Consider the following 567,393-nt stretch of genomic DNA (forward strand, 5'->3'; position numbering starts at 1 on the left):
TCTTCAGAGGCACAGGTCTTAACCACTAAGCCACACGGCCGCCTCCGGGTCAGCACTGAGAGGCCCAGGTCAAGGGCAATACATCCAGCAGCCCACATGCCAGTGTGTTAGGGGATCAGGTCACCCATCAAAGCAGCAGGCTGTCTGCATGACAAGGCAGGACACCCAAACCCCAGAGGTCAGCAGAACCACATGGGATGCCCAGGCCAATCCTCTCATCTCTGGAAGGACCCAGAAGCAGGTCTCCACTTGTCTGGGTCACTCAGCAGAGCAGGGTCACAGCAAGACGGGCACCCAGCCAGGTCTGTCCTCAATGGCCCTTCCAGGAAGCAGTAGGCCTTCCCAAGCCCTTTCCTATGACAGCTTGCCTGTCTCTGGCCCTCCCCGTTAAGACGTGGTTTTCACACCCACCAGGTGAAAAGCACCTGGCAGCGTTACAGACAGCAAACCACAGCCCCAACACCACAGCCATTGTTGGGGGTCACTCCCAGAACCTCCAATGCCATATGTCAGGTGGGACAGGGCATCTGTACATGGTAGAAATTTCTAGGTGTCTTTCTTGCAAGCTCCAGAGGGTCTGCAAAAGGCCCTGCTCTGGAGGGAGGCTGGTGGATCAGAGAAGGAAGCATCCGAGGTGAAGTGGGCCCAATGACAGGACATCAATTGTCAAGTGGCTGGAACTCAAGTGGTAACATTTCAGTGACCTTAGCTGGGCAGGACATGTGATTTGAGGAACCCGGGTCAGCTATAGCGAGAACAAGAGTCCAAAGCGCCCCTTGAGAGAGCTGCTCCGAGGACATGTGTCCGAGGTGCTGCTACCCCGGGTGTCCGCAGCGGGGGACAGAGGTCCGAGATGCCTCCTCCTCGGGGACTGCAGTGAGGACAGAAGTCCGAGACGTCCTCTCTCCGAGGGCCACCGGGCTGGGAACAGAGGACGCGCCACCTGCTGGCCCAGGAGCGCGGGACCTCTGCGGTCTGGCGGCCCCACCTGGTGGCCGCTCTGGGAAGCGTGGTCTGGCCAGCCGGCCCGGGCAGCCTCGCCGCGGGACCCCCACGTAGGGCCCCAGCGGGAGCGGCTCCTCCATCAGCTGCCCCACCCACGAGCTCCGAATCCGGAGCCCACCTGGCCGTGCCGCGGCCCGGCTGCCCTTCCCGTGACAGCGCCCGCTCTCGCAGCCCCCGGGGGGGCCTCCTGGACGGACTCCCTTCATCCTCGACCTCCCCACCATCTCTTTGGCTGTCGTCTTGAACTAAAGGCCTCTGAACTTCAGCTTCGCCTTCTGTGTAACAAGTGGGGAGAAGCTAACAATACCACCTACTGGGCGGATGGCCTCTGGGTCACAGCCTCTGGGTCAGAGCCTCCTCCAAACGGTTTGGTCCAGGTCCTGGCAGGTCCGAGATGAGCTATGCAAGGGGGGCAGGGTGTTTCTCACCCCATGAATTCCTAGAAGCTCCTCGGGTGTACAGGCAAGATTGAGGACCACCAAGTAAGAGCTTGGAGGAATGAATTCCTATTCCTGCACCTGAATGCGAAGTAAATAGGGGGGTGGAATATGGTGTGCTGGGGGCAGAGCAGGTGAGAAGTGAGGAACAGGAAGGCGTGCTGGGCCAAGTCCTAAGACTCGCAGAAGAATACCCACTAGCAAATAAAAGGAGCCAATGACTGTGACTTTTAATTTGCAAATGTGTCCCTGATAAACTCCATGTTTGCTTTTGAACAGGACTTTCTACCCCCTTCCAGGAGGAGGTGGCTGAGATTCGACCTCTACCTCCCTCCACTTGATCCTGAAAACAGCAAGCACTCAGTGGATATTGAACTGAATACATTCGGAAGAGCCCTTGAAAACCTATGTGCTTCCTTGGTTTTTAAACTGGAATCTCCTGGCACTTTTCATTGGTTCCTGCAATTTTTGTTCTATACCCTGGAGCAAAATTCAGAATTTACGTAGGGACTGGTTCATTTTGCTAATCACAGGATGCAGACTGATTTTCCCAAGATTCTCTCAAATCGGTCATATCTCATAACTGAGCAGGGACATAGTAGTAAGGCCCTTGTCCTACTCCGTGTGTATGCCAACCAGTTCCCACACAGACTTCTTACATCCTCTCCCAGGCTGGGGTCCTCAGGAGTGATTCTGAGACAAGGATTTGTGTGCAAATGGGTTATTCGGGGGTGATCTCAAGAAGAGTGGGAAAATGGGGCTGCAGGATGGCTCAGTTGGTTAGAGCCCGAGCTCCGAACAACAGGGTTGCTGGTTCGATTCCCACATGGGCCCTTGAGCTGCTCCCTCCACTATGAGATTGAAGACCACGAGCTGCCGCTGAGCTTCCGGAGGGGTGGCTGGATGGCTCAGTTGGTTAGAGCGTGAGCTCTCAACAACAAGGCTGTCGGTTCAATTCCCACATGGGATGGTGAGTGTACTCATGAGCAACTGAGGCTCCATTCAGCTGGGAAACTCAGGAGGCAGTCTTGAGCATGGCCCAGTTATCCCTCCCTATCTGGATACCATGTGTCACTCCTGTCAGTCATGGGTTGAGGATTGCTCCCCAGAGGCTTAACTCCTCGGCACTTCTAGCCTGCCCTGCACAGCCCTGCCTATACCTGCCCCACCCCCCATGCTTTAGTAGGCAGAGAAAGTCCTCAGGCAAAGGAAGCTGGAATACCAGGGCATATGGGTGGGGCTCCTACAGCATCTGCCACACAGACCAGCCTATTCACATGCCAACTCATTCATGAACAGCTCAGGAGTGTATCCACCCAATGAGTGCCAACCATCACATGTGCCAATCCATTCACTTAAACATTAACACATTCACATACCAACTCATTCAGAAGGTGCCAATCATGTGCTGCTTAGTGAGAACACTGGTCTGCACAGAATCTGGCAACCAGGAAGTATTCCCAGCCCCCAGGTGACGATTCCACTCAGTGGCATCAGCGTAGTTTACACGGGCTGGTCTCACGCACATTCAAACACCCATTTAAGAAAAGAAGCTGCTCACACTAGCTCTGTTTCATCAGGGGGAAAACTCTGGGCCAGTTTTATTTATACATATTGGTGGTGACCTGGTGACGTTCGTGCTCCTGCTTGGAACTGATCCAGGACTTCCTGGTAGGAGCTACAAAGTGATGGATGGTTGGTTGCTGCCTGTGCTGGACCTGGAAGCATGTGGGAGAGTTCATGCTGTGAACTGAGGATGGCTGCCACCAGTACCAGGCCTGGGGTAGCTCCGCAAAAAGCCGGGACACATCAAGGCCTGCTGCCACCTGCTGTGGGTTGACTGCTCCGGTAAGGTTCAGCTCTGGGTAGGGAACTGGGTGAGACGGGGTCTCAGTGAGTCAGCAGGGCAGAGCTTCGGAGCTCACCACCAGGCCAATCAGATTCAGATTTGGCGGAAAGCATAGGGGGCGGGCTCAACATAGGAAAGATGGCGTCTGCCTGCCGCTGGCCGGAAAGAAGACCCCACACAGGGAAATTACTGTCTGCCAGGCCAGTCCCCCAGGCCGCACACTTCAGTCTGTCCCCACCCCCCTCCCATGCCTCTGACGCTCCCCCGAGTCACCGTCCCTCCGCTGGAGCCCAAGGTGAGTGCCTGCAAGAGAGTGAATCGGAGCACGGGCCACTTAAGAGGACGTCTGGGTTTCCTGCAACCTTCCGTCCTACCCAGAGGGTCTGAATCCCTGCTGTTTTTCACAGCCAGATGTTATGAGGGCTCCATTTTCCAGCACCAGTACTCCTGGATGGGGAGCCTGGTGTGAGGCCAGGGTCTCTTGCTCCTCCTTGGGGCTGAGGTATCCGTCGCAACTTTTAACCGCCACATGGATATTTGGGGCCAGCCTGTTTCGCATCTCCACCCCTCCTATCAGTCTCAATGCGGCTTCCACTTCAGCTAGACTGGTTCTCCAAGTTAATTGTTCTATAATTTATTTTATTTTATTGGAGAACAGTGTGTTTTCCAGGACCCAGCAACTCCAGGTCAAGTCATTGTCTTCAATCTAGTTGTGGAAGGCACAGCTCACTGGAATTGAACCAGTGACCTTGGTGTTAGTAGCAAAGTGCGCTCTAACCATTGAGCAAACCGGCAGCCCACCTGCGGCTTAGCTCCAAGCTCAAGCCGTTGTTTTCATCTAGTTGTGGAGGGCACAGCTCACTGGCCCATGTGGGAATCGAACTGGCAACCTTTGTGTTATGAGCACTGTGCTGTAACCACTGAGCAAACCGGCTGCCCAGTTCTATAATTTATTTGTAATTTTGATGTGTTCACAGGATGAGGCAAGCACAATGTGTGTCTACTCCACCATCGTGGATCGTTCTGGCAAATATTCATCTTAAAACACTCATCCACTTATGTTACATTAGGCCTGTTTGGTGTGGGGCATAGGGGTGACACGCAGCTTCTCTTTAGGATAAGGAACAACTCATGTCCAGATCGTTGACCTGAAATGTCCGTGGCAGGGAACAAGTACATGTTTGGGAGTGAGGTGATCGCCTTTCATTTTGCTGTGGCCATTTCTGAGCATCCGTGTGAGGATGGGCCCAGCTCACCTGAAAAGACGAGATGAGCACAGGTGAGAAGGCACAGATGCTTTGCAATCATACCCACCACCTCTTTCATCCTCTACAAAGGCCCTGGTTTTTTAAGAAGACACCCTGGTCCTCCGTGGGATGTCTGGGCCTCGCAGTGTGTTTGTTTCTATATAAAAAGCAATTATTACTCGTATGTGCCAATGGGGTGTACAGCAGTATATTCAGGACAGTAGGAAGATGGAAGGTGAATAAAATACAATTGCTGCCCTCAGAACCACTTGTGGTTTAGTGGACTAGACAAACAAGTTCACAAATGATGGAGAAGTGGTTAGGATCCCAACATCTAGAATCCTACCAACCTAAGTTCGAATCCCAGCTCTGCCATTTACTAGAATGTTGCTTGACTGCTCACATTTTCAGGTTTCTTATCTGTAAAATGGGATGACAATCGCTGCTTTGTCTATTGACTAGCTGGGAGGATTATATGGGACAAGTGCCTGACAAGTGGGTGACTGATAAATGTCAGTGTCCTCTCCCTCAGGAGCTAATACTAGCTGCCTGTTGAGCACTCACTGTGGGCTGGTGTCAACCAACCTTCATAGGTCGGTATTGTTATGACCATTCCCAGATGGGGAAACTGAGGCTCAGAGACATGAAGCAACCTGGCCAAGAGCACACATGTGGTAAACAGTGGAGTTGGGACTCAAACCCCCCGGGGCTGGCGGCTCCCAAGCCAGGGCTCACAACTGCATCAGGAGCACCAAGAGGGCGGGACCCTCCAACCAGCAAGGGGGCGGGGGGCTGAGGCCTCCATGCTCTCCAGGGCACCCCTCCTTCCACTACCCCACCCTCACCCTCATGCCTACAGTGGGGCACGAGCAGGGAGACATCAAACCCTATAATGCAGGTGGCTGGATCTTCTGGATGGGCAAGCTCAGTGACTTCAACAGGCAGAGGGAACTCTTTTGTATTTAAGGCTTGTGTTTAATTTTTGATGTTCTAAAGGATGATTAACACAGAAAACCTAGCCCAATTATAAATTAATTTGAAGGCAATTGCTAGGCTGGCGAAGGCCAAAGCTCCTCCAGGGCTGCCGCTCTGTGTGGCAAAGTCTGGCCTCAGACTCTGCCCTGAGAACAGTGCTGGTGCTGAGGTCACCCACCACACCTGGGTCCTGGGAGAGGGCAGTGGTCCTCGACGGGGCTCCCCAGTTTGCGCCTGTCCCAGAGCACTCCGCGCCCCTCTGGTTGGTTCCAGAAGTGCCATGTGATGGCAGTGCAGTTAACTCTGTACATGCATTCACATTGTAGGTGCATATTACGTGCTGACCACATGCACGGGGGTCATAGTGGTGAGCAAAGTATGTGCTCCAACCTCGCTGAGCTTCTGCTTCGGGGGGGGAGCAGATGTGAGTCAAATAACCCCACTAGTGAGTATGGAATTATAGCTGGAGGTCAAGAACAGCATATAAAAAAGCAGACTGTTGGGTGAGCAATTAGAACAAAGGGGCGCAGCCTGGATTTCACATTTATTGAGCACCTACTTTATGCCAGGCTCTTGTGGTCAGGGTTAGGGGTACATGAGGAACAGGCAGAGGTCACACACTCTGGGAGGTAGTTGACAGGGAAGCATGGCCTTGAGCTCAGTTCTCCTCCATTCCAGCAGGATGCCGCCACGACCAAACAGGTATATGCCCTGGGGCCAGGAGTGGGGGTCTCCATTGGCTGAACCTCCCATCAGGAGCCCAGGTTTATTCCACGGAGCAGGACTTGCTGAGAGAGTGTGGAGTGTTTGGATTACCTCAATTTCCCTTCCCTGTTCCCTGAAAGTCTCCAGCAGCTCTGGCCCTCCCCTCAAGGAGAGGAAGTTGCAGAAGTGGCCTCAGGACAGCCTCTTATCCAGGCTTCAGTGAAAGCCCAGAACTGACAAGATTGTGGTGGGGAGATCTAAGGGACAGTGAGGACAGGGCACAGCGGTAGACTACGGATAGGATGACCAACTGCCCAGTGTGCTCAGGATGGAGGGGTTTCCCAGATCATGGGACTTTCGGTGCTAAAACCATGGCAGTCCCAGGCAAACCGGGCAGTTGGTCACTCTAGCCATGGAAGAGGTTGCGGACAGTCTCTGGAGCAGAGAAGAGGAGGGAAGAGGATTCCTGGAGCCTCTCCTGGAGGGTCAGGAGCCCAGAGGGGCCCAGCCAGGCAGTCCCGGAGGAGGCCAGGCCCTGGGTGTCGGCAGAGATCCCCGTCTCTAAGTTTGTCATGAGCCCCACAGAGCGATCAGTCCTTAAGGATGTGAGCAGCTGCCATGAGGGCCCATAGACAGGGGCAACCCTGTTCTCCAGACAGTCCATTATCTCCCCACTTTTCATGTACCACTAATCAGGTCAGGAGAAGCTCCCCAGTAGAAACCCCCAGTAGAAACCCTCCAGCCCCCGAGTCAATGATGGGGACTCAGGGTCAGATTTGTTTTTTTTTAAAGAAAAGAACGCCACATTTCTGACAGGATTTATGAAGTACCTGTTGGAGTCAAAATTCCCTGCATAGCAAAACTCTGAATGCTGGCAACCACCATTATTACTGCATTTAATGGGCAAGGAACAGGGAAGTCAGGTGACCTGTCCAGGGCCACACAGCCCACAGCCGACAAGAGTGTGTACCCCCCACCCGACAACTCCTCCCGCACACATGCCCAACCCAGTGCTCTGCTTGGCAAAAGTGGGCTCAGCAGATTATAGACAAACACTCTGTGGCTGCCTCTGGGTGGCATATGTTTACAATCCAGAAGACATGCCACATTTCAGAAAATGCATCAAGGAAGCAAGTCTCAGAGCATACAGCTCCTATGAAGGGAATGTACTAACTATCCCAATGACTACATGCTGAAATGCATCATGGAAAACCATGTCATTTCTTATAATACCTTCATGTATTCCACTATGATGAGTCCACGCCACGTAGGCTGTGAGTATTTAATAGCCCATGCACTTAACTGTCTAATCCAACAGGGCTGACCCAATTGGAAATGACTGGGGAACGACCAACCTCACATCTGTCAGGTCTCCCTTTCCCAGCATCAAGGCCAGGTGCATTTCAGGTGACACAGAGAAGCAGAGCAGGACGCAGTATTACCCGCAGGACCTTCCAACATCGTTATTGATTACAGGCAGTGCAGAACCTCCCGCAACCTCCTCTTCCATTTGTAATGACTGGGCAGCCTGATGTCCTGATTGGCTTGTACCATGGGTAGAAGCATCACTTTCTTGGAATTTAGACCAAGCTAATGCGTTTCCATTAGATAAGTGGTTCGCCGGCCAGACTCCTATTAGAATCACCTGGAGGGCTCTGAAAAAGACTGGTGCCCGGGCCCATCCCCAGAGATTGGTGCGGGGTAGGGTCCAGACCTGAAGCTTCATGCTAATGTGCAGCCAGGGCTGAGAACGCTTACATCGGGTCAGTGCTTCTCACACGTCAGGTGCATCAGAAGCACCCGGAGAACTTGTTAACACTCAGCTCGCTGGGCCCCACATCCATAGTTTCTGACTCCGAAGGCGCAGGATGGGGTCTGAGAATTAACTTGCATTTCTAACAAGTGCTTGGGTAATGTTTGTGCTACTGGTCCAGGGCCCACACTTTGATAACCATTGCTCTAGATCAACAGGGGGCAATTTTGCCCCCTAAGGGACATCTGTCAATGCCTGGAAACATTTTTGTCGCAACTGGTGGGTACAACAGAGGAAGAAGTGGTGCATGTCGTGGGGAGAGGCCAGGAATGCTGCTAAACGTCCTACGCGCACAGGACAGACCCCACATCAAAGAATCCGCTGGTTCAAGAGGCCAACAGTGCTGAGGCTTAGAAATGCTGCATTGGAACAATGCCCTGATGTTCTTGAGAAAAATCCAAACAAACTAAACGCCATACTCTCAGCCCCTTGCTCATCTCCAGTATCTTCCTTGTAGTCGCTGCTCCCTGTAACTGTTGCTCCTTCCATGTGTTCCCTCGAGCTCTGGGTTCCTCTGAGAAGACCAGCTATGACCTGCCTCTGCCTCCCTGGCAATGATTCCCCTGTCGGCCTTAGCGCACTGCTGAATGGGACAGTCACAGCACCTACCTTATGGGGTTGTCGTGAGAATTAAATAAGATAATGCATATAAACCACGTCCACCCCATGCCGGGCACTGGTCAGTGCTCAGTAGCGTAGCTATTATTGTTACTCTTTCTGCTTATTTCTCTTGACTGTGTCAGCATTCAGGTGGCTGAGATTGGCTCTGAAAGAAACCACCTGGGGCGGCTGGTGACTCTGAACCCCACCTCCGCACCCCGCCCCTTGCCCGGAGCCCCACACCCACATTCCCAGCAGTGCTGAGTGTCTCCACTTGGAGATGCCACTGGAGGCTGAACCTCGATGTCTTCAGTCATCACTGCCATTCCCGCCCGCCTATCCTACCCACCCTGGCTGGAGACCCGGGCGTCTTCCTCCTCCTCCTCACCTCTATCCGCCCATGGCAGACTTTCCTTAAAGTCCTCCTTCCATCCACCCTTCTTTTCCATTCTCATGACCACGTCCTACACCAGGCCACCATCATCATCGCTCACCAAGCCTGTCGCAGAAACCTCCCTCCTGGTCTCCCTGCTGCCAGTCTTAGCCTCGCTGGCCAACCTCCATGCTGGGGCTGGAGTGATCTTTCTAGAATGCTGAGCTACCATGTCCTTTTCTTGCTTAAAACCCTCTGGACACTCCCCACTGCCCTCAGGATGAACCCCACCTCCTTGGCCGGGCTAGCAGGGCCTTCCCGTGGTCTGGCCCCTCCTCTCTCACCTGCTTACAGTGCCTGGCATTCCTTTTGCTGTTGGGCCTTTGCCCATGCTGTCCTCTTGGCCTGGAGTGCCCTCTTCACGCTCCACCTTCCTCCACGCTGGAGACTCCTGCTCCCCTTCTCTGATTCCTCATGGCTGTCATCCCCTCCAGGGAGCTTTTAACTTGTGTTCACCACTTAAGTCTTGCCTCTTGAACCACCCCCAAGCCTGGGGCAGCTGCCCCAACTCTGTGCTCCCACAAAACCCTGAGCACATCACATGCTGACTACGTTTGGTTGTCCCAAATACTTATGTCTTACCCGGGAGCCTGGGCTGGCAGGTACTGTTGGCAGATAGTGGTTGGTACAAGAGCACTCAGCTGAGGGGCAAGAATTCCGGCCCATACCTTGCTCACTGGGTTCTATGCCCAGGCGTGGGGCTGCACTCACCTGAATGAAGGGAGCTCTTTTCTACTTTGCACAAAGGCACCTCATGGCCCAGTGGCAGCCTTGCTCACTGCTGTGTCCCCTGAGCTGGGAGCAGTGCCCACCCATGCACAGGAGACCTGGCACAGGGCAGGCTCTCCACCATAAATGAACTGAACATTCCAGCATCTTCACCAAGGGTCCTCGGGATCCCCCTCCCCTAACTCCTCCCCCAGGTCTCTGCGAGGTCCAGCCTTGCCCTTGAACTTATCCACGGTGCTGATCACTGTGCAGCAGAGAAGGAGAGAGCTCAAGAAGGATGAGTCTAGAAACTTGCTAAACCCCTGAGACTTCACCTTCGGCACCAGCTCCCTGGGGTCCCGTTTCCATAACTCAAGAGAGAGGCACCCAGAGTGAGGGAGAGCGTTCCACCCTTTAAGACAGGTACTGCCCAGGTGAATGGGAGTTTTCTCCAAAGACCTGCAGGCCTTGTGGCCCCATCAACACTGAAACTTGGCTTTTGGAGCTCTGCTTTTAAAAGTCTCTGCAGTTAGGTCCTGCTCCAGTGCTTGCAGAGAGAACCCAAAGGAGAGGCCCCAGGGAGCCAGGCTAAGCTCAGCCATGGGATTGCTGCACGGCCTTAGAGGGCTTTCTGGGTCTGCGTTTCTTCCACCTCACAAAAGGGCATCCTAACTTCTGCTCCGTGTCTTTCATCGGGTTCTTGTGAACTTAAAGCAAAAAGGCTTTCATGAAATGCAAGCTGTTATATGGCTGCAACCCACACCCACTCCTGGAGGTCATTAAGCCTGATGGAGTTGGGTGATTGTAGTGGGATCTACGGGCAGCAGCCACCGAGCATGTCTGGCCAGAAACAGGTTTGGGAGCCCTGGCTTCTCAGGGAGGTTCCCAAATGGTTCTTTTGGCCTGGCAGCCAGTGGCATTGGGGGTCTTAGAAGCCACCTGCCTGACTCTGGTACAGTAGTAAGAGGATGTCACAGACCCTGGCACACACAGCAGAGAGTCACTCCTCATTTGAATGGGCACCAACCTGGGAGGCCAGACACCTGCATTCCAGACCCAGCTCTGACCCTACTTCCTGTAGCCATGGACAGGAGGCTTCTTTCTGAGCCTCTGTTTCCCCACCAGGGAGACAGTATAACATGGTGGTGAAAAGCTCTGGCTCTGGTGTCCAAATGCCTGGGGTTGAATGCCTGGCTCCACATTCTAGTGTGTGACCTGGGGCAAGCTGCTTGACTCCCAGGTTTTCATTTCTTAATCTATAAGACCCGGTATTGTATTATATTATATTATATTATATTATATTATATTATATTATATTATATTATATTATATTATTATTATATCATCATATCATATCATATCATATCATATCATATCATATCATATCATATCATATCATGTTATATACCTGGTCTTATAGTAAAATAAGACAAGGTCTTAGATTGATTTTTGCTCCAAAAGACGCATTAGATCTGATTGCCTTATTTTCGGGGAAACACGGTATGTGTTCCCATACTATTCTGTACATCAGAATCACCTGGGAAACTTTTTAAAAATAAGATTCCCAGCCCAGCCCTGGAGATGTTGAATAAGTGGGTTTGGGAAGAGCCTTGGAATGTGTATTTTAGACACATAAATAGCAAGATGATAGACTTAAACTTAATCATAACAATAACCACATTAAATATATATGATTTAAATATCCTAATGAAATGACATAGATTGTCAGAATGGAGGAAAAAAGCAAGACCCAACTAGATACTGTCAGCAAGAAAGACACTTTAAACATAAAGACACAAATAGGTTAGGAGAATGGAGACACGGAGAATGTTAACATGGGTCAAAAGAATGACTATATTAATATCAAATAAAGTAGATTTCAGAGCAAAGAGTATTACTGGAGATAATGAAGATCATTTCATAATTGTAAATGGGTCAATAAATCAATTAACAGTCTTAAATGGTTTTGCTCCTAATTAACAGAGCTTCAATATACATGAGATAAAAATTGGTAAAATTCAAGGGCAAATAAAGAAGTCCATAATTATAGTCAGAAATGTCAACAAACTTCTCTAAATATTAATATTTGATATACGAGTTCAGACAGTTAAGTTCACGAACTTGTTGCAACAATGTTGTTAACCTTGTCTGATATCAGAGGGATTACTCATTCTGAATTTGTACCAACTGGACAAACAGCTAACCAAGTTTACTATTTGGAAGCGCTGAAAAGGCTGCATGAAAAAGTTAGACAACCTGAACTTTTCGCCAACAATTTATGGCTCTTGCATCACGACAATGCACCAGCTCACACAGCACTGTCTGTGAGGGAGGTTTTAGCCAGTAAACAAATAACTGTATTGGAACACCCTCCCTACTCACCTGATGTGGCCCCCAGTGACTTCTTTCTTTACCCGAAGATAAAGGAAATATTGCAAGGAAGACATTTTGATGGCATTCAGGACATCAAGGGTAATACGACAACAGCTCTGATGGCCATTCCAGAAAAAGAGTGCCAGAATTGCTTAGAAGGGTGGACTAGGCACTGGCGTCAGTGCATAGCTTCCCAAGGGGAGTACTTTAAAGGTGACCGTAGTGATATTCAGCAATGAGGTGTGTAGCACTTTTTCCAGGATGAGTTCGCGAACTGAATTGTCAGACCTCGTACTTGTAAGCAGGCAAAAACTCAGCAAGGACATAGTGGACTTGAACAGCACTATCAACCAAACTGACCAGATGACATTTGAAGAATGCACCTCCCCACAACTGCAGAATACATTTTTCCTCAAGTGCATAAGGAAGGTTTATGAAGAGCGATCACATTCGGGTCATAAAACAAGTCTCAATAAATGTAAAAAGATCCAAGTCACACCATGAATGTTCTTTGGTCACCATGGAATTAAATTAAAAATCAGTAACAGAAAGATATCTGGATAATCACCAAATAATTAGGAAACTGGATAGCATACTTCTAAAACCCAAAGAAGAAATCCCAAGGGACATTAGAAAGAATTTTGAACCACATGAAAGTGAAAATACAACAGATCAACTATCCTAGGATAGGACGCCGCTAAATCATTACTTAAGTGTTGCAATGGGCAGTTGCAGGTTTTAAGTAGAGGAGTAACATGGTCAGATTTTCCATTTTAAAAGATCAGTCTAGCAATCAATTGTAGGAGGAAGCATGAAAGATGAAAGAGAAAGCAGGGAGTAGGACGTGTTATCAACCAAATATTTCATCGGTGTTTATTGAATCCCGACTCTGTGCTAAGCAATAAGATGGTGAGGTGATAGAACGAACAACACAGAGCCCCTGCCCTCAAGGAGCTTACATTCTAGTGAGAGGAGAAAGAGAAGTAAATACACAAATCAGATACTGCTGGGTATTAAATGTGGTAGAATGTTGGCAGAAGGGGATGTGGAAATAGAAGTGGGGAGGCAGCTTTAGTGAGGCTGGTCTGGGAAAGGCCACCCCGTACTGATAAGAAGGAGGTAATTATGCAAAGATCCAGGATAAGAGCTTTGGAAGCAGAAATGATGGCAAATCTAAAAGCGAGATGGGAATGAGCTGAACATGTCTGAGGCAGAGAAAAGCGTCCAGGTGCCTGGAGCACAGTGAGCAAGGTGACAAGTAGAGAAAAAACGAGAATGGAGCAGCAAATGGGACAACCAGGTAGTACCTTGCTGGCCATTAAATATATTCCAGGTATAACTGGAAACCTTAGGGGAATTTAGGGATGAGGAGGTGATGCGGTTGGTTCCCTCTTTAGAAAGATCCCTCTGGCTTGCTGCAGGAGGCGAGGAGACCGGTTGTCCAGGCAAGAGATGGTGGGACCTGAGCTGGGGTCATAGCAAGGGAGATACTGAGAAGGCCTTGGAATCCAGATACATTTTGGAGGCAAACAGATCTTACTAGGGGATAAATGGGAGAACAGTAGGGTTGGGAGGGGTAAATGTGAGGTCTGAGGGAGGAAATAGGCAGTCCAAATGGAAGAAGGCTTATTTTCAAATAGCAGTGACGTATTCGGAAATAGATGGATTTAAGAGCCTCTATTTCACTGATTCTAAGATCCAATATTTTTTCACATTTATACTTCCATGAAATCAAGATGTACTCTTCAATCAAAAGCATCTCTCAATGCTATCAACCAGGAAACAAGTGTGAGGTGGGTGCATGGTAAAAACTTTCCATTGACGCTTTCTATCAAGATTAAGAAAATACCAGCAGCAACGCATTTTAAATTTGATAGAATGTGCATATCATAATAAATGGATACATTTGCAGGCAGAACTAACAGGACTCAGTGATGGACTGAATGAGGGGAGCAAGGAAGAGGAAGAGATCAAATCACAACTCAGGAGAGAGAAGTCCCGATTCTGAGATGGAAGAGTAGTGGCTTGCCAAAGAGAGAGGTCAACATCTCACTTTAGCTCAAAGAAACTTTGGGGTTCCTATAAGACATACAAGTGAAAATGTCAGGAGGCAGTTTGGTATTTAGATTGGAGCTGAGAAGAGAGAAAGAAGCTGGAGGCCCATGTTATGTCAATCTTACCTCAATAAAAAGAAACGATTGTGTTCACCCAATTGGATGTCAAATAACGCCACCTGGGCATTGTGTCATTTCCCCCTTTGAGTGAATTCACTCTGAATTAGGAGCATACTCATTCTCAGAAGCTTGCAAAATGTTCATCTGTGAGTAAATTGAGTGGATTTAGGTGATCTGGCTGTAAATCCACTTAAAGATGGCCTCTAAATTACTGTCTTGATGTAAGGACAAGGCATTAGCAGGGTAAACTACTAAGGCATTTCATCTAGTCACAGACATTTGTTCCTTCCAGGGATGAGTAAAGCTTTGGGGACATTTCCACCCCCCTTTTAAAGCCTTATGAACCTTTGAAATCCTATCACTACCCTACAAGATTAGATGAGCTGCCACCAGGGGGCAGTGGTGTCCAAGTGATGACCTCAACTGGGACACAAATGAGAAATCCTGAGTTGCAGATTCTTGTTTCCATCATTGACAGTGGTAGCAAATGTTCCCAGGCCACTGAACACACCATCAGCCATGTTTTTTTTTTTAAAAAAAAAGACAGAAAAAAATATGATATGGAAAAGGATGTTTGGAAAACATGTCCAGTGAGGTTACAGAAATTCAGAAACTGGGTTCAGAGGGATGCAGTAACCAGCCCAGAGTCAGAGCCGGGCCTGGAATCCAGGTCTAGTGTTTTCATATTTGGTACTCTTGATGCCACAGCCTCTTGCTTTCTGGAGCTTTTCTGGAATGTTCAGCGTAAGTCGTGTCTGTACATTGACATGAGGACTTCTCACTCTTATTCCTGCGGCAGATCTCCCTTCCAGCCCCACTGCTGCCTTCAAACTCCCACCCGCTGCTCCCGGCACCCATCTCCAAGCCAAAAGCATTAGTGGGAAAGCCCAGCAGTGGGAATCAGAGCTGGCGGTCCGAGAGCAGTGACTGTGGACAAGCGTCCACATGGGGCTGATGAGCTGTCAGAGCCGCTACCATCTGTCAGGACCTGTGAAAACGCACAGAGCATGGGGCAGGCGGAGCGGCTGTTGCAGTCGGTCACCCAGCATCAGCCTGAGGCGCACTGCAGCTCACCTGGTTACTGGTCCCAGGGCCAGAGTTCCTCCAAGATGCACTTCTGTCAGTAAAGCCCCCGGCTAGATGCTGGAGGGAAGGAGGCATCCTTCAAAGATGATTGAGCTGCCCGCTCAGCGCTGGCTGAGGAGCTGAGACCAATCTAGGAAAGTGTAAGCAAGGATATGAGTGCCGAAGCGGCACAGAGGGGACTCCCAAGTCTTCGGCACAAATCATTCACCCCACGACTTGTCACATCAGCAGGGCCATGTATGTGGAGGACTTACAGCTCTTAAGAATCCGAACGAATGGTGTCCACCACCTGGCACAGGAGGACAGAGGGCCCTTTGCCCTGCCACTGACAGGGTAGAGCATTGTTCCTCTTACTTACTGAATACCCTGGGGGCCTCTGTGCCACTAAGCCCCTGCACAACCCGCGGAACGGGATTATGTTTTGTAACTGCCACCAGAGGGAGCTCAAGAACAAGTTTGGATTTTGCTTCTCGGGAGTTTATGAAGGAAGGCGAGGGAGGGGGGATGCTGCTCTCTGCTTCTAGCAAGTCCAAAGATCATTTAAAAACCCTTAGCACTTTAACTTCCCTCCCTAATCTGTGAAAAATACACATGAGGGAATGATGTTGGATCTGCAAATTTACAGAATAGCTGCTCCCCATGCATATTTCAGACTCAAATGATCCCCAAAGCAGAAACCCTCTCTCCAGAAGATCAGATCCCAGAATTCTGCCTGCCTGGATTCACAGCCTCTAGAACTGCTCTTCCAACCAGAACTAAACCCAGACTCTGCCTCCGACAGTGATGGGAGCGCCAGCCCCACCCCTCAGGCTCCCCGCTCTTTTCCAAGCTGCCCATGAATGTGATGAACGTGTGATAACACCGGTGTGACAGACTGTTACACAGGCATTGGAATTACAGTGGAAATTACTTCCGGCTGTTAGATTCCACGTGCCCCCTTTTTACTGCAGATCCTGATTTCCGTTTGGAACGGGATGGGGCTGTGTGTGTCTGTAGCCTGAACGAAGTGACAAGAGCTGAAAAATCCCACCTTAGACCACTTGTTGATTAGAATAGTTGGGAGTCACAAGGTTTTCATCCTTATTATAAAACCATGTGAGCATGTCACATCCATTTTTCCCCCTTCTCGGGATTCTTTTGCTCCTGCAGAAATGTCCTTTCTTTATGCATGTGGAGACAGCTGTAAAGAGGATGTGCCCTTGGGCTCACGGGCCTTTGGTTTTCATGCAGAACCTCAGAGATCAACCCAGAGCGAAGGCAGAGGGCACTGGCCCTGACTTTCCGGTTCTGGGGTAAGCAGGTTCTGGGGTCTGCTGTGGGCTGCAGACATGAAGGAAGCCAGCAGGGGGAAGTGGACTTACACACATGGCCCAATGCACTGTCCCTGCACTCGGGGCACATCAGAGGACAGCACAACCAGTTAGTGATGGGAGCTGCTCCTGGAGAAGTCTGGAAGGGCTTCCGAAGACAGACGTCCCCTGGGCTTCCTCTGGAAGGCTGATAGGTGACTGCAGACCCTGCTCTCTGAGTTCACCCCTCAGTCACCCCATGGCCTGCACTCACAGGTGTTCCCTAAGTGGCACCTTCTGAGTGCTAGCAAGTCAGGTGACAGGACCAACAGAGGGCTGCTACTGCTGCCCTGCATCTTATCTCCTTCCCCCAGGTCTCACATGCCACTCAGGACTCACACCTGAGGTAGGTGGTTGATGCGCTCTGGGGCGTCTGGGTTCCAGCTCTGTGAGTGAAGACTGCATTGGCATTCCCTTTCTTCTCATGCATACTCCAAAGCTCAGACTCTCCTTGAGGGTTTGGTTTCAGAAATGAACAGGACCCCTCAACTGTGGTTCTCACTCACACATCAGCCAGTGCCTCATCTGAAACGGCCTAGGACCTCCATGCCATTGGCTTTTCGGCCGTGGACCCTGCCTCCCCCAGCTTCCCCAACCATCCTCACATCCTCTGAGAGGTATTTTATGTTTTCAAAAAGATGTTACTTTCATTGCACGGTCTCCTTTAGACAGAGGAGGAAACTGAGGCTTGCCATCATCTGAAAGTCAATGGTAAAGCCAGAACCAGATTACAAATCTGCAGAATGGATAGTCCCAAACTAAAACTATTGATTTCACAAGCCTAGGCTACCGAGGAGATAATGCTGATCCGAGCACTTCGTATTGGTCAAGTGGCTATGCCTGAACTTGGGGAATCTCTGGATAACCACCTGGATTCCAGAACCTACATCGCCTGGTCCTGCCACTGCGAGGCTGGCACTCTAAGTAATATCGTGTAGCCAATTTCACATCGAAGGTGGATGTCTTTGTTTCTGCCTCCCAGCACCCAATCTGCTTTCTCCTGATACCTCAGTTTTCCTAAGGAACCAGGCTTCCCATCTTCAGTATGCACGTCTCACCTGCATCAGGAACGGACATGTGACTCTGACTTAATCATCTGGAGCATTGCCTTGTCTCAGCCACAGTGATTGGCTGAGGTGCGTGCACCTGGCCCAATGAGGTTCCTGCTGTGATCGTGAAGAGATAGACAGGCCCTCTCTTTCACAGCACTTGAACCTGGGAGGATGCAGACCCGGTGTGTCTGGCCGCAATCTTGTCACCATGAGAAACCTGAAAAACAGAGAGGGGCTGGCTGATGATATCATTGGATGTTGCTCTGCTTGAAATCAGTATTCCCCTGAACTTTTTTTGTCATGTGATCCAATAAAACCTTTTATTTCTTGGACCAGTGTTGGCTCAAAGGTCCTATCCTTCCAACATCTCTTCCACCGCAATCATTCGTCATCCTATTATAAAAACATGTGTTTCAATTCTAGATAGTAAGCTTTTGTCTCTGTCCCTCTTGCAAAACCACACGGAAGCTCATTTGGACTCTGGCTACTCATCCATTGGTCAAACAAATTGGTTCATGGAATGAGGGCAAATTATAAGCCCAGAAGAAAGCAGCCAGGTATCTTGCTTAATACCCAAATCTGCCTTCTTTTTTTGTATAAGGATATGTTGTACTTTTTTCTCTGCAAGGCCTTTCGTGTCTCTAGTCTGCCCCTGGATTCTGTTTCCTCATCTGCAAAATGAAGAGAAAGGACCAAATAATCTCTTCAAAATGCAATACAACTCTAACATTCTGTGATCCATTTGTACTTCCTTCAAGGAAATAAAGAAAAATGGCTTTATCGAGGAAACGTTGCCTGTGATCAGAGGGCTTTGGCACTTGGGAAAAGCCTGAGATTTCAAGAAAATGTCATTGATGGAGATGAACTTGCAGACTCTCCATTTACAGTACCCTGTGACCTTAAAAATGTCTTGATTTGGGAGAAAACAGGAGGAATAAGTGAGAAAAAGCATCGAGGTGGGTCTGTGCGGGGCATTTTCTTTATCTAAGGCCTCAGATCTATAAGAAGCACCTCCAAAACGCAGCAGAGGCAAGTCTCTTTCAGGAAAAACTTCTAATCGAACCAAGCGAGGTCCCTGGAAAATTGAGTTTGGAGAGCTAAGGAGCTTGGCTGTGAGTAATTTGTTTTTTAAATAGCTCTGTTAGTTGGTCCACATTGTGTTTTTCATTCCACCATAGCTGAAGGTGGCGTTTCTTTTGTTTATAGTATTAGTGTTATATTATTGGTGATCTCATTGTTCTTGTTTGTGACATGTTTACCTCGGTAGGACAGTTATTGTAGGAGGCAAGTCGGGGGCCAATCTACCCACCAAACCTGCAGAACTAAAGAAAAAGACGCCAATCTGTCCTGCAGGGTGCATATTACTCCTCTCTTGGATTGTTAAAGTCTAATTATAGGCTGTTGATCCCAGTTAGAACCATTTATAAGCCTAAACACTATTCTGCAGTGTCTTTTGCCAATAGGTGTGTTTCATTCTTATTGTTGTGTAAAACATAACATTTGCGCGTTTGGGGGACTGGAACAGGTTAGTGTTCCTTGGGAAAGTCGGATGGAAAATCAGCTAAATATGACTCAAATCTGGGGTGGGGGAAGCAATTGACTTTGCTGGTTATTTATTAGGAATTTCTGAAATCCCATGACGATGAAGCTCTCCTTTCAGATCTCAGTTCAAATGCTACTTCCTCTGGGAAGCTCTCGCTCACTGCCCACCCCACGTTCTTGGGACAGCAGGTCCCCCCTTCCCCGGTGTTTATTACATGTCACATGACTCTCAGGATTATTCGATTGTGTTTTTCCACTAGATGGATGGCTGCCCAGCATGATGTTTAGCACATAGTAGGCATTGAATAAATACGTTGTGTAATGTGTGTGTGCTGTATTGTTTGAGAATATTCAATCATGGAAGACAAGAAAAACAAAAGGGATGGATTAACCGCATCAGAAGGGTGTGGTGTGGGTGGTGCAAGTCAGTAGATTACGAAATATAAGCAAAATTCATAAGATGTGTTTAGTAGAGGATGAGTAGCATTAACTTGGAGGACACAGGCAGAATTCACATGGATAGTGAGTAAATCAGTAACCTTCATGACCTGCTAAAGATGGATAGAATAAATGGAATATATGCTAGAACAAACAGGAGTGCTAAGTATGGATAGAAAGAGATAAAAAAGACCAAGTTATAAGGCACAAACCTGCCACCTCAAGGCTGGCATCTACATTTTCCCCTAAATCAGCCACCCATTAGTAACACCCATTATGACCCCAATTCTGGTCTGCCCAAGGGCACAGCTAAACCCATAGCTGTTCAGCAGGCTGATGGATGAGCTCCTGCTGGGACCAGGCGAACTTGAAAGTGTGTGTTATTGCCTCAGATCAGTCTGTTGGGTCCCGTAACTCACTCACAATTCTGGTCCTTGTAAAACCACATCATTAAGGGGAAGGGGGAAGGTTAACATGGAGAGAGAGAGAGAGAGAGAGAGACATTGCATATTACGTGACCCAGGATTCAGGGAGTGGTTCACCCTTCTGCTTATTCCTTATAGTTTTTGTGCTAACCTACCCCCATTTTTTCCCTCTTCCTTCTCATTGTGTGTCTTAAATTTATTCAATAATCTGTGAGATTCAAGCATCTTAACTTGGTCTTTGAGCCTTTCTATTCTGCCACCTCGAGAATAGCTTGCCTGGTTGTGCATTTGGAGGATAATTTCCTCTACAACATATTGAAAGAGTGCATTTTGAATTACCTACTATGATTGCTAATTAGGGATAGGGGTAGGGTTAAACTAGTTTCTGAATCTAGCTACACACACACACACAAAAGCCATTTCATGGCCGTTCAACACTTGCTACTGTGTTAAGTGCAGTGGATACAGTAACTACTAAACAGCCATGGAGCTCACAGGAAAAGAAAGACAATCTGATAATGACACAAATAGATGTAAAGTTTTAACAATGATAAGTTCTTGTGAAAAGAAGTTACCTGGTCCTCTGAGAGCATATAACAGGGGAATTTCACCCATTCAGAGAAGGGAGGAGTTAATGAAGCACAGGGAAAAGGTATACATGTCCCAGGAGAGGGAGTAACCTGTGTACGGCCACATTCACTCAGCACTTGACCCCAAGTGCCTGGCCACTTGCTGCGTGCAATACAAGGGAAGATCAACCTTGCCCCAAGGCAAGTACAAGAAAACAGTTAGGCCCCGAGGCTCCTTGGAGAACTCTGGTGTCCTGACTCCGAGAATAAGCACTTTACTTATTCTCACTGATGCAGGCTTCCACCGCACCTAAGCTCATCTGTGAGTTCAGCCTTCCAGGGTTAAACCTGACCTCATAATGTCTCCGACTCCAGTCTCATCCTTGAGCTATGTGTAAACCTTTGATGCTCCAACTCAACCCAGTTTTCAAAACTTCTTTAGCTAAAGTCTCACTGAACTCCAGCATTCGGAGAAATAATCATGATACCATCCCCTGGCCTATGCTAAACTCCTTACACACATTATTATTCTTTTATCTTTATAACTATGTGTGAGATAACTTTTAATAGGAGAGAAAACTGATGCTCAGGGAGAAAGTTAAGTAATTTGCCCAAGTCATTCATTCAGTTATTAAGTGACAAAATAAGATTCAAATTGAAGGCATTCTGACCTTAAAGCTGAAACCCACATGAAACCCAAGAAGCTCTAACCAGGAATTTTGGTTAAAATTCCAACCAAGTGGATGTTCCATATTTAGGCATGTGAATTGTCTGGGTGTATCTTGGTGTTGTTATCTCATTGATGGTTTGGGGTTTGGGTAATGTGGCGCTTTTGGCAACACATGCTGAAAATGCTTGCAGAGGAAATGCTGTGATGTACCTACAGGTTTTGCTTCTAAATAATCTCTCTGAATGAGGGGTTGGGGCAGAGTGGAAGTAGGAAGGAAACAGAGATTGGCCCTGAGGTCATTACGTGGAGGTTGGAGATGGCTACTGGGGGGTAGGGGTCATTATAAAATTGTGTCTTCTTTTGCATACTTTTGAAGTTCTCCATAAAATGTTTTACAAAACAAGCAAGTTCTAGGTTATGCTCTTAGGGTCCATTCCTTCTATGGGCACATCCCATAAAAATGCAGTTATATTTTCCTCCAGAATCAGAAGCTGTCTGGAGCTGCTTCAAGAATTTGAATCATGGAAGATGAATAGTTCAGTTCCCACCATCTGACTAGCAGGCAAAAAAAGAAAAAAAAATCACCCAATTTGTTTTACAGGTGTGTTGGACCTCTGGACAGAAACCAGCTCACACAGAGGCCTCAGAACCGGCCTCTTAAGACCTTCCCAATTCCCTGACTTCCTCATTGCAACTATGGGAGAGTTGTTTAACCACTCAGTTTCCTCGTCTGTAAAAAGCAAGCGGGGAGGAGGGTGTCATAACCATACCCCCACCCCCACCCCAGGATCTTTGAGAGAATGAGCCCCAAAGTGCAGTGGCCAGGACTCCTGAGGGGCAAGCTGGGCAATACTGGTTTCCTGCTTGTTCACTGGTTTTGTGAAGTGCTCTTGGAGTGTTTTCCTCCTGATTCTGGTTCAGAGGAGCTATCTCTCTCTATCGCGTCTGCCTGGCAGGGTTTTTCAGAGAGAAAAGCTGCTTTATACATAGACCTGGCCAGATGGCATCGGGGACACATGTGTGACATCTGGGAAGGTTGCAGCAATTTCCCTTCCGGTTCATAAGATACAGGCACAAGGTGGTGGACACGTTTATGGTGGTTGGGGGTGGGGGAAGTTCCTCTTTTAAAAACTAGATCTATACAGTTTGCCTTCCCCCCTGAACTTGGGTGGTGTTATTTGCTTGCTTGCTTTCTCAACCACCACCTTCCCAGAGGTCTAGTGTCAGACTGAAGCACGGGACAGGGAGGGGGAATTATCAGGCATTGGTGGCCTTTAATCAGCGAGGACCAGGTCCACAGCTGGAGAACGCGGCGGGCCGTGGGGCACCTTCGTGGAAAGCCTTGCGCGACTCTCAGAAAGTCTCTGGGGGCAAGGCCGGCCCCCTCTGTGAGAGCTGGGAGTGCGGACGGAGCTGGGGAGGGCGCTCCAGTGGGTGCTGGCGGCCCGCGGGCGCTCCTAAGGCAAGGCGTGCGCTCGGCTTGCTGCCGCCAGGGGGCGCCCAGTCCAGAGCCTCCCACAGGCGGGAGGGGCAGGGTGGCCCAGCAGTACCTTGAAGGGTGTGCGGGTGCAACCCAACTGGGCCTGGAGAGAGCCAGGCCCCACCGAAGGCGAAGGCGCACTTCTGCCAGCGTAGGGGCCCCCCTCAGCTCGACCCCACGGGAGGGCTGCGGTGAGGGCAGAGAGTGGGGGATCTGGGGTCGACCTGGAAATTGGCAGTGACAGAGGGGTTTGGGGGTGCGGGGAGGGCTGGGTGCAGGGCCTGGCACCCAGTAGATGCCCATTAAATATTTGCTGGCTGGGGAGATCTAGGGGAGCAGCTGGCTCCGAACCCCAAGTCCAAGTGCACTCACTGTGGTCTCAGTAGCTGACGGCCTCTTAGTGACCGTGCCCTGCGTGGCAAACCCACGAGTTAACACGCATGAGACTCAGCTCCCTTCGTTGTGAGCTTCGGTTTAGGATGGGAAAGCGAGGGAGCCCCTGCGCGGTGTGGGCCCCTGAGAGTTCCCAAAGCACCCTGGCTCCATGCTTTTCCCAGCCTCCAGTCACCTCTCGGGACTCAGCAGAAGTGGCCTCAACTGCAATCTTAAGTGGTTCCTTCCCCACTGCTGACCTGAGCCTTCAGGGTGAGGTTTCTTCCCAGGACCTTTGTCCTTTGTTGGTAGTGCTCAGGTGAGATCACCGAGGGGGACCAGAGACCGAAAGGGGCTCGACCAAAGGGTCTCAGGATGCCTCTGGAACTAACTGGGCGAGGGAAAATGCCGCCAGGCCCGGAGATCCCTGGGAGCGTGCCTTATCTTCCACCAGTGCTGACGCAGGGAAGAGTAAAGGGCAGTTTAGAGAATGGAGAATGAGTGGGAAACAAAGAGCAAGAGCTTTCTAAGGTCACACAAGTTAGTGGTTCAGAACTTGGCCTCTGAAGGAAAACTCAGTTCAAATCCCTGCTCCACACTTACCAGCTGTGTGATTTTGGGCAAGTTACTTAATCTCTCTGAGCCTGTTTCCTGTTCTGTAAAATGGAGATTTAAAAACTTTATTTCTGTCCTGGCATCATGAAAATGAAATGGAATAATGAATGCACAGCTTTTAGCCCTGCGTCTTGCACAAGTGAAGGCTGTGTATGTGACAGCTGTTACGCCCCCGTGTTCCCATCCCTGTTCCGGCCAGATGCAAACAGACGGGAGGGTGGTTTCCCAGAGCTGAGAGAAGTGTGGAAGTCCTCCAGGAATGTCCTCTGGGCCCTGGCGGAAGAAACCCTGGGGGAAGTCGGGGCACCCCGTAGCCATCAGGGCTGACACTGCTCTGCATTTCCCCCGTCCCACCCCCCCAAAAAACTGGATGTTGAGATGCCCCAATGCAGTGCTGCAGGCACCCCCCCCCCCATGGGATGCTTGGCCTGGACTTTCCCTCAGTGAACATGTGCACACATCAAGAGCGACCTTGACTGAGTACATGCCCACTCGGTGAGGAGATTGTCTTAGTTAATCCTCACAACATCCCTGAAAAACACACAAGGAAAATGATGTACAGAGGCAAAGTAACTCACTCAAAGTCACACAGCCAGCAGGTGGCTGAGCTGGAACCCCAGCCGGATCTGGTTTCGGAGCCCAGCGCCTTCCCTATGTCACGTGGGCTAAACACCTGGTTCTCCTTAAGGCCTAGCCCCGAGCGTCGGACCAATCATCTAGTTGGAGTGAAAAGGTTGGGCTGTGGCCTGGGGTGGGCCTGGCTGCCTGAGTGGAGCACCATCGTGGGTTGGAGAAGGGCGGTCTTCCTCCGGGACCTTCAGGAAGCCAGCGTCCACGGGGTCCAGTGAGCAGAGGCTCTGAGCCCGCCCGGGTCATGCCCCCAAGGATCACGCCCTGGCACTTGGAGTAGATTGAAAGGTACTTTGCCCACCCTTTTCCACTTCTGGGTGCCAGGAGGGTCTGGGCCCTGTTACCCACTTCCTTCTTTGGAAAGTCAAGGTGCCAAGAAATGATGGCCTGGGAGCTGGTGTTCATTTAAAAATGACCATTCCGAGCCCCAAATGAGCCTATGTATACACAAGCCTCTCCCCTCACCTCACCCAAGCCTGTAGGCTAGGCCTCCTTGCAGCCCCCACATCTCTGGTCCCCTCTGGGGAGAGGTCAGTGGGGTCAGTGGGGTGCTGAAGTCAAGAAGGGGAGGGAGCCACACGGGAGACCTGGCTCAGGGACGCGTGCCCTGCGTCCTCTTTGGGGAGTGAGTGCTGGAGGAGGGGAAGAAGGCTTTGAGCACCACCCGAGGGCTTGCTGGTGGCCCTCGGGCAGCTCTGGCAGGGCTCGTGGCCTGGAAAGGAGTGAAGGTTTTTCTGGGCAGCCCAGGAGGGAGAATCACCGCCGCCGAGCGGGGCAGTTTCTGCGCCAGATACCAGGGGGCAGTGCAGCGCAGGGAATGCGGCCGAGTCTCCGTGCCACCGGGCCAGCACTGTCACCGAGTCCCCTCCGGTCTCTCAAAGACGCTGCAAAGTTTCTCCTAGAGCGCTCCTGACCCCCACGGTCCCCTCTGCCCATAACGCGCTAAAGGGGCGCCGCTCCTCTCCCTCCGCTTGCAGCGCTCAGTGCGGACGTCCCGACGGCGTTTGCTCCATAGACAGCTGCCACCTGGTGGGTTTTCGACCCCTGACTTGGCCCTAGAGAATTGTAAGCTGGGCTGGCCGAGTGCGCCGTCGGGTTTGTGCAAGCTGTAAGCGCCAGGATGGGTGGGACGGCCTGGAGGATGGGGTTTAAGGGGACGTAGCCCGAGAACATGCAGACGCCGCCGTAGAGAGCAAGAGAGCGCGCAGCTGGGCCGCGTGGCTGCGTCGTCTTCCGGATTTACCTACACGTCCGTCCGCTGATAGGTCTGACACCAGGCGACGGCCCATCCTTCTCCAGGTTGGAGCCACCTCAGGGGGCTGGGAGGGGGAGGGCTGGCCTTCAGCGCCAGCACCCAGCCCCAGGCTGGCCCCCCACACACACACACTCGGTGCTGTGTTTGGGAAATGCCTTTCCTTTTGGTCTGGAGGAGGCTGAGTCTGGGTTTCAAATCCGCAGAAGCAGTGGGCAGGCGGGACCCGGTGACACGGTGACACGGTCGGGGCTTTTCCCATCCGCGGGGCTATAAACTCCACACCCCATCCCGCCGGGGAGGCTGAACCTTCCCAGCTCCCGGGCCAAGTGTGACTCCAGGGCCTAGTGAAATATAAACAGGACGGGATTCTCTTTGGGTACGGCCTGCTTTTGCTGAGATTTTTGGTTTCTTTTTTTTCTAATAGCCGCTTTACAATAAATAAAAAGGCAGCTGCATGTCGGTGTTTGAATGCTAGTGGCTGTTCTTTGAAAAATTCACGTTTCGAAATTGCTTTCTGTGAGCTCAGAGGAAGAACTTATAAACCACCGTTATGTAATTTGAAACCATCAATAGCCCCTCTTTAAGGCTGTCTTTATTGTGGGAAGTCAAGGTAATGATTTTGTCGCTGTCTAATTTCATCCCAATGTACGGCGTCGCTTTTATAGCCTTTCAAAGGTAAGTGAAAGGCGTCAATCGGGGACCCTTTTTGTTGCCGATTAACAGTTTAAACTGGTTTTCTAACCCTGTCACAACTATTAAACCCATAAACAGGATTTCTGGGGAGGCATTAGCAAGTCTGTAAATAAATCATTTAAAAAAAAACACTCAGCAATTCTGCGCTCCTCTGACAAAAATAAAACAGAGGTCCACAGGGTGGGGTGTGAGTGTGTGTGTTTCTCATCTTAGAGAGGAGGCAGTTAGTTACAAAGGACTTCTCAGAGCTGTTTGCGTCCTGCTCATCATCGCCCTCGTCATCCCGGGAGAAAGTGAACAAGCTGAGGACACAGGGATGGAAATCAATGGCTTGTCAGCACATCGACTCTACCTTATTGTAGGAAATGTCCTCGCCTTAATCACTGGCAAAGCCAGGTGCTGCTGCCGGCCTTCTTTCACGTATCACCATCCGAATAGAGAAATCCGATTTTATGGCAAGGGTTCTACAGAAGAAAACATTTTGTGTGGATACCACTGGGACAACTGCGGGAGAAACTAAGGAAATGAAAGCAAACTAGACACCAACATAGGGTGACCTATCATCTTCTATCCCCTCTGTGCCACTGAGAAATCGTTGTTAACATTTTAAATTGAAGGAAAAAAAGCAAACTGGACAATTTGAGACCATTCATTTTTTTAAAAAATTAAGTCTAGGCCCAGTCCTACCGGAAGTTTATTCTGCTTGACGCTTCTGAGTTTCTCTAACGCACAGAAACCTCTACCTCCTGTCCCGGGGTCGCACACCAAAGCCCACTGCCCAGTCTCCGGGTCACCGGAGGGTTACCTTTGGGTGCAGGTCCGGCCTCTTTCTCCAAGGGAAGGGGCAGCTACCCCTGTGCCCAGTGAAGGCGAATTTTTAAGTAGACGTGAAACTGTCGAGAGGCCCAGCCTCCTGGCACATACCCTCACGAGGCACTGAGGAAGGTGACACCCCCGGGCCTGGAGAGCCACCTTGACGCTCCTCCCGGGCCATGCGCGGGAAAGCTTTGACAGTTTGGTCTTGCCCACCCCTTCCCGCTCGGAGTTTCGGGCCCGGGCCAGGACGGAAATGGCGAGTAGGCACTTCGGGGCTCTCCCTGGGTGCAGCCGCTTTGGACCCCGCGCCAGGTCTCTGTCCTGGCGGCCCAGGGCCGGGCAGGACACGCAAGTGGGGTCGCGGGGCGGGAGACGACCCTCGCCCCGGGCGGGGCCTCTGCGCGGGCAGCCGTCGGCTGGCGGGAAGTAGAGGCGGGCAGACCGCCTACCTCCCGGCCAAATCCCAGGCCCTGCGTGCTGGTCAGCTCCGGGACCTCCGGAGCGCTGCGACTCCAGGCGACTCCCGACCTGGGGGTGCTGCCCCGGCGCCAAGGAGGCACTGCCAAGACGGAGGGGCCGGTGGGCCTGCCCATTGCACTTCACGCTCGGCCGCCGCCAGCAAGAAGCAGAACGCAGAGCTTGCCTGTCGCCCTCACTCCGGCCCTAGCCCGGCCTGGCCCGCGGGGCTCAGGGAGCCTGGAACCGCGCGGTCTCCCGGCCTCCTTCAACGCCTCCTCCAGTAAAACGCTCCCACCCGACCCGGTCTAGCGAGCCACCCGGCCCGGGGTGGCCCCTCTGCGGTTCAGTATCACCTGGGGAGGATTCCTGTCCGAGGGAGGCGGGCAGAGCACAGCATCCCCGCGGCTCCTACCTCCCCGAGGCGGCCACATAGGACGGGTGGTGGGGGACAGGGGTCGGCGGCCCGGCGAAGGGAGCAGCTCGGCTGCGGGGCGCGCGGCCCCGAGCTCGGTGGCGCCCTCGAACTTAGCCCAGCCCCGGCCCTCCCGCTCCGGACCAGCCGGGTACCATCCTACCTCTCCCCATCCCACATCTGGCTGCGCTCTCCGCCTTCGGCTTTTCCTTTCCCTCCCGGGGTTTCCACCCTCCTGCTTCTGTCTCTTACTTCCCTCCGCCGACTCCTTTCCTACCCACTTTGTTCCCCGCCCCCCACTCTTCTGCAGCTTATCGCAGAGAGATCTCCAAACAACCCTCATAAAGCCAATAAACTAAAAACGTAAGCTCAGCCCACATCCATGTGAGTTTCCTGTCGCTTCTAGAAGGCCAGATGACACCGTGTGGCTTTGGATCGGCTTCCTCAGAGAGGCCAGAAAGCTTTCAAAACATTCTAAGTCAGCGGGCTGTTTCCCCAGCAGCTCCGCCGCTTCTGAGGACTTCTTTCTTCATCCTCAGACGTCCCCAGCCCAGGGACGTCAGCCCATTGCACAGATGGAGGATGTGGAGCAGGGAGGTAACCCCAACTATTACCGACTTAATACTTCTCCTGTGACGGTTTCAGTCCTTCGAATATGATCTCTACCTCCTGTTTTGCCTTTCTCTTACTTAATTTCTTGATGTTTTCTTGGATGATTTAAGCAACAGGAGGAAGAGAGGGCAAAGATAGCCCCAATACCTTCCAATAGAGTGAAATAGCAGCCTGGAATTACAGCTACATAACTATCACAAATGAAACTGTGTTTGGGAAAATCTGTAACCCTAGCTCTGTAATTTGAAAACAGTCATGGAAAAAAAAGGATATTGCACAGGTGAAAGTGATTTTACAATTGCTTCCATATTTTTAATATTTTTCAAAATTGTTGCGAGGTCTTTTCCTGAATACAGGGATGACTGTTTCAACTTGTAAAGTTCAGTGTAGCCTCAGTCATCGGGAGGGCTACAGTTATCATAAATTGCCTTTACAGTGTATATTAAAGTGATTGAAATTTGTTTCCTTTTAAAAAATGGTCTCTGAAGTTGCAAACTTTCCACTCTCACAAATAGACTTTCCTGAAACTTTAAAATAATCCCCTTGACTGTTTTCTTAGAGAAATTTTCCAATTAAACATAATGCTTCTGGGACTTTGAAAAACAGGAGTTGGAACAGAACCTTCACAGCCGTGAATTTCCCCGCCGGATTTTTTGAGCTGAGCATTTTTCTGGGTGCCTTGACCTTCCTCTTGTTGAAGCAGAGTTCTCAAGAGGGAAAATTTGCAATCCTGCTTTATGACAAGTCCTGAAGACATGCAGGTTTAGGCAGCCCACGCCTCTCAGGGTCAGGATTTTGGACGTGGGATCAGTGTATGGCCAGAACATACTCTGGGGATATTGACAAGATGAGGGAGCTAGAAAAACTCCTGGCCAGATTCATGGAGGATGGAGACAAAATTCAAAACAGTCCCTCGTTTTGCATGAAGCACTCAGATATTGAGGAAGAGGAGGCATTGAAATTGCAATTGTCCAAAGTGTCCATGCAGCTTCTCATGTATTACTAATGATCATCCCTCTTCTGTAGCTCGTTTTGTTTGACCAGCCCTGAGTACCTGGAGAGTTACCGGAAAACTGCTTTGGTTTCTTCCCATATTACTAATAACAGTTTTGAACTGAGTCTACCTAATCCAAATTCTTAGACTTTAATTTTGTTCTATAGCAACTAGATCTTCAAATTAAAGAGTTCTTTCTGTCCCTACATAATTTTTACTTCCCCCTTCACTTTAGTCCTGTACTTCAAACTAGCTCTCCTTGTTATCATTCTCCCCATTTATTCCCTTGACCACTTGAGGTTTCTGTGATGGCACTTTACATTTCTGACCAAATTTCCAAAGCACCTTCTAAATTAACTGATGTCTTTTATTACCCAGTGGAGTATCGTTTAAGCAAGGAGACCTCACCAGCGCAGAAAGGTGAGAGAGAAAAATGTGATAATCACATACAGGTAACTAAGGGCAAAACCATCCCATCAATGTGATTTCCCCCCCAAAAAAAGAATATCTTTAAAATAGAAACATCAGAGTAATTACTGTAATACAAATATAAATTGTCACCTTCCAGTGGGTATTCAGGTTAGAATCCTTTTCTGCTGCTGACACTATAAAACACATAGAGTGGAGGTCATATAACACAGTATCAAATGCCTCATTTCTATTAGTAACAACCTATCTGGCATCTTTCTTTATAGGAAAATTTGATCTTAGAGGGAAAGGAAAGTTGGAGGGACCCTGACAGCTGATATGAAATAATTCTCTTGTTGAAATACATGAAGGGAACTCCAGCAGCACAAATCAGTTATTTCCCTGTCCTCTGTCAGCCCCAAGGAGAGAGAATTTAGAATGGGAAGGGAAATGGCAGTTATCAGGAAATGAAATGCTTGCCCAGAGAATTCTAAGCAAGTCAATCACCAGCCCAGGCAGGAGTTGTTCTGTTTTGTTTTTAATATTCACCCTCCATTTGTTTTACCCAATTCAAAATTTTTTCCCAAGAAAAAAATACGCTTGTAAAAATGTCTCATTAACAGCAAAGATGAATTGGACCTCAACTTTTGAATGCTACACAGCTTTAATGGAGGTTGTAGAAGTTTGTGGATGAAAGAATACTGCCAGCTTGCATTCGGATTCCTTTCCATCTGTGTGGTAGTGTTTGAACCCTGTGTTCTACAAAAGCTTCAGTTGGCTGAAAGACGGCATTGGTCTCGAATTTTCATTTATTTTTGTTTCAAATATGAAAGGATATTTACTCCTTTCTAAAATCTTAACATTTAAATCCCTTCCCAATTTTTATGTGATTTAAATTATGTTTTGAGGTACACATTAGATGGTCTCTACAATTGACATATTTTACAAGGAAAAAAAGAAAAAATGGAAGGTACTGACTTTCTGCATCAAAAGACTAGATTATCGGTTTGATTCTTCAGGCATCCCTGATTAATACTTACCAAATAAAAGATTTTTCTCCTTAACAAATGTGGAACTTTACTGATACAAAGTACATCAGTGTGATCAGCCATCATGAAATGGGTGGATGTGAGAGTGAGATACGGAGACAGGCGGATCTCATCCGGTAATGACGTGTAGTGCAATGATTGTGTTTTTATAGAAAGCCTGTGTTGTCCAAGGGCTGATGAAATTCAAAATGGTCCCCAAAGCCCATCTCTGAAGCCAGCAGTTCAGCAAAGGGAGAGCCAGTAGCTCAATTCACCTCTGTCTGTACCCCGCCCCCAGCGACACTCCAGCCCAGAGCACCTCCATAAGCAAGACTTTAAAACAGAATGGAAGCTGCTTGGAGGGGCTCAGATTGAGGATCAACAGTTGTTGCTTTAAAAAGAGGGTAGCAGTTCAGCCCCTTATTTGTTTTTGCTGAGCACCTGGGTTTTGCTTCTGCATTTCCCCATCAGCAGGAGACCATTCCCTAGGACAATGTTCTATTCCATTGTCATTATCTCCCACGAACTAAAACAATGCTCTGTTTGGCCTCCCCAGGCGAGGGGGATTTGTTCTGCGCTGCCTTAAGCAGAGTTTCCGACTGAGTTTCTGACCCAGTCACTTGATATCCAGCAGGGATACCTGGCGACCGTTTTTTGTTTTTGTTTTAAATCTGCTATCTTGTGTTTTGTAATTTCATTCTCTGAGAAACCGCCTCGAAACTCGATTCTCAATCAAGAAGAATCACACCATGGCTAAGGGAAGAGGATTTGCTCAAGCTACATGAGCTCTATGATTTAAATCAGCTAGATAGGATTTATTTATAGTTGTCTTATTTTTGTTTTGTTTTGCATTATTGAATACCACCAAACCCTAAACGGTTTTGCGATATTGTGTTGTTGAATATCAAACCCTAGAAGGTTAGAAACCACAGGGTGTCAGATGTTTTCTATTGGGCCATGGTGTTTCCTTTCTATTTACTTCTTTTTAAATACATAAATAAATTTCTATATGTGTGTATTAATAAGTGTATAATATTATGATGTCTAACACTCATGAACATGACAAACATTAACTCTTTGGAGTTATCTTGTCATACTTGAGACCTTCCCTAAAAAATAGAACCAGCCCACAAAATGGAAAGAAACCTTCTGACCTGCTGTAAGTATCCTTTTCTCTATACATACCTACCTACCCAGGCCTCCAGCCCTACGTGTTTTCACTTGGAAGATGTTATGTATCTTAAGGCAGTTCTAGCGACCGAAAGACTTGTTTGTTTTGGGACTAAGGAGTCAATAGGACACATAAGACTGTTTTGCCCCTAGTCTTGAGGCGGGCTAATTGTCAGCATCTCTCCATTAGTTGCTATCACTTTATGACTTGTGTTCAGCTATGGGTAACCTGGGAAGCACGAATGTAACAGCTGCTTATAATAAAAGGGTAATTGGCCAAGACTGGCTACCTGAGGAGATTAAGCCTCATGCTAATGAGGCCGCCGTCTCGTGCTGGTTTGCTTTGCTCTGAGATGGTAATGAATAGTCTCAGTTTCCAGCTGTCCCAGCAGCTAGATCTGTGCAAACCTACCTTCACAGGGCGAGTAGAGAAACAGTTCAGAGTCCAGCCAGGACTCTGGAGAGCAAGAGAGGGCCATTGCAGGAGATGGGATGGCAAAATGTGTAGGAGTTGACTGTCCAGAGGCAGACAGACCTGTGTTTGACTCCTGACTCCACCACTTTTGCTCCCTTGGTGACTGAGCAAGTTACTAACCACTCTGAGCTTCTGTTGCCTCATCTCTAAGAAGAGAGGACATAAACGTGACGGTACTCTATGATTTTTTTAGAAAGCGTCAATGACAAGGTGTATTTAAAACATTGAGCAGGCAACACTGGTGATCGTCGTTATTGCGTCTGCAGTGAAGAGCACTCACTGCCCACCAAGACCCACCCTTGTGGTTCTTCCTATCTTGTTCCTATCACGGGAAAGAATGTCTGTCCACTCTGTGAATACTGCGGTCCCATGTTTTACTCCTAGATCATAGGAGGTTTGTTGTCATGCCTAAGTGTAGCTTCATTTAATTAGTGTGTTTGGGTTATACATTTATGGACACCATCTGCAAATCACAGTTGTCTTCCCGGTCACGATGATTCTTCTTTCTTTATGAAAAACAGTTGAGAAATCCAGGGTATTTTTTTTTCAATCTTGGTTTTATAGATAGGAACCTAGAAGTAGGAAAAAAATGAGAGTATTCAAGAGCTCCAGGCAAGACTGACCAAGAGATTGAGATAATCAACGCCAACATATTTTGTTTTATTTGTCTTCAAAGATGCCAGACATCTGACAAAATTGGTTCAGGCTTCATAAGGGCTCCCTGAAATCTGGGAGAACTTCTCTTCAAGTAAACTCCTCTGTTTGAATTACCTGTGGCATGGAAGAAGTTCTCATTTCCCAACTGATGGTTTAAGATTCTGAGAAACTTATGAACAAAAGAGGTACCCTCCAGTTTTGTGGGAGATAATTTTTTAAGGTTATGACTGTCTTTAATACCCTTTCCCTGAAGTTTCCAAGTCCTAAATTTACTAATTCTGAAATGTTATACTTAGATTCATACTTTTTTCTGACACTGCATTGGTTGGTTTGTAATATGATCCCATTGCATTTTACTAGATTCATTTTATGAGACACAGTTACATTTGCAGGAAGTCCAGGATTATGCCAATGAGTGAACTGGATAAACCCCATAATTTCTTACAACTGTTTTGAAAATTTCCTGGGTTTGCTTTTCAGGGGTTTGGCTTGTAGGAGCAAAATTGTGCCTAGCATGCTCTATCATGGGGTGTGATTGATTAAGCTGCGTTTTGATTACTACACTGGGAGTCATTCGTCCTGCTCCTCTCTTTAGATCCAATCCCTATATCATTTATCCTGTATAACCTGTGATGCCTTCTCACACATGGGCTGCTTTCCCCTCATCACTGTCTCTTTGGCAAAAACCTGAGCCTTGTTGCCTCACCACCCTGGCCACGGCTTCATGGAAGAGATCCCTGGTCTCAAGAACTTATAGTCTAATGATGGGTACAAATGTGCATGAAAAGGTAACTAGCAGTAGCAAGCAAGGCATGAAATGTGATGACCATGGTCAAGATGAAAAGTGCTATCTCTGTCACATCCCACTCAGAACCTCACGTTGTTCACCTGATAATCCTCCCTGGGCAGCCCCTCCCATGGGACTTCAGTGAAAATCAGATGAGATGGTCTGTGGGGAAGCTTTCTGTCAATCACAAATCAAATATACAAAAAATAAAAAGTGAGGGACATTGTTAAATCATAAGATGCAGGAAAAGAACAGAATTATTATTAAAATTTAAAAGGACAGTAAAGATGACTAATGCCAAATGCAATAGCATGGTACCCTATTTGCCCGAAAGTAAGACCTAGCCAAACAATCAGCTCTAATGCGTCTTTACGTCTTTTGGAGCAAAAATTAATATAAGACCCAATATATTATATTATATTACATTATATTATATTATATTATATTATATTATATTATATTATATATTATCCCTGGTTTTATAGTAAAATAAGACTGGATCTTATATTAATTTTTGCTCAAAAAGATGCATTAGAGCTGATTGTTCAGCTAGGTCCTATTTTTTTGGGAAAAACAGTAGTATATGGCTCCATCTGGGATGGAGGAAAAAGATAGGGGATATGTGGGAATGGGTCCTCAAAGAGCCTTCAATTATGTTGGTGTGCTCTCAGTCTTATGTTGAAGGGGAGGTCATATGAATGTTTATTATCTAATTTTTATAAATTTTGGTATATATTAAATACACACATATACATACACAAAGGACTTTAGTTATTGGGTCTAAATAGTTTCATTTTACTGATGAGAAAACTGAGGCCTATAGAAGGAAATGTTTGCCTAGAATCAAACTGCCTCTTAGTAGCTGTACTAGTGCTGTATCTCGTTTCCTCTTCTGCTCAATCTATATTTTTTCTGTCCTTTTTAAATCTTATTGTCATCCTTGATTCCTCTCTTTTCCTCATTCTCATATTCCATCCAACCACAGGTCCTGCTAGGGTTTCTAGGCAGTCATTTCCACTCGTTCTCAGGAATTTTTTTCGCTTTCCCGTTCCTGAATAGCAAGATATAAACTGTTTTTTGTTCTCCACGATGAATCGTTTCCACAAAGTAATGGTGATACTACCAACCACCTGGGTTCAAGGAGCCGATTTTCCCGATTTCCCGACCAACTTTTCTCAGGATTCGGGAATGGGAAAGCGAAAACAATTCCCGAGAACGGGCAGAAATTCCCGCCTGGAAACCCTAGGTCCTGCTAGTTCTACCTTCTACGTCCTGAGTCTGTCGACTTTTCTCCATGACTATTGCCAGTGTTCTGGTGCGTTTCCCTAGCAGCTCTCCACTGATGGAGCCGGAAAGGGTCGGGCTGTGCATGGCTGTGGTTCCAGGTTTTCTGGGTGGGTCCTAACTGAGCGAGCACCACATTTATTCACTTGGAAAACATAGGTAACCATCACACCTGCTATTTGTACTTCACAAAACACTTCTGTAGATACATGCCAAGGTCCTCTGAGAATATGAAGTGTTCTTTATATACACGTATGCATGGATAGATCTGGGGCTGTGTGTACATGCTTTTACAGCTCTTGTTATACATAACAGGCATGTACACTCCTTTCATGTCTCTCCGTGTTTTCTCCGAATCTCTAATGGAAGGTCTCACTTTTGGGGTGTGAAAGATCACCATGGACCTGCCTTACCTCCTTGCTTGGTGGACACGGCGGTAGAAGCCGAGCCTGAGTCATTCTCACGTCCACTGCAGAGGGACAGAGCATGTGCCCTGCTGACTAGTATTGAATGAACCCGTGTACAGAATAAGCCCGTGCTATTGCCGCTGTTGTTTCCATTCCGCCTTTGTGCCTTTCCTCATATTGCCCCCACATGAAGGCACCCCCCTCTCTGGTGTGCCTATCCTTCAATGCCCGGTTTAGTCCCACTTCTTCAAAGAAGCCATGCTCCACACTCCAGCTCTCCTCTCTCAGCCCTTCCTTTCTTCTGAACTCCTTCCCCATATACAGCTTGGGCCACAGACTTCAGCCCTCAGGGATGTCTTGACTCATTTGACATTTTAATGGGAGATTGGAAGTGTCCTGGGCTGGGACCACCATGTCTCCAATGTCTCCTCCTACCACCAGGAGGCTCTAAGCTCCCTGAGAGTAGGTACCAGCACATTACCCAGCAGGTAGAGCCTCCTCAATGGGGTTCCTGCTTGCACTCTGACACTCCTACTTAAGAGGACTTCTAAAAGCATAAATCAGAACACAAACCTTCCTATGGCTGCCCATTGCTCCTAGAATAAATACAAAACTCCCTTTCACAGCCTACAAAGCCGTCTCTGACTCGGCCCTCTTCCTCCTTCCTAGACTGCTGTCCAACTCTCTCCCAGACTCAGCCATACCAGCCTTCCTTCTGCAACTCTAATACACTACACATTCCTGCCTCAGGCCTTTGCACTTGTCTTCCCTCTGCCTGGGAACATCTTTCCCTCATTCTGTACATGCTTGGCCAAAATAGTCCCAGCAACACACCTTATTACTTTTTGTCATAGCACTTACCGCTGTCTGAAATTATCTAGCTGATTAACGAGTTTCCACGTTTCCTATCTGTGGCCACCTTCTCCCACTAGTAGACTACAGGGAGCTTATCCCTGTAGTCTAATAAGTCTAATAAGCAAGGCCCTTGTTTGCCTTTTCCACTGCCATGTTTCTAGCCACTTAACAGAGTGTCTGACAATCAGATAAATGAATGAATTTTTAAATATCATATTATACTGTTAGGAATGAATTGTGTCCCCCCACACCCCCAAATTCCTATGCTGAAGCCCTAACCCCTAGTGTAACTGTATTTGGAGATAGGGCCTTTAGAGAAATAGTGAAGGTTCAATACGGTGCTAAGGGAGGGGCCCTGATCTAACAGGATTGATGTCCTTATAAGAAGAGGAAGCGACACCAGAGCTGGCTGTCTCCCTGTGAGCAGAGGAAAGGCTATGTGAGGACACAGTGAGAAAGTCACTGTCTACAAGCCAGGAAGACAGGCTTCACCAGATACCAACCTTGACAGCACCTTGATCTCAGATTTCCGGCCTCAGAACTGCGAGAAAGTAAATTCCTATTGTGTAAGCCACCCAGTCTATGATATTTTGTTATGGCAGCCTGGGTGGACTGATATACATACCATCACTAACTAGCTGGCTGACCTTGGACAAGTCACTTAACCCCCGTGTGCCTTAGTTTCCTCACCTGTAAAGGGGGCTAATCACAGTCCCTGCCTCCTAGAGTTGTGTGAAGATGAAAGGAGTTCACCTAGGTAAGGCCCTTAGGAGACTATCTTAATGTTAGCTGTTTGTACTGTCCTAGCAGGCTCAGTCAATTTAGGGAGTGACAGCAATCATGCAACATTTTAGAACTCCCAGGAAAGAAAATGTCACTTGGAGAAGGAAGTGGCTTGGAGAGGCCTGACACAAACAGGCAAATGCAAAGGGGCAGAGAAGGAAGAGGAGATATTCTGAGAGGGAGAGAAGCTGGGAGGACGGACTACGTCATGTGCTCAGGGGCGACAAACAGGGTCGTCTGGCTTGGGCAGAGTGTCTAGAGGAGAAAGCCCAACATGTATTTACACAAAACACCAGCATTTTCAAGCCAGCAGACATTCTGAGCAGGTTTTGCATCACTGGCCATTTCATTCCCTTTGCCAACCTTCTTGGGTTTGTCAGCAGGACCTGCTTGCCTGACCATTGTCAGCTGTCACGTGTCCCCATCCTCGGCACCATGCTCTTTCTGTCAGCACATTCTGCTCCTCCTGTCCTCCTCCAAATACCCACCAGACTGAGTGTCCCTTCATTTTTTAGCCACTGGACTATACAGTCCAAGGCTGCTCTCTTGTCCCTCCCTCCCTTTATGCCATGCAAAGATTTGCTCTGTAGAGAGAATTTTAACCAGAATGTTCGGTTTACTGTCAAGTACTTTGATCTGGGTCGACAGCTGGAATCATTTTCTGTTGGGTTTTCTAGTTTTTCAGCCTGCTTTCCCACAGAACTGAAGCAGGGTTGCGGTCTGAAGCTTTAGGTCACTCATTGCCTTTATCTTTCTTCTTTGCTCTTTTCCTAGAGCTGTAGAACTGACCTTTGCCTTCATGGACACATCCCTGTGTTCTCTCACTGCTCGCCATCCGGTGGATAAACACCAGCCTGCGGCCACAGGCACAAAGTCTCGGGGTGCAGGAGAGGGAACACATGCCTTGAAGCAGAAAAGGTAGGCTGGTCTGCTTCCTACAGCCTTGTCACTCTGGCGTACCTGAGTCTCAGTTTCTTCACCTGTAAAATGGCACAGAGAGTGGGGCGGATCACTGTGAAAGCTCTTGCTGACCCGTGACACAATGAGTGGATGTGGTTGTGATTGTTTTCACCACCTGCCTGTCATGTGTTCTCTTACATCCCCAGGCCTTATGGTGGCTATCTCTGAATTGGCAAGAAAGAAGGGAAAGGGCTCATTTGGCCTCAGGGCCCCACATAGGACTTTCCTGTGTGACTTCATGACACAACCCCCAGTGGGCAGTTCTGTGAGATGTCTTTTAGAAACAGCAAGCAGTGGGAAGCCAAGACCGACCCCAAGGCTCTCCCTCTTTGTTAGCCCCTGGGAGCAATGGCAGCCTGCACCCCCAACTTCATGTACAGCCCACCTCGACAGACATGCTGGAGCCCCTCTGCAGCATGCTCTTAGCTCCAAGGCCTCCAGGCCCAAGCAGGTAACGTGATGGAAGGGGCTGACCTGGTGGGGACCATGGGTCTCTTCCAGTAAGGGCCACCACTTCTCATCTCCTACTGATTGTTGATGGGGGAAAATGAGCCCCATGCCATCAGGTCATCTAATTTTTCAAGAGAAACTGGGAGTTAAGTTCCTAGGTGAAATCCCCTATTTTTAAAACACTGGAAATCAACTCAAATTTTAAAAAAATATAATGTGAACCAAACAAAACATGAAACCACAGGCTGGATTTGGCTCAGGTTTTCTGCCTCTGCTTTAAATGAATCCATATTGGCATATTGGTAAATGTTCGGCGTTACTGTTCTGTGACTTATTTGCAGTTTTCTTGGGGCCTGTCTAAATATCCAGCAGCAGTCATGTCATTTGGACAGCCTGATGACTTTTCCAGAAAGCAAGTACTCTGTCTGAGGGCACAACTCCCACAGGCTTACCTTGTGTAACTACAGAATCTGAGAATGTTAGAGTTGGGATCACCACTCCTGTTGGGTCACCGAGGCTGTCTCATTCCTCCTTCGGCAAAAAAGAAAGTGAAGGCTAGATGGAGTAGGCCCTGTCGGAGTAATAGAACAGCCTTCCAACACCTGGTCCTATTTTCTACCTCTTTTCCTAGAGCTTTCACTTCCAGTTATAAAATAATTGTCTTACTTCAACCCCAAACACATTCTCCTGAGAAGTGGTATTCCTCTGAGCCACCAGGATTTCCAGTCCTTGAAGCCAAGTAGTTAGAATGAGTGGCTAGCCCTGGGATCTGCTCTTTATGGTTGCGGTTGAAATCAGGACCCGTGGAATGCAGAATCCTAGGAATTCTTATATGGCAAGCCAAAACACTCATGTGCGTTTTCGTCTGATTGGTTCCAGTGTTCTTCACCAAGAGGAACAATGTTTTTCTTGCATGAAAAACATGGCCAAATGTAAAAACATGCAAAATAATTTGTCCAGATTAAGAATGCAGTGGGAGAAGGCACTGTAGCATCTCAAAACTGGGACTATTTTTCAGGGTTTGTGTATTGGGCTGCAGTAACCAAATATTAGAATGGGGGGGGGCTGACGTTTGGGCTCTGGTTGGTGCAGGGCACGGAGAGGGTGTCTGCTCTCTGCTCCTCCTTACAGCAGCCCTTCTGTAGAGATGATGGACGCAGCTTGGTTGGCCCAGCAAGCAGGCTTCCCCCACCTCCCATGTGTCAGGGGCTCAAACAAGCCCCTCGCAGAAAGAACCTTAAGGAGAGGGGACCTCAGCAGCCACAGACACCAAGGCTGCTTGCAGCAGGAGAGCCTCCGACGTGTCTGTGACCTGGTCTTCAGTTGGTGGTGTTGTGGCAGTGCCACCACATTGCCATAAACAGCATCTGAGGATATCAAATGCCACGGCCACACTTCGATATTTAATCCCTCACAAAAGCTGTTTACAGTTCTGTGTACTCTTCATGAGCATTATGCCTTAATTTGATTAGCTTTTTCAGAGAATTCAAACAGATTACAGAGGCTCAATTTTCTCTTCCAGAAGTCATGCTGGTTTAATTCGTTAACGTTGAAGGCGCTTTTGAAGAGGGAAAGTGCTGTAGAAGTACGAAGTAGTAATAGTATTTGGAGTTACGCAACACGCTTTATTATAACATCTCTGCTGGTAAATGTCAGCCCTTCTGTCTCACAGGGTGTGTGTTCGTTCTGACCATCAATTCTGTGGAGAGTGTGTCCTCCTCTGTTTTGGGGTCACATTGGGCTCCAAGGCCAATTACAGCCATGTGTGGCCCTGTTACCACCGTTCCCTGCTTCTGTTGTAGCTGAGAGTCTTACAAACTCTTAGAACAAATATTTCTCACTAATAGTCTTCCCACTTTCTTTTCTTCCTTTTGCAAATACCAATGAGTACCCACCATGCCCCAGGCATTCCCTTCCTCTTGATCCCCTTTTCTGGCCTGGGCTAATGGTTTTGCTAAGTGACCTTGGAAGAGGAGTCATTTCATGTCTGCTTTCCTGGGTCCCTTTGCCTGTGTTGCAAGGGATCTAATACAAAACATCAGGGGATAAGCATATTCTCCCACTCAGTTCTGTGTTCCTGTGTTCAAGTATCTCACCTCGGCCAGTTGTCAGGAGTAAAAGCAATTGCACGTTGCTTTCACGACTTCCACATGGGTACAGCTTTGCTTTTCAAAATTACAGTGACTTCTCCCTTCTTATAAAGGAATCGGAGTTGACACATAGGTAATTTTTCTAAGTTTATTTTATATTCAAATGTTTCCCAAAGGTTTTATGTGCTTCCCTGCCTTCTTAAACAAAAATGCGACTCAACCTTTTGAGGGTCATTTCCCTGAATATCCATTGTCACACTGCATTCTTCTGCTTTCATGGCCTCAAGAACACATGAGGTTGTAGTTACTTGTGTCCAAGCCAAGTCACTCCAGATCGTGACATATTTTGAGTGACTTGGTTTGTGTTCTGTCTCCCTCCAACATTTTCTGTTAGAAGACATTCTCACTGTCATCGGTGTTCCTGCCTTGAGCAACACTTTACCTTCCTGTTTGCTGCCTCTAATCTTCTGCCAACCAGGAAATGGGAGCGTTAGGCTTGTTAGAATTGGGTCTAAAATAAGAGTAAATGGGCTTTGAATGAGGGACCGAAGGGGTCTCCTCGGAGCGAAGAACCCAGGTTGTAATTTACAGACTCTGTGATATACACATTTTAACTGTTCAATGGCCCCATCTTTGTCCTTTTTCAGTTGTGGCTCTCTTCTAGATGGGGTGAGGTTTATAGAATAAGTGATTTCTGAGCAAGCGTTCCTGCACACTGAAATAAAAAAACACTTTACGGTTCTGATACAGGGAGTTCTTAGAGGCTTGTTCGGAGTAGGTGTCAATACCTGCTTGTTGAATAAATGGCGCCAGCAGCTTTTCAGGCAGTAAGGAATTTCAGAAAATGATAGGTTTAAAGATGCTTTGAAACACAAATGTACTCATGTTCGAAAGATACAAATTTATAAGCCAGGTTTCCTGGAAATTCTCAAAGTTCTCTGTGACCCAAAAAATACTGTAATAAAAGCAACCTTTCTTTTCCTTCTCCCAGAATGCTTCACCTGGAGAATTTCAGAGCTGAACAACCACCTGTTGCCACTTTTCATTCACCACCCTAAGTGTTAATGTATCTCTGATTTCCTAAAGGCCAGAGCACATGTCCATTTGCATTTTTGTTTTTTAAAAAGAGAAAGAAATTCAGGGCTCCCTACCCACCTTCCAGTGGGGAGGTGATGAGGATCTTGGTAAAAACCACCTTTGTTCCGTTTCTAGCCCTAACACTTTTATTCTCTCAGGTCTTAAGTGTGACATGACATGTCTCTTATTGGTCCAGCCTACACCATATACATGTGAAATAGAGAAAGGACAAAAATAAACGTATGAATTATTCTTTAGAATTTGGTTATTCCATTGGAGGCAGTACGTAGTTCGTTGGTCAAGATCACAGCTTTGGGTATGGTATGGTTCTGGGTTTGAATCCAGACTGTACCACTTCCTAGCTGTGAGGCCATGGACAAGTTGCTTAGGCTCTCTGAGCCTCAGTTTCTCATCTGTCATATGGGTGTTTCAGTTACCTACTGCTGAAAACGACAAACATGCCCCAAGCTTAGTAGCCTAAACAACCACCACCATACAGGTTTTCAACATTCTGTCGTTTGAGCAGGGCTCAGCATGGTCGCCTCATGCCTGCCTCACATGATAATGTTGGGATCCCTTATAAGGTTGCATTCCTCTGGAAGTTCAGCTGGGCGGGACACACAAGATGGCCCCACTCCTATGACTGGAAGTTGGAGCTATCGGTTGGGACACCTCAATTTTCCATGTGGCCTCACTTGCTCTAGTAGTCTAACTGGCTTCTTTATTAGCATGGGTGCTGGGTTCCAAGAGAGCAAAAACAGAAGCTCAGGGCTCTTTAAGACGTAGCCCCAGAATTAACACAATGTCACTTCTGCCTCATTTTGTTGACCAAAGCATGTCACAAAGCCAGCCAAATTCAGCAAAGGGGAAGTAGATCCCACTTCTTAATGGGAGGAACAGCAAAGAATGTATGGCCATTTTAAATCCAAGAGTGGACATACAGAATTGTTCTTCTCTCAAAGTGGTGTTCTGAGAATTAACTGATATAATAGCAGTCAGTAAGTCCTTAATAAATACTAGTTGTTTATTACTGTTATAAGTTATTGAATCAGTATGAAGCCAATCAGCTTTGCTATCTATTATACTATCTGGAACTTTTGGTTACTCCATCTGGTTCTTGGTTCCTTCTTGCTGTCGTTGGTTCTAACTAACACAGTGCTAGCCCCATAGGAGAGGCTTGAAGAAAGATACTAATAGTAAACATTTGTTGACAGTATCCACCATGTGTCAAGCTCTGTTCTAAAGTACTTACGGAAGACCCTATAGGTACTAGGACTAGCCTTAGTTTGCAGATAGGCTACTGAGTCACAGAGGAGCAAACTAGCCAACGTAAAGCCACACACCTAGTAAGTAGTGGAGCTGGGGTAGGAAGATATGAACCTGGCAGCCTGGCTGACCCCAGAACTCTGTTTATTACATCACTCTAAGGCCCCTTCCAACTCAAAAATTCTCTGTTGCTTCTATGTACAAGATACATCAAGTCAATGAAAGAAGGTCGTTTCTTGATACAAAATACAAAGTTGAGGAATGGAGTCCAATGGGATTGTTTGCTTGACATGCAGTCAGAATAATTCAGAACTTTGTTCTCTGCACATTGGCTAATACTGTCGTTAGCGAAAATGGGAAAGAAATATCTGGATGTACAGCTCCGTTTTCCACTTCGGATATTCAGCATCAGTTTTTAATTCAATAGATTCTCTAGTGCTCAAACTACCTTCTATGAAGTGGCGAAAAATGACAATTAGATGAGATTGAATTCATCACTACATGCATCTTTGGGATGAAAATCTCTGTATGAATGCTAGGTATTCTTGTTTTTAATTAGTCATCATTATCAGGTGCCCTGATTCATTGCTACAGAAACTTAATTCCTGGTTGTATCATTTCCTCTGATACAGTTCGTTTTAAAACGATGTTTCAGACATTAAGTGATGCTGTCCCCAAACCACTCATAGTCTAAGAGGATCTCAGGTTTTCTGCCAGCATGCTTCCCCCTCCTACAGCTTTCTGAAATAAAAAATGAAAATGGAAAAGGAAAGCACTGTGTACTATCGCGGATCCTGCTTTCTGGTGCAGTGACAGGGCGGAGGCAGGGAACATGAAAAGCACCCCAAGGCTCTGATTGTGATTTAGCTCCTTTAGATGGCGTCCTTCCACCCCACCCCCGAGAGAACATCATCTTGTTCAGATTCTGGGAAGCCTGGCTGGCGGTGGGAGTGTAGCTTTAAGTCAGGAGACCAGCCCTGGATCACAGATGCCCCCACTACTAGTTGTCTAATCCTTAACAAGTCGCTTTGTTTTTCCAGGCTCATTTTTCTCATCTGTCAAGTCAAATGAAGGTTATGGAATAGATGATCTCTAAAAATCCTTCCAGCTCTACAGTTCTATTCTGGGTCTGTCTGCACCTGCAGACAGTGATGTGGGGGCAGGAAGGGTCCTGGGGAGGGAAGTAAATTTAATCAAGACAAGAAAACGCTTTTACCTGGAGCAGCTCTGGGTCCTCATGTGTTGTGTAGTACAGGCTTGTCTCAGATTATCCAAATAATTGACTGAGTTCTCTCCTTTCTTTGCCAGTGGACATACAGCTTTAGATTTTCTGGGAGTAGCAGCTGCTTTTCTGAAATTTCCATCCCCGGGCTTCCGTCCTCCACTGTGTCCTCTCGGAAACCTGTCATGGTTTTTCTGGATGGATGCCCACAGTTTTAATCCAGTCACCAGAAAAAAAAGAAAAAAACACTACACATAACAAAAAGTAAAACCAGGTTATGGGTTCACTGTTTCTTTGTTGAATTTCGTTATTTCAAGGGCTTGGAAGATCAACAGGGCATCAGTCAACAGCAGGATTAGTACTGCCAACCCCAAGCCATGTGTAGAGGCTACGAGTTCCCTTACTTAGGGTTTGTTCTTGAAGCTCAGGAAAGGAGGCCTAGATGCTTTCACGGCCACCCCAGGTCCTGCCACCTCCAGACTCTTGGTTAATGGTGGCTTAATTAAATTAGGTGTTCCCCCATAATATCTCATTTTCTTCCTTTCACTAATAAGTGTTAGCATTTCCAGTAAGTGGGGAAAAACAAAAAAGGGTGCCTGCCCTCAGGAGGCTTAGCTGACTCCCCTAACTTTACCCAATTTTAAAAGGTGCAGTTCTTCAACTTGTGGCAAGATCCCTGGGTGGCTAGAAAGGCACATTTCTGCTCTGAGACATTCATTCAGCAGTTTTATACCTAGGAAACTGCACTTTTTCACTCCCGGCAGCTTCATGTAGGAGGATGACAGATTCCTAAGAAGTGCTCATGGCTGGAAATAAATAGCAGGATTAGAAAGCAGGATTCAAGTTTCCATTTGTGTTTCATGTTGTTTGGATACAATTTATGAAAATCAATGCCTAAGTCAGGATTCCTGGTATCAACATTAAGGTTATTGCTCTGTATCTGTGATTTTACACCATGATCGTCAGAAGAGATTCTGAAAACTCAAATCAGGGATAGGTTTGAAACTAGAAACAGGCAGAGTCCTGAAGGGCTGCTGAAGAGAATCACGAGTAGCTCTGAAGATAGAACTGGGTTCAACTTCTGTACTTGCCAACTGCATGGTGTGTACTAGTTATTGAATGTCTCCCAGCCTCTTTTTTTTTTTCATCTCTAACGCTGGGATATCACTACCTCCCCGATGGAAGGGTTAGGGAGAGTAAATGTCCTTATGCACCCAATAAGGAAAACTGCTCAATAAAGTGCCCACTAATAACAAACTATGCCACTGTTATTCTCCTAAGAGAGGGGTGGGGGTAAGGATCTCCGAGGCCCTACTTCAAATCGGTTTTGGGGATTTGGCCGGTTTGCTGCCGGGATGCGGCCCAGGCCTCCCTGTGCCACCACTACCCACTAGGCACATCTTTGGGACAGCAGTTCGCTCGCCCCCCAGCCTGGCCTGTCCCCCTCATCCATCTAAAAGAAGAGGTGGTAGGCTGGGCATTTTTATTTTTAAAGACTTCTCCCTGGGCCTTTGACCCAGCGTCGCAGGTGTCAGCGTGGGTTTGGCGGGCTGCAGTGGCCTCCCCCAGAGCAGGGCCACGGAGCTCTCCGGGTATGGCCGGGAACCTGGAACCACTCCGAGGTGGCCCCGTTCGGGCCAAGCCTGTGACTCTCCGCGGCTCACAGGTCTCCTGAGGAGGTGAGGGGCCCCCAAATCCTCCTGCACAAGGAGCGCTGAGTAGCCAGGATGGGGGGCCAGGGCCAACTTCCGAGGGTACGACCCTCCCCCCCTCCCGCCAGGAGGCAGGGAAGGGCCGGTGGGCCGGGATTTGGGACCCCAGCATCTTCCAGCCCGCGGAGGCCCCAGTAACCGCCTCTGGCAGCTCTGCAGGAAAACGAGGGCCCCACCCACTGCCCGGATCCCTTCGGGAGGGCCGGAATCCCGGGGACCTGCACTGGCTACGCTGTAATGGGAGCTAAGACCGACAGCCTCGCGACGGCTCCGCCCAAACGATGGTGGAGCCCTGGAGGCCTCAGGGCGCCCACTTGGGCGTTTGAGCGTGGTTGGAAGTAACTGGAGAGATGGCCGGGTTTTGTCTAAATCCAACTCTACGTCTTCAGAACAGAGCGCCGCAAAGACCCTTGCCCCACCCCCCTCCACTCCTACCCGCCCGGGACAGCGGGAGGCACTTTCCACCCTAGACCCATTTGGCGTCGGGCTTCGCGGCCAAAACCCGTCTGTGGGGGACCCCAGAAACTCGCTGCCCTGCGGAGAGTAGCTCAGAACAATCGCACACACACCACACCACACCACTGAAATAAAGTCGTCGCGGAGACGCCCTCCGGAGCCCGAGCGGGCTGTAGGCATCCCTGGGCCCGGGGTGGGGGCGGAAGGGGGCAGGGCGAGTGCGGCGGCCTCTCCGGCCCCGGAGGTTTGCTGGGGTTCCTTCCACAGCGCGGCGGCGGCGGGACCGTGCGGGGGCGGGGCGCGCCTGGCTGCGAGTGGGCGCCCCTGAGAGCCCACCACACACACTTCCATCCCCCTCCCGCGCTCCCTCCCGCCCGCCACGACCCCCGCCCCTCGCCCCCTCCCCTTCCCCGCCCGCCTCCGCCCCCATTCTCGGAATTGTGTAAAAAAATTCTCAGCCAAACCTCCCACTTCTCCTCCCCCCTCCCTTTAAAAAACCCCCTTTCCTCCCCGGCCCCTGCACTCTTTGTGAATGAGGGCAGGGAACTCGGCCCTTCCCCCGCCCAGGAGCCACGCCAGACCGCCGCACTCAGAGGACTGTTTGTTAATAGTCCAATTAGATAATTGCCATCTTTCACTCCTTTTGCTCCGCATTTCCCATAAAGGAATGAATGGGGAGAGCGGCGTGGAGAGGGCTTCTGCCCCGGCAAGGTGACGAGAAGGGCTGGAGCATGCTCCTTGCACAAGGCCATGCGCTTGAATTGAATCATTGTAGCCTAATCAATGCTCTTATTGGATTACTGGCTGTTGCTTTTCTCAAAGATATTGTAGCAGAGACAATGAAATAGCTAGGGGAAAACTTTTTTTTTTTTTTTTTTGAAGCAGATCTCACAGTTGAGATTTTCTCGGCTCTCTCTCCCTCTCCCCCTCTCTCTCCTGCTGGACTCTGAGTACAAAGCTGCCCTTTGAATCGGCTGTCTCAGGGCTGCTGGAGGTGCAGGCATGAAAAAATCCAACGGGAACTAAAGGAAGAGAGGTGGCAGTTTAAGATGGCTGTCAGCATCGAGGTGTGTTAAGGAGTTGTTTGGGACCACAGCTCGGCTTTTTAGAGTTCGGGGAAGATAGTTTTGGGGAAAGCTTTCTCTCCCCTCCTTCTTCCTTTCCCCCTCCAGGCAACTGCTTTCTTCTGCTGCAGGGTGTGCAAGGGGTTTTTGTTTTGTTTTTCTCCCCCCTCCACCCTCATTCAGCTCTATCTGTGGAGTGTGGAGAAAACCCCTCTAGCCAGTATGTGAGCAGGAGGGTCAAAGGCAAAGGGAAAGTTAATAATGCCTGCTAATGGTACTAACTATTCAGGATGAATCTCGTCAAAAGTTTTTCTGGAAGTGTGGGTCTTTGATTGTGTGTTTCCTGAAAGCAAGACCAATCATTTCCGTTTATTCACTGGCTAAACCCCTACTTGATTGGGGACAAGGATAGAAACCATCCATTACGATCTGATATATTATCCAAACAATTTAGTGTATTCATGAGGTAACCGAAACGTGGGGGCTGCGAAATTACCCGTAATCAATTGCTACAGCGAGCGTGCGTCCCCCCGGGTGTCGGACAACTACAACTCGCCGTCTCTGTAACAGGCGGGAGCCGCAGCATTTTCGAGTTGCGCTGCTCACAACCTGATCGCCAGGCTGGGGACACTGGACGTGCTCAGAGGACGCGGACGCTGACGAGGCAGCCTCGTCGCGGCTCCACCGGGATCCCGGACTAGACCCGCCGCCCCTCGGCGAGCGCGCCACTCACCGGTCGCCGCTGACCCGCCCGCGGCCACCGCAGCCACCCCACCGGGACATTCATTCTTGCCGCTTGCCTCCCTCCGGGCCGGGCGTAGAGGCTGTATTGTAGGGGGTTTGTCCCCACTGTGCCTCTTCTGGTTTTCTGTCCTTTTTTTTTTTTTCTTTTTTGGTTGCTCTTGCCTCTCCCATGTTCGGGAAAACAGACAAAATGGACGTTCGGTGCCACTCGGACGCAGAGGCTGCCCGGGTCTCCAAGAACGCGCACAAGGAGAGCAAGGAGAGCAAGGGCGCGGAAGGCAACCTCCCTGCCGCCTTCCTCAAGGAGTCGCAGGGCGCCTTCCCGGCGTCGGGCGCCGCTGAAGATTGCAACAAAAGTAAATCCAATTCCGCAGCCGACCCGGATTACTGCCGCCGGATCCTGGTCCGAGGTAGGGATGGGGCAGGGCTGCGGGGCGCGTCCGCTGAGGGCGACTCCGGGGCGCGAGCCGCGCGCCGCCACCGACCCAGACCCGCCGGGAAGAGGTGCGGGATGGGACTTCGGAGAAAGTTGGTGGCCCTCCCCTCCCCGGGTCCGGCCGGCCAATGGGGACTCGCACCTGGGGCGCGCACTCTCCAGGAGCCTCGGCCCTCCAAGCCCCGAGCGCCCAGCCGCTGGGCTGCTGGGGGAGCCGAGGGTTTGCACCGGCGGGCGCAGGCTCCAGGCTGTGGCCTCCGACACCGGAAAGGAGCAGGGCACCCTGGAGGGCGTGTGCGCGCCCGGCGGCCGGGAGGGCCTGCCAGGGCCGCCCCGGGGACCCCCGCGCCCTGGCCCGTTGAGCTCACCGAAGGGGAAGGCGGGCGCGGGACAACAGCCGCCGACCGCCCGCCACGGCCCGGCCAGTCGGCGCGCTGCCGCCTGGAGAAGGGGTCGGGCTCAGTGGCCGGGCCTCGGAAGCTGCCTCGGAGCTCGGCTCGGCCCCGCTCTGCGGCGCGGTGTGCGCTCGGCTTGGGAGGCCGCGGTAAAAGAGCCCGGCCCCCGCCCGGCGCTTCCCTCGCAGCGGATCGCCAGGCCCCGCCGGCCCCGACTTGGTCACTCCTGTGTCCAGCTCCCTGGCTCCGGAGGGGAGGAGACCCCCGGATGCGGTGGGGGCCGCCGGAGCGCTGTCTGATCACAGGCTCCAGAGCTGGGCCCGGCACGACCTGGGCTGTTGGGGAACCTGTAGGCTACCGGGGACCGAGACCGCGCAGTCAAGGCTTCCAGGCCGGAATGACCGTCAGCCGATTTGGAATAGATGTTGTTCCCCTTCCCTGGCCGGAGGGCTGTACAAAGGCAAATCTGGTTTTCTCGCCAGCGTGTGGCCTTAGCCTCCTCGTCCCCCAAACATACGATGTCTTTGCTCCGCGGCTGTGGCCGCACCCCCCTCCGCCTCCTCCACCTCTGAATTCCAGGCTGCTGGCGACTGTTCCCGAAGCCAGCTCCGGCCAAAGAGGTGGAGGGAAACGAGAGGGTTCTGGCGGCTGACAATTCCCCTTCCCCAGATGCCAAGGGGTCCATACGAGAGATCATCCTGCCCAAGGGCCTGGACCTGGACCGGCCCAAGAGGACGCGCACATCCTTCACGGCGGAGCAGCTCTACCGGCTGGAGATGGAGTTCCAGCGCTGCCAGTACGTGGTGGGCCGCGAGAGGACCGAGCTCGCCCGGCAGCTCAACCTCTCGGAGACCCAGGTACCCGGCCGCGAGGCTGCTCACAGCTCAGGACCAGCCTCCTGCCCCACCACCTCCAGCCAGCACTTCCTCACTAGCTAGCCTGGCTCTGGACAGAGCCTCCCAGGGGAAGTGGAGGAGATCAGGAGGATGGGGAAGACAGCTCTAAGGCTTCCTCCCCTTCAGTAAACTCTTCCTCCCCCCCCCATACCCTCAGATATTCCAGGGCCCATGCTTTGCCCACCTTGCCCTAGCCCAGGAGACACCCAATCTTGTCCTTTTGGAATTCATTTTGGACCCCAGTCTTGAGAATTCCTTGCTTTCCTCTGCTCTACAAGGAACTGATGTTTGCCCTTTTGGCCACCTTTTTTTGGCCAGACTTCCGAGTACTACTCTCTTTGGGGACCCCAACACCCAGGCCCATTATGCAATGGGCCTAAAGCCTAGGGCCAAAGCCCCCTGCTCCAGTGCTGTGGGTGACAACTAGGATTAGAAAGGTGCACATGCCCGAGATCTGCCTGTGCAGACCAGACTGCCCTGACCCTTAAGGCTTCCCCTGGCCCTAAGCGACCCAACCTCATTCCCAGACCTGAGCACCCACTCCCAGGCACCCAGGAAGCCCTGTCTTCTGTGCCAGTGATGTGTGAGGTATGGGATTAGAGGCAGATCTGGCTCTGGGAGCCAGCACTGCCAACTGTGCTTTAGGTCTTTTCCTTTACGTGAAATCCATATAATTCTACAGAGCTGACCATGTGGACTCAGATCAGGGGCACTTTAGGGCCCCCGACATTTGTCTTGTGGAGGCCCTTTGGGGACTGGCCAGGGCATGGCACCAGCTTGGCGTATGCAAGGCATACTTTGTTTCTGAGGACCAGTCCCTTTCCCTATGCCCACTCCTGTAGCAGGTGGGGAATGGTTTAGGTCTGGAATCTGGGTAGAAAGCTGAGAACCAAGGACAACATATTGGATATTCTTTTTGAGGCCTGAGTTGGTGTTTTCCTCAGTCTCTGTTACCATGCCTCTTAGTTTACAAAATCTAGACAGACTAACCTTTCCCTGTAGCTGCCAGACTCCATTCTGGGCCACCAGCTAGGCCTGAAGAGGAGCAGAGGAAGAGGAGTGAGAGGGGAGGTTGGTGGAGAGAATTTAGACCACCCAGCCTCTTGGCTACTTATGATTCCGAAGTTCATGATGCAGAACAGTAGAGTGATAAGGAGTATCACACAGCCCCTCCAATCCAGCTGGTGGTGAGAGGAGATGGAGAAAGGTTGGCCTATAAAGTTCACCCTGAACAAATCATTTTTTCTACAGCCACCTTCCCCGCTTGCTGCTAGTTGATGGTCAAGTCTGACCCCAATAAGAAAGAAGCCACTAGTACCTTCAACAGGAGTGCTGCTGGGGCTAAATTCGAGCCCGTTGGGCCAGGGCTCTGGGTCTGGAAAGGCAGGCAACACTCTTCTCCACCCATCCCCACTTCACACCCCCACTCCCAGCACAGCACCCTTCAAGCCTCACACATTCTCCTTGAAATGTTTGCTCTCAAGCCGTGCAGATCCGCAGTCTGGTTGTGGGTAGTACAACGGCCCAGTCAGGTCCTTCTGGTCTTTCTTCGAGTTAGGGTCGTGAACACTATTGCTTTACCGGTACTCTCGGCGGGCCTGGGCCTGCTTCCATAACCCGGAAGCGCAGTTGTGTCCCCCACCTGGCAGCCCTGGCTTCCCCTAGCAGCTCCCAGGCTGGACCTTCCCCGCTGCTCGTTGGGACTGGGGCTGGGGCTGGGGCTGGGGCTGGGGCTGGGGTTGCAGGAGCCCCCGGAGCCCGCTCCCCTTGACTCCCGTCTCCTCTGCCCCTCTCCCCCTCCCCACGCCTGGCGCGCAGGTGAAGGTCTGGTTCCAGAACCGGCGCACGAAACAGAAGAAGGACCAAGGCAAGGACTCGGAGCTACGCTCGGTGGTGTCTGAGACCGCGGCCACGTGCAGCGTGCTGCGGCTGCTGGAGCAGGGCCGCCTGTTGTCACCGCCCGGCCTGCCAGCCCTACTGCCGCCATGCGCCACCGGCGCCCTCGGCTCCGCGCTTCGCGGGCCCAGCCTACCCGCCCTGGGCGCGGGCGCCGTCGCGGGCTCGGCCGCCGCTGCCGCCGCCGCTGCGGCTCCGGGTCCCGCCGGCGCCTCGTCCCCGCACCCTCCAGCCGTAGGCGGCGCCCCGGGCCCGGGGCCCGCTGGGCCTGGGGGACTGCACGCTGGCGCGCCGGCTGCCGGCCACGGCCTCTTCAGCCTGCCGGTGCCCTCGCTGCTCGGCTCGGTCGCCAGCCGCCTATCCTCTGCCCCGTTGACAATGGCCGGTTCGCTGGCCGGGAATTTGCAAGAACTCTCCGCCCGATACCTGAGCTCCTCGGCCTTCGAGCCTTACTCCCGGACCAACAATAAAGAAGGGGCCGAGAAGAAAGCGCTGGACTGACTTTAAGTGTTCCCCTGTATTTATATTTATAGTATCTATTGTGGTGATATTTATGGACTCGCGCTAGGCGCTCGGGGCTCCTGCGCTGGGCTCCCGGCTCCCACGAGGCCTCTGACGGCTCTCCTTTCCCGCCAGGCTCTGCTACCAATTTTAGGTCATTTGAGCTGTTTTTTGTTTTTTTCCCTGCCTTTCCTCCATTTCTCCCCTCTCCCCAAACTTCCTTCTGAATCCAGGAGAATCCAAAGAATTGGGGGAAATGCCCGAGTTAGCCAACCGGACGCCCCAACCAATGACGCGCCCTGGAAGGAAAACACCGGTTCAAAGTCCAAAGCGCACAAGTCTCCATCGGGCCGCTGCCGCCGCCGGTTCTTCTTAAGAATATTTGCGAGAGGAAAGCTGCACGCAGACCCCAGGGGCTGAAAAAGCTGGCAGGCTTCTTTCCACCAAAAAGAAGGACCTTCCTTTTTCTCGCCAGAGAAAGCAGGGCTTTTGGGAGCCCCTGGTCCCCACTTTGCGGGAACTCTGCGGAGAGCCAGTGCACACGCAGCTTCCTAGCTGGACAAACCCTGCCGCGAGTTTTCTCCCTCTTAGAGAAATTCCGATCTTAACTACCTTCTGGGCTTATTGACCCCAGGGGAGAAGAAACGAAACATCAAGGCAAGCAACGGTGGTAATACATGTGATCTACTCAGCAATAAAACAAGAGTCATAACCACCACGTTAAACCAGATGAAGTGGAACCAGTTTTTAAGACACGCATAACAATGGTTTGGAAGGTATAAGAAGATTCTGCATAGAGAATGCGCCACAGGCAATGCAAAATTAAAGTTTTAGGCGTTACGGCTTTACACGGGAATTTAAAAGGGAAAAGCAAAAGAAAAGCCAATGCAGCGAATGAAAGAAAATTCAGAATACTCTCCGAGGCTGTTGGGCGGTGCTGGATAGCTTCACGCTCCTTGGGGGAGAGAGCAGTGCGGGCCCGGTGGTTCCCGGACGCCGGCGCTCCTCCCCACCGTCTCCCCGACGCGTGGCTCGGCGCAGAATTGCTCGGTTTGGAAACGAACCAGTGCCTCCCTCTCACCCACTCCCGGATTCTCTAAGCCTAGATTTCAGAGCAGTTTTTTGTGGACCCAGAGGCAGGGACGTAGCCGGGGACAGCAGGACAGCCCGGTCTCCTCTGTCCCTCGTTCACGTTCCGAGCAGCTCCCTGCGTGGATAGGGAAGGGTCCTTCCCCACACCCTCCCCTAAAAACTCCTCGGGTTTCCATGGTCCCAAGTTAGAAACCCGGACCTTACCGGCGCGACAAGGACAGCCCCACAGCCAAGGCCACCGCATTTTAACCAAACCACAGACCCAGATTTCGAGGTGCCGCAGTGTCTAGAACGTATGCCTCCAACCGAAGCGAGCGCAGGGCATTTTAAATATAGTAATTTTATTGTAAATTATTTACGTTGGAAGATTTTTTTTCCTTTTTTTTTTTAGGCAAATTATTTTTAGTGAAGAAAATAATGAATGATTCAAACGCGGGTAGGTGTCACTGAATCCTGGCTACTAACTTTGTTCAGAATGTTTTGGATATTCGAATGTTTTGTATTTATGTGGTGAGAGTGAAATATATATATCTATGATGACGAATGAGGTGTATTTCTGTCTTGTATTTGAAGGAGACAAAAACAAAAAAAAACAAACAAAGAAAGACCCAGCAAACAATGAGTCTCAGCGTGGGGACTCCCGGGGCCGAGGGTGGCGTCCCCCCCAGTGCGGGCCCTGCGACAAGTGGCGCGAGCGCCTGGGATGAGGTTTGGGGCGGATTTCCGGCCGGAGGGACAGAGGTGCCCGACTACTACGTAAGCTGTTCCTTCCGCTTGTTGGAGTGTCTCCCTCTCCAGCTGTCTGTCCCAGTGGAGTTGGCCCTTCACGCCCTCCCTCCTCAATCTCCCGCTTCGTGTTTCTCGGTTGTTTCGGAACTTGTCTTCGGAGACCCCAAATTTCCTGCCTCCTAACGCTCCCGATTTATAGTTTTCCAGCCGCATCTCCATGCCGGCAGTGTTTGTATTTTTGTGCAATCGCAGGGCCCGGCACAGGCAAGATTTTCCTTTCTTCTGACTTACTAAGTCTCTCTGCCATCAAAGAGAAACTTTGGGGGAGCAACAGAATGAGGTAGATATCAATTCCTGCAGCGAGCGCACCCCCACCCCACCCCAGTACAGAAGCGGAGCTGGTGGATGTGGACCTTGCAAACGGAAATCTGGGGAAGCAAAGAGGGCTGGGGGAGTGGACGCCAGGACACACTCCCGAAGGGTGTGCTGCCCGGGGCACGGCCGTGGCGGCGGGCACAGCGGCGGGCACCGTCTTGGCGCCATCCCACCTGGGTGATGCGAGGGCCCACAGTCCCCTTAGGACACCCACACAAGCCAGGTCCCTCGACCTCCGACGCGAATATTGTGCCTGAACCGCAAGTCTGAGGCATCCGAAATGAGGTGGCCCAGTGTGGGCGAGGGAGTTCCTGAGCTGAGTGTGGTTGAGGTGTTACCGAGTTTAGGACCCTCTCCATGGACTCGCCGTTGGCTGGCATGAGCCCCCAGACAGTCCACTTTTGTTTGTCAAAGTCGCTGCTCACCCCTCAGCTTCGCTATCTCTCGGTTCTTCTCCTCCCTGCCATCCCCTTCTTTCTCCTCCGTTTGAAGCTGTTTTACCTCTTCTACCTTTCTCTTCTGTCCGGTAGACCCCTGTGCTTTCTCTAAGGATCTCTCTCCCCTGATGGACTGTCAGTCTCCCTTTCCCCAACCCCCATCTCTCCCTTATTTTCATCTCTTCTCCCCAATGTCTCTCTATTTTCTCTCTCTATTCTCTCTCTCTTTCTCTCTCTCTGTCTGTCTGGATTCTTCTGACTGTCCGGGTGGCCCCAAGGCCAAGGCGGGGTGGCTCTGGCTTGGTTTCAGGGCTGGTGGTTGGGGCCAGCAAGGGGGGAGGGAGTGAGAAGGTGACATAATTTTATGGAACAAAAGAAAACAAAATCCCAGCTTCAGGGTCCCCAACATGCTCAGCCCCCTCCCCCAGGAGCCTCAACCTGGGTGTCCCCAACCAGATCCCTTAACGGCTCCCCCCACCTTTCTCCTTTTTTGCTTTCTTATCCCTAAAAGGGAAAGAACCAGCTATTCCATCTCCTCTCTGCTCTCACCTCTCTTCCCTCCCTGGCTTTGGGAAGAGCTGCTGAGCTCTTCGTCTGCCACTCAGGGAGTGCAATTGTTCTTAAAGAGACTCTTCTGCATAGAAAAAGAATCATAATTTTAATTAAAAAACATTTATAGACAATTCATCTAATTTTAGTGCTTGTCTTATTTCCCCTCTTTCCCCAAGGGCGTCTAGCTAGCTGCCTTGGTCCCTGGAGGCCTCTAGTGAGGCCTGCTGGTCCAACTATAGTGACTCACAGGCCAGGGAGGAGGCAGGTGGCCTCCGTGACAACAGCGGGCCTTGCCTGGGAGAAGGTGGAAGGGGCTTCTGGGGTCAAGGAGAATAGCTGGAGGTGGGGGCGCTGAAAGGAATCTCATGCTTAGGCCTGCACAAAGCAACATACAAATGAGCTCAGATCAGAAAAGAAAAAGAAAACCTCTCACCAAACTTGTACAAGTTTGGTGGTCAGGTAGGAGGAAGATGTAGAAAGTCACTTGGGGAGCTGAACTGGGACCCATGCTTATAGCCACACTTGCAGTTGGCCTAACCCTGAGCCAGAATGTATTCATAACATAAGTAGCATTTAGCAGCCCTTGAGAATTTACAAATAGCCTTTCACATACACAATCTCTATTACTCCTCACTTTCTCGGAGGTTCGGCCTCATTCTAAAGAGACACATACAGGCTTGGCACAATCAGGCAACTTGCTGAAAGTCACGTAGTTAGTCAAAGCCACGAGACTGTAAGCCCCCCCTTGGGCCAGGGCCCTCTTCTTTCTGTTTCTTTCTCCTTTCCTTGGCCTTCCGGCTCCTTCCCTTCCTTCTTTCTTTCCCTTTCCTTCTTTCCTTCTAGTTGTACTCAGTGTCTAGCTTATGGGACCTGAACCCTTTAGTCTCTTTGCACCCACATCTGCCCACTCTCATTTCCAGCCCTCTTTCTACACCAGCTGCTGAGGATTTACTTGATGCCTTCATCACAAGGTCTGAATTTTCGCCCTCCTTTCTGTTTTCTGTCCTGCCAGTACCCAATTCCTTTCCCCTGCTTCTCTCTAGAATGGCATTTTTAGCCAACCCCCTTACCCTCTGTCTTATACTTCCTTGATTTTTTTTTAATTGAGGCATAATATTCATATGGCAAATATCTATACAGTGAGGTAAAAAGCTTAACTATGCAGCTGATGCGTTCACACACACACACGCACACACACGCACACACACACACGCGCACACACAGGCACACACGCATGCACACACGCACACACCCACTTCTTGAATTGTTCCAGTGAAACTTTCAACTTCTCACCTTAGGCCACAGGATGACACAGTGTCTTTCTCCTGTTTGTAAAGAAATGGTATCATATTGGTATACGGTGGTTGTACAGAAAACCTTTCTAGAAAGTCTTTCTAAGGCTTCTTAAAACAGTTGGAAATCATGAATCTCTTCTGATCCCCAGCCCTCCTGAGTTTAAGGGACTTAAGCTGATCAGAACTTAACATCCAGTCGGTCAGATTTTCTCAAGATACAACTGAAAACCACCTGCTTCAGAAATACCTGGGGACCAGTTAAAATGCAGCTTCTTAAACCTCAGCCCCGCCTGATGAATCCGAAACTCTGGGGATGGGGCTCAGAAATGTGCATTATTAACAAGTTTCCCAAGTGATTCTTACCCACACTAACATTTGAGAACTACTCTACTAAATGCCAAATGCTCAAAATACTGCAACCTCTAGCATCTGGCCCAGGGCCTGGTGTTTGGTGGGAATATAATGAATATTTGTTACACAAATTAATCCACATTTTCTGACACAGTTTAGAGTTTCTTGGATCACCTCATACTATTGTAATTTAACACCATTTCTATGTTGGCAAACCTTTACATGTAGAAGTCTTTTTACTTGTATCGATTTTATTTTGATGAAGCAGGAGAGGACGAGGAATAGATTTGGGTGGTTTCTCGGGTCTCAGGAAGGCCTTTTATAAACCCCACTGGGACCACCTTGCTGGACAGGCTGTTCCCCTTCAGTCCTGGGAGTTTGGAGCGGGCAAGAGGAGAGCCTTCCAGATTTTCTGATAGGCATTCAGATGCACAGCTTTTTTTTTGGTTGGAACTAAAGGCTTCTGTTGAAGAGACATCAGAGCTGTGGAAGGAGAGAGGCCACCCAAGCCAGAGAAACTGGCATGGAAGGGACATGGAAGCTGAAAATTACTTCGGTATTCTCTGTTAGTTCATGTGAAAATTATTTTCTACCTGGAAGGACATTTGCTTATCCTCTTACCATGAAAAAACAGAAAATAAATGTTGTGCTTTATGTGGTAATGTTGTATCCATTCTTAGAAATAATAGCAGCACACACACACACACACACACACACACACACCACTCAGTATCTCACAAGGCCCAGAATGATGGTACGCATCACTATGGAAAAGCGGTTCACCTTAGTGGTTATTAATTATAGGGTCTAGAGTCAGAGCGACGGGTTCAAATCCTAGATCCAGCATTTAATAGCTGTGTAATCTTGGATAAATTACTTAGCTGGCTGCTCTAAGCCCGTTCCCATATATGTGAAATGAAGATAATAATGGCAGCTACCCCACAGAATTTTCACGAGTAGTTAATTAGTAAGGTACATAAAGCATCTTGTATAATCGAGTATAAACATTCAAATGTTGCTTATTATAACACTGTGTCACTGTGGTAGCTGCCGATCTGAATCTCTCAGGCCTCAGCTTCCCTGTCTGTAGAATGAGGGGGATGGCCAAGTCCTTTCCTGAGAAAGGTCTTGGAATTGTGGGAGCCAGTCAAAATGGAATGTACTCTCTATGCCTCTAGACTGGGTACCACAGTGATCATTGTCAAAAATGATAAATTGTTATTTTAATGACCTGGCAGACAGCCTACAGCTGTTAGTTGTCAGACAACCCTCAGCTGTCAGCCTCCTTTGGAAATAGCCTCAGCTGAAGAGAGCCACCTTGCCTAAGGTTATGCGCCATTTCCCAGGGTGGCTTTCAATGACTAATAGAAATGGGGATAAGCTTGATCCTTGCACCTCTCCTTTGGATAGCTTTAAAGGGACATCACGTCTTCAAAACTCCCTGAAATGTTGGCTCAGGTTCTGTCAAGACTCTAATTCAGCTTGACTTCTTCTGTCCAATACTGCTTCCTTCCTTTCTCTTCCACAGTTATTGAACTTGGAGCACTCACTAGTAAACCTCCTACATGCTAATTTCTCTGCTTCTTGGGCAACCCAATTGCATCAAATATTATGGGAAAAAGCATGCTAAGTGGTAGAAATGCAAAGGAAGCACTGAGAACCTAGAGCGTGGAATGACTGAGGGCAAATGGTGGAAGAAGCGGCAGGAATGCAGGAAGTACCTGGTATCCCACGAAAATGACATTTGGACTTGACCATCAAGTTGATGGGGAGCACCTGTAAGGTCCTCTCAAAGAGATCATGGAATCATTGCAGGTCTGCATTTTGAAAGATCTCTCTGGCAGTTTGGGGAGAATCCCAGGGGAGGCGGTAGGGGAACAGGAGCAGAAGGCTTCTGAAGCAGGCTGGTTGCCGATTTCACTACAATAGGGGCAAGAGAGAATGACAGTGGTGGTGGTGGTGGTGGTGGTGGTGGTGGGGTCTGTTGGTACAGTAACAGCAGCAACAGAGAAGAGAGGATAGGTTCAAGGCATTTTCTGAGATAAAACGAACAGATGTCAGTAAACTGACTGGAGGTAGCTGGTGGTAGCATTTATTTCAAGATTGGGTCCACGAGGAACTTGGAAAACATTTTCCTTGAGCCAGAGAGGGAATTAGATGCAGAGCCTAAACCCAAGATGGGTTTGGGGTGGGGGTACTTGGGGCTGAGTCAGCTCCAAGGCTGGAGAGGCAGAGGTGAGTTCCAGGTTGGACCGGAAGGCAGGAGGGCCCATAAGAGTAAAATCGCAGAGCAGGCGTCCTGGGTGTCCTTTTCCTGAGGCAGGAATGCTTGAAGGAGCCCTGAGGTTTCAGTCTCTCAGTGACTGGGCTGCTCATCCCCAAGGACAGGACCCTGCGCCTCACGCTGCTCGCCTCCCGGTAAGGGCACATTCGCCTGAGGTGCCTGCTGCTCCTGCCACCAGGAAAACAAAGTGGGGCCTGGTTTGACGCTGTCGCGGCCCAGCCTTGACTTAAGCTGAGCCTGGCGATGGTGCCCTCTTGCAGCACTAGCAGAAATAAGCACTGGAGATGCCTTCCTGGAAGCAAGGTCGGGCCCTGAAGAGGTCAGCAGTGACCCATGATTTGGAGGAGCGGGAACCAGCTCAGAAGGTGCGGCCATGAGCCCTGGAGACCCCTTTCCCCATTCCAGCCTGCTCTGCTGGGTTCTCATCCCAGCTGCAAAATCAGTTCGTGAAAAAGGAGAGGAAAGTAGGCTAACCGCCCCTTCTCCATTCTCCAAACCAATGCTCTGGGCTCTGGAAAGCAACACAGACTGGACCTGAGTGGTGTCGTCCACACACCTCTCGGAAGAAGAGAAGCAGGAGTGTGAGGGATGAAGGGTTTGCTAAGGATGCCCAATAGTGAGCACCCAGGTTTGGTTTGGTTGTTTTCTTCTCATGTGTTAAGATAAGACCGCCGTCTGTTCGATAGGTGGTCAGTAAGTAAGTTCATCCAGTGCATTTTACGGAGGGTCAGACTTAGTCCTTCCAGGGAAGGGCTAAATGCAAGTGTAATTAGATGTCACTTGTTGCTATGAGCAATATACAAAAAGATTGAGAGTTCTCTTTGTCCTTTTGAATTTGTTGTAACTGTTTGGATTGGTATTTGTAGGTCTGATCCGTAGGAGGCGCTTGAACGTTTGAAGACTGACTGGAATACAAAGTTAGTTCACTAACAGCGTATTTGAGCTCCCATGGGTTCGTAAGTCATTTCGTGAAACTATACCTTTTATAAAACATTTTCTTACATGTTTTATCGCTCTCACTCATATTTCACTCTCCATCTGCCGCCCCCTGAACCGTGTGAGGATATGTTGCCGACCTCATGACACTTCTTCCCTATGCACTTCAGAATGTATCTCCTATGAACATTGTATCTCCCACATGACTACAATTAGCACAGTTAAGATCATTAATCATTTTGTAATATCACCTGGTAGCCACCACGAATTAAAATGTCCCCAATTGTCCCAACCATGTCCGATAGTGTTTTGTTTGTTTGTTTTTGTTTTAAATCCAGGCTCAAATCTGGATTCATGTATTACATTTGGTTATTATATCACTTTTGTTTCTTTTAACATAGAATAGTTGTCTGATTTTCTTTTTACCCCTTTTTCCTTTTAAGTCCAGGCCAGCTACCTTATAGAATGAAATGCATTGTGGATTTGTCTGATTGTTTCCTCATGGTGTCATTGAACTTGTTTCTCTATCCCCCATATTTCCCGTGAACTAGAAATTAGACATATTTGGCTAGAAACCTTCTAGCCAAACAAGTGATGTTTTGTTGCAGTTGCCTTCCCCTGTGGTTTGAGGAGGCAGATAGTTCCATTCTACAATCATCGCACACCATTGAACTCCAGGTTATTAGCGCGTACTGTGTTACATAAAGCAGGACAATATAAAGAAACAACATTTAATGTAGTGCCTGGCACAAGACAGATGTTCCCTAAATATTTATTGACTGCTGAAATGTATAAAAAAGATCATTGCCATTTTAAGGCAATGAATGGTAAGAATCAAATGAGTTGTTGAGTGGAACTGCAATTGAATTTAACAAATATTTTGATTTTGTTGGACAGAGCTGCTTCGCTGTGCTCTGAGCTAGGGACTTCAGGCACTGCTGACCACTGGAGGTAATGGGTCATCTCGACAGCCGGTCTCTGCCTTTGACGAGTAACTTTCCCAGCATTTAGAAGTAGGAGAATCAATTGAGCTGGGAAGGCAGCATTTGTATATACTCGTATATCTACTTATCTATATTGACTCCTCCTTCTCACAGCAATACTGCAAGGGAGGTGTCATTGGTGTCATTTTTCTGTATGGGGCTCAAAGGTAAGAGACCATGGGGTGGGAAGGAGGGACAGAAGGGGGGGAGAGAGAGAGAGAGAGAGAGAGACAGACAGAGAGAGAGGTCCTTTTCTCTCTTTAGGGCTCAATTTCAGATGTATCTGACGTTGAGCCCATACGAGACCAAGTATTCGTTTGCACTTTAGGAATTCCATAACTTTTCTGAAATTGTAGGCACAGGTTTGTGGAGAGATGGTTATTGAGCAGATTCTTAAAGGAATCTACAACCCCAAAAGAGAAGGACAATTGTCTTAGACTGTCAGAGTTGGAGAGATCCTTAGAAATTAAAGTCCCTCGGCGGTCATTTCAAAGTAGGGCAAACCAAGGCACAGAACGGGAAAGGGTTTGTTACAGAGTGACTCAAGTGGCAGGGCCAGCACTGGAACCCAGTGGCCTGGGAGACATCTCCCTTTTGGGGTAACTTTCTTGAGGGCGGCAGAAACCTTGAGCAGTTGGAAGAACTGTAGTGCCCTGGACTTGTTATCTTTTCACATTGTCTTGGCAAGGAGTCACTTAGGCCCCTCTGGAGCGAGGTTCTATAAGGAACTCTTTAAGGCCCAGGTTCTAAATTAGTACTGTTCGGTACATTGGTCACTTTTGAGAGTACAGTTAGTAAGTGACTGCTCTAAAGTGAGCTCTGGAGGATAGAAAACCAACCCCACTACCCAAGGGCCTGCTTCTTGCCTAGTGTACAGTTTTCTCTTTGGGGAAAGGAAACCCTGCCTGGGCTGTGGCACATGAGGCCTCCTGTGAGGAAACTTAGAAGGGGAAAAGGCAGGACAGGCTGCTTTTGCACCAGCAGAAACTTAGTCTGCATACAGGAGCGGCTTTAACATAAAGAAGTGCACTTGGTATTCACATCCCCTCCACGTTCTAGCTTGTGTGAGGCCTTGCAGGCAGCCCACATTCTTCTGAGCCTGAAACCACAGCCCCTTCTCCGTATCCTCACTATACTTGTAAGGCTCATTTCATTTCCACCCTTTACCTAGCTCGGTGCCTGGCACTTAGAAAGTTCTGAATCCATCTTTCTTGATGAAATAAATGAATGAGATTCTACTTGGGTTTGATGCTTGATTCTACCACGTATAAGCTGTGTTATTCTAACAAGTGAGTTAACCTCTCTGAGCAATAACGCTTATGGTTGTCACCGGGCAAAGTAGGAAACAGAAGAGAGTCTCAATGACGGTCAAATAGGCACCCTTGGGACTTTCGGGGAAGGGGTAGCAGGAGCCTGACCGTCTCGGGGAGCCTGACATACTGGCAGCGTCACCCCTGCCAGCTTCAGAGGCTGGTCAGGTCCCTGAGCCCTGATCCTCATTCAAAGCCCTGACCTCGCTTTTGTGAACATCAGGCTCATTTCTCCTTCTTGGCCGCCTCAGTAACACTTGACATTTTCTGCTCCTTGGACATGATGACCCATCAGCTGTTCTCGCTCTCTCGGCCAAACCCAAGTTTGTGCCTGCATTATTCCAGATGGGTGATATTTAGAGGAGATTCCTGTCCAAAGAGCGTTAGGAATGGAAGGTTAGGGTTTCTCAACGAATGGCCTCTTTCACTTCAGACAGGTTTCTGTTACTTAGCTTTGTCCAGAAAATGATTCTTGTTTCTAAATCAAGCCTCTGTAGTTTCAGACCTAATCATGATACATCTACCAGGAATTAATGTCTGTCTAACATTAGACCAATTGCCTAGAAATCAAGATACTTACAAGAAATATTCATCTCTTTACTTGAATGAAAACAAAGCATTCCAGGGCAGATTAAAGAATATATTACTTTAATTTTTAAAGGAAAAGAATTATTTAAAGAGAATTGTCAATGATCAAAACTGGTTGATAAGTCACATACGTAACTATGTAATTAAACTTCTCCATTTTCAGAGACCTGCAATTAGAGTTCATCTAGTTACCCATCATGATTCATTCTTGCTAATACGCTGAGGACGAAGGGAGTCAGGAAGAGAAATTTTAATGTGAACTTTCCCCTAATTTGGATCCAGAGGAAGTGGAAGCAAGCTTAGGCTGGGAGGCAGGAGAGCTGGGTTCTGGTCCCCGTTCCATTTCTCATTGACTGTGGCTTTAGCCAAATCTCTAACCCTACCTGGGCCTTTGTTTTCTCAGCTCTAAAACAGAATAACAACACCTACTTCAGAGTACTATTATGAAGCCTTAATGAAACTATGGGTGTGGTAATGCTTTGTCCATTTTAAAGCACTGTTAGGTCCTAATGCTTTCTTTTCTCACCATAGCAGGCCAGGCCCTCTGTTGGTGGTGGGAGGAAAAGGCTTTCATGTCCAGTATCAGCCTTTGTGTGGTGTGACAAGACAGCCCGTAATGAAGGGCTCCGGTGCTCTGTTGAATGGGTCTATGATTGACTGGTGGCCCTGCTTCTGATGATCAGGAATTTATTATTAAGAAAACTGCTATGTGTTTGGGGAGCTGGGACTCGGTGTGTGCCTTCCCAACTGCAGATGGTCGCCTCAGATGCCTCAGGTGCTATCGCATTGATTTTGCTGGATTCACATTGAAAGAGAAGCCTCTCATTTGGAGCAAGTGGAGGTCATGGGGTATTGTAACAAGGACATGGAGAATTTTCAGGGTTTAATTCTAAGTTTCAATGTAGGACAAGAATTGGGGTTTGAGATCAGACAGCCTATCAGACTTCAAAAGTACCCTGCAGATGATCTAATCCAGTGGTCCTTGGAAGTGTGGCTGAGTTGCAGCTTCAGCACCACTAGGGAACTTGTTAGAAGTACAAATCCTTGGGTCCCATCTGAAACTGAATCAGAAGCCCTGGGACTGGGGTTTAGTAATCTGTGTTTTAAGAAGCCCTCCAGATGGTTTTGATGCACTCTAAAATTTGAGAACCACTGCTCTAATCTAGGCCCATTTTGTAAAATGCTTAGCCTAGTGCCTGGTACATAGTAAACAATGCAAGCCAAAGAGACTGAAAAACAATCCCATGTATAATTGTTTTCACCTTGTTTAAAAATTATACTCTCATCACGGTTGGTTTGTCACTGGGCTAAGTTGGACTAAGGTCCAATGCTTATGACAAATGGGACGAGGAATCCAAAAACAAGGATTCTGGTCCCGCCTCTGCCGAATACTAGCCATGTGACTGTGGGCAAATCATTTGATTTTCCTGGACCTTGGTTATCTCATCTGCAAATGAGAATAAGAATTCCCAATCTACTTACCTAATAGGATTTCACCAGATAAATCCTATGGTTTTGGAGATCCTCTTGGGCTCTCATCCCCTTGGGTTCAGGTGGTCTAGGAGAGCTCTCTGGGCAGGAAATATGGAACCTGGGCTGTGAGGGAAGAGGAATTAGCTGTGAGAAAGGCTGCACATCTGCAGTAAGGAGAGTAATACGGTAACATTAGGGCTGGAAGAGCACATGTTGGAGGGGCAATTAGCCTACCTGGCATCCAACCCAACTCGCAAAATTCCTAGGAATAGTTAGAGATGTCAGCCTTTTACTACGGAAGCTATTAAGGCTTCCAACTAATTTAGAGGCTATTCAAGACAAATTATTTTAATGGCAATAGTAACAAATTAATGGTCAACTAATATTACCAGTCTTAGGGCTGAGGCTCAGTGAGTTCCACAATTGCCTCATTTTCTTTTCTCAGCAACTTTATGAGGTAGGTGTTATTATTTCCACCTGATGGATGAAAAAACTGAGGCTTGATGTGGTCACCCAGACTGTCAGAACCAGCAGTCCAACCCAGGTTTATCTGGCACTGAATCCACCATCGTAACCATTAGTTCATGCCTCTTTGTTTGTACTTGAAGTGTGTCCTGTATTCATCTCTGGTCCTAAGGCTGGGTTAGGGATTATTTTACTTGGCCTTCAAGGCCCAGTTCAAATACTACCCCTTTCATAACATTTCCCGTCATCCCCAGTGTGGGGACAGAGTCCCAGAGAGCAGTCTCCAGGCTCTTGGCCTCGCGTGGGGAGGTGCTGGCTCCGGTAGTGAATGACCATCAACTGTGATTGGTTGGCCATCAGCTGTAACTGGTTAGCCAATTGGCTACTGATGTAACTGCGGGGCTGCGTTGGTGGGTTGGCTGGTTGGTTGGCAGGCAGAGAAGTGAATGGCAGACTGCGGGTCGTGTGGCTCCTACTGCGTGAGTCTCGCCTGCCACCAGAGAGAATATAGTGCTATGACTCCCCGACCTATGGCTCCGTGGGTGTTCCTTTTTGGCCTCACCGTGTCCTGCGTTCTTATGTGGGGAGCGGGACCAGAGGCCCCGCAGGCCGCCCTGCACGACAAATGGCGCAACGAGCAGGGTTCTCCGCATGACACCCAGTAAGAACTTTTTTCTTTCCCAGCATATTTAGTTTGTACTCGCTCGGCAAGTCTTAATTATTTGGATACAAGTGTGTCTTCCCCCAGTAGGCCCTTCTTCAGCTGTAGGTCAAGCTAAGAATTGTTTCTCCGCATAGGTTTGCTGATCATTGCAATCCAGGGCAGAAACTGTAGCTCTCAAACCCACGACCACTAGGGAAACACTCATGTAAAAACACGTGTGTGGTATATATTAGGTTCTGTTGCCATCAGGTAAAATATGAACAAGGAAAGAAAATAAGAACATTTAGGCCTCAGTTTTTATAACTATTCTGCCAGAGTGGCTCTGACAAGGCAGGTGACAATAAATTCAGCAGAGCGAACCTTTACCTGGTTCTGGTTTGCAGAACACCCGTCTCTGCCTTTTAATCAAATAATAGAAATGACTGAAAGAGTAAAGGTGCTGGGCCAATAGTTATGCTGAGTCCATTCTTCCCATTGATGCTTAAGGGATTTATGTAGGTAAGTCCCATTAATGTTAATGGAGTTACATGTGTAATTCCCCTTTTTCATCACTGAGAGAATAGAGCTTTATATTCCTTGGGTAATTATGGTACCCGCACTGTTAGTTTTTTCAGTTAACTTTTTCACCTGCCTTTCCTGCTTGAACTCTTAAGAAAGGAACTGAATTCTTCTGTTCTAAAAGGAAAATTGCCAAAATATCTGAAAGGTGAAACAAATGTAACTAGATCCACTTGTTTGAGGGGGGAAAAAAAAGCAAGAAAACATTAGGACAGGAAGCTGGAGGGTGAGCTCCTGCTAATTTTCAGATCCCAGGAAGCATGTTGTGGTTTGGATTTTCTAACAATACAGGGCTTTTCACGGACAGCCCATTTCCTCAGGTATTTGAAGTGAGAGGAAAGAAAGTCCCTGAACATTTTGACTGAATTAATTTTAGCCTTTAAGATTTGAGTAGCAATGCTGCAGTCTTTGTAGAGTCTAATAGAGAATTAATATTAGTCTCTAAGACTTAATAAAGTATTTGAAATACCTTGGTATCTGAGATCTGGTTTACAGGAATCTTAAAAGGAGAGCTGTATTAGCATCTGATTAGAAATGTAAGCTCCTTGGGTGTTCCTCTGTCACACTAGGAGCTCTGATTGGAGCATACATCCTGTTCCTTAGGATAGAGCAGTGCCTGTTCCCTGCATGGAGAGGCGAAAGTCAGCATGCTAGTTTTGCTGTGTAGACAGGTCATTTTTCAAAAAAAGGTTTTTACAGTGAAAAGGGACAAAGATTCAACTTTCCTGATGGCTTTACTTCCAGCGTTTGAATTTTTTTTTTAATCGGAAGTGGAAGAACGGTATGTTTCAAGACACAGACATGTTCAGGTTTTGTGGCAACCACCCATTCTCATGTTGGAAGGGACTTTTGTAGTCACCTAATTCAGCCAAGTGGTCCAATAGTGTTCAATGATAAAGAACTTACTCTAGCACTTATTATGGCATCTGGAATACAGCTGAGTAAATGATTTGAATCAACCTGTGAGGCTGTTCTCTCTTTGGGCTACTTTGTATCTGCTTTGTGGTGAGATAAAAATGTCTTCCATAGTTTTCTTTTACTCCTTGGCCCCTGTTCTATTTTTTTACTCATTAGCCCCTGTTCTGTCCTCTTGGGACCTTAGAGAGTAAGTTAGTTCTCTCTGACACTTGAAAATTCTTCACAGTTTCTCAGAATTAAGAATTGAGATATTTTATTGGGCTGCCTTTCTCATCCTAGAGGCAATCAGATTTGGGTTTCTTAGGCCAGGTTTCTGACTCTTCATTTTCCAGCTGTTCCCTTACTCCTTGGACAGCTGAACCATATTTCTCCAATTTGGCTCATTTCCTGACACCTGTGACAGAAGACCTTTTGTCGATCACCTTGTCCTTCAAGTCTGACCCAGATTACTGGTCTCTGTAGCTGCCTATCTGGGGAGCCCCTTTCAGATTAGCTAACCAAAGCTGGAGGAAGACCCACATACAATGTTATGTGAGCTGCTTTCTCTAAAACAGCCTAGTGTAGTGAAAATAAAATGAACCGAAAATGAGACCTGGATTTCAGCCTTTTCTCTGTTCACAGAGGCTCCCTATTTGAGTTCCTTCCCATTTATTCATTTACTCATTATGCAGCAGCCAAAATGATCTTAAAATATAAATTAGATTACGTCACTTACAATCCTGCAATGTTTTTTTTCAACCCATTTAGGTCTTAGCTTAAAATCTAAAATCTTTGGTGAGGCCCACAAGGCCCTCCTTGTGACACTGTTCTGGCTACCTCCCTAGCCTCATTTCTATCTTTTTCTATGTTGCTCATTATGCTTCGGCCACATTGGCCATTTTGCAAGATTTTTCCTACCCCAGAGTCTTAGCATAAGCTGTTTCAACTTCCTCAAATGCTTATTCCCTCAGTTTTTGCTTAAGTGACTCTTATTCTCTAGATGTCAGCTCAGATATCATTTCTTCAATAAGTTCTTCCATAACCTGGAAAGAAATGCCCTACCTAAGTGAATGGTAGCCAGATAGACTGCCGTGTCCTGGAGATGAGTATAACCCAGCCCTTCAGACTGTGCTTTTGAGCTGTGCCCCGCTCTTCTGTGGCTCCTTCCACTGGTACATATTATATGCAGGCTGGATAGATAGGGACGGGTGCCCACAGTAGGGTGCCCACGGTATGGTACCTGGGTCTTCAAAACATTTGAAACAATGTAGTTCACTCAACTTGAAGTGACAACACTTAGTAAAGGAAAGGAAGAGCAAGGAAACAAACACTTATTGGATACCTATTTCAGAGTTTGGCAAACTTTTTCTGTAAAGGGTGAGACAGTAAATATTTTAGGCTGCGGCCATACAATCTCTGTTGGACTCAGCGCTGCTGTTACAGACTGAAGGAAACCATAGTTAGTACATAAACAAGTAAGTGTGACGGTGTTCCAATAAAACTCAAGTTATGAAAACAGGTGGTGTTAAACTGTTGGTCATTGTTTCCCAGGCCCTGCCCTAGGATGTGCCTGATGCTTTACATGTATTTACTCCTTATTATGACAGTCTGATAGGCAGTTATTTATCCATTCTACAGGCTCATAAAAGTAAAGTAACTTGTCTAGAGCCACCTCTTAGCATGGGAAAAAATGAGGATTCTAACCTGGGCTTCAAAGATAAGAGAAAGGAAATGGTCAGTAAAGTTTAATTCAACAAATATTTATTGAGCATCTATTATATGAATATGATGGTGCTAGACATTTAGAAAAGCTAGCGTTTTTATACTTCACTTCTCTCTGCTTACCTAGTAAGATTTTAAAATAATTAGGGGGGAGATCATGGTGTAGTGAAAAGAGAGTTTTGGAATCAGACGGGACTCAAATTTTAACAACTATTGAACAACTCTGTGAACTTGGGTAAGTTATTGAAGGTCTGGTCTAAATATCCTGAGACCAAAAACAAATGAAGTGATGTTGGTAGATGGTAGGCCTCCGTTAAATAATTTTTAAATGAGATTTATTGGAAAGGACGCTACTTTTTATTTATACAATTTGAATTTTTCTGTACTAGGGAAATATATTTTAAGACTTTTATATATAAGGGTATAAAGGAGGCAGCCATTCTTAACATCCTTCAGGGCTGGTCTGTCTCCAAGAAGTTGGCTTGTGTCATGGGGCATCAATTGACTGTCTCCAACAACAGGAAGAAGCATTTAGAGGACATTCAGGAAACGTAGATCCTGCGTTTGAAAGTGAATAACTTTTCAAATCCTTCATTCTTTCCCCTCTATTTGCTAAGTGACAAAGGCATCCTTTGGGAGAGTGACTCGGTAAGGTCTACATCATGACCATGTTGGATGCTCATATTCAGAGTGGACTTTGGCATGCTTATTGGTTATCACAGTTGAGGAACATTTTAAAAAAGATGCAGTGGGAAGAGTTAAGTGGTTTGTAGGAAAGGCGTGCATGACCAGATTCGGGCTGCTGTTGTTACTTTGAGGATTGTCTTTCATATCTGATTGTATTACGCAAACTCCACATTGATTGGGGAATCTCCTCTTCTTATTCCATAGGTTAGATCACCTCACATTTCAGACTTTCAAAAGCACCCCAGAATGCCTTCTCCTGCTCGTAGAATGATCATGCATCATCAGAAAAACGGTCCCTTCCCTTTCTGTGCCTCTTCAGTTGCTTTGAGGGCATTCTGCTCGGTTTACATGATGCAGTTTGCAAGTCTTCTCACTAGAGGCAGCCCTCTGACTCTCTTGCCCTTATCTGTGTTTGATGTGCTAATGGAAAAAAAAACCTTCAAAACTCAGTGTGGGAGATGAAAATATAAACTAGGTCATGATCGACATTTTGGCATTTCATACAATTTTAGTAATCCATAACCTTCATATCTTTCTGCTTTTATCAGATGAAAGTCAAATTTCTTTGACCCATAAAGTTGATCTGTGACCGCTGTCAAAAAATTCAAAACCCCTCAATTGTAGATTATGGATATTATTAGCATAATTTGCCACCCAGGGTGTAAATGTATTCTCTAACTTGGTACAGAATACAGATAGTATTTTCCAATGTGTTACGAAAAGATTGTTTATGTGACATGTAGTAGAGTGAGTTAGTATTCTCTAACTTGGTACAGAATACAGATAGTATTTTCCAATGTGTTACGAAAAGATTGTTTATGTGACATGTAGTAGAGTGAGTTAGTATTCTCTAACTTGGTACAGAATACAGATAGTATTTTCCAATGTGTTACGAAAAGATTGTTTATGTGACATGTAGTAGAGTGAGTTAGTATTCTCTAACTTGGTACAGAATACAGATAGTATTTTCCAATGTGTTACGAAAAGATTGTTTATTTGACATGTAGTAGAGTGAGTTAAAAGTTTGCTTTAAGAATTCTTTTTTCTGAGGCAGCCAGATGATTCAGTTGGTTAGAGTGTGAGCTCTGAACAACAGGGTTGCCGGTTCAATTCCCTGCTGCGCCCCCTGCAACTAAAGATTGAAAACGGCAACTGGACTTGGAGCTGAGCTGCGCCCTCCACAACTAGATTGAAGGACAGTGACTTAGAGCTGATGGGGCCTGGAGAAACACACTGTTCCCCAATTAAAAATAAGAAAAGAAGTACTCTTTCTTTTCTCTTCACTTTTTCTTCTAGAAACTGAGTTGTCATATAAAAGTTAATGTAGTCATTGAGATACAAACTATACTTAAACCAAATAAGACAATATATTCTTGTAGAATCTTTGGGTGGTTGAACAGAGTGGGAATCTTATTTTCATAAGCATGAGGTTTGTAAATTAGGATGGGAAAAATAAGTTCTCAATTAATCAAGTTCAGTCTTTGAATTTCAGAAAACCAGTTGATAAGCTGAAGGAATAAAATGGAGAAATTGAGAATCTGAGTTTCCTTTGCCCCCACTCTGGGGCTTCCTTCTCTCTCTCTCTCTCTCTCTCTCTCTCTCTCTCTCTCTCTCTCTTTCTCTCTCTCTCTCTCTCTCTCTGTAGCTTGGGTGTTTGTAGGACTTACTTCACTGTTATTAACGCTTTGTAAGATTTCTCTAGGATCTCCATGATGATGTTCCTTTTTTTTAATTCCTGAAATTAAAATGTGTTGGAATGCTTGGCTGCCTTTCACTCCCTCCTCAATGGACCCTTTAGTTTTTCACACCAAGGTGTCCTTCTTCAGGGTACCAGGTCAGGCTACCAAAACAGCTTCTAGGAGGGGATTAGGACCAATTAACATCTTTGTACACAAAAGCCACTGGCAGCTGAACAGGCAGCCTGGTGGCGGCTTGGAGCTGCATTTTAAATAGGGGCCTTCTGTACTTGAGTTCAAGTAGGAAGAGGTGGAGAAAGTTTTTATTTATAATTGAAAATGCTGTTTTTGGATAAAGTCGAATGAAAGAAAAGTAGTGTTCAGAAGTATCTAACAAATACCATCTGAATGTCGGTCTATATTGTGTGTGATTCTATCGAGGACGTTCTCACAATATAGCCTGTTCCTCAGCACATATTGAGATGAAGTGATGTTTCTTCACAGAACAATTTTGTCCTTACATTTCTCTTGTTCTCTGTTTTAAAAAAAGTTCAGCTGGATCCCTGGGCACAAAAAGGAGGTGCTGCAAAGGATATATGGTCTTAAAAGGCAGTAGCCTTTTCATAAGAAATCTATCGTATGGATACCTGTACCACAAAATCTTTGTTTAGGGCAAAATAAAGTGGAGAGAGGCATTGTGCGAAGTTTATTTCGTAACCCTTCAATTTCAGAGGGGTCGAGTTCTTTTTGTTTCCATTTTTAATCACAATAACCAAATTGTTACGCTTTTTATTTTTTACCTTTACATTTTTTAAAAGTTAGTGTATATGTTTCATTTCAGAAATACTGGAATCAATACAGATGTTAGAGTTACAGAGATTTTATGACCTAGGTAATTGCAAAGAGTCATAAATAGAGATTCAGTTGGAATCTATTAAGAATAATGTTGTTAAAGATGTAATGGAACCTGTTTTCTATACTTGGATAAGAGTTGTCAAATACATTTCAAAGGTCCAGGGCAAAGAAGGAGTGTTTTCAATCCATTTAATATTGCACCTTCCTAACTTCCTCAACTGCAAGGCATGTTGCTTTCACTGTGATTGAAAATACTAGAAAATAAAATGCTGTGTTCAGAATTTACAGTGGCAATACTTGAGAAAAAAAGAGACCTGAAAAAGAAATTAATTAAAATATATGGTAGGTCAAAAGAATGATGGTGATCACACATTTACTGAATCAAGTTGGAAAGTATAAGGAAAAATGTAACAACCTGATACTCTGTTTCTTGTTCTGTGATATATTTTTGTTTTGAGAAGAGTATGCATTTCTCTTTCAATGACTTGAATGGAAAATGTTTTTAAAAAGTCAGCCTCTCGGTCCCTACTCTAAATTATGGTCATTTTCAGGTTCCTGGTTTTATACATAACTCTAGATTCTTCTTAGTGTGATATTTTCGAAGCAAATACAGTCTCTCTTAATACAGTCTCAATGTGTGGCTTCCCCCCCTGGGTTTTAGTTTCAGATACTGTATTGTGAGTCTTCAGACATGTTGAGTCCCCCTAATGTTAAATGGTAATTGCCAGAAGTATAGGTGGGGATGGAAACATTGTTATATTTTGTTCATTTTTCACACTTCAGCAGTTATCCCCTTTTCTCTCTTGCTGTATGCTTATTAGGGTATGAAATGCAGGTGTGTGGGAAATGGCTAGCGGACATTGACAGGTTATTTTGTTGGTCACTGCCTAATTAGTAGCACAGTGGACGCACCCTGCTAAGCTTTAGTGTGGGGCAGCAGAGCTGGTCTGTTCTAATTTCCTCACGGCTTTGATATTCGCCAAAAGATTGACGGTTTACACAAAAAGCCAAGGCCCGAAGGAGGCCTGTGGAAACAATGCGCCTTCTTGCTTGTAGACACCACAGATGTGAGAGAAAGCTGGCTAAAAACAATGGGCTGACACTGTCTAATTGTCTCCGATGTCAGCTTCATTAATGTTTTCCCATGTAAAACGGAGAAGGCCAAGGTTGTATCCTCCCTTTATTTTGAGTCACATGATTAGGTAACTTATCGAGATTCAGATTAAGTGTTTATTGTATTTGTGCAGTAAAGAAACTGAAGCTACCTTGGATTTAATGCATATGTGCTTAATTAATTTTGACAGCTTTTATCTTTATTACTTTTGGGTTAATCCTTATCAGAATTAATAGCATTTTCCAGTAATCCAAATCACAGCTCATTTCATGATAATATATATTTACATTTTTTGAGTTCAAACCAGGGATGTGATTATGCAAGGTTGCTTTCCTTCTGGGAAGCTTCTGAAGTGTGTTAAGCAATAATTAGAACAAATACTTTGGGGTGTCAGCAGGGCTTTGAAATTAGACGACTGACCCAAGTGTTCTAAAGGAACACATGTAATAGCCAAGAAAACACAGAATTACAAGGTTACCCCTGTGAAACTCCAAACCTGTTTTCATCTATGAAATGGTTTTAAAGATTTCTTTCCTGAGGAGGGGAAAATTGGGTAAGGTGAAACCCCTAGGAAGAGCTGACAGATTGGACTTAAACATTTTTTTTGCAAGGTAAGACCTGTAGCTTCCTACAGAGCTAATGATACATCAATCCAAACTGAAGTATATTACTTGTCATTGTAAGCAGCAAACAGTACCACATAGTTTGCACTATGGAGGAATGTCTTTGACACCAACGTAAGACAAAGAAGATGCCATAGTGTCTGCTCCTTTTGAGATTTTCTAGATCTTTTCTGGGCAGTACCTTTTTCTCCATTTGAGCCTCAGAGTAGTGGCAGTGGGACAGAGCTGTTCCTGGAGAAGACATAACTCTGTGATTTGTTTATTGTCTGTGAAGCTTTCGAGTCAAAGAAACCCACTTATCTGAGTTCCACATGGAGTTAAAATATATCAAACTTGATTCTCCAAAATTATCTCTTTGAAAAATTAGTCTACCCCTCAATCATTTTTCTGGGGAAGGTGCATGTTTTTTTTTATCTGAACCTTTTATTATCCAGGTTTGCTACTTGAGTACACAACTACCCTTGACAGGAAGCATTCGTTTTTGAACTGGGAGTCATGCATAGAAAATTATATCCCCAAGTATCTGGCTGCCTGTGTGCCTTCTTCACACCTGTGAAGTGGAATCCACACAGTGGGGGCCCCGTACAGTAGCCGCACAGGGGATGTGTTACAACACGCCTTAGGACCAGAGAACCTGGTTTTTATTTAAAAAGGGTCCTGGAAAAGTGCCTTTGGGGTCAGGTAGAGCTGAGTTTAAATCTAGCCACTGTGACTTACTAGCTGTGAGACTTTGGGCCTGACTTTTCTGAGCCTCCATTTCCTCATATTTAAAAGGGGTGCTAATGCCGTGCAGGGTTACTGTGAGATTTAAAGATAATGGGACGAGCTCGACACAGGATCACCTTTAGTGGCTGTATTCTATATAACAGGTGGCTCATTATTATGACAGTAGCACCTTCTGCACTCGGGCTTGTCTGCCTTGGGATCTGCTCCCTGCATTTTCTGTGTGTACCCGAGCTTGTTACCTAACCAGTCTGAGCTTAGTTCCTTATATGTAATATGGGGATGACAATAGTATATATACCACATAGCGTTATTGTGATGAGTAAGTAAACCGATGATGGCGATGTTACTAATGATAGATGTAATGACCACTACTGATGTTTATTGAATTTCAGAGGACCAGTTGCCAGGCACTGTGCTAAATTGTTTTTGTTTTTTATTTTAAATGCACATTATCTCATCTAATGCATATTGCACAGAGTCTGGGACATAGTAAACACTTCATAAATATTAGTTGCTATTATTGTGTGTATTGTGAAGGACTCAGAGGTGCTGAAGAAATTCAGTTCTGCTGGATCGTTGTTAGGGGACCTCGTTCCTTAACCAGCCATTTCTTATCTGTGAGATTAAGAAAGTATCACATAAGAACCCATCCCCCCTTTTTTCAACCCTTTAGCTTTAGGCCCTCACTTATTTCCCCCTCACTTAAAAAAAAAAAATTTCTCCTTTAAAGACAGCAACAGTGTGAAAGACAAATAAGTTCAAGCTTCTCCAGAAAATGGTATTTGCTCATCTTGATTTATCCCAGTATGTGAGCTGTCTGCATGCATCTTTTCTCTCCTTGACCTAAACCAGCTGGGTGCTGCCTCATGATAAACAGATCCTTATGCCAGATGGGCCTTGAAAATACCCTCTCCTCCCCTCACTCCGCTTTTTGGGTTTAGTTTGCTCCCAAAGGGGCTAAAGTTTCACCATGTTAAGATACTGTGCCTTCGTTTGTGTGTGTTGGTTTATTTATCATTGAAGCCACTAGTGTCCAATCAGTCAGTGCAGAAAACATTTCCTAAACATTAGTTATTTGCAAGCTGCTGTGTTGTATGTACAGAATACAAACCCGAATATGGGAAGTATGGACACTCCAGTGGTTACAATTATGGGCTTTGGTATCACATTTAGGTCAACTCTTTTCTCTATTCCTTGTTAGCATAGAGAAGACACCTGCTCTACGACTTTTTCCTCATCTGCAAAAAAGGGTTTGAGAATATCAACGTCCTAAGGATTGTTTCTAGAATTAAATGACATAAGGAATGTAAAGCAGTGTCACTCAATAGATGGTAGTCGTTAATAAGACACAGTCTCTTCCCTAACTGGAGGAGACAGGCACAGAAAAGAGATGGTTTCCATGTGATGTGGTAGGTGTACTAGGCTCCTTCTGGCAGGGTGGCATTGGGAAGGCTTCCTGGAGAGGATGGTAGTTGACTTTAGTCTTGGTGGGTGAGGCAGAGTCATTCAGGGAAATTAGGGCAAAGAATTGTGTTTTCCCAGTGAAAGGGACAGTGTGAGCAATTGCACCGTGAAGAAAACATCATAAATGCCAGAAACGGCAAGAAATTCCGTGTTATTAGGAACACAGAGTCCTTAGGTTGGACTCACCGGTAATAGCAGCTGCTTGGAAGCAGGCTGGTGGTCTTACTTAATCTCCCCTTTGTTTTACTCCCCTCAGGCTACCTGAGCAGGTCCCATCTCCCTTTAGAGGGTGTAGTGCTCTAAAGAATGCCAGCTCTTATTTAATTTGTTTAACTTCTACTCTGAAAGGAAAGGTTATCATGGGGGGGAATGGTCATGTCTATCATTTAAGAAAAGTCAAACATGGGTTTCCAGAGCTTTCCTTATCAACTGTGTGACCTTGTACTGTCACTGAACCTGTCTCTCAGATCCTTCATGTATAAAATTAAAAATTTGGATAATAATAGTATTTATCTCATCTGGGCTATTTCAGGAATAAGTGATATAACACGTATAAAGTGCTTGGAACAGTCTCTGGCACAAAGAAAAAGCTCAGTAAATGTTAATATTGATGTGTGACTTACTCTGAGAGTATTTCCAGTCAGAAGAAGGCAGCATTTAACTAAGTGAAATGGTAGAATTTTCCAGCATGTCATTTGCTACTTGGAAGCAGAGGTCAGTGAGAGAATTAGAAAAAGGGGATCCAGTTCTCTTTCAGTGTTATCTTCTAGAGGAAAATTGAGTGTTACTGCACATACTGTAGTTTGAAAGGTAAACATAGATCCTAAATAGTGATTCCAAGCCACTCCACATTATTTATTCTCGTGCTATTCTCTCTCCAAGATGCTCAGCATCACTAATCATCAGGGAAATGCAAATCAAAACCACAATGAGATACCATCTGACACCTGTTAGAATGGCTACTATCAACAAGACAGAAATAAAATAAAATGAAATAAAAATGTAATCAAAACAAAATAAACAAACAAAAAACAAGACAGGAAATAAGTGTTGGAGAGGTTGTGGAGAAAAGGGAACCCTCATACACTGTTGGTGGGAATGTAAATTAGTACAGCCACTATGGAAAACAGTATGGGGAGTCCTCAAAAAATTGAAAATAGAGCTGCCATATGACCCAGCAATTCCACTTCTGGTTATTTATCTGAAGGAAAGGAAAACACTAATTTGAAAAGCTATATACACCCTTATGTTCATTGTAGCATTATTTACAATAGCCAAGACATGGAAACAACCTAAGTGTCCATCAATAGATGAATGAATACAAGTATATGTAATACACACACACACACACACACACACACACACACACACACACACACACACAGAAATACTATTCAGCCATGAAGGAAGGAAATCTTGCTATTGGTGACAACATGGATGGACCTTGAGGGTATTATGCTAAGTGAAATAAGTCAGACAGAGAAAGACAAATGCTGCATTTCATTTATATGTGGAATCCAAAAAACAAAGCAAACGAACAAACAAAACAAAAACAAACTCATAAATACAGACAACAGATTGGTTGTTATCAGAGGAGAAGGGGGTTGGGTGAAATGGGTGAAGTGGCTCAACTGTATGGTGCTGGATGGTAACTAGACTTACGGTGCTGATCACTTTGTATTTTTTACAAATATTGAATTACAATGTTGTATACCTGAAACTTACATAATGTTATGTACCCATTTTACCTCAAAAAAAAAAAAGTCGTGAGAACAAGCTCACCCCACTGGTTAGACCCTTTTCCTCCTCCTTCTTCTGCTCCAACCACCCCCTCCCCCTGACTCCACTGGCTGTTCTTTCTCTCATTTTCTTTCTCCCTTCCTCCTTTCCCCTTCCTTCTTTACCTATTAGGTTGCTTGGCTTGCAGAACAGTGTGGGTTGGATTTCAAACCCGTGCCTAGGTGCCCTTGTGCAAGATAACGTGCATAACCATATTCCCTTCTGAATTCTTAACTCCTATTCAAGCCCACTCAATGAGATTGTTTTGTTTTATTTTATTTTTAATTGTGGTAAAATACACAGAACATGAAATTGCCATCTTAACCATTTTTAAGTATACAATTCAGTAATGTTAAGTATATTCATACTGTTGTGAATCCAGTCTGCAAAACTTTATCATGTCGAAAAACTGAAACTATACCCATTAAACAACAACTCTCTATTTTCTCTTACCCCCAGCCATTTGCAATCACCATGCTACTTTCTGTCGCAATGAATTTGACTACTCTGAGGTTCCGCATATGAGTGCAATCATACAGTATTTGTCCTTTAGTGATTGATTTATTTTACTTAGTATAGTGTCCTCAAGTTTCATCCATGTTGTAGCATGTGTCAGCATTTCCTTCCTTTTTAAGACTGAATAATATTCCATTGTATGTATATGCCACATTTTGTTTATCCATTCACTCTGGTAAACATTTGGGTTCCTTCTACCTTTTGGCCATTGTAATTAATACTACTATGACCACAGATGTACAAATATCTCTTCAAAACCCTGTTTTTGATTCTTTTGTGTATACCCAGAATTGGAATTGCTGGATCATGAATAGTAATTCTATTTTTAATTTTTTGAGGAATTGCCATACTGATTCCACAGTGGCTATGCCTTTTACATTCCCTTTAACAGTCAGTGCACAGCGTTCCTTCCAATTTCTCCACATCCTTGCCAACACTTGTTTGTTTGTTTGTTTGTTTTATAGTAACCATCCTAATGGGTGTGAGGTGGTATCTCATTGTGGTTTTTATTTGCATTTCCCTCATGATTAGTGAGGTTGAGCATCTTTTCATGTGTTTATTGGCCATCTGTGTATCTTCTTTGGAGAAATGTCTATTTAGTACTTTGGCTATTTTTGAGTTGGGTTGTTTGTTTGTTGTTGTTGAGTTTTGGGTGTTCTCTATATATTCTGGATATTAATCCTTTATCAGATATATAATTTGCACATATTTTCTCCTATTTTGTGGGTTGCCTGTTTGCACTGTTGATACCTGTCTTTTAATGCACAAGATTTTAAAATTTTCATGAAGTCCAATTTGTCTAATTTTTTCTTTTGTTACCTATGCCTCGGTGTCATATCCAGAAAACTACTGCCCAATCTAGTATCATGAAGTATCATGAAGCTTATTTCATATGTTTTCTTCTAAGAGTTTTGTAGTTTTATATTTAGGTCTTTGATCCATTTTGAGTTAATTTTTGTATGTGGAGTTAGGTAGGGGCCCAATTTCATTTCTTTTGCATGTGGTTATCCAGTTTTCCCAGCACCATTTGTTGAAAAGATGTCCTTTCTTCACTGAATGGTCTTGGCACTCTTGTCAAAAATCATTTGACCATATATGCAAGAATTTATTTCTGGGTTTTCTAGTCTGTTCAAGTAGTCTGTATGTCTGTCTGTCTTTATGTCAGTACCACACTCTTTTGCAGATTTGTAGTAAATTTTGAAATCAGAAAGTGTGAATCCTCCAGTTTTGTTCTTCTTTTTCAAGACTGTTTTGGCTGTTTTGGAGTCCCTTGAGATTTCATATAAAATTTTTGATGGATTTTCTATGTCTGCAAAAAGGTCATTGGGATTTTGATAGAATTGCATTTACTCTGTAGATCACTTTTGATAGTATTGATATTTTAACAACATTAAGTGTTCCAACCCATGAAATGGGATGTTTCCATTTATATGTGTCTTATTTAATTTCTTTCAGCACTGCTTTGTAGCTTTCATTGTATTCTCCTTGGTTAACTTAATTCCGAAGTATTTTATTCTTTGGCTATTATTATGAATTGAATTGTTTTTGTAATTTCATTTTCTTATTGTTCATATATAGTATAGTAATGCAACTGTTTTTTGTGTTTAAAATTTTGTTACTTTGCTGAATTCCTTAGCTGTTTTTTTTTTCTTCAATCTTTAGTGTTTCCTACATGTAAGACTATGTCATCTGCAAACAGTGATAATTTTACTTCTCCCTTTTTTTGGGGTGCCTTTTGTTTCCTTTTCTTTCCTAATAGCTTTGGCTAGAACTTCCAGTGCTATGTTTATTAGAAGTGGTGAAAGTGGGCAACCTTGCTTTGTTCCTGATTTTAAATGAAAAGCTTTTAGTCCTTCACCATTGAGTATAATGTTTGCTGTGAGTTTTTCCTGTATGACTTTTATTATGTTGAAGTAATTTCCTTCTATTCCTAGTTTTTAAAATGTTTTGTTTTTTTATCATGATAAGGTGTTGAATGTTATCAAATGCTTTTTCTATAGTGATCGAGATGGTCATGTATTTTTTCTTCAATATGTTAATGTGGTGAATTACATCGATTGATTCTTATATGTTGAACCATCCCTGCATCGCAAGAATAAATCTCACTTGGTCATTGTCTCTGTGCCAAGCGTCAGGCTATGTGCAAGCAGCTCCTGGAACACATGGCTGCCTGACATGTGGCTAGGGGTGGGAGATGTTTAGCTGCTATGTGCTAGGAGCTGAATTTGACTGAAATTAACCTCGGTATACCATACAATTCCTCCACTGGAAGTTGCAAGGCTTCAATAAACTCCAGAGTTCCAAAACAGTTGTATAAGACAGATTGTGCCACTGGGATTGTTGTCTAAGTGGGGAGACACAGATTCCTGGTGCTTCCTAATCCTCCATTTTCCCGGAGTCCTCCTCACTGTCTTAAGAGGAACATTTAAAAAAATTGGTAAAGTCCAGTTGATCAATTTTTGCCTTTGTGGCTTGTGTTTTATTGTGTTGTATCTAAAATTTTTGCCCATTTTAAGATCACAAAAATTGTGTATTTTCTTTTATAAGTTTTATAAATTTAGCTCTTAAATTTAGACCCGTTATCCACTTTGAGTTAATTTTATTCTATGGGATGAAGTAAGGATTAAGAAGGTCTTTTACTTTTTTTTTTTTTGCGTGTATCCAAAGTTCCTGCAGCATTTCTTGAAAAGACTGTCTTTTATTCATTGAATTACCTTCATACATTTGTTGAAAATCAATTGATGTACACATGGTCCTTTTCTGCACTCTCTTCTGTTTCATTAGTCTGTATATGTCTATGCTTAAGCCAGTACTACATTCTTTTGATTGCTGTAACTTTGTATTAAGCCTTGAAGTCAGGTAGCATAAGTCTTCTCACTTAAGTTTTCTTTCAAAATTGTATTGGCTATTCTAGATGCTTTGCATTTCTATGTAAATTTTGAGATCATGAGCTCTTTGGATACAGGAAGTATATCCAATCTTTAGTGTTACCCTACAGTGCCTACTAAGGTACTTTTCCATATGTGTTGACTGATCAGTGAATGGGAACTGCTGGAATCAGTAGAATTCAACTCATTGAATCCTAGACTCTTGGAGCTGGAAGGGGACTAACAGTGACACTCAGGAGAAGATTACGCTGAACTACCTCATTAAAAAGATGGTAAAACTGAGACCCAGAGAGACTATGTGACTTGTGTAAAGTTACACAGTAAGTCAGAGGCAATTGGGACCAGAACGCAAGTCTTTGAACGACCTACTCCTAAATCAGAAGGGTTACCTGCTAGGCTTACCTGGGTTGGTGGGTCTGTGGAACTCTATTTATGTGCCAGAGTTAGGACTTCATTTTGCCTTTACCACCAGGGCTCACCAATAATGTGTCAGGCCTTAGGGATGCAGAGAGCAATGGGATGCGGTACTTACATGTGAAGCGTTCATGGTCTGTTGGCTGCAACTTTTGTATGTCTCACTGATAATGCCCTCAGACAAAGTCCCTGATATGTGGATGGTCTAGGAAATGTGCCTAAAAGTAGACCTTAGGCATCTGTGTTTTAGCGGCAGCTAAAACCTAAGGCATGTCCGCACCTGACTGAATTTGATCAAAGACTCTTTTCAGAGGCCCACGTAGCAATGTCAAGGACAAAATTCTTGCAAAGTAAACAGCCTTACACATTACAGGTGCTGCCATTTGCACACCTGTATTGGAGGACTTGCTGAGCACAGACATTTTGACTTCTTAATGGGGGACTGTGAAATGGACAAATTAGGAGGGAGGAAATTGCATCTCAGAAAGCTTGTTTCATCATTCTGCTGTGAATGACTCAGCTCCTTCTTCCTCAAGCTATAATTTAAATTTATTTTTCTAATGGACACGTTGATATTTTTGTGCTGATTTCTAACCTTATGGCCTACTGAAAATTTCCTTAAAAGGAAATAGAGAAGTTAGAAGGTGTAATTGGAAAAGCAGCTTTTATGTGAAGCAGCTCTGTCAATATTAAGATTTAGTCAATGTCTTATAATGGAACACTTCTAACTTAATTAGATATGAATAAATGCTACCATTTTGCTATGATTAAGGAAAACGTTCATTCTTTTTGAAGTACTTTTATCCATAATTATTAAACAAAAACAAATGTCAGTTACATTGGAAAATATTAAAACATGCTATGTTTCCTTTATCAGATAAAATGTTTTTCTAAAATTTTGTATTTAGACCTTGAGTAAACAAGATCAGATTGATAATATAATGAATATCTATGAAATTAGCTCAAGAACTAGAAATTATGAGCAACATAATTGTCACTGTGGATGTTTTACCTTATCCCATTTTTCTGCCTCTTTTTCAGAAGTAACCACTACCCTAAATTTTGTGTATCATTACCTTGCTTTTAAGTTGTAACACACACACGCACACACACACACACACACACACACACACACTATGTTGGACAATTAAGTTCGTGAACTTTCCACCAGTGGAAACTTAGTTGTCCGACCTTTCTTATATATTTGCCTAAACAATGCAGTGTTTAGTTTTGCATGTATTTGAATTTCATAAAATGATACAATGCATCATATAGACTTCTGGGACTTGCCTTTTTTACTCCGTAGTCATGTTTTTCATTCATTTTTATTGCCATATTCTATTGTGTGACTGTGTCACATTTTTTTTATCTCTCAATGAGTCAGTGGCCATTTGTGTTGTTTCCAGAGTTTTACTATTACAAATATTGATTGCTATGAATATTCTTGAACATGTATCCTGATATAGGTGCGTAATAGTTTGTTTCAGCTGTACATGCAGGGGTAGAAGTGTTGAATTATAAGTATGTCAGTGTTCGGTTTTGCAAGCTACTGTTGAATTATTTTCCAAAGTGATTATACCAGTTTAGGATTCTATTACCCACATTTAAGTGATTCCATTATCAGTCTATTGTCAATTCTATTATAACACAACACTTGTGTCCTAAAAGTCACCATGCTATGCAAAATCACCCAATGAAAACCACAGGACTTGTGGGAAAAACGGGGTCAGGAAGAAAATTCTCAAAAACTTTGTCAGTGCCTCATAAAAAGAGTAGCACAGTTTTATACATGTCAAATAAGTTAAGAAATGCATAGCGTAGTTCTGCATATCTGTACTCTGGACAGCAATAAGTTAACTTCCAGGAATGGTTCTAATGTGATTGCTAAAACAGTGTGCAAGTGTAATTCCCTCTCTGATGAGTGCCCAGGATACTCTCCTAGTCCCCTGTGCCATAGGAGAGCAAGAAATAACCATGGTATCATTTGGGCAGCTTGTTTCAGTCATGCCTATCACTGTTCAGCTTCTTCTATTGACTCAATTCATATGTATTTACAGTGGGGCATCCCTATTTCTCCTTTCATCCACCACTGGGCTGAGAACATTTGTTTCTAGTTTCCAAGGTTTCCTCATATCCCAGAACCCAAACCATAGGATGCTTTCTTTTTCTCTTCCCAAAAGTCATTGTCTATGTTGACACCCTGCTAGCTGCTCCCATTTTGTCGAGGAAGAACCTCAACCTTGCCTCAATTCTATAATGCTAAAAATAGATGACAAGATTCAATGGATTCAAGAAAGAAGTTTATTACTCACAGCAGAGCAAATGGGAGGATTGTGAGCATGGTAGCACTGGTTTCCCTGTCCCCAAGTCCTCTGGAGCAACTCAGTGAGTTCAGATGGTGGCTACACATGCAGGTTATGCTGCAATTGAAGAGCCAAAGGCCCAGCATCTTTTGTATTAAACAAGCAAGCCAGTCCCTTCTCTGAGGAAGTGATCAGGTGTATAGTAGTCATGCTGTGGTCATGTGACCTACTTAATTGCCTGTGTGACTAGCTCCAGGAATAGCTCTGGACCAGATGATGGTTAGACCTTGCAGTTTGGCACCAGCAAGGATGTACAGAGATGTTTAGGACCCATGGAAGACTGTTTTCCCCAACATTTTGTTTGTCTGACAATACTTTATTTCAACTTTGTTTTTAAAGAGTATTTTTACTGGGTATAGAATTGTAGGATGATAGTTACTTTCTTTCAACACTTTAAAAGTGTTATCATATAGTCTTCTGGCTTCCATTGTTTTGGTTGATAATCCATCAGTCCTTCAGCAATTGCTCTCTGCTCAGGCAAAGCCTCTTGCCCTGTGGATTCACAGCTTCTTTCTATGCACCCAGATATGGCAAATACATCATGGGGGTAAAAAGGCTGCAGAACATCAGATGACTTCTCGACAGTTCTCTCCTCTCTGGAATCTTGGTCCTTTGGTCTTTGTTTCTAACTTTTGCCCTTTCAGACCTAGGGATTATAATGACTTCCTAGTCCTGGGATGATTCCTTGTACCATATTGGTTCCCTGAACTCTGCCTAAACTTTGTAAATAGTCCTTCATTAAACTTCTCAGTTAGTCATTTTTTTGGGGGTGTGACATTGAGTTTCTTCCTGCTGGGAATAAATTTCCTGCTGGGACACATTTACAATAGGTTTGTTTAACATGGGACTTCTGATGTCTTTTAATATACTAATCTGTCTTGCGAATTTTCCAGAAGGATCTTAGAATACAGAGGGTGCCAAAAAAAGTGTATACACATTTTAAGAAAGGAAAAAACTGTATTAATTGCAATACTCAATATATACCAACAACAAAAGATGAATACAAGTCACATTTGACTTCTGCAATTACAAGAGGTGCTCAAAGTGGTTACCATCAGCGTCCAGACACTTCTGATTACGGCGAATTACTTCTTGAGCATAGATAACATCTTTTAAAATGTGTATAAAAATTTTTGGCATGCCTGGTATGTATCTCTTTGAGCATTTCAGGACTGTGTTTCTCAGAGCCTTATCTTTGAATTAGTGTTACATGAATGTGGACCTACTGCTCAAGGTCTTGGAGACTTGTTAGAGTCTATAAACAGAGGTCAACAGAAGACTCCCGACCTGGCCAATGAGGGACTTAAAATCTAAGTCTTTTCATCTCTCTTGTCTGTTTCCTCAGGGAAGTGCTGCGTTAGTTAGGATTTCACAGTGTAGATGAGTGGTTAAGAGTGTGGATTTGAAGGCAGACTGATCTAAGTCCAAATCTTTGTTCTGCTAGTTACTAGATATATCACGTTGGTAAATTACATAATCTTTCTGAGCTTTTCCCCTCATCTATAAAATGAATATATACTTACCTAGATCATAGGTCTTTTGGAAAAGTTAAAGAAAATAATGCATTTCACTCATGCGACATAATAGGTACTCAATAAGTGTTAGCTATCTTCCTACTTTGTTCCCTCCTAATGATAACCAACTGAATTCATCTAAGGAAGATGTAGTTATAAATTACTTTCTGCTTTCTCAAGTAGAACTTTAAATGACATGACGTTGACTGTAAAATTACTGACCCATATCTTTTAAAGCTCAATTTTATATTTAAAAATTCGCTCTTAGAAGTCTGGCTTTGAGTTTATATTGTGAACTCTACTTCTTCCCTATACAACTTAATACATTAACTTCTGTTTAGTCAAAAATTGATTTCTACAGCATCAATATTATTTCAGTATAGTTGGTTGTTTTTTTTTTTTTAACTTTTTATTTATTTTTTTAAATGTGCTTTTCCAGGACCCATCAGCTCTAAGTTAAGTAGTTTCAATCTAATTGTGGAGGGCGCAGCTCACAGTGGCCCATGTGGGTATCGAACCGGCAGCCTTCGGAGTTAGGAGCACAGAGCTCTAACCGCCTGAGCCATGGGGCCGGCCCAGTTGGTTGTTTTTTTTTAATGTTTTAAATTTAGGAAGAAAATGATTTGGACATTTATTCTTTTGCAGTTTGTTCTTTTCTCCTTTTGGGCAAGCGCAGGCAGTGATCAAAATAAATACAGCTGATAATTCCTTGAAGGGAAGTCTTGGCCACCTAAATCATAATTTAAAAGATTTCCACGATTTCTCTGTAATGCCTGATTCCTCTAAATTCTAGTTACCCTTTCTCCCTAGGGCAAACTTGCCAGTGAAAAAGCCATTCTCCTTAAGTGCCCAGATAGAGTAGTTCTCTACACATGTACCACTGACAAGGTCATAAATTACATGCCATTCTGAATCTTTTCATCTTAGCTTCATAGTCTTCTATCAAAATGCAAACGCTTCAGAATCTACTTCCTTTAATACCTCTTTCTGATCAGCTATTGGGAAAAGCTGACATACTGTCACACTTTTCTGCTTGGGGAAAATCCTTATGAAACTCATGACTCACTTTGCCAATTAAGGAAACCTATTCCTAGAGGTGAGGTGTTTTTAATCTTTGTAACTGTATATTTCTCCTTAAACTATTAGGACTTTTATATTGGAGGAGCTCAAAACCTATTATCAAAAAACGAAACGAGAGGTACTGAGGTGTGAGTGTACCAATGAAAGCCTTTAGAACTTTTCTTCCCCTAGAGTAAAGCAATAAAGTCAGCGCACTAAATACACCACTGAAATTTTATACAATGAAATTAATAACAATAGATACTGTGCAGTTACTTTCTATTTGCTATTCTTTTCTTCAGAAACTTGTAAATCAGTTTCACTTTAAAGCAGTTAATGTACAAACTCAGGTTTCTATATGACCTTGGACAAATTAAAAAGAGGCATTTTATTTCCTAGTCTCTTTCCAGAAGTTGAATGCTTTTCAGTATTTATGAATTAGAATTAATACTGACTTTTCCCTGGAAGCTTCAGCTTTGAGTCAGAGATTCAGAATGACTTTGGATGCTTGAAATGATGAAATCTTTTGGTGACTTTCATCTATCCTATCCACTGCCATTGAGTAACCTTAGAAATGTGTCACTTTAAGTGGAATTATGGTATGCACATATTTATTTCTGCACACTTTTTTTGAGGGTAAGCTTGAGAATTTCTGTTTCAGTCTATTTAACTTGTGTTGGTATTCTCACGTGGTGGGTTTGGGAATGGAATAGAGAGGTAAGCAAATGATGGAGGAGATCTGGAGATATTTCCAAATGAACTCCTAGGAAAGAGAGAGAAAGTTGAAGCAAAGAAAATTTGGGCCTTATATCAGCACTCTGGTAGACAGCTTTGAGTAGGGTTTCCAGATGGGAATTCTTGCCAGTTCTCAGGAATTTCTTTTGCTTTTCTGTTCCCAAATCCCGAGAAAAGTTGGTCGGGAAATCGGGAAAATTGGCTCCTTGAACCCAGTAATACCCACAATGGGAAATAAACGTACTACTTACACATTTTAGACTCTTAGACATTTTTCCTATTTATTGCTAGGGTTTCCTGGCGGGAATTCCTGCCCATTCTCAGGAATTTTTTTTCTCTGTCCCATTCCTGAATCCTGAGAATAGCTGGTCTGGAAATTGGGAAAATGGGCTCCTTGAATCCAGGTGGTTGGTAGTATTGGCCGTCACTTTGTGGAAACGATTCATCGTGGGGAACAGAAAAGAGTTCATATCTTGGGATTTAGGTATGGGAAAGCGAAAAAAAATCCTGAGAACGGGTGGGAATTCCCACCTGGAAACCCTATCTCTAAGGATGTAACTATATCGCAAATCAGTTCACATCTTTCTATCCCTGCTGTCACTTTTCTAAATTAACCATCATTTTTCCTTGTAAGTGGTTTCTCTTCCTTCACATCTTGGCACATTCAGCCTGTGTGTTTTCATGTAGTACCCAGTTATCTTTCTAAAATACAAATCATCCTGTCAGTCTCTTGCTTAAAATCCTTCACTGTCTCTCTACTGCTAGAAGGAAAAATCTATATACAGGCTTAATGGTCTACCTTACTGGTCTACCCCTGTCTGCTTTGTCTCCAGTTACTTCCCTCTTATATGATTATTCTGGTAGTTCAATTCTTATTGTTGTTTCTATGTCAGATGTGCTTTGAATTCTTCCCCTGACCCATTCTTTTCTTTTTTTTTAACTAATTTTTGTTTTTCCTTCAGGTCTCAACTGAGCTATTACTACCTTGTGTCTTCCCTGACCATTTCCCACCAAGTTGAGTTTAGATGCCCTTTAAATATCTCTCCCCTAGGATATTCCCATCACAATGTCTGTCACAATGTATGATAATTGCCTATAATTATTAGTTTGTGTCCACCATTAGATTGAAAATTCCATGAGGGTTTAGGCCATGCTTGTCTTGGTCACTTTTGCATTCTCAATGCCAAGCAGAATGCCTGGCATAAAGAAGGTACCCAGAATTTGTTTGCTAAATACTTGAACGAATGAAGGAACTGTGATGTATGTGGCAGACTGACCCAGAACCTTTACTTTTCAGATGCACAAGTTATTCTGTGATTTTTGTACTAGGACCACTGTAGGACCCAAGAGATGGAATTCATGGCAGGAATGGACAGCTCTGACTCCTTGAATGTGAAACCTAGGGAGTCCCTATGTGGCTTGAGAAATAGTCCCTCAGACGATGCAGCCTCTACAGTTAAGCAAAGCAGATTTCTAAATATTGTGTTGAAACTCGGAGGCAAGGAGCTCCTGGAACATGTCTACCAATCAGGGAAAAGTTAAGTCGAAAATAATGGAACAGTTTCCATTTCTGCTAAGGTAAGATGTGTAAAATTTAGTCCATTATGTCTATATTGTTTTCTTTTAGGAAATACAAAAGGGTCTTTTTCTTTGTAAGATCTTCATTTTTTTTCAACCCCTAATTCCTTGGAGGTGTTGAGGAACTGAACCTCTGGGGGACTTCTGTGTTTCTGAATTCCTCCTTTGAAGGCCTTGGCTTTGACCAGCACTCCAAGATGTGGCAATGTTGTCTGCCCATCCTCCCTGCAGACACGGGAGGGCAGTGCAAAGGCAGCTTTGTTTTTCCTGGACTTCTGTATCTCTCCCAAGCTGTCATAGAAATTTCTATTCCTTCCCTGCCAGCTGCTGCATCTCTGGTAGTCTCTGTTCCTTGTTCTTTTAATTATGTCACAAATGACTGAAATTGGAATCCTTCTAGTTCCCTCAAACAACACAAAAAGAAAGTTACAGATATCAACATGATATAGGAGAGGAGCTGAGATTTGTGATGGTATCACTGAAATGCAGTCATTTCTAACTTTGGGGGAGTTGTGGATTCTTTGAGAATCTGATGAAAGTTGTGGATCGTTTTCCAGAAAGATTCACATACCCATTCCCAATTGCGCCTACAGTTTCAGAGCATGCGTGAGCTATAGGTTAAGGACTCTGCTGGAATATGTTTACTGAAGAACTCTCCTAAGTTCTAAGACTTTGGTGCTGGGAATGAGAAGTATTAGAGATGCTCACACCTATGAATTTGTTATGAAAAATGAACACGTTTCCAAAACGTGTACCCAGACACAGTTTGTTTATATGCGTTGACATGTCCTTTATTAATTTATGAGTGTTAGGAATTGCAAAACAGGGTCATTTGGTATTTGCTGAGAGTAGTTTGAGACTCTTAGCTTTCTAATGATACGTGGAAGTATAATTAGAAAAATGAGAATTAACTGAAGTTAGTCAACAGAGAGAAAACTATGTGCTTTAAAGGAAGCGTTCCAAAATGCTACCGTGTTTCCCTGAAAATAAGACCGGGTCTTATATTAATTTTTGCTCCAAAAGACACATTAGGGCGTAATTTCAGGGGATGTCTTATTTTTTCACGCACAACAATCTACATTTATTCAAATACAGTCATGTCATCTTCTTCTGGAACATCGTCATAATGTACTAAATGCGTCCGTCTGGCTGACAATCTTAACTGGGGCTTATTTTCGGGGTAGGACTATTTAAAAAAAAATACAGCATTGCCTCCTCCCCCACCCTGTGTTGCCTTTGTTCCCCCCACCCACTCCAAAAGTTCTGATAGATTCTACAGTGACTGGCTACGGTATTCTGGGATATTGGCAGCTGGAGCTCCATTTGTAGGAAGCTAGAAGAGGGGCAGTGCCTAGGGGTCACTAATGTCGATGGGTCTCTTACCATGGAGAACTGTTTTCTTCATTAATCCACGGAGAGATAACATAGTCTAATGGTCAGAGCTGGCATTTTAGGTCTTGTTTTAGAGCCTGCCTGCATTCGAATCCTGACTCTGCCACTGTTTAGCCACGTGACCTAAGACTAGTTATTTAGCCTCTCCTCTTCGTTTTTTCATCTTCCAATTTGGGATACTAATAGTCCATTCCTCCTAGACAGTGCCTTCAGTCCCAGGCAACTGGGGCTCCTGCCCTGGGCCTTGTGCTTTAGAGGACCCTGATCTAACACCTCTGTGGCTGTGTCTCACCCCTGGGTCAAGCAGTCCAGAGGGCCAAAGGAACATGCCTGTACCCGCCTCTTCTAGACCATAGTTCTACTACCTGAGATCTCAGAACTCCCTACCCAAAGAGCTCTAAGTGTGCTTTCAGAGCCAGTTGGGCGTTTCCCCCAGGTCCCTCATCCCAAAGGTAGGCTGTGTCACACCCAGAGACCTTATGGTGATTGAAGATCTGCTGTTTGCAGAGGGGGAAGGGGGGCACAGCTTGGATATTTGGGCCAGGGTTTCCACACCCATCAATGCAAGGTTCCTTGTGTGGTGCAAGATACGCTGCAGGTGGGAAGAGAAGGGAGGTAGGCCAGGCTCCTCTATTTGACTTCTGCTTCTAACATGACAAATATTAAAGATAGGCCAGTACCTCATAGGTTGTTTTGAGAATTAAATGAGGTAGTATATGGAAAGCCTTTAGAAAGTGCCTGGTATATAAAATGATCAATAAATATTGGCTATTGCTGTTATTATATCTCCAGTTGGCTAAGCACAGAGTCTAGTGCATTATAGATGTTTAATACGTTAATTTTTGAATGAATGATTGATTGAACTATTAACTCATTAGTTGGGCCCTTTCTTGGTTTTTAGGTAAAAATCATTTGTGCATTTGAATTAAAGCTTTCTTTGTTTATTATAGTCATAATTGCTGAAAGTAGGAAATACTGGCTTGATACTCACAGTTAAGCATGAATTGCAAACTTCCTCTCAGGAGAAAGGTGTCAGGTGTTAATTTCACAGAATGACAGTTCTCGGAAAAGGTCTGCATCTTATTTAAGCTAACAGATTATTGTCTTTTACCGGAAAACCCCAAGGGACTTGAATTTATGTTCTATCATATACTCTCTATTAGTCCAGGTACATTTGCAGTATGCAACATACTTGACGTATACAACCATAGCATTTACAACAGATTGTAGGTCTCAAGTCCACTCCAGTAGTTTTCTTCAACATGGAGGACCCTTATCCTAAGCAAAGTAAGTAACTGCTCAAATTATAGTATTTGAGGCCGAAAAGGCCTAGTTCTGATGGCTGACAAGAGCCAAACACCTCATGATTTCAATCACTTCTTCAGTTCATCAACAAATGTGGACGGACCATGGACTTTAGAGATGGACAGAACAGGGGTCAGTCCCACTTCTATCACTTATTTGCAATGTAACCTTGGGCCAATTTCTTAATTTCACTTTACTCCTATTTCCTGACCTGTATGAAGAGATAATAATAACCACGGAGGTGGATTACTGAGTAATGCTGTTAGAGGACCCAGCATAGTTTCTGGCATGTAGTAAATTTCATTCCCTTCACTATCTAATTACCATTTATAGGGCCACGAAACAAAGTATCTCCTGCTTTGAGCTTGTTTTGACAGTGTAGTTGTACAGAAGGTACTGAATATACACTTTCAAATCTGATTAATACAGTATTTCACCAAAACACAATGCCAAGCATGAGCAAACTTCATAATAATTGATAGCGGGAGAACATAGCAAATTACTTTTAAAAGATAATTTGAACATTCATTTTGCTCACGTCTTTGTAAAATGCCATTTTATTGAATTGCATTTTTATTCATGTAAGGTAATTGCTGTTTTATTGTTAAAGAAGGTAGGAACAATATAAATAAAATATTTTAAAAATAAAGCAGGATTATATTTTAGTTCTGATTTCTTTCAACCTTTTTTTGGAGAAAAAAAATCTCCAAGTCTCTTTTGTATCCTTTTTAAACCAACATCTTTGGAAATGTTTCCAGGCCCTTTGCCCATGGGCTGATGAAGACCGAACACTCTTCCCTCCTGGGCTGAATGCCCGGTGAATGGAATGGCAGTCTCCCTCTACTTCATCCTCACTAAAGCCTGCTCTTAGGAACAGGAAAAGAAAGGACCTGGTACTCAATTCTGTACTGGGCTAGTGAGCTGAAAGCCAAGAGGGACGCTTTACTTCCAGACTGATCTCTTGCATTCACTTAGGGGTGCTGCAGCCAGATGTGATTTCAAGGACCTGAGCTACCCTATTCCTTCCCCCAAAGAGGATCTGTCTCTCTTCTGCTTCCCAGAATATGTAGATTTCCTCTGTATTATTGAGGAGGCTTTGAAAATACACAGGTCTCTTGGGAAAGGAGACTAAAATTCATGGCAAAAAATTAAATGACTGAAACGAGTTAAATTTTGGCAGTGATTTTGCTGGGGGTACAGAAGGTGAAGAAAAAAGAGTATAGAGCATGAAGCAAAAAATATAGGTTGGAGGAGAAACACGGAGCAAGAGTGAAAAGGGAGCTGGGAAGGGACTTGCCACTGGCTGTGGTTTTAAATCAGAATCTGAAGTTTGGAAATTCTTTAAATCTAGCAATAGGCTTTGATTTAAATGAACTAACTAACAATAAAGCACGGCACACAGGGCCGGCCTTGTGGCTCAGGTGGTTAGAGCTCCATGTTCCTAACTCCGAAGGCTGACGGTTAGATTCCCACATGGGCCAGTGGGCTCTCAACCACAAGGTTGCCAGTTCAATCCCTCCAGTCCCTCAAGGGATGGTGGGTTCCGCCCCCTGCAACTAAGATTGAACTCGGCACCTTGAGCTGAGCTGCCTCCCTGCTGGCTCAGTTGGTTGGAGCGCGTCCTCTCAACCACAAGGTTGCTAGTTCGACTCCCGCAAGGGATGGTGGGCTGTGCCCCCTGCAACTAGTCACGGCAACTGGACCTGGAGCTGAGCTGCGCCCTCCACAACTAAGACTGAAAGGACAACAACTTGAAGCTGAATGGCACCCTCCACAACTAAGATGGAAAGGACAACAACTTGACTTGGAAAAAAGTCCTGAAAGTACACACTGTTCCCCAATAAAGTCCTGTTCCCCTTCCCTAATTAAAAAGAAAGCACAGCACACCAGAAGAGACACACAAAATGTACTTCATATATCCACTTAGTGGCGGTTTGCAGCCGTTTAACTAGTGTGCGTGGTACTGACTTCAGTGTCCATAACAGATATCAACGTAGCAGCCTGGGTTTTTTTTGACAGTTTGATTTTCAAGATTTTCCCATGGCTTTTAGTACTATTTTTTTTTTTGCACTCATCTTCATTAAGGATTTTAAAAGCAAACGTCTTTGTTTACATTGAAAGTGCTACTTATTCCTACATCATAGTTCCGTGCTAATGGGTTTCTGAATACCATTTTCATTATTTAATTTTTATAGAACTCTACTTCCTTTATTACTACATTCGCCTTTGTAATATGTACAATCTGTTGGCTACATACTGCTAGGCTTTAAATATTTTTCCTGTATACCATTAATAAAAAATGGTTGCTGATTCATTTTCTTTGCAGAATAAATCACTAACCTCGTCCATGCCTAACAGAAAAATGGCACGTATTATCTCCTGATTATTCTCCCCAGCTCCTTTTCTCTGCTCTCTCTCTCTCTCTCTCTCTTCCTCTACACTAGTGAAGATACAATGTTCTTTGGCTATGAAGAGGAAACAAGCATACATGGTAGGATTGCTTGGACTTCATAAATTTAATAGTATTCATTTACCTACTTAATAATAGTAACATATATAACAGTTGACGGTTTACTGAAGACCTTTACTTCAATTATCTTGTTTGAATCCTAAAGGAGTGTCCTGTTCTCATTATTATCCCATTTCACAACTGTGACCTACACAAGTTTATCATTAGTAAGTGACTGGGGCCACCTTCTTTCCTTCCATCAGGCTCAAGTTCTTTTCTATCCTAAGACCCCAACTCCTTTGCTCAGTCCCACATTCCCTTTTAACTACAATTCTCTTCCCTTTCAAGGCAAAGCCAGTTGAGAGTGGTTTTTACTGTGTTTCCTACTTCCTCCTGTCCTGTTCATTCTTCAGCTCACTCACCTCCAAGGTTGGTGTCCACTCCTGTACAGGGCTGACTTAGTAAAGGTCATTACCACCTCTGGTTGCTAAGTGCAATGAGACCTTTCCAGCCCTCCTTTTACCTGACTACTCAGGTGCTATTGGTTATTCCTGCGTTTTTCAACTCTTCCCTGGGCTTCTGGGACATCACTGTCTTTGGGTTTTCTCCTTCCTTTCCAGCAGTCTTCAGCGACTTCTCTTCCTATGCTTTCTCCTTAAATAATGGGATTCCTCCGGTCACCTCGCTTTCCTTTTTGTTCTCTTCTCATCGCAGAGCAATTTTATCTATTTCTCACTATTTTCTCTATAGGTAGATGACTCTTTAAAAAAAGAAAAAACTATTGCAGATGTTTTGAAACATAAACAAAACTAGAGATAATAGTTTACGTAATGTCCGTAGACCCATCACTGTGCTGCAACCATTACTGACATTTTGCAGGCCTTGTTATTTCACTTGTAAATACTGCAGTATACTTTTCGTGAGGGCTTTAAAACATCATAACCACCATGCCATTTTTATACCTAGGCAGAATCAACAGTGGTTACTTGATGTCATCTAATACTTCTAAATTTCTATGATTGTCTCAAAAATATCTTATAAGTTTGTTTAAATCCAGATTCAGATGAGTTGATAATTCTTAAATGGGTCCTCATTTCTAGTCCTGCCAGCCCAGGCCTCTCTCTTGGGCTCCAAACCCAAGTATCTAGCCCATCTTTGACCGCTTCATTTGCAGGCCTGAAAGGTGTTTCAGACTCCTTACGTCTCTAACTTAACTTCCTTTGTCCCTAAAAGCTGATCTTCATCTTGAACTTCCTCTTTCAGTAAAGGGCACTGCTTGTCCACCCAGTTGTTTATGCCAGAAACCTGGAGTTTATTTTTCATCTCCGTCTCACTCACTTCTCATATCCAACCTGTTATCAAATACTGTCAATCCTATCTGCTAAACAGCTTTTTTTTTTTTTTTAAGAAAAATATCTATCTGTCCAGGATAGATTCATGTCTCAGTAATTGCCAGCAGCCTGAACTGTGTTTTTCCAGCATGTCAAGTCGTTTTTTTTTTTTTTTTTTTATTTTCTTTCCAATCTAGTTGTGCGGGGCACAGCTCAGCTCCAAGACAAGTCAAGTTGTTTTCAATCTAGTTGTGGAGGGCACACTTCACTGGTCCATCGTGGAAATCGTACCAGCAACGCTGTTGTTCAGAGCTCACGCTTTAACCACCTGAGCCATCCGGCCACCCTTCCTCACTATCTTTTCAGTTCACCTTTCCATACTCACTGCTATTAGTTCACGCCATCATTTTCCACCTGGGTTGTTGTAACAGTCTCTTAAATGGTCCCTTATTTCTAGTCCTACCTCTATGTATTCTTTCCATTACTGTCACAAATTTTTCTAAAGTGTCACTCTTGTCATATCACTCCCCTCCTGAAAGCTCTTCAGTAGCTCCCCATTGTTTTCAGGATAAATTTTAACATAAGGCCTTTAAAACCCAGTGCTTGCTAATACCTCCAGCCCTCTTTCCCCCTTTCTCTCCTGATACTGTGTGCTCTGGCCATATATTCCTCTTTTGCTCTATGCCCTCTCTAACCTTTGGCCTATGCATAGTGTATTCTTTCTACCCAGGATGATTTTGATGTCCTTCCCTAACCCTTTCCTCATTCTTTAAGTCCTACTTGTCATTACATCTTTGTTTAAACCACACTTTGGGGAAGTCTTCCCTCACTCCCCAAGCCTGAGTGAGGTACCTGCTCTCTGGCTGCCTGTGGTATCTGGAGGTATCAGCTCTGACTCCTTTTGTAATATTTATTCCACAGATTTGTAATTGCTTATTTGATGTCTTCTGTCTTATTGATGGCTGTTGTCTAAGTGTTAAGCATAATGTCTCTTATCAGGCAAATGCTCAATACATGTGTTTCCAACAGATACCACTGTTTCTTTGTGTTGTACGTATTGTGTATGAGAGGCATCTACGCCTTATAAAATTCAGTTGAATTTTCAGAAAGTATTGGAAACATGGAAACAAGGTAGAGTTGGGTAAAGGTGGTAAGCTTGTTCCTGTCTTAGGGCCTTTGTACTAACTACTCACTCTCCTTGGAATATTTTCCCCCATCTTCACCTAGATGGTTCATTGTCGTTTAGATGTGAGTGTAAATATCACCCCCTCATAAGGGTACTACTTCCTGACTATATGGTCTAATGTAATCACATGGTTACTGTGTATCACTTGTCCTAGTTTTAATTCTCTGCACAGCACTTACTGTTGTTTCTTAATTCTCTCTCTCTCTCTTTTTCTCTCCCTCCTTCCCTCTCTCCCTCCCTCCAAGGGAGACAAGGGACCTTGTCAATACTGTTCATTGCTGTATAGTAAACGTTTGTTGAATTAATGGGGAAAAAAGGAATTAATAAATGACTGCTACAGAAGTTGAGGTGGTACACTTCTAGGACTGATGAGGGAAAACAACAGGCTTATTTCCCAAGGGGTAATGTTTTCAAAAGTAAGCAAACCCTTGGCCTCGGTAGGTCCTGTTATTAGATATGTGGTCTTGTGTGTACCCCTTTTCTGTGCTATTCCTAATTTTTCTTTTCTTCAGGGCACGTGGAGAGCTGTTTGATGGACGCTCTTCATTTTGGAGTCCCCATGGCACCTGGCATATTAACTTGCTCAGCAGAAGAGCTCAATAAATGACTGTTGAATAAGTGAGTAAACATAGTACGTTATTGAGCATTTTGGTAAGTGATAGGTACGTCTGGGCATTGAAGAGAAAATGACAGTTCGGACACAGTAAAATGGATTGACATACTGTTTCTAAACGTGAGACAAATTTCCTCTCTGTTAGTCAGAAGAGACACAATGTTAAAAAGGAAACAAAAGAAAAAGTGGGGTATTGGCCCTCAGTCCTGGCCGGACAAGCCATTCTGATTTTTCACTGATCTACTTAATTGGTCCTGCCTCCTAATTTACATGATTTCATCACTGTCTACTTTTACCTGCAATAAAGGCAATTTCATATTTCATTTGTAGATCTCATCTAGAAGATCCAGGGGAAAAAGCCAGCACATATCAGCCAGGGTGTGAGGGATTTCTGTAGCAGTGACCCTCTGAGTGTGTGATCCGTGGATCAGGACTATCTGCCAAGAGGTGAGTTCAGACATGGAGAGGGAGCATGTCGGAACTTTTATACCAATTTGACGGAGTCATTTTATGCCACTTGAATCTAAGAATGAGCGACTTAAGTTTGTATTTTGCACTTGTTTGTATTTTTATTTCCTTTTTCTAGTAAATAATTTAAAAAACAATTTTATTGAGGTATAATTGTCATCTGAGAAACGGCTTACATTGAAAGTGTACAATTTGATAAGTTTAGGCGCAGGTCTACACCCCTGAAACCATTTCCACGGTCAAGGTGGTGGACATAGTCATCGCTCCCCCAAATTTCTCATGCCCCTTTGTGTCCTTCCCTCTTGCCTTCCCCTCCCCCAAGTAGTCACCAATATGCTGTCACTACGGATTTGTTTACCTTTTCTACAGTTTTATATAAGAGAACAACACAAGGTGTACACTTTTTTGTCTGCTTCTTTCCCTCAGGATAATTATTTTAGGTTCACCCGAGTATGGCGTATATGAACTATGTGAAATGTTATCCAGTGTGTTTAGAGGGTTGGTCACTAGGGAAGGCTTGGAAGGTGGGTAGGGACAAGAGCATGTAGGATCTTGAGGCCGCACCCAGCGTTTTGGACTTTTACAGAAACTCTCTACATATTTCAAAAGAAGGAATTTAATGCAGGAAATTTGTTGCACATGCCCTGGAGGGATGAGAGAGCAAAGGGTGTGCATTGAGATAACCTGATGTTACTACTGCAGTTAGTTTCCACCCCATGGGACTGGTGGTAATAGGACCAGGAGTGTCCAAAAGGACCCTCGTGGTGGGTGGTGGGACTGCGGAGTAGGATGGAGTGGGCACTGGGGTCACCAAAGGACAAAGACACCCATGAAGTTGCTGTCAGAAGCAGCGGTGGAGCATGGGGAGGGAGAGAGCATGAGTGAGAGAGAGAGAGAGAGAAAGAGCACTTTCCTCCCTTCCCCCTCCCCCTGCCTTTTTCTACCTTCTGCTCTCCTACCAATATCTCCTATTAGTAAAGCTAATTGGAAAAGGAAATGCACAGGCTCCTAACATAATACGAACAACACTGGGGTGCAGAGTACGAAAGGGTAGGGGGTTGAACAGAGCAGAACATGGTGGCTTGAGACAATAAGAGTATGAGTCAGTAAAAGTTTTAAATGAGAGGAGAGGTAAGAATCCCCAAATTGTAGAAGGATCGCTGTCGTCTCAGTACGTCATCCCCCTTTACGAGTAGCAGTATCTACTGACTTTCCCAGTTGCTTAACTTCAAACCTGTTTGTCTCACATTGTTTTTCCAGTAGATACTTATGAGTTATGCAAGAGGATCTGATAATAGTTATCATTTGTTGAATACCTGCTATGTTTATAGCATATTACAGTGTCTCATTTAATCCTCCCAACACCCCTATAAACTGGGTACTATTATTATCTCCATTTTAGAGTAAAGGTGACCGAGACTGAGGGAAGTCAGCTAAACTACATGGCAGGGCTGAGGTCTGAACGAGGGCTTTCTGACCCAAAGCTCGTGCGCCAATTGTCATAGCACAGTGTACAGCCTAGAATTTGGGGGGAGCTCCTCACTCTGAACCTCCACATGTAAGTTAATTCTCTGATGTCCAATTTCTTCCTACTTGTGAGAAGATTCCCAGTGGGATTTCTCTGTTAGTTGAGCAGACACAGAGCACTCTGGGTCTTTAGTGTCTAGAACCTGTTCACTAACGATATTTAAGATACATAGTCAAGAAAGCCTTTTTTTTCTTACTGTAGGGTAAATATTCTCACTTTTACCTCTAAATCATATAGTTCTCTTCATAGCAGAAACGTTATTAGATGTATTGCCCCCTTAACCCCTAGGTTTGTTGTGAGGATTAAATGAGGCCTTGTAATGTGCTATGTAACATAGCAGGTGTTCCACAAATGATATTCAACAAGTGTTTTAATTTTCAATTCGCTTATTTTGTTGAGAACACAAAGCTCAGTGAAGAGGTAGACCAGTATGAAATGCTATGCAGATAATTTGATGAAGTTGTAGTGATTGAAAGGGAAGAGAATTCTTTTGGAGGGAGAGTTGAAATTCCTTATTAGCACCCCTCTGACCCTTTTTTGACGTTAGTAGCAGTACAAAAGCTAAATAGTGTTTGGAGATCATTTAAACCTGAAGAAAATCCATGAAATACCATTATACAGTACCTACAGTTCAGCTGAGAGAAACATCATGCATACATTAGTAGAGAGTGCTGTTTTCAAATACAGCATGAAATGTGTTTTGTAAAAGTAGGTGGATTGGTTGCTACTGATTGTTAGGTTTCTCAGAAGCTTAAGTAGAGTGACTTGCCCTTTCATATAAAACCTATTGAAAAGATAGCAGTTATCTAGACATATACCAAAGTTTCAGATATAATAACAGATTTTATCTTGAAGATACATAATAATGGTGCATTAACATAATACGAACAATGCCAGAAGACCTTGACCATTTTGCTTAAAAAATATATATTGTTGTTTCTTTCAAACTGGATTCATATGCGAGTTCAGCATTAGTTCTTCTTTTTCTCTTTTAAAATGTGAAGCCAAGGTCTCTAATAGAATCATCCATACAGAGATGTTCTGTTTTAGACACTGTACCACATTCGGTTTTTGGTAGTTACTACCATTCCTAAAGTTTCTTTCGTCTTACTTCTCATACCACAAACAGTTGGAAAGACCACACACTTTCTTCCTGTAACATCAATTCCCAAAAGACCTATTAAACTCTGAAACAAACTTGAAGGTAGTACAGTCATCATGAAAATAGTATTGTTTGATTGAAATGTATTACTTGTGTTTTCCATGTTATCTACTCAAGGTGAAGTTCTTGTGTATTGTATACACTTCTGGCATGTTGTGTTGGTTGACTTATTGTAGGCAGCTGCTATGTAGGTAATCAAGGTTGGAAAGTCATTGCAAACCAATTGCTCTCTGGTTCTTAAATCTTTGAAGTCACCTGCGATCCAAGTTAATGTAACTATTCATGCCTTGCCATGAATGGAGGAAAAATTCTAAATCTAGGGGCAGCTGGATGGCTCAGTTGGTTAGAGCACCAGTTCTCAGCAACAGGGTTGCCGGTTCGATTCCTTCATGGGATGGTGGGCTGTGCCCCCTGCAACTAAAGATTGAAAACAGCAACTGGACTTGGAACTGAGCTGCTCCCTCCACAACTAGATTAAACGACAACTACTTGGAGCTGATGGACCCTGGAAAAACACACTGTTCGCCAATATTCCCCAATAAAAAATTTAAAAAATATTGATTAAATAATAATAAAAAAGTTCTAAATCTATTGGCCATAGGGCAGAGGAGCATTACTCAAACTGTTCAGTCCAAGGACCCCATTTAAAAAAATGATGGAGAACCTCAAACAGCTTTTTTTTAACTGGGTTATATCTATTAACATCTGCTCTATTAGAAATTAAAACTGAAATTTAAAATATTTACTTCATTTCACTAAAAATAACAATAATAAACCCACTCTGTGTTGACATGAATCAATTTAAAATGAAAAAATAACTATATTTCTAAATTACGCTTTTTGTTTTGAGATAATTGTAGATTCATATGCAGTTGCAAAAAATAATACCAAGAGATCACATGTGTCATTTACTCAGTTTTCCTCCGTGGTCCAGTCCTGCAAACTGTAGTATAGTATCATAACTAGGATATTGACATCTGTAAAGTCCCAATAGAGGACAGTTCCAATACCCCAAAGACCTCCCCTGTTGCCCTTTTATGGCCAGATCCCTCCTCCCCCGGACCATCAACCCCTTGCAACTGCTAATCTCCATGTCTGTAATTTTGTAATTTCAAGTATGTTACATAAATGGAATCATATGCATGTAAACTTTTAGGTTTGGTTTTCTTCACTTAATGTAATTCCCTGCAGATTCATCCAAATTGTGTGTATTAAGAATTTTATTTGCATTGCTGAGCAGTACTCCATGTTCTGAATATAACACAGTGTACTTAACCATTGTTAAAGGACACGTGGATTGTTTCCAGTTTTTAGTTGTTATGAATACGGCTGCTGTGAACATTTGTATAACATGTTTTCAGGTCTCTGAGATAAAAATGCCCGAGTATAGTTGATGGATTGTATGGTAGTTGCATGTCCAGTTTTATAAGAAACTGCTAAACTGTTATCAAGAGTCACCGTACCATTCTACATTCCCACCAATGTTGTATGAGTGATCTAATTTCTCTGCCTCCTTGTCAACATTTAGTGTTGTCATTACAATTTTTATTTTTTGGATGGGGATTCACCCCCCCCCCAATTTTTATTGTGTAAAAATACACATGACATAAAATTTGCTGTCTTAATAATTTTAAATGTGCAGTTCAGTGGTATTAAATACATTCATATTATACAACCATCACCATCATCTATGTCCAATGTTCTGGATTTTGTTTGTTAGGTGTGAATGCTATCTCATCGCTGTTTTAATTTGCATGTTCCTCATGACATGACTTACATGATCCAGGATTTCTGTAGATGCTCTTTATCAAGGTGAGTAAGTTTCCACTCTATTCCTAGTTTGCTGAGTTTTTTTTATCATCTATGGGCATTGGATTGTTTCAAATACCCATTGATATGATCGCATTTCTTCTTTAGCCCGTTGATAGGGTGGACCATTACATTGATTGATTTTTGAATGTTGAACCAGCCTTGCGTATTTGGAAGAAACTCCACTTAGGCCTGGTATATAAATCTTTTTATATATTGCTTGATTTAATTTGCCAACATATTGTTGAGGATTTTTGCACCTAGCTTCACGAGAGATATTGGTCTGCAGTTTTCTTCTTTTGTATTGTCTTTGTCTGGTTTGGGCCTCATAAAATGAGTTGGTGTTCCCTCCTCTTGTACTTTCTGGAAGATGTGTAAGATTTGTGTTAATTCTTCTTTATGTTTGGTAGGATTATCCAGTGAAACTATCTGGGCCTGGAGATTTTGTTTTTGGAAACTTTTCAACTACAAATTCAATTTCTTTGATGCTTATAGGACTATTCAGTTGTATATTTCATCATGACTGATTTTGGTAGCTTGTGATATTTGAGGAATTTGTCTATTTCTTTTAAGTCATCGAATTTATGAACATAAAGTTGTTCACAGTATTCCTTTATGGCCTTTTAAATTATTATGGTAAAATACACAGAACATAAAACTTACCATTTCATCCATTTTAAAGGATACAATTCAGTGGCATTTGGCACATTCACAATATTGTAGATAATCACCAGTATCTAGTTCCAGAATATTTTCATCATTCCAAAATGAAACCCCGTACCCATTATGCCGGTACCCTCTATTTCGCCTTCCCCTTTTAGAGCCTGGAAACCAGTAATTTGTTTTCTGTTAGAGCCTGGAAACCAGTAATTTGTTTTCTGTTTCTATGAATTTTTCTATTCTGGATATTTCATATAAATAGAATTGTATAGTATATGGCCTTTGGTGGCAGGTTTCATTTACTCGGCATAATGTTTCAAAGGTTCATCTTTGTTATAGCATGTATCAGACTCCATTCCTTTTTTAAGGCTGAATAATATCCCATTGCATGTATATACCACCTTTTATTTATCCATTCATCTGTTGGTGGACATTTGGGTTGTTTGTACCTTTGACTATTGTGAATATTGCCACTATGAATATTCTCATACACAATTTTTTGCACACCCATTTTCATTTTCTTTTGTATATACTTAGGAGTGGAATTGCTGGGTCATATGGTAATTCTATGTTTAACTTTTTGAGGAACCACCAAATTGTATTCCACAGCACATGCACCATTTTGCATTCCCACCAGCAATGTGTGATTGTTCCAATTTCTCCACATCCTTGCCAACATTTATTTTCCATTATGAAAAAATAAAACCCAACCTAGTGGGTTTAAAGTGGTAGCTCATTGTGGTTTTAATTTGAATTTCCCTAATGAGTAATGATGTTGAACATCTTTTAATATGTTTGTTTACCATTTGTCTATCTTCTTTGGAGAAATGTCTATTTAAGTCCTTTCCCCATTTTAAAATTGGATTATTTGTGTTTTTGTTTTTTAGTTGTAAGAATTTTATATATTCTAGGTACTAGACCCTTATCAGATATGTCATTTATGTCATTGATAGTGTCTTTTAAATCACAAAAGGTTCTTGTTTTGATTTAGTCCAGTTTATCTTTTTGCTGTTGTTTGTGCTTTTGGTGTCATATCTGAGACGTCTATTTCAAACCCAAGTTTATGAAGATTATAACTATGCTTTCCTCAAAGAATGTAGGCTCTTGCATTTAGGTAGTTGATCCATATTGAGTTAATTTTGTATATGGTATGAAATAAGGGTCCAACTTCATTCTGTGCATGGGAATATCCAGTTTTCCCAGCACTATTTGTTGAAGAAACTTTTCTTTCCTCATTGAATGGTTGAACATCAGTTGACAACAGATGGATGGTTTTACTTTTGAGCTCTCATTTCTATTCCCTTGATGTGTATGTCTATCCTTATGCCAGCACCATACTGAATACGGTTCTGATTTCTGATCACTCTATTAGTATAGCTTTATAGGAAGTTAGGAAATTGGGAAGTATGAGTCCTCCAACTTTCCTTTTCAAGATTGTTTTGGCTATTCAAAGTCCTTGGCAATTTCATGTGAATTTTAGGATGGGTTTATCTATTTCTGCAAACAGGCCATTGGAATTTTAATAGGGATTATGTTAAATATGTAGATATATTTGAAAAATATTACTATTTCTAACAATATTAAATCTTCCAATCCACGAACATGAGAGACTTTCCATGTATTTGGGTCTTCTTTAATTTTTTTCAGCAATCTTTGGTCATCTTCCGTGTACAAGTCTTACATCTCCTGGGTTAAATTTATACCTAAGTATTTTATTGTTTTTTATGTTATTATAAAAGGAATTATTTTCTTAATTTTGTTTTTCATTGTTTATTGCTAGTGTATAAAAATATAGAGGATCTGATTTTGTGTCATACAGTTTGCTGAACTTGTTTTATTAGCTCTAGAAGTTTTTTTGTGTGGGTTTCTATAGAGAGTGTGCCAAAAAAAAATGTATACACATTTTAAGGAAGGAAAACTGTATTAAAATTGTAATACTCAACATATACTGATAACAAAAGATGAATACAAATTACATTTGACTTCTGCAATTACAAGAGGTGCTCAAAGTGGTTACCATCAGAGTCCAGACACTTCTGATTATGGCGAACTACTGCTTGAGCAACGTTGACATAAAGTGTCCACTTGTGTTCATTTTTTTGTCATTCCCGGTATGATCTTGTCATCTGAGAATAGTTTTATTTCTTCCTTTCCAATTTGGATGTCTTTTTTTCTTTTTTCTTGCGTAATTACTCTGGCTAGGACTTCCAGTGAAATGTTGAATGGAAGTGGTGAGAGCTATCATTTTTGTCATTTTCTGTTCTTAAGGGGAAAACTTTCAGTCTTTCACCATTGCGTATGGTGTTAGTTGTAGGTTTTTCATAATTTTTCTCTGATGTGTGGAGGAAGTTCCCTTTTATTCCTTGTGTATTGAATGTTTTTATCATGAAAGGGTGTTGGGTTTTTTTCAAATATTTTTTTCTCTATCCTTTGAGATGATTATGTCATTTTTCTCTCTTCATTCTATTAACATGGTGTCTTACATTTATTGATTTTCATGTTGAACCACTCATGCATTCCTGGGATAAATCCCATTCCATCACAGTGTATAATCCTTTTAATATGTTGCTCTGTTTGGTAGCCTAGTATTTTGAGAAATTTTACTTTTATATTCATAAGTTATGGTTTTCTTGTGATGTCTTTGTTTGGCTTGGTATCAAGGTAATACCAGTCTTATGGAACGAATCAGGAACTATTGACTATTCTTCTATTTCTTTTAAGAGTTTGAGAAAAATTGATGTTATCTTTAAAAGTTTTGTAGAATTTACGAGTGAAATCATCTAATCCTGGGCATTTATTTGTTGGGTGATTTGTGATTACTGATTTGATCTCTTTACTCTTGTTACATAGGTTTATTCAGATTTTCTATTTGTTCTTAAGTTAGTTTGGGTAGAAGTGTGTTTCTAGGAATTTGTCCATTTCATCCTGGTTACCTAATTTTTTGGTATATAATAGTTCATTGTTATATTCTTTTTATTTCTATAAGTTCAGTAGTAATGTCTTCACTTTAATTTCTGATTTTAGTAATTGAGTCTTCTCTCTTTTTTCCTTAGTCATTCTAACCAGTTTGTCAATTTTGTTGATCTTTTCAAAGAATTAACTTTTGATTTTATTGTTTCTTTCTATTGTTTTCTAATTATCTAGTTTTATCTCTACTATAACCTTTACTATTTCCTCCCTTTTGCTAGGTGTGGATTTCATTTGCTCTTCTTTTTCTAGTTCCTTAAGGTGTACAGTTAATTACTGATTTCAGATCTTCTTTTTTAATGTAAGCCTTGAAAGCTATAAATTTCTCTCTGAGTGCTACATCCCATACATTTTGTTATATTGTATTTTCATTTTCATTCACCTCAAAGTATTTCCAATTTCTTCTTTGACCTATTGGTTTTTTAACCCCATATTATGTTTTTAATAGTTGTGATAATATCCTGTTTCATTCCTGATATTGGTGATTTATGTCTTCTCTCTTTTTATCTTTCTCAGTCTTGCTGGACGTTTATCAATCTGATTGATTTTTTAAATGAGCAGCTTTTTGTTTTGTTGATGTTCTATATAGTTTTTCTGTTTTCAATTTCATTTATTTCTGCTCCTAATGTAATTATTTTTTTCCTTCTTGCTTTGGATTTATCTTGCTCTTACTTTGTACTTTCTTGAGACAGTTATTTAAGTTGATTTGAGACCTTTATTCTAATGCAAGCATTTAGCATTATAAATGTCCCTTTCAGTACTATTTTAGCTGCATCCCACATATTTTGATAAGTTGTATTTTTATATGGAAAAAAACTTGTAAGATAACTATTACATCACGGAATCTTTAGTACCTAGACTAATGGACCCTAGTTTCCTCAACTGTGGCCCCTCTTCTTTATTCATAGCTCTCTTAAACCATGGTACAGACATTGAATTCTGGATTGGTCTGGCCACTGACAAATACAGCAGGAATGTCTGTTCATCCCTGTGTTGATTCATTCATTTGTTCATTCATTCATTCAGCAAACATTTGCTGAAATCCTACACTAGGCATTGTGCTGGTTAGGAATATAGAGATGGTCAAGACAGACATTCCCTCTTCTCATGGTTCTGGCAGAGAAGACAAATAATTAAGCAAATAATTTCAAGGATGACCACTATCTCCTATATTGTAGAAACTCTTGTAGAAACTCATATTGCCTGTAACACAAAGGTAGGCTAAAATGCCATTATTTTGTTTGTTTGTTTCCAACAAGTCCTGCCATTTTCTACCCTGTTTTTAAAGCTAAATCCTGTGCTTCTCTTCAACGTAGGATGATCTAAAACTGGTTTGCACTCTACAGGTTATACCCATTGCTTACAGCTGATTTCTTTCTGATGGGTTAGGGCTGTGGTTAAATATTTTAAATATCATCCCTGGCCTGCACTATAACTGCAAACATCTCTGTCTGTCCCTTTCCATTCACCATTCATTTAGCACATAGTCTGAGCCTGTATAAAAGTAGCACCTTAGATTTGGGTGGAATGATCAACTTTTAAGAGTTCTCCTGTTAGTTAAGCCTTTTGATCCTTATAAAAATCCTGAGCAGATATAAGCCCCAATTGACAGATGAGGAAATCGAGAGGCTATGAAACTTGCCTAGTTAGGAAAATCAAAACCACATACAAGTTTCTAGACTCCCAACTAGGCTTTTATTTACTCTTGCCTCAATCTCTCTGCCTCTTCCTAGCTGACCATTAAATATGTCTTAAAGCGAGAGCAAAGTCCAATTGTATAATAGATCTGCTTGTCTGAAACATGATTATTAGTGGTAATGGTTGAGTATTACTTGGCATGCATGTGTTGGGTTTACAGTAAAGAATGCCTACTTTTTATTAACTGTCCTTTCAGATATATTAGTGACTGTCACACCTGAATTATAACAAAGAAGCACTAGAGAAATTCAATGTGGGCGGTAAAATTCTTTGAAGAATAACTAGTTATAATTGGGGAGTCTGAACACATTTCAGAGTTGCACATTTAATATGCAGTATGGTTAATTGCACTGTAATTACAGTATTTTAGAATGCCATGCTAAGTGTTTAATCCTTTTCAGGTTTGCCTTCCAATCAGTGGTCTGTCTTCATTTTCCAGATTGATGAAGTCCGCCTCAGAGAAGGGGGTAGGTAACAAGATTGTACTGATGTGTCTAATCAACTGGGAAAGTTGTAAAATGAATCTTTTCTATCTGGAATTTATATTTAATCATAGCTATGTTCTCTTTATGAATGAGTGTTGATTAGTTAGTTGTCAGAACATGAAAACAATAAGAGCTTTTATTTACCCAGATAAGTTATGCTACAGTCATTATTTGGGTCTGATTGAGTTGATGGGGATATTTACATTACCTCAGCACATAGATCCACTTAATCTTATTCATAATGTTAATTATATACTCTAAGAGTTACTATCATGCACACTTATTTATGGTCTTCACTCTCAGGGTTTGTTTATACATGGGTGATTGTATGGTTCCCCCCTCTTTCACTGGACTATGCCCCTTTTATAGTTGCAAAAGGCATCTCCATTCATAGAAACCTGGTCTTCAGTAGTTTGCTCACTAACATGATGACATCTAATTCAAGGCAGGCAACTCGGTTTGGTTTGAGAGTGTTGGTTACGACTACATCATTGAGTGGATTTTCAGTATTTTTTTCTTTTCTTCATATGTTTGCATATATTTTTTTCATTGTCTGGAGTTTTCTTTGCCTGCATAACCCCTGAAAACTACTATTCCTTCTTCAAGACCTGGCTTGAAATTCTATTCTAAAAGCATATTCTACTTCTACCACAGAGAGTTAATCATTGCTGCCTTTATCTCACCACTGTATTTGAACATTCATAGCATCACAGCTCCACCATACTGTATTGTAATTATCTGCTGATATGTTTGCTTTCAGTAACAGATTGGCTTGTTTGAGAGTAGGTGACATATTGTATTCATTGCTCTTGTCACTCAGGTCTAATCATGCCTGGTGTATGGGAGGTGCTTAATAATTTCTCAGTGTTAAAGAATGATGCTGATTACTTATTTTTATTTATTTTATTTATTGGGGTGACAATTGTTAGTGAAATTACATAATTTCAGGTGTACAGTTCTGTATTACATCATCTATAAATCCCATTGTGTGTTCACCACCCAGAGTCAGTTCTCCTTCCATCACCATATATTTGATCCCCTTTACCCTCATCTCCCACCCCCCACCCCCTTACCCTCTGGTAACCACTGAACTATTGTCTGTGTCTATGAGTTTTTCTTTCTCATTTGTTTGTCTTGTTCTTTTGTTGTTTTTGGTTTATATACCACACATCAGTGAAATCACAGGGTTCTCTGCTTTTTCTGTCTGACTTATTTCACTTAGCATCATACTCTCAAGATCCATCCACGTTGTCACAAATATTCCTTGATTATTTTTTATACATCTTTTTTTTAAACCGATTTAAAGAGTATTTTTTCAGAATAGTTCTGGGTTCACAGCAAATGGAGAGGAAGGTACAGAGGTGTCCCATAAACCCCCTGCCCCTACATATGCATGGTTTCCCCCAATATCAACATCTATCACCAAAAGTGGTACATTTATCACAATTGATCAATGTACATGGACACATTGTAATCATCCAAAATCCATAGTTTACATACGATTCACTCTTGGTGTTGTACATTATTTGTGTTTGAACAAATGTATAATTACATGTATCCAGTATTATAGTATCGTGAGGTGTCTATCATTCACTGCCCTAGATTTTTAAAATTGAGATATAATTCATACACATACATGTATTTTTTCAAAATCTTTTTTTGCCGTGTGTTTCATTTTGGATTGTTTCAGTTGCTGTGCTTCAAGACCACTGCTCCTCTACATTGTCTAATTTGGGGTACATCCAATCTGGTGTATGCAGGGCTTTTGTATTTTTTTCATTTCTGATATTGTGTTCTCTTCTAGTTCCATTGGAGTATTTTTTTATAACTCCGGTGTCTCTCATCTTGTTTGCTTCCCTTTATCTCTTTTCTATATATCTTTGATCATATTGATAAGCCTTATACTGTTGCTGATAAAGTCCTAGTGTGCTAATTTCATCATGTCATTTGTTTTTATTGACTGATTTTTTTCCTTCATTATGAGTTATGTTTTTCCTCTTTGCTTACTGTAATGTTTGAATGCTGGATATTGAGAAGTTTACATTGTTGAATGTTGAATTGTGTTGTAATCCTTTAATGATTACAACGTTAAATAATAAGTCCGCCATCACTTTTATTGTTGTTCTCCTGTAAGTAACGTGGACTTTTGTTTGGCTGCTTTTAAGACCTGAATGTTTAGTTTTTAGCAGTTTGACTCTGAGGCCTAGCCATGGTCCTTGTATTCCTTCTGCATTATTCATAAAGAGACAAATATTAGTAACTCAAATATTTAAGAATTTGAGAATAGCTAATTATTCATCGATATAATGAATGGCATTGAATAAATATGTAGATTATGTTCGTACAAGATAAAGTACATATAATGTGTAGAAAAAAGAAGAAATTTAACTATACAAAGATCTAAAAATGAAAATATTTGTATTCGAAACATATTTAAGAGTTATGTAAAGAGTGTATTAAGAAAAATTTTTCTTCCTCTGAAAATCTGTTTTTTAAAACAGCTTTATTGAGATATAATTAACATATCATAAAATTCTCCCATGCAGATGTAAAGTACATCATAGGGAATACAGTCAGTGGTATTGTAATGGCTATGTACGGTGTCAGAGGGGTAGTAGACTTGTTGGGGTTCTCACTTTGTGAGGGTGTAAATGTCTAATCAATATGTTGTTTTGTACACCTGAGACTAATAGAAAACATTCTCCCATGCAAAATGTACACTTAAAGTGTACAATTCTATGGTTTTGAATATATTCAGTTGTACAACCATCACCAGTCAATTTTAGAAAACTTTATCACTCCAACAAGAAATACCACACCTTTTAGCACCTACTTCCTATTTTCTCCAATGCCCTCTGTCCTAGACAATCAATTAACTTGCTCTCTCTATGGATTTGCCTATTCTGAGAGTTCTATATAAATGGAATCATACAATATCTGGTGTTTTCTGTCTGGCTTTTTTCACTTAGCATAATGTTTTCAAAGTTCATCCATGTTGTAGCATATATCAACTTTATTTCTTTTTATTGTTAATATTCCAACATTATCACTTTCATACATAATTAACATTACAATAAATAGGTCTGTCTGTAACACCTTTTAGGATAGATTCCATAATATGGAATTAATATTGGGATCAAAGGAAATGACCGTTTTTTTCTTATTGTATTGTGATCTTATTTATCTATATACTTTAAAAGATTTACCTAAATAATGCGAATGTACTTTAATTTCAGGAAAATACAAACAAACATGAAAAAGAAAATCCTTTTGATCACTCTTCTTTCCTACTCCACTCCCTGCTTGGGTCTGTTCATCTACTTTTTACCCCTAGAGGCAGCCATTATCCTGAATTTGGTGCATATACTTCCCATGCTTTTAAAAAGTCTCACCTTCCCCCCTCTCTGTATATGTATAGATACATACATTTTTAATGTTTTTTAATTACATGTTATATGGAAGTTTATAAGTCCAGTGGGATGCCTGCAATATAAATCCCCATGTGCATTATTAAAAAGAACAAAAACTAATTATATCACTACTATCCTTTCCATCAATATTCATATAATATAAATAAACCATAGTGTAATGGGAGAGCTGAATCCCAATAATTGACTCTAATAGCCATCCTAATAATTCATTCCTTGCCCTCAAGATAATACCATATTGTATGTCAGGAGGCTATTTTAATTTCAAGGAAGGTAAACAGGATTAATTTCAAGGAGCTGCAGATTCAGTGTGGGACCAAAGCACTCAGTTTGATTGTAGATTTGATAATTAATTAACTCATTCTTAAACTCCAAAAGTGCTACCTAATTACTATATGATTGAAGTAGACAATTAAATCAGTCATTTAAAAAAATAGAACTTGGTGAACTAACCCAAATATTGAACAGGTACTCTGCTGATATTTGGTTGCCTATGAGAAGATATTTCTGGTTATTTAGATTTAGAGGAGGCTAGCTCTAGGATTGCCCAACACTCAGGCTGCCTGATCGGGTTTAACAGGTTTCCTGGCTGCCGGGCAAAACTGACATAGTCGTGATTTGTTACCCAATCTCTTGATTATTTTTCTGGAAAGAAATTGTTTCTTTATACAAAATACCTGGTGGAAGCACATAGCCTTCATATTTTCATGTAGCTAAGTCTGAATTGTTTCATGTTTCCTGGGCCTTCTTTAAACTGAGGATTAAAAATGAAATCTCAGGGCAGAGGCCATTTGGTTATTGACTGGGGGATCTTCATGGCAGCTGATCTGCAACTGTCTTAAACTATCATATGAAAAACTAGAAATAATTGAATAATAAGATCCCGTACGAAAATTATTTTTGAAGTGTCAAAATTTTAATCCACTCTATTTAAAAATGCTAGACTGCCCTTTTAGATCATTCTACCACTGAATTATCACCTGTGCTAAACTATTACATCATCTTTGTTAGGAGAAAGCAGCGATATCATTTTTTTCAAGTTTGTTTTGAGTTATAATTTAGTAGGAGTTATCAGATACTAGTTACAGCATTTATCTATATTTCAGCCCCTCATCTCTCATGGAGAAACCCACTCATAATATTTTCATAAAATAGCCAGTGAGGAATGAGCAGACACATCAAGAGTTTTGAGGTTGAGGAGAATGAACATGTTCAGTAAGTCTAATTTAATTTGGATTTACATTGGATGCTTAATGATCAGTGTAAAAAAACCTGCCTGTTTTAGCTTATCATTAGCATCTACAACCCTTTTTCCACAGACCGGTACCCTTAGAAAGAATGCTTATCCTACGTCGAATTCTGGATGTGATGCTTTGTATAGCTTCCTCTCCCTGTTCAATCCTTACAATTCTTCCTGAAGAGTAGGTGTTAGTATGATTCCCATTCTTCAGATGACATTCAAAGAGGTCAGGAGACTGACCAGCAATTGGGGGTGGGGCAGAACCATTTTGAAGTCTGGCAGGCCTGCCGCCCCTCTTCTGGTCAGGGTGTAACCCCGAGCTGGGGTCAAACAGTGCAGAGGGCAGTGTGGTGGGGCACAGGCTGGGCTTCACTGTGCTAGGCTCTGCTACCGGGCAGCTGTGTGACCTTGGACATTCGGACTGCCGTGGCAGCCTCGCTAAAGAGAAGGTCCTCCCAATCACGAACCAGATGATCCGTGAAGACCTGCGACCCACGTGCTGCAGGGCCCACGTTGTGACAGCCTCTCAACCCCAGGGAGCTGGAGAAAGTCAGCTCTGGCCCTGGGAACTGTTACTACCACGCCCTCCTTCACTCACTGTGTGTTAACTTACCCAGCCGGCCTGTTTCAGTCTGTTTGCTTTTCGCGGTGCAAAACGTACACCACCGAGCCTGCCCCTGCCGCACCTAGGTTTTTCCACACCGCCCCCCAAATCCACTGTGTGAGAACTGGGGAAGGAGCCTGGATGCGTATTGCCCATTGCGCCCCACTCCACATCCGTGGCTCGCTGAGACCCGCCCTCGGGTAGCGTTCAAAGTGGGGTTCCTACAGACGCTGCAGATCCGAGGCCGTTCTTCTTCTGCGTTCTCGTCTTGGTGTCCGGAGCGTGGGTGGAGGCGGAGGAAAGGCGCGCAGGAGCGAGCCAGCGCGAACGCACGCAGGCCCGCGGCCCGCTCGCCCTCCCTCCTGCGCAACCTGCCGTGCGGGCCTCCGCGTAGAAAGCCGAGCCGCTCGCAGCGGCGGGCGCGGCCAGGGCTGCGGCCCCGGGGTCACCGCAGTCCCCCCCCCACCTCCTGCCCTCGGGCTGCCGGTGAATCCCCGCCCCCTCCCAAGCCCCGCCGTCCGCCTGCAGGTGAAGCCACCCAGGCCGCCGAGTAGGTGCGCGGGGATGATCTCACTCGCCCGCTCCGCGCCTGGAGGAGGAGGAGCGGGAGGAAATCCAACTTCCGGGTAGTGAAGCCGCACGCCGTCGGCATCTTGCTTTTTCTTCCCCCTCCCCCCGTGGTATCCCTTGCCGCTCCCCTCCTTTCCTTTTATTCGCGACCCAACCTGCCAAAATGAACAGCTCGGACGAGGAGAAGCAGTTGCAGCTCATCACCAGTCTGAAGGAGCAAGGTAGGCGGGCGCGCGGCCGCCAGGTGCGGGCAGCCGCGGCCCGAGAGCCGGGACGGCGCCAGGGCGCAGGGTGCAGGGCTCGTGGCAGCCGGGCGGGAGGTATAGCGGCCCCTGTGGTCACCCCAGTGCCTCCGTTGCCCGTGGAGAGGCAGTTTTCGCGCCCTGTGCGCTTTGGAGAGCGCAGGGCGGAAGGTGCCAGGGAGTGTCAGGCCCGGCTGTGCGGGACGCGCTACCGCTGGCTGCTTGGGCGGTCAGGCTTAGGGGAAGGGGCAGGGATTTGGCGCGGACTGGGTCCCACGGGACCCCCTTTTCAGGCGGGTGGGCAGAAGCGGGTGGGGCTGGGTATCTTGGAAGGGGTCGATGGGGGCTGCTCAGCTGGCCCTGCGCCCTAGTCTTGGCCCCACCCTTGCACATGGGCGCGGGGAGGCCTTCGGCGCTGCGCTACAGCCTTTCCAGTTTTTCATCTCGTTTGCTGTAGTTCCTATTTCTTTACCCAGCTGGGATTTTCAGACCATGATGTGTTTTTATCACTTCCCATTTTTAGCAATTTATTAGTCAGTGAGTCAACCCCCTGCCTGTGTCGGGCTTCCTGAATTAAGACTTGGCTCTCGACCACTGCAAGGCCATGCCATGTACAGTGCATGCATTTCTACACTGCCTGATAACTGGAGAGCATCCCTTAGTAAAGAATTGTTTTAATCATCTTCATCACTTACCACACTTCTAAACAAAGCCAAATTAAAATGAACCTGACACTTTTGAAATTTAAAATTATCATTACCCTGACCATAGGTGGCCTGAGAATAAGGGTCAGGAAAGAGAGGAACCATACAAATTTAGGAAGTAAAAACGTGTAGGAGCATGTGCTTTTCTGACTAACTTGGTGACATGGCCACGATGTGGAAGGGCCACAGAGGGCCCCTTCTCTGTGGCTAATCCTGGTGTTTAGTCACAGCTCTTTCACTTCTCTTGGCTCAACTCCCCAACTCGATGAACTTGGAAGAGTCGCTGTCCCTTTCATGGGTCTTGTGGTTCATCAAGCCTTACTTGACTAAACCAGATGATTTCATGAAGTCCTGTCCAGTATGAGGACCTGTTGCTTCTTCAAACCACCCGCGTACCATTAGGAAGTGTATGTGGATCCCGTGGGAGTACACACCCCTGGAAACAAAACTCTGTTTACTGTGTGAGCTTGTTGACGACTGTGAGACCTTGGGAAAATTATTTAACCTCACTAAAATGGTCAAAACTCAGTCCTCGTGGTATCTAGCCTCTAGAAAGTACTGGATTAATGTTAATGGATTTTACCTTCCCAGGACCATCGTAGATTAGCCCAAAGTCGTAAAGTCACAGGCATCAATGAATCTAGTGGGTGGGGAAGTATCTTTATCTGGGATTTCTCAAGTGTTTTAGTGAGGGGCTGGATTCTATGAGTAGTTTTTAAATTTCTAATAAATTTATTTCTGATAAAATAAATTTCTAAACATAAAGACCTTTTTTTAAAATTAAAGTATAGGTGACGAAATACTATATTAATTTCAGATGTACCACATATTGATTCGACATTTATATACCTTACGATGTGATCACCACGATAAGTCTAGTAGCCATCTGTCATTGTACAAAGTTATTATGACATTATTGAGTATATTCCCTGTGCTGTGCATTACATCCCTATGATTTATTTATTTTATAACTGGAAGTTTGTACCTCTTATTCCCCTTCGCCTTTTCCATCCTTCCCAAAAGACTCTTAATTCATATTCCAGACTATTGGAGATTTCATTATTGGTAATATCTGCTAGTGGATACCAGATCTTTAATGGATGGTCAGTTTTCAAAGAGTGATAAGGAATTCCACTTCTTTTCATTCTGCATGTAATTTCAGGTTTCTTAATTTTTGCCAATCTGATGAACAAAAATGGTACCTTTAAAAATTTGTATTGTGTGATTGTTAGTGATATTTGAAATCTTTTTACATCTTTATTGTCCGTTGAGGTTCCATCGTTTCCATCCTTCCTTGTTGAGTTTTAAGTCTGAAATTTGAACCCATTCCCCAAGAGGGTGTTCAGAAAGAAGGCGCCTCTTTACTGCAAATGGCATTGCTGACAGCAGCCTTCCCTAATGTGCAGCCGTCAGTGGTATGGGGAATAAGGTTGCTTTTGACAAAAGTTGTGAAATGTAATGACGGAGTCTGTCATAATATGAACAATCTCTAATTTATACTTACCATTCCCTAAGCTCTGTGTCTTATAAATCACACCCACTTCTGAATTACTTCAAAACATTGTATGTTCCCTTCTAGTGAATGGTATAATTAGCTATATTATGTCTTTCTAGGAAGTTATATTATGTCCCTTTAAAAAAAAATTAGCCAGTGTGCGATTGCTTATGTTCAAGCAGATGTTGAGGTAATGAGGTAATTCTCCTTTTGTCTTTTTGGGGGCTTTATTTTATTGGACTGATTGACATCTTTAATGCACTGAGACATGGCAACTTAGGATACTATTTCCAATGCATATTTCCTAGCTACTAAAGTGGACATTTCCCTTACAAAACATCATACAATTTGCTCCCCCTCCAGAATTCTGTTGGGAAATGATAGCTTAGCATTTGTTTAAGGTACATGATTTTCTTTGTAATGTATTCAACCCACATGCATTGAATATTCATAACCAGGCACTGTGCTAGGCATCAGAGATCTAGGGATGAATAAAACCTTGTCCCTGCTGTTGAGAAGTTCCTAGTCTAGAGATGGTGGTAGGCATGTAAATTCCAGGAAGAGTGTCTAAGTGGCCTAGTTTGGGTCATGTGTTTAAATCCTTTGGCCAGGGAGGGGCAGGGCACCTTGATTGACAGTCCCCACAAAGACCAGTGGATTGGAGTAGTTATTCAAAAAAGAATGGGGTGCTATTACCAGAGGAAGGGATGCAGGCCGGGCAGACACAAACAATGTCTGTCCACTAAACTGGTCAGCATAGTAACATTGTGTCATGTGGAACTTGTTGAGGAAATTTTGAAGACAGTGATTGCCACTTAACCATAAGGATGTTTTAATGTACGACCAACAACCACCACCACCACCACCACTAAATCAAAAGTTATGGGCTGTTCTTGAGCTAACACTGTTTAAAATGGATTTCCTATGGTAAGATAATTAATTGGTTTTAAAGCAAGGTAATCTCCTTTCTCCTTTAGAGTTACTATTATTACTATAGTAATTAATTAGTAATAATTAATAATTATAGTTACTATAGAGTTACTATTATTTTCCCCAAGATTATTGAGATAATGCTTAAGGTTCAGATAGAAATTTAGTCAAGCTTATTCTTAGAGCTGAGTTAGTAATTAAAAGAGGCATCCAACATTCCCTTGGCTTCTGGGCTAGAAAGTAGCTAGCGCATTATTTTAACAAAAGGGGCTGGAGCTGTTGCTTACCACACTGACCATGTTGGTCTGGAAAAGCTGAAGCATTGTCAGTCTTCGATCCATCCAGACAGAGTCAGTCAGACTATTTCTGTAAGTGGCCGGATAAGTGTTTTAGGCTTTGTGGGTCACATGGTTTTTGTTGTAAACCAGCATACTTATTAAAAATGCCAACTTCCTCCCAAAGTTGGTGAGCCACTGCTGAAGGGACACCAATTGAGCCAACTCTCCATGAGGTGGACACTTAGTATGTGCTAAGGAACTACGTCTTCTAGCCAGAATGTCACTGTTCACTTAACACAGGGGTGTCCAAACTTTTTTCAGTGGTTTTCACCAAGGGCCATATGCGGTAAAATACACAGACAGCCGGACCACTCACTAGAGGTGAAGTACGTATTGCCTCACCTGGTTTATTTAAGTAAACTAAATATATTTTTGGAATTTGCTACGGGCCAATTAACAATGGATTGCTGGCCACAGTTGGCCCGTGGGCCGCAGTTTGGACAGCCCTGAACTTAACACTTCCATTACGTAGATAAAAACGAAACCAAACGTACTTACAGAAAAAAAAGCATATGAAGTGAAAAGTACAGTGCTTGTTCCCTTTAATTCATTGTTTCTCAATCTCTATTTCACTATACTCTCCTAAGGAGTCCTTTTATACATTTCCCTCACTAATCACTCGCCATCCCCATGAAATATTAACGCCACAGATAAACTGTACACCTTTTTGTGTATTGTGATCCTTTGGGTGGCTACAAGCCATTGTATAACCTGAGGTTCTTTTCCTCTTTGAGGGTGCTGTCACCCCGTTGATGCATGGTGCTCTAACCCCATTTCCATTCCTCAGGGTTATCTACTGTTTTGTATTTCCTCCCCGAAATTTTGTGTTCTTTGCACGTTATTTATCACTTAATGTACATTATAGAATTCATATCCGTACGTGCAGAGTTAAATCTTTAAAGATTGAGTGGATAGTGTTCCACTGTACGGCTCTCCCACAATGTAGTTAACATGCTCTTGATGGACACTTTTGTGTTTTGGATTTTTTGTTTTGTTTTGTTTTTGCTGTTAAAAATAATGCTTCCAGCAATAGATAAGAGTTGGAGACATCAGTATGAACTCATGTTTAGCTTAATACAGCTATAGATGGCTACATTTAGAAATATTTATAGGTATGTGTACATACATTGGGTTAATATGCACATAGTCAGCTGAGAGCCTAGATGTAGTTCCAGAATGTGGCTTCTAATTAATACCATTCTCTTATAAAAGGAAGTAGACGCCTGGGAAAAATTGCTGATAACTAGGACTAGGGTGTTGGGGGCAGAAAATATACAGGATGAACCTGGATCATCTTGTATCAGAAATTAAGGAAGTGCTCAAACAAGTAAGTCCACAATGATGGGGATATGTCAAAGAGATACAAGAACCAATGGAAAGAGCTTCCAGTGGGCAAAGATGGAACCATTTGAACAACAAAATATTGAGTTATAACCCAAAGGATAAAATAAATATTCATGAGTCCAAACTGATATAAATAAATGATTGAATAAATAAGCAGGGTGAAGAGACAAATCTTCCATGCAAACAATTCCAAATAATTTATGTAGATACGTCCGCTCAAACAGGAGGAACATAACACCCTGTTCCTTCAGTGAGGGGTAAGCATAGTGATTTTCTTCCAAAGAGGACAGTATGGGAGGGGGGCGGGGAAAGTGACTACAGTGGAGAAATCTGACAGACATTACCTCAGCTAGGTGATCGGGGTCAACTTCAATGGTGATTTAAGTCATGTTCATAGTATGCTCCTTTGACAAGAGACGATGAAAATGGCACTTTGCCTCTGTGTCTTTCCCAAAAAACCTATAGTCCCAGTCTAATCATGAGGAAAACATCAGACAAATCTCAATTGAGGGATAGTCTACAAAAAATGACCAGTACTCCTCAAAACTGTCAAGGTCATGAAAAACAAGGAAAGTCTGAGAAACCATCAAGCCAAGAGGTATCTAAAGAGACAGGACAACTGAATGTAATGTGGTATCTGGATGGGATCCTGGAACAAAAATAGAACATTAAGTAAAAACTAAGGAAATACCAATAAAGTATGGACTTTCCTTCATAACAATGTGTCATTACTGATTAATTGTAATAAATGTACCATACTAATGTAGAATGTTGATAATAGAAACTGAGTGAAGAATATCTGGGAACTCTCTATCTTTGCAATTTTGCTGCAAATCTAAAGCTTATAAAAATAAAAGTTTATTGAAAATAATAGTGCTGCTTCTATCCTTGTACACATATATCTGTCAGCATAGCTGTAGGAAAAGTTCTCAGAAGTGGAATTGTTGGATCCAAAAAGTACGTCTATCTTAAATTTTGTTGTGCTGTAGATTTTATTCTATAAAGGTGTTACATAGCCAGGCTTTGCTTTAAAATGTAGAAGGAACACAGCTTTTGTTTTTCTCTGCTTACCATGCTGCCTAAACATTTTAAACATTAGAACATGACTTCTGAAATTTTTGTATGGTACATTGAACAGTAATACATGAGGTCTGACAATTAAGTTCGCGAACTCATCCTAGAAAAAGCGCTACAGACGTCATTGCTGAATAACACTACGGTCACCTTCGAAGTACTCCCCTTGGGAAGCTGTGCACCAATGCCAGCACCTAGTCCACCGTTCAAAAAAATTTTGGTACTTTTTCTGGAATAACCATCAGAGCTGTCGTCGTATTACCCTTGATGTCCTGAAAATCATCAAAATGTCTTCCTTGCAATATTTCCTTTTTCTTCAAGGAAAAGAAAGAAGTCATTGGGGGCCATATCAGGTGACTAGGGAGGGTGTTCCAATACAGTTATTTGTTTACTGACTAAAAACTCTCTCACAGACAGTGCCGTGTGAGCTGGTGCGTTGTCGTGATGCAAGAGCCATGAATTGGCAAAAATTCACATCATTTTCGTCTAACTTTTTCATTCGTCTTTTCAGCACTTCCAAATAGTACACTTGGTTAACTGTCCACTTGGTACAAATTCATAACGAATAATCTCTCTGACATCAAAAAAGGTTAGCAGCATCGTTGCAACAAGTTCACGAACTTAATTGTCAGACCGCATGTTAGGATCCTTTTAGTTAAAACCCTCATTGGCACAAATTAGTGTCTGAATTCTGCTAAATATATTTGTTTTAAATAAGGCATTTTGGGAGCAGTGTTAGGTTTACAGAAAAATTGAGCAGAAAGTACAGAGAATTATGGCATAGCCCTTCACCTTCCAACCTGCCCTATTCCTTATTATCATCTTGTATTAGTACATTTCTTAGCATTGATGGACCAATATTGGTACATTATCATTTACTAAAGTCTGTAGTTTACATTAGGGTTCATTCTTTACATGGTACATTCAATGGGTTTTGAGAAATGTACCACGATCACATTATTATACCAAATGTCACTTTTCCCAAAATTCCCTCTACCTGCTCATTGCTCCCTCCTTACCTCTAAGCTGGTAACCACTGATATTTTTAGCAGCTCCATAGTTTTGCCTTTTCCAGAATGACATATAGTTGGAATTGTATGGTACATAGATTTTATAGATTGGCTTCTTTCACTTAGCAATATACTTCTAAGCTTCTCCATGTCTTTTGCCAGCTTGATAGCTCATTCATTTCTTTTTATTACTTGTAAGAAATGGATAATACCGCATTGTATGGATGTACTACCGTTTGTTTATCCACTCATCTGTTGATGAACATGTGCCTGCTTCCAAGTCTGGGCAGTTATGAATAAAGCTGCTGTACACATTCATGTGGTGGTCAGGTATGGGGGGGACGGGAAGTGTTCTATAGTGTGGTGAGAAGGTCTCAGTGTCCTACGTCGTGAGCCTGTGCCCCGGGCTGTGACTTCCACAAGTGCTTCTCCATTTTGTTTTTCTCCCCCTTAGCTGAGATAGGAAGACTGGAGGGGTCTGGGTTGTTACCTTTCCTTAAGTCTGTTAGGCTCTGGTAAAAGAATTGCTCTTGAGGGCAGGTCCACTAAGAACAGAATAAGTCACAATGGCTCCTTTCCCCCTCCCCAGCCGGAAGTAGTAGGGACATTTTCTCTGGTACTCACTGTGAGGACCTGGTAGCACTCCTGGAGGTAAAAGTCATTAAAGTGGGGAGGGGGCCCTCCTAAGACTGTTCCACCCCTTGAAGTTTTTAACTCACAAACTTGTTAGACCTGAGCTGCCAGCAGTGTGTCAGTGACAGTGTAGTTGTCCTATCTGGTTGGTGAGCAGGTTCTGCACCGTGGCTTCTGCTCTGATTAAAGTTGTGATGCTTTTGGAGTAGCAATTTGCCCTGTTAATTCTCTGATAGAGCTAAGACGGATTGTTGACTTTTGGCTTGTTCAGTTTTTTTTGGTTGTTGTGAGTACACAAATGACGATTTACAAGCTCCTTACATACCAGACCAGAAACCAGACTTATATCTGTGTTGTAAAGTTCCTCAGTTTCTTTTCCTTTCTGTTGGTTAATTTGAAATCATTAATATAGTTTGTTGAGAGTATTTCTTAAGCATCATTAATTCATTAACACTGAACTATGTGTTCTACCAAGTAATAAGTGAATTTTGGATTTGGCATAATTTCTTTTCAGATATCAAGTCTGTTACCTTTGTTTGCTGATGAGTTTTTCCAGCAGTGTTTTCCGTGGCTTTTCTAATGCTTTCATTAACAAGTGAGGTATAAATGACTTCTCTTTCTACTCTGGCTTTAAAAGCAGGACCCATTGGGATGTACGCAGAAGGGAGTAATGTCCTAATTGCACATTATGTGTTATGACTCATGTCCTCACTCCCCTTCGGTAAGAGGTGTTTCAAGGCTCCATGAGTCTCAAAGATGCAGACTCAGTGGATGAGAATCTACATTAGAAGAGCTGATGAGGCAATGTTTTCTGATTGTACTTGAGGGCTATTTAAAGCTCCATTTTTATAAGTATCCTGTTATAACATATGACGTAAGAGACCCTTTTAATATGGGGAGGAGAGTATGTGCTCTTTTATGATTAGTTCACGTGAAGACTGAGATCCATTCTTCCTTCTTTAATTAACACACGTGGATCAAGTGCCTACTGTATGTCAGGCATCGTGCTAGATGTGGGCACCTCGATGCAGAAAGAATAGTCTTTACCCTAGACGGTTATTTCTGGTCTAGTGCTTTGGCACTCCGCACAGTCATGCTCAGTAACGTTTTTCACATGAACACTAGGACTCAGTAGACTGGTTCTGGTTCCACCATTTCTTACTGTGGGACTTGACTTGTCTGTGTATTCGTGTCTTCACTTTTAAAATCGAGATGTTACCATTTGGCTAAATAGTAAATAGTAATAATTCCTTCAACATGGGCACCCACTCTGTGCTTGGTATTCAGCTTGGTGTGAAGTATACACGTGTAGCAATCAATTAAGTGGGAGAAAAGACAAGAAGACAGACCTGTGCTCCGATCATTTATAACGTTGTATGTAGACGCTCTGTCCGGTAGAGATATATGAACAGTGTACTCTGGTAGCATATTAGAAATACGCATAAGTGCTGATTTTCGCCTGAGGAATATTGGGAGGGTTTCTTGGAAGAAATGACAGTTGAATTGCATTGAAGAGAAGGGGATGGGGAAAGTGGGAAGAGAAAGACTGTCAGGCAGAGGGAAAAATATTTGTAAAGGGACCTGGGTAGTAAAGGTGTTAGAAGGTTCAGGGAAGCATTGGGACTTCGGATGTGATAGAGTGAGTTGTGGTCTCTGAGGCTGAAGGGCAGGGGTGTGGGGGGCTGAGTAGGGTCCAGGTTGTGAAGCTAACATTTAGGGGCTTTTAAACTTGAACAAAATAACCAGGTTTCTGGGTTACTACACTAACTACCTACCTTATAAAAAATGAACTTGGGATAGAGGAAAGCTAAATACGAGGGTTTTGCCATTACTAAGGGTCAGAATTAGGGCAGAGATACTAGCTGTAGGGCAGTAGGCAGATTAGAGAGACGTTCTAAGAGATCTGAGCAGTTTGATCGTCCTTTGGTGGTGGAAGGAAGTGGGGAATCAAGGGTGACCCTGAGGCACTAGCTTGGAGACGAGGCAGGTGAGGACACCAGTGAAAGGAGTTCCTATACTTCATATAGGAAGTAGGAGGAGGTGTGAGTGAATGGGAGTTGATGAGTTCACTTTCTAATGTGTTGACTTTGAGGTGCTTGTAGAGAGAGCTTCTGGACACAGCTGTCCAGACTAGTACTGCCCAGTAGAACTTTCTGCTGTTAGGGAATGTTCTGTGTCCGTGGTCCACTGTGGTAACCACTAACAACATGCAGCTATTGAGCACTTGAAATGTGGCTAGTGCTACTGAAGAGCTGAATTTTAAATTTTACGTAATTTTAATTATTTCCAATGTAAGTAGCCACATGTGGCTGGTGGCTGCCATATTGGACTGTGCAGGTCTTGAACTTATTGGTTGGAATTACTGATCTGGAGCTAATGCTAGAGATAGGGTGATGGACCTACCTGGGAATTTCCAGGGACACTGGACTGACTCTTCAGTGCTAAAACTGGGACGGTCCCAGGGACAGTTTTGTGATGCTGTTCACCCCAGCCGGAGACGTTATTGGCCTGTGGTTAGGAACATCAGTTGTCATGTTTCTGAAACAACTGAGTCGACTCCACTGCTTCCTGGGCTGGCTATGTCATGATGTGCTGCTCGGAAAGAAAATTCCCTTTCTTGGCATTAGGCAGTTAGAAAATAGAAAACCAGCATGATTCTTGATACACGTGCTCTGCCTGATATTCTCCTTGTTTTCTGCACATCTTCCTTTTTCGTCCATTCTGTCCTCTTAGGTAGTGATTCCCTTCCTTGGCTGCACATTAGAATCACCTGGGGTGCTCACTTCTTAAAAAGAAAACAAAAGGATGCCCAAGGTCTGCCCTAGACTAGGTAAGCCTCTTCTTGGAGGAGGATAGTGGTGCCTAGGGCTTCAGGGATTTTCCGCTCTGCCATCTTTCAGGCCATATGTGACAAAAGTAAGACCAGGACAGAGGGCATTAGGGAGAGCCTAATCTCTTGTCATGCGCACAAGATTTGATGTACTTTGCTGTATCAGTGACACCCACCACGGCTAACGTGTATTGAGCACTTAACATGCCTAAGCACTCTGGTGTCTTCCATGTTTACTCACTCGCAATAACAACACTTGCTTAACTAGACAGGTGTAATTAATAGTCCTGTTTTTCAGATGAGAAATCTGAGGAAGATAGAGAGATTAACCAATGTGCCTAAAGTGTCCTGGCTAGTAAGTGCTCAGGCTGGGATTAGACTAGGCTTTTCAGTGACTGTGCTACATGCCCTTGTAGTGCAGTGAAATGTACTCCTCCTGTAAACAGAGATGACGTCTTCCCAAGCTGTGCATATTTCTCATATGGCCGAGAATTGGTCTAATTCATCTTTTCTTTTGCTCTTGTTAATTCAAGATTTGGAGGATTTCCCATCAAATCACTTAAGCTGTGCAATTGAGTTAAAATTTTTTTTCAAACTGTGAGTGAGCCCTTTCTGAAATAATAATAAGGCTTTCTTTGTGACTCTTTAGCATTGCTGAAAAGGAAGTAACTGAATAACAGGTCACTTCAGTTTTTACCAGTTTTGATGAGGATGGGGTTACATATGTATTCACTATGGTGTGTGTGTGTGTGTGTAAATATTGCTTAGAGCAGTGAGCTTGGTTTTTTAACTTCAAAGAAACAAAAATATTAGTAACTGTTTTCCTTCTTTTTTTTTATGCTCTATCTTTTAAGTGCCCCCTTCCTGCTACCAAGTGGTGGAATTCTTCCCATACTTTTTCTCCTTGCCCTGTACCTGGCTTTATTATTTTTTTTAACTAGAACATTATCACACAAAGCAAATTTTCTGTGGTTTCCATTAAGATATGATAGGTGAAGGGTTCTTAATTAACACTTTTCATAAAGAGCTAGTAATTGGGAATCTACAATGTTTCATCTGGAGTCTATTGGCAATATAATGGAAAAATAGTATTGGTATTTTAAAAAAGCCTTCAAAGCATTATCTGATGTTTTCAATAGAAAAAATTTTCTTAATGTCAATATGAGATCATGGTTTTTAAGCCTTTATTATTTGTTTTATATAGCTGCAAAGTAGGTAATCGAGAATAGAGTGGTAAATCATTTTGATTTTTCAGCTTCATCTACAGATACTTTTAAAGGTCAAGTAAACTGAGGCACAGTCTCTCAAAGTATATATTTAATTTTCAAAACAATATTAGATACAATCAGAATATTTGGGTCCATGACCGTACCGTAGACTACCCAATGACATAAGTACATATTTTTAGAATCGCTTAGTTCTTGTTTCTTTCTGTTAAAAAAGGAGGGGGGCGTTTTATTGATTGGTTTTCCCCCCAGAATCAAGAACAATTTAGTTTGTAATCATTGGTTTGGAGTTTGTATGATAGAGGCTGATGAACTGGTGTGCAGAGGGCAGCATTCTGTAGGCGATCAGATCTTTTCTGTTGAAAAAATGTAATTATTTTTAAAAGGGCTGTATATCTTTACGTGTATACATTCAGCTATTTTATGGGCTAAGGAATTTTTAAGGATTCTTTTTGGGTGTGGCTATAATAAAATTGTCCATTAATTCTTACTTAGATGGTCATGGAGGGCTAATAAATTTTGGGGGCGTATGGTGGTATAATCCCATAGATATTTATACATTGGAGTTGGATTTTGAGATTTTGGGCCTACCATCATAGTAGCTATTCTAAACCCTTTGAGACACTATTGGAGGAAATAAAACATGTACTTTACCATGCGAATTGTCTGTTTCTGGGATGTTCTCTGCTCCAGTGGTTAGAATTATACACTTGTAGAATTAATGACCAGATTATCTGGGGTGTTCTTGAAGCCCCTGGTTTCAGATTTTTTATTTCTGTCTTCAGATTACTCTTATTCATAGAAATAGAGAGTTCTGTTTGCCGTTTTTCTTTTAAAGACAAAAGAGATTTTTAAAAAAAGATAAATCCCAATTAAATTTTTCCAAAGTAAAAGTATAAAAATCCCATCTGATGCTTTCTTGGCTCTCGGGTACCAGTGAAGGTGCTGGTCTGGGAACAGTTCTGTTAGGTCCGTCTTAAGACATTGTGTTCCGTCATTAATCCCACATCATCCCTTTTCTTCCCATCATTTGTGCTACATGTAATATTCTCAGCTCTTCAGGATGGTGCTTGGGCTACAAGATGAATGTGGGGGTTCAGGTTGTGTTATTTTTCTGGCAATAGACGGTTTGAAGTAGAAAACGGCTGTTTTTTTCCCCACATAATTGGAGATAGTTCCAAATAATTCACATTATTTTTCCAACCTAGTGAATGAATGTGCCTGGTGTCTGACTTGGTGGTTGATAATCTTGCAGTGTCTGAGCATAGTTGTTATTAGCTGAATGCTCATAGCATGAACTTTTGCTCTGTGAATAAAGCTGATGTGTGACCAGGAGTTGAATATGTACAGCTACTTTATGTTCTGGAGGCTGATTTTAGAAATAAACCTCTGATGACAGCACCATAGCCTACTAGTGCTGGAAGGAACTTCAGGGAACACCCACCTGTCTCCTTGGTCGCAAGACCAAGTGACTAGTATCAAAGAGAAGTGACTTGTCTGTCGTAGGTCACTTATGACTCATAGATCTTCCTGCTGACCTAGAGAGAACCAAAATTGGGCTTGGTGGGTTCCTATCTGCTATGGCCTCTTTTTCTTCCTTCCTCTTAAAAGCAGAAGCCCTTCTGTGGCCTCGTCTGCACCCCACCCCCATCCTAGTAAATAGTAGGGATTCATTGAATTCCCAGGTTTTTCCTATAGTAAACTTTTGGTAGTGGTATAACATTGCTTTCCTTTTTTCTTTCAGCAATCGGTGAATATGAAGACCTTAGAGCAGAGAACCAGAAAACAAAGGAGAAGGTTTGTACTTTACCCTTTTTTTCTTTTCTTACATGTGAAAAAGCCTAGACGGCATGGTGCATTGTTCTGCCATCAATTTCAGTTAAATGTGAATGAGAGTTTTTCTTTTTTTCTTCTCTTTTCTCCTGCATGTGTGTTTCAAGCTAATATCAACTCCAGGCTCCAGATGGTAAAGAATGGCAGGCATGCCACAGTGGGTGCTGCTCTTGGAGATTAACTACACAGCTCAATGTGCACGAGGCACCAGGCCAAGCAACTCAAGCCCCCAAGAACTGTACTTTTCCCAACAGTCAGATTTGGGATTCTAGTGATGGAATTGAAGGCCTGAGACATCTACTTGGGGGGTTTAGGCAGACTAGGTTTTGGAGAGAACTGTTTGGAATTAGTCGTTGGTGTTTAGCCCAAATACCCCTATAAATCTTTCGTATGTTTACTTCCTTTAAGTATATGAATAATATACTGGATGTTGAAAAGCACACAATGTGAAGATGGGGAAGCCTGGTGAATATTTTCAGGAACTCTGGCAGTTTTATTTTTAAACTGTTAAATAATTGAATTCTACTTACGTTTACAAACTATTTATCTTTTTGTCTCTGAGCATGTTTATTTCAGATTTATGACTATTTGTATAGGTACATATGTACATATAGGTACATATAGGTGCATATGTATAGGTACATATTTTGTATAGGTACATATTCCTCTCCCCCTGTAAATCTAGGGAGGGGACAAATGGAAAGGAATGCTAAGTTAGAAAGAAAAAGTAGAGAGACTGTAGAAAATGAAAAGTAGGAGAGAGAGCAGAACTGTCTATTATTGTTTTTAGACATAAATGAAATTTACTTTAAGAAATTACTTTCTTTGATAGGCCAAATACATCAAAACATAATGTCCACGGTGGAAAATTAATAAAACAGGTATTTCATGGTTGTTAAAGAGGTGGCCATCCTCGCTGTAAGTTACGAAACCTGGTCTTTACGGTTTTGGAGAGCTATAATGAAAATTGGCAGTGAGCTAAATATTTGTAAAACTTGAGGCATATTTTTGGGGGGTATGTATCGGGCCCTTAGGAATCATGTTTAACTTTTTTACCGATATTAATTTGCTACCTATATAGCTGTAGTGTGCTTGGTGACATCAAGAATAAAGACTGTAGTTCAAAGCATATTATAATGGATTTTTAGATCATTATTTTTCACTCAGTGTTAAGACTCCTTTGCAAGTAAATATTTGGTGTTCTGTGAAATCTTAAGTTTATGCTCTTCCTTTCATCAGGTGATTCCAGGAGTGGTAGGTGGGGGTGGTGAAAATATCCATGATAGGAGGTAGCTGGTATATATGCCCCTCTAATACGATCAGGTCACAGAAAATCGTTTGACAAAATTTCTAATTCTAACACCATAGCCACCAAAAATCACAGATTGTCTGAGAATGACACAGGTGGGGAGTTTGTGCTAACCCCTGGGTGCCCGATGCTCCATAATTTCAAAGTGAAGCCAGTGGGTGATGCTTGACCAGGTAGCTGAGTCTCTTTTTCTAAGGTACCCAGCCATCTTCCAGCTCTAGGAGAAAGAGCCAAGAAGTTAGTAGTCAACTGATTCTCTTCCATAGATGTTCCTGGCCCAACAGGAGAAGAGCAGAATAAATTGGAAGGGTTAATTCAGGAGAACTCCTTGACTTAAACTAGAGATATGAGGAGGGAAAGCAAACAAGCGTCTTCATGTGATAGAGAAGGAAGGCTATAGGAGAAAATGAGTAACATAAGAGGAAGGAGAATAAACTTTTTGGTTTTTCTTCTTCTTTCATCCTTGCTTACTTCTAGACCTAGGATTGCCCGAAAAATAGTAGATGTTCTATAAACATCTGTTGGTGGTGGTGGTGATGGTTGTTTAACTGAGAGCTGCTTTCTTCTGTAAGGTTTTAAGTGAACCATCTATTACACAAGTGGAATTATGGATAAAAAGCCCTTGATACAAGAAGAATTATAAATTACCTTTGCCCATTAACTGTTTACATGTTTCTCTACACAGAGGATGGCCTAATACTTTTGTGACATCTGTATGCATTATTGACCTGCTTCTGTTCTAATTCTTTAAAAATAACTATTAACAGAAATGGGAAGAAAGGAAATGAAAGCAGTATGGAATGCTGTGTGGTTGGGTAACACAGAATCGAGTGGTTTTAAGTCCACCGCACTCTGTTTATCTTCTGTTAAAAGACTAGCAGGCTTATTACTGAAGATTTTTCCCCCAAAAGGGGGGCTGTATTACAAAGGAGAGAAGCATAGAATAAAAAAGCCTTTTTATACTGCATAGAATGAGTAAAAGCAGCATTAGTTCCGGAGGTGGTAGATGGAGAACGCCCTTTTCTCTGGCAAAGCACTTGCTTGTGCCTGGCTGGGTGAGCTTTGTCCACTCCACGTCAGCTGATATATATATATATACATATGGCCATTCTTCCCTCGTGACCCCAGAACAGAGTTTCGGTAAATCAGTCAAGGATAGGAATCTACAGTAAGACTTCTTTTGCCACAGTTAATTTGATGGGGGGAAGTTTTGGACCAGTGGAAGGGACCCAAAAAATAAATGGCAAGTTATTTCTCCCATCCACATGTCCACATGAAGTCTATCTTTGTTGCCAAGTCATAAACTTTATCAGTGGAAAGAGAGTGTGGGTGTGATGCCTTCAGGTAAGATCTTTTATGCCGTTTGGAATCTCCTCTGTTGAGACAAGGGGTAGGCCATGAATCTCTTCAGAGCTCGCAGTTGCTTAAGAGGCTGTGTTTATTAAGAAGCTGCTCTGGGCCATGCACGTTCACTTCTCTCCCTCAACTGAAGCTTCAGACACCCCTGTGTCAGCTCCGTTTCGCAGAGAGTAGGACCTCAGGCTTTAACAGAGTCTAGATTCAAACATGGATCTTTTGACTCCAAATGTTCTTTTTGAAGCAGGTAAACCTACAGGAACTAATTGACTCTTTCCACAAAGGTCTTGGTTTTATTCTTAATTCTTTATTGTTAACTCATGTGTTTTCCACGTGACCTTAATCCCACAAATTATCAGACTCAATACTTTTCTGGATCATTTGTCTTCACCATCTATCAGTCTGTATTTAACAACTGGAAATTAAATATCAAGTCAATCTAATAAAATAAAATAAATATCGAATCGATCTTATGCCAGTAAAATTCACGTGTGTGTGTGATCGTCTGTGTATAGATTCTGACGTAATACATTCCAAGAGAAAGAGGAGATTTGGAAGGATGCGCCAAAGTTTTAATGATCTTTTCCTTTGCAGTTTTCCCTTTTAAAGAGAAACGTAATGTTGATCATTTTGTGGTTTTTACCCATCATTGTCTTTGAGGGTGGAATCAGAATCTTTTTGAGATAAGGAAAACTTTTTGAAGGGAAAACTTTTTGTTGAATGCCTTCTGAGTACTCGGGTGTAAAGAAAAATATATGAAGGCCCCACTCTCGAGTAAAACCACTTTGGGGGACACAGGCAATTTGATAAATAACTGATAAATGATAACAATAAAAGTGAATGCCTGGAGTTTGGGGGTGGGATGGGAAAAGGACAAAAAGACAAGTTTCCCCCTCAGTTCCCTGCGACTCTTAGTAGCTCTTAATGCTAGGCTTAAATGTCACTGATTGTTTTCAAGGTCCTGTTCTCTTACAAGCAGAATTAATGGTTTGCTTCTTTGTAATAAAACATGGGTATACCTCTTATGTGCGTATCACATTTTATCAACAAAAATTCATTATTATCAAAATGTTATATAGTGTACAAGTTATATAGGTGGGATTAAAATGTAAAAGCTTCAGTTGTTTTTTTAACATCAAGATAAATGGAGATTATAGAAAGGGTGTTACTTTGTTATTTTTTTTGCCTAATTTCTAAATGCCATTATCAACAGTGTGTTAAAAAGTTAGAGAGCCTGTCACATTGAAGTTAGCAACGCTTCCACATTTATTTTTCGTGGTATGGTATGGAAAAATAGAGGACTATACATTTTGGAATCAACCAGATAAAATGTTTTACTTTGCTTGGGAAGCAGTCACCGTATTCAGATGTTAGTCATGCTACTACAATTGAAGGGCATTCTCTTATGACTCATGCAGGATCTCAGTCATAATTATTTGGGTTTTTTTTCCTATATGGGGGGGAGGCAAAGCCTCACTGAGCTTTTAATGGAATAGCTTTCAACTTTCTGAGGGTGGAAGGTATGTGTGTGGAGCATGCATGAAAAGAAGGAAATCTGTATAATAGAAGAATGTCTGCCTTTAAACAGTTAAGTATGTTGAATATTACGAACTGAGATCGAGTTTTGAAATGAATCAATGTGTAAGTGAGTGATTAGAAGTCGTTTGGGTGAGCTACTGTAACTGCATCAGGCAGCTCTGTCAGCTTGCCAGGAACAATGAATGAAAAGGGAATGAGACAGATACTTTCTAAGACTTAGGTTTCAAGAAGCAAGATATGTGATCCTGTTGGCATCTTGGCTCAGCTGTCTATTGTTAAAATTTCTTCCCCTTGTGTAAATTTCAGAGGTGAAGGTCCCAAAGAATTTTATTTTTAAAAAAATCAATAAAGAAGCCATATTAAAGAGCAAGATATGCACCCATTATGCTAACTGTTCATGCATAATACATCCACATACATGCAGTTTCTTTAGAACAGAGTGGCAAGTGGTTGTGCCAGAGAAAAAGTAATTACTTAGCAGTTTGAAAGTGAAAATGAGTCTCTTATTAACAGCAATCTATCCAGAAACAAAGAGCAGGGATCTCTGTTCTGATGACATGTGTTTCCATCTAACACACAATACCTAGAATTTGGAGAATGCTGTAAGACAGCTTTAGGGGGCAGCTACTACTTTATTGCCTGTGAAAATTGGAGGGAAAGAACTTTGAATTGGAAGAAAGAACCCCACCAAAAGAGACAGGGTGAAAGGAATTCCATCCTAGTGGGAATGATTTAATTTATTGTGTTCTTTAAGGATAAGCAGTTGAGTTCTAGCCAAACTTACAGAGGTCGAACAATAAAATTGTCGATTATTGTTCAGATTGATATGATGGTCCTCTCACTGCATCCCCAAAGATTCTAAAACAGGTAAATACATCCAATTTTGACGCTATGCCTGTTTAAATTTTCAGATATTGTAACTGGACATAAAAGGCATGAACTTCAAGAAAAATAAGTAAAAATGCTACAGGGTTGAGAACTCTTCAGACTTGGTTGTTATAACCTCTGCTATGTGTTCCGGTAGTGTGGTCTTTCTTTCATTGTAGAAAGTATCCTTATAAATGGCTTGTTTCGTTGTTGATCTTTCCTGGTAGATCATACGTTTTGTGAGAGCACGTTGTCTGTGTTTTTCACTATATTCCCCCCAGTACCTGGCATGTGTAGGGCTGTGTGACTTGTCCAATGCTCAGAGGAAGGAAATAGAAGCATTCGGTGATTGTAGTAGGTACCTGCTTAGAAGTCTAATTCGGCCAGCTGTGCGGTACTCACCTGTGTCTAGATCGTCTGCTCTGCTGATGTTGTGCGTATGCAGTGCTTATGCGTACTGATTGGGCCCAAACTGGCCTTGCTGCAGGCTGCCAACCCTCCACTGCATTTGTATGCTGTGGAGATAAAAAGTCATATTTATGTTAGTGGACGTGAGACACAATTTAGAATATTGGGTTTTTTTCCTTGCATAAACTGTACACACAGCAATATATAAAGGTGTCTTGGTGTCTACATCAGTTATCTGTACTTTTACTGAGCCTTGTTACGGAGACATGTTCGTATAAACAGTAGTTGGATGATATGCGAGAGACAAAGAACAGAGCTGCCCATTTTGGTGGGGGAGGGGTAATGCCAGTTCACAATGGAAAGACTTTCCTCTGAAAATCACTCTGCCAGCGCTTAGAAATGCTGGTTTAGTTTCAGAAGCCAGGTATCTGCCTGGATGTGGCTTAAGGAAGAGAACTGGAAAGTAGCGAGGGCTTCTAATATTAAGAGCTTTCAAAACCGGCAAGGCCAACCTCCGGTCAATTCACTACTTTATAAAGAGCCAAAATAGAGACTCTAGAGTAGATGTAATGTTAACCAGCTTGCTTAAACCAGCCAGCGCTTGTGTTGCTGGGTTCTACCCCAACCTCGAGGTAGACAGAATCATTGGGCATCCAAATTAAGTGACGTGGGCCTAAGAACATCTGTTGCTATTGGACAGTCTTCACCAGCAATTCTCAGACAAAAAGAAGCCATTTCTACAAATGACGCAGCTGGGTGAGCAGGGTGGAGGAAGGGGTAGGATGGGTGAGGGGCTTCGGTGGGACCTAAAGACGTAACATTCTTCTGAAAAGACCCAGGACCCTTGCTGACTTCTCTCGGGGGGTAGAATGAGAGAAAGGTTATCAGGTATTTTTCTGGGTTCACCTAAAATGATGAAATAAGTAGATGTTTGTATTCCTGCTTAGAAAACCGGTTCGTCCTTCATAGGTTGTTCAGCTCTGGTTCCGAACAAGTAAGCTGTGTTTGCAGCTTGTATAGACCCCTCCCCCCTACACACACCCCTTTCAGTAGCCATAGCAGATGGTAAATGCTGTGGCTGCCAGTTCTATCCTAATGTGGTTGCAGAAAATAGAAAGCAAAACAACATGAAGACCCCTGATAGAATACAGATGGGGTTGGGAGATAGCTTCTGAATCTGCTGGTGGGGACTCGGGGGTTAACGTAAAAGCACAGAGTTGGACTAGAGAAACCAGTTTCCTTACATGTTGGAATAAGACTGTGATGTTGAGACCTGTTGTTAACCAGAGCCTGTCTCCCTGGGCCATAGGCCCAGAGAGCATGGGCAGAAAGTCTTATTTTGGGGGGATTGGTATAAGCCTCCCTAAGATTGTCATGTGTTGTTAATGACCAGTACGTGGTAGCTGCATTGGTGGTTTGTGTGTGATGTCAGTTGGTGGCCTTTTTCAGATCTGAGTAGATAAGTACCATCCTGTTAAATGCTCATTCCATTTTTTTTTTTTTTTTGGTCATACAAAGTCTCAAGTGAAAACGTCAGCTAGTTGATTTAAGTGAGGATGAAATTAACCTCTGATTTCTTCAGGTGGAGCTTTGAGAGGTATGTGGAAGAATCCAAGTGGCATTAAGTCAGAAGCAACACTCCCAAGTGCCAACTCTTACATAAAGACGGGTTTTCACAGGGCGTTTTATACCTCTGAGTATGCCAGATGTTAGAAACATGAGATTAATTTGGAAGTAAAATGCCAGATATATTTCATAGGGGAATCTTTAACTCAGGAGTTTAAATTCAGTAAAAATTTAATTTCTTTTTGTGCTTTAGACTATATTGTGCATTGTTGGAGGTGAGGCGGGCAGACTGGCATGGTGGTGGGGAAATAAATACGGAACAAGCAGAAGCCACATTCTAGAAAACAAGGAACATTCGTAAAACAGCTAGGTAGCTGTCTCATAACATTAAGGATCAAACAGTAGACTGAATACTGAAGGGTTTCTCTCATAAAGCTAATTTGAGAATCCAGGATTCTAGAGTTGAGAATTTTAAACACCAAAACAACCAATAAATGCAGTTTGTCTGCTGGAACTAGAAACTATATTAGACAGGATTTATTTTTTTTTAAAACAGAGAATAGATTTTCACAAGAAAACCTTCATGGAAGAATACAGCAGTCTCCCCTTATCTGAGGTTTCACTTTCTGTGGTTTCAGTTACCCATGATCAACTGCGGTCCAAAAATATTAAATGGAAAATTGCAGAAATAAACCGTTCGTACATTTTAAATTGCAGGCTGTTCTGAGTAGCACGGAGAATTCTTCCACGGCCCTGTTCTGTCCTGTCTGGGATGTAAGTCATCCCTTTGTCCAGCATATCTGCACTGGATGTGCTACCCGTATGTTAGTTACTTAGTGGTCTTCTCATTTACCAGATGGGTTATCAGAGATGTGAGAGAGTGATTGAGAGAGGGAGAGAGAGAGAGAGAGAGAGAGAGAGAGACAGAGACAGAGACACACACTCTACATTAACATAACTTTTTCTACAGTATATTGTTATAATTTTATTAATTGTTGTTAATCTCTTACTGTACCTAATTTGTAAATTAAATGTTATAGATATCTATATATTGGAAAAAACATTGTATATATAGGGTTCTGTACCACCTGCGGTTTGAGGCGTCCATTGGGGGTCTTGGAGTGTATTCCCCGCGGATAAGGGGGGACGACTGTATGTCTTCTCTTTTAGGAAATGGTCCAGCCTGACCCCTCTTGTGGAGGGTCTAAATCGGGAATGTAGTCAACAGCTTTGCTAATCGAGCACTGTGTACTACTTGTTTCGTGTACTCTTGTCAGAATGGATTTACCCACATGAAGGGTGATAGTTTTTATGAAGTTTGACTTTTTGAGAGCGTAAAGGCGAAAACTGAACTGTTTGTTTAACTTTTCTTAATTTTAAAAATATTTTAAAAGCACAGAAAAGGGCAGAGAATATTATCACAAATACACAACACACAGAATTAACTGCTATTTTTTTGAAATTTAAAAATAGAAAAGAATGCCGCAGATAAAATTGTTGAATATCACCTGTGCCACCCAACCTAGTCCTCTTACCCTCCTTGTCTTTTCAGACCGCTACAGTCATGCATTTTGTATGTGTTTGTGTGTTAAGGTATCATTTGATATATATTCTACAACTCCTTTCACTCAGCACTTTTTGAGGTTTGTCTATGTTGATACACAGATAGAGCTTTACTTCTTTTTCACTGCTCTATAGTGTATTGTATAAACACCCCATGATTTGTTATTATAAATGCTTACATGTTTGAGTAGATCGTCTTATAAACATTACTAGAGGTTGTAGTAATAGAATCTAGAAATATCATTGCTGAGTCATAGGCTGTGTGCATTTTTAATTTTGATAGTATATGTCCAAAGTAGAAATGTCAGCTGACACTTTTACCACAAGTATGTGAGTTTCCAACTCCTGATTTCAGACTTTTTTAGTTTTTGCCAGTCTAGTAGATGAGAATATCTTATACTTTAATTTGGATTTTTAAAATTATCAATAGTATCATTATTGTTTTTAGCCATTGAAATTTGAAAGTCTCCAAAGGCATGAAATCCCAATATATTTATCTGGCATGGTCGGATTAAAATATAATTTAAAGTTTTATTTTATTCACATGATCCTCTTGTTAATAGTATTCCACAAAATTAAAATTTTAATTACCGCTCTAATAGCTAAAATAACTTTTTAAAGTTTTAGACATTTTTGATGAAAAGCCTTCTAAAGTGTGTTATACGTTATTGTTTTATGAAATTCAGGGTGAATTTAATTCAGTATTCATAATGAACATTAGGCTTTTTAAAATTCATTAATACCTTCAGGGCCTGTTAAAATTATAAATAATTGTTTCTATACCAGATTCCCTAAAAGGTCCTCATGCTTTAATAATTTCTGGTGGTTTTTTTCTGCCTTTTATGGTCTTAACTTGTTTAAGTCTTTTTAGTGTTTCCTTTCACCTTTTAAAATGAAAAATCCGTTTATATATCCTTTTTTTGTGCCAGCTCTCTCTTCCTCACAAGTTCTCTCTCCCTCTGTCGCTGTCCCTCTCTTCCCCACGTCGGTTAGGCCCATTCTCTCTTCACTAATAAACTCTGCAGAAAAATAAATAAATAAAAATAAAAGAAAGGGAAAAAAATCCGTTTATGTAAATGATAACATGTTTATTGTGGAATATTTTATATTCTTTCCTTTTAAATTGTTATCTTCTTCTATACAGAATTCTAAGGACACAGGGATGGTTTTTCTTGAGTAAGAAAGTGCATGGGGCATGTGTAGCAGTTTCTCTTCATTCACTGGTCACTTTCGACTTTGTTCCAGCATTCTGGATATTTGAAACTATCCAGTTTTGGGGAATTTGACCTGCGGATGCGTGGGTTGTTCGCTGTATTAGCAAAATACTGACTTAAAATGAGGCACAACTATTCTTGTAGAGAATGAATTCATTTTAACTCAAGGATGTTAAATTGGTGTTTTACTGAGGAGATAACGAGCAGTGAGGTGACTTAATTATCTTAGAAGGTCCGAGAAAATGGGCCACATACATTGGTACCAATATGCTGGTTGAGCAGTACAAATACCATGTGACTATTCATGCTTTTTTAAGGGTTTTAAGGTTTTTGTTTTCTTTTCGTAAAAACTGCTACTGTTCCTAACTAAGTTTGCTTTCTTGCCTTTTCAAACTTATGAGAGAAATTTAATATTTTCATTTTTTTCTCATTTCAGTGTGACAAAATTAGGCAAGAACGAGATGAAGCTGTTAGAAAACTGGAGGAATTTCAGAAAAGTACGTACGCATTTCAGGGGAATTATTATAACACACATAACTGTGTTTTGGGATTATGTGGGTAGACATGTCCCCCATGTTTAGTTGCTGATGCATTGGTTATCGAAGAAAGCAAGAATTGTCTTCCCATTTGCCCCCACATGCCCTGGCATTACTGTGATTTTTAAGGAAATGGAATGAGCATTATTGTTTTATGAGAGGGTGATTATAAAAGACGGTTTGTACTTGTTACAACAAATTTTACTATGCAGAACAGTTAAAGGAGAACAAAAATTACTTGTTATCCTGACTCTTTGAGAAAAGCCAATGTTAGTATTTTATCGTCTTTCTTTCCTGGTCTTTTATCTGTGTAACATATGTATCTACAAAAAAATACAGTCATACTTTGCATTCAGTTTTGCAGTCTGTTTTTTTCAGTACACAATATGCTGAGGTGCCAAAAAATCGTATACACATGTCTTGTATTCATCTTTTGTTAATGATATATATTGAGTATTACAATTTTAATACAGTTTTTTCCTTTCTTAAAATGTGTGTATATATTTTTGACACCTCTGTGTTATGGTTATCTTTGCATGTCCGTAGAGATGTATATTTTGATTGTTGCCTGAAGTATTCTCTTATAGTACCGTAATTTATTTAAATATTTCTTAAGTGACAGATGGATTATTTCTGGTTTTTAGTTATTATTAATTATACCATGGCAAGTATTCTTATACAGACATGTTTACAGGGGTCTTATTAGTTCCTTGGTTTATAAAAAAGGAATTCTAGATTCATAGAACTTACACATTTTTAAGAGTTTGAATAAACGTTTGAAATAGCCCTCTCACCAAGGAAAGTTATATTCTCACAAAACCTGTAATACTTTTCTAAATTTTTGCTGTCATTCTTTATGTGATTTAAATTTGTTGCTATTTTATCCCCTAAGATAGAACATTTCTTGTGACACTCAGAAGGGTCAGAAGGACAATGCCATGGGAAAGGGCCGGACCTTAGCAAGGAAAAGGACCCTCCCCCTTGGACGTAGGGCCTTTGTCCATCATTCTATAAATGCTGGCTATACGAGTCAGGCTGTTTGATTTTAACAGTAAGTGTTGACTTGGTAACTACATAACAAAACATTTTATTCTTGTTGAAGGTAAAGCAGTTAGAAAAGTGCAGCATTATAGTTAAATTCCAACAGCCAGTTTATTTCAAGTGTCTGGCTATACCAAAGAAAATCTAAGGGGAATATTGTTATTACCTATCTTTGGAGGCCAATATCTATGACTGAAATATCTCTTCCTTATGAATGTAGGAGCTACAGTTGTGTAGTGTTTCCTCCTTTCCTAAAGCAGGATTAAAGGGATGTTCTTACACTTGTGCTGACACGGCGTCACAGCTGAGTGTCACCACTGACATGGTGACCAATTAATGTGCTGGATTAATTACTGACACTAGATTGGCATATTGTGTGCAGTAGAAATAGTTCAAGTGGGACTTTCTCTTGGGGACTAAGAAAGCTTTAAATATTTGCTAAAAAGATTGTATCTGAGATAAATGGATCACGACGTTAGCATACAGCATTTCAGTTTTGGAAGGGTGTGAGGGAGTTATCACCAGTGGAAAAGCACCCTTTGGTGTAAATCCAGGTAGCCCTGAGCAATTTCTGCATTAATAACATTCGGATAAATGACCCTGCCTCATAGGCTGTTCGAAGATTAAGTGAGATAATCCATGTAAAAGATGCTGAACGCAGTGCCTGACAGTACAGCTCAGTAAGTGTTAGTTAGTGCTCCACCATCTCACTCATGCCCCATCCAGTGCTGACTGCCCTTCAGCACTGATATTGAGGGTTCATACCATTTGCCTTCCGAGAGTTAGGTTCCGGACACGTCTCCACATTTGGACAGCTCTTGGGGAAAGTTTCTTTTGGTGCTAGGTTGAAATCGGCCTCCTGTAACTTTTACCTCTTGGCCTAGTTCTTGAAGTATAGGAAGAACAAACAGCTCAAGAAAGGCTTTGTTAGGCCGTAGGGCTCTCTCCTCCTCCCCAGCTTAGCATCCTTTCCCTGGCTGGTTTTGTCCACATGTCCATGCCATGCTTGGCTCCCGGCCAGCTCTTCCGAGCCTTTCTCCTATCTTTCTGCACAAAACCACCACTACATAGCAAGGCTGTGTTTCCTAGAAAGACCGATTCCTGTGACAGAAATTAAGTCCTTTTATGTCTTTCAGGCCACCACATTGGATCCTTTGTTCTGTTTGTAGGGTACACCAAGTTTCCTACACGCGCCCGTTTTCACGGGTGTTTTTCTTATTACATGTAAACCTTTCTAAGTAATCGGATGTTGCAGAGACACTTATGGTATGTTCTCCATGTACACTTTAGAGACATCCTGGCAGCTACACGTTGCTGAGTTGGCTGGATTGAGTGGTGTTTTGTTCATTCAGCAATACTATTGGTGGTGTCACCTTTAAATATGATGAATTAGAAAGGAACATAGAAAATTGGAGTCACCTAGAAATAGGTTTGGCTGGACTTTCCCAGCTAGAACTCTGTCATTTGGGATATGTTACTTAGCTTCTCTGGGCCTCAGTGTTCTCAAATATAAAACTGCTGTGGGAATGCCTATCACATAGGCTGGTTGCGAGGATTTATGAGAGAACACATGACGAGGGTTTAGCACGAGGCCGGACACACAGTTGCCTCAATAAATGGTGATGGTAGTTGCTTCCTAAGGAATTCTGCATGAGAACATTCTTGTAAAAGGGTGTTCACAGATGAACTTGGACTGGTAGATTTTTCTAATCAGAATCAACACAAACATGACTACCTGCTTTGTACTTATGATACTGTAGTGTGCTAAGTGCAAGAGATTCAGATATGAGTAGAATAAAATCTCTGCTCTAATGCTCACACTTAGTATAAGACAAAACAAGTAACAAGCCCCCCCCGCAACAAAACCCCCCCAAAACCAAAACCCTAGTTACCCTACTGTGTGATGTATTCTATGATGGCAGGTGTGTAAGAGTGTTTTGGGGTCATAGAAATGGAGAGACATACTTTGCTTATTCAACTTGACTGATAAAAGCAGGAATTGATGTACTTCTAGGTTACACTTCTGAGTTCTCAGAGTCATTAAAAAACTTTTATTATGAAAAATTTCAAGCTTATAGAAAAGTGAGATAATCGCATATTGAACCCTCATGTACCCATCATACAGCTTCAATAGTTATCAACTCATGACCAGTCTTCCTTCTTCTAGATGTCCTTACACCCTCTCTCACTGACCTCAGATTATTTTGAAACTAATTCCAGTCGTTATATCATTATTTTTTCTTTTCTTTTTTTATTAAATTTATTGGGGTGACAATTGTTAGTAAATTTACATAGATTTCAGGTGTACAATTCTGTATTACATCGTCTATAAATCCCATTGTGTGTTCACCACCCAGAGTCAGTTCTCCTTCCATCACCATATATTTGATCCCCTTTACCCTCATCGCCCACCCCCCCGTTATATCATTTATCTATAAATATTTCAGTATGTATTCTAAATTACTAGGATTTTTTAAAAACATAACTACAGTAATAGGGTCACTTTATTTAAAACTCATCTTTTTTTGGTCTTTTTAAACCTTCATGTCATTCAAATGATAGGTGTTTTAGATGCAGTGGTCATGGATTATGGATATCATGAGACAAACCCAAATTCAGGACCATAAGGCAAATCATTAAATGAACAATTACAGGTTTTTAAAATGTCTATCCTTTGAAAGGTGCAAATGAATTTGTTTATTTAAAAAAATTTTGTTTCATGTCATGTGACCGGACTTGTTTTTAGAAATGGGGTCATGCTTCTTAAAGCTGTAAATGCCTTCTGAAATATGTTCTTCCCTTTTGAATCTAGAAATTAGTAAGTAGGTTTCTATGTTACCAATTTAGCATTGGGATAATTTTTTAAATGAAAAATTAAAGCACAATTTTTTTATTTTTTTTAATTTTTTTTAATTTATTTATTTATTTATTAGTTTCAGGTGTACAAGACAAGGTAATACCCAGACGTTCATCATTTATATCCCTCACACTGCGAACCCCCCTCCCCCCATCCACTATCCCTCCGACCTCACACTGAACCATCACATTATATATATAAAATTATAGTTGGCATTCATTAATGTTTAGCTTCTGGTGTACAATGCCATGATCAGGTATCCACAGTATCCCTGAGGTGGTCTCCCAAATAAAGCACAATTTTTAATTGCAACTGTTCCCTCTTAGAGGAAGAAATAAAAACCGTACCTGATGGCATAGTCCATGTGAGAATTGGAAAAAATGTGACCTAGTGCTACCTAGCTAAGTTTATCAAGTTAAATGAAAGGGCGGATTTTTACAAAATGTTTAGAAAATAAGTTTGTGTTTTTTCCTTTTCGCTAGGCCTAAACCTTACTACTGTGTAATAATTTTTCTTACTCTTTCATGAGCAAGAATGTTATTGAATAAAAAGTCAAATTCCTATGAAAAATGCAGAGTGTTTATGTTTTTGTTATGATAGTGGAAATACCAGATTGTGGCAGAAGATGTCAAGTATTGAGGCTAAAAAAATTCAAAGTAATATTTGATGTTGTAAAAATTGTATAGGTCTCTTTTCTCTTTCCTTCACATTTTTGAAGAACCTACCTTGTAAACATAGTGATAAAATGCCAGGAATATTAGGATTTTAAGGAAATAATAGAGCCTATTATTTAAACTACAATATAAAAGGCAATTATATTGATGAAGAGCTACACGGGCTTTGTATGTGTGAATAAACTTGGCCTGTGTTCAGCTTCTATTTGTTCTTCTGGCATAAACACATATTGTGTGTGATTCCAGTTTAATGGGGACCCGTTTGTATGCCAAGCAGCTGCATTTTAGGACCTATTGCGTGATTTCATAGCTCTCTGAAAATTGGTTCTATTCAGAACAAGAGATAGAAGACGAGAAGGGGGGTGGTGTGGAAGGGGGAGGGGGGAGAGCTTCAACACACAATCATTTCTTTTCAATTGGAGCCAGAAAGGTTGATGACAACATGACCATTGTGTTATAATGATAAGACCACTAAGGCATCTGTACCTCTCATCAAGGCTTTCACACAACAGCAGATACAATTTAATTCACTGCTCTGTCAGCAGTGCTGATACCATTATGCCGTCTGTCTCCACAGTTATAATCACTGTCCTCTGAGAAATGCAGTTGAAATGATCTTGAGCAGTCAAAGAAACTCTCAATTAAGGCTGCCACTTCCAATGTGTCAGATTGTGTCTTATGCACTTGGTACAATTTTCACTTCCAATCCTGTTTATTTACAATGTCTACCAGTAATTACGCTTAACGTGTCATTTAGTGAGGGGGGCCCCTGCCAAGCCGATTGTTGGGTGCTGCTGTACCATTGAGTGGGAGTTTCTTGAAGTCAATGCCATCAGCAGCTTTTAGGCCCTGATGGGATGCAGTAGTAATGTTGATAATGCAAGTATCGTGCTCATCAAGTCATAATTAGATGCCACTCAAATGTGCCACTTGTAATAACAGTGTTGATTCATGTTTTTCTCGGTGACTGCAACTACTAATTAGTTAAGTGGTTTTTGGTTGGCCTGCATTTGCTGCAGATTATTATTACCCCTGAAAAAATGTCAAGGTTAGACATGTTTCTGGCCATTTAGTGCTGCTTTATGAATTTGAATATTAACATAATAAGAACTTTGGACAGACTTAGGAAGTAATACATTTTTGTATTTAATTTGGAGAGAAATTTTTTCTCCTGAGTTTAATCATAATTGCAGGTTAATTAAGCTTAAATGAAGCAAAAGTAATCTCTCTTTGTGTTAATGTGAGCCCAGTGTTTTTTGCCTAACTTTGTTGGGTTTCACGTTTGGGTATCCTTACTTTTTCTTTTTTAAAGCCAAACAAATGTCAACAAGTATACATGTCTATAGTTAAGTTTGAGATAGTGAATATTTGGATATTTTCTTTTGGTAGGAATGTGGGTGAAAGGAATGGGCATTTTTCTTTCTTGATCTTCAAAGTATAATTCAAGCTCTAAATTATTTTTACTTTTAAATCTCAATTTATATAAACCAGCAGCCAAAAATATCTGAAAATTACTATTTTTCAAGCGTTGGTAAAATATCAAGTAACATTTTTTTCCCCTAGTCTTCCTGACAGCGATGCGAGAAGCAATTTATTAACATCTATTTTCATCATCATGTAGTACATAAATCTTGTTGCTATACTTCTCTGTCCTGGAATTTATTATAGTAACTATTTAGTCACTAATAAAGGTTAATATTGCAAAACTTACCTTAGCTAAGCTGCCACATTGTTATTACAGCTATGAGATCAACTCAAGCTGTAGTTTTTTAAATTTCTCATTAGGTAATGTGTTATATCCTGATGAGACAAGGAAATCATGTTTGTTACTTTTTGTTTATGAGAGGTTCTTTTGTTTAAATTAGTGGTTATGTATACAGCTACATAGCAAATAGACACTTAGAAACATTCTAAGTAGCTTTCTTAAAATGTGTATCATATCAATAAAGGTTCTTTGTTGTGTTCTTTTTTGTTCTACATCCACATATTCTCTAAGATTTAACCAGGGCTGCATCTTAAACGGTTTTTTTTCCATGATAGCTGAAGTTCTGGCTAGCTAAAGAATTGAAGTATTCTTAATCACGGGACAAAATGTGTGGGCTTCTGGAATAGCTGACTAATCTTTGAATGCTGAGACTTTTTTCCCCCCTCATTCCTAGTTTCTCACATGGTTATAGAGGAAGTTAATTTTATGCAGAACCATCTTGAAATAGAGAAGACTTGTCGGGAAAGTGCTGAAGCCTTGGCAACAAAGGTGAGACTATACAAATTAAAGGAATTCTACCTTAGCTTTTAAATTCCTGCTTGCTACTCTGCACAGTGGCTTCTATCCTTTTTTTGCTTTTCTAGTTCTCTAATCTATTGTCTTCTCTGATGACGAGGAAAATGTTGTAAGGTTTCAGAATCCTGGAATATGATTATGTATGTATCTGTCTGAAGGGAAAGGTTCTTTTGGTTTTTCAAGGAGCATGTATATGTGTGTGTTTCAAAATTTGTGCTTTTTGCCTGTGAAATATGGACCTACAGTAATCTTTTGAACTGGTCTTTCAAAATGTGTGTGCATTTGGTAAAATGCTAACCAAATTTCAAACTAAACCTGGTGTGACATAAAAGAGCAGTGACTGTTTCATGTTTGAATCAGATGAAAAAGTCAGCTTCAATCCTTACATTTCAGGTGATTATTTGAGAAAGCAAAGCAGGCGAAAGGTGACCCTCAGTGCTCCCCTGATTGCTTCTAGCTGATGAATTTACCAAGTGTGTAATTTTCTATATTCTGTCTCATCAGAAGTACGTTATTATTAAAGAATGTTTTTCTCTCTGTCTTACGTATTTTGGGTTGCGTAAAATGCATCTGAACCTCTTCATCAGAAAACGGATTACAGCAATTTTCAACCAAGTTTCATTAGTAATGCCAGTTGTGTTTCTTTCCTCTTCTCCCCATCACATACCTCCAAAGTGTTTCTTTGGATGTGACTGAAATTCTACAAGTCTGTGTGTCTATCTGTGTGTTTACCTATCTATCCTATCTATCTATCATTGATCTTACCTATCCTATCTATCAATGTATTCTATCTATCTGATCTATCCTGTCTGTCTGTCTGTCTGTCTGTCTGTCTATCTATCTATCTGCATTAGCAGTGTGCTTGCTATAGGTGTTTACTTAATTGTTTGCGTAACAACTACATTAGGATTCATGAGATACACAGCCAGAACCTAAGAATATAAATATGTGTATTGGGGGCAGCCGGATAGCTCAGTTGGTTAGAGCGCGATGCTTGTAACACCAGGGTTGCTGGTTCGATTCCCACAGGGGCCACTGTGAGCTGCGCCCTCCACAGCTAGATTGAAACAACTACTTGACTTGGAGCTGATGGGTCCTGGAAAAAACACACTTAAAATAAAAATAAAAGAAGTCAAAAAAATAAATATGTGTACTAACTTCTGTTGTTTATCTAAAGAGCACATAGCAGTACAGGCCATTGCTTTGAAAACAGTGATGACATGGGGGCTCTCACGTCATTTCTGCTCTGCTGCGCGTCACTAGAGGTCACTGGTCCAGAATACTGTGTGAATTCTCTTTCCATTTCCTTTCTGTCTTTCTTCATTTGGAACAAGGAGAAAAAAATATTCGGACCATACCAGACGCTCTGAATCTTGTAGGGGCTAAGAGTAGTCGCTGTATTTTCTCTTGTTCTCAACAAGTGCTCCTGATGCAATAGTACTTGCAAAGGGAGAACACAGATTGGCTCTCAGGTCTGACGGAGTTGATGGAAATCAGTGGTTTGGGAAGCCGTATTGACAGGTTTTATTCCTGGTTCTCTCATTTTGGGCATATGCGACTGGGGCCAAGTTAGTTCTATTCCCTGGACTGCCATCTCATCCTAAATGACAGGAGGGACTAGGCACTACTGGCATGAGAAAGGGGCAGACTATGTTTTCATTATACACTTTAATCGCTGGTCCATATAATAATTTAAAACATTACTTTACACCCCATGCCCCCTTTTAACTGGTGGCTTTGAATAAGAGACTCCACCTCTCTGAGCTACAATTATCTTGTCCTAAGGGTCAGGGTAGACCAGGGTTGATATTTTGAAGAGGCCCCCAGACTCGCTGACTCTAGGAGTGTGGCCCAGGCAGATGTGGGCTGAAATCTGCCAGGTAACTGTTGTATTCATAGTTGGTTGTGAACCACTGTGTTAGTAATCTGTAAGGTCTTTTTTACAATTGTCTTGACAATAAGGTCCTTAACTTGTTCAGTTTATCATCTATTCTTTAAGAAGTCTCTCTTGGAAATGGACAAATGCTTTGTTCTTGAGCATACACTGTGAACTCATGGGGCTTGGAGTAAAAAACAAACCAAAAAACCTATTCAGACACTATAGATGTTCTCATTGGCTGTGGCAGATACTACAGCTTTGATTGAATGCAAAGTTTAGAAACTTCATCATGTGTGGTCAATACATGATAATAGCACATCGTGAGTTAGGTATCATTGTCATTTTTTTTTTTAAAGATTTTATTGGGGAAAGGGAACAGGACTTTATTGGGGAACAGTGTGTACTTCCAGGACTTTTCCAAGTCAAGTCGTTGTCTCCTTTCAATCTTAGTTGTAGAGGGTGCCATTCAGCTTCAAGTTGTTGTCCTTTCAGTCTTAGTTGTGGAGGGCGCAGGTCAGCTTCAGGTCCAGTCACCATTGTTAGTTGCAGGGGGCGCAGCCCACCATCCCTTGCGGGAGTCGAGGAGTCGAACCAGCAACCTTGTGGTTGAGAGCCCGCGCTCCAACCATCTGAGCCATCTAGCTACCTGGGAGCTCATTAACTTCATTCTAGTTGCAGAGGGCGCAGCTCGCTGGCGCATGTAGGAATCGAACCAGCAGCCCTGTTGCCCAGAGCTCGCGTTCTAACCAACTGAGCCACCCGTCTGCCCCATCATTGTTAGTTTTCTTTTTTCCTAGCTCATATCTAGCATGCAGTTTTTTATTTTCCTTTTTATTAAATTGATTGGGGTGACATTGCTTAATAAAATTATATAGGCTTCAAGTGTACAATTCTGTAAAACAACATCCATATATTGCATTGTGTGTTCACCACCCAAAGTCAAATCACCTTCCTTCAGTATATATTGGACCCCCTTTACCTTCTTCTACCTGCCCTACCTGCCTTTCCCTCTAGTAACTGCTAAACTGTTGCCCATGTCTATGAGTTTTTGCTTGTTTGTTTGTCTTTTTCGTTTGTTGCTTTCAGTTTTATATTTCACACGAGTGAAATCGTATGGTTCTCAACTTTTGCTGTCTAACTCATTTTTCTTAGCATGAGCATTTCAAGTTCCATCCATGCATCACTGTCATTTTTGAAAGTAGGTTCCATTTTCTGAACAGTAAAGTTTCTGTAAATTAATTCTGATTTTTCTAAGTCTTTGCTCTCAAATTAATGACAGATGGAATGTTTAATTCTTATAAGGCAATTTGACTGCATAATTTTCTTAAAAGCAAATATGGATACTTTGCCTTGTTAAAATGTGTAGGTTAAACTGATTACTGTAGACCAACCAGTTCATTAAACCATATGGTCCAAATCTGTTCAACTTTCTTATTTTGTATCTTTAAATATTTATTAAACTGTGTGCAATATAAAAACCCCATTTAAATTGGAATATAAAAGATTCTGTAGGATTATAAAATATTTATTTTTGCCTTGTGACTTAGAGGCTCCAAAAAAAAAAAAAGCATGTCATTAACCTATATAACTTGATGAATGATAACTGCAACGAAATAGCCAAAATTTGTGAATTCAGAGTTTCCAAACGTGTTCATTCAGTTAGCATAGTCATAAGATTGTATGCATATAAATCTTCCATTTCTTTCAAAATGTGAAAGCGATGTTTCAGAAAAGACTTGACATTTTCTGTCCCTTTTTCTTGAGTTAGTAACGTTAAAAAGAGTCGTTGTATTGCAGCCAGAGAGTAGCTAGTGCATTTTGGTTCCCCGTTTGATGAGGCATCAAACTATTTTTGAGGGCAGAACTCCTAACTATCAGGGTTTTAAGTATTACTGTGATGATGGTAGCCTGGAGAAGTGTAATATATTAAGCACCAGATCGCAAAAATTAATATTTTAATTTTTTCAGAAGTATCCTGGAGGAAATAAAAAAGGCACAAATGAATACCTTGATTGAAGAAAACTAGCTGATAAAAGATTTCCAAAGGAAAACTAGATACACAAACAAAACTTTTAGTAGCTAACACTAAATTTTTACTGTCGGTCACTGCATTAAACACTGTATATGTAATACCTCATTTTATCTTCCTATTATAGGTAGAGACTATTTGTATCCTTAGTTTGCTGATGAGAAAACTGTGACACTAAAAGATTAAGTTTTTCTAGAAACAGAGACAATTTGATTGCCAAGTTGGTTCTTAACTCTTGCTATTCTTATTTTATACTAAATGTATGTGCTAAAGCATGGCATTACTCTATGTCAGTGATTCTCAGTATTGATATACATTAGAATCACATGGGAGGCTCTGAAAAAGTACTATGCTGGGCCCCACTGCCCGAGATTTTGGTCTGGTGAGGGTCTGTGCATTGGGATTTTTAAAAAGATCTCTAGAGATTCTAATGGGAAGAGTTGGAAAAAAATTAGTTTAAATATTAGGAGGCAGAATTACAAATTAAGTCTTGAGTTTTTTCACTTGTTTCTTCAATTCATATGTTTTCCCTAACATTCAGAAAAGATGGCATTGTTTGAGAATCGATAAGGATCTTTGAGCCTCTAGTGTTGTGCTCTAGCATTCAGGGTTCAAAACACGCTCCGTCCCCCACAGTGCTTACTTGAATTTTCCATTTTTAGGAAGAGGGGTTGGGAAATCATGGGCCTCGTGCCTTATTCCTGATCCTGTAACGTAACCTGGGGAGCTAGAAGCTGGAGCAGTGGGCTAGGGACGGGGAATGAAAGGCTGTGTCTGATTCCCTAAATATGGCTCACCAGACTTCCCAGGAAGAATCCATTGAAGGGTTCATAGCCATTTCTAAGAGATTCTTCCTGATTCTCCAGAGAGCTCAGGGAAACCTCTTGTGCTCCAGACCAAGCTACTTGAGATATGTTTAGATTCACAATTATTGGGGTAAGACTTCATTCAGTCTCCCAGATTGAAATGGGCTGGTCTTTCCCTAAGAGAAACCCTGAGGGATCCCAATTATCACAAGTGAAGGGCCAAAGCCCGACAAATACCAGACTAAACATCTTATTCTGGTGTAAGGTTTACAGTAGGGAAGGGCAGTTTGCTTGCCAAGGAATTGTGTTTCTGTTTGTATTTATTTCCAATGCCAATTATTAATTCAGAACTTGATGACCAGTGGCGTTTAACAAAGGAAATAACATTTGCATTTCTATATCTTATATTTTACACTAGAGAAATCAATCTTCTAAATACTTCCATAGGCTCAAATAAGAGAAAACCTTTCATTTCTTAGTCTTGAGAAAACATAAGCAAAGCCTATTTTCTTCCTGTGGACTTGAGACCACGTGCAGTCTTTGTGTGTGCTTTGTCCTTACACTTACATGCACGTAAACACATGAACTAAAGAAGGCAATGATAGCAGAGTAACTAAAAACCAACTCATTTCTACATTAAGGAATAACAGATACATTAATTAGGATTCCTTTTCTCTGTTACGTATTCAGATTCTTTTTATAGAGATAATGGAAACATATCTTGAACTTCTTTCTATTGTATATTATTAGAACTCTCTGTACAGATAAAAACACATCTTGAACTATTATAGCTTCAGCAAGAAAAGAAACAAAAGTAGAATTTGTTACAGAGGGATTGGAGAGTCCCTAGAATCCGTGAGCTAGGAGCGTTACAGGAATGGGCTGGAGCCCTGTGGGAAGCCTTATCTCCTTTGCTTTTCTTGCCTCGCTCTACACCTCAGCTCCATTTTGGCTTTGCTTCAGGCTACCTTCTTCTGTCCCTCAATTCAGTGGTGGAATGTGGTTGCCTACAGCTTTTGTACATCCGGATGTATGGAAAGGAACTCATCTCTCTGTTCCAGCCTCCAGATTTCTAGAGAAAGGATGTGATTGACCGAGCTTGGGTCATGTACCTAATCCCTGAACTAATTAGCTGTGGCCAGAGGGATAAGGTGTGTTTTGGGGAAACGTGGCAGTTCCACAGAAATCAGGTAGAACAATGGAAAGGATTGGCAGTGTCCACAATAGAGCAAACATTTAACAGGTGTTCATGGCACAGCATCAAAGAAAACATTCACTTGAAATAAAGTGCCTTAATTAAGACAATCAACTTGATATTTGGTATCCTCTATGCTGGTGTTTTATTTTAATTCTTATTTTTCCTATCAGTTGTAACTAGCATTTTCACATGCTGCTGGCTATAATCCCGGCATCAGGTTTTACTTAAAGTAATAAGTTTAATATTAAGGCGTGTAAGTAAAACCTTACTTAATGAATCTTCTAATTGTTCTTTCATGCTGTGAATGTTGAGGAATATGTAAGACAAAAAAAAAAAACAAACAAAATACACTTAGTCTATTGTTTAAAAATCTCAGACATGCATTTGACTACTGTCAAAATGAACCGTTTTTGTATTTTGCGTTAGCTAAATAAAGAAAATAAGACTTTGAAAAGGATCAGCATGTTGTACATGGCCAAGCTGGGACCGGATGTAATAACTGAAGAGATCAACATCGATGAAGATCCGGCTACAGACGCCGACGGGGCTGCTGAGAGTTGTGTCTCCGTGCAGTGTCAGAAGCAAATCAAAGGTGGGACTCGTGGCTTCCTTACTGAGCATCGTTGTGATGTTTCCCACCCCTGGTTGCACACTGGATTCACATGAGACCTTTAAAAAAAATACTGATGCCCTCGAAAAAATTTGGATTCAAATGGGAGTGGTTAAGAACTGTGATAGGGTAAGACATCTGTGCTTGATGAGTTGCTTTCTTGCTTGGGAGTAGGCACTTTTGAAAGCCTTGTCTTGCCAAGCAGCCAGTTAGCCTATAAACTCCTTAAGAACATGGACTAGGTGTTAAGATAGTTTTGATGAAATGAATGAAAGGATGAGTACAGATGTATCCAGTCCACGCCTTCTGATTGCCTGCTTCTCTGTAGGCATCTTTGGGGAAGATTCCTTCCTAAATTGCTTGTCGTCTGTCCTCCAAGGACCTCTCATCTGATTGAGGCAAGGAGCTGTAAGCAGTGTGCAGTATTCAGTAACTGTGTTGGCCAGCAAGAAGTGCTGTTAGGCAAGATCCCATGACCCATTCATTAAATACACATTAATTTGATTCATATATATATAGACACACATTGTTTATGTTAAAGATGTAGGAGAGCAGGTTTTGGGTCAATAACTGTTGGGGCACATGACAGAAGCAGGACTCATTAGTTTGTTTGGTAGACAGCACTTCAATTGGAAGTATAAAGAAGTAAGTACTGTGAGCCCGCCATATATACGGGTTCTACATCCACGGATTCAACGAACCATGGGTCAAAAATATTCAGGGAAAAAATGTTACGTTGTGGCCGACGTGTACTGTGGGTGTTAGGCGTACGATGGTTTATCTTTACTGAACATGTACAGACTTTTTTTTTGGGGGGTCATTTCCTATATAATACAGTATAACAACTATTTACATAGCATTGATATTGTCTTAGGTATCATATCTGGAGATGATTTAACCTGTACAGGAGGGCGTGGTTAAGTTGTGTGCAATCACTATGCCAGTTTACATAAGGAACTTATATAAACAGTTTGGGATCTGCGGGGGTCCTGGAACCAATCCTCATGAAAATCAAGGGGTGACTATATAAAGAACGTCATCTTTACCTGACCCTTTACTCCCTTAACCTAAAACCACATGATATTTATGTTGGTGGGGAGAGAGAAGTTTAAATAATTTTTTGTTGTTGTTCATAATTCTCCCTTCTGTTAGGTTTTGAATGGTATGGGCTCTTGTTCTTCTTTTAGGATTAGCCAGCCAGTAGAGAAAGTGATTTTGAAATAAATCTCTGAGAACTCCTTTAAGCTGGATTTATGTAAAAAGTTTGATTTAATTTGTAAATAACCACACAGCAGTTTCTTATTTTCCTTGGGGAAGGGTAAGAAATTAAAAGTAGTTGAAAACTAAGTGGCAAAACCATAAGCCTAGGTGTTATCTGTGCTAATCCATATATATGTATTTTAACATTTGCATGGTAAAAGTAATTTTAACACCAGAAGCTTTTGCACTTAGACATTTGCTAATATTTTTATTCTAGTAACACAATTTTCACTAAACTCCAGTAATAAGAAATAACTAAATTAAGAAACAAAACACCCACAACTCTGGAGGGAAAATTACTAGAATTAACCCTTTTTCAAATAGGTTGTATTTTGAGTCAGTTCAAATAATGTTTAAGGGCTATAAGTTGGCAGCAAATCAGGATTTTTTTCTTCAAATCAAAATCTCCAAATTATGAACTGCTCAGTTGTTTATATTGTATTGTAACAAGAGCCCATGACCATTATAAAATAAAAAAGAAATTAATACAATGCTTTAATTTGTTTTACTGAGAGCTTAAAAAATTTTACTCCTAAATGCCAGATCGTTTTCTCAAATGTGGGTTTGATAGAATGCGAAGAAAATATGATCTGCGACATTTAACATCATGAGATTGCCTGATAAAAATTACCCATAACTATGGCTGAGTTGGGGGGCACAGAAGTGAGATTTCCATTGCCCTTTGCTTCTTCATTCAAGGTTAAACAACCTTGACCATAAGCGGCACTTGGATAGGCATGTTCAATTCTTTCGAGAACATTGATTTCTTCTTTTAAAAATAGGTTTATTTGTATTTTTTTTTTGTACAAATGCAGAACTTCGAGATCAAATCGTGTCTGTTCAGGAGGAAAAGAAGATATTAGCCATTGAGTTGGAAAATCTGAAAAGCAAACTTGTAGAAGTAATTGAAGAAGTATGTATCTTAGGCCTGAAATGCAAAGCCTTCTGTTTTTCCAAGGTGTTTGGGGACCGGCCATGTTAGCAACTTGGTATCGGAAGCTAATTTCTGACTTGAGAACCATGTTCCAATTTTACTCTGCCCTTTCCCCAGTATTTCAGATATATAAAATGGTCTAGAAAATGAGATTATGAACATTCATATACCCACTACCTAGCTCAAGAAGTAAAACACTAAAATAGCGTTGGCGTGTCCCCTCTTGCCCCTCATAATTCACTATATAAGGCAAATTTGTAAGAATACCTGCAATTTAAATCATACACTTTATTGCTGCTGCTGAAGAAGTATTTTGCTTCTTCAGTGGATGGCTGGCTCGGTTGGAAAAGGCTATATCCCATACCTCCCACGTAGACCTATGTGATAGGTAGATGGTAAAATGGGTTCAACTGGGTATTTGGAGAATCTTTTCCTTTTTCCTTGTCAATTGCCTTTAAGAGCAGGAGTACATAATTGCCTTCCTTTGCACGAGGCTTCAAGGATCTGCCTTTGCATCCTCGATTTCACTTGCGTCAGTGGTTTTCAGATTCTGTAGCCCAGAGCTTCCCAACTGATGTGCACATGTGCTTGATATTCCTCGGAGGGCTTACAAGGATGCCGAGCTATCGATCCCTTCGGCGAACAGCCTCCTCCAATTACCCATTTCCCATACACATATTATCATTTTTCTTAGGGGCCATAATGTGGAAAAGGTTGGGAAGCGGTGCCCACCAACCTCCCGCCCCCATTGCTTTGCCTTATTGTGGCAAAACATCCTAATGGGAAGAAGGATGATGATATATTGGAGATGCATTCATGCTGGACAGTGTATAGCAGTTACTAATTGAAACCCAAAGCAAAACACAGCTTATACTAAAAGAAATCAGTTCACAGCCTATCTGGAAGTGCTGATGGATTCAGAGTCCCTTTCAGGATCATTGTCTTAATTTGTTTCTTGAGTGTAACCATAGGAAAGAGACAAGGAACACATTTTGATGCACTCTGTTCGTCAATTATGATTATTTATTGATGATTCTCTCCTTCCACTTAGAGGTGTTATTAGAAGCCATTTCAGAAATTATTATGACTATTTCAGATATCTGAAAAGTATAAAAAACAAAATAATGAACATCCATCTGCCTACTATCTAGCTTAATACATACAATATTATGGTAGTCTTTCTCTCCATAATTGCATTCTCCTCATTCCCTGCCCTATTTCCACTAACAACCGTTATTCTGAACTTGGATTTTATCATTCCAGTGCATGTATTTGTAGTGCAATACATAGCATTTTGAGTGTTTTTAAACTATAAAGTGTACCAACTTTTTAAATTCCACATAACATTTGAGATTTATCTACTTTGATACACGTAGCTTTACTTTTTTGTTTTTAACTATCCTATGATATTCTCTTCTATTGAGAGATGCCAAAAATTACTTCAGATATTTAAGGTTTGGGGGAAGATTATCATACATATTTTGTTTAAGCCAAAAGGTATCAAAGTTGAAGCTCTTTTATTTTAAAAATTCATGTCTGTTTTACTTAAGCCACCTATCAAAGCTTAAAATGAATACCAAAATTGGATATGAAATCTCTGACTAAATGGTTCATGTGTTTTCTGGGTGCCCTCTAGTTGGATTTTGGCACTAAAACTATCAGTCATGTACACCAACCAGCTAGAACACTACCATGTTTAGGGCCCAAGGTCAATGCCAATAAGGATTATGTAAATGAACTCGACCAAATTTACATCCTAACTTTAATAGCTACTTTTGAGGCTTTAAGAAGAGCTTGAATAAAAGGCTAACACAGTGAAACCAATTACTACCTTAAATTGTTAGCTTCTTGTTGAAAGTTGAACAGCAATTTTGAGTATTACATATTATCATGTTACGTTTTACAATTTTGGGTGTTTTCTCCCCCCAAAAAAACTCACATTTTTAGGTTAATAAAGTCAAACAAGAAAAAGATGTTTTAAATTCAGAAGTCCTTGAACAGAGGAAAGTCTTAGAAAAATGCAATAGAGGTACGTGTTTCCAGTCTTTTTTTCTCTGGTATATATGTAATTTGTTTTGTTTATATATTTTATTGTGTTGCTTTATATCTGTGCCCAAAGATTTTTGTAGCAAGTCTTCTCCTATAGTTTGTTTTCCTAACTTCTAACGAGTCGCTCTCATTTCTATTTTATCACCCACCGTTGAGTCTTGGGACATTACTTTAAGGCACTCATGACACACCCATTTTGAAACTTAAAACCTTGATACTAGTCTGCCCCTCATATATCTTGGGACCATAACCAAACTGGCTATCCCGGCAATCTTTATGTATTTGGTTGGCTATTTAGTAAACCTCTCTTCAGAAGAGATTAGTTTATCTGCATAAATACATGCTACATGATACGACAAAATTTTAAATTAAGAGGCTATGGAAAATGCGACAAAGGGAAGGTAGAGTATATATTGAAATACAGAGTGCGTACTTCCTCTGAGGTCTTACACGTTTCTTGCCGGAGTACCTGAAATCCGGCTCTGAGCTATGTAGGGGTCAGTAGGATGCTCTCATCATCTCACAAATTCATGATCATTTATATGAATCACATAAAAATGAATTTATTGATCAGGAGAAGCAGACCTGGTTGCCTGGTGAGAAGGAAATTTCTCCAAAGGCAGCTTCTAGAGAAAACTGTAGTTTGATGTTACTTGTTGTAAAACAGCATCAAGCCTGAAGGGGCTGTTTCTGTGTCCCCTGCTTTAGAACAAGGGAGTGATGCCAAATTTTAGTTCTGCAAACATAATTCTAAGGGAGGGGACTTATTTTGCTCTTTGTTCTCTCTTTTTATTTTTTGCCTCAGCCATTCTCTTTCTTCTTTCCAACATAGGGCTTTCCCTGTTGTTCACAGTAATTCTCCATCTTGGCATTCTTCATGACTGGAGATTTTTGAACAAATAAGGGGTCTTGTAGTTAATTGTGGGAGATGCACGAGATTGTAACGTTTTCTCAGTTCTTTCTACCTTTAAGAATATGGAAATGGTGTAGAGGAATTTTCAGTCTTAATGCCCTCCTGTGCTAGAAACAGCATTCTGCAAAGGTTAGTCACATGGATCTTGCCTTCCGAGAGCCCCCCCGTCTAGGAAGAGAGAGAGAGATTATATAAATAAATACATGACCAGGACCAACCTAATTTCTTTTAACATCCAAGTAAAAAGGACCAGGACATGCGAAAATTAACTTTTTATTACAGTATTTTGGACATAGAAAAGAGAGTGAATTATCTTGCCCAGGGTTTCTTCATAAGTCATCGTTTTCTGGGTTTTCTCCATGAAATTTCTTTTTTAAGTAGGTTTGAACATCATTTAGTGCCCAGGGACCTATAATTCACATCACAAACCACCACTTACATGGCTTTACTTGCATACAACTCTCAGCCTTTCCTCCGAGTAGGCAGTAGATTTCCAGAGTGTAGCGTTTGAAATTCTATGTCATTACAGCAGCAAACCCGTCCTTAGTCAGTTAGGACTGAAGTGCCCTGGCCAAACACTGTGTGGAAGCAGCCATTAGGAAGCCTTTATTGATATGACGCAGCTCAGGATTGAAAGGGCCTCGCCAGAAGCAGATGGAGAGACTGATGTGATACCTGCCTGTGTTGTGCCTAGTTTCTAACGGCGGCTTCATGGCTCCCTCTGCTCTGTCTATATATGTAACACAATAGGCCACAAAATCTCAGAAGGTTGCACTTGTATTGCTTTTCTTTGCTGGGACCTTCCCTTTGAAAATTTCTGCCCTACGGGAACTCTTTCATGCAAAGCTCTGACTCTGGGCCGGAATGGATCTAAGGCTGGGTCCCTTCTTTGTAAACAGGGAAAACACTTAAAAAGAACACATGTTTTTCTTTTTATTCAGCTAATACGCTTTTTTTGATGGAGAGTATAGATTCATATAGGAAAAGGAAAAAAATAATCTCCATTTTTCCAGTCCAGAGATAAGTACTATTAACATTTTAGTGTATATTTTTCCAATCGTAAAAAAAAACAAACCTTAGATACACATTACATTGCTTGTTAAATATGTTTATCACCTATATGGAAGACAAAGAAAATAATAGCAAAAGAATTTCGTCTTTACCCATGGATAGCTTACAAACCCCTGAACATGCCTTTCTACTCGTACCCTTCCCTTGGATTTTTATCATTTGTTTATAGCTTTGCCAAATCCATATGTATCCCCAGACAGCATATTGTGTAATTTTGCATGTTTTTGAACCTTGTATAAATGGTATCATTTTGCATATGCCCTTCTGTAGCTTTCTGTGTTTGTGAGGTTGTTGGGCTTTGCTCTGGTATGTCTGTTTTCACTGCTGTATAATGTGTCGTTGTGTTTATACCAAAATTCATTTTCCAGTGTCCTTTTTGGTGGACATTTGAGTTTTTTCCAGTTTTTTGCTATTCCAGGTCATGCTATTAGGAAAATTCTTACACATGTCTCCTAGCGCACGTGTCTAAGAGTTTCACTAAGATATATGCCAAATGTAAAATTTTATCTTCAATTTCACTACGTAATGCCAAATTAGTTTTTAAACAGATTTATGAGTTTAGACTCCTGTTAGCCGTGTATTTGTTCCCAGTGTTCTCTGTCCTCTCCAAATTTGATACGTACTTTTTAACTTTTGCCAGTTGCCTTTTAAGGTTTTTACTTTCCATTTCCCCGATTACTAATGAAGGTGAGTACCTTACCACATATTTATTGGCCTTTCAGACATGTCTTGTCTTCTGTGGAATGCCTTGTGGATATGTTTTGTATGTGGCTTTTAAAAAACAAAAATGAACTCATTCAAAAAATTATGAATGCCTTTGCATTCAGTAAATACACTTCTGTGATATAATTTTGATGGCAGAATAATATTTCTTGTACATACCATACTTCACTGATCCTTCCTTGTTGGACCTTCTAGATTATTTTACTATTTTCAGCAACAGGGCAGAGAGCATCCCAGCAACTAAATATATATTTTTATGATTTTTTTCTTTTAGGAGAATAAATACATTTCTAAAAGTGGAATCGTTGAGTCAAAGAGTATGAATAATTTTAGATTTTTGACTCTGATTGCCCTCCAAAAAGGTTTCATCAATTTATATTCCAACCAACAGTGGTTGTGGGTGCTCATATGTCTGTATAAAGAATCTTTCCACACTTTTTCATCCATATTCCTGATAATCTGTGTGGCATATTGCTTGTTTTCTTCTCCTTGTCTTCTTAAGTGTCCATGCTAGCAGTAGAAGAGTATGAGGAAATGCAGGTAAACTTGGAACTGGAGAAGGACCTTCGAAAGAAAGCCGAATCCTTTGCACAAGAGGTAAGTTTCTTGTAGAGACCTCGTTTTTCATTTTGAAAAGAACATTGCAGATGACACACCAAAATATTAAGGTTGAATTATAACATTACTTTGAATGAAGGATCAGCTGATTTAGGGAGGCAGCTGTGCAATAGTATCAGGTTCACCGAAGTCGGTGTCGGAAGATGCGGGTTCAAATTACCTTAAAGCAGTCCCTTAGCCTCTTGGGGCGTCACTTTCACTGTCTGTAAAATGGGTGATGATACCCACCTAACCAAGTGGATTTTAAATTCAAATGGCATGATTTTTTCAAAGGTATTTTGTAAACTCTAATATGCTACATAGGGGAAAGAAATTTTCTTTAGGGATACCTACAACTTGTGATGGAAAGTTGAGCTTGAGCGTAGGATTTTTCGATGTTTCAGATAGCCTTATGAACGAATCTAGGTTCATCTTGATATGGCATCTCAAATAGCAGGTGCCATGGTATTAGTCTTTCTCTTTGGCTACCTTAGAGTGCTGTCATTATATGAGCTGATTCTTCCACTTGCTGTGAAAACATTGCCATGTTGTACATCCGTTATCGCGTCCTTTCACCAGCGAGAGATAAGCTCTGAGCGGCTCATGTTCCGGCTTACCTTTGTTGACATGCAGTCATTGGGTGTTCCATGTCTCTGGGATTGGTTTCCAGTGAATTGATGAGGTACCAGTTGGCTGACCTGTAACAGCTCAGGCTGGGGAGCTGATCCGCATGAGATGTCCATCGTGTATGAATATTTTGAATCTATATGTATACTGTAGGTTGAAGGAGAGTAGCCAAGGAAATGTAAAACATTCTTCGGTGGAAGTATCCCCAGGATACAAAGAAGACAAAGCATGGGGTTATGCAAATGACATTTGAAAATCAGATTATGGTTTTGTGCAGGAGTCTTTCTGTGCTTGAATATCACTGTGCTAGCAATGAACTCTATAAAAGGTTTAGCCCAAGAAGATCTGATTTGAAATACTATGATTCATTTTATTCAGAGAGCTTAATGAAAGGTGAGTAAATATTGTTCTCTTAATACTTGGAAGAAAGAAAAAAAAGAATTGGAGTGTGTCACAGCCCTTTGGAAGAAGCTGCAGCAATATAAATAATGGAACTAAATAAACTGTTGAAGGGGATGGAGAGTCTCTACTCCCCTTTCTAATGTGAAGACGCCTCCATTGCAAAACTGAAAAGGTTGGCTGATTTTTGACCTGAATGCCAGGGTCTTATTTTGAGAGACATTTTCAGTTTTCCATCTGTTGTTTATAAAATGCTGTTAGAATACAAAGCAGCTCAAAGAAAACTTGAAGGCCATGCAATAGCAGAGAAGATAGATGGAAGAAGCAAGATTCCACTTGGAATATGGAAATGAATGATTTACTCTGCTATTCACCTGGGAGCAATTGGTGGGAACAATGATGCTGACATATTCACCCAGAATGAGGAGAAAGACGTTTACGGATGGGAAGCGAGAGCAGTGATGTTACTAATGGCATAAATATTTGCAACGGTGCTCAGTAATTGTACAATATCTAGATTGGATTCACACCATAGTGAGAAGAAAACTATTTTTAAAAATAAAGCTACTTAAGAACCCGTATATCTTTCCTTTTACATGGTTTACAAGTTCTCAGATTTTCATCAGATGACTATGGCTAAAAGGTTCATGACTTAGTTTAACGAGAGGAGTACCAGCTTTTTACATTTTGTTCCTTACTACATTCACCAAACATTGTATTAAGCCAGCCACTGTGCTGATAGTGGGAATATAATGGTGAAGAAGGCAAATTTGGGCTCTGCCCTTTGAAGCTTACTGTCTAGAGCTTTAAAGTTGATTTACTTGATATATTTAATTACAAAAGGAATATATGTGCTTTGTAAAAATACAAACAATTCTCAGATGTATAAAGTAAACATTGAAAATTTCTTCCCTTACTCCTGCTCCCCCTTTGTCCTTTAAAAAACAGAAACATGATCACCTATTGGCTGACTTGTGTAGGTTATTAAGGGAAAGAAATAACAGGTGAATAGAAACTAATGTTATTTTCAATTACATGAAGTTGTGGAGATTAAATAAATAGTATATGTGAATTGCTTACTAAAGTGCTCGATAAATATTAATACACCGTTTCCCTTCTCTTTTTTTACCTTCTTCTCCTTAACTACTTCCATCACTGGAGAAAACTAATTGGTTTAAAACAAAACTTTAGGTCTAGTAAGTAGAAGGTAAGATTATTTAGGTTGTTAGGAGCTTGGGCTTTTAAAGTAGACAGATCTGGGTTTACATCTTGGTTTTGCTACTTAACGTGTCCTTGGAAATGTTGCTTAATTCCTCTGAGCTTTAGTTACCTTAATACTAAAAACGGGATAATATTTAATAGTATCTACTTGACAGTGTTGTTCTAAGGATTAGATGATATAATATATGTAAAATGATTACTGCCATGAGTATCACGTAATGTTTAGGAAAATTTTAGCTACTCATAATAGAAACATTTAACTCATAGGATTGATGGAATAATTAAAGTATTTATTTGAGTACCTGGCATATGATAAGTTCTTTGATAAATATTAGCTACTACTGTTAGTATGAATGGATTTTAAAGCCGTAACAAAGTATTAAAAACGGAAGTATAGGAATACATTTTTGTACCTTGTTGAGGCAGGGATAAAGGCACTGAAGATTGTGTAAAAGTTGTGAGAGAAATCAGAGCAATCATTACTTCTAAAACTGTTATAGTATTGAATTCAGAAATTACCTTTAACTTTTTAATAAAAACTTCACATACTTGCCCTTTGCTTCAGTGTCAGTTGAGGAGATAATGTGAGATTGGTTAATCAGTAGGTACGTTTTTGTCATTAATTTTTGTAGATGTTCATTGAGCAAAACAAGCTAAAGCGACAAAGCCACCTCCTGCTACAGAGCTCTGCTCCTGACCAGCAGCTTCTGAAAGCTTTAGAGGAAAATGCAAAACTCACCGAGCAACTCGAGGAAGAGAGAATTCAGCATCAACAAAAGGTAAAAGATTTTCTTCTGGAGTCTTCACACACACACACACACACACACACACACACACACACTCTCTCTTAAAATGAGAGGAGTCATTCTAGTCACTTTGAGTTCCACATTTTGCCTTACTAAGTTACCAAGTCACCTTTTGTAAAAAAAATAACTACCAGGGAATGGCTGGTTAGCTCAGTTGGTTAGAGTGTGGTGCTAATAACACCAAGGTTGCCGGTTTGATCCCCATGTGGGCCACTGTGAGCTGTGCCCTCATTAAAAAAACCAACAAACTACCAAATGAACTTAATTAAGTGCCCAACTGAAATTTATAGTGCCCTATTGTAAACTGGCCTTTAAATTGTCTAAAAGATCAGCAGAAGTGAGGAAAATAGATACAACTCAAAAAGAGCTTGTATAATGCACACAATGCACCATTTGGAAATTTGTGAGTTGATTGCCTTTTTTAGAGACTGCCTACCCTAGGAGAGTATTAGTCTCAAAGAGTGAGTTGGAGGGAATAGGTTTTATTCCAAGAGGGGGGAAATGTCCATGTTAGCAGTAATTTCTAATGTTGTAAAGTTGCACGAATGTGTGTGTTTAAAGACTTCCTAAGTGGTGATTTCAGTTTGTTGGAGTGGAGCTATTCCAGCTGACACGGCCTACCTCGTGCTAGGCGGAAGGGATAGTCAGCGTGGAAGGGAAGGTGAGAAAGAGGAGACAGGACAGAGGAAGAGGTGTAAGACGAAGAGGTGTAACAAGAGCTTCCGAGTTAAAGAAGCCACTTAAGAAAGATTATGTCAATGTATGTCCTACTTACAGAGTACCTGCCGTGTTTCCCCGAAAATAAGACCTAGCCGGACCATCAGCTCTAAGGCGTCTTTTGGAGCAAAAATCAATATAAGACCCAGTCTCGTATTAATTTTTGCTCTAAAAGACGCCTTAGAGCTGATGGTCCGACTAGGTCTTATTTTCAGGGAATCACGGTAGTTTGTGAAGGAAAGGCTGTTCGCTGCTATTTATCATCACCTGTCGAATTCTCTTTATGCAACAAAATTGACAATTAATCCTGGGAAGTTTCTGACATTTTTACAAAGTTGGTAGTGAAGTAGAGTTGATTTTTTTCTTTTCCCTCAATAAGAAATGGTGGTATATGTGTAGAGAACCTCTAGATCAGGGGTGTCCAAACTTTTTACAACGTTTTTCACCAAGGGCCATGTGCAGTAAAATACACAAACAGCTGGGCCACTCACTCGAGGTGAAGTACATATTGCCTCACCTGGTTCATTTAAGTAAATTAAATATATTTTTGGAATTTGCTGTGGGCCAATTAAAAATGGATTGCGGGCTGCAGTTGGCCTATGGGTCGCAGTTTGGACACCCCTGGTCTAGATGAATAGTGGTTACCCCTGGGAAAGAGGACTGGGGAATAGGATGGGAAGGACAGTGTTTCTTTTTGTTTCCCCCGCTCCTCGTATACTGCAATTACCATTTTAAATAAAGAGAGAATAACAGAATGTTTTCTTTAAAATTTAGCTCATGCTAGAAGTTTTTGGTTCTGAAAAGTCCTACTTCTTGTAGTTCACTCATTTAGTACATAACACATGACTAGAACCTACTGAATTGAACTGAGGTATGGGACTAACTACATTGTGGTGTGGGTGCCTTGTGGGGTAGGGAAAGTACTAAAGATTAGATCAAAGTTATGAGTGAAAATACTGTAATACTGTTACGTTTACAGTTATTCTGTATAATCTTTCATGTGTGTGGTTTAGAATAATTCTTACCTGTCTTTAAGTTCCCTTGCAGATTCAGCAATCTTTTAAACACACTGTATTGTTTTTATAATTATAAAAAATAATATATGCTACTTCTAATAAACTAATTTTAAAAATATAGAAAAAGTTAAAGAAGGAAATTAAGAATCTCTTATTTTGGTGCATATCCCAATGCTATGTAAATATATAATTTTATGAATATGGCTTAAATGGAATTGTAACATGCATACTGTTCTACAACCTGATTTTTTTTTCAATTGGTAATAAATCTTCCCATGTCAGTGTATAGTGAGCTATGTGATTTGAAATGGTTGCATAGTATTTCATTTAAGAACACACAAGAATTTATTAAATCAATAATATTGGCAGATACTTAGTTCCTATTTTTCCCTGTTACAAAGAGCACTTTAGTAAATATATTTGAACACTTCTTTTACTATTTATTTATTGTTTTTAAAGATTTTATTGGGGAAGGGGAACAGGACTTTATTGGGGAACAGTGTGTACTTCCAGGACTTTTTTCCAAGTCAAGTTGTTGTCCTTTCAATCTTAGTTGTGGAGGGTGCCGTTCAGCTTCAAGTTGTTGTCCTTTCAGTCTTAGTTGTGGAGGGCACAGCTCAGCTCCAGGGCCAGTTGCCGTTACTAGTTGCTGGGGGCGCAGCCCACCATCCCTTGTGGGAGTTGAGGAATTGAACGGGCAACCTGTGGTTGAGAGCCCACTGGCCCATGTGGGAATCGAACCGGCAGCCTTTGGAGTTAGGAGCATGGAGCTCCAACCGCCTGAGCCACCGGGCTGACCCCCTCTTACTATTTCTTTAAAACAAATTCTAAAAGTAGTATTACCGAATTAAAGAGCCTTTCCTTCTTTTCTTTTTAAAGCTTTTTAGTACTTGTTACCAAATTGTACCCCCAGGAGTCTTCTTAATACTACCCGAACTTTTCTCTTGAAAGTGGGTATGAAAGTATTCATCTGTTTTAAATGAATTTTTTAGGTATGATTGATTTTACTTTTTTGACTCACATTTAACAATGAAATTATCAGGGACATAAGTCTCCAGTAAATTTATATTGAATCAGATAGCTGATAATAATTTGAAGTATTATCTGTATCCCAGAATTTTCATAGTTTTTAAGATGGATATGGAATCTCTTTGTTATGAAGTACAAAGTAAAAGGGAAACCTTTATTTTTTTCCCTTTATTTTCCTTCTCACACAAGAAAAACTATATCACCCCATAAAGTCTGTTTATAACTTATAGGTCAAAGAATTGAAAGAGCAACTGGAAAATGAAACACTCCACAAAGAGATACACAATCTCAAACAGCAACTGGAACTTCTAGAAGAAGATAAGAAAGAATTGGAATTGAAATACCAGAATTCAGAGGAGAAAGCCAGAAATTTAAAGCATTCCGGTAAAAGCACTGAGTAGGCTACTATGTCTCATTATTAATCTGTGCATCTCCCATTCCCAGTACAAAACCTGGCATATAGTTAGTCCAGCACGTTTACTGAATGCAGCCTGTAGAAAAATACCAGGATTTGTTTTTGAATTCTTTCATTTCTGCCTATTCTAGTTCACTATAATGGCCGGTATAATCAAACGATTAGTAAATATTTAGACTTCTCTTTTGGAGTCAGAGACTTTATGAACATCACATATAGAAGTAAGAGACAAAAATACTATTAATATGGCAAGACCAAAATTTCAGCATTTCTCAGGGTTTCAGTGATGAGTGTTTGTTAAGTGCTTATTTTGTTCATTTTAGGGTGCGCATTAAAAAAGGAATTAAGCTTTTTAGATTTATGCTACCTTTATCTTTGGCATCTAATTATACACATGAAATAATTCTTACAATATCACACCTAAAATAAAATGGGCAACAATATACATATTAAATGGAAAACTTTTAAAACACCAGGGGATACTTAAATCAAAGGATTTATTCATTCAGTTCTAGAAAGCTTAACAGGAATGTGTGAGTTAGATTACTACTACACAGGGATAAGTAATAAGTTTTTGTTGGAAGGTAGGTAATTTAAGGAGGCAGGTCATTCTCTTTATAACAGCCTCAATATTCACTTCAGATATTTCTGGTTAATTTTATACTAGAATTTTGAAATTTGTACAGAAGAACCAAGTTGGCTTTCTTCCTTTAAAAAATATTCAATGCTTTCTAATCCACGATGAAAATTAATTACACTTTATTTTTTAAAAATTGATCTAAAATTAAGAAGTATTCCATTCTTTTTAGTGAATATCAGGGCAGCCTGTAGTGAAAGCCACCTATCTTTGTTACAAATGGAGGGGGCAGATGCTAGAGATACTTGAGATTTGATTTTGAACGTTTTATTTAGTTTCTGCCGTGTGTGTATCCAGCCATACCCTAGGGTACTATAAGAAACATAGAAGAAAAGAAACCGTGCGTTTTGTCCTTGAGGAACTCAGACTCCCTTTGGGGATAGTCATATGCATATGGAATAACTAGAGAATTCTCCGTGTCAGAGAGCTTAGCCCACACAGCTTATTTAAATACTGAGAATAAAAACAGATGGACAGACCATTGACAGGTACAGGCAGTCATGGAAAGTGGAATGGCTGTGGAGAGAGAGTGAGCTCCTCCTGAGTGCATACAATATTCAGACCTAGGCCCATTAGAGCCCATATGTGTGCTATTTCCGTCTGTGAGATACATTTAAATTGTGCTCCTTGAAGTAAGGAACTGTCTGGAACAGCACCAAGCACAGGCCCTTTCACGTTGTTGATGTGTAGTAAATAATTGTTTCATTAAAGATTTCAATGAATCGAAGGACTAAATTATATTTCAGAATGTTCTTCACAAGAAAAAACAGTTTCTGAGTTACAGATATTGGAGAGTCTGAGTCTGGTTAACATCAAGAACAGTAGGATTTGCCGTTTTTGAATGAAATTAAGTGGAGGAGGAAAGTATGCTATTAAAATTCAGTACTAAATGTCATCTTTAAAATTAATTCTTGGTCTATAACACTTTAAAAGTCAAGTATTAACAATTTCTTAGTGTTTGAGTCATATATCCCATTGTTAACAAATATTTCTTCAACCTCCTCAATCCTTACTTCCCACCCATCCAAGCCATTGTCTTGGTTTTTTTCTTTTCCATAGTTGTATATACGACAGCAAAAAGATGGTAACGTTTTCTTGTAACGTATGTAAGGCCTGTGCTGCATTCGTGATAGTAGGCTGGACGATGACAAGTTTCAAAAGTTCTGTAGTTTCATACGGAAATTTCTCACTTTGCCTTTGCCTTGGTAAAAAGAAGGGGACTTGGAAAGAGCTTATGTTTATTCCTTTGCGTGTGTTAAGTTACTTGTTTCAGCTCTTTCCTGAACGTGTGATCTTTTTGTGCAGTTGATGAACTCCAGAAACGGGTTAACCAGTCCGAGAACTCAGTACCCCCACCGCCACCACCACCACCACCCCTGCCGCCGCCGCCTCCCAACCCTATCCGGTAAGCGCCACCAGGAGGGCCGCGCTGCGTGTGGTGTCCTTCCTTGTCAGACAACCGAAAGTGTGTTAGTGCTTTTTTTTTTTTTTTTTTTTTTTTAATACTGGCTTAGATTGCATCATTAGAGGGATGGTGAAAAGTATGAAAGATACCGACTGGCGTGTCTGAGGATTTCCTGAAGACCCATGTATTTCCTTGTAGTGGAAAGGGCCTAAAAAGACACTTGGCAAAGGCATTCTTGAGGCTTACAAGTGTTCTTCTGTTGTTGATGGCTGATTCCTTGTGGACATTTCCAACCCAGGAGCTAGACACTTAAAAATTTGTTTTTGATACTTCAGTTGTAAAATTTCATCCAGAGACATTAGGGTTTCCTTTAACCGGAAGACCAAGGAATTTTGAGATTTTCCAGAATGTTTTCATCTTTTCTTCTCTCACAAATGTGAATTTGAAAAGCTCTGGTTTGTTCAGGTATTTGAAAAATTGAAAGCACCAACCTATACGAAAACTGAACAGTACTAACTGTTATAAACTAGTAATTAAACTAAAAGTACTAATTATTTTTTTATCCTTAACCTCATATTTAAACCTTTAATGATGCTGAGAGAGGAACCTTCCTTAAGAAGACAGCATTATTTTTAAATTCTTGTGACAGGAAGTCATATATGCAGGAAAGAATTCACTGTTTCTGAAGCCTATGGTGACTTGATGGGGTTGAGCGCCAGAATTAAGCACAATACACCCTAGGAGACTGCGTCAGATTTTGCCTTCTTTGTGCTTCTTCATTCCACCATGCAGAATTACGTAAGATAATCCACTTGCTGTGGTAACAGCGTACCTCATCTTGTCATGATGTTAGCTGCTTCTGTATAATTTATTCTTGAACAAATGGAATTTAAAATTTTGCTAGATTTTCACCTTTCATTAACTCGTGATTTATTTAATCCTTTCACACAGAGAGGCCATTTATTCAAACTCCCTACCTTTGCCGATCCATCTGAATAGAATGTGTAGCATGTTCCTCCCACACGACTATAAAAATGGGACTTTGCCTTTTCAAAACGTCCTCATTAGTTTTCCTTACTGAGTAGGATATGACATAATCTACTTTAAGCCATTGAAGTGGTTAAAGCAAAATAATTTTTACACGTGATCGATCCAAGAGTCAATTGAAAGAATTTCAAGTATTTTAAATTCTTTCTCTCCTGGGTTGCTAAATCTGTAGGAGATAATGTGAATTTGACATTTAAAATGGAAAATTCATCACTTTGATCTTTCTCTGAGGTCTGGAGTTTTTGAGCTGATAAGAAAGGTCACTTCTGCCTATGAGGAGGGAGAACTATTAAAAAGTGATTATAGTCTTGCTGTTGGCCTTTAATTTTTAGTCTCAGAAATCTTGAGAGCCCTTAGTATTAAAAGTAAAGTATAGCCTAAATAGAGTATTTTTTCAAAGAGCACTTTATATTACATTGAAGAATGAATGTAGGATTCAGACTATGTATCTAAAGCATGAATTCTTTTATAAGGTCCTTTAAAGAAATTTCCATTGAATACATGATTTTTATTTTAAGATGAATTTAAAAAGTATAAGACATAATTTCTCAGTAGAAAGAGATTGTTTTTCCTTGGTAAGGAGTACATTCTTGTCAAAGAAATGTATTTGCATATGTATTGACTTTCAGGGGAGTTTCAACCCACTAATCAAGGTTTTCCATCTTTGTTCCTGAGCCATTTGTTTTACCCTGATGTATATCACGGATAGAAATTAAAGTGGGGGGAAAAAAGATGAAGGCCTGTGGCTTTTTAAAGTGGCTTTATTGCTTTTCCCTCCTCTTCCTGCTCATTTGACCTAGAGGACAGGTGGGAGAGAGGGAAGGGAGGAAGAAGACATACTTTGGTCATTTCATACCTGTGGTGGTGAAATTAGGACAGGTCCTGAGCAAGTGTGGCTCATGGAGGAAGGGTAGGTTGTTTTAGTGTATTAGAGTTCTCTGGAGAAATAGAACCAATAGGGTGTTTGGGGGTGTACACACACACACACACATATACATACACATGAGTGTATGTGTACATTCATACATATACATCATAGACGTATACATAAACAGATTTCTTCTAAGGAACTGGTTCCCATGATTATGGACATTGACAAGTCCCAGCTCTGCAGGGTGAGTCAGCAAACTGGAGACTCAGGAGAGCTGATGGAGTAGTTTCAGCCCAAAGGTCAGCAGGACCGAGATCCGGGAAGAGGCAGTGTTTCAGTTTGACTCTGAAAGCAGGAAAAAACAGATGTCCTAATTTCAAGGCAGTCAGGCAGGGTGAGTTCTCTCTTACTTGGGGGAGGGTCACTCTTTTGTTCTGTTCCAGCTTTCAACTAATTGGATGAGGCCCACCCACTTTAGGGAGGGCAATCTGCTTTATTCAGATTACTAATTTAAATGTTAATCTCACCCAAAACCCTCTCAGAAACACCGAGAGTCATGTTTGACCATGTATCTGAGTACCCTGTGACCTAGTCAAGTTGACTCATAAAATTAAGCATCACAGGAGGCATGAAGAACACTTTAAGAGTTTCAAGGTGAATGTTCTCCATTGAATTGTTCTGTCTTTGGGGGACACTTACTTGAGGCTTACATTCAATTGAAGTGGCTGTGGAATGGGGTGATTTTAGACAGCAGTTTGGATTATTGGTCCCAGATGTCTCACCTGGTGTTCTCATGTGTCCTGTGAGAATCACTCTGGTTATTTATATCAATCTCCAACTAATACTTTTATTCAGAACATTTAAAGTAGCACTTGCTCTCATCTACTTAGGAGGTTTGCAGTGATGACCATATATTCTTACTTCATTTATGTAAATATATATGAATATTCAAGTAGTACAAATAACTAACTGCTTTGTAATCTTGATGTACACCAAGGCACACTCTCACAGTCTCCCCTCAGGACCAGAGGAGGGGTCATTGTAGTGTGATGTGAGCGAGAAAGGAGAGCCTCTGCTCTGTGAGCTCCCTCCCTAGCGCCACCCTGCTATGGAGTGTCAGCCGACACACATTGACGAGGCCTGCCTTCAGTTGACGGAATAGAGAAAAAAAAAGAGCGAATAAACTTTGCATTATTTCATTCTTCCTGATTTCTCGACTAGAATGTGCTTATTTTAAAGTTCTGTGTAAATTAGAATTTCTAACTTTTGCAAAAATAGTCTAATTCCATTTTGGGCTCTTATAAGCCCAAAGGAGACAAATTAAATGAAGTCAGAAACGCATGATGGATTGTTGCCCAGTTGGGTGAGTCCTGGAAACTTTGCAGGGTAGAGTGGGATGAGGTGCAGCCTTTCTACTGCGCTTCTGGGAGATTTTTCAGTGTATTTGGGAAACTTAAGGAAAGGCACATACAGAGGGATTAATAATATAACCAAAGGTAGAAGTGAGAAGTAAAACAAACAAACAAACAAAAAAAACAACTGAAAATTATAGTGATTAAGACATTGGGTTGTTCTGACCTCAGAGTTACTGTGGATCCAGTTGCCCCTTTTCCTAGAGGCAACATGATGCTTTTCCTGTCCTCCATGGCTGGCGTCCCAACTTGTCTTCTCAGGACTGTATTTTGTGAAATGCAGTTTACCACACTGAGGACATTTATAATGTAGTTGAAAGAATTCAAGAATTTTTGGTTCTTTGTTTATAAACTTTTTTTGGGTGACTGATAACATGTAGAAATGTATGCAAATTTATGTATCGTTTAAAAATAATAAGCATCCATATAATCACTGTATAATCTAAATCAATCTAATCACATATAATCTAAATCAAGAAATAGAACAATACGGTGCCTCAGACTTTTATCCTTTTTTTAAAGAAAACTTTGTTTTTGTTTTTCTTACCTACATCTATATCTAAACTATAAGGACACACACACACAGACACACACACATATCCCTAAAGTATAGGTGTGTATGTGTGTGTCTATGAGTGTGTGTGTGTGTATATATATATATATATATATATATATATATATATATATATATATATATTTATGCTTTTTAAAATCTATAGTTGGAATTCTGTATTCATTTGTGTCTTGTTTTTTCACTCTATGTTATTTTGTAAGATTCATGTTATTTTGTGTAGCTAAAGTTTATTCGTATTCCTTGAGAATCCATTTTATGAATGTCCCAAAATGTTTATCCATCGTGGCACTGACAGACATTGAGTTATTACCAGTTCAGGGACATCGTGGAAATTCTACATGAACATTCTTGTACGTGTGTCCGGGTGCTTTTATTTCTGTAAGATATGCAGAAGTGGAATCATTGGCTCACAGGCGATGTGTATCTTCAGCTCCACTGGGTAATACTAAATGGTTTTCTAAAGTGGTACTGTTAATTTATACACCTTCTTCAGTTTGAGAACTCCTGTTGTTCCACAAACCTACCAATACTTGATAGTATCAGACTTAAAATGTCTTGCCTATTTGATGAGTGTGTAGTAATATCTCAGTGAAGGTTTCATTTGTGTTTTCCTGGTAACTAATGAAGTCAAATACCTTTTGGGTATGTGTATGGGAAATTTGGACATTGTCTCTTATGGCGTTTTAAGGGCTTTGTTCATTTTTCTGTTGGGGTATCTGCTTTTGCTCATTGACTTATAGTTTCTTTATATTCTTTATGGTGTCTTTTAACATATGGAGGTTTTAAAATTATAATGTGGTCAAATTTACCATAATTTGGATTTTATACAGATTTAAAAAATATGGACCAGGTAGATAGTGGTCTAAATCTGTTTTATCCGTTAACTATCTGGTCTGTGTCACGCAGATTCATATGTTTTCTGAATATTTCACAGATAGATATTTACCAAAAATATTCCCTAATTTTCTCATCCTTCCCTCTCCCTCAGAGGTATTGCCTAGATGGCTATTTCCGAGTTTTACATATGGACATTGAATTGTTTTCTGTATCTGTTTTACTTTGTAAATAAATGTCCGTGCATCATATTAGTAAGTACAGTGGTTCCCATATTCCAGTAATTCGTTTGTTCCACCCAGGAAGGGATGAGATACGTTTCTCCACCTTAAAGTGATGAAAAGGTTACCAATTTATTAAAAGTGGAAATTCTCCTTAAATTCGAGTTATACATTCATGCATCTAAAGAACAGTTGGATTTTACTGAGCACGTAGAATCTATACGCGTTCTTTCTTGGATCACGAGGCTTCTGGTAATCTCCCGTCGATGTCTTCTTCTCTCCCAAAGATCGCTCATGTCCATGATCCGGAAGCGATCCCACCCCAGCGGCAGTGGTGCTAAGAAAGAAAAGGCAGCTCAACCAGAAACAGGTAATTCTCACTCTCCTTGCTTTGACCGCAGTGGCTGATGGGCTATAATTTTTCACTAGTTCCCATTTGTTGCGTTCTTTGACTATGAACAAATTGTCACGGGGGAAAGAATTGTCTTGGCTTAGAATTAACCCCTGGTCATCCGCAGGATGTAAAAAGAATTTACAGGACTCTACAAGAGTAAGCAAAGATTTATTGAAAGTTAAAGAGAGAGAGTCTGGCAAAGGGAAGATAGGGACAGCTGCCCCAGTGAGGAGGAGTGCTGGGGTTTTATATTTTTCTAAGCAGGATGTAGAGTGTTTGTCAGCTTGCAGGGGTCTGTTGTTACAATTGTCTTCTTCTGGGAATTGTCCTGTTCCCGTCTATGATGGATGTCAGCTGCGGGAGGTTGCTGTTGCGATTGGGAACTGTTCTGTTCCCATCTACGGTGGGTGATTGTTAGTTTGTAGGGGGTTGCCGTTGCGGTTGGGAACTATTTTGTTTCCACCTGTGATGGATGTAAGGTGCTTGTCAGCCTGCAGGTGCTGTGCTGGCCAGGGGAGTCAGAGCCAAGCGGGTTAATGTTTAAGCTCTCTCCTGCCAGCTCACAAGCCTGCTCCTGTTAACTCTTTACTTGTCTCATCAAGAATGAACCAGGTAGCAGTCATTAGCTTCACGTAGCTTATTGTCTAGGTCAGGGGAACATGGGCACGTTTCCCTGTAAGGTGAGGTATGCGGGGAAATGTGTTTTCGCGAAGGGAGGAGGTACTTTGGGTGTAAAGGAAAGAGAGGGAGTGATTCCAAATGAGGGGCTTGGGGAAAGACTTTTTAGAGTTGATAGCATGTGAACTAGACTTTATCAAGCACCTACTATGTGCTACAGTGCTGCGCCCTGGTGGTACAAGACCGAGGAGTTACATTTGGGGAGACAGGAAGCACACAGGTATTTATCCCATTAAATATATAATTATTTCAATACAATATTTGATCAGTGCTGTAGAGGAGGAGTACAAATATTGAAGTCATTGTGGGGGTGCACTGCTGGTGTCAGAAAGTGATGTTTAAGCCGAGTCGCTGTGGATTTCGAAAGTCAAGGTAAGGGTATTTAGAGTAAAAGTAGTTCACAGGGAGGGGCGGCAGATTCAAAGGTCCAAAGTGGGGACAGAGTGTGGCACATTAGGAAACTGAAAGAAAGTTGGTGTTACTAGAACATAGGATGCTGGAGACCAGGTCTGACAGGTAGGCAGGAGACAGACGCTGGCGGCTACGGTCAAGAGTTTGCAATTTACCTTGAGGGCAGTAGAAATTTTAAGTAAGGGTGTAACCGATGAGATTCATCTTTTAAAAAAAGGGGGGGGCTGCTGCAGTGAGAGAACAGAGAACAGACTGTAAAGGAAGGCGAGTGGCTGTGGGGAGACTCTTGCAGTCATTCAGATGAATGTTGATGGTGGCTTCAAGAGGGTGGTAGCAGCAGAGACAGAAATGGAGAAATCCGGGAACTATTCAGGGAGGTAAAATTCACAGGACTCTGATTCATTACAGACGGAGGGAGGTGTTGAGGACAATATGAAGAGATGGAAGTAGGGAGGGTAGAAGAACTTTCCTGTTCTTCCTGTTGAGCAGAGGTCCTGGGCGGCCAGGCGCAGAGTCAGTTCAGCGCTCTGGGCAGGTTGGTGCGCAGCCACCGTGAGAGCAAAAGCTTGAAATGTAGGAGCCAGGTCTTGGGCCTTTATGCCTGAGAACGGTAGAACCCAAATTCAATTCAACAATGTTTGCCCAACAATTACTAGTTACAATGAATGATAGATTTGCCTGGTTCTAGCCCAGGCTGGTGTAGACTTCACGGCTCCCTTTTCCTGCCTCCAGGTTTCATTGCTCCCGCCCAGGCATTTGCATATCATTGGCAGTGCGGCATTCTCAGGTCTTAGGTCCAATCACGTGTCTCACATTCTATGCTTCTCACTGCATCAGAGTAGAATCCGGACTCTCTCCTAATCTGCTTATACACCGTGCTGTGCTTTTGCTTCAGCCTCATTTCTCATTACATCTGTGCTACCTTATGGCTGGACCGTTACCGCCAGACCCCCTGCGCGCTTGGTCCTGTCTTTCCTCGTTCCGGAATTTCCCTCCTGCCCTTCCTCCATCAAAGCTCTGCAGACAGGGTACTGTTTAATTCCATATTTCCCGTGCAGCTTCCAGGCATATTGTCTGTGTTCCAGGCTCTTTCTCGTTTTCCTCTTTTTATTAGTATTAGTATTAATAATCCAAAAGGAATGGCTCATTACTGTCTGTTGCTTCATATTTTGTTACTGTAAGAATGTGATGTCCCACCCCAGCCTCTGCTCTGATGTCCCTGTCTCCCCTCGCCCAGCAGCTTGCACACTCTCAGGGTTCACTCCTCTCTGCAGCCTCCCCCAGCTTTCATGCATATTGAAGGGATCCAAGTTTAGATTTAGTGTTTTCTTTCTTAGCAAGGACCTCACAGCACCGTTACAGACCAAAGCTGTTTGGTTTTCTCTGTATGAACTGCATTTCTGTGCCTGCTTCCTGTAGCCTTTTGGAATCGATTCCTCTGCATAGTAGTGCAGCCGAGAGGCAAATCCTGCTTTGCACAAGGTGTTGGAGGATTTAGAAAAAGTCCTGCCCTGGCGATGTGCAGGACAGCCCTGCTCCCGTGTTTTTGGCTCTACGCCTTCCTTGACCCTGTAATTAAAATGAAATTTTTGTGCGTTGCGATCTTATTTTGCGATAATTGGTAAGTCTTGGAGGGTTAGGAGGGCAGTCAGAACAGAATGATTTCCCCTTCTAAGTAAATTACATTATTGGCTAGGTCACCCTCGACTGCACCCTTAAATTGAAAAACAGTATTCTAGAACTTATTCACCTTTGATGTTAGAAACCGTACAGTTTTCTTTAGGAAAAATGAAGTTTCAGTTACAATTCATGAAATGTGGTATTTTCTCCCTCATTTTGAATTATTGGAGTTATTGCATTTGTACCTTTGGGAATCTAAGTAGAGTTATGACACAGAAGTTGCTCATGAGATTTGAAACTGGAGCCACCCTAAAATCGTACTGCCTTCAATGACATGGACCATAGCCCCACGTGGCAAGGGGGACCTCCATGGCGAGGTAGTTATTTATAGTGTCTTGTTAGTAGTTCACACTGAAAAGTAGTTGTTGAATGAGAGCATCAACAATAATTAAATGCATAGTGAATGGATACAGAACATCAAACACTGGGGTGGTCTGTGACACTTGGGAGTTTGCATTTATAACGTAGGCGCCAGTCTTGCTACCCCAGTGTCTTATGTTACCAAGTTATGGTGGCTTCTACTGTACAGTGGTATGTTTTTCAGAGCTTATGAATGGAGGAACTTTTGTTGCGAGGTTATGGCTCTTGAAAAACTTGATTGTGGGGAAGGTCTATGGAATATTTTAGAAGTAGTTTTAACGTCTAAATATGAGAAATCATTAGACTTGGAAGTTAATAATTCTAATTTGGACAAGAATGCATTTATTGGACAACTTCTGAGATTTCAGAGGTATGCCTGCTGTTTATCATATATTTAGGTCATTAATTTGTTGGCAGTTTCTCACCTCAGTTTGCTAATCTGCAGAATGGGGTAATAGTAGTTCCTGTTTCATAGGGTTGTCGTGAGAAATAATGAATCTTACAAACGTAAAGCGTTTAGAATAGTACATAGAAAATTCCCAAAATGTTAGCTAAAAGAAAAATGGACAGAGTACTAACCACCCTTTGAGGAGCAGAAGTCCTCATTTAGCAGGCTCTTGTAATCACTGCAGTTACGGAAATCTTATGACCTTGGGTTAGATTCAAACTTATTCAACCATAATGTGTTCTTTAGAAATTTTGTACATCATGGTGACATTTTAAAAATGTTAGTGAAAGAGAAAAGTAATCCTGTGGCATTTAGACATTCATTGTAGTTTCTTCTAGGTAATAACAAAAGGTTTTATTGAGCAACAAGGTGATGGTTTTGTCTGTGGGTCTTTTTCTTTTTTCTTTAAAGGAACTAACTTATTTTTGAAGTGGGTCTTAAAATTTAAGCCTCAATTAATTACATGTAGCTTTCTGATCCAAGACTGACCTTGAAGCACTGACTCAAAGAACATTTGATTTTATTTTCATGTGGCAGTTCAATAACATTAGACCTGTTGTCTTCATTTGTCCCTTTTCTTTAATTTCCAGTATCCTGCATATTTCTATTGTTCCCCTGATTACATGCTTTTGTGAGACAATTACCAACTGCGTGATTGCAAAAAAGAATTACAAAACATACCATGAGCTCTCCGTTGGTGATTCTTGCAGATTTATTAGAACTGCTTAATAGTTTAGAAGTTCATATAGATTGCTTTTTGCTAGTTCAAAAACAAGGTTGGTGAGAAAGAAAGCTTGTGTAGCTAACCTAGTGCTGCCCTCGTATTGTGCCTGAGTAGGGAATCTGATAAGAGTGTTTTCTTTTCCTTAAGACCAATTAAGCCTTTACATTTGAAAAAGACTGAGAAATTAAAGCCTGGTTTGTAATCTGTACACAATACAGATAGTGGCACTTCTCTGAATTATTACGATGATTCTGGCAAGCAAAAATAAGAAACTACTTTAAATTCCTGCTATGTTAGATGCTGCAGCAGATTTGAATGGTGTTGACCATAATTCTCCATCTGTCTGCTTTAATTAGTTTTTGTATGGTGCATTTAATTGGGTTTCAGTCATTCCTTACAGAGTCCTAAATCTGTTTGCAGGCGGTATTCCTGTTGCCGTGCAGCTCTTCCCAAGTCTCACTCAGAATGGCAGTGTTTTTGAAAATCAAATGTTTTTTGAAGATTTTTTTTTTAATTCCCAAGAATAAATTTCATACCCATACCAAGTGCTTGAATGACAGATTGGGATTTTATCTCCCCTGATTTTGAATAAGGTCAGCAAAAGCACTGTGTAGTGCATAATCGATACTCAGAGATGGAATGAGTGAGTGAATGAGTGAGTGAATGAATGAATTTCTATCCATGGTCATTTTTCTTGTTGATGTGTATGAATCACGAGCAGAAGCTGCTCAGGAAGGTGCTACTTAAGGGCACACAGTTGATCAACTCACAGTTGTATGTTTTTCATGTACTGGTGGATGAGGGCTGACTTTGGTGCCAGGTTGCCCACTCTGCTTGGCCAAAGGTACTGTTTTGACTTGTGGATCTGAAAAATGCTGCATGGATGTTGAGAAACTTTTAATTCTCAGCATTTCAATGGCTGTCGAGGATGACAGGGCACGAGTGGAAGTCAGGACTGTATCAGAAAACCTAGGTTATACAACAAATGTAGCAGTGCCCCCAACACTGTGGTGCTGGAGAGGTGAGGGTGATGGAACTGTCTGGAATCTTGGAGTTGCTCCCCTAGGCATGTGTTTAAGAGGCCTAGCCACTCAGGTAGCAGAAAAAGCAGCCATGATTTAGGTCTTCTTAGGGCAAAACCTGCCACAACAGTTCAGCTTGGGTATATAGCTGTGATTGCCTTCATTTAGAAGCCATCTTTTTGGGGCTTGGTTATTTCTGGTCAAATAGTAAAATATGAATAGTTATTTAATCCAGAACTTTACAAGTCAGTCAGTAGGTATAATAGACACATGGTAAGTGTCCCCCATATGCCCCACCATGTGGAATCTTACGAAAGGTGCTAAGGGGAAGGTCTTTATGAGATATTGAACCTTAAATACATTGGCTGCAGTGAGTCAGATGGCGGTAAACACAAGGTCTAGAACTGTATTCATGGTGATAAGTATTCCAGAAATGGTCCATTGCTTTTGGTCAGGCTCTTCTGCACGAGAGAGAAATTTCGCTATTCTGATCAACAGGTGGAAGCTCACCTCAGTTGCATTCATCTCATTGATGCATGTTGCAACAGCATTATTGTTTTTGCAGCAAAATAGTGCCAAGGCTACACAATAGACAGGTGAAATTTTTTAATCAAATTTAATTGCAGTCATTTATGGCTGTATGTTTTCTTTTAACACTGACAATTTTAAAAGACTGGAAAAAGGTTTGCTTAAATGTTTCCTTCCCATGTGATTCCTCAACAAAAGATGGCAATTTAAAAATAGATTTTACCTATTTGCCGCACATCTTTTGACTGAGTTTCTTTCAATAAGTAAAAGATCTCTTTGGTATTTTATTTTCAAGTGGGCTTGTTGATAGTTATTCCTTCTTTGGGCTGATTTCTCTGACATATGATGTACTATAAGTTATAAAAATATATTTGAGACAAAGATGAATGATTATTTGGGGTTAGTTACAAAGTTTGGTTTTTCAAGTCTTGTAGAAATTGTCTATCATTATGCTGACAAATGGAACAAAATCCACCTTAATTGTTTAACATAGATGATTCAGTATTGATTTCCAGGCTACAAATTGGACCTTAAAATTTATAACTCTTATTTTTCAAAGCAGATCTTTTCTTAAAAAAAATTTTCTATGAAAAATATATTGCTACCTGATAGCTGTTAACCTTAAATTGTTGGCATTTTATGACTTTTCTGAAAAATGACTGTGGTTAATTACATAGTACAGTCTTTTGAAGTCACCAAAAAATAGGAAGTAGTTGTTTTCTTGTAACATAAGATGATTTATGTGTGTGTTCTTTGACTAGCTGAAGAAGTTACAGATCTGAAGAGACAAGCAGTTGAAGAGATGATGGATAGAATTAAAAAGGGAGTTCATCTTCGACCAGTTAATCAGACAGCTAGACCCAAGGCAAAGGTATGGAATGAATAAACTCAATGCTTTTTCTTACCCTTGATGTTTTTGTTTTCAAATGTGAAATTCTGAAATGTGATGCAGGCTACATCAGGACTTTATGGCTAATGTGCCATAAAAGCCTTTACTTCCATAACAGCATGTTTCAGGAGGACTCTATCTGACCCATGGGAGACCTAAATCATCAGAAAGTAAGTTCTGTTATCGCAGTGCTGTTATCAGCTTGAGAGAGATGCTGATATGAGCTGTTAATACCAAACAAACAACGATTATTACACTGTTTCTTTTCTTTAATTCCTGATTCTTTGGTATAATTTTACAAGTAGTTATTGAGTATCTACTATGTATCAGGTACTGTTTTAGGCACTGAGGATGAAGCAGTAAACAGGTGAGACAAAAATCCTTGCCTTCCTGAGGCTTCTATTTTAGTATGTGGGGGAGGGAAAACTGGGGGTCAGGGGTGGGTTTACGTAATAATGCCAGAACAGACCTAAGGCAACTTTCAAAAACTGGTGAGGTTTATGATTGTGAATTCACAAATGTCACAAACCTACTCCAGGTCACTTCAAGGAGAAAATTTTGTGTATATATACCTCATCAGCTGTCTTCTAAAGTTTAAGACCACACTGAGCGCTAGGATGTATGGAAGCACCTAGGGTCTAGTTCAGTACTTCCCCCTTTCCTTTGTATGTCTGTCCCATTTCAGTAGACCCAGTAATATAATTTTTGACATTTTTCTTGAAAACGGGTTTTTCCTCACTCTGTAAGGTATCAGCAGATGGGTTCTCCTTTTAAACCAAATTTTCTTGTTCTGTCTTACTCTCAAGGATGCCCCTCTTCAGTTGTTTCAATGTCCCCAAATATTGCGACTGTTCAGTACCAATTCTGCTGGGCTTTTAAAGTTGCCACTTTGTCACAGGCAGGCAAAATGGCCAGGCAAGGCGGAATGGCCATCGGGTGGGCTTTCTGTGGAAAGGGGCTAGGAAAGCCGGAAACAATACTCAACTCCAAGATTGAAATGGAAACTGGGTCAACCATGTCGAGTAGTTCAGTTGGGAGCTCATGCTCTGAAGGCGGTTGTCTAAGTCAGGGACAGAACGCAGAACTGGGGGAGAAGCTGCGTGTGGAGAGAGTCTGGTACAGCTGTTTCCGTGCTGGTGTCTGGTGAGTGAGTGAAGAGTGCTGTTGGAGGTGGGCCTTTGCACGACCCCAGCTTCCCAGGCTTTTTCTCCTCAGGTGGCAATGGCGCCTGCCTCACCTGACACAGGGTTGTCAGGATCAAATGGAGACAGGGTTTAAGTGGAACCTGTGAAAAGAATACATTTTTACGATTTCCTTTTTTCCGTTAATTGTTTTGGGGAATATTGGGGAACAGTGTGTTTCTCCAGGGCCCATCAGCTCAAGTCGCTGTCCTTCAGTCTAGCCGTGGAGGGCGCAGCCTAGCTCCAAGTCCATTCTCAATCTTTAGTTGCAGAGGGCGCAGCCCACTGCCCCTCATGGGAATCGAACTAGCAGCCCTGTTGCTCAGAGCTCGTGCTCTAACCAACTGAGCCATCCGGCCACCCCTACATATTTATGATTTTCACAGCACAAGTATTTTGGAAAGAATATGCAAAACCAAGCTATTACTAGAGAGAAAAAAAAAAGCAATGTCATAAAGAAGCAGAATTAGTTTAGAAAGAAAAATGTTGAAAACTTCTTAAATCAGAAGCAATCAATGCTCCATATGTACTTTCATTTCCAGAACATCACTTTGTCCTTTTTCTTTTTTGCCATGACTTTTCCAACAGTGACACATTATTTAATGTCAATTCACAATCTGGAAGACAACTGAACAAGGATCAGTGGACGAGTGGGTTTTTCGCTGGTAATCATTGAACTACGTAAGATGTAGTGATGAGTGGCCTGGTCAACAACCTTTAAGACAAATGGTCACTGCATGCCTGAGCACAGACTTCTCCCCGCAGAGCTTTCCTGCAGTGTCACAAGTATGAGAGTGCGCTCCAGGCTTCAAAGGCTTATGCCACCAGAGGGCAACTTGAGTGGCATGGCGGTGCTTTTGAGTATGGCCTTAGCCAGGACGTTCGTTCAGAAGTCAAGCCTGTCTTGAGAACACAAATTTAACTGCATTTTTTTCTAAGTTCCTTGATATTGATGGTGGTGCTGGTGTGGTTAAAATGAGTGTCTTCGAGCTTTTGACTGGCACTTATGACTGGCACTGATGGCATGCGTATTTCACAGAAACCTACGCTGTGAAAGTGAAATGCTAAAAGTCTAATTTGTACATGAGCAGCAAGCCTCTCTCACTTTGCCCTCTTACTGTTCATTTACAAAAATTGGAATAGGATCTTATTTTTTTTTGTTATCTTTGAGAGAAGAGGATTGCAGGCTGCTGTGAATCACCTCCTCTTCCTTGATGAGAGAGAAATTATCGTCTTTTCCGGGAATAAGAGGCCGGAGGGGCCATTTCACTGTGTCTTGCAGGGTTTCTTTTCATCTCTGAGGAAGTTTAACAGAGGAGATCAGAGGTCTTTTCTGATCTTCTTTTCCATGAGGGCCTCATGCCAAATTCTCCCTCCATTAAATTAGCTGAGGGATCCACAGAGACGGTTAGGTATGATGGGGCAGGTAAATGTTACCCAGAGCTTAATTTCAGATTATTTTGTTCATGGTGTAGCCAGAAGAGAACTGGGCTTGTAATCAAGACACTGACTCAAATGCAGACTTCCTCAGGGTGTAACTTTCTCATAAGTGAGATGAAGTGATTGGACTACACACCCTCTGAGGGCTTTCACTGTTTTGATACCCAGTGATGCTGCCATTCTCCCATGAGCCAGATTCTTTGCTGATCCCTGCTCCTGGCTCAGTCTTGCTGTGAAATTCATGACGTGGGATGTGCCAGTGCCCTGCCTGCTGGCTCTTGCCTGGAGCTCATGGAGCTGAGAGAGGTTTTCTGCCCTGCCGCTTGCTTTCTGCTCTGCTCTGCTGCCTTTCTTCTCTCACTTGCTGGCGGAAGTCAGCAACGCGAGTGGAGAAAAGTTTATTGTAAAAAAATTGGGAGTAATTTGGAATGAAGTCTTTGAAATCTGGTATGTACCGGATCTTTTCTATGTATGATGATGATTAGAGGTAACAAAATGATATTTAGAAAATGGTAGCTTGAGTCCTTTTGCGTTGAGTAGTACTTCTAGTTTTCTATGTAACTCACACTTGGAAGCACTAACATGTTTAATATTTTTTCTAACTGTAAGACGTAGACCTAATTAAAAATATATGTAGTCAATATAAGCTACCAACACTTCGCGATATAAAAATCTTGATGCAGCATTTTAAAACTGATTTACTCAGTATTTTTTTTTTTTTTAATTGTAGCCAGAATCTTCAAAAGGCTCTGAAAGTGCAGTGAATGAATTAAAAGGAATACTGGTAAGAATAGATCTCAGTTTATTATTTAGTTAATGGAAAAATGAAAGTATAGTTTTGAAATCTATTTTTTTGAGTAATTGGTTTTGATATGTTTAATTTCCATTTCCAGTAAGCCTCATCTCTTTTGATAGTTGACTTCATTGTGTCATGGATTCGTTTATTGGTGTGTTACTGATGTGTCAATACTCTGATGTTTCTATTCTAAAAAAAATGGTTACACTTTCACCAAAATCATTGTTTCCTGTTTTTGCCCTCCAATCTGTGAATTACAGCGTGAAGGTAACATGTCTGGCCAGATGTGAGTATCAGTGCATACTAATTGATAACAGAAATACAGTAGAGTCTCTGACATGGACGACAGTGCTTACCTATGGGCATGAAAGTGGAATTCTTGGCACCTAGTTGTAAATGTGAACCCCCACCCATATATGTTAATATTAGGGCCTCAGTCTTCTTTTTCTCACAGTTTGAAAAATTATTTGATGGTAAATGGAGAATAAAATAAAAGTCCCTTTATGTTACTAATTTCACTATCTACAAGTAATTCATATCCATTGGAGAACACACTTAATACCCATCTCTAGTTAATATTTCTTCTTCCCAAAGTATGAGCTTTTGCCAACAGAATAAATGAATACTGCCCTGTCCAACAGTTGCTGTCAGAGACAAACGCCGCCTCACTTAGAAAATGTTTCAGAGACTAAGAGCTCCATTCTCAGATCCTGTTACAGTCTCAATACCAGTTATTATGCACAGTAAGTCAACAAACATGGGGGCGGAGGTACGGAACTAATATTTCCACGTTTGTTGTTACTGTGCTAATTATGCATTGCATGTGGACGTCCCCATAATTGTGGCAAACAAAATTATTTTCATCAAGCATGAAATAGTAGACTTAGAAAGGCTTGATGAATTTGCTTTAATTTTAGGTGAGTAGAATTAGTACTAGAGAGAGGGACAGCATGGCTTACAGTGCTGGTCTGCCCACAGAGTGAAGCATTAAAACCACTGGAAAAGTATTTGGCTATTGTCTACTGGATTCTTTGATGAGAAAATGTTGTTATCCAGTGTTCTGTCCCGGAGAACTCCTTCTGACAGTCCCTTTGGTTTGGGTGTCTCTTACAATGCTAATTCCTGTTCCTGAGGGTGTTTCTAGGGGATACTGTGAGATTGTAGGGCGTTCTTCTGATCACCAGTGAAAGAGTAAACTGAGTGTGACTTTTTAAAAATTGAGATTCTTTGAAAAATCAGACATCTATAGGAGATACATATGAAATTGGATTACCCAGAATATCCTACTCCATGATCATTCATGATGGTAGCAAGTTGACCGAAAGGCAGCATTGCTCTTAAAGATCATATTCTTTATCCAGTCGTATTTCACTATAATTTTGTGCCACTATTTTAAGGAGAGAAATTTGTGAAATAGATTTTTGTGAAATAATTTACAAATGATAAAAATTGGCAAAACATCTTTCTTTTCTGCACATTGCTGCAGTCCTCCTTGCTCCAGGTTTAACATTCGGTTTCTCTTCCTTATCTGGCATTGATATATCACGATAGCTGTTATTTTGACACTTTCTTTGCATTAAATTTTTTTTTTTTAAAGTAGAACTCACAGTGCTCTCCCCTACCCGTTACCACGTGGAAACTCTGCTACCCCCCCTCCACCCCTTCAACACCCCCGCTCCCCGTAGAAGTTCCTTTGAGGATTGATGGATCCTTTGTAACTTCCCGTCATTTGGTGCCCAGTAACCGTACAACTGCTTGTAAGGGAAGGACAGGAAGCCCCTATCAGATGGGACCTTTTTGGTGCTTTCTTGCTGGAGTTCAGACTGTTACGGTTATCAGAGTTAATACCCAGCAAAGCACACGACACCAGCCTCACAGTTGTGGGGTGTGACACACCGACGTGAAAAGAACATGAAAAGCTTACACACTGGGCCCCGCGGTGTGGAAAGCACACCTGTACCAAGAGATGTCACGAGACCAAGAAGCACCCTGTTCAGATCTGTTGTAGAACCGGAACCAGGACGAAACTCAGTATGGGGGTATTTTTGCGGAAATGAAATATGGCCTGAGTTGTGAAGGATATCCACCTTAGAGATTTGGCCTATTGATGAAAGTTAGTATATGAGTAGAAAACAAATCTCTGGTTTGGAGAACCTCACTGTACTTTGAGTTGTACAGTTTTGAAGCCAGTTTTTAAATCCTCTATGTTGACAGAGCTCATTTTTCCAAGCCTACTTATACTTACTTTTTTTAAGCTGTGTATATAGTAGATAAAAAAAAAAATACACATTGTTCATTTCTTGTAGTCACGCAATGGTTTTGAGGTGTTAGAAACCTCTTGAGTCTTCCCAGCCATTTAAAAGTCACTCGAAGTGGAAATGGCAATTTCTGAAGATTAAGTCGACACAAATTAATCTAAAAGTCTGTTTTCGAGTTCAGTTGCCTCTACATCAAAGAATCAAAAACAGCATTTAAAAAATTCTCTTGTAGGTCTTTCTCGAACATCTTCAGTTTTTCAGAGGACCCAGGAATTGTTGAATAGCTAATTTTGCCACCTGGCGATCCGATCAGGCAGTATTATGAACATTTAACTAACATGGGGACTAAGATTGTTAAATGATCCAAGTGGTTTGAAGTAGAAATGGAGTGCTGCTTTGGGAATTCAAAGGGCTGCGTTCAAGGTCCAGCCCTTTCACTACCTTATTGTGGTACCTGGTCCAAACCCCGAGACTCACCAAATTTGAACTCCCTTTCCTGTAAAGTGAAGGAATTGCACATATCACATGGTTTCTAAATTAATTTCTGATTCTCAAAAATCTATGATTACACTATAAATTGATCATTAAAACAATCTTGGTACTTCCTTAGCTGAGCTCCTTGAGCATTTCAGTTGAGAAGCATATGCAGAAACCTTTCTTTCCTCCATAATTTCCTCTATATTTAAAGTTTACTGACATATTAGCCAAGTCAAACATAACAGTCAGTGAGTAGAGAAAAAAGTTTGGGATTCAGGATTAAAATTTAGAAAATGGATTCCATCAGTCTCAGGTGCTATGAGGGGGTAGCTCACCAGAGTTAGGAATTTGGGGAAATAATACTGTTATCTAAATGAAAAACAGAGAATACTGTGAAAGATGAATTCTTCAGTAAAAGCACGCTTGCGTTAATTCTAGCCATTGGGAAAAATCACACAGAATGTCCTTGACATTCAGACAAAGTAGTAGTTTTATGTGTTATTTTAATAATAATGGCCATAGGTCTTTCAAATATCTGTTTACATAGGAGACAGCTGGTAAGTTTTTAACAATTAAAACACAAATGATTTGGGAGTAGTTTTTTCTAGTACATATAAAAAATGTATCTACATTTGCTTTAATTGTTCTTTACCTTATCAATGGCTATTGCACCCGACTATGTAACTCCTTGTTGAGTAAATACAGATCTGCTTGTTCACTGTTAAATAAACCAAATAATTTTTAAATTATAAAATGAGCTATCATAATGTTACATGTAATGTGATTTTCCTTTTAATATATTTTCTGAATATTTGCAACAAATGAGAAGCAGAAAGAGGTGCTTCTGGTGGGGGTGGGCAGTGTCGTATGCTTGATTAAAACATGAGTCTCATCTAAGTATGTTACACCTCAGTTTGGGTTGGGCATCTGACAGCAAAAGAATATAATCTCCTAATCTCGTTAGTCAAATTCCTCCCCAACAGACTGCTTTTGTATTACTTTATGCAGTTAAGGGGCAAATAAACCCTTCCTAAACAAAACAACATAATAGCTTATGTCATGTGAGATTTGGAATTACCTGATTTTACAAACTACGTTTTTGTTTTATAGGCTAAAGAAGAAACATGAGTTGCCATTTTTAGCCAGTAGAATTCTTATAATCCTCAGGAAGTTAGCAAGGGGCAGAGAGCAGGATTAAGGCAAACCCATAGTAAATTCAGAAATGACAAAGGCTGGCCTGATTGTTCGCTTTGGTGGACAAAAGCTGCCTTCTGACTCTGGCGTGAAGTCTAGCAAGTTATACCAGACATAAGGTTCTGATTTGCTCTATCAAAAGTTTGTGTTTCTTCTGGCTTTGTTTCTTCCCAAGTCTGTGGCACAGCTGAGGACGACTATTTCAAAGAAATAGTGGGCATTTCTAATGAAAAAAAGTAGACCACTTATAATGGTGGGGTGTTAAATCCTTACGTAGAAGAAGTGCATCACGTGGTCTTCTGTACAAACGCTTGACTGGTAATGGGGGTGAAAAGCCATGGCTCTCCCTCCAGAACATACTTCCTAGAGGAGTCAGGGCAGGGAGGGAACCACTGGGACTTTCTCTGTCTTCTTGAAAGTCGGGACCCATTTCAGCAGGAGCACAGCTTGATGACATCTCTTGTTTCCTCCAGTAGCTTCTGGGCCCTGAAGAAGACATTCACTGCCCCCTCTGTTAGAATTATGGAATCATGATGCCGGGCCCTGCCTTGCCTCTTTCACCATGAAGGCAAGGTGTGCTCAGTGCAGCCCTTCTTTGGGTAGGCCACTGGACAGCGTTAGGGGCCTCTGTTGGCAGCCATGACACCACTGTCAGCAGTTGTGCAGCCAGGTCATTGCCTCTGAAAACATTTTTCAGTGCCACAAAAGGATTTGGGTTCAGCAGCTTGTAGCTGCCGTATCAAGATAACCTTCTAAGGTGAGTTCACGCTATGCGTTCTCTTCTCCATGCAGCTGATCAGCACACATCAGAATCTTAACCATCAATGGGCAAGTACCTGCCTTCCCACCACCGACTCACATATAGTTAGCTCATCAAGAGGTGTCCTTGTACGGTTCTTTGGCTACGACAGCTAATATCTTACACCAGCCGCAGCATCTTCTTAAAGGATCCAACACTGTGTGTTGCACATTAAAAAACAAAACAAAACTTATCTGAGTATATACAAAGTTCATTTTATTTCCTAATCCGTTCAAATTCGGGTAATGTTTTGGTGGTTTGCTTTTTATATTCGTTTGTGTATCGTATGAAGACATTAACCTTTTTGTTTTTGTTTTGTTTTCACTTTAGGGGACACTTAACAAATCCACTAGCTCAAGAAGCTTAAAATCCCTTGACACTGAAAACAGTGAAACTGAGTTAGAAAGGATTTTGCGTCGCAGGAAGGTGACAGCAGAAGCAGATAGCAGTAGTAAGCTGGTTTGAATTCTCCACAGCTCTACTCTTCCTGTCTGCAACATCTTCCTTGAGGTCCCTTTGTAACGTGAAGTCATCTTTTTAAAATTATTACATTTTTTTTAATGTGAATGAGAAGTATTGGATGGTCAAAAGTACTTAAGGGTATCTCATAAGAACTCTTACGTATTTTTACTCATCAGTATGTTTGTTTATTTGTAGCCAGTCAGGCTTTTATAGAGCTGGTTGGCTTCACCGCAAGATGCCCTTGGGTAAAGACACTCAGGATGGGTTGTGGCAACAATGTAGCACTGGGTACAGGTTCTGAAACTGGATAGTGTGAGTTTGAATCCTAGCTCTGCCAGTTCACTAGCTGGTTGCTCTTAGGCCAATTCCTCAACCTCTCTGTGCCTCAATTTCTTCTATAACGTAAGGATAATAAAAGCACTACCTCATAGGATTATTCTAAGGATTAAGTAAATCAGTATATGAAAAGGGTTTAGCACCGTGCCCAGCACAAAGCACACAGTAATTAGCAGGAATAGTAGTAATTACACATCAGTTACAAATGCAGAGAAATCATCTTTATCTTCATATTCATTTAGTTTATTGGCTCTGCCAGTGAACCAAGTGAATGAGACATTCTAGTGCTCAGCAACTATAAATGACCATTTGAGCAAGTCTTGAGCTCACAATTTGCATTTGTCATGATACACATGTATTAGACCTCAAAATCTGATGCAAAACTATGTGTCCTCAGTTTTTTCCATCAGCGTGGTCACGGGTATTAGCAGAAACCTTTATGAGGTGTTCCCCTTGTGGCCAGGAGTCTGGCTTTGAAAACCTGAAGTAAAATCAATCAGCAAACATAGCCAATAGGCTGAAACTTTTAGATCCAGTTCAGTCAACTCCAAGTAGGCCATTAAAACAGTTTATTTTGCATGGATGTTTACATCCACTTTAAGTTGCTAGAATATTAAAGATTTGGGTTTTTGATAATCAAGCTCTAGTTGTCAAAAATTGAGTCAATTGGTTCCTTCAACTGGAAGCAGCATAATACCAGCCAAACCGTTATTATAAAAAAGAAAAAGCTTTTGTTTCCTCCTTAAAAAAAAAAATCAGTTTTTAGTTTGGTCTGGAAATTCTGCTGTTACTATCCTATAAGAACCCTTCTCCAATAACCACCTCTCAGGAAAATTAAGGGGTGCCATAGAGGTTTTCTTGTTTTGCTTTTTCCTGTAGGATTGATTTACAAGCATTAACCAGCCTCCATAACGAATCATTATTCATGTTGTGACTTAATCAGTGCTGTGACTTTTCCAACATTTCATCCTTAAAGTACTCATGTAGCGATCATTAATTTTTAGGACTTTGTGGATGCATTTTACTGCTCTGCTATTTATATTTTGTATTTTACACTGACCTTTTGTTCCTCCAGAAACATTCTTACTTCACTCATGAACTTGGTCACACATGCAGCACTCACTATTTCAGAATTAGTTTTCAATGGGAGAAATGATGAAACATTTTCATTGTAGTCTGTGTGGAAATTTAAATATTTCCAAGTTGGTAGAAAGGTAGGAACACATTTAATAAACATGGTGAGAATCTTTTATTTGATTGGATATATTTCATCAATATACAAATATTCAGTGTGTCGTTTGAGAAAAGTTAGAATAAAAGATATATATTCAATAGAATCATTAATATTTGGATAGAGAAATAAAAACTGTGGCAGGGTAAAAAGGAAACACATACTGAGGGGAGTGACTTGTAATTTGCACAAAAATTTTATTTTGAGCTCCCTAGTAGCCAAAAAAAAAGACAAGAGATACTTTTAAAAAAAGATGTTACAAATATTTTCCTAGCATCAAACTGGAAGAGGTTTGTAAATCTTTTAATAAAGGTTATGGAATAACAGTGAAAATTCTAGGGTAGAGGGGAGTGGGTTAGGAAGCTAACGCAGCACAGCTGCATGGTGAGAGCAAATTATGGGAAGGCGAAATGTGAGGTCACAAAGTAGAGAGAGGAAGCCTCCTAAAGGAAGCAGAGGTTTGCAGAACTCAGATCCCAGGTTAGTTGGTAGCTCCCCCAGGTACCAGAGAAGCACCTTTGTCTTTAGAATGTTTCTTTTGGACCTTTTTCTTTAGAATCTTGCTTTTGCTATATTCCCTTGCTTTACCTAGACTTGTAGTCTACCAAACTGACATTTCTAAGAGCAGAAAGTGCCTCTTGGAAAACACAGGGCAGCGTAAACAGGATGCAGTAGTCATAATAATTGTAAACATTATGCATTTTTTAAAAATTTCTTTTTGTAAGAAAAATGAGAGCTCTGGCTCAGCTCACCCACTCGCCTTCCTTCTTAATTGGCTTCAGTGGCAGAACAAGCAGCAGGCGTTGGTGTATTCAGAAATGGATCTTAACTTTCTTACAAGGACAGATTGTTGAAAACTATCTAGTGCTGTAGTCGACAATTACCCAAGGGCAGGATGGAGCTGTGCTGGAGCAATTCTCAAATTCAGCTTTATATTTTCAAGAACTTTATTGATCTAGTCTGCTCTTTTCTCTTTATTCCCACATCCCCAGGCAGGATGAGGCTTAACATAGGTGTGAGGGAAAGGCCTTTTGAACCAGAATAGTCAGCAGTATCACAACGTTGCCTGCCCAGATGGTACAGATGAAATAAATGAAGGAGATGCACACTGGTATTTTGTGAGGTAAAGCTGTCCACCAGATCAGAGGGCCCCTTATCCCCCACGTGGAGGTAAGGCTGAAGGAGATGCCACAACAGAATGGCCAAACAATTTTCCAGATCCTCGTAGGCAGGTTTTTCAAATTAGAACTTCACTTTCGGAGTTGGTACATCAGACACACTCACATACAAATGGAAGGATAAAATTCCAGAGCTTAAAATTGATAACCAGGGATTAGCTAGCATTTTGGATTATAGCCTCCGATAACCATCTTCCATTTTAGGAGATGGTCTGACTTTTCTTAAGGGTGAAGAGACTCCCAAGTTTTGTCCTCCTCTTTCAATGTTGTCCTCTGGCTTTATTTTTAGAAGTTCTAATTTTATTTGTACATTTGTGACTTATTGCATAAATCTCTTTGTTTTAAGAGGATTCCTTCTGAAGTTTCAAGAAAGACATACTAGAATCTTGCTTTGAAAAAACACGTACCTAGGACAGTATCTTTCTAACTAAAGATAGAAAATAAGTCAGGATGGAACTTATCTTCAATGTCTAGACTTTTTACATCGATATGCCAGTAATTTCATTAACAAGCCCTATTCTAGATTTTTAATCTTGTCCCAAAGAGCAGAAAAGTCCAAAACTCTTTTCCACTTAATTTTTATAATCCCGTGTCTATATGTTAACAGGAAATAAATCCACTTCTCAATCACATTAAAATGAAAATGTTCATAAAAGCTGTTTAATGCTCCAGAAGCCTTCATGAGCCTTTTGAAAAGAGCCTTTGACATCATTCTATTTTTTGTTTTAAATGCTGAGTTGAGTTTTGGGAAGAATTAACTCTTGAGAGGCCAAATGGTTCAAGTAGGGCTGTCAGAAAGCCATACTTTGTGAGAAGAAAAGCGTTTTCACAAGTCCAATGTTTCTAAGGACTCTGGTCAGTGAGGGAACCATGGCCTGGGGTTTTGTGGTTTCTTAAAGGTCTGTACACAATTTCTCAGCATGGTCCTGGTGCTTTGAAAAGCAGTAGTACCACCAAAGCAGAGCACATTTCTAATAGGCACATTTTTTTCAGCATGCTCTTGAAATTTTAACAAAACTTGGCCTTTCCACTTCCTGAGGGATTTTCAGCTAATCTGTTTTTCAGGACCATATTAATCAGCATCGCACAGGATTATTAAACTTGAGGTATGTGTTTGGTTTTAAGGTCCAACCGGGATATTAGCCACCTCAGAGTCCAAATCCATGCCAGTGTTGGGTTCTGTATCCAGTGTAACAAAAACAGCCTTGAACAAGAAAACTCTGGAGGCAGAATTCAACAGCCCGTCCCCCCCAACACCTGAGCCAGGTGAAGGGTCGTGTACATTGGAAGGACGCACACATCCCAAGGTTACATTTCAGTAAGTAATGATGCTCTTTACTACATAGTGTGTAGAAGAATCTGTGATAACTAACTCGTGTGTTACTTTGCTTTATTTCTCTGTAGAGAGATTTTGATTTGGTTAGCCAATAAAGTCTCTTCTTTCTTCGTTCGATGAGCCAACTTTTGATTCTGGGCTCCTCGCTTAGAGGTCTTATTCTGGTCCAAAGCAGATCATGTATAAAGAGAATTTCCTGCCCTAAACTAGTTTGATAATCAGGATCTTCTTCTACACAAAAAGATGACCTGGGTGATGCTTATTTAGCATGAGAAGACGCTTCATCTTTCTTTCAAGAGTCAATGCTTAGATCATCTTTCTTAATGGTTCATGAGCAGCTGAAGAAGATGCGAGGTCTTTGAAGAGTACATTTTTACAGCCTTATTTTCTGGTCCTCAGTTAAAGATGTGCCTTCAGGTTGCTGTGTCCTGAGGATGAAAACATACTATGTAAAGAGTTATCTGTAGAGATCTGCTTGAAAGTGGCACTTGGTCACAGCGTTCATCTTGCTGTTGAATGTTCCCAACATATCCTTAGAAGATCAGTTTGTCTTAGAACAATGGCAAGCTCTTTTTTGAAATTAGTCTAGTTTTGCTTTAATTCTCTTGCCAGGATGTCAGGGGCGTTGTCACTTCAAGAAAATGAAGAGGTGAGACAAATCAGATCAGCCGAATATTGTAATCAGAGTTCATTAAATCTCTGATTTCCTGTTTTATCAGGAGAGAAAGAACCTTTTTTTTTTTTTTTTTTTTTTTTTTTTGTAGTTCTACCTGTCTTCGTTTAAAAGGTGAAACCTGGACAAATGAACTTGAAATTCAATGTAGATCTGTTTTTGTCAACTGATATTTCCTTCCACTCTTGCATTTCTCATTGGTACTATTAACTTGTTTTTTTTCTCTTTTGGAATGAATAGCCTTCTTTGCTGATCTACAGTTTTATCTAATTTCATTGTATTTAAGAGCACGTTCTCTCCTGCAGTCATGTGTTTCCTTTCTTTTGACTCCAGTCATTTGAACAGTTCTAACAGAAAGATGATCTATATTCATTCTTCATCTTTCCTATTAAATTTGTTTAACACCTAATTTGACATCAACAATCTGGCTGCATTTGAACCGATATCCAGACACAAAAGCAATTTGGCTGAGACAAGTTAGTTTCTGAGAAATGCTTGAGTGTGTGTGTATAGATTTTTTTTTTCCCCTTACCATTTTACACAGATAATCTTAATCAGAAAATACTGCAACTCCTTCCTCCTTTTGTCTGCCTTTTATTCTCCAAAAGTAAGTGGAAATTACATTCCCAAGAAAGGAAATGAAATAATTGCAGGCCCAAGGTCTGCAAAGTGTGTGTTGAATTGACAGTGAAAAGGATCCATTTGTTGACAGACACAGTTGTTAGACGCCATAAAGGCCTATGTGAGCTCAATTTATTTCTCATCTTGCTTGTTCAATGACTGCTTAAGAGACACATTTCAACTTAATTTATCTACTTAAAGCGCTAATACAAATACTCTCTGCTGCTGTATTAACTTTTAAACTTGGTAACCTAATGCTTGATTATTCACTGCTCAACATTCTTCGGCTGAAATAACTAAGGCCACGTATTTTCATATTGAAAGTCATTTAGCAAAGAAGCGTGCCTTTCTGAAAACTGTTCCTTAAGTACAATTAGACTACCCAGATGAATCCAAGTATTTTGTGTATGTACATGGTGATGATTCACTTCTTACGCCGGCACACTTCATTCGTGTTTAAACCTAGCTTTTTAATGAGGAAAAGAAGTGAAAACTCATGTGATTTATCAGGATTCCTTGAAACTGGTCTAGCTGCCGTGAACGAGAAGGGTTATTTGCAGCACTGTTTCTGGCTGCCTCTGACTAGCACGTTCACTCTGTTGCACAAACCGTGAAGTAGAGCCAACCACAGTGTCTTACCCGCTAGACCTGAATTGCCGAAGTGCTTTGAAGTCAGACCACTTAAGAAGTGAAATGCTTCCTTTGCTTTTTAAAACTGTCTTTGCACTCTGGTAGTTGCATCTTTATTTTGATCTGTGGCGACACCACCATTGTGTCAGGTGAGTGTCCCTGTCAGCTCTTGACAGAATCAAGGGGCAGGGAGGATGTCAATCATAGTAGGCTCTAGTACATACGAGTACACTGTGACATACATGCGCACACACGCACCAGTCCCTACCCCTCTTACCCCCTCCTCCTCCCTCCACTTTGGCCTCTCTGGCCAGCTATCAAGCCACCCTTGCCCTTTGCTTTTGCTGTCCCCTTTGCCTAGAATGCACTCCCCCGGTAGCCACATGACTTACTATCTCACCTCCATCATTTCTTTGTTCAAATATTATCTTTTCAGTAAGGCCTACCCTGACCATCCTATTTAAAATTGTAACTCATCTTCCTCTAAACTTGGATTCCCCCTTAACCTACTCCATTTTTCTGTATAGCAGTTATTTTCTAATATTTACTGCTTATTTTCTCTCTTCCCCTGCTAGAATGTAAGCTCCATCAGGGTAGGAATTTTTTTTTGTCTGCTCTATTGCCAGGTATATGTCAAACACCTGGAAAAATTCCTGCCTTATGGTAGAATCTCAGTAAATACTTGTTGACTAGATGAATGAATGTGTACATTTTTAGTATCAACAGCAGGATATCAATTAAATGGAATAGTCAGTTAACCAGCATTCCCCCATTATTCAACAGTCAAAAGCTGAATAATATTTTTGTTTGTTATTTGGTTGGTATATCTGTTTTTTTAAACATTGTCTCAAATGCCCAGGAGTTGTTTACAATCAGCTCAGTCTTGCATATTTCCTGTGTCTTTGTACTTACACAAGATAAAGTTATCGGAGACAACAGAATACCCAGAAAGTTCAGACATTTTCACTTGGTTGGCCTCAGGTGGACAGGACAGAGTGCTTACCTACTAAGAAAGTTTTTAAAGTAAGAGTAGAAGCAAAGATGTTTTCTGCATAAGATCTTCACTTAAGCAGAAAATTAAATAACATCAGGCTATTCCTGGAAATTTATTTTCTTTTAAGAAATTCTGAAAATCAACATATGTATGTATTCCAAATAATTGAGTAACTCCTGTCTGGTAAATTATAGAGCTAGAGATACATACAGTATATGGATTTACTTCCTGGGGACTTATAAGAAGCCAAGAGACACGTTTAATACTTAATTACAAGGATTAATTAAAATTAACATTCTTATCCCAGCCTAAACAAAGCACGGTGTTTTGTTTTCTTTTGTTTAAGAAAAAGAGAGAGATAATCAGGACTTGGAGAAGCCTAATAGTTTCTATTTCTGTTTTAATAATAGCGTTAGAAATATTTGCTTTGTTAATTTTTTCTCATAAGTATATACTATCTAGTAATAATATCTTAAATCTAACAGTGAATTTGAATTTCATTAATTCTGGCTAGTTATAATTCAGACAGGAATTATACTCATAATCTCCTTTTATGCTATAAGGGATAAAGAGCTGGGCAAGCAAATGAATAATATGAACTTGATTTTTGCTTCTGTGCTCTTTCCTTTTGAGTAATTTGACTGTTAAAGTATAGTGAGTCTCATTGATTCAAGCTAATCTCAATGGGTGGGATGGTTAGTTAATATCAAATAGAGAAAATGCCACATTATAGAATTAAAAAAATAACTTGTATTACTTTCAGACAGCTACAGTCCCTGAAAAACAGGCTGTTACACAGGGTCAGAAAAACCAAGAATCATTTGTATTTTCACCAGTAAAAAAAGTCTGTAGACTGGAGGGAGTAACAAGGAAACTTAGGTGTCTAAACCATTGTCTTTCCATATGTGGACAGGGTGGCAAGCACATTGGGTTATTTCCAGAACCAGATCTCTGCCATCAGCCATAAATTTGCCATCTTTGCAATATATTTTTTCTAATGTGACACAGACACTTGACATTCCTCCCAATCACATGTGCAGAAAAGTGCCATGCATACGGTCACCCCAGAGTGGTCAGTGCCTAACCTTTCTTCTTTCACTCCAGTAAGGTTGACTAGTTACAAATTTACATATTCTGGGACATTGATTAATGGGCAATTAGGAAATGAATACTTCAGAAACAAATGTAGGTTTGAACAATAAGTAAGAAAACGTGGTACACCTAGACCTGGGTAAAGTTGTCTTCCATTTTCGTCCTGTGTGAGATACCTGAAACAGAGTGTTAGCTCTGTTATCCACAGAACACAGAAGTCTGATGTTCCTGATTGATATCTGTGAAGTAAGTTGGGAAAACATTTTGGGGGCGAAGGGGGCGGTAAAAGCCTATTCCATTGCTTGTGTTTTTCTTTTTTTTAGTTAATAACTTCTATTACTTGTCATCAAAGTATATTAATATAGATCCATATTATCATACTATTCATCCAAAAGGAATTTCGTGCTTGTGTTGTGTTGCTGTAGGCAGAACATATATGTTGATTAGAGATGCCTGCTATAGTTAATGGAACCAGTTTCCATTTTGGGGGTTCAGGACTTTGGAATTTGCTTCAATGCTGTTTTGTTGTTTTTACTGTATTTCGCTACCATTTATTAAAGCCAGATGCTTTCATGTATTATTCTGTCCATTGATGTACAGAATGGACATATCTCCATTTCACAGATGAGAAAACTGAGGCTCAGTGAGGCAAACAATTTGCCCTCAGTTCTATTCCTAATCGATAGTTGGGTCGATTTCATTTGAACCTTTTTCGTCCTGTCTCCAAAGCCCACGCTTTTGAACTATATAGCTTACTGCGTTGAGTGTATTAAAAGCTCAAGGAATAGGAGGGAAGAAAGAGACCATAAGGTTTCTTCTACTGAATAATTCCGCAATTTCTCCATTAGCCTCGTGACACTCACATCCTGCTCCTCTGACCCCACATACTCATAGTGCCATGGCTTTCTTTCTCCCTCCTCTTCTTAAGGCTTACCCAAACAATGAAAACATCTCTTGCAAAGGGAAGAAAACGTTAGCCAGTAAAACAGTTCTGAAAAGGAGAGACAACCTGAATTAGCAAGAACATTTAAGAATAGCTGGAAAGAAATTATTTTAGTGTTTTTCGTGTCAAATGTCCAATAAATGGGCATGCTTCACAAATAAGCTTTGGAAATTACCATACCAGAATACCAGCCTCAGCTGCTTTAGTCTTTGGCATAAATTTCATTTACACCGTGGTTTTTTTGTTTGTTTGTTTTTAATTTTATTGGGGAATATTGGCGAACAGTGTGTTTCTCCAGGGCCCATCGGCTCTAAGTCATTGTCCTTCAGTCTAGTTGTGAAGGGCGCAATTCAGCTTCAAGTCTAGTCGCCATTTTCAATCTTAGTTGCAGGAGGTGCAGCCCACCATCCCATGTGGGAATTGAACTGGCAACCTTGTTGAGAGCTGGTTCTCTAACTAACTGAGCCATCCAGCTGCCTCTCTGGAAGCTCAGCGGCAGCTTGTTGTCTTCAATCTCGTGTGGAGGGCGCAGCTCACTGGCCCAAGCAGGAATTGACTCGGCAACCCTGTTGTTCAGAGCTCGTGCTCTAACCAAGTGAGCCATCCGGCCGCCTAATTTACACGTTTTTTTATTTGTTGACATTTCAAATGTGTTGAATAGTTTATTCCCAGAAGTCAGATACCTAGAAAATACCCGACTCTAATCATTGGATTAGAAAGGTTCTTTACTAAATGGTAATACAATATAATGTAAAGGTGACTCACTGTGTATCCAGCCATTTCATACATTCTACGGCCAAAAATATGTTTGATTGTTGTATCCACTCTATGCTGTACCTCTTGGAGACAACTCCATCTTTAGTCAATTACTGGCTAGCTCCTTAAGTTTGCGCTTAGGTGCCCATTTGTCATCATGTTTTAGGATATCTCTAGTATAGAGAGAGGGAGGACAAGTGGGCCTACAATGTAGAGAAAGAAGTAAGCAGATCTCAAAAGAGTTCCACATCACAGTCAGGCACACACCCAAGATAATCTTGTGGTCTTGTCATCTTGCTTTTTTGTCTCTGAGCAGTCTCAGGAACGAAGTAGTCCTACTTGTCCCTATTGGGCTTTATTCATCTGTGCTCACGTTTTCTATTAATTACTTTCAGGAAGGTGAATATCCTCTTGAGAGTTACAGGTAAACAGGCAGTCAACCTCAAAGATGATTTTTCATTTCATCTAGTTACAGTTCTTTTATAAAACTTGGCTTCAAGAGGGAGAGCCCATTTGACAGTGAACTCAGGTTCCATTGTAATTGGTGTGAGTTGTAGTGATTTCATAACTGTGTCCTCATCTCTTGGTCATTCTCCAAGATGCTTTTTAGCCACAATCATCAGAGACTCTTCCAGTTAACACTTCTCTAACTCATCACGCTTCTCTTCACTCCCCATCTCCCCAAAACTCTAAGCTTTATCAAGCTGTTTTAAATTTCTTTTTTAACCACCAGACAGGCTGCCAGTTTGCCTTTTTTGTTTGGGAGGTCAAAATAGGTCACATTATGCCCTAGAAGAATTTAAAAAAACAAAAAGCTCATGTAGCAATTACAGGACTTCAGTTTCAATGGAAAAATGCTCATTTCCAATGAAAGCATTTTTTTTATTTTAATTTGCATTTAATTTTGTGACCTGTGGTATACATGTGACTTTTGGTCCCACCAGATTTATTTTTGTAAGAGTTCATCTTGTTTGAGCCATTAAATGAATACCAAATGTTAGTTGATAAAAATTTTAGATATCTCTTAGTGTGATCAAACATTTCAGAGACAGAAAAAAAAAATCGAATCACTTTACAGGTTTTCAATTAAAAGTAAGATTGATTTTATCATTGTTTGACCTCTAACTGGTCTCTTCATTTTTATTTCATTATTTCCAGTATGAAACTAATGTGGAAAAATGAAATTGAAAAGCACGGTTCTTTTGGAGCTAGAGAATCTGAGCCTTTGGATTTGTCACCAAATAGAAATTGAGATTCTTAACTTTTAGGGAAACTTAGCTTAAATTATTCTCTCAAATATTGATCACAGCTGGAAATTAATTTGTTTGGTCATGCAACTATTCCTGAAGAGAGATTTGGGTCAACATTTTGTTCAAATGGGAAATAGAGGAGTTCCGTTAGTCCCCCTGGTGGAAAGGGTACGTTTTCTTTCTCTTATTTCACCTCCACCATTTCCTCATCTCCTCTTCTCCTCTCTTCCCTTTTGTGTATGTGTATGCACTCATGTGTGTGCATGTGTGCGTGGTATGGAGCGGAGAATGAAGGGCACCTTTCCTGTACTTAGTAAACATTTGTTTCCGAGTCGAGACTACTAGCTAGCAGAATGAACGGCATGGAAGTTACTGCTTAATCTGACGCTCTTATACAATTAAAGGATTTGTTCTGCCCTGCACTGTAATCTTAGTACTGCTGAATTGTGTACTGACACTGCAGGAAACAGCTAGGCTGGGCAAAGCACGACTACAATGGTTCTCCTTGTGTGCCTGTACATGGACCATTAAGTTTCAACAACAAAATTAGCAGAACAACTGGATGTTCTGGAAGTTGAGATCCCCTCACTTAGTCTTTTTTCCTACCCCCCAAGGAGTTATCCTGTGGATTGCCCGGAAGATCCGCCTGTCAGTTTAGTCTTACAAGTGTTCTGAGTTGCTGTACAGACAAACAGCAACTTCCTTCCAGATTAATTGTTGAGGCTGTATTACATACAGCTACTGTTAAAATTCTGTTGAGTAAATCTCAAAATGATTGTTAAAACACTGCTGAGTAATTCTCAATTCTCTCAAAGAATTAATTGCCTTCTAACATTCGCCTCCAGTTGCAAAGACCTGTGATTTTAAGAGACTTAGCCTAAAGTATAGCGCTTCTGCAGAACCAAATTGCTTTTGGTGTTTTGTAATCTTTTTTTTAAAACATCTCCCAGTAGTCTTTGCAGTACTTGTGTTTCCTTTTGTGTGTAGTGGACTCGAGGGGAGATTTTTTTATTCATTCAAATAGAAGTAGCTGACTAAACCTTAAATGCAATTTCAGACTTAAGGATAAATTGACCTAACTTCTGAAATCTCATAAACACATTTCATTTGAAATATACTTTGTCATAACTATATGAAAAATAGCACACTAAATTCTGTGTGACTTCCCATCTTAAAAGAGATTTTAAAGTATATAATATAGTAAATTTAAAGAAAAACCTTTACAAATTTAAACATATTGTTTGGAAAACTTAGAATGAAAATGGTGAGCATTTTGGGCATGACAACTTTCTTGAGGAGCCAGTGTTATACGAATGTGGTGAATTTTGTGGAAGACTTTATATCTCTTAAAATATTTCTTTAAATAATGTTCACTTTTAATAATTGGGATGTGAATAGATTTTTCCCACGGTGACTTAGAGTTGTGCACAATTGCGAAAAGCTTTAAAAGTAGCCCCCCCCCCAAAGGATTGCATACTGGCAGAATCTTTGCCTGAGCTATTAGGTTGGTGCAAAAGTAATTGCGGTTTTTGCAAAATTTTTTTTTTAAACCTGTTAATTACTTTTAATAAACCACAGTTACTTTTGCACCAACCTCATAACATCAGTCTTCCTTCACGCTTTATCAGTGTTGATTTTGCTGGCGAGAACGGTTCACCTTCCCGAGCCTCTGTGGGCTAGTGTATTTTGGAATCTGTCAATGTCCACAGTTCAGCTGACACTGAAAGAAGAAAAGAGCTGGGGTGAGGCTTTGTAGCATGCCCGTGGTCTGCGAGGTAACCCCTGTACTGCGATGCCTGTGCTGCAGCTACTCCATTCAAAGAAATATGGCTGAGTGTGGACACAGAGGTCCCTGCCCAGCCATTGTTACCTCTGTCAGAAAGGGATTCTCATTAATCTGGAGGGCAAATCAGTGCCCAGATCCGATGGCAGATTTTCGACCATGGCGGTATGATGCTGTTTAACAATGTTATTTTTTTCATAATTTAAAATGGTATCTACTTTTCCCCCAAACAGGAGCCGACCCAAATCGACAAACTATTCTTCGAGCTAAAATGGAATTTTAAAAAGTACACAAAGCCAAAAGAAATGAGCTTTGTTCTACCTTTATTATATTGAAAAGTATTAGCATTGGTAATAATATAGAAAGTGTTATTTTATGTTTGAAACTGTACTTTGGGAAATTTTGGATAAGTGTATTAAAATCTGAAAAATAGGGTGTCTGAGAGAAACAATAAAAACTATGTCTGCTGTAATGCCATTACTGCTGTAGTGACTGTATAAAAAGGCTTGGGGGGAAAAAAGACTTATTTTACACAAGGGAAAGTATAAAACTGACCTCTTCTTTGGAGTTTTCCCAGGAAACTACTTTATAAAGACAAATTTAAATCTTTCCGTTTTCTGTCCTTGAAGGTGGTAAATATGATTGCAGCTTTATCCATTTTATTGTAAATGAAACAGAGTTCAGACCGTCCGGCTGTGCGTCATTTGTTGGATGGCTGCCACAGACTAATGCAGACGTCCCACTGTGAGACCAGAGAAGAACTATACTTTGATTCACCAGATTGTGTTAAATAGTCCAGCTGTTGCGATTTGAAAGATAGTTACCTCAGAAGTGAAATAGAAATGAACTTGGCATTTATGCCTCAAACCATTTTTATACTGTTTGGCAATCAGCTTTTCAGAGGTAGCATTTTATAAAATAACTCTTACGGCTTAAAAGTTTCATTCACTGTAATATTCAAAATGTCCCACCTTTATATTATCAGTAAAATTAAGCTTGAGTGATATGCAGAATTTGCATGAAATAAGCATTTCCCCCTTCATTTCATGAGCTTTGATTGTATTCAATTGAGCTCAGAACCATGTCTATTAGGGCTCTTTGGGGCATTAGTTAATTTGAATTGCAGCCGAAATGTTAGCTAGAATGTTGTTGAATATAATTGGAACGTGGAAAGTTGATTTTGAAAGGTATTTTATTGAATGCAAACAATGACGTGCTTTTTAAAAATTAGAACGCTATGCTTTCATGTCTGTAACACAGTCTGAGAAATCACTGAGTTCTTTCTAAAGTTCAGTTTTGACAATACTGTTTGCAGTGTTCTGATTCTTCTGGTACCAGAACGGTTTGGAATCAAGTCTTTCCTTTTACCAGCAAGTGGCCCCAGCTGTCCGAGCCCCACAGTCTGCTCTCTTGCAGTTGGGGAAAATAGCTGGTTTCTGAAAGGGCACCCAAGTTGTGCTTGGACATCAGGCTTCATAGAGTGACATAGGTTGGTATATTGTCTCCTAGCTTTCATTTAGCTTTCTGGTTTTTCTTTTTGTCTTGAAATAGCCCTTGAGAAAATAATCTGAAATGACCTGTGATAATATCTATATGAATGGATCATAAATAACTACCCGTATGTTGTGGTAAGAAAAAGAATATTGGATGGGAAATCAAGATTCCACAGTTTTAGTCCTGTATTTTCTGTGAACAAGTATGTGCCCTTGGACAAATCATCTAACTCACTATTCTTTAGTGTCTTCATCTGACCGATGAAAAGGGATCACTGATCCTTGTCAACCTGAATATCCCATGATTTTAGTCTTTATCTCACCTATAAAATGTAAGTTTTACTTGGAGATTTTGCAGCATACAGGAGACTGTCTGCCCTACTTTTCACGAGTACTGAATTTTAGTTCCTTATTTGTGGTCATTGCCCTTAGATGAAGAATTCAAGTAGAAAGAGTGAACGGAACAATAGTCCACTGCAGTTCCTACTGGGTTGTTGCATTTGAATGCCTGGGATTTTTACCTTGGGGAAGAAGCTTCATATTTAACTTTCTAGAACCTGCCACTACAGCTGCTTAGAGCAAGAGCGTGGGTCTTTGGCACCATCACTGTTGGGGCTCTCTGGCTCTTCCCATAAGATGGGGATGGAGCTAGAATGAGACCTAGGAGGAAGTCGCCTAATTCCATAAGGGTCCCTGGGCAGCTCCCCAAGGGAAACAGGAATGGACCTAATGATCTCAAACTGGGAGGAGCTACAAGTCACAAAGGAAAAAGGAAAACAAGGATAGCTTGAAGAGTTGGTCGTTTATATTTACATATCTGAAAGATGCAGCTGAAAACGGATTGAGCAAGAAGTAAATCAGACATCACGCCACAATTAGCCTGTAGCATCATTATGTTTCAGGAGAAGATGCCTTTGGTGAAAGAGCACAGTGCTGTGGAAAAAGCAGGAAGGTGGAGATAAGAACTGCTGGTTCTTGTTCTGGGCTTGCTGCTGATAAGCTGTGTGATTTTAGGCCAGGCTCTTCCTCTCCCCAAATGTGATTTTCCTCTGCTATAAATAAGGACAGGTTGGACTCGATGCTTGCCATAGTCCCATTTAGTCTTGAACCCATTCGGATTCCAAGTCAGTGGGCATTAACCTTGAGAAACCCGTTATTCTGACTCTCAATGTGTAGATTCAGAGAAATTGCCCATTGTGCCAAGTTCAGTGATAATCAACAAAGGAGCTCTCAAATTGTAGCCTACAGGTGACTTAATAATAGATTAATCTGCAGTTGAGAGGCTTACTTCAAGAAAGAGGAACAATTCTTTGCACTGAGACAATTCCAGGACAATTTCAGCCTGACAATACAAGGTTTCTGAGTTTTCAGTTCAGTCAACACCCATTTGTTGCTGTTGGGCAGCCCTGAGAGCACTTCGAGGAAGTGTTCAGCCTCCAGCCGATGAAGAAAGCTTTTGTAGGATGTGCTCACCACCCCTTCACCTGCAGACACACGCGGGCATGAAAACATCCCTGCTAGTTCTACAGAAGGGATCCACGTCAATATGGGTCCGTGGACTTTGTTCACCTAGAATGAGAGGAATGCTCATTTGCATGCTTAGAGCGGATTGGCTGGTTTACAGAACGGTGGCCTCAAACCTAAGACATGGGAGCCAGACTGGTGACTGGATGCACAGGTTTTGCTGTGGCTTCGACTGGAACAACCTAGCTCGGCTGGCACTTCCTTTCTTAGAAGCCCCTTGCCCATTTGCGTCTATTACTAGGTTAAGGTTGACCGGAAGAGAAATTTGCATGGGATTTAGAACACAGAAGTGACCTATAGGGCTTGGGTTTTTTAACCGCTGTGAAGGTCCCCGTAGGGCAGCTGCTGTTAACAGGTCATGCATGTCATTACCTCTTTGCCATGTGCCGGCAGCTGCACACAGTTTCTCTAGCTTCCCGTCTCTTCCTCCAGCTTCTCCAAATCCTGGACCAGGAGTATGTGCCGTTCCACGGGGAGTGTCCTCCCCAGTTTCTACTGCAAGTCGTCTGCATCGTCAGGATTGGGGATTGTGAGAGACAGCTGCTGCGCTGTCTCTTGCCACCTTTCATCCATTTTCCTTTTTCAGCTGCCATAATGGCTGCCTTTAGGCCCAGCGTCAGACTTAGAGGCCACAGACCTACAGGGACTGCCCAGCCAGCTCCCTCCACTAATAGGAATTAGCCCGTGGTCTAATTCCTATAATAAATCCCTGATAACACGCATGGTAGTTCTGCTTCTCTGACCGTCCCCGAGTAGACACGGCCTTTCAGGTGTTGCTTGGGTCAGAGAAAGTCAAACCAGGTATCAGTGGGAAAACTACAGCCCATTCTGATTCCCAGAGTCTAGTAACAGACATCCTGACACGTGGGTCCTCGGCCAAGGTAGATGAAGAGTGTCTTGATGTTTTCTAATGACAAGGACGTTACCAAATCAAGGCAGAACTGAAGGAGTCTGTCCTCACTACAGCATAGCTTTCCTCTCAGGCTCCTGGGAGTGTCTTCGCTTTGAGCTCCTCCAAAGAAGAAAGAGTTCTGTGTTAGTCACTGAATGATGATGAGCACACCAGTTAGTATAAGCGGATAACCAGATGAAGTGCTTTTCAGGTGTTTCAATAAATCTCATAGTATTGGTCAGAAAGTGACAAAACTGGTCACTGAGTTTAAGGGTTTTTGTACCTGTTGCTGGACCATGGCGGCCACTTTCTCTCAACAGTTGATCATTTGTTCGTTGTTTTTGCCGTGTAACAGAGACCTCCACGCCTCCTCACGTCTAAAGCCTTCGTTTCTGCCCATGCATTCTGAGCCTTTCTCGGAGTTCATTTGTACCTGCTCATTTGTTTAGTCCACAAATGAGTCTGCGCTAGGTGCTAGCTAGGATGTCACTGTTAACAAAGCTGAATAGTCTCTGTTTCATGTAAACTGCTTACATTTTATTTGGAGAGATAGACATCAAACAGTTGATTGCACAATATTTATAAGTGTGGGCAGTCCCACCAGGGAGAAGTATTGAGTGGTAGGAGAATGCCTCCCGAGCAGATCTGACCTGCTCTGGGACTCAGAGAGTTGTGGAAATCAACTCTTGGTGAGGGGCTGGTAGAGCAGTGGGCACAGCCTGCCAGCGGTTCACCAGGAGATGTCCTGACGGCCAGAAGTGGCACAGGGTGTACTGCTTCATGGTTAACACCCTAGTGTTTGCCGAGAAGACCAGAGAAGTCTGAAGAGCTGCTGCCTCAACCTTCAGGCACCAGGCCAGCAGCCCAGTACCTTTAGATGGTGGCTTCTGACTTGAGAGAATGGACTACCAACTGCCAAACTTCCTGACACATGGCAAGAGAAGAGTGTTGCAAGGACATCTCTTTCCACAAGGAAATTGGCACCCGCTCAGCTTGAGAAGCAGTCGCTTCTTGCATCGGAAGAGAAAAGAGGAAACCTCTGTAGAAGAAAGAAATTGTATCTGAAATTCAATAAGAAATTTCTCAAGAAACACGATTCTCCTTTTTAGAAAAGCTTTCTGGTGACTTAGCATTTTAGCTTCTTCTCTGGGTTCTCCCATCTGCCCTTCCCCCCTCACCCTTCCCCAGGTCTGACCAGATTCCTCCTTGTCAATAGAGGCAGCAGCGGACACATCTGTCAGTTTTCCATCAGCCATGGGGGTGATTTACCTCCCTCATCTCTGCAGTCTCCTCAGAGCTAATCTGCAACCAGATATACCCAGGCACACAAGGGAGAGGCGTAGCTGGTAGCTGGCTCCTTCCAGCTAAATGAAAAGCGGGTCAGGAGTCTTGGCAGAGGCGGGAGGTGGTGTGCACGTGTCCATAAGCTTAGCACTTCCTGAGTCGAGCATGTAATTAAGCAGGTAGGTGCATTTGGCTTTTTAACATTTCTGTAGTTAATTGCTCAGACTTTTGCTGCCTTCTTTCTTCTGGTCTTCTGCTCCTAATATGTAATCTAATAGCTCTTTCTTTTTTTAATGGCTGGCATCTTGTAGACCATTTTGTGCATGTGGATTAGACTTAGAACATTCTGGGTTGTTTGATCGTCTAAATCCAGGAATGTGAAGGACAACTATTTTCTCTCTCTGTTTCTTCTTCTTATTATTGTTTGACTGTTCGTTCCCTAGGCCTCCCAGTAACACTGGATGGAGGAGACGGTACGTTGGCAGTGAAAAGCACGCTGAACCAGTTGTAGTTTTAGATCCTGTTTCAACACATGAATCCCAAACCAAAGACCAGGTTGCTGAAAAAGATCCAACTCAACACAAGGATGATGAAGGCAACATTAAACCAGACTACAAAGAAGACAGTATTGAAAAAAGAGACACAGACAGCTCCAACTGCTGATCCATAAGCCACAAGGCTGACGTGTAGAATTCCTTGTCAGTAAGCACAGGATTACTTTTGGTGTATTGGCAAGGGCTACAGACATTCTGCTCTTGTCACTTGTATTCAGATTACAGGTTCTTTTCTGGTGTCACTTTTGTAATAAGTAGTTCACCTATAAACATAAGTAAGCTGTTGAGCAAAATACACATTCAATGTGTTTTTTTTATCTTTATAGGATAAGATTTTTTTCTAATTACTGTATTAAGTGTGACTTCTTTTAGAAGGTTACAAAAAGTCAGATGTTGATGTCTTTTTAGGTCATGTGCATACCACTATTCAAATGTAATGCCGAAAGTTTACAGTGCTGTGGGTAATTGGATAAACAGACCTGACCAACTTAAGGTGATTTAAAAAGCCCCCAGATAAGTTTTGTTTTGTTTTTGCCTCTGAGACTTTTTTTGCTTCTGAGCCTCTTTTGATAGAGAGACTGTAGTAGCATGGAAATTGTTAGGCACTATGGCATACAAATTCCTTTCTAGGATATACTGAAATAAACTTAAAATTCAGGAGCTGGCATCAAACCAGTAAGTCGCATAGTCAATGTTAATTACACACACTGTTAACTATGGGAAGAAAAATACATGCTATTGATCATGTCCAAAGCCTCCCAAGGACTTGGGTGGAAATGTTCTGGTGGCCTGAATGCAGAATTGAGGTGAAAGTGCAGCCCTTGAGTTCAATGGAGTATTGGTAAACCATGTGCTCTGTGCTATGAGTTAATTGTGTTTTCTCATGTACTAATGTGGCACAAGTACCATATTTTATCACAGTTCTTATGTACAGTGAAGATCAGTGACAAGCACACAGTTTTCTTGATTCACTACTGTTCTACATTAGGCAGGGTTTTTTTCTTTGTTTTGGTTTTTGGTGTTTTTTTTTGTTTGTTTGTTTTTTTTATGATATTAAGTGGTAGTCAGTCTCTAAAAATACAATGTTTCAGCCTACCACAGTGAATAAATAGAAATGTAATCAGGGATTTTTTTAAAAAGCTTATGCAGCTTTTCAAAGTTGATTGTTTCAGAATTGGTGTTTATTTAAAATAAGTGGTAATGTACTTGAATGCGTTTTTTTTATGACAATGATTCAGTAATGATAATTTTACTATTAAAGAAAGTGAAAGGTTTGGTTTTGTTAGCATGGCTCAGCATGTAGCTGTCAGGTGTTTCTTACGAAGGGCAAAGGAAAATGATATAGTAATAATTGCAGTATTTGTATTGTACTTTATTTTTGCACGTATGCTAAGCGTAGGCTTGAAGAGGTGGGTAGTTTACCTGACATACTTCCTGTATTTGGAGATAATTATCTTTCTGTAGGTGCATTGTGCTTGACTGTTTTCATGTTCTTCCAGTGATGATTTTACAGTTCCTTTTCAGTTTCCTCCTGGGGAATTAAAATGTAATGTTTTTCAACAGTAATCTTCCCTAATTGAATAATACTGCTATATGATGTACTAACTACAAACTGCATTAATGCACTTCAACAAGTTCTGTTATGCTGTGATTGAACTCTCCTCACCACACTTATTAAAAAGCACCCAGTTTCCCATGAAAGGTCAATTGTGGTTATTGACATTTTTGGGTTAGTTGCTCAAACTTGACATTCTTTAATAAGCAAATTATGTGAGTTGATAACTTCAGTAATTTTGAATAATCCACAAAATGGCTTATTTTGAGGACTTTTATTCCACGTTTCTTCATGCTCTCCTCCTTCCTGTGTCTGTTATCAATCTGTGGGCGTGTGTCGTACACATTTAGGAATATAAAGATAGTCTCATTCCATATCTTATCACACACATCCACAGAACATTGCAGTTATAAGAGCACCCTCATTTCCAGGTAAGAAATGAACCGTTTGGTGAGGTGTGTTAGCTAGGCCAGGCAACAGTAGTAACTGGTAGTTCGGAAGTGTTCTTGCCGTTTCTAAGCTGCTTCCTTTCCTTCACCATGATCACAAAGCATTTCAAATTAATTTGATAGAAAGATAGTTGATGTAGGATCTTTTTCTATGTACAACTTTCCCCTTTTTACATCAGCTTTTAGGAAGTTTTGTCCCTGTGGGGTACAGTTGTCAGCAAGCAGTTGGTCTGGGATGGGGAGACATTGGAGGACTAGTGCTTGTATCTTCAAGGTATGTTCTCAGCTATTTGAATAAAAAAAAATTATAGACACCCTACTTATACTATTTTAAAGTTACAAGGGGCTGCCATCTTTATTTTTTTGTTTTCTCTAAAAAATTATTTATTCTTCCTTCTGTTTTGGAAGTATGAATTATGCCTCATCTTCTACAGAGTTTGTAACTCACATTGATGCCTTTTTATAGCCAGAGTGAGGGAAGGGGTACATGTGCTCTTGCCAGTAAAAAAAAAAAAAGACAGAAAGAAAATGTCTCCCTTCTTCTGAAAGAAAAGGAATTTAACCAAAATTCCAGCAGCCTGTTATATCTGACCTAGTCTCACACTGTCACCCATGGAAGTTTCGATGGCTGATTGGTCCTGTGGAAATTCTGATGGACAGGGGTCGGCCGGGCTGTAACTACCCAGCCTCATTGGTCTGGGGGAAAAGGATGGACGTTTTGGCTCTGGGTACTCACCAGTAATTCGTCCTCACCATTAATTTCTCCTTACCAGTAAAATGTTTGTTGCAAATGGAGTAGGGCGTGCAGGTAAAAATTACCGTTAATTATCTTTCCAGACCTTTTTTTGGTTGGTTGTCAGGTAAGTGATAGTCCATATCACAGATTGTTAAAAACAAAGTTTGGATGGTTTTTCTAAATGCATACTCTACGTGTTTAGTCACTTTCATCATGGAACAGCTTTAGGTTATATGGCAATACGTCCTGGAGAGTAGATAGCCATCACCAACCTCAGAAGGATCATCAAGGAGTCCTGACATAAGGATTGACATTTCTTCCGAGTGCAAACACTTCCCAATCCCACTGGCATTTCTTAATATGGGAGATGACTGGTTTCTTTCATCTCTTTTACAGATATCTTTCATGTAAGACATATGTTTTATATCTATTGTTATAACAAATGTAGACAGAAAGAGAAAATAGAAACAGTGCTTATTGCTTTAAGAAATTTGAAGTACTGCCTACCCACTGGTGACCGCAATCCTCAAGTGAGGTGAAAGCAAATTAAGGCGGGCTCTATTGAAATGAAAGTGCTGGTCTGGTGGAGGTAATAAATCACCTCTTTGGTTAATTTAATTTAGCTGTTGAACTAAGTTGCACATGTTTGCCCTGGTTCCGTTCATTTCATTTTCATTTGTGTCACAGTTCCAGGGCATGTTTTCACTCGGTCTCACATATTTCTTGTGTGTACGCACGTATGTACCTCTGCAGAGGCTGCGTGAACACCAGTCATGTTCCTCCTCCTTGAAAATGAATTTCCCTGCCAGCTTCTTGTACCCCATTGTTTGTTCTAAGCTTCAGGAGAGGCAGTAGCAACCCCAAACCTGACACTGTTCCCCCAACTTAGAGACATACCAACCAGTTCTGCCCCTGAGCCAATTTAAGTCATTGCTTCGAGAGTAAGGCCGTGGCTGTGCCCTAAGGCCCGTTAGTAAAGGTCCTCGGTGTGTTTGGCAAAAACTTACAGAATATACCGAAAATCTATCCCTGTCTCCCCGAAAATAAGACCGGGTCTTATATGAATTTTTGCTCCAAAAGACGCATTAGGGCTTAATGTTCAGGGGATGTCCTCCTGAAAAATCAAGTTAGGGCTTATTTTCCGGTTAGGTCTTATTTTCAGGGAGACACGGTAGCCAACTCTCCCACAGGTCAGTATATAGCAATGTGTGTAATTTTGGGGAAAAGCACATAACGTAGAACAGAGAACCTAAATCATACAAAGCAGTTTGGCATTATTACATATATAGGTATGTGTTCGGATAAGTTTATTTCTGTTTCTACTCCGCTGTACCCACCATACTGGCTTACAAAAGAGGCTGTTCAGTCAGCCTATACATTGCATTGTTTTTAATCACCTGTTAAGTGCTATAGTATAAATAACTGGGCACTTAATTACCTTAAGAGTATTTATTCACTCGCTAATGAGTTTGTTTATACTCATTCTTGGTGCAAAAAAGGGTTGAAGGAGACCCACAAGGACATATAAGAAAAAAATTAAATTTAGAAAGAGGAGGGAACAAGGGAAAAGGGAATTAAGGTTAGGAGAGTAAGAGGGAGCTGTTTGGCTGTTATGAAAACAGTGAAGCTCTCCTACTTCTGAATGAGATTGTCTTAAAAAAAAACATGTCCATGCTTTCTAGCACAGGTGTGTAAGATAAACCCAGAAGATGTACACCTGTTCCTCGCACAGAGCTCTTCTAGTGTAAGAGATTGTTGTTTACAGAGATGTTTTGATTTGTAAAGTACGAGGTGTTTGAACTGAGCTGGCAATAAAAATACTGGACTCGGTCATGCCCCCGCCCCAAAGTGGACAGGGGAGCTGTCCTGCAAACCAAATCTCCATGGAAAGGTGACAGCTGTCAGACACAGGTCACAGGTATAATTTCAGGGAGAAGTTCTACATAGACTATGTATGTTACCAAACAGTGACATGAAAAGAAGAAAAGGGGCACACAAGTTCACGTGAAGTTTTAGAGCAAAACCCGTCTGAGGACCTACTTGGGAGCCAGCAGTCTAACAACACTGACGGTGCTGCTGTCCGTGCACAGCCCTGTCCAGAAGAGGCTCACGCGTTGTTGGCTGATTCCTCTCCAGCTTCTGCGGGGAAGATGGGCTGCGGGGGTTCACGCAGCTCCCCAGCCACCTCCGCCGCGGCCTCGTGAGACTCAGCAGCCCAGTCATCGTCCTTGTTCAAGTCAAGAAATGTGTACTCTTCATTGAAGCCTATTAAAAAGCCACATCAATAAAGTGTACTGTCTAATGCAGCGCTGCCGATTTGGTTGTTCTTTGTTACGTGATTTAAAGGAGATCATCCTCAGAACTGCCCATCACCATTAGAAAGGACTCTAAAACCATGTAACACTGAGCCTGTGGGGGTTATACAATAACTGTGCAATACTCCTGTTTTTTTCAGTTTGCTGTGTGCCCTTATACAACCTTCTGGAACATTTGCTGTGCAGTGGACTTTGGGCAGTGGCTTAGCAGAAAAGGAAAAGAGGAAGAATATAACGTAGAGGAAAGGCCAGTACTCTGCATGATACAAACCATTGCCAACTAACTATTCCAAGGTAAATGACTGTAGACTAACTATTCCAGTCAGGTTCGTGTAGGGAGTGACGGGGTTTTATTGGCTGAGCTTTTGCCAAGATTTCCTACTTAGTCTGTTGGTGGAGACATTTGTTTCTCTAGTTTTTAGTCCCCTGAACTTTTTATTGACTACTGTCAGTGTCAGAGAGTTTCTCATTAATCTGTTAATCCGTTCCGGAATGCTCAGGAGCCTGCCCTGTCACCAGGGAGGGGCTGGGCCTCCGGTCGCCAGAGTCCTATTTGATTCCCTGAAGCAGCTGTTTCCCTTGTGGTGAAGTCTGGCTGGACATGTGACAGGTCATTAAACCCAAGGCTTAATACAAGTCAGGATGACATAAGAAAGTAATCATATGCAGGAAGAATATAATTTTACCTATTTGAAGACACAAACCCTTGTACTGCACACTAAACCACGCAAACTAACATTTGGCTGCTTCCAAGATCGGTACTTACGTTAAACAAGACAAATTTGTATTAATAATCACAATTTCTATTGGCCTCTTTTTCCTTTCTTAAATGCATATATTATTGAGTCATGAAGTAGGACTGCTTCTTTGCTTTCATATCCAGTAATTGATTATGCTCCACAATACATTCTATGATATATCTCATTTAATAGATTTCATTTATAGCATCTAAGAAAATTTCTTATTTTAATTGTCAGCACTACTTAAATAATACGTACTGTTTTTCAGTATATCAATTCATTTATTCTATCTTAAAACACAAAATAGTTTTACAATGACAAAGATAGTAACTACTAGTAGTCCCTTTAAATGTCTGCATGCTTTGGCCATCACTGTCGTAAAAAGTAAAAATGCACATTTGCGGTGTTTCTCTCCAGTTAGCCAGCACACAGGGTGCTTCTACCCATGCAGATTTACAGAGGTTTAATGTCATAAGTGATTGCTTCGTTTCTCTTGAGACCACAGCCTTCCCAAAGTACATTAAAATCAACATGCTGCCTGCTTAAGTAAAAGGAGCTGTTTCCAAGATCCATCAGGAAAGTACAGATCTGTCTTTAACTTGCATGGGCTGTGCAGAGAGACCTTAACTATAATTTGAACCATAACAAAAGGTAGGGTTGAAGATGCCAATCAATCAATTCTATTGAAAAGCATCACGCAGCCTATTCATCAAGAAGAACAGGGAGAGTTTTAAACGTTCAGGTAAATAGATAATCCATTAAGAAAACAATGTACATTGTGGCAAGTGCCATCCTGGTTTTGTCAGCACTTATTTGTAGCCTTTGGATTCCCTTGCCCTCCTGCAGAGGGATTTCTATTCCCCTTCTTCCAATCTTTGTTCTCTTATTCATGGCTAAGTGAAAACAAAGCAAGAAAGCACAGCATACCCAGTGTTCCATTCTGGACGAGTTCTTCCTCTATAGTAAAAAGGCGGTTGTACTTAGTCACCCGTTCGCCTCGAGAAAGACCTCCCAACTTGATAAACCGGACACCGAGTCCAACAGCCTTAAGAAGGGGAAAAAACAACTTATTTTAAGTGGGGGGAGTTACATTTTGCTCAAAGGACAGTGTCACTCTGTGCTGTTCTGGTGTTTCTTTTAACTTCGTTTTTTTATCTTTACGTAAGTAAAGGGGGCCTGCTTACAAGCGGCGGGTGTCAAAAGGTAAGGACGTAGTGTGACTACATCAGAAGCTTCAGTAGCCCTGTAAGTATGCTGATTTCATCTAAGAACATTCTGGCCTTTCTCACTTCGTGTTAGAAGGTGAGATTGCAAGTGCCCGCCCCAGTTATTTAAACGTGCCCATCGTTTTTTCCTAGGACTTCATTTTTTCTTTTTAAAAGTTCAGAGATTAGCTCTTTGCAAAAGGTAGCGGTGTGGGAGGAAGCAAGTCTATTTCATAAAAGGTTACATGACTTTCTCTGCCAAAGACTGCATTTCTGTGAAATACCAGTTCGTGATAAAAGCAGTGTTTGGGCAATTCTGCAATTGAGCAGCATTCAGCGCTTACCAGATCGGCGAGGCTGCCATCAGAAGACTCTCCTTCTGCGCTTCCAAAGATGGCAATGTGCTTCTTACCTGCAGGCAGAGGAATTCTTTGTAGTTTTAGAGGGTACAGAAACGGTGAGCATATAGATGAGCCTCTGAGACCAAAATATACAACTTCCCAGAGATTTAAAACTTTGCTGGAGAGAGTCAGTTACTTGACCACCTGAGAACTCTAGCCCAAACATTTGCATTTTTATTACTCTGGTTTTATCTGTTGACCCCTTTCCAGTAGCTTACATGCTAAATACTAAATGAATGCCATATTTCATCAAATTTACGACACCATGAATTAATTGTAAGATGCACTGTTATTACCACTAAAGGGAAAAAAATGCTCAAATTAGATGGACACATTTCCAAGACCACAGCTGTAAGACATTTTATCCGTGTTCAGTGTAGAAAAATGCATCTTTGGAGTCAGTGGACAGTGAGTGCAAGGGTATCACGTTCAGAGTTGATGTGCCTAAATAATGGAGTTCACATTTCATCACGTTGAATTTTATTCCATGGAACCTGTCATTCTGAATGCTTACTTACTAAGAGAGCAGTGTTGGTAGTATTTAATCAGCCATTTGCGGATCTCAGAGCCCCTTGAAATTTGCCAAAGGCTACAAAGAGTGCAAGCCAGAGTTCTTCCTAGAGTGACACCACCTTGAGGCCTTGTTTGTGTTTTAAAGGCAGCTACAGCAGCAATCTGAAGTGAATGACTACTGCTGAGGGGTGGTTCATAGACTGGGGCACCCGCAGGCCCAGGGACTGGAGGCATTTATTTCATTCACCCTCGGGCACCAGCCCAGGCCCCTGCTGCCAGTCTCACGCTGGGTCCTGCTCCAGGTCTGACTCGCCTTCTGCCTGGTTCCTGACCTACTCGTGATATTTATGTTTCAGGCACTGTGCATAAGTGAACAAGACTCCCATGAACTCATGGGAGTCTACAGTCTAGTGGGGGACACCAGGCATCAAGTAATTGTACAAATAATTGTGGCAAGTACAACAAAGAGACAATATGGGATTCTATGAGAAAGAGTCAGAGCAACCAGTTAGGGGTGGAGGACATCAGGGAAGGCACAGATGTCTGAAGAGGTTCAGTTTAAGGCAAGAAGACCCGAAGGATCAGGAGTAAACAGCACCAGCAAAGCATTGTAGGCTGAAGGAACGGCACGTTGACAGGCCTCAAGGTGGTGAAGAATTTGAAACTTGGAAGGAATTAAAAGTGTGAGTGAGTGGGATCACTGTCGTGTCATGAGAGGCTGATAGGGCAGTGGCCTTATCTACATACCTTTGTGGAAGCACTCACTAAAGGGCATGACTTCCTGGACTGGGGCTGATACTGGAACACTGGGGAACCAACCAATAAGCTGCATTTTGTTTCCCAGCCCAAATCTCTCATAGGTGGTTGGATTTCTTTTCTTCCAAGATTTATTCCATGCTTTTTATTAACTGATGTACTGCATACTTTGGGCTTCTTGTACAACCAAGTTAAGTTCATGGTAAGTCTTTCAGAACTCTACTTTTACTCACTATCAATGAGATTGGTTATTTCCACCAAGTCGGACATCGTAGTTTGATTCGTATGTTTTATGAGCAGCCCACTGGATTTGGGGATGCTGATGTTTCCATCCTCTAGAAGTTTAGAAATGCTTTTGGATGCACTTCCTGCAATTATGTAACACCTGGAACCAAGAGCATTGTAGATGCTGTCCCACTGTTCAGCGTCCTGGGTGAATATTTAAGAATTGATCATTATCATGTATTGAACACAATCACAAAATAACAGGAACCACATAACACATAATCGAAGTTATACGCCTTTCTGAGACACACAAAACACTTTTCTTTTGCATCTGCAGCCGAATGATGCCTGTACCACAGCCACACAAATTAACAAGCTTCTTAGAACAGAAACTTAAAATGATTAAATCTGAGCTTAAAGGTCCGGTGAAGAAAATGTTCATACACATTAAGTGTTATTCTCCACATGGATTCTGATGTTCTTCTAAACCAAGCTTTCCCCACCCTACTGTATTATCCATCATGCTGCTATGACTGGCTGGTTAGATTTTACTGTTATTGCTGATAAACAGACAGCTGAAAGAAATCAGCCTGCAAGGTCTCTGGGCCCTCATTCTCCATTATGTTTTCTTTTTGTTTATTTGTTTTTGGTGAGACCACCAATAAGAAATGAAATGCTTATTATTTAAAAAAAGGATGACATTCTTCCCAGCCATTGTACCGGATTTCAGCCTATCCCATTAGAACAGGTGCTATAAGCACATCTTATCACACTAAAAAGAGCTGTGGTCATGGCCTCAGAACAAGCACCAGAAGGCAGATCTGGCAAGATCAAAGCACGGAGCTCAGCCGGCACCTTCCACAAGCACAGAGAAGCAGAGGCGGTTACTGGAAAGGTAAGACTGAGACCCTGGGGCTCCCAGTGAGACCCGGCACTCTTCTGTCCCCCAAATTTACATTGTTGAGTTCACTCAAAGAAGGCGTCTGTTCAGTAGGCATATGTGATGGTTCTCAAATGCATAAAATCAAGAACTAAAGTTTTGGAGTTTAAGTGGGTTAGGAGGAGATGGTCTTCTGTGGCATATAAACAATTCTTGTCAGAATAGATTAAAAGAACCTCAGTATCTCAAACCTTTCAAAATATATGGCTTTGCTGCTTTCATGCATATATAGTAAATGGATTTAGATTAAAAAGCATTTGGCCTTGTTGAAGTCCTGCTTCCATGAGCACTTGAAAAGGAGGTATGATGAAGCTATTGAAGCACCAGCTAGCTCAGCTTCCATCAGTTAGGTTGCTTGTAAATATACACGTAGTCCTGAAGTGCTTGGGAATGGCTTGCTTCATTCTGCAGCCAGGCTCACTCCTTTGTAATTGTGTTTCTGCTATTCATTTGCTTAGTAAGTGCCTTTTCTCATCAACACCGAAATGAAGCAACTCAGCCCCGGTCCAAATTACAACACATGTCGAATGACAAAGCCAAAAGAATGAGATTTTTATTCTGTGTTTTATTATAAAAATTCAAGATGAATCCTGTACCTCTTTCCTGAAAGGATCAATTATGGCAATAATTGAAGGGAACTTGCCGATCAGGTCCACGTACAGGTCAACCATCTCAGCGGCAGTTTTGTGTGTTCCCGTCATCACTTCATACTTTCCTTTACTCTGATAAGTGTAAGGAAGATAGTAAGGGATAAATGATGAATTCCTCAAATGTTAGAGATGTGATTCAAATCCATTTTCATGCATTTGATATAAAAACATTGTAAACAGATTCTTTTCAGGCCACCTGAGAAATCTATGCATTTTACTTTTAATGTCTGTTAAATATTCACCTGGGGAGAGCAAGTCACACCCTTCCTCTCAGTGCCCCGTAAGCTCTTCCCTCTGACTTCGGATAAAGCCTTCTGCACACAAACTGAGTGTAGAGTAGGAGGGCACACTTCTACATTTCTTTCTGACGTTTAGGATGTGGTGCCAGACCCTGGCTGTTTGGGTAGATGGGCAATAACACAAATCCATAAACAATAGCAACGCAAAGCTGCCCCCTCACTAGAACCCACCATCTTTCAACTCACAGGGACAAATAGCTTGTTTCCTCCACTGTGCATATTCTAACATTTGAAAGCAGGGCTAGGCTTTTGAGATACTAACAACCAATATGAAACGTAAAGCGAATTATGTGAAGGCACCTCTTTCTCAGGTAGCATGCAAGTTCTAGAAGTAATAATGTCTTGAAAATAGAATTTGAGGGCAACCCCATTCATGGGAAGTCTGGCAAGCCCCCAAGTCTTTAAGGATAGAAGTAAACAGGACTAAAGGACCCATTGAGTCTCTCCCAAACAGAGCATCTTTACTTCCAAGTCCCTGTTCAGGGATGGCAGCTGGGATACTGAGGTACCAGGAGGTACCAGGGACCAGAATGGCTGTTTGAGTTGACAGTAACTTCCTGCTGCTGCTGCTCCACAAATGGATGGTTCCACTGGAATTAAGCAGGTTCTTAAGAAATTCGTAATTCAAAGGATTTCATACTTTTTTCCCCCACCTTAAATAGCATCAAGAACTTTCAGTGTCTATATTGCAAAGCTTTAAAATCCTATCTTGTCCGGAAGGAAATGCTAATGACTTTGAATTAAGATTACTGCAAGAATTATCTGATATCAAGCAATATATTTTGCTGAATATAAGCAATAAATACCCATTCTAGTTAGCACTAGTAGTCAGTTCTTTGTATATGTTGCTGATGAAAACGTGCAATTATTTTTCTTAATGGTATGCCTAGTAATCAATCAGTATGTGAAGAACAGGAAATTATATTAAACATTCTTATATGTGCTTTGTTTCTTTAGAAAAGAAAGTTCTTTACAGAAGAACTTTAAGAAAGCAGCTGAAACTTAGGATTCTTGTATACTGTTCAAATTTTCCTTTGACGCTAAAAGTTAGGATCATAAATCAAAGCGGAATCCTATCTGGTCATGTTCCCTGAATTTGACATTAATTACCTAGTCACCATAAATGCATGTCAATATACTGGGCATTTTATAAAACTCAGACTCAGCATTTAGGTATTGGAAAATGGGAAGTATGTGCATAAGATAGACTAGTTCTAATAGCTTTCCTAACATAATATTTTCCACATTTAAAGGTTAATTGCTGATGCATTAACCTGCGAAAGTGAGGACTACAACATTTTTTTAGGGAACCTGTTTTCCATTCTCGTTCTTTCTAAAAATAACTTCCGCCAGGTAATGTGGTCTCCAGGTAAAGTTTCATCAGTAAAGATCTCTCTTCCTAATCCAGACTGTGGATAACACTGCGATGGACTTAATTGGAATGGGATAAAAACATATTCTCCATAAACTTCAATAACTTGGAAATATTTTTATATTTAAAAAGTGAGTTACAGCAAAATCTCCAGGAACGATATGTCCAGAAGGGTATGTCAAGTCACAGTTACAGCAGATCCACTTTTCATGACAAATTCGGCCTTTACCAACCAAATGATTGTACTCAGCAGAACATACTAATTTGTTAAATTATTTTTCAGTAGCTCTCATGATTGCAATGTAAGCAACCCATTTTAGTCATTTTTGTTACAGAATTTCTATATATAATTATTATCACATTTTCTGATTTTCTGTTAATTTACAAAATTAGGTATATCATTATTCTCTGGTCATTAGCTAACATAGCTTTCTCAACTCCATTTATATATTTTTTTCCCAAAAAAGTTATTTTAATTGTCAGTGCAATAAGACAAGAAAAAGAAGATATAAGAATTGAAAAGTAAGCAATAACCAAACGATCATTATTCATAAATTATGTAATGGTGAGCATAGAAATTCAAAGCTAACCTTCTTAAACTATTAGACTTATTAAGTAATGTGAGTAGAGTCAATATATGAGTACTAATTGTATTTATAGTCCCCCCCGGAACAATTTTAATGATATTGTTATTAATAGCATCAAAAACACCATCAACTCCATTTATATTTGGACCCCCAAAAAATATTAACAAAAAAAATTAAGATCTGTTTGGAAATATATACATATAAGCTCTTCTTTTGAGTTCTAATTTAAAAACAATAGGACCTCAACAAAAAGTAAATGTTCTGGAATAGAAACTTACATAGTCCATCAGCTCATGTGCAGCACAGTTAATGGCCAGATGCAGATTTGTTCCCAATTCTAGGCCCAGGTTCGCACAGATGCCTTGTATTAGGAGCAGTGGCTGCTCTATGGTGTCATAAGTAATGGTTAAACAGCCAAGATGGGACATCTTGCCAGTGATGAGCTGCTGCAAGATCAGAGGAAAGTGACACGTGTAAATATAGCACATTCCGGTTCTTGGAGCTTCCTGTGTCAGGCACAATTTATAACCAGCCACAGCTCTCCAAAGATGTGCCCCCTCAGATCCTCGATGAATCCTATTCCCAGGTCCCACTTATCTCTGTGTGACCCTTGGGCATGTGATTGCCCTGCAGTATCTGGGAGTAGTTTTCTTCCTCGTTTTACTTAGTACCAAGGTTTTCAGGTTGGACCTGGGAACACACTTTTCTGTCTTCAGTGTGCTGATGTTATCTCTTTATTGGCTCTGCCATTGTACACGGGCTAACTTGAGCCCCAGCCACCAGGTCGGTGAGACACCAGGCTGCCGCTCCCTGTAAACAATCTGTCCTGCTTGTCCGTAACTGCCTTCTTCCTCCAAACCTGCTCTTTCCCGTGCTCCATTTTCCTTTAGCAGAATAGAACTCTTAAAACTTAAAAAATGCAATCCACTTCAGGACAGGTTTTTATTTTAAAAAGGATTGAAGACTTCAGTTAATATGTAGGATGGAGCACTGAGGATGGATTTCAGTGGGAGATTTGAGGAGCCAAATGACCCCAAGAAAAGGCAGCCATTTGCTTCTCTTGCAAGGTTAGCCTTGATGTGCCTTTGTCATAAATTGCCACTATGCAATTATAACATAAATTGAAGCAATATCAGTAATTCTGAGGGCTTAAGGCGTGTGCGTGTGTGTGTGTGTGTGTACGTGTGTCAAACACGAGCATGCATGAACCTAGGTATAAACATCCCATTTTTACTGGTGATAGCACTAGTTAATTACAAGAACTGTGCAACATTTTTAATGTCAATGACAGGGACCTTCTATTTGGCAAAGGAATAGTTGGGGAAATGTTTGTGTATCCATTGGGGAGTTTCATTACAGAGTCTTCTAAACTATAAAAGCATCACTTTATTTGGCACTTACTAAATGCCAAGCTAGTCTAAGCACTTTACATAATGTAAATGCATACACTCCTTATGTCAACCCCACGAAGCAGGTACTATTATTATCCCCATTTTACAGAGAGTTCAGTGGCTTAGAACAGGTTTTAATTCAGGCAGTTTAGCTCCAGAGTCCATGACTCTAACTCTGGTATGGCTGCCTCTCTAGAATCTGTCATCTAACCTGTTTCTAACCAGAAAAAAAATTAAAAAGCAGTAAAGCTGATCACAGGAAGCGCTGACCTCGGTCTCAGTTTCTCTGAGCATGTAAGACAACCTACTGGAGTGAAGGGACCAGCGCTGAGATTTGGTTACTTGTTCACCATCCCCTACCCCTCTTGCAAGATTCCATGTTAGAGTCTTGTGCTCATTCTAACATGTACGACAATTGTCAAGTATTTTACTTTCTCTCCCAATTTTGAGAAGGAACTTACTTTTTTATCTGTACCAACTCCTCTCCTCCCTTTACTGGCCCCTCTTGCTGATGACTTCAAGAGAGTAAGTCCCTGACATCAGGCTAGAGAGTGCAGACTTAATAGAGCAAATATTACACATGTGAGCAACCTTTATCCATTTGCATTTCCTCCAGCGTTCATATTGGTTGTCCTAACTATATGGTTGAAAGTTGAGGCATGTAAGAGGTGTATCTATCAGAGCACCCACAATCACCAGTGACTAACTGATCAAGAGCAGCTGGTCTCCTGTGGCTCTTTCAGCCAGCGGGGCCAATTTTCACAAGGAGAACTGTGTGCCAGCTTCTCTTGGCAAAGTCTGAGATCTGGCAGTGGTTCATTGGCAATGGTGCCGCAGTGCCTTTGGGGACAGGATGTAAGGATGTGGCTATCTTTTTGTGCCTCTTCTTTCTTTGCTAGTCGTGAAAATCTAAAACATGCTATATGGCTTTCAGCTACTGAATGAGAGATTCAAGTTCCTGAACTTCACCTATAGGGTTTCAAATGGAATACTCTTACTCATAAATGCATCTCCAAGCCCTCTGAGATTTCAGGTGGCCATACAACCGCTGGCAGAGATGGCCCGGCAGCCTGTGGCCAGAAAGGTGGGGGCCGAATGATATTTCACCTCTCAGGTTGCCTGGCTTAGTGCTTGGAGCAGACGCACCATGTACTTTCCACGTGTGTGAGCCCTGGGCCTGAGCAGAATGACTACAGGAGAGGCAAAGGGACAGGGAATGTATAAATGTACTATGTCATATAGAAGTGTGGTAAACACATACAATATACTTACTTGGCCTCTTTTGCCTCCATTATGCCCTTTCTTCGACTCTGTCTTTGGAGGAGGGGGCTGTGGGACAGAAAATAGAGACATATCACTTGGCATTTTTAGATGTGTCTGTGGGGGCAAAGCTCAGGTCTTCTGGCCTGTCCATTGCTCAGGGGCCTAGCCAGTCATACTGTGAATCACACACACACACACACACACACACACACACACACACTCAGGGATTATGTCAGCCAGTCCCTGTTTTTATAAACCCTAAAGTATTTCTCAAATTCAGGTACATGTTCCCTTTAGTTCATCCTTATATTCTGCCTCCAAACATATATTTGGGATATATATATATATATATATATATATATATATATATATTTGTTTCCATAGGCCAAACATATTGGTTCGAATATGTTCAGGGTACAAACACTTTCTCCTGCGAGGTAGATTTTGACTTTTAGAAACAGCCATGGGTCATTAAATCTGGTGACTCTGGTGCATGTCAAGTCACTGGAGATTGAAAGCAAAGATATTTCCCAAAGAGCCGTTCCCACAAGTTGGGGTTACTGACAAGGATGCACTTTGATGCCCAGCTTTTACTGGCTCTGTAAGCTGGAGCATGTTTGTCAAGAAGCAGGATGGTGCCTACTCAAGTATATGCAAATAGTTACCTTACTCTTTTCTCTATGGAATCAGCTGAACTTTCTATCCCCTGGTAAAAATCACACAGGAACAAATCTGTGTGCCAGGCAAGAGAGACAGTAGTGCAGCAGACAGCCCTGGGCACTGCCTCAGGGATCTGCAGTCTAGTGAGGCAGTGTGGTGAGATGCGGGTTATAGCCAGAGAAGATGGGGTGTCATGGGGAGGTCAGAGCAAGGGGACTTCAGGGAAGGGGGCTCTGAAGAAGCTTATCCTTGGGTGATTCGTGGGCGTGCTATCCCTCTGGGGAGAGAGAAGTACATGTGCGGCCAGAGCGGAGGGAGTGGGGCCTTCCTGAAGACGCCTGAGAGCTAAAAGCAAAAGCCTCAGGCCGGGTTCCCAGCCTTGGAACCACTGACACTGGGCTGGATAATCCTTTGCTGGGGTGGGGGTGGGGGGCTGCCTTTTATACTGTAGGCTGGTAAGCAGCATTCCTGATCTCTGCCCGTAGAGCCCCTCCCTCCAAGCTGGGAAAACCCAAAATGTCTCTAAGCATTGTCAAATGTCCCTCGGGTAGAATCCTATCCATTGAGAACCACTGCTTTACAAGAATAGATTGATACATTTTACTATGTCAAAATTTAAAAAGAAAAAAAAATCCCTATGATTCCATAAATATGTAGTTAAAAGGCAGGCAACGTGATAGAGGAAAATATGTGTAACGTGTAGAAAGGATTGAAGCCTTTGTTACACAGTAAAAGGAATTCCTAGATGTCAGTTTTTAAAAGATGAACACTCAATAAAAAGAACAAAGCAATCTGCAGAGTGATTTGTGCAGAATTTCTACTACTTTAAACACAAAACACACTATATATTTGTATGTGTGTGTGTCTGCGTGTGTAAATATAAAAGAAAGGCTGGAAAGCCACACACTAAATTTTTAACAGTGGTAACCTGTAGAGAAGGGACTGGGGACTGAGCGTGGTTTTGGGTAGGGGTAGGGAATTGGGGTGGGAGCGTTGGCTATCTTTACCAGTATTTGAATTTTCACAAGAGCATTCATGAGCTACTTGTATAATTAAAAAAAACCAATAAAACATTTGAAAGTCAGGATAAGTGCACAAAGCGCAAATTTCCTGAATTTCCTAATATCCGAAGCCGGGTTTCCTCCACCTGCTCTGACGACCACTGTGTCCTGCTGGACTGCTGTGCCACCTTCTGCTCTGAGCACATTGCTTATATTCAACTTGTTCACTCCTCACACTCTCCCCATCTCATACCCATTTTGTAATTGGCCCACGGTCATACCACTGGCAAGGGGCAAAGCAGAGTGCAAGGTCAGGCTTAACTTGTCCAAGTCTGAGTCTCTAGAAACTGGTCACCCATAAGGCGGCTGGCCTCCTGAAAAAGTGCCACAGAAACTGGCTCCAGGCTGGTGATTAAAGCAATTCTGATCAACTGTAGGGCTTGGGCCCCAGCTACCACTCCCCCATTACCACGGGGAGGGGGTGGGAAGTCTGGTGCTTCCTAATCAGTAGCTTAAAAGCCTCCCACTCAGTGAATGTGGGATCCTGGATTGGATCTAGGAACAGCAAAAGGACATTCGTGGAAAAACCAGTGTAATGTTAGTTTTGACAAATGTACCATGGTACAACTGGGTGGAAGTGTATCTGGGGACTCTCTGTACTATCTCTGCAACTTTTCCATAAATGCAGTATTATTCTAAAACAGAGGTATATGTACATATATATGTGTGCATATGTATATATCCACGGCAGGGTTTAGGCCAGGAAAAGGACCCAATCCCAGAGACAAGGATTGGATCCCTCTCCTGGCCTCAGCCCTGCCACATCACTGTGCGTTGCCCACACCCCTCCAACCCGGTTAGAATAAGATGGGACAACTGGTGACTCCTACAGCAGCCTGTCATCCTGACTCTGACTTTCCCCTCCAGGGCTGCTGGGCCAAGGGCAATTGCCCAACACCGGAATTCTAAGCACTCTGTGCTTTAACCATTCCAGCAAACTGCCTCTCACTTCCGTGGTCCAAATCCTTTCTTTCTTTGCAGTTCCTAAAGAATGATCCTAGGATAGAGCCAGCTGCCTCAGAAATCAAAATGAGATGGTAAAGTACCATTAAAACCTGGACCCAAAGCCAGTGAGGAATGTATAAGCGTGGCTCTCGTATGGGAAACGCAAAGCAAAGTAATACATTTTCCATATCGATAACAACACTATTAATTTAATTCCACAGTGAGCTGTAATTGTACTAGAAGGTGTCAGTAATTAAACACCACAGGTTCTCTTTACGTACCATTTCGATTGTTTTGTTAATTTGTTTCTGAATTTCCATAAGCATCTCCACACCCTGTAAGTAGAATAAACACGATTTTCCACAACTGCAGGCTAGAAATTTCAAATGCAAAAACTGACACCACCCTTGGCTGTTTCTAACTCCCTGACAAGGCACCCCGTTTAGTGGGTGATCTGGTCTGCGATCAGAAGAGCAAATGTTCATTTTCAGCCCTCAGTTTGTATTTGGTTAAACATGAATGGAGGTTCTTCTTCCTCACTGCCCTCTCTTTATTGTTCAGAACTAAATGGTTCAGTTGGCTGGATCAAGTTAACTTCATTCTCTTTCACGGTCTCTTGACGGACCTTCTTGCGATAAGCGTTACAGGTCACCAAGGGATTCTGCACGATAGTGTTTGAATGAATATAAACCCACTCTCACTTGAAAAGCAGAAAAGTGTATTCTGATGACGGTGGGACCTGCATATGGAGACAGACAAAGAACAGCACGTCGAATGCTCTGGTTCCCACACGTCTTAACTACGGGAAAGATCCTGGCGCCAGGATCCGAACAGGATCTGACAGATGGTGAGCCAAGTATAAACCCTCGTCTTCCATACTGATAAACTGCAAGGTAAGGATTATTCTCTTCAAAAAAGAATTCTTTATCACAGATCATCTTGAGAGTTAAAAAAAGAATCATGATTTTCACCAGCTTAGAACAAATATCACTCAGTTATCTCCAGAGGGGCGAGAGCTACTTGTACTTCTGAAAACATCCCCTATAAATTAGTTCTCCCTGCGGCCTCATTGGTAGAGGGTTTCAAAAGGATTTAACCCAAATCCATAAGGATTTGACTCATTCAGGACCCTGAAGAACATATAAACACTTCCACACCACTAAGTAGTAAAGATGCAGCCTAGGTTCCTTCCCTACATATGCGTATTACATAATCAGGCACTAAACCTCTTTTATGTGCCCGGCAATCTGCCATCTCCAGGCCCTGGAGTTCTATCTGAACGGAATGGGATGCTGGGAAAGTGCCAGCTTCCCCTTATTGCTGCCGTAGTGCATAGATTAGTAAGTGAAGAATATCTCAACTCCCCCTAAAACAACCTCCCAGCAATACCAAGGGCTGAAAAGTTACATGTGGCTTCTCTGTAAGTCATCAGTGCAAGTCAGAGTTGGAATGAATGAGAGCTCTCTAGGGTGGCCTAAACAGTGTTCCTTTGTGTTTGAGGTCTGGCTTCCCTCCCATCGCCCTGATTTCCTAAAATATGTCTTCTCATTTTATATATAATTCCCTCTCTCGGTGTCATAAGCCTTGAGGACCTACACTAAAAACTCATCGATGATGGAGTATGGTTTTTTTTTCAGAAAAAGTAACTTGAGATAACATAAGTACTTGTTTAGCTGTTAATCCAGGATGAGGTATACAGATCACTTCTTTCATTAAATTCAGCTTCCCAGGCGAGGACTTCCCACAGCTGACCAGAGATACCATCAGCGAAGGTATAGTTAGCTTTGTTGGCTGTTCCTGAAACAGGGAAAACGAGAAACATGGTTCCTTCATACTGAGACACTCATGGGGCCTCGTGATGGGATGGAACGATACCAACCTGAGGGTGCTTCAGTAATGCGATATTGACGTACAGCGGATTACTGCCCAGCAGGGCACTGGTTTTGGCTACAGCCAGTGACACAGCCCCGATGGCCATGCTGCCACAGAGTACAGGTTCAACAGGTTCTGGCGGTATAATAGGTTTCTCTGTAAGGGTATCCTTCATACCTGGGGGGAAAATATTGACAAAAGATTCCTTCCTAGGAAGTTGGACTATAAGAAAAGTATATATTTTTTAATGCTTTACTTACAAAGCCCGGTACAAAGAAAGGTTGAACATATGAGGCTGGGAAGAATATATTCTCCACCTCAACCCCCAAGAAGTGTTCTGTTTGATTTCATTTACTACTCCCTGATGCTCAAATCCTTAGGCATGGGTTTTCTTCCTCTCTAAGAAATTTTAGAACATTTAGTATTAACTCCTTCAGCCATCAATACTGTTTCCCACATTCACATCTAAGGAAACAATGGCTTAGAGAGGTTAAAAGACTTGCCTAATAATTATCAGAAAATGAATAAAGAGAGGATTTGGACAGTCTGAATCCTGAATCCTTTCTTCTTTGATATTCCACCATAGCTGTGGCATGCGCATCTTGATGTTGAACTTCTCTTCATGCATATATCTAACGAGTGATCCTTTCTCTCTAACCCCCAACTAATGCCTTGTTTTCTTTTAGAAATGCCTTCCTGATCCAACTGTCCACTGAGAATCCATACATGTCTTTCATTCTCCTATGTTCTGAGCCCCCCGGTCTGATCAGGTGCCACAGAGTCTGTCATAAATCTCTAGTGCCCCTCCAGTCTTCCCCGTCCCCATCTACTGACTTGGGTCAAGTAGGTAAGACAAATGGAATAAGATGTAAGCACCTACCACATAGTGAATGCTTAGCAAATTACTGTCTCCTTGTACTTCTCCCCTTCTCTTACGTTCCAAGTTCTGTCGGTTAAAAACAACTGCCAAATGAACATCCATTCGTGGTCTCTACCTATACTTCAGTATCGGCCATCCCCACCTTCCCAAGAGATTGGTCTAACATAATTCTTTTGCCTTGGGCAACTCTCCTCCCCATTCTAGTCTTCAGTGTCTGAATCTATGAAATAAGAGACTTTGTCTCCATAGTCTCTTTGGTCCCTTTCTGGTTCTGGTGCTTTCTTAGTCAATGGAACCCACTTTTCTTGGGTATTTAGTTTGCACCTGGCATTGTACCAGGCACTGGCAGTGCTGTGTTGAACAAGGCATGATTCATGGCCTCAAGGAGCATGTTCTAGCTGGACAGACATACAGAACACTGTTCCAATACTAGCAGCAGCTCCAGAATTAACATGTTGGAGGGGCTGAGGTTAGCAATCTCCTGGAAGGCATGGAGCAAAGGGCCATGATAATTCTGATTATTTGCTTTAAGATAGCAAAGGTTTCCAAATAGAATGTTCATTAGTATGTTACATAGGCCTGAGAAAATGTCCATTGTGCATATCAAAGGATATCATTAATCTTTAAAACATAGAGTGGCTTTTGATGAATTTTGAGGGGCAATCAAAGGTCCCCCATGCCACCCTGTCCCCAGCATTGCCACCAATCAGTGCACTTTGTTTAGCAAGTGCTCACCTCTGGGTAAGAAATATTTTTATCTTACAAAAAAAAAAAAAAGGGAGGCTGGGATGGGGTAAAACCCTGACAGTCCAGCATAGAAGCTTCAAGCTGGAAGTGGCATGAAGGATGGATGGTACGCGGTGAGCCCAGCCCAGGTCTATAGCAAAGAGTCTCTGACTCAGAAAGGCAGCCCAAGCTTCAAACTTTTGTCCTCATGCATTTCTTACTAAAGGTTCTGCCAGATGATAAGCCACAGACCTTGCTTTTGTCCTTTTTTTTTGGCGGGAGGAGGAGGAGGAGGTGGTATTAGGGGTAAAGGTACAGGCACTGTGGACTCTCCCAGGCTCTTCTCCAGTTCTTTTCTCTCCTTATCTTCTTGTACTTTATTTTCAAAGAATGTCCTTAATGGCAAGAAAATGCAGCTTTTAATGGCATATTTAGGAATATCACTTGTAATTTTGGTCATGTTTTACTGCTGACCCCAATATGTTTTAATAATTAACTCTACTTTTTTAGCTACTTAAGAACATAGTTTCAATTTCCGAGGCCAAACATAATGATGTTATTATCAAACTATTCAAGAACTGAAGTTCGTTTTGGCCTGGAAATGAATGTTTAAAGATTTCAGGTGCTGATTGTAAAAAAAAAAAAAAAAAATCACGTGAACTCTGTTTCTATTTTTAAAGTAGAATTTGATATTATAACTTGATTACAGGCTACTGGATTTTCTTTTTCAATAAATGACCATCAGAAGAAAAATGAGTCAAGAATAGACAACGAATTATATAGCACTGTGTGCAAGGCTTTTTTCTTTTTTTGCAGGGGAGGTGGTGTGGGGCTTATTATGAATAGTTAAAAAATACTTTTGGGAATTCTCAGGTATATATACATAAAATTTCAGTCCCCAGAATGAAAAGAGGCTAAGAGCTTCCATAGATAGGAAACAAGCCAACAAAGAACAAAGGTATGGGACTCAGATTTGCATTAGACTTATTAATAATTCAGATGCCAGTAGAGCAGTGCCTTTAAAGTACTGACAGAAATTGATTTTAAATGAGAATTCTATACTCAGCTAAACTGTCGACCATGAGAGCAGAGTGCTGGCATTTTCATGCATGTAAGAACTGAAAAACTTTACATCCTATGTACCCTTTCTCATCCTTAATTTTAAAGGATGGAATCTAGCAAGTCAAGAAAGAGGAAGGTAGGGGATCCAGGCAATAGGAGAACAATGAAGGGGTGCCTAATGGCATCTGTGTAGTAGGCCTAGAGAGGAACGAGTCCAGACGGGAGGTTTGGGGAGGGAAAGCTCCAGGAAAAAACAAATGTATGGAGTAGAAGGTAGCACTGAGAACTTGGGGGGGAAAACTAAGGACATGGTCATAGCAGATAAGACACCCACTGAAAAAGGAATAAGTAGACTAGCATTCAGAAACCAAAAACTATTCAAAAGAGTTTTTTTTTGTTTGTTTTGGGGTTTTTTTTTTGACAAAGGTCATGATCTAACTCTGAAGCAAACTAAAATGTGACGTTATGTACAATTAAGCAAGTGATGAAACTTAAGAAAGAGAATCCAGTTGACCTTTGCCTGGCTCAGAGGGTTGTGGCATTGGACCTGCACAAAAGGAAAAATAATGCTACCCTAACTTAGTTGGGCACTGAACAACACTCATATCGCCCCAGTAAATACTTCCTTGGTTTTCAAATGTTAGAGTCAAACCTAGGAAGACTTGGCTGTGTCTGGAGGACAGAAAATAAACATCACCCATTATGACTATGTGAAAGGATAAGAGACACTCACGGGAGACACCTGAGGAGGTGGGGAGCGAAAAGGAACATCATCTCGATTCTTAATTATTTTCCTGAGAAATTTTTTACTGAATCCTAAGAAAACTCTATGCGTGAAAAAGAGGCTGAAAGTCCTTATGTAGCCTGACACAATAAAATTTTAATAACAGGGTTTTCAGAAGAGAAACAACATTTTAGGCTATATTGTGCTGCTTTTAGCATATGTTGCCTAGAGATATGACAGACCTGTTTCATTGGCAGGTGACATGGAAAGAAAGCAGATGTATATGTATTTTAACTAGACACTTATATTTCAAAGCGGAAGATTTACCTGAGCACCTGATCCACCTGAGCCTGGTTGGAGGGTGCTATGCCCTGAAGCTCCCGGGTGATGGTTTCGTTGACCCACTGTACAGCGGTACTGACAGCCTCGGACCGTTCTACTTCCTCTGCTTCAGCTAGCTCGGGGAAAGGATGCTCATGGACTTCGAAGTGGGTTGCGATCACCACAGAACATATGTTCTGAAAATAATATAAGTGTGTTCTACATTTTCTCTACCTCTCGCAGAAAATAGGAAATTGAATGTGTCTGGTTTTTAATGTGCCTACTTTCTCACCAATTTCAAAGGGAAAATGAGAATATATAATTTCCCTTGAGGTATTCTTTTATAGCTATTGAAATACTGTGGAACTTAATGTCAAGGAACATTTTAAATTATTACCTTGTTAAAATCCCCTTAGAAAAACCTTACATTGTACGGCATTTGTATCACTACCTCTCCAATAAATAGATAAAAGGACACAAACTTATTTGATCAGAATTATTTTCCTTCCAGAGAGTGTAGCAAAATTATTTCTGACAACAAATATGTAGCAATTCAAGTGAATTATTAAAATTATGAAAATGCATTTTTCTTTATGTAGATTGGTCTATAGTCTATAAATCTATGTAAATTTATATATAAAATATGAATCTATAAACCTGTCTGTAGATTTATGGAACCCATTACATTAATAATGTTAGGATTTAAAAACTATTTTTGCCTCATTTCCGTTCTCCATCTTGGATCATCTTCAAGTTAGCTTGTCAAGTCTATACCATATGACACTTAAACAAAATAAAGCCATCATAGTTGATTGTATAAATCATACTTTTGTACGTCTACCTACAAATAGTGTGTGTGTGAGTGTGTGTGTGTGTGTATGTGTGTGTGTATTTCACAAACACTGAATTTCAAAACATTTCTCCACAGTTCAGACAATAAATGCAGTGGGGTCAGGATGCAGTGAGGAACACATTTAAGCTGCCACGTACCTTGGGGAAATTTTGAATGGTGCAGAATATTTCCACTTGTAGGGTGGGAAGCCCCAGTCCATCTAGTACTTTCTTTCCCACCACTCTGCATATGGTGGGAGGCTTTGCAAGTTTAGAAAAGCAGTTTGCCTTCAACACAGAAAAACAAAAATCAGAATACCACCTTTATCCTTAAAAGGACATCCACATTTACTCTAGTTTCTACTAAACCTCACCCTGAATGTCCTCCGTGCTGGGATTAGTCTTGTAACTCTCCGAGAACTGCCCTGCCCTCACACACTGACATTTGGATTTAGCCTGATCCTGAGTTTCTGGTATATGGGGCAATTTGTTGTCTTTTGACCTCTCAGGAGAAACTTATGTGCATTTCTTAATTTAAAGGTCCTGTGTCACTCTTTTGCTGGCCCTATCCTATCCTTCTGTCCAAGATACCAAAGTCGACTGGTCTCTGGAACACTGTGATGCATTCAAACTCAAGAAACCTTAAGTGGGCCAGTGTGCATTCCTCCCAGCAAGGCGTCTGATGTTTTAATGGTGAAGACTTGTGCAGAGGCTGTATTGCGCTGACCACCAGTTCATGCACAGAATTCAAACAGGATTGTTGGAACCTTAGTAATAGCAGTTGCATTGATGTGGAAAAGCAGAAGCTATTTGGAAGTGATCCAAGAAAAAGATGGAAGAAAGAGAATGAAGCTGAGGGAGAAAGCCCATTCGAGGAGCCTGAGTGACAAGATTCAAGATGGTGTTTCTACGCAGAGGAGCAGGAGCTAGGAGAGAAAGAAGAAGGGAAAGTAAAGGTATACCCTCTTCACCCTCTTTATCACCAGATGTACTGGGCTCTTTATTTAGCATACCAGGGCTCTGATCTTCCGGTGCAAATTCCAATGACCTCAACCTATGTAATAGGTCACCTAACACTCATCAGTAACGTGCCAGTGACACGGTGGTGCCCCAGCAGAACTGAAGCAATTTTCAAGCCATCCATGCATTGAAGGATGATGGTTTGTATGTTACAGAGTAAGTACCTAAAGGAATTTTGATAGAATCAGGAGAGGAATAATATTATTAGCTTATACTTTGTGTACTATAGTGAATTCAATTCAACTAGCAATGAGCACCTATGATGTGCCACATATTGTGATAGGAGGGGAAAGGTACTAACATTTTTAAAGTACTTAATATGTACCTTGAAGGAGTGACTCTGTCTTGTTTATTACAGTATCTCATACCACAGTGCCTGGCATATTTAGGATTCTATAAATTAAATTCTGTATAAATTAGTACATATCCCTGGGCATTTTGTATACAGTCATTAAATTCTCAAACCAACTCTGTAAGGTGAGGTGTATCATCTCCATTCTACAGATTAGCAAACTGAGTTCCAGGAAAACTGTCCGAGATAACTAGCCAATGTTTTAATTATCTACTGCTTTGTAATAGACCAGCCCAAAATCTAGTGGCTTAAGCCATTTATTGGCTCAGGATTCTGCAATCTGGGCTGGGCTCAACTGAGCAATTCTTTGGCTGGTCTTGCCTGCGGTCTCCTGTGCGGATTCAGTCATCTGAAGGCTTGACTGGGTGCAGAGTACCAAAGATGGTTTCACTCATAGGTCCGCTGTCTCAGCTAGGATGGTTGGAACATCTAGGAGCTTGCTGGTCATTGTCTTTCTCACAGGACGTCCTGGAGGTCTCACATCAACAGGGCTTCTCTCTACATGATGTCTCCCTCCAGCAGGGTAACTGGATGTCCTTGCACACAGTGTGATGACTAGACTCTAAAAAGGACTATTCCAAGAGTGCAAGCCTCTGTTGGCATCACGCTTACCAACGTGCAAGTCACAGGGCTCAGTCCCGAGTCCGTGTGGGAGGGACTTACACAAGTCTCTTCACACTGGTGGTGTGGTCCGCTGGGGACCATCACCGTAACAGTCTACTACAGCGACTGAGGGGCAGGGCTAAGCATCAAATCCACATTTGCCTGATTCCCAGTCCCAAACTCTTTCATTTGTAAGTTTTATGATGAAGGAATAAAAAGCACTGCTTTGGCCACAGGATCTGTATTCCTCTAGTATGTAACAGAAGTATAGAAGAAATGGCCTTTGAGCTGAACACTGAAGCGGGTGTAGTATTTCAACAGGCAGGCAACGGGGAGAAGTCCAGTGTGGATATTTCAGGTAGAGGGAACAGGATAAGCTAAAGCGAGGGAGGGAAGGGGAAACCTCAGGCCTTGGGGAATGGTAAGTGGGCCTGTGTGGAAGAGCAGGGGAGGGAGTGGGAATGTTACCAGGGGTAGGGGTGAGCAGTAGGAATCACGGGAAGGTGTTTGATCTTACTCAGCAAGCAACTGGGAGCCTCAAGAGGTTTCTAAGCAAAAGAATGACAGTCAGATTTAGGATTCGGAACATTGCTCTGCCGGGGTAGATTCAATAGAGGAAGAGACTAGGTGAGAATAAGGATGGCCAGAACTAGGGCAGTGACTAAGAAAATCAGAAAGAGGTGGCCTTTTTGCAAATCCAAATCCTGAACATCCTTCAAAGTCCAGGCCCAAACTGTCCCTGAGGCTACAGCCTACAGGGATCTGCCCCATCCCTGAATTGTTTTAGTAAGCATATAGTGTCTGTCCCTCGGTCTAGCACACAATTGTATATCACCTGATCAGTTAATCCAGTGGTTTTATCTATCAGTGGCTTTTGTCCCTAACCAGGGTATCCGCTCCCTGACTGTCGTACAGACCAAAGCCCTGGCTGCCTCACAGACGGGAAGAGCATTACACTGGGAAACCAGAGTCCAAGTTTCCAGTCTAAGCTTTTGCACTAAGTAGCTATGAGACAGGGCTTGGCATCTTTGTAAAATGAAGGAGTGTGACCGGTTAACTTCCTCTAGCAAAATATAGTGGAAAGAGAGTGGAATTCAGAGTTGCATTCACTCCTTCATCCTACAAATAGTTGTGGAGTGTCCACTATGTGATCATGCACTCTGCTGGGGACTAGGGATTTCTCACTGTCACTCCCTGTGTCCCTTGGGAACTGAAATTCACTGGGCCGCAGTTTATTTGTAAAATGGAAATCCTAATTCTTGCCTCACAAGGATTAAGTGAAATAACATGTAACGCACGTAGCACAAGCAGCTCAGTAAACACCTTCCCCCTCGCCCCCCAACTTGGATGCATGGGCCACGAGTGAGGAAAACAAACATGCACAGAACATCCTTTCTCCACTGTCTCCACAAGATGGTTCTGAACCCTGTAAACACCTCTCGTGATGCAGGACAGCATTTACATCCTCTGGAGCTGTCAGATCGCCTTTCCCTGGTGCCAAGTCCTGCCAGCTCTTCCAGACGTCAGGTGCAGTAGCTGCGTACTTAAGGAACTGGAAGTGAGAAAATGCTTGCCCTTTTCACCTGCTGATTGCTTTAAGGCTAAGGTTTGTGCCAGAAACCTCAGTGGGGACAGGGGCTGGGTAGGCGATGTGGAAAGGCCCCCTGCGCTTCACGGGAGCTCACAATACGCGCAGGAAATGCCCTAGGATTGCGGGTCGTCTACGGCGCAGCGGGTAAGACTTGGATGTGAATCTGAAGTTTAGGTCTGAGGAGCCGGTCGGGTGGGGACGGGCGGTCCCAGCTGGATCTGAGCGAGACCGCGAAGCGACGCGAGCGGGCCGGGTACGCGGCCCCGAGGCTGGCGGGGGCCAGGCCGCAGCGAACGCCAGGGCGTGCCTGCCCCGCTCCCAGGAGGCCGCCGAAGGCTGGCGAGCTGCGCCACGCGGCGTTCAGGTGTGTTTCTCCTTCCCACCGGGGTCGTCTTCCCGCACGACCACCAGGGCGCGGGACCCGGCGGCAGCGGCGCGCGTGCGCGGCCTACGGCGCAGGCGCACGGAACTGGCGCAGGCGCACGGAACTGGCGCAGGCGCACGGAACTGGCGCAGGCGCACGGAACTGGCGCAGGCGCACGGAACTGGCGCAGGCGCACGGAACTGGCGCAGGCGCACGGAACTGGCGCAGGCGCACGGAACTGCCGCAGCGCTGGGCGGGGGGAGAAGGGCGGGAGGGAGGAGGGTGCGGGCCCCAGGTCCCTACCAGGTGCCCGTAGACGTCGGCAGGCTGGAGGTAGAAGGTGGCGTTGAGCAGCTCTTCCAGCCTGCGCGGAACGTCGTTCTCCCGGTAGTACTCCAGAGCCTGCTGCTTCAGCCTCTGCAGCTGCCTAGTGGTCCCGCAGCCGCGGCCGCCGCCTGCTTCCCCCATGGTAGGAGACTTAAGGTTCCCGCGGGGTTAGCCTGGGGGCCCGCCGGCGTCCTCCCCGTCGCTAGGCAACGCAACGAGATTCCACCGCAGATCTCGCGAGGGTCCGGCCCCGGGTTGCACCCGCAGCCCGAGCGGCGACCCGCTCCTCCGCCCTCCTCCCTCCTGCTCCCGGGGGGCCTGGGCATGTCGGCTAGAGCTCCGTCGGCGTCGTTTTTCACCACTTTCCCCCACGTTTTCCAGATAGGAAAATAGCGATGTCAGGTAGCGCTTCTTGTGGAAGCGTGGGAGCGTTACCCGGCTTTCAGCTGGGGACTCGAGCCTGGCTGGGCTCCTCGGTGCTCCGTGGCGCAGGGGCTCCTGGCCGTCGGCATCCCCCACCCGTCCCCTCGTCCCTCGCGGCCGTGAGCTCCTTAGGGTGGCGAGGGCGGCCCGTGCAGACCCCCTCGTCTCGGAGGGATGTAAGAACTGAGGGCATGTGCACCCAGCTGTGGAGGTTGCAGGAATTCATTCATTCAGCGACACGTAACGACCTGCCCTGAGCCGAGCAGTGTGCTGGCTGGGCGCACTGCGGTGTCCTGGAGACCAGTACCTATGCGCCCTCCCCAGGGAGATTAGTGGGGGTGAAATCAGTGGTGGGAAAAAAAACAGTGTGGCCGAAAAGATTTGGGGTGCACCTTAAGGGATGGTTGTGGTTCCTAGGCCCAGGGGAGGAGGTGCTAGAGCCGAGACTCGAGAAGTGAGAATGGAAGACCTCCCACTGGGTCACGCACCCTCTCCAGAACCTTCTCAGGATGCCTGCGTCCTGCCATTTTAAATACTGCCTGCTTGGCTTCATCGCACCTACCAGCTGTCAGAGACAATCATAGGACTTCTTAATGGGCGCCCTCTGCTCTAGATACTAATGCTGCAGGAACGGGCGGGGGTGCACACGGGTGTTCTTGTGCTATTCTTGCCCGTTTGTGTTCCTGACCTAAGCAGATCACTTCAAATATCTATGCGGCACTTTGCTCATCTGGAAAACATGGGCTTACCTACTCTACCTTTAGGATAAAATGAGAAAGTGAGTGAGAAATCACTTTGAAACAAGATAGTTATGTTCAATAGATGTATAAAAATTTTTGACTTTATTGTCGATGAAAGAACGCCCAGCCAAAGAAAAGGTCTTATAATAGTCTATTTGAGCCAAACTGATGACAACTGCCAGGAAGAAGAATCTCAACAGATTGAGAAAATGCTCAGGAGAAGGAGAGTTTTGCAGTTTATTTTATGCATAAGGAGGGTTCCATGAAATTTCGTTAGTGGTAAGCGGGCGGGAAAAAGCAAAGCTGGGAAATCTCAGATTGGATAAAAAGCAAAACAGAGACAATTACTTCTTGACATTGGTGGGCACAGGATGGTTAATGGTTATAGCACAGAGAGATGGTATGTGGGCAACAAGAAAACGATGTGGTCTCGTGCTCTGGTGCAGGAGGTTGCACCTTCGAGGGGTCTGGAAAAGAATATTACTCTGACATTTCAAAAGTATGTTATCTTAAATTCACAAAGACAATAGAGAATTTTAAAGTTGCAGGTTGACCTGTATCAAGGATACCACAGGCTTAGGATGTGACTACCCACCATGACCCACTTTTAGTTAATGAATTTTTACATACAGTCCACCCTGTGATACTACTTTCGGTCTCAGGGTTTGTCAGGTTAAGTAGGTAGCCCCCTTTCATCCATACTATAAATACTGTCATAGGGACCCAGACATGCACCTCCTTCTGAATTCCCTCAGTGTTTTCTCCGAATCTCTAATGGAAGCTCTCACTTTCGGGGTGTGATAGATCACCATGGGCCTGCCTTACCTCCTTGCTTGGTGGACATCATGATAGGAGCCGAGCTATTCGTTCTCACGTCCACTGCAGAGGGACAGAGCATGTGCCCTGCTGACTAGTGTTGAATGAACCCGTGTACAGAATAGGCCCGTGCTCTTGCCGCTGTTGTTTCCATTCCGCCTTTGTGCCTTTCCTCATATCCCCCTGCACAGAAGGCACCCCCATCTCTGGTACATTTGAGTCCCACTTCTTCAAAGAAGCCATGCTCCACACTCCAGCTCTCCTCACTGAGCCCTTGCTTTCTTCTGAACTCCTTCCCCATAATGGGAGATTGGAAGTGTCCTGGGCTGGGACCACCATGTGTCAGAGTCTCCTCTCTGTAACCCATTTGCCTCTAAGTTACATGAAGGGACTGGTATGTCTTCCTCACCTTTGCCTCCCCAGTATCAGTACATTACCTGACAGAATAGATGCTCAGTAAGTACTCGTTGAATGAATGAATGGATTTAACACATAATAAATGCTTCATAAATACTTAACTCACAATCAAATGTTTTGGAGTTGGGTGAATAATGAGGCTAGCTGGAGCAAAGGGTTTATTTTTAACAATAGTGACAAATAAGGATGGAAAAGTAGTCTGAGGTGAGATGGTGAAGGAACTGGAATACCATTCCCTAAGAGTAGGAAGCAATCCCAAATTTCTGAATATAGGATCGGGAAGATGAAAGTGGTGTTTTAGGAAGTTAACTGGCAGCAGTACGTGGGCTCGATGGATGTTTGGTTATACAAAAACAGGAAGACCCAGGTAAAAAAAAAAATAGCAGAGATATAATGGTAGCAATAGGAAAAGAAGGATGAGATAATAGGAAGGAAGAAAATCACTTTGAATGATTGGATGTGAGGTTGGGAAACCGAAGATGGCTCCATTGAGGATAGCTTGTAGAATTCTGTTACAGTTGACAGAAATGGGATAAATGAGAGTGATCTGGTTTTGTTGAGGGGAATAGGATGCATTTGGTTTTAGATGTGTACAGCTTGAGCACTGGTATCCCAGAGGAAAGGGGGACTGAAGATACAGATAAACGATATCCACAAAGAATTTAAAGTTGAATAACAACAGATCAATCTTTTGGAAGGAAAGGGAAAAATTCCTCTTGAACTAAGGACCTAACCGGGAAGTTGAGGAGGGAGGGAAAGAAAGAGAAGGAAAGGAAAGGTTCAGAAGGTAGAAAACTATGGAACATATCCAGTGAGGGAGGGTAGGACTGTACTCTCCTTTTTTAGAAAGAGGAGAGATATTAGAAAGAGGACACAGCCATGACTGTTAACTTCTCATCAGAAGAGATGTATGGTGTGGGAGCAGGACTATTTGTCTGGTGTTTGAAAACCTAGATTGTAATCCAGCTCTCCCCAAGATCTAGGATCTATTCAGCAAAACAAGGGGGTTGGACTAGATCAGTGTTTCCTAACCTTTTTGAGCATGAAGATTCCTTTTTAACAACAAAAGAATTGAGGCCCCACCCCCACCCCACCCCATGTGATAGTGGTTATGTATAGTGAACTCAGCAGTATGTTTAGAGACACTGTATTTCATTCATGGAAACTGGACATATGACAAAGAATAGTAAATGTTGGGAGTGTGTTTGGTGTACATTTGAAATTGTGGGACCCTTGCCCACAGTCCACGGGGTTCTTGGGAACCTTGATTGAGAACCTCTGAACTGAGTCTCTCTTAGATCTCTTCTGCTTTGTAGCTCTGATTCAAGATAAAATATCAGGACATATTAGTGTATTTCTCCCTGCTAATGGAAGACCCTTCATGGAGGAAATTAACCATTCTTCCATCTGCATTTCAAATCGACTTTCTAATCTGTGTCAGACATTTCCTAAATGAATGAGAATAAAGAAAAATGTATTTGTTCATTTTTCCTTCATCCTTTCCAATACTTTTATATAAATTGGAACTTAAGCACCACAGCTTGCCATGATTTTAATGTTCAGAAGTGATTATTTAGATGTTATTTTGGGGTTGCTATCAAGTGCTTGTTAATTTTTCTTTTCTGCATTTGCCATCTGTGTTCAATATCATTTTTCATAGGGAACTAATGAACATGATTGCAGGTGTCTTTAATCATAGAAATTGGAGACAGAATAGTTGGGAATGTTGCCTTTTCCTCATCTAGAGAATGGGGGTTACCCTTGCGCACCCAGTTGTCACGAATGAGAAATATGATTGTCAAGCTAATTGCAACATAAATAGCTGCAAATTCAATGCTAAGTAATAAAAGTAGGACCTACGTAACTAATAAAAAATGCTTTTTTTGTAATTTGATTTTTTTCATTACTAATGCCACCCATCAGTAGTCATCACCACTGAGAAACCACAAGAGAAACCGCAGCAGCAACCACCATTGATGGAGCACTTTTATGTGCCCGGGGCATTCCTTATATCACTTGATTGAGTCGGCAAAGCAACCACAAAAGTCAGGCAATTGGCCCAAGGTTACACAGCTAATTAGTAGTGGAGATGGAATTTGACCAAGTGCGGCTGACTCCAGTGCCCATGCATTTCCCACTGTGCTTCACTGCATCTGAGATCGAGACCTCTTCGTCAGATTCTACTGTCTCGTGTCAGCTATTTGCTAGACTCTTGCCCATTCTCTGCCAGTCGAGTTGCTCACCTTGAGGGCTTGGAGAAAGGAGCTTGGATAAGTGGCATTGCTCTCTCCTTCACTGGTTCTCAGTCTGGGCTGCACAATAGAATCACCTGAGGATTCTACGAGAATTCTACCAGAACCATGAAGAAAAGGATTATCTGTTTTCTTCTCTGCTGTAATATTGAAAAATACAGATGCCTGGGCCCTACCCCAGACCTATTAAATCGGAATCTCTAGGGGGTGGAGCCCAAGCATATGTATTTTTTATATGTGATACTAATGTACAGCTAAGGTTGAAAGCAGAGCTCTAAAAGATTTCTTCATGGGTCATGTCAGAAACAGAATGGCTAAGGCTTCACCCAGGATTGGTTTAATAACACATACAGCCAAGATGGCCTAGAAGTATTGGGTTTTTGAATCAGGCCCCATGGGTTCAAGTTCTGGTTCCTCCAATCCCCAGCTGCGTGATCTTCTACAGGTTACTTAACTTCTGTGAGTCCGTTTCCCCATTGGCTGATATTTTCAATTTCATAGGATTGCTATGAGATTAAATTCAAAAATCCATGTGACTTTCTTCCTAGTATGCCCAACACACAGTAAATGATGTAATTATTACCAAAGAAATTAAGGAAAAGGAAAACGTAGCATTTTTAAACAACCTTGCAGTATTTGTCTGAAAACCTTTGTTTAGCTTTATACAGGAATTTGGATGGAATCGAATTAAATGGTAAGGGAAACTCCCCCTCTCCCTCCCCATCCCCCTTAGAACAATATTAGTGACATTTGGAGGTAATCAAACCCTCTGGTAATCTTTCACTTTTATTTTAACCTTTACCATTTGTGTGAATTATAAAGTCGATGTGTTATTTCTTGCTTCCCAAATAAGGCAGAAGGCTGGAGCCATAGTCGTAAAGTGAGTGTTCAAAGCTGGTATCCAGTCAAAGGCTGTTTTAGATTTAGCTTTCCGGTCATTTGTCCAAAGGGCTTTGACACTGAAGACCAAAGATGCTGTTGGAGATGGAACCGCTGGCAGTTTAATTGGTATTTTTCAGGGTATAGACACACAATTTTTATATAGGCAGACTAAAACTGGAAGTAGGGCAATTATCTAAGTGAGTGCAGACAGTAAAGAGAAAAGGAAAAAAATCAGGCCAAAGAAATTCTTTAGCAAGCTGTTTTGCCATTTTTAAATAGATAGTTTTTTTAACTTTATAGAAGTAGATAACAACTTAAGAGTATTTTTGTGACATAATTACGGGGGCTAATAAAGCAAAATGAATACATATAAAATATCCTACAAAAGCCAGGCTTTTTAATTTGTACTTCTTTTCTTAATATAAATGTAGCAAAATAAAAACGGTAATTGCGTTTATTGTGAATGAAGAGAATGTTAAACATATTTTCCACATAGGGGGCAGCAAAGAAGAGAGGGAGGAAGAATCCCAGTTAAGAGGGCCAGTTAGATGTTTTCTCAAGTCTTGGCTAAAATGTTTTCTCTGTTACTGGTGCAAATATTGATTTGGTTTGTCTCCTGGCTCCCGAGAGTTGTTGTGCTTGAATGAGAGCTAATAAATTGTTTGACTTTTGTAATTAAACTTAAGAATCTGATTGAAGGGGATTTTAGCTTCCCTGAAAATGTACTTTAAGTTAATCTGCTTAAGAGGAATTATCTATTTCTTATTAGCAAAATGGAAAGATTGTCTCTGCCTTTATAACTGATGATTTCTTCAGGCCTGGTCATGAATCTTATGGTAATGTTAAACCTTCAAAAAATTATTTGGGGGATTTAAAAAATTCAGTGGTCAAAAATTTAGGTCTTGACTCTTTTACATTCATTATTGGCAAATTGTAGGGGTTTTTTTGTTGTTATTTTCTCTTTTTTTCCCCTTGATTTGCCTTTTTTTTTTTTTTTTTTTGGTCTGGTTTAAGAAGCTGGAGAATTTTAATTCTTTGAATATTTAAAAAGCATACTAGTCACAGATGCAGAGAATTATTTCTTGAAAAATTGTGACTTGGGGGAGTAAATAAATTCCCAGGAATATTTAGTGAATAAAATCATTCTAGGCAAATTTCTCAATATTGATTTGATTTAACTGCGTCTCTTTCATATATAACAATCATATAAATTATTATCATTGGAGCCCTATGTACTTAGCAAAATTATTTAGGGTAACACTTGTGAACGAATCTCTAATGCCAACCTAATGTGTTCGATTAAATTTCTGTTCAATTTTAAAAAATAAACAGAATTGTATTGTATGTTAACAAGCGATCATAGATCCTGTTTTTAATTAAATAATAAAATTATTATAATTTGAAATTGTGCATTCAGCACCTTAGGTGGATGTTATAGGAATAAAAGTAGTAATGATACCAATCAATATCTCAGAAAAATAGCATTGCCATTAATACTCGAAAGAGAGAGGTAGTAAAGATGAAAGACTAAAATGTTATTTCTAAATTGGAAATTTTAATGTTATTGATGATGCCTGCCTTTAGCTTGGGCTCCAGTCGGCATAACTGTATTTTCAGGGCTACAGTTTGGGGATAGGAAGGAAAAGGCAAGTGCAGGATAATCTAACACAGTAGTACTCAGATTGTACTACTGAGTTAATACTTTATACTAGGATTATTTTGTGTGATGGCACTGTCACTTGAAAAAAATAATTGAGGCAAAAGTGAAGTTTGCAATAGAAGCATCTAGGTGCCTGCCCTGATCTCCATTTCTTTTTGTCTGCATAGAGATACTGCCAAAGGAAGCCACGCGAATAATCCAGGATCCACTCTCTGTCACTGCCTTTGTAAGAACTTGCAAAACTCCCTGAAGGAGCTGCCCTTGCAACAGCTACTGTGAGACTGTTGTAAAAATTTGAATTGATTTTTGAACAACCGAGTGATTTCAGAGATCCCTGAGCTATTATTCTAGGTAACCCATCTTTCCCAAAGTTCATGGCCAAATATTTGCACCCTAGTCTTAGAACTTTTAGTGGCGATTTGAAAATAGAGAAGATTGTGAAACAAACTCATGAGGTAGGGCTTTTCCTGCAGAAGAGACATCTCAGTTCACTTTAGATATCTATACTTTCTAAAGAATTTTTCTACCTCTAAAATTGTAAAAGTAGAGTTTCTTTTTGAGAGACGTAGTACCAGATTTCTTTTTGATGTAAAATTATTCCATGCTAACACTTGTTGGAATTTTTATGAACTTGTGGATCTGACCTGAACTGTGGTGCCCAATCACAGATGCTTTCTTTTCTTCATAGCCAGGCTGACAGGATATAAGGGAAAAGAAAGTTCCCGTGCTGCTGTTGAGAATACAGAATCCAAGATTGTCTTTTGTAGGGTAAGAATCAAAGACTGTTTTGTAAAGAACAAAAACAACTCTTAAAGTATGATATTTGAAATAAGTAAGATGTATGGTTTATCAGTTTATACGCTTTAGAATAAATATTGTCCTATGTATCATTTGTTACTTTACAGAAAATACAGCCGTTTTGAATTCTTAACCAAGACCCTTGCAAGGAAAATATTATCTGTTCAATTAATAGTTTTTCTGTGTATTTCTCATAAATCTATTGATGGAAAGTTAGTTTTCTTTTTAGAGATGATAAATGTGCAAAAGCAGGAAATGCAAGCAAAATGAATTACAAAATTATAAGATCTCTTTTAATTTATATTTGCAATAGACTTTATCTCTAAGTGTTTGTTATATGAGAACAAAAGCAATCGCCTTTTTTTTTAAAAAAAACAACACTAAAAATAACTGTTTTTATCTTCTCCTTGTATACGTTGTCTGGGTTTGACTCTAACTCAGGAGGGGCATGCCTTGAACTTTTCACTCTTTTTCCAGCTCTAATGCTAAGAAAAAAAGCACAAAACTAGGTAGACCCTAGCTAGTGGATCAGTGAACGTCACGCACATGCTTGTCCCTCTGGGATTAAGGCTCAGCTGTCACATCTGGGTCAGCCCATTTGATTACTGTGTTACTGAGAGACTCACCTTGCTCTCCGTGTCAGGCATTAGGGCTGTACCCTGCATGCCGTCCCATCTCATCTGTTTTTGACAAAACGTGTAGGTAAAAGTTTAAGGGTTTTTTTTTTTTTTTTTGTAGTAGGCATCTACAGCTGGTCCTTTGGACCCGTCATATGTGTGCTGTTACTAACGTGGCTCTTTTTCAGTTGGGTGTTTTAAAATAAGAAGTAACTCTGGAAGGATATGATTGGTGGAAAGGGGCTGGGATCCTGTATCAAACAAACTGGAGAAAAACAGTATGGGAACACTCCTTCGGCTGCTTAGTGCTTTCTGACTTTTGAAGAAAAGGAAACTTTGCAGCATGTAATTCTATGAAGATTGCAGGAAACAAAACAGTGGAAGCAGGCTCTTCCTGGGGGAGGGGAGTGAGGTCTGTACTTGTCTAGCTCTGGTCGTGTCCGACTTAGTCATACGAACTGCAGCTGAAATGTTCATTTCAAATGTTCCTGGCCTCCTACCAAGGGATAAAATAGTAAGTTCTTTTTCTTCCTATAGCCAGTGGTTCTATATTAATTCAGCAGCTATAAACCAATGTTCAAATTGACATCATTTTTTAACTGGAAAGTAAGAACACCGTTACATATGTAATACAGGCATTTCAACAGGTACTGTTTATCTATCAAGCCTGATGTTAACTTTTTATTTAAGTATAAAAAGGATTAACATTTTTGTGTGTTACCTTTGAGTGGGTGAGATACATGTCCGTAACAAAATGTAAACACTAAGGAAATAAAGGGCTCAGGTTGAAAGGTCTGGGGCTCTCACCCAGTAAGTAAATTTACAAGTCTGATTATGAAGAGTGTTGGCTCTTACTCTTCAGGTTGCATTTTAGCCCAGGGTATACTTCTTATCATCCTGTACACATTTCATTAGTTAGGTGTGCATGGGTGCAGGAGTGATGCAGCATTTCAAAATGCATTCTTTTATTGTTAAATGCATGCCCAGCACATCCATTTTAGTGTGAAGTTCAAACAAATGTAACTCAAGGTGAATTTCTACTTCATGAAGTCAGGTGGTTTAAACTGTGTTACAAAGAACCCCATTAGTTATAAGACTACAGATGCCCCGTTTTGTTGTCTCTGACCCTTGGAGTTTTAATCAGACTCTTGCATCGTGTGCAACTAAATCAGATGATGCAAAAATGAAACCAGCCTTATGGCTGCTGTCAGATTTGACTGGTGGTGTGCTTTTTGGAATTGTTTTTCTCCTCTTCAAATGTTTTCCTTTCCCCACACTGCAGAAATACAGTGAATGGTTTTAACACCGTCCACTCATACTCTCACTCTGGGAGTTCTTGCAGAGGACCGGTGGCCACTTTCTGCCCCCCCTCCCCGCCCCCGGTCCCCGCTCCCTGCAAATACCACCTTCCCTGTGTATTCCTTCTCCCCAGAGGTTATTTATAAGGCGGTTTGGGATTCTAGCCTTGGTAGCTCGGACTCTCTTAGTCTTGGCTGCCGGGGCTTAAACTCAACTCACTTTTACTTTGTGTTGACTGCCTAGCTAATAGGCAAAGCTGCTAGAAATACCTGTGTGGTCATATTTACTGCTCATCTATTCGCCATTATGGAAATCATTTTTATAGATAAGGAAATCATAAAACCAGGCAGAACTTTTGGGGTCATTTAATTCCACACCCTCATTTTACAGATCCCCCCCCAAAAGACCTCCCCATAAAGCTACATAAGCACAAACTTTACTCCCCTTCCCATGAAAATACTCCAGTTGTTGGTGAAATACTGTCAACATAATTCTTCATATTCAGGAATTTATTTAATAGATTTAAAGGATTCAAAAAATTTCACTATGTGAGTAGGTAATGGAAAAATAGCTTTTATTATATACAGCATATTTTGGTATAATATGTGTAACTGCCTTAACTGGATATCTGTATGTTCTGATAATACTACAAGATTTAAAGATCTAAAATCCAAAATTTCTAAATTCTAAGAAAAAAAGTGCTGCGCTCACAAGTTATGAAACTTGTACCATGACCTTTCAGAAGGTTTATATGTAAAAAATTCTGTGGCTTTCTTCAAATTTATCATTTTAAATAGCTTTTTTATAGCTGAATTCTCTATGTTCTTGTTTGTCAAGTAGGCAGGCAGATGTTTTTGGCTTTTTAAAAAAGTACAATAATAAACACGTTTCCTGCTTACTTCATCAGCTGCAAAAATATTCGTGGTTCATCCTGTGGGAAGGCGATTCACCTGAAGCTTTGTTCCCGAATTAGTAACGTTAGTAACGTGGCAGCACGACATTTAGCAAGTGGAGCTTCCCACCAATAAAATTGAAAAAAGTCTCTGGCTCTTTATTCAGATGTGAACCTAGGCTTTCAGCTGTCAGAGGAAAATGAAACCATCACTAACGGCTGTTTATTTCACTGGCAGGTTCATGCCCACGACAAAGTGATTTTTCCCCAGGTGAATTACTCCCTCACATTGGTGTGGCAATGACTATTAAGGTATTTATGAAAACTACTTAAGTGTGTGGTCCCTATTCCCACCGTGTGTCACTGCTGCCGCCAAGTGACAAGTCTGAAAAATCAGCAAATCTTAAACAATTAGAGCATCATTCCTTTCCTAACCCAAGGCCCCTGCTACCTGCTAGACAAAGATGTTGTCTTCTTGTGTGATGAGAATGGGCACGCCCTCCTAAATCACACTTGACCCACGCGGGCGTCCTTCCAAATTCATAGCTCCTGAGAAGAGAATGACATGGGTGATTAAGAAAATAATTTCTTTCCCCGAACAATCTAATTTTAGGGTTAAGGGAGTTTTTAAGTTTAGTTTGGCTCGTGTCCCACAACCTCACACAAAATCATACTATGCTACAGGAAGGGAAATTCTCTGTCTTAAATATCCATTAGTCACACCCCAAACTTGTAACCCTCGGGAACATGCAAGTACTCAGGGACATATGTAAAGCCTGTTCTCTGGAGTAACCTCATTCTTGAACTGGGCTAAGAGCTTTTCAATTGCTGTGACATTTTCAGCCAGGGAAGTAGTTTTCGTGGCAGAGCAATGTTTTACAGCCAATTACTTTATATGATCAATGGAGCAATTCCCCTTCCATAAAGGAACCAAAGCGATCAAGTTAAATCATTAAAGAGAGTAAGAGAGAGCAGGAGAAAGGATTCATCTCATTAGCAGGTGCTGCAAGCTCCTTGGTGGCGCACAATGTCACTGGCCCTTTAAGACAATGGCTGTGCTCCCTCCAGCACCGCCATCCCCTCCCCTGTAGCTGTTGACAGGTCTAAACCTCCCTAGCAGCCCATTGTGGACGCAGTAGGAGGCACCTGCAGAAAATGTGCCAAAACCAGCCAGGGAGCAAGAGCTTTTCAATAAGCCCCGCAGCTGGAGAGCAGAGGCAACACTAAACAAGCAGGCGAGGACCAGGCATGTGATGGGAAAAGGGGTCAGAGCCAGACACCTCCTATCGGCTTTCTGAGCACTGTTCGCCTCAATTTGCTGACATCTTCTAGCTGGCTTTTCTCTATTTGCTTAATATGCTGAGGTATTTAGCTTAAAAGCACTAAATGCTCCATCACAGTGAGCTGTTCTCTCTCCCTTTCCCATTTACTGTTATTAAGGACGTTTTCCAGTATTTTCTCTCGCTTTCTGCCCCAAACTAAGATTGTTTTTTTTTCCTTCTCTCTCATGACCAGTTACAGGCATCCTCCACCACACGCTGCCCGCTTGATTTTACTCATCTTTAAATCAGGGGCAAGTAAAACTCTCCAAATTCAGAGTGTGCGCTGCTCTCCCAAAGCACACATTCCAACTGTTAGAAGCTGAGTAAACATTTATTGTGCATCATCTACTGTGTACCCACTGCTGTTCTCAGGGCTTCCAGAAGTCCGGAGTTGGACAAGACATGCTTCCCCTCTTGTACTCTTTAGGATCCAGCAGAGAGGCAAAATACTGTGTTTCCCCGAAAATAAGACCGGGTCTTATATTAAGGTTTGTTCCAAAAGACGCATTAGAGTTTATGTTCAGGGGATGTCCTCCTGAAAAATCATGTTAGGGCTTATTTCCGGTTAGGTCTTATTTTGGGGGGGAAACACGGTAGCTAATATAATCGTATGTTTTAGGAATGTGCTTTGCGTGCATGCACTTTTCTTTGTAGTACTCAACCCTTCTGAGAATAAGCAGGAGCGGAGGTTGGGAAGACAGGGAGGGAACCTGGGACATGCTTGCTGGTTGGTGTGGTGGCTTTGTCGACTGTGCCCTGGGAAGCAAAGAGGACAGAGTCTCAATTTCATCTCTCCAAGATAAATATAATAATAGGTGTGAACCTGGCATGGTTCCTCAGTTTCAGCCGCTCTTATTGGTCTGCAGTTCCTTACCTTTACACAGCGCTTTCCAGTTTTCATGGTATTTCCATCTATCTTTTCCCCCTTCACTTGAAATAGTGAGGCATTACCTCTGTCTTACAGATGAAAACGTCTAAGACTTAGGGCACCCTCCACCCCTGCCCCCACCCTCGCCCAGCCCAGGGCCATACAGAAGTAGGTGGTAGGTGCAGAGGCTCCTCAGGGACCCTCTGCCGCTCACACAAACCTTACCTTGTACCCCATGCTGCCTTTTCAGCTGTCAAGCAGCAGGATTTGAGAGCAGCATGGAAACACAAAGTGACATTTTCACTGTGAAACTCTTTCCCACCCCTACAGATGGAGAGTGTTGGCGTGTACGGATTCTGTGGGTGTACAGCAAAGAACAAAATGAAGTGTGATTCAAGGCGGGAAGTAACTGCTTCAGGTAGGAAATGAGCTAATCTGTGTACATATCAAACCAGCCCCTGAAATGGTTACCCTAGAAATTCATTCCTTTGGAGAGGAACTCGGTACCTTAAAAATGGGTACTCTTAAGTACTCGTAAGATACTGGCTAAACTGCTGCAAAACATCAGCTTGTTCAGAATGCCAACAAATGGTGAGAGGTGTGAATGAAAGGGTATTTCAGAGGCACTGGAATCAGAAAACAAATCGTTTCCTGCCCACCCAAAACTCAGAATGGTCGCTGTCCACGCTCACAGGTGTGGCTTGTAGAGGGGACCTGGCATGGTCTAGCCTACTGGGCGGCTTGTCTCCCTGCTCTGCTCTGCTGGCCCCGGGGGCTTGTATCTGTCCGGGCCCACACTAAAGCAGGAAGAGGTGGTCTCTGTGCTCCTCTGGGCTTGTTTATGCCTTAACACGTCTCTCCTCTCAGAGGACTGGTCCTCTTCTTCCTTTTTCCCCAGCGCCTCCCTCCAATTCTGGAGAAAACAAGCGGACTATTCATGTAAAAAGAGAAAGAGTGAGCCGGGAAGGGGGGAGATGCCACCGACAAACTCCATTGAAAGCCACTGGCTGTTCATTTACATTCACACTTTTAAAAAATGTTAACTAATGATGTTAAATGGTTTGCCAAAGGTCCTGGCAGGTCAGTTGTAGAAGTGTCATTTCTGCCTAATTAGGGCTCTTGTGGCTGCCCGGGGCCTCCCAGTGCAACTGGTGACAAGCCGAGAGCTGACAGCTTCAATTGGTGCCAATAGGGAGGTTGGAGCGGTCATGTTTTCCACCTCAGCCAGGTGTTTGCTGAATGGGGGAGGGGACCTGGTGAGAGCTGAGTGCTTCTATGATCCTTTTTCTTTCACTGCTCCCTTTGCCTGTCTTGTCCTGTGTCAAGGTCAAGAATGGGCTTTGCTAAATCAGCAATTTGGGTTATCTCTGGGAGGTCATTAGCAATCCCCAGCCCAGACATTTCAAGTGGTCTCAGACCCCAGATGGCTAGATTTTTTTTTTCTTCCTAAAAATCAGAGAGTAGGAAAAGAAAAGGAAAGTTTTAGGTGAAAAACAATAGTAGGAAGAAAACAAAACAAAACAAAAAAGTTCCCCAGAAAACTCTGCATAGCCACCAAAGCGTTAAATTTCTGAAGAGACGTCCATAATAAAATTGCTTGAAGAGAAAACAGCTACAGCATCCTGATTGGTGCTTTAAACATTTTAAAGAAGAAAAGACAATAATGAAAAATCCTAGTGTTCAACTGGCAGTGGAGTACCTGTCACATAGTGGGTGCTCACTAAATAATTTACTGTTTGGTTTGATTTTTTTCAGGAGAAAAATTATTGTCTGAGAAACAAAGAGTGACTGATGGCGATCCCGCTACGTCTCATGCTAGCTTTAATTGTTTCCACAATGCTTGTTGAATTTCTCAGTTGACCATAAAACACATGCTAACTTAGAGTACCACATGATGGGTTGATATGATTAGCTTGTTTTCTGTTTTGATTTTTTGTACTTTTCTTTGTTTCTGGTTTTTTTTTTTTTTGAACAACTTAAATTAAGCAAAATACCACTGGTGCTCAGCAGTCCTAATTACAATGCAAAAATGATAGGTCGTCTGTGTCCAGAATTTGGTGTTGACATACTGGCAGGTCCTGGAGGGGTAACAGCACTCCCTGTGTGTGCCTGAATTGAACACCAGCACTTGAGCACACACAAACACACATATGTGTACCGAGCGCGTTAGTGGGTCTGTTAGACACGGAACAACAGCATTAACACATGGGTGCTTGGGGGCAATGCTGTGTTAAAAGGAAAAGGTGAACTGAAAAAGTAATGTTTGTTTTATGAAAATCTAAGATCAGACCCAAAGGTTATAGTTCTGGGAGAGGAGAAGGGAGATTAAAGTGATGGGTGTCTGTCTGAAACTAAGTTTTTGGCTTCATTTTCCTCTGCTGCCTCTGTTTTCTCTAATATGGGACAATGAACATTGGGCCAGAAAAATAGACTGTTCATATGTGTTGATTTTATCAAAAGAGTATTGTGAAGATTAAATAAGACAATGTATATCACCCTGAGACAATACCTGGCACCTATCAGGTGCCCAGTGGCAGTGAATTCTCTTCCTGTTGTCCAGAGTCCTTCCTGGTTGGAGAGCACAGGCTATTCTGTGGTGTCAGGTTATTTTCTCAACACCCAGGACATTTTATGAACAAAGAATTAATAGACTTGGCTAATAGGCTGACCTCATGAATGATAAGTGAATAGATGACTCTAGATTTATTCAAACAGTTTAGTTCCCTGGTCGCAAACTTTTCCCTCCAGGGGACTCCTTTGTCACTAAATTCCCTTAAAAGATGCACTTTGCATTTTTGTCCCTCCCTTTCATGCCACAGCGCAAGTTCTTTTTCCTTTTCTTCAGTGACCTTCTTTGTTTACTCATACTGCTGTTTTCCGGGGAGGTGATTTCGCTTCCAGTCCCAGCACTGACCCGCCCTTGGCTCTGCCTCGTACATCCGCTCCTTGCCCAGTCCTGATTTGCAGAGCTGCCACTGTTGTGTGTATACTTGGGGGGTGAATAATTGCTGTCTGACTCTCACGCATGCTAAGAAATGGCCACCTATGACCCTCCTTGTGCTTAGGGAGATGCGTATTTAAAAATCATTCCAGAAGATAATAGTGGTAAGGAAAACCTGCAGCAACTAAACCAGCCTAGAAAAAGAAGCCAATTAGTTATTAAAACTCAAATAAACAACTTTCGAAGACTTGCGAATGGAGGAAAGAACGTGTGTATGACCATAGGTCCTGTTTTGTGGCATTAATATTCTGCAGTGACATTTGTGATAAATATAGTGACCCTGGAAGGGTGAAATTATGTTCGGTTGGATGTTACCTAAACCTTTTTGAAAGGCAAACCTGATTTTGTTTTTCTATTGTTTAAGGCTTTTCAGCGGTTCTTTCAGATCTGGCTATGGCTTCGCTTTGACCTTGAACCCTTGCTCTGGTTATGCTGATCCGCTGACACTTCTCTGTATATGTCAGGATGTTGCATGCTTCAGGGCCTTTGAACAAACTCTTTTTTATCCTTGCAATGCCTTTTCTCCCTATTGTTCTTCTTACAAACACCTATTTACTATGCCACCTCCTCCCCAAAGCTTCTCCTGACACCCCCAAGTTAGGTTGACCTTTCTCGCTTTTGTGCCCCCACCACAGAATCTCACGTTCTTCTCAGTAACAATAATAATTGTAATAGTAAAATTTCCCTCTTATTGAGTGCCTTCTGGTGCCAGTAAGTGTAAGTGCTTTTACTTGTTATCATTTAATCCTTGCCACCCCAGGAAGAAGTCGCCGTTGTAGATAACCCACTTTTACCACGAGGACACTGCGGCTCAGGTTGGCGTGTTTAAGGTCACACAGTTTGAAAGCGGCGGAGTGGGATCTGAGCCCAGCCAGCATGGCTCCAGTATACATATTAACCACGCTCAATCCATAACCATCAAACTATGCTGCCTTTCAGACACACATATAATAAAATAATAGGAATGATATGTCTGAGAAAAGGGCTGCAAGGGAAATAGGGCAAAGTCAAGGGCAAGTTGACTTCACAAATGCATCCCATGAGGTCCTGTGAATTTTAAAAGATGAGCCACAAATGTGGCTCTCGACCTCCTAGTAGCAGAAGACAGACGCATGGTCAACTACAAGTAGGCAGGAGGAGAAGGGTGGGAGAGGGAAGCAGGTCCCAGCTTGACCTCCACTGGCCCCCATGTGGGATTTAGAGGTGTCTTGGGGAAGGAAATGAGTTGGGCTTTCCAGGAATCTGTTCTCATAAGGGACCAAGTCACCTCCCAGGAAATCCCAAGAGAGTCCAGAGTGAAGCTTTGTTTGCAGGAGAAGGTAATTTTGAGTACTTCATGATGTCCTGTCACTCAGTCTGGCCTCATCTGCCTATGACTAACTGGGGCGTGAGCAAGCCACGACCACAGCTCCACGCTCCCCCACTGGCCTCCCGACTCTGAGAGCATGGTGGGAGCCGGGCCCGCTCCTCAGGCTGTTGACGTGGGCAGTAGCTCCAGTGAGGTGATGGCAGCAGCAGCAGAGGCGGTGAGCCCCGCGCTGGCAGCGTGGGTGGCACTTGCATGATGGTGGTGGCACCAGCACTGGCGGCGCCTGTACCAGCGGGAGGTGGCACCATACCTTTGAAAGGGACACAGCAGCATTGCAGCGGCTGTGGGGGCCAGTCAGCTTGAGTGAGTGTGGGAGGCAGGTGGCTGGAGGGAGCCCAGAGTCGGCTCTGCCTGCCGTGGTGAAAGCCCTGCAGGTGGCCCTGGGTGTCCAAAGCCTGGACCATGGGAGGCAGCGGAGAGACTCATCCACGGAGATATTTGAGTCTCCCCGTGAGGAAGACTTCTTCAGTAGCTGGTGGGAGTTGGAGCCAAAGAAATGCTCTTTATGCTGTTAAAATGACCCCGTGTTTTCCCCTTGGGGTAGAGTGACCCATGAAAAGATGAGTGACATGAAATTTAGAGCATTTCTGAGATTAGAACCAACCAGCTGGTTAAGAGAAGCTTACTCAGTTTTTCCTAGTGTGGGCCGTTGAGGACACATTCATCCACGCATTCATTTGTTCAGTTATTCCCTCAACAAACATCAGCGGAATCTTTTTTGGAGTCTGAAGTCAGATGACCGGGATCTGAATCTGGCTCTGCCACTTGCTAGTCTGTGATCTTGAGACAGTGACGTGCTATCTCTAATGCCCAGGCTCCCTGCCTGTAATATGAAATGTGAAGGATACGAAAGTATCCACCCCTCGAGATGTCCGGAGAATCAAATGCATGTGAAGTGTTCAGCACAATGCCTGGCACAATTAAACACCCGATAAATGTGAGCTCTGATTAAACGTGAGATGTACAAAGATTCCCATCATCCCCCACTGAGTAAAGTAGCGTTTGTCCATATACTGAAGTGCTACCTGGCTAATGTCCAGAAGCTAACTGGGGCTGTGGTTTGGTATAGAGATTGCGGATGATTTCATTTACTTACTTTTCTTATCTGCCTCTTAGGATTTTCCCAGAGTTCATGAGCTGTTTATGAGATTTTAAAACGGAAGGGAAAGAAATCCCATCCGAGCAGCTCTGTGGTGCTTTAATCTGCGCCACGGCACCTCTGTACCCCACGTGCTTGAACAGTCCCCGTGGAGGGAGGTGCAGGGGCCCCTTACTGCGTCTGCTGGCAGTGCTGCTTCTCAGAAAGCGCTTGCCGAGGCTGTCAGCTTGTAGTTTTTCACAGTTACGGTTCAATCATCTGTTCGTCCAGCCAGTGTTTATTAAGCGCCTCCTGTATGCCAGGCACCACGAGAAGTTCTGGAGAGCCACCAAGGTCCCTTCACGGGGCTAGAAGTTTCGTGAGGTCCTCAGGCTGTAACCCAATCATTAAATAAATACGACATTACGAACAGGGGATGCTGTGAAGTCTGTGAGAGTACACTGTAAAGACATTGGGCCAGGGAGACAGGGAGAGCATCGCAGGGCGGCGGCAGTTACGCTGAGACGTGAAGAGTGTGGAGGAGTTATTGGGGGGATTAGAAAAGGGGTGAGCTCTCCCGACAGAGGAGCAGAGCCTGCTTCGGGGCCACAAAGAGCATCCAATTTCCTTTCCACGTGTGAGCCCTTAAAATATTGAAGATGGCTTCTTCCCTGGAGTCGTTCTGTTTTACTCCCACTCTCTTCAGCTTTCCTTCCTAGGATGTGATTTGCAGTCTTTTGTCATTCGGAGATCCAGTTTGTTGACAACCCCCTTTTTAAATAACAACTTTATTGAGCTATTCACGTACCATACAATTCACTCATTTAAAGTGTATAATTCAATGATTTTTAGTGTGTCACAGAGTTGTGCAACCATCACCAAATCAATTTTAGGACATTTTCATCACCCCAAAAGGAAAGTCCCAGACCCATTAGCAGTCACTCTCCGTTTCCCCCCAAAAGCCCAGCCCTGGGAAACGACAAGTTGCTTTCTGTCACTATAGAGTTGCCTATTCTGGACATTCCGTAAAAATGGACTCGTGTAGCATTTGGTCTGTTGTCACGGCTTCTTCATTTAGTGGGATGTCTTTAAGGTTCGCCTGTGTCTCAGCAGCGTCTGTATGGCACTTCTTTTTATTGCTAAATAATATTCCATTGTGTGGATAGATCACGTTTTGTGTATTCATTAGACAGTTGATGGACAGTTGGGTGGTTTCCACTTATTGGCTATTATGAATCATGTTGATGTGAACATTCATGTACAAGTTTATGTGCAGACGCATATTTTCACTTCTCTTGAGTATATTCCTAGGAAGGGAATTGCTGGGTCATATATGTGTATATGGTAACTCTGCGTTTAACCTTTGGAGGAATTGCCAGCCTGTTTTGCAAAGCGGCTGCACCATTTTATAGGCCAGCTAGCCGTGTAGGAGGGTTCTGATTCCTCCACATCCTTGCCAACACTTGTTATGGTCTGTCATTTTTATTATAGTCAGCCTCGTGGGTGTGAAGTGCTCTCTCACTGCGTTTTGATTTGCTTTTCACTGATGCCTCATGACGTGAGATCTGCTCAGGTGCTTCTTGGCTATTTGTGTATCTTCTTGGGAGAAATGTCTATACGGGTCCTTTGCCCATTTTTCAATTGGGTTATGTCTTTTTATTATTGATTTGTAAGAGTTCTTTATATATTCTACATACAACTTCTTTATCAGATATACACGTACAACTTGCAAATATTTTCTCCCATTTTGTGGGTTGTATTTTCAGTTTCTTAATAGTGTCCTTTGAAGCACAAAAGTGCTTTACCAGGTGGATGATGGGCCTTTGGGGCAGAAAGGATGGCCAGAGCAGAATCTTGGAGCTGGGAAAGTACAAGTGAGTTTGGAAACAGTGAATATCAAAGATGGGTAGAATATAGACTTGGACACAGGGCTGGGGCTGCCCAAGGAGGAGCTGTCTGTGCAGAAGAAAAGTCAGGGGTCCCTGGTTCAGGGGAACCCTTTCTATACGTCTGTCCCAGAGAGAATGGAGCCAAAGTAACGAGTCAGCTGTGAGCATGGTAACTACCAGAGAGACAGGAAGCAAGAGACAGCAGGCAGTGTGGGCTGGTGTACCCCAGGAGGGGTTGCCAGCAGGTGTGACTAGGTCGGCTCCAGGAGGCACTGGGCGGCATAGTGTGGGTATGTCCCTCCACCATTTGGCATCGATTATTTTCCTTTGTTTTTAATTTCTATCTTACCGAGGCACATGTTGCTCTTCATACTGATTGAATGGAACCGTGATTTATGGATCACGTACCGCTACGTTCCTTGTTCTAACATTTCTTGTCTCTGGGACATCAGGCCATTATGTCCATGTGTTTTGGGGACATGCTGTGGCATTCGCTCTGGTGGAGGCAGTGTATGGAGGTGCGTCTGTGTCCCCCTTCCCTGCGTCACTGCAGTCACGCTTGGTGTCAAGCAGCTGGGCAGAGTCAAGAAGCAGAAGTGACTTGTACTTCCCCCAAGGGGTAGGACTGGCTTTGGGGCCAACCCTGCGCTGAGGCCGACACCTCAAGGGGCCAAGAGAGACAGCAAGGCTCAGGCTCCAGATTGGCATGGAGTCGTATGCCAAGCTGAGGAGGTTAGACTTTATTCTGTGGTCTAACCATCCCAGCTTTTAAGAAGAGAACTGATGGGGTCAGGTTTTTACCTATTTGGAGAAACCCAGCAGCAGTGCGTGGCAAGGGCAAGGGTAAGACGGGGCAGGGACATCAGACAGGGAGCCCACACAGTGGCCCAGGTGAGAGGCCACGAGGTCCTGGCCCAGGGCAGAGCCCTGGAGAGGAAGAGGAAGCTGGAGATGGAAACGTCATTGTGGAGGTCAGGTCGAGAGGAATCAGTGCCTCATTGGACGTGGTGTGAGCTCCAGGATGGTGGTCAGGTGTGTGACCTGGCAACCGAATCTGTGCTGCTCCCGCGTGAAAAGCAGCGAGATGACCTGACACCATCTTCATATTCTGCAGGTTATTTCAAGTGCCCCACATTTTGGAGGCTGAAGTATTCTTGGGGGCGGGGGGTAAGGACAAACCTGAAATATTCAAACAATGGTCTTGATTCTCCCCTTCTCCTCATTCTGTCAGCGTCCTGACGGATTAGTAGGAGTGGTGGAGCACAGAGGAATCTTGAACAGAATTGTTATGTGTAGGTATGAGGATGCCGCACCCCCCAGTGGATTTGGTCTCCCAGAGCTGTGGAAGCAGTGAATAGATGACCCACCTGTCCCTGAACTTGATGGGACTGGAGTGTCTCAGCTAAGATGTCTCAGCAGATGGCTGGTTGGGGGTTAGCACTTGGCACACTAAGCCAGCACCTTCTTTCCTATTGTCTCTGTAACTCCATTGTTTTCAGCAAGCTGGTGGACTTTGTAGCCAGGGTTTATTCCCTACAGACAAAGCCTCTATTAGAAAAATTGAAGTCTCAGAAGCTTCTAGAGAGCTGGGGAAAAATCACCACCCACCAGCAGTGGAAGTTTCAATTCCAGATCCCTAGGCAAAAATGGCAGATGGTGTTTCTCCCTTTATTAGTTTTAAATATATGTGTATGTGTATATGTATATATATGAAATAAACAGAGGGAATGGCCTCCAGTAGTTGTGTATTCCTGCCTGACTCTGGAATACAGTTTTGAGCGAGCAATGCAGATGATTCTGGCAAACTGTAGATTTCATTTCCAACATTCAAAGGTACAGTTGATATATATAAGGGAGGAAAAATATTAAATGTGGATGTTCTGACTTGAATTGCTGAAATAGTATTTCCTTTCTGCTTTCTTCAGGTGACTGGGTGTTTTCCCCTGTCATTGACCAGTTTGGGAATTGTTTTAAAACAGTCCAAGGATTGCTTTCCCCACCAGAAGAATAAGCTCAATTGCAATAAAATAGCTGAGCAAATGGGTAGTTGGAAGCATTTCGTAATCTTTGGTATCTAAAGGAGTCTTTTACTCCATGGACCAAAAATCTGTTGAGGATGCGAGGCAACCTTAAATGTGGTATTTCTCATTTGAAAGATTTATATCACCCTGAAAAGAAGGAAAACCCTTTTTTTAAAAAAAACAACACGTGAGCGGCAGATTTTCCTGGAGCCCGTGGCCATGCAGGCCGTTTGAATGATACTTCAGAGCTGTCTCATAGGAGCAAGACGCTCCCTTCGTACTCGCTCCTTCAGTGACATGATTTGGGTGCTGTGAAGCTGGGGTTGGCGCTATTGAAAACTCTGTGGCCTCTGAGAAAAGGTCAGAGGGCATGGCTCAGACTTCAGTCTGGAGCATCATTTGGTCAGGTACATGGCCAACGTTCTCCGCTCTGTGTGCGAGGCTGCCCAAGACCCGGCCAGGTGTCCCCTGCCTCTGGAGATGCCAGCTGGGCAGGGAGAACAGTGCTTTCAGGGATGTGTACAGTCAGTCATTCCTCTGTCAGGGGCCACATGATACAAATGTTTTAGAAAGAACTGGTGTTGGAGCTGGGCAGAGCTTCAGGGACCACCCAGGCAGGGTAAACCAATGGTGTTCAGCACGAGGGCCATGCAGTCAGATGGCAGTCGAGTTTTGGATGTGCTACTCACTAACTCTGCAACAGCACACGGGTTACTTAACTGCTCAAAGCCTCCGTGTCCTCTTCCATAAAATGAAGAACTAATATCCACCCGCGAGGACAGTTAAGAGGCTTGACCGAGATGATGTAAAGAGCTCAGCACAGTGCCTGGCACACAATAAATACCCCATCAGTGTTTGTTAATATGAATAGCGCAATGTCTTCATCCTGGGGTGTGGAAAGTGGACAGTCAGAACAGAAACACAAATTCTGCAGATCACAATTTTGTCTGATAATTGCACTGCTTAGGAGTGCAGTCCTTCCAACAACAAACGTTCTGGTTTTGAGCCTCGTCCACAGGAGACGGCATAGAGCAGGCAGAATGCACTGAAGAGTTAGCGTTTATAACTCAGCTTTAGGTGCATGTCTGGAGTGAGCAGCCCAAAGGAAAATGGCCGAGTCCTGACCCTGCCCACGTTGTCTCGTTATGTCAGACAGAGAAGCTCCAGGTTTTACAGGTCAGCAAAAAATTTGGCTGGAGTTCAGTACAAAGTCAAATGGTGGGGGGAAGTCATCTTTGTGTGCAGTTGGGTCTAGACAGCAACTGTGGCCTTTACTTTCTGAGATATGTCACAGGTAAAGTAAAGATAGGGGAAATACTAGGAGGCAAGGCTCCATGCCACGTGGATAAAAGGGAGGGTCCCCTGTGTAGACTCTCACCAACAGGTGGCTTCCTCCTATTTTGGGGGAACTCCACTTACATGTTAGATCTTTTCATGTGTGCCCATATCTCTCTTTTCTGTCTTTTCCAATATTTCCCCCCTCTGTGCTTTTGTCTGAATATTTATATTGACATATCTTCACATTCACTGATCTCTTCTGGGGGTCTAATCTGCCATTAAAACCATCTAGTGACTTCGTAATTTTACTTATTGCATTTTTCAGCTCTACAATTTCCTCTTAACTCTTTTTAAAAATAGATTTTAATTCTGTGGTAAAATTCTCCATCGTTTCATCTGTTTGCTCCATCTTTCCCTCTGTGTTATTGAACATACCTGTTATAGCTATTTTAAAGTTCTTGTCTGCTAATTCCAGGGTCTGGATTACCTGAGGGTCTGCCTCTGCTGTCTTTTTTTTCCCCTTTGGATTTTGCTCACTTGGTTCTATCAATTGACATGTCTAGTAATTTTCAATTGAGTGTCAGACATTATGTATGAAGAAGGGAAGACGCTCAGGATGGGCCCGTTTGTGGCAGAGGAAGTGGGAGCTGGTCGCTGTAATCCTATCAGGGACTAAGCTCTGTTTCCCTTCCGGTAGATCAGTCCTATAGGTACTCCAGCTGAACCCAGGTGTTCACCAGGGCCCCTCTTCTCTGGCAGGGCCTTGACTTTAATCTTGATTTTCTTAGCATTCCAAGATTGTTGGAAACTCCACACTGTTTTCCAAAAGTTTCCCACTTACGTTTCCAGCCTCCTCCTGTGCTGCATAGTTTTAGAATTTGTCAAATGTCTCAAGAGGGAAAGTGGGAAGTATATTGGACTAACTTACCTATATTTCCTTTTCAGAGGGATCCTAGCCCCCACAACCCCCCCAATTCATTCTCGTCCCTCCATTCCCATGAGACTGCCTGAAGCTCTGCTTGTTCCTTTGCTTCTTTGTAGCCCTTCACTGCCTGGGTCCTTCACTGGACCCTCAGCCTCTTGTTTCATGCCCAGAATCAGCAAATTCCCTGCAGTATTTTCTGTCCCCTCAAGTCCTGGTTGTCTCAGCATTCTCTAATGACTTCATATAGAGGTTTTTTTGTATTTAATCTGAGCCTTCCTTGCATGTCCCAGTGGTAGAGATGGTTTGCCATAGCCACTCCCTCGTACACAGAAGCAGAGGCTGCTCCTTTCTGTTCTTGGTGCTAGAAGACATAGCCAGTTTTCCTGATGGTTGTGTGGGTCCTATTCTCTTACTAAGGCGAGGGGCAAATATACAACCTGTGTTTATGTCACAGGCGTAGGACCTAAGGGAAAAAGATTACTTTTCCCATGAATATAGTGACAAGCCTTCTCTCTCTCCCATTCAAACTCTGGTTTTATTCCAGAAGGCAAGTGACTAGATTGGGAGGGAGCAGTCACACTGCATTCTGACCTGGCCTGCCTACATAAGGATGACTGCTGATCAATGGCTCCCATCTAGGGAGGGTCACCAGGACGGTGTAGTGAATGGAAAGCAGGCCCCAACCACAGAAACGTGTTTCTCACAGTTCTGGTGGCTGGAAGTCAGGGCTCAGCTTGGTCGAATTCTGGTGAGACTCCCGCTCCGGGTTGCAGACCGCTGCCTTCTCACTGTGTCCTCACGTGGTGGGAGGAGAGAGAGCTCTGGTGTCTTCATTCGCTTACAAGGGCACCGATCTGGTCCTGGAAGCTCCACCCTCATGACTCCTCCCAAAGGCCCCGCCTCTAAATACCCTCCCATTGGAGGTTAGGGTTTCAGCGTGTGGGTTTTTGGGAGCACAAACCTTCAGTGGGTAGCAGCTGCCTTGGGCAGAGAGCGGAGCAGGCACACACATGGCCGCTGCATTTTACCAGGTGTATTAGTTTTCTATGGCTGCTGTAACAAATTACCACGTACTGGGTGCTTGAAGCAACAGAAACTTAATCTCTCCCAGTTCTGGTGGCCAGAAGTTCAAAATCAAGGTGTGGGCAGGGCCACTGTTCCCCTGGGGCTCCAGGAAGAATCCTTCCTGCCTCTCCGGCTTCCTGTGGCTCCAGGCATTCTTTGGCGGGAGTCAGCATCACTCCAAGCTCTACCTCCATCTTCACTCATCTTCTCCTCTGTGTCTGTACTGTGTTTCCCCCAAAACAAGACCGGGTCTTATATTCAGGTTTGCTCCAAAAGACGCATTAGGGCTTATGTGCAGGGGAAGTCCTCCTGAGAAATCATGCTAGGGCTTATGTTCCGGTTAGGGCTTATTTTCGGGGCAACACGGTATGTCTCTAGTACAGTGTCTCTCATAAAGACATTAGTTGTTGGATTTAGGACCCATCTGGATAATCCAGGATGATCTCACCTCAAGATCCTTAACTTCATTACATCTGCAAAGACACTGTCTAAATATGATAATGCTGAGCGGTTCCAGGGATTTGATGTTGACGTATCTTTTGGGGGATCACCCTTCAACCCACAACACCGGCCTTCCCCATCTGACTTGTGCTACTGGGGTATTGGGATGGAGCAGAGCCAGCTTTCCGGAAGGCCGCCCTTAGTTCTGTGAGCAAGCACCTGTTGGCGTACCTGCTCTTACCAGATAGCGGTCCTTACGTTGGGGTAGTAGAAGGGGTACTCATTGTACTTTGACAAAATGATGAACATTCTGGCCTTTAGCAAACTGTGCATCGTCTGTGAGTCCCTGTCTTGCATCTCTAAAACGAAGCGGTGAGACTACACAATGTCTACGAGAGTTTCTACCTCTAGAATCCCGTTACGCTGTAACTAATGCCAGGGTGAGGTGGCTAGCTCTCTGGAACTGTGTGCCCACCATTTCTGGCCCATGACACGCTTGCTGGCAACGGGGGGATGGGAGGGGTTGTCAAGCTCAGAGCCACAGACATCTTCAAGCTCTCTAGGCCACCCAGCGTTTTCATCTGCTGCTGCCTTTAGTTGATCACAAAGAGATGGCCCAAGGATAATGGTTTGCGTCTCTCATGTAGGACCCGAGGCCCATAGCCTGGGCTGGGCGCCGTCCTTGTTGGTCTGATGTGGCATTTAAGCTCGGGCGTCTTGGGTTAGCTCAGATTTCCAGCCAAGCGATTCTTGAATCTATTCATGCGACAGAGTGGAACAGTGACACCATGACACCTTTTCTAATTGTGTTTTAATTGAAAAGGATTGATTTGATTATAGAAGCCTGCACCGTAGTTGAAGGGCTTGTTAAAACATGTATTAAATCCAAAAGGTTGCAATGTTTGGCTGTGTAATTATGTAAACAGTCACATAAATGGAGCAGTTTACAGTCAGCAGGAATGCTTTTTCAGTAGCATGGTAGCAAACCCGCGTCGTTGATCATGACAGGTGAATTTATTTTCTCAAGGACAAATGCAAGTTGGTGTCCTCCCTGATATCAGCTGGGCCAACTTTTTCATTTTCTCTTCTTGTGTACATTTTCCCTTGAAATTCGTTGTGATTTTAAGTAATGTTTCTGTGTCCTCAGGTGTGCCTGAATTTCCCATCATTGTTAAGGAAAATCAAATGTGCAGCATCCCTACAATGTTTCGATATCTCAGCAGCACAAATGATCCAGGCCTTAAAAAAGCAATCCTCAGCTGCAGTTTTAAAATAGGACTAGAACCACCTTAAAAGTCCCTGCAGTTTTAATGAAAGTGTCCATTAAATTTACCGAGGATAAAGGAGCAATTTACCTCAAAACGCACTTTCTGAGCCTCCCCCAGGGACCTACCATGCTCACCTATCTTTTTTGAACTTCAAAACAAATGAAACATTGATGAGCGTTGTCGTTGGAACATGACTTCTTCTTGTCCACCACTTGCTCAACGTGGGCCCCTTGGAAGGTAGCAGGCCACACAATCACGATTTCTTCACAGCCCCAAGAAAATAGAAGGCGCAATTGGGCTGGCGAATTATGTGCTCCCAGTGGTTTTGAAGGGAAGCATTTACTGAGGGAGAAAATTGTTTTAATCTTATAACAACCAAGGAGGAGAGTTTGTAAAACACAGAACTCCTACGCATGAACTTGATTTTGTTGCGTAGGAACACACGGGAACATTTCTTCCCACAAACGCGCCTGATGCCTCAGCTGAGGGATTCAGTTGAGGGCCTGGGCAGGGGTAGGAGGGTCTGGGGGGTTGGTTCAAGAAGAGGAAGTGCGCGCGCATGTGCTCGTGTGCGTGTGCGTGTGTGTGTGTGTGTTGGGGGGGATGAAGGTAGTGAGGCCACCAAAGTTGCTGGGAATCCCAGGGATTCGGAGAGGACACATCCAGTGCAGGAGGAAGGTTTTCTAGCCCCCTCTGGAAATGTAGGACCTGCAGGACACCCCGAGCTTTGCTGTCCCAAGGTCCTGCTCATCGAGTCAAGGATGGCAGAGGCTGGTGCCCAAGGCTGACTTTAATAACTTCCTGCAAACCCAGCCTCAGTCCTTACCAGTGGTGTCCCTGGCCGAACTCAATACAGTGAGTGTCTTCTGAGTTTAGCATCCAGAGCAGCCCACATCACCAAACAGACAAGTCAGTACATGCAAATCTTCAGGAAACCAGTCCTAGAAATGGGTGGAAGAAAGCAAGAATAATAAGTGGTTTAGAAGAGAAATGCATGCTTCTTATTTCTGGAGGGAAGGCGAAGGAAAGGAGGGAGGGAGGAAAACTGGCTGTATATGAGTACACAGGTCCCTCTCTGTGCAGCAAATACTCAGCCAGGTGTGGCCAGAGCCCGTGACAACTGCTGGGAGAGGGAGGAGGAGCTGCTGAAGGTGCTTGATGTTTTTCTGGATTTGAATCTTTTACCAAGGGACTTAATAACGGCGTACTTCTGTCATTTTTGAAAAGAGGTGAGGGGAAGACTTTAAACAGAAATGTTCAGATTTGGAGGAGAAAATGACAAGTGACCTGTTTGCATGAAGCAGATTATGAATGAACCATGATAACACAGCGAAAGAAGACGAGAAGGGAAAACTTGTTATTTATACCCACTGTCCAGCTCACTTCCTTTTGTCTCCCTTAAGAGAATGCAGTCTGCACAAAGATGGGTCTTGTTCAGAAGGGAAACAGCTAGTTTCTGGAAATACAGTCCACATTCCTATCATTTCCTAGGGACACAGAACATATTATCTAAGAAGGGCTCTTCCGCAGCAGGGAGAGTGCATATCCCAGTAACAAAAGGCGCCACACGGAATCCCTAGGCAGAGGGCATTCCCCTGGAACCTTTGATTTAAAGGGAAGGGTGATTAAACTGTTGGTGATGGGTTTTGTGCTTTGTGAAAAAGGCCTGATTCATCTGTGTTAGTGCATGTGGGCATGAGAGGCTGACACACAAAGGCTTACCTGGCACTCGGTCTTTAGGATCTTCCCCCTTCCCGATGCACCCCTTTCCATTCCTGCTGTCAGGGTTTTCACTACCCTGCTCTTCGCCGGGAACCCAGTGTGAGTATTATGTGTGTGTGAGTGTTACCTCCCTGAGTAGATGATATTGTAGAGGAGGAAGGCAAATATTTTTCCTTCTGCCCCCTCCTAGGTTCTCAGACTGGGGCCCTGTAAAATTAGATTGACAACAGACAGATCATCAAAGGAAGAAAAGCTTATTAACGGGTGCATAAGAAACCCAGTGATGGGTAACTCAAAGGGATGGTTAGAACGTGGGCTTATGTAACAGCTTAGCAGAGAGCAGTATGTTTTTAGAGAAGGGATAAAACAAAGGACAAGAGGGTTAGGCTTCCAAGGGTGGCAAACTGTGTGAAGGTAACATGGGGGAAACTGATGGATCAAGGTTTGTTTGTATAGGTCCATCTTGGTGCCTACTTTCAACTTCCTGGGGAGAGGGGATTCATGTCAGTCCCCATTTCCCAGAAGTTTTTGCTTTTACACAGATGAGGCAGCTCTGGGAAGGTATCTTTCCACATCTGTTGATTCTCGTTTGCCTCCAGCTCAAAATAATCCTTATGCCAAAGTGGCATAGTTTGGGGTGGCATCTTCTGATCCCCGACAGTATGCATGCTTCTCATATTTCCTGTGCTCACCCCTTTGCCCCCTGCCTCAAGTATAGGTTCTCCACACGATAAGCCCTCCATAAACTCTCACCACCTCCTTATCAGTGCCCTGCCTTTTCAGTTGGTGCTGCTTTGCTTATATGTTAGCTTTCATGAGGTAAGGCTGCATGTCCCAATGGCTTATGGCGCCTTGGTTTATTTCTCACCCCTGTTACCTGTTAGATACCCATTGGCTATGGCTGTGCTCATTCTGGGACCCAGACTGAAGGAGCTGCTGCTGCCAGGGACACACAAAAGGAAAAGAGCAACAGAACTGGTAGAGCCCCACGACAGCTCTTAAAACTTCCACTCAGACTTTGCACATCTCGTCACATGGTCACATTCGTTTGGCCAAACAAGTCACATGACCAGGCCTCACAGTGGAACAGGGAAGGATATTCCTCCCAAGGGAAGGTCCTGCGTTTCCCCTGCCGACACAGACAAGATGTTCAACAAATTTCTCCAAGGGAGGGGGCTGGTGACTGGTGATGGAGGCAGCCTGCTACCCCTGTCCCGGCCACTCAGGCTAAGCTGACACCTTCTTGTGGCTTGGTGATTCCGCCTCTCCTGGATTCCCAAGTCAGGTCCTGCCCTCTTCCAATGGCCTTTCACCTTGCCTCCATTTTATTTCATGTTTCTATTGTTGTTATTGTAATTCTAAAGGCAACACATCCTCACTGTAATGTATTTCAAACAAAGTGAAAGGGACGCTTTAGCACCCCTCCTAAGAACTTTCCATCCCGGAAGCAATCACTATGAACTGTTTAGGGTGTATCATTTCTGATACTTTTTGTACTTACCCAACCATGTAAAGTGTATACACGTATGATTTTAGGGATGTAGGATCTTCCTATCTCTATCCATATTATTCTGTGATCTCATCTTGTGCTCAGCAGTATGTCAGAGTTCTCTTCGTGTTGACCTGCCTTACACTTTTTCTGGTTGCACAGTATTTCATGGCATGGGCATTTCACCTTACTTCCCTACTCATGGAAACTGAGTTTGTTTCCAGTTTCTTTTTTCCATTATGGCAATGTTGCAAAGAACATTCTATATGCACATGTACAAGTAGTTTTGGAAGCTGGTCTCCTATAAGTGGAATTGCTGGGCTAGTTAGTGCATTTTCCATTTGGGTGGATACTGCCAGGTTCTCCTGAAAGACTGTGCCACTTTATACCCTCGCCATTGTGGCTGTGTTTCCGTTACCTGACACTCCCCCCCTCCCCGCCACATTTTTTTTTAGCTTTTCATTTTGAAATAATTTTAGACTCACTTAGAAATTGCAAGTGTAGTACACTACTGGTTGCACACTTTTTTGTCCATGAAAGTGGTACAATCAGCATGCCCTTCCCCCAGCTTCCCCCAAAGAGAGCCTCTGACATAATAACCACAGAAGTTATCAAAACCAGGAACTTGACACATTGGCACAATCCTATTCACTAAGCTTTATTTGGATTTTTCCAGTGTTTGCATTTCTCTTTTGGTGAATAGTTCTGTGAAATTTTATCACGTGTATAGATTCGCCAGGAACCTTTTAAACTTATATCTATTAGGTGTGTTTATAAGCACTTAACCTTTTTTCCTCTGTCTGTGAGTAATCTATGATGAATTTAGATCCAGTACCATGCGGGCTGTTCTGCTTTCAGTGTGTGGTAACCAGATGCTAGGAAGTCACTTTTCCCAGCTTTCCCTCGAGCCCTCTTGGGACAGGGGCTCTAACACCCAGAATGCCCTCCTGGCCTCGGCAGGCATTGGGTTTCTGTTGCTCATTAAGATGAAAAAATCTCAAAGTGGGTTTTCAGTTTGTGTCATGATTATTCAGACCAGAAAACCTAGGAGTTTGCATGAAAACTTTATGGGAAATTAATCTTTGAGAAGTAAAACACTCTGTCTCATTTTATTTAAAAAACAAAGAAAATCATTGTGTCCCGCTGCTTCCTATATGTTCATCCTGAGCCCATTGACTTAGAATCAAGCCATTATGAGTACGTCTGTTCTTGATGAGAGGAGCCCAGCATTAGACAAGAAATAGGATGCGTGGAAGTCAATTTCGTGTCAACCACATCGAAAGCCTTTCTAAAATTGTACGTTTTATACAACTTTAAAACATAGCTTGTTTATCTGGTAGACTTTAACTGTGGTTCATATTTCTCTGAAACAGACAGAAAGATAGAAAGTCAGAACAAATTGTGGTAGACCGTGTCCCAAGCAAGGCAATGTGATTTTTGAAGCACCTCTGCTGTCACCCCCTGCCCCACCTCCCTACTGTGCAGCTCTGGTGCATTAGGAGTGAAATGAGAATTTTTCAAGGCTGTGTATTTTGATGGTACTTTTGCTTTGTGCATTCAGATGGGGTCTTCATGAGGGCTTCCCTTTGAACGGAGAAAGCGACGCTGCAGACTTGAGACCTGGTGAGGTGATGGGCATTGCTTAGCCCAGGGTGGCCTGGAGTGTGGGGCGTGGTGCCATGTGCTGTGTCAATTACACTTGTAAATGACCTGTTTCCCCCAGCTCAGAAGTCAATCCCAGAGGTGGATGCAAGGCATCTTTGAGTTTCTTAGTATTGACTGGCACCCACACAAGCCGAGGACACAATGGGAACCGCTCTGGGACATCCTGTGGGGGGCGCAGGGGTGGCTGCAAGGCTGGGCAGTTGTTGCAAAGCTAATCCTTTTGTGATGGTGGCCTGTAACTGGGTGACACCTGCTCTAGTCTCTGTGAGCTGCCCCACGATGGAGCGGGCCTGGGATGGGGGTCGTCAGCGCTCAGTGCGGGGCGGGGGGGGGGGTGAGTGGGTGGGAGGGCTGGGGCCTCTACATTAAGCTTTTGTCTCCCTTCAAAACCAACTTGTGGCTTGGGGAATGTGCTGGGCTAGTACTGGTCCAGAGCCATCTATAGCTTTACCCTGGAACCCTCTATTAGTGAAATTCCAGTCTCCCATCGGTATCTGCTTCCTTGTCTTTCATTTTCTGGGAGAAGTGGGTTTCTATTTCCTCCTCTTCCATTGCCGGTATTAGGAAGGAGAGATGGAATGAGTGTAGGAGGAAGCAGGTTTCCTAATGGGTATCCTGGACAAGAAACAAACCCATAGAACCACAGCAACACCAAACCTTCACCCGCCCACTTGTCCGTTTGCCCATGAGATATATAAACACTATGCAGGAGAGATTTTTGTCTGTCCTGTTCACTGCTGGATTTCTGGCACCCGGAACGGTGCTTGGCCCGTAATAAGTTCTTACTAGATAGTTCTGAATGAGTCATCCACTGAACGTGTGCTGAGCTCCTGCTCCATGCCCAGTACCTGGAGGCAGAGGTGAAAGGTCAGCCCTTGCCCGGCATTTGCCTTCTACGGGAGAGGCAGACAAGCACAGGGAGCCTCGCTGTGCAGGTGTGGGCTCAGCAGGGCCGCCGCTGGAGGGCAGCGCCACGCAGGCTGAGACTTCTGAAAGCTAAGAGGTCCCATATGTTCCCTCGAAGGAGCTTCGAGTCCCCTTTCCAATGGGATCGGGCCTTGTACGAACAGGAAAAACCTGTGTGTGTCCGTGTGCGTGTGTGTGTGTTCACAGGTCATCAGCATTACGTGTAAACTAGAGTATGAACTCACATCTCCTCGCCCCCAATGCAATGTTCAATCCAGACTGGGCCCCAAAATGCCATCTAGTAGACGAAGTGACAGAAGCCCCCGTTTCGAGGGAAAGCCCTGAATGGTTTGGAGGGTGACCAGAGGAGTGCAGACTGTGCTGAGGGCTTTTAACCTGCAGGGGGATGAAGGTCAGTCAGGCTCAGAGATGGACAGTGGCTTGGGGCTGAGGGTCAGGGCAAACCCGGTCATGGCCATGGCCACAGGCCACAGGCCATAGGAGCTGCCTATGCTGACAGACCGGCACAGCGACGCATCCTAGACGCAGCAGGGCGTAGGCTGAGGGTGGGGAGGGGACAGAGCTTGGCTGAGGGTGGGGAGGGGACACAGCTTGGCTGAGGGTGGGGAGGGGACACAGCTTGGCTGAGGGTGGGGAGGGGACAGAGCTTGGCTGAGAGGTGGGGAGGGGACAGAGCTTGGCTGAGGGTGGGGAGGGGACAGAGCTTGGCTGAGGGTGGGGAGGGGACAGAGCTTGGCTGAGAGGTGGGGAGGGGACACAGCTTGGCTGAGAGGTGGGGAGGGGACAGAGCTTGGCTGAGGGTGGGGAGGGGACACAGCTTGGCTGAGGGTGGGGAGGGGACAGAGCTTGGCTGAGGGTGGGGAGGGGACAGAGCTTGGCTGAGAGGTGGGGAGGGGACAGAGCTTGGCTGAGAGGTGGGGAGGGGACACAGCTTGGCTGAGAGGTGGGGAGGGGACACAGCTTGGCTGAGGGTGGGGAGGGGACACAGCTTGGCTGAGGGTGGGGAGGGGACAGAGCTTGGCTGAGGGTGGGGAGGGGACACAGCTTGGCTGAGAGGTGGGGAGGGGACACAGCTTGGCTGAGAGGTGGGGAGGGGACACAGCTTGGCTGAGGGTGGGGAGGGGACACAGCTTGGCTGAGGGTGGGGAGGGGACACAGCTTGGCTGAGGGTGGGGAGGGGACACAGCTTGGCTGAGGGTGGGGAGGGGACAGAGCTTGGCTGAGGGTGGGGAGGGGTAGGCAGTCAGGCTCCCAAGGACATGATGCTCAGTGAGTGGGCACCGGCCAGCTGGCCCTGTCTGCCACATTCCCTGCCCCTGCTGGTGGCCCAGGCTGGAGGGAACGGCTAGAGCCGGCTGAACCCCTCTGGTCTTCTGGGAAGCAGTCCTAGTGTCCAGTCCGTAGAGGAAACTGACAGGTTTTTCCCCCTCATTGCCTTCACTGTGGGTTTTGTGTGTGTGTGTGTGTGTGTCCCTGTTACTCTTACCATTGCATAAACCATAAGTGATTCGTTCGTGGCACACATTTGCCCAGTGATTCTGTGGAACCCATATGTCTGACTCCTGGACCATGGGTCCTTCCACCCCCTCCTCCACTCAAACTGTAAGCCCCTTGGGGTCAAGGCCTGTGACCCACCACCCAGGGGCCCAAATCAGGAAGCAGCCCTCAGTGAAGCGCTGTCAGCCCTGGGCAGCAGCCAAGAAGTAGTAGATAGGATTTAGGCAGATATGTCCCATGTGTGTTTATCAGTGTCCCTCAGGCCCTTCTGCTCATCAAATGACGAGGGACGTCAGGCGGCTGAGGTCTGGGGCTCCAAAGGAAAGCTGGAGCTCCCCCTCGTGGCTCCTGAAAGTCAGTGCTGCCAGCCAGCTCCTGTGTGTGGCAAATGGGACGTGGGCTGCCCTGGTGGGTTTCACTTCTGTGGGGTTTCCATCCAGGACCTGAAGAATAGGCCCCAAGGAGCTGAAACAGTCGTTCAGGGAAAATAAAATCACTGCAGTGGAGAAGCTCCCAAGTAACTCTGCTAATCATCTTTGAAGCGAGAGGGAAATGATGCAGTTAGTTTGAAAATGACAGATTGGAAGTTTTCCTGGTATGAAAAGCTGGCAAACACCCAAAGATATCCCTCTTTTCAAATCATAAAGGCCAGTTACCCACGGTTCCGGGACCATGTTCTCCATCCCCAGCAGAGGGTTGGCTGGGCTGAAGATGTCCCAGGACTGGGGCTCTCCCTCCCCCCACATCTCTGCCCTGTGCCTCAGCTAGGATGCCACAGAGGCCACACCTGGCGGTTCCTCTTTCGGTGTTAAAGGAGTTCACCCTTTTCGGTGAACTTTTGGAGAAAGGACAACATTCTGAGCCCCATCAGCCCTATGCTGGGCTCCGTGGTATGAATGAATGTCAGTGTTCGGGGGCCCATGGGGGTGGTGAGACAGGAGGGAGAAGGCCCAGACCCTGGGGTGGGGCCCAGAGTCCCCAGCTGCAAGCCCTCCAGCAGGGAGAGGGTGTGGAGGGGGCGGGGCGCGGTGGGGGTGGGCATGGGTGGGCTTGACTTGTGCCCTGCAGGCTGTGTCAGTGGTCTAAAGTTTACTTTTGGAGCCTTAGTTGGATTACTGTGTCTCAGATTTTCATCATTCAAGTGGTAATAATTATGACAATAACATTTACTGAGTTCTTATTAAGTACCAGGGGCTGTTGGGATGCCATGTAAGTGATATATTAATTCATGAAGTATTATTTTATATGGTGTATAACTTATTTAATCCTCAAAACAATGCTATAATATAGGAACTATCATTATACCCATTTTATATATCTCATTTTAGCAATGAGAATTTTTTTTTTTGGCCAAATAATACTATTTTATTATTTATTGAATATTTTCTTTGGAATTTCATCTTCTTACTAAATGAATATATTTTTAAAAGAAACCTTATTTTCCTACTGTTAATGGAAAACTACATTACCTATTTTAAGTAGGAGGGAACTATTTTAAAAGTATATACTGAAATAACTACATGCGTAGGTACCATCAAAAATCATTTTCTATACCACCAGCAGACAGCCTAGCGTGTTTGGGAAAATACTATTGTAGAAGTGGAAGGGACCCTGAGGGAGTTGGAGGGAGCCCACGAGATGGACCAAGGCCATTTTTCATTTTTGATTTGAGGGTGCTTCATGGAGACCTGCTTTAAGTATGTTTGGGTTTATTTTGCTTTCCTTTACCCAACTTCTCAGATGGGTGCTTAGTTCATTAATCTTCAGCCTTTCTCATTTTTTTATTAAGAAAAATTGTAAACAATCAAGGTTATAAATTTCTCTCTATAGCTCAAGCTATATACTCCATAAGTTTTGATATGGAATATTTTCCATATTGTTCAATTCTAAATATTTTCTTTATTCTGATTATCATTTCTTCTTTGACCGAAGGGTTATCTAAGTGTGTTTCGTAATTCCAAACATGTGGATTTAGAAACTAATTATGTTTTTATTATTGATTTCTGGTTTATGAATTGTGATCAGAGAACATGACCTGTATGTTTTCAGTCCTTTGAAATTTGTTAGGACTTGCTTTATGACCCAGTATAGTCTTTTTTGTTAATGTTTTGTTTGCTAACCTTGTATATCTTTTCCTACTTACTTCTCACCTTTCCATATCTTTAAGTTTTCGTTGCGATTCTTATAAACAGCAAATAGTTGGATTTAAAAAATCTTATCTGATAATCTTTATCTTTACCAGGAGCATTTGGTCCCTTTATATTTATTGTAATCATTGATATGTTGGAATTAATGCCTACCATTTCATTTTATGCTTTCTGTTTTTTCTTTTCTTCTCTTTTTCTTGTTTTGGATTATTTTTTCTCATTTTACTTTTTTTCCTCTGTTAGGTTGAAAGTTATATTCTCTGTTTCCATTGGTTTAGTGGTTACCCTAGAAATTACAATATGCCCACCTAATTTATCAAAATCTAAAGATAATGAATACCTTTACGTCCCTCCACATAATACAAGGATTTCAGAACACTTTAATTTTATTCTCTTTCTCCTAGGCTTGCATACTATTGTTGTGGTTTCTTTTAATTCTATTTGTTTTCCTTTAACTCTATAGACATTATTACTGTTATACAGTTAATGTGTGTTTAAATTTCTGTGCATTTCATTTTTTCTTAAGTTTTAGATTTTCAAGCTGGAATCATGTTCCTTCTGTCTGAAATTGATCCTTTACTGAGTTTTGCTGGTGTCACATTCCCCTAGTTTTTTGTTGGTTTGAAAATGCCTATATTTCACCTTGTTTTTGAAATGTATTTTCAGTGGGCACAGAATTCTGGTTGACAGTTATTGTTCTCTCAGCACACTGAATGTTTCATTCCATTCTTCTAACTTCCATTCTTGCTGGTAAGCCATCAATCGTCTGTTGTTCTGTTAGAAACCTTCCTTTCTTTCTGACTGCATGTGGAATCTTCCTTTTGTCTTTGGTATTCAGCAGTTTTATCATGATATATCAGGGCATGGGTTTCTTTTTATTTTTCCTGCTTTGGGTTTATTGGGCTTTTTGAATCCAGGCATTGGTAGCTTTAATCAATTCCAGAAGGTTCTCAGCCCTTATCTCTTCTGATATTGTCTCTGCCCAGTTTACTTTCTTTTCCTTGTAGAGCTTCTCACTCTCTACTCTTGATCTCTTAACCTCCTTTCATATTTTCCAGTTCTTGTCTCTTGATAGTTTCTTAGGATCTGTATTCTGGATTGACAACTTCTTCAGATCTATTTCTGATTCTCTTATTCAGGAGGTTTTAGCTTTTATTATCATACATTTTAGTTCTAGAAATTCTGTTTGGTTCTTTTCCAAATCTGTTCAGTCTTTCTTTGTAGTTTCATGTTACTTGCACATATGGCCAATCTTGTCTTTTAGTAAGCAGTTGATTTATAGTCTCTGACTGTTAATTCCAGAGAAAGAGGGACCACTTCCAAGCTCATTTTATCACAACTATCTTTACCACATGAAGGAGAGGAAACACACGGGCTCCCACATCACATACCTTGTCACGCTGCTCTGCTTCCGGGGACAACCTTGAAAACGGTGTCATTTCCTAGGGAAGAATTTCTGCCATCCAGCAAGTCCAACGTAGGACTGGGATTCTGGCTTGTTTTGCATTTTGCATATTCTCACCGATGTCTCTTCTTATGACAAGGAGATAGGATGAACATGGTTTCAGTCCCAGATATACCAGCCAAAAAGGAGAGGGGTGCTTTGAAGGCTTTCTGGGCACCTGGGAGCCACTTGAGACAGGACAGTGAGCCGGAGCACAGCAGCTTTTAACAACCCATGTGACAGAAGAGGACACAAGGAGAAAATGACTTCCTGTGGGCTCTCCCAGGTTGAGTATTTGCAGAAATGGAGCTGGGTTAGGGTTGGTCCTTTCATTCGCTTAGATGACCGATGTACATGGACAAACATAGCTTTCATATGGATGAAAATCCTGCATGTAAAATTCATGATTAGCACAGTGCCTGAAACATAAAAATGTTCAAAAAGTCTTCATGGCCATCATCGTTATTGTTACTGTTATTATTACATTCCCAGGAAATACTGATCTGTTGAGTTAACATGTCCAAGGTGCCAACTTGTGGGTCTTTCCAAGAGAACAAGGACCCCTCAGCCCAAAGAATTTGCATCTTTTGCCTAACTAACAAGCTTAGAAGGGTGCCTGAGACATGGGAGAGGCTGAGACAGGAGATCTCAGGCAGGGAAACTGCACGCCCAGGAAGAGGAGAGGTGACCCCAGCGGATGCTGGTGGGTGTCGGACGTGGGAGGCAGTGAGTGGGAAGTACCAACCTTTTCTCCACAATTTTGTTACATCTTGGGGGAATGGGGGTTGGGGAGGGCCCTATGATGACAGGCTGAATTGGGTAAAATTTAAGGATAAGGAATTACTGATTAGTAATGAGGTGGAATACTTAAGTGTATGAAATGAATAATATGTAGCTAAAAACTAATGATATAGGATTAGGCATTTGAGACGTGGACTCCAAGCAATTAACCTCTATTCTTCTTCTGAATCGCAGTTGTGCTAATTGGCTCCTTTCCTCTGATGGGGCAATATTAACCTTTCTATTCTTCTCTAAAGGAGCAAGGACGTGGGGTAGACATGCCGCCCTGGTTTGGAGGAAAGAGATTTTTCCTGAATAATAGCCCGTTTACAGTTTTTTCTCCCAAATTGTTGCATTAAAAAGGTTATGTCAGATTTTCCTGATAAAGCTCCACAGATGTGGAAAAGATGATTTAAACACACCTGACCTCATTCTGGAACCGTGGAGAGAAACGGCATATCTAGGCTATTCAGGCTTCAGACATCCAGGTGGTACCAGCTTCTCATTGATTCAAGCAATACGAACTTACTGGGGGCTGCACATGCCAGGCCCTGTCCTGGGTGCTGGGGACACAGCACAAACGAGACAGCTTCCTGCTCTCACAGAACTTATAACTTAGTGAAGGAGGGGCACCAAAGGCAAATGAACTTGTGAATCTAGTCTAATCTCAGGGCTAGGAAGAAAAAGGAAACTGGGTAAGAAGACAGTGTCTGGGAAGGGAGAGGCGCCTTTTAAGGCAAAGTGGTCCGATGGGCTTCTCTGAGGAGGCAACATTTGAGCTGAGACATAAATGAAGCAAGGGGCAAGAATCTTATAGTTACTTAGAAGATCAGTATTCCAGGCGGAAGGAACAGCAAGTGCAAAGGCCCTGGGGCTGGTGTGTGTTCTGGAGTGTCAGGAAGAGCAAGCCAGTCAGTGTGGCCCGGTCCGAGTCAAGGCAGCAAGAGGAGGAAGACATGAAGTTGGGAAGGTCACAAGGGCCATACATACGTAGCCTCAGGGCCATGGTAAGGACGTTGGATTGATTTCCATCCAGTGTGGAGTGAAGCTGCTGGCGGGGTGTGAGCAGGGTCTGATAGGAAAGACTCACCTTGGCTGCTGTGGAGAGAATAGACTGAGGGGAGCAAGGATGACAGCAGGCGTGAAGGTGTTATGTTAAGGGAATCAAGACATTAAGAGGGACATAAAAGATCCAGTGAACTTGACCCATATTCTGGTGAAATCGGGCCTCCAGAGGTACAACGCGTGGACAGAGGCCATGCCCTCCCCACCTAGAAATAGACATTAGGCACCTCAGAACCCAGCGGGTGGAGGACAGACACTTACGATTCAGTCTGCCATGGGTAGATAGTCAATATCACGGATGGTGCACATTTACAAACTGACCTGGCAGTTCCACGCCCAGCAATTTACCCAGAGAGATAATCGCACAAGTGCACAATGATAATTCATGTGCAAGGTAGTTCCCAGTAGGAAAATTGTGAATAACCTAAATCTTCATCCATAGGGAATATTTAAATAAGTCACAAAATGCAGAAGAGGAAGAGTGAAAGGTAAAATTTCACTCATGCTTCGTCTTCCCAATCACATTTCCTAAGAGAGTTTCTTGAGGATTCTTCAAGCAACATTTTCCTTTCTCCTGAGATATAGGCATGTATGTCTATATCTAAAATAGGATAATTCTATAAATATTATTTTGCAATGTAATTTTATTTCATTATACGATTCTTTGACAGAGAGCCGCATAGTACACATGCACTCCAAAGTATTCCACTGGATGGCCATGGTTGACTCAATCAACTATTAATGGATATTTTCATATATATATTCATTTGTGTTATTCTGTGAGTATATTTTGACAAGTATAACTTTTACAATTTAAAACATTAAAATGATGATGTAGCATGTACTTATTGTGCAGATGTCCCCAGTACATTATGGAGAGGGAAAGCATCAGGCTACAAAATGGTTTGTGTTCCGTGGTCCCATTGTTGCAAGTTTGGACATATCTCTGTGTGTACACGTTTATGCAGAGTCTTGAGAGATGCTCAGTAAACTGCTAACAGGAGCTATCGGTCACCACCTGGTTATTACAGGTGTTGCTTCTCCTTAGTGCTTTTCGGTGTTATTATTAGAATTTGAATATAGATGGTTGGGGAAAAAAACAAGCTATTTTATATTTGGAATCCATTGAAAGGTGGTTCGTGCACTACACTTAAAATATGAATTTTGTGTTTGGATCACATACGAGTACTTCTTTTGAATGTGTTATTGAGTGCTTTTTTTTTTCCCTTGAGAATGAACTTGTATTTTTTTCCTTCTCTGGTTCTGAACACGTAGGCAGCACGATTGTGGACCGAGCGCAGTTCACGCACCGCACCACAGGGGGGCGGTGTTTGCAGGACATTGTGCTCAACGCCGCATCCCGCTGCTCTTCGGGGTCTAGAGGCCAGAGCAGCGATGAGATGTATGTCCTGTGGCTTCCAGTTTGCACCATGACACATATTTTTCCCTTACGGGGTTGCTTGGAGGTGGCACGAGGGAGGGATCTGCCCGCAGCCCCCGACCCCAGCTTACTCCACAGCCCTCTTACCTTCTCAAGTCAGGTCCCTGTATCTCCACATCTACCCTGGGCCTAGCAGGCTTCTGCCTCCAGGGTCCGACGTCTCGGGACCAGGGGTACTTAGGGTGTCCCCTTGCCCCGACTCCAGACGCTGAAGCTGAGTTGGTCCCGGCCACCCACCATATGCTGACTAGGGCCCCCGCGTTTTAATTGCTGGGGTCAACCAGAGGCCTAGTCTAATTCTCTTCCTTCCTTTTCCTCCCTTTTTCTCCCTTTCACCTTCTTAATTTTTTTTGGTAAAAGCAATGCATATTCATGAGAAAAATTCAAACCCTACGAAAGAGGAATGGAATGAAAACCAAGTCTCCCCTCCTCCGTCCTAGCTTCCCAGTTTTCTCCCCTAAGGCAATAACTACTAAGAGGTTTTGGAAATACATACCCTTCCAGAGACTCTGGGTGCTGTGCAGGTGGAGATGTGAGCGTGTGTGTCCAAAAACCACAGCCTCCACTTTGCTCCGGGTTTGCACTTACCAGCCGTGATGGAAATCCTTCCTCATCAGTCCACAGAGCACTGCGGGTGCTTTTTACGGCTGCAGAATATTTTGGCACGGGGACGCGCCATGCTTGATTTAACCATCCTTACTGGGGGACGTTTGGATTCTTTCTATGATGGTGAAAAATGATAGGTGAAAAATATCTCATTGATTTCAATGTACATTTCTTTCATTATTTATGCGGATGAACATTTTTCTTAGAGAACAGTGATTTACAGGGTTCTTGGATTACAGACACCTTTGAGATTCTGATGAAGCACTGAATTGTGTCTCCACAGAAAAGTGTGTGTACACATCGGCCTCAGTGTAAGCGGTCGCAGATCCCTGGAGCTCCTCGTCAGGCCCCTGGGCCCTGAGCTCCAGGCGCCCTCAGGTCCAGGCCCAGAACTGTCCTTCCTGCCCTTCCCCAGCTTGCCCACACTGTGCCCCAGGCCTTGGCCGTTCTCTCTGAAGCCCCGCCTGGCCTGAGCCTTGGTGCCCCACCTGCTGAGATCGGCTGTAGGCCTCTGCTCCAGGATCTTCTCTGTTCACCTGCAGAATAACCTGGGTCCTCCAAGTGGGGCTTCCCTGATGCCACCCATGAGGTGAACCTCGAGGGCTTCAGAGGTTCACAGCACGCGGTGCCTGCCCTCAGAGAGCTCACAGTCGGCAGTCGATTCTGATGCTGTGTGTGTGATGGGGGCTGTGGGGATGAGGTGACATGGCGCAGAATGGGGTGTAGTTAACTCAGGTGGGAGCACAGACGGAGGGGTGGCTGGCTGGGGCCTTCCTGGGGGCAGGAGCTGGCAGTGATGGGCTGTGAAACTGAAAGCCAGGAAGGATGGACAAAGGAGCATGGGTGTCTCAGGGAGCTACCTGTAGTTTGGGGCCTCCAGTTCAGGGGGCGTGTGGAGAAGTGAGATCAGGGAAGGCCTCGTGGCCGGGCAAATGGATTCCAGCAGGTGAGGGGTGTACCGTTGGACTAGTCAGTTGCTCTTCAGGGGTCCGGGCAGGGAGATGGGGTGGACCCGCTGGTCAGTGGGAGGGGGCAAGGGATGGGAGGGGAAGGCTGATTCTGGGATATTAGGGCGGGGGGGGGGCAGCAGGCGCAGCGGGTGGGGGGAGTTGGTCACGTGTACACTGGCTTAGGCTGGGGTCACCGGGGCAGTTGGTACCATTTCCAAGGAGGGAGGGACGGGTGACAGTGCTCAGTGGGCAGGTGGACGATGTGTGTGGGGGGGTGGAAAGGGAGAGAGTGCGGGAGAAAAGGAGAGAGACAGGGAGAGAGAGCCGGATGTGGGTAGACAGCAGAGCACAAGTGTGCGTTCCCCCAGGCTGGGAAGTGAGCTGAGCTGTGAGAACAGGCAGCTGCCCTCACCTGTGCTGAAGGAGCGTCTCGGAGGGAGACCCGGAGGCGGGCAGGGATCTGGGTGAGGGATGGCAGTTCCGGAGCCGAGGGCCTGGTCGGGCGGGGCTGCTTCTCCATCGCTCTGGCCCCAATGCCAGGCCCTGCCAGCAGCCTGGACTGCCCCAGTGCCCACGCTTGCTCATCTGTGCACTGGGCGTGACTGAGATCTACTCCATGTGTTGTGGTGCGGTATGTGGGAGAGCATTTGGAGGGAGGGACCTGGCATCCATGGGCCGCGACCTCAGTAGGTTCTCTCTCCCTCCTCCCAACCCCATCATGTGCTCTGCTTCCCTGGAGTTACTTCTAAGGCTTTCAGTACCAAGTCCTTGGGGGTGGCCCTGTGTCCTCCTGTCCTTTGTAGGCAGTCTGGCACCATGCCTGGGAGTCGGGGATTTTGTTGAAACAAAAATGTGAGCTCACCACCCCACTTAAGAAGTGGAACAATATTGATACCTTGTGCAAGCCTCAATGGTCCCTGCCACCATGCGGCCACCATCCCAGATGTTGTGTATATGTAGTCCCTGGGGCGTTTTAGAAATAGTTGACAGCACGTGTACGAGCCTCACCTGAACGATGTGTTTAGTTTTGCTTGGGTTTGCTTTTGCCCAGCACTACAGTGCCAAGGGCCATCCGTGCTGCCGTGCGCATCTGCCATTTGTTCCTTTGCGTCACTATAAACTATTCCGCTGGGTGACCATACACACATCGTGATTCTTTCTGGATTTGGGCGGCTGCAAGCAATGCTGCTATTCGACTTCTCAGGAGTGATGCCCGGTGCCCAGGTATGAGGATGTACGAAGAATGGAACTCGTGTGTCAAAGTTCCCGTATCCAACTTTTCACAGGTTGTCACATTGCTCAAAGTGGTTGAACCATTTACCCTCTTACCAGCTCTGCAGAAAGGCTTCTAAAATGCTCTCTCACATCTTCACCAACACTTGCAGCTGTCACATTTTTAAATGTTTGCCAGTCTCGTGGGTACAACATGGCATCTTATTATGGTCTCGCTTTGCATTTTCCTTGTCGCGACTGAACTTGAGCACCTCTGCAAATGTCTCTTTACCCTTTGTGTGGCCTCGTCTGTGAAGTGCCCGGTCGCTGTTTTTCCCCGTTTTTTTTCTTTACAAAATGCATTGTCTCTTTAAAATTGATTTGTAGGCGTTTTTATTCATCCTGGATACCAGTCCTTTGTCAGCTATAGTTGTGACGATCTCATCTTCTATTCTGATGCTTTACTTTTCCACCTTTACAGTATCTGTTGATGAGCATTATGTTCTTAATTTTCAGTGGAATTTTAAGTGGAATGTCCCAGTTCTTTTATGGTTTGCATATTTTGAGGCTTGTCTTAACAGATCCTTTCTGTGTTGAGTTGGCTGTGATGACCGGACCCAAGGAGCCATGCGCAGGTCTGGCGCAGACAGCTGAGGGGTCCCTGGAGGGTGAGGCCCTGGGGCTCTCTCCATGTGGATGACAGCTGGGAGATTGATTAAAAGCCGGATGAGGCAAGAGAGAAAGACAAGAGACAGGCTGAGTGCTTTGAATTTGATCCTTTTAGCAACAATTAAGCGATCGCCATGGACAGGCAGAGGAAGGGACTTCCTGCGAACCAGACACAGGCTGCGGGAGAGGTCCCCTTGGCCTCACCTTGGACCCACAGCCACGTGGCTCTTGCTGCTGCTCTGTCAGCCTTAATTGAGACATTTCATACCCTCCCCAGGAGGGTAAACTACAGGGAGTCAGGAGAGCATCTGAGCATGTGTGTGTGAAATCACTCAGGGCTGACTGAGAGGCATTCCCCAGAGTAATAATTGGAGGGGACACTGAGATACTGACTGGGGTGTGAGAGAGGGAGCCACAGGGCAGCCCAGAGCAGGGATTCTTAATGGGGCTGGGAGTCAGGGAGTCAGTGAACTTGGATCAGGAAAAATGTATGTCCTTATTTTCACTAACCTGTAGTTGAAATTTAGCATTTCCTTCAATTATGAATGTAGGCAAGAAACCAAACAGTGCTAGCAACGCCTGTGACGTGTCACCCCTAGAAATCAGAGCTATTTTTACATCACCTTGCTGTCATTGGTAGACATTTTGAAATATCTACTTTAAGATACAACTGTTATGAACTTCTGCTAGACCTGTGTTAATGAAGAAGCACGTTTATTACTATATTCCAATTCTTAAAAGTTTTCTGATAATCATACTGACAAATAATTAGGTTCCTTTGTAATCCTATGTGATTTGTTTTGTGCGTTTAAAAACGTCATTCTGAGGAGGGATCCATTGGTTTCCTCAGATGACCAAAGGGTTCATAAAACAGGGAAGGTTGAGAATGGGACTCTGGAGTGAAGACCCTTCTCCCCGGGGGAGGGGGTGGAGGTAGGGGTTGCTGTGAAGCCATGAGTTGTCAGACAAGCTATGCATGTGGGGAGGCTGGAGTATGTGACAGGGTCTGCAGATATGCAAGGAATTCCTGCTCCTCCTGGCTGCCTCATGCTGGAGCCCTACCTTTTGGATGAGAACAAGTTGATGCTGAAACAGCTTGCTCTAGGCACTGCCCTTCTCTAATTTGCAGTTTGTCTTCTCTCAGTAGACTCTAAGCTCCTTGAGGGCAGGCCAGCACCATCCGTGTCCTCGGGGAATGGGCTGCTGCAGTCACCTAAGTGGGTGTGTGTGGAGGGGATGGGGGCTCTGACAGGGCCGTGCTCAAAGCCCACCTTCCCAGCCATGCCTTTGCTTCCTTCCGCCTCCTCTCCCCTGGCCATGCTCACACCACCCTATTCCCCATCCACGCGGGGCTCTGTGCAGTTTCCCACACGTCCCCTGTGCTGTCCGACTTCTGGAACTTTGCTCATGCTCTTGCACATGCCCATGTGTCAGTCGGGATGGACTTAAGTAAAGCTTTAGAAACAGACGATCCCCAGATTCCATAGTGGGCTGGGTGCAGGTCTGCTCCAGGTCATTTCATCTGGGGACCGAGGCTGACAAAGCAGCATCTACCTGGAACCTTTCCGGTCTCCTGGTGAGGGAAGCAACAATGTGACATCTTGGGGCTGAGTGTCATGTCCCCTCACATCTCATTGGCAGAGTGAGTCATATGGCCACAGTCGAGTTCGGAAGAGCAGGAATGTGCTTCTCTCTGAGGAAGGGGACCAGAGCCCCGAGGTACCCCCATCCTCATCCCATCCCTGTCAGAGAAATTCTCTCTCTCCCTCAAGAGTCACTGAGGCCTCACCTTGTTCTCCTCTGAGGGAGTTTGTCTCTCCTGCCCTCATACTCTCAGGTGTGCTTTCGGCACACAGATGTGCTCTCTATCTAAACTGTGCTGGACGTTTAGTGTTGACAGGTCACTGTTACCGCTGTTTGTAAGCCCCCAGATGTTCATCTATGACTTGGTGATTGTGATGAAGGCTCTGGGGTGGATTTGAATCCACGAACCACGAATGACAGTGGCTGGTTTGAGAATTTTAAGGAGGGTGTTTGCTGCCTTGAAAGGAGCAAAATGACCAGATCAGCATTCAGTGCCTTTGTGACCCAGGAGCAGAGGGATCCTTCCACTCCGGATGGATGAAGTCAGGCTGGGGTCACGGGCATGGTGGGTGAGACAGGAGAGTCTCGTCCGTGAGTTGACAGGACACCACAGAGCTTCCGTCAGATGCAGCTCTTGACTGGGTCCTCCAGGGCACGGGCCTGCTTTGCAGCACTTTGAAGCACCTTCTCTGCACCTTTTTAGGCCCGCTGTTAGAATGCCACCTTGAGGCTTTAGTGTGGCCAGTCAATGCCAGTCATCCTTTTGTGAATTAACTGCTTTGCACAAGACTAAGTGTGTTTGTGGGGGAAAGAAACCTATGAATCAGCAAAATCGGGTGCACATTTAAGGCTGTGTTGTTTGGAAATGTCACGTCACTACCTATGTCTGGTGTCGGTTTGCCCTTCCCCTGTCCAACCTGCTGTGGCCCCCTGAAGCACGTCCCGTGAGGGATGCCGCTGGAGCGTAGCAGCATCCTGGAGCTGACTGTTAAATTTTCAGGAATTTTGTGAGCGAGTTGTTGAACACAGCCATTATTAAAAATTAAATGATAGAATATTAAGATGGGATAAATTCTATTGAAACCAAAGGTAATGACAAAACACGCAGCCCTTTCGAATTATTTGGCTATCATCTGTGTGCTCGAGGTCGCGTCTGTCTATTGTGTCTGTGTGATGGAAATGCTGTGGAGTGAGGCACGTTACTCTGCAGCCCCGTGTTGGTGACGTCATGTTGGTGGCCTAGAATCCGCCGTGGCGGAGTGTTTACACCGTGGGCATCTGCAGACGCTGCACCATATCAACCTTGGGAGAGCTGGTTGTTCAATGGTTACCAGCACACTTCTCGGCATGCCCCTTCCTGCTGCAAACGCCCCCATCCGGTCTGAGCACCGGGAGGCCGGAGCGGCAGGCTCCTCAGAACTGGTCTGTGGTGGAGGGATTAGGTGGACAGAAGGAGGAGGGAGCCTCTTCCCATAGTGAGGATGGGCCATGCGGCCACACTGCGGCTCTGTCTCCTGTGGACAGTTTCTGATGTTTTCGAGATACAGAGTTTGGAAAAGAAAGAACAGAAGCATTAGTCTAAAACAAATTATTTAAAATTATTTCTTTTATTATTATTGAGATGATTTTGGCTCCTTGCAGTGTGGTAGGCCTTCCTGAGCTGCCCCGGGAAAGTTCCTGAGAGGGCATAAATGGAAAAGACGGCAGGGCAGGCCCAGGTGTGGGGAAAGTGGCCAGTGCTCCTCAGTGAGGCTTCACGACTGGGAGGTGGTGTTGAGGCTGGAATGAAAGGAGAGTGTCTGCAGCTCCTGCAGCTTGGCGGCGTCTCCCACCACGTGGGTGTCAGACCAGCAGGAGGAGCGATGGTTCACCCAGAGGCCCTCCTGGCTCCCATTTATCCTTTGCATCGCTTCTTTTATGCCGTGGGAGTAAATCAAATTAAAAGCAAACTTGAACCGAGTCCAAGCTGTCCATATCTCCCCTTCTTGAACCCCGTCCAGGTCCTATTACAGCCGTTCAGCAATTGATATGATGCATTGCCTCCCTGAATTGTTATACTTGCGTCACACTTTTAAAGTTACCTGGAAAAAAACCCCATATGTTCCTAAATGTTGTCTATCATTCTAACTAATAAGATTTCATTAAGCCCATGTTGTACCAGTTTGTAGAGTTTTTAAGCACAGTGCATGGAGATAATTCTAAATAATAAGGCTGATATACTTGTACTTGCCCTCAAATCCTGATGCTCTGCGACTTCAATTGAATCAATGGGTTTAAGTGCTGCAGGGATGGGTCTGTTCTACTACAATAATACATTCATCGCTCAGCTTTGACAATCAAATTAGACTTTTTATTTTGTTTTGTCTCCTCGGCAAAAAACAGTCTTGAAAGCAGAGCTGTGTTAAGAGATAGAAAGGGTTTCTAAATTCCAAAGCTTCCCTCTACACAGGAAATGTCCGTACCTCCAACTTTGATCATTGAGTTTTACTGTAAGCCATGAAAAGAAAGAATTCAGGGTGCTTTTGATGGAAGGTCAGTCCCCGGGAGGCAGGAAGGTGAAGGAGAAAGCATTCCCAGCCCTGCCCAGAGAGGTTTGGAAGTGGTGAGACCAGTGAGAGGCGGTGGCCCAGGACAGGTGGTGGAAGTGGGGCCAAGGTGGGGGGAGCAAGAGTGGGAACAGAAGCTCCAAGAGAACCCGAAGACTGAGGCGAGAGTCCAAGTAGATGAACCCGAAGTGGCACTCTCTGGTTTGCACACATGAGACCAGGCATCTCTACAGAAGGCCCAGGAGTTTGTGGTTTCTCTCAAGGGACAGAGATGCTGAGAGGCCGATGCCTGGGAACAGGAACAACAGCAGAGTCTGAGGTTGGCTGCTGAGTGGGCTGAGGGCACCCACCTTAGCAGGGCAGGGACAAGTGGAATGGGACACCTACCTGGAGGACCCAAAGCACAGCAAGTACACCCGGAGCCCCTACCCTGCACCATCCTAAGGCCACGTTCGCTTCCTGTGTGGTACTCAGCTACCCCCAGTTTAGTCCTGGGTGTGTCACAGGCCTGGCTGTGCTCTGGGCCTTGTGAGGGGAACACAGTAGAAGGCATAGCCGCGTACCCCAGGAGCCCTCATGCGGTGGGTGGGGGGGGCTCAGCCAACCCGATAAGTTACTGACACAAGATGCCACAGACAGAGAAGCCCATGGGCTGCAGGGTCAGGCGGGGCTGTTCCCCTGGGAGGGGGGGTGGTGGGAAAGGAATGGAAATCTCTATCTGAACTGTCGCCGGAAGAAACGTCCAAACCCGTAGAGAATTTTTATGAGTTTATTTGATTCCAAATGATGACAATTGGCAGGAAGCAAAATCTCAGCAGATTGAGAAAATGCTCCAGAGAATGGCAGTTTTGCAGCTTATTTTATACATTAGAATAAGAGGAGACATAAGGAGGGGTTCATGAAATCCATTGGTGGTGGGTTAAGGGGGTGGGAGAAAGCAAAGCGGGGAAATCTCTGAGACTGGATAAGAAGCAAAACAGACACTTGTACACTGGTCGGTATACGATGGTTAACGTTTATAGTACATGAGATGGTATGTGGGCAACAGTAACCATGTGATCTCCTGCTCTGGTGGGAGGTGGTGCCCTGAGGGGCTGGAGAAGAAAATTACTCTGACATTTCAAGGCTATGTTATCTTAGATGCACAAAGACACTAGACAGGCTCACTTAAGGTGAAGATTGACCTTTGTCAAGGACGCTATAGGCCTAGGACGTGACTACCCACCATGACCTGCATTCAGTTAGGAACGTTTGTGTTGAGACCACCCTATGTGGCTACTTTCTCTCTCTGAGTTTGTAAGGCCTGCCATGCTGGCCTCCCCTGGGCTTGTCGGGTTTAGTATGTGGCGCCTGTTTCATCCACAGATCCCCTGTTGTCCCCAAGTACTGTGGCCATCTAGGCTCAGCCCTACCCTTTACAATCAGATGAAACCACCCAGCACCTTCACCACCACTGAGGGGACATGGGGCTTGCCCAGCAGTCCTGGGTCCATGGCATCACCGTGGTGGGGAGGGAAGGGTATCCTTCTCCTGTCATCTCTCGTCAGACACTCGGAAACCAGTGTCATGAGGCTATTGGGAGGAGCAGACGTGTCCTGAAGGTTTGGGGAAAGTGTGAACTAATACAGAACTGTCAGGAAGCAACGTCACGGTCAACGTTAGATTTCCTGTTTCTGGAAGATGTTCTGGTCATTTCAGCCACAGAGACTCCTTCCCAGAGTCAGATAAGCAGGAGTCCAAATCCCAGGCCTCCCTCTTGCTGCCAGTGTGACCCTGGGCATGTCACTTCCCTTCCTGAGCCTCAGTTCACCCAGCTGTAAAATGGGGTCATAAGGCCCCTTTGCAGGTTCGAGGGTTGTGGAGCTACTGATGTGGAGGGCCCGCACATGCTCAGCCATAATGAGTATGCTGTGGATGGCAACAATTGCTGTTCATGGCTCTGGCCCAGCCCTTTGGGGGAACCTGTGCCAGGCCTTTGGAAGGACACTAATGAAGGGTGAATCAGCAGAGCCAGTCAGGCAACAGGATGGGCGGGAGGGAGCAGGGAATGCTGGGGTCCCCCAGAGAAGCCAGGCAGTTGGGCACAGTGGTTGGTGGGTGAGGAGAAACCATGTTGAGTTGGGGAGCCCCGAGGGGTCAGTGGTAGGAAGCCCGCTAAGGGGCTGGAGTGACCCTGGACCCCTGAGGGAGGGAGGGGGGAATGACAGGGCAAGCAGCAGGACCTGTGCCTTAGGCAGTGTCCCCAAGCAGGAGGCCATGAGGCAGGAGAGTGAGACCTGCGGGGACCAGGGGTGCAGGGAGTTGGAGCTCACGGCCCGAGCTGTCTGCTGGGTGGAATCAGGCCAGTGGCACAGGGGAGCGTGGGGACCTGGGGGAGGAGAATGGTGGCTACGGATTTTTCTGGTGGCATGCACTGAAGGCATGCAGAAGGTCTCCTTAATACCTGCTCTCCAGTAGTTCCTGCTAAGAGACGCAGCCGGGCCAGGAACACCTTCTTCAAAAGGCACATCCTAGCAGGGCCATACCTTTGGAGAGACTGAAGAGAACCCTCCATGTTTCTTGTCCCAGGAGTTCTCAGGCTGTGGCAAGAGCTTCTTAAAGCACCGTCGCTGAGCCTCACCCATAGTTTCCAGCTCAGTAGTCTGGTCGGGCTGAGAATTTGCATTTCTAGTTGAGTTCCTAAGTGGTGTTTATGCTGCTGGTCCAGGGACCACATTTTGGGAACCATTGACCTCGGTCTTGGTCCAGGATCTTCTGGGATCTTCACAGCAGTCTGTGGCAAATATTACCTGCCCCCCCCACCATGTCACAGCTAGTGACAGAGAGGTTAAATGAGCTGCCCAAGGTCACTCAGCTGCAGGGTGGTAGAGTCATAATTTGCAGTGAGGTCTGCCAGCACCTCGTCCTCTGCTCCTTCACCATGGTAAAGAGCACCAAGGGTGGCCTCTTTTACAGCGTTGCCCTTGTCCCGGGCCTGGGCCCAGTTAAAGCTTAATAACTGTTAGCTGAGTTGACTCCCTTCTTGGAGCCAGTCAGTGAGGACCACTTTTCCACGCTGTGACTGGTGACTGTTGGCTGAGGCACCCCTGAGGGCTTGGCAGGACGGCCAGGGCACAAGGAGGTGGGTAAGTGGCCAGTCGGTGTGTTTACTTACTTACCGTAAGTCGTGGAGGGAGTGAAGGTGGGGTTGAGAGGTGACGAAGGCAGGTGGGACAGCACCCTGACCACGCTACCTTTTGCTCCCTTCTCTGGGAACAGGCAAAGCAGTTCTATGGCTCCGAATGAGGCACAACTCCCAGGCCTCCCTCTCGTTGTCTACCCGCTGGGCTGGTGGTATCTGGTGGTCCCAGCCAGAGCGTGGGCTTCTGGGAAGGACAGCGCTGCTTGCTGCTTGTGTTGTGGGGTGCGTTAGTCCCATCACAGGTGCTCCGCTGAATGAGCCTCCGCCTTCGCGGGGCCTCACATCAGGCCAGGAGGGGAGGCGGGGAGTCGGGTGGAAGTACCTGGGCCCACGTGGGCCTGCGTGGCCTTGCTGGGGCCTTTGATTGCTCTGCAAAGGAAAAGAGGTAGAGGAAAGGAGGACAGAGAGGTTGGCTCATTTCTCATGGAGTCAGCAGAAGCAGCTGCGGCCGTGCGTGCTGGGGGGTTTGGCCACCCACTCTGCCAATGGAGCCAGCTGCTGGCTCCATGTCCGTCAGCTCGGGCTGCTATAACAAGGATACCACAGCCTGGGGGCTTAAACCACAGACGTTTATTTCTCACAGCTCTGGAGGCTGGGGAGTCTGAGATGAGGGTGCCTGCACTGCCGGGGTCTGGTGACATCCCTCTTCCTGGCTTGCAGACGCCTCCTTCTTATTATGCCCTTACTGGGCGGAGCACAGACAGGAAGTCGGCTGTCTCCTGTCTATTTCTATAAAGGCACTGATCCCATACGAGGGCTCCACCCTCATGACCTAATCCCCTCCCAAAGGCCCCACTTTCTAACACCATCTCATTGAGGATTAGGGTTTCAATAGATAGATTTTTGGGGGACACAAACATTCAGTCCTTAGCAGGCTCCATCTGCTCTCCTGCCTTCTTGTTGTCGTTTCACCTCCCTGGATCTGAGAAAGAGCCACAACGAGCATCCCCTAAACACTCCTGCGTGTACACAGGGCTCCGAGTCCGGGCCTGGTGTGCAGGTGGTTCTCAGTAAATGCTGGTCTGCATTTTCTCCCAGCAGAACAGGCGCTGCTGGTCCCATGCCCCCTTACTGTGCCCCTGGAGCAAGGGGGGTAGACTCTAAGGGCCTCTGATTCTGCCACCTGGGGCTGTCCTGGGCCCTCCTTTTTCCTCCTGTCCGCGGGCTCCAGGATCGCCTCCTCCACTAACTGGCTTCCTAGTCCCTCCTCTCGCCCCATGCACTGATGGTCCCCAGAACCACGTGGGCCAGCCTTGTCTGACATCACAGAGACACCCTGCATCAGCTGGTCCCAAAGTGGAGCCACCAGTGTCCTCAGCACCCTCTCTTGCTTCTGTCCTGCGGTCCCCGTGTACCCATCCTGGCTCTGCTCTCTCCCACAGAATCCATCATCAAGTTCATCAAGTGTCATGAGACTGGAGAATGTGAAAGATGGGAAACATGGTGGAATGGTTAGGTGCGTCCTTGGCTGGGAGGGCATGGCCCCTGGAGCAGCCGCCTGGACTGGAGTTGGCATCAGTGAGGACTTGAGGGGATGATCACCTCCTCCTGGGCCTCCCGACTCTGTTTGTGGTCCTCACGAATCTCCAAGGGCAGCATCCCTTCCCTTCACCATCATCACCCTCCCGAGGCAGCCCTGGAGCCCAGACCCCTGTGGCAGCTCCCTTGACTGGGAGAGAAACTGCTGGCGGCCTCCCCACCTCCCTTCCCGAGAGCTCCTGTTAAACATGCTGGCAGGCTGGGATTCTCCACGATGGGATTTCGCAATTGCAATCCCTTTGGATTCACTCATCCCGGAAGCATCGTCCAGGGCCGGCTGTCCAGGCCCTGGAAATGATACAGATGAGGCTCGGCCCTGGGTTCTTGCACAGCTTAAAATCCGTTTCCTCCATCAGTTCCCATTTCAGCTGCAGGAGGAGGTTTGCACCCACCAGGCCTGACACTGACCTCACTGCAGGGCCCATGCCTAAGGCTTCTTTTTTTGGCCTCTGTCCCAAATGGCGCTCAGGGCTTCCATCCACTCCTCCCCCTGCTCGGCCTCTTCACCATGGAAGCTGAGAGCAGTTCTTCCCAGTTATTTCTCTATGAATGTACCTCTGTTGTATGTCAGTGGGGTGGCCCATCTAGGTCCTTTGTGTGTGGGGGGGGCAAAATAACTGACCTTTGAACTGTAGAAATGGGGCATCTCCAGGCTGTCCTGAGCCTGGGGAAGCCTCTGCAGTTACATACACCTGGCACCTCTCTTTCCAGGAGCTACAGCCCGGGGAGTGGGATATGGGAGCGTTTGCAAACTGAGGCCCCTTGAACACACTTGAGAAGGCCCCAGCCTGCTTTCTGCTGCTCCCTATCCCAGCACAGAGAGCCTGAGGCAAAGAGTAAAAATAAAAATCTCTCCCCAGAGAGATTCCTGAGTGTCCTTAGAAAAGACTTTCAGGTGGATGAGGCTTTTATGTTTTAAGCAAATTCAGAAAAGGTTGGTGAGAGGGGATGGAGCCTGTGAAAGGTGTTCTTTGTTCTCAAGAACAGAGGGCTGGTGGGAGTGCAGGGGACGCCTAGAGAGCAGGGAGGAGAGGTCCTGGTGACATCCCGGCAGCCAGGTGGGCCTTTAGGACACTGGGACCCTCTCTGTCACCTGCTTCCTCCTACCTGGCCTCAGTCACCCTCTCACCATGCCCCCATCTTGCCTTATGGGGTCTGCTTCCTATAGCCCAGCCCACCCTCAGCCATCCTGTGCCCGTGGCTTGAGCCATCACACTCTCTCTGAACCTATCTACCCCCTTCACAAAATCACAAACCCAAGGAGGGCACCTGAGTGGTCCAGCTGGGTCCTGTCCAGCTGGGGCCTTGCTGTCATAGACACACCACAGTGGCCTTTGGATGGGGGCCTCTCCATGGCTGTACCTCTGCCTTTGGTGACAGTTCTGTAGAAGGCCTGTCATCTGAGGGCTTGCGTTAAGCTTCTTCAGGAGGGCACACAGGGGTCCACATAAGCGAAACTCTTGATAATCATGTGAGAGCCAGGGACCCCTGCTCAGTTTTTGGCAGCTGTGTGACCAAGTCCCAGACCTCTCTGAGCCTCAGTTTCCTCATCCCCCAAACTGGGAGCACAGCCCTTTCACCGGGCTCTGCTGAGATGCCTGAGACACAGCACGCGGAGTGCTGGCGCCGAGGCCACACGTAACAGGAGGAGCCGCACCTCTCTGCTTGTTCACCTCTGTCCGGACGAGACAGGCAGGAGGAATGCACTCAGCTCCTCTGAGGCCGGGAATGGCCTGGAGGACCTCGGTGCTCTGTGGCCACCCGCCGCCTGTAGCATTCTCTCGGAGAGCTGGCACTGTCGGGAGCGTCCCTGAGATGGAACGAATTTTAAATTCAAGTAGCTCAGCCCTGCCTGTTAAGACGTCTTCCTTGAGCCAGCATTTTCTTTTCTTTTCTTTTTTTAAAATTTTTTTTACTATGGAAAAAACCCAACCTTGGAAAGTCAGTGGGCTTCCGAGGTGTTTTCTCTCCCTGAGTCTTTGGAGCCCTGCTTTGTGCGTCTCCAGGAGTGTTGATAACTGAATCAATAGCTGTTTGCCTCTAATTTATTGAGCTCGATTGCCTAAACCTAATTAGCATGTTTCAGAGCCCTGAAGAGCTTCTCAGTCAAGGCTTAGATGGGGGCATTGATTGCACAGCTGCTCTGAGCCAAGGAAATTGGGAATTTGGCGGGGAGGGGGAGGGGAGAGGCTGGACACATTTACCGACAGCGTCATTCTGAGTAAAAGTAACAGGCAGATAGGGAAAGTGTGGTGCTTTGGCTGCCCTAAGCCCCAGCCCTCCCAATGGGGACCCTTCACCCCAATCCCCAGCCGCTGAAATGGGAGACCACAAGGGTCTGTGTCTGAGGCCCCACTCCCCTTCTTGGTAGCTGAGTGACTTGCCTTCCTCTAAGCCTTCATTTCCTTAGCTGAGCCAGGGACTGACGATGACAGCAGAGCAGAAAGGGAAGGAAAGGCCTTCTGTATTAAGTGACCACACCTGGGACCACATGTAAGCTTCTTTGATGAAGATGAGGCTCAATGGTCCAGCATGGAGGGATTGTCCTGCAGGAGGGCTGGTGGCTGGAGAATGGGGACCCGGCTGATGGCTGGGCCAAGAGACTTCCAAGAACAGAGGTGTTGAATGGTCTGATTTATGTGTCCGTGTGCTGTGCTGGATGGCACGCCCTCATTCACCCCAACTCTGTCCTGAAAGTCTGCTCCCCAAAAAGCAGGAGTATTTGGGGCAAGGAAGAATTGGTGGCACCCCAGGGGCCAGGGCAGTGCAGACGGCAGTGTGTCTGCAGGAAGCACGGTTTGGAGGAACCAGATGGTTTCGAGCAACACACTTACCAGGACCGTGGGGCTGTGCTGAGGGCAAAGTCAGGGGGAGCCCAGTGGGCTGCTGCTTTGAAAATACACTGAGACGTAATTGACATAACAGAAAAGTCGCCAATCTAAAGTGTACAGTTCAGTGGGGTTGTAGTATATTCAGTGTGTTGTGCAGCCATCTCGCTATCTAATTTCAGAACATTTCCCTCACCCCGAAGAGAAACCCCACACACGTTAGCAGTCACTCTTGGTCCCTTGTCCCCCAGCTCCTGGCAACCGCTGGCCTGATTTCTGTCTCTATGGATTTGTCTGCTCTGGACATTTCATATAGATGAAATCGCACATTTGTCCTTCGGTGTCTGGCTTCTTTCATTTAGTGTAATGTTTGCCAGGTTCATCCATGCTGTAGCATGGGTCAGAACTTCATTCCTTCTCATGGCTGAGTAGCAATCCACTGTATGGATAAACTCCGTCCTCTTTATCCTTTCATCAGTTGATGGACTTCTGGGTTGTTTCCGCCTTTTGGCCATTGCGCACACTGCTGCTGTGAACCCTTGGGCTGGTCATTGTGTGAAGATAGCTTTTCTGTTTTCTCGGCTGTATACCTAGGAGTGGGACTGCTGGGTCATTTGATAATTCTGTTTAACTTTTTGAGGAACTGCCACACTGTTTCCACATGTTGCTTGTCTAGCCCTGCCTGTGAGTGAGATGTTAGGGGTACAAGGGATTAGAAGAGGTAGCCGCTCCCTTTTGAAAGCTGCGCAGTTAGGGAAAAAAGAGCCCCAGGGCAGGATAGCCCCGAGCTAGGCCAAGAGCTCCTTCATTCACAGACTTGAATCTGGGCTGGGACAGAGCGCTAGGAAGTGAAGGGTGACAGGAGGAGCAGTGTCTGCTCCTGTCTGCCGCCTTGGGGACACAACTCTGCCAGAGCAGGGCTGCCAATCTCTCCCCCAATCCCATCGCTAGTGGGGCAGGGGTACAGATAGGGGGCCTGGACCAAGAGACAGGAGTCCTTGCGTCGGCCTTCTCCCACCCAGCCCTCTTGCCCCTTCCTGCCTGTGTCTCCTGGGCCGCTTTTCCCTCCCGGTTGATCAGGAGAGAAGGAGACTCCGTGGAACAGACTCGTCAGGATTCGATAGAATCAGTGGGAGCTCTGCCCCCAAGTCTGAAGGCCTCAGCTCTCCACTCCCCACCCTATCCCATCTCAGGGCCAGAGCTGGGGACAGACCCAGCAAGTGTCCCCTCCTTCAGCCCCCTGGGGCACTGCAGCTCTCCAGGCCCCCACCAGGACAGGGTTGAATATCAGCCTGATAGACCTTTCTGGGAATGACTTATGGATGGAAACCCAGCATTTCCCTGGGGACTCAAATGTGCTAATGTTAGCCTTTGCTTTTAAAGTCTCTGGCATATTATTTAAAGGAAGTCTATCAGCAAAATTGTGCGTCTAGTAAATGGTGAGGACAGACTAGGTGAGAGATCATTTGAACCTAAGATTCGTGAATGGCATCCCTTGCTCCTAGCAAGAGTGATTTTGAAGAGAAACGTGATTAAAACAAGGGAATTCCCCTGAGCCAGGCCAAGCTGATTGAATCATGGGGAGGAAATGACAATCTGGGTTAATGTGTTTTGCCGTTTCTAGGAACTCAGAACCACTGGGGTAGCTTTGGACTGTCTTGTGAGAGGGGATCAGGCAGCCGTGGTGAGGGGCTGAGGGGTGGGGGCAGCCTTGTCTGAAGATGCAGACAGACAGGCAGGAAGCACTTCTTTCTCAGAGGCTGTGATCTGGGCAGAGGCCTCTGGTGGAACTTTCTGGAAGGGAGTGACGTCTACCCAGGAGCATGTGTTGGCTCTTCTCCATGCCAGCAGCCACGTGGCTCTCAGGGAGAGTGACCAACCGTCCTGGTTTCCCCAGGACAGAGAGAGTTGTTGGGATGCAAGCCTTTCAGTTTTTAAACAAAGACAATCCCAGGAAAAGCTGGACGAGTTGGTTTCTGAAACAACTGGTTAACCTGACTGTGGAGAATTGGGCGACAGTACCTCGTAAACCCTCCCTAGGGGGTGCTGTCACCCCTTGGGGAACAGCTGACACTGGAGCTCTCCGGACTCCTTCCTTTCTCAGTATCTTACTGATATGTTCTTCCCTATGCTCGTGGTTCTTTTCCCCTTCAACTTTTAAAAACTATAAATTTTATTTTATTTCTCACCTAGCTGTATTGAGATATAATCAACATATAACACGGTGTAAGTTTGTGATGATTTGATACCTGTAATTTGTTGCAAAATGGTTACCCTTAGGTTAGTTAACCCATCCGTGACCTGACATCAATATTTTTTCGTAGTGATCCCTTCAACTTTTAATCTTGAAAATTCTCAACACTACAGGTGAACTACAAGAATAGTACAGTATACAACAGTAAATAAATTTAAAGTCTTCCTTTCTTTTTCTGTAAACATCTTTTATTTTTTAGTATATGTGCTGCCGAAGCGAGCAACATCTTTTATTTTTAAAAAATATTATTATGGACTCCTAGAACTATTTTTAAAATTTGACGTATTGTAATAAATTACCATCCTTGTTCTTTTTTGTTTTTTGGCTCAAATTGTCCCAAATTTGGCCAGTGGGAACTCCTTCATACTGGTTTCTGTGTCGTTTTCACATACCTCTTTGGTCTTTGATCATGTATTTACTTTCTGTCATGAGAAAATGTTTCAGGCTTAACATACTTTTCCTGTCTCAGTCCTAGAATTTGCTTGATCTCCATGGAACCCAGGTTCCTTTCAGTGGAACCAAGATCTGGGTTACAGGAGTGTCATTGCTTCTAGGTCTTTTTAGTGAAAGAAACTAGAAACTGTGTATTTTTAAAACCATGAGTATACACTGAGATGTCTAATTCCAATCTAATAGCATAAGTTTTTCTTATATTTGCATCATATATTTTTCTTATATTTGCATCTCTCCTCTCCACAGTCAAAATCCTGGTTCTCCACAACAACAGATATGTACTCATTTGTTCTATCCTTCAATACATAAAAATATAGTTTCAGAATTTACCACCAATGTACCTCTATCAACGGCAAACCTACTACATTAAGTTCAAGATGTCTTTGCAGTTCTTTTTATCAATAGAAAATAGCATGTTAAAGATATACAATCAGAATGCTATGTCCAAAATTACTTGAATTAATGATTTGTACCTACCACTCACAGGCTATCAATAAGGTTTAGGTGTTTCTATTCATGTCACATTTAGAGTTTGCTTTTTAGAAAATCCTTTGGATTTCATTTTATTTTTGAATATGTGAAACACTCCAAATCTAAGCTATGTTAAAGGATAAATTCATAGATGTCTCACCGCTATTCCCCATCCCTTTAATCATGTCCCCCCAACTTTTATTAGATTCTAGTTTATTGCTCCTATATTTTCTTGCAAAGCTAAGCATACATACATATGTATATTACCCCTTTCTTACACAAAATGTATAACTCTTTTTATAGTTTCTTGTATTTGGCTTGTTTTACTTAATAATATATATCCTGGAAATTGCTCCATGTCAATTCATAGGGAATTTCTTCATTCATTTCTACGGCTGCGTAGAATTTCCTTGAATAGATGTACAATAGTTTATATTCAGCTAGCCTATGAGTGATTATTTGTGTTGTTTCCAGTATTTTGCAATTACAAACAATCCCACTTTTGCATTATTTTATATTTGTAGGTGGATTCCTAGATGTGGGATTGCAGGGTCAAAGTATAAATCCGTGTGCAGTTATAGCTTCCATAGGGTAGTGCTAACTGATGGGCTTTCCCCAAAGTGGATTATAAAGGAATTCATCAATTCCTTGGCAACCACAACGGAGGACCGCTGGTGGGTCCTGGCACTGGGCACATCTTCACATTAGCTCACTTGTATCCTCCAGTCACAGGTTACCTATCACAAATGCCCCGCTGGAGGATACTGGGAAGTGAGAGAGGCTCATTGCAGAGTCTGTCCCACGACTCAATGGTTCTTTCAGAGTCTTTTCAGCATTTATATCTTACCCACGCCTTTTCTTTCTCCACAAAAGCCTGCTGTTCCCCTAGCTTCCAGCCAATGGCTTTCATAATTCATGATTATTTTGGACAAAAATAAAGCTTCAGTCTATGCTGTCTTCAAATCTCGCTTTCTTGGGAAACCTCAGATGATCTTTTCCAGTTGAGTTGAATCTCATAACCCAGAAAAACTCCCAGTCCAGAGCACACTTGTACATGAGGGAAAGAAAAAGGACCCTTTTATGTCTGTCTGGAGATGGCCCCAAACTAGGACTAGGGCCAGCTGTGTCTTTGCCCAGGGCCAAAGTCCCAGATGGAGAGTCCCCCAGTTCCACTCTGCTGGGGACAGTTCCACCCAGATTCTGGGAAGCTGAGGCCTTGTGGGCTTATAGAGACCAAATTCTATCACACTATCCAGACAGATGTAATATATGCATAAGAAAGTTCTTCAGAGACCACTGTCAGAATGTCAGCAGTGGTTATCTCTGGGTGGTGTGTTCCCAGGAGATTTCAATTTTCTTTTTTATGTTTATTGTTATTTTGTTGTTATTATTGGAAAATGACCATGTTTCCTTGGTGTCATTTGAAAATATTTTATTTTAAAATATTAGCTAAAAGGTCACTGACTTCTCCTGGCCCACATGTGCCATGAGGTAGAAAAAATAGATCCATTTAAAAGCCCCGAGTTTCCACCATGCATACGTTCATGTTGAGGTACTAAGCTGGCAATGCCACCCCCTCCCAACAGCAGCATGTAGCTTTCTGTGCCCTGTCATCTCTGTCACACCGGCAACAAAACTCCTATGTGTGTATCTACCCCGTGCCTGGAGCTGTGCTAGAGGTGACCATGATGCATTGCTGTCCCTAAGATGGTGGCAGTGGAAGGGGACGCTGTACACAAATCACTGCTGAGTATAAAGAGACAAATGACCTATCGAGGAGAGGGCTTGCTTTGTCCAAGGTGGGGGAAGGCGAACCCTTCCTAGGGAGGGAAGTCTTCTGGAGGAGTGATGCCCAACTGAGTCTGAAAGAGCAATAGGAGTGTTTGAGGTGAAAAAGAGGACTATGGTGGGTTTTCCAGGCAGTGTGAAAATGCGGCCCTCTGAGGTGCAGAGGATGGCAAGACGTAGGCCAGGCCCAGATCCTGAAGGCCTTAACCAGGAGCGTAGGCATTAGGACTTCTTCTAGTAAGGGGTGAGGAGGAAGGCAAGATTTAAAGATTTAAAATAAGGGCAAGCCATGATCAGATGTGCATTTTAGAAGAAGACGTTTTGGCAGCAGTGTAGAAAGTGGACTGGGGGAGAGGTTGGGACTGGAGGCAGGGAGACCAATGAACAGAATAATCCAGGGAGAGATAACGAGGGCACGATCTGAGGAGGGGCTTTGTGGGGCTGAAGAGGCGCGATTCTGGACTGGGGGCGTCTGGTAACCAGCAGGATGGGAGAGTGAGGCAGCAGACAGGCCATGCTGCTTATGCTACACCACAAGCTCTGTGAGGGCAGGGGCCATGTGTATCGGCAGCCTGAGTGCTGGCACTGAGTTCTGAATTGATATGTACATGGAAACCATAAAATTCAGGCCGCCTCACAAGCCAATCTTAGCACAGGCTTGTGTTCAGGGACACAGCAGTACAGCATTCCCAAATAATTGAAAGCAGGTTAAAACTTCCCTGCTGTCTCTCAGGAAAATGCAAAGGGAGACGCGTATCACATCCAGCCAAACTTTTAAAAAATCCTTTTTGTTTTTGCTTGTCATTGCCTGTCTCCCCACCACTCTCGTTTTCTCATATTCTTGGCAGCCTTCTCCAACACCTCTTTCCTCTCGTTCCAGATTTGCAAAGTTTCTTCTAGGCGTCTGTTCTTTTGTTTCTCCACCTTCACCTTTTAGATTACGGCTGCTTTTTTCCCCTTATCTTTTTCTTTTTATACATGTGGTGAGAATTATACTTCTCTTTCCCACATACATCAGCTGTCCTCTGGCTTCTCCAGTTGTGTCGTGCATGTGTTTTATCCTTTATCTCCATTAATATCATAGAAACTATGGGGAGGATGGCACACACTTATAATTTAATATCACTTATTTATTTATTACCTGTTGAAAAAATAGACACATATTTCTAGCAGATATTAGGAATATTGATCCTTTACATTCGGTGGCATTTAACAGACTAGAAAGTACTTTCACAGATACCATTCTATATAATCATCCACAAGACCCTATGTGAAGCTATTAGTTCCTCATTTTACAAATGAGAAAACGGAGGTGTAGAGAGGTAATGTGATTGGAAATTTGATAATTCATTAAGCAAGTAAATGGTGATTTGTGACTGATTTTTAGGACTCCTAACTGCAGGGAGATTTCGTAAGTTGGGTGGGCACATTCATGTTTTGTTTGTTTGTTAGTTTGTTTTTTGCCAGTCCTTGCTGGATCAAGGTGATGTCAGGGCTTGTCTGATCAGAGAGGTTGCATGACTTGCCCAGGGTCACACCCGCTAGCCAGAGGAGTACCGAGAATGCAGTCTGTCAGATTCCAGTTCAGGTTCTCTACATCCCACGTCCCAGACTCCAGGGTCTGTGCACTCTCCTAGGTGTTTGCCAGCACAGGAGGGTGGGCCATGGAGTCTCAGTGCCCTTGAATCTGGTGGACTGCTTAGAATTCTTTGGCTGCAAGCAACAGAGACTGGGTCTGGCTATTGAAGCTATAAAAAGGAAGGTTCTAGAAGGATATGGGGCAGTTTGTAGCATCACTAGAGAAGCTGATCAGCCAGGCCTTGCAGAGGATGGGATCCTGGATTGAGGGTCTCAAGAAGAAATAATTCCTCAGAGTAAAATTCAGTGCTGCCAAATGTCTCACCACTCTGCAAACCAAGTATTGAACGCCGGCAAAGCCGCTATTGTTGACTGAACATCTATTTCCCCCTTAAGCATTGCTGAAAGAGCCCTGATTTTGCTCATCCTCATGGAAAGTGACCATGTCCCCAGCTTAGGTGTATACCCAAATCCATCCAAGCCAATGAAAGCAATCCTATTTTTCTTGCTCATGATTGGTTCAGACTTCAGAGTGATCATGTGATCTAGTTGTGTCCAATGAGTAGTGAGGAGAGGTTGGATGGGGTTATTCTGGAAAGAAAGACCCACAGGAAGACATAGTATCTTTTTCCTCTGGACACTTAATGGCTAAGTAGGACTCATGGAACGCCAGCAGCCATCTTTCTGCCCTTCCAAGGTCAAGCCACAATGTAACTGGGTAGAGCCAGAGACATGGAGACAGAGCCGTCTCTGAATTGCTTGTTATTGAGTCAAGATTTTTTGTCACTTCCCACTGAATGTATACTAACTGCTGCAAAAGCTCTCTTGATAGAAGGGCAGATTTAGTCTTTATCCTCCAGAGGTTGGAACTAAGACCAAAGGGTGACATTATGGGGAAGACATTTCAACTGTGAGAGGCAGAGCTTGCTGACATCACTCAGAGATGGGGGAATGTGCTACTTCTTCAAGTACTGAGTTCCCATCCGGAGACATTCAAGCAAGCTGGCTGGCTGGGGTGTGGGAGAGGGATTTCTGCATGGAGCAGAAGGTTCAACGAGATCACCTCTATAGTTCCTTCTGACCTAGAACTTCCTGGATTCTGTGGTCAGGAACAAGGACCTAGAATCTGCCTGGGCCTTCTTCAATCCAAACACAGGGTCGGACTTCTCTATTTTCTACTCATCTGTTTCCATCCTCTTAGCGTTTTGACTTTCAATTCAATTTCTCTGATTCTTTGAAAAACCCGAGCAAGCTCCATGTGTTGCTATCTATTCTTAGAGTCTGAAAAATAGTCTATAAATATGTTTTCTCTCTGTAACATGCACAGTCACACATGTGCGCACAAACACACAGTTAACACTGAAGTTATGCACAGGAAGGATTCTAATCAGAAAATAGAAACCCCCTCCCTTGGCCTCTGACCCTATTCCAGTAACCGCTGGCTTCTCTGTGTCATGGAGCTGTCTAGTGAGATGAGCCCCGGATGTGAGGGGAGACGGTCTGGGTTTGAATTTCAGCCATGCCACCTCCTGGCTGAGTGGTCCGGGCAAGTCACTTGCTCTCTGTGGACCTCAGCTGAGAGATCACCCAGTAAAGTGGTTATCTCAGGGCCTGGCACATAGTAGGTGGGCCATAACCGGCAACTGAAGTTGTGAGGCGTGGCCCGGAGGAGGCCTGGACATGTACAGGGAAAAGGACCAAGTGTGGGGTGAGGATGGGCAGAAGTGGCAACGTGCTCAGAAGATGGGACACGAGCGTTAATTTGAAGGATGACTTGGGCGTTTCCAAATAGACTGAAATCCACAAATCCATGTCCTCCCTTCCTTAAACAGTGTTAGGCACTCAGCATTTGGACATGCCTTTCCAATGCCACCCTCTGTTTCTGAACCACCTATCCCACGTCTGTTGATTCACTTTTAAAGATTCATCTGTTGATTTTATTCTGTTTCTAAAAGAAAAACATTCTCTGGTGAAAATGTGGTGGGTGGTTTAATGAACAAAATCACTTACAATCTTACTACGCAGAGATTACCACTGTTAATATGTTAGTGTCTTTCCTTCCTGCATTTTCAATGCATATGTAGCTATTGTAGATAGAGAAATGGATCCATATGATTTGCATTTATCTGGATATGTGGATACGTTAATATGATCACTCTGTAATCAACAGTGTCTGACATTCATTGGTACTCACTATGTGCTATCCACTGTTTACACACATGTAGTAAATCATTTCATCTTCATAATATTCCTGTAAAGCAGGTTCAGTTATTATCCCACATTACAGATGTAGAAACTGAGGTACCAACAAATGCCAAAGTCACACAGCAAGATGCCCAACCCAGACCTGTGCTTTAACTGCGACCTACATACTGCCTTTCTTTCTTCCTGGTTTCAGCCTGAAAGGCATTCTGTCTCTTCATGGGACTTGGTATTTATGTAACATCATCCACTGTGTGTGCACTGGGTGAGTCTAACTCTGGACACCCCCTGCTGCCCTTTGCTGTGGAAGGGAAGGGGTGTTTGGAGGGAGGCCAGGTAACCCAGGGAGAGGAACCAGGTGTCTACAGGTGCGCTCACTGTGGCCCTAAGTGAGCAGCTCCCCATCTGGGACCTGGTTCTCTGCCCTGTGGCTCCGAACCTAGAAGGCTCCGCCCATATGCAGCCCTAGCAGAGGTCTGCTTCTCCTGGGGAGACTCCTGCTATGAACCCAGCTCAGGGAACACAGACATAATCCAGAACACCACACGGGGAGCCCGGGGAGACCTGTGGGCTTCCTCCCATTTGTGAATAAGCCCCTTTACCCCAGGGCGAGCCACAGTGACAGGGGCTGCTCGCTTACCAGCCTGAGTGCTGGTGGGGCCCCAGGTTTCAAACTTCTTTGCTGACCAGCCTTGAAAGAGTTCTTGCAGTTTTCCTGTGCCTCAGTTTCCTCACCTGCAATAAAATATGAGTACCTCCCTCTAGGGATGTTGGGAGATTAAGTGAATGAAATATAATCCACAGTAACCCCTAATGAGTTATATACTCCATGGAGACGGCCTAGAAACATGCCTGGCATCTAGTAAGTGCTCAATAAATATTAGCTTTTGATGTTGGCACTTTATACCTGAGCCAGCCCAACCACAACTCACTGGAAATTGTGTTTTCTTCTTTTCTGTCTACCCCGAGAGACCGATCTCCGTCAGGACAGGGGCCCTGTTTTCCCACTGTTGTATTTATCTTCCTGGCCTGGGACATAGTTATGTCCTTAATACATACTTGTTTTAGTGCATAAATAAGTGAATGAATGAATGAATGAATGAATGAACTCCAACCATCTAGATCTATGGACCCCTCAAAATGGTTTGAGCATTTTGTCAGAATCCCAAAAGGGCATGTGACCCAGAACAGGATGAGAGGTGGCCACAGTCTTTGGGACAGCAGTAGAGTAACCATTGCCTGGCATGGGCTCGTGCCTTGGATGGGGTCGTGCCCTGGATGGACCGGTGCCACGGCCAGTGATCTCGGGGAAGGGAGGCAGCTCTGAGCTCACGGGGGCACCTCAGAGGGCCTTTGGTGGGGAACGACATTTCGTGCCTGGATGTGAAATTCCTCGGCCCCAGCACACGTTGAGTGTGTTTGCTCTAATAAAGTGTTTGCTGGAGCTTGTTTGCCTTCTGATCTCACACACACACGGGCCAGTTTGTTTTGAGGGCTTCAGTTTTAAGAAACAGCAACACAAATTTAGGAACCAAATCAAATGGCGAGAGTCAGGGTGGTGGTGGAGGCACGTTGTAACTCCCGCCCTTCGCAGGAGGTGAGGGGCTGTGTTCTTGGAGTTTAGAGAAAGAGGGAGATGGGGGGAAAAAACAGTGATACAGCCTTAAGGGGACTTGGGAAAGGACAAGAGTCTCCCTCGTTTTTCTTCCATTAGCACAACTTTGATTTTCCTGCATGCCAGTATCTATCCGTATGCAGGCATAATTTTAGTGGCTATACGCAGGTACACATACTTTTTCTGCTTCTTTTGTTCACTTAATATTATAAAGTGACATTTTCCTATGTCGTTACACCACTTTCATGTTTATATTTGTAATTTTTTTCAGTTGTACTTCTTGCATGAAATAACATTTAAAAATACATGGATATAGTTGTTTTCTTTTGACAGAATAATTTCTAAGAGAAGCATTAATTGATCAAAGTGTTTTTAATTAACATATGATTTTCCAAAGTGTGAAACTACTTAGTTTGTGATAGCACTATCTGTGTATGTATGAAAGTATAGATTTTAATACAGTCTTATCCTCTTTAGATATTACTGTTTCATTGTGGGTTTTTTTGGTAAACTTTAAAAAAAATTTGTTTTAATTGAGGAATATTGGGGAACAGTGTGTTTTTCCAGGGCCCATCAGCTCCAAGTTGTTGTCCTTCAATCTAGTTGTGGAGGGCGCAGCTCAGCTCCAAGTCCAGTTGCCGTTTTCAATCTTGGTTCCCACCATCACTTGTGGGAATCGAACCGGCAACCCTGTTATTAAGAGCTCGTGCTCTAACCAAGCCATCTCGCTGCCCCTGTTTAATTGTTTTATAACTTACCCATATTTTAGTAGGTGTTTAACTGTATACACACATGGGTAAATTACTGACAAGATTAATAATTTTTCAGGTTGTTTAACTGTTTATTTTCTTCTTGGTGATATTTCTTTGTGACTTTTACGTATTTAGCTCTGGACTTTGAGAAACACACACGTGCACACATACTCATACGCCCATTAGATTACATGTAATGCACCTACTTCCTCATCTATTTTCCTTCTTATCCTCAATTTGGTTTGTTTTTAAAAAACAGAAACCGAACCTTTTTAAGTTCAATATTGTGATTTTTTTTAAAGAAAAGACGTCTCCTCTTGCTTCAACCTTAGAACTTTATGAAGACGCTCGACAAAATAGGAAGTGAAGAAAATGACAGACCTTTTGGGGGTAAGATCAAGAATGGCTCTCCACTTTACCCGGAACTTAGCACTTCACCTTCTCATGGTGAGCCAGGGGTTCAGGGCAGTGTGTTTCCTCCCCATTTTACAGGTGAAGAATGTGCAGGTGCAGGCTTGTTGTGGGAGGAGCCTGCTTTCGTGTCTTTCTCCCCTCTTCCTGCCAGCTAGGGAAGGCCTTGGTGGAGCCGTCTGGAGCCATTACCTGGCTGTGAAGCCACTGCAGTGGACCCGTTTGGGGTGGGGCAGAGAGAGCGTGGCCTGCAGATCCACTGCGTTGCCCTTGAGGGTGCTCCCATCCTGTGCACAAGGCCTGCTTTCTTGGGAAGGCGAAATAAAGTGGCCCAAGTCATGTGCTTGGCTTCTTGTCCAGCATAAAATAAGCAGACACAGAAAGGCACTGGTGGTTGTGATAATGGTGATGATGAAGAGACTCAGGGTTAGTCATTCTTTACCATGGAACATCCATTCTCTACCTATCACTGAGCCCTTACTATGCGCCAGCCCCTGGGCCAAGAATTCTCCACACATTGACCCATTTCATCCTCACAGCAGCACTGGAAGGTGGGTGCAATAATTCCTCCTATTTCAAAGATGAGGAAAGTAAGGCTTCAAGTCACGAAGATCACAAACTAAGAGGTGGCAAAGCTGGGGGCATTTCACCCCAGATCTCTGACAGGCAGGAGGAATAAGTATAATTTTTATCCACGTACAAATGGGGAGACTGGGCATCAGAGAGGCTTAGTGCCCGGCCCAAGGCCACACACCAAATGTGTGGTAGAGGCTGGTCTTGAGCCAGGGGTTCTGAGACCAAATCTGATGCTTGTCCCACTACTGGCATAGTGACAAAAACTGTTAACAAAGTGCACACTATGTGCAAGGTGTCCTCTGGGGCCTTCTTTGTCTTTGACAACCTAGGAGGAGCTCCTGGAGAGAGGCTGGATGGAGCTCGGTGATGCCTGAGCCTGAAGTTTTAGCTCTGGCCACCCCAGCCCCATTGACCATGGGTTTGCCAGCAGGATCGTGGGATGTGTGCCAGCATGCCAGCACGGGGCTAGAAAACAACAGGGTGTCTTTGTCCTTGCTCCACTGACCCCCATATTGTTCTCACACGTGGCCCACACCCCTTGGCCAGCTGAGTAGGGAAGGCTGGGAAGTTTCATTTTTTTAATTTTCCAAATTAACAGAATTTCCGAGGAGAGGCTGATTAAGAAAAACATCTTAACTGGGAAATGAGCGTGCTCTTTTGCAAAGCTCCTGCGTTACACGGGCAAGCTGGGGGTCTTTACCAAGAGCTGGTTATGAATAATAGCCAATTGTAATGGCCAGCTTTGCTGGAAAGCTTCCTTTGCTGAAGAAACTGGGTAAAGCATTATCTAATGTAGTGCTCCAAAGGCTCTAGTATATGTTTATCAATCGCCTTTTACAAGTGAATCAGAGAAGGTAGGTGACTTACCCTAGGCCACACAGCTAGGAAGGGATGGAGGTGGGATTCCAACCCAAGTATAATCTAATTCCCAAACCCATACCATACCCCTTGGCCCTCTGCTCCCTGCCCCCTGCCCTCCAGGGTCTTGCTTCCTGGTGGAGGAGACAGAGAATAGGTGAGGCCCAGAGCAGTTGCCTTATACATTCTGCATGCCTGGGCACTGGTGAAGGTCTGCCTTGACTCTTTTCATGCCTGTCTGTTTTCCTCCTTTCCTCTGAGGCTGGGCACTTCTGGGGGCTGGGTTCCCGTCTGGCTTGACTTTGTGTCCCAGCACTGAGAGGCCTGCACATGTCTGAATGAGAACGAATGAGGGAGAGGAGGAATGGATGACCATGTGTCTTGGCTGACCTGCAGTGGGATGCCTCAGGAAGGGGTACAACTTTAATGCCAACTTTAGGTATAAAAGAAGGAGGGCATGGACCCATTTTCTTGATTTGTTTTAGAGCAAGTACTTCCCCTCTGGGTGGGGATGCTGCCCAGCTCGGGGTGACTCCTGGCTCTGCCCCTTTTAGCTCCGACACCTCCAGCAAGTGGCTTGACCTCGTCACCCCTAATGTCCCCCTCTGAAACATAGGCCGATATTAGTTTATACTTCTTAGAGGGAGAGCTGTGAAAATTAAATGAGCATATTTACATGTAAAATGTAAATGACGGCTACCATGATTTCTTCCTGGGAGAGTTGATGTCACTTCAAGAGTTGATTTTTAACAATTAAGTAACTTGAGTGCTGGGTACCGGAGGGTTCATTACATCATGGCCTTTCCTTTTGTGGACACTTACAATTTTTCACAGGAAGACAGTTTAAAAACAAGTAATAGAAATTTAAGGTTTTAGTTTTGTTTAGGAAAAAACCTGAAGATATATCATAGGATTGAATGCAAAATGTAAATGCAGTCTTTAAATAAAACACAAGCTTTGAAGGAGATGAATGGCCTAACGCAGCCCCTTTAGAATTACGACCTCAGGCCGAGGTTGCAAGTGATCTCACTAGACCTTCATCTTTAAAAAGTGGGAATAGTGGCGCTGTTAGAGTGTGTCACATGCTCTGCCTCAGTTGACCTTACAGCTAAGGCTCTGGGGTCCCGGGTCACCCACTCCTGCCTGACACCAGAGCCCTCTCCTGCCCCTGCCATTCACAAGCTGCTTCCTGACATGCCCTGGGCTCCTCAGCCCAGTGCACCTGGCGGAAAAGCCGCCATTTTATGTAGTTGTCTTGGAGTTTGGTTCTTAATCTGGGGTCCTTAGGTCCTCCGGCTTCAGGATGCTGAGAGCCTGGAACGGTACAGCAGGGGAGTATAATTCTGTGCACGGTTTTCGGGAAGAAGCATCACAGTACTCAATTTCCCCAAAGAGTTTGTGACATTCTTTCTGCCAAACGAAGTTAGAGTATTGCTGGCCAAGAGGATACATTTTGGCTGTTTTGTTTCTTACAAGTTTAGAACAGTGCCTGCTACATAGTAAAACCTCAGTAACTATCTGTGGAAGGAGGGAGTGACCCTCATCATTAAGTGCCTTATCCAGTTGTTCTTCCTGGATCTATGGTTTCCAGAACAGAGAGACCTCTTTTCGTGTGCTCTTTCTTAGGGAGGACTTAAAGTTCCCCTCAGGTAATCTCCCCACTTTACAGGTGACAAAACTGAGGCACAGAGACAAGCTCCCAGGGTGGAGTTTAGGAACCTAGTGATCCAGAGACAGTGCTGTCTGTATCTCTTCTCCAGGCAAATACTATGACAATGAACCTACCACCAGGAAGAAAACACAAACGGTGCAAACCAAGAAGGTATACCAGCCTGCCTCTCTCTAGGACACACACATTAGGCAGCGTAATCAGGCAGCACCATGATAAGGGGACATTTGGTTTTTCAAGGGCTTTTTCTGGCATTTGAGACTGCAGATGACTGGATCCACCGGGATTTATCTTTGCACAGTGCAGAATTCTCTCTTTGTCCCTGACAGAATTATAGAAATTATAGAAAGAGAGGAGGGACTCTGGAAGTCAAGGCATCATAACATGGATTCCATGGTGCACACTCCCTATAGGGGACAGACATTGCTAGTCAGCACTGCACCCATCTCCACAGAGCTAGAAAGGGCCGCAGCGCCTGCCTTCTCAGTGTCCCAGGTGTCACCTGTCAACTACAGTCAGCACGAGCCATCTCCTGCTGGGCCTTTTGCAGAGGAGGCACTGAAGGTTGAGCTGAGCTGGACGGCAGGTTCTGGGATTTGGCCCCAGCTCTGTCATTGATTGTGTGCCTTTGAACAAGAGATTTAGCTTCTCTGGGCCCGGTTCCACTCCATTGTTTGTTTACTTGACCATTCATTCATTTCTTCAACAAATATTTATCGTGACCCTGCTGTGAGCCAGGCACTGGGCTGTGAGCTGGAAAAGATGAAAGAGATAGTTTTTCTCTTAAACGTGAAACCTTTTGGCTCTAGTAGTCTACAGTGTGTTTCAGCCCATGTAGAAGCTCTCCTGGCCATGAGATCATTTCCTTTGTCCTTCTGCGAGCCTTCTCTCACTTTGCAGTGTCCTTCACATATGGCTTCTAGAATGTCCCATCTTGTTAGGAACCAGGAGCTTGCAGGGCCACAGTTGGAGCAGTTCTAAGGACACTGCAGAGAGAGCTACCATAGGCATTTGCTCTGCTGCTTGAAATACACACAAAAAATATTTGGATAACCCTGCATTACCTGAGCAGGTATTTCTAAAGTTTACATTGCAGGCTGGAGGGCTTGTGATGTTTTGAGAAATAATTTCCTCCAGCCTTTGAATTTTTGCCTGGAAGAGTCCGCTCATGTTGTATGTGCAAAGTGTGTTTCGGAATGTTTATGGAGAGGCTGATTCACACCAGATGGGGTGGAAATCCAAGGGAAAAGGATGTATAAACCGGACACTAGGCTTTGGCTCCGAGGCTGGATATTTGAAATGTAGTAAAAGTCAGAGGTTAAGGACCCCGATGCTTGCTGGGCTTTCCCTGTAAGTTTGTCTTACCTCATCTGATACTTGTTCCTGTTTTAAAGGAGTCACTTCTATGATATTCAGTTTATAGGTAAAACTCTGGTGGCATATCTTCAAGTCCCAAGTAGCATTTACTGGAAGCTTTCTGCATGAAAGCTCAGTTTTGGATGAGTATCAGTATTTCTCAAACTTAAAAATAAAATAAATAATTTAAAGATAAATATTTTTTAAAAAAACAACTCACCCCATATTGTCTATGTTTCTTCATCAGCCAAGAAAATTTTACCTAGATACATTCTATAATTTATAATACACAAGAAATAGGCATCTTGTGGTCCAAATTTGCAAACTGAATAAGAAGTCCTATTTACAGCAGTGTACGTAGCCTCGCCCTGTGATGAGTATTTTACATGTATTACCTCCCATCATCGTCTTACCTATGATTATGGACCCTTTTACAGGTGAAGAAACAGACGCAGAGCAGTGTATCCCCAGGTCACCTGAGGGGGCTCCACACTGATTTGAACCCTGGTCTGGCTGACCCCCCATGCTGTCCTCCACTCTGCTTTGTGCTGTTGTATTTTCCCTGTCCTGGTCCCCATGTGTCCCCAGGATGAGCACCCTCAGCAGTTGACCTATCAGCAAATGTTTTGCCGTTTCATCTGATCTGGGGGTCGGAGGACTCAGCCACCTCCCCTGGCCCCGCACTCTCCAACCTGTCCAGGTGTTCAGCCCTTTGTGCAGTTGGTGGTTGGTGCAGATGACAGGGTGTCCTGGCTGCCTGGTAGAGTATTTGGCTGGATTGGCCTCTGGGATCCAGCTTCTATTGGCATGAATTGATATTGCAGGGGGAGAGTATATCTTTGTTTGGGGGAGGGGGTGTGAAGAACAGGGAGCCTGCTGACAGGGAGGTGTCTTTGGCCTGGTGGATGAAGAGGATCCCAGAAACAATGAAAAAGGTGAGGGCCTGATGCTGAGGGGGTTGTTTTCCTTCAATATTTAACAGTCTGTGCCAGGCTCTATGCCAGAGTCTGTGGACATGGCCGACCTACCCTTGGCGAGCTTGGGCAAACTGAAGTTGGAAAGACCCAAGTTCTAGTCTCAGAATTCTAGTCACAATTCTGCAGATTCTTAGCTGGGTGACCTTTCTGGGCCTTGATTTTGTCGCCTGTACAATGGGTTAATAATGATACGTACTGATCCCGGAGTTGTGATAATTGCTATGATAGAATTGTATGGGGACTCAGGCACGGAAGACAGGGGAAAGGCCTCATTCTATTATGGAGGGCTGGATGGTTATCTGGAAGTGTGACATCTAAGCTGAGACCCGGAGGAGGGGTTTACTGGCAAAATGGGTGGAGAATGGGCTCCCAGTGGAGGCATCAGCTCTTTGGGGACCTGCAGATGGGCCCATGTGGCTGGAGTGTAGAAGGTGGTGACTTGGCTGTGTGCTGGGCCTCTTTCTGGGATTCAAGTGTCCAGCCAAGATCTGTAATTGGTACTGGTGGGGGGTGGGGACATTCTAGCTGCCCACGCCCACAGACCACAGGGACTTCTGGGAGGAGGATCCTTTGGAAGGGAGCTGGAGGTAACTTGCTGTCGAGCAACCTCCCACAGATCTGAACATGCTCTGAAATGACTGGGAGATCCGCAGGAGTCGGGGTGGTGTCCCTGTGGCGGGCTTTGTCCTCCCAGCTGGGCAAAGCCTGTTGTTTTCCTGCTTTACTGACTGAGTCTGTCCATCATCAGGCGTCTACTGAGTGTCTGCTATGTGCCAGACACTATTTTGGAGACCAGCATATGGAGGTGAACCACACGGTCCAGAGCCCTCCTCCCCTGGAGCTGACTTCCTCCTGGGGATGAGGCAGCAGTCTTAGCTAAAATGGCCTGGACAGGTGACATTTCCTGAAGTGAATGAGGGAGCAAACCACATGATTCTCTTGGGGAATGTGTGCCAGGCAGGGTAACCAACTGGAGCAGAGGGCCCAAGGTGGGACCAGATTTGGCGTGTTCAGATGAGCAACGTATGTGTTTCGGCTTGAAGGATGGGAGAAGAAGGAGCGAGAGTCAAGGGGCATTGGAAGGCCAATTCATGTAGGACCTGGGAGCAGGAAAGTGCTAGGATCTCACTCTGGCTGTTGGTGGGGAAGAGATTATAGGCAGCAAGGGTGGGGGCTCTTCCCTGAGGTTGAGTGACAGGAGAAGGGCCTGGCCTTGAATCTCAGCCCTGCTGCTAATGGCCTGAGGAAGCTGGAGCAGGGCCTCAACCTTCGTGTGCTTCCATTTCTTCTGTAAAATGGCGATGACCTCTGTGAGAATTCGGTGAGACCTGGCTGAATGTGTGCTCACCAGGGCGATTCTTAAACTGTCTGCTCTCGGCCCACAGCATGGGGCCTACATGTCATCGCCCATCCTCCTCATGTGCCCTCCGGTCATTGCAGCTGAGGGTCCGTGGAGATGGCAGATGGTACCCAAGGCCTTTCCACTGCGGCCTGCAGGAGGGCGGGGGCTGCAGGGTTCCTGCTGGTTCTGATTGGCTGCCAAGGCCAATCTTGATGCCAGAGATCAAGAGCCTGATGGGGAGGGACAGGGTGCCATGAGGACACTGAAGAGGAGCACCTAGGCTAGAATGGGGTGCAGGGAAGCCTTCCGGGAGTGGGGCGGTCCGTGCTGAGCCTCCAGGTTGCCGGTGGCGGCAGGACCAGGAAAGGAGTATTCCAAACATCCAACACATTCTAAGGCGTTTGGAAGCGCAGCACTTAGGCAGAGGTGGGTGGGATGGATCAGAAGAAGTCCTGGGGGAGAGAGACAGCTGTGGGCAGAGCAGGTCAGATTCGCAAAGAATGGACTGAGGGGTAGGCTAGGCGGCAGGGGACTGGTGAGGGCGCCCTGCAGACATGTAGGCAGTGAGAGGTGATGGGCTCTGGACGAGACAGTGGCCGTGAGAATGGAGAGATTTCAGAGGTCAACTGGACAACCCTTGACTCGCACATTGAGTGGACATGGAGGAGCATAGAGGGAGGAATGACAGGTGACGCCATTGTGTGTGGCTTAGTGACTGGTTGCCTTATTGAGATCCTGCAACCACGAGGGAAGACAGGAGAGGATGAGCTGGGCTTTGGTTAAGTGGGAAGGGCCTAGGAGGCACCTGGGGAGACTCTCAGGAGGTCTGGAGCCCTGGGGGAAGGTCCAGCCCTGGGAGTAGAGGTGGGCTTCTCCACAGATAGACAGAGGAGCCTCCTGAGTGCCAAGCTGCCTGGGCAACAGAAAGGGTAGCAGGAGGAGACAAATGAAGAGAGGTGTGTGGGTATGTAGCGCACTTTGGGAGCCCGGAGGTGGGGGCAGTGTCCTTGGTTTTCCTGTGCTGGTGGCCTTGGACTGGGGCCCTGAAGGATGCCTGGAGGTGGGCAGGTAGAAGAGGGAAGTGAAGGGCATGCCAGACATAGAGGCGGAGGCAGCTTGTCACCATGGCTGAGGAAGGCTTCTTGGGAGAGCGACTACAGAGAGGGTGGTTGGGGCTCACTATTGTCCAAAGTGTTGAAAGTCGCACTTAAGAGTTAGGGCTCTTTCCCGTAGAGGAGGAAGGCCTGGCATGGTTTCGAGCACTAGAGAGACTCAGTCAGACCCGTGTTTATTAGAAAGCTCTTTTTGGCCTCACCGCCCAGTTATGTGTCCATGTGACACTGGTACTTAGTGGACAGAGCGCTGGTGGCTCTCCCTGCCCTCTCATGTTCCAATCCATGCAGCCTCTGCCCAGCCAGCTTCACTCAGTGGGGATTTATGACCAGAACTGGGCGGGCAGCTGTAGGGCCTGGGTTGGTCCTTCCCTATTCCATCCTGAGCCTGCTCAGCCTGGCTGTCACCCTGACAACTGCCTCAATGCTTCTCCTGCCCACTTCAGCTGCCACATGCCCCTGGCCTCCAGGCCATCTCATGGGTCTGCCTCTGAGATGGTGGGGTGTTGTCTCAGCAAGCAAACAGCCTTAGTAGGGAAAGGGCACTCTTTGGGAAAACACTGTTTCCACTCTGGGAGTGCCCCTGTCACGTGGCCCCACTGCCCACTGCCCTGCACAACTGGCCATTGTTCACTGTTTAAAAAAGGTGACTTTGACTTAATCTAATACTCTCTGGACTGCTTACCATATGCCAGACCCCAAGCAAAGCATGTTACATGCATTGTCTCATCTAATCCTCTTCAGTCTTATGATGTATGTTTTCCTGTTGTACCCATTTCACAGATGAGGATACTGAGGCGTGTTAAGTAACACGCCTGTGGTCTCACATACAGCCACAGACTGTACATTTGGGATTTTTAATGCAGGTAGGTGGTTGAGGACAAATTCATCCTTTTAACTCATCACCCTACAATCACTTTCTGAGCAGAGCCTGGTCTTTGGCCTCTCCCTACAACCCTCTGCCCCCGCCCCCCCAAAAAAACCCAGCGGTGATGATGCCTCCCCTAGGTGTCTTTTGGGAGCCATGGACCATCTCAGGGCATGAGGGGGATAGCTGGTGGTTGTGACCTGGGTGAGGATCCCAGCTTGGCCCCTTACTTGCTATGTGTGTTCTGGGGCTCATCGCTTGCCCCCCTCAAACCTCAGTTTTCTTATCTGCAAAATGGGGGCCACTAGTCCCCACCTCTTAGTTATGAAAAGAAAATGAGATAAAGTTCTTAAGCACTTAGCATAGTGTCAGGCACATTGGAAGGACCCAGTAACAGTGGTCATCATCACTGCCCTCGTTGCCGCGACGGGTGGCACTGCTGACCCAGAAGCCACCTGGCCAGGCCCGAACAGGTACCTGCCAGGGACGCGCGCGCGTTTATGTGTGGTGGAGCCCTAGGACAGGGAGAGTGAATCACTGACCGCCAAAGCTCTGCATTATTGATGTCGTTATTCTCAGACTTTTAACGAGGGTCCGGGTGAGAGCCCATATGTGGAAGGCGCTAGGCAGCCTCCGCCGAAAGCGCCTCCGGGCTCCGGAGTTGCCATGGAGCCCCAGGGGCGGCCCGGATGCCGACGCCGGCGGCGGGGCGCAGAGCGCGGCCCCCGAGCAGGCCCCGGGTCTGCAGCCTGAGTCCTGGCCGTGCCAGGTTCTGCCTTTGCGCGGGCCCTTGACCGCCCCTTTGGGACCCTGGGGCGGACCGGGGCAGGCGTCCTCGGGAGGGTGGGGTGTGCGTCCCGTGCCTGCCGCCGGGATTCCGCCCCCAGCGATTCCAGGGCGGACGCGCAGCGGGACCGAGGGCGCCTGACCTCGAGTCCCACCGCCCGCCGCGCCGTGTGCCCTGCGCGCTCCTGCATCCGTGGGGCGAGCCAGGGAGCCCGGGCCGCGAGCCCCGGGGAGGAGGAGCCGGACCTCGGAGGGCCGGGTCCCGACGCGCCCCACGACGCGCCTGCCTTCCCGGGTTTTCCCGGCCTTTTCCAGCCGCCCGGCCTGGCGGGGCGGGGCGCGGGGCGGGGCGCGGGGCGGGCCCGGGAGGAGCGCGGGGAGGAGCCCGGGCTGCGGCGGCGGCGCGTCAGAGCGGTGCTCCCCAGCCCGGCGGCTCAGACCCGGCCGGAGCGCGGCTGAGGACGCGGGCAGGAGCCCCACGGACACGAGCGCTGCGCGGGAGGCTCGTCTCGCGGCCCGGGGCTGCGCGACCATGGCCAACAAGGATGCTGGCGGCAGCGACACGGGGGCTCGAGGTGAGTGCGGAGCGCCGGTCCTGCGGCTGCGGCGGGGCGGGCCGGGGAGGGGGGAGGCGCGCTCGGCCCGGCGCCCCGCAGCTCCCTCCCGGGCCGCGGGAAAGTGGGCGCTCCCGCCCCATTCTGCTCGATCGGTGGGGCCGAGGTCAGCGCCACGGTGGGGCCGGGGGTCCCGGGGGCCGGAGGCGGCCCACCGGTCACGTGCTCCGTTCCAGGCCGGGGTGCGGACACTGCGGCGGGGACCGTAACCTCCGCCCGGGCACCCTGGCCGTCCCCGCCGCGGGGTGGCGCCCCTTGCGGGGCCGGGTGCGAGCCCGGGTGAGAACTGTCCGGCATGCCCGTCCCCTGCACGCTGTGAGGGGACGCCAGCGCTCACCCGAGAAAGGGCTGGCGGCGGGAGGGCCGGGCATCCCCAGGGGCTCATTTCCGTGACTCAGCGAGGAGGTGGGAGCCCAGGGGGAAATCGGGGATTTGGACCTGTCCCCTCCCTCTCCCCGCCGAGTCGGTCCACGCGCCCGGAACGGGGGCTGCGCTCCGGTCCCAACTGCAGCCTACTCCCCTCCACGCCTGTCCTCAGGGATTCTCTGGGCTGGGAGGGGCGCCGCGGCGGGGGCTCAGCTGTCCCCCCTTTGCCCCGGCGAGGGTGGGGAGGAAGGCAGCACCCAGTGCACAGGACAGATACTCGCATTTCGCATTGTGGCAGGGCGGCTTTCGTTGGGGAGCGTGGTTAGGGCTCAGATGGGGCGGGGGCGGGGTAAGGAGGGAGAGAAGACCCAGGAGCCGGGGAACTGGAGGAGCAGCTCCTGGAGCCCCGGGCTATAAAATCACGGCTTCGCCGGCGGAACGGACGGGCTGGACAGGATTGTGGGTCCCAAGTGGAGAAAGTTGGGTGCGTGGAGGCGCCGTGCGTCCCTGATCTGCAGGGCTGTGGCAGGGGCACCGGCTGGAGGTGCGTGGCCCCGCGGCTTCCCCCAGAGCAACAATTCTAGCGGCCTAGCGAGGATGAAATTAAAATGCCCGGGACTTAAGGGAAATTCATCCAGGAAAGGAGCTCTCGGCTTTTCGGAGACCCAAAGCTGGGGAAACTGAGTCAGGTGGCTGCACAGCCACCAGGGGCTGTGTGATCAGAGACTTGCTGTCTGTGGCTGCGGCCCCCGCCCTCTGCCGAGCTCCAGAGGCACCTGCCCCCTCCCCAGCCCATTGTTTCTGCGGATCTGGGAGGTGCCTCCCCACAGGGCACTGCAGTGGTGGGGGAGTGCAGAGGGAGGGGCAGATTCTGGGAGCACGCGTGGAGAGCCCAGGCCCCGAGCCCAGGTGGTGTTCAAACATCCCCAAACTGCCCCCATCCCCTGTCCTTCCCCAGCTGGCAAACACTGGCAATGGGCTAGAGGCCGTCTTTGTCTGCACACCAGTCAGCAACTGGATTGGTTCATTTTCCCCACCCCTTTCCTTTAAATTGGAAGAAAAAAAAATAGGATGATAGGGAGGAGCAGCTGAATTACCAAGAGCTGCTAAAGCTTTAAGTTAGTGAACCAGTTTCTTGCCTCTCTTGCTGGGATAAATGGTGAGTGGCTGTATCAAACGCAAGGTGGGCCATAGGATTTGTCAGATCAGAAGAGTGAGCAGGGATGTCCACCCCACACAACCATTTTGTCTCATAAAATGGAAATCAGCAGCTTTATTGCACACACACACACAGAAACACACACACACACAGAAACACACACACACACACACACACACACACACACGGGCACTCACTGCGTGGTTGGGGTTGTCTTCCTCAGGGCTGGGAGAGCTCGCCATCCAGGACGAGGTACACGTGCTGGGGTGGTGAACCTCCTGCCCCCTTCCCCTGTGTCTGTTTTAGTGTTTCTTCAATTCCAATCATGGGCAGTTCAAGGCAGCCTGTGAGAATTCCTAGCACGTGGACTTGGGACACAGAGCAGGCTCTCCCTGGCAACTCACTGCTTCTCTTTGGGCTCCCATCTCTTCATGTATAAATGGGAGATACTGATAATGTCTCATAGGAACAGAGCCTGCTCACCCACCGCCTAACACATCTGTTTCTGAGGTTTCCTCAGTGTGTATTCTGGGCTGGAAAGATGAACATGAAGTATTTTATTTTTTAAATCTCAGAACAATTGTGCTACCAGCATTCCCCTCTTACTGGGTAGGAAATCTAAACATAGGTTGAATGACCTATCCAAGGTCACGCATCGAGGCAGTATTGATTCGGACCGGCCATCTGAGTCCAGGGCTCCAACCCTTCACCTCCATGGGTGCGGCCAGTGATTACCATTCTGTTAGGGACATAAAAATGGTTGTTCTTCACGGGATTATTTCAAGGATGCCCTTGATGCAAAAGGATAAGTGCCACAGGCATCCATCTTTGTTGGGACTTGTGAGCAGTGGGAGCCCTGAGTGCGGGGAGTGCCAGGAAGGCTGGCCATACATTTTTTCCCAACAAATCAAGTGAGGGTGGGGTGGGTGGATGGAGGTACCCACTAAACAAGAGTGGTGGAGTGTTGGTAGTTGTTGAAGATGGGTGATGAGTACAAGGCAATTCCATTACTATTTCATGTGCTTTGTAGATGCTTGCAAATTTCCTTAATAGAACATTTAAATTAGTTCATTTACAACGTCAGAAGGGCCACCCTTTAATCTTTGGAGCTTTGAACAGCAAAGACTGAGATGACCTTCAGTCCTGCCCCGCCAAGACCTGTTCTGGTTGACTCATAGAGCCCTAGAAGGATGAGATGAACTTGGAAGGGGTGGGGCAGGTTTGGCTGGCTCCCGTGGTGACCCAGTCAGGGGAGGTGTAGGCAGTGGAAAGCTAGTAATTTGTTCCAGGATGGGTGGGGGCAGGGTAAGGAGAGGAACAGCAGATGGGGTTTTACCTGGGTTGGGGGTACCTCTGGAGGCATTGCTTTGGACTTTTGAGATGGGATTCTTACCGTCCTGGTAGTTAATCATAGTAAAAATAAACATTGTAAACACAGATGTGTTGAGGACTTACTTGATGCTGAAATCCGTATCTCAGTTAGCCCTCACCACATTTGTTACTGAATGAATGACTCATGAGGGGGCCCTGTTACCCGCAGTTCACCGAAGAGAAAGCTTTCAGGCCAGCGTGACACAGCTGGAAATGGGCTGAGCGACGGTTAGGAGGTGGTCAAGCTGTACAGCCTCTCCTGGCATGTGCTTAGCATGTCATAGGCCTTTAGGGAATTTTATTCAGTGAATGAATGAAGGCATGACTAGTCAAGTGTGGCTGCCCCATTTCCCTATGGCCACCAAGCTACTGATGGAAGTGAAAGGGTGCTGGTTGTGGCTTCCCAAGGAGCCAAGCCAAAGTTGAAGTGATGCTTTGGGTATCACTGGTTGGGACTCTGGCCATGGGGTCCACTTCCGTGTCCATATCTGCCTCTGCAGCTGTGTCCCCTGCCACTGTATGGTCCCTAGTACGCCATGTGCGTGCTTCCCACACAGTGTCTTGTGTTTCCCCTCTAGAGCCCTGTGATCTCCTTTGGCCCTCACGCAGGTCCCCCTACCAGGAATTTCCTATCGCTAACAAATTGCTACTCATCCTTCAAAACTCAGTTCAGGTATCACTTCTCAGGAAGCGTTCTTGGAGTCATCCATCTGAGTGAGATCCCAACTGTGTGGTTCCCCAAGACTTCGGTACTAAGCATTGGTGATTTGCACGATGTTCCCCTTTTATATGTGCATATCCCATTGACACCTCCCACAACCCTTTGAGGTTGGTGATATTGTGACCCCATTTTGCCAATGAGGTCGTTGATGCCTTTGAGAAATGGGTAACTTGCCCAGCCATAGCACCAAATCACCCAGCTAATTAGTGCTGGAGTTGGTATATGAATCGGTCATATAAAGTTTTTGCTCTTTCTCTTAATGCCTTTTTTCCCAACAAGGGCAGGGACTGTGTCTTTCATTGCCATACTCTTAGTAAAGGCGCATTGTAGGTGCTCAATAAATATACCCTTTTATGTGTTGAGTGAATATCAGTCAGGAAGCCACGAGGCAGCACAGCAGTGGGGAATGGCACTCGCATCCTGCCCCCTCCACGGTGGAGTGGCGCTTCTAGAAGCGCAGATACTCAGGAGTGGGAGGAAGCACAAGGGGTGCGGTTATGGCTCAGTCAATCCCTGAAGAGATTCCAACGAGGCTTTGAGTGACAACTCAATCTTGTGGGGGCGAAATGCTCCCTCATGGCGGAAACAGGCCTCTTTGGTAAGGGAGAGAGCTTCTTTGTGATCACTGTGCATAATTAGGATGGCAGGGAGGCACCAGGGGCCTTAATGAATGAGCGGCACATGGGAGGGAGCGAGCGCCTCCCACCTGAGGTACATCGGGTCTGGGCACTGCCAGGAGAGCACGGTGAGCCAAGGAGCCGCCCCAGAAGTGCGGGCACTGCTCGGAAATGAACCCCGCCCCACCGCAGTGGGCTCTGCAAATCCTCGCTCTATTCTTTTTAGTGCATACGACTCCCAGGTGCAGTGGGGTAGAGCTGCAAAGTGGATTTGGAGTCCAAAGACTGCATGTCAGCCCCAGCTAAGCTTTCCTTTCCTGGTGTGTGCAAGGGTGCATGATGCCTGCCTAGGTCTATTGTGGGAACAGTGGAGAGAATGGATGGGCAGGAAACGTTTTTTTTTTTTTTTTTTTTTTTTTTTTGATTTATGGTGCTCTTTCCCCACAGCAGGAAGGGAGAGGTGGCCTTCCTGCCTCTGCCCCCCAGATGCCCACTGGGATTGCCCGTGCTCTGTATGGTGTGGTGGCGGGTCCAGCTGGCCTGCTTTCTTTGGGGGCTTTAGGAGGAGAGCAGATTCTGCTCTGATTTTTCTGACTTGGGGCTACGTGAGGAATATGTATGTTAGGTCCTGATGCCTTTAGACCTTCAGTGAACTCCTCTTTCCTGGCAAAAACAGAGCCAGCCCCGTCCAGTGCCTTTACCCCATCTCTGCAGATTTCACTGGTGAGAAGCAAGAATGATGGCAGCTATGGGCTGGGCCTGGAGCGTGTGATGTCAGATGTGACACGTTTTGGCCACTGGTTTTAGTCATCACAGTGGTTCTCAATCCTGGCCACTTCTTAGCATCCCCTGGAGAGTTTTTTAAAAGTCCCGATGTCCAGGCTTGGTCCCAGAACTATTACATCAGGATGTCTCTGAGTGAGCAGCCAAGTTTGAAAATCTGTGAGTTACCACATATCTGGATTTCAGACTCGGGACCTTAGCACATGGGGTTGTGGGGCAGGGGGCAGCAGACAGCTTACTCCTTGGCGCTGGATTGAGTCAGCAAAGAGTTCTTCAAAGCCTCACCTGTAGCATCTCAATCTTCATAAACACTCCATGTAGTGTGTGATTCTTTTGCAGGGGGAAACTGAGCCTCAGAGGAATTAAGTGCACTCCTCAGGGTGACATAGCGCCTGGGGGTGACGCTAGAACAGAGCTCAGGGTTGTCAGGGAAGCTTCCACAGGCACAGCCTGTCCTCGGGTAACTGTTCCCCTATCTTCAGCCATGTGGGGTTCACCTGCCACGATATGTACCTAATCAGCCAAACCATGAGGTATTGATTATTTAAAAAATTATCTACTGGTGTTTTTTTTTTTTTAAATGCATTTATTTTAAGAGTCTTTTTCATATGTCAATTCCATAAATAGAAAACCTGTGTCCCTTGCCACAAACAGAAGGTAACCACAGCAAAAATGCACGGCAAGCCAAACAAGGTTAGTACACTTTATTGTTGCCTGGGTTTGGCTCTGTACCAGATACAGAGGGAGACGAGAGAGAGTTTTAGCAGAGGTCAGGGACACAGGAGCACCAGACTGGAATCAGGCTCCAAGGGCACTGAAAAGGAAGAGGAAAGCTTTAGGAATCACCTGCCGGGAAGTCCTTCTACTTCTCCTTCCCAGACGTCCTGGCACGAGGCCCTCTAGACAAATGGGGCCTGGGAACATGTATTTGACAAAGTGCACCCAAAGTGGGTCTTAAAATCCGGTGGGAACTCGTGTCTCTGGTCATGGACCACCACAGTTGTCTCTGGCCTGCCAGGAGAATGGGACCCTTTTTCAGGGGAGCCCTGCACTAAAATGTGCTGCTTTAGGTTGGTCAGGTGGGGAAGGAGAATATTCCAGAGGGATTTCACAGGGGCCGTCAACTTAGATTCCAGTCCTGGCTTTCCCATGGGATTCTGGGCAAGTTACTTAGCCAACCCCCCCCCCCACCTCCGTTTCCTTATCTATAAAGTGGGAATAATCCTGGTACCCATTTCTGAGTGCATTTGATTTACTCCCATAACCCCTGCTAAGTGCTGAGTACACTTCCTGACTCATTTGCTTTTATCTGCTGTTATTGTTTATGATGACGAATCCAGGGGACACAGGTAGGGCAGTTATCAGCAGCTGCGTTTCATCCAGGAGGCTCCCAGGGCAGAAAGGCTGGCCCGCGGTCCTACAGCGAGGAGGGAGCAGACCTCAGCCTGAGCCTCAGGCCGAGCCACATTCTTGTCTCGCAGGTCCAGAACTTTGGAGGAGAGCTGGATGTTTCAGGCTGTCGGCCCCGTTTGACTCCCAGTTGGTTCTTTGCCAAGGCTCTGAGCTTCTGGCTGAGTTTCCTGACTGGGGCACCAGTGGGGTTCAAGGTCTCTTTACTTCCCTGGACTCTACCCAGGGCTGTCAGACGTTCTGCCTTCACATGGACCCCTAGTTCACCGAGCATCAGACAGGCTCCACTCGCTGTGCTGAGACCCCAGATCTGCAGTCTTGCAGGTGCTTCTCTAAGTCCTGCCAGGACTACCCCTCCTCTTCTAGCCTTGCCCATGGCCTGGCAGCTGTGATATCAGGTGAGGCTGATGGCTGCCCCACGGCACCCTTTCCGGGGAGCCCCGAGCCACAGAGTATCGGCCTCGGTTTTACTCCCCTGATCTTTAGGGCGGCCATGCGTCCTGGCTTGCTGGGACAGTTCTGGTGTATGCCTCTTGTCTCGGTGAAAGTATTGGTAGTGACTCCTTTCAGTTGCTAAGTATCCCAGCTGGGAAGATAAACTATATGGTTGTGCTATTTATCTCTGTCCTCTTCTCAGCCATCTGGGATGTGCGACGCCGGAGGCAGGAAGGTGTGAGGTTACACCCGGGCTTTGGGCTCAGACACTTCTGGGTTCAGATGTGTTGAATGTCTGGGTGTAACATCGCTATGCCTCAGTTTCTTCTGCTGTAAACACAGATGATTAAAAATCCCGCTCCACCGGGGCACGGTGAGAATTAAGTGAGGGGATGTATGTCAGGTGCTAAGCAGGAGCCTGGTGCAGTTAGTGGCTGTGATTGGTCATTGTCACTGTTGGTTTGATTTGGGAGGCGTAGGGGTTAAACGTGGGATGCGGAGCCAGACGGCCTGGGTTCAACTCTGGGCTGTGTCATTAACTTGCTCTATGGTCCTGGCAAGTTACTTTACTTCCTAAAGGCTCGGTTTTCTCATCTGTAAAATATGGATTATAATAGTCTTCTTCATGTGTTTTTGTGAGGATTAAATGAAGTAGATACAAGAAAAGCACTTAGAACAGGGCTGACCGCAGAGTAGACACGGAATTAATGTTAGTTATTATTATTAGTTGTTGATGGTATTACAAATAACAGTGCTAAGTTACATTCTTGCAAAACTACCACAAACTCTGTGGTATAAAACAACATCAATTTATTCTTTTAGTCTGGCGGTTGGAAGTCCATACTGGGCCTAACTGAGTTAAAAATCAAGGTGTGGGCAGAGCTGTGTTCCTTCTGGAAGGAAGCTCTGGGGAGAACCTGTTTCTCCCCAGCTTCTGGAGGTCACCCATATTCCTTGGCTTGTGACCCCTTCTTCCATTTTTAAAGTGTATCCCTCCAGCTTCTGCTCCCATTATTGCTTCCCCTTTCCGACTCTGCCCTCCTGTCTCCCTCTTGTAAGGACTTGTGTAAGCAACTCTTCTGAGGCCCACCTGGACAATCAGAATTATCTCCCCACCTCCAGCTCCTTAATTTAATTATACCTGCAAAATCCCGTTTGCCATGTCAGGTAACGTACTCCTAGGTTCCGGAGATTAGGCCACGGGCATATTTGGGGGGCTGTTATTCAGCCTACCATAGCCAGAAACATTGGGGGTCTTGCCTGGATTTAGGAATGTTAGTTAGAGAGCCTTCCGTCTCCCCAGGAACAGTCTGAATGCTGGGAACTGTTCCTCCTCCATGTTTTACATGAGTTGGGTTCCTCTTGAGTCTGCTGCATGACGCCTTCTTGGAGTTGGGGTTGTTGGTCAGCCCTTGACTTTTACATAATCCTGATCGGGTTCTTGGAGACCCTGCTGCTTTCAGGGCCATCTTAGCCCCTTCTCAGGGTCCTATGGAATCAGACCTAAATAAAAGGTTCATTGTCTCCCAAGTGCTATTAAGTTATTAAAGAATTAGTGAAATGTCTACAAAATGTCACTTTCTATTTGCTTTTACAATGTAACAAACCATCCCCCAAATGTAACGGCTTAAGGGAGTAGCTGTGTGTTTGCTCAGGATTCTGGGGGTAGGTAGGTTTCCGCTGGGTGGCTCTTCTGCTCGTCGTGCCTGAGGTCACTGCTGGGACTGCAGCTATGTGATGGTCGGGCTGGACTGGAGAGTGCAGGTATCATCACTCATAGCTCTGCGGGTGGATGCTGGCTGTCTGTGGCCTTCTTTCTCCACGGGGTCCTTTATCCTCAAGGAGCCTAGCTCAGGCTTCTGTACGTGGTGGTCTCAGGCCATCAAGAGGAGAAGGGAAGCTGCAGGGCCCCTTGAGGCCTTCCTGAGAAGTCGCACGGTATCACTTATACGGCCTTCTTGTGGTGAAAGCAGGCCCCACAGCCAGCCCAGATATAGACTCCACTGCCTCAGCGGAGATGCTGCGAAGAATTTATGACTATTTTTAATCTCACAGTTTGGCTAAAATGTACCAACGTTAAAAGATTGTGTTACATTTTGAAACAACCTGTAGGTTAGATTTTTCTCACTTCTTAAGATTTTCTGTGAGCGTGTAATGTCAAGAAACCAGCCCGTTGTAAATCAGATGTTACTCATAGTCCAATTATCTTTAAAAGCAACTTCCAGTTATCTTACACCTAAAATGGTTTGTTTGTTGCTCTGCAGCATGTGTTTGTATGGTTGGGAAGTGGGAGAATGGGGTTGGGGTACATGGAAGTTGTGTCGGCTCATTGGCAGATTTCCCCAGTGTGTTTGTTTTGATAGATCAGGGCACGCTTTCTCATGATTAAACAGCAATAGGTGAGGAACTGAGAAGAAATCTGAAAATTTTAGATGCACCTTTCTCCCCTTAAGTCTATGGGGAGCCCGACGGGGCAGATGAAGGAGCTGAAGGCATTGCCCCTAGAAGAAAACAGTGGGTGCAGATGACCCCCTGGGTGGGGCTCTTCATTTTGAGGGGAATGGTCTCTGGGAGAAGTGAGTGCCTGAGGCCCTTCACCTCCGAGGAGGAGCCTGGCAGGGCTTACGATGTCAGATCTTACTAGAGCCACTGCTGTTTCTGGAAAGGCTCAGGATGACAAGGTTCCGTAGGTGTTGAGTGATATGCACCAACCCTATTTTCCCCATAAATCCTATTTTTTTAGGGCATGATTTTACAGAATGTGAAGAGTTTCAGGAAAATGTACCCCATGATAGCAGAGATGCCTATGTTTCTGTTTGCTGTAAGATGAGTGTCCATTTAAAAATGTTTGTGCCGTTACAACGTGGGGCCATCAATCAAGAAGAGCCTCCGGTCACTTCTCTTACCTTCACCTCAGTTCTGAGTACATGAACTGAACTTTTGAGATGGTTATACTTCTCAGGGGTAGAGCATGTTTTTTGGGGAGTTTTGCCGACTACGTTCCAATTTTACTGTCAGAAACGGAGACTCTGGGAAGGTAGTAAGTTCTGTAGGATAGATCCCCTGTTCCATCAACCCCCTGAGCACCCCAGAACTCAGAGGGAAGTAAGTGGGTTTTGCCAATGTCCTTTGTTTCCCATAAACTGGAAAAAAGTGATCCCCTTTGCTGCCTTCTGTTCACTGTAAATCAGACCCTGTGATCTTGTTGGTTTCTCTGTGACTGGGAACAGTGGTTTCTGTACGCAGACTCCTGCCTCCTGTTTGGGACACCGAAGATGTAGGTGTTAGCGTTCCAGCCTGCAGCCTTGGAGGCCACTGGCTGGCCTCTGTTCGTTTGTTCCCCAGGTTTCTGTGGGCTAAAGGTTAAATGCCTCTGGCCACTTCCTTTCTTTCTTTTCCTTGTCTTACTGTCCTTGAGGGGCCTCTGTACTGGCTGGGATAGGAAACTGTTTCAGCACAAGTATCAGGAGTCCTGTTCCCAGAGCAGACAGCTGTTGAGAGAACAGAGCTCGTAGGTGGCATCTACAGCCAGGTGGAACCTGGGTGGTCAAAGGTCTGGGTTGGGCCTACCCTCTCATTGTATAGATGGGCAGACTGAGGTCAGGGAAGAGAAGAGGCTGCCCCCAGACACTTGGCAAAGCCAGGATAAGAATCCATGTTGGCTGACTCCCTCTGCACGCTTCTCTGCTGAGCCCAGAGATGGTCTCCAAGTCCTTCTCCTCACAGCAGTCCAGCTGGCCACTCGGCATCAGCCAGAGGTGGCGCATGGATCTGAACGTCGTTCCCATGAACACATGAATGCCTTGTCTCTCCCTGCAGGAGTGACATTTTGAAAGAGTGTTTGAAGAAGCAATGCTAAACTCAGAGGAAGGAGGTACCACATCTAATTGCTGTGAATGAGAGAGTCCTTAGCGGTAGAACCCAGGCACAACCTTTTCTCTTCTGCTTTCTTGCGTCTTCTGACTTCAGTTGACATTCGTGGTTGCCCATCTTTTGTGCCCTGGCCCTTGGCAGACGTAATCAAACCTTTGCTAGCTAGAGGAAGCCCCAAAGGCGATTTGCTAGTGAGGATTGTGGGGTGGTTTCTGGAACTTGGGCTGCCGCTTGGTCTAGGAGGGAGTGCCGGGAGCCTGGCGTTCTCTCTGCACCTCCCCCAGCCTCTTACTTGTTGGAGAAACCACAAGAGTGGGAAACTGAGGCTCCCCCATCCACAGCCCAGGTGAGCATCACCTGTGAGGGAGGCTGTCTGGGGCCATCTGGCCCGTTCAGCCTTCACATGTCTGAACTGCAGGCATTGGCCCCAGGTTGGAAAATCCCAAATTGCAGAGTTCTATAAGTGGCCGATAAGTGGTTGTTATTTTAAGCCACTATATTTTGGAGTTCAAAGTATTTTTTTTCTTCATGGTAGATAACCGATCCAGTCTTATTTTCCTTTCTTTTATGAATCGACTATAATCGCAGGAGATAGATTTAATAAAAAAAGAAAGTTTAATGTCTGTCCCTGGCAAAATAAAAACTCGACAACACTATGTCAGGCCTAACAGTTTGCGGGGGATTTCACTGCTGGGTAAATGGAGGTGCCGTGGAACCTCGGAACTAGTGGAGACCTGAGGGAGGAGTTGCTCTGCATATTTGTGTCTTTATCAGCCGTTAGCACGTAGTGTGACTTCCATGAGCAGAGGGAGACATGGTGAAAGCCAGTGGGTGCAGATAGGGTGTTCTGTGATAGGGTGTTCGGTGTTCTGTGAGCCAACTTCTTCATTTTCCAGATGAAGAAAGAGTCCTAGAAAGTGGCAGTGACCTTAATAACACGCAGTGACTTAGTGGCAGAATAGGGTCATGCTGTCTCTCAGAGCAAGCTAAGGTCCTGCCTGTCTGGGTTGGGATGCTGGTGGTGGGGGGAGGCTGAAGATAAGGCACATTGGGGTGCAGCACTCAGCCCGGGTCTGGTGGTTTCAGGGGCACCCCTGGAAGGAACTTGGAAAGCAGGGGGTTGTTTGCCCTGGGATGCCAAGCTCTTGGGGGGCACTCACAAAGAGAGTGGTGATCAGAGGTGCCAGAGACCCAGCAAAGACCTGGTACAGCTTGCTGCGCCCTGGCAGACCTGTCGTGGGAGAGGCTGCTGGCTGTGTACGTGTGCACACATAAGTATGCGTGTGCGTGCACACATAGGGAGAGAGGGAGAGGGAGCAACAGAGATGGAGGAGAAGGAGGGAGAGACAGAGACAGACAGAGACTGAGTGATGTTAGAAGCTTTTGCTAGGTCTTCCCTTGGGGTTCAGACATGAACCTACAAACACTTGGCTGGTCATGGACATTGGTTTGGCCCCAGCCCTCCTCTCCTTGGCCCTTCCCCAGACATTCGATAGTGAGCTTCCCAAAGTGTCACATGCTGGGGGCCAGAGCCTGATGTTCTCTGAAAGGAAGATAAGCGGCAGGATGGGATTTATCATGGAGCAGCAGGAATGTCAGAATGCACTTTGTCCTACTTATTTTTTGTGTCTCAACCTTGTGTTGAATGTTCATACGGAAAAGCAGAGTTCCCACCGAGTTATGTTATGCAATGGGTACGTATTCCTGTAGAGTAAGGCCTTAAGACAGCGTACAGACATGCAGCCGGGGAATGTTGTGAAGATTGCCCCTCAGAAATCTTAGTGTGTGTGTGGGAACAGGGGAGGGCCGGACCACTTCCTAATGTAATATTCACAATGAGGCTGAAATAAGTGGAGAAACACAAACTCAGAAGCCAAGACTTCAGGGACCGCGGCAGGGAGACGGCCCGGCTCATGCTGTGACTCACTGAGGAGAAGTCAGGGTTGTTGTGTCTGAGGAGAGCAGCCCCTCACCTCCCGCTGCCAGCAGAGACCCTCTGTCACCACACCTCTGCCAGGCCCCTTGCTCACATCTGGTTTCACCCTCAGAGAGAATTTGTAAATTGCTTTCCATCTGTGACTATGCTTACAACTCAAGGTGACTCTCCCTGCCTACCTCCTGGGACCCTAAGGGCCCAGAGCCCGTTAGGGGTCATATGGTCAGCACACTGCCAGCTGTAGGCTTGTTCCCTCATTTGGCAACTGAGCACCAGGAATCTGAGCTGACGTAAGTGATTAAAGGCGAGGGCCGTGCTGGTGGGAGAGGCTGGAGCCCAGTGATGGCGCCAGGTTCTAGGAGCCTCCAGAGAGGCCTGGGACCCAAGCAGAGCAGTCCCCACCCTACAGGGCAGCAGGATTTCTGTCTCAGCACTGAAGATGGCCCACTGCAGGCAGGGGACATTTGGGAAAATTGGGGGGATTGAGTATTGAAGTCAGAAGCAACACCCATGAAATGTACCTCCTCTCCTGGGTCTGGGGGAGGCTGAGGAGCCAAGGCAGCTCGAGACCCCCTTCCGGGGGGGCCCTGAGCCACACTCTGTCTGGAGGCAGCACGGGATTGTGGGATGAGCTCGAGCCCTGGGCTCGCGTCTCAGCTCCTTGGTGTACTCGCTGTGAGGCCCTGGGCCGGCCGGGAAACCTCCCTGAGCTTCTGTCTCCTCGTCTATAGGACGGAGCTGAGAAATAAAGCCGACTCCACGGGGTCGCTGGCCACTGGGTTGGGCAGGGAGTTGGCCCCAGGGTGAGGGGGCCATGTGACCACTGGGAGCTGATGGAGGCTGGGGGTCCTGGTGCAGGAACGGGAGCAGGCAAGGACCTTGGGCAGGACCAGCACTGTGGCCAGGCAGCAGGGCACGCTGGGAGGCCGCAGGAGGCGATGGGGGAAAGCCAGCCTCATCCCTGCTCAACTCATCCCGCCCAGCCATCTCCGCTGGCCCCATGCTGTCCTGGGCAGGTGCTGGGTAAAAGGATGACTTTGGTTGCCATGACAAAAGCATTACACATTCATCATGGAAAATACAATCCAAAGGAAGAACTGAGGAAACAGCCAGGACCCCACACCCAGCCCCTGTTAACCCCTTGGTGTTCAGCCTTGCAGACTTGCTGTGCCTAACGAGACAAAGCTGAAAGATGGGCTTTCACAGCACTTGGCACCGAGGGGTAGAGGATATTATCTTCCTTTTAGAGACGAGGACACAGAGGCTCGGAATGTTATGGTTCGTGAGACAGAGTGGGCAGTGGACGTGATGGTTTCTGAGCATGAAGGGTGTGTTCTTCAAAAGTCTTGTCCTAGATAATTTCTGTCACACTTCCTCGCATGCTTTGCCCCCAGCCACAAGGAAGTCACTTCCGAAGACCCCTTGAGCCCTGACACCAAACATCTGGGGAACAAAATGGGTTGGTTGCTCCCCAGGTGCAGAGCTCTGCACGGGCAGGTAGGGGACCTTGAAAATAACCCTAGCTGTCTCTTCCTAGAGCTCAAGGCCAGAGCTGCTTGAGGGGCATGGCTGGGACCTCCCAGCCATGATGGCTCAGAGCTCTGCTAGAACCTGGACACCAGATATTGGGGTGTGTGGTCAGGGGCCTCAGGTGGGCATCCAGCAAGATGGCAGATGGGCCTGGAAGCCCCAGGCCTTCTCTTTGGAGGTGCCTTGGTGGTGGGAGCAGCTGGGACCTAAGGAGCAGGGCCTCTGGTCCCATCTGGAATATGTGCTCACAGCAGGCGCAGGCCTCATTACAGCGGCCTCGGTGGTCTCCCCCTAGGAGCTGTTGGGTCCCTTCTCACAGCAGCAGCTCTGCTTCCTTCTAGCAGGTTCGCCACGGTGTCAATTACCCTGCAAAGAGCAGAGCTGAGGTTCTGCTGGAGACAGGCTGCTGCTCGCTGGTGGGCATGGCGGGGTGGGTGGGAGGGGGACGGCGTCTTTGGTGACCTTTGGGGGCAGGCGGAACAGGGGCTTGGGAGTCAGACTTGGATTCAAATTTGCTTTGCTTCCTGCCAGCTGCAAGAGACATGGTGTCTCTCCTTCCCCCTTAGTTTCTTTTAAAGCAGGGTGATGGTACACAGTGGGTATGAGGATTGAGTGAGAGGGTCCTGGCAAAGCCATACCCCCGGGATGTGACGTCTATGACCCCGATGACAGGAGCCCTTCTTGTTTACTCTTTATTATTATTATTATTCTTGGTATAATTTGCATGCAGTAAAGCCCAGGAATGTTAAGTGTACAGCTTGATGGAGTTTTACGTATGTATATAGTCATGTGCGGTAAGCTAAATAATGGTCCCCAAGATGTCCCTGTCCTTCCCTGGGACTTTCATAATATGTGACCTTACATGGCAAAAGGGACTTTGCAGATGTGATTAAATTAAGGATTTTTGAGATGGGGAGATTATCCTGGAGTACTGGGCAGGCCCAATGTAATCCCAAGGGTCCTAATAAGTGAAAGAGGGAGGCAGGAGGGCCAGACAGAGACTGGAAAGTGCTGTGCTGTTGGCTTTGAAGATGGAAGAAGGTGACACTAGCCAAGGAGTGCAGATGTCCTCTGGAAGCTAGAAAAGGCAAGGAAACGGATTTCCCCCCAGAGCCCCAGAAAGAACACAGCCCTGCAGACACCTCTGTTTTAGCCCAGTGAGACTCATTTCGGGCTTCTGACCTCCAGACTGTAAGGCAGCAACATTTTCAGGTTTTAATTCACTAATAAATTGTCATTAAGTTTGTGATACTTTGTTACAGCAGCAATTTGGAAGCGACAGATACACTGTGCAACCACCACAGCAGGCAAGATACAGGACATTTTCATTATTCCAGAAAGTTCCCTTTTCCCCCATCCCCGTCTATATCTAGGCATGCGTGAGATGACCATTGTTCTGACATCTTTAACCTTAGAGGTGCCTGTTCTGAACTTCACATAAGTGGAATCATGGAGTATTAACTCTTTCACGTCCAGGGTCTTGCATTCAACACAGGGGAGGGCTTTTGAGGTTTGTTCATGTTGTTGGATATATTGGTATTTTGTCCCCTTTTTACTGCTGAGTAGTATTTCACTGTACATCTGTACCATACTTTGTTTATTCATTCCCCTGTTGATGGATGGTTCCATCCTGTTCCTGTTGATGGATTGGTTCCAGTTTGGGGTGATTATGAAAACGCTGTTAGAACATTCTGGAACAAACTTTTTTTGTGGACTCGTACACTCATTTGTCTTGTGTAGAATCCTGGGCCACAGTGGAGTTCCTGGGCCACAGGGTCGGGGGGTCTGTTCAGCTGGAGTAGAAACACGGGCTGTGAAACTCAAGCACGAGGCATCCTGGCTGGCCTTGGGGACTCTGGGCTGATGGCCATCCTGCTTGTCCACAGTGCTTTTGGGGGTGCACACATGATGGTGGGGAGCCTTCTCTGGTCCAGGGCAGTGGGCTTAATGGCCCTCAGATGGAGATGCAGTTTGAAAACCTCAGTCAGCACGTGTGCACTGTGGGTTTTAGAATAGCAGGTGAGCCCATGCTTCTCCAGCATCTACTCTGTATCCACCTCAGTTCTGGAGTTTTCTTGTAGGTCTTCCCTTGTGGTCTCCATGCAGCCCTGTGACAGGGAACAGTTGTTCGCCCAGTTTGCAGCTATGAAGACAGGCCTGGACAGAGCTGTGTCTGGGGCAGAGCGGTGAGGGTGGATTGGTGTTGTTCTCTAGCCCAGCTAATTCTGAGCCCTTGATACCATCCCCCATCCCTGGAGGAGTAGCTCAGGGCTGTGTCTGGTTGGAGGGCAGCCATGAGGGTCAGCTCTTCCCTTGGGAAGGACAGGGAGGCCTCTTCTCTCTGCAGACTGGTGTACGAGTCAGGCCTGGGGGATGGCAGATGGCCTCCCAGATGGCAGAGAACACAGCCCAGCTGCTGCGGCAGGTTGTATGGGGGCAGTAATGATGGGTGGGGCGGTGATGAAGGGCTAATGCAGGTATCTGATTGGTTTAAGCCTTAGAGCTGATACGAAGGGCAGTAGAGAACCAGAGTAAGTGCTTGAGGCTGGGAGTAACCTGATGAACTCGGTGGCTGTGATGTGATCCAGCCTGGAGGCAGGTGCAGGGCCCTCTGGGAAGCTCTCCATACCGCCCTGCCTTTGCTCATGCTGTTCCCTCTGCCTAGTGTTCCCTCCCCATCTTGTTCACTCAGCAAACTTGCCAGTCAAGCATCACTGCCCTGGGGCTGCCTCTCCCACCTCTAATCCTGCTGTGCCACTTAACCACGGTGTCTAATAAAGTGTGCAGAATAGAATTTTACCGCGTTCTTAATTACAATATTTACATTGAAACCATGTGCTCTGTTTTGGTCTGAAAACTCCTAGTTGGATTCTCATGAATTAAACACACACGTGGTGCACGTCCACTAGACAAGAGTAGTGGCGGCACGATGGGGATGGGGCCGAGGAGGGTGCCAGCAGGCACTGGCAGGAATGGGGGCTGTGTGACATGGACTCTAGTTGCCTCGCTGGTGGACTTTGCAGGTAATGCTGAGGTGATTGCCCTGTGGAACACTGCCGGCGTCCACGTCTCACGTTTAGCTTCTGCAGCGCTTCTTGTTCCCCAACCCAGAATGTCCCCAGGGTTGTACCCACACCATCAGGACCTTCACAGACTCGGTCTGTGGAGAAAGAGGGCCAGGGAGACGAGGGTGAGGAGAACAGGCCTGTGCGGGCATCCCTGTGATCAGCTCCCAATTCTCCGAGTCTGAGGCATTCCTGCGGATACCTCCCAGAGGAGGTCACCTCCCGGAGGAGGGAAGGTCACTGCCCCGCACAACCGCCGGACATTCCAGGCTCAGTAGGGGTTTCCCTGCAGGGAGTTCAGCTGGCCTCTCTGTGTCTGGCGCGGGTTCTGCTCTGCAGAGGAGATGGCCGCTGATTAGTTGAGTTCCAGATGGAGCTGTTAAAGATAACAATGAAGTCAGAGAAGCTGTCCCTCCCTGCACTTGTCAGGCTTAATGAAGGGGTGGGCCCTCATCCTGGGAGGGACATGCCTGTGGGACAGCAGTGATGAAAAGCCACAGACCGACCACCTGGGCTTATGGCTGCCCCAGATTCCTTCCTAAGCCGGATCCCGGAGGCTTGGCCCTCTCCATTGGTGGCGAGGGTGCAAAGGCCAGTTCCTTGGACCTTGATTCTTGCCCAGCGGAGCACTGCAGGGGCTGGCACAGGGGTTCTGGGGCTGAAGCCCACTTGTGGCACACTGCCCCTGCGTGTACCAGGTGTGTGGACATCCAGGATGAATCCGATGATTTTGGCAGCTGGGGCCATATGTATGGCCTCCCCATGGCCCCTAAACATAAATGTATCTTATTTCCTGGGGTTCATACAGTGTATTAGGTGGGGAGGCTCTTCCAGCCTCATCATGCTGTGTGGCCTTAAGTGGGCCATGGGGCACTCGGGGGGCTCTGTGGGCCCTGTGGCTTGGAGTTTCCCCATGCTGCCCTTGGAGTAGCCTGAGGAAGTCAACCCCATTCCCCAGAAAGTCCATTTATTTTTCTTGGGAAAAGACTGAGCAAATTTGGTCCTCGGGGTTGGGGGTTGGGGGGAATTGTTCGTCGGTTCTTTTTCTCTGCTTTTATCTCCCTTTACTATTCTGGAAGTAGATATTCTATTTTAGCTCTTTTCAAGGGTAGTTACTCTTCAAATTTTGCCATGCATACTTAGCCAAGTCTGAAGTTAATATTTTAACCCAGTTTACTAATTCTTTGTAAGAATGTCAGTCTATCATTGAAGGTTTTGTATTAAAACGGTAAGAATGTGGGATTTTAAACTGACAACGTCTTAAAATGCCCCTGAAAGGACTTTCTTTCCTCCCTGCCTGGAAGTCTTCACCCACCACATGAGGAGCGTTCTGTGCACAGATTCCAGGGCCACCTGTGCTGAGAGCACTGAGTTCCCAGGGAGATTGGCATCCTGGGCAGCTCCCCCCACGTGTGGCCCCTCGGAAGCCCCCCTCCAGGCTGCAGAGGATAGTCCAAGCTTGGCCTTTTGAGCCTCTTGTAACATTGGCCTTCTCTTTTCTTTGATCTTCTGGAAGCAGCAATTTCTCAGGCAGGTTCCTGAACACCTCCCTGCCCCCCAGGACCCTGGGTCAGGGGCAGCTCGCATGCAAATAGTTACACAGAAGAATGTTTTAATGCTGATGCAGTTGGCTCTCCTGGCAAGTTGGGGCTGTGACTCCTGCCAAGGGCTCGTTATGGCTCCAGGTTATTGGGCATCTTCTCTGAGCTTTTATTCTGGAATATCTTGCAACTGCTTATCCCTAGGAGAAGCATTGACAAGTCCTCTGTATGCAGCTCTTTGTCAGGATGGAGCTTGGCATTCAGCTCTGGCCAGCCGGCAGCTTCAGAGCATCGAGGGGAAAAGTGAAAATACAGACGGTGACTGGGGCACTGTCCCTGCTCTGTGCCCGTGTTCCTGTGTTGCCAAAGAGCAGGGCGTCTGGGGAGAGGCCAGTGCCAGCTGTTGTCCCTGGCCCGGTCACAGAGCCTGGTTGGCAGCCAGCTTCTCCACTGGACAAGTCCCAGGAGAACTGCTACAAACTGCCAGGCAAGAGGTTGGCCTCTGCCAGACAGAGGGAGGGGTGGGGGAAGGGAGCAGTGGCCAGGGGCTGGGGTGACTGATGTCCACTCCCAGGGAGGAGGGCTCTGTTCCTGAGGGCAGGCGGGACAGTTTTCCTTACAGGGAGGTTACCTGCAGCCGTGTGATTTTTTTAAATTGAGATATAATTCACGTATCATAAAATTCACCATTTAAAAATATACAATTCAGTGGTTTTGGTTTTTACTACATTCACCAGGCTATGCAACCATAAGCACTGTCAAATTCCAGAACATTTTCATCACCCTGAAAAGAAACCTCACACCCATGAGCAGTCACTCCCCATTTCCACTCCCTCCGAGCTCTGATTTCTCACCGCTTTCTGCTGCAAGTTGCCAGTGGTACAGACTCAGGCCCGTAACCGAGTCCAGGAACCTCGGGGCTGGAATGTGTTGGAGGGGAGGACCTTGAGCTTTGAGGACTGACACACACAGCTGTGCTATTTCAGGAAGATGCTCAACCTCTCTGTGCCTTGGTTTCATGGTTAAATTAAGCACTTGGCCATTTTCTCAACAGCATTTGGACCAATTTGATGATGATGGTGGTGGTGGTGATAATAAATAACATCTGTAATTTATGGAGTGCTTGTCATGCACCAGGTCTCACAGGCATTATTTTATTCATTTGTGTATTATTTTACAGCAATCCTATAAAGTCTATCACCATCACCATGATCCCTACCCACTCCCATTTTCCAGGTGAGAAAATCAAGGCTCTCAGAGGTGAAACAGCTCATCCGAAGCCATACATCTGAGTCCATGCTTTCCTGACTCTGAACTTCTCTTATCAGTAGCTCCTCCTTTACCTTGATCTTTGGATTTGAAGAATTTTGGCTTTTGAAGTGGAGAGCGCTGTTTGGCTTCAGTGCCCGAGGAAGCACAAGCCACAGTTTCCTGAGGCTGGAGGCAGAGACAGCCGGCCGGCTGGGGTTTGGGAGAGCCCCGTGGTTGTGACCTCCCGACTTGTTCGCTCATCTGCGAAGTGGGGATTTATGTTCAGATCTCTTAGTAGGTTCATCTTTCGAGAGAAGTGATCCCTGTGTGAGACCTGGCATTGGATGGAGTGCAGGAGTGCTGGCTCCAAAGCCCGCTGGGTGGCACCCTGACAGTGTGGGCTTCTTTCTTAACCCTCTCGGCCTTACTTTTGTCATCCATAGAATGGTAACAATGACAGCACCTCACAGCCCCCTAACACGGTAGGGTTTCATGCACTACACTTGCAAAACTCTTAGCTTGGTGTGAAATGTGCTGACCATGATGGCTTTTCCGATAGATTTCTGGGTTTGTACCTAATAGCTTCAAATTACTAATTTGAGTTAGGATAAACTTGCCTAAGTGCCTAAAGTAGAAACTAAAGTACATACGCATCTGACCCCAGGAAGGAATTCAGCAAATGGTGGGTGGGGCTGTTATTTATTTCAGAGAGTTTCTCGTGCATTCCCTCCTTGGTTCATTGAAACTCAGTGATAGAGACGCTGAGGATACGGATTCCCACGTCTCAGAAGGAGAAGATATGCCTGGAGAGAGGTGAGGTAGCTTCTCCGGCTCGTGGGCATCCATACCTCTGCACCTGCGCTACCTGCCATGCCCGTATTCTGCATTATCACCGGGAGCCATTTTGTTTTCTGTACCTTCCTCTAAGAACAACAGCCAAAGAGCCAGCTTTGGCTTTGCTCCTGTTCCTAACTGCCCAGGTTTGGAGGGGACATGTCCTTCACCCTGCGGCCCACGCTGGCTGCCTGCCTGAGATGGAGGACACGTAGGTCCCCTCAGGACATCCCCTTCCCTTTGGGAGACTTCAGAGCTTGCTGTTTTAGTACAGAGGGTCACAGGGTGACGCCTGACATTGGTATTTCACCTCACCATGCCTCACGGGGGTGAGAAGATGCCAGGGCCTTCACTAAGACTTCTTGCCTCTCCCATAGGGCCTTGGGAGTCAGAATCAAGCAAAATGGGTGTGTCCTGGTCCTGAAAGAGACCCAGCCTCTCTGCAGGGCCAGGCTCCGGTTTCTCTGAACATGGAGGAGCCTGTCAGTGGACGGAACAGACTTCTGCTTCCCTCGAGGTCCCGGGTTTGCAGAGGGGTTTTAAAGGGCCCTGAATCTGAGGCTGGGCAGGAGTCCACCTCAGAGTGGGAGCCACTCAGCTGGTGGCTGGACCCCTGCTTTGCTATCTCAAGGGGGCCAGGTGGGACCAGCAAAATTCAGACTCCTTCAAAGACTGTTTAGATCTGTTCTAACAGCCTCAGCCCCACGGAAGCCAGCTGGACATGTACCCCTCACTCACCCAGAGATAGAGGTCTGAAACACTCCCAAGCCTTCGAAGTCAAAAGTGTATAGGTTGAATGCATGCATGTTCTTATTGGTTAGAGCATTCATTTAACAAATGTGTCTGGAGTGCTAGCCATGTATGGGCCAGGGGCTCTGATCGATACGCAGCATAAGGAAAATATCGTCTTGCTCTCCTGAAGCTAGGAAAACAGACATGTAACTAGTACCTTAAAACAACAATGTTTTTTTATTATGGAAAATTTAAAATATATACAAAGGTTGGGCAAAAAATGTATTGAGCCCCCATGAATCTCTCACCAGCGTCAGTCATTATCAATTTGTGGCCAGTCTTGTTTAATCTCTACCCGTCCCCTCCCTGGTATTATTTTGATGCAAATCCCAGACACTATATTGTTTCATCTGTACAGATTTCAGAATGTATCTCTGCTGGATAATGACTCTTACAAATTACATAACTACACCATTAACAATAATTCCTTAATATTGTCCACCTCTGGTCCGTGTTTATAATTCCAGTTGTCTTATAAATGTTGTAAACTTTTCTGTTCGTTTGAATCATGATCCAGTAAAGGTCTGTGCATTGCAGTGACTGCAGTTGCTGTCTTTTAAGCCGAAGCAGTCTGCGTCTGGGGCAGATCAGACGGCCTGGGAACTCATTAGTGTGCAGGTTCTCCACTTTCCCAGATGGAGACTTTGGGTGTGGGGCCGGCACTCTGTTTTCACAAGCACTCTGGTGAGTCTGATGCACGTCAAAGTTTGAAAACTTCTAATCTATGATTTCTCCTCTTCCTTTTCTGCGTATTTTCTTTGCAGTTTATTTCTTGGAGAAACCTGGCTGTTGTCCATAGTGTTTTCCCCAGTCAGGGTTTTGCCAGTAAATCCTGGTGCTGATGAACAAGTTCCACTCTCCTCTGTACCCGGGAAGCAGAGAAAGCTCTCCTCCCATTAACAGAGGGGGCTCACTTTAGGAGGGGGGGGCGTCTCCTGGAGGGTGAAGCAGCAGTAGGTTGCCCTCCAGGCAGGGAAATAGCATGTGCAAAGGCTTGGAGGCCTGATCAAGCACAGATGTTCCAGGGTCCGTGAAAGGATTTGGTGTGGCCAGGCATGGGGCAGTGGAGAGAGATGAGGGCACAGAGGGGGATGGACTGGACCTCGAGGGGCTTAGGGCCCAGCAGTGTGCTGGACTTCAGCCTGTGGGGTTGGGAATCAAAAGGCCCTGGCACGGTTGAGTCATATGAGCCGTCTTCAGTTTGACCAGATGGCTCAGACTTCCACTTAATCTATCCATTCTTTTATCCATCCATCCATCCATCCATCCATCCATCCATCCATCCATCCATCCATCCATCCAGCATTTATTGAGTGCCTGTGACATGTCAGGCGCTGAGGAGTCAGAGATGAAGTAAGACGTGGCCCTGCCCATATGAGCCCAGTCTGTGGAAGAGAAACCAGGTGCACAGAAGTATCTTAAATACTGTGTGTCGGGTGACCTGGTGGAGTCCTTCCAAATACTGAGCGCGTTGGGCAGGGGCTTCGAGATTGCTGAATGTAATTCATGAAAATTAGTAGGAAGACCTGTTGGTCTAGGAAGCATTTCCTCACCTCCTCCAGCTGTTGCCTGGACATGTGTGTGCATGTGAACCTGTGGTTAAGACAGAGATGTGAGGTATCCCACTCATCCTCTGCAATTGAAGGGGTTTAGGGATCTGTCTCTTGGGGATCCCAACCTCCCCGGTTCTCTCTTGCTGGGGCAGCTCATCTCCTAAAGCATCTGGGGAGTGCAGTTAACTGGAAGATGCTGCCCAGTGTCAGGATGGGCCAATCATAGCCTCCCCACTCTTGGCCTGTGCCTGGTGCTGTGGTTTCTGCTGCTGCAAATGCTCATTTCCATAATTATTATTTAGCATTTGGAGAGCAGCTATTTCACAGTAGGTGTTCTTTGCAGCCAGGAGGGTGTCCTGGTTCATGCCAATAAAATTTCCATTTAGTCTGGACATCAACCACGATGATTTAAAAAAAAAACCTCATAAATTATTTATTGAAATGGAACTTCAGCTTACGGTAATAATGCATTAGTTCAGCTAGTATGAAGCCTGTTATAGGGTAATAAATTTTTTTTTATTTTCTTTCTTAAAAGATATTTGTCAGTAACCTACACATGACCTTGAGCTGATCCATTTTCAAAGATGACACTGCAGGCCACGCAGGTGAGGAGAGAGAGAAAGGGAGAGCTGTTTTTCAAATAGCCTGATTTTAGGCACTTGTCAGCAAATACTTGTCATTTCACAGCCAGAAGGAAAAAAGGAATGAAAATATATATTGCATTTTTTAATGTGTAGGGACCAGACCTTAAAAATCCTTTTGAAATTGAGCATTTAGTTGATACATACATAAATCTGAAAGCAAGAAGGCCTATTTGGAAAAACTGGGGAATTGCTATTGTTGAGACCGCCTGTCATTTCACATGAGCCTGGAGCCTTGTAATAGAAAGGCAGGCCAATAGTTCTGTCTTCATCTTTGAAAATGTTGTATTTATGGAGCGGGATCGATTTTATGTATCTCAGAAAACCTACAATTCTGCCCACGGCCACTTGCTGACTAATGTCTCCAGCAGAGAAGAGCAATGAGCAAGTTCATGCATTATGGCCGTCTTTGACATTCTCTTATCAAGGCTGTTTTTTATTTTAAGAACGTCTGCTTTGATCAAAGCCATTAGAGCCAAGAAGAAATAAAAATGCGTCTGAATTTTACATGTCTCGCGTTTTATAGCAGGAGCCCCGCTGAACCTGCCGTTTAATTCCTGTACCATGAAAGCAAGCGTTGAATCTTAACGTAACAAATTAAACTAGTTCCTCCTCCACGACCTGGTTTGGGATCTAAAATATCCCGCAGTAGGAGACTTGTTGGTCAAGTCATACTTTTCCTTATTTATATCCTCTTCTTTGCTGCAATAATATTTTCATACCCTCCTTGCTGCAAAAATTATTATAAGAGGGTCTTGGAGAATGTGTTGGGGGATGGGCCCCAGGTTAAGAGTGAACCCAGAAACCCCCGTATCAACTTACTTTTCTACGCACTAAACTAAAAACGATTGCACAGTAAGTATACCAGACAGAAGTGATGTTAAATTACCTAAAACTAATAACAAAGGACACTTGACAATTGTTTTCGGTTGGTTTACCGGAGAGCTTCAGGGTCTCTTTCTCCTCAGCATAAACCATGGTTACGTGGCTAATGGTTTGCATCCTTGAAATGCTCAGTGTTTTTCCAATTCTGTGATATGAAATCATCAGCTCCCTCTGTTACTGCATTTCAGGGTAACTTAGTGCTTGGAAGGGGAGACGCTTTGACTGTCTGTTTAATTCAGTTGGAATAGTAGAGCAGGTATTTCTTTAAACTCCCAGTTCCCTGGGCTCTGCCCTTGACTGCGCTGCCTGGTAAAGCACTTTTCTTTAATCTCTCTTTTACCCATCTTCTCACCCTACCTCCACAGATGGGTCTCAATTTCTTTTCATCAGCTTCCTTTCTCTCTTCCAAGCCTGCTCTCTAAAAATCTCTATTCTTGTCAGGTGTTTAGCTTAGCCTTTCTTTCTCTTCTGCGCTCGATGTTCCCAAGTCACCCTGTGTGTACTGAACTGGAATAGCACATAGGTAAGAGCAGTCACGGGGCAGATGTTATGGCATTGGCTTTACAGAGAAGCATAAACCGCGCCGCAGCTACTGACAGTATTTTTTTTCTTTTTTTTCAAATTTATTGGGGTGACAATTGTTAGTAAAATTGCATAGATTTTAGGTGTACAGTTCTGTATTACATCATCTATAAATCCCATTGTGTATTCACCACCCAGAGTCAGTTCTCCTTCCATCACCAGATATTTGATCCCCCTTACCCTCATCTCCCACCCCCCACCCCCCTTACCCTCTGGTAACCACCAAACTATTGTCTGTGTTTATGAGTTTTTGTTTCTCATTCATTTGTCTTGTTCCTTTGTTGTTTTTGGTTTATATACCACATATCAGTGAAAGCATATGGTTCTCTGCTTTTGCTCTGACAGTATTACAGTGGATAATGGCCTGTAGTAGCCAGGACTCACGGCATGTACTATGTACATATGGACATTTCATGTATCAACTCTCTCCTGTTATCTATTAGCTTAGATCTGTCAAATATCCATGGGTCAATAGATAATATTCCATGGACCCCATTGTTTATTCCTAATCACTTACCTATGGAATGAAAACTCCCAAGCTTGGTTGGGGCTATTAGAGGCTAACGTAGGCTTTTCCATATTCTTTTCCCCAAGAGTGTTTGAGTATCACTTGGACATCCTAAATAACTAAATAAAGATTTTTTAGCTTGAGAACAAAGTTGCCACTGCAGGCTTTGTATATTCCTGTGCTGGACTGATGCACATTAAGTGATGAATTATCTTTGATTTGGGATAAATGGAGCTCTCGATGTGGGCGTGCATGATTTGCCTGTATCTATAAAAATGTTTCTCCTCCAGGCCTTCTTTGCAGATCAGTTTTAAATCATTACACAATGTAGCTGCATTTTAATTTCTGATGGAAAAAGCCTGTGAAGTTCAGTTGCCTCTAGGCCTGGCTGAGTGATCAGCAAATCAAATTATTTATTTGGTATCTAAGGGGTGTGTGGGGGCGGTGTGGGGAATTGGGGATGGGGTGGGAGGTACAGGGAGAACCCTTCCAAATCCTTGGTTCTTGCCCTCAAGTATCCTGGAATCCTCCAGGGGCCCAGGGCATATGTTCAATGTGTGGCCCAACACTTGCTATTTTGCAAGTCAGTGGGACACGCTCGGAGAAGGGTTGAGTGATGGGATAATTAGAACCAAGCAGACAGCGGGGTGGATGGTTTGTCTGCAGATAATAGCTCGTTTGCTATTTGCCAACACCAGATTTTCTGGGCAATTAGACATTTGGTTTCTTCCAAGACCTTCTGTGCAAATGTGGACACATGGCCGCAGGCCTTCCAGGTAGCAGGTGGAGAGGGGGAGGCTCCCAGTGCAGGATGTTGTCTCTCTGCAGGCTGCCCAAGCAGCTGTGGGCGGGGCAGACATCTCGCCAACAGGTGGAAAGGGCCATCTGACTGGGTCTCCTAGTGGTGATGCCACATCCCCCCTGCTTTTGTAGAAGGGGGTGCCTTAGTGGTAGGAGATTAGCAAAGAAGGTGGAGTTTAGCAGGTTGGTCCAGGAGCCAGACTTATGTCTCCTCTCTCGCAAGAGCACTGAGCTATGAGTGCTAATAGGAATTTAAAATTGCTTCTCCTCTCAAGCTGTGCAAAGTGATTTTTTAAAAAATTATGATCTATTTTATTTTATTTTTTATTTATTTTTTATTGTTAGATTCAGGTGTACAAAACAACGTCATAGTTAGACGTTGTGCAAAATTTTACATGCATTTTGTAAATGCATGTAAAGTGATAACCCTCACAAAGTGATAACCCCCCACCCCGAATCTACTACCTCTCTGACATTGCAAGTTGATTTTTTTTTATTGTGGTAAAGTATATATAATGTAAAATTTGCCATTTTAACCGATTTTTACGTGTACAAATCCGTGGCATTAATGACATTCACAGTGTTGTGCTTCTACCACACTCTCTAGTTCTAAAACTCTTACATCATCCTGAAACAAACTCTGCACTTCCCGTTCCTCCGTTCCCCCAGCCCCTGGTAACCTCTAATCCACTTTCTGTATCTATAGATTGGCCTATTCTAGGCATTTCATATAAGTGGAATTATACAAGTTTTGCCCTCTTGTGCCCAGCTTATTTCACTTAGCATCATGTTTTCTAGATTCATCCATGTTATACCATGTATGAGAATTACATTCCTTTTTACAGCTGAATAATATTCCATAGTGTGTATATATATATATATATATATATATATACACATATATATATGTATATATATAGTACATATTGTTTATCCCTTCATCTGTTGATAGATACTTGGGTTGTTTCTAATTTTTGGTAATTGTGACCAATGTTGCAGTGACATTCACATACAAGTACCTGTTTGAATCCTTGTTTTCAATTCTTTGGGGTAGATACCTAGGAATGGAATTGCTGGGTCACGTGGTGATTCTATATTTGACTTTTTGAGGAACCACCAAACTTTTCCACAGTGGCTGTACCATTTTGCATTCCCACCAGATATACACAGGTTCCAGTTTCTCCACGTTCTTGCCACATTTGTCATTTGTACTCCTTTTCTATTATAACTGCCCTGGTGGGTGTGAAACAGTATCTCATTGTGGTTTTGATTTGCGTTTCCCTAGTGACTAATGAGGATAAGCATCTTTGTATGCTTGTGGACGATTTATATGTCTTCTTTGGAGAAATGTCTGCATCCTTTGTCCAACAAGTTCATTGTTTTGCCTTTGTACCGACTTGCGTCTGCACTTTTCTCCCAGAGTTTGGACTTGGGCTTCATCAGGAGGAGACCATATACCTGCGGGGGCAGGTGGCTGTGCAGATTTGAAGCGTCACGTTCAGTCTTTCATGATTTATTTCATTCCGTCAGCCCGTTTGGCATCCACTGTAGTGATGCTGTGTGAGTTCTCATCAAAAAAGAAAAAAAGAATTAGTGCGTGGGATTAACCCCAGTGATTTGACAGCAGAGGCAGATGGAGCCACTCTTAGTGTTTCTCTAGAAGCAGACAGGCCTTTCTCAGACACTCACACCCTCTGGGTTTCCTGGACCCAAGTCTTATTTTAGCAAATTACCCATGTTTTCCTCCCGGGTATTAGACCATGTACTGAATGGAGCAATATTTGCAGAGCACCCTGGATGGCACCTGGTATTTGTAGGTGCCCAGGGCCTGGCCCTCGTCTCTGCAGCGGGAGCCCACAGTTCTTGATCTGCTGCTCTTCTGGCCCTGCCAGTCCTGGCCAGCGGGCAGGGAGAGCAGTGTGGGGCTTCCAGCACTGACCCGGGACAGCATGGCTTCTCCTTGGGTGCACACTCCTGGGTGAGAGCCCCCGGGCTGTGCCGAGGTTGTAGCGAATGTCTGGGCCTGATTACTAGCAAGAGCAGTGGGGCAGTTGACAGAATGATATTCAGGCACCTTGGCTGTTGGCTCTTTTCTGATTTGACCTTGTATCTGTTGTGGGGCTCCGACTACAGGGTCCAGGAATGCTAATCCACCTGTGTTTCTGCTGTGGTTTTTCGTACTGAATGTCAAGACCTTCAGTATCACTGAAGAGAGATGAGTTCCCCAGGTTCTGGCGAGGTCCATGCCGGAGGGAGGGAGGAGGTGGTTGAGGCATGCACTACCATGGATGGAAGTTCTTTCTGAAAGGTGCACTCATGTCCTATTTTCTTATGACCGGCGTTGTTAATCATTGGGGTGGGGGCCTGCACCCCTTGGGGATCCTCTTCCAAGAAAAATGCATGTAAAATTTTGCACACCGTCTCGGTGGCTACAGGTTCCTCTAGTCATGGAGGCTGGGTTAAGAACCGGCTCTGGAGAGGGGAGGAGCCAGGAGCTGAGGCGCTTTTTGGACTGGGCAGCATCTCCGCTACGTGGGAAGCCTGGTAGTCTCTGGGAGAAAAGCAATGTCTCTTCTGTTCAAATTTTAAATACTAAATCCAAGAGGTTGCTGACACCCTACCTTTAAGGTACCTTCAAGCACCTCAGCCAGCTTTCCAGAGGCAACACTGCCCTTAAGAGCAAAGCCATGCAGCCCTCATTTCTGATCCCTGGGCCGGCCCCTACCACCTCTGAGGAGTGCATTTTGTCTTTTCCTTTCAGAAACGGCCCCCACGTCTGCATATTCATCTCCAGCCCGGAGTCTGGGGGACACAGGAATCACACCACTGTCCCCTTCCCATATCGCGGTAAGAAATGTATACCTGGGTGTGGGAGCGTGTGCTGATAACCTTGGCTTTCAGGGTCAGCTCTCACGAGGCTGCTGGGCAGCCCCTCATGTTCACGGTGTTCATGGTACCAGGTCTCTTACCCACTCTGGGCCTGGTGGGGCTGCTTCTCGAGCTGTTGGCCTGGGTGGGAAGCATGGACAGGGTGGGAGCAGCCCTTTAAGATTCAGGGCTCGGAGCCTACGAGGCATCTTCTTGGAGGGAAGCAGCCATATCTGGCTGGGGAATCTGAGAGGCAGTGGCTTTGTCGACTGTGGTTAATTGCTGTGTCCAAAAGTCTGTGGCTGTGTAATTGCTTCTGCAACAGCTTGCCTGGGAGAGGAGACCTGTGCAGGCATGAGCTTGCAGTGAGAGGGGCTGGAGATGGGGATATAACTCCCACTCTATCCCTCGCTGAAAGGGTGGATATTGTGGGCAGCTGTTCAAGGGACTTACATATAGCTAACCAGGGACAAGTACCAGGAGAAAGGGCAGCTTTGCACGAGCTGCTCAGATCTGGAAAGACCCCTCTGAGAAGAACTTCAGAGCCATCATTGGTTAGGGGTGCCAGCTGGTTCTGGTTTTCCTGGAACTGTCTGTGTTTTACATGGGAAGTCCTTCATCCAGGGACTCCCTCAGTCCTGAGAAAACTGGGACGCTTGGTCAGCTACAGCCAGGTCCTGTGGTTTTCAGACTCTGTACCCTGAACGTTCTCCACCACCTTGCAAGTGTGGGGATGACGGGCAGAGTGAGGAGAAGCCAGATGGGTGGGGCCCTCACCGCTGCTCTAACTAATATGTTCCAAATCCAAAATTTATTGGTTTGATCATTTTTAGTTCTTTGAGTATTAAAAAAAGGTCTATATTGCTTTTAAAAAGAAAAGCTTGGAAACGTGGAATGGTTTGACCTACTCACTTGACAGATGAAGAAAGGCTCAGGGCCCTGAAGGGATAGGACTCACCAGGGTCATGTGGTTATGACAGGAACAGGCAGAGTCCCTAGTATACCGAGCGCTCCTTTCATGCATGACACACCTGAGCAGGTCACCTGGAAGATGCACAGGGCACAGCTGGCAAAGCCCTCTGGGCAGTGGCTGCAGGTCTGCACGGGGGTTGGGGAGAGCAGTGAGAGAAAGAGTGTGTCACATTGGCTTCTGGCCCTGATGGTAGAATTTCCTGTAATTAGCTGCACTCATGCAGTTGATAAAAAGAGTGGTGGGCAAGCTGTAGGCAGGTGCCCTCTCCCCAGGGCTCACCCTTTGACAGACTTGAGCCAGAATGTGCAATACCTTATCTGCAGTGGGTACACAGCTGGGCCGGGTAGAACCACCTGGGGTATCTTCCTGAAAGCCAGGCTTGGCCACCCCTCCCCCCATACCTTACTCAGTGTATCTGCAGAATGATGCTGACCCGAATGTGTCAGAGCAGCCGACGTTTCTCGTGGTGGTGGCCGTCGACTTTGGGACCACGTCTAGCGGCTACGCCTACAGCTTCACCAAGGAGCCAGAGTGTATCCACGTGATGAGGTAAGTGCTGTGGCAGGGAGGGGCAGGTGCTGGCACCACTCACTGCACCTGTGGAGACTTGGGGGAGGGTCTGCAGTGGGGATGAGAGGAATTAGTTCAATGAGCAATGAATGGCACTTAGTAGGCCTGGATTCTGGCCCAGCTTGGCCCGAACTCACTGTGCTACTTTGAGCAAGTCACTTCTGATCCCTGGGCTCCAAGTTCCTGGTCTATAAAGGTGTTGTGTTGCTTTAATTGTGACTTAGTTGGTTTGGGGAACGGCCTGGTCAGTGTGTTTGAAACCTGGCCCTGGTGATTCCAGCGTGAAGCCTGGGGAAGTGCACCGATTTACGGGCAGTGTGTGTAGAAGAGATCCAGGTGCCGGCTTGGCTACTTACTGTGTGACCCCAGGCAACTGCTGAACCATCTATACCTCAGTTTCTTCATCAGTGAAATGGGGATAATGGCAACACCTGCCTCACAGGGTGTGTATGGAGATGCAATCAGATATCCTGTGAGGTGCTTATCACGGATTAAAATGTAAGCAAGAAAGGTGCCAGTTCTTCCAAGTGAAGACACGTCATGGGATGACAATGACCAGAGCAGAAAGCACCATGCCTGAGAAAAAGCAGAGTTCGGTGAACTTCAGCCAAGTGAATCTAAAGGGTCACTCACCTTGAAGTTGCCTTGGGTCTCCTGGGCCCGCGCTCTGTGCTCAGGACACTCCCTGCACCCCACCGTGGTGCACATGGCAGCCCAGCACGTTCTCTTGTCACCCCATCCACATGTGACCGGCTGTCTGTGAGGACTCTGGTCTGTCCAGCATGAAGCTGGCTTCCCTGGTCGGCTATGGCCTTCCTGCAGAGCCTGCAGCCCCTCAAAGCTTTGGAAGCCAGGAATTTATCACCCCATTTTCCAAATCTAAGGGTGGCTTTGAGCATACATTGTGATTGGCAATTCCTTCAACTGGTAATTGTGGAAATTAGTTGTCATTCCCAGAGTAAGATTTTAGGTGTTTTTATAAAGTGCTCTTTAAAACACAAGTCATAATGAAAGCGGTCCCCTCCCCAGTCTTGGGTTAGGCCCTGCCTTTCCTCTGGAAAACCAGATGTGAGGTCCCTATCCTAAGAGGCTCCAGAGACCCGTCCCGTTGTCTCATCAGGAAATACTGCAAGGCGGGTTCTAATAGAGACCCTGAGACAGTAGAGCTCTCAGGGTCAGTTGGAGTAAACCAGGATTCTGCCTCCAGTTAGCTGGATAGACGATCTAAGGGTCTGCCTCCTCTGCCATCCCGCAAGATGGAAACCCTGAGTGGAAAAGAGTGTTATGAAAAGCTAGAATCAGTGTTTCCGTAATTGGTTTAAGAAATGTTATTTCCAAGGGATAGTCATGCAGTGAAAGTTGGGGGGAAAAAGGCTAAAAATAACTTTGAACTTGGTTGGGAGGAACGCTCACAAAACATTGGCAGCATTCCGGGCCTCAGAGACATTATCCTACTTACTGTAGAGATTTTTGGAGGGAGATTCAACCTGAATTTTACTTTAGTCAGAACAGATGAACATAATCACGGTACAGAGTCTCGAAGTTATGCATGAGAAAGTTTAATTTTTTTGTATTTAAGTAGGAATGAAGGCATAAAGCTCTGAAGGGAAAAACTCAGGAGGTTGGCTAACTGTAAATGTCCGTGTTAATAGTAATGGAAGGTCCCTTTGTGAAAGGTTGTGTGTGGAGCTTTCCCCTGGCCCAGGTACCCAGCGTCTGCCTGGGACGGCGATCAGCCCTGGGTCTTCGGCTCCATCCTGATGGAGCTTGGCTGGGAAACCTGCCAGGGACGATTCTAGACCCATCCGCGTAGCAAGTCTAGGTGGAGGCTGGCTCTCCATCTGGACTGTGCTGGTCTCCCTGATGCTTCCTGACGCAGCGTTGGGAGTAGGTGTGAGCACAGCCAGAGTGCAGCTACTTCCCCAGGTGGGCCAGGGAGAGAAGAGCACTCCACTCAGTCTCTCTTCCCATTTACACACTTGTTCTCTAACCCACACGCTCACTTAGCGTTCCCGTACACGCCCGTTTGCCCACCTCTGAGCAGCCCGCAGTGGCCTTTCCTCCTTCAGCATCCAGCTGTCCGTCCTCCTTTCTCTCCTGGGCCCCGCATTCTTCCCTCTGCACCACCAGTTGGCACCTCTGCCTTCTCTGACCCTGGAGTATTCCCCTGGAAGTTTGAAAGAAGGTCCCATAACCTCTGCCTTCCCTTGGTGACAGGCGATGGGAAGGAGGCGACCCTGGAGTATCCAACCAAAAGACCCCCACCACTATCTTACTGACTCCCGAGAGGAAGTTCCACAGTTTTGGGTACGCCGCCAGGGACTTTTACCACGACCTGGATCCCAATGAGGCCAAGCAGTGGCTGTACCTGGAGAAGTTTAAGATGAAACTGCACACCACTGGGGTGAGTGAGCCTCTCCCTGGCCCCGCGTCCCCATGTTGGGAGCCAAGATTCCTCCAGCCTCGGGGGCAGAAATCTCCCCAACCCAGGGGACCCACAGGTTTCTCCCAAGCAGTAATTCACATCCATTGAGTTTGATCTTAGAAACAATCTGGAGCATACAACACTTTTATGGAAAACATAGCACTTTCTGATGTACATGTAGGCAGGGAGATGTTCAAAATATTTAACATCTTATTTGCCTTGGAAACTGACCAATCAGAGTGGACAATATCAGGAGATAACCCCTTCAGTTGCTGGATTTTTAGGAGATTAGGGGATCCTGAAGGAGGGACTGAGGGGCTAGGGGGCAGCTTGGGGGTCAGGGCAGTGGCTATGAACTAATCAGTTTGGAAGTAACAACTCGCCATTAATCCTCTGTCAGTGTGTGCGGAAGGGGTAGTTTAAGAAACCAAGTGCCCAATAATTGGAAGCCCAACTCCCACAGCAGTTTTGCTCCCACCATGCCAGTGTTCTGTGACATGTTCGGGTCGGTTGGGGCCCCTCCCCCAAGCTTCATGAAAAAGCCTGGGCTGTAGGATAGAATTTTTTCCATTTAAGCATTTTATCTCATAAATTTTCCTTCATTCTCAGTACTTGGAGATTCAGGATGGTGACAGTGTTTCAGATCATGTACTCTGGGGACAGACAGCCTGGGTTAAAATCCTGCCTCTGCCACCTTCATCGTACTTAATCCAAGTCCCTAACCTCTCCGTGCCTTGTTTTGCCTTATTGGTGAGGTGGAGACACCGATAGGGCCTTCTTCATTGGGATGTTGTAAGGATTAAAGGAAACAAAATACACGAAGCTCTTAGAACCAGGCTGGTACTTCCTAAGTGTGACTCTATCGCTAGCTCCTGTTATTATTGCTTTCATTTGTCTGCTGTTACGTGTTTGCAAGTGACAAAACAAATGTTAATGGGACACCTGGGGCCAGCACCCTGCCTTCGCAGGCTCGGTGCTCGTGGTGTGGTTGTCTCTCAGTGAAGCAGGCCAACTCCTGCCAGAAATGCATCCTTTCCATTTCACCCAATGGGATTCAGTGCTGAATTCAGCTTGTGCAGATGAAAGAACAGGGATTTTTTCAGTTTGAATTTTTAAGATTCTGAGCCCGTGGCTTCTTGGTGCATAGCCACCTTTCTGAGCCTGGGAGCCACCACCCAAAAGCTGGGGTTCCTTTGCTGAGCGCCAGGGGTGGGAGGCGGCTGGTTGGGAGGAGGGAGCTTGTGCGGTGGGTCAGGATGACTGACAGGCTCCATGAGGCTGGTTCAGCAACTCAATACCCCTTCACGCTCCAAAGGCAAAGCCTAATTACCTGGCCGGGATCAAGCTGGAGGCCCCACGGATATTTTTGCCCCTTCGTAGTAATGAGCCTTTTGGTTCCAGGAGACTTGGGAGCTTTCGCTGCCCATCCCCACTCTGTGGGCACTTTTCTCTTCATTTTTTAATGACTTCAGTCCACACAACATCTCACAGAGCATCCTCCATCCGAGGACAGCACTCAGCAGCTGCTTTAGCTTCTGGTGGGGGAAGGGAGGCAGCGATGCTGGGCTCCCAGCAGATTAGGCAGCAAAAGCCTTAAAATAGGAGCTCTTCTATTTCGGTGACTCAGGTGGCAGCTCATTGGGGAACGAAAGCTTCACGTCTGTTTTGCGTCATGCGTGTCAGTGAGTTCGCATGACTGTGTAGGCCTCCGTTGGGGGGGCTCCGGAGGGTGACCATATGTGTCCCCGTGTGGAAATCGTATGTGGATTGCACTGGCAGTGGCGCCTGCTGCCTTTTCTCTCTTCCTGGGCTCTGTTACTGCCCTGAAACATCACTCCCAGAGGATCCAGGAGAGAGAGAGAAAAAGAGGGAGAGGGGAAGGAGGGGAAGTGGAGGTGGAGCTGAAGGGAACAGCCAGGGCTTCCTACGCACTAAGAGCACAGTGCTGCCAGGCCTGTTGTGGGGGACCCACCATCCTAGTTTGCCCCTCAAACATCGGGAAACCCAGATATGCAGCAGGTTTCTCAGAACGCCACGTAGCAGTTCCTAAAGCCAGAAGGCATGTCTCTCCTTCGTCTTCTCACTGTTTCATTCCTCTCCCCCCGCCAGGACCTCACCGTGGGTACAGATCTGACAGCAGCCAATGGCAAGAAAGTGAAAGCCCTAGAAATCTTTGTGTACGCCCTGCAGTACTTCAGGGAGCAGGCATTGAAGGTAGGACATGTGACCGTGCCTGTGGGTAGGGGGTATGTCCCTGCCAGCGAGGGGAGCAGGGACAGCATGGAGGGGGAGAGCGTGGGCTGTGCGTTCAGGAAGCAGGGTTGCACCCTCCTGCAGTGCTGGGGGGGATGGGAAATGGTGCAGCCACTGTGGAAAACAGGCTGGCAGCTCCTCAAAAGCTTCAACACAGTTACCACATGACCCAGCAATTCCCAAGAGAAATAAAAACACCTATTCACACAAAAACTTGTAAGAGAATGTTGAGAGCAGCACGATTCTTAGTACCTGAAAAGCAGAAACGACCCACAGGCCTATCCATGGATGAATGGGCAACTAAAGGTGGTCCATTCATACTATGAAATATTACTCCGCCATGAAAAGGAATGTCATGCTGACACATGCTACAGCATGGATGAACCCTGAAAACATTATACTGAGGGAAAGAAGCCAGCCACAAAGGGCCACATAGTGTGTGACTCCATTTATATCAAATGTCCAGAATAGACAACTCCATGGAGACGGAAAGTAGGTTAGTGGTTGTCAGGGGCGGGCTGGGAGACAGTGAGATGAGCAGTGACTGCTAAAGGGTATGGGTTTCTTTATGAAACTTAGATGGTGGTGATGGTTACACACACCTTGGGAATATACTAAAATGCACTGTGTTGTATATTTTAAAAGGTAAGTTTTATGGTACGTGAATTATATCTCAGTAAAAAAAAAAAAGAGAGAGAGGCAGGAGAAACATCTGTGTGATCTTGGGTGAGGTGCTCAATCTCTCCGGCACCCGCGTTCCTAACCTGAAGACAGAGACAGGTAACTGGACCTCGTGGGTCAGTCATAGACATGAGTGCCTTCCTCAGGCGTGGCACAGAGGATCCTTGGCAAATGGTTGCTGCTATCCCTCCTTCGTCCCCTCCTTCTCCATGCTCCCCACCCTGACCCCATGGAAGAAGCTGACTGTGTGACTGAGTCCCGTTGGATTGTCCTTGGAAAGGTTTGTGCAATGATGGCCCAGAATGCGGAAAACGCCTAATTTCTAAGTGGAATATAGCTGTCACTCAGTGTCCCCTCCCATGGGAATGGTGATGAGTGGGTGTAAGTCAGATGATCGAAGGGCCACATGTATTGAGCTTTATGCAAAAAGAATTGGCAACTTTAGAAACATTTGATATTATGTGATCACTAGAAGAAATTTAGTGAATTCTAGAAATGAATAGAAATAGGAATAGTGGAATGGAATGGAATGGAATATGGAATATGGAATGGAATGGAATGGAATATGGAATGGAATATGGAATGGAATGGAATGGAATTACAGTAGAGTTCTAGAAATAGGGTTAGAGAGAGAAAAAGAAGTGAGAATGTAATACTGCTTTCATCCATCCAGGTTCCTTTTTTGGGGGGAGTACTTTTGATGTGTCAGATCCTCTACAAGCCCTGGCAGTGTAGAAGTGAATATGGCATGAAGCAGTGTGCAGTCGGTGGGTGGCGTTGTGCGGGGTCACTGGGAGTGCAGTGTAGGGAGCAGCAGGGAAGGCTCCCTGGAGGAGGTGATTGGGGGCCTCTGAGAGGCACAGCTGGAAGGGCGGATGTTTCAAGCTGGTGGAAGGGCACAAGACCCGCTCAGGGGAAAGCAAACGTAACAAACAGCTGTGGGAAGCAGGCAGTTTGGGGTGGGAGAACGGCAAGGCTGGGGACACACCGGGGCTGTGAGTGAGCTTGGGACATGATTGTCCAGAGCCCCCAATCCCAAGCTCGGGAACTTCTTGGGTAATGGGGAGCCAGGAAAGGATTTCTTGCAGGGGAATGCCATGGCCATAGGGAGAGACTGTACGGACAGAGGTCACAGCGGTGTCCAGGACGCTGGCTCAGACCCAGCAGCAGGTTTGGCTGAGGCCGAGGGCGAGGCCCTGAGGCTCAGGGCATGGTGGGTTCATTTGGAAAACCTGAAAACCAAGAAGAACGTGGGGGTGGGGAAGGGAATAAGTGGGTCTTGGGAAAAAATTCTACCAGAAAGGAAAAGGGGAGAGAACAGAAAGGAAGGAAGTAGGAGGGAGACAGGAAGGCAGGAGCTTCACGAAGCCGATGGGGACCTGGAGAAGGGGAGAGTGCCATTGTTCCAGGTGGCAGCAAAGCAGAAGAGGTGGACGTCTGTCAGCCTGAAGAGCAAGTCCCAGAGGGACGGACTCAGGGCCTGTCTGCCTGACCACAGGTGGCAAGTCTGAGGAAGCTGGAAGGAGCTGGGGTGGGGAGGGGGGAGGCAGAGTACTTGGGGGGTGGGGGAGGGGTGGGCTCTGGCTTAAGACAAGGCGCTATTGGGACTCTGGGAAAATTTAGGACTTGAGAAAGTCCATGACACTGGAGCATGTTTCCAGTTGGCCAAGATGAAAGGAGTGACTAACCCATCTCAGAAGAGGGGGACGGGCGCTGAAAGTCAAGCAGAGGCATGGATCATGGGTGGCCGTGAACTTGTCAGCTCAGCCAGAGGCTCCAGGAACCTGCTAGCACCTTCTCGCAGCAGGGAACAGGTGGAGAAATTCCATGAGGAAAACCTGTTTGAGGAGATTTATAGGAGCGAGGCCTTTCACAACAGGGCAGGCTGGTATTTGGGGGACAAAAGGATTCAGAGGAGAGAACTGAGTGTTGGGCCAGAATAAGCTAAAATAGAGGATCTCAGAAGTCATATTCATGAAGGAGAGCAAGCGAAAGTGCCTGACACATGACAGGTTTAATTAATGTCAGGTTCGTTTCCCTTCCAAGCTGTTCTCCATCCACTGGTGCACAGCTAGCTTATCTAAACAACTTTCCCAAGGAAGCACATCATTCAGGTTTCAAGCCTCTTCCTGTTTAAAGAGTTTAAAATAGCCTGGATGGTAATAGGCGTTGTGCTTAGAATCCTTCTGAACACATGCCACATGCTCACCTACTTTTAAAGCCCAGGGTACACGTGCAAGGAAGTAAAACATGATTTTAAAAAAGAAAAGTAAAAGGCTAGTTCATGTTGTCCCAAAGCAGAGATTTTTTTTTTTTAAACTTTTTTTGAAAAAGTTTGCTGAATGTACTTAACATAACTGAACTGTATACTTAAAAATGGTGGAGGTGGTAAATTTTATGTTCTGTGTCCTGTATCACAAATAAAAATGAAAATTATTTTAAAAAGCAAGAAAAAAAGTTTACTGATCAAAGAGGAAGTTAGTTCAGTGACAGGGTGGGTCCCAAGGTAACTATTTGAAATAATAGGGAAAATGAAACACCCGTCAGAAAAAAAAATCACCAGCCTACGAGTATTCATTAACCTGAACCGTGTCCCCAGAACCAACTCTGATGCAGATTAGTGTATGTTTTTAGGTTTGATTTCAGGTTTGTGTGGTGACTGGCATTGGGGGGATAGCGGGGAGGAGGGGAATGGGGAGAGAAGAAAGAACCAGCATTTATTTATCGGAGATCTTCTCCGGGCCAGACCTGCCAAATGTGTTCTCATTTAATCTTGCCCCCAATGCACAGGTTAGTTTTATTCTCCCCATTTTACAGATGGGGATACTGAATCAGAACTATTCTAGAGACATGTTTGGGGCCTGGTAGAAACCTCTGAGGCTTCCGGCCATCCCATTTATCCACACGGTGTTTTTTTTTTTTAACCTTAATCAAAAGTTAAGGGCAGCATGGCTCTTGCTTAGGTCATGTGATTCAGATCCTTCCTGTCCTGTCAGGAAAACTCCCCGGATGTGCTGGGCTTTCAGGAAGGTAAATGACCGTGACAACTTTGACAACAGCTGCCACCAGGATTACAGGGCCATGCGTTGTTCTGGGTACGAGACCACCTGGAACAATTTAGTTAAGACCTTGGCCTTTAGAGTCAAGGTAGACCTGGGTCTGGGTCCACATTTTGGTTCTGCCACTTTCTAGCTGTGCAATCATCAAAAAGAAGCTGACCATACCTAAGGCTTAGTTTCTCATCTGTAGAAAAGGGCACAGTTCTAATCCCTTCCTAACAGGGTCCTGAGATGGATTCTTGGAGACGAGGTGTGCAGAATGCTTAGTAAGGTTGATGCAGAGTAAGCTCTCAGTAAATGTAGCTCTCAGAAATGATCAATCCTCCCAACAACCCCATTGTACAGATAAGGAAACTGAGGCCTGAGGGGTTGCCACTTACGTAAAGTCATATGACTAGGAAGTGGCCACAGACCTCTGAGCTGCCTGCCGTTCACCTGCGGTCAGTCAGAGAGTGAAAGCTGCTGGGAGCTCCCTGCTTGCTGAATATTCAGAAAACAGACCATTGCTCCCTAACGCTGGTAAGTTCAGTAGGCTATGGAAGTTAAGTAAGTTCACGGCCAAGAAGCCTGGATTCTCAGCAAAGCCCCGGGAGGACCAGCTCTGTCCACTTGACCTGCTACACTTTCTTTGGCTTTAGGAGCTCAGTGACCAGGCTGGTTCGGAGTTCGAGAACTCTGATGTCAGATGGGTCATCACGGTACCTGCCATCTGGAAACAGCCTGCCAAGCAGTTCATGAGACAAGCTGCCTACCAGGTGAGTGCGGGGATGGGAACAGACGGGGCCCAGGACGCCCACGGTGGTGACTCGGGTGTCTCCCAGCATTTACAGGCTTCCTTAGGAGGCATCAAGGGATCTCCCATAGGCAGGGGGACCAGGAGTCTTCTTATTCCTCAGCTTTCTCCTGGGGGAGGAACGGGGGTCAGACTGAGAAGGGGACGGGCTGGGCTCCGTGTTCTTTCTGGCTTTATGCCCCTCCAGGCCACTCTGCTACGGTGGAGTCCCTGGCACTAGGATTTCAAACTAGGGTTCAGAGACATTTCTCCGTGGGTGAATGGAATTGAGAACTTTAAGTAAAAGGCTTGGGAGACAAGAATATTTGAATAAGAAAGGAATAAAGACAAGGCCAATGGCTGTGAACCATACAGATCAGCTTGCTATGGAGGCTGAAACCTGCACACATGCAGCTGGGAAATAAAGGAAATATGATTTTCCTCTGCACATTTCACCTGTGAACACACAGGAGCACGTATGGTCGCCTGAGAGAGGGGTGAGGGCTGTCACACCTGCACAGTGGCAGACGCCTGGATGAGAGCCGTGGTATGGCTAAGGAGGACGCCAGCCAACACTGCACCTTGGAGACAGAGCATTCCAGGGCCGATGGTCGGCCCATCCCTCGTGGGCGCCTGGGGGTACCACTGATGCCACAAACCCTTATGGCCTCTAACCCTCACACTGTTTGCAGACAATCTGTGCCACACGAGGCTTCCGTGCGGGTCTGACTTCATGGCAAGAATGTACTGACCTGCTGTTCTGATCCCAGGACAGAGTCGGTTCCGGTGTACTTAATCCCCTGGGTTGATGAAAGCCCACTCTGGGGTCTGGGTCAACTCGCTGTGCTCTGAAAGCCAGTTTTCACAGCTGTCCACCTGAGCTGGCCTGGGGACGGTCACCAAGGTAATAGATGTCTTTTTGCCAACTGCCATGCCTCTCAGGAGACAGCCAGCTTTCCCATACCTCTGACATTGAGTTTCTGGCCACATATATGAAACTTTCCTTTCAAAACACCCCTTGAATCCACCCTGAACACGGGAATATAGTAAACTGACCATGGGCACACTGGTGTCACGAATTGTACTTGATGCTTGAGGCTTTCCTCCAGGTGGCAGGTAGAGTTCAAGGAAGGGCAGTGTCCCCTCCCTTCACTCTCCCCCATTCCCTTTCTTCCCTCCCCTGCTCCAGACTGTCTCCTCGGCTCTCCCCGTCGTCTGCTCAGCGTGAGAATCTGGCTCAGTATATGTATGTATCTGCCAAAAATAGATTTGTTTTCATAGGGATGAAGGAAGAGGATGGAAGTTCCACAAAGAGGCAACTTTTTTAAAAAGAAAGGAACACAAATGCACTTCAGCTGTCCACAGAAGCCCTGGGCATCATGGAGCTTGGCTGTGGGCTCAGCCTTCAGGCAGTGTCCAAAGATGGGACACTGGGCATAGCTGTCTGTAAGACAGCCCAGTGTTCTGAGATTTTCCCAGGAAGGCTACTCCAGATTTCATGGTTTTGACTCATATTTTCCAGCCCACAGGAAGACTTGGACAACAAATGTGTGACCCGGAAAAGGGTTAGTTCTTATTTTTAGCCTGAAAAAGAAAGAGGTTCAGTGACCAGCAGATTGTCAGGGCTGTTGGAACTCTGGCTGGCTCTGCCAAGGACAAGGTCTCTGAGAGGGTAGGAGTCGGGGGCAGGGCCGGGGGGAGAGGTCCCTTAACACTGGGGCAGCTCAGGAGGAAGGAAACCAGGCAGAAGGGGGTGTGGCGTCCTCTGGGGTTTGGCGGAATCAAAATGGCACCTCAGAGGATAGAAGGGTCAGCAGATCCTGGGCAGGGCAGATGTGACCAGTATTTATGGATGTGGGGAATTTGCTTCCTGAAGCCCAGAGACATGCTGCACATGGCCTGTCCTCTCGATGCCAGGTAGCTTTTGTCTGGTACAGTGTTTGTGAAGCTTAATTTTGGACCATTTGTCATTCTGATTTGATACTTGTGTTCAGTTTACAGTCACGGAATGGATTTCAAGATAGCAGAGACCATTAAGTCATTCATTTGTTCATTAAACAAATCTGTGCTGGGGCCTTCTGTGTGACAGGACTTATGGTATGTGCTGGATTCATGCCCTGTGCCCCCAAGATGGCTCCTGCTCACCAACTGCTTGCAGCTGAGTGGTTCTCTGAAGGCTTTCCTGCTTCTGGGAGAGGGGCAGAGGGCGTGTTAGGGGCATGGTTGCTTTGCCAGACTCTCTGCAGTCTCTTCAGCCTGTCTTCTGGAAGATTCCTCATGACAAAATGGAAATGAAACTTGCTGCTCTGTGGCCAAAATTAGCATCTCTCCAACTCCCTCAGCCTCCATTTGTTATACAGAATCAAAGTTGTGTATCTGTGATAGTTAATTTTATGTGTAAATATCAAGGGGTACCCAGATATTTAGTCAAACATTATTCTGAGTGTTGCTGGGAGGTGTTTTGCAATGAGATGAACATTTAAATCAATTGACTGAATAAAGCAGGTTGCTCTCCCTAAGGTGGGTGGGCCTCTTCCAGTCAGTTGAAGGCCTGAATAGAACAGAAGGCTGAACCTTCCTAGATGAGAAGGAATTCTTCCTGATTGCTGGCCTTCAAGTTGGGACATCATTTTTTTTTATTTTTATTTTATTTTTGTCTACCTTTGGACTCAAACTGAAACATCGGCTCTTCCTGGGTCTCGAGCCTGCCAGCAAAGGAACTATATACCCGTATGCCATCACTGGCCATCGTGGTCCTCCAGCTTACTGATTGCACATCTTCAGACTTGTCAGTCTCCATAATCATGTGAGCCAATTCTTTATGAGAGATCTCTTTCTATATATACATACATCCTACTGGTTTGGTTTCTCTGGAGAACCTTAAGGCAGAACACCAAGCAAAAACCACAGTTCTTGGCCCAGACAGCTTTTGAGATCCGAGCGTGCCCACCAACCCTTTCCTCCAAAGTGTTGCTCATCAGCCTGGCTTCAGGCGGAACAGCCAGAAAGATGAAGTAGGATGGTTAGGGCAGCTGGGAAACCGGTCCCATCCAACCTGTATGCGGGCAAAAATGGAGCCCCTCCTTCCAGGCCTATCAGAGCTTTCCTAAACGCAAGTTCATAGCACAGTCATGTGGGGTCTGAGCTTCTCCTTCCCCCAGCCTGGTGGAGGAGGAAGGGGCCTGGCTGCAGAGCAGGAGATGAGGCTCTGGGCAGCCTCGCCCTGGGAGAAGCAGGCCTGGAGTGGATGGTTCTGGGGTTCAGAGGTCTGGGGTTCTGCTCAGAGGCCAGTGAGAGCTATAGAACACCACAGAATACAGCCTCATCTGTGAAACTCCAAAATCTCTGCTTGTTGAAAAAGTAGGTCAAATCTCTGTCTTTTATAATTCGCAGCGTTGGGGCCCCTTTAGCCCCTTGAAGAGCATTCAGTTAAAAGATGGTAGCAGAAAGAATCACTGCTCTCTCTTCTGAAGCCTTCGGAAAAGACCTAGAATGGGAGGTAGTTAGCAGTTAGCCCACTGAGTTTTGAGAGCCTCACAGATAGGAAATAGTCCAGTTTCTTTCTAGAGGCATTTTGCCTAACATGTGTAATTCTTGTAGGTCCCAGAAATCTGTTACATAAAAGATGTTCCCCTACCTGTGATTGATTTCATCTAACACCGGCTTGCAGCTTGCATTTGCCTCTGTTTCGGAACAAACTACAGTGAAAAATAAACACACCGGGGGGTAGAGGGGGACGGCTGGAAGATCACCATCCCATGACTCCCACAACCAGTGCAGCTGTAGCCCTTTGCAGTTGGATTCCAGGCCAGCAGAGCACTCAGCCCATCTGGTCATGTTTTGCAACTGTGAACACAGTCCCTGGCAGCTTTTCCTAGCTGAGTGCAGGACCAAGGAGCAGAGAGTGGGTGTAGACACTCACGTCCGTGGCCTCCCTGAAGTCACCTACCTGCTGCTGCTCCCCGGTGGGGCTCATGACCACGAAACAGCACTTTATAAAGCTACTACGATGGCGCTCCTGCTGCCCCAGTTTCACGGAGGAGTCAAGTCGGGTAGCACACTCTTGGTTCTGACACTTTCTGTTTGTAGAGTCCCCAGGTCATGTTAGTAGAATGTTCGCTCTCAGTTCAGTTTTGCAGAGATGAGCACCAGGGAATTGCAGAAGAAAGCCTGGCTGGAAAGATGCTTGATTCATTGATTCAGCAGCTACTCTCTGAGCACCTACTGTGTGCTGTGGGGCAAGAAGTCCTGACTGCTGCCCTCAGAAAACACACCATCTTGTAGGAGAGGCTAGACACGTCCACATGGGCCCTAGCGGAGGGAGAGCTCACATCGGCACAGGAGCCATGAGATCCTAGCTCCAGAGGCCCAGTTAGCAAAAGCCGAGAGCCAGCCCCCCCCCCGCCCCCCGTCTTCCACTCCAGGTGACCCTGGCCTGATCCCAGACCCCCAGGTCTCCTGACGGCTACCAAGCCGAGGGCTTCTGCTGAGAAGACCACCAGTGTTTATACAGAAACAAAGCTTACACTTCCAGGCACTGGAGGCTTTTGCTCAGAGAGAAAGCCAGGTGGGTTTGGGAGTCTGGCGGATGGTCTAGTATTTCCTCCTTTTCTTGGAGTCCACAGGCCTCCCTGGGACCCCTCCTGGCGGGGGGTGGAATCTGTATAGAGCCAGCTGCTTCCTCTTTCCTCTCTCCCTTAGCTCTTCACTGTGGCCTCCATGAGAGTTACAGGTGGGAACACAGCCCCTTGCTCTCTGGGGAGCTTGAAGGGCTGGCTCAAGCAAAATAGTGTGGTTTCTTTGTCCTGTGTCCCTCGGACGCTTCTCAGCCCCTCTCTCACCTCGCCTATTCCTACCTTCTGGTTTGGGGTTGTCTTCACCTCCATTCCCCGTCGCATCCTCTCCCGGGGGTCGCGGGGAACCCCTTTCGCCGTGGAGCTGAGGCCAGCCCGGCTGGGGACAGGCAGATGGAGGCCTCTCCTAAAAGTGCAGTCATGTTGTTCTGGCACTCAGGTCTTCGGGATGCAGGAGCACCCTAGTGGGGACCGGTGCAGTCACACACCAGGGACACTTGGGCACGTCGGGTTGTGTAATTTGACTGAAGGTTCTCTCTCCTCTGGACTCCTTGAGTTGAATTTTCCATATAGATATATCGTCTAAATCCGGGATCCTGCATAGAATTTGAGGCAGGGTGTGGAAACGAATGGCATTTATTTTCGACTTTTTCTTCCCTCCCATCTGTCCCCCACTGCCAGGCCCAGGCTCCCGTTGCCCTTGCTGGCCACGTTGGCGCCGCCTGGCAGGTTGACATCCCAGTGGGACAGGATGACAGTAGCGCTCCTTTCGAGTGGGCAGCACCTTTGCCTTTCCTCCTTTCCTCTGGATCCCTGGGCGCCACGCTGGTGCTCTGCTCACCTGACTTCTCCGCCCAAATTATTTTCCATTCTGAACTTGGAGGATAGCCTGGTACACTGAGGCCCAACTGTTTCTCTGTAGCTAGTCTTTCCTTCTTCCTCACCTCATATTGTGGAAGCCGGGCCCGGTGGCTTCTATTTCAGGCGGTCTGCGGTTCATTTTGGATTTCTTCTTCTGGGATCCTGGGGATTAAGGTTCAGCGATCTCACCGTACCTGGCGGCACTTCAGTTGTATAACCCTGACCTGTTGCATTGGGTGCTATAACCTCAGCTGTCTTTGTGCCAGGGGTATCTACTGTGATCCTGTGAGAAAGTGAGCCTGGGGATGGGGGCTTTTAATCTCTTGAATAGGGAGTAGTGGGAAATTCTGTCACGCGTCTGTGGCACTGGCCTGTTGACCCATGCCAATGAAGGGCAGACCCTGCCTCTTCCACCTGGGGAGCGAGCTGATGGGCATAGGTGCTGCCCACGTGGCTGGCCACAGTCGCAGGTACGAGGTACTGAGGAGGTAGGTTTCCTCTGGACGGGGCAGTTCTGTCCAGTTCTTCCAGAAGAGGTTCTCCTACGTGCTGTCAGTCATTCAGTACTGGCAAAGTGGAGGTTTTCAGTCCCCTACCTGCTAATTGATGGTATCTCAAGAGGACATAACTAATCTGTTCATTTGGGGTACGGTTATTTCAGAGAACTTCAGGCTGCACGTATGGGCAGTGGGTCATGATTGGTTGCTGTCCCAGAGTAAATGGGTATCATGCCTTTAAGCCAGTTGAGGGGGGAGCATTCGAGGCACTGGGGAGTTTTGTCCAAGTCTGAAGGCCTGGGCCCCACCCCAGTAACAAGTCACTCAGAGCAGGATTGCTGAGAATCGAGTAAAGAGCTGGTCAGCAAGGTGCGAGACCAAGGTCTGGGCCAGCTGTGCCACGTGGGGTTGGATAACTTGGAGCCTAAGACTGTCTGGTTTCAGCACTGAAAGCCTCGTGTTCCAGGAAACCCGGGGCAGTTGGTCACCCGACATTCCTGAGCCTTGGTGTCTTTCTGCATGAAGTAGTTCGACAAAAGGTCCTTTGCATCTCTGATATTCTAACCTGAACTCCCTCCCCTCCTTGCCCAATAATTGAACCTCCTAAGCCCCTTTCACTCGTGACTCTAGGCTGGCTCCACCTGGTGAGAGGTCATTGTGCGTGTGGGACATAAGGTGGACCATCTATCCATGGTCTACAGGATGAGTTCACCAAACCTCATGAGCCTGGTGTAGGGCTCGGGGTGGCACGAGGACAGCATCCTGAGGTTCCCTAGGAAACGGGAACAAAGACAACAAACCCTGCGGTGACAGGAACGAAGCGTGCTTCTGTTCTCCATCATGCTGGCAGGCAGGGACACCCCATGGGCTTCAACAGCTTCAACCAGCAAGCGAGACCTGGTGCCCCAATTCAAGGCCAGGAGAGGTGGGCAGGGACCTGGTAGAGGCCATGCCAGGCCCTTTTCTTTGAGCACCCTCAGAAGGGTGGTCCCAGGGGCTCCTGGGCTGGCCCTTCTTAAGGTCTGGAGGGGACTGTGAGTGGAACAAGCCAGATGTCACAGAGAAGAAGCATTGAAAGGGATATTTAAAGGAATAAAGGCTTTGCAAAAGATACCTGCCAGCTGCTTTTCCCCCCACGCTCCAGGAAGGGCTTTCTCCTGGAGCCCTGGAGCCCTCCTGGTCATACTGCAAAGGCAGACGCTTGCCTGGCTGAGGTCCAGCGATGGGCCACTTGTTTTCTAGGCCACCAAAGACTGGGGCTTGCTGTGACTTGGTCAGACCGCTTGGCCTATTATAACCAAAAACAGACCATCTGCCTTCCCTCCTATACCGGTTTTCCAAATTTTGGGGGCCTTCTCCTCATGCTTCTCAGTTCTAGGATAAGAGACTCCAAGTGCTAGAGGGAGGCCCCGTGGCCCAGGGAACTTGGCATTTCCAAAGGGTGCTTACACAGTTTTCTTTGGCCGTTCTGTGGTGTTTGGGTACCTAGCTTGGGGCCCGGCACCTGATCACCCCGGATTTTAAGCTCTGCAGAGGCCTATGGAGGGAATTTCCCAAACAAGCGGAGCATGAGTGTCGCTTCATTGGGGGTGGCAGACCCAGGTGTGGGGGTCCTTGGAGAGGTCCCAGCCAGGGAACCCTGCTCCCAGCCTGTTTCTTTCTTCCAGGCAGGACTAGCCTCCCCTGAGAACTCGGAGCAGCTCATCATTGCCTTGGAGCCGGAGGCGGCCTCCATCTACTGCCGGAAGCTGCGACTGTACCAGATGATTGAACTGAGCAAGGCCGCGGTCAATGGGTACAGCTCCAGTGACACAGTAGGAGCTGGGTTTGCACAGGGTACCTCTGCTCTCTCTCTCCCCCTCCCTGCTCTCTCCCCTCCTGCCCCCTGCATGTCTCTCAGCCTCTGATTATTTAAAGGCACTTTGTGCTGCAATGAAGAATCCAGATACTCCCGGAGAGGTTGGTTCTAAGGACCTCTGGGCTCAGACCCCCTACCTGGCCCCTCCAAGGACTCCCATAAACTCAGCAGTGGGTACCCTAGTTCATACCCCACCCACGTGCCTTAAGAGGGGGCAGGCACTTCTCTCCAAAAACCTGAGGGGGCCTGAGAGCAGTTCTTGGCTTTGCATTTTACTAAGCTCTTAATCTTTCTTGTCTGTTAACTGATTCTTAATCTAATCCCATTTGCCTGTTATTAATTCTTCCATTAAGACTGTTGGTTTATTACTGACTCACTCATTAGGGCCGCTTCATGTGTGATGAGCTCATTATGTGTCTTAGTCATAAACCTGGCAAGAGTTTAAACTACAGATGAGAAGGGCTGACTTTTCCTGGCTTGGATGATGTTCATGTAGCCGTGGGAAGTGGCACCTACCGGGGGAGGGACACCCAGGATGGGGATTTCCGGGACATTTTTCTCATGTCTCATGTTTACCTGTATGCAAGTTGGTTACAATCTTGGTCTCTAGAACTGTTTTCCCCAGTATCCAGGGCTCTGTGGGTCTGTCTAGGGCCACGCAGTTTGCAGACACCCTCTGTTAGGGTCAACTCCACCAATGTGAGTGAGCTTGGAAGCTAATCAGTGCTGTGGAGGTGGCGCTGTGCACAGCAGCTCTGGGCTCTGTCCCCAGTGAGGGCCTCCAGGGCAGAAAGCCACCCACCTCCCATGCCCACCCCCACCCTGCCCCGGAGGGCCCACGCTGAGGACAGAGAGAGAAATGACTAGCGAGAACTGTCGTGGGTTATTCCCCCCACAGCCTTGTCCCCAAGTTTTACTTGGTCCCCATACCCGAGGCCCCGGGGCCCAGGCTCACCCTTACCGGGCACACATTGCTGGTACTGGGCCGTCTCCTCCGCGCCTCTCCTTCTCAGGCCACCGCTCTGTGCTTTCAACCCAAGACCGCAGAGTCTGAACCTCAGCCACAGGACAGGCACAAAGTTCACTTGTCACCGGGCTGCCTCCAGGGTTATGTGTTAGCACCCCAGATCCGATTCACTCCGGAATTGATGGAAACAGGATTCCCTTGAAATCTGAGGGCTTGATTTGCCTTTTTCTAGCCATGCTGGGCCTCCCCAGCGCGTGCTGAGCAAGGCTAGCCCTACTACTTAACAATCAAATGCACTGATGTTTTCAATACTTGGAATGACATTGATTTAAATTTCCATCTTCACTGTTTTCATTGAAAAAAAAGAGGAATGACTGGGCTTTACATCTTACATGCTGGCTCTTACTCGGTTGTTCATAAAGAGAAATTCGTAAGAATGAGCTAATTCTAGTGTCGCTCTTCTTACAGCTTCCTAAGTATGACACAGAGCGGGAAACTGGTTTTGAATGTTTGTCTTCCCCGAGAGCTCAGTTTTTGGTCTCCTTTTCTTCCACATGTCTTGTCTACCCCCACACTGCTACGTGCCTTGTTCTGTGCCCTCGTGGACTTTGCTGTTGTCTCATGAGCTCAGAGGGGCTTTAGGGATTTTTAAATCTTCAAACTGTAGGCCAGCACCCCTCAGGGGCAGGGGTTCTATCTCAGCCTTGCTTTGCAGTTGGAACCTCAGTCCCAGAAGGAGAGGGTGCTATCTGGGGATGCCTGGCAGAGCACTTAATCGGGAGTGCCCGGGATGGCGTTGATGCCCCGAGACACCCCCCACCCCCCAGGTCACCCCCTGCCCCTGAAGCTCCTTCATGATGGACGCCCAGTGGGCCCCATGGAGGAGAACGCAGCTGGCGTCTTCCCCTAACTCCACACTGTTTGCTGTCGATATTTTCTTTTTTATGCCAAAAGGATTTAATGAGATCAGTAAAGGATACATTTTTCACACTGTTGGGCTTAATTTGCCTGAAAAGTGGGATAATTTTTTGAGAGCTCAGAACATGTTTTATTAGCTTCACTTGGCCATGTTTTTATGAACGCCATTTTGTTAGTCATCTAGATTGTTTCAGAAAACCAAATGCCCACTACAGGATCTGTAATATAAATTCGTCTAGAGCTGATGCTGGGAACAGGAGGGAAGCCCTGAGTTTGGGGTTCCCTCCTAGGCCTGCAGGCACTTTGTAATTGGGGGACGGCCTCTCCACCATAACCCAGGGCAGAGGAACTTAGAGCACCCAGAGACAGTGTTGTTTTGCAAACACTGCTCCTTGCTGAAAAAAGCTAAAGGGTTAAGAGTCCTTTATTGGATAAACAGCAAGAGATGGATTTGGAGGGCAATTCAAAGTTAGCAGCACCCACTTAGGGACTAAACTTGGTGGGTAGCCAGGTTGTGGGATGGGTGGACAGGCCTTTACCCATAGAATCAGTGGTTGCTTCAAATCGGGCATGGTAGTGATCATTTGTTGGGTACCAGGTCTGACACTTGGTGTTTTACCTTCATTATCACCTACTGTGAGCCAAGTGTCATACGGGGTGCTGAAGACAAATGAGAGTCCCTTCTCTGCCTGTGAGAAACCAAGTATCGCCAAGTATATTGCCAAGTAGTATTATCCCCATTGAATGGATGAGGAAATTGAGGCCCTGAAGGATTAAGTGATTTGCCCAAGTTTCCACCTTGGCTGTGCCCTACTGCTTCCCAGGTAGCCTCTCAGAGCAACTTCCCCATTTCTTAACATTCACATTCTGCTTTTTCAGACTTCACTGTAAATTGTTAAATCCCTGAGAGTACGAGGGTCCGTGGTCGGAGTTAATTTCAGGCTGCAAGACAGTATGGGAACAGCAAGTTCCTTAACCTCCCTGACTTGGTTTCCTCATCTTAAACTTAGGACCGTGTCCGCCTCACAGGGGTATGAAATACCCCACCGTGGGCACCACAGCGCGGGTGACACACAGTGTTCAGGAAAAGGGTGGGTTTGGAGCTGCCACCTTGTGGCTGAAGTGCCACCTTGTGGCTGAAGATCATATTGGCTTCAACAAGGTCAGGTAATGGCTCCTATCCAGTTTATCCAGGATCCAGATTGGGAAAACATACTCCACATTCCTTGTATCAAAGTCCCTTGATGTGAAATTATTTAACTAAGCACACTGAAGGCTGCTTGGCAGCCAGCTTCCTCCCTGGGACAGCAAAGCCAGGAAACTGGCCGCTTTTATTAACCCATTCCCCCCAAAATGTCGCTGGTGGAAGGGACTCTCATCCCGGTGAACTTTTTTTCAGCAGGGCCCAGGCCAAAGCTGCCACGCAGATGAATAGATGGAGGCCGGTGGAAACAGCTTCTTGCTCTGGAAGAGCCGGCTTTGTAATTCCTGATGTTGTATTTGTATTTATGTAATCATTTTGATTGTGTTTCACTAAATGTTCTGTTCCTAAATTTCCTCATGCCGTCACTTCCGCTGACTTCAGATGACTGCCCGCTTTTTCATGCTTTCTCACCCGTCGTCATTTTCTTTCTGTCGGCCACTAGCTAAGGAACACATACGGCGTAATCGGCAGAGTCGGACCTTTTTGGTGGAGAATGTCATAGGAGAGATCTGGTCCGAGCTGGAGGAAGGTAGTGTCCTTGAATGTCCTTTTGCCCTTGCCGGATTATTTTTTTGTCTATGTGTGGCTGGCAAAAATGCATTTCTATCTGTTCCTTTTGCACGTTTGGAAAACGTTCAAAATCACTTGGTTTTAAAGACCGCTCACCCTGGGAGAGCTCTCTTTGGAGCTGTAATTTTGCATGTTATAAAACCATACAGACTCTTCAGAAGAAAGGTAGGGATTGGAACTCACCAGTTCCAGAGTACGTCTTCTGTTAAACAGCAGGTCATTTTACGGCGCTTTGAACTTGGCAAGAAGTTGTTGGACGTGCCGGGTAGGCAGCAGCGTGTGACATGAATGCTTTAGTTTGAAAGATTCACGCATCTGTGTTCTTTATCATTCATGCTACCCGTCGCTCCTGGCAGACATGAGTAACTCTCTTTAGTCATGAGCAACTCTCTGTGCTGCTCATTAACACAATCATTGTACTAACGAGAAGTGTGGGTGGCGCTTCGCTGGGTATAGCGAGTTCATACCCACCAGCTTGTTTCAGGACAGGTAGACAAGTGGTTTATGTAACGGATGGCTGTTTTTATACCAGGTGACAAGTATGTGGTAGTGGACAGTGGCGGTGGCACCGTAGACCTGACAGTCCATCAGATACGGTTACCGGAGGGACACCTCAAAGAACTGTATAAAGCAACAGGTGAGCCCCTGCATGGCTGATGTTCCCCTACCTGAGCCGTTTCACTTACTTCTGATTTCTCTCAGCATTTCATTCTCTCCATGCCATAAGCATGTGGGATTATAGGTGGGAGAAGGGACTGAGGCCTATTTGAAATTTGAAAACGCAACGCAGTTAAGTGTTCTTTAAAATACAAACCGCTGTAACTTGGGTTTTGGCATAATAAGTGAGCCTGTTTCAGATCCTGGCCAAGGGAGTCTGCTTTTGAAAGTACTGGAAGGATGTGACTGAAACCTGAAGCCACCTATGATATAGTGCTTTCTAGGGACGTCCCAGGACACCTGGTCTTGGATCCAGCTCTCCAAACCAGAGAACAGGGTCTGTTGCTTGGTGGGGGTGGGGTTCATGAGTCTTAGGATTTCTTGGGTGAGAATACCATGACGTTCCTAGTTAGTTAATGTACTGATTTTATTTAAATGTAATTGATCTTACACAGATTCTTGACGAGTGCTTTCTGTACGAAATAAGTTTCTCCACGAGGAATGAGAAGACCCTAAGTAAAATCACAGCTGTGGTCTACTTGCTCAGGGAGGGTCCAAGTTTGTGCTTTGTGTTTCAGAGAAGTGCACAGGGCAAGCTGTTTCTCAGACTTTGGATTCAGTTTCTCATGGTTTTTAAACATGGTGGGCGCCCATTTTGTTCACCCAGGTGGACCCTATGGATCCCTAGGAGTAGATTATGAATTTGAAAAACTTCTGTGTAAAATATTCGGAGAGGATTTTATCGAACAATTCAAAATCAAGCGTCCCGCGGCCTGGGTTGACTTAATGATTGCGTTTGAGTCTCGCAAAAGGGCAGCCGCCCCGGATCGAACTAACCCACTGAACATCACCCTACCCTTCTCCTTCATCGACTACTACAAGAAGTTCCGCGGGCACAGTGTGGAGCACGCCCTGAGGAAGAGCAAGTGAGTCGGCCTCTGGCTCAGGACTCTGGGCTGTGGAGTAGAGAGAAACTGCTCCGCAGTGTCTGGTTGCCCTGAAGTGCACTTGTTATAGCAAAGACAGGACAAATGCTTGGTGTTTCCTTCTGTGTATAAGCTTGTTTTGTTTAAAAAATCACTGATTTCATAGCATCCTTCAAAGTGACAAATGAATTTTTTTTCTTTTTTCTTTCTTTTTTTGTGGGGGCACGAGGGGAGTATCGTTAAGAATTCATGGATTATAAAAAGCACTTTGGGTGTATTTTAAACCATGGCATTATATCCTTCATGATGCTCAAATTGTCCCATGTTGGTTGTATGGCTCCTGAGTCCTGTGGACTTGGCCTTTCGTCTCGAATGGCCTTAGCTTACTGGTCAGTGAAGATGCCCCTGCCGCATCTTGCACATTGCCTGCCCCGATCGTCAGTCACCCGTTTCTCTCAGAAGCCCTGGTTCCTTTTAGTGGGACACAAAGTCGATTTGACTCTAGGTCTTCATGTCCTTGGAGCAGGATCTTAACTGGCCTCTCACTGGTGGACGTGCTCTCAGCCCCAGGTCCCCCGACAGGGCACCTGCTTCAAGTTGAATCCCAAGCCCTGCCTACACAGTTCTGGGGCCTGCCAGCTCTTCTACTGTGGAGACTGGCCACAGCCAGCCATTGGGTCACTCCACACCGAACCACCTTGTCCTTTGGCCTAAGCCATGGGAAGAATTTCTGGTCTGGGAGTCCTGGCAGCATGTGATTCTGGGAGGCAGGTGGTATGTGCTTTGCCTCAGGGACAAACATGCCATTGAGTGGGCCGTTTTGGACTTAAGAACAAGTGGGGTACACACTGCAGTCAGAAAGTTTACAAAGTGTTTTTGCAGAGATGGTATTCAACCTGATCTTCACAACAACCCCTATGAAGGAGGTAAGGCAAGTGGTATTGTCCTTGATTTGCAGAGAAGCCCAGGGCTCAGAGAGACCAGGCCAACTTGCCTAAAGCCCAATAGCTACTAAGTGGTAGAGGCCAGACTGGAGCCCAGCCACCAAACTCCCTATCCAGTGTTCTCTCTCCCCGATGCTGCTGCTTTGGGCATATTGCTACTTTGACAGAGACCGTGAGTGGCACTGGTAGGATCAGGCTTCTCACTGCTGTGGGATAGGTGTCCACAGGGCTGAAGTAGACACACCTGAGCACACAGGCCTGTAGTCTAACGTGGCAGCATGGTAGACACATCGTATAAGCCTTTAATGGCCTCGAATCCAGCTACTATCGGGTCAAACGGTGGCCATCCAAAAGAGAGAGAAAGAGGTCCCTTTATCTCCTTGTCTTTTGCACTAGATGTTGGCTTCCAGGGGAAGAGTGGCCACAGCAAAAGGCAAAGAAAAACAGAAGAGGCTATGTCTTAGCTCTTGAGCTTCTAAGGGTCCAGGTCCTGGCGAGTTGGGGTATTTCCAAGGACTTGAAAGCCCTTTCTGCCCCTTAGGTATGACAGCTGTTCTGCCAGGGCTCAGGTCTTTGTGTCTCTGTCTGTGGGTATTGTTTATATACTCACCACTCGTCTCTTCCTGTACCATACCCCACAGTGTGGATTTTGTGAAGTGGTCCTCACAGGGGATGCTGCGGATGAGCCCAGATGCCATGAATGCCCTTTTTAAGCCGACCATCGACAGCATCATTGAGCATCTCCGTAAGTGTCTGCCAGGGCTCGGCCACTCATGGGGGCAGAGCCAAGCATGGGGACTGACTTTTCCAGCATCACGGACCGTGCATGTGAAGTCAGGTTGGCAGGGGGCCAGGACCAGGAGTCACAGGCCAGGGCCCTGGCAGAGTGGCAGCACTGAGGATGTACAGGGGAGTTGCTGGCGCAGGCTCCTGAAAGCAGCCGATGGCCAGTCCTCACCTGGGCTCCCCTTTTGGCTTCACAAGTCAGTGAGTGAGCCGGGAGCTCTGCAGCAATATTACCCTTGAGTGACAGGCCCTCGGCAATGGATAGTCTTCACTTTATCAGGACAAATTAGGAACCACAGCCCTTGCTGGGGAGAACTGTTGTGTGAACCAAAGAAATCTCCCAACAAAAGGGGAAACAGAATCTGCCCATGCGACTGTCTGCTGCCTCAGTGGTCCTCACTCAGGGACACACAGTAGACTCACCGGGGACCTTTTTCAGTATCCAGGCACCCACCTCCCACCCCTCACCTAAGAAATCACAGCCCCTAGTGGTGGGATGGGATTTTTATGAAAACCAAAGGATAATGTTTCTAACAGCCTGCCTTGACTTACTTAACAGAACCACAGTGGTGAGTGTTAGGAGTATTCTTTAATGCAGAACAAATTACTACTTAAAATGATCACCATCTATCTGTGAAAATGGGTTTCTACTTAGCAATAGCTTTGTTTTTTATTCCTGAGCATATTGGTGTGCGAACCCCCTTTCTTTAAAAGGCCAGCTACACAAAAATTCTGTTCAACTCAGCCTGTCCTCCAGTGGGCCCAGGGCGTTTTGTCCATTTCCCACATTTTCAGGCCACCCGCCCCCCTTGGCTGCTGGCTTCGGTGACAGGACGTTGTCCCTCTCTCCTCCCTTCCAGGGGACCTGTTTCAGAAGCCCGAGGTGTCCGCCGTCAAGTTCCTGTTCCTGGTGGGCGGCTTTGCGGAGGCGCCCCTCCTACAGCAGGCGGTGCAGGCTGCCTTTGGCGACAAGTGCCGCATCATCATCCCTCAGGACGTGGGCCTCACCATCCTCAAGGGCGCCGTCCTCTTCGGCCTGGACCCCGCCGTCATCAAGGTGCGCAGGTCCCCGCTCACCTACGGGGTCGGGGTGTTGAACCGCTACGTGGAGGGCAAGCATCCGCCCGAGAAGTTGCTGGTGAAGGATGGCACTCGCTGGTGCACCGATGTCTTTGACAAGTTCATCTCTGCCGACCAGTCTGTGGCCCTGGGGGAGCTGGTCAAGCGCAGCTACACCCCAGCCAAGCCCTCTCAGCTGGTCATTGTCATCAACATCTACAGCTCTGAGCGCGACAATGTGAGCTTCATCACTGACCCTGGGGTGAAGAAGTGCGGCACGCTCCGCCTGGATCTCACGGGGACCAGCGGCGCCTCTGTGCCCGCCCGGAGGGAGATTCAGACCCTCATGCAGTTCGGGGACACCGAGATCAAGGCTACGGCCGTTGACATAGCCACCTCGAGGAGTGTCAAGGTTGGGATCGACTTCTTAAATTACTAAGCGGACTTCCCTGCCGCCTGCCCCCGTGGCTCAGCTCACCTGCATCCGCTGACCTCAACCCTGACTGTCCTTCCCCCGCCCTTGACCCTGCCATGGCTCACCTGAATTTCAGCAGGGAAGATAGACCAGGGCTAGAATTCAGGAGTTTTGAGGGAGCACTGGAGTCAGAAAAACTGTCGGGAAATGAAGATTGAGGTTTGGGAATAAGAAATTCAAGGATTTTAAAAGAGCAGCTGGCTTTCCTAGGTCCAAGTGGTGAAACACCCACCCAGCAAGGGAATCTACATTTCCATAGTGATGGAACGCGCTCTGAACACATCTCCGTCAAGTAGAACTTAAGATGCCCGATGGCTGTCCTTCTACATTCACAATATCTTTGAGCCAGGAGGAAATTCTTCATCTCTTTGAGGCTTTTCTTTTTACATGTTTTTGGATGGCAGTCAATATAAAATGCCAGCCATCTGCAGTTAATTTCTTTTCCTCGTCATGTGATTAAAAGTGGAGCGTTAGTGGGAACTTGGAGCGTTTTTAGCTGGTGGGAGAAGACTGCCTACACTGAGTACTATTTTAGGTTGTCATGATTTAAATTCCAAATAGGTTCAGTGAATAACTGTAGCCTTGGCTAATCCTCTAAGGTTTGTGTGAGTGGGAGGGCTGCCATCTCAGTTTATCGGGAGGTAAAAACTCTCTTTGATGGAAATGGATATTAAAGAACTACCGATATATCCGAAATCATATGCTGTATAATTTTTGACATCAGAATGCCAAACCCTAATTTCTGAGTTCATCAGTAGTTCTGGTTAACCTTAGTAGGAACTGTGTGTGAGAAAATGAGGTTGCAGTTTGCCTTCTTTACATCACCAAGCCCAGGAGTCTGGAACGGCCCCTCACCTTGAAAAACATGCATGTTTTAAATGAACTCCTCCTCCCTGCTCACCCTCGTCCCCTTACAAGTTTCGGCCATTTAGTCCCACATTTTGAAGGGAAAACATTGGTGATCCATGGTCAGAGAAGCTGTTCTATAAAATGTTTCCTTAAAGCTTTCAGTTTTTAAAGCCTGTCCAAAAGGAATTCGTAGCTCTCTACTTGGTAAATTAAGCCAGATTTTCAAGGCAGATCTGTGGCTCGCCCACAGGAGGGCACTTGCTAAGACAGGTCCTGGATCCTGTCTGTTTTACCAACTGAAGTCAAGTCTTGGAGAAGAGGACCAGAATCTGCAATTTGTAGTAAACACCACAGGTGACCGTGGTTCAGCTGAAAGTGCTAGTTGAGGTTTTCTCTGAAGCTGAAAGCAGATCAGAGCTTGCGGCCTCTGGTCCTCCCGTTGATAAGGGAGCCGGTTTACATGAAGAACGACGGTCGCACACTCACCCTCTTGTGAGTGGGGCTGGGGCCCCACCTGGCTCGGGGATGGCACTTTAAACCCTCACAGGAAAGCCACCGTAAGAAAAGGACTGAGTGAGGAACGACCTGGTTGGGTCTGTGTTCTCTCCTTCCTTCCGCACTTGCAAAGCCAGTTTTCTCCAACATACCGGAAACAACTGAGGAGAAAGAATCAAGAATCTGACTTTAGCCCGTCTGATCTGTTCAAAGCTGTCTTTTCCACCTGCTGGAGTTCATTCCAATTTTAAACCACTGGAGGTCTGCGTAATGAACGAAGGGAGGATGAGTGAACTAACTTCGAGTGCAAGTTGGATTCACAAACCCCATTGTCACAGCCAATGTGCAGATTTTAAATAGCATTTCCAGTTTCGTTCTAACATGTCTGCTATTTCACCTCGCCTGCTGCCGAATTACCTACTGGAATGTGAAACACAACAACCTACAGAATTAGAGGACACTGGTCACATAACTTAGTCACAGGATTTCTCATCCAGGCACAAAGGTGTGTTTGTTAGGGTTCTCTTGCTGCCTGCTCTGCTTCAAAGCTACACATTCTGGGTCTTTCTTTGGTGTTGCCAGCCATACTCTCTCTACTAATAAGACTTCTCAATTTAGTTATAATATAATTTTATGTACATACAATATTAGAATATTGTACAGAATCTTTATTTCTACAATGTGCTTTTCTTGTTAAAAAAAAAAAAGGAAAATGCTCTTTGAATTTTGTTGGTGACATAGCTGCCTTTAATTTTCCACGGTTTCATTTCTTAATTGTGCTTACTAATCGATGTGTACCGATTCTAAGCCATGGACTATATATGCAAGACTGAGCAATAGACAGAGGTGCCTAAGGTCAGAATACTCTGAACACATAGACCGCCTGGATCAGTGGCTTCATCAGACCTTTCTACACACACATCCTTCCCAAATGTTCACAGTTTATATTTAAAGGAGCATAATAATGTATCGATTCTCCTGTCCAGTTTTTGAGAGCTGAATGTCCTGGTTCTGTAAGCATTGTGATTGTGCAGAAAAACCTACAAAAACTCTTTGCATCCCTGCAAGGTTGTCAGCCTTTCCTTGTGGGCAAAGCGGTCACTCTGAGGGCAAAGTGTGGTCCACCGTGTGTGATGCTTTCAGTATACCAGGGTCAAAGGTGGGAATCAGATGGTGCACAGACCCAGCTTTTCTATTGGGTTAGGTGTAAGTGTGGGTAGTAAAAGTCAAGTTCTTCTTTTGGGGCTAATGTAAGGCCTTTCCCACCTTGCATTAAGAATGTCTCCTTGTCTACTATTTTTCTTAAAATGTGCTGGTTGAAATCTGTACTGTTGGCAAACAGATGAGGGGGGGCGGTGATAATTTTACTGGACTTCTAGCCCCAGAGATACAGCCCTAATAGTCGAACTCCTTTAAAAGAGATTTTGATGGATCCCCCAAATCCATCCCTCCTCTTCCCCCCCCCACCCCCCCACTATGGAAATATTCTAGAATAAGAGCACTGGATGAGTACACTTGGACACATTTTCAAATCTTAGAAAGTTTCTAAAAGGCCTGTTGTCTTGACACATTATTCAGTTGTCCCCAGCTTATTATCTGATGTTCATGTTTCTTGGAAGCAGAACTGTCAAAGGATTTCCTATGTAACTGCCCTTTCTGTGCACGGCAGGCATTAATAAATGCAGAATGCCGGCTCAGTTACAGACAGTCAAGAGATGGGAAAGAGGAGGAGACAGAAGCATTTGTGTAGAGTGACGGCTAACACGAGTCCAGATTATAGATCCCACCCTACCCCTAGAACGTTATTTAGATCAAGTTTAGCTTTTAGAGTCCAAGTCTGGTTAATTGCCAGGGTGGCAAAGAATCGCATGCACCAATATAAACAGGAGTCAAAATGCATTATTAGTTGATGATCGAACTTCACGTTGTAGAGATTAAATAGCTGTGATTAAGCTGCATATTTATGCTGGGAAATGGCTGAAATGGATGAGTAGTATAAAAGTTCTTGGCCACAATGTCACACCTCTCATCTGCTTGGAATATGGAACTATATTCTAAAATGGGTCTTGTTCACGACAAGATAAATTCAGACTTCACAGAACTTTGCAGCAGTTCACAATTTGACAAGATTGTATCTGCAAATTCTGTCTTCACAGATGTCTAATAAAGTAAAACTCTGGATCTCATGTGGCCCAGATAGTTTTTTTTTTTCCACTCTGAATTTGTAAATGGAATTTTAGGTACTGGCATATCATTACCGACCTCCCCCTCCTCCCCATCTCAGGTGGAGATAGATTTTTCAGGCCCTTTCCTAGGTGTTGCAAGCTTCAGGAACTTTCATTCCAACAAGACCAGCCCCTTTGTTCTTTCAGAAGGAAAGTTTCATTAATGTTCTTGAGCCCCCTTTCCCTGGAAGCTGGATGCAGGTGGTCTAGCCAAAGGGAAGGCAGCTAAGCCTGGTGGGCCACTGACAACTCCATTGCACCCAAATGAAGGTCATTTTTTTTAAAAAAAAGCACAAGGCCTGGGACTGGCGCCTTGCCCTGGCATCTTAGCAGGCACACTAAGCTGGCTGACTTTATGTCTGGGTCACCCTCTAGAGTTGGCTCTAGAAGCTTCCAGATAGCGTGAGGGGGGTCCTGGGACCCTGAGGGAGGTGTAAATGGACTCTTCCTAAGTGGGTGGCTACATCGGCCTTCATCTGGAGTTCATTTCTGAGGAGGGCTGAGGTAGGGAATGCTGGGAGGTGCAGTAAACAAACAGCTGTCAGGCCTTCTCTCCTTCTCTGTGCAGGGAGTGGCTGGGACTAAGTCTGTAAAGGCCACGCATTCCCTCTGGTTTCCATCCAATGAGAAGGCAGCTCAGGACCCCCTTGGACCCCATAAGATGACGCTGGTTATAAAAGAGTATGGCTCCAGTTCCCGGTATCACTTCCTTCATTTTGGTGCATTGCCGTTTTCTGCCCTGTTACCTGTCCGGGCCATCTGTAAATCCGCCTTAATAAGAGACGGAGGGCTGGGGCCCGGAGTGGGAGGCCAAGGGAAGCACCTGTATCTGCCTCCAATGCTCGCCCAGGCCGCTGCCACCACCCCGCCGGTCACTGACTTTTGGCCCCCGCCTGGGGACGAGGGAGGCAGGCCCGTTCTCGCCCACCCTCTTCCTCCCAGCAGGGCTTCCGGTCCCCAACCCAGGCCGCCCCAGCGTCGTCACTAAAAGGCGGCTTTGACCCTAGATCCCTTCGCATTCCCTCCTCCCAATTCCAAAACGTAAGAGGGCCCCAGCTGGGGGAGACCATGAATGGAGAACAGCTTTAGAAACCAAGTATTTGTTGGGCGACTCTTGGGACGCGGGGGTAAGCCCCACCACATGCACTCGTGTTCGCCTGCTCCCTGGTCGCGGGCCTCGGCTCAGGGAGGGGCGGCGGGATGCTGAGGGAGGGGGAGGGGCGGGCTGACGGAGCCGCCCCCGCCCCCCTCCCGGCGGGGTGAGCGCACAAAGGCGCGGAGGCGGGGAGGCCCGGCCAGAGCAAGGCGCCCCGCTGGGCAGCGGTCCTGGCGGGCTCAGGTGAGCGACTGGGGAGAGGGTGGAGGTGCAGGGGGTGGAGGGCCGCATTCCCGCTCCTGCAGGTCCCGGCTCACCTCGTCTCCACGTCCCTCCTTCCCGCCTCCTCCGGGAGGGCCTCGGGGCGGAGTCCTCAGCTGCTCCGCCCCCATCATCTGCGTCGGGCACCGACCCCTCCTGAACCGCTTATTTTTGGCAACAAAAACCTGCCGCTCAGAGTTTAGAGGCGGTGGGTTCCTCCCTCCTTGGACGCAACAACCCTCAAACAAGTTATTTAACCTGTCTAAAGGCGTTAAACCTCTCTAAGGGCGTTATTTAACGCCCTTTCCCCCCTCATCTGTAAAATGGGGACTCCAGTAGGAACTAAGCCTTAGGATGGTTGCCAGGATTTAGTAAGAATGCACTCCCACATTCAGCCTGTCCTGGTAGTGAGTTCTACACATGTTTGAACTGTTTTAAAAATGCCCGTCATTGCTGACAAAACTTGATTATGGCCCTCTCCTCCCACTCCCTGAGGCCGTTTGCCCTGGCAGGAGGGCATCACTTTTAAGAGATGAGCTGGCTTTGCAGAGTAGGACCTGGCAGCATCAACAGATGTGAGACGCTGGCATGGCCCATGCAGGGGAACCATCCCGGAAAAGGGAATGGGTCTGGCTCTGGAGACAGCATCCGCACGAACTCCTGCTGCAGTGGTCCCCCCATCACCCTCTGCTCACCCGCTTTGGACTCCATGCCAGCCTTTTGGGACTTCTGACCCCTTCCATCCAGAACGTACCCTTAATCTTTGTTAGGGGGCTGTCCTGAGTCTTGCAGGATGTTGAGAAGCGTCCTCGGCCTCTACTCACTGGATACCAGTGCCAGTGAAACCCATTCCTCAGTTGTAACAACCAAAAGTGTTTTCAGACACTGCCAGATATCCTGGGGTTGGGGGACGGGGGGGCTGGTGGGCAGCAAAAATCACCACTGTGACCTGATTCCCCCTGGATAAAGAAAGGCTCTGGGTTAAGGATACCTCATCTCTCCCCTCCCCCAAGACTCATGAGTCTTATTCACATGGAAGCTCCTGGGTCTTGCTCATCTTTTTATTTCTAACCTCTGTATTTCTAACCTCTGTCACAGTTGGTGGTCATAGTGTGTACACAGTTCATGACAGATGGAAGGAAAGATGGAGGTAGGGGGTGGGAGTGGGAGGAGGCCCTCAGGGAAGGGAGAGGCTGGTGGGTGGTGATTTGTATACCTGTTACCTATGTACCTAAGAGGTGCAGGCTGCTTGGTATCAGGTCATTGGTTTTATAACTGAAGCCAGCAACATCTCCTGGTTTTGTGTAAGATGGTGGCGCTGCGTCTCCATCCCAGCCCCAGACAAGGTCACTGCACTCCCAAGGGCTCTAGCATACTCGAGGTGAGTGCTTGAGGCAGGGACATTTGATGGGACTGTTTCATTCCTGCTTCCCTTTTTTAGCAGAGAGCAAAACATGGAGTCTTCTAAGACCTTCATGAGACAGCTGCCAGTCACACCAGGCTACAGTGGTAAGTGGTGATGTGCCCTGCTGACACGCCTGGCAGGAGAGCCATGGTCCCGGCCACTGACCGTGCTTTGGCCCATTGTTCGTGTCTGTGCTTTGGCCCACTGTTAGTGCCTGGGCCAGTACAGGCTCTAACTTTTAAGAGCACCCCGTTGCTGAAGATGGCTGATAACGATTCTGATAAATAGAGAGCTATAACTTAGGTCAAATCTCCCAGGACATGGCCTGGTATGCAGGAAGCACTTAATGTCCATCAAATGCATTTGGACCAGGAGAGACACAATGAATAGGGATAGACACAACGAATAAGCTTGAAGCCTTGTCGTTCTCCCCGAGTTTGGCTTTCTCAAGCTGTGCAATAGAAAAGTTCTTGTGGTCCCATTCCTTCTTGTGTTCCCCAGACGGAGGGTGACCAACTGCGCTGGTTTACCTGGAATTAGCACTGAAAGTCCTATGTCCCAAGAAATGCCTTCATCCTTGGTACCTGGACAATTGGTCACCCAACTAAATGCTTCCGAGTTGACAAATCCAGTGATCCCTGTAGGCCCTCAGCTCTCACAGGTGATCTTAGGAGGAGAGATGCAGGGGGAGTACCCCAAGGCTGCCCAGCCTCACACCCTGGTCCTGGTCCATGAAGAAAACACGCTTTGGGCTCTAACAAACTGAGGTTCCGGTCTCTGCTCAGCCATTGTCTGTGTGATTGTAAGTAAGGTACTTACCTCTCTGTGGTAAGTAAAAATTTCCGTAGAATGGGTATATTAGTTTCCCAGGGCTGCAGTTTAAACCAACAGACACGCGTTCTCTTGCTCTCTCGGAAGGCTGTCTCGGAGGCTCCTTCCTTGCCTCTTCCAACTCCTGGTGGCCGTGGCGTTCCTTGGCTTGTGGCAGCATGACTGCCATCTCTGCTTCCATCTTCACCTGACTCTTCATGTGCCCTTCTGCCCTGTGTCTCTGTGTCTGTGTGTCTCAAACCTCCCTCTCCTTTTGCTTTATAAAAACACCAGGCGTTGGATTTAGGGCCACCCTCAATCCAGGATGATTGTATTTCTAGATCCTTAATCATATCTACAAAGATCCTATTTCCAGTTAAAGTCACAGAAAGTCCCAGAGGCCAGGGGTTAGAACTTGAACATACGTAGTTGGGGGACACAGTTCAACCGACTGTCTTGGGGTAATAATGGACTTCTTATAAGATTGTTGTACAGGATTGATGGAGCCAGCATACATCACCTATTTAAAGGTGTCTTGTATTCCTCTGTGTGTTGCATGTATACAATTATAAAATCTGTGCTGGTCAGAGTAGGCCCTGACGGAGGAGAAACCACTGTGGCAAGGCCCCTGGGTTCTACAGTGGTCTCCCCCATGACATTAGGGTATCTTTTAATTGCCCAGGGATTGGGGAGATTTGATGGTGGGTGGAGGACTTTAAGATCAGTCTCTTGTGATTAGAATCTTCCAGAGGGGGCACTGGCAGGGTGCAGGGGGTGTCAGTTGCTGCCTTCAACTCTAAAGCCAGGTTTTCTTTGTCCCCTTACCTGGGGACAAAGGCAAAAATGTTGGACTTCAGTCATGAGAGTTACTTATTTATTTATTTTACAATTTCAAACCAAGTTCTTAACCAGTTTTTCCTCATTTGTTCTTTTTTTAAAAATGGTTTTATTGTGACAATATTGTAGTACATAGGATTCAGCATCCAGTTTAAATAAATAGTCGTGTTTAACCATACTAATTGTAATGATTATATGTTATTTTGTGGGAAATGGTGAAAAATTGTTCGAGGGGTGGGTCTTGCAGATAATGAATTTACCTTTTTGTGTAATAGGTCTCTGCTTTTAATAAGCCTGCAATTTTCCGATGGTCCCAACAAGAAAGATCCCAAATTGCATTTGGGAAGTGTCAAGGAAAATAAGCTTTCTCTCTAAAAAGGCGAATAATTTCAATTACTCCTCAGACTATCATTTCAGCCCATTACATGCTTTCCCCGTTTGCCATTCAGGCTGACATCAGGAGCTTTGCTATCACAGAATATTACTGGCGTCGCCTTTGTTGAAATGGGCCTTCCCTCCCCGGCGCCAAGGTCATTCGTTGTGGCCTTGGGAGGGCCCAGTCACAGTGGGAACAGCAGCACTGCTTGTATTAATGGCCTTTGGAAAAATGCAGCGTTGTTGGCCAAGGAAGAAATACCAAGTGGTGGGCTGAAAATCTGCGGCGTTTGGGCCGAGGTTTTGAATCCTTGCTGAAGGTTGTGGTTTCCGTGGGCTCTTGCAGGCTTCATCCCGTACCTCAGCTGCGAGGGTACCTCCAATGAGGATGACATGTCTCACTGTCTGAAAACCTTCCAGGAGAAAACACAGCGATATAAAGACCAGCTGGAGGAATTTCGCTGTTCGGTGGCTGCTGCCGAGAGACTGAAGCCTGTCAGCTCCGAGAAGGCTGTCCTGCGGGCACTGCACCAGTACTACCAGCAATACCACCCCTTGAGTCTGGGTATCAGCCCCCAGAAACCAGCCCCTTTCTGCCCCAGGCCCAAGGGCAGGGCCTGGCAGGCCCTCGGAGTTGCACAGACATCATAGAACTGAGCAGTTTCAAATCCCCAGGTGGCAGTGGAAATGGAAAAGCTCGGTTTCTTCAAACGAGAAACAAACATTTCCAGGGGGAGAAGGGCAGGTTAGGGGAGAGGGTGTTGGGAACAAAGAGCCCCTGGGCAAGGCTCACCATAAACATTCAGACAGCTGCCGTCTCTGCTCTTTAGTTGCTTCCTCTGTGCCAGGCACCATTATTTCATTAACCACTCACAACAATCCTGTGAGGTCGATTCTATCATTCCCATTTTAGAGATGGGGGAAGTGAGGTTTCAAGAGGTAGTGTCCCTTGTCCAGGGTCAGGCCTGGGTTTGAGCCCAGCTCTTCCAGGTACTAGCTGGGTGGAAGGGGTTTTGCACTGAATAACAACCACAAAAACAACAGATGATGTGATTATATAATGTGAATAATCACAACGGTGGTTTGCCCTGACCACTTTTCAGGTTTAAAGGCCTATAGGAAAAGTAATTGACTGATTGCCATTGTTATTATTCTTATAATTGTTTGGGGCCTTTTAAGAACATGTATCTTGTGCTTTAAAATTTTCTAAGACACTACAAAGAACATCTATCTAAGAGTTTGGGATTGAGCCCCGCTCTTTGCCTATTTGCTGTGACCTAGGGCTACTTGCTTCCCCTCTTTGGGCTCCGGTTACTACATCCAGGGCAGGACAGGATGGACTAGCTACTACCTAGGATTCCTTCCAGCTCCTAGGTTGTGGGACTCAGAGGCCTAATTAGATTCTTACAATAACTGGAGAAGGCATATGTAATCTTTCATCTCACGAATGTGAAATTGCCCAAGGCCAGCCAGCCAGCCAGCCAGAGTCACTCATGACCTGCAGGCAGGTTGCTGGTGCTCAGTCTGACCTGGATGTTTCTCGATTCCCCTGTAAAAACTGTCAAAGAGCCATGACTGAAGTTTTTAATCTGAGAAAGGAGCAGGATCTGTTTAAGAGAGAGGACTTGGGAATCAGACGGAGTTGGGTTTGAATCTCGATGCTACCACTTCCTTGCTATGTGACCTTGGCCAAGTCTTAACCTTGAGTTCTCTCAGTCTCCTCCATAAAGTGGAGGTAACAAGGGCACCAACTTCTTACAGGTTGCGAGAGAATAAAATGAGAGGCTATGTGTCAAGCCCCTACCACGGTGCCTGGCATGAGAATCAACTAGCCTGAGGATATCTGGAGACCTAGGCGTTCACCATGCTCACTGTTGGGGTGCCAGCTACCTTGGGAGCACTGCCCCTGGTGTGGCTTCTCAAATCCCTCAGGAAGCATGGTGTTTCTTTACAGAATGCAAATATGTCAAGAAGCCCCTCCAGGAGCCCCCGATCCCTGGCTGGGCAGGCTACCTGCCGAGAGCCAGGGTCACTGAATTAGGCTGTGCCACACGGTACACTGTCATGGCCAGGAACTGCTACAGGGACTTCCTGGACATCGTGGAGCAGGCAAAGAGAGCACACCTGAAACCGTATGAGGAGTAAGTCGGGCCCGGGGCGTAAGGCAGATCTTGGGCCACCGGTACCCATCCCAGCACTGGGACTATTTTTGTGTCTGATGTGTTTTACATGGGGCCTTGTTTGTAGTTGCAGGGCCTTCCAAGTCTGCAGCCACTCTCCGTTCCCCACCCATGCCCAGCATTCTCTGGAAGTCCTGCTCTGCAGGGAGAGGCTGGGAGTGAAAACCAATAGGGCCACCCATCCTGGCAGCAACCTAAGGCCTGAGGGAGGGAGATGGTAGGGCACTGCATAGAGTGGCTTTTGTGGCCTCAGTTTTCCCTTCTGTAAAATGGAGATGATTAGAAATAAACGTCCCGTGCTCACACAGAACCTGCATAGATTATATTTATTATTATTATTATTATCAATAAAAGGAATGACTTTTGTTCTTACTTTAGAATATATGGAGTTAGGTCTACACAACCTCCTTCTCCAACAGTTTTGCAGCATGAAGAGCTGCTGCCAAAATGTCTGAACTGCTCTAATCCAGGTAAGGGAGGACTTTTCCTTCTCTTTCCACTATTTTTAAAGAGGGGATGAAATGTTTGCAGTGGCCTCTCTGCTTAGCTGGGCCACCTGCCTGCAACTCGTGGGGATGGTTTCTCTTCCAGGTGGTAGCTGCCCTGCCCTCAGCAGACCCCTGACAGAGGACCTTGGACCTCCGGGGACGTGTGGCTGTACTCATAGGCCAAGTATGTCATCTAACGGGAAGATTTATCTGGAGCCACTGTCCTCAGCCAAGGCTAGAGGTGGAGAGCCTCCCAAGGAGAGGTGAACTTTCGGAGGGGCTCAAAAGCTTGCCATTCTCACATGAGAATCCACCCCTCATCCACACCCCAAAGGCACTAGGGACATGTCATAAGAATCCTTTTAACTGCCGCCAGCACCCTGACTGGTTGGCAATAACATGTCATTAATGATAAAGACCTTTTATTGTCATGTGGGAAGAAAGAGGATTTGTCTCAGCATGCTAAAGGCATCTGTGGGATTTTTCCCAGGTTATGTTGACCTTCAGAAGAATCAGGGTGGAGCCCATTTCTTCCTAAACCTGAGGTAATGTGGTGCAGCTGGACCAGGCTCTTCCTGAAGCCGTAGCCCAGCTCTCTAATGTGTCCGCCCGTCAGTCATCCTGGGTCCTGACACAGCGTTCCCAACACTGGCCCAGGCACCATGCTCAGTAGTTTTTAAAGAACCCAGTCCCCAGGAAAGCCCAGCAGCTGGCAGACAGCTGTGTTAGTTTCCTAGGGAGTACCACCAACTGGGTGGCGTAAGACAACAGGAATTTATTGTCTCACAGTTCTGGAGGCTACAAGTCCAAAATCAAGGCATTAGCAGAGCCATCTCCTTCTGAAACTTTAGGGAAGAATCCTCCCTCGCCTCTTCCCAGCTCCTGTGGTTTGATGGTCATCCTTGGTGTTTCTTGGTGCAGGACTCCAGTCTATCTTTATCATCACATGGCATCCCTCTTGTGGGGACAGAGGCAGGACTGCAGTTTCCAGGCTCTCGGCCTCATGTGGAAAGGTGCTGGCTCTGTTAGTAAATGGCCATGAACTGTGACTGGACGGCCATCAGCTGTGGCTAGTTGGCCGTCAGCTGTTACCGGTTAGCCATTAGCCACTAATGTAACTGCCATGGCTACGCTAGCAAGCACAGATTGTGGATTGTGGATTGCAGAGAGGTGGATTGCAGTTAGCACGGCGGATTGCGGCTAGCAAGTGAAGTTGGTTGGCACAGAAGTGGACTGTAGGCTGCGGATCGTGTGGCTCCTGCTTCCTGTGTCTCCAACCCAGCCGCCAGCGAGAATATAGTGGTGTGACTCCATCTATGGCTCCGTGGGTGTTCCTTTTTGACCTCACCATGTCCTGTGTTCTTATGTGGGGAGCGGGACCAGAGACCCCGCATGACACCCTCTTTGACACCTCTGTGTCTCTGTGGGGACAGAGTCCAGAGAGCAGTTTCCAGGCTCTCGGCCTCACGTGGAAAGGTGCTGGCTTGGGTAGTAGATGGCCATCAGCTGTGACTGGTTGGCCATCAGCTGTAACCAGTTGGCCAATTGGCACCTATGTAACTACCATGACTGAGTTGGTCGGTTGGTTGGCAGGCAGAGAAGTGGACGACGGATTGCGGATCGTGTGGATCCTACTTCATGTGTCTCACCCAGCCGCCAGCGAGACGGGGGGTGCAGAAAGACCCCCTTGTTGGGGTGCTGGCGGATGTTTGCTCTGTGTGTCTCCAACCCAGCCGCCGGCGAGAGTGTAGTGGTGTGACTCCCCAATCTGTGGCTCCATTGGTGTTCCTTTTTGGCCTCGCCATATCCTGCGTTCTTATGCGGGGAGTGGGACCAGAGACCCCACATGACACGCCACATGACAGTCTCTGATATCACATGGCTGTCTTTTTAACCAGCATGGGCCAGGGACCTATGTCCTACACAACTAGACTGAGAAACTGCGGCTTGAACCGGAGTAGGTGGGGGGAGGTGGAAGAAACGGGGGGAAAAAATAATGTGACAGAGAATGCTGTTGTGGAAAAATATTCATGATATAGTACATGAAAAAAGCAGGTTGTAATAACAGCAAACCTGTGGGGACAAAGCCCCAAAAAACAGTTTGCAGGCTCTCAGCCTCACATAGAAAGGTGCTGGCTCGGGTAGTAAATGGCCATCAACTGTGATCAGATGGCCAGCAGCTGTGGCTAGTTGGCCGTCAGCTGTAACCCGTAAGCCATTGGCCACTAATATAATGGCTGTGGCTATGCTAGCAGGAAGAATGGGGGCTAGCAAGAAGACGGTGGCTGGCAAGCGTGGACTGCTGTTAGGCAGATTATGTAGATCCTGCTTCCTGTGTCTCCAGCCTAACCGCCAGCGAGAATATATTGGTTTGACTCCCCTACCTATGGCTCCGTGGGTGTTCCTTTTTGGCCTTACCATGTCCTGCATTCTTATGTGGGGAGTGGGAGCTGAGACCCCGCCGGACGCCCCACACAACAAATGGCGCAGCGAGCAGGGTCCCCTGCACGACACATGGCGTAGTGGACAGGATACAGTGCCGGCCAAAGCTCTCCGAAGGGCAGTGGAGCAGTTTGTGCGTATGAAAGCTCAGTCTGAGGAAGACCAGGAGGAGCAGCTGCCGGAGAGCTCGAGCCCCGTGGAGGGGTGGGAAGATGTGGATGGTTCCCCAACCAGCGGAGGCCGGAGAAAGCGGAGGTTGTTGCCGCCCTGTGGGCTGGGAACTGCTTGCTGACGCAGCCTGGATGCGGGACTTGTCCCAGGAGGAAACGCTTGCTGAGTCCTCCGTGGGAGATGAGGGTGAGGTCAAGGTCTTCCCTCACCCCTAGGACAGCCCTGGCGAATGACTATGGACTAGGAGGAATTGCCTTCTATTCCTAATTTAGTGGACTACTTGACTGTTTGGGAACATACCACCATGTAGTGGGACTGGCGGATGTTTGCTTTTGTGTCTTGACTCGCCGCCATTGATAATATGTAAGCACCTTGATGTGAGCCGCTGTTGTTCCAGCACAGTACCCCGAGAGGCCCAGAGAGAGAGTGGCAGTGCCCTGAGAGGCCTGGCTGTGTCCAGGAAGTCTGGCTGTGTCCAGAGAGTGGCAGTGCCCTGAGGCCCTGGCTGTGTCCAGGAAGTCTGGCTGTGACCAGAAGTACTGAGGTGGTGCCCTGAGAAACCCTGGCTGTGCCCGGGGAGACTGGTGGTTTCCTAAGAAGCCCAGGAAGTCTGGCTGTGCCCAGAAGTACTGGTGGTGCCCTGAGAAACCCTGGCTGTGCTCAGAGAGCCTGGCTGTGTCCAGGATATTGCATTCACCTCCAGGCTCCTCGCACAGGGACCCTTGCGGAAGACACTTGTCGCGTAGATTGTGAGGCGAGACCCTGTAGGGGTGGAATGTGGGGACAAAGCCCCAAAAAGCAGTTTCCAGGCTCTCGGCCTCACATAGAAAGGTGCTGGCTCGGGTAGTAAATGGCCATCAACTGTGATCAGATGGCCAGCAGCTGTGGCTAGTTGGCCGTCAGCTGTAACCCGTAGGCCATTGGCCACTAATATAATGGCTGTGGCTATGCTAGCAGGAAGAATGGGGGCTAGCAAGAAGATGGTGGCTGGCAAGCGTGGACTGCTGTTAGGCAGATTATGTAGATCCTGCTTCCTGTGTCTCCAGCCCAGCCGCCAGTGAGAATATATTGGTTTGACTCCCCTACCTATGGCTCCGTGGGTGTTCCTTTTTGGCCTTACCATGTCCTGCGTTCTTGGGCAGGGAGTGGGAGCTGAGACCCCGCCGGACGCCCCACACAACAAATGGCCAGCGAGCAGGGTCCCCTGCACGACACATGGCGTAGTGGGCAGGATACAGTGCCGGCCAAAGCTCTCCGAAGGGCAGTGGAGCAGTTTGTGCGTATGAAAGCTCAGTCTGAGGAAGACCAGGAGGAGCAGCTGCCGGAGAGCTCGAGCCCCGTGGAGGGGTGGGAAGATGTGGATGGTTCCCCAACCAGCGGAGGCCGGAGAAAGCGGAGGTTGTTGCCGCCCTGTGAGCTGGGGACTGCTTGCTGACGCAGCCTGGATGCAGGACTTGTCCCAGGAGGAAACGCTTGCTGAGTCCTCCTTGGGAGATGAGGGTGAGGTCAAGGTCTTCCCTCACCCCTAGGACAGCCCTGGCGAATGACTATGGACTAGGAGGAATTGCCTTCTATTCCTAATTTAGTGGACTACTTGACTGTTTGGGAACATACCACCATGTAGTGGGACTGGCGGATGTTTGCTTTTGTGTCTTGACTGGCCGCCATTGATAATATGTAAGCACCTTGATGTGAGCCGCTGTTGTTCCAGCACAGTACCCCGAGAGGCCCAGAGAGAGAGTGGCAGTGCCCCGAGAGCCCAGGCTGTGTCCAGGAAGTCTGGCTGTGCCCAGAGAGAGTGGCAGTGCCCTGAGAGCCCTGGCTGTGTCCAGGAAGTCTGGCTGTGTCCAGAGAGTGGCAGTGTCCTGAGAGCCCTGGCTGTGTCCAGGAAGTCTGGCTGTGCCCAGAGAGAGTGGCAGTGCCCTGAGAGCCCTGGCTGTGTCCAGGAAGTCTGGCTGTGTCCAGAGAGTGGCAGTGTCCTGAGAGACCTGGCTGTGTCCAGGAAGTCTGGCTGTGTCCAGAGAGTGGCAGTGCCCTGAGAAACCGTGTCTGTGCCCGGGGAGACAGGTGGTACCCCAAGAAGCCCAGGAAGTCTGGCTATGACCAGAAGTACTGGGGTGGTGCCCTGAGAAATCCTGGCTGTGCCCGGGGAGACTGTTGGTTCCCTAAGAAGCCCAGGAAGTCTGGCTGTGACCAGAAGTACTGGGGTGGTGCCCTGAGAAATCCTGGCTGTGCCCGGGGAGACTGTTGGTTCCCTAAGAAGCCCAGGAAGTCTGGCTGTGACCAGAAGTACTGGGGTGGTGCCTGAGAAACCCTGGCTGTGCCCGGGGAGACTGTTGGTTCCCTAAGAAGCCCAGGAAGTCTGGCTGTGCCCAGAAGTACTGGGGTGGTGCCCTGAGAAACCCTGGCTGTGCCCGGGGAGACTGTTGGTTCCCTAAGAAGCCCAGGAAGTCTGGCTGTGACCAGAAGTACTGGGGTGGTGCCCTGAGAAACCCTGGCTGTGCCCGGGGAGACTGTTGGTTCCCTAAGAAGCCCAGGAAGTCTGGCTGTGACCAGAAGTACTGGGGTGGTGCCCTGAGAAACCCTGGCTGTGCCCGGGGAGACTGTTGGTTCCCTAAGAAGCCCAGGAAGTCTGGCTGTGACCAGAAGTACTGGGGTGGTGCCCTGAGAAACCCTGGCTGTGCCCGGGGAGACTGTTGGTTCCCTAAGAAGCCCAGGAAGTCTGGCTGTGACCAGAAGTACTGGGGTGGTGCCCTGAGAAACCCTGGCTGTGCCCGGGGAGACTGTTGGTTCCCTAAGAAGCCCAGGAAGTCTGGCTGTGACCAGAAGTACTGGGGTGGTGCCCTGAGAAACCCTGGCTGTGCCCGGGGAGACTGTTGGTTCCCTAAGAAGCCCAGGAAGTCTGGCTGTGACCAGAAGTACTGGGGTGGTGCCCTGAGAAAACCTGGCTGTGCCCGGGGAGACTGTTGGTTCCCTAAGAAGCCCAGGAAGTCTGGCTGTGACCAGAAGTACTGGGGTGGTGCCCTGAGAAACCCTGGCTGTGCCCGGGGAGACTGTTGGTTCCCTAAGAAGCCCAGGAAGTCTGGCTGTGACCAGAAGTACTGGGGTGGTGCCCTGAGAAATCCTGGCTGTGCCCGGGGAGACTGTTGGTTCCCTAAGAAGCCCAGGAAATCTGGCTGTGACCAGAAGTACTCGGGTGGTGCCCTGAGAAATCCTGGCTGTGCCCAGGGAGACTGTTGGTTCCCTAAGAAGCCCAGGAAGTCTGGCTGTGCCCAGAAGTACTGGGGTGGTGCCCTGAGAAACCTTGGCTGTGCCCGGGGAGACTGGTGGTTCCCTAAGAAGCCCAGGAAGTCTGGCTGTGCCCAGAAGTACTGGGGGGGTGGTTCCCTGAGAAACCCTGGCTGTGCCCGGGGAGACTGGTGGTTCCCTAAGAAGCCCAGGAAGTCTGGCTGTGCCCAGAAGTACTGGGGGGTGGTGCCCTGAGAAACCTTGGCTGTGCCCGGGGAGACTGGTGGATCCTAAGAAGCCCAGGAAGTCTGGCTGTGGCCAGAAGTACTGAGGTGGTGCCCTGAGAAACCCTGGCTGTGCCCGGGGAGACTGGTGGTACCCTAAGAAGCCCAGGAAGTCTGGTTGTGCCCAGAAGTACTGGGGTGGTGCCCTGAGAAACCTTGGCTGTGCCCGGGGAGACTGGTGGTTCCCTAAGAAGCCCAGGAAGTCTGGCTGTGACCAGAAGTACTGGGGTGGTGCCCTGAGAAATCCTGGCTGTGCCCGGGGAGACAGGTGGTACCCTAAGAAGCCCAGGAAATCTGTCTGTGACCAGAAGTACTTGGGGGTGGTGCCCTGAGAAACCCTGGCTGTGCCCGGGTAGACTGGGGGTACCCTAAGAAGCCCAGGAAGTCTGGCTGTGCCCAGAAGTACTGGGGGGTGGTTCCCTGAGAAACCTTGGCTGTGCCCGGGGAGACTGGTGGATCCTAAGAAGCCCAGGAAGTCTGGCTGTGCCCAGAAGTACTGGGGTGGTGCCCTGAGAAACCTTGGCTGTGCCCGGGTAGACTGGGGGTACCCTAAGAAGCCCAGGAAGTCTGGCTGTGCCCAGAAGTACTGGGGGGTGGTTCCCTGAGAAACCCTGGCTGTGCCCGGGTAGACTGGGGGTACCCTAAGAAGCCCAGGAAGTCTGGCTGTGCCCAGAAGTACTGGGGGGTGGTTCCTTGAGAAACCCTGGCTGTGCCCGGGGAGACTGGTGGTTCCCTAAGAAGCCCAGGAAGTCTGGCTGTGCCCAGAAGTACTGGGGGTGGTGCCCTGAGAAACCTTGGCTGTGCCCGGGGAGACTGGTGGTTCCCTAAGAAGCCCAGGAAGTCTGGCTGTGCCCAGAAGTACTGGGGGGTGGTGCCCTGAGAAACCCTGGCTGTGCCCGGGGAGACTGGTGGATCCTAAGAAGCCCAGGAAGTCTGGCTGTGACCAGAAGTACTGAGGTGGTGCCCTGAGAAACCCTGGCTGTGCCCGGGGAGACTGGTGGTACCCTAAGAAGCCCAGGAAGTCTGGCTGTGCCCAGAAGTACTGAGGTGGTGCCCTGAGAAACCCTGGCTGTTCTCAGAGAGCCTGGCTGTGTCCAGGATATTGCATCCACCTCCAGGCTCCTCGCACAGGGCCCCTTGCGGAAGACACTTGTCGCGTAGTTTGTGAGGTGAGACACTGTAGGGATGGAGTGTGGGGACAAAGCCCCAAAAAGCAGTTTCCAGGCTCTCGGCCTCACATAGAAAGGTGCTGGCTCGGGTAGTAAATGGCCATCAACTGTGATCAGATGGCCAGCAGTTGTGGCTAGTTGGCCGTCAGCTGTAACCCGTAAGCCATTGGCCACTAATATACGGCTGTGCCTACGCTAGCAGAGAGAGTGAGGGCTAGCAAGAAGATGGTGGCTGGCAAGTGCGGACTGCTGTTAGGCAGATTATGTAGATCCTGCTTCCTGTGTCTCCAGCCCCGCCGCCAGCGAGAATATATTGGTTTGACTTCCCTACCTATGGCTCCGTGGGTGTTCCTTTTCGGCCTTACCATGTCCTGTGTTCTTATGTGGGGAGCGGGAGCTGAGACCCCGCGAGACACCCTGCCGACGCCCCGCATGACAAAACCCCTATGTACACACACGAGAGTGCATGGTTTTTTGTTTTTGAAAAAGGGAGGTGGGTAGAAGGAGCTAACCCATAATGTTAACAGTGGATGCATTTGGATGACGGTTCTACTGGTCATTTTTATTTTCATTTTTGTGTTTTCTTCAATTTTCCACAGCTAACAGATATTGTTTTCATAATCAGGAAGAGAGATGATTTTAAGGATCTTTATTTGATTAAAAGATATTTTAATCTTTTAGAGATTATATGTTTAAAGAAAAAAAGCCACACTTCCATAGAAGGTAGCTGGCATTCCCTTCGAAGGGCTGGGGCAAAGCTCAGTGAATTGTCAGAATTTTTTCCAGCTTTCTTAAAACCCTGGGAGAGTGACCTCACAGTCCCAGAAAGGAAACCAGGAGCTAGTCAGAGCCCTCACTGCTTGGGCCGGAGTCATCCCACCTGCTGAATCACTGCTGACCCCTCAGAAATGAACCACACAGGTATATCTGGCTCGCCCCATTCCCAAACCACAGTGTTTGCAGATAGCTGCTCTCGGCTCAAGGTTGTTAAGGGTTTTTCCCATGAAATTAAGGGATGCCAGGACTGAAACGGCTTCTCGCAACTGCCCTCATCTTGACCTCATCCATGGGATCATATCAGAATTTTTAAGTCACTGATGAATTCATTTGGCAGCAAGCTTTAAAAAACGGCTTGCGCTGTAAAGCAAAAACAAAAACCAACCACGCAATGACAGCGTAACAAAAAGAAATACAGGCGATTTAAAAATTTGTTCAGCAGTATCTAATTCTTCTACAACTTCAAGGTGAAGGTCACCACATTCAATATGTAAATCTGTAACTTCTTTTGTTGAAACAGTTCTGCGTCGCAATTCTTTTCCTTAATCTTTATCCTTTTTGTTTCTCCCTAGCCTATAATTTCTAGAGTGTCTGTCGGCGAGGTAGAGAGGTGATTTTACTGCACTGCAAATTATCATTATTAGCACAAACTGCATCCTTAATGAGCTCATTCTTGCCACTAAAAACAATTCTATTACCTGATAAGACAAAAATTCCCTGGGACTGGAAGGGGTGAAGAATCGGAGGGCACAGATTTGTATGTTTTCTCATGATAACAGGGCCTTTTGTCTGGATAGTTTGACTTCTATGACATTTAGTGTTCATTTGGGGTCACTTCTTTCTCTTTTTGTGCAGAAAATGGACAGTTCTCCCAGGTCGGACATGGGGTGGGGATGCATGGGTTCTCTGTCCTCACTCCCCAACCCACAGAGTGCTGACCCACTGCCTCGAAACAGGATCTCAGTCCTGGCTGTAACTTTGCTTGCAGCACCAGTTGTGACGCGTGTGGCAAGGAATCAGACTCCCAGAGTTGGATCTCGAATCCATTTTTGTCTGGCTGTGTGGCTCCACTCTTTCCTTCATCTCTTTGAGACTCTAATTCTTAGTTTGTTAAAAGCAGGTAACAAAAATGTCTACCCAGTAGTGTGGTCGGAAGATCAAGCGATTAGGCAGGCAAATTTTAGCCCACACAAGCTCAGTAAATATTGTTATTCTCAACTACCATTGGGGTTAAGTGACCCGGGAACATTGATTGCTATAACTGATTAGGTTGGGGGCCTATCAACAGACTAGGGCGAAGAAGCCATGGCTCCTGGTCCTTGATGAAAACGTTCTTTACATGGCTGCACTTTTCACTTTTCTTCCAAGGCATCCACCCTGTGAGGCAGGCAGGACAGGTAGCAAATACTAGAAGAAACAGCAGCTGCTAATGACCTTTGCTAGTGTCAGGCTCTGGCCTAAGCCCTTCCCATGGAATAGCTTTATTTAATATAAATATCTGCCTTTTACAGAGGAGGAAACTGAGGCACACAGTGGTCAAATAAGTTGCTCAGGGTCACACAGGTAGGAAGTGGCAGAGCCAGGGTTTGAACCCAGTCTGAGGCCAGAGTCTGCACCTTTAACCTTCATACCACACTGCTATGGCCTGTGAGCCACCTCTGTGGCCATTGTCACAGGAACACAAACCACTTCAAAATGAGTCACGGTTTCCACATAAGATCAATTCAGACAAAGAAAAAAGATGAGAGAATAAATAAGAAACACAAAAGTATACTGAATGTGACGGAGCCAGTATAATGGGGTTAAGGTGTTGCGAGCTGGGCTTTGGGGATCGTCACATGGGTTTGTGCCATTTAACTGCTGAGTGCTCTTGAGTGTGAAACTTAACCGCTCTAAGCCTAAGTCTTCTGTTATAAAATGATAATATTTTCCTCATGAGGTTGTTTAAATGGGATAACACAAAGCGTTTGGCCTAGCATTTGGCTAACATAAAATTCACAGGCCTTCTGCTTCTTTTTGAGAACAGCTAACAGCACTAGAAGGACCAAAAAAAAAAAAGGGCAAAAATTTGAAGTTCACCTACGGCTCAAAGCTGGATGCGCTCGCCTCTGTGCCCTGCTCCTGGGCCTTGCTCATCAGACCCCGTCCCACCCCAAGAGTATCAAGAGTTGGGGTCTTAGCTTCTTTCCTAAGAGGCTTCTGGATTCCATAAGCAATTTACTCTCCCCTCCTCAAACATCCAGTTTCCCCTGGTGCCCTGCCTAGCGCAAGCAGGTGTGAACTGTCATTCCACAGGTGTGAACTGTCATTAGATGACATGGCCCAGGCAGGCAGAGCCATCTTCCATCTCCTTGACAGCCTCTTGTTTTCAACGAATAGGGGTATGCTTGCGGGGAGAGTGGGGTACACCAGCCTCCACCAGTCTTCTGAAATCAGGCCTCCTTCCCAGGAAAAATATAGGTGGCCCCTCGAAGGAGGCTAATGTATCCTCAACGAAAACCCCATGTCCATATTTAGATTCAAACTGGATTTGTCTGGATTCTCCAAAGGCTGAGAGGGAGCGTGTACCCCACCTTTCCTGAACAGCCTAGGGTACCATCAGGAAAGCGCCCTAGGCACTCTGGCCTAGAGGAGCTGGGCACCCAGCCCCAAGGTCCTAGAGGCCTTGTTTCTGGCCTGTGTTCTTGTGAAGGTCACACCAAGGGCACTTCCCCCCTAGGCCTCTCCTGCTGGTTGTGGCATTCCCTGCCCTCTACAGTCGCAGACCTCAGTTCCAATTGATCTAAAATCGCTTCTATTTGCTTAAACTCAACCTCGTTTGGGTGATTGCTTAAAATATTTTAAAATCTATTTGTCTGAGGGCATTTCTGACTTATAATTTGTGTACACATTATACACAAATGTATAGCTTTGAGAAGGTTGGGTGGTTTTGACTGTCCTTTTCCCCTCATTTTATCTACTTATGAACATTTTGAGGACCTTCTGGCCAGTGTGTCTAAAAAACCTTTTTATTAGATTTATTGTCACGAATGCAGCATTTTATCTGAGTGCTACCCTCGCCTCTTTCACTAACAGTGCAAACCCTTTTAATAGGACATCAATTATTAATACTAAGGCCCTACCTTCTAAAGCAGGGGTTGAAAACTTTTCTGCAAAGGGCCAGATAGTAAATATTTTAGGCTTTGTGGCCCATATGGTCTCTGTTGCATCTATTCAAATCTGCTGTTTCAGTAGGAAAGAGCTAGAGACATATGTCAATGAATTAGTGTTGCTGTGTTCCAATAAAACTTTATTTATAGACACTGAAATTTTCATTTTCTATCATTTTCATGTATCATAAAACATTCTTTTGAATTAAAAAAAAATTTATAAATGTGAAAACCATTCCTGGCTGGAGGGCTGTACAAAAACACGTGGCCCATGGGCCCTAATTCTTAGACTGACCCCTGCTCTAAACCACAAATTCACCCAAGGGGATGATGCTAGCTAGGATCTAGTCATCAGTGATTTCTTTTGTAAGCAATATGGGTCAGCAGGTGCCTTCTTGAGAGACCTCTTTGGAGGATCTGGGAACCCGAACCCCCATGCACCCAGAATACAGAGAATGTAGCCCAAACCCACTGCCAAGAGAGAGAGGGGCAAGGGTGATGTGGAACTCAGATGAGCTGGGAGAAAGCCTGCAATTGCTTGAGAGAAAAGGTAGAAACAAAGGCCTGGTACAGGCTTTTCATACCCTGCATTAAAGTGAAAATCTAATTTAGATGAAAATGGATGCGTAGAAATTAAATGGGCATGCGAAGCTCTCGTCAAGTTGTGTACCCTGTAACGACAGCTTTACCACATTTATTCCCTTGCCTTGGAAATAAAGACGCTTTTGGAAATTTGATTTTGTTGTTTTACAAATTGTTTTAGCTTTCTGAATAGTGCAAACTGCCTTTCTGATCTGCCTCAAACAAAAATAGAGCATTAAAGTGTTTAAGATTCAATCAAAGGCTTGCTGTGAGCGGCCCAATATTAAAAAAACAGAAGAATCAATTCAATTTTTATTTTGAACATGATTTGTCACAAATAGCATTCTAATAGATAACACTGATTATATGGTAGCAAATGTAATTTATATACACCAAGCTCTACACCTTTGTCAGAGTCATCATTAAGGAATTTGACACGTATGCAGGAGAACAATAAATGTCAACTGAAATATATACCAGTTAGATACAAATGGGAGGCTGAAATGAGTGATGCTGGCACATGCTACTCTTATAAGTAATAATATGCAGTCTAAAGTAGCTTGCGTTTTCAAACAAGAACTCTTTTTATGTTGTCATTTAAAATATCCCACATTTCTGAAGGTCAGGAATAAATGGCACTATTAGCATTAAAAGCTAGTCAAAGAACAAGTCATTTGTTGTTCATTTAACATAACATTTTATGAAATAGCTTGGTAAAGTAGTCATTATTTTTCCCCTATGGGAGGCTGGGAAGACAGGATGAAGATGCCTGGTTTTGAAAGAGGTGGGGAGGGTTTTTATCGCACCTTTGTTTCCACTAACATCCTGATTCAATGTGGTCTTTGTGGAATTACATGGTTTATGCCTGGGTAGGTAAATGGTAAGAAACAAAGCTGTCCACACAACTGTGGTCTCGGCTGACTCTAGCAGGGTGCTGCCCAGGTGCTAGGTTTGGTCCTCATGACGAGTGCCATTTGGTAGAGGGGTGACTGCATGACATGCAGGACAAGCGGCAAAACTGTCAGAGACTGAAGACAGGGGGGTTTGCTGTGCCAGACACAGGTCCCCAAGAGAAAGAGAAGGGAGGCTCTGCTGTGTGACTTAGGAACTGCAGCAAATAAATCAGGTTCAAATAGACGCCCAGATGTGGTCATGGGGTCATAGAAACCCCCTCAGTCACATTTCACCAGCGACCCTACACCACCATCCCCTGGCTCTGAAAGTGACACCCTCTACCTGGTACCAGCCTACTTACTCACAGGGGCCCCAAGAACAAGTGGGCAGGTTGGCTGGGGGCTAGTGGGAGTCTATGCTTGGGCAGGAGGCCTGGCTGGAAGGGGCACACTCCACACATATTATAAAAGGATATTAGATGCATGCATATTTGCAATAGGAAAATTCTGGAGACCACTTACATGTCCATCAGCAAGGACGGCAACATCCAATGCATCCCTCAGTGGAATCTGTAAAGCCTTACGGAGAATGAAGAAGCTCTTTCTGTACCATTAGAGAATAATATCCAATTTATTGATAGTGCAAAAAGCAAGGTAAGAATGGTGTGTATTGTAGCTACCATTTGTTTGGGGGGAAAAAAAGCAGGGGTGGGGCTGAGGTGTGAGATACGTACACAAATTTGTATAAGAAGAATACTTCCGGAAAAAACTCAAGTTGTTCTGGGAAAAGAACTGAGAGACGTGGGGGTGGGGGACAGGGTAGAAGAAGACGGACCTTGTGTAATATTCTTCTGGATCATTTGCACTTTGTGCCAGATGCATGTATTAACTTTTTATATTTTAAGCCCCTCTTCCTCTATGGCACAGGCTGGTTTAACCTAAATAATACTTGCTCAGAGTTACTCATGCCCCGCAGGCTGCTCTTACATGGGGTAAACGCCTTACCCTAGGATGTGAAAAGCTGGGCGTGCCACACATCGGAACAATGATGAGCTTTTCAAATAGGACAGAACTTTATTATCGAAGGATATAAAATTCATGAGAACAGGACACACAAAGTGCCCTGAGAGAGATGGTGGCAGATGAGTTCCAGTGGGAGGTTTTAGGCATTACCTGTAGCCAACTTGGCTCCAGTCCCAAAAATCATTTCTGAAAAGTGACCCCAGAGTATAGAGAACGTCAGACAGCACTTCAACCTCAATCTAAGGGCATAAAAATTTATTACCACCGAGGTATAAGAAGAGCAAGCACCATATTTTTAACAAGGGTAAAGAGATTGTAAAACGTCTTCTTTCACGGTATCACTGCTACAAAAATTATACCTGTGGAGGAAAACATTTTCAGCATGAGGCTCATTAGCTCGTGGGACTGTGATCTCAGATGAATAAACAGCGTTTAGCAAACTGCCTAGAATTCAGATCCCTTTGACTGAAAGGCTCTGCTACACCAGGCAGAGTCCCCACGATTCTTTACTAAACAAAAACCTCTCAAAGAACATCCTCCCCTCCTCTGGTCTTTCCACAAGCTGAGCAGGAGTCAGCTGTGTCAGCCTAGGATTTACACAGCCAAGGGGGTCTCCGGTGAGCCTGTGGCTTTGGGCCTGGCAATGTGGTCAGGGGCCGGGGGTGCCCCAGCCTGCCCCGACGGGGCCTTCCCTGTCAAGTTAAGATCCTGGAGGGTTCTTCACACACTGCTCCTGGGAATAGGAAACAGTCTGGCTGTTCTTCTAAAGGTTAAACATGGAGTTATTACATAGTCTAATAATTCTGCTCTTAGGTACATAGCCAAGGGAAATGAAAACATGTCCACAGCAAAATCTGTGCATAAATGTCTAAAGCAGCATTATTCATAATTGCTCCAGAGTGGAAATGAATACGTAGATGGGTGGGTAGGTATTTGAATGAATGGGTGCATAGATAGGTTGATAGATAAATACAGAAAATTCGAGTTAGCGGGAATACAAGGTACTCACTTAGTCCCATCTTGACCACTCTGCACTGTGATTTGGGAAGCTCCCAGTTTGGACGGGAAGATATTTATCACATGGTTGTTCCAGAGGAATTTAACCTTCTGGATTTTTCCAACATTGCGGTCCGCATCAATGTCAAGCAAATGTTGTGCATTTGGTTTGAGGGAGCCTCTGAAAACACAGACATACAATGTTATGTCAGCTGGATGGGGGACTACATAGGACGATAGCAATCTGTGGTTTCTCCAAACAATGGCTGCTGTTGTCTGTTTTCTGAACATGCCTTGAATGACCTCATACACATCGAGGGACGTGTTAAGACACACATGTATTTGTGAAGAACACCCCTTTAAAACAATAATGGACTCTAGATTTCCACTGTCTTGGTTTGTTCCTCAAGGGGGAAGTCAAGTCTTTGGGGTGGTGTATTAACCCTGTAAGTTCACTGCAGGGCTAATTAATGCGATGTCTTGTGTTTAAAGAGCACCTCATACGCAGCATAAGAAGTTGTCAAAGAACTTGAACTGAACATGAAAATTATTATGTAAAAGTTAATGCAAAAAAACAGAATCTAATTTTAAAGCACAGTTACGCATTCAGCCAACACATATTTACCAAGCACAGCATATGCCCAGCAAAAGTTGGGTGCTGAGGCTGCCACAGCAACAAGAAGCTGGCCTCAGACGTCACATGGAGCGTGTGTGGGGGATGGAATGTGTGTTGGAGGGAAGAGAGTTGCCATATAAATGCGCCTCATTAAAGGAGAATTTGATATTCATAAAACCTAAGCCAGAAGGAAGCAACAACTGACATTCCAGGTGTTAGCACCTGTCTAGTAAGTTCTTCCTCTCTGGGCCTCACTTTTCTCATATGTGAAATGGGGTAATTTGAACTAGATGCTTAGACTTTCTTCCAGCTCTGACATTCCAGTATGCAATAGTTCTGTATAATAGAGGGCTAGATTTATGAAGCACTTTGTTGTCAGTCGTTTATGAAAAATGTATTATGGAAAGTATGGTCATTTCACTTTACTATCAAACTTACTTGAAAATTTGATACTGTTTTGAGTTTCCATTACTTCCATACAAAGCAATCCTGATGTACCCACTCACTTTCTTTTTTCCAGCCAGTGTGACCGATACCCTGTATCTCCAGCCTGTCCAAAGAAATACAATCAGTTCAATTAACTCACCTTGTTGACAAAAATGACCCCATGGAAGCATGCTTGTTCCAAGCTCTGAATCCCCTATGGGTGCGAGGTAAGGGGGAATGTGACTAATGGTTTCCTTCAATGAAGTTGGGGTTCTATTCTAGGTGAGGGTGAGGGACTCGGGAGAGGAAGTACTACAGTTAGGCAGAATGTCTTCCCAGTACAGCAATGTGTGTGCTCTGATGGATGACAGATGGCTGGCTACTACACCTGTGTGCCCCGGTACACACCACAACACCGGAAAGGCCACAGGTAGACGGGGATGTTTGTGACTCCAACATTGGATAAATGACCTACTGCTCTCTTTTTGATTTTTGTTTTTGCTTTTTTTTCACATGCAATAGACACATCCTCAATGGAAAAACAACCCAGATAAATTAAAAAACAAAACAAAACCATTCATCAGTACCCCCACCTACCTGTCCTCCATCCCAGGTTCTTCCCAGTTTGGTCTCTATACTTAATCAAGTCCAGGGGGTGATTTTGCCTCCTGGGGACATTTGGCACTGTCTGGAGACATTATTGTCACACCAGGAGAATGGGGTGGGTGGGTGGAGTGCTGCGGGCATCAGTGTGTAGAGGCCACGGACTTGCTAAACATACTGCAATGCACAGGACAGCCCCCCCCCCCACAACAATGAGTTATCCGGCCCCAAAATGTCAATAGAGCTGAGTTTGAGAAACCCAGATCTAGAGCTTTCTGTGAGCATTCGCACACACACCACACCACACCACACACACACACACACACACACACACGCACACACACGTGCATAAAAGAACCTAAGCTTCCTGCCACCCTTCTGTAAATGGTATGCCCTGTTATTCTCTATCCTCTCCACCAATCCCTACCCCAGACTGACTCGCTGCCCTTCTCTGTCCTGCCCTGTGTTCCGGAAGGCTGTCCCTCCCCTGGGTCCTTGCTGCTCTCTTTCTTTTGTTGGGTTCAGCCCAGATGAGGCTTGGGCAGGAGATGAGAAGGCAGGAGGGAGAGGTGGAGGCATTCGCTTCCCTGCTGCTCCTTGCTCAGTATCAGGTGTCTGGTAGTAGCTCCCTCCTCCGTGATGGCACTCCATGCCAGAAGCCCTGAGACCCTGGATTCTGGATGCTTCAGCACCCCTAGTTTGTCCCTTTACTCCTGTCCACATCTCCAGAAGTAGGCCCTTCAATGAGGGCTCATCTGAACCCCTTGGATGAGTTCCATCTCCTGTTGGGACCCCGACCGGTCCGTAACACGTTGCATGTTATTTTGCTACTTGCCTTTCCACTTAATGTGCCTTAGAAGTGTTCTCTCTCCTTTTTAAGCGTGACGTACAGTCTTTGGTTGTTTACCACTTGCTGGATGTCTAGGTTTCTCCCTGCCATCTTTTGGTTTTACAATGAATGCATCCCTGAGTGTACTTTCATAAGCACGCAGGCAAGCGTCTTCCTGCGGTGCGCTCTGGGTTAAAGAAGCATGCATCTGAGACTTTACAGATACTGCCACGCCGCTGTCTTCTATGGTCAGCATTGTGAGGATTACATGTAATACTGTATATAGAAAGTGTTTTGTAAAGCGCTATATAATTTTTTTTCTAATTTAAAACTCCATTGGAAAATAACAGCTCTTTTATTTAGCTACCATGTAATATTACTTATCACGAATGTATCTTGATGATTTTACTATCTTGCACTTTTTAAATGAGAAGAGGGGCACGTTAACAACAAAACATACTACCCTCACATGTGTATGTATGTAAGGGGACTGGGGACTAGTATGATCGATAATCGTCACTGTGACTTTGCCGCACCTTGCTCCCCGCCCCCTCCCGTCTTCTTCTGTTAATAGATCCAGCCTTCCTGCCACAGGGTGGGTGGACATGCGACTCAGCCTGGGCCAGTCACGGTCCTTACTCCACCGGTCAGGATTACTGGTTAAAGGGGAGAATGTGAGACCCAAGACAAATGCCATGTACTGTCCTTCCATTAGTGCTTATGCTGGTTGGACTTGAGTTTCTGTCAATGGCGACCAAGGACCCTAACAAATTAGGTTGATATACCTTTTAAAATTATTTGCAACTTTTAAGTAGGTAGAATGGGAACTTACGAGTAAAGTTACCACTCTCGCCTGTGTTCAAGAAAAACGTTTGTCCCACAGCACTGGTTTTCCCCTGAAACTGGTCAGCATAGTGCCCCATTTTGGGGCAGCCTTCGGCTGGACAAGGGAAACAGCCTTTCTAGGGGGGAAAAAATAAAATTTGTCAGTGATAGGCCTTCGACTCAATCACTCACTCAATTAATCAATCTTCCTATCTATTAGGTTGGTGCAAAAGTAACTGCAGTTTAAAAGGTTAAAAATAACTGCAAAAGCCGCAATTACATTTGCACCAACCTAATATCTATCTATCGATCCATCCCTCACTCATCCTCTCATCTGCCTATCCATCCTTCCATTCATCCACCCACTCTACACCCCATCCACTGATTCACGCATGCATGCATCAATTGGGAATTTTCCAGAATGAAAAGCTGGGTATCTAGGGAAGGCCCAGCCCAGTCAGATCTGTGCCATGTCCCTCCTGCCACCCCACTCCCGGAAGGGGAGGAGGAAGCCTCTGTGAGCCTCAGCATTTCCAGTACCTGCTCCCATTAATTATGGAGTTCCATCTCTGCTCTGTTCCAAGCCACAGGGACAAAACCACCACCAACAGAGGCACTGCCATCTTTCCCAGGCCCCTGGCGTGACCTACCTCCTCAAACTCATTGTAGGAGGCACACGGGTAGCCCAGGAAGCCGTCGGGGTTGAGGATGCTGCTTGCGTAATACTTGTAGCTCCTCAGGTGATTACAAGCTGCAAAGTCTCTGGTTCCTGAGAAAGCAAAGGCCATGGCAGCTTCACAGGAGGCATTTCGCTTTTGAAGCCTGAGCCATTCTGACCAAGTAAGGAATCACCTCCACATTTCACAGGTGGGTGTCGGGACTCCTGAACATCTTGGTCATAATTCAAAATTTCTGTCCTTGACTTTGACATACTTTGAGGCAAGTCGGAAATTGGGGGACTTGTGTAAGTAATGGTGTTTGGCTAAGAGTCGCTTTTCTCTACCCATCACTGTGGCCTACTTAGGGCCAGGCTAGTGCTTGGGAGTGACAAGGTGTCAAAGGCATGTCTGTCCAACCCCCGAGGGGCCAGGCATCTAACATAAATGGATGATGAGCGTTGGAGGCCTAGGGTGGGGGGAAGTGAGGAAAAAAATATATACAGAGGATAATGAGGGAGAGCGAGACAGAGAGAGACAGAAAGACACACACGCACACACACGCATGCACACACATACAGAAAATAACAATAGTTTTAAAAAGGGATCTTACACAGGTCAGCCAGCTGTTAATGTTAAAAGCTCAGATTGTTTGGTCTTCTGATTTTTCATGAAAAGCCAGTATCTTGACTTTTACATGAAAACATTTCCATGCTTCCATGATACCAGTACATTCCCATTTTCAAACTAGTCACTGTCAAGGCCAATGACATGCTGCTCTGGGTGGCATTCCGCAGAGGGCCGCAGTTTGAGAACTCCAGACCACAGTGAACGGGCCTTTTGCAGGAACCAAGCTTTTCTGTGCCTTTGGCCTTAGGCTGAGAAATTCCTCCTCCTTTCTATTCCAGGCACAAGGGAAGAGCAGTGGAAATCAAGAGCACAATGGCTTGGGACGACTCTTTCACTGCATTTTACTTACTACCTTTTACTCTAAACCAAAGTCTTCTTGTTTGCAAAACTGTTTTTTCCATTTTTCCAGCTACTTGATACAGAACTTCCCATGGAGTGACCCACAGTGACCGCAGACATGCTTGGGGAACACTTCTGGGGGGTCTGGGGGCCTTTATCCACCACTCATGTAGAAAGAAACGGTCCCTTTGTGCTGGGGGATTAGCCTTCCACAGCCCCCAGCTCCGCCTGCCCCAAGACCCAGCGACTTCCAGCGGAAGCCGGTTCCGTGCCCCACACCAACACTCATTACCAGACAACACAACCTGTTTCAAACTTAATTGTTTCTTTCATCCAAAATTGCTGCCCAGTGATCCCATAATAGAGAAGCCAGTGGATTTAATTGTTGCTCGGTGCCCAGTGCCTGGGTGACGGGGAGCTGCACACAATAGCAGCACACTCCAGTGTGCAGGGGCTTGTTCGCTCTAAATTGCTTCTTTAATTAAACCTGGGCTCCTTTCTATTATGTGTGCCCTGCTCGTCAGTTCTGGGAGGGGGCAGCCCTCATTGTGACTCTGGTGTTTCTTCAGGGAGCGGAACAGCCACGTCTTCCCTGGGGTTACCTGATGCCAGGTGGCGAGGAGGTCAAAGGCTCCATTTACAGGCTGTTGGCTGCTGCTTTATCGACTCTATTCTTTCACATCAAACACACCGAATATTCCAATGCCACAGAAGGTCACTCAGCTCAATTTAACAGACTGTACCGAGTGCTTGCTTTGGGCCAGGCCCTGAGCAGGGTACTGGGGTACCTGGTGTGCTCAGGACACAGGCCTTGGACGTGAGGAACTCCCAGCACAGAAAAATAAATACTAAAATGAAATGATCACAGATTCAAAGCCTCCATTTTCAGGTAGAAGAGTGAAGCCTGTCTCAGGGGAGGGGCAACGGGACAGAGCAGTGGCCAAAGCAAGGGCAGCTAGTGGAGATGCTGCTTTAGGTCACCTACCATTAGGGGCACCGAGTCTGCTCTCTCAGGTAAATGGAGACACACATGTGGATGAAACAGGGGCCACATACTAAACCTGACAAGCCCAGGGGAGGCTAGCATGGCAGGCCTTACAAACTCAGAGAGAGAAAGTAGCCACATAGGGTGGTCTCAACACAAATGTTCCTAACTGAAAGCAGGTCATGGTGGGTAGTCACGTCCTAGGCCTGTAGTGTCCTTGACCAAGGTCAATTTTCACCTTAAGTGAGCCTGTCTAGTGTCTTTGTGCATCTAAGATAACATAGCTTTGAAATGTCAGAGTAATTTTCTTCTCTAGACCCCTCAGGGCACCACCTCTGGCACCTGAGCAGGAGAGCAAGATAACCTCACTGTTATCTTGTTCCCAGAATACCATCTCTATGTGCTGTAAATTTAATTATTAACTATCCTGTACCCACAAGTGTAAAAGAAATGTGTGTCTCTCCTTTATACTTTTTATCCAATTCCAGAATTTTCCCTCCCTTTGCCTTTTCCTGCCCCCTTAATCTACCACCCATAGATTTCAGGTAACCCTCCTTACGTCTCCTCCTTTTATTCTAATGTATGAAATAAGCTGCAAAACTGCCATGCTCTGGAGCATTTTCTCAATCCACTGAGGTTTTGCTTCCCACCAATTGTGATCAGTTTGGCTCAGATAAACTCAAAAACATTTTCTATAGGTTTGGACATTTCTTACATTGGCACACACAAGGCTTGTCCCCCCAGACCTCCACGCACAAGCTCCCCAAACCCACAGAGCATAGCCCCACTTGGTTTTACCAGCTTGGTCCCTTTCCTGATAACAGCAAAGCACAAAAAAGTCAAAGCCCTTCAAATCTCTGCTTATGCCCTTCAAGGAGCAAGCACGGAAGGTAGGGTGCGGGCACAGGGGGAGGAAGCCAGAGTTGGGTATTTGCCAATGTGCCCCTCCAGCTCATGTGTCAGCATCCTAATAAGGGGGCAGATGGTACGGCTGGGGCATGAGGTCGGGGCTTTGTAGCCAGAAATTGGGCTTCAATATAAAGTGACCTTGAGCAAGTTTTTAGCGCTTCTGACCCAGTTTCCTCATCTGTAACATAGGGCTCATCAGTCACTATCTCATGACACAGTTGTGAAAATGCCTAGGCCAGAACTAGCACACCATAAGCAGCGGCAAATTCAGTACAATGGAGACCAATCCACATACTCCGCTTTCTCCCCCAGTGGAGCAGCTACTGTCTTGCTTTTCTGATTCACGTACCTTCCCATAGTCCATTTATATCAACAATGGTTGAAAGAATATTTTTCTGACATCCAGGCATCTGCCTTCCTCCATTTGGATAGAAATCCAGATGGCCGACCTTTTGGCTCATTCCAAAACCTGAAACGTTGGAAGCAGAGGTGAGCAAGGAGCTAAGTGGTCCCCAAGTGAGGTTGTGGCCACAGAGAGTGTTGAACTCCTTCCAACAAAACAAACTATCACCAAAGCTTTGATAAAAGAAGAAAGAAATTCAAAGATTAACTGCATTTTGCAAGTTCAGGTCAAACATGAATGATAAACACATCTGCCACTCTGGATATTGGCAGACTAGGGAAGGGCTCAGGGTTTGAAGAGGAACAACCTTCCATAGGCTAGAGAAGTGTTTTTTGGTCCTATCTGGGGCCACAGGCTGGTATCACTGGCACTGCACTAGCTGCGTATTTGTGACCCATTTCAATTGGCTGATGCCCAAGCTATTCCTGTGGTTAACCATTTTGAATACCATCCCAGAATGTGTGTGCATGGGATACCTGGACCCACTGTAATCAGTTATAGCTTGTCACCAAGAGACGGGGTGAGGCACTCACCTAGGAAAGGAATTATGGGAGCAATGTCCGTGTGAATCACATCCACAAACATGGCATCGGATGGATCCAGTCGAACCTCTTCAGAAGTGCCCTGGAAGCATGGCTCTGCCGGATCCAGTCCTGAAATGGGGAGGTAGACAGTGAGGTCATATTATATAACAAGCCAGGATCTAACCCCTGTACCCACAAAAGCCGTGGGGATTCCTGGGCAAAAGTCTCCATAGCCCAGCAGCCATGGTTTGGGGAATTGGGTCTACAGCTCCTGGTCTGCTTGGGAGAGGCTGGGACAGAAAGGCTAGAGGTGGGCCGTTGCCTGTAAAAGAGTATCCAGAAATCTCCAGTGCCTGGCTCCATGCAGGATCCAGGTGGTGCCCTCATTTCCCTTTTCCTTTTTTTGTTTCTCAGTTGTTACTATTTGGCCACTGCTCTCCACAACTGCGAGCTCCCTGGCCTCTCCCAGCTTCCCCCAGTCCCAAGCCCCACACTGTCTATTCCTTTGTGTTTTCGGTTATGCTGTCTCCAGCCTGTGACTCGCTTCCCTACATTCTCCCCTAATCTGAATCTTTCCCTCCAAGACTTGACTCAAACACCACCTCCTCATGGAAAATGTAGCCTCTCCTTTCTCAGCCCATTCCAGACACCCTGTGTAGGATTATTTTGCTTTTATTAACTCTGCTTTGAATTTTATTTACCTGCTTAGTTGTCTGCCCCCTGGCTAGACTGCATTCCCTGAAGCAGGGGCTCGGCCTAGTTCATCTTCACGGAGAAGCAGAGGATGGAAGGGACATGGCACACAGGCCTCACAGTGACCTATATTCTACTCAAGGTCAAATGCCTGTCCTCCCTGAGCTTCAGTTTCCTCGTCCAGAAAGTGGGAATAACAACCACCTACCTGACAGGGTTATTGTGAAAAATCCCATGAAAAGATGTAAGAGAAAGGACTTCGCAAACTGAAAAATTCTCCATAAACATAAACTATTATCCCCTATTCTTCACCCATTGCCTGGCGGAACCCCCTGAGCAAAGGAGACAGTCATTAAACGTTGAACTGTTTGCCAAAGTTACATACTGATTTGGCCAAAGTCAGTAGCTGTCTGTGTCTACCTCTTGTGTGCATTCCCTTTGCCTAGTGATTCATTTATTCATTGATTCCTTCAGTATTTCCTGAGTACCTCCTGTGCAGGTTGCAGCCACTTTCATTTTCGGCCTGTGCCTGGCACAGCAAAGAGAACCAGTAAGGAACTGATGGAACTGATGAATTAATGTACAAAATCATTTTACTTTTTTTTTTTCACCTATTCATACTCTAGCAACAACAATCCTGAATTCATGGGTTTAAGGTGCTAAAATGTGTGTGTGTGTGTGTATATATGTGCATTTTATTTACAATCATACATTTTCTAATACACATGAAACAATATATGGGCAATTCCTTTTTAATTTAAGTAGGGGCACCACGTCAAACCAGTTCCCGGGAGACCGGTAGGGGCGTCCTTGGCCGTGGGACCTGCGTGGCTCTGGGACTCCACCGCCCGGCACCGGCAGGGACGCCTGATCCCCGCGCCCTACCTGTGATCCTGCCCACGCGGCCCTCCAGCCTCCTGCCCGCCTCCGCGGCCGCGTGCGCGCCCAGGCTGTGGCCGATGAGGTGCACGTTCTCGGGGCCGTAGCCCATCTCGGTCTGCGGAAGGATGGCGCGTCAGGTTCTCCCGACCGGGTGGGGACATGCTGGCTCGGGAATTGGGGGTGGGGGCAGGATTCTGGGAAAAGCAACCCTGGGCTCCAGGACCGCCTAGGACAGCGCGACAGCGCCACCCGGTCCCTGGGCCGCCGCAGTCTCCGAGTCCCGCGGGCCAACAGTGCTGACCAGCGGCCACTGCATCAACTGCAGGCCGCCTTGGCCCGGACTGGATGTGCGCTGCCTGCTTCCACAGGCCACCGCCGGCCTCCCTCCCCTCCCCAGCAGGGTTTGGTCCTGCCTGCGTAGTGGACCCAGGTCTGGGGTTCTCCGGAATAGATTCTCCGGAAGGCTTGTGAGGGGCCTTCCCTAATGGGAGGTGGGAGAATGCAAAGTCATCTTCTGGCCTGAGAACTGCTGGGGAGCCCGGCCTGCTTTCAAATTCCCAGAACAGCCTGCACGGAAGGCTTCTTTCAGAAAGGGAAATTAGGGCTCAAAAGTTTAGTTTGCCTCAGGCCCCACAACTAGGGATCGTCAGGACACTCTGGGAGGGAGGAAGGTTTCAGCTTCATCTGAGAAAAGGCCCATCTTGGACTTCCAGGTTTCCAGGCCTGGCCCCTGTCCACCCATCCCGGCTGCCTTTGGGTGCACTGCCGTGCTTGCCTGTCCCTCTCTCTGCCCGCTCCCCTCAGGATGTGGCCCAGGCAGGGTTTTACCGACAGTCCTTGTATTAAGAAAGCTATCTGCGCTCCCACGACCCGAATGTTGTGCACAGCCTGGGTGTAATCTGTCCGGGCGCCACGTCTCCAATCCACACAAATACAGTTCACCTTCTCCACTTTAAACATTTTCTGGGGAAGAAAAACAAGAGGGAGAAACCAACTTAACAGGCACAGGTGGCACACTCCAGAGACAGGAATTCACACCCATCAAGCATCTAGTTTGTGACAGAGCTTTAATATTCCTCTCACTTGTCCTAATCCTCAAATGTCACCATGAACTGGGTATCTTATCCCCACTTAACAGGTGTGGACAGAGGCCTGGAATAGAGTAAGTGACTTGTCTAAGGTCTCACAGATGGTTATTAACACAGCCAGATCAAAAAGATCACTTACTAGATCAAGGCTCAGCAAACTATGATCCGAGGGCCAAAACCATCTGTTTTTTATAAATAAAGTTTTATTGCAACGCAGCTACACCCATTTGTTTGCATATGGTCTATCTCTGCTTCCCAGCTACAACAGAGCTGAGTGGAAACCATATGACCCACAAATGCTAAAATATTCACTACTCGGTCCTTTATAGGAAAAGTTGGCCAACCCTTGTACTAGACAGTGGAAGCCACAGGGGAACTGCTTTTATGTTCTCAACAACAACATGTAGGTAGGAGATATACGGTATTAAGGGACAAGTTTAATGAGATGAAATTTAGACTAAGATAGGCTACAACTCTCCCAGACACATGCCTCTTTTATATGATGTGGGGTGACTACCGTCTACTGCGAAACACAAATACTGGTCCCCTGAGAGGGAAAAGTAAATGTCAGAAAGGGCCACTCCATATCCTGTGTTTGTTTTGGGGTAGCCTGGACTGCACCTAGGACTGAAGTGGGGAAGAGTTGGCTGGAGGCCAGGGCATCATAGTAGACCAAATCCCCTCCAGATTCTTACAGCTCCAGTCTCCTTCTGGGACTTGGGGGAACATGTGAACACCCCCACCTCAAGAAGAGCAGAGATCTCTTGGGCAGAAGCTGGTTGAGGTCTATCCCAGAGCAGACTAAGCTAAGAGCTGTGCTCATGGCTACTTCCTACAGGTTAAATCGTAGAGACACAAACTGTGGTGTCTTATGACAGAAGACCTGGTTTTGCATGCCACCTCTGGCATCAACTTTGGGCAAGTATTGAACTCTTTGTGCCTTTATTTCCTCATCTATAAAATGGGAACAATAACTATACCTTTATTACAATGTTGCTGGGAGTATTAAATGGGACAAAAACTGTGAAATGATTCTCAAAATGTCAGGCTCATAGTGAGTGCTTGGAAAATGGATGTTATGAATAATAATTCATTACGAATATTCATGATAACATTAGAGCCGCATTGTCCAATGCTGCAGCCACTGGTGCATGGGGCTATTTAAAATTAATTAAAATTAAATAAAATTTAAAATTCAGTTCTTTGGTCCCATTAGCCACGCCTCAAGTGCTCAATTAGCACAATGGCTCTGAATCTGCACAGTGCACATTTAGAACATTTCACTTTCACAGAAAGTTCTTCTGGATAGTGGTGCTTTAGAGGATACATTTTAATTTTTCTTTCTTTCTTATGTTACATAGGGTTTTTATATAAACCATTAAATGAATGCCAGGGAATTTCCTGTATTCTCCACCTCTGGGACTGTCTGATGGGACTCTGGGTCTCTTTAGCCTCACGAGGAGATGGCTGGCTAGTAGTTGGTGGGTCGGGAGAACTTGACAATAGATGGTCCTGAGAATCCAGGGTTGCTACAGTGTTTTGGGGAAGGAGCCTTCTCTCTCTGAAGTATGTCCTTTCCCAGTCTCAGGGGCATTGGGGGTGGAGTCTTTGAATCTGTGTACTGGGTGCTGGTCTCACCTGGGAGTGGCCAGGTGAAGCAGGGGGGCCCCTACCTTGCACATGTCAGTCAGCCAGCTCTCCTCCCCCTTGTCTATGAAGCCATGGATGATGAAGCGTGTCTTTCGGTCCATTTGGAAGTTTGAAGCCTCGATGGTGGATAGGTCCGTGGGAGAGATCCTCTGGTTAAATTAGAAAAGATGAATTTGGATATTGGTCTTTCCAAGCCTTAGACCTATTAGAGACAGTTCCAATAAGTGAGGTCATGGGTTTAATTCTCATGAAGTTGGGTCAGGCTAGAACAGGAGTTCCTAACCTGGGTTTGAGGATAGAATTCAGAAAGTCCAAGTTCATAGACTTTCTATTTTCATTAACCCCTAACTGAAAGCTAGCATTTCTGTTAATTATGAAATTTGACAATAAGCCACAGTTGTCTTAGCAACACCCTGTCATCAATGGAAGTCACAGTTGTTTTTATGTCACATTACAGTTGTTGCAGATACATTAAAAATAATTTAAATGTATTACTATTTTAAGTGACAGTAATTATTAGACGAATCCCTAGATCTTATTATTTAGTGAGATAATAAAGCAACACCTATATTCATTACTATGTCGCATATTTGTCTTTCTAATGTTTTGTTAACTGTTTTCCAATATAATTGGTTTCCTTCATAATCCACTGTATTTTATTTTATGCATTTAAAAGCATCATCCTGAGAAGGGGCCCTTAGGCTTCCCCAGATGGTGGAAGAGGTCCCTGGTACAGAAAGGATGAATGACCCCTAGGCCAGGAGCACCAGGCATGAGGGGAGCTGCAGCTCAGTGGAGCTGTGGGGGGCATCTCGAGCTTCTAGGATTTAAGGACAGATTTCTACATGCCCTGGGCCTGTTCAGACCCACTCCAGGATCACAAGATAAAAACCAGCCCAACCATCATGGCCAAGCAGACTTCCAGCGGGGGTGTCTGAGTGGAGAGTTTGTCACCTAGAATCCCACAGCAGCTGACCTCAGATATCTACCTGGCTTTCTTAACTATCAGGGACAGGAGCTGTGAGCAGCTTGAATTCAAAGCAAGTTCTTACTGGTCACTTTTAAGGACCTGGAAGTTGCCGGTCCTCTTGTCAACGGGCAGGCCTTCTAACGGAAGATTGCCTCCAGGATCTCACCTCTTCTCTGTTGTGGTTAAATGTCCCCACTCCCCCACCTGTCTTCTAGCTCTTCAGGAAGGATTTATATCCCCCCACCCCGACCCCTACCCCGAGAGGCTTCACTCCTGCACTGCCTGGTGCAGAAAGAAGACAGGCCCTGCTGGGTATATACAAGGCCTGGATTTCTCCTAAATGCTGCTCATATCCCCTTCCTTCTAGGGACAGGGTTCGAATGCTGGGAAACCTGGAGTTCTGTGCAGAAGGGTGTGGAATGTGTGCTTTTCTGGGTCAGGCATCCATAGATCTAATCAGCTATACACAGGGGTTTATGATGCCGAGAGCTGAGATGACTCCAGGTCTAACAATGGTGAGGGAGCATCACCTGAAAAGTGCCATGGCAGTGCAGTTTTCCTTAGACGACCAGCGTGAGCACCCCAACCCACCCATCATGCAATCACTTACTTGGTAGTTGTTCGGATTCTCGTTTGTGTACAGAAGAAATTGGGCTTCAATATCCTTGGGGGCCCAGGGAAACATCTTTAAAGGCCGTTGAACGGTCCCGCCCCATGGTTTTTCATCGGAAAAGCAGCCAAAAGGTTTATAGCAAATTTCCATTCCTAGGGCAGGAAGAGCAACAAACAGGACACTTGTCAGGTTCTGAACAGGAGCAATGTCACCTCAGCTACACAGCAGGACTCTTTAGGGTGCAACACAAGGCTGGCGGAGACCAGTGTGGGCCTTTCTCTTTATTGTCAGCTTGCCCCAAATTCCATGGTGACAAGAATCACTTGGGAGCTGGGGGTGTGAATGTGTGGATCACATATATACATCCCCAGGCCCCTTTCTCAGATTGTGCTTCAGAGGGTCTGCGGTGGGACGCTGGAAAGCGCATGTTTATAATGCTGTTTAAGCCCTATCATGGGGCCAGTTGAAGAATGGCTGAGAATTCCTGGGATCCTTCTGGCTTAAAAGTGCCTCTTCCAGGAAACTCCCAGATAGACCCTTATGTGAATCCATCAAGCATTGAGTATTTATCAAGTGCCTACAAATTCTGTAGCACAGACACACTGCTTGATTTCTCCTAGCGTCTCCATTACATCACGCACAGACCAGGCACACAGCAGCCATTCATGGGTGTCTGCCCAATTTGCAGCCCAATTCTCATGTCTTCATGTCATCCTTTTACACACATTTCCCCCCAAAGCATTCTCTGCCATTTCAGATTTTCCCTGTTGTTCTTTGAAAAGGTAAATTTCTTAAAATTGGGATGATTTATTTTCATATCGTATTAAGGGCTCCATACAAGCAACCAATAACCTAAATAGCTGTATCTAAATCTGAGAGTCCTTTCCCTAGTCGACAGCATAAATATTTTCATAGAAAGTGGTCACTGAGGGTGACATAATCAAATCTAGAGGATTACAATGGGTCTTCTCTCTTAGGCTTCCTCAACTCCTAAACTGATGGGACCAAATATTGGTCATTCACTCAACAACTGGTAATAGTTAACACTTGTTGCTTACTATGTGCCAGATACCACACTAGTACTTTACTAGTGTTATCCCTTTTAAGCCTCAAAGCAGCCCAATGAGTAAGGAGTTAGTATTACTTCCATTTTACAGATGGGAAAGCCAAGGCACAGAGAGACAAAAGTAAGCCGCCCAAAGTTACAGCCAGTGGTGGAGCCATGATTTGAACTGAGGAAGTTTAATTAGGAATGAAGCTAGGCACTGCAGAGGCACAAAGACAAATCAGGTATAAACTCTGCCCTGAAGGAGAAGAAATCTGAGAAGGAAGGAATAATGATGGCATTGAATTCCTTCCAGGAAGAGACCAGTTCTGGAGGAAGGGCTGCCAGAGGCTAAAGCAACACTTTAGATAAATTCAGGGGCTTGAAGGTCTAGTTAAGACACCTGAGCTGGTAGGTGGATCGTGGGGAGGGGCTGGAGGGTGTTGAGTTGGTGCCTGGGGTGGGAAACCTGTGCTCAATGAAGGTATTTCAGGAAGCCAATTGTAGGTGGCTCAGAGGCAGGAGAGTCTGGGAGAGATGGGGGCTTGGTGTTGGGGCATTGCCCCGGTGAGAGAGGTAACGGGCATTCTCATCTTGGATGACAGTGGATAATAAGGCACAGGTGGGTAGATGCGGATAGGGAGTGGTGCCTGAGCATGGACACGTGAGTTTGAGACACGGTGAGAATCTCTGGTGGAGCTGCCGGAACTTAGGAGGTTGGGGATACAGAGCCCGGGTAAAGGGGGAGCCCAGAGGAAGAGAAGGATGAGGGGAGTGCCTGGGAGTGACCTTTGTGGAATGCCCACATTTAGGGCAGGAGGAGGCAGCGATGAACAAAGAAGGGTCAGAAAGGCCTGAGTTGCACATGGAGCCACTGGGCTCTGCTGTCAGGAGCCAGGTCTTGTTGCATGGCCAGGAGGGAAGGGAAGGCAAGAGTGGGCTGGGGACAAGCTAAGGAGACAAGAGGGAGGAATCATGATGTAGCAGAAAGCCCCAGCAGAAGGATGCCAGAGGAGAGGTTCAGTCTGGAGCTGGAGAAACCGACATGGGAACTGAGAGGAGTGAAAGGCAGGCCATGGGCAGGAGGGTGGGCTCATTTGGTAGGCCTGGCAGAGCAGGAGTTCTCAGGAAGACACATCCACGTGGCTTTAGTTGGTGGACATGCACTTGCCCACTCAACAGACTGAGGGTATTGGGGACCTGCCAAGAACGCCCACCCCCACCTGCCCCAGCAGCCTGCCACCTCTCCCCCTCCTTTCACAGCCACTAGAGCCTTGGCAGGCAGAACAGGACTGATGGATTCCCCAGGGCCATCTGTGTCAAGTATGTTGCCCTGTGTTTATCAGAGTCAACAACACATCCTGAATGGGGGTGATTGTCGTGTTTCTTGAAATAATGATAACGCTATTCGTTATGATGACCCTGATGCCTCTAACTGCCTCACCCCAAGGCCAGACCAGGCACGGTCACTTTCTCCCCAAAGGGCTAGAGAGAGCATCCTCACCTCTGACTGTGGTCAGCAGGAGAAAGCCGGTGATCCAAATGGGCAGCATCTACACGGATGAAAACAGACACACACACACACAGTGCGGGCAGTCCCTGAACCCAGACAGAGCTGGGGCACACCCAGGAAAGTGAGGGAAACAGAATCCCGGCGCCTGGGCCCCATGGAGCTCTCCCTCCAGGCAGGGACCCTGAGGCCTCCCTACACCCAGGGAATTGGGCAGCCCGGCTCCAGGACCCTGGACTCAGGGCCTCCCACGGCAGTGACTTCTTCCCCATCGGGACCGCGTCCCTTTGACAGCCCTAACCCTGCCAAGCCCCCTGCCCGGGCAGGGACTTACTGTGAGACAGTAGAGCTCCACTCATAGCCCAGCAGGCTGGCCATGGCCTTTTATAACCAGACTTTATCCTTTGGACTCCTTGGAGGAGAGGATAGGCAGGACAGATAGGGCTCTGCCCATGTGTGCTTTGAACCAAGTTTATCATAAACACATACAGACTTCTTTGTCGGGAGCAAGACTGTTTATAAAGTGAGATTCGAGAAAAGGAAAACTGACTTTGGGGATGGAAAAGGACCCTGTTAATCTGAATGTACACGTTCCGTTGCCAAAAGATTGTATTCCCCCAGTGACAACAGGGAAATGCCAAGCCGTAGTGCCTCCCACTCAGAATCCCTTTGGAAACACAAACCCCAAACCTGTCTTGTTGCCATAGTGACTGGCCAAGCTGTGCAGGAATGGGATGTCTGAAGGCTTGCTGTTCTGTGGAAGTGCCTGGTTTTGTTGTTATTGTTGGTTTTATTTTTACATGTGCTGAAGCATTTTGAAATGTGTGCTGAAAATGCGTGTTCTCGTTTTCACTTCCTGACATTAGGAAGTAGCTGTTTATGAAGATACACATCTCCTCTACTTTGGGGGTGGGGTGGGTGGAGGGCTGCCCTCCCAAGAACCTGGACAGAAAATAAAAACAAAGGCAGCCCTGTTAACCAAGAAGCTCGAGAGAATGAAACAAACACTGTTTAACTATAGCTTTGTTTAGAAAAATTATGGTCTGTTTTAAAAATATTTCTAAGCTGCATCGACTGTACCTTGACCTGGAGATAAGGCGGAAGTGTGTTTTTTTCCTTCACTGCTGTGAGGAGAACCCGGGTGAAGAGCCAGGTGCCGTCTGGCCATTTTTAAACTGATGAATACTTTAGATACACCAACGTGCATAAATCTTAAGTTCAAGCTTCAGTACAGTTTAACGAGTTTTGACAAATGTATACTCCTGTCTGTGTATACATTTGTTCATATCCCAAGACATAAGACATTTCTGGCTGCCAGAAGTTTCTCACGATCCTTCTTCCACCACCCCCACAACACTCTGATTTCTCTCACCATGGATACGTTGGGTCTCTTCTAGAATTGCATATAAATAGAATCAGACAGCATGTGCTCCTTCGTGTCTTGCTTCTTTCACACAAAACGGTTTTGAGATTCCTCCATGTTGTTACACGTGTCAGTAGTTGGTTCCTTTTCACTGCTGGGTCCTATTGATGTATTTCTGTGTGAATACATCCCAGCTGGTTTATCCCTTCAGCATTCATGGGCAAGTGGGTTCTTTCTCGTTTGGGGTTGTTATGAATGATGCAGCTACGAACATTCTAGCTCAGTATAAGTGTTTTGTGGACATACACACTCATTTCTCTCAGGTTTATCCCCAGGTGCAGAATTGCTGGGTCCTGGGGTTAGTGCCTGCTTAGCTTTAGGACATGGCTGCCAAACACTTTTCCGAAGTGACAACACCTGGGTAAACTCCCACCAGGTGTTGGGTGAGCCTTGTAGTCACTTCACATTCCACTCCCGCCTTTTGATTAATCCCAGAAACACAGGTTGCTAGCAATTTCCTGAGGGTTCAAGTGTATAAAATTTGGCTTCTTCAAGGTTTGTGGAACAGGTAAAGGGATGGTGAAGCCTGAATGGGGTCACTTGCACCTGAATACCCAAAGCCTAACGTTTCCAGCCCGCTGCCCCTGGAGGTATCCAGCAGCTGAGGAGATCAAGTCAAAGGCTCATCAAAGACCCCACTGAGGAGGCTGGACAGTAATTAGGCTGGAGGGAAGCCCTAGACCCATGACATGGGGCTAGCAGCTGCCCATTGCTCTCGGGAAAACCCAAACTCCTTCCCATGGGCTTTCTGGTGCCGTGACCTGGACCTTGCCTTCTTCCCCTCCCTCCCCTTGAATCTCTTTCTCTTGCTCACTGAACTTTCAGGCACATCGGCTGGCTGTGTGTAGTCTCTTGAAAGTGCCCATTTCCGGGTCTTTGCATATTCTATTTCCTGTTCCTGAAACATGCTGCTGCCACTCTTTCCCTCACTAAGTTGAAGTTATCCCCCAGGAGTCACCTTAAAAGTTACATCCTCAAAGAAGCCTTCCTCCATGCCCCGAGTGGGACCCCACCCTCCTTTACATTCTTACCATGTTCCTCATTTTTTTCTATCCCCTTCTAATTGGGATATGTGCATATATTTCAACGATAATTTGTTCAAACGTTGCCTTGGTGGAAGGGTCAAGGGCTGTATAGTCACTTCTGCGTCACCAGAGCCTCGCATGGTGCCTCGTAGGTGATCAGTAAACTTTGGTCATTGTTGGATGAAACATTGCTGGATGGAAGGGTGGGATCTGGGAAGCTAATGAGTCATTGGGTTGGTGAACTGGAAACCTGCCAGATCCCTCCTGCCTTCTCCTCCCTGCTCTGTGCCCTGGAGGATGCTTCTGTGGCTTCCTGTGCTATTTGACCTTCTGGTGGTGACTTGGTTGTAGTTTTCGCCAAAGGTTTAGTAAGGTAACTTCAGGTCATCTGTGGGTCCCATCATCCATGCTCTCCTTGGTCCAGCCACAGGTTAGTCAAGGAATCAGGGGACTTCTTACCTGAGTGGCGTTTCGTCTGGTCAACAGCCACCCTTAGAGGGAAGAGCTGGAAAGAAGAGGGAGGGTTATAGTTCCATTCTTATTATTTCCAGGTCACCAGCTCTGTCCTAAATGCCAAGGGCTTGTCTTGTCACCCATGTCCTTGAGGGACTCACTGAGGCAGATTTACTCAATATAAGGAAAAACTTTCCAAAGGTTAGAATCATTGGAAAATAGAATAGGGATTTGTTGGTGGGGAGTGCCCCCCCCACCTCACATGGGTGACATTACAACTTGAATAAAGGTGAACAAAAGCCAAGTACCACATGAGCGTTGATTTAGGTGATCTACTTTTAAGGTCCTTTTCAAATCTGGGATCCTATAAGAAATTGTGCAGACTGCAGCCTAGAGAAAGGACGCCATCTTTCTATTCAAGCAAGAGTCACCCGAGGCAGCACCCATCCAAACCCCCCTTTCAAAGAGGATAAGAAATCTCCCAAGAAGTGACAACACCCAAGGTAATGAGAAATAAACTGAGCAAACACATCTGGGTAATATAATCTCAAAGATAGGTGTTGAGGGTCATGAAAGAGAGCTGAACATTAGAAGTAAATTAAGTTGATTTAAAAGGTGTCCCAAGAGGAAATGGCAGCGATCAAATCGTAGCTCGTAGAGCTATAAATTGCTCAAGAAATAGAGAGCACTTTTTTTATTCCCATTTTATGGCCAAGACAACCAAGCTCCTCAAGGTTAAGAGGTTTAGGTTAAGGGTGAATGGGAGAGTAGGCCTTGATCTTAGGGCTCTATCTCCTATGGTGCTGTTGCTGCTCTCGCCTTCTTTAGGTCTCAGTTTGCTGACCTGTGAAATGGGTGGAATCTAGGTTGCTAATTTAGGAATATTGTTCCTGCATCAAGCTGCCCCCCAAGGAGGGCTGACACCCCTGCCACAGTCACCAGTGTTTGAGGGCAGACCCACTAGTCTCCTAAACAGTCCTAAGTGCCTGTGGCAGGGCCGGCTTAGCTCCTCTCTCCTCTCTGGGGACCTGAGGTTCTGAGATTCTGCCAGCTGTCTGCCCTGAGATGAAAGGGAAGGCCAGCACCTGTGGGAAAAGTCATTTGCTGGCCACATGTTGGCAACTGGCAGGGTCAGGACCAGGAGGAGCTATGCCAGCTGCCCAGGGGATGGGAGAGGGTAGGGTCCTCCTTCTCCTGCACCCCGATGCCTGATGAAACTTGTTTGCTTCTGTCCTTCAACATCTCTTTTATGTGTCCCCTCCCCTCCCTTCCCCCTTCCCTTGTCCTCTATAGCTGCCATCGCATCTCTCTGGGTCACTGCATCCCACCTTCCTCCCACTAAGCTTCCTCCCAGCTTTCGTCCTGTGGGAGCTACCTGATACTTTCAGACGCACATTTCACATGTTCTTTCACTCATGCATGTGGCTGCAATGTCCTGGATGCTCTTTCAGCTTTAAGGTGACCAGAACGCCCTCCTCCCCTGCCCTCATGCGACTGATGGTCCCATGGGACACAGACACTGATCACCTACAAATACATACAAATGAGTTACACAATTACAAATGGAGGAAAAGCACATGGAGGACGGCTTGTACTTGGGCTATGTCATTTGGGCTTCAATCTAAAGAAAATGAGTTGGAGGGGGATCCTCTGGAGAGGGGTCTGAATTTAGGTGAAGACCAAACTCCTAAACCTGGCACACAAGGTTGGCCACTGTTATGGGTTGAATTGTGCTTCCCCCAAAAGGATATGCTTGAGTCCGAACCCTGGGGCCTCCGAATATGACCTTATTTGGAAAACAGGTTCTTTGCAGAGGAAAAATGAGTTCATTAGGGTGGGTCCTAATCCAATATGACTGGTGTTCTTATAAAAAGGGGAAATTTGGATACAGAGACATGCAGACTGGGAGAATACCACGTGAACACGGAGAAAGAAAGCTGGGTGATGTTTCTACGAGCCAAGAAATGGCAGTTTGCCACAACCACCACACGGAGAGACAGGTTCTCCCTGACAGCCTCAGAAGGAAGCAAACCTGTGACACCTTGGCCTCAGACTTTCCAGCCTCCAGAACTGAGGAATACATTTCTATTGTTTGAGCCACCCAGGCTGTGGTACTTTGTAGTGGCAGCTCTGCCTGACTAATACGGCCACCGTGAGGCCTCTGCCACCCCCTCAGTGCCTTCTTACCTTACAACGGCTTAGATGGAAGGACTCACAGTTCTGAAATGAACCTGCCTTTTCCCTCTTTGGAGGATTTGCACCTGTGGTTCCCCAACCAGGGATGTCAGCTGCATCTCCAGGCCTCATAAGTAACCCCTGAGGCCCCCGCCCCCACCCCCAGGCTCAGTCCTCTTCCATCCATCCTTGCTCCTCCTGCCACACTTGCTCCTCCATTCCAGGTTCCAGGGCGAACGCTCTGCTCTCAAAGCCTAAGACACCACATTTTCAGTCTCGGATCATACTCTCCAAGGTTTCTCAGACCTGAGCAAGTAATGATATCATCCTTGCAAAAAATTCTCCTGTGCCTCCCCACCCCCCATTCCCATTAACCTCATTTTATCGCACATCAACTCAGGAAACAAAAGCCTTCCTGCAAATTACCATGACAAAGAAACAACTTAGTCTCTATAATTGGTAAAAATGTGGATTGTCATTAAAATGAAAACACAAAAATCAATAAATTCTCAGAGAAAAGTATGCCTGGAGCCCTGGGAGCCTAAGACTCCTGTGTATCGAGGTGGAGCTGCACCTGGGGCATCACCTGAGGGCTTTGAAAAAAGGCCTGTGCCCAGGGGGGTTCTTGAATCAGTCTGGGGGTGGAGGGGACCTGGGATTCTCCCCTTTGTTTTTTCATTTAATACCTGAGGTGATTCTGTCAGGATGGAGCATTCATCTGCTAGTTCCTTGAGCTCTTGGATACCCCAGCGGTCAGGGCCAGCCTCACACTGTGGGGTCTGGGTTGGGTGCACATGAGGCCACCTTAGCAAGCACGACTGTGGGTCCAGGGACCCAACACTCTGTGTGCCTACCGCCTTCTTGTACCTTTGGGCCTGGGGCCGGACTGTGGTGCCACTCCTCAGGTTGCCTTGCTCACCTTACTGCACACTGACTTAGACTAGAGACTTCTATTCCCATGGTGCTGTTGATTCGCTTGTTAGAGCCTTAATACAACAAGACCAGGAAGGCAGGGCTGGCCTCTATTTTATTGATGGAAAGCTGAGGCCCAAAGAGGTGGAAATCCCTTGCCCGAGGCCACCGGGGCTGACCAGCAGCCTGACTGCCAGCTCAGTGCCTTTTCTAGAGCTTCCAACCAGATGGAATGTTTCTCTGAATTTTATGTCACTAAATTGAATATGAATGTGGCATATTTTCATTGCTCCAAAGGCTGTATCCATATGCATTCTGCGCAATATGCCACTTTTGGTATTTAAAAAAACAAAGCCCAATCAAACTTGCCCCATGCAGCCTCTGAGATCTGGAAACTTGACCAGATTTGGCCAGGGCCACAGAGACACTGCAGGTGCACCCCTGAATAACCACAGAGAGCCCCAAACTCCCCATCTCCCAGACCTGTGTGTCAGGGTCATGATGTACGGAGCTGAGCTTGGATTCCACAGCCGTGTCCGGAAGTGGAGGTGTGATGGCCACACTGATAAGTAGCCAAGGTCCATGGCAGTGACGTTGGAACCTGCAGTTTCCTTCAGTTGCACATCTGATAAAAGGACATTGTTCATTCGAGCAAAGGGGCATGGGAGGAGAGAGCAGGAACCTGGCCCCACTCCAGCTTGGTCTCCATCGGCTGCCTCCCCTGCTTCTGGAGCATATGGCCACCACTGTACCTGTGGTCAAGACCCAGGTCACGCCGGTCGCCACAGGTCACCCTGAGGCTGAGGGCAGTGCCTCTGCTGAGTGTTTGTGGTGTAGCCAACAGCTTAGGGAGCCTCCCCCAACTGGCTTCCTCCTTCTGTGCTGCATACTGTTTTCAGGTTCCTCCCTGTTTTTAAATTGTTTCCCCCAAGTTTTTAAATTGTTTCCCCCAAGTCATCGGCCATACCTGTTAGTCTGGGAAATAGTTGAGACAGCCTGTCCTTGATCAGGGAGAAGGGCTGTCACCCATGGCCAATCAGTCGAGCCCCCTCCATTATGTCTTGGTTCCACTCACTGTCCTCATACAGGCCTGTCACCACTTGCCTGGATATCTTCAGGGACCTCTTCCTCTTAGCTGGCCTCCTAGCCTGCATTGAGTAGGACGTCTCCCTGTAAGTCTGGGCTTAGAACCAATGGATCTACGGAGCCTTCGTCTTGCTCCCCCCTCTTCTGGGCAACCCTGTCCTGGGACATACCTTGCTGTTTGCATGTATCAGACAGCACGGAGGTGTTTATTTATGTACTGGATTCCCTCCTACGGCTGTGCCTCCTACTGAGTGTGCTTTCCTCTCATTCCAGTGCCTGGCACAGAGGCGGTGTTTAGTGGTGTCGGCAGAGTCTACATTCCACTGACTGAGCTTTGCCAACATGATGTTACCTTGCCCGGGCCTTGAACCAGTGCTGGGCAAAACTGACAAGGGGGCGCCACCCTGGGCTCCGCTCACTGCTGCCCGCTGCCCCACCTACCCTCGTTATCACCGCTGTTCATTACGCACTCACCTCGCGCCCTTCACATAAGGCCCTTGCTACACACAGTCGTTTCTTTCATCCTAATCACAACATCTGCTTTCAAGGAACAATCTGGAACTTCCTCACACTCAAGGTTGAAGCTCAATAATAGTTTGACGTGCGCTGACAGTTAGGAACAGGGGCCGGGCCCTGAAACTGCTGTGGTGAGATGTGAGCTCTGGTGACCAAGAGGGGAGGCGCTTGGGGGAGTTGGTGACCTTCCCAGTCCTGTACAGCCCCCTAGGGACAATCATGGGACAGGCTGGGCCACTTTAAAGAACACCCTCCCTCCCCTCCAGGTGAAGAACACCTGTGTGGGTGGAACCCACGTTCAAGTCTGACTGGCTGAGGGCTCCCCAGTGGCTTCAGACCATAGAATGGCCAAAAAATCCCCCTCAGTGAGGACCTGCATTGGGTATTTCTCTCAGAAGCCATCCTTCCTCAGTGCCGGGCCCTGCCCTGGGATGGCGCCTGCCCGGCAGACAGAGAGAGGGTTCTGAGCCAGCCCCGGCCCAGGCGAGAGGGGGCTGGAGCCTGTCCATGCTCTGCAAATGTGCCCACCACAGTCTCTGGATGCTGGAGCACCTTACACCCCACCGAGTGATCCCAGCACCAGAAAGTTCACGACCATATCATAGCACGGCCTTTCCACGATCCCCCAAGGTGATGGTAGTCAGGGAGAAGCCCTGGAGTCGAGTCAGGGGACCGACCCTCGTGCTGACCGGACACCGATTCATTCTCTGTGCTCAAACAGCCGACTCCCTCAATCTGAGCCACAGCGCCCTCACCCGTCAGATGAGAGGCGGGGCTCAGGGCTCTGTGGATGCCCCAGACACCCACACTCTCGTTCTGCTGTTTGGGGCCACTTCCTAGGTGAGGAGAAGACACTCGGCATGAGGACCAAGAAGCTGGGACAGAACGTGTGTGTGGTCAGGTGTCAGAGGGAAGAAACCCAGATATATTGACGTGCTCAGGACAGTTCCCAAATGTCCCCACCGGGGGCAGCTGACATCGGCTACAGACGGAGCATGTAGGTGCATCAGTGGATTTTATTGATGTTAACACAGCGACTACATTGTGCCTGGAGTTTAACAGGGCGTAAGAGTGAGCAGTACGTCTTCTCTCACAGTATCCTTGCTACAGAAGCTGTGCCTGTGGAGAAAAAACGAATCCTTTGTAAGTGTTGGAAATCCTTACCTGGTGACTGGAGTTATTAAGCACAGGTATTGGCCGATTTACGATTCAAAAGTAATGAGGGAAGCACTGGGCTTCAACCAGTTGCTGGGGAACTGATTGCCTCTGGGCTGCCCGTGTGACAGGGTAGCTGGGCCCTGGGACGAGGTTGACTGTTGCTCATAATAAGTAGCCCCGGTGTCTGAGGACTCTGTCCAACAGGACGGTGGGCTCCTTGGGGCAGCGACTAGACCTAACCTGCTCTCCTTCTCCACAAGTACGTGCGGACCCTCCATAAACACGGCAGATGGGTTTACAGGTGGGCCCACTCTTGGCTCAGCCATTCTGGGGACCTGACTAAACAGTACAGTAGCTGCAGTGTATTGAGCTCTTATGAGTCACAGGCAACAACACTAAGTGATCCACTTGTGCAAACTTCACTTGGTGTGAGGAGGGATGACCGTGTTTCCCCGAAAATAAGCCCCCGTTAAGATCGTCAGCCAGACGGACGCCTTTAGTACGTGATGACCAGGTTCCAGAAGAAGATGACATGACTGTATTTGAATAAAAGTAGATTGTTGTACATGGAAAAAATAAGACATCCCCTGAAAATAAGCCCTAATGGAGCAAAAATGAATATAAGACCCGGTCTTATTTTCGGGGAAACACGGTATTATGAGTCCCATATTATAGGAGAGGAAACTGAGGCACAGTTAATAAGTGAAAGAACCAAGATGCAAACACAGGTCTCTTTGATGCCAGAGTCCACAGTTTCTAGGGTAGAGTCCACTTCAAACCTCTCTTGACCTTGCCTTTCAGACCTGGCTTTCCCCTTGGGCTCTCTCCTCCCTGCCTCCCATAGGTGACGGGGGGCTAGTTACTTGAGGCTTAGCATTGGTGTCTTCATTTGTAGAAAAGGGCACTGCTCTCTCCCATGATTGCTGAGACCCTCACGTCAATATTGCAGGATCTCATAACAATCAATGTAAACAACTTTACAATTAATAAAAAAACAACAACAACCCATGTAGACATAAGTGGTTATCATTACGGCTCTTCTAAGAACCATGGGCTGCTCTCAGGCCTCACCACTTTTGAGCTCTGACGCTTTGCCCAGTTTCCTCACTTATCTTCACTGGCCCTCCCCACTTTTTTTTTTTTTTGTATTTCTCTTGTCCTTCCTTGAAGCCCTCGCAGTAACCTCCAATTGTATTTCGGGTTCTCTGCACCTTGAGCTCTGCTGTCAGCAGCCGGGTCTTCCCCTGCCCCTCACACACTGCTGGTGCCCTTCCCAGTTGCAATCCCTCAGCCCAAGAGATGCCTCGTGGCTCCCTCCCCTCCATCACTGCCTCCATGGGCCCTCTGCCTTCCTCCTCAGCCACTCTCTTTGGGCACTTCCTGGCGAGTTCTGTATTCTGCCATTTGATCTTTCATCCATGAGTCTAATTTTTCTCAACAGCTGGTAAACAGCATGGTAAACTCCTTGAGACAGACTCTGTCTTTGTATCCCCTCCTATTTGTTGGGCATACAGTAGGTATTTAATAAAGTCAGAGAGAAAGGAAAGGGGGGGAATAAAGATGGGGAGTGCTACATTTCTCTTTTAATACAATATCATTAAAGGGACTTCTAGTCAGCATATTCCTTAGTAGGGGTTGAAAGCCCAATGAGGTGACTAATGTGAGGGGGATCTGAGAAGAGATTGGAACAAAATCTTGATTTTCTTTAGCCTCCTGATGATGACGATGATTTTTTAAAATGGTACTTATTGGCTGTTTTCATAAGAGCAAAATTATTTGAATAGTTTGACAGATTCAGCTTTTTACTCCCCAAACTATCGCAGGGAAGACAAGAGGAGCTGGCACCACCAGGTGGTCAACGGAGAAAGGTCCTGTCAACTAGAGCACAGCACCGAGCAGACTGGAGGGGAGCCATGTGCAGGCTGGAGGTGGGAAGGGGATCCTATCTTCTGTACCCCACACAGACAGGGGGGAGAACACTCAGTAAGGTGCACCCAGCAGAACTGGTTTATGCTCCCTGTCAGCTGTTTGTTTGCTGGGGAGAAAGGGCCCCAGACGGGTTGATTTTCTTGGCTTTTCTTACTGAACCGTAACTGACTTTCTGGGGTGAGTTTTCATTACAAACAGGAATCTGTACAAATATCCTCAGGCACAAGCCAGCCAAGATACATACACTGTCTTCTCCTCTCCCTTTTGCACAGTGATCTTGGCTGCACCCACTTTGGGGAGGGTGGGGTTTACCACGTTGTTATTCCAAAGGAACTTGACTTTCTCAATTGTTCCAACATCCAGCTCGGCATCAAACTCAGCGGAATGGGTGGAGCCTGGTTTGAGAATCCCCCTGACACAGAGAAATAGAAACAACTTCTAACAACCATGTAAAGCCATGCCACTCTTTTCTACTCTGGAGGAATGAGATTATTTTTCAAAATTCATTCTCAAATAAAGGATGGAGAAATGGAAAAGCCAGACCATCAAACTATTATGTTATTTACAATATTTAAGTATTGTTTAAATATTGTTAAATATTGTTTACTCAAACTCAAGTTAATTTCTCTTCAAAACTCTTATAGAAAATGATATAATTCCTTTATATCATTTTTTATGGAAGAATTATTTGTATTGTAACAAGTTATCCACTTAGTTTAATACAACAAGCACATGTTACTATGCAAATTAGAAAACATGATATTTGGGGTAATAATTAGATTTATTTTTTTAAAAAAATCTGGTCTACTGAGAAATAATTAAATAATAGAGAAAAGAAAAATTGTTAGCAGAAGTCTGAAATTAACTTCAGTACACAAAGAAAAGAACTTAAAATCCATTGATAGATGAGAAGATAATGAGTGTTACCCTAAGTGCATGGATTTGAAGGCTGTGTAAATCGTCAAATGAGATGTGGCGCTAAAATAGGAAATTTACCTGAAGATGTCATATTGGTGAGTGTTCCCCTTATTTCCAAACAAAGAAACTTTGACCTGACCGGTGACAGTTCTTCCAGAGAGTGTGACGGAAACCCCGTATCTCCAGCCTGCACAGGGGACGGGAAAGAGCTCAGTTTATTCATGTACCAAAGAGTTGACCCAAATTTCAGATTCCTGTCCCTGTCCCTTACAATGAGGCATCAACGTATAAGATATTCTACATGTTCATCTACAGCTCAAACTAGGTCCTAAGGGGAAATTCAGATATAGCAGTGTCCCCCTCCCGATCTGCACTGCCCAGTAAAGGGGCCACAAGCCACATGTGGCTGCTTACATTTACATGCAATTAAAAAAAAATTTTAGTGCCTCAGTTTCACTAGCCAGATTTCAAATGCTAACTTGCCACATGGGCTAACAACTACTATACAGGACAACACAGAACATTTCTATCATTGCAGCAAGTTCTGTTGGACATTTCTGCTCTAGAATGATGGTACAATGAGTTAAGGTGAAAAGAGAGGAAAGAAGGGCTTGTCCCACGTTTGGGAATGTAGCTCAGGAGTGTGGTCCTATGAGCCCCTTATCTCTGCACCCCCAGGACTCATGCAGTACGAGCCAGCTTGTAACTGCTGGCCCAGTTTCTGTCTTCTCTGCTGGGTTATAAAGGTCATGTGCAAAGTGTCTTGTTCATTCCTGTATCCCCCATCCCCCGTGTCTAGTGTGTGGGGGGTGTGGTCCATAAATAAATGTTGGTTGAGGAATTAATAATAGACGGCTTTGAATGTTTAATTTGTTGTTAAAACATGAGCAAGTATTTCGTGCATCAGTACATCAGTGGAAGGATTAACTAACGTCCTTTTAAAAATATGTATATGGTGATGAAAATATTCCATATCTTGATTGAGGAGGTGGCTACATGACTATTTGTCAAAACTCATAGAACTCCACTAAAAAGGGTAAATTTTGCTGTATAAAAATTATGCCTCAATAAACCTGTCTTATCTATATAAGACATGTATTATATTCATGTATTTATATAATACAGTCTCTTTTGTACAGTGTAGTATCTTAAGGAGCTATCATAGGGCAGAGTGGCACAAAGTGGCCCAAACTTGCCCCGTCTTTACCCTATGCCCTAGTCCATCCAGCAGGTGTTTGAGAGATGTCATCCTTTTCTGATTCCCACCCACCCTCCACCAAAGGGGCAGCTCCTGGGCAACAGGTGCACATGGATGGGGGTGGGGGAGGGGTGCGGAGATTGGAGTTGGGCTTCTTAAGGGGCCCAGGCCAGCAAAGAGCTGGTATCAAAGAAATGTTTGCTGGATGAATAAAATAACAGGTGCATATGACACAAACTTAAATATGAAAGGGACTGTGGAGTGGTAAAAATTCAGGGGAAATGACACAAAGACATGTAAATGACTATTATTCCATTAGCAATACTATTTGCTTCCATACATTTCATGCCATCGAAATAAAATGGGAGAGATGCAGACTCTTTCTAAATCCCCAGTAGAGTCTTACATGGGATCATTTGGGTTAGATGTGTCCTCTTTCTAAGACAATAAAGATGGTTAGAGACAAGCCCTTCGTTTATAATGGAAACTAAACTTTCTTTACCTGGAAGGGGAAGTCAAAGTGCAACTTACGGGCAAATTTGCTGGAATCGCCTGTGTTCAGGAAGTATTTTTGCTGCTCCTTAACTGCCTTGCCAGCAAATTTATCAGCATAATGCCCCATCTGCGGGCACCCTTCATCTGGACAGGGGAAGCACTTGTTCTAATGAGAAGAGATAGATGGATTAGTCATTTTAAGATCCATACATCTGGGGCAGCAATTTTCATACCCTCTGAGCTTCCTTACTTGTAACCGGAAGGAGACTGGAACAGAGGATCTCTAAGTTACCTTCATCCAGGATGGGGTTCCCAAGCCTGGCGCACATCACATTAGAATTGCATGGGGAGTTTTAGAAAACATTGATGGCCATAGCTAGAAAATACCGGGCCCCAGGTTAGATCCGTTGTATCTTCCATAGAATGATATGCTGGTGAACAATTAATAGCTGACTCTGGGACACAAAACCCTGATTGCAGCGTTTACCAATTTTGTGGTGTAAATACTCTGACTGTGGCCAATTTCAGGCTACCAACATAATGTTACTGAATATGGAGTTGGGGAGAGATTGCTCTCACTGGCTCCACGAGCCAGGGCAGGCAGGCTCCAGCATGTCATTCCTCCATCTCTCCCTTGTTGCTGGCTACACAGGCTCAAAGTTCAGCCTGGCATGTAGAACCCCAGCATTCATCTTTTCTTCTCTTTTGCATGTGAGTTTGTCTCTCACACATTCTTCTATTCTTGTGCTGCCCTGGCCAGGCATGTGCATTCCTCCTCTTTGAAACTCTATGATTTTACAAGTCAGATTCCAATGATGCCCCCTGCAGGACACCTCCGAGATCATTGAATTGACTGCTGTTTTTATTTTTTCTAATTTCCCAGAGTCTTCCTCATCCACAGGACTCATCTAGAATTCTAGCCACCTCCTGCCTAAAGTTCTTTTTTCCTGCACTCCGCAGGACCATGAACTCTGAGGGGCGATACATAATAAGTAGGGGATGGTCAGAACCTGGTGATAAGCTACTACAAATTCCAAACACAGCTGGCCAAGTGTCCTCCAGTGGAATTAGGCAGGACAATAACTTACAGACTTAAAGTTCTTGTAGGAATTGCAGGGGAACGCAGTGAACCCATCAGGATTGAGGATGCTCTCTGAGTAATACTTGTAGCTTCTTAGGTGATTGCAAGCCACAAAGTCCCGGGTTCCTGGAGAAACAAAGCAAGAAGTCTGCACAGGTGGTCGGCGGCTGCTGACAACTTCTCTGCCTCTCCCTCCAAGTGGGATGGTTCTAAAATTGGACTGAATTTTCAGAAATTTATGACAAGTCCCAAATCCTGCCACATTAATGACAGCTAACATATAGAGGGTGCTTTCTGTGTGCTGAGCAACATTCTGAAAACTTTATATGTATTGTCCATGTCATCCTTACCATCCTACCCCTAATTATAGGAAGATCTATAGATGACAGACTCAGATTTCAGATTATGGTTAGTAAATGGCAGAGCTGGGAATTAAACCCAAGCCCATCTAGTTCTTGAGTCCATGACTTTAACCTCTGTGCTATCCTGGAACCCAGGGACCAGGCTGGAGGGCCTCGAAGACACAAGTAGATGTGACATTGACCTCCCAGACATGATAAAAGCAGGGTGACAACATTTTCAGGCACATAAAAAGGAGGGTTAAGTAGCTTTAGGTGGCTTTATATATATTTAGGTGGCTTTATATCTCATAGCACCTCACACCTTATAATCTTTCTTGGCTTCCACAACTCCTGGCAAGTGACAGATGTCACAGCATACCTTCTAGACTTGGTCTGAACTTGTTTGCCCATTACTCATGGAGAGTTTGAGCTACCCTGTCCACGCAAACTCTCGTAAGGATGTAAACGACAAACATGGAAGTCATCTTTAATATTTGCCTCGATGGTGTCCATACTTGCCAAGCCATTTTGATTGAATTCAATAAAAATATCTGCTCATTAGATCTGGTCAGACCATGAAGGGTTTTGACCTGTGTGGTGCCAAATGACGAGTTTGGCTGAAAAATTCACCTCTCCATTGTCCTTTTAATCTTATTAAATACAGAGTCAGAGCTGTGTCTAAAGGAGGCCCTTTATCCCAGGTGCGCCTGATCAATGATAAAGAGTAACCACCTTGAATAGCAGTCTCACTCTAACCTTTCTTACCTGTGATTGCTTCTCATTGTTGATCCAACACTGAGGAGTGGTGACGCTCATTGGGCAAGCGGCTTTACCAGGGAAAGTATTGGAAACATTTTCATTTTGGCTACTGAAATGGAGCCAGTTGCATAAGCCTGAACTATGTCACTGACTCCCAAGGGAGAAATTGGCAGACACACTCTTAGTTAGAGTCAGGATGTTTACTTTGAAGGGTTTTCTTTTCTTTGTTATGTGTATCTACCAACTGATTGTTGGAGTTATAGCTTTTTAAGCAACGGTTTTGCAATTCTTTGTTGCTTGTACAACCAGGACACCCATAGCAATGTTTTAAGGAAGTACAAAATCAGTAGAGCTTAGATGTAACAACTGATACATAGCTACAGTTTTCAGAAATAAGGTCTCGAAGGGGGAATGTATGTTTTTAAAGAGCAGGGTGTTTTCAGTTTTAACATTCGCTACGGGAATGGCACTGCTCAGCCCAGGGAGGTGATGCCCCACTGTGCTCTGGCTTTACCTGACCAGATGCCATCGAGGTCCACAATCTGTGACAAGATATTCTTCTTGCATCCTGGCATCTCCTCTCCTCCATTGGGGAAGAAGTCAAGGTGACCCAGCAGTTGGCTTGTTCCAAAACCTGAAGTGTTTGGAACAGCAATGAGCTTTTTATAACACAAGGTTCTCCTGAGTACAACACAACTGCACGTGCTCAAGGCTGGAGCCTCACGGAGCCTCACCCAGGGACGGGATCAGGGGAGCTGCGTCCGTGTGAATCACGTCAACAAATGCAGCATCAGAGGGATCAAGTCGAACCTCTTCAGAAGTACCCTGGAAGCTCGCTTCTACAGGATCCAACCCTAAAAGAGAGATGGTCAGTGCGTCAGACAGTGGGCCTAGCTGGGGGCGCGAGCAGAATCAAGGTGTACAGTTGCTCAGGCTGTGCACTGCCAACTAAAGGGGTGCCATAACCTGGAATTGGGCAGTGCCGTGCCTGTGGTATTGAACATGAGGACATAAAGTCTTGATGAGGGCTCCAGTGGCATGGATAGAGATGGGCAGACGAGCAAAGAAATATATAATAGATTTCTGTGCTCCTCACTTCCCTGAGCCTGTTTCTTCAGTTCTGAGGATTAAACGAGAAAATGCAAAGCACTTTGCACAGTATTTGGGATAAATAGCCACTTAATCTATGCTTATTATATTATATTATATTACATTATATTATATTACTTTATTATATTGACATATTTTGTTGCTATTGTTATAATTGAAAGGCTTGCTTGGGTTAACATAATGCTTTTGGCTGTGATGGTGGCTGGGTTTCTTCTGCCAGTAGAGGCAACGGAAGCGAACTTTTCATGTTCTACTCTCCTTTGATTTCAAACAGAAAGGGGAAAACAAATGACAGTATGGATCTTTCTTCATTATGTTTGCTTGTGTCCATACCAGCCTTATTCTGCATTTTCCTGGGTTCCCAGTTCTGCTGAGCAACCCACACTGCCAGAAAACTTGGATCTAGAGAGGAGGGGGGAGACAGAGCTGGGAGAAGCAAAGGGAAACAAAGGGGAGTGAAGCCATCACCCCCCTGCCACACAGATGGGCTCTCCGGGGGACTTCCTGAAATGTTCCATGCAGGCTCTCCCCAGATCTGCCACAGCCAAGGGGAAACTGTCTCCTTTGGGCCAGCTCCGAGCTGTGCTGCAGTCTTTCCCATATTGTGGAGTTACTGGGGACACAGCCTGGGGCCCCACCCCTTGGGTCTTACCTGTAATCCTGCCCAGGCCTGGAATCCTGCTTCCTGCCTCTCCAGCCACATGGGCTCCCAGGCTATGGCCAATGAGGTGGACTTGGGAAGGTGAGTAGTTGTGGTTTGTCTGGAGAGGGAAGACTGCATTTTCAGGATATTTCTGTGCTGTGGTTTTTGTGATGTGCAAACCTAATGGTATTCCGCCTCCTCTGAGACCTTCTGTAACTTACTGTCCTCAGGATCAAGCCCAAACTCATTGCCAGGGTCTCAGAGCTTTCCTGACTCAACACCTATTTTTCTAGACTCTTCTCTAGCCAAACCCTTTGTGGAACTTTCAAATATGCCATAGTCTCTCATCCTGGGGCCTGGCTTGGAATTCTCTTCCTGTGGTTGTCCATCCCCCCAAACACTTACCCAGCTCCTGTGGATGCAGCCCACATCAGCCCCACCCCTGCCCCATGTGGATGAGCCCCCACAAGTGCTCCCATAAAGCCATGCACTCCCCCATCCAAACCCTGAACACACACTATTGTCGAGTCTTCCCTGTAAGGTCCTCCAAGGCCTGGGACCTCATCCATCCTTTTCACCTCTTAGTAAAGCTCCTGACACTACTCCCCAAACAAATGATGAACAAACAAGAGACATAGAACTACGAGTTGCCTGCACATGTTGGTCTCAGAGATAGGTCTTCGCCCAAATATACTCGTCTATTGGTCTACGGCGCCTCTAGTACAAACACCCTGGGTTTTGATTTCTGCGGGGGTGCAGGACTAGTTAGAACCAATTGGTTCTTTTGTAGACCCTTTAAATATAAAACAGAAATGGCTGGGACCTTTATCTGGTTAGAAAATAGTCACTAAAAACTAGTGACGTAACTGAAAGAGTGAAAGACTTAGAGAATTAGCTAAAATGAAGAGCAGGGCAGGAGGAAACAGCGGAGTTGATTGTGGCAGAAGAGATGCCCCAGCAATGACAGGATCTGTAACAGCAGGCCAGAGGACTGGTACGTTCCAGCTGTGCACACGGCCCTTCAGCTCCACTGGGTTTTCCCTGGAGATGTTGTGTTTTGCCCCCAAAAAGAGCCCACCTGGTGTAGTGGGCTAGAAGCTTTGGGGCCCAAAAGATAACTCTTACATTTACCTGCTCTATGATTCTGGGGTGGGGGAACACAACAGTTTCTGGGCCTCAGTTTTTTTTTTTTTTTTTTTTTTTTTAAGGAGGGCACAGCTCACAGTAGCCCATGCGGGGATGGAACCGGCAACCTTGGTGTCATCAGCACCGCACTCTAACTGACTGAGCTAAGTGCCCCCCACCCCCCCACCACCCCCCCACCTCAGTTTTCTTATCTGTCCATTGAAGATGATAATAAAAGCCCCTACCTCCTAAGTGTTAGCTCTGACCGTTTTTTATTTTCTGCCACTGGTGTGTCATGCCATTGTTAAGGTGAATTTCAGGGTTTTACTAGTAAGACCCCAGGAGAACTATCGATCCTTCCTACTTCTTTCAATACATGATCCCAGCTGTATCTTTACCCACCAGAGCCCAGTGGGCGCTGCCCGCCCCAGCAGCCCACCCAGCCGGCCACTCACCGAAAGCATGCTGATCATTTGGGCCACCTGCGAGCCCACCACGCGCACGTTACTGGCGGCCTGCGTGTAGGTGGTCTGGGAGCCTCTCCTCCAGTCCACACAGATGCAGTTCACCTCCTCCACCTTGAACATGTTCTGGGGTGGGAAAGACACCAGAGTATTATCATGGGGGCATGTGAAACCACGTAACCGGTTGCTAATGGCTACGACTGACTGTGCTGCTGTTTTGTCTTAGCTGGGGCGTTGAGATAACTAGACTTTAGGGAGTTCTGTTGTCAATTAGTAGTCATTCCTCAGGGCAAATGAAAATCAATTCCCTGTGTTGCTTGCAGATGAGTTAAAAGCTGGCCACTCTCTGGTTTCCTTCGAGTCCTCAAGTGAAATCTCTGGTGGCCTGTGTCTAAATGACCCCGTGGATTTGACTGCTAAGGTTCCTTTCGGCCTCTTGGCAATGCTGCCAATACTGGGCTTGCCTGCACCTCAGCCTGCCGGGCATTTGCTAAGTCTTAAAATTAGAGGGAAGCATCACTATTTTACAGTGAGGAAAGCATAGGGTTTCATAGAGAAAGCGCCCTGCAGATATTTGCAAAATAGATATTGCAAATATTTGCAAAATAGAACTGCACTGATTTAAAAGAGATTGACGAATTTTGCAAGAAAAAACTTTTTCCTGGATGGTAAAGGAACCGATACATCCTTAGAAGTTCCTCCAGGCAGTACACATGAGCAGCTTGAGTTTCAAATGAATTTATAAATTCAAAATCCACTCAAAATCTTTTCACGAATACTAATATGTGTGATCGCACACAGAGGTACGAAGAAGTGTTTCCTCAGTATTTTTATGTTGAAAGCAACCCCAAGGAATATCTTACAAACCTGAAGAATTTGGGTGTAAACTATATCTTACCGTTTATGTATTAAGATACTTATTAATGGTGGGACACAGAGGCGTCAAGAGCTAAATGCTTGGTAAACCAAGGCCAAACGCAGCACGACTTTAATTTCCCGGGTTTGTCAATTTCCCTGCTGACATTATAGGTCAGAGTTATTAATGTGTATGCTGAGGTCAATTCTTACGTGTCAGAAAAATACAGTGAATCGGTGTACACATAAAAAGAAAGGATGACAGTATATTCTGCATATATTTGTGTAAATGTATACACCTGTGTCTATGTGTTTGCATGCACACATGTGCGTGTTTGTCTATTGTTCGTTCTTCTGACCAACAGATGCTATATTACATATAGTTCTGGCATTTTCTAGTCTGCCTTTTTTTTTTTTTTTTTTGTCACCCAGTCAATCTTAGTTCTCCATTCTCAAATAAGTGGTCATAGCAACACATCTCTGACTCTCAGGGACGAGGGAAAGATTTGAACAAAAAGAACATAATCCCTCATTTACAGGAATACCAAGTACCCTCACTGAAAACGGAAGCAGACAACATTTAGCCTTGATTTAACCAGAAATGAGGAAGTGTTTGTCCACATAGCAAATATCATTGCTTCAGGCTACAGATATAGTCCAGAACTGTGGAAAGGAATTTTTACTTTCATAAACAGAGGCATTTAATTGCATTTTGAGCTCATTTACTGCAATTGCTTAAAGGGAGGCAGGGACATGAGTGGGAAGCAATGGCAGCAGCCAGCAGAGTAGGACACAGGGATCAGAGCCCGTTCCTACCTTGCACATATCCAGCAGCCAGCTCTCATCTCCCTTGTCTATGAAGCCATGGATGATGAATCGGGTCTTCCTATCTGTTTGAAAATTCGATGCTTCAATTGTTGATGGATCAGAGGGAAGTAGAATCTGTGACAGATGCAGAAGGATTGAATATTTTTGCAACCCAGCCACTCAGGCCTCTCTCTCTATTCCCCTTGTATGTCTGTGCCAATGCTACAAACTTCCAAAGTTTAGCACAAAAGCCACCTCTTCCATGAAGCCCACCCTGACCTCTCTTTTCCTGTTCCGCCTCCCCAAGTCAAGAAACCCTGACTCCACTGGGCCTGTATTGTGGCTCAAGGTCTTACCCTTCATAGCGTTGTTCGGTAAGTTTTTGCCACAGATCAGAATCACACAACCAGCTAGAGGTTCTGGCAAATGTGAACCATTCATTCATTCAAGCCAACTTTTTTACCAAAGACCTACTTTGTCCAGGCTTGGCTAGGCCTGGGGTGCAGCTGGAGGGATGGGGTGGGGCAGAATATGATGAAGGAGGTGGGTACACCCCTGGTCTGCGGGTTATAGAGATGCTAAAATGACTGAGGTCTCACCTGAAAGGTGTTTGGGTTCTCATTGGTGTAGAGCTGGAAACGGGTGTCAATCTTCTCAGGGCTCCAGGGAAGAACTTTCAGGGGTCTGATTACAGTCCCACCCCAGGGCTCAGAGTCAGAAAAGCACCCGAGGCTACCATAGCAAACTTCTTTTCCTGTAGAGAAAGGATGACTCACTCAAGGATTAGCTCCTCAGCAGGGACCTGGGACATCACTGCTGCTCAGGCCTGGTCACTCCCCTTCCTGGTGACAGCCTGAAGACAGTGCAGATACCCACCTCTGGCCCACACAGTCTCTTCTGGACCCCAGTGCCCACCTTCTGCTCTAGGACAAGTACCACTGAGTCCCATAGAGACCCCCAACTGTGCCTCACTTAGAACCATCATCAAAACTTCGAAGTTCTGTGTCTCATCCCTAGCTCTTCAGATATACCTATTTATTTCACTGATGTGATAACGGGCACTAATAAGTCAATATGTTAATTCAGGCAGGTGTTTAATGCTTTACCTACGAGAGTCTGGCCTAGGACACCCCAGGTATGAAGGCAGGACGGTAGGGGGATGCTGTGAAGTGGGTCCCCCTCAAACTGCCCCCTCACTCCCAGGTAGAGTGTCAGCCCCATCTGCCTTTCTCGGGAACTGAAGTTGTCTGGAGCTGCTGGAAGCCCTGTCATGCCAAGGCTTTCTCTGGCCAGTGCTAAGCCGTTGGGTTTAAGCCCCTCCCCAAGGAGCCAGCGCACTGTTTCTCACCTTTGGCTGCTCCCAGCAGGAAAAGCGCGATTGTCCAGATGGTCACCATCTGCAATAAATTCAGATGTTTTCAGCCTCACCAAGCATTACCAGAGCAATGAGCAGACTCTCAGGAATTTGAGGCTATTTGCCTTGCCTCTCCTTCACAGCCGGTGGGAGAATAACAAAGGTGACTTACCCTGTCGGATGTTCCAGGCCTTCCCTCCCTCTGGATCCAGTGCCCAGGGCTTTTTAATACTCCGGCCTTATCATTTGGACGCTACTTCAAGGAAACAGTGACTGATGATAAAACGTGCTATGTGAACTTAATATTTTAATCTGCACAAATACACAAAACAAGATTAATAATTGTGGTCCTATTTTTCCACAAGTCTGGGAAGATGAAAGAATGGTTGGTTCAAAGGGGGTGCAAAGTCCCTAACTTTGTACCTATGTACCGGTGCATGTAATTGTGAGCTGAGTCGGCCCCACTTTCCAATTTTCTATTTCATCACTGCATTGTTTACAAGTTCCAATAAGGACACAGCAGCTAACTCTAATAATAGAGGGTAGTAGTTGTCACTTAGAGTAAGTAGAAATGCCCCCCACATAGCTGAAAGTACAGGGAAGTGTCGGATTGAGAAAATCCTTCTCTCTCTGTCTCTGTCTCTGTCTTTCTCTGGCAGTTGGGTAATACCTGAGGACATGAGCTTTGGAGACAAATTCAATAGCCCCCACAATAGCCTCTGACCACAATCCACCATTAACTTCTTGTCCCAGTTATCTAATGCTATGTAATGAACCAACCCAAAACGTAATGGTTTAAAACATTCTACTAGCCAATATGATTTTGAACAGATGGGTTTAGGAGCCTCTAAAAGCCCATGTCACCAGACCACATCACATCTGTTTAGTTTCCCTAGACCCTCTGAAGTTTGCACACCTGACCTATGAGACTTGGCCCCTGGGAGGCTGTCATGAATTACCCACAGACATGCATCTGTGAGCAGCTTGGCCAGTTCACACACAGGCAGATAAGCCTTCACATGGCAAATACCACTGGTGCCCTATCCCACCCCCACATTAAATGTGCCTCACTGTCGAAGTTTGCATTCCTTCTGAGTAATCAGAACACTGGGGTACAGTTGGAGGGGCTCCCCTGTTAAGAAAATGAAAAGGACTTCAGAAATAACAAAGAATAAACGCCAGCAGTTGTTACCTCATTTAAGTCTTTTAACAACCCCATGAAGTTGGTACCATTATTTGCTTCCTTTTACATGTGTGGATACAGAGGCACAGGGAGATAAACAATTGGTCTCCGAAGTCACACAGCTAATGAATGGGATTTGAATCCAGTCTATACAGAGCGAAACAAGGAGTTGTTGAATATTCAGTCATTCTGAGCAAGTTATCAACAAGATTTATTGGGTGTCAACCACATAGAACAGGGGGATGACTTACATAGAGTAAATTGAAGTAGAAAATAACTTTCCCCCTAAACTGCCTGACTTGAGCCATCTGGTTTCCTTTGACATTGCAGAGCTGACTCAAGGAGAGATTCGGGGTGATCTGGCAGTGAGCAAATGAGTAAACAGGTTGGTAGCAGATGTCAGATGGCCCTGACTGCCTTTTGGGCCTCTTCTCTTCCTGGTTCCCATTTTGCCCTCCACACACAGCCACACTGGCTTCCACTGCGCATCGAACATGCCAAGTCTATTCCCACCTTGGAGCCTTTGAGCTTACTCTTCCTATGGCCTGAAACTCTCTTCCGTAGACCTCCACCGGGCGAGCTTCTTCTTGTCATTCAACAACTGGTTCAATGTCACCTCTTCGGTGAGGTCACCTCCTACCTGACCCCAGGCCCCCACTCCCCAGCACCTTGTTTGTTTTCTTCTTGTGACAAGTTACAATTATCTATATTATTTATCTGTTTATTTATTGGCAATCATGTTTTTCCCACCTAGAATGCAATTCTATGGGGACAAAGACTGCCTGTGTTTTGGCCACTGCTGTAACCTCAGCTTCTAAAACTGTACCTGGCACTGAAGTGGTTAGGAATGAATGAAGGATGACGGTGCACATACATGAAGTTCGTGAGCATTTTATTCTCAATTTCAGGGCTGGGAAAGGTGAGAGGGCACAGTTTTAAGGAGGAGAATGAAAGAGATGTCATTCTTCAGAGAAGGAGGAAGCATATGAACATCTGAGTCAATTTATAAGAAATAATCACCACACGATGTGTCACGGTTTGCCCAGGGGTAAGGCCCCCATGCCTTTCCCCCCTTCAGTTCACCTTACGGCCAAGTTTTTCTGTTGGCTCCATGTCAGCCTCAAGGGAAAGGGCTCTGCCTCGGGGGTTCAGTGGCTGAAACCACCTCAAGGTGATCGGAGTTTACGTGTCTTCTGTTGAACATTGGTTGTTTCCGATATTTTGCTATTGAACACGATGCCTTAATGAATAGTCTTATACACTTAGCACTTTCCACGTGGATGGTGGAATAAATTCCTAAAGTTGAATTTCAGGGGCAAAAGATCTGTACAAGGTGTCTGTGCATGTTGGCTACTCTCCCCACCCCACCACTTCCAGAACAACAGTGAAGTAGACTGTTTGCTATTTGAACACATAACTTTTTACAGGGCTGTTATGATTCTTCTGGTCGTAAGCAACAGAAATGAATTCTAGTTAGCTAAATTTTCAAAAAGGAGAGACTTATTGAAAAACTATTGGGCATCTCATGGAACCCATGAAACTGCTGAACCGTGAGACCCAGGGAAGCCCAGGAAATGGGGCCGTTCTGAAGACGGCGGTCACCCCAAGGTCCCCTCTGCCTTGGACCTGACTCTGCTGCACGGACTCTCTGGCTTTGTGCATCACAGCTCAGTATTCTTAATTAACAGGTGGTTGACCTGGGGAGGTCAGGAGCTGTCCCTGAATCGATTAGCAATGGGGATGGGTGCTATTGTGCAGGCCTGGCTGAGGGGACCCACCCCTGTGCACCCAGAGATGGAGCTGAAGTTGTGAGAGGGTCAGCTCCTGCAAGAGGTGTGTGGTTCCACTTCAATAGAATAGCAATTCTAAATCAGCGGTCTCTGCTAAATGTGTACAAAAGTGCACGGTTTGTGGCTCGGTGGTGGAGGGTAAAGGGTTTCTTTAAAAGTATTGTTTGTGTTAATCACTCCTTGAAATAACGAAGAGATGATTCGCATGAGTTAGCAACAGTGAGTGATGACTGTAAAGACTGGATTTCCTGATCAGCAACTCTGATCAGGACTGTTGCGTTGTTTTAAGATAAAAAGGAGCAACTCTCAATTCATGGGCATTAGTCATTTGATAAGAAACATGCTGTCATGGAGGAAGTCAAAAGCAAGGGAACCAAAAAGGCACCCTCACTTCTGATGACGATAGCAATGAGGAAAAGGCAGTATAAGGAGGCCAGAGACTAGAGCCTGGGCTGACCCATCACTGTGAAAACCCTCCTGACACCTGACCTGTTCCTTCTGCAACCCCAGGCTTCCCAGGATGGAGAAGTAGGTTAGCAATGGTGATAGATGAATTGTGAAAATGGCCAGCGTTCTTCCCACTCCCCCCAAATAGCCAGGCCCTTTGCAATGTGATCTTGCAGCTCCTTCTAGCAACAACTAGACTCTATTTCCCCATCCCTGAAATCTGGACTAGTTGTGTGACTTGATTTGGTTATGAAATGTGATGGCAGTGACATCTTGGACCAGCTCAAAGCCAACCTACCCCCCAAGTATGTGAGAAACCCAGCTAAGGCTAGCAGCACTGCTGACTCAACTCACTCTGACCACTGACACACAAGTGAATCCAGCCAAAACCGGAAGAGTACCCAACTAACCCAGAGATTACTAATATATGCTTACGGCTTAAATCCACTGAGTTTGGTGGTGGTTTGTTATGCAGCAGTAGCTAACCAACCCAGGAGCTCAGCTCATCCTGTCCTGGGATGCAGAGAGAGCAGCTATCATTGCACTCAGTGTCACCATTCTTGGGCACACATCAATTGAAGGTATATTCTTTCCTAACTCCCACGTTATTATGCACTCTAATGCACTGGCTTGTGTTTAAATGCCCTGGGGGATATAATTGGACTAAGCCCTTAGCAAGACTGGGGTCTAAACTGCATCTCCTTTAGAGCCTCCTAGACCAATGGATTCATTCCGCACCAGATGAAACGATTTCTAGGTGAGACTTTCAAACAACAATAACAGCTGCAATATATTCAATGAACTCAGATCTCGGTCAGCTTCAGGAACCTAAGGCAGGATTCATATGCACACAAATCTGTGGATCTCTTCTGAAACTACGATTTCATTTCCACCAGACAGCTCTCCTGTCTTCAAAATGTATAATTCCTTGAGGGTCACAAGGATAAACAGTGAGATCGCTAGCCATCATCTGTCATGTCCACACATCCAGATGGAGACAAATAGCTGCTTTCCTCCACCCAATCAGTTCTGTTCTTGTTTTCTCCTTCAATTTCAAGTTCAGAATGTTCAGATACCTTGTCATCTTGTAAGAGAACAATCTTGTGAATTCTTAGGGAAGAATTGGTTCAAGCAGGGTTCTCAGAGACCCCCTAATTCCAAAGAAGTGTTCTGAGTGAACCAGGCACATACAACATGCAAACCCCTTAAGGAATTTACAAATGGGAGATACAGGCAAGTAAACAAGCAATGAGGATATGGAGAGCTACGTCCTGAGATGGAAGAAGTTCTAGGCACAGTGGGAATGTAGTGGGGTAGCTGCTAATCCAGTCTTAAGGGGAGCGGGTAGTGAAGGTGAAGAAAGTCTTCCTGGAAGAAGTGATGTCTAGACAGACAGAAAGTTCATCCATCAGTAGGAGTTAAATAGATAAGAAGACAGGGTGAAGAACATCCTAGGGAGAGGAAGAGTTTATGTAAAGGTCCTGTAGCATCCGAGTTCAAGGCCTTTGGGAGGACAGTGCCAGAACGTAGAGGTCCAGAAGGAAGGTGGTGAGAGATGATACAGGAGTCCAGGGTGAAAACCAGGCCACGAGGGGTCTTGCCGTGCTCCCTAAGGAATGTGGATTCTATCCTGGCAACCACTGGGAGAACTTTTGATTTGTGCTTTAGGAAAATCAAAGAGGCTGCAGAGAGGAGAGGGTCTGGGGGAGCCCCACTGGGAGCAGGGTGATCAATTAGGAAGCATCAGATGTGTCCAGTCCTCGCCTCCTCAGGTGTCATCTCTCCTGAGATGACTGAGGACACAGGTGCAGACATAGAATTTTAAGACGATAGAAAAAGAGGGAAAAGTGTGTCCTTCCCAAGTGAGCCCACCAAAAGAGAGCCATTTTGGACCTGAAAGTCTGCCTTAAGTGATCAGGATGACATCACTAATGGATATGATGCTAGTAACACGTAAAAACAATATTTCTAAGCTTAAATGTCACATAATATGTAGCAGAATTCAACAGACACTTGTGGTTCTTCAGACCATCTCCAAATTTTGGATTTCAATCACCTCATCCAAGAGTTTCATTGGAAGAACGGACATGAGGAGAAAGAAAGGACGGTATTGCTTCACCAATAGATTTTATTAGCGATAAGATTCGACGGTCACAAGTTAGCAGGCTTCTAACAGGGGGTGAGAGTGAGTAGAACATCTTCCCTCACGGTGTCATGACTACAGAAGTTGAACCTGTGGAGAGAAAACCCAGAAGTCAACTCTTCCTGGTACACAGGATGGCCCCTGCTCTCCCCTCCATTTGAGTGAGGAGCACACTTGTCCCCGAGACTAGACATTGGTGGAGAGCAGACATCTTCTTTTTAAAGGACAGGCCTCTCCTTTTCAATTTCATTTCCTGGCTGTGCAATAGCAGGGAGAGGAGGTGTCACTGGACACCTCAAAGGACAGGGAAGGATCATTTGTCACACCCTAAAAGCACCTACTAAGCACTTGGCATACTGTCAATCAACACAACGGAGGAAGAGTAAGGTCGGCAGCATGACCAGAAATCAGCCAGAGTAGAAATCCTGAGCTCCTGGTGTTACACTGGCTAGGTATTCTTATTTTAATTCAATAATTGAACTGAAATGACTAATTATACTCATTAAGATTGAACGATGCTTCGGATACTTTGGAGCTCATTTTCTTTAATAAGTAAAGAAATTTTCTTTACTTATTTCTTTACTTATTTATTTATTTTCTTTACTCATTTTCTTAAAAGTAAACTATCAGTGGGGCTAGAACTGTACATCTCTCTGGCTTTGTTTTACTTACACTTTTCCATCATTTCTTTCCACTGTGATCTGGGATGCTCCCACTCTGGGTAGAGTTGGGTTGATCACGTTGTTGTACCAAACAAACTTGACCTTCTCCAAGTCTCCAACATCCACATTTGAGTCAATTTCATTGGAATGAATACTGTCTGGTTTGAGAGAACCCCTGGGGAGTTGAGAAGTTATTAAAAGCACATGTGAGCACACATAAATATACATGTAGATGTACACATATTTGTTTCTGCCACCAGCTTATGATGCATCTGTGGTAAGATGACTGATGGTACATTTGTCATTCTAATGTACTAAATGAATGCAGACATGCATTCTAAGTCCGTAGCAGTTCATTTGCCATCAATAACTCATATTATTTGAAAGTCATTCTTACTTTAATCAAACTTCAGACATGATCTGGTCACAATCCTCCCACAATTTAATAAATGGTGACATTATTATACCATCTTTTCCCAGTTGTTTTGTGGACAGAATAATTATTTCACTGCTTATAAATCATATAGCATGCACCAAACTAAACATCAGGGGGTTTCTCAGGAACAGCAGAGAAAAAAAATTTAGAAACAAATTCTGAAATGTATCAAGGTGCAAGGGTAAAATAAATCTCTTCCTTTTAATGATATGTGTCAGTACTCCACGCTTACATAGTAATGAATAAACTCCAGTGTCCATAACATACATTATACATGCAAAGTATTCCAACATTTAAGAAACTTAGAGTTATATTTTACTCACTTGAAAATTTCATACTGCTTAGAGTTTCCTTTACTTCCAAACAAAGAAACTAGCACATGTCCTCTAACCTTCTTTCCAGACAGAATAACAGTTACTTTGTACCTCCAACCTGCATGGGGGGAAAAATTTGTGAAATGTTAGCTTGTAGAGAAGATACACTGAAAATAGGCTAACTTGGCTCCCACTACTGTTGAATTTTAAATAATTTATATATAATATTGGTAGTTCTTTTAATCAAATAATCATAGACATTCCTTTATCTAAATATTCAGAGCGCAGACAGTGGGGGAGGGGAAGAGAACAGAATTTTCCCAAAGTCAATAGATTTCAAATCAAGAGAAAAATTAATGTATTTTTCTTTCAATTTTTTTACCCTAACAATTTATTCTTCAATGTTAAAAGAACTTTATGCTAAAACATAGTGGAAAAATAGTAGAGTGTAACATTTTCATCAGTTTATATCAATTTAATAGGTCGTCACATTTTAGATTACTGTCATCTTTTTGTCTACATAGCCTAAATTTATTTTAAAAATTCTACAATTCAACTTTCCATTGACATTGGAAATGTATTAATTGATAGTAACCAATTTATGGTACTAGTCAATAGTAAACTACCAGTTTTTGCCATTTTGAACTAGCCTGAGATATTGGGAAGGAGATAAAATTTGCCTTTAGTTTTACAATGCAGTTAACCCCACTGGTGCCCAAACAAGTAGTTTTCTTTTTCTATTATCTAGAAAAGAAACCTGGAATCTGTCCCATGCTTTACCATCCGTACATCCTCTAATTCTCGTCACTCACGGAGTCTCTAATTCTAAATTCTAAGTATTTCTTGAATCTGTCAACTTCTTTTCATTCCCACAACCTCTGCCAGCTTTCTCCTGGATTACTTTTCTGCTTGTACAAAACCTCAGTATTTTTCTCAGTGAAAATTTTGACTGAATCTGAAGAGGCTGGAGCAGAAACAGCCTGGAGGCTCTTCAATTCAGCACCAGAATCAAATGTAAAGAAAGATAGTTTTGTATCACTGAGAGTTCAGGCTGTAAACTCTGTTCTGCCACCCGAATTAGCTGAGTATGGCATTTCAGTATTTTTCCACTCTGAGGAGGGGCACTTAAAACTTTTGTACAGAAAAACAATTTCACTGGACATGATAAAATCCATAGCATTAAGAATAGAAGGTACATCAAATAGATACTTACGGGCAAAATTGCTGGCATCACCAGTGTTTAGATAAAATGTCTGGCCTTCTCCCTTTGTTTTCCCAGGAAATCTGTCAGCATAATGACCCATCTGTGGGCAGCCTTCACTTGGACAGGGGAAGCACTTGTTCTAGGGAATAGAAACAAATGATGAGGGAGGATGTTCTATCTTTTAATAGTGCGTCTATCATCTTTTCCCACATGTTGTTGGAACTCAAATACAGAGGGTGCCAAAAAAAATGGATACACATTTTAAGAAAGGAAAAAACTGTATTTAAATTGTAATACAATGACATGCTAGCCTTCATTTGATGAACGCCATTTTTTGAGCGTGTAGCATACTACTCATTGCTACCATAATTCAGTTCAACTTTAAAAAGGAATACACAGGTAACATCTCTTAAAAGGTGTACATTTTTGGGGGGCACCCTCGGTATTCTAAAGCCAATTGTGTTCTGATGGTAAATGAGGACAGTGTCTCAGCAAATGTTAAAAATGCATCTCATTATTTACAATGATAAATCAGCAGTTTTGCTGTTAAATAAACAATACTAACAAAAATATTATAAAAATCGCCCCAAAGAGAATTTATATATATATATACATTTTTTAATCTTTTATTTTTTGCCCCAGTTACCCCAAGACATCCATCTGCCTGTAGATGGTGAGTTTATTTTGGAAAGATTGCAAGAGAAGAGCAGGTGATAATCAGCTTTTGATATGTGAAGTAGGACCCCGTAGGCGACCAATAGGCTCAAAAGTCAGGTTTTCCTCAATTCCTTTAGCTCCCACATAGAACACAGCAAGGTGTGAAGAATTCAGATCTCAGAATTTTCTCAGTGTGGAGAGAAAATGCCTCAATTGGTTGTTAAGGCTTAGCTATGAGGTTGGGGTCTATAAAAGATGGACCTCATATAGGAAAATCCTCTCTTTTGGGCCAAGGAACTGTGGGAAAAAGAGAGAGAAAGGGAGGAACAGAGTGGGACAGTGGACTCTGAGCCCTGCAGATGAATTGCCGCTATGGAAGGGCATCACAATCCCCGCTATGGAAGGGCAACACTGCTCCACAGTAGAGCAAGTAGTGGACTCCTGAATCTAGTATAAGGTAAGGGGAGACTGAACAGTAAGGAAGAATGGCCAAAGCTTTGAGGGCATTGTCTGAGCCAGAAGAGTAGACACGCCCACAATTCATCAGCAGCCATCTGCCTTGGGCCCAGCAATACTGTGGACCCACAAGTTCTCTCCTCTGCCCGACACACGCTGACCACCACCACGATCACCTTTTTCAACACCAGCTTGGAAAGAAGGGCTGCAAAATCTGCAAGACTGAGAATTTTTTTTCTTACAAAAGTGTCTAAGTATCACCTAAAAGGGCTGTTTATATTATGAAGTTCAGAAGAAATTAGAATTGAAGGAAAGCTAAAGCTTCTTTGTTTTCCTCATTACCTAGAGAACAGGGATTTGAGGAGAAGATAAAAATAAAGCTAGACCAGAGAAAAGAGAAAAGAGGGGGCTGTTCTGTGTGTATACACAAGCTGCACTGTCAATAAAATATGTACTCTCCCCCAAACACACACATAATAGCCCACAGTTGCTGAATGCTAGTTATTATATTTTAATGTCTGGGCTAAGCAATTAAAACATGTCATCTTATTAAATCCTCCCACCAAACTTATGAAGTTTACCATTATTATTTACATTTAGAAATGAAGAAACTGTCTTAGAGAAGCTAAGCATTTTGCCCCCGATCATTCAGCAATTTAAAGGTGAAACCAGGATTCAGATTCTCTGTCTTCATCACTAACGTACATCTCCTGGGTAATTATGACTTCACTTGGTACATTACTTGAAATTTTATTTATTAAATGACATAAGTTATACGTTTTAATTTGAAAAAAAATTCTAGTGCAAGGAAAAACAGTTTAAAAAAAACAGATATGTCATTTGAGATCACAGTTAAAGACCCTGACCTAGATGGGATCTTTAGATCTAGCGAGAATACCAAACAAGATGAAAACTCAAACAAAACAAACATCTGGGCGGTTGTGCGATTGCACGGAGCTATCCACATGCCCATCGTGATATAGTTTTATAAGATCAGCACGTAAGACAAGTTGTCCATGTTTGTCAGCATTCTGTAGCCATAGCTCAGATATCCATGGATTAGTTTCTTTTTTTTACTTAGAATGATTTCCCAAACAAATTTGAACATTTACTTGATACACATAGAAGTGATAGAGAGCAAGGCAGACATGGAACATTTCAATGGACGAGCCCATTTCTCTAAAGTTCTCCAGTACCTTATCGTGATTAAAATAAATCTGTATGATTAAAAGTAGAAGCCATGTGGCAGTCATATGGTAACATTCACTGCATGGGTGACATGGGCAGTGAGCCCCATCGGTCGTGAGAGATGATGGTCACAAAATCCTTCGGGTGCAACAGAGAGTCTACTCACGGTGGTGAAGGAGCTGTAAGAGTCACAGGGGAACCCAGTAAAGCCATCGGGGCTGAGGATACTGTCCGAGTAGTACTTGTAGCTTCGTAAGTGGTTACAGGCCACGAAGTCACGAGAGCCTTTGAAAGCAGACATGATTCCATGTCAGTGACGGATGTCATTTTTCCAAGTTAATGTCATGATCAGCATATAGTTGTTGAGTAGATTTCTCTAATTGATGTGAACTCATGGCAGTCACAGAACAAATCATTTATGAAGTGTACTTATGATTCGTGATGAAAGCAGAAGTTAAATACCATCTAAGATTATAATAGTTATGCCAAAGCTAATGGAAAAATAACCTTTTTTTTTGAAATGGAAAAAATAATTTTAGAAGGAAAAGATTGGTCCATATAGATATAAGCATAATTTACTAATGCATTCCCTGAATTAGATCCTTGGAAAGTTGACTACAAATATATTTTCTTTCCTACAGTCTTCTTATGCCCACTTTCCCCAATGAAAAGCCTGTGTCTTGGGGGTACAATTAAAAGTCCTTGGTTATAGCTAATGTGAGACCTGTACAATACCAAAATATTTAGCAAGTGTAGCAAAAAAACCCACGAATTTTCCTCCAAGGAAAACCTCTTGATGCACATAACGTTTTACCTTCCCAGATCCCTTCTATGTCAACAATCTGAGAGAGAATGTTCTTCTGACATCCAGGCATGTCTTTTCCTCCATTTGGAAAGAAATCTAGGTGTCCCACAGTTTGGCTCATTCCAAACCCTGAGAAATTTTAAAATATGGGAAAGTTGATGTTAATGTATAAACTCAAAACACTAATGTATAGACTCAAAAAATACTCTAGGAGGATGAATTGAGGAACTCACCCATGTTGGGGATGATGGGGGCAGCGTCTGTGTGAATTACATCCACAAATACGGCATCACTGGGATCCAATCGGACTAATTCAGGTGTTCCCTCAAAGCAAGGTTCAGCTGGGTCCAACCCTAAAGAGGAGGTGCCATGTTAGTATCTACCAGTGTAAATGCATATTCCCCTTTCTTCATTAGTGATAGACCCAAGTGCCAGCATTGGCCGTCATCATGGTATGATGCCTAGAGAGATAAATTAGTTCTTCCCAACCTTACCATTTTCGGAAAGGGTAATCTGTGTCTAATTTACTATTTGCATTAAAGTGAATTTTCCTCAAACCATGGAATTTTGCTCTCCTTATGGATGCTTGGTCACTGGGACAATACTCTTCACCTGCAGCAGTTACAAGGAAAGACCCAGACTCTGGGAGACGCTGCACTCCTAAAAGCTGTTCAGGCTAAAAGAGCCCCCACTGTACTGTTAACTCACAGGGCAAGGACCTTGACTTTCACAGTCACCCCAGCTTTGCACAGTTAGCCTGACAGAGTGTGTTCTTGTAAACATTAACGGCCTATGGGAAAGAATGGTCTCTCCAGCACATGAGCAACAGACATTCCAGGGACCTCCACCAACCCAAAGGTAACCAACTTATTTAAAGTATTAAAAAGAAAACCTGGAGGTCAAAGACAGAGTGGGAAAATGGGAGAGGAAAGCGGCTGTTCCCTGAACTAGTCATCGCTCAGATCCAGGAGAGCAAAGTCTTTCTTATAAAGTTACAGGGTTGTTTGAGGACCTGGGTATTCCACATGTGAACTCCATTCGCCAAATGCACCAAGTCTGAAATTTGTAAAATAACATATTTTATCTAATTAGCAGCCTGCAAAATTGGCAGCTGCAGGGAAGCCTGACCTCCTGCCCCCAATAACTTTGTGGCAAAGGCGAATTGGGCTAGCTATCAACTGCGATTGAAGCAGAATATAATTAATTACACATTGTCGAGCTCTTTGGGTTTAATTCTATTTATTGTTTATTCTATTGTTGCTGCTATTTAGCCTATCCACGAAACTTGTCTTTTGTGAATGCTTGAAAAAGGGAAAATAGATACGCATAAGACTTCCAGATGTTCTTAATTCACCTGTTAGTCACAGGTAATATTTATAGGTTAAGCAGGGCTCTGTAGGCTGACGATCAAGATCAATAAACAATTCTCAAGGTCTCAGGACACACTCATGTCTGATCATGTGGCCCAATTCAGAAAATATGAAAACCTGTCTCTTGAGGTAAAAAGCAGGGCTGCACCACGCTTCCATCCATGTAGGCGATATTTAGTCTAATTTTGCAGCTTTCACTGTTCTGACCAACCTGTGATCCGTCCAACGGTCCCATTGGTTCTTCGTCCTGCCTCCCCAGCAGCATGGGAACCCAGGCTATGGCCAATGATGTGGACATTGGAAGGTGAGTACCCAAATTCCGACTGTTAGAAAAAAAAGTCTTCAGAATGTTTTCAAATACTGCAAGATTCAAAACGGGTGCAGAAGGGGAAGCTCTGAAAACCTGAGATTTAAGAACACATACTCCCCCCCTTCAAAGCCATGGATCTTCATACATTTCTTTTCCAGTTATTATAGAAAATGGGAATGGGTTTAACATTTAAACTGGTGGGAGTAGGGCTCTCTTTTGTTGTTTTGCTATGTGGAGAGAACCTCTGATGGCTATGAGGAATTGTTACCCAGAGGTGGTGAAGCAAGTATTTGGATTAGAAAATAATAATAATTAAATTCTGCTATTTAATGATAATGAAAACAGCCACTTAAGCACATCTAAATTTAACATTTTCTTTGTTTTCAGTTAATTTACCAGGTTAGCTTATTATCATTGTGCTCCTCTGGAAAAAAAAAACAAAAACAAACCCAACCCAAAACTAGTTTAATCTTGAGGTTGACATTATCAAATCAACTTGGTTTAATAATTGATGAAATTAAAGGAAATACTGGGGGGAACACAGTAGAAACAAACTACCTTGAATAATAGGTAGACTGGCTTGAATAATAGTAGGGAGGCTTAAATAATACATGTTTTAAAAGTGAGTTTATTGATCTTAATAAGCATATTGATGATGCCCAAATCTAGATTTTTTTTTTGCACTTTATTCAACTAAGGGAAAAGCCAAATCTCAGTAGGGAAATGTCTTTTGCAATTACCATGCCTACAGCATTTATTATTGGTTTGTGGAAGAGAATCTAGAGTTCAATGTACATAGGCATCTACATAACCCAGAGGTTATACAAAGTTACCTGAAGAACTTCAATAAAATATGCCACTTCTGCCCCCACAATCCGGATGTTCTGTGAGGCCTGGGTGTAGCCGGTTCTGGAGCCACTTTTCCAGTCTACACAGATGCAGTTCACGCTTTCTACCTGAAACAGGTTCTGGTGGGAGAGACACAATAAAAAGGTAAATGATTCAGAATCTTTACTAATTCCTGACTAACACATTTGAGGACTAGAATAAATTCCTCCCTGGACTTATACAATATCATGCTTGCTTTTGACCCCAAAGCAATGAACAAAACTTCTGGTCTGTTATGGATATGGAATCCCTTTTGAAGTTCAACACTGGCTCCAAACTGGAGGTCTGGCCATATGGGAACTGGATTCTTGGGATTGTTTTACTGCAACAGTTGCATAGACACTTGTTTCAGGGAAAAATGTTTAAAATGGCACAATGGGTTGTCTCCTTAGAGCATCATAATGTCATAAGACTACATCATCTCTTACTAGAATGCACCCCAGGACGTTTTCTCCTCATTCAGTGCTGTATCCTTAGTGCCTCGAACAGTTTCTGGCACATAGTAGATGCTCAATAAATATTTATTGAATGAATAAATAAATGAATAAATGAAAAGCTATGTTAGGACCCCCTTAAATAAATACACTGAAAGTAAACGTGTAAGCCTTTCCATGATGGGAAAACTAATCAAAGTTTTTGGATAAACATGTTTTATTGTATAGTACTGAAGAATTATTTCACAGATAAGCATAACCTACCAGCTAGCTACTGGAAGCCTTGTTTGATGGGGGTCCATAATAGTTTCATGAATGTTAGGTCTGGCAGGAATTCTGTTTATTTGCCTGTGTGTTTATACATATCCTCACCTTTTTTCCAAGAAGAATTTGAGAGGAATGAAACCATCTTAGAAATCATCCCCTCCTCCTTCATTTTATAGATAGAAAAATCCCAAGATGGGTGTTAATGTCATGGTTAGCTCAGGATGGTCAGAACTGAAATCTAGGACATTTAACCTTTTAGTTTAATCTACTTTTTTCCATCAAAGTGGAACGATGTGAAAACCAAACCAAATGCAAGAAAAACACATCTGCTTTTGTGATCTCAGAAACCAATTATACACGTTTCTAAAACTCTACCTTCCTTCTGACCTGAGAATCACTTACATTTTCTTCACTGTGAAATCTATTATCATCCTCCCCCCCCGCAATAATCATCAGCTTTAAGTAATTTTAAAACACAAATCATGGTTTTACTGATTATTTCTAAATTTGTGAAGTGAATTAGCCCACTCATTTTAGCTGTCTTGAGGATCAACAGAAACCCTCTGGAGCTGTCTCAAGTCAGCCTTTGGCTTGAGTCATAGACAGGTCTGAAATTCAACAGGTCTCTAAGAACCTTGGTCGTTTCTCTTGAGACCCCTGCAGACGTGAGTGCAACTTTGTGCTGCAGCTGACCACAGAAGCTTAATAAATACAGGAATCAATGATAGTGTTCCTTGAGCAGTTACCGAGCAGTTCCTAAGAAGATTTGTTCGATTTGATTTTGTCTTTTAATTCTTCATTATCACAGGGCACATCGCCAGAAGCAAATGAAAGGAAATAAGCTCACTACTGCTGAAACAGCAGAAGCTGGAAATGAAAACCTACACCACTTTCCTAGGTATCGTTACCATAGGAGATCAAAGAGTAGCAAGTGAAAATTAAAGGAAAATCATTAGTTTGGGCAAAATGAGTTATCTCAGCTCTTCACATAGAAATGAAAACCTATTGAAAAAATTAAAAACTAATAAAAATGCAACTCATGTATTAGTGTGGCAACATCTGTTGCTAAATTTTGAAATATCTCTGTATTTGTTATTGAATAACTGCTACCCACAGCTACCAAATGCCTGCCAACTTTGCTGCCCTGACTGTGCCAGGTGCCCTCCACCCCCTACCACCTCCTGGATCTCCCTTGGGACCCCAGGTCCAGCAAGGTCAAAGGCTCCTCCAAGGTCACAGTGCCTGGTACTTGTCCTGATTGGTGGGGCCTATGTCTTCCCCATGGCTAATTATCACTTTGGAAACAATCTTCCCTTAAGAGATAATCACATCTTACCCTGCACATGTTGGCCAGCCAATTTTCTTCTCCCTTGTCTACGAATCCATGAATAATAAAGCGGGTTTTTCTATCCGTTTTGAAATTGGAGGCCTCAATGGTTGATACATCTGCAATGATTTCCTATTTAGGGGACAGAAGTGTTAATGTCAAGTTTCTTATAGTATCTAATAGAATCATTTGCATGTAGAGGGAGGTGGTAGTTGGAAAAGACTGCCCCGGCTTGGGAACTTTGTGAGTAAGCGTTCTCCCATTTCGACCAAGCTATTTGCTGTCATCACCAAGTTGCTGCTTTCCAGACTTCACAACATTTTTGCAGTTGTTCAACTCAGGCTAATATGTCTGCTATAATATTGGTGGTAGGAGTCTTACTTCCACACAATGGAAGGGTTTCTGTGTTTGTGTGTGTAATACACACACACACACACACACACACACACATATATATGTTGGAAAAATATATATAATGGGAGATTATATATGTATAAATAATATATATATATTCCATATTTAGATTATTTATTAAATAGTACCATAGAGGTAGGATAAGAATAATATCAAGTTAATGGACATTTTATAAACAAGTTACATAAAATAATACTTAAGCTCACGGTCCTCAAAGTCTACCAAGATGTAAATTCCACTGTCTGATTTAGTCTCTTTAGAAGACTTGAAATTCAGTATCCTTATCACATAAAGCAGATGGAACCCAGCCCTGAAAACGATGAGCACTCTTACTTGAAAGCTGTTTGGGTTCTCGTTAGTGTACAGGAGGAAGCGGGTGTTGACATCTTTTGGAGCCCAGGGCAGCATTTTGAGCGGTCTTTCCACAATTCCTGCCCATGGGACATCATCGCTGAAGCAGCCAAGTCGTTTGAAACAGATTTCTTTTCCTGCAAACACCCAGAAATGTTTCAAGGATATTACTTTATCCAGAATGCTCTTATTAATGGTCTTTGCCAAAATATGAGTTAAATTACATTTAGTGGTATATTTTCTTCCTCCACACACCCAAACATATTTCTAGCTACAAAACAGCTTCAATAGACAATGTCCAAGCTAAAGACGGGCTGCTGTGCCTCATTTCTTGCACGTGGGACCACCTCATTTCCCTTATGTCTGTCCACTCCTGTGCCGGATCCCGTTTAGCCTCTCAACGCAGGTGTCTTCCTTGAGCCCCTGGTGCCCAAGAAAGGAGAGACCTTGTGTCCCCAGGCCTTGGGAGAGGAGGTGACTCTCTCAACTCCCTGTAGCCATCTTCTGGCTTTAGACTTCGGGTAGAGAGCTTAAGCTTCATGCAAATGCAATGACTTTGTTTCTCCACATGGCTGAGTATTTAGATCTCTGACCTATGGTTGAGGGGCCTCCTGGATTCCTGTGATGAAAAAACTACTCACAAATGACCAAATAGAAAGTCCATGGTTTATCACAACTCTAGGCTTACCTCTTACCCCATAAAAGAACAACACAAAAAAAGGATTCTCAAGGGGGATAAAGTCTAGAGTAATAGTAATAGTAGAGTAGGAGTAATAGCTGTTGTAGGGGCTGCATTCTTGAAGTCTTACTATGGGCCAGGTGTTGGGTAAGATGATTTTCATGACCTATCTTACCTAAGACCCACAATGATCCTATGATCCTATGATCCTATGATCCTATGACAGGAGTGGCAGTATGTGTCTATTTCACAGATGAAGATAGTGAAACACAAAGAGGTTAAGAATTTTGCTCAGGGCAATACATTCATGGCTGGTGGAACCAGGATTCAAAGCCCACACTTGACTCCAAGCTATGGTTGCTAAATTTTGCAAATAAAGATACAAGTTATATTTGAGTTTCCGATAAACAATAATGTTTTTTTAAATTGTCAAACATTTGTTGTCCATCTGAAATTCAAATTTAACTGGGCATCTTAGCTTTTTTCTGACAACCTTAGCCCCAGTATTTGTACTTTTAATCATTCACCTTTCTTGCTCTACTTCTTATCCTCCCAGTGGCTTGAGTTCAGCTATCATAGCTCTTCTGGAAAGTACTGAGCAGTGATTCTCTCCTAGTACTACATAAATACATTTACTTACCTACAACTGTTCCCAGCAGCAGCGAAAGTGTCCAGATTAGCATCATCTAAACAAAGTTAAAAATATGATTGAGTCCAGCTAAATAAGTTTTTAAAAGATTGGCATAATGCAAGTTCTGTTAGACCTTTGGGGGAAAATGGGTAAATACTAGCAAGTTAGGCTTGGAAACATGTTCCTGACTCACCGTGGCAGTTCCGTCAGGTTCCGCACACAACCAGATGGAACGTAAAGGTCCTTTTATAGGCAAACCTTATCTTTTGAGCAGTTCCATGGAAAAGTGACATGAAAAGAGAGGAGGTTCCAAGGATGTCTTTCTAATTTTAATCATAAATAAACCAAAATTGATAGAGTAGGTAAAGTTTTCCATTGTACTTAAAGGAAGATGAGAAAAGGGTAGCTATGAAAAGGTCTTTTCCAATCTGATTATACAATGCTCACAATTACCATAATTTTGGTGAAGGTTCTAGTCTGCCCTCTTTTAAATGTACAATTACCCTGTGCAGGTCTGTGGATATGTGTGAAACTAAATTGTTTTCACTGATTTGATAGTCTTTCACAATCTTGAAAACAAATACTAAAAGCTTACCAGCTCAGGCAGTTTTTTTATAACCTTACCTTACCCTCAAAAACAGTGAAATAGAGGCAATTCTTCAAGAGAATTCATTTCTTTTAGGAAAGCAGTTGATATTTTATTTTGATAGTCCATAGAACTACTTTATTTCTCAACAATATCATGGGAAAAAGAATAAATGAACTGACAAAAGGAATCGGGGGTACTTCTAAGAGCACAGAGGTGAAATCAGTGACCCTACCATCATATGAAATTATGAATAAGAGAGAAAAATAAAATTCAACTTACAAAAAATGGTTTGGGAAACATAACTTGAAAGAAAAGTATTTGATAGAAAAAAACTGGGATATTTACAGTTGGTGATAGATTACTTAAAATAAATTTTTAAAAGATTGTAATGGGATACCACAAATCTAAGAGAATGGAGCCATTTAACCTGACAGCATCACAGATATAGGTTGAATCATATGAAACTGCCACACTTATAGGTCAAAAATGGTCAAATAATTCAGTTCCCTGACAAAATTTATGAGTATGGAAGAAAGCAACACAATTATTTGTATATGAGGAAAGTTCAAGAAAATTGGGCAAGGGAAATGTTAAAATCAGGACAGAAGACACAAGGAAGGAATTCTACGGATGGTACATAGCAGGCTCTTAACACATCCCTGTTGAATCAATGAACAAACAAATGAGGGAATGAAAATGAAAAGCATTTTTTTTTGCATAATTGCTATATTAACACCTGCCTACCTAATCTCACAGTACAGAACTGTGCTTTTTCTGAAGCCCTTTTTACTAAAAACAAGCAAACCAACAAACAAAAACTAGTGAGCCAATATTCACTCTTGGGTTTACTATGAAGTAAAACATATTCTGTGTGAATTACCAAATCATTTACACAAAACTTCTAAGTTGGCATTTTAGGTAGTACAAAATTTAATTCATAGTTAGGATGACCTTTCTTTAACACAGTCTTTAGAATTAGGACCAAAAGTAACCAAATCCTGAGGCAGAGACTAGCGTCCATGGGGAATTATTTTATAAAGTAAAATAAGTTCAAATTTTAGAATGTTTTGGGAGATTCAATGTCCCAAACTGTTATAAAAGCTAAGAAGGGAATTGTGCATAACCAGTAGGCTATCAGGTCAGCTCTGGGTGAATGACTTCCCCTAAATTCAATCTCACTGAACCCTTTAGCTGGGTTGTAAAATGTTGTGAACCATATTGTTTCATTCCCACCACTAATGTGCTATCTAGGACTGTCTGTTTATAGAGTACATGGCAGAGGTTGCTGGCCTCTTCTTATAGGGAATAGAACTAGACCCTATTACCCAATTTCCCTTTCAGGGGATGGACCACATGACCAAATTCTGGCCAATGAGATGTGAGCGTACAGAAATGCTCCAGTTCCAGTCTTGTTCATAAAGACCCACATATGACCCTCCACCTGCCTCCCTTTCATGGCTTGATGCAGACAACTACCGTGACCTTGAAGACCATATGTTGAAGCTGGCAGAGCCACAAGATGGAAGAAGTCTGGGTTCCCTGCTATAGGAAAGCCACCCATCAATCATGAAGACTCATTTTGAACTTTACATGAACAAGAGATAAATTCCTATTGTTTTAAGACACTGATATTTCAGGATTATAGAAACTAGCATTCCCTTAACCAATAGAGATTATTTTATTGTACAATGGTTTCTCCTACTTCCAAGAATAGTTCAAGTACCAAATATTGAGTCCTGGGCTATATGTTTCTCCACTAGATTTGGATGGTACTGATGTATAACATCAATACTTCAACAGTTTTTTTCCTAATTCTGGGTTTTACAAACCCCCTTTTCTGCCATTTCTTGAATTATAATAAGTAATTGCTCAGGTTTTCACGCCATTTTTGTAGAATTTAAATTTTAATGGGCATTTTTCAGTTCAATCCTAATGGTGTCCCTTCTTTCACAAGCAATCAGAGGCCATATGATATCTTAGGATTTAATGAAAATCACCCAATGATGTCTGGGCCCCCAGATGCAACTTATGTGTGGCTGGAGCAGTTCAGACTGCTGGATACAAAAGAAACTGTCAAATACCACAGGGAGGTGGATTGGAGCTCCCACCAAACTCTGCTCCCCACCAGCCTCTGTCACTCCTCACATCTTGGGATTGTGGGCTAGAAGGTGGGCCCTGTAACAGGTGATAGACCCATGGCAGTCCTTCCTCAGGTATCCCTTAGCCTTGAAAGTGGACTGTCATTGCAAATTAATTCCTGGAGTCAGCAGAGCATTATATAACATTGACTCAGCTTTGACTCTGAAACCTTGGACATTTAAAAATAAAAATGCCAAACGGGGAAGTTTCTAATCCAGTAGCTATGTTTGCAGAGGGGTTAAATATTGACATAAGTTTAGGCTCTGATTCTGGCAACCTTGTGATACCAAATTCCAGATGAGGGAAAGAAAGGCCCTGGGACAGCTGTGTGGCTAGATAACCAGCATGTGAGCCCAACAAGGTCTCATTTACTTAACCTTCAGAGAGTCTGGCCTGTCCTCCCTTATCCAGTTTAGTCTACTGCCAGGGCCAGCAGTGAGAGGGAGAACTGGGGATGCCAAACTGAGGGAGAACGTGCTCGCCTGGGGGTGCCAAACTTTGCTGAAGAAGAAGAAGACTGCAATGATCCAGGTTGTTGCTGCCACACACCTTCCAGAGCATCCATCCTGCCAAATGGGAGGGGGTTCAGTTCACCCCAACCAGGGAATGAAATTATAGTCAACTCTCCTCTGTTATGCATGAAGATGGTATACTTTGTGGAACAGAATAGCAAGCATACTTAATTTTAAAAGCATTAATTATTTAGTTGTACATACTTGCAAAGTTTTTACATTTAATCTTCTGTGGAACCTACAGAAACTTTAGCTATTTTTCTTATGAAAACAGTGAGACTCAGAGAATTTGAGCAATCTGCCCAGGGTCAAACGGCTGGTAAGTAGTAGAGCTAATTCTGGGGGGCAAATTCTTTCCACTAGCCCCAGATGACGTGCTTGTGTGAATACACAGTAGACCATAATTTCCCAGGCTATTTGTCTAGAATTGATCTAAAAAATGGTCATGAATGAGTACAGCAGGAGGTGTTAATATGTATGTGTAGTGTGTATGTGTGTGTGTGTGTGTGTGTGTGTGTGTGTGTACACGGGTGTAAGACTGGATTATCTACTTTCCAAAACAAAGTTGCACCCATTTTTGGATAACCTATTTTATTTATGTTTAGCTTCCCTACTACTAATGCAGCAAAATAACAATTTTATCACATAGAAATACAACTTTTGTGACACTGAATATGATAGTCATTTCTTTCCTGGGCCATTACAGTAGTTTTCCAATTGCTTTTCTTGCCTTCAGATAGTCCCCTCTGTTGTCTGTCCTCTACGCAGTGAGAGTTAGGTTTAAATTGCAGAATGACCCTGTCATGGTCCTTCTTAAAACCTCAGCCCCCTTCCCCTGTCCTGGGCTCTCTAGATCAGCACTGCTCAATAGAAACATGTTGTAATCCACATGAAGAGAAGGCAAAAAGAAATAGGTGAAATATATTTTCATAATTTACGTAACCTAAAATATTCAAAATATTATCACTCCAACATGTGACATTAGCCACATTTCAAGTGATCAGTGGCCACTGCCTACTGCGTTGGATAGCACAATTCTAGATTAAATTTACTCTTCTCAACGTCACGAATAAGATTTAACAGATCTAGTTAGCTTCTCTGGGGTTTCTAACCTTGTTGTATAACCATTTGACCCATTTTCCAGCCACTCTGAACTTCTTTCAAGATATAAACTCTCATAGGGTTTGAATGGGATCCAACTATAGGGTACTTTAAAAATGGACTAACAACATTTTCTAGATGTCACTGAGCAGGAAGAGAGAGAAATAGGTTGAGATGCAAAATTCAACAGACTCAGAGATCATAGCTCGGATACTGGGAGCTGTGACAAAAGGGGGATAAAAGAGAGAGTAGGTGAAAGAAAAAGGGAAGAAAGGAAGGAAGGAAGGAAGAAAGAAAGGAAAGAAGGAAGGAAAGAAGGAAGGAAGGAAGGAAGAAAAGAAGGAAGGAAGGAAAGAAAGAAGGAAGAAAGGAAGGAAAGTTTTATGGTTTGGGGTTCATGGTTAAAAGATAGGGTTAGGTTTAGGGTTGAGGTAGGATAAGGGTTTAAGATTTGAAACCCAATGATAAAGAAAAAAATTCTTAAAGGCAGACAGAGGGGAAAAAAGGGCACATTATATACAGGGAAAACAAAGATAAGAATGACTGCAGACTTCTCAACAGAAACAAGTGTATAATGGCAAGTAACCATTAGCATAGTATTACACATAGTAATTTCACTACTCTAAAAATCCTCTGTGCTCTGCCTGTTCATCCCTCTCCCTACTCCCACCACCTGGCAACCATTGATTTTTTTTCTGTCTCCATAGTTGTTATCATGGGAACCTAGAGAATAAATGTTTCAAGTAGGTGAGATGATTAAAAGCCTCATAGGTAAAGAATCAGAACTGACCATTGGAGTGGAGAACATGAGTAAATACAGCAATTTGGCTAGGTAGAGACTGATCTAAGAGAGATTTCTATTGTTACGATTTGCCATCTGTCCTTCAACACTCAGTCAGGGACATGGAGCATTTGATTGACCACCAGCTGGTTTCTGAGACTCAGAATTCAGTGCTACCATTTATAGCTTGAGAACCATACCCTTCCCTACTGCAAACCCAGTTCTTACTTATCCCAGCGCATCTTCATAATCATTATATGAATACTTACACAAAAATGTGTAAAGCATTCTTCTTTGTGCCACATGTGCCAGAAACCAATTCCTACCCTGTATATTCAACTGTAGTTGTGAAATATGTCTCTAGCATGCTTGGAATAATAATTTCAGATAGTATGCCATTGCAACGATGTAACATCCAACAATGTCATCTGATAAGTGAATTTGTCTGATAGCCCATTATTTGTTTTCTCTCCAAAAATAATATGTATCATTATCGTTGTGGCTGATGGTTGGTTTTATAGGCTCCTCTGTGATAGTAGATTTGCAACTGTTTTCATTAGAAGAAATGCAATTTAAATAATGCCTGTATAGTCTTGAGTTGATTTATCTTTTTGGTGGCCAATACGGGAACTTATGAAAAAATGACTGGCATCTCTGGTGCTTTGATAATTGGCCTGACCCACCACTTTGCAGCCGCAGCACAAATGTGTCAGCACAGCAGCCCATCTGTGCTAATGAAAATACGTGTTTTAATGAAAATAAATCTTTGGCATCTCACCTTCTCTAGGAATGACAATATCCTCTAGTAATCTCTATTTGGGAGGTAAAAAGTGATCTTCATAACATTTAAAAAACATTATTGCTTGAAAGACTATTTCCAGGGGAAGACACGTATGGAATGGATAGTTTTCCAGCAAATATTGCCACTTAGAGTGAGGGCACATGGGTTGACAGCTCCTTCGACACACAAGGAGGCTTCCCTGTGCAGGCTGCACCTCTGCACCACCAGGCCAATTTAAACACTACCTCATCCCTAATTCAGCCTCCAGGAAGATCTCTGCAGGTCTCCAGTCCAAATTCCCTTCCAGGCAATGACGGCAACAGTAGGATGAGATTTTTGTCCTTCTTTGATTTACTGCCTCTGGTTTTGATCAAACCAGTGAAGGAAACAGCAGGTATGTGCTGTATGCAGAAGACTGGGGACATAATTTTGCCCTTCCTATCTTATCCTCCTCTGCTGGCCAGACCCCTCCCAAACTTCTTCCCACAGCTTCGCCCCATGAAGAGTAGGCTAGACACCCATCTTTCGGCCTTGGATTGCTATGTACTTAATTGAATATGATGTTTCTCATTCTACTCTTATGTCAGAAGGTGAGGCCTCGTGTCTGGTAACCCTGAGTGATTCACACATTTTCATGGATCCTCAGTTGCATTTGTGTAAATGCTGTGTTCTTTGTTCCCTTTACTTCTGGTCTATAGCAAGGGTTGGTAAATTTTTTCTGTCATGGGCCAGATAGTAAATATCTTTGGCTTTGTGGACTATATGATCTGTTGCTACTACTCAGTTTGGCTATTGTAACATGAAAACTGCCATAGACAATATGTAAACAAATGAACGTGGTTGTGTTCCAATAAAACTTTATTTATGGACACTGAAATTTTCATTTCATTTCCTTTTCATGTGTCACAAAAATACTATTTTTCTTTCGATTTTTTTAAAAAATGCAGAAACCATTCCCAGCTTGCGGGTTTAAGGTGGCAGGACAGATTTGGCCTGTAGGCCATACTTTGTAGCCACACCCCCAAGAATGCAAAACCTTCTATATATTTCTGTGGTGAGGTATGTGGACTCAGAAACCAGAATGCCTAAGTGTGAATCCTGACTCCACTGTGTGCTGATGTGATCTTAGACTTGTTGTTCTAAGTTCTTGTACCTCAGTTCCCTTGTCTGTAAAATAGGAATGTTCTAGAATCTACTTCATTGGGTACTTCTGAGTAAATGAGACAGGACGGATAAAGCATTGTAGAATAGGGTCTGGCATATAGTAGACACTTAATAGGTAATTATTATTATTATTATTGTTATTCTGATGAGTGTTTTCTGTGTTTTTTTTTTTGTATAAGGCTTTGCAGAATTTACTAACAATTTATTTTATTTCTTCTAATTAAGCTCAGTACTTTCCCCTTTTTTGAGCCAATAGATCTCACCTCTGATCAATACCAGAGTTAACGTATAATTTAATATTTTAATTGTTAGATGACACATATCATCAAGTTTGAGTTTAATAAATATATACATTTAAAACTTGATTATAAGATATCACTGACAAGTGATTTATAGTACATAAAAAAATCAGTTAACAGAACACCAGATAATTAAGCCAATTACATGTTTCTGTTTATATGATGACTAAAACTTTGTCCAGAGAATATTAAACATGTAGACAAAAAGTAAATATTTCAGATGAGGCAGTCATTTGCATAATTGAAGTTAAATTAAATATAGTTTAAAGTTAAATTAAATTTTCTCTAAAGTATCCTTTCCTGGATAAGCCCGTTATGTAAAGTATTTCTTAAATATATGAGAAAATTGTATGAGTCATAAAAATTACTGGAAATAATGTCCTATTTTTTATGGGTGATATCATTCCCTAGTCATTGCCCTGTAATGACAAATACTTTTCTTGATTAAACATTACAGGAAGGGAAAGGATATCCAGCAAAGCTGTCTGGGTTGACAATGCTACTAGAATAACCACTTCTTAAGTGTTTATACACCATAAACTCTCTTATGAAGTCAGAACTGATTACCCATTGATAACAATTGTTTTTTTCTAGTTAGTATGCTGATCAGGATACAACAATGGAATAGATCACTGTCAATTGGATGAGAATCCCATCGAGAGACGTTACAATCATGAAGGATAATTTGTACCTTATGAGTTATTTTTTTAGTTCCCAAGAGCTGTTTTGAATAGTTAGATCATAGGAAAAGGTGTAAAAAATAATTAGACAAAAAGACTGATTCTTTTAGACGAATCTAACTCATCCACGGATAATCGGGATTAACTCAATGTTAATTTCTCCAACAGTTCTATCTTCCCTCACCTTAGTGGCATCCTCACAGAACACTGGAACTTTTTGAATAATATTTGGACTTATTTTGTATTCAAAACAGAACTAGATAATATCAACTACTTAGCAAGTTTGGAAAAACAACATTTTCCCAAGGAAATCTGTATAAACACATAGTGGTTTTACGGTCCTAGACTCAGTCTGCAGAGGGTAGGAGAGAATTCTTTTTACATACGGTATTTCTTTTCCTCCATTTGGGAGGAATCTAGATTTCTGCTGCTCCAAGTGTGGTCCATGGACCAGCAGCATCATCAGCGTCAGCTTCACCTGGGAGCAAACTCGTTAGGAATGCAAAAGCCATCTGCACCTGCTAAGTCAAAATCTGTCTTTTAATAGGAACTGCAGGAGATTTTCGTGTTGCACATTCAAGTTTAAGAAACACTGGTCTGGATGGCCCCAATGTGACTCATTCCAAAACCCAATGTACTTTAAAAGGGAGAAGGTGAAGTTAATAAATTGCCAACCAAAGAATAATAGCAGATCTCCCTTGAAAACTGGGGTTGAAGAGCTCATCCATTTGGAGATTGTGGGAACTGCATCTAAAAATACAGCATCAGTGGTGTCTCAGATTTCCACAGCTGTGGCAGATTCAACCCTAAAACAAATATTTTCCCATCATGTTAATACCGCGGGTGTAAACGCATAGGGGCATTGCTTTTTAGGGAATGATGTGCACATAACCACCAGCTTTGTAATTGGGTGTACGTATGGGACAAGAGAACTATTATTTCCCCTACCATTTGCTGAAGTAAAACTTCCTAGATTGCCACTTATGTTAAAGAAGAAATCGACAGAATTTACTTCTACTCTAAATTTCAATTTTGTTTTTTCCCTCTTTGGAAAATGGGAATAATGGTAACTTCATTGCAGAGTTATTGTGGGGAATCAACAAAATAATGTAGGTAAAGGCTTAGCACAATCCCATTTGCACTCAACAAATGACAGTTGCTGCAAATATCTAACGGTGCCTGACTGAGGACTAGCTGCTCGCCAGACTCATTGTTACAATTGTGTCAAATGGTGGAAGATGCTTGTGGGGACAGAACCCCAAAAAGCAGTTTCCAGGCTATAGGACTCACATAGAAAGGTGCTGGCTCGGGTAGTAAATGGCCATCAACTGTGATCAGATGGCCAGCAGCTGTGGCTAGTTGGCCGTCAGCTGTAACCCGTAAGCCATTGGCCACTAATATACGGCTGTGGCTACGCTAGCAGAAAGAATGGGGGCTAGCAAGAAGATGGTGGCTGGCAAGCGCGGACTACTGTTAGGCAGATTATGTAGATCCTGCTTCCTGTGTCTCCAGCCCAGCCGCCAGCGAGAATATATTGGTTTGACTCCCCTACCTATGGCTCCGTGGGTGTTCCTTTTTGGCCTCACCATGTCCTGTGTTCTTATGTGGGGAGCGCAGCAGAGACCCAGCCTGACACCTTCCATGACAATGCTAGACCCATTAAAGCAGCTCAACTGTGATAGAGAACTTCTCTTTAGCAAATAAAACTGCTGGAGATTCCAAATGCCAAATATCTCTTCTAGGACTGCTGAATACAACCAAATTTCCTGAAGCACCGATGACTGTAGGGAAGCCATACAGACAGGAAGTTACGGGGAGATGGTTGGTACTTCCTGAAATGCTCCTGGTCCATTAGAGGATTATGAGAATAGCATCCATGTGACTTGAATCTACAAAGTTGATGTTGTGAGCCAAGGTAACAGGATCATCCTAGGCCTTGGGTGTCCTGTCTGGCCATGAGATGCAGCCCACCTGAGGTTGAACTGATTCTCCAGAAAACAAGAACTGGAGAGTCTGACTTCTTTCCATGGCTACTGTTGAGACATTGGCACTACCTGGCATCAGGGTGGCAGGACCGCATCAATGAGCGATTGCAAGTGAAGCTAGCTGTCACGAGTTATGGAATTTTGAGCTAGACAAGTTTAATTCTACTGAAATTGCATTATGAATCTGAGACATTGGGAATGGCCAACTGAATGAACGTGGATGTGTATGAAGTCCTTCCAGCAGGTAAATCAGTTACCTGCATTTCATTAAGATCTGTTTCTGGAATTTTGTCTTGTTCTGGTCTCTTCGTTTTCCTTGCTTCTGTGTTGGTTTTTGTGTATAAAACAGCCAACCCCTCCCATCTTGATGGAGTGGTCTTGTGTAGGAGATGGAGCCTCTCATTCAGCCACACCTGAGCTCTTGGTTGTCCCTGGAATCTTTGTGATTGTTCAAATAGCCTTCTTTGATCTTAGCGGCTCCCAGTAGTTGAGGGTGTGCCAAGACCTTTTTGATGTGGGTATTTCTCCACATTCTCCTGACATGTGTGTAGGACTTGCTCAGCTAGTTTCTGGATTTCTTTCAGAGGGAGTTGCTCTGTGTATGGCTGTAGATTCGGTGTGTCTTTGGGAGGAGGTGAGTTCAGAGCCTCCTATGTCAGCATCTTAGACCGGAACCTCCTGAAGGAGGTCTCAAAATTACCTCGTGACTGACTTTTGAGTTTCAGGTAATACTTATATGTGAAATATGTGCTCTGCCAACTCCGAGATTGGTATCAGTAAAAAAATGCTCACTACCTACTCCTCAACACTGGATTTATAACCATGTGGTCTAGAACTGAAAACAATTGGGATCCACTCTCCCTGGCTAATGTTTTTTGAACTTCTCTCTTAAATGTGTTGCGCGATGGACAGACTGTGATTTGCCTGACGGCCCCTCCTGCCTTCCTTCCAGTCTCCCCAGGAAAGTGGAAGCCCAGCATCTCCAGTTGTGAACCTCAGAAGATGAGGGCCCACTTTTGGAGAGTAAACTTCTTCAGAATGAGTCAGTAACAAAATGGTGAATGTAATAGAAACCACTGGCCCCAGGATTTGCCAAGATAACATGACAATAACATCTGCAGAGAAACAGGGAGGTTTGGGCCCACTCAAGGGAAAATATAAAAGCATTCCAAATATTCTCCAGCCATAACTATTTTAATAGTTATATAAGAAAACAAGAGTACATCAAACTCTTAGGATAGTTGTCATGGGTTATTATCTTGCTTTCTACTGTGAATAAGGAGATAAATTTAATGATGAGTCATTTTTGGAACTTGCCATTAGAAAGAATTGCTTTAAAAACTAATTATGAAAGTAATTACTTTAGCCCCATGGAATTCAAGCCTGAGATGATTTTCATAACCTCTTTCTGTTAAATGAGTTTAGTTTTTTATTTGCTCCATGAGGTTGGTTCCCTTTAACACAACTGATTTGATGTTTTTGATGAATTATGTCAACTTACTAAAACTGAAACTAATGGATGGAATTTAGTTTATAGACCAGATTAAATGCTTAATTAAGTTGCTTTAGATATATTTACATACATTTTTAAGAGCAGAACTGATTAGCAAAGGAGGTGAGACTGGCTTCTGAATGGAGCTCTAAAATAGTTGTCATTCATAGTATTATTTTGTTCGATGAAGAGGAAAGCCAACACTCCCGAAGGAGTATCTTTATTAATTATCACACTTAAGAATTTGCTTTAGGACAAACTCAGAGCAGTCTGTGGGCTCCTATGGAACCAGTGTACTTTCCCTCCAGTCCAAAAAGATGTGTTCATCCCTTTCACCTGAAAAATGCAGGAACTATCTAGGAAAGAGGAAAATCATTAAGGACCCATGCATTTGGAGGATAAAATGCAGTTTGGCGATAAAATGAAATTTTCTCTATTTTATACTTTCTCATGCATCTGGTTAATCTACTGTCAACAAACAATACTTGGGACAGAAAATATTTAAATCTTATAATCCTATATATGTGGTCTCATATATTTGAATATTGAATTCAAAATAGAAGCTTAACCTGAGTGAGAACTTGAGTCTTGAGAATTTTACTGTAATATAGGCATATACAGAGGGTGCCAAAAAATGTATACACATTTTAAGAAATGAAAAAACTATATTAAAATTATGGTGATGGTAACTACTTTCAGCACCCCTTGTAATTGCAGAAGTCAAACATGACTTGTATTCATCTTTTGTTATCGGTACATATCGAATATTACAATTAAAAAAAAACTTTAATGGTACATTTTGTTATGTATATTTTACCACAATTTAAAAAAGCATTTTTGTGTGTGGAATACTGGGGAACAGTGTGTTTCTCCAGAGCCCATCAGCTCCAAGTCGATGTCCTTCAATCTAGTTGTGGAGGGTGCAGTTCACTGGCCCATGTGGAAATCAAACCAGCAACCCTGTTGTTCAGCTCACACACTGATCAACTGAGCCATCAGGCCGCCCAAGTATTAAAATATTACTGTGCTTCCCCGAAAATAAGACCTAGCTGGACAATCAGCTCTAATGCATCTTTTGGAGCAAAAAAATAAGACTCAGTATTATATTATATTATATTATATTATATTATATTATATTATATTATATTATATTATATTATATTATATTATATTTATTATATTATATTATATTATATTAATGTTAAAGACCTCATCTTGTATTATAGTCAAATAAGACCGGGTCTTATATTAATTTTTGCTCCAAAAGATTCATTAGAGCTGATTGTCCGGCTAGGTCTTATTTTAGGGGATATACGGTAATACAGTTTTTTCCTTTCTTAATATATGTATACACTTCTTTTTGGCACACTCTGTATGTTTTTATTTTTTAATGTATAAAATACAGTATGGGCTATTAAATCTGGAAGCAACATAATTGTTGTAGTGCTATATGCAGATTCTTCCACTAGAGGGCACCTCAACTAAATATATTGAAGAGAAGTGAAAAAAAGGGTTTTTTTTCCACAATAAAAAGGTCATTAAATAAACAAAAGAATGTCTACCGTTACTATATAGCAGTAAAAAATTATTTCACATAAAAACATACAGGTGTTCAAGTAGAGTTTTTAAGGTGAGGATCTATGATCAGAGGAGAATGTCATAAGCAAGATAAAAAATAGAATTTTACAGTGTTAGTGCTGGAGGGAAACTAAAAAAAACTAACAAAACAACTAATTTTTTAATTAATCTCATTACAAATATTATTTTAAAAGGTAGAAATCTTAGAAATAACATTTAACATTGTCAATTTTACCAAAATGGGAGAAATCAAAGCTCAAAGAGGAGAAATAATTTGCCCAGGGCCAGAGTTCCAGTCTGGACCAGACTCCACGCCCCTACTACCCAAGCCCAGTTACGTGATTTTCCCACTATTCTCTAGTGTAACAACATTCTCTTTGTCTATCGACATTATCTATCTATCTGTCTATCAATGTACCCTTCTATCTAGAATAAATAATTCTCCTTCTGATTCCCAAGTCCTGGGAAAAGTTCTCACACCCCCTCACTTTTGGGCTAAGTATCAGGTAACACTGCTGTTTTTGTCACTGTAGGTGGAATTGTGCTCCTACTTCCAGGCGTCTCTGGCCTTAAATTATGTCCCAGGTGTCCTTTTGGGTTTTGCTGTAGCTATTTCTGATTATGTAAATTCAATGATTATAATTTCTACTATCTCATTTTAATTTCTCTGTTGGTTTTTAAATTACATTTCTGTGCATTATTTTTTTGTAGTTGCTCTAGGGAGATACAGATTTACATATGTGTGTGTGTGTATATATATATATATATATATATATATATATATATATATATATATACTTTAAATTTTCACAGTCTACTTAGAGTTAATATTGTACCACTCCACATAAAATGTTAAGAAGTTTGTAACTATGTTGGTCCATTTCCCACCCCTTCCCATCTTTTATGCTATAGTTGTCACATCTAATACATCTATATAACATTCTACATCCTGCAAGATGATGTTAAAATCAAGTCACAAATTTTTCAAAAATTAAGAGCAAATAAATAATCTTTTTGATTTGCCTACATATTTACCATTTCCAATGTGCTTCATTCCAAGTTTCCCTCTGGAATCATTTTCCACAGCCTTTGGCATATCTTGTAGTACAGGGTTGTGGCACACATTCTCTTTGTTTTCTTTGATCTGAAATGGATTTATTACATTTTATTCTTTTTTAAAAAACATATTCTTTATTTTGCAACATGCTTTTTCAGAGTTTTCTTTTATAATAACTTTATCCCCATTTCAATTGTAAATTATTGAGGCCAGAGTACTAAGTGACTTATTCAAGACAACATGGCTAGTGTGTAGGAAGTAAGGATATAAATCCTGATCCTCTGACTTGAAATTCCAAAGTCTTTTTACCATTCTGATTATTTGCAAGCAGGAACATGAAGTGATGCCATAGCAAGAACTCAGGGAAGTAGCCAATTCATGGATTAAGGATGATAAGAAAAGGAAGAAAGACCTCCTAGCAAGAGAGAATTAAGACTGCTAAGGAAAGTGCTCTGGATTAAGAGGGAAGAGTACTTTAGGTTAAAACAAAAAAATTCAGCGTAAAGATACTTTTTCCTGCCTAAAACCATGGCATACAACAAGATTCAGACCGTGAAAGAATTGTTGTTGAGAGCAGAGGACTTTCACATTGTAAAGGAATAACCCAGGAGACCTACCATTTCTTACAGCTCTCTCAAATTAACTCAAATTGAGAAACAGTAATTAGGAGCAGAAATAGAAAAAGAATGAGGAATAGAAATATCGTTATTAAGCTCTAGTTGAGACAGAGGCTTATATTTTAAAGACCGGTATTGTTGCAGTTGCTTGAAAAAGGAGCAACTGCAACTTTTCTGCAATCAGAATACCAGTAGGAATCATCCCAAACCGGATTGCACGATGGAGCTTAAATTTCAGGGCCCTTCATGTGGATTCTTTCCAAGGGTCTTTGCCTAATTTTACACTCGTAACTTTGCATTATTCTTCTTAGAGAGGGTTCCCAAATTCTTTGAGCTTTTAAAAAAATCTTTTAAAAAATTGTGGTATAATTGACATATAACATTAGATTAGTTTCAGGTGTAAAACATAACGATTTGGTATTTGTATACACTGTGAAATGATCACCACAATAAATCTAGTTAACATCCGTCCCCATACATAGTTACACATTTTCTTTTCTTGTGAAGAGGACTTTTAAGATGTGCTCTCTTAGCAACTTTCAAATATGCAAAACAATATTATTAACCACACTTACCATGCTGTACATTGTATCCCCATGACTTATTTATTTTATAAATGGAGGTTTATACCTTTTGACACCCTTAAGTCCCCTTTGACCACCTTCAATTCCCTATCTCTGGCAACTGCCAATCTGTTCTCTGTTATCTATGAACTCGGATTTTTTTTTTTTTTTAAGATTCCACATGTAAGTGAGATCATAAAGTTATTTGTCTTTTTTTGTCTGACTTATTTCACTTATATCACAGTGTAATGCCCTCAAGGTCCATCAAGTTGTTGCAAATGGCTAGATTTTATCCTTTGTTGTGGAGTAATAATATTCCAGTGTATAAATATATATACACCACATTTCTTCATCCATTCATCCTTCAGTGGGCACTTAGGTTGCTTTCATATCTTGGCTACTGTAACAGACGCTGCAGTGAATACAAGGGTGCATAAAGCTTTTTGAGTGAGTGTTTTTGTTTTCTTTTCACTTCATTCTTGAAAGATATTTTGTTAGCTATAGATATCTGGCTTGATGTTTTTTTTCTTCCTTTAGCACTTGAAAGACATTCTGTTTTTTTTCTGGCCTTTCTGGTTTCTGATGAGAAGTGAGTGACCATTTAAATCATATGCAATATGTTGTTTTTCTCTGGCTGCTTTCAAGAGTTTCTCTATCTTTGGTTTTCAGCAGTGTAATGATATTGTGTCCAGGTGTGGTTTTCTTAGCATTGATCCTTCCTGGAGTTTGCTGAGCTTGCTGAATCTGTAAGTTTATGTCTTTCAACAAATTTGAGAATTTTTCAGTCATGATTTCTTCAAACATTTGTTCTGCACCATTTTTCTCTTCTTCTTCTAGGACTCGAATTATAATAAATATGTTAGACTTTTTGATAGTGCTCCACAGGTCCCTGAGGCTCTGTTCTTTCTATTTTTAAAATATCATTTTCTGTTCTTAAGATTGGATAATTTATATTGATCTATCTTTCAGTTCTTTTATCATAGCCAGTCTTCTTTAAGCCCATTCGTGGAATTTTAAATTTCATATATTTTATGTTTTTATGCTAGGATTTCCAATTTATTCTTTTATGTAGCTTTTATTTCTGTGTTGAGATTTTCTCTGTGTTCATTCATTATAGGCATAATTTCCTTTATACTCTTGAACATATTAGCATAATGAGAGAAATGCAAATTGAGATCATAATAAGACAACACTACACCCATTAGACTGGCTAAAATTGAAAAGACTGATGATACCAAGTGTTGATAAGAATGTGAAGAAACTGGAAAATGGAAAATAGACTGCTGGTAGGAATGCAATAAGCTATAACCACTTAGGAAAAATATTTGTCAGTTTATTACTGTCGGTGGGAATGCAAAATGATGTGCTACTGTGGAAAATTATTTCGAGGTTCCTCAAAAAATTAAAAGTGAAAGTACTATATGATCCAGTAAATTCCATTTCTGGGTACTTCTCCAAAAGAATTGAAATCAGGATCTCAAAGAGATATTAACGCTCTCCTGTTCATTGCAGCATTATTCACAATAGCTAAGATATAGAAAGAAACTTTAGTGTAACATCATAGACCATTTGGCAGAGAGAGGTCCTCAGATCACATTTTGGATAACCATGAAGCTCATTCTGGAGTGCTTTCCATATAACCTTCCATGAGCAGCGATTCTGGAAAGATCCCTCCTCTGAGGAAGATATTTATATTTGCTCCCCTAATGATAACAGAAAGAACTTTCAAGTAAGACTACTTGCTATTTTTGTATTTAATGCCTATGTATTTTATCTAATCAAAATAAAGTTAAACTTACAATGTTTTTTTAGTTGTGATGCTGCAATTCTACTCTTGATAAATCAGAGCTATGATACATGTAAATTTAAATATAGATAGCTATGTATGAAAAATATACTTTGAAAAGCATATTTTAAAAATATACTTTAAAAAGCATTGTAATATCTAATTAAATAGGGTACATTATCTCAACTCACCGGGCAATTCCAGGAGTTTCCATATATCACCCTTGTATAAATGCCCTTGTATAGATAAAGTTTCATTTTGCCCATAGTTCCGTTAAAATAGAACAAGAAATAAGAGAAGTTTCCAAGGATAAGTTTCCAATTTTAACCATTGAAAAGCTTTTATCAATAATAATTAGGGAAAGTCATAAATGTTCACATAAAATTTATCTCTAAATCTGGGTAATCAATGTTTAAATGAGTCACTATTTTAAAATGGTTCTTGTTGTATTTTGCAATTCTGAATATATGCGTGCTCATGGTTGAAAGGGTTTTGTCACCACGGAGGCTGTTAGGGAAGCTTGGCAAACAAACACTGAAAATTACCGGCCCACATATTTTTTCTATGAACAGCTTGTCTCACCCATAGTAAATTCTGAAGCATAAATTTAAAGATAACTCTTCACTGCTAGTCTAATAAGGTAATTAAGTCATTCTAGAAAAACGGGCGTTATTTTGACTTAGTATAAAGTATGTCTGACTGATTTACCTCTCCACAATAATGCAGAAGAAAAAGTAAGCTAACCAAAGGAACTGTGGTTAAAGCACAAAGGAAGAACAAGTTATAAGCTACCAGATGACATGATGAGAGAGGGCGTAAGCTGAGATTCAACTTGAAAAATCCCATATAGGAAAATGGCAAAAAACAATCTTCTTGAGAGGAGAACTAGAGATTGTCTTTTCAGTGTCTGGTTTACCTACTCATAAGCTTGATGAGGGCAGGAGGTGCAAAGGAGGAGTGCCACTGAGTCTTAAATACGTGTCCATAAAAAAAGATGATTCTGTACCCAGTTAGCACAGAAGGTGCAGAAACAAGAAAACAAGACGAATAAAAGGGCAGAGACCTTTGTGTATAACGCATGATCAAGAAACTTGGTGAGTGAACTGCTTGTAATGATACAATATGAAGCAAAGAACCAGTTCTGATAAAATCCGATTAGTTATGGATAGAGGAAGTGTACATTATCTTGTACAATGGGCCTTGTCACACCAGCTGCCTGTAAAATCTTGCCCTGGCATTTTAATGAGCTCTCATTATCTCAAAACTTGGTTAAAATAACAGAGAACAGAAACTTCTAAGAACCAGAGTCCTAATTCTTCAAGGCATTTGGACTAAGTCTGGGCTTGTCATGAAGGTGAGTTTTGCCACAGCATCTGCTGTCCACAATTTATGAAACCCAACATTGAATCCCTAATGATGGCAGCCTTTGTTATTTATAGCCATGTCCCAAGCTTATTTACTAATTGAAACATTTGGATTGTTTCATCTATCATGATAAAATGACTGCTATTCCTTTGCTCAACACTTCCCCTTCTCTGTGCTTTGTTTTAAGAATCTTTGGCATTTATCACTATGTACCAGAGAGTTAATTAATTATATTTGTTGTCTATCTCTAAGCACAAGAAGTCAGCTCCAAGGGCAGAATGTCTGTTCTGTTCGCTGCTATCTCCCCTGATACACGGAGGGCTCCAAATAAGTATTTGTTGAATGCGTGTAGGAGCAAACATGCTTCTATCTATCATCTAATCGAAGGACTTGGACTAACCTGCGTGACCATCCTCTATTCCATCCTCTTCTCTCCCTGTCAGAGGTGGCCACAGTCTGAACTTGTTTGTCATCACTCCCCTGCTTTCCTTTATACTTTGTGTGGTTGAAACACTATCTATTTTGTATCCCTAAAAACATATTGTTTAGTTTTTCATATTTTTGACTTTCTATCAATGCATCATACTATATGCATTGTTCTGTGATTTGTGTTTTTTTCACTCTGCATTGTCTCTGAAGTTCATCCATGTTGTGTGTAGCTTGGATTCATTTTCACCACTGATTATGCCACAATGAGTTGATCCATTTGTTTATTGACATTTGAATTGTATCTAGCTTTGGTATTACAAAAATTCTTGCTATATACATTCTTATCCATGATCCTGTGCAATCGTGTCAGTTGTGTTAGGCATATTAGCAGGGGACTTGATAGGGTGTCGGTGTCGGGTCTTTCATTCTTAGTCGTTACTGGATAGTGTCAAATTATTTTCAAAGAGACTGTTCCAAATTTATATTTCCATCAGCACTGTTTAACTTTTCCAGTTGCTCCACAGCTTCACTATAACTTGATGCTATCAGACATTTACATTTTTGCCAATCTGATGGCAGTAAAACAGCCTAGCGGTTTCAGTTAGCATTTCCTTGATTGTCAATGACATTGAGCTTTTTTGTCTATCTGGGTTTCTTTCTCTATAAATATCTCTTGACCTTTTTTTTTACTGGGTTATTTGCTGTTTCTGATTTGTAAGAATCCCTTACACATTCTGGATATAAATAACTTATCAGTTATACGTGTTGCAAAATATTCTGCCAATGGTGGGATTGTGGGATTTTTACTTTATGTTTTCTTTTCATAAACAGAAATTTTTAATTTTAGTGTAACTGAATATATGTTTTTTTCTTATCGCATATATTCTTTTATATCTTTTGAAAGAAATCCTTCCGAACTCAGAAGTTATAAAGATATCTGATATCGTTTTCTAATTATTTTATAGTTTGTCCTTCTACATTTAAGTCTTTAATCAACTTAGAATTGGCTTTTCTCAAAGTGTAATATGATGTAGGGTATCCAATTTTCACATATATAACCAATTGTTCAAGCATTATTTGTTGAAAAGTCCAATGTGTTTCCTTCCACTAGTCTGATCTTCCAGATCTATGTTTTCCCTATTCGTATGGGTCTGTGTCACTGTTGTACCAGGTCACTTTGTTTATTCTTTCTCTCAATATTTATTCTTTTACTTAAATTTTTAATTTTATTATGGTAAGAACACTTTATATGAGAGCTACCCTCTTAACAGACTTATGAGTGTACAATACAGATGGTTATCTATAGGCACACTGTAGTGTATATTTCTAGAACTTATTCATGTCACATAACTGAAACTTTATAATAGTTGTTTAACAACACCCCATTTAAAAACACTTTGGAAAGTAAGAATAGAAAGCTACTTCCTCAACATAATAATACTTCTCAGGAACCAATTCTTAATGGAGCAAAACTAGAAGAATTTTCATTTACACCAGAGGAGACAAGGGTACTCGTTATTTATTATAATTTAAATTGTTGTGTAAGTGCTAAGTAATGTAACAATTCAAGCAAGTCAACAAGCAGTCTACCAACTGGGAATGAAGAGGTAATAGCCCCTTATTTCCAGATGTTATCACTATATTTATGGAAAAAACATTGAAAATAATAAGAGAATTCTGTGAAGTGGTCAATTATAAAATGTATACGCAAAAATCAACAGATTCCTCTCTATGGAAACAATAGCATGAGAGAAAAGATTCTATCCACAAAAACAGCAAGACAGAAAATAACTAGCAGCCTCAATTGTACCTAATAACAACTGTTGAGAAAGATTTTTTTTATATTATCACTTAATCCTCAAAGCAAAATTATGGGTAGGTGTTGTTGTTATTATAACTATTTGGTAATTGAAAAAAACTGAGCTTCTGAAAGTTTCAATAGTTTCCCCAGGTTATTCACAAAACATAGCAGAGTCAGATTTGAATCAAAGTTCATGATCTTGATCGCCAAGCAAGACTGCCACACTACCTTTACAAAGAAAACTATAGGACTCTACTAAGGGATCATAAAAACGTTCTGCTCAATGGAGATATGTTTTGCATAGGATGATGTGTATCATGAAGGATATCAGTTCTTATCAGATTATATTGAATTTAAACGCAAACCTAATAAAATCCTGACTTTTTTATGTAACAATTTTATTGATATAGAATTATTCATATCAGGATTTTTCTCTTAATTTACAATATGTTTCTAAGTTCTGGAAGTCCAAACATGGAAATTCTGGGGGGAAAAGAGGGTAACTTGCTCTAGCTGATACCGAAAGATACTATAAAGCCAGTCACTAAAATAATGAGGTACTAGGATAGAAATAGGTCAGGGTTCTCAATCCGGGGCAATTTTGCTCCTCAAAGACATTTGGCAATGTCTGGAGACATTTTTGATTGTTACAGCTGAGGGATGGGGTGCTATTGCCATCTGGGGAGTAGAGGTTATTGATGCTGTTAAACATCCTACAATGCACAGGACAGCCCCTCACTCCTATCCCCAACAATAATCTGGCCCCAAAGTGTCCATAGTGCCAAGGTTGAGAAACTAACATAGACAAATAGAACAGAATAGAGAATATGGCAGAAGACCCTAAATGTCATAGAAATATAATCTAATATAAAGGTGTCGTTAAATCAGTGGAAAATGATGAATTTTAGATAATTAGTGAACCATTTGAAACACAAAGCAAAACTAATGCTAACCTCCTTTCTTACACCAAATCTGACAGATCCTGAAAATTAAAAACATCTCTACAGCATAAAAATGAAGACAAAATACAAACCACAACCTGGGGAGAATATTTGCCATATATATATATACACACACATATATATAAATAGCTCTGATATACAGAGTTTTTACCAATCCATATAATATAGGCAAAGCACACAAAAAGCATAGTCAGAAGTTAAAAAACATATATACAACATAATAATGAAAAGTGAAAATTATATATAAAATACATAATATATAAAAGAATGTAAAACTACAGTGATGAAAAATGCAAATTAAAGTGAGATATCATTTCATCAAGACAAAAAACCCAAAAGCCTGTGCAAACTGAAGGCACAGACTTTGGGGTCTAGTCTCCTGGGAACGAATCCTGCCATTGCCCTCTCTTACTGGTAGTAATGAGTATTACTAGCATGAAAGCTTTCTATTCTCCAATCTCATAGGAAAGCTCCAAAGGGCACCCACCACAGATGTGGTTACGTAATGAACAGTCTAAATCCATGCTGCCCAAATGCTGGATAAACAGCATTCTTTTATATAGACTGACCTTATTTGACTGTACAAATCTGTACAAATTCAATCTTCCTGGTGCAAAGTCACTAGAGGGTAGATCAAGAAATTTTATTAGCTGCAATGATTTATTCAGGCCTCTAGAGTGCCATTTATTTCCCAGTAGAAATGCAGTTTAGAGTATTTCAGTGTTTCATTATTTACTGATTTTCCCCTCAAGTCCATTAAAAGTTAAAGAAAAAAAAAAAATCTCCTACTGGGCTACAAACATCCTTAATGGTTTGGGCAGTACTTATGAATATTTCTGAAGAAACAATATTTGTACACAGCCTTAATATCTTGAAAGGAGCTCTTCTATATTAGAAAAAAAATTCCCGTTACCTTTGTTGCCTCAAATTACCTGAAATTTGTGATTTGGTAGAGCACTCAAATACAACCCTTGTTATTAATGATGCTTATGGGAATTGTGATTCCCAGGCAGCCTGAGGTCAAGTGAAACCCAAAATCCCAGTGTGAAACCCAAAATCCCAAGTGAAACCCAAAATCCCAGTGTGTCCTGACACCATTTCTGAGAGGCTGAAGTTGCCCAATGGGCCAGTATACAGACGGCACTTAAATACCACATGTGGGCTTGGACTTGGCCACCAAAACCTGTCCTTCAGTTTGCACGTCACATCTTGAGATAGGCCAACTACCGTGTTTCCCCGAAAATAAGACCTAGCCGGACAAGCAGCTTTAATGTGTATTTTGGAGCAAAAATTAACATAAGACCCAGTCTTATGTTATATTCTATTATATAAGACCCGGTCTTATAGTAAAATAAGACCTGGTATTATATTATATTATATTATATTATATTATATTATATTATATTATATTATATTACACTACATTACGTTACATTACATTACATTATATTATACCCGGTCTTACAATAAAATAAGACGGGTCTTATATTAATTCTTTTGCTCCAAAAGATGCATTAGAGCTGATTGTCCGACTAGGTTTTATTTTCGGGTCCCCCTTTGCCCGACTCTGGTCCCCATCAGTCACAGATGCCCACAGGAGGGAAAGGAGTCCTGTGGGACAGGAGTCCTGCTCACAAAAAAAAAAAAAAAAAAATAGTGAATCTATTTTTTTCTGAGTACAGAGATCCTGCTAAGGTCTGTGGGTTGTGTGAAAGAATGACTCAGAAACAAAAGCATGGAGGAAAGAAGACAGTTACTTGCAAAGAAGCTGCAAGGAAGTCATTACTCAGAAGAACTGGCTCATTAAATAAAATATCCAACTGCATTTAAAGGGAAAAATACCACAAGATTACCAAGGTCGCCTGGTTTACATTATTAGTCTGTCAATGGCCAGCCTAGTCACAAAAAACGGGGACATGTTTTTGGCCAACAGCTCTGCAAAAGTTAGGGGTAAAGTTATGCTATCAGGAAGTCAACTTATAGGAAATGTTCCAGATCTCCCACTGGTTTCCTAACTTCTTTGGAATGAATTCCAAGTTCCTTACCATGTCTTACAAGGCTGGTCTCTTTGCTTGCTGACGTCATTTCCTCTCATTTTCCACCTTGCACTCTGGCTCTGGCCACACCGGACACTGTGCTGGCCCATGCAGGCTTCTACCTCAGACACATATTTGGTGAATAAATAAACGAGGATGAGTTTGGAAGTCTGAGAAACAAGGAACTGCAGATAAACCAACAGTTGTTCATTTGTCTTCCTTTCTGTATGGATGCCAGAGCGTCGGTATAACGAGATTCCAAGAATGATGAGAGCAGTGGAATTCACCCAAGGTCAGGGAGAGACAGGGCCCGCAGTCTCTCAGCTCTGCTTTCACCTCCCTTTTGCTCAAGCAGATTAGCTCCTGCCTCCCCACACCTGGCCCACACAGAAGCATTATCTCCTGCCTCCCCACGCCTGGCAACACTGGGGACTCTCCTTCACTAATGATCCACCCAGCTACACGGTATTAGGTGGGTATCTGTACAGAAATATTGTCCTTTGAGACTGTTCCAGCCCAGCTCCCCTGTGCTTTTTTCCCTCAACCTTCTTGCAAATACTCTTTGTCTGTTTAGCTGGCTGTTAAGGTGTATGAGTATGCCTACATATTCGGGGCTTTCTGGGTGGTGTGCTTTCATTCACAATATCTCAAAGCCCGGCTTCAGTTACATAAAGCTAGGCTAGGTCCCAGAGCTCCAGATTGGTAATCACAAGACTTCCCAAATAGCGATGGTACTTAGTAAAGAGATCAAAAAAGAGAAGAGGTAGAATCCCTCAGAATCAGTGAAGATAGCTTGGTTGTTGTAAGTTGTGATAAAAAAAAAAAAGAGAGAGAAAAAAAATATCTAAGCTAATTATTTGTGGCAAACTCTTTCTTTTGTTTTCTGCCTAATTTAGTGTTGCGATCAGCCTTGGTTTCTCAGAATGACTTGGAATGACTTGGAGATCGTAAAAGAGAATGCTGATGCCTGGGACCCACCACTCTTGGTGGAACTGGTGTCACTGGGCTGCAGGGTGGCCTGATGTTTCGATTTTTAAAGCTCACCTGGTGATTCTGGTGTGTACTTTTATATCACCAGTTAGAATGATGTGGAACCATCATTTATAATGACAATGGAACAACGTTCAATTTAACTGCGTACCTGTATTAACATGTCCGATGAGCAGATACTTTTGAGAACACACGGAAGTGCAGGGATTTAGCCACTCCACACGGTGTGTTGTTGTTGATACCAAGCTCAGGACACACTGCCCCCAAATATGGCAGCTTGCCACATTAAATATTTCAAGCTGAAGTAATCAGAGGAATGGCAGGTGCAGGAAGGACTGTCTGACCTTCTGAAGCTGGTCACAAATCCCTCATCGGAGAGATGCCCTCCTTGTTCCCAGAGGAAGGGGCACAGAGAAGAATCTGAACAGGCCTCGATAGGTTTTCCTCAGTTTACAACACTCAGCTCACCACACTCAGCTCAGACTCTGCCTATCGTCTCTCCATGACTTTCCACTCTTCATCAAACATAGCATAAAACCAGTCAGCTGTAACTGTTTCTTCACATCTTCATTTCCTTACAGAGGCTCCAATGTTACGTAAAGTTTACTTTAAATAAATTGGTACACTTTTCTCTTAATCTTCTGTTACGAGGGTCCTAGTTCAGAACTTAACGGGCTAAGAAAAAAAGACGTTTCCTCCCCTATGCTACATACAACAATTTCATCTGTTAAAGCAATTTCACCAATAGCTTATTCGGTCTTCTTGCAAAAGTATTTGTCTTTGACTTTGATACTGGTTTTATAAGCTCCTCTGTGATACTGTGACTTGCACCTGTTTTTGCGACAAGGAATGCAATATTGAATGATGCCTTTGTGTTACTGAGCTCATACCCTATTAATAATCCTCGTACTGGAAAGTACTATTTTTTTGCTTATTTTAAAAATGCTCAATATACTTAACAAAGAGGTCACTATACTCTGCTTAAAAGTGTCATGAGGCTGTCAAACACATTATGCCACTTTTTAAGAAATATTTATATACAAAAGACTTGAAAGAAAATGGAAGAAGTTTCGCTTTTCAATTTGTTCTTCTCATCCTTCCAGATTCATATGCTCTAGAGCTGGTTTTAATTTATTATATTATTTTGTGCCATAATATTCCTACTATTGTCATCTCTAATTTTCCATCTCAACGAACAACTTTTGAGTCACTAATGCTTTTTAGTGAAATTGGAGGCATAACAAACACAGAAATAACAACAAATTATGCAAATCACGAGTTCAATTGAAGCATCAATGTGACAATATGAGAACTGTGTCTATTAGGCAAAATGCTTGCTGAAGCCAAAGGACTTGTTCCATCCTCACAGTACATGCCACAATTGTTAAGAAGGGAACAGGAGTTCCGTGGAAATCGTAGCAAATGTTACATTTCATATTTGTCAGATGTATGTGAACAAGATGGCTTCATCCCTTTCTTCTTCTGCAACTGCCAAACCACCCGCTCACCCCTTGACAGAAGCCCCTGTGAGAAGTGTGGAACAGGAAAGTCTGTGGGGATAGGACCGTGTCTGCATTTCCTCCTTTTGAACTCTGCTGCCCAGCCTGGGACTTGAACACGGTAACTCTGCAAACACTTGTGGAAGCACTGAGCACATCACCACTACCAGCCTCAGACACACGACACGTTTATGATTTCTCCCACTTAATCTTTTACTCTCCTAACCCTATGCGTGTTAAGAAGTAGATGCAAACAAATCCTATTTTTCCGCCTACTCAAAGTGCATGAGGGACAATAGTCATGCCGAGAGCCAAGGATGACAAATTGTTTTTGATTCGTGTGTTAACACTTGTTAACTGGTAGTGACTTCCCGGTGCATTGGAATGAGAAGGATTTTAAGCCACATCTGATTTCAGTGGAAAGAGGATGGTGATCAATTAGCAGTGGGGCTATGGGCTGGGACTGAAAAATGGCACATGATGGCCACATATTTTCCATTCCCATCTTTATTATTTTGACAGTAAAAAGCTAAATGACTTAAGTGTTGATGGTGGGACGTAAGGTGCCAGCGTGATGTGCAGGAGTGATTGAGAATATTAGCTTCTTGATGGCTTCTCCCCAAATCCCAAGGCTTCACCTGCCTACAGTCTGTTCCATGCAGGGTACTAGGTGAGGCTTTCGGGGCAATAAGTGACACAAATCAGTGGTTTCCACACCTGGCTGATCTGTGGAACTTTATAAAATCAATTCGTCACCTGAAACCTATTGGAGCATAAGCTCAGGGGCAACATTTAGGGTTTGGTATTTTACAAAACATCCTCTGAACACAAGATGCACAAACAAGTTTGGGAACAGTGCTAAAATCTACACAGGGATTCTACACAGCATTTGGAGGCAGTATATTCTAGACTCTGATGTCCAGATATCTAGTGGCCTCTCTTTTAGCTATCGAGCGTCATTGCCTAGATCCTTTCATTTGTTAGGGCTTGAAAATAATGGTATTTTAATTGTATCATTCTTTTTTCATATGTTCGTTGGAATATTTCTATAAAGAGAACTAGAAACTAGAAATTAAGTGTCCACCAACTGTAGAATGAATCAGTTATCATGCAAAAGATTCTATACAGCAATGAAAACTAACAAACCATTACTATCTGCCATAATCTTTTAGACAAAATGTTTGACAACCTAAGAATGAATAAATGCTATACAATTCTATTTACATCAAGTTTAAAAAAAAAACAACAAGCAAAACTAACCTATAGTAAAAGAAATCAGAATAGTGGTTACCTTTGGGTGAGTAATGACTGAGAGGGGACACAAAGGAGATTTCTATGATGCTCATTAATAGTCTTCGTTTCTAAAGTTTACGTGGGTCTGTTTACTTTGAAAAGTTACATTGAGCTGCACATTTATGATATGCGCTCTTTCTTGTATGTATGTCCTGCTCAATTAAAAGAAATTTAAATGAAAGTAAACGGTGGCAGCCCCTCTCCTAGGCGCTTCCTGTGTCATGGCAGCCTGGATTACACTTGGACATTGAGTGTAGTCTTCCAGCTTTCACTCTCTTTACCAAAAGATAAGTCACCCACTGGCCCCATTTAGCCTCCTTCCAACCTCCCCAGTAGTGTGGGAGCCCAGCTTCTGGTCAGTGGCACGAACAGCAGAAGGAGAGGACATGCAGTCTGAGGATTAAAGATGCATAAACCTCTGCAAACAGGAGTTGCTGTGATGACAGGAGCTACAAGGAAATGGCAGGGTTTTGCCCCAGTCAACGCAAGAACTGTCAGCACCACAAGGATTATTAGTCATAAAATGCTTCCACAGTTCCATAAAAATGGACATGCATCTAACTTTTAAACCAGTTGTCACCGAACTATCTATTGTCCTTTTGCTGTGAGGAGTGATCTAACTTTGATATGAAGAGTTGTTATAGAAACTTACCACCTCAGATGTTGCCTATAAAATACTAATCGAGGTGATTGTTTAGCCCCGTGACATTCAGGTGACCGTATCTCTTTCTAGCTTTCTATTTACTCATTACACTTATACAAACAACCAATGTGATGTTTTGGGAGGGACCGGTGAACTGATATGTGAAAATTGGACTGAATCACTGGTAAAATTCTGTTTACAGAAACCCAATTTTGTTGCTTGACTAAAACGCTTTTGTCACTTTTTAAAAACAAAACTGACAAGTTAATTGTGTTAAATTTGGTGTGTAGACACAGCTTAAATGTTTCCTCACACGCTGTGGGTTGTGTTCAACCAAGGGGAAAGTTTGATCTCTGGATAGAAATATCTTTATTGATTACTACACCAACGGCAATTACATCAGAATAGACACTAGTGAGTAAGACCTGTGAGTCCTTATAGAACCTGGTGACAGTCACACATCCACATCCGGTGCCCTTTCTGCTCCTGTGCCCTAAATATCCCAGGAAGCTAGAGCATCTCTATTATAGCTAGAGCTCACCTTCCCACGTGCCACAGGTACCGCCTCTGCCCCACCTGAAATACCTGTCAGGGGAAACACGCAGCCAAACAGCAGAGTCCAGGACCCCAGGGGTTTTGCTTTCTACCATGTTTCCCTGAAAACAAGACCGGGTCTTATATTAATTTTTGCTCCAAAAGATGCATTAAGGCTTATGTTCAGGGGATGTCCTCCTGAAAAATCATGCTAGGACTTATTTTCCGGGTAGGTCTTATTTTGGGGGGGAAACACGGTACTGATTGGCATTCATACATTTGGTGACCACAATGAAATGCCCTCTGTGTTTTATTTAGTCCAATGTGCAATGTGACTTCAAGAGCAACAACTGATTTTTAGGACAGGTTTTTTTTTTTATTCAATGATATCCCACCTTTATACATGTTATTATTATTAAATTTCAAGATTGGTTCTAACCCAGGATTTTACCTGAGTGAGATATTGAGATCTTGAGAACTAAACATTTCACTGCACCTGGTATAGAGGTTTGATTCATTGAAAATGCATATGATGTTGTACAGGGGTTTGTGGGTTATGAAGCTGTCACTGGATGAGGACACAATATGTTCATCCTTCCACTAGAGGGCACCTTAATAAATATATTAAACTCAAGTAAGCAATGCTTTCTACAGTAAAAAGACAAACTCTAGGAAACGTGAATTTATAAGGTACACTCAGTGTACATGATAAAAACACATAAACACCTAGTTAGAGCTTTATATGGTTGGGGAGAATTATGACCACACAAGAAAAATCCAAATTTTATTTTTTATTGATTGATTCACCTATCTATTCATTCATTCATGCATATTTATCTTCACCTAATAAGTCAAAGAATTTCAGAATGAGAAAGTAACCCCAGGAGTCATAACTATCATCTTTGTTTTACTGGAGGACACAGTGGGGCTGAAAGAGGAGAAATTATTTGCCCAAGTCCATGTCATTCACTGATTCTGGAATCAGAACCAGACTTCAGACCCTCTAACTCACAATTCTATGCTCTATTTGCTACGTCAAATTTTAAAATATTGTGGAAGTTCAGAAAGAAATAAACTTCTGTTTCTGAGATTTCGGGAAACATCATCTGCATCGTTGGTACGCAATAGTATATGTCCCATCTTCCATTTGTTTTTGAGTTTTTCTTTTTTCACATCGTGTTTTGGAGTCCTGGGGCCTGTTTCCTGTTCGTGGTAGCCAATGGGACTACAGTTTCTGGCCTTGAAGATCCACAGGCCTGTGTACGTGCTGGTGAAAGAAACCTCTGGAAATAAGTCAGAGAAAATGTTGCCCTTTCCCCTTCAGCTTCAGAGAAAAAGCTTATGGCATTTCGCGCAACAGAAATGTTATTAGTAAAACACCTGGATGTTAGATATTGATGTTATATCGTGTGAAAGTAACTCTCATCCTGTAAAAGGACTAATTCTCTTTGGCTGACTTAAACGTGGTTTGTTGTGCAACTAAACTTGAAATTCCTTTCTGCTTTCCAGAAGCCATCAATACGCATACCTTTTTCATTTTTAACCCAGAGGAAATCACTAACACTTCCCTTTTTTTACACTTCCATGTGGTATTATGATTTGGATAGAATTCTTACTTAAACAAGGAGCTTGAGAGTCTTGTTTCATAGAAATGAACAGCATCGAGGGGCTTCACCTGCTGTCCACATACTCTGAAGCCAAGTAAGGAAATAATGGCATTTCTTTTCCTTTCTTGTTCTCCACATGCTGACATATCTCTAGCCTTAAATTACTCTAAGTGTTACAGTTGCTGTGCTTTTTCCGAAATGATGGATTCGAGTTTGGGAATTGCATCAGTCTTCATGATCAATGGGCACTGTTGTGCAGGTGACACAGTTAGGACCACTGGACTGGGTCAGAGACGAGCGGTTAGTCACGCTCGGGTTGGCGTCATCCTACATCCGTTGGGTGTGGCCTGTGTTCCCTCTTCCAGGGACCCGCAAGGAAATTATTGCTCCTCTGGCCACAGGTGACAGTCGTTAGATCCTTGATGGATAGATGTTTGCGTGTATGGATGAATGAAATGTCAGTTCTACTCCTCCGGGACCATAGCTACTGGAAAATAAAGTACACTGAATTTCAAAATGGGGTCACTTACAGCAATAGATGTGGTAACCACAAAATTCGGAAATGAAAACCCGCTGGTTTCTCTCTGTTGTTCTTGCTTCCACAGGAAATCAATGAGCGGAGCGTGAAGGTCATGAGCAGCTGAGCCAGCTGGCTCTTTTCCATGCTGCTCTCACCCTGTGCCTGCTTCTATCACAATTCTTATGATGCACTATAATCAGGGAGTTCCTTTCCCATGTCCTCCATGCTGTGTATCTCAAGAGCAGGGTCTACCTCTTGTTTTTCATATAACCTTATTATTTAGCACAATGCCCGGTACATAAGAATAGCTCAGTGTTTGTTAATGAATGAATGAATGAATTGAAAAGCCTATGAAAAGAAAATATGTGATGACGTAATGCTAAATGTTTGAAAAATGCAAACAGAAAATAGGTTGTATAAGGAAGAAAACATCTGCCAAAAATCTTGGGCTCAGTCTATATAGACATTCAACCTCTTTACTAGAATAAAATCTGGTAGAGAGATTCCACTCTCCTGAGTGTAAGACTTAAGTCATTTAGAGCAGAACTCTTAGGGAAGCATGTGTAAAATTAAATTTAAAAAAAAGCCCATCTGGTATTACAATGTAAGTATGTATTTGGGGAAAAAAAATTAACACAGCACAAAGCACACCTATCATTTTTATTACAACAATCTACAGAAAGGAAAGATTTACAAAATCTTTTTTGGTAGGAGGGTATATAAAAAAAGATTGATTTTCCCAAGTGGGGGAGTAAAGTCCCCAGGAGGGACATGAGATTTTTATGTTTATCTAACATGAGCTTAGCTTTTAGAAGGCTGGGAAACAATAACTTGGCATAAATTATGCTTCTGTCCCTGAGGTCCTCTGCTTGTTCTGGAGAGTTGCAGAGTCAACAAAACCTGAGGGCTTTATTAAACAGGGTAGTTTCCGTTATTCACTCTAATCTGAGGAGCCCGGGGAAATAGCCACACTACTCAACCAGGTATCTAAATTTTCCGTAGCTTTTGCTAGAGCATTTATTATCTACCTCCAGCTCTAGGCAAAGCACAGAGTTTAATGCCTCTTCTGTAATTGGATCTTTAACAACCACTTGCCCCTTTCCTCAGTCTTGCCAGAGCACAAACCATGGTAAACCTTCATCCAGGTACCTTTCTCCTGTCTGCCAGGCATTTACCAACTAGGTTCCAAGCCATCCAATATTCTATTTTACCTACAATTCTAATTGGTATAGCCCTTTCAAATTTATAAAGTGTTACTGCATACATAATCCTTTAAATAAAAAAAAAAAGGTCAGCAGTTAAGAGCTGTAAGGTAGATGTAGAAATTACCCACCCTGCAGGTCAGCAGGTGGGTGGTCAGTACCCAATGCCTAGTAAAGAGGACCCTCAATCTCATCAAGTCCCTCCAGCTACATAAGTACTAGTTTACAGGAAATACACAGGATAGAGAAATAGGCCAAATGATACCGGGGGTTCCATCACCTGAATGTGAGAAATTTGACAGGACAAGTGACTTGGTTTATTCACCAATCGGTGTGGAAGAAGAGGGAGGAGGAGCTATTATAAATGAAAAGAAACTTAGGGACGAGTCCATGAAATGAATGTGTTAATCATGCTTGGATCCCAATTTAAATAAACTCACTGACAAATGACATTTTTCAGACAATCTGGGAAATTTAAATATAACCTGAATATAAGATAATTTTAAGGAATCATTGTTGATTTTCAAAGTTAACCTTGAATAAAATGTTTAATGAAACATTGATATTGATAATTTTTATAAAATGGATATTGTAGTTATGTTAAATAAATGTGTTGTTTAGAGATACATACGAAAGTGTAAATGGGATAAATAGCATTATATCTAGGATTTGGTTTGAAATACTCCAGCAAAAGCAAACAAACAAAACAAAAACACAGAGTGTGTGTTTATATATGCACTCATAAAATAGAATTGGCGAAATCTGCAAATTTTTAAACTGGATGACAGGTACGTGAAGGTCCCTCTAACCAATTTCTCTGCTGCTGTAAATATTTGAAAATTTCTACATTAAAAAGTAAAATGGAAATTTCTTAATTTTAAAGAGAAAGCGAGCAGGAGTGAGTTGACAGTGTTGAATTCTGCTGAGGGATGGAATGAATGAGGAAAAATTTCCTGTTCAGCTTAGTGACTGTCATAGGAAATCTTGGTGAGAGTTGTTCTGAGGTCAGATAGGAGTAGAGGGGAATTTAGGGTTGAGAATGATTTTTTTCCCCCAATGGGAGAGACTTAGACTTTAAAAAATCTGACACAATGAGAGCTTAAATATACAAAAGGAAGAAAATGTAACCAATGGGGGATAAGGTTCCCAAGAAAGGAGGAGAGGGTGAGATCCAACGCACAGGGGCAGGCGTTGATCTTGGATAGGAGAAGGGGAAGCTGCCCTAGTAGCAAAAGGATGGGAGGAGTGAATATGTAGCACTTGGTATGTTTGCATCAAAAAGAGGAGAGATTTGTTCTTTGCTGACATCTGTTTTCTGTGTAAAGTACAAGGAGAGTTTCGGGTAGGAGGTGTATAAAAACCCCAAATCAAAAAACAAAAAATAGGTAGAATTTCAGGACAGCTGATGTTCAATTTATAGTTACATAGGTCTTTCCTGTGATGTGATTGCCTTAGCACTCCAGTGTTGGGGTGCTGGACTAGAGAAAGGGGAATACTGGGTGCATGCAGGTTGAGGTTTTTGCCTGGCAGGATGAAAAAAGAAAAAGACAGGGAGTATAGGGTGCTGATAGGCATTATTACTGAACCAAATTATCATGTACCTTAAGTTGGGTATGAAAGGAAATGGGATTGGTGGATCTCAAGAAAGTTGAAGGGTCATGGATCAGAAGTTGCAAGGAGGTCTGAGACTGTCACTCTGGTAAACCTGAAGGTAGGCAGTTATGGTTGGAGAGGAAGATTCTCCGATTAGCACGTTTACAGGTGGGCATTGGTGCATAATACAATAACAAGGTCTAAGTGTGAATCAGTGACAGTGGGGAGTGGAGGAAGTAAATGGCTAATTGGACTGGAAGTCACTTTTCAACATTAATGGCAGTTCATTCAAGAAGCAAAAGAATTTCCTAACAATCCTTGCCCAAACAGTTGCAGGCCCCAAATACTCTGCCACTATAATGCAGGACACCCAGAGAGAAAGGAGGTCATTTTTTAAAGCTTTCCTAGGCAACAACACACACAGAAGGTACTATTTCCTTGAACTTCCAGATTCCTTTGCCTAGATTGCTCTTACAATAGTCCTATAATGCAAAAAAGGGGACAGATATTAATAACTATGGTGCAGAAAGTTTATATTTTATTAAAATAGGGATGCCAGAGATTGACTGACTCCCATTTGTCTTTTAGGAAGAGTTGGCCAAGAAGCCTCCTGGTCCAGGGGGCCGACCAGGACTCACAGAGCTCAATGCCATGTCCTGGTTCAGGACTCTTCCTCCTGGTCGATGAGCCCTTCCCAAAAAGAAGACAGGCTGAGCAAAGAGCAGTGCAGGCTCAGGACTGCTGCTTTCACAGGAAGGTACCTCCCACTATCTAGCCATGATGCCAACTCCACTGCCAGGTTGCTATGTAGTGCTGGGGCTGTGACTGTTCCACCCGTAGGGCTGAGACCCTCACATTGGAGGTGCCCATGACCACCTTGCTTCTGGGCGGGCCTATGCCTAGGGCTGATATGCCCGTTAGGGACAGGGCCACCCAGCCACGTCATGCCAAATGTGTCCCATCTCCTTTTATCTTTCCACCAAGCCTGTGCTCCAGTCAATGTTCTATCTCCTACTTGTACAACGGGAAAGAGTCACCCCGCTTTGTTCTCGGCTTTCTGCCACAACACAAGTTTATGTACATTCATGGGTCTCTTCTTAAGGTTCAATTGGCAGCGAGGCACCAAGGAGAATGAAGAAATCCTCTTCAGGGTATCTGCCATCATTTCTTTGCAACAGTGTTTATAGCAAAGTGCTACGGGCTAAAACACTGAGCCCAGGGATGGAAAGCAAAGCAATAGAAACATACATCTTTCATTTTCACTGGGTAACAACTGAATTAGAACAACTTGAAGCAAAATAAAAGAAAAAACACAATTGACACATTTAAATATTACAATATTGTTATTTGCAAACACAAAGTTTTAGTCAAGTGTTTTACAAATGAAACGCTACCTTCAGGCTACATGCAAATCTGCAACAGGGGAGGTGAGTACTTCTGTCGCAGAAGGGCTTCTAGAAGAAGGGGCTGATGATCTTCAGGGCCCATGGGTAACTGATGCACATACCCTAGATAAGCTCCAAAATCTCTCTGCTCTCTCACACACCCTGAAGACCAAAGAAAACCTTGGAAATACTAACGTACTCTCATTAGTTTTAATTACTAATAGATAGACGTATCAACCCACAGGGTTATAATTTATATATCATGAACTATAGCCATAATTTGTCTTAGCAAGGTTTAACAACATAACAAGTATTCTTTAAACCATTTTAGAACAATGATTATTCTACCTGGAAATACTCAAAACATACTTCACTCAACCAGAGTCTTACTTTTGCCCAGTGAGTTTAAACATCATACTGTTCCATCATCTCCTCTTATTCAGGGAAATTCTAGCACAGCTCTATTTTTGTCTGATTTCCAGATTCCTATAGATCGTAGTACTATACTCTGTCATAGGATTCAGTTTATTTTTAAGGCACATATAAAAATTTATCAATGAGAAAAACATTCTATTTAGAAAAAAAACAACTGTACATTTCCATCTTACATACAAAGGCCAAGTTTGGTCTGATTACCAACTGGAAGGAGATTTTTTTTTTCATTGCTCCTATTAAAAAAAATCCATCAAGACTGTATCTGCGATTAACATGGTTTCAGGATCTGGGCAATATTAGGTCCCTCAATATCCTGGCTGCAGAAGGTAGATCTGAAAAATTTAAAGGGGGAAATAGGATATTAATATGATTCGAGGGGAAAAAAGACATTGGTAGATCTTCTAATTTCATGAGTAATTATTATTTTGTAAACACTTTTGCAAATATAGTATTGATTTCCTAAATAATTTTCCTTTTCTTTAATTGAAAAATTTCAAGATGTACAAATTGTTATACTAGTTGCAAATGTTAAATTATATATGCATTTTAAATACCATTTATAAAATTCAAACATGAAAACGCAAAGGAAAAAGTAGTACTTACTCATAGCCATATTTTCCAGATATATCTATCGCCATTTCTGCTCCCAACTTATTATTCTGAGAACGTCCAAATGAATGTTTCTTCCAAATGAACTCAATACTTGTAATGTTTCCAACATTAACATCTGTATCAATTAACTTTGTATATGTCATGCCTGGCTTCAGTGTTCCACTAGAAACAGAAAAATAAGACTCATAATCTTGTACTGGGTATTCACATGCTAAAGTGAAAGACAGCGTCTGTGTGTGTACCAGGGAAGGGAAAGTTGCATTTGCTGGCAGGTGCTTGAAAGGAGATTTATTCTTTCTATTCATATTGGTCAGCATCTCAGAATAGCATGGTTCTGAAGCTTGAAAGAAGGGTGAGGTGAATGGGAAGCTTGACTAGTTGATTTTTAGGGGATGCCTAGACAGGCATTATCTTGAAGAGTTCTCCATAATAAAAGATCTGGTCTTGGCTTTGTGGTATCAGAAACCAGATTTCATTGACACCAGGAAACGATCCAATTGTCAATTCACCCCAAACTGATCTATAAACTAGAAGCCTATTTATCGGTTCATAATGGAGAAATGCTTCCTTTGTATTGACCAGAATGCTCTCCTAGTTTTTCCCTGGTACCTTCTTTATCTGTATAAAAAGAATTGGGTAACCAAACTAGTGATCAAAAGATGTTTTGGTGAGCATGGCACTAGAGCAGGGAGAAGTGGACTGTCTTGAGGCATAAGGCAAATTTATTCAAACCAAAAGTAGACCAGATGAGGTTTCCTTACCCCTGCTATTTCTTTATTCCTTGGTTAATTTATTGTCTGTCTCCTCTAATTGGAAGATAAGCTCCATAAGAGTAGGACCTGTGTCACTATCCCCAGCAATTAGAACAATTCCTGGCCTACGGTAGGCATTTAAATGTTTGTTGAATGAATAAATGTTGCTATTGCTCGAGCCTGTCTTACTCCATTACACGTAGAATTAATTGATTTAATTACCAGAAGACAACTTTTCCTCCCAGTTCTCAAGGGCAATCTCCCTGAACTACCTTTACTCCGTGCAAACAAGTGCAGCCTTCCCAACAGTGTTATTAGAAGCTCAAATCACTAAGTATAATCTACGGTGAAGCAAGACTCTAAAGCTAAACTGAAGAATAGGAACAGACTAACGTACAAATTACTTAGTTGGCTTCAGTTTAAGATGAGACATTTTACCGTGAACCGGAAATGCTTAACTCTTCTTAAAATGGGATTGGGTCACTATGTAACAACCTTGCTCAGCTTCTTTATACATTGCAAGTACAGAAATGGCAAAACATTCTCACAGATCTCAAGAAGGCAGGAACTTGTATATATTCATGCCCACCTGCCCAGGCCAGGGGCCTCTGTGCAGGGCACAAACCGCACAGCCTTGGGCTGTGGTCCTCGGAGAGCTGCAAGCACATGATCGTGCCGAAGGGCTCTCAGAGACATGGAGAACGGGTGGGCTGAGATATGCTGAGACAGGGAAGAGTATTTGGAACAAAGGAACAGCATAGGTGAAGATGAGAAGAGAAGGAAGGGAGGGATCTATTCAGTGCTGGGCGGTTCAATCAGAGTAACCTGGATGAGCTGAAGATGAACGAAATCTCATGGTGGAGACATGGCTAGAAAGGTGGGCTGGGGTGTGTGTTAACTAGGGTCCAGACGATTGCTGCCTGAAACCCCTCTTACAGGGAGTTGTGCCAAGGCAAGGCGATGTGCAGAAACTCTACCAGAGTGATTAATCTGATGCATCCTCCCACTGACAAAATAACTACAAAATCTCTGCTTTTCATGACTCTGCCCAGTACTTGAAGTGATGAAAACCACAGAAGCAAAACATTTCATCCATTCATCAGTTTGCAAAGGGGAGACATCTAATTGGTGTGCATAATGTTAATTCTGAAATGAATTACAGAACTAAACCATAAAAGTGAAATATGTAATACAAAAGTGCTAAGGCTGATCAAAGAAAAGATCAAGGAAAACAATATAAAAGGGGACTTTGCCCCGAATATGCAGTGAATGTCTCTGTTGAATTATTTTTACCTTTGACTGTTCCAACACATGTCCCATATGTTGGGTACCACTGAGGCAGTTTATGAGAAATTTGGCAGTTGATATAAATATCTTATTTCATAAGTAATTTGAAACCTATACAAATAAAAATATATGTTCAAGTTTGTATAATATTAAATGGACTGGACAACTGGACAAATATATATCTTATTTACTCTCCCGTCAACTTTTTCCCACTTGTTTCACTATCTAGATCTGTATTTTCACATTATCATTTCCTAACATTTTTCTCTTTGTAGCTTGAACCATGAAGAAACTATGTATTATGATTCCTATTTTATGTCTGGAAAACATGAAGTAGAAAGCAAAGTCAAGTATAGCATGAGAGTCTGTGGTATTATAGGAACAGATGACCGAGCCAGGCTACCCGAGCACCCAGTGCTGTCACCTGCCGGTTCCTGTTTTGCCTACCTGGCCATTTCCAACTCTCCTGTGTTTCCGGTCATTCCACCTACACGGAGAAATATGCTCCCTTGAGTGACATTGTTTCCATCAAGTTTGACAGACAATTTGTGTCTCCAACCTGAAAGAGAGAGAGAAAGAGAGAGAGAAAGAAAGAGACAGAGAGAGAGAGAGAGAGAGAGAGAGAGAGAGAATAAGAAGGGTTAAAAATATGTGAAAAGCACAGCAATTTCGGCACTTTACTGTAAATACAACTTTCAGGGTTAAAGTGGATAAGGCTGTTCATGTTCATGAAAAAATACAACTTTCGACAGCTTGAGTGAATTTGGTGAGAAATTACATTTAAAAATACATATAAATGTCCACATTTCAATTTTCCACACATAAATAATTTAATGATATTTTAAAAAGAAGATTCTTCAATTTTCCAGGCACTGTTATGACTTATTAAAACCGAAGTTGCATGTCTTCGTCTGTCCATTTCCTTTGTATCTTGTGGCATGTATTACTTTCCAAGGCCAGGTTTTTATTTGTCATAGTTTGACAACTAATCCAGAAAAAAATCTAGAAAACGTATTGGGCAAGAAAGTCTGTGCTTTTATAATTACTTTAGAGGCGAAGTGAATAGTCACTTCCTTTCCTGCAGGAATGTGTGCTAGGAACGCCCAGTCAGTACAGGTCTGGGCCAGCACAAACCTGCCAATAGGATAATGCCTTGCAAATGGTCAATTGTAACCTTAAAAAAATGTAATTAACAGGTTTTTCATTCTGAATTTTGAAATTGTTGCATGCTTATTAATAACACACTGAAAAAGAGCAATTCTTCATAAATTTTTTTGAAAAGCATCTGCAAAGGGATATTCTCTCTTCTAGAGAGAATTTTCAATGAAGTAATCATTGCCCAAGAGTTCTCTTTCCCTCCTCAGCCCATTCCATTGAAATAAGACTCCCACTGTCACTTCTCCACGGACACCAGTCTCCCAAAGCTCATGAAATGGGTGCTTTATCCCCGGGAGCCCCGGGGCCCCCTCTGCTTTGACCTTTTAGCATATTTGGTGCAGCGAATGCATCCTCCCTTCCTTATCCTCTTTCTTTTCTTGGCTCTTTTAACTACTACCCCTACACTGATTTTCTTTCTCCCTCTTTGTCCATTCCTCACTCTCCTTTGTCTCTTTCTTCTGCTCTTTTTCTTCTCAATTTGACACACTTTTCTTGGGTAATTATATCATTGAACTTCACAGTTATGATTACTGTCTACATGCAGGTGACTCTCAAATCTTTATCTGTAGACCTCAGCCATGTCCCGAAGATGACACCTCTATCTCTAACTGCCCAGTGGGCAAGACAAGGCATCTCAAACCTGATGTGTTAGAAACTGAGCCCATCAACTTCCTCCAAACCAGACTCTCTTCCTGTGTTACCAAGTTTAGCGAATGGCACATCATCTACCCAGCCAGAATCACCCCTGACTTCTCCATTTTCTGTATCCCCCATTCACCAAGTTCCTTTTTGCTGCTACCTCCCAACCATTGCTGTATTCTCTCCACTTCTCTCTACCCTTCTGCCTGGATTTTTGCAACAACTGCTATTTTTTTTCCCCTCCTCGCTTTATTGAGACATAATTTACATATAACATTGTGTAAGTTTAAGGTGATGATTTGATCTACATATATTGCAAAATGATTACCACAATGAAGCTAACACATCCATCACCTCCCATAGGGGTGAGACAACACCTGTTCTAACAGGTCTCTCTGCCTGCATTTGTGCCCTTCTAATCCATGCAGCGACTAGAGTGGTTTTTCTAAAATCAAAACAAAAAACAAAAAACCCCTGCTAATCCTAATGCCCTTTAGTGGCTTTCCATTAGGCCAAAGGCAAAACCCAAACTCCCCATATGGTATACAATTTTATATTTGACCAATGTGCTTTTCATGCCTCACCTCACATTACTCTCCTCCTGGTCTATACAGAATGCCAGCAAGGGCATCTTCTTTCAGGTTTGGCTTTCTTACCTCCAGGCATTTACCTATGCAGTTCCTTCTGCCCACAATACTCCTCATTTCCTTCTCCCCCTTACCTATCTTTCAGGGGTCATCTTAGAAATCACTTTCCCTCAGAATATTTCCCTGACCTGATTGGGGAACTCCCTCCTTTGTCTCCTCACACCAGGTTTATTGAAACCGAGATTTTGTTTTCTTTTTTTTCTGTCTTCTCCATTAGCCTAACTCACTGCATCTTCATAGCCTGGACCAATGCCTACTTATTTAGTAGCTCCTCAGTAAAAACTGTTGAATTAAAAAACACTCAGTACCTTAAAGCATTACAATAAAACTTAGCTATAATACTTACGGGAAAATGGGGAAAGAGCCCCAGTGTTTAAAAAATAATATGATCTATTAGACTTCCGATTTTTGAGGTGAAATCTATCAGCAAAATGACCCATCGTTGGGCAACCTTCTTTGGGACAATGGGAGCATTTTCCCTGGTGACAGAAAAATACGAGGTAATCAGAAATGTAATTAGAAATGTTGCTCTTCAATAAACTTACATTATTAAACTATAATAAAATCTTTGGTACTTAAAGTATATGCATTAAAAAATGACTACATTGCTTAACAGGCCACCCTGCCTGTTTTCAAAAACAACATAAGACAAAAACAACTGGGGGAAAAAGAAGAATGGCCTGTTAGAAAATGGGTAAACAATGTGAATAGACAATCCACAGACGAGGAAACTCAAATAGTCAAAAACTACGCAAAAAGAGGCTCAATCTTACTAGTTGTCAGGGATGTGCTCATTAAAACAACAAAGAATTTCATACTCAGCAGATTAGCAAAAATTAAAACACTTGGCAAACTCAAGTACTAGTGAAGACATAGAGTGGGGGATTCTCATTTGCTTCTGATGAGAATATAAATTGACAGACACTACAGATGGCAATTTGGCAATGCATGGAAATGAACATATGCTGTGCCAATTGCACGTCTATTATACGCCCCAAAGAAACTTCCACCCAAGTCCCTAAGGAACATGCAGAGGTGTTTACTGATGAATTGTTTTCAATAACAAAAACTGGAAACAACCAAAAGGCACCTTAGTGGGGGAATGAATAAATGAATTGTGACTGATTACTACAAAATAAATATGTAGATCTACACACATCAATGTAGATTTCAAATTTATAAAATTTAACGGAAAAAGCAAGTCCAGAAAGATATGTACAGTATGATGCTATCTGTTTCACTTCAAACTGCCTTAGGGGAGGTAGTGAGGGAATATAAAATAATTCAGTTCTTTAATTTTATCTGTATGTTTTAAAATCTAAAGCAAAACTAATGAGATGTTAACTTTAAAAAAAATCTGGGTAGCAGTGTTTGAGCAGTTGCTATTTTAGATTTTGAACTTTTAGATTTATAAACCATGGACCCTTGGGCTAGGACTATAGTAAAACACCCCATTTAAAACTCCATTTTTAATGAAGGAAAGTAATAACAGTTCATGTTTACTGAATGCTTGCCACGTGCCAGGCACTATTCTAAGCACTTTAAGTGTGACTAACTCAATTAACCCTCAAGAAGTCCCTTCCTACGATAACGCTTTCAGTCTGCCTATTTTACAGATGTGAAAACGTTGCACATCTGGTAAGGGATGGCACAAGAATGTGAACCTGGTCAGACTCATGCTAGGAACCCTCCTTATTTTATTTTATTTTTAAATTGTATTTGCATGACTGGGTATAGTACAATAAAATACATTAAGGAGAGTGATTCGATGTTCTCCAAGTTTGTAGCCGTAACTTTTACAGAAGACTAAGGTCCTCCAACCTGGCCGATTGGACGCTGTTAGTATTCTGAATGTACCATGACTCTGAAGGGCTGCTTCTACCTGTTTGGTCAACAGCAGGACCCTTTATCCGCTCTGAGCAGCATCCGGGCTGGTAGAAGGGGGAGGTGGAGGAGAAGGAGGTCACAGGGGGAAAGGCCAGGGTGTGGCTGTCCAGCTTTCTGATAATGGAAGTCCCCAGGGCACATTATGAGTAAGGACAACTGGCTCAGGAAACGGAGAAGATGGCCTGAGGGTATCCACTCACCTGCCCTGTAACAGGAGAGAAAGCACATTCCTGCCCCAACACTGCACTTAGTTACCAGGTTTCATTACTCAATTAAACTTCAGCTGGAACCCCTGCATGTCTTTCTGCCCTAGGAAAACAGTGGTCTCTACACATAAGAAGGAAAATCTTTCCACTTCCCACTACAAAATAGATTTTCTTTCTCCTTTTCACAGTGATAACCAAATGAAAAATACGTTTAGTTCAGATCTGGCACCGTGTGCTTTATGACTCAAGTAAAATCAGATTTGGTGTTTTGTCACATACTGATCTGGGTGAAACTCCTGTGAGCTATCTATGCCTTAGTTCTGCTCTGTATAAATAATTAAATTTTAATAAAATAATTGTAATGTTCCAAGTGAAGAGTACCATGCTTGCTTGTAGCTATTGATTGGTTCAGCTTTCTTGGGGCATCTTTAAAGATGACATTTAAAATATATACACAGAAAAATTTTAGCCCTGGACTATTCCTGTTACATAGTAGCACCTAATTACTGCATAACAAATGGCCAAAAAAAGCAAAATTGGATATAATCTTCAGAAGAGCTGAAACAACCAGAATACAAATAGTTGGTTTAGTTATTTAAGCCCTTCAGCAACCTCAGCTACTGTTCGGCAAACGGCACAGAAAGCATCTACCATTTTCCAAACGGCAGATGGATATTTTTTCACCACAAACTCAAAGCCCTAATTTTCAGTTGGCTGATTATGCTTCAAAAATGACTTGCTAATTAAATTCCACTGTAAAATGCTTTACTTACTGCTTTAAAAGATGCGTAGGATCTACAAGGATAAGCAATAAATGCATCAGGATTGAGAATGCTTTCCATATAAAAGCGATGACTCCGGGCATGGTTGCAATCAAAGAAGGAAGCCATTTCTGTGAAAAAAATTTTCCAATTAACTGATAGCAATGAACTGATTAACTGATAACTGAGAGTATGAATCATTTCTTAGAAAAAATAACTTTAAATGATAGGTTCTTGGCTGGGGTCTAGACAGATAGACCTTGTGTGTAGGTTTGGATATTGCACAACACATCAATGTTACATATTATTTTCTTTGTACCAAAGAAGTCTTTGTGAATATAAAAGGATATTCAAGCAGGGAAAACAAACAAAGGCCAATGTAGAAGACTCTGTGCTCTGACACTAATATTCCCCAAGCTTCCCAGATCTCTGACATAAGCACTTGGAGCTTTAGGTATCCCTGTGCATGCAGCTTCTCCACCTTAGACCAATAAATTCTCTGTCTCCCTGTTTCTGCAGGAAGGACCGAATTCCCTCCTATTCAATCACAATACAGCCAGCAATGTTAACCAGTGCACACCTTTAGCTGAGCTCCAAGGTGTGACAGATGGGAGGTGTTATTAAAGAATGCTAAAGACAAATTTGTTTTGTCATTGTCAGGCACCAATATTTAGGATTACTGCAATAATAAATAAGAGAGATCTGAACACCTTTGTGCACTCTGGTTATAGCACCCTAGTCATTTATGCTCTTTACTTTACGTAATGACATTTTTACTGGGTGGCATAAACTATTATCCCAATGACATACACAGCTTGGTTGATCTTTGAGAAACTAGATTTTGGTGTTAGTATATGTGATATATCACTATTCTATAATAATGACCTCCAGTGAATAACGCCTTTTTAGGTACTCACCCCTTTGTGATATCATATTATCATTTCTTCCTTCAAGAGATGGGGCCTATTTTTTCACCCCCCTGGGTTATAGGCTAGTCTTGTCACTTGCTTAGACCAATAGAATGTAACGGAACTGACACTGTGCCAGTTCCAGGGTCTTAAAGGACCTTCCCAGGTCTACACTTGCTCTCTTAGAACCCAGCTACCATGTTAAGACATCCAGGTTAACTGGCTGGGGAGAGAACCCCTGAACGGGAACAGACTACTTATCGAGGAGAACAGGTACCAAGACCCCAGACATGCAGGCCATCTTGGAACTTCCCACTCAGCTAGGCCCAGCTCAGTCTCCAGCTGGATGTGATCACGTGAGTTATCACGTTACCAGCCAACACATCAGAAAGCAGAATCTTGGCAGAACTCCGCCTGAATCTTGAGCCTCAGAAGCTTGGGCATAAATCTTTGTTCTTTTAAGCACTATGGTTTGTTATAAGATAGCATAATTTTATAAATGTAACATAGTCAACAGAGATCAACAATTAGCATCATCCTTTCTTTTTTTAAATGAGGACTTCTCTTATATCAGGTCTTTTTATATACAGATTTCTATCATAAGTAATTGTGATTTAGACAAGATGGTTCATTCGAATACAGGGAACTGTGAATTTTAAAAGTAATGGTTTCTTAGTAATAAATATAGTGTAAGATAGAATATCTTGAAGTCTTAAAACTCATCTGAAGACTTAACATGATTTATAAAAGTGCTTTTAATTCAATAAAGTTGTAGGAAATAGTCTCAAATGATAGCTATGACAAATGCATGTTTTACTTGAATTAATTCTTCACAGAATTTCAAATGCTCTGTGTATAACACTTAATATAGTTATAGAAAGGTATCTTGTGATCTATATTTTATCTTAATAGGAAGGATTTTAAATCATAATGTGGAAAATAATAAGATAAATAATTTTTACTTAGGCCTGTTTTTGTATGAATGCTGCTTATCCATACTAGGTGGGATTGGTTTTAATTCTCATTTTGAGTGTAGGTTCACCAGATTATTTTCTTAAAGTAATCATTGCAAATAGATACTTTTAATTATATTTATGCATTTAGGACAGATATTCGAATTTTGTAATTTATTTCTAGTGAAGAAGAAACAATTTGAGCTCCTCTCAATGTCACCTTCTACGTATCTTTACAGCCGATAGAAGATCAAATAATTACATCATCTACATATTCTGACCACATGGGTTTAGGTGGTGAGATATTTAGGCTCATCCAGATATTTATCATATCACCATACATTATATTAGCACATATTATAGATTATGCATGATATATTTCATTATTTACATGATCATAATATATACAGATGGGAAGGAACGGAATTCCCAAATAAAAAATTTTTGGTGCCTTACAACTAAATGCTCTATAGAAATGATTATTATTGAAAACCACTAAAAAGGTTAAATACTATTTGTTTAAATTGTGATTCATCTGTTAAAAAGTAAATCAAATCATGTCTCTCTTTCGCTCAAAATCCTCCCTCAGCTTCCATCTCACTTGGGTGAAAGCTGGAGTTTTCACTACCATCCAGAAGGCTCTGTGTAATCTCCTTCTGCCCCATCCCTTCTCTAACCTCAGGCCCTACTCTCTCCTCTCTTTCACTTCGCTCCGACCACAATAGGCTCCTCACTGCCTTTGCACTTGCTACCCCTACCCCTCAGCCTGGAATGCCTTTTACCAGGTATCCCTATGGCTAACTCCTTCAGGTAATCTTTTCAGTAAGGATTTCCTGGCTACCCTGTCAAAAATCTCCTATTGTCTATTCTCCACCTCATCCTTACTGTCATCCACACATCATATTCTCATTCCATGCTTTATTTTTGTCTCCTTAGCACGTATTCTATTATTGTTTTTCTAGCAAATTAGAATATTAGCTTCATCAGGAAGAGTTTTTTTGTCTTTTGTATTCATTCCTACATCTGCTGTTCCTAGAATAGTGCCTGGCACATAGTAAGCACTCAACACATATTTGTTAAAAGAATGAACCCACCCTCCGCGGTTATATTGTGTGACAACAGCATGCTAAACATTCTGTTAGGCGTTGCGGAAACACAGGTAACTAAGACATAAACCTGACCTTGCGGATCTCACAACTGGTGGGAGCTTCATACATCAACTGTGTTTTAGGCTAAAATATATTTTTGTATTATATTATATAAAGAAAGACGTGGACCCCGTCCGAGGAGAGAGCTGAGATGAGTGAATGGATAATAGCAGCCTTCATAAGTTAGAAAGTATTTACCTTCCTTATAAGCATTGAAATCAAATTTCAATAAAGGTGTAATTAAGTCTTCACATCCTGGCATGTGTTTCCCTCCATTTGGGTAAAAGTCAAGGTGACCACAAGCGTTAATAGTTCCGGCACCTGAAAGAGATAAGCACTGAATGAATGCTTCTAAAAATCCTTCTCTTTACTTCACTATAGTTTCTTTTTGTGTTAAAAACGTACCAAACTCAAAAAGGAAGCGAACTCCATTTGTATGAATAACATCGACAAAGTCGGCGTCCGAGGGGTCCAGCCTGACTTCATTCGGAGTGTTGTGGAAATACGGCCCCGCCGGGTCCAGCCCTAGGAAGAAGGATGCGGTCCAGTAAACCAAGGCATGTTCTGTTTAAGAGCACATTGATAGTTTTGTGATTTTTGGAAGGATAGGTGCTGAAGGCAAGGTGTTCTTTTCTATGTGATTTATACAGGTCACACACCACCCAGGACAAAGTACAGATACATAAACTGAGTATATAAGCGCTGGGTCTGGGTATATTGCAACGTCAGATTCCTACACATAAAGAAGGCTGTGTGTAGACAATGCCAAAACAGCTAACAAAGTCAGAAAAATACAAGTGGCTATCCTAGGGTTTGTGTATGGAATAGCATATAAACAATTAAGGTTATAGATTGAGATGGTCTCGAAGTAGTATCGGCATGCAAAAAAATTAATAAAAATAAAACACAAGAGCTCTTCAGTATGTAAAAATGAATCTACAAAGCAACACAGTGAAAATGACAGAATCTTAGCCCTCAGCTGAAGCTCACTTGGGGCCGCTTCATTATTTTACAAATCAAAAGCCTGAAGGCCTGCGAAGTGAAGGGGCTTGACAAAGTCATCAAATTTGGCAGCAAAATGGACTTAGATCCCAGGTATGGACTCTCAGTCCATTGTCTCCTGTTCAAATGTCCATTAAAATAAAAGTGAGCTATCCAGAGGTCTCTAAAATGTTCCGATCATTCACATACCCACTCATTTACACATTCAGCAATTATTTCTTTAGTGCTTACTATGTGCCCAGAGCTAGAGCTTGACCACTGGGGATCCGAGTTGATTAGTGTGTATGAATTTGGGTGCATGTGTACGCGGCAGCAAAGAGGGAGCAATCTCTTCTCAACTAGGAAAAACTTTGAAGCTGTTTATAGATGAAAAAAAACAAACCTTGATACGGCTGAGCAGCCCCATGCTACAGCCATTTATGACAACTCCCAGCGAGTTACAGATAATTACTATAGACACAGAAACTTATGCATGCCTTAAAATCTATCAACTTTATTTTGTTTTATTATAAAGCTACAATCTTTCTTGAGGTCTCAGTTCTCTTGTTACTCAAGAAACGTATTTTAAAAAAAAAACAAAAAAAAAACTAACCACTTAGAAGGAAAATAGATTGCAACATCCAAATTATATAAATTCTTTGGACATTCAGAGAGCCTTTCAAAATGTATTGTTTTCTATTTACTCAACAGGATAATTCAGTTGGCAGGAAAAATTGGAATTATTTAGCATCTGGTTTTTGAAATAAGAATTAAGAAAAACAAATCTTCATGAATTATATTGTAACCTGGTGTGAATTCTTAATACATGTGTGGCAATATTGTTCCCTTTAATTTAGGGCTTAAATGCCCACAGGCTGTGTTGGCCCATGAGGGTCCATCTTCACGAGTTGTATGTTCTTCTTTCCCTAGGGCTTGAAAACTTAGCAAAGTATTTTTTTTGCCACCCAGTAACTTCAGAATAAAAGTACAATTTTATTATTCTAAATAAGAATGATAGTGGTGGGCTGGGGTTGGAATTGGAATCAGAGGGATAGGAGAATGGAAAATTTTAGCAGGAATGCCTGTTATACCAAGAGATTGCAGAGATAAGATACTTTAAACCCAATTTGGAAATCTTAACTATGTTTAGAAAAAAGTATTCTAAATTAAAATTTTAATTTAAAGCATGTATGTGTGTGTGTACACAGAACTGCAGTTTATTATTTTAACAAAGTATGCACCCACTATGTGCTGGCCTGGAGTGGGGGTGAGGTAAGGTAGGCTTTCTAAGTAGTTCAGAGTCTATTGAAAATAACAGCTGCATGGATAATTACAAGACCATGTGATACAATATTTGCATTTTCAAATATAATAGAAGCATGCTTCAAAGGGTATGGGAAGCACAGAGAATGAACTCCACCTGAGGAAGACACATTTGGGAAGCATCTTGAAGGGGTTAAGTGGATGTTTAGGGTGAGGGGCAATAGCACGCTCAAAGGCACAGAAATCTGAAAACACATGATGAAACGTGAAATGTTTATATGATAAGCTAAAAAGCTTCAGGCAAGAAAGTTTCAAGCAGTGGAGTGTCCTGGCTGTGTTTAGAAAGATGATGACACTGGCAGTACTTGTGGGAGACTGGGCTGGGGTACCAGCCAGATGGCCAAGATCCTGGCAAGAGATGGAGAGGGGCCAGGGCCTGGAGAGGCACGAGGCAGATGAAGGAGACATGAGACGTGTTGACTGACTGTCCGTGGGACATGCAGAGAAGGGAGAAGCCAGCCCAGTTTGTCGATAAAGGATCTGATAGTTTGATCTTCATCCATCTGACTCCATTGGTTTGGAAGTCAGAGTGGAGGGAAGGGAAATGATTAATTATCATCCTCAGAAACCTAATTCATAGTATATACTTTAACTCTGAAACTTATTTTTAGACTTAACAGTATATCCAGGAGTAATATTAACATTTTTTGCCACTGGAATGGCATGGGCACGGGCCTTAAACAAACCAGATCCATACTGCCAGTGTATATTGGGTGAGCTGCGACCCAGATGTGGCAGGGACACCTTCCAGGACCATTGGTGGGGCTCCAACTCATTCCCTGTATTAGCGGGTATGAAACTGCAAAGCATGGCATGAGGTCATAACTCGGCAGGGGGCCAGTCACACCGTTTCCATCACTTTGCCATCACAGATAATGCTGTGGTGAACACCCTTGACCTTGGACCTACAGCCTCATGCTTTGAAAGCACTTGTTTTAGTTTTAGTTGAGGTGAATCACAGTTCCTTGTATTTTACGTTTGCTTCTGGTACTCCTTTGGGTGTTCAGATACTTGATTTCATGTGCAAACAACTCTGCAAACAAACGCAAAGCCCCACTCCACGGCGGGCTTACCAGTTATTCTTCCAAGGCCTGGTGTCCTTGACCCAGCTTCCCCAGCTAGATGAGCTCCCAGGCTGTGGCCAATCAAGTGCACTTTAGAAGGGGAATATCCAGTTCGTTTCTGATGGGATTTTTTTAAAAGGAAAACAGAACAAGTATTTTTAAATGGCTTATATGCACTTAATATAAAAAAGGAGCTGACATGTCTCTCCCTCTCACATACAGGACCGGGACTGATACAGTGACAAAAAAACGACCTCTACCTCCACCTATACCCTTGTGTGACTGAAGGAGAGCGCATCAGTCAGGCCTGGAGGAATTCCTTCTGTCAGGGCCCCTCTCCCTGTGCTAAGGGGCTGCACGGTCGCCGAAAGCAGGAGAGCAGCCCAGGGATGGCATCTGTGGCTTCCAGCTCATGCCCATCCTTCCTGAGACCCAGTCCTTGAGGCACATCCCCAACACGGTCACAGGCGGCTCACACCCATTCTACCCACCTTGCCTGTGTCTGTCTCCTTCAGTTAAAGGGAACTCAAGCAAACATCTGAGATGACATGGGTCCTAGAGGAGCCCATAGCTCAGGCTCCAGGGTCAACGAAGAAATTCACAAAAGCTTATGACTGGTTTCCCCCAAAGAAGAGATGAAACCAATTTCATTCTTTGTGAACAAAGACCCACTCTACGTGCCCTCTTGCACCCCAGTCTCTTCCAAAAGAGTAGGAAGAGCAGATAGACAACTGTGTTCAGGAGTAATGTGTGTGTGTGAGGGGGTGATGAGTAGTGGGCTCCCTGATTCTTCAACAGGCTGTTTCCTAATTGTGCTTGGAGTTCCAATATCACCTTCCCTGTCCACCCATCTAAGTTAGCTGTCACTTTTGTTACTCTCCATCCCATTGCCTTGGATTTCTTCAAGCACTGTCCCTACACTTGGTCAGAGCAGACACATGGTCTGGGTCACCGTGTCCCCTCAGTGCCTAGAAGAGTGCCCAGCTCACAGCAAAGTAAAATATTTGTTGAATGAATGAGTGAACCCGCCTTAAGAATCTGAAAGGGTCATAAATCTTTAGTTTTACTTCACTGCATTTTATGGTGGGAAATTACTTTCTACAATGGTGGAGCATTTAGAGATTTATAAATGTCTCAGGGTATAGCCCTTATAAATACCAAAGTCTATTTTATTCTTTTAGAAATGTGTAGGTTAAAGAGTTGTGCCTGGACTGGCCTATAGACCTAATTTACTGCCACAGAACACAATTTCTGTAAGAAAATGCACTTCACATTTTAAACACATAGTGTCCACAAGATGGAAACAGTTAATAATCATTAAAGATAGGTTTACAATGTGATGAAAACTAACCAAGATGGTCCCTCACGCTAACCAAGGTAGCGACTTTGGGGGAAGAGAAAGTGGGGGCAAAGCCTTTGGTGAGGGGCCTGTGAAGGGGCACTGCCACCAATTGGCCCTTTGTGTACCCACAGGCATTGTCACAAGAAGTCACTTCCCTTTTCTGGCTACCATACAGAAATGCTGATTATTTCACATGATTAGGACTTGTGTAAGCTAATAAAAAGAACATAAAACTGCCCCAAATTCTTGGTGTTATGATGTAAAACCAATTAAACATAATTTTTTAAAAAATAACTCTTCTTACCATGAGAACATGAATAAAATAAGCCACCTCAGCCCCGGCAACGCGGAGATTGTTTACGGCATGGATGTATTCCCGTGAACCGTTAATCCAGTGTAAATTAATGCAGTTCACATCTTCCACTTTTAGCAACACCTGGTACAAAGATTTAGTACAAGCATTAAAGAAGTTAAGAATTAAAAGAAAACCAAAGTGCCTGAACAATTGGTTCCAGAATAAGAAACAACACTAACAGGGGCTGAGAACCTACTGCATGCTAGGTCCTGTCCTAACCCTTTTACAACGATTAATTTATTTAATCCTCATTTACAGATCAGGAAACTGAGGTACAGGTAGGTTAATTAACTTGCCCAGCTAGTAAGTAGAATCATGATGTGAATTCAGACAGCCTGACTTCACCACACTGTATATAGCCTTATAAATAATTAACTGCTTGCTATGCTAGCAGTCTATTAATCTGGAGTAGAGGAGAGGAAAATTAATTTCTTGGAGTGAACTTAGAAATTTTTTTACCTCAAATGAGAAATTGATCATACCATTCAATTTTTTGTGAAAGGTGAGAATTTACCAAAAAATGATTTTTAAACATATGCTGTCATTATAACCTATGCAATTCATAATAAGTTAAAATAAATAGGGAAGGGATAATTTGTCTGAGGCTTTGGGACAATGTGAACAACCACGTGGAAGATTTTCATGAACGTGTGCGTCAATACCATGCAAAGTACATTCACGTTAAACATAAAGCTTTCATACGAGTGTAAAGAAGAGCTTATCCACATCATACATTGCACATGTCTTGCTGCCATTTTCCATCTGATTTCCATCCAGGTATGTTGATATGGGTCATCCTGTCTGTTCTGAAGTGTGAGGCTTGGATAGTTAGATAATTAACTGCACTGATCTCCTGTTTCAAGTGAAAAGAGATTAAGATGAAATAATAATTCAAAAATCATTTAACATTTAGTAGAATTACTCTGAATCTGCTCAAAAGTCTTCCACTAAATTTAATTTTAACAACCTTCTTTAATACATTTTTACAAAGAAACAGTGACTGCCACATATTGCAAAGGTACCCAGAAATTATTAATGCATTGCAAAATGCAATATACAAATTTAATCATGAGGAAAGGAAATAAAAATGTTTGGTTTTAAGGCAATCTTTGTAAAACCATGTTGGATCAGTTTCAATCAGAATTCCAGTAAGCCTTACTTTTGTATAACACCTCTCAGTTGTCAATGTAATTCATGAGAATCGTCTTATCTGAGACTTAGAAACACGCAACGAAGGTGGCAAAACAGACTGTCCACCCCAACTTATGAGTGAGGAATGGAGGTTAGAATCTTACCACATGAAAGACAACAGCCTATTGCAGATAATTGTATGTGATTACAGTAAATATTCTTTAGTATTTATATTTTGTTGGGTTGTTTTCATAATCAAACTCACAGACATTAGAATACTATGAACTTATGTAATTTTTTTATTAAAAGAAAGATTAATACACACAAGTATAAGCAATTGTACTGAGGAAAAAAAGAATAATCAGCAAATAGCAGGTTTGACAATAGTGAATCCTGTAATTGGAGAACAACACATTATAGATACTTATGAAATTCAAACTAAGAGCCTATTACCAGCTGCCTGTGCATAAAAATGATGTGCAATTAATCACACAACTTACTGGCTAGTTAAAGTATCTCCAGGACTGTAAGCAAATGATTATGCGAATGCTATGTTGATGTTCATAGCAATTATAACATGGCTAATACTCACATCTGCGTATGTGTCAGGAATTGTTCTAAGTACTTTATAGAGCAGCTCAGTGAACCCTCACAACACAGTGAGGTAGGTACCAATTTTACAAATCAGGAAGGGACACAATGAGAGGTTAAGTCACTTGTCCAAAAGTACTACAGCTAAGTGAGTCCTGAACAAGTGTTCAGACCCATATGGTCTTTCTCTGGAGTCATGTGCTAAACTGCTGGGCTTTCAAGTTGTGATCTGATCATAGAGTTCTCTACTGAAAAGGCTCAGATCATATGCGGGATTTACTGAGGCAGGTAATAAAATCAACTGTAGTTGGGCTTTCCAGGAAGCACTTCTCTGCTAAATAATGGAATCCAAGTGCAAAAGCATTTGTCCATTCACGTACCTAAAAGAATCCAGATACTCAACTGTAGCTGGAGCCCCCCTGAACACCTACTATATTCCTGTTTCTACACCAGAAAAACCCCTATTTTGAAGAGGAATTTAGTAGAAAAAGTTTGTTTAGGCTTTCCCCGGTCATGAGAATAGTTTGAAGAAGTGGGACCTCGGGCAAGTCTCAAAGTGGCAATTGGACCCGTAGTGTGGGATCCGAGCATCCTCCATTGTCACAAAAGCCACTGAGGAATTTAATAAAGTAGAAAAGGTAGAAAAAGCATTTTGTTCACTTTGCATTCCATCTGGCACACCCTGTAAAACAGCATACTAACCTAGAAAAGGGGAAACGCCAAACAGCATCATGGAATCAAAAGAAGACAACGGGAATCCTGCGGCCACAACGGGAGAAACTAAAAAGGGCGTCAGAACAGATTATCCAGAGAAAGGGCTGATTAAGTCTGGGCGCTGGGGCCTTTTCGCTTAACGTTCTTGTCTTTGAGGAGACTGGAGCCTAATGGGTATGAGAGCAAGCCTTTCTACAGGTGATCTCATTTTCAGTAACTCAAAAATAGTCACCAGGTAGGTATGTTCCAGCCTTGACAATGGCTGCAGGCACAGAAACTACCATAATTATGCAAAATGTGCATCACCCCCAGTGTCTGCATGAGCCACTCTAGGTTAAAGAGTGAGGGATACGTGATGGAAGTAAGTTGCTTTATTCTTGCAGAAAGGTACGTAGCTGTGAAGACCGGTGATTCTCAGACTAACTTTGTTGCACCATATTTCCGTAGAACAATACCTCCCTCCAGGAAAAGTGTGTGTTAAACCATTGCATAGTTTACCCTGCTTTCTCTTAAATAAAGGTAACCATTATACAGTACAGCATATGGGTTAAGCCTGGGACAATCCTTTTTTTTTTTTTTTTAGTATAATACATTGACTCATCCTATATACTAGCTGTTGTTAAAAGACACTTTAACAGCAAACCCTCAGGCTTCTATCCATTGTGAAATTCCGGAATAGATCTGGTTTGTTACACATGATCGTTTCCATGTGGAAGGGAGTGGAGAAGACGTGACGAACACGGTTTTTCCGGTCCCTTTATTAGGAAAGCATTTGGATTCTGATATTCTCTTCCTTGCCTTTAGGGTCCAGCCACGCCCTAAGACTAGTGCTCATCTACTGTCTTAGTGCCTGTGCTCTGCAAGGTTCAAGTGCATGGCCACTGGGCATAGGAATGAAGGACCAGTGAGTCCTATGAGGACTGAGGGTCAAGACCGGGGGCTACAGTGAGTCCTGAATGGACACATATATCCTGAAAGTCCTAAACCAACAGAGTGCCCGACCCACAGAGATTCTATTTACATTTTACAAATTGTGGTAAAATATACATCACATGAAAGTTATAATTTTTAAGTTTAGTAGCATTAAGTCAATTGCATTGTTGTACAACCATCACCACCACCCATCTCCAGAATTTTTTCTTCATCCCAAACTGAAATTCTGTACCCATTAAACAAACTCCCCACTACTCCCTGCCCTTCAGTAATGACTATTTCTGTCTCTGTGAATTTGACTATTCCGGGGACTCATTCTAACTGGAATCATACAATATTTGTCCTTCTGTGTCTGGCCTTTTTAACTTAGCAAAATGTTTGCAAAGTTCATCCACGTTGTAGTATCTATCAGAATTTCATTTTTGATAGTGAGTAATATTGCACTCTTTGCTTTTTGATAGTTACAAAAAATCAAGCTTTTGGTAACACTTCATAAGTTTCTCTACACCCACAATAAAGACTTTTCTTCTTTGTCCTAGACAGAGTTGTCATCTACAGAGCAGATGGCGTATTTTGGTAAAGAGCTGTGTGTACACATGCCTGTGTGTGTCTGGTAAGGAGACAGCTGAAAATCAGATTATGTTTGTATGGTGTAAGGCATAGCAGAAGGGTGTCTGGGCTGGCAAGGCCTGCTCTGTGTGTCACGGCTCTGCTGGATATCAAGCCTCAAGGTCACAGACACAATAAAGACCGCAAATGATCTTTCTCTGACCCGCTTTCCCACCTGCTCCCTAAATACAGATGTTCCACTGGTTCTAGTCTCATGCCTTTTTCTCTACCCCTGAGATTGCATGCATTCTTTGGGTTTCAACTTTCACCTCTGGATAACAGACCTTGGAATCTCTTTCTCCAGCTCTGGACTGCCCCCTAAGCTGTAAGACTAAAAGCTCCCAAAGCCTGCCCAAACCTGACCTCTCCAAAATTTAACTCATTCTCGTTCACCTCCAATTTTTCTGATACGAGGGTCATTATTCTTCCATTCACTCATGTGTGAAATCTCAGGACAGTTTATGATGTTTATCCTGTCAGTCTTCCATTATCACACTCACATTCGTTACTCTGGCTCAGGCTAGTTCCCTATGTCTGATCCAATTGCACCATCACATTTGAGTCAGTGCTGTGAAATAGAACTTTCTGTGATAATGGAAATATTCGCTATGTGCACTGTCCAGTATGGTAGCCACCAACCATGTGTGGCTATTGAGCACTTGAGATGGGGTTGGTGTAGCCGAAGAACTAATTTTTAGATTGTATTTAATCGTAACAGCTACGTGTAGGTAGTGGCTACCTGTAGCATAGTGCTAGAGCCTGGAGGAAGTCACCTCCAGGCTCTCCCAGCTCTGGGCAAGAAGGTACACTTCAGCCAGAGCAAATGTCCGAAAGCCTCTTTAAAAACTCTCAGTGGGGCCTCATGGCTCCCAGGGTGAAATCCAAACTCCTTTGGAAGGAGTTATATGACTTGTCTCTAAATTACTTTTCTAACTAACTCTCCATTCGAGAACTTCCTCTCTGTCCCCCATCTAACACAATGTTTGTCCATGCCATTTCCTTTGCCATTTCCCTGTGTCTCTGTTTATGAAAATCCTGCCCATCTTCAGGACACGCCTCGAATGTGTGTCCTCCTCAAAGCCTTTCCTGGTTACCATCCCCACCCCCAAGGGGAAGGTAAGCCCTTCCTTACTGCGTTCCCAGAGTCTTTTATTGTACCTTACATCACAGATCATAATTTGTCTTGCAATAAAGGTATTTATTTACATACCCCGTTTCCCCTAATATAATAGCCTTAAAACACTGTCTTGTTTATTCAATCTAATACATAATAGGTACTGTTGCTTGATCAGTCTTACAAGTGGAAGGCTCTCAATGTATTAACTGAACAAAATATCAAATTTATCTCATAGGAGACAACATATTCAGATCTATCTTCATATTTAAATACTAGAAAAAATAGTATGAGAAAAAAATCTGGCTCACAATTATAAAATGAGATATTTGCCTTGAAATAAACAGTGTATGCCAGAATAGGTTACTACATCTATGTCTTCTATATCTACACCTACAGCTTATATTTTAGAATAACATATGTGTGAAGGCAGCAAGTTAGCTTACCTGATACGCTTTGGGGTTACGTCTAGTATAGAGTAGGAAGCGAGTGTTTATCTTCTCTGGAGACCAGGGTAAACCTGCCAACTGTCTTGACAAAATACCAGACCATGGTAAGCCATCTTTAAAGCATCCCACCCTTTCATAGCAAACTTCTTTTCCTGCAACAAAAAGATGGAGTGGCAGTATTGTAGGAAACAGGCCCACAGAGAGGCTGTGTTTCCCACTCTGAGGATTAACTGAAATTAATATTTAAGTTAAACAAATCTGGTTCAGGGAACATCTCTTCAAAAAATAGCCCCCGCCCCCACATATTATGACCACGACTGTGTAGATTCCACGATGACTCTCCTTTTCATTTTCATTTAATACTCAAAAACAAATAACTTCATTTCATGCTGTTTCATGGAGGGATAGTTCAATTTACTTAATTATGATTAGAATCTATATTTATTCAATTGTTATTATTTATTACATTAATTATAATCTATTCACTTTGATTATTTATTAGTATTGGTTAGCCTGAAGACTTGATCTTGAGGATTTTGTTTTATCATTTATCAAAAAATACTAAATAAATTTTACATTCTCAAATCCACCAGCTTTTAATTTCAAAATTTTGGGTTTTGCATTTCCTCCATTCTCTAAGAATGAGATTCCACATAAATGTAAAGAGGAAGCATAGAAAATTAAACTTATTTTTTTAATGAAAGAAATATTTGTACATTTTTTAAAAAACGTGTACAGATGAACAACATCCTCTGCCCACCCCCAAACCCAACCCCTTCCCCAGAGGCGACCATTTTAAACATGTCTGCAGTTCTTCCTGTAGTTACTTACATATTATATACAATGTGCGTACACTACCAATTTCAATTGATCACCTTTAGCCACACATGATCTATTAACTTGCTGCAATAATAAATGAGGATTTGCCATACTCCCCCCGCCCCCATCAGCCAGGATTAGGGCAAGAAATAGAATCCACACCATTATTTTAACTGTGAGAGATAACAAATTGTTATTAATCAGGTATCAGAGAACTGAAGACAAAAGGGGACGCTGTAAGTAGCTCAGAGGGAGTAACTGCAGGCAGCAGCTACCAGCTCCAGGGCTGGTGAAAGAAATAGAAGAGGTTGAGTTATTGAAATGTGGAAATGTGGGGAAGGGCTACGAGATGTGGAGGGAGTGCTCCAGAGTTGGGATTTGGGCCCGAGGAGGGCTGCTATCTCACTATTGCTGGCAACGTTAAGTGGGCATCATGTATCTGGTTCTTAGAGTATTCAAAAAACTGCAAAAGGAACCAATGGCTGTTATTAGAATGACTGTGCTGGAGTGAAAACCCATTGCTGGAAACACGCAGACAGGAACCAGGAGCAAACAGGAAGAAACACCTCTCTTCTCTTGGAACCTCTGTGTCCCTCTCGGGTCTTTATTGACAGCGTCTCTCGGGAGTGGTTGAAATGTGGAACCGTGCTTGCCCTGTCCCAGTGCTAGCACAGCAAGGGCCAGCTTGAAGCCCAGGGACAACAGCTCAATAGCCAGGCTGTCCTCTCCACTTTCTATCAACTCCTCCTCCTACACTGTCTATAACACTCTTTTTAGCTCATTTGTTGGCTTCCACTGTAAACTTAGTTATCTTCTATTTCTTGATCCATACCTCAGATTCCTTATAACTTGACTCCCTACTTTTGCAAGATGAAGTGTTAAGTGCTGTTACCTCTCCCTCCCTTCCTTCTTTTCATCTTCCAAAGTCTGTCAGCTGCACTTCTACTGTCATTGTGTCAAGACTGATAACATTCAGACTTTGTTCTGTAATCATAATTAAGTCTTGCATGTTTTGTCTGTAGGCTGACTCCAAAAAAAAAAAATCAATAAACAATTTATATTATTCTGACTAGATAAATATTTTTCCTTCCGAGCCAGCTAGCATGCTGTAATTACATTCCCTTCTCTGCACTTTTATTGCTCAGATTCCATTCCCTTCAAAGGAGACTATTCAAATGAATTCTCTTCTCCTCTACACGAATTGCTCAAAATAAGTGTCATTTTAGTTTGCTCCGTATTTGGATTTCTGGTGCCATTTTTGTTTTCCTGGTTTCTCTGGTTGCCTTTCTTTTGTCTTGTTGGAAGTGCAAACATGTGCCTTCCTCAATATATTCCTAGTATAGTGTGGCTTGTCGAACAATATATCTCCTGCCTGGAATCCATTCTGTTTTTTCTCTTGAAGCACAAATATATCCAGTTCTAATTTGGACCAATGATTTCACATTTGGGTTTTGCCTTTCTCAAACAACCTTCTGTTTTTCCTTTATTTTTTGCATTTCATGGCTTCCCCCGCCCCAGATTCTCAACTATATTATCCAGTCTATGGAAGAGAGTTTGAATTTTGAAATGAAGATTATTGTAAATATTGTGTTTTATCTGTTTATAACTTACCAAGCTTATTGGTTATCATGCCCTTATTCCACAAAGACATACCGGTAAATAGGGCATAAGGTTAGAATAAACTAGATGTGATGAGGAGACGGATAAACATTACAAGGCATTAAAGTACTCAGAAAAAAAAGATGTTTACTATAAAATTAATAAGTTGGAATTGGGCCAATAACTTAAATGGCCAACAAAGGATGTAGTTTTAAAATAATAGAATTAAAGATATTATGCAGCCATTTGAAAGATTTACAGAGAATTTGTAATGAAACTTGTAACAAAAGTGAGAATATGTTAGTGAGAAAAGGCAGGTTAAAGAATTATGTGTAGTTTCGTTTAAAATGTATGGGGAAAAACAAAATTCAGAGGAAGTGCACCAAAATATTAACAATGGTGAGACTGTGGTTTTTATTTTCTTCTTTATATTTATCTTTGGTCTCAAATTTTCAATTATGAGCGTGAACTACCTTATCATAAGAAAAAAGTCACAAAAGTAAAAAAAAAAAAAATTGCTTCTTTACCAAATTATGTCATCTCGTTTCTTTGTCTTATTAATAATAATTAAACTAGCAAAAACAGACTAAGCCCTGTGTGTCATATATGTGAAGAAACGAAAACTTAGAAAGTGGTCATCTTGCCCAATGCTTTATTGCTATTAAATTGTAAGAAAAAAATGAACCATAATGCAGATCACTCTGTCGCTAAGTGGAATCGGAAGCACATTAATTAGCTTTTGCTAGCTTATGTCGTGGTGACAAATAGCTTGTCATTGGTTTACAAATATTGAGGATATTTCTCATTCATGTTATATTTTGGCTGCAATGGTTTTAGGTTGGCTGTGGCTCTGATTTACCAGCCTTCTTCCTTCTATGATCCAAGCTAATGGAGCAGATCCTGTTCCGAACATGTTGCTCCGGGACAGAGGAAGAGGATGTAATGGCTGAACTATGCAAAGGCTCTTTAAGCAGCGTTCAGACTTGGCACTGTTCTCTGCCACGTCCCACGGTCAAACGTGGGACTGTAGAATCCTCTTCCAGGGAAGGAGAATAAATAATGGAGAACAGTAATGCAATCCACTGTGCAAGGAGGAACAGTTTTATTAATAAATTTTTGTATGTACCACCAGAATGAAAACCTTTTGTCATTTTAATTTGCATTTTTTAATTACCTATACACTTGAATATCTTTTTGTGCATTTCTGGCCATTTGTACATCTTCGTGTCCTATACATATTTTTCTAAAGTTGTTTTTTTTCTTATTTATTTATAAAACTTCTTTGAATAGTGGAGAGATCTGCCCCTTTTGAGTCAGGTATTTAAGAAAGATATTCTAGTTTGTTGTTTATATTTTTGTCTTATAAATTTTACCTTTTGTCATATAGAAGTTTCACATTTTATTCAACAAAATGATCAACCTTTTCCTTTATAGCTTTGGGGTTTTGTCTTGTTTAGAAAGCATTTCTTACTCCAACATTATTAATAATGTCCCTGTTTTCTTTTCATATTTTTATTGTTTCATTCTTTTACTTTTAAATGTTCAGCTATCTGAGATTTATTTTGATGTAAAGAGGAGGATTTTCACCTAGAATTTCACTTCTCTTAGCATGAATTTCTACAAAGTACAATCATTTTAATGTCTTCCATACCTGTGGCTATTTCTCTTTGTTTATTTAAATCTGCTATCACTGTTTTCTATTTTTTAAGTTTTATTAAGTAACCACTACATACATTTATCGATTATATTGTTTTTTCCTATTTTTCTAATGCATTAACCTGTTTTTATTTTTATTAAATTCTTCCTTCAACTTTTTCTAGTTTCTTTCTCTAGTTTTTTCAGTTCTTGAGTCATTATACTTTGATATATTCTGCAATTAAAGTGTTTTCTTTCCTCTTTGACCTAAAGTTCTTTAAAGGAGCATTTGAAACATAGCTTACTACATGAAACTAGTTTTAATTGGTTAAGAAATCACATAAATTGGTATATTAGCTCATATTTTCCTGATTTCCACTTTCCAAATGAGTCATTTCTCTATCTTACTATTGGCAGTCTTTTCCAATGACATAGAAAAGCTGGAAAATAGATTCATTAATTTATTCAAGAAATATTTATTTGGGTGCCTATTATGTGCCAGATGGTGTTCTCAGCACTGGCGACTCAACAGTGGAAAAAATAATCTTAGTCCAGCTTAGTTAGGGGTGGGGGAACAGACAATGAATAAGAACAAAGAAATAAAATGTGGTATAATAGTGGCAGGTGCTGGGAGAAACACAAAATATGGCAGGGTGAAGGTGCATGTGTGTTTAGGGGAGGAGGGGTTTGCAATTAAAGTAGAGTGGTCAGGAAAGACCTCATTAAAAATGGCGGCATTTGAATAGTGACCTGAAGAGGGTGAGTAGCAAATCATGAGGATTTCTAGACAAGTAACATTCCAGGCAGAGGGAAGAGAAAGCACAAGACCATGAGGGAGGAGCGTGCCTGCTGTGACTGAGGAATTATGCAGAGGCTGTCCTGACCAGAGTTGAGGGAACAAGAAGACACAGGTCCATAGTGTCTTATTCTGCAATTTCAAAACCTAAGAATCTCTGGGGAACAAGAGTGGGGTTTAGGCTTTTTTTGTGGTTTGTTTGTTTTCTAGTTTGCAACAAACTTATTTGTCAGCAAAAACTGACCTAAGGCAATATCTAGTCTTTCTCTCATTTACGATGAATATTTGTAAATTTTACTACAGAAATAGACATGTGGTTGTATACAGAGTGCTGCCACAGATTCCTCTGTGCGTTTTCTGTTATATAATCAACTTGCCATAGTCCCTTTCTACACTCTGAAGAACATCTGAATTCTGGAGTGCATCTGGCCCCCAAGGGTTTGAATAAAGGATGGTGGACAAGTAGCAAGGGGTGAGGCTAGAGAGGTAACAGGGCTAAAGCATGCAGCACCTGGTAGGTCCTTGGAAGTACGCTGGCTTTTATTCAGAAGTGAGATGAGAAGCCGTCGGAGAGCTCTGTGCAGAAAAGTGACACAGACTGCCTTGTTAGCTTCCGGGTTGAGAACAGATTGAAGCAACCAAAGGTAGAGGCAGAGAGACCATCTAGGAGGCTATTGAAGTAAACTACATAAGACACAATAGTGCCTAAAATCATGGCGGTAGCAGTGGAGGTGGGGAGAAGTGGTAAGGTTCTGGACAGATTTTGAAGGATGATCCAAAGAATTTGCTGACTAATTGGCAGTGAGGTGTGGTAGAATGAAAAGTCAAGGATGATATCAAGGTTTATGACAGAAGTGCCTGGGAGACTGGAGTTGCCCTTTAATTGGGATGGGGAAAACTGGGAGGAACAGATTTGGGGTACAGATCAATAGCTCAGTTTTGGATGTGTAGCTTTCCTATGAGTTAGATACATAAGTGGAAGTGCTACAGAGACAGTTGGATATATGAGACTGGAATTCCAGGGAGATCAGAGGGAAGTATAAATGTAAATGTCATTAGTGTAAAGACGATGTTTAAAGCCATGAGTATGGGTGTGGTTATCAAAGGAGTGATTGCAGGCAAAGAAGAGGGATGGCGCATGGACGGTCCAAAGAGTGAGTCCTAGGACACTCCATCATTTAAAAATCAGGAATATGAGGAGGAGCTAGCAAAGAAGACTGCCAAGAAGTGGTCAGAGAAGTAGGAGGAAACCTAGGATGTGCAGCATCCTAGAAGCCAACCTAAAAATGGACTGCCAAGGGAGGGAGCAATTGGGAGTACCAAATACTGCTAAGTCCATCTGGATGACCATGGGCTTATCAACAGGGGGGTGATCATGACAGGTGCAGTTTCAGTGGAGGGGCAGGGTTTAAGCCTGATGGGAGAGAGTACATGAAAGAAGGGGAGGAGAAACAGAAAACTCCAGAAAGACAAATCACAAGTGATGTTTTTAAGATGGGAGAACTCAATATGTTTGTTTTCTGCTGGGAATGATCTAGGACAGAGGAGGAAGATCAGTGAAGCAGGAGAAACAGAAGGGAGTATCGTTGGGTATTGTCCTTGAGTGGGTGAGAGGTGATGGGGTCTGATACGTGCGATGAAGTGTGATCTTTGCTGGGAGCACGCGTGTAGGGGCAGAGAGAAGGCAGAGTGTATGGGCAGATATAGGTAGACAGCTAGATGGGTGTGGTGCTGGGAGCTTATGGAAGGTCTCTTGTCTTTGTTTCTATTTTCTTATTGAAATAGGAAATAAGGCCATAAGCCAAGAGTGCTAATGGACAGGAAGGTATTGAGGTTTGAGTAGAAGGGAGAACAACGAAATAACCTAGGAACCTCGGAAAATGAATGGACTTGGAAAGCAGAGTATGAGGGCTTTGCAGCTTTAGGGTCCACTTTAGTTTAATAACCATAGATTCACAGGGAGACAGTCAGCATGGTATGTGCTTTTTTCCAGGCACATTCAGGTGCACAGGTGCAGGCACAAAGTAGGCAAAGTGCTGGATTCAATCAAGGTCATGGTTAAGCCAAGTGAAGCGAGAGCATCAGAGAAGTCTAATGTGTACACTAAAGAGCGATTATGATTGACCATTGGATTTAAACTAGGTAAGTGAGGAGAGAGCTGCCAAATAAAATATTTTTTAGATGATATATACTACAAACATATGTCCTTTACATGGCTGCCAAAATTTTTAAAAAATGACTCTACATCACAATTGTATCATTACCTATGTTGCATTTATTAAATTTATAGCAGAGTCCATTTGCATTCAGTCTTCTGGTACCTGCCATTTTACAATTTGTGCTTAAATTCAGTGAGCTTCCAAACAGAAGTCACTCAGTATTGAAAAGCCAATATTTCTGAAGGCCTGCAGGGTAGCTGTATCAATCAAAACTGTGTCTCCAGAGCTTAACATGGTGCCTAGCACATAGTAGGTGATCGTGTTTGCTAATTAAAAAATGCATTAGCATCCTTGTTCAGAGAGTATTTTGAGAGGTGGGCTGTGAGTGGAGATAGCAAAGAAGGCTCTGGAAGGAGGAGATGCCACCGAAGCAGAGAAAGTGACAATACAAGAAAACAGAGCAGGGCATACTTCGCTCACTTCTTTTTTGTTCTGGAACTCATCAGTCTCACTGCTTTCAGCCTTCAGACAGGACTGTCCTGGGGCAGGAAAATCATAGACAAAAGAGCACAGTTCCTGGCATATCCTAAAACTAATGATAGCTCCATCCCTTTCATTTTTCATCCCATAGAGGAGAGCTGGAGGAGAGGGATTGAAAAACACCGAAATTCTTTGATTCTATTTTGGTTAAAACATATCAACTAACTTTTATTGTGCCTCTGGCTGCAATATTGAACCAGGGTGGTAAGAACAGACAAAACCAATAACTATTATATAGTAAATACATAACAAGTTCACAGTATAAAGAGCACAAGTCGATGAATATTGAGTTAATGTATAAGAAATGTCCAAGACCAAAATCCCTTCACACAACCGTGACACAAATGGAAAAAATCAACATGGAAGTTCCAATCAGTATTAATCATTCATTCATTCAAACATTTATTGAGCATTTGCTGTGAGTCAGGTACTGAGATAGGAAATATATATATTGTCTTATTTACCGCTACATATCCATCCTAGAAGTGAAGAAATTGAGACTTTAATGGATATGTTACTTGAGTGAGGCCATAAGGCTAGTAGTATATGGCAGATCTGGAAGCCATGTACAATACTATCCAGCAACTTTTATGTTGTTGGAAATAGACGCTTCTCATATGCTCTTAGATTCATTATTACAAAACTGATGTATTTTCCTTAGATGTTTTTATGCAAATAAATTAAAATATAAACAGAGCCAGTATTTCAAAGTCCAGGTCAATTACATTTTGGGTAATTGACCTGGACTTTGAATATACTCATTATTTTTAAGGAACTTATTATAACTTGTGAGTCTTACCTGTCGACGTGCCAAAGAGTAAGAGTGCAGCAATCCAAATCCCAAACATCTAAGTTGATTTTTAAAGTCACATAAAATCTTCTTGAAGATTTTTACTTGTAAAGTCACCTCGCTATAAAAGGTTCAGCAGTTTTCTTCAAAATGACACCACTCACTATTTAAGTTCTGGGTCCAGGAGACCATGGAGCTCACAGCACTTTGAATTCTGTGCTCTGCAAAGTGAATGTGCCATCGTGAGACACCTAGCTTCACAGTAAGAGAGATAATTAGGGGGTGTGTCTTGCATTGTGTGATTGGTGATTAAGAGTTCTGAGGTCTTGCTGTTTCATCGTTAGTAATATTTTGGGTAAGCACAGAATGAGTCACCCTTGAAAGTTATTTCAAGGCTTTGGGATGCTACATAACAAACATTTAAAAGGTAAACATTTTCCAAACCAGGATTATACACTTTGAGCATTTTTTTCCCTAATACATTTCTGAGGGCAAACATCTACTTAATATAAACAGTCCCTGCTAAATTATAAGTGAATTAAATAATGAACACGGCTAATCTGCCTGTCTTACCTGTGTGGCAATATAACATAGTGTTTGCTGTTACCTACTCTAGAGCCTGACCACTTGGATCCAAATTCTGGCTCTGCCATTTATGAGCAATCACCTTGGGCTAGTAAACCTTACTGTGCCTTTCCTTAGATGTAAAATGGGAACAATCAAGTTCCTAACTCACAGGGTCATTTAGGTGATTGAATTACTTATTCTATAAATAGTACCCAGTATATAGTAAATACTATATTTAGTGTTAATTTTATTATTGTCATTTTTCAACTATGTTAATGGTTATAATACCAAATTTATCATCCCATATAGCTAAATACACCCTTACATCACTGTACATAGGCTTTATAATATTCTTTAACGTAAAGAAAACTTGCCTTTTTGGCTACTACATTAACTTAAAGTGATGAGCAATTAAATCCACAGACATCCTTAGTCTGTTTCTCAAATTTTAAATGTTCACATAAGATGGCTGAAAGTATTTCTTGGTTTTTCTTAATGTTTTCCTTTCACTGTAATAACGTTTAAGATTTTAAAGTTTTATAATGCATTCAGGCTTTTCATACGAAACTTATTACATTATACAAGAATCAAAGAAAAGATTATGAACAAGAGTAGGTACAAGTCTTGGGTGCTTTGTTTGGTTGAAATATTTCCTGGAACTTGTAGCCACCAGTCCACCTGGTACGCAGACAGGCAGTGATTGAAAAATAGTCTTATTTAGCAGCACCGAGGTTGGGGCCTGGCTGCATGTCCAGTAAGTATGTCATGGAAAAGGCATGCTCTAAAATATTTCCTAGTTACAACTGGTCATTTTTTTTTCCAAATGGCATGTCAAGAATCAATGTTTTCAGCCACATGTGTAAGATCAACATGAATATCATGACCATCAGTAGCACCTTTCAGAAGACTGACTGGTAGTCATGTCTGCCTCCCAAGGGATAAGCAAAATGCCTGGAACTTAGTGGGTGCTTAATGAACGTTTTTAAATAAAAAAATACAAAGGTTTACAATGATAAGACAGGATTTTTTAAAACACCACTCTCTCTTCCATGTTTTCACAGCACTTTTCAATGAATCTGCTATAGCACTTAGCATATCATAGAATTGTTAGGCATTAGTGAGTAGCCTCCACCTCTAGACCGAATTATTCTGGGACAAGCGCTGGTTTTTATTCATCTATGGGACCCCAGTATCTAGCAATATGTCTTTTACAGCAGACCCTTGATCACTATTTGTTGAAAGAAAAATAACAGTATTAGATTTCATTGATCTCATATCACACAAGGAAATTCTTACTCTGGAGAGATTATCATTCTTAGAGTTGAGGATTCATTACACTTTAATAATTATATTTAATGAGGAACAGATATTGGTGAATCCATAGATGTTTTGTTGAAATAATGACAGTTCCTCCTGAAATATGTCACACAGAGTAGTTAACGATAGCTTTTAAAAGTTCATCACAAAATCAAAGCTGTGCTTATATATGACAGAACACCAAAATGAGGAAAAACAGCAAATCAGTTTAATTCTTGATTCAGCAGTAGAGAATAATTCACTTAATTCTCTCCCGGACATGATAAATTATTGTGAGGATTTAGAAGGCAGAGAATCTTTCAAGATGTCATGATATTTCAACATTGATGTCATGATATTTCAACATTAATGTCAGAACCCTGAAGAATATGGCCGTAATTTTTAAAATCCCTTTTTAGGCTATTTTTTAATGCCCGTCTCTTTAAATTATCCAAGATTTCAAGGAGGCTGGCATCATGGCCTTTTTGGGGAAGGAAAGAAAGAGAGAAATACTTGAGCAATGTTAGCATTCATTTATTCATTCACTAAATATTTGAGTGGCTACTCTGTACCAGGCACTATTCCAGTTTCTAGTGATACATCAATGACTGAAAGAGACAATGAAAACCTTGCCTTCTTGGATATGACAACGGAGGGAGGCAGCCAATAAACACAGTAAACAAGTAAATTAGAGAGTATGTGAAAGATGGTTTAAGTGTGATGGGAAAAAATAAGTAAAGCAGAGGAAAGGAGATTGGGGAATTTGGGATTTGATTGGAGGAGAGTGTTGCTATTAATTGGGGTAGTCCTGGGAGGCCTCATTGAGACGATGACATCTGAGCAAAGACTTGAAAGAGGTGAGGGAGGTAACTAAGTGACTGTTCAGGCAGAGGAATAGGTGAGCCCGTCCTGAGTCAGGAGTGTGTCTCGTGTCTATGAGAAAATGCAAAAAGGCCAGTGTGGCGGGAACAGAGAGCAGGAAAGGAGTAGAGGTTGACGTCACAGAGGCACTTGAAGGTCAGAGTGGTAAGGTCTTATTTGTCATTGTAACTATTTCAGCTTTCCCTCTCAAGAAAAGAGCGCCACTGGAGGACTCTGCGCAGAGAAAGCACCTAGTTTGCCTTCAGTTGTAACGGTCGTTCTGGCTGCTCTGTTGCTGTATAGAGCATATAAAATATGTATGTGGATTGAGGTTTGCAAAAGAAGTTGTTTACTAGTAGGGACAGGACTATGGACACACTTGTGTGAGACGGATAAGAGTAAAGGGAAAGTAAACATGTTTATGTGTAGAGCATATACATGAAAGTAAACATGTTTATGGTTATGTGTGAAACTGAGCATAACAAAATGGAGTGATAAACACATTCACCAAACCACTTCTGGTTATCACCTAAGAAGTCAACAAGTCCAAGGAAAAGAGGGTAAAGCAGAATTCCAGTGCAATGCCATGAGTGGTCCGACTGGGCACTCCGGCTAGGACCCTCTGCGAGGCTCTGAGCGAGACACTCTGAAACGATCCTCCAGGACATTCGTCTGGGCGGTGATCTGACAGAGACCTCTGTGAGATGCAAGGGACTCTCCAAAGCTCTTCCTTGCAAGACCAGCTTGCCTCAGACCCGTCGTGGGCACAGTCGTCCTTTCCAGACCAGAGACCTTCTCTACCTCAATTGACTCTGGGATTTGGTTTCTTATTAAACTTATTCTATTCAGTATAACCTTCTGTGCTTACCAGAGCATTGGCCTCTGGAGGGACATTGGTTCCCAAATAAAGCTGTGTTACTCTCTCTATCTGAACCTGTGTGCCAAGACTTTGTTCCCCACTCACATCACGAGTACGACGCTGGGACGTAGGGCCCTGCTGAGGGGTTAATGTCCCCTTGAGTTTCAGGAGGAGACTGAAATGTGTTGACTGCCCTTCCAGGTGCTCACGACAGTTGCCAACAGACTGAAGTTGGACAAGGGTGGACTCAGGAAGACCAGTCAGAAAGCCACTGCTGTGAGCCAGGAGAGAGGTGATGGCGGTTTGGACCAAAGGGGTAGTAATGCAGGTGGTGAGAAGTGGATAGGTTCAGGACACAGTTTGGTGGTAGAGTGAGACAACAGGGTTTCCTTTGTTATTATCTCTCTTCTTTAACTTAGCTCTTGAAGAATGCAATGATATAGGAGAGTCCTTAGTGCATTTTGCAGAAGTAGAAACATTTAATCACTTTTTTTTTCTGTTTTATTCTTGAATAACAGATTTTCTCTCATGAGTTTGTCAGAATAGATCTTATGATGCAAGAACTATGATGCAAGTCGAGTGGAACTTATTGGCGTTATCTCCCCTCTCTGTCTGTTTTCTTTGTGAGTATATGGAGGTGACAATACCACTTCAGGGTGTTGTTGTGTGAACTAAGTGCAGATAAAAGCATACCTCCTAGAGATAAACTGTCTGGCCCAGACAAAGCCCTCAGTAGTAACAGCTGGTTTTATTCCTACTCCTGAGAAGTGGGTTGAGATTGGCCCGAAGGAATTATTTCAATGGTTTCCTTTAAGGACTGTCTGGTATGTGGAGACTACATTCCCTGGGGTAATCCCCCAAAGTATGCATTTTAGAAAGCTGTGTATGTTCTTGTTTCAAAAAAACTCAAGGACATGGGGAAAGGTCTAGGAAATGGTGAAAAAGAGAACAACAGGTTCAAGCCCTGGCATGACAAAGGAGGAGAATGGGATTATGTGCTGTCATCTTTATATTCAAGAACATTCCTGGACTTCATATTATATAATGATTACATTTAAAGTGTTGCCAGATCCCCCAAAAAGGGAGGTAAAGTCAGATAATGAAGAGGCAATTTACTTGGTGGGGAAAGCAATGGTAAGTTTCAGGAATGTCTAGTATACGGCAATACCATTTTGTCAACAATAAAAGCCCTGGGAATGACCATTCTCCCTGCATTTTGGAATCCAGAGACTGGTGAAATATTTACCAAGGAAATATTGTTGTTAAACGATTACTTTGTGATCTCTAAGAGTATAATTAGATAGTCATCACATACTTGTTAAATTATACACAATAAAAATACACATAACTTCAACACAATTCATTATAATTACAAGTTACTCAAGGCTACTTGAAATGTCCAAGTAGCACACTTTTCATAATAGTAATTTACTATACTAGAATGTGGTATGTTAAAATTATACTTCGAAAAATTAAATTCTTCCACATTCAGCAAAGAAATCAGAATGATATAATAGAGGAAAACATCACCATCAAAGAGGCAATTGCAAGGAGAAGTTGGGAGGATTTATACCTATGTCTAGAACTGGCAAATCATGTGTGGGACTTCAACACAGTCTGAAAAGGCCTAAATTCTAGAAACCGGCTCTCATGGGAGGAATACACTATGTAATTTGGAGCCTGGACTTCAGAACTGGATTTGAGTTCATAGCCAGGCAGGATCTCTTTAGCTTATTGCAGTATGAGACACACAGTAAACATTCGATAAATGGGAGCTATGTAACAATTATTATTTCCTAGGTCCAACCCAGTCTCCTGTTATGTGTGCAGTGGTACTCAATGAATGTCACTGAGAGAGGCTGGGCTACTTGTCCAAACAAACCCAGGAGAAAGGCAGGACTGGAAAGGAGGGTCAACAATGGATAGGCCTTCCGTGGGAGTATAATGACAATGAGCAAGTCTGGATGTGAACACCTGTGTAATTATGAAGGCATGGTGGACCCAGTAGAACCACGGGGAGAGAGAGCCACAGAAAACAGGCTCATTAGGAAGGATGATCAATTAGTTATTTATAGGTGAGGAAAGAGATGATTGCTGGGTGGCGATTTCAGGAAGAGGAAAAAGAAAAGTATGACTACGTTGCCAAATAGAGGTAACCAGAAGGTGACTTACAGGTGAGAGAGCAGAGGGAGGCTGCTGATTTGTTTCACTGTGGATGAAACTTGTTCCTGTTTCATGACCCTGGTTAGAAGTTCTGTCATGTACTTCCACTCGTCACAAGAAAAATCAGAGCATAAGTAGATAAGTGTAAATCCAGCCAAACACATTTACGACAACGCAAATGCTCATCCATAAAAGGATTTACCATGAGTTTCAAGGTTCCTCATTAGTACGGGCATTTTTAAGGCCTTGCCATGGGTCTTAGCAATGTTTCACTTTGCTGAGATGCTTTAATTACAATTGCCTGAGACTCTAAGTCTCTTTGCACTCTGGATTCCCTACTATAACTCTTCCCCTGGTGTGGGTGGTGCTGGAGTGGCCGTGCACATATTTCTGGGATCCAGCTAAGGGAGATTTAGGGAAACATTTTGTCATAAAGGTCTGACTCTATGTTCTGATGTTTGACTGCTGACAGCTTTTAAGCTCACCCTTACCTTTTTCCTTTTCACCCCACTTCTGGGCAAACTGATCAGAAAGCCTGGGTGCTCCTTGTTGGCACAGAAGGGAAAGTCAAACTATGCAACCCCACCCATATGTGGGAACCCTCGCTCCAGCCCCACCTCCTAACCCCCACAGACACCCTAAGCCAGTATGCTTTCTCTCCTGTCTCCAGCCATTTTTAGGCCAGCATCGGAGCCTGTCCTACTGTCCCCAAAAAGACTCATGATGTAAGTAAGAAAACTTTCACGTCCTCTCAGTGTGTGTGTGGCATCGTTAGTCTTGACAAAGCAAATGTGGGGTGAGGGAACTATCCTGTCTATTCAAGATGATCAAACCACCTTTAGTTTGTGTTTGAACAAGAACACGCTCTGGCCCAGGCATGAGGCTCCCCAGCCCTGGGTCCTGTACTTTAGAGGACTCGGGTAAAGAAACGCACGTCACATCTGATCAGCTTATTGACACATACGTGAGTGTCCCTGTTGCTCAGGTGCGTAAATCTCAACACCCACTCTCATGACCAGTATTGCTCAGGCCCAGGTGAACACGTCACGTTTATTGCCCTGCGTCCTCAAAATAAAAAGTGACTCATTCTGAATGCTATGAATCTCTGTGGGTTGTGTCATGAACAATGGGAGAGAGATGAACTACTTCGGGGTATGGGGAGGGTTTGAGTGGTGGAAATGCTTAGGTTTTTTTTTTTAAAGGTGAATTAATGTACTTGACAAATCTTAGTGTGAATGCAACAGATTTTTGCATAATGAAGCCTCATTTCCTAGTAATGCCCAGTATTCATTTTATTGTTTCACTTATTCCATTTGGGATTTCAGAGGTCCTCATAAATTAGCACAGTATTGCAAAAGTTGCACATAGTGGGTGAGGAATGTTTTATAATATTAAATAATGCATATTATTCTTAAATTTGTATTATCAGTTCTAATGTAACATATATTATGTGTGTGTGTTTTTTACTGTGGCAACTAGACTGAACACTAGAGCTATGAATAGTTACTTTTTTATTAAAAATTAAAATAAAATTTCAATGTAAATCAACTGAAATATTTTTATTATTTTGATATTTATTGATTATAACTTATAATTTTCCACTGGATTATAGTTTTGAATATTTTGAAGAAAAACGTTTTTGAAAATATACATACAGAATCGTCTTAATTTTTAAATTTCATTTTATTTTTTAATCCATTAGATCACTACTGTCAAATAACACACATACTGTGAAAAATCTTGATTATAATAGCTTAATAAGTGATTTTTGCTGAAGTGAAGGTAAGAAAAAAATGATATGGGATATATATATAGAAATGTATGAATTGTGTTTGTCTTTGATTACTATATAAACATTCCCTAGCCCGTTAATGAAACACCAAGACATATGCAATAATAATTAAATTTGGTTGTCTTTGATATTTACTGATTTTGTCATAAAAACCATAGTCTTATCTGTATTTTTTAAAAAATGTTGTCGTTATGAAGGTATATGTGTTAAGGTAGCAAGATGGAATATATTTTATTTAACTTTACTTTTGCTTGATTTGTAACAAATATATTACATGTACGCTTGTAAAATATTTTTAAGTGGAGCCGTACAAGCCTCCACTTGTACCCTTGCTCAAGACCCCACGAATGTTAGGTGCACAACTAGCTGTAGGATTACTTGGATATATTTAGATAATTTGCAGTAACGCCCAGGTAGAGTTATGTTATTGTTAGTCATCCAGGTGTAGGGATGGCTTCTAATAATACTATTGTTGACTAATGGATTTATGTCACAAAGGTGCAAACAGGCCAAAAGTTTCATCCATATAAAACATGTCCAGGGGTAACTGTCATTTGAAGTGATGGAGAAAAAGGTTTGAAATATATGAAGCCACATATCAGTGAAATCATATAGTCCTCTTCTTTTTTCTGTCTGACTTATTTCGCTTAGCATCATACTGTCAAGATCCATCCATGTTGTCACAAATGTTCCTATATCATCTTTTCTTACCACTGAATAGTATTCCATTGTGTATATGTACCACAACTACTTTATCCATTCATCTATCGAAGGACATTTTGCTCGTTTCCATGTCTTGGCCACCGTAAGCAAAAGAACAAGACAAACAAATGAGAAACAAAAACTCATAGACACAGACAATAGTTTAGTGGTTACCAGAGGGTAAGGGAGGTGGGGGGTGGGAGATGAGGGTCAGGGGGATCAAATATATGGTGATGGGAGGAGAACTGACTCTGGGTGGTGAACACACAATGGGATTTATAGATGATGTAATACAGAATTGTACACCTGAAATCTATGTAATTTTACTAACAATTGTCACTCCAATAAATTAAAAAAAAAATATATGAAGCCAGAAGACAGTCTATGGAAATCTCAATAATCAGATGTGTCAAGTTGTACGTAGAGAATTTGGCTGTCATTGATGCCTACCCAAAAGGGAAGTTCTCACCTACCAACAACACAGCATACACAATATTCCTTGCACCATAATTTTTTTTCTTTCTTTAATGAGACTTGCATGAAATAGAATTTACTATAATTCCAGTGTTTAAATTTCTCAATAATTTGACATAAAAACTGACCTCCACAAAGATGAGATAGAACTTGTAATATGCTGCTGCAAAAGAGACAGTGACAACATACTGACTAATGAGTATCATCAATATAAAGAGTATTTACGATTAGTCACTTCCCAGGAAGACTTGACACACTGAGATTTTAGACGTTATATAAGAAAATAAACTTTAGTGACAGGGGCTTGTCCAAATTTGACATCAAGCCTAAAAATGTATACATTGCTAATAATGAGATGTGAAGCTAAAACTTTTCCAAATTATCAATAAAAAAAATTCTTACCTTGCTGGAGGAAAGACTGAATTATCTTTATATTTTCTTTCTACAAAAAAGATATTATAAAAATGAAGAGGCATCAAAAAGTATGTAATCAAAAACGAAGGAGAAAGAATATTAGAAACTTATATCAATTAATAAACATGTCAAGTCTCTAGATTTTGTAATGTTTTTGGTATTTGCAAGCTTTTAAAATCATAATTTTTGTGACTTCTTTTCTTATTCTAAATATTCACTATCATATCAGAGTTTTACTTTCAGATTTGAGGTTGTGTAATCTCAAAGAACGTCTTATAGCACCTGGAACGGCCGCTGTGCTTATCTTACTGATGATATGTTGATAATATGATCCTTTTCAGAAAACAAAACATTTTCATTTCATTCATTTTCAAACGTCCAGTGTCCATACCATTCCACTGAATAAAGACAATGTCCAGCATGTGCAGGTTTCAGCTGCCACCAAACAAAATACAACCAGTTTGCAATGTCGACGGGAGGGTGGTCAAGAGGGAAAGTAAGATGTCCTGTTGGCACCTGACCTAGTTGTTTTTCACTCCTTTACTTTTAAACAACTCCTCCTCCTCTTCTTCTCTCTCTTTCTCTCCCTCTTCTTTCCCCCTCCTTCTTCTTTTAAATAAAATTTATTTCAGTTCCCATTGTCAACATGGCATGTGTTCATAACACCTGCTTTTAAAAATATGGAAAACTAGAAATAGGTTTTTCATACATGGTCCTGTTGTACTGAGAATGATATTCAGCTTTGTGGTCTTCCTCCTAAATACTTATAATTCCAGTCTACCCATGAGAAAAACATCATACAGGTGCAAAATGAAGAACATTCTACAAATATCTCAGTACTTCTCAAAACTGTCAATATGCCATCAAAAACAAGGAAAGTCTGAGAAACTGACACCCTCCAGAGTAACCTAAGGAGACATGGCAACTAAATGTAATATGGTATCTTGGATGGGGTCCTAGGAAAAATATGTTATGAAAACTAATTAAATATGAATTAAGTATGGAGTTCTATTTATAATAATGTATCAATATTGGTTCATTAGTTGTGATAAATACACCAATGTGATAAATGTAAGATGTTAAAAACAGGAGAAACTGGGTATGGAGTGTATGGGAGCATTTGGAAACTTGCTGTACTACCTTTTGCAATTTTTCTATAAAACTAAAATTATTCTAAAATCAAACTCTTGTTTAAAAAACAAATCAGTGTAAGTACAAATACCTGCAGGTATGTCCCGCTTTGCAAACCAGAATCCTTTTTCAGAGACTTGTCAAAATGTAGGCAAAATACATGTATATTGAGTTAAATGACTCAATTCCATATACTCAAAGGATCCACATTCCTCTTTAAAAAAGTAAACACCTGTACCAAAGAGAATGTTGACATGAGATTCTGAAAATACTGTAGTATGAAAGTCTTTATATAGTTAAAAACAAATCCATAGTCTCAAGGCGGAGACTAGTCATCATTTTTATTCCCAAATCTTTTTTGACATATTTTCTCCAAAATAATTTTCTAGGTGTGATTTTACAATTGGGTTAATACTATATACGTAATTTTGTATTTTACCACTGAACATTATAGCATGTGTTTCTCCATAAATAGCATTTTAGTTTCTACATTACATTCTACCAATATTTGCCTAAACATTTCTTTATTGTGGGATACTTGGCATAGTTCCAATTTTTTTCAGTATTATAAATAGCCTGGCAGAGGATATCTGTGCACATAAAGCTACTTTATGTATTGAAATTATTTCCTTCTAATTGATTCCCAGAAGTGAAATTAGTGGGTCAAGAACTTTTAATGCTTTTGATGAATTCACTGCGTGGATTTTTATTGCAAAATTGGCAGGAATCAGCAGCCATGAAACATCTCTCTCCATTGCTTTCAAGCCAGTTGGTAGGTTCCCAACTCTGAAGCCACCCAGCGTAGACTGTACTCATTTCCTCATTTCTTGTCATGCTGGGAGAAACAAAACATCGTTGTATTGTTTTCCATTTGACAGAAGCAGTTGATAGAACTTCTAAAGTGTGCTGACTCTGAGAACCACTGAATTAAACCACTGAATTAAGAAACAGAGGTGGTGATAGGTAATGAGGCAGACCGTATTAGAATAGTAATATTAAGCCAACATGTACTGAGCTCTTTTTGTGTGTCAATCCTGGACTAAAGGATTTAGGGAAATTACCTTCTTTTACCATCACACTAGCCCCATGAGGCAGTGTGGCAGAGAATGCTTATTATCTTCCAATGTCAATTCTCCTCACCTCTGTTAGTAACACAAACATGGTTTTCATTTTACATGTTTCCTCCAGGAAGAAAGAGGCATTTACCAGCCTCCTTTGAGCCATAGGACTAAGTGTTGGCTTATGAGTGACAGAAGAAATTTTATATGAGAGTTATCGCCATCCTTCTTTCAAGGCAGGGGACCCATCTTCTTTTTCTTTCCTTCCATTTTACTGTGTAGGTCATGAAGATGACAGCTGGAGCTCCAGAAGTCGTTTTGGACCATGAAGATGAGAGCTACACCCTAGAACCCAGCAGGAGTCTCGATTCACACATAGTTCAGTCCTTACTTTATACTATAAAACTAATACTTAGCAATGAAAACGTTAGCAACAACATAAGCATATTAGATAGAGAAGAGGAAGGCACTGAGACTGTTATGGGGAAGAAAGTTCTTATCCTATTTGATACTAAACAGAGAGGATGTGTGGTAGAGTGGAAAGAGCCTGGATTCTAGTCCTGGCCTCGTGACCTTGGACACATTACCTAATCTACAGGTATCAAGTTTCTTCTTCTCAAATGAGTGTGTCAGGTTACCTGTGGCTGGTCTTTAATGCTCCTCCCACTTCTGGTAGATGTGACCTATGATCTAAATATAGGATTAGGGGAACAAGTACTAGCTTAAGGGGAAGATAAATGAATCATTGGTGGTCAAAGGTTAAAACTTTCAGTTATCTGATGAATAAGGGATGTAATGTACAGCATAGTGACTAGAGCTAAGACTACTGAATTTCATACTTGAAATTTTCTAAGAGAGGAGATCTTAAGGCAGATACACACAAAAGGTAACAATGTGAGGTGATGGATGTGTTAATTAACTTAAACTGGTGATCATTTCACAATGCACACACGTATGTACGTATATCAATTCATCATGTTGTATGACGCATGCTTTCAATATAACTGACAATTGTATTTGTCGATTATGCCTTGATAAATCTGGAAAAAAATGAGTAGTTGGGTAAAAGAGAAAAGGCAAACCTACTAATATTAAAAATAAAATTAGTGCAGGCAAGATAATGAAAATGATATACTTATTGCAATCAATGTACACAGGCAATGTTGGCAACTAAAACGTCAAATTCAGTAACAAGGGAATGACCCAGTTAATTAGGTAGTGCCTATTTATTTATTTATTTATTTATTCATTCATTCATTCATTATTTATCCCTTTTTATGCGACAAATGAAATGTGTGATTGACCTGTAGGTCAACAGTGAAATTAAGGAAGGTAAAAGGAAACTAAAGTTTATTAAGCACCTTTACTTACCAGGTACTGTGTTAGATGTTACACACACATTACATTACTTTGTTCTCCCAATTACCCTACAAGGTTGATATTTTATTCTAATTTTTATTCAGATAAGGACGGTGAAGTCACTACAGAGGTTAAAGAAATGATCCCATGATAATTATGAAAACTGACCTAGGATTTGAACCCATTATAAACCGTAAACACTGCAATGTCTCGCAATGGCCTTTCAAATTATTGGTCCTTCCTAGCCCTCTCTGCTGCATTTACTTTTCCTGATTCTTGCAACACACGTTGTTATCTTTTAGGTCTCCGAAATAACCTATTTTACCACCTATTTCTATGGTTCCTCTGGTTTTCGCTCATGCTGTTCTTCCCCGTTGATGGTCCTTCCCCTTCTCTACAAGCTGGCTCCTCCTCATAATTCAAGGCCAAGTTCAAGTGTGACAATCTCTTTTATGAATTATTTTTCCTGATTCCACTCAGTCATATAAGATTTCTCCAGTTTCTCAATACCCACTTGTATTATTTTCATCCTTCTTATAGGTCATTCCATTTTTAATACTGTACAACTTCCATTGTGTTTTCTTTATTCCCTGCTTTTTTTTCCTTTTTACCTTTGACCACCCATTTCTCCCAACCCTAACCCCCACCTCTGGCAACCACCAATCTGCTCTCTATCCATGAGCTTGGTTTGTTTATCTGTTTTTAGATTCCACATATAAGTCAGATCACACAGTGTTTGTCTTTCTCAAACTTATTCCACTTAGACTAATGCCCTTGAGGTCCATCCATGTTGTTGCAAATGGCAAGATTTCATTCATTTTTATAGTTGAATAATATTCTAGTAAATACACACACACACACACACACGCCACAGTTTCTTTATCCATTCATCCACTGATGAACACTTAGGCCGTTTCCATATCTTGGCTATTGTAAATAATGCAACACATTATTTTTATCCTTCTTATATAACTTTTAAAATCTTATAGTACTTAGGTTTTCATCTCCATTACTAACTTGCAAGCTTGAAGGCCAAAGCTTGAGTATATATTTGTATGCTTGTTATGATACCTGATTAGTGTAGATTTTTTCTAAAACACAGATCTGATTATTTCATTTCCCTGCCTTCTCTGTGAGATAAAGTGCAAACTCAGCAGCACGTGAGGCACGGCCTTTCTCATGCTGCCTCCATATGCTTCTCCCACTACTCCTTCCTCTACGAGTGCATCCAGTGGAACGTAGAGCACTGGACACACATTAGCTCTGCCTAAGCTCTGTGCCTAACTCCCTTGTCTACAAACTGAGGAAGTTGACCTTTGTGATATAAGGTCCTTTGTGGTTCTACAACAGTATAAGCTTTTAATTTTAAGGGTCACATTCATAGACACTTGAGTAAGCTCTCCTTCTAAGGAAAAAAAACACCACCAATTAAAAAAAAACTTGACCAATCTAGCTTTCTCTCTAACAATAATGCCAGTGCTACAACTGTAAAACCATCCTAAAGTGTGACTATTTCTTGCCATCTGTGCTGACTCAATGTTTATCACAGTCAGGTGGTGACTCTGGGCACCACCCAACAAAGGAGCTCCTCTCTTGGGGCAGGATATCAGTAAGCAATTTTAAGAATGGAGAATGATTTAAATTGCAACTAAAAATCCAAAGAATCAGTGTGTCTTGAGTAAAGAGATTGAGTTAGCTCCAGCTGAATTGGAGACCTTGTAGTGGCATGAAGAAAATGAAAACCCTGTTATTTTCAAGGAACAGAAACTAAGATCAGCTTTTTTCCTCCATTGTGATAAGGGGATAACCAGAAGCAATAAGAAGCAATAAGAAGGACCTAAATTCCTTTAAGCTCCACCTTAAGGACGAAGCCCCAGTCTTGGGCAGGTAGACTCCTAAGAAAGGAACAAGATCACTTGACAGAAGATAAAAAGCTCAATTTAAGGAGGAATCTTTTCATAAGCAGAATGTCCCCAAATGGGAACTCACTGATTACTTCAATAATATATTTGAGAACCTTATTAACAGGACATTAGGAATTTAAACATTAGATCTGCCCTCAAGGAGACTACAGTCTAGTAGAAGTCATACAACATACGCATAAGGAATTCCAAAACTAGAGAGAAGGTAAAATTTATGAACTGAGTAGAAAAGTAATACGTCCAATGTCAGTGGCAATTTTCAAGGAGAGGCTGCATGACAATTTGGGGTGATGTAAGAAAGATTTATACATCCGGTAGGAAGTGAAACTACACGACCTTCAAGATCCTTTTCAACAAATACTCTGTGCTTTTATGAAGACTGTTACTATAATAAAGATTTTATAAAAAAGAGGATTTCTGTTCTACTCACATCTCAGTTGTTTTTCTTGCAGAAATATATCTTTATTACATACTATCATTTTCTAACATTAGTTCTTAGAACAAATATTCTTAATTAATTTACTTAAAACACGTCTGAGAATTCAATCAGTGAGAAAAGCCAATAGAGCATATTTAAAACGATTTCTAAAAGGCAGATACAAACATTTTTCCAATATAATTATGATGGATCTTAAAGGAGACCTTAATTATTTTATATAATACAAACCAGAAAAAATGGGGCTAATAAGCTTACGTACATCTATAATTTCCATTCACTCTTCATATGATTTTAGCTTTAAGATTAATTGTTCAGGATCTTATTTCACAGTCACTCGACTTTTATAGACTATGATATTGACAGACTTGGTACAAGGTATAAAGTCTTATGTGGCATGATACGTAATTAAAATACTTTGTCTTGTAGCTTACATTAATTGGGTGCATGTCAGAGAATGCCGATTTGCCGCTGAGAAAAATGTGAACCCATATTAATTAATTGATTGTGGAAAAGCCAATGAGGCCACTGACCCTTTGTCTCTGCCCCACACAGGGAGGGCTAGCAGCTGCAGGCCGGTTGGGAGCCCTGCATGCCAGACTACTCTCCCTTGATCTGACTTCTGTACCACGATGTAAATTCATGTTCAAGTAGTCTACTGGGTACATTTTTCGAATGTAAAGCCACTGGATTAGATTAAATTTTTTTTTAAAAAGCATTAGTAGAAACATCTTTTCCTGGAACTACCCACTAGCAACTTTGATTAGCACTTTAAATAGTCCCCAAAGTTCTCCAAAATCTTCAGCAATGCTTAAGCTCATCCAGTATGTGGGCTTTCAAAGAGTAATTTTATTTCTAAATTACTGTGGTAAGGGAGCCTCTCACTACTGTTCCTAAATACACATACATAAGTTCAGTTGAATGGTAACGGGTACTGTCCCACCATTTTTAGAACACTGAATTATAAATGAATAAGTGGCAGGATCTGGTCCATTGTTTATAGGTCAAGATACTTTGTCCTTATGCCCAAGGGTGATAAGGCTGTAGCAACTGATTTGCTACCCAAACTGACAAGAGGCTGCTATGTAAACCGGAAAGCAAATTTATTCATGTGTAAGGGGAAAATTCACTTGTGAGGAGAAAAGATGCTCTGCTGCCTGGTAATCATGGTCTCTCCCCACAGGCCACATCAATAATGTTCCTGTTGCTTGGTGAGCATAGCATGTGATCAAGGAGAGCTTGCTGAATGATATTTATGGCCACTGTTATCCATCTATGAAAGACCAATGCATCTATCTCCACAGTAACAATATCCTTGAGGCCACTGGTTGGGAACATTTTTCCCCTAGACAGTGCTGGAGACACTCTGACAAATTTTTGCTCTTTGGAATCTCTGTTTATGGACACCATACAGGTCATTCTCTTTAATGTGGTCTTTCATCAAAGGATGATTGAGCATCATGCAGAGACTTAGGTCAAGGCGGGGTTTACTCATTCAATACCTACAGGGGGCTACAGGTAGTCAGATGAGATGTGAGAGAAATAAAGTGTCAGAAAAACCACCAAATTAATTTTATATTTCCTGAACATAGTGCAAACAGATATGTATGACATTTTTAGAGATATTTGAAATTTTAAAATAAGAAACATTGAAAAAAAATAGAAATATTTCATTACTGAAGTTTTCTATCATCATTTGTTATTTCTGTCATTTGTTAACCTGTCATTGAAACTAACATTAGATATCACTATCAGGCCATGCAAACCTAAACCATAAATCCTTCAAGTGGGTGCAATAATTTGATTTACTCAATTTCATACACAAAAATGGAGTTTACAAACACTGGCGTTATTTAACTTGTATAGACTGTATATACAACAGTTATTATCTGGAGAAATTTTCAGTTCTGGCATTTTAATTTAACATCATTGTACTTAGTTTTCAGTTACTTATTTGCAGTTCAATAACTTCAATTTGTAGCTCTTTTTCATTTTATCAATATCAAATTATAAAGATAAGCTTTCTAATGTTTCGATGTTAGTTTATTTTCATAAAGTTAAAAATCAGAGAACCTTTCTGGAATTCCATTTTCAACTATATAGCTTTGGTAATGTAGTTCAAGCCATGACTTTCATTTCAGGAAAATGATTTAGTGTAGGAGAATGAGCCAGATTATTCCTTGCCAAATCAGTTTCTTAAAGACACAATTTTATTTCAAGTGAGCAAAGTGAACCATACATTTGTGTAACTGTTTGGGAATGCCTTTGCAGAGAACTATTCAAAGTTGATAGACTCTAACATGAACCAAAAAGGCCAAGATGTTGATCCACTTCTCATTGTTAAGAGATTGAGTGGGGATTTGCTCTTGAGTGATGTAAGTGTCCAAAAATATCTCTCTGTACACAGCCACATAAGGTCATACACTACAAAGATTGCTGCAGTATGCAACTAATTTATAAAAAGAAGTCCTGGGGTATCTGGATTTCATGCAATGGGATTTTATCCACTTCACAGCATTAATACTGCACAGTTATGGTATATTACACTTTAAATTCTTTGGCACAAAGCAATTCCTGGCAAAATGATGTAATCAGAACACCTAAACTCTATGTCTCTTGGAAAATGTTCCTTTCTTTAAGTTTTCACATTAACACTGTCCATTGTAGGAGTTGAATCACACTGACTGATTTTGACCAACTACATTACATTTTGCAATTTTCTTACAAAGATTAGTCATTTGCTGAGTTCTAATCATATAAGATGAGAGCCTCTCATCTTCCGACACATAAAAATTCTTGTCAATATCACCAATACAATATAGCTAACTTTGGGATATTTATGTCTGTGCTTTCATCTTCTGCAATGGAAAATGCTACAACCTATTTCACCTTTTTTTTTTTTTTCCTTTCCTTTCTTCCGCCTCCCACCCCACTCCGGTTTAAGCCGTTGTTTCTCAGTCTAGTTTGTAGGACACAGCTCCCTGGCCCCTGCTGGTATTACATTAGGAGCCTTGCGCTCCCCTGGTCTGAGGCCGTCAGTTGCTGGTTGTCGGTCAGCCACGCACAGCAGCTCACGCTAACCTCTGGCCGCTCATGGCAGCCGAGCTCCAGGGAGAGCTGTTGTTCACAATCTTAGCTGTAGAGGGCGCAGTTCACTGGCCCATGTGGGAATCGAACTGGTGACATCAGGAGCATGGCACTCCAACCACCTGAGCCACCAGGCTCGGGAGAATCTTAAAATGATTGGTTCAAGTAAAGCAACAACAACAGCACTATAGGTCAACAGGCCAGACAGGATAAATAGGTCGGCAAGCTAGATTAGCCCCCTAGGAAATCAGTATGTGATCTCTGCATTAAAGTGTAAGGTATTTTTATAGAATTTAACTTTTCTAAGACTACATCGACCACTGTGATTGAACTGCTCAATCAGGCCAACACCTCAAGCATTTGCAAAAAATGTATGCATGTGAGTTTATGGTGGGAATCTCTTATTGTTGTTATCCCAATAAGTTCTCCTTACTGGGGATGCCAGTCACGAGGCCTTGCAACCACCATCATAGACAGGATGTTATGCGACGCAGTGCTAAGATTTATGGATGGGCCCATGACCCAAGCCAGGCCAGTTAGAATGCTCCCCAGGTTTTTGTTTAAACAATTGAGAGATTCACTTTTCTTGGGGCTCTCTACCTGAAAGTACAATTAAATCTAGAACAGTTTGTGGTCCTTTTTGTCACCTAACGGGGAAAGTCTACCTCAAAAGACGGCAACGTGGAGGAAGGTATCAGAGTCAAAACTTAAAGAAAAGAGACAAACTGATCACAATATCATTTGAACTTGTAAATCCAGCAATTTCTGAATCCAGAAATCTCCTTGCTCTTCCAAGTTACATAAACCAATATATTCTCTTTTTGGCCTAGGCTGGATTAGGGTGGTAACAAGCAAAGGGTCCCAACTCTCTATGTGGCTTGTATAAATAACTAATATTACCTATTATATCTGAGTTGTTTGACAAACTTTTTGGTCCATATAATCCTGAATTTTCTCCATTGTAATTTACTACACTTAATCATGATCTCTTATTTAACATCAATTTTATGTACTAGATTTGGAAAGCTTTTTCTATAAAGGGCCAGACAGTAAGTATTTCAGACATTTTGGGCCAGAGGGACTCTGTCATGACTAACTCAACCCTGCTTTTTAGTGTGAAATCAGCCATCGACAATTCATAAAAAAATGAGTGTGGCTGTGTTCAGTAAAAGTATCAATGGCACTGAAATTTAAATTTTATATAATTTTCACATCATGAAATATTACTGTTCTTTTGATTCTTTTTCAACCACTTGAAAATCATTCTTAGCTGTGATCTGTATGGGGTCTGTGGGTTGTAGGTTGCTGACCCCGCAGTAGATTATAACCTCTGTAAGGGCGAGAAGTGAGTCTGATTGCCAGTGTGTCTCTAGCACAAAGGGGCAGTTTATCACTAATTACTGAATGGATAATGAGTGCTCAAGACGATGGAAAATTCAGTTTTCCCCAAAAGTACAGTCACACCAAGCATTTTGTAAATTTAGTAGAAAAAATTCAAGATTTAAGAAACCTGAGGAAGGTCACCGTTTCTACCTAGTTCTCTGTCCCTCTCATCTCTTTACAACGTCCCTTCTGAATTGTCCCAGGAACCCCAACTTTTTCTCCTTCTGTTATGCAGATCAATTTTTTTCTCTTTACAGCTTGGATATCAAAACCGATCAAGGTATTCAGATGAACCGAGGCAGCTACCCCACAAGTCAAGTGACCAACTTTCCCAGTTCTATTAGTGACATTCTCCATAGGTCACTGGTCTCAGGCAACAAACACGCTTAATTGCTCTTTTTTTTTTTCCACACATAAAATGGAAACAGTATCACTTACTGAACCAACTTCATGTTTTCTTGAAAGTTTCATGTGAATTAGTGAATATATAAGGTACATAAGGTTTTAGATTCATAAAAATATTTAGCACATTTTCAATACAGGTTTTAGGAGTTTTCATGATGATCAGTGTGTATAAGGAATGTGATCCAGCCTACTTAACAAAATGGATCAAATGTGTTCCCTTCAAAAAATGGATTGGGGTGGCTGGATGGCTCAGTTGGTTAGAGTGCAAGTTCTGAATAACAGGGCTGCCGGTTCAATTCCCACATGGGCCAGTGAGCTGCGCCCTCCACAACTAGATTGAAGGACAACCACTTGGAGCAACACACTGTTCCCCAATAAATTTTTTTAAAAAATGGATCAAGAACTATGTTGTTATGTTAAAGACTGTATATCCATTTCAACATTTCAGTTTTTTGCATTTCTTAGACAACACAGGACAAAACCTAATGTTGCGTTATCAATAAAATCCTTCCAAGATACTTTCAGACTGAATTCAGCCCGAGTTAAACCCCCAGCCAATGAGACCACATAACCAAGCATCACAATAACTAAAGAAGTATTTCCTAATACTAACGTTGCCCAGAGAGTCAGCAGAATGCCGAAAATGTATGTGTCAGAATACAAGGAGAGAAACCAAATCTAGTTTTGGCTGTGTCGTATCTAAAGCCTTATCCACAAAATTAAGGCTACAGTATGTATATTTTCCCAGGAAGCAGCACTTTGAGGCAAGCTGCCATTAGGATGAAGACTTAGCAATATTGTAGTAAAGTTCATGACTGGATGTGAATAGTCACATGATCTTGACTGTAAGAGTCTTACCCAGAGCATCTACACTAGGGCACAGGCCTCAGGGCAGGGAAACATTCTCAGTAGCCTCAGAAATGGCCATGACTTGGCCACTCGTACTGCAATTCTGGGGAGTCAGTCAACAATGAGCACTTCCTCGCATGGGCTGATGATTACTTCCTCACGTGGTCTGTTGCACTGATAAGCACCATATTTGACGTAGCTTGAAGCCGTGCAGAGAAGGACAATAGCAATCCTGGCAGGGGGACCTCATAGAAAGAAATGATTCACACCATTAAGAATCCAGGTACAGTAACTGACAATATGGCCTCAGCAAGTTGTTCACAAATTTCCTAAAATGTAATCTGGGGAACTGGGAAGCTTCTAAAAAGAAATCTGTATAATTCCATCTGGATTCAGACTTTACACCACTTTTCACTTGAAAACCCAAATGTGTATCTCTTGTTCAGGAGAAAAAGCTGAAAATCAATTAAGTTAAGAAAAGGATCTCAGACTAGTGTGGCAACCCCAGTGGCCACACCAAGCCCCATCAATAAGGTCCCAAACCTAGAGCTGCAGGACCGTTTCGAGAGGCCACCAGTGATCCATCAAATGCGACCCTAAGCACCCACACTTCATGCTTAAAGCTACTCAGTTTGTACCATATTTTTGTTCAATAAAGGTGAACTGCTGCTGAATTATTTTATAGCCTACTAGAATAATGTTGTTCCATGATATTAAATTCACCAGCACAGAGATGCTTTCTGGAATAGCAAGCAGGTACTGACTCCTGAATTCGTGCCAGAACATTACAAACACAAACCACAATTTCTTCTCCACAGAAATTGGATCATGCTGAGGGAGCAAACGCTCATTCTTAAAGGACAATGTCATTTATGAAATGGAATCAAACAAAGAAGCCCTTGATCCTATCTTGGTGTCAAGAACTTTTAGAATCATGTCTGTGTAATTTACATTGACTACAATGGGGTACAAGGAGGTTGCATATTTTGGAATTGTGGAGCGAGAGAAGCCATAAGAGGCTTAGTGTGAAGAGTTCAGCCTGGTGGGGGTAGAAAAGGGGTGTCTGGATGAATAGGACTTGAATTTTCTGATACGACTATCATGAAGAATCTCTGCTTTATTCACGTGGGGTCTCAGGGCCATGGGAGAGAGGAGGTAATCAGAAGAGAATGTCCAGTCTCAGGAATATGTCCCTTAGGGGCCAAGACAATGTCCAGTAATTTTTCCCCCCTCCAAATAGAAAGGAGACTAGGAAGGGGCAAGAGAACTAAGCACTGCAGCTTCCAGGATAAAAGAAACCAGCCGACAGAGGTACATCAGTATGATCCATACTTCCCCAACTTCCACAACAGCTTACAGAGGAGTGCGATCCAAACCTGTGAAAGATAAAATAATTACTTTTGGCTCTGAGCCACCAACGGCAAAATAGGCCTTTATGACACAATCCTAGTTGTATCGCAGTTACTTGCACCTGACAGATCACTGGATAGGATAGTTTCTGACACTGAGTCTGAATGAATGAGTCAGTTTGTCTTGGTTCCTATTAGGCAGTCTGTCAACTAAGGGATTGTTGGAACTGCCCTCATGATTGCCAGCAGCAAATGGTCAGGCAGAAAGAACGATGCAGATAACAAACGTTATCAGATCAAAGAAGATTGCCGTCAAGACTCACCGGGTTTCTCATCACTCCAGGCTCACATGCCTCATATGAAAAACCAGTCTGTGCAGTGAAGACAAAGAGATTGAGGCTCACCTGGATTCAGCTGGCTCTAAGCAAACTCCAAGAATCCACAAGACAATCTTAGAGGTTGCTCTGCCTGTATCTCCCTTCAATCATTCTTTTCCTTTTTTTTTATAAGTTGGTCTTTGCAAAGAACTGGGAAGTTATCAAGGTTGTTTTCTGCCATGGGTGCTGAGGCGTCCAAATTGGAAATCCACAGTACAGTGCAGATGGGCCAACAGCTCTGGAATGGAAAACATTTTCCCCAAGGAACTCAATAATGCCAGCACCATTAAAGTATTTCTCAGCCTTTGTTGAATATTCAGTTTAGCTGAATTACTCGGGGAGCTTTAAAGCCTTGGCATCGATTTTTGTTTGCTTGTTTTGTTTATTCAGCATTTTTCTGTCTTCTAAAAATGTCCTAAATTGAGGTATATTTCACATCCAATAAAATATACAGATCTTCAGTGTTCGTTTCAATGAGTTTTGTTTTACTGTGGTGAAGCCTAGATAACACAAAATTTACCATTTTAGCCATTTTCACGGGTACAGTTCAGTGGCATTGAGTACATTCACAATGCTGTGTAGTCGTCTCTGTCATGAATCTCTAGAACTTCTTAATATTCCCAAAACTTTGTACCCATTAAACAATAACTTCCCGAGGATGTGAAGCATCTTTTCATATGCTTATTTACATCTGTGTATCTTCTTTTGTGAAGTTATCTGTTAAGGTCTTTGGTCCATTTCTTAATCGGGTTGTTTTCCTTCGTTCTAAGAGCTCTGTGTATATTTTTGGATAACAGTCCTCTAACAGATGTTTCTTTTGTAAATATTTTCTCCCATTCTATGGCTTATCTTCTCATTCTCTTGACATTGCCTTTCACAGAACAGAAGTTTTTCATTTTAATGAAGTCTAGCTTATCAATTTGTTCTTGGTCCATTTTTTAATGTTAATTTATAAGAATTCTTTTTATATTCTGGATACAAGTCCTATATCAGAATTATGAGCTATGAATATTTTTCCATCTGTAATTTGTCTGTTTCATTTTTTTAAATAACACCTTTTGATGAGCAGAAATGTTTGATGAAACCAATTTATCAGTCTTTTTCTTTTTTTTAATGGCTAGCACTTTTTGCGCCCTTTCCCAAAAAACTCTGCCTATTCCAAAGTTGCTAAGATGTTCTCCTATGGTTTTTTTTCCTAAAAGGTTTTGGGTCTATAATCCAACTCAGATTATACATTTAGGTCTATAACCCGTCTCGGATTGCGTTTTATTTATGAGTAAAATAAGGATTCAAGTGTATTTTTTTCTATATGGATATCCAGTCTTTCCAGCAATATCTGTTTAAAATAACTTTCCTTTCCCACACTGGAGTGCCTTGGTACCTTGATCAAAAATCATTTAATCATATATATGTTAAGACTATTCCTGGACTCTCTATTCTGATCCATTGATCTGTATGTTTATCTTTATGTCAATACCACACTGTCTTGATTTAAGCTTTGAGGAGTTCAGCTCTGAAATCAGGCAGTGTAATTCTGTCAACTCTGCTTGTTTTTAAAGATTGTTTTGGCTATTCTGGATCTTTTGTATTTAGATGTAAATTTTAGTATCAGTTTGTGTATTTCGTCACAAAATCTTCCTGGTACTCTAATAGGGATTTCATTGAGTGTATAGACTTATTTGGAGAGAACTGACATCCAGATGATACTGAGGCTTCTGACTCATGAACATAATACATCTCTTCATTTCCATAATTTCTCTGAGTAATATTTCATACTTTTCAATGTAGAGTCTTGTATATTTTTGTAAGATACTTTTAAGGTATTTGCCAAAGTATTTGATGTTTCTTTGATGCCTTTGTGCTTATTATCATTTTAAAATTTAATTTTGTGATTGTTCATTGCTTATACGTGTATATAGAAATACAATTAATTTTTTAATATTGCCTGTGTATCTTGTGATCTTACGAAATACCTTGTTAGTTGTACTATGCCTTTGGATGATTCCATAGAATTATTTACGTACGCACTGATGTCATCTGTGAATAATGAGAATTGTACAAGTGTTTTTCCAATTGAGATGTCTTTTTTTTCTTGTCTTAAAGCACTAGTAAGAACCTCTAGTACATTGTCGCATACAAATGACGAGAGCAAACATCCTTGCCCTATTTCCAATCTCACTCCAATAAGACCTATTTTTTATTTCTGACCCCCCAAACTGTAAGATAAACAGATGTTTCAAGCGACTAAGTTTGTGATAATTTGTCAGAGAAGCAGCAGGGAACTAATAAAATATATCACTGTTTATCCATCTATATATATCTGTACACACATATGTAAGTCCCACATTACAGGTTTTGAAAATGTTTTGAAAATTTTGTTTTAAACTACAAATGATGTATTCTTGTTCACAAAGATTCACACAACCCATGCTGGTACCTAGTGGTACCTGATACGTTATGAATTATAATATTAAAATGCTGATAGATTCTCCAAAAATACTGTTAAGAGTATGCTTTTCACCCCTAATTTCACCAATACTGGCATAATCTTTCTAATTTTTGCCAATTTACAGGAAAAATTAATCTTGTTTTTATTTGCATTTCTTTAATTATAAATAAGTTTGAGCATCTTTTTATATGAATATTAGCCTTTGTATCTATTCCATTAATTATTGATATCTCTTGCCTATTTTTCTATTATTTCTTTTTTGATGAATTTTTTGAAGTTCTCTATATATTGTTCATGTTAACCCTTCACTTATCACCTGCTGCAAATATATTTTTCCAGTTTTGTGTGTGCATGTGTGTATGTGTGTGTTGGATGTCTTTTGTTATAAGTATTAGAATTAGATGAATGTTTATAAAGTGGCACAGTGTCCAGTGTATAGACGGCATTCAATTCATGAAACTATTGTTATTAATTCGGCCCTGTGAATGGTTGATACTATGAGCCTACCTTGTTTGCCTGCACTGCTAAAGTCCTTGAGGAAGCTAAATGCTTCACTTTCTATACACATCTTAAACTATGTGAAACTCCTCTCCCCCACACCAGGAGAACTATTGTTTTTTTAGTCTCATATTCTGCTAACAAACCATTTAAATTTAAATCTTCTACAGGATTTTGAGTTTTAATTAATCTAACCCAACTCACGCTACCACACAGATATCATTTTACATGGCAAGCATCAGAAAATAATTTAAATTCTTATGACTCATCCTTGAGAACAAAATGTCCTCAGAGAGTGGAAAACAGGTGTAACCAGGGTCAGCCAGTCTTGTCGTCACTGTCTCCTGCTCCCGGGATGAGAAATAATGTAATGAACAAGAAATGAAGACTGTTGATGTAATTTGCTATATTCCCCGCGCACCGTCTGCCACAGGAAAAGATTTTAGTGGACTATCTTGGTTAGCTTGATCCAATAGGCTTCAATTATATAAACAGTTTCTGCAGGTGTTGTTAGATAAGATGGGCACTTTAAAAAAAAAAAAAAAGAATCACTAGGGTGGCTGGTTAGCTCAGTTGATTAAAATGCGGTGCTGATCCCGTGTTTCCCCCAAAATGAGACCTAGCCAGACCATCAGCTCTAATGTGTCCTTTGGAGCAAAAATTAATATAAGATCGGATATTATATTATATAAGACCCGGTATATTATATTATATTATATTATATTATATTATATTATATTATATTATATTATATTATATTATATTACATTCCTAGGCTTGCTCAATGTCACACTCGTATGGTTTTTCTCCTACCTCTTCCCACAATCCTTACTGTTCTTTGCTGGCTCCTCCTCCTCTATTTGACCCTTAAATTTTGGTAGTTCCTCCAGAGTCTGTCATAGTTCTTTTCTTAAGTCTACCACTCTCCCCAGGCCACTTCATCCATCTCCAGGTATTCAATTGTTGTCTATATGTTGGCAACAAATCTTTATTTCCAACCCAGGCCTCTCTCTGGAGTGACAGATCATGTGCCTAGTTGTCTCTGGGCTTCTCCACTTAGATATCTTGAAGATACCTCATATAGATCATAATGAAACTGGAACTCATCATTTCCCCCTTCACTTCCCTTCAACCTGCCACTACCCCATGACACTATCTCAATAAACAGTACTGCCATGCAACCTAGTGCTCAAGCTAGAAACCTGGCAGTCATGTTCAAGTCCCCTGTTTTTTTCACTTCTCCCTTCTACTTTCTTCTATACAACCACTCATGAAGTCTTCTTAATTCTAGGTCTTAGTATTTTCCGAAATCTGATTCCTCCCAATTTTCTCCACAGTGATTTTCGTCTAAGCCACTACCAATTTTTACCTCCTACTACTACAACGACCTCTAGTCTTGTTCCTCTTAAATTTCTTTCCCATGTTGTAGTAGGAAAGAATGATTTAATGTAAATATAGTTATATTCTTCCCTTTATTGAAACCCTTTGTCCATGGTCTTTGAGGTAAAATCCAAACAGCTGAAACAGCTTATGATGCATTCAAAATCTGGCTTATGCTGTTTGTATACACTATGTTTGTACCCACTATGTTTGTACACACTATGTTTGTACCCACTATGTTTGTACACACTATGTTTGTACACACTATGTTTGTATCCACTATGTTTGTACATACTATGTTTATATCCACTATGTTTGTATACACTATGTTTGTACACACTATGTTTGTACACACTATGTTTGTACACACTGTTTGTATCCACTATGTTTGTACACACTATGTTTGTACCCACTATGCTGTTTGTATCGCTTTCAGTTCCTTGAACACTCATAGTATCATCTCTTACCTCAGGGGTTTCACACAGGCCCTTCCCTCTTCCTGAAACAGTCATCTCTCACCTCTGCTCTACCCTTCATCACGCTAACTCATTCATTCTTTCCATATTTGTTCTCACAATACCCTTAAAACCTATATCATAAAATTCAACACATATGTTGTAATTCTTTTTTAAAAATTTATATTCCCAATTAAAAACAAGCTTTGTTAGTACAGGGGTAATGTATATATTGAATTCTACCATCTTTTTAGCATTAGCACCATGTCTGGTACATAATAGCCACTCAATAAATACTTGTTGACTAAATGAATAAATAGAGTTTAAATAAAAATGCACACTCTCCCCAGGCCTAGAGGAAAGAGAAAGGCAACATGATTGAGTGTAATTGAGCTCCAATGGTGTGTCATAACATAGGTATGTGCAAACGTTAAAAGAGAATTAAGGGACTGATCAACTTTGCCTATATTGATAAGGGCACAGAAAGACTTTATTTTTTTTTTTCAAGGAAGAAATATATTTATTTATTTTTAATGTAACAATTTAGAAGTTGAAAGACCATTAGGCTGACAAGGGCAAATGGCCAAGCAACATACACACAAGTGACTGGAGCAGTGCACATTAGGGAGAACTTATGGGAACAGGGACAGGCCCTCCATTGCTTACTGCATTCTAGGCTTTATAGAAAAAAGTCACACCTGAATTAAATAGCCCTTGAAGAATAGGTAATGTAGATATGCATAGTACTTGGAATAGAGTGTTTCTGCTGGTAATACACAGTATTCTTTCTTCCTTCTTGTGGTAACATCACTCCCATTTCTTTTGCAAAAATATGCTTTCCCAGTGCATGAGGTTTGTGTTAAGCTGATCTCCTTTCTTGCCCCACTCCTCGGCCTGGTTCAGGCATAAGCACCTACTCAGTCCACAATGGGCCTATAAGAACGAGTTCACACAGAGACTTGTAGAACTACTGGAGAAAGGTGTTCTCTTTCCATGGGGATAAACTGATAATAAAAGCCTGAAGCTGCCAGTAGCCATCTTTGCTACCACATGGGCAGAGTTTGCCTGAAGATGAAGCTGGAAGAATGAAAAATGGCCCTAGGGGTGGAGAGAGAATGGTCTAATTACTTTGAGCCCTTGGATCCAGCTGTGCCTGAGGTTAAGATGCATTTCTAGGACTTACTAGTTAAGTGAGACAGCACACTCCTTTTTTTTTTTTTTTTTTTCTTTTTAGGTAAATTGAATTGAATACCGGGTCTTTTGCAAGTAAAGGTATCTCAACTTATTCAGCACTCAATAATTATCTATTAAAATGTATACAGAGTTAACAGGCAGAAAACATGAGACAAGGTTCGAGGTTAGAGGAATAAACAGCAAAGAAAGAAATTAAGTTTTAGACATCTTAATTGAACCTTTCTTAAACATGGAGGGGAATATATATATATGTATATATATATTCCTGTTCTCAGCAGCCCCCAGATGTAAGGTTTTTGATGTCTTCGAAAGTGTCTATCTGAAGGCTCCTTCTTCATCTCCTCAGATTGTCATACGTAAGAATTATGGTACACTATAAAAGAACAATTTGTCCACTTTTGTTCAAAGAAGGCTATATATTTTGTTCATGTTCTGAACAATAAGATTCAAGGCAACATCACAGAACTCATTTATCATATCTATATGAAGCTATTAGAATCAATCATTAAACTAACCGTTATGATGCCATTGTTCTTGACGAGCAGCAGGCAACAATTTCTATTTTTCATTCATAACCAATAGATTTGCATAACCTGTACCACATTCAAATAGCAGCCATGATGACTAAAGCACTGCCGGCTCATGATGACATGATTCCATTACCTCATCTACATTCTCACATTACACATCTATTCAAATAGGTCTTTTTGACTTATCTTGTGTAACTTCGATGTTGTAACTTCTCTATACACACAGAGCCTCATTTCTGTTTCTTAACACAATTCAAACGTAGTTCGGTCTCAGACAGTCTTATTTCCAGCACACCTTTCTTTTTATGTAATTGGAAATCCTAAAGAATTTATATAAAAAATATAAAAAGAGCACCAATTGGTTTTTATATCTCTACAATTTAACGTTCTAAATCAACTTTAACAATTATTAAAATGCATTTGCGAATTGACAGAGATTCGTAGACTTAATCAATACCAGTGCTCAAAGTTTAGTTGCACCTGGTGATCCCATTAAATTTAAACATTATGCCCCTTATTATCTTAAGAAGGTAACTAAATATAAAGGATATGCCTCTCACATTAACTGTACCCTTGACTAAATTTCACAGTCAATAGTACCGATTGCCCTAAAATAGCCCATAGATGCTCTATCTAACACAGTGAATGATAAAGGAAAACTGAAGTTTTTGGCACTTATAAACTGGTTTGAGAAATGAGACTTCATGGGCTCCCAGTGAAACTAGATTATATGGCTTCAGTTAAAGAAAAAAGAGCTTTCAAGGATAAAAGTTTATTATGAAAAATCTAATTAATAAAAGATTGATCATCTCCACGGCTTCTCCATTTAACAGTCCAATATTGCGTGCTCTTAAAATTTTGATGGAAGAAAAGAAAGGGCACTCCTATGTAGATTACTACAAACCTAAGCTGCAGCTGCATTCATTACGGGCCCCTACACAATAGCCCCTATCACAATTACAGACACAATCCAGTCAACAATGAGTATGTTGCTCTTTCAGGTCTGATAGCATACTCTGTCCAGTGCCTATCCTATCTCAGCAGCCTCGCGGCTGCAGCTGGCCTTCAGTCCTCACGGGGTGGATGCAAGGCCTTTTCCAGGCTACCCACGACGTACTGTAGTACCTTTGCCATCGCACGCAATCTTTGCAGACAAGATCTTAACTGCATCTGGCTGCCTCTGGGAGCACAGCTGGGATTACACTGCTGACATCATCCTCCAAGGAGATTCATTCGACACACTCACCTTTCTTTACTAAGAGACTTTTTTTTTTTCCAGTTGCTACAGAGGCCAAATGTAGGCCAGGATTCCAGGGCCACTGCTGGCTATTGTTGTGTTAGCAAAGACTTTTCTTTCTTCTTCTTTTTTTTAAATCCTCTCATACTGCCGGGAACAAAAAAGTCTTCATTCCTTGTTCTAACAGGTGAATGATCCTTAAACTAGCCCCCTTACTACCTATCACCAGTTACACCTAGGTTCCCCAGCCTCCAGTAAAACAGTCTTCATTTCTCCTTATCTTCTACAGAGTAGAGGAGGAGCGATCAAATTAAAAAACAGATATATTAGGCTTTAATATTTTTCAAAGTTTTTAGCATAGCTGTATATTTATTCACTCAGTCATTTGTTCTTTCATTCACTTAGATAATCATTCACGACAGCTGACAGTGCTGGGTCCCACAGGGAGACTGGAATTCCTTATAGGAACTCAGTTTGCATTTGAAGGCTCTTCTCAAAAGAGGCAAAGAAAGGGAGAAACGCTGTGTTTTTTTTTCCCTTCAGTTTTCAGTTTTATCTAAGTTATAGTTTAGAGTCAAACCCCTCTACACACAGAGAGTAATGGGCACTGGACTTGGACTCCCTCTGAAAACAATGAGACAATGGGACAGAATACACATATATCAGACAACGTTTTCAGGCACTGAGGACTGGCAGAGCGAGATCAGGATTTGTGGGGCAACGTACTGGAGAAAAGGCAGCTACCCAAACATGTGGGCAGAGTGGGAGCAAACAGGCCTGAAGGCGGTGACGTGGGGAGTGGGGTTAAGGCCACGCCTTAGTGCAAGGACCACATCCTGGGTAAAGGCCCGGCCCGAAGACTAAACTTAGAATGAAAATAGAGCCACCCAAACAAATAATAAAACCAAGACTAACAGGATCAAAAGAATTCCCCGGCCATCTAAACACCTGTCAGGATAAAACAAAACATTCTTTAAAGAAAGATGTCATAATCTAAACTCATTACAATGCATCATCCTCAACAGGGCAAACTTACAAACACTGAGGTGTATATACACGATAAAATACTTGGTACATTGAATAAGTAAACTGCTGGGAACATGCTACAAAACAGGTGAATCTCACAGACACTGTTTGAAGCCAGATTCAAGCGAGTACATACTGTGTCATTCATTTATATCAAATTCAAGTACAGGCAAAACTGATCAAAACAGTGGTTACTGCAAGGAGACAGGAAACTTTCTAGAGTGATGAAATTGCTCTATCCCTTGGTTTGGATGGTGGGTACATGACTTTGTCAAAACTCATCAAACAGTCCACGTAAAATCTGTGCATCTCATTGTATGTAAATTTCATCTCAAAAATGGATTTCAATGTAAAGAAAAAAACAACAATAAAGAAAAATATAGAACCATGTTTCACACAGCAATACTGAGCTTTTTACGCCAGCCAGCGAGGACTCTTTTTACTTTAAAAAAAATGTGATTTTATTGACGCCATTATAAGCTGATTTATACTGCCTTGCAAGAGCTGATTGTTAAATTCTAGGAACTTTGTGAGCCAGCTGTTAATCTGTTGTTAGCCTGAAATTGGCCAGGGTAGAAGTCTTTACAACACATCACAAATCAGCATCCCACCTCCCACTTGCCCCCCCCCCCCCCCGCTGCGGGTTTCCTAGCACACCACTGCATTTATGCTTAATATTAAAATAAAGATCTGCTTTGCATGTCATGTTTAGAGTTATGGTCAATAAAGAAACCAGACTTTCCAAAATAAGATTCTACAAAGATTACTTGTATTAATGGGGACTATCAATACTTCCTTTCCTGCTCCCCTTTTCTTCTCATCACCCCCATTCCCAGGCAATAATTTTAACACTTTTGGTTGTTTAATTTTGAATTTGCCTTCCTATAACTAAATAACATGGCCATACTGCTATTTATTTACTTCAGTTTTGGCAGTCTACTGATTTCCTACTGTGGAAGACATGAATTTAGTTTTCTTTCCCATAAAACATCTGCCACCATTATAAATACACTCCTCACCAACCCACCCTTGCAACATTGTTATGCTGTTAGTTAGATCAATATTTTTTACACTAATACAATTATGAAAACATCCACAACAGAGCTGTCTAGTATTATGATTCATATTGCTTTTTCTTCCTTGCACAACTTTTTGTTTTCTCTGGAGTCAGTGATATTCCTTTTTGTTTTTTTTATTTGCTTAGTTTTGTATGTACTTATTACTGAGTTATACTAAAACTCTATTCCCATTGTTTAAAATTCCGCTGAATAGTTTCAACATATCAGGTATTCTAGCAATTCCATCTTCTTGGAAACACCTCTCTGGAGGGTGCTCTCTTGTGGATTGTTTGCTCTCTCAGCCTGGTGCACAGCTATGACCCTGGGATTTATCTTCCCTACATCTACAAGAGTCTCATCACCTCTCCTGTGAAATGGTAAACCAATTGTTGGATTGGTCATCCAAGTATTGCTGTTAGGAAGTCCCAAGCATTCTGACTCCTAATCCTCTAGAGGTGACTATTTTTTCATTTTAAAAATTTATAGGATCTTATCTTTGCTCTCCGTATTCTGAAAATTTGTGGTAACGTCACTTGGACAACAGGTCTAATGCATCGATTCCACTGGGCCCTGAATGGGCTCTTTCAATCTAAAAACTCATGTCTAATTCTTGAAAAATTTCTCTTGTTTTTTTCTGCTCTTATTATTCAGATGCTGAACAAAATGAACTGATTTGCTAATCTTATCTTTCCCATTTTTCCCATCTTCTGGCTCTACTTTCTGTGAGTTTTCCTCAACTTTATCTTTTAACTTTTAAAAAAATTTGGCTAACATGTTTTTAGTTTATTTTCAGCCTATAATTGGCAAATATGAGGTGTGACAATTAAGTTCGAGAACTCATCCTAGAAAAAGTGCTCCATACCTCATTGTTGACTATCATTACGGTCACCTTCGAAGCATTCCCGTTGGGAAGCTATGCACCGACGCCAGCACCTAGTCCACCCTTCAAAGCCATTTTGGAACTCTTTTTCTGGAATGGCCATCAGAACTGTCGTCGTATTGCCCTTGATGTCCTGAATGTCATCAAAATGTCTTCCTTTCAGTATTTCCTTTATCTTTAGGTAAAAAAAGAACTCACTGGGGGCCAGATCAGGTGAATAGGGAGGGTGTTCCAATACAGTTATTTGTTTACTGGCTAAAAACTCCCTCACAGACAGTGCCCTGTGAGCTGGTGCATTGTCGTGGTGCAAGGGCCATGAATTGTTGGCGAAAAGTTCAGGTCGTCTAACTTTTTCATGCAGCCTTTTCAGCACTTCCAAAGAGTAAACTTGGTTACCTGTCCAGTTAGTACAAATCCTAATCCCTCTGATATCAAAAACAGCAACATCTTGCAACAAGTTCACTAACTTGTCAGACCTTGTATATTTTTTTCTCTCTGACAATATCAATGAATTTTTAAAAGTTTTCATCTCCCTGAATAACCTCTTTCTTCCAACGTGCTTTCCCCCTATTTGTTCAGATAGGTTCTCTGTATGTTAAAGGCATGTCTTGTGAATACTGACTGCTTCTATTTAAGAGGGAGGCAATTAAAGATGAACTGAAAGCTCTGGACGCATGGGTAGAGTTTGTCAACTGTGGGCTTCCCTCTAGGGACTGTCAGGCTGGACTGTTTCATAGAGCATTTTCCTTCTTTAAACCCTTTCTTCTGAGCTTCTGAAATTCCTCAGAGAAGGACATTCCAACCTTCTGCTTGGAACAGTGTGATTTTCAAACTTGAGTGTACCTGAGAATCACCTAGAGGGCTTGTTATAACACAGATCACTGGGCCCCACCTATAGGGTTTGTAACTCATTAGGTCTGAGATAGGACCCTAAAATGTGCATTTCTAACAAGTTTCTATACGATACTGACACTGCGGGTCCTAGGACCATACTTTGAGAACACTGGCTGGCCTGCAGGATGTAAATTTCATTGCCCAAAATGAGACCTGAGTTAAAGGCTTGGGAGTATAGCATTAAGAATGTAAACTTTTCTTAATCCCTCTGTTTTCAGTAATTACACTCTATCCTTAATAGTGTCAGGTACCCTCTTTCCAGAGACCCTATGTTATATATACTGCAGAAAATAAACTTAAAATCTTCTGCTAGTGTTGGGAAAGGGCTGTTCCCCCGGTTGGAATGGGGAACAGGATCTGAGGATCTTGGTGTTTCTTAAACATACATTCAACCAATCCCTTTGTTTTCAAGTCCTATCTTCACCGCCACTTCCAGAGATACCTAGTACTGACGATTTCCAAGTGTTCTGAGAATTCTGTATGGAAAAATCAAGATTTTCATCTTTCTCTCTGTTGGTGTGGGATCTCCTGTCTCCGGTCTGCTAAGTCATTTCCCACTCATCCATCTACTTCCCAGCTTCCAAAATCCTATTGCTGTCAACTCCTCTATAACACCTTGTCTTTAAAATAAAATTATTTTACTATATATTAGTGGAGTTTTGGGGAAGAAGCAGAGGTAAAGGTTTACGTTCAATCTACCATCTTCAACTGGAAGTTAGAAGAGTCTTTAGTGTCTAACAAACCATGTTCCCAGTCTCTGATTGCATCTCAGAATATAAAACAAAAGAGGATTTGCTCAAAAGCAAATTGAACCATCCCCAAGAGTTCTGGTCGGCTGGTCAGTTTAGTTGTTTCAGACTTGGGAAAGGATGTCAACTGTGTTTGGATAGGAAAACCTGTTTCACAGCTTCAGACTGTATCTTCCCCACAGCCAAGTGTGTCACAGGAATGGGAGGTAAGCCATACATATGAAATTCTGGTGTCTCAAAGCAAGAAATCAAAGTATATGAACCAGAAAGTTCATCTTTGTGTATAGAAAGCAGCAATACTAAAAACATTAATACTATGCTATGGTACTCTGTCTGTTCCATACTGTCTTCTGCCAAACAATAATTAAAATGTAATTAATCAAGCATATACCGAATATCAGAATCATGCTAGTTCCTTTATATACTCTGTTGCGTAGTATCTTTACAATAACCTGACAAAATGGGTATTATTTTATTCTTTCATTACCAGTTAGGAAACTGAAATCCAGAAGAGTTAAGTAACGAGCCCAAGGCCACATAGGAAGGGCAGGGCCAGAATAGCATTGCAGGTCTGCCTTGTTCTAAAGCCACCACATACCCATTTTGAAATACGGTGACTTAAAAGCAAATAAAAATATTTATTTTGAACACAAAACCCAAGTTGATTTCGTAATGCAACACAGCATATTTGAATTTAAGATTTTTACAGGTTTGGATCACATCTTATTGTGTGTGTGTGTGTAACCCATACAGCACCTTCTAGAGATGAACTTCAATAAATACTCATTAAATAGAGGACTGTTATACTTAGTAGCTCTGTGAATAACACAAGAACAAGTTCACTCACGATTATTACAGATGTGTATGATAAGTCACTGGATGGATTTCTGCCAAGCAAATTAACCTTCAGAGACACACAGAGCTTGTTGCTTAACTTTACTTCGCAATATCTTCTGTTTTTTCAAATAATAAGATTCTAAACATTTGAACCAACAAGGTAATTTTCCCAAAGGATACTTTGAGGGTAGATATTTTTGCTTTAGTTTATATAGGTCACGCTGAGGTTTTATATTTCTTTTAGGGAGATTTCCAAATGAATATATATATATATATATATATATATATATATATATATATATATATATATTTTTTTTTTTTTACCAGAAAAGGGAGATTCAGTTAGGTATTAATCATTTTATAATCTGAAAAACAAAGGGAACACAGCTTCATTCAATACTCAGAGTGGAAGTAATCCAGTAAAATAGATAAATTAAGTGTGGGCACAAGAGTAGAAGTGAAAAGTAAGAGAACACAATTGTAAAAACATGTTTGGTAGAAGCTCTGAAAAGCAGGGATATTGACAATCAGGAGGAGGAGAAGGAGGAGATGGAGAGGAGGAAAAAAATGCTGACTTAAAACTGCCCAAGCAATGTCTTTGTTACAGGACTAGAGGACCTTATTTCCTGGGAGGGAAAAGTATCACTCAACTACCTTATGTTTTCACTTTATTGCAGACCAGGTGATGGGCCACAGAATCATAAAAAGTAAAATGTCATTAACTAAGAGTAAATTTTTTACTCAGTTTAAAATCTGCTAAGAAAAAACAAAATGTGCTGCACAATTAATTAGACAGCTTAACCTGTTTTAGAGAACACACACATTTTACTAACATGGTTGGTAGAATAATGCTACCCTCCAAAGATGTCCACATCCTAATTCCCAAAACCTATGAATACTGTAAATTACATGGCAAAGAGGAATTAAGGGTGCAGATGGAATTAAGTCTGTTAATTGGTGAGCATCCAGAAGAAATGTAGATCTGATTAACACCTGGCTCTTAGTCCACTGAGGCCCACATCAGACTTCTGACATGAGAACTATAACATAACAGATGTGTGTTGTTTTAAGCCAGTAAGTTTGTGGTAATTTGTTAGTGCAGCAAGAGGAAACTAATACAATTGACCAACCAATGTATGTCAATTCATTATTAGACTTAGCTTATGTGCTAAAGCAAGCCAACAGTCCCTTATTTAACTTAGTATGCAAAGTAAAAATAAAATCATCACATTTTAGACTTGAGACACTGAAAAGGAAGAGTCATGAATCTCTGCAAGTACTGGGGGGATTAAGCATGAAAACATTGTTGCTCTGGAAGACATCTATGAAAGCCCAAATCACTTGTACTTGGCCATACAGCTAGATATCGAATTTTCAGCATGATTTATTGTGAAGATTTCTTTCCCCAATTAATTGCCTTGGCACCTTCGACAAAAATCAATTAACCATAAGACTGTGCCATTGGACCACACAGGACACATAATACGTAAGGCCACCCAGCAAAGACTGAGAGAGATAGGAGATCTATCTAATACATAGAAGCAAACACAGAGAGGCAGCCAGAAAGAGGAAATAAAGAAACATGTCCCAAATAAAAGGAGAAAACCTCCAGAAATAGAACTAAATGAAATGGAGACAACCAACCTACCAGAGACAGAGTTTGAAACACTGATTATAAGAAAGCTTAAGGAACTTAGTGAGAAGTTCAACAAAGAGATAGCAAGCATAAAGAAGGACATAGGCCATAAAAAAGACCCAGTCAGAAATAAAGAATACAATAACTAAAATAAAGAATACACTAGAAGGAATCAACAGCAGATTAGGTGAAGCAGATGATCAAATCAGTGATTTAGAAGACAAAGTAGCATAAAACACCCAACTGGAACAATAAAAAGAAAAAATAATTTAAAATAATGAAGATAGTTTAAGGAACCTCTGGGACAACATCAAGTGTTAACAACATTCACATTATAGAAGTACCAGAAGGAGAACAGGGGAAGCAAGGAATGGAGAACCTATTTGAAGAAATAATGACTGAAAAGTTCCCTAAGCTGGTAAAGAAAATAAGACATACAAGCCCAGGAAGTGCAGAGAGTCCCAAATAAGATTAACCCAAATAGGCCCACACCAAGACACATCATAATTAAAATGGCAATGGTTAAAGACAAAGAGAGCATCATCATAAAAGCAACAAGAGAAAGACAACTAGTTATTTACAAAGGAGCTCCATGAGATTGCTAGCGGATTTCTCAACAGAAACTTGCAGGCCAGAGGGGAATGGCTGGAAATATTCAAAGCCATGAAAAACAAGGGCCTATAACCAAGACTACTCTGCCCAGCAAGGCTATCATTTAAAATTGAAGGAGAGATAAAGAGCTTCCTAGACAAGAAAAAGCTAAAGGAATTCACTGGCACCAAGCCAGTATTACAAGTAATGTTAAAAGGACTTCTTTAAGCAGAAGAAAGGAGAAAACAAACAAGCAAATGAAGATCAAAAATATAAATAATAAAATGGCAATAACTATGTACCTGTCAATAATCACTTTAAATGTAAATGGATTAAATACTCCAATCAAAGCCATAGGATAGCTGCATGGATAAGAAAACAAAACTCATGCGTATGCTGCCTACAAGAGACCTCCCTCTGATCGAAAGTTTGAAAGTAAAGGGATGAAAAAAGATATTTCATGCAAATGGAAATGAGAAAAAAATCTAGGGTAGCAATACCTATATCGGACAAAATAGACTTTAAAGCGGAGACTATAACGAGACAAAGAAGGACATTACATAATAATGAAGGGATCAATCCAACAAGAGGAAATCACCCTGGTAAACATTTATGCACCCAACATAGTAGCACCTAAATATATACAACAAATATTGACTGACATAAAGGCAAAGATCAACAGTAACACCATCACAGTAGGAGACTTTAGCACCCCACTGACACCAATGAACAGATCTTCTAGACAGAAAATTAACATGTGAACTATGGACTTAAATGACACATTAGACCAGATGGATTTAACTGATATTTTAAGAGCATTTCACCCCAAAGCAGCAGAATATACATTCTTCTTGAGTGCACATGGAACATTTTCCAAGAGAGACCACATTAGGTCACAAAACAAGTCTCAAAAATTTAATAACACTGAAATAATGTCTTTTATGGAACCATACAAGGCCCCAAATAGCCATGACAATCCTGAGAAAAAAGAACAAAGCTGGAGGTACCACGCTACCTGATATCAAATTATGCTACAAGGCCATAGTAATCAAAACAATATGCCATTGACATAAAAACAGACACATACATCAATGGAACAACATAATAAGCCCCCAAATAAACCAATGCCTATACAGTCATCTAATCTATGACAAAGGAAGCAAGAATTTACATTAGGGTAAAGACAGTCTATCCAATAAATAGTGCTGGGAAAACTGGACAGATACATGCAAAAAAAATGAAACTGGACCACCTTCTTACACCATATGCAAGAATAAACTCAAAATGGATTAAAGACTAAAATGTAAAACCCCAAACCATAAAAGTCCTAGAAGAAAGTATAGGAAGTAAACTCTCAGACATTACCCTTAGTAATATTTTTACTGATATATCTCCCCAGGCAAGGGAAACAAAAGAAAAATAAACAAATGGGACTACATCAAACTAAAAAGTTTTTTCACTGCAAAAGAAACCATCAACAAAATGAAAAGACTTCCTACTGAATGCAAAAGATGTTTGCCAGTGATACATCTGATAAGGGGTTAATATCCAAAATTTATTAAAAAAACCAAAACCAAAACCAAACCTCATACAACTCAACACCAAAAAAACAAAGAATCCAATAAAAAATGGGCAAAGGACCTGAACAGACATTTCTCCAAAGTGGACATGCAGATGGCCAATAGATACCTGAAAAGATGCTCAATCTCACTAATCATCAGAGAAATGCAAACAAAAACCACGAGATACCACCTCACTCTGGTCAGAATGGCTATCATCAATAAATCAACAAACAATAAGTGAGGTGAGGATGTGGAGTAAAGGGAACCCGTGGTGGGGCACACTGTTGGTGGGATTGCAGATTGCTGCAGCCACTATGGAAAACAGTATGGAGGTTCCACAAAAAATTAAAAATAGAACGGCCTTATGACCCAGCAATTCCACTCCTGGGTATTTTACCAAAGAAATCCAAAACACTAATTCAAAAAAAAAAAAAAAAATACATTCACCCCTATGTTTACTGCAGAGCTATTCAGAAGAGCCAAGATATAGTAACAACCAAAATGCCCTTCAATAGATGGATAAAAAAATTGTGGTGCATTTATATAATGGACGATTATTCTGCCGTAAAAAAAATAAAACTGTATGATTTACAACAACAAGAATGCGCCTACTACAGCCTATTAGTCTAAGTGAAATAAGTCAGACGAAGAAAGGCAAATACCACAGGATCTCACTTGTATGTGGAATCTAAAGGACAGAATAAATGGACAAACAAATCAGAAATAGACTATAGACAGAGAACAAACTGACAGCTGCCAAATGGAAGGGGTGATGGTGAGAAAAGTGAAGGAATTAAGGAGCACAAATTGATAATTACAAAATAGTCGCGGGGCTGTGAAATACAGTATAGGGAATATAGTCAATAATGTTGTAAAACTGTGTATGGTGTCAGATGGGTGCTGGACTTGACAGGGGGATCACTTCATAAGTTGTGTGGATGTCTGGCTACTGTGCTGTACATCTGAAACTAACATAGAATAGTATTGAATGTCAACTATAATTAATATATGAGTGTATACACACACACAAACACACATATATAGTCACGGGATGTAAAGAGTAGGGAATATAGTCAATGGTATTGTAATAGCTATGTACAATGTTGGAGGGGTAGTAGACTTGTTGGGGTTCTCACTTTGTGAGGGGTGTAAATCTCTAATCACTATGTTGTTTTGTATACCTGAAACTAATAGAATCACAAAAAAACATCACTTTTCGTTAGAACAAAACTGACTCAGTTTTCCACCATTTCAAATAAGTATATTCCCAGTTGAACTTAATGAGGTTTTATGAAAACTTAAATTAGAACTGAATTAAACATACGTGTAGCCCATCTGGCACATCATCACTGCATATCACTGGTAGTTTGGCAAAGTCTGCTTCTCTCTACACTGGCAGAAGTGAGTTAACCACAACACCCCTTCCTAAGAAGAACTTCTTCCACGGCTCTGTATGTATCCATTAATTCTTTAATTCCAGCAGTCTGTGATCCGCTGTTCTTTCAAGATGCTTTCTCCATTCCTTTCAAAATGTTCCCATAACCAGTGAGTGGTCCCAACCTTCCTTTTACCACTACCAGGGTGCTACTGTCAAAAGCAAGTGGCAATTGGTTGTACTCAGGGCAAATTTAAGTTTTGGGGTGGGGAATCACCAAAACAAGAATTGGAGAAAGAAATAACGCTCCCGTGTTTCCCTGAAAATAAGACCGGATCTTATATTCATTTTTGCTCCAAAAGACGCATTAGGGCATATTTTCAGGGATGCCTTATTTTTTTCATGTACAGCAATCTACATTTATTTAAATACAGCCATGTCATCTTCTTCTGGAACATAGTCATAACGTACTAAATGCGTCTATCTGGCTGACGGTCTTAATTTTCGGGGTAGGCCTTATTTTCTGGGTAGGTCTTATTTTCGGGGAAACACGGTAGGCTCCTAGTGTTCAAAAGTTAATGTTAATTAGGTTCCTTTAATCGTAGTAAGTGCCTTCTATCACCTAGAATATGAAAATGATTAGGTTCCAGGGTAGTCTATAAAACCCAGTCAACACATTCAGTATGTGAAGTAGAAGTTAATCATATGCATGAAGTCTTCCACATTTAATGGATACCTGTTCTGGGCAAGATAGCTCTGTGTGAATTTGAAATGCAAAGATAAACGAATGAAATTCTTGCCCTCATATAGTTCACAATCCAGAGGAGACTAATAATTATAACCCTGCTGGTTAATACTCTAATACACACTTGGAAAAAGTCCTGTGGGGCACAGAGGGCATGCTCAATTTGCCTGATGGTACCAGGAGACACTTGGCAGAGGAAGGAACATTTCTGCAATATCTGGAAGGAATGAATATTCTAATTCCAGTTCCCTCCACACTTGCTGGGAAGGGAGAAACAGTGGCCTCCATTGGAAAAGAGCCAGTTTAAACATTCCCGGTAACTATTTAACTGCTCACTGCCTCTATGAAAGAAATGGCTCCCTGCTACATTTCTAAACCCCGACAAATCAGTCCTTAGGTAATGTAAATTGGGAAACATCGGAGAGCATTGAGGTCCGGTAATCCTGCATTCAAATCTGACTTGAAACTGGCACTGTATTATCGTGGTAATTTGCTTTGCCTGGTATCCTCTGCTTCCTTAGCTGCAGACCAATCATCAGTATTCCCATCTTTCAAGATAGCGGTGAAGATTAGAGATGATTTATGTAAAGTATCTAGCATGAGAGATCAAGGATGGAATTCTGAATTCAGACTCTCTAACTCCAATATGCAAAGAAGCCAAGTGCAAACAGAATTCCTCGAGAATCACTGCCAAGTTTAACTGAAAATAAAGCCCTTCAGAAAAATAAAGCAAAATGCAACGAAACTAAACCCATCTCTTATTTCACTGAAGACTAAATCTAGCAGCTCTGAGTCTGAATTGTTTTGTCATTTCACAAGAACCCCTGAACAATCCTCAGGAAGAAGTGTTAAGGTCCATAAGCAGAAGGACCACGTCTTAGTCACCTGTGGTCCTATACAACTATCATGATGTCCTGCTTAGTAGGTGCTCATTTTCCTCTTAAAATGTAGTGATACAGGGGCGCCTGGATGGCTCAGTTGGTTAGAGCGTGAGCTCTGAACAACAAGGTTGCTGGTTCAATTCCCACATGGGATGGTGGGCTGTGCCCCTCGCAACTAAAGATTGAAAAACAGTGACTGGACTTGGAGCTGAGCTGCGCCCTCCACAACTAGATAGAAGGACAATGACTTGGTACTTGATGGGGCCTGGAGAAATACACTGTTCCCCAATATCCCCCAATAAAACAAAATTTTAAAAAATGTAGTGATATGTAGTCTGAGTACATTTAAAAGATTATGCTTATTTAGACATTATAATTTAGAGTTGACAGAAGTACCAAGAATATGTCCCTACTAATATAATTTATAAAATATTTTATTTGAGAAAAGAGGAAAACCACTCGAAGTAAAGCCATTCGTTTAAGAAATAAGCTATCTGAGTACATACTATGTGTCAGGGCACTGTTCTAGGCGCTGGGGAGATAGCAGTGAACAGAAACAAAAATCCCTGCCTTCGTAAAGCTTACATTCTAGTCTGAAAAATAGACAGTGAATATAACAAAATTTATAAGTAAGTAAAATATCTAGGATAAGTGCTAAGAGACAAAGAAAGCAGAGAAGAAAGACAAGCAGTACCATGGGGCCCACAGCACGGGGTAGCCACGCTGTGATGAGACGAGGTTCCAGATTCTGCATCTACTTGGAAAGTAGAAAAAACAGGATTTGCTGATGGATTGTACACACAAAGTACTGTCAAATATTCAACGATTAGGATATTCTTGGAGTCAGCAGAGATTCATCCCAATTTCCCTTCATCAACAGAACTGTGCTGGAAAGTACTTCAACCACTTAACTCATGAAACATCACAAATTCTGTAGATGTTAAACAATTAGGAGACAGGAATTTTAAAGTAAAGCTTTAAAGAAAATACATATCTGCTGATAGGGCTGATTGGCAGGTCAATTACTAAGAATCCTAAATAGAATAGCTTCACTTGTATTGAATGAATCTTTATTGAAATGAATCTTTGAAGACTAAAAACAAACACTAAATAATCAAGGTTAACAGACCCAGAAGTTATATAATCAACAACTTGAATTAACACCAACTCTTCATGTGCTCTTAGAGCAGAAGTCTGTTACTTATATTTTTTATTTCAAAACTAAAGAATATGTATTGATTAAATTAATTAGGCTCTTTTAAGGTTAGCGAAAGTAGAAAGAGTACTGTAATTTTACTAGAATTTCACTTTTATGTCCCTTAAACTTTATATTTTCTCTAGGGTACATGTGATACTAATCTGAAAATTAGTATCAAATACATATTTGAAAGTTATATATGGGCAATTGAAAATTATAGAGATTTAAAAATTATACCTACATAAATGGGGAAGGAAGGAATGATGGGATGAAGGGATAAAGGAAGGAGGGAGAGAGGGAGGGAAAGAAGGGAAGGAAGGGCAAGAAGGGAAGGAAAGGAAGAAAGAGAAGGAAAGGGACGGGCAGGGAAGGAAGGGAAAGGAGGAAGGGAAGGGAGGAAGGGAATGAAGGAAAGGAAAGGAAGGGAGGAAGGAAGGGAGGAAGGAAGGGTGGGTCATCTTTTATAAGGACTTGTCATTCCCAAACTCCCTCAAATAATTATCATCTTGTTTAAGGTGGTACCAGAGAAATCCAGCAGATGGCACTCATACATTTTTCGAAATATGGTGCTGAATTAAAAAAAACCCTCAGGATTGCTTAAACTTTGTATTTCAGAGCAGAAAGACTTAATAAACCATAGTCAGAAGCAAACACATTTCAAAATTTTCTATTACCATGGAGAAATAATGCTTTTAAGCCACTCTAATGCACATTCATAGCTTGCAAGCAACTTATAATTTTCACTTCCTATTCTAGCAGCCGGTGGAAAGTAAGCATTCATAACTATTACCTGCCAATCAACAGCTTGATAATAGAAAGCTGTCAGTGACCATTGAGAGACTCACAGACTTTTTCCATTATGCGATATGTGATCACTATTTAATTCTAGTTTCTTTTCAATGCTTTTATTGGTTGTTCTACATAGATAGGTTTTGAAACTAGCAAACCTTTTTACTACTATTTGTCAGCTAAGTAAACAGAGGCTCAGAAAGTGTAAGAAATGAGAGGCAAGGTGTGGGGACAGAGCCCCAGAGAGCAGTTTCCAGGCTCTCGGCCTCACATAGAAAGGTGCTGGCTCAGGTAGTAAATAGCCATCAACTGTGATTGGCTGGCCATCAGCTGTGGCTAGTTGGCTGTCAGCTGTAACCAGTGAGCCATTGGCCACTAATATAACTGCTGTGGCTACGCTAGCAGAGAGAATGGAGGCTAGCAAGAGCGGATTGCAGAGAGGCGGATGTCGCCGGTGAGAATATAGTGATATGACTCCCCCTACTTATGGCTCCGTGGGTGTTCCTTTTTGGCCTCACCATGTCCTGCGTTCTTATGTGGGGAGCGGGACCAGAGACCCCGCAGGAGACCCCACACGACACAAGGGTAATCCAAAGAAGAAAGAGAATCAACAAAGAAATAAATCCAGTTTCTTTAATTAGAGAATCAATAATTTACGCTTAAATCCTCATTTAATAAATGTGGGTTAAATGAACAAGTTAATTTAAGCCATATTTCAACAGATATATATCTAACACTTCCTATATGCCAACCCTGTTTCAGGCTCTGAGAGAAAAGTGGTACCTAAGACAAACAGTACTCCTCTCATGGAACTTAATGTTTACTGGTGACGAACAGAAAAGAGAAATAAACAAGTTATCAGAAATCACAGTAGCATGAAGAATTAAAGAATTAAACTAGAGTGAGTGATAATGTGACCATGTGACTACTTGGATTGGCTGTTTAAATTAGGAAGGCTTCTCTGAGGAGGTGACATTTCAGCTGACACTTGAATGACAGAAGCAGACAGCCATACAAAAATCAGTTGGAGGAGCCTTCCAGGCGTAGGGAATACAGTTCCTGAAATGATCCAAAAGCCAGAGCCAGGGGCCTATCTGGAGAGCAGAAAGACGCCAATGTGGCCTGAGGGGACATGCAAAGAGGAGAATGGTATGACTGAGTTCTAAGAGGTAATCAGGAGCCAGAATGGATAGCTGGCTGGTCGGCTGCAAGAATGGAAGGAAGAAATAACAGAAGGGGAAAAGAAAGAAATAAACAAGAGAGTTAATTTCAAGTTAACCAGAGATTTTTTTTAAATGTTGATCTTTCTGGAAGTTTTCTTAGTCCACATTTCTACTTTAGCAAGTACTGAAAAATGAATATAATTCTTATTATTTGATTTTTTAAGAAGGTGCCATCCCTCAGGTTATCATCCTAAATTATCAATAACCAGAGGGTTGTACTGGAAAAAAAAAATCTGTAGACAGTGTAATAAAGTGGGATGAATAGTTATTAATTTCAAGAGATACCCAGAAGGTAAATTTTCAATAATACTTGATTTGAGTCTGTTTTGTACGAATTTGCCCCTTTCTCCTCAAGGAGTATAGAAGATATTCTTAGTTTATTAAAGATTCCCATTCACTGATTTTGATTAATCAATGTTTTCTGGTACCAAAAGGGTGATTTAAATGATTTTCAAATGTCTCCGATCTTCTAACATTTACCTGTTGTGTAAGATTTTGTTATATGCAAATACTCAAAAATAATATATTTTTAAGCTTGTATGAACTGAAACCCAAGCAATTAAACTGTAAATAAAGAGGCCTCACACAAATCGCATCGTCAATCAAAATATCAGTTCCTCCTGCAAAAACTGGGATATATGCATGGTCTCCAACTAGAATCTCAAAAAAGAGCTTTGATTATATTGGATAAAAATGTTTTTGTAGATAGAACCTTGGTATTTTATGAATTTTAATTTGCACCGGGTTTTAGAGCTGACATTACCCTGACCCTGTGATTACATCCATGTCACCCATTCCCAACCAGGATTTTCTTTGAGCAAAGCCCCCACAAACTGTTCACAACCACACCCTTTAATGGTAGTTTGAATTTGGAAATACTCTCTCAGCAATCACAAAGTCATATCCAGAAGAAATATTCATTAGCAATTGTATTTGAATCTATTAAATTTAGATTAAGAGGATTTTATTTTAACGAGACTTTATTTACCAACTCATTAGATTGACAATTTAGTACAAGTATGAAAATAATTAACAGAATTATAGAGTAGTATAGCTCTTCTGGTTGTAAGAAGAAAATAAAATCATTTTTCTCCTACTCTATGGGCCTCATTTTGCACAGCTACTTCTATCAGTCACTGTTATTAATTTCACATTTTTACTTACTCTTTATTTTCCCAGACATCTGAATTCTGGTGCTGTCAATTTCATGACGGTCTTTTAAAGACAAATTTGCTACGTATCAAAAGCAGTTGTTTAAATAAGCATTAGGTTCTGACAGCTTTGCGCTTGATACTTTTCATAGCAGCAGCTAGGAGAGCATTTCACTATCAGTCATGACTTTCTTTGTAATGTTTTTTTCCCCCTCCACTCTAAGTAAATATGTTCTTACAACCAAATTACCCTACAAAATTTTTTCTCATGTTTAAAGAACGTGACCCTCAGCACAATGAACAACAAACACATGAAATCCTGATTCTCCCTTCTAGAATAAGGAGAGTTATTACATTATTTCCTTTAGATATTAGTCAGTGCTGTCTCAATATTATTCGTTTGTCAAATGTCAGTAAAGTAAATAAAGTGTCTTCTCTGGTAGGCTGCTGATTTGATCATTAGCAGGCCAAGTAAAAGCTTACTTAACTTGAAAATATAATGTTTAGAAAACACAAATAACTATGAGTTCCTACCAACAACGTTTTCAAAGATAACTTCATCCTTTCTGTTCTTTCTTTTTTTAAAAAAATTCTGTTATCTTAACATAAAAGGGCCACAAAACTCCAACACTTAATCCCTGCTTCAGGCTAATGACAAAAAATAGTTTTCATTTTTAGTTCACATCCTGAAAAAAATTCCCTTGACAAAAAAATGTTCTGAACTAGACCCTGAAAGGCAAATACATTTGCTTTATTTAAGTTTTTCAGGATGACAAAGGAGAGGAGACAAGAACAAACATAAACTTGACCTAATATATATCAGCTTCAAATGTGAAAATACTTTTTAGTACATTGAACAACTTCGAATTTCAAAATTTATACTATAAATAAATATTTGAATGATAGAACACCTTACCTTGTATACCCCAAATTAAAAATCATACCATATTTATTGCTAATCATGTCACTGAACTGCTACTGTTTTCTAGATGGCAAAGAAACGACTTATTCATAATAATGTGACACAGTTATGTATGATTGATTGGTATGAAATAGAAAGGGACTTTGTCCTCAGCATAAGCTTAGAACAGTGTAAGCTGCTTGTCCATCTGCAGCCAGCCGGCTGAATTACTGATCGCCCTTCTGGTAAGAGACTCAATAGATTTTTCGCAGCATCATTTCCACTCTACAATAAACGACTGATCCCAATGGACACTGTTTTAAGATGTTTCTAGATTCCAATTCATTACGATACAATAACTTCAACCTTATTTTGGATTTTAGGAACCTCATCATGGTTTTTCAAGTTTTAAAGAAAAAAAGGCAGACAAAATGCTCCTCAATTTTGGTCTTCTACAGAAGAAAACACTACTCCTGAAAAAAACAATGAGTAGTATAGAAATCTTCCTGATTTCTATATTTTAAAGCTTTTCTTTCTCTTTGCTTTTTTGCTCTCATCTCAATAGTTAGGACAGGAAAGGAAGAAAAGCGTTTCTAGTCTAGTGGTCATGCTCCACATCCTATAATTTTGTTGCTGTTTTTCCCCTAGCCAAAAAGCTCCATTAATCAGCAGGAAAAATATGCAGCAAACTATCTATACATCCTAATATTATCCCCAATAGAGAACGGAGAATTAGAAAGTCGCTTCTGAAAGAACTTGTTACAGTAAAGAACTGTGGTGGCATGCCAGGAACCTGAGAGCAGTGTCATGCTGCTCTGGGGTAATTTGCGCTGTAAGCAGGTGTGGAGAAAAGTCAATGAATTTCCTTAATGAATGAGCATTCATTTAAAAATTGAGTTTCTTTACAGCCAAATTCTTACTTGCAGAGTAATTAAAGTCAGTCTGAGATACATTTTTTTACCCAGACAATGTCTGTTATTTTTCCCACTTTGATAAATTACTAATTCTTTAAAAAAAAAGGCTAAAAACAGACTTACTATACTGCTCATATTTTATACTGACTGCAGTTTGGGTTTCATATACTGTGATTTCTACTGATTGTTGTATTTCCTTTGTTCGATGAACTTGTTCCTGTGATTACATTGACTCTAACAGTCCGTTACTTTGATTGGTGTCACATGAGTAGTGCTTTGTATTACTCTGCCATGCAGTGCTAAAATAATCATTCGATTGTTTGAAAATTAGTTCAAATCTTAAAATATGCATTTTTAGCATTTTGAAATAATGAAAATACTGAACGTCCTGTTTTTTCACAAACTGAATTCAAATGAATCCTGATTCCATTACTGAATATTTAACCTAGAGATTCTGTATGATACACATACATGAAAAGACAGTTTATCAGTAAGAGTTTATTCTGCATATATGCCATTGTGTTAGTTATGCAAATAAGTGGCAGATCTCTACTTCACATTAATATTTTAGCTACAAAACCAATAATAAACAAAAATTACTGTTAAGTGAAAAAGGCTTTATGTGTAAATTCAATCTACATATTAATAATATATACATTTAATAACAGATATTCACAAGACTTAGAACTAGAATGTGGGTAAATAAACAGATTAAAATTAAGAACTAAAGTCATGGCTAATCCTAATAACTATTTCCCACTCTATATTTGCATATAAAATAGATTGCAATTCCTTGGTAGCTTTCATTTTTTTTTCTTTTTAAGCAAAAATAATTTACTATTAAATATTTAAAGAATCAAAATAGAAACTACTTCTGAAAATGCAAATTATTTAAACAGATGGTAACCACTACACATCTCAAAAGAGAGTTTTAATTTTGCTAATTTTTAAGAAATAAGGGTGTAAACAACACATACAAAAAAGCTATACCATAAGACTTGCTCGGAAACTAGACCTAAGTACAGGATCTTAACATCAGTAGATATAAGGCATTTGTAAACATCTCACATTAGATGTTAAACTAATTCAATACAACCACAAAAGAAAACATGATTCTCACATTTGCACTTAGTACTTTGAAATATATGCCCAAATAAGTTTTGTTCCACTCCCTCACCTACTATAATTGAAGGCCTTAATGCAGTTTTAATACACTTTTTTTAGAAACTAGTGAAAATATATCTTGCTTCCTAGT

At 43.4% G+C, this 567,393-nt stretch overlaps 9 protein-coding genes across 20 annotated transcripts; 4 read left to right on the forward strand and 5 right to left on the reverse strand.

Moving 5' to 3' along the window:
• Positions 1-48,852: 48,852 nt before the first annotated feature.
• On the forward strand, positions 48,853-52,807 carry VAX1 (ventral anterior homeobox 1; the record flags this gene model as incomplete). The annotated part of the gene is made up of 3 exons (XM_081073586.1): positions 48,853-49,093; positions 50,184-50,371; positions 52,229-52,807. 3 exons carry the CDS (start codon positions 48,853-48,855, stop codon positions 52,805-52,807), a joined length of 1,008 nt encoding a protein of 335 aa, XP_080929712.1.
• Positions 52,808-114,128: 61,321 nt separating this feature from the next.
• Positions 114,129-212,973, forward strand: SHTN1 (shootin 1). 5 transcript variants are annotated; one of them, XM_081074995.1, is made up of 17 exons: positions 114,129-114,625; positions 127,975-128,027; positions 138,322-138,382; positions 145,153-145,247; positions 151,613-151,778; positions 153,872-153,969; positions 155,938-156,019; positions 159,249-159,343; positions 162,223-162,369; positions 165,389-165,542; positions 167,516-167,615; positions 172,862-172,944; positions 179,581-179,690; positions 183,060-183,113; positions 188,184-188,304; positions 192,186-192,378; positions 206,775-209,386. In XM_081074995.1, exons 1-17 carry the CDS (start codon positions 114,568-114,570, stop codon positions 206,992-206,994), a joined length of 1,890 nt encoding a protein of 629 aa, XP_080931121.1. In that variant the 5' UTR covers positions 114,129-114,567; the 3' UTR covers positions 206,995-209,386. The 5 variants fall into 5 exon arrangements, with proteins under 5 accessions (XP_080931121.1, XP_080931125.1, XP_080931122.1 ...); XM_081074996.1 differs by lacking the exon at positions 206,775-209,386 and adding an exon at positions 212,081-212,973 and having other exon boundaries at positions 114,429-114,625; XM_081074997.1 differs by lacking the exons at positions 188,184-188,304; positions 192,186-192,378; positions 206,775-209,386 and adding an exon at positions 212,081-212,890 and having other exon boundaries at positions 114,429-114,625.
• ENO4 (enolase 4) lies at positions 210,896-235,762 on the reverse strand (the record flags this gene model as incomplete). Its single annotated transcript, XM_081075000.1, has 14 exons — positions 210,896-211,890; positions 213,608-213,725; positions 214,230-214,297; positions 215,789-215,984; positions 217,317-217,442; positions 219,907-220,074; positions 222,292-222,348; positions 225,230-225,283; positions 226,614-226,745; positions 226,828-226,997; positions 228,679-228,821; positions 230,540-230,730; positions 231,524-231,652; positions 235,598-235,762. 14 exons carry the CDS (start codon positions 235,760-235,762, stop codon positions 211,733-211,735), a joined length of 1,875 nt encoding a protein of 624 aa, XP_080931126.1. The 3' UTR covers positions 210,896-211,732.
• On the forward strand, positions 234,865-373,996 carry HSPA12A (heat shock protein family A (Hsp70) member 12A). 8 transcript variants are annotated; one of them, XM_081074988.1, is made up of 13 exons: positions 235,052-235,074; positions 248,938-249,025; positions 343,332-343,417; positions 344,833-344,960; positions 347,199-347,385; positions 349,516-349,620; positions 354,038-354,154; positions 361,771-361,939; positions 365,493-365,579; positions 366,153-366,257; positions 366,945-367,203; positions 368,789-368,892; positions 369,794-373,996. In XM_081074988.1, exons 2-13 carry the CDS (start codon positions 248,938-248,940, stop codon positions 370,429-370,431), a joined length of 2,073 nt encoding a protein of 690 aa, XP_080931114.1. In that variant the 5' UTR covers positions 235,052-235,074; the 3' UTR covers positions 370,432-373,996. The 8 variants fall into 8 exon arrangements, with proteins under 8 accessions (XP_080931118.1, XP_080931114.1, XP_080931120.1 ...); XM_081074994.1 differs by lacking the exon at positions 235,052-235,074 and adding an exon at positions 235,113-235,294; XM_081074987.1 differs by lacking the exon at positions 235,052-235,074 and adding an exon at positions 235,628-235,763.
• A 2,844-nt stretch (positions 373,997-376,840) lies between these two features.
• SPMIP5 (sperm microtubule inner protein 5) lies at positions 376,841-382,800 on the forward strand. The gene is made up of 5 exons (XM_081075001.1): positions 376,841-376,902; positions 379,167-379,385; positions 380,775-380,961; positions 381,379-381,470; positions 381,592-382,800. The coding sequence occupies exons 1-5, from the start codon at positions 376,848-376,850 to the stop codon at positions 381,753-381,755; spliced, it is 717 nt and encodes a 238-aa protein (XP_080931127.1). The 5' UTR covers positions 376,841-376,847; the 3' UTR covers positions 381,756-382,800.
• A 12,433-nt stretch (positions 382,801-395,233) lies between these two features.
• LOC308508230 (pancreatic lipase-related protein 2-like) lies at positions 395,234-412,441 on the reverse strand (the record flags this gene model as incomplete). The annotated part of the gene is made up of 12 exons (XM_081074583.1): positions 395,234-395,565; positions 396,216-396,383; positions 397,257-397,368; positions 399,509-399,638; positions 400,152-400,270; positions 403,370-403,489; positions 403,957-404,076; positions 405,526-405,637; positions 406,351-406,485; positions 408,284-408,409; positions 409,841-409,995; positions 412,393-412,441. 12 exons carry the CDS (start codon positions 412,439-412,441, stop codon positions 395,502-395,504), a joined length of 1,410 nt encoding a protein of 469 aa, XP_080930709.1. The 3' UTR covers positions 395,234-395,501.
• Positions 412,442-420,987: 8,546 nt separating this feature from the next.
• On the reverse strand, positions 420,988-434,419 carry LOC308508231 (inactive pancreatic lipase-related protein 1). The gene is made up of 13 exons (XM_081074584.1): positions 434,398-434,419; positions 434,220-434,268; positions 433,471-433,625; positions 432,881-433,006; positions 431,201-431,335; positions 429,630-429,738; positions 428,602-428,721; positions 428,382-428,501; positions 426,775-426,893; positions 425,723-425,852; positions 424,072-424,180; positions 423,320-423,487; positions 420,988-421,107 (listed from the first exon to the last, which is right to left on the reverse strand). The coding sequence occupies exons 2-13, from the start codon at positions 434,266-434,268 to the stop codon at positions 421,044-421,046; spliced, it is 1,404 nt and encodes a 467-aa protein (XP_080930710.1). The 5' UTR covers positions 434,398-434,419; the 3' UTR covers positions 420,988-421,043.
• Positions 434,420-439,757: 5,338 nt separating this feature from the next.
• On the reverse strand, positions 439,758-452,233 carry PNLIP (pancreatic lipase; the record flags this gene model as incomplete). The annotated part of the gene is made up of 12 exons (XM_081074572.1): positions 439,758-439,878; positions 440,461-440,625; positions 441,210-441,318; positions 442,414-442,543; positions 444,872-444,990; positions 445,520-445,639; positions 445,744-445,863; positions 447,092-447,203; positions 448,024-448,158; positions 450,116-450,238; positions 450,854-451,008; positions 452,191-452,233. The coding sequence occupies 12 exons, from the start codon at positions 452,231-452,233 to the stop codon at positions 439,815-439,817; spliced, it is 1,395 nt and encodes a 464-aa protein (XP_080930698.1). The 3' UTR covers positions 439,758-439,814.
• A 35,634-nt stretch (positions 452,234-487,867) lies between these two features.
• Positions 487,868-517,559, reverse strand: PNLIPRP3 (pancreatic lipase related protein 3; the record flags this gene model as incomplete). Its single annotated transcript, XM_081074342.1, has 12 exons — positions 487,868-487,931; positions 488,203-488,373; positions 490,698-490,809; positions 493,041-493,173; positions 495,561-495,679; positions 498,756-498,878; positions 498,963-499,082; positions 501,935-502,043; positions 503,572-503,703; positions 504,356-504,475; positions 509,161-509,315; positions 517,511-517,559. 12 exons carry the CDS (start codon positions 517,557-517,559, stop codon positions 487,868-487,870), a joined length of 1,407 nt encoding a protein of 468 aa, XP_080930468.1.
• Positions 517,560-567,393: the final 49,834 nt, after the last annotated feature.

Source organism: Rhinolophus hipposideros, assembly GCF_964194185.1.
Source record: "Rhinolophus hipposideros genome assembly, chromosome: 15".
NCBI lineage: Eukaryota > Metazoa > Chordata > Mammalia > Chiroptera > Rhinolophidae > Rhinolophus > Rhinolophus hipposideros.

Excerpts from the sequence above, each read along its gene's own strand:
- LOC308508231 (XM_081074584.1), bottom strand. The coding sequence starts at position 434,268 with ATGGTGACCATCTGGACAATCGCGCTTTTCCTGCTGGGAGCAGCCAAA. Across the intron at positions 423,488-424,071 it reads CACCAATATGACATCTTCAG|GGGGATTCTCAAACCAGGCT; the intron begins GTAAATTTCCTA and ends TCTCTGTGTCAG. Across the intron at positions 421,108-423,319 it reads AAGGGAGAGGAGAAGACAGT|GCACAGCTTCTGTAGCAAGG; the intron begins GTATGTATCTTG and ends TTTTCTCCACAG.
- SHTN1 (XM_081074995.1), top strand. The coding sequence starts at position 114,568 with ATGAACAGCTCGGACGAGGAGAAGCAGTTGCAGCTCATCACCAGTCTG. Across the intron at positions 165,543-167,515 it reads CAGAAATTTAAAGCATTCCG|TTGATGAACTCCAGAAACGG; the intron begins GTAAAAGCACTG and ends CTTTTTGTGCAG. Across the intron at positions 183,114-188,183 it reads ATGAATTAAAAGGAATACTG|GGGACACTTAACAAATCCAC; the intron begins GTAAGAATAGAT and ends TTTTCACTTTAG.
- SPMIP5 (XM_081075001.1), top strand. The coding sequence starts at position 376,848 with ATGGAGTCTTCTAAGACCTTCATGAGACAGCTGCCAGTCACACCAGGC. Across the intron at positions 379,386-380,774 it reads ATACCACCCCTTGAGTCTGG|AATGCAAATATGTCAAGAAG; the intron begins GTATCAGCCCCC and ends GTTTCTTTACAG. Across the intron at positions 381,471-381,591 it reads TCTGAACTGCTCTAATCCAG|GTGGTAGCTGCCCTGCCCTC; the intron begins GTAAGGGAGGAC and ends TTTCTCTTCCAG.
- HSPA12A (XM_081074987.1), top strand. Across the intron at positions 343,418-344,832 it reads TGTCCCCTTCCCATATCGCG|AATGATGCTGACCCGAATGT; the intron begins GTAAGAAATGTA and ends GTGTATCTGCAG. Across the intron at positions 365,580-366,152 it reads CTGGTCCGAGCTGGAGGAAG|GTGACAAGTATGTGGTAGTG; the intron begins GTAGTGTCCTTG and ends TTTTTATACCAG.